Raw genomic sequence first — 573,330 nt, forward strand, 5'->3', positions numbered from 1 at the left:
AGGACTACCAGGAATAGCATTACAGGAAAGGGCAAGAAAGATGGAAGCAGCATACCAGTTATGTCGAAATGTCTACAATAAAAAATCAGTTTCATTCACTGCAAAAATCAGACACTACAACACTGTCATCAAACCAGAAAGTCTATATGCGAACGAATGTATTCCACTGAACAGGAAGGGCTTACTAGAAAACATTGAAAAGACAGAAAGGAAGATCTTGAGGAAGATACTAGGGCCCAGGAAAGTGGGTCAAGAATTTAGACTGCGACCAAATGAGGAACTATACAAAAGGACCGAAAAAATCACAACATCCTTCAAGAAGAGAAGACTCTGCTTCTACGGACACATTAAAAGAATGCCACCAGAGAGAACAGCCAAGCGAATTCTGGAATACATGGAGAACAGGAAGACACAAACAAGCTGGCTTAAAGGGGTCAAGGAGGATATGGAGGAAAATAATATATCACAGCAGGCAGTGTACAACAGACAGGAATACAGAAAAATCATCAACAAAATTAAGGTATTCCAAGATCAAAGTAGCAAAAAACGGACCGGCAACAACTGGTCACGAGAACGTAAAGAAGCCCACTCCGAAAGGATGAAGAAGTACTGGGCCGATCGAAAGAGGAAGAACCGTAAATGAACGATGCTTAACGTGGTCCATAGTAGACCTATTCGAAAACAAGAAGAAGAAGAGTGACTTACAAATTTATTCAAAGGGACCCACGTTCGCAGCCGAGAAGTCCACTCCGCTCCACATTAGGAATAAGAAGCGGATACCAGTTTTCCATGGGGGTTTCTACATTCACTCCTGGCAAATGCCACAATAGTACTGTACCTTGGGCGCATACCCCAATCCCGGATTATATAATCACACTATCGAGGAATTCACAGTTGCGCAGATCAAAATCCGATTTACGCACTCGTCCGTACACGGGGCTAACAAGTAGAGAGATGCCCTTAATACGAACCAACATCATACGAATGGCCTTTCTTGGTGCTAAATGGACAGTGAAACGTAGAAAGACGACAATGAGGCTCTATTCCTGAACAATGCTAACAATAATAATATATAAAACTTGTTACTGTAGTACACAATCAAGATATATATGAGAATAGCCAAACACATTATCGTACTACTGTATTTTCTAGATTATTATTATAGTTATGCCTTATAAATGAATAACGTAATTAATATAAACAAATATGCAACGAAATAAAGAGCACATAAAAGACAAGAGAAAATCGCCATATTAAGTAAGTACCTATAAAGTTAACATATTATATGACATATCTGAAGTGACCATAAACCGATAGTTCCATTCGCTGTGACGGGAGTGCGACTGAATTCAGTCGACTTGTTTAGTGCTGACTGGAGAGCAAAACGTGGGATATCCGTGACGGAAATGCGACTGAATTCAGTCGACTAGTTTTTTAAAGTAGTCAACTGTTACGATAGTTTAAACTATCGACTAGTTCGATAGTTATCAGTCGATAGTGCCCATCTCTAAAGAGCGGCCATTAAGCGTTGGTAGTTTGAAGAAGGTGCATCGTGTGTGTGCTTGGTGGATCGTGCTAGACGACTTTACAGTCGGCGTGATGGAAAATGGATAAATAACATCGTGAGAGGGCTCTCCTTCTAGTCCTCAGGATCTGTTTTGTGTAGTTTCAACATGTAAACGTCCACAGTCTGTATGGATTATTTATTTATGTCAATTTAATCTGCATTCATACGTGAATACAAAATGGCGCTGAGGCGTCTTCTCAACCTTCTATCCACCTTCAGCATTTATGAACTCAAAAGGAACTTTTCGGTATGATGTGGTGTGTCTAAATCCTTATTGCGTTTATAAAATTACTCTTGGCTAAATCTTATTGATCTGTTTTTCAAAAAAAAAAAAAACGTTTGCGTAAGATGTTAGAGATGTACTCTTTGATTTGATCGCATGCTGTTAGTCTCGTTATAAACTTGTAATATTGTTCTGGGGTGAAAGTAAGTTATGATCTAAATTGGTTAAACAAAAATGGAATATGATAGTGTACTATTTTAAAATACTGCTTTTCAATTCACCCCAACTAGGTAGAGTTTCGAACCACTTAGTTCTAACCAAGGAGACTGTAGTTTTATTTAATTTCCCACGGCATTGTTTTAATTCTTTTTTTTTTCCTATCTTGGTACTTGCGCCCAACGTTTGCATTCCTTTTTCCTTTTTTGGGCTTCTGTTTCCGTGGTCTCCTTTGGCTTTGCGTTATTCATGGCGTTCTTGGGTTACCATGACAACGGTTGATGATGGTGATTGTTGAAGTAAATAATCTGATGGTGGATGAAGGGGGTTTTTTTTTTTTTCCAATTTCTTCTGGGCTTACTATCTTGAGTGGGGTTTCTCGTATTTGAATGATTTCTCCTTGTCATGATTTAATTTCTTGCTCGCGTTTGTGATTTTCATGTTTATTTCCTGATTTATTTTCTTCGTGTGTAAAGTATTGTGATTATTCTACCGGATCCCCTGATTATCCTTGCCCTTGGATAGAACTCGGTGGTTAAGGTCCTTTTTGAAAAAAAAAAAAAAGAAAGAGAATTGTTATGAACTAATATTATTTCTATTATGCTGCTTCCTCTAATATCATGGGGCCCCAATACTATTAATTCAAGTTATGTTTAGTTCAGTTTCTTGTGCGGTGGTTGTCCAATTTAATCACGTTAATTTTCTTTGGATGTGTTAAACTAAATTTTAACTGTTTAATCTTTTTTTTTCCTACGTGGACGTTTTCTATTACAATTATCAAACATTTTATTTATTTAATAAATTCTATTTATACCTTTTCACGAAAGGATTGTGTTCTTCGTCTAGTAAGTTAGTAGTTCGATACCAGGTTCCTGCTTTTCCTTCCACAGGTTTTTAGTGACACACTTCCATCATTTGAGGTAAGTCCTTCTGGTTTGTTTTGGTCATGTTTTAGAGTGTCTGTTCACGCTTCCTGTTTATCATTTTCCTACTTGAACTATCTCTTTGCCTTTCTGCTAGTTTGTTTTGTCCTAATATTACTGCCGTTATCGTAGTTTGTTTTGGGTTGACCTACGTAACGGGACATACCTAACATAGTGGTACTACGCGCAAGTAAAGGCGACCATGGTTTTCCCCGCGTGGTGATACTAATTACAAGTAGTCTCATGGTTCTAATTCGATCATCTCTTGGTCGCCCCTTTTAGTCGCCTCTTACGACAGGCAGAGGATACCGTGGGTGTATTCTTCACCTACATCCCCCACCTACAGGGGAATGTGTGTTTGGTCCGTAGAGCTATTTTATTTCGCTCAAGTCCGCCCTATCCGCCACCTGGGACGTGCCACGTGGAGTATCACGTCTCCCCCTGCTACGCCAGCGTAGTAGGTTCGTGGAATGTGACGTAAATAGGCAGTAACCTAATTGGCTGAAAATGAGATCACAAGGCAGTAAGCTGACTGGTTGATCGTGACGTCATAAGACAGTACTGGCAACTTAGAAACAAAAGATACTCGCCCAATACAAAGAGAATTCTCGACCAAGTAAACACAACAGTAGTGACATCCAGTGATACACCAGTAAATTACGTGGAGATAGTTCGAGTAGAGTTCAAGCCGGGCTGAGTGGCTTAGACGGTTGAGACACTAGTCTTCTGACCCCAGCTTGGCAGGTTCGATCCTGCCTCAGTCAGATGGTATTTGAAGGTGTTCAAATACGTCAGCCTTTTGTGGATAGATTTACTGGCACATAAAAGAACTCCTGCGGGATTAAATTCTGACACATACCGGGCGAGTTGGCCGTGCGCGTAGAGGAGCGCGGCTGTGAGCTTGCATCCGGGAGATAGTAGGTTCGAATCCCACTATCGGCAGCCCTGAAAATGGTTTTCCGTGGTTTCCCATTTTCACACCAGGCAAATGCTGGGGCTGTACCTTAATTAAGGCCACGGCCGCTTCCTTCCAACTCCTAGGCCTTTCCTATCCCATCGTCGCCATAAGACCTATCTGTGTCGGTGCGACGTAAAGCCCCTAGCAAAAAAAAATCTGACACCTCGGAATCTCCAAAAAACCGTAAAACCGAGCTCGATAGCTGCAGTCGCTTAAGTGCGACCAGAATCCAGTATTCGGGAAATAGTAGGTTCGAACCCCACTGTCGGCAGCCCCGAAAATGGTTTTCCGTGGTTTCCCATTTTCACACCAGGCAAATGCTGGGGCTGTACCTTAATTAAGGCCACGGCCACTTCCTTCCCACTCCTAGCCCTTCCCTGTCCCATCGTCGCCATAAGACCTATCTGAGTCGGTGCGACGTAAAGCAACTAGCAAAAGCCAATAACATTATTATTAGTAGAGTTCAGCTTGTCTTCGTGTGATTTCACTGCCTACAGATGCTTGAAAGTTTGTCTAAACTCAGAGAGAGGCCGTACTAATGTTACAGTTTTTTTTTATTTACAAGTAGTTCTACGTCGCACCGAAATAGATAGGTCTTACAGAGACGATGGGATAGGAAAGCCCTAGGAGTGGGAAGGAAGCAGCCGTGGCCTTAATTAAGGTACATTTGCCTGGTGTGAAAATGAGAAACCACGGAAAACTATCTTCAGGGCTGTCGACAGTTGTGTTCGAACCCACTATCTCCCGGATACAAGCTCACAGCTACCCGTCCCTAACCGCACGGCCAATTCACCCGATTTTTAACATTATTATTGATGCTGTTGTTGTTACGAGGTACAAGGGCATGACAGGGGAAGAAACGGACAAATTACCTTACAAAATCGTATTTTGAATGTATTCCCAAAATTATATTTTCTTTTCGTTTTTTGTTTGTTTTATTTCCATTTTATTTTAAAACAACAAAAATAACTGTGTTTAACAAGTGATAACAATAGGAATATCAATACAGAAAAGGACATAACGAAATGAGCTTTTAGAGCTTAATAATTAACAGGGTAGAAATAGTTCCCATTTACATGACATGCTACTTTTAAAATACATCTATGCTAGAAAGAAAATCTTTGGTATTTAGCGTAAGAAGCAGAAGCTTCCCAAAAGTTCAGTAACACAGTACAAGAGGAGATAGACAGGAGGGGATAGAACTTCTATATGTCATTCATAACCAATGCCCAGACGGGCCCAGAATTAACATCAAGGTACCTCATGATGATGATGCTTGTTGTTTAAAGGGGCCTAACAACTTGGTCATCGGCCCATAATGGTACGAAATGTAATGACAATTTAAAAGTCCGAAATCATCCACTGACCAGAATTCAAAATGTGATGACGAGGAATGAGTGGATGGATATGAATTTAAAACAATCAGTGGATCCAACCCGCAATGCCCCACATATCGAGAAACTGGCGTAAAACAATAGTATTACTGACCAGGTGACTGCTTCCATAGCACGGTACTGAATATATGATGTTTGTAGTCTAAACGGGTCCAAAATCCAGGCCATCGGCCCCTTATAATGGTACTTATCCCTAGGAAAGTAGAACCATAGTATTTGTCATGTTGCGATACTAATCAAAAGTAGCGTACACTCGCGCTATTCCACACATCACGGTACTACTCACAGGTAACGTAATGCGCACGTGTAACGCAGACTTATGGTGTTTCTCACATTGCGGCGCCATTTACAGGCAACGCAAACCTATGGTGTTCCTCACATAGGTGTACCAATCACAGGGACTCGTACTATCCCGTGGTGTTCCTCACATAGTGGGTACTAATAATAGGCAAGGCAGAACCATGGTGTCGCTCACACTCTGTCGCTACAAATCACCAACCTATTGTACCTAACATAGTGGTACTACGTGCAATTAAAGGCGACCCATTGTGTTCCCCGCGCGGTGGTACTAATTACAAGTAGTCTCATGGTTCTAATTATATCATCCCTTGGTCGCCCCTTTTAGTCGCCTCTTATGACAGGCAGAGGATACCGTAGGCGTATTCTTCGCTTGCGTACCCCACCTACAGGGAGATGTGTGTTTGGTCCGTGAGAGATATTTTATTTCGCTCAAGTCTGGCGGCAAGGCGGTTTGGAACCCCCTATCCACCACCTGGGACGCGCCACGTGGGGGTATCACCACTCCGCCTGCTACGCTGGCGTAGTAGGTTCAAGGTACCTCAAGGTACACTAAAAGCTTATCAGCTTTTCCTATCTTGACATTTGCTGCCCTTGTTTCGAGGGTAAGGATCCTGAAAAACAAGAGCATAAACTCATACTCTACGGCCGATAAATGACAATACATAAAGGTTAATAATATAGGCTGGGATGCTGAACCAACTCACGCAATTACGTGACATAACTTCCCATAAAGCCTAATGGGCAGAAGGCCGGGTGACACAGATGATAAGCAATACTAGATCGGTGACAGAGGTGGGAAGGAAATTAAATTCCGAAAAGTATGAGGATAAATTTAGAAAATTAGAAAATTCTAGTCGCCAAAAAGCAATGTGAACAGGGGAAACGAGGGTCCACACTCGTACATCCTTAAGAATTATATGAAACCTTCTAGGGTGGTTAAGCTCTGCTGCAGACAGCCTAGAAACATACATCTTACAAAACTAATCGAATTTAAGAAAGCTTACATGTTAAAATTAAGGTAAACGCCACAAAACTTAATCGTTACATGCTAGAGGGGAATGCTGGTATATTCCCATCACCGCACGCAAGTAAGTTCACATGTTAGAGGAAAGTCTTGCCGGCTACTTTAAATACTGCCCCACCTCGCCCACAGTCTTCTTACCGAGCGAGTTGGCCGTGCGGTAAGGGTCGCGTACCTGTGTGCTTGCATTCGGGAGATAGTGGGTACAAACTTGAAAACCAAGTACTCTTCTGAAAGTCCAGCATATTTCCGTAGATTTTACTGCTCTCATACGTTTAGAGAATTACCTACCAATACGGGGAGACCTTACTGATCATGCAATTATTATTATTATTATCATTATTATTATTATTATTATTATTATTATTATTATTATTATTATTATTATTCCGGAGTATCTGTGGAACGCAGAGAGGTGAAAGAAGGTATGGGCTTGAATGGGTCTAACTACAATATCAAAAATTAATTTAACTTTAAATGAAGGTTATATTTCTTTTCACTAAACAAACATAACAACTTTTCACTTAGTGAAATAACAATGACATATTTGGGGATTGAAATAGAGAACCCCAGAATAGGGAATTTAACAATTTTGGGCTTCAAGCCCCTATTTTACACGTTTACAATTTCAAAAGTGGTATTATTCAGAAAAGGATAGAAAAATTCAAGAGCACTTTACTCCAACAAATTTACAGCCTTCCGGAGGCACTCCTCAATATTACCGTAGAACGTAGAAATCACAGAAAAGAGCTTACACGCTCTTCCACTTTATCCAACATCTAACGGCCCACTTAAGGCTACATTACAAAAACCTTACAATCTCTGGCATCTCAAGGTGCAATTTACAATTAACAAAATTTAGTACAGAGGGGTATCTAGTGCCCAGCCTACTGGGCCTTCGTGGAAAAAGAATAACAGGTTAAATTAATGGCCCGAGCACAAAATGAATGGAGGCGTATACTTGCACTCCTAGATAATGAAGTCTAAAAATCCTAACTGGGCTCTCGCCCGATGATACAGGGGCTAGTCCCAAGCTACTGCGGTGACTCGAAAGAAGTTTAATTTAATGCATTACAGGAAAGAAAAACAGTTACGAAATCGCAGTTACCTCAGACCAAGATGAAGGGGAATTCGAGAGGGTAACGCACTATTATTATCCCCGATTTACAGTTTAAGATTTTATGAAATTTTACATTAGCCGAAATAAAATTTACATTTCAGAAAACAAGTTACATTGTTAGAAATTAGGACCTTCCCCTCGTGTAAGGCTGCGGAGGTAGCTACAGAAAAATAAGATTGATGGCTATTACCTTGGCTGTTGTTCTTCCTGCCGAAGAACGAGGCGCCCCGCCTCCTGTCTTAACACACACACTCAGGAAGACGACGATCAGAGACAAGATAGCCAGAAAAACCGCAGTTTATATACCCGAATGGAAGGTTCGAGAGGATTCTGGACTAATCCAGACACACCCTCTAATTTTTATTGGCAGAACCAAAAGTTACACTCAAAACCGAACGAGAAGCCTGTGATAGGCTGAAGATTAATTACAGAAAAATTTTAATTGGCCAGATTCAAAACTGGCGGAAGTGTTGTAAACTTCGAAATATATACAAAAAACAAATGAAAGTTAATTTACTTGAGAAAACACAAAATTTCTTTCAATAACAACTTATTCCACTTTGCACCAGAGTGCGTGACCTCAGGTTTGGAGAGACATCTATGGAGAAAAGTTCAAACTTCTTGAAAACAAACACAAAGCAAATAAATCCAGTCAGTTTAGGAAACTTAGAGATAACAAACTTCTCAATTATTCACTAGTGACATCTTCTGATTAATGTCCCAACTTCATGTAGTAGCAATTTCATGTTTTGTTAGATAGATAGAGTTCATTAAGGCGCTCCTTTTGAATGTGCGGAGTTGAGGTGTATTATTATTATTATTATTATTATTATTATTATTATTATTATTATTAATTCATGTCGTTTCGGCTATCTAAGGACCACGTCATTTCAACTGTCTCCTTCCCCGAGCTTTAACATTTGTCCAATACTCCCGCATTCGTTGCCGGTGTTGCTCTTTTCTTTCTTCGCTCCACGCCTTCCCTGATTTCAGCTTCGACTTACCTTTTTAAAACTATTGTGATCTTGTAATTTCTTCTCAAGTGAGTTGCACTCCAGTATATCATCATGTGTGATGCACACCTCTTGTAGATCTTTTTCTACCTCACTGAATCAGGCCCCTTGGAAGTAGGAGTAGATCCACTTGGTTGACCTTTTCACCTACCACAGAAAGCTATCCTCTTCCGCATCGTATCGGTTACTTTTTCTACGTGGAAATAGAGCTCGTGTTTGTGCCGTCTTCTGTATTCACCTTTGTCTTTGATGGAGCCCACGATTTCCCTCAATATCTTTCTTTGATCTCAAGTTTCCCAATACGGCCTTTTTTGTTCATTGCAAGGCACTCCGCTACATTGAGGGCCTTCAGACGAATGTGCGGTAGTGCCTGAATTTGGCGATCAGAGATATTGATATTTTGTTGTATACATCCTTGGTTAGATGCTATGCTATTTCCATTTTATTCATGTGTGACACGAAGGCTTCTATCTCAAGCATGTTAGGTTCTATCCACTCACCTAGATATTTAAACTTTCCTACCCGCTTGATTTTTGTCTGGTCCACATTTAGCTAACTAACTACTAAATGTTTTCATTCCTCCCCTGAAGGGGGAGGCGGGCCTCTTAGACGGTGACGCCGTCTCTCAGGCCGGGAGATTTGTTACGGTGAAGGAGATGTGCGGAGAAGGTGAAGGGATAGGCGGTCGTGGCCTATACTACGAACTGTCCCGGCATTCGCCTTAGTGCAGGAGAATGGAAAACCACGGAAAATCATTCTCAGGACAGCCGACGGGTGGGACCAGGCGTGAAGTCCGGCACTGTGCCCCAGGCCCGTCTCCCGAATGCAGAGGCGTAGAGCCGTGGCCAACTTTCCTCTGCTCGGTTGGCCGGTCAGAGTACAGAGCACATGGGACAACAACCCACTCTGCATCTACCGACCCACATTTAGCTCTTTTGATGCCTCCTTTATATTTGTTATAAACTTAGTTTTCTCAAAGGAGATCCGAAGACCTGCTTTCGCTGCCTAATTTGTTTCTTAGCTGTCTGTAGGGAGTCAGAAATACTGCTAGATCATCTGCAAAAGCAAGACAGTCAAATACAAGGTTTGTGTTACTGCAACCCAGCCTGACTGCACTGTTGATCCCTTCATTCCTCATTACCTTGCGCCATTGGCGGATGACTTTCTCTAGAACACAGTTGAAGAGCAGAGGTGATAGCCCATCTCCTGTCTGATTCCTGTCCTTATTTCAAAAGCATCCGTAATTTCTCCCCTGAACTTCACTTTGGAAGTTATATATGTCAAGGATTATTATTATTATTATTATTATTATTATTATTATTATTATTATTATTATTATTATTATTATTATTATTATTACTTACGTATGGACCCTGTTGGATCACCAATTACATTTATGATTCGCATTTCTAACACACCATATTGCTTTCATTCTTTCACTGTGTGCTTGTTTTCTTTCCTCTGATCACTTAGTCCCCAATCTTTTAGGGACTTTAACCTCTGCTTTAATGCCCATCTATTAATCTTCTGACGGCAAGTGTTTCTGTCCAGTATTTCTGATGTTTCTATCTGGGCCTTTTCCAGATCATTTTCAACATCTTGTATCCATGGTACGTTCTTAAGTTTTTCAGTATAATTATGACAAAATCGTGTGGGTCAGCCTTGAAGACGACAGTCTGTGAACGTGTCCATAGAATTTCCAGTCTTCTTTTCTTGATATCTGCGGCAATGTTGGACAGTCTCTCCGTAGTTTTGCGTGATTTGAGTCTATACCCTTCTTTTTTCTCTGGGCCCAGAATCTTCCTCAAGATCTTCCTTTCCTCCTTCAAGATGTTTTCCAGATCACTTTTATTATTAAGTACCAAGATTTCACTTGCACACAGCACTTCAGGTTTAATCACCGTATTATAATGTTTGATTTTTGGATGTATGGACATGCATATCTTCTTGTAGATATCAAGGGTTCTCCAATATGCTCTTCTGAGTTTTTGTAATCGGAATTTCTGTGCTTCCTTTTCCAACCCTGTTAGTTCTAGGATCTCGCCGAGATATTTAAAGTATGGAACTCGTTTGATCTGCCCATATTTTGTTTGTAATTCCTGAATGTCGAATTTAGTGCAAATAAACTTGGTCTTCTCGAATGAGATTTGTAGTCAAGTTTTCTCAACGCATTCCTTGAGGACTTCAATCTGTTTGATCACTGAAATGTCACTGAAATGTCTGTTGGTATCGCTAGGTCGTCTGCGAAAGCTAAAAGACTGACCTTTATGTGATCGTTCTTTCGGTCAAGTCGAATGGGTTTCCAGTGCTTCTGAACTTTCAATTCCTTCTTCCATTCTCGAATGGCTTTGTCTAGAACAAGGTTGAAAAGCAGTGGTGACAATCTGTCACCCTGTCGCACGCCGGTTTTAATGGCAAAGGGCTCCGATATTTCACCCATGAATTTCACTTTTGACTTCCTGTCCGTGAGTGTTTCCACGACGAGTTTTAATGTCTTTGGATCAAATCCTTGTTCTTCTAAGATGTTAAAGAGAGACTGTCGATCGACCGAATCGTACGCTTTCTTAAAGTCGATGAAACTGCAAATAATCGGAGAGCTTCAGGTTGCTCTATATTTCAATATCGTCTTCAAGTTAAAAATTTGTTCAACACAGGACCACCCAGGTCGGAAACCGGCTTTTAAGCCTTTTGACTCAAAAGTTAAATTCCACTTATTATACAGAGACGGTTAATGTTTCGTCAAACCATTCATTCCAGCCTTCAATTAAAAGATATTCTCCAATTTTGTGTTCAAGATGTTCTTGCACTCTTTGAAGAAGACACGCGGAGAGAATCTTGTAGGTGACATGAACGAGAGAAATTCCTCTGTAGTTATTTACATGCGTTCTGTCACCTTTCTTATGTAAGGATGGATAAGTGCACATTTCCATTCTTCAGGTAGCTTTACTTTTTCCAGATACCCATGATTATTAGTGTGAGCTCCTCAAGTGTATTTGGGCATATGTTCTTTAAGAGTTCTGCAACGATGTCTTCTTCTCCAGAAGCCCTGTTAATTTTGAGTCTGAAGATGTGTCTCTGGATTTCTTCTTTTGGTAGGTGGTGGAGATTCAGGGTTTACGTGTACAGGAGTTTCTTTGGGCCATCGTAATGTTAGCTGCTGGCAACTGAGTAATTCAGAGAAATATAGAGCCAATTCCTTGCAATTATCCTGGTTAGACAGCGCGAGTTTTCCGTCTTGATTTCGGAAGCATAAATTCTGTAGGGCTGTATCCTCGGATTCTTCCTGCGAAAGTCCTGTAGATGTCCCGCATATTGTGATCTCGGAAATCTTTTTCTATAGATTCCAATTGATCCTTCATGTATCTCCTCTTCGTTTGTCTGATTACTTTTGACACTTCCTTCCTTGTCTGAAGATAGTGTTGTTGAGTCTCGAGTGACTTCTTACAGTTATATTTCTGACAAGCTCCCTTTCGCTTTTCCAATGCTTCTTCACATGAAGAGTCCCACCAAGGGTGTTTCGTATTCTTCTTCAATGGAATCGTGTCTTTAGCTCTCGTAATGGTCTCGTTATGGAACTGTCGCCAGATGTCCGCCTTTTCGTTTTCCCATTCCTCTTTTATGTTAGTTTCCCTAATGTTTTTCGTGCCAAACTTCTGAGACGAGATTTCTTGTAGTGAATTCTTTTCGGGGTAAATTTCACTTTGATACGCACTAAATAGTGGTCAGAATCAATATTAGCTCCTCTTTGAACTTGCACATCATGATTTTTTTCTGTAAAGGTTATGTGATGGCCACATGGTCGATCTGATATTCTCCAAGAAATTGTAAAGGTGATTTCCAGGTCTTCTGTTTTCGAGGATGCTTCCTCAGAGAAGTGGACATTATCTTCAGGTTGTTCTGTTGACACAGTTCAATAAGTCTCAGGCCATTCTTGTTGGTGAATTTATGAGCTAGGTATTTGCCTACGATCTTTCGGTATTCTTTTTCCCTACCAATCTGTGCAATGAAATCACCTAACAATATCTGTGTGTCTCCTCTGAGGACTGCTGGCAAGATTTTTTCGAGTTTAGACCAGAATTGTTCTACTTTCTGCAAGTCCTTCGTATTTTCAATGTTCGTGGGGGCATGTAATTAATTAGTGTGTATTTTTGTTCGCACATTGTACGCGCATCGTTATTACTCTATTACTTATGGGAGTGACTTCTTTTATCGAATCAACTATGTTTTTGTGAACTACAAAAGCTATACACAAAAGAGGGTTGCCACCACTTCCTATTCGTTTGTCTGTTCTACTTTTTATCGGTAATTACCATGGTCTAGTGTGTTTTCATCTGTAAGGCGTGTTTCCTGAAGAGCTAGTATCTGTATCCTTTGTCGATCTAGTTCTGATGTTAAGGTGTGTAGTTCGCCTGGTTGTAGTAACGTGTTAATGTTGAAGGTCCCGATGTATGTGGGTTTCTTTGATGGTAGTTTTCCAGAGAACTCAGACTTTCTCTGTGATCGTGGTAGCCCAGGTCCCCCAGAATCCGAAAACCTGGTTGCCGTCCATGGACGGGTGGATTGGTTACCACCTGGGGTAATTCTGTAATTACTCTCACGAATCATAATTGCTTGTAATCAAAGATTAGTCCAGTGTTTCCATTGAGAGTTTAGGACCAGGGATTGCTAGTTCCTGAAACGTAATTTGGATAGCCGTACCTACTAGGTAAACAGACGCTGACCACTTTGCCGCTCGATCCAAGTCAGACGCGAAGTGGATTTCATTTTTGGTTCTTCCGCCCTCTCTGCCATTGAGACATAAGTCCTCTTCTACCATAGAAGCCACTGACCACAATTTTATTCACCTCAGTTGATCCGCGAGTGCTTATTTGACTAGGTCTTATTCGCACCTGTCCTGTATATCTACAGGAAACTTCTCCTATTAGCCATTGGGACGCGCCGTGTCGGGGTTGAGAGCCCCATCCCAGTGTCTCACGCAGAGTTATGCTTAGCTCGTACTTAGTTCGGAACTAAACCCCCACGTGAACTGAACAGGTAATAATGTAGTATGCTGTCCAGTACAGAAGTGTCGCATTGCTGGTCTTAAAGATGGCTGACGATAGTGGCCGACTGTGTGACCTAGGTAACGCCGAGAATATAAAGAATAGTACATATCTTATTCGAGGTTTCTATGGAAATAATGCCTTTGCTGGCGAGATGTAGTGTTTACAGTGCACTCTGTCTTCTGGTATGGGCTATATCAAATTTGTTACTTTCATTGAGCTGTCTTAGTCTCATCCTTGGCTTTGACAATATGAAAGTGACTGAGGTATGAGTGATGCTAGTAATACCATTGCTTATGCAGCCAGTCCCTGTTATGAATGGTGTGAAAATATCGCTCATAGGGTCGGTTTATGCATGCATTTCAGTGGGCTTGACAGACTGATGTGTAATAGCAACGGCTGGCTCGGTGAGGAAATCAGCGGGAAACTACCTCACTCCTCATTTCCCTAGCACGCCTCTTCAGTGACGCCTAGGCTATTTATGACAGCTGTTGGCGGAGCTGCAGAGGATCAAACCAGCCTTCGGGCCGAATACCCAACATACACATGGAAATAATAACAAAGGAAAACAAAAAGGGGGCAGTTAGGTCAAAAGTGTTATTCAGATATACGGAGTGGCCTCTAGATAGTGATATCTATGGAGTAATTGCCGCAATTACCAAGATGGCGGACATTTATGGCACCAAATGTTAAACCACTATTATTCCTCGGAAGCCACAAATAAAGGTTTCTTCTGTATAAGCCGACATAAGACGCAGCACCATTATACATGATCTTACCCACTGGGCACGGATCATCATCATTATTATTATTATTATTATTATTATTATTATTATTATTATTATTATTATTATTATTATTATTATTTGCCTTATCCTACTCAGATGAGGTCAGTTTTCCTTTTAACTTTCCTCCAGTAACTTCGATCTTGTATTCTATTTTCATCAGCTTTGGTAGGCATACTATTCAGGTCCTTCCCGATGCAGGTTTTCCATCTTAATTTAGGTCTTCCTAGAGCTGGGATGCTTCTACTGCCTGCTGCTGCCTGCCTCTTCACTCTGTGCGCTACAGAATCTTCTAGTTTTCCCTGAAGGTGACCGAACCATCTCCATCGATTTTCCCTCATTTTCTCTAAGATTAGTGTTACTCTCAGAGACTGGCGAATGGTGTCATTTGGAATTTTGTCTAGCATGGTTATTCCACGGGCCCATCGGAACATCTTCATCATCTCAGTCACATGAAGTTTCTGTTCATCTTTCTTCTTTGTAGCCCAGCACTCCGAACCACATAGAATGGCTGGACGGACAACCATTTTGTAGATTTTGCCCTTCAAATGAAGAGGGACCTTCCTGTCACATAGTACTGCTGTAGCTACCAGTCACTTCGCCCAGCTACTTTGGTCCAATTATCCTGTATCACTGATCCAAGATATTTGATTTTGCTACCTCCTCATTCCAAGCTTTCAAACCATCCCCACCATCAAGATCACACATAGAGACATTAAAGTGGAGATACTCCGTTTCAGACCTGCTTATCTTGAGCCTATGTCTTTCTAACACATCCTGTCAAGAATTCATCTTCTGCTGTAGTGTCTCTAAGCTTTCACCCACAAGGACTGCATCATCTGCAAACAGCATGCCCCACGGAGCTACATACTGAATGTGTTTTGTTAGTTCGTCCATGACGATGACGAAGAGGTATGGGCTGAAAGCTGATCCCTGATGCAGGTACACCTTAACTGCAAATTCTTCTGTAGTTCCACACAAGCGTCTCACAGTCGTCTGTCTTACGTGGTACGTACAGTATCTTGAATCAATTTGATATACTGATAAGGGACCCTTTTTCTTTTTCAGTGCCCACCAGAAGAGATCACATGGCATTCCATTATAGGCCTTTTCAAGGTCTATGAAGACCATATGGAGAACTTTCCTATACAATCAGTATTAAATTGTATCCATGAGCATCCAGAGAGAGAAGATGGCACCAGTTGTGGTTCTATCAGGCATAAAACCAAACAGAATTTCTGTTGTTGGGGTCTCTGCCCTTAGTCTTCCATCAATGAACCTCTCTCAGACTTTCAAGGCATGGCTCAGAAGCTTGATCCCCTGTAATTTCCACAATCCTCAACATCCCCTTTGTTATTTTATTGCCTTTTTCTGTCCTATTGTTTTTTACAATTTTGCTTTATGTCGCATCGACACAGATAGTTCTTATGGCGACGATGGGATAGGAAAGGCTAGGAGTGGGAAAGAAAGCAACCGTGGCCTTAATTGAGGTACAGCCCCAGTATTTGCCTGGCGTGAAAATGGGAAACCATGCAAAACATTACCAAGGCTGCCGATAGTGGAGTTTGAACTCACTATCTCCCGAATGCAAGCTGATAGCCACGTGACCCAAACCGTGCGACCACTTAATCGGATTTTGTTTTTATTCAAGTTATTGGTACGGTATAATGGTGCTTCTCCTCCATTCCTCAGAAATCTTCCCGCTATTCATGATCTTATTGAAGAGAGTAGTAAACCAGGGGCGATTTCTCCGAGCATGCTACGCTTGCTGCGCAAGCTTAATATTTTTCTAAAGCAGGCGAGTTAAATATGTACCGTATCTGTAATAGATCTGCATTATACAAATCGCATGTTGCATATAATATGGCGAGTCCAGCGAGGCTTGCTCGTGTCTTACGAGCTTCAGCGAAGCTGTCGACACAGCGAGAAATGTATGCGCGCGCAGGTTTCTTCTCTCCAAGGCCGGTTGCAAGCTGTCACGTTTGTGATGTGTAGTTGCAAGCTCTGGTCTGAGAGCAACAGCTCTAGTGTGTTGTGTCAGTGAGCAGAGTACTGCAAGTTCCTGATCATCTATTCTGAATGATTTGACGTGCTGCAATGGGTTCCGAACCGTGCATTATTGACAGCTTGTTATCAAATCCATTTTATCGGAGGACTACCCAAGAGAAAACAGACATTATTAAGAATGGCGGACCCTGTCCGGCGCTGCCAGATTTAAAGAGAAAGCAAAGAGAGAAAAATAGAGAATATGTACGTTCGTTCTCTGTATCTCAATATAATAATACGCACTGGTTGACAGGGTCCAAGAGACTGAATAGACTGTTTTGCTGGCCATTTTCTGCTGATAACGGTGTATGGTGTAAAAGTGCCTTTGACAATTTGAACACCTTGACACTGTCCATTACAAGACATGAGAAATCTGCAAACCGTATGAAGTGTTCCTTGCAGTTAAATAGCTTTGGGCGTACAAGGATCGACCACCAGCTGGATGAACAGAAACGCATCAGTGACCAAGTTCATAATGAAAAGGTAAAGAAAAATCGTGACATACTTAAACGATTGATCGATGCAGTGTGTTTTTTAGCAAAACAGGAACTACCATTTCGCGGACATGACGAGTCTGCAACTTCCGTAAACAGAGGTAATTACATCGAACTTCTGCAAATTATAAGTGAATATGATCCTCTTCTGGCAGCTCATCTGAAAGACTCCACCATTTTTAGAGGGACGTCGTCTGCAATCCAAAATGATTTAATAGCAGAAATAAGTTCAGTAATTGTGAGAATAATAAAGGAGGAGCTTAAACAAGCAACTTTTGTGGCAATAATGTTGGACGAAACGTCCGATATTATTAATAAGTCTCAACTCTCTACTTTACTCCGTTTTGTAGATGAAAGTGGTGAAATTCAAGAGAGGTTTCTTGGTTTTGCTGACGTTAGTAAAAATCGCACTGCTGGAGCCCTCTTAAATCATGTTCGTGCTATTTTAAAAGAGTTCAGTTGTGAGGAAAAGATTGTGGCTCAAACATATGACGGTGCTGCTGTCTTAGCCAGTCATGTGAATGGGCTTAATAAACTACTACAAGACCAGTATTCATATGCGACATTTGTGCATTGTTATGGCCACCTATTGAATTTAACACTACAGCAGTCTGCTTCAAAAATCAAAGAATGTACAATTTTCTCCCAAACAATGTCAGGACTTGCTGCTTTTTTCTTTTCAAAGTCTACAAAGGGAACAGCTGCTCTTCGAGATTTTGTTCAGAAGAAGTTGCCAACAGTAGCACCAACGAGATGGAATTTTGCTTCACGTCTTATTAATACTGTGAAGGAATATTATGATACGCTGGTAAAATTCTTTCAACATGTACAGGATACGTCAGACGACTGAGATGAAGACACTACATTGAAAGCACAAGGATTTTTTTTTTTTTCTTAAGTTCAACACTAGATTTCTGCTGGCAGTGTTCTCCAATTTTTTTTCATTATCCGATATTGTGTTCAATATTTTACAAACAAAAAGTCTGGATATTCAGTACTATGGCAAGAAGGTTGAAGAGCTCCTTTTAAATATCCAATCTATGAGAGATGAAGATTTTGGTGGTTTGTATGGACATGTTGATACTGAAACTGATGTTTATGGAGGACAGCCGTGCTCTAAACATCGAAGAATTAGTTATGAACCAGAAAAATCAAAATACAAACGTCTATTCAATGAAATTATTGACAATGTACTTGCCCAAATAGGAGAGCGTTTTAAATGCATAAAGAAATTTGTGTTCTTCTCGCTGTTAGGTTGTGATTTGTTTGAGAAGCACAGAAATAGGTTTCCAAACAGTGATGTTACTGCCCTAGAAAAGACCTATGGGTCATTTTTCGACATTGTTCGCTTAAAAACAGAATTAAGTGTGATGTATTCATCTTCTGATTTTAAAGAGAAAAGTGTTTCAGACTTAATGCAGTTTATGCATACTAATAAATTGTACATGGGTATGCCAGAAATTTTCAAGCTCATCAAACTTGTAGCAACAATTCCTGCTACTACATCCCCTGAAGAATGTTCTTTTTCAACACTGAGACGCATTAATACTGCAGATCGACTCAAGGTCAGGAGAGGCTATCATCATTAGCTATGGTGTCGATTGAAAAAAGAAAGCTTGCAAAAATTAGATTACAGTCCTCTTTCTATGATGAAGTTATTGATGGTTTTGTAAAGAGAAGCCGCAGAGTAGAGTTTGTTTTCAAGTAGTAAGATCTAATAAATAGTTGCAATTTTTCTCTGTACATAGTTTGACGTTTGCTTGTTTAAATTATATAATCACTGGCTTGTCATGATTTGTTAATAATGATAAAATGTGTCTGACTGTTATTCTTTTGGCCATTCTTGAAGGTGTGACATAACCAGTTTGAATGTAACCGATGATTAAAATGTTCATGTGATTTAGCGATTATTGGGTTTATAAATTGTATTCATTCAGAACTATGCATGCCCCACCCCACCAACTTTCACGAATGGAAGAGCAAGCCTGACTTTCATGACCAGCATTCGCCCCTGTCGTAAACCATTGAATTCCCTCCTCTTTGAAGACTTCTCCATCCCTCAACGGGTAAGTCATCGGGTCCTGAAGCTTTACTGGCCTTCATGCTCTTCATGACCCTTTAAACTTCTACAAAAGTGATTATTGCTTTGAGAGTAACTTCAGCTATGCAACGTCTACCTACGTAGCGTAACTGTTATCACTCTTAGCTGCTGTCATCAGAGGCGCCGGGTTCGATTCCCGATACTGCCAGAGATTTAAGAATGACAGGAGGACTGATACGAGGTTAAAATGGCACATGCATCTCACCTCCATTGGGGGTGTCTGAAAAGAAGTGCACCACATTAGGATGAGGACACGAGTTTTGTCTGGTTCATGACTAAGTGGTTAGCTTGCTGGTCTTTGATCCAAGAAGTTCCGGGTTCTGTTCCCGATCAGGTCGGGGATTTTAATCTCCATTGGTTATTTATTCTGGTTCGGGTACTGGGTCTATGTGCCGTTGATTCCGCGTCAACTCAAAAGACCTGCACCAGACCTCTTCACAGGTCACGCGTCATTATTATTATTATTATTATTATTATTATTATTATTATTATTATTATTATTATTATTATTATTATTATTATTTGTTCTTCGTATCGGCCTACTGAGGACCACGTTATTTTAGCTGTCTTCTCTGGGCTTTGATCTTTGTCCAGTGCTCCTTCATTCGTTGCCGGTGTTGCTTTTGTCTTTCTTCCGTCCACGTCTTTCACGTCTTCAACTTTGGCCTTTCTTGAAAACCCTGGTGGTCTTTTAGTTTCCCCCTGAGTGGATGCGTTCTTGTATATCTTCACCTGTAGGTCCCTATCCATCTCCTTGAACCAAGGTGACTGGGTCTCCTTATCTTTAAAATAGGTAAAGATCTGGTTCGATAATCGTGTGAGTTTCAGTCTTAGCAAGTGGCCATAAAATGCAATTGTCCTTCTCCGCATGACATCAGAGATCATCTGGACATGAGTATACAGCTCATAGTTATGCTGACGTATATATTCATCTTTGTCTTTAATTCGGCCAAGAATTTTCCTTAAGATCTTTCTCTCTTTAATTTCCAATTTATCTACGAGACCTTTCTTGTTCATAGCAAGGCATTCCACTGCATACAAAGCCTCTGGTCTTATGACAGTGCAGTAATGTCTGAGTTTTGCTTTTAAGGATATGGACTTTTTGTTGCAAACGTCTTTGGTCAGTTGATACGCCATTTCCATTTTATTCATGCGTGACGCGAAAGCTTCTTTTTCAGAGATGTTTGGTTGTATCCACTCGCTAAGATATTTATACTTATCTGTCCGTTTGGTTGCCCCCTGGTTTACTTTTAGCTCTCTTGGTGCTAGCTTGATGTTAGTTATGAATTGCATTTTCTCCAAGGATATCCTGAGGCCTGCTTTTTCTGTCTGTCTTTTGAGGTGATTAATTTGCTTTGTGGCCATTTCTAAAGAATCAGAGAAAATTGCTAGATCATATGCAAAAGCTACGCAATCAATTGAAAGGTTCATGTTCTTGTAAACCAATCTCACACCATTTTGGAGCCCATCGTTGTTAATTTCTTTGCGCCACTCACGGATGACTTTTTCAAGGACGCAATTGAAGAGCAGAGGCGAGAGCCCATCTCCCTGCCTAACTCCTATGTTTACCTTGAAAGAGTCTGAAATTTCTCCTCTGAACTTAACTCTGGAGGTTGCGTTAGCTCGGCTCTGTTCGATGATTGGCCTGTTTTTTTATCCAATCCAAATTCCTTTAGGACTTGAATAAGAGTGATTCTATCAATCGAATCATAGGCCTTCTTGAAGTCAACGAAGGTCACCACAAATTTCTTGTTCCTTTGTTTCAGATCTGAGAGCATACATTTCAAATTCATAATTTGCTCGGCACATGAGCGCCCTTTCCTGAACCCTGCTTAGTACTCCCCCAGTTGTGGATCAAGTTGTTGTTCTGCCCTAATCTGCAGAGCTTTTGAGAGAAATTTGTAAGATACCAATAGGAGGGAAATCCCACGGTAATTGTTAACATCCGTTTTGTCCCCTTTCTTATGCAGTGGGTGAATCAAGCCAGAAGTACAGTCACGTGAAAGTTTCTCAGTTACCCATTTTTTTTATTATGTCAGTCAATTTATCAATCAATTTGTTACCAGCATACTTCCACAATAGGGATGTATAGAACTAGAACCGGTAGAGCGCACTGCTGTTGTACTGGGTAAGCGCAATGCGCTCTTCATTTGTCTCCTGTGTACTCATGCCGCTAAATGACCACGAATTTAAGTTGTTTAAATTGTTATTTTCGTGACTATGCCAAGCCATTGCAGTGTTCCTCTTTGTAAAACTCAGGGAAGCCCATTTTCGTTTCACCAGTTTCCACAAAATAGAGAAATGGCTATTAGAAGGAAACATTTCGGTGAGAAGAATCTGACCGAAAATATTAAAGTGTGTTCCCATTATTTTCAACCCGGTGACTTCACAAAAACTTTGTTGGGTAAGTGCGACTTACGAAGGGAAATAATTCCTATGTTCTACCTGTAAACTGAGTAGGCATTTCGATAACAACCACCGAATTTATGCGTTTGTATTTAAAGGTGAGAGAGCAAGATTAAAACCAGGCGCTGTTCCATCGCTTTTTCCGTGGACCATGAACACAACAAAAATAAGGAAGAGGCCATACACCAGAAAATTGCCGGATTACCACGATAAGCCTACAATATCGGAATCTGCAGAAAACACATTCTTTGAAGTACGGGAAGAAATAATTAATTATACCCGAAGAAGTGAATGTAACATTTGTGACTCCCATTTTCAAAGACATCACCACTCAAACAAATAGGCCCTACTACAGGTAATTTGGTTGTAGAGAAAACAATGCGTAATTCTGATGCCATATTGCTTTATACAGGGTTTGTAGACCTCTAAAATTGTAATTTGGTGTTTGCTTTTCTGGGAGAAAACAGATGCAATTTACAGATATTCCCTCTTGAATCCAGGCTGTGTTTCTTCTTGACAGTTATGAAGCTAAGGACCGACGAATCTGACAAGGAACTGGGCCTTAACTTCTGAATCCATAAAACTACTGTTGGGAGAATATTTAATGTTTGGACTCATTTCATGTACTGCCAGTTGAAAATGTGGCCTGATAGAGAAAATGTCCTTGAAAACAGCCCCCTTGTTTTTATACAGAAATACCCCTCGACTAGTATTGTAACTGGTTCAACTTAGATTATAATAGCAAAACTTGTTCCAAGGGCAAACATACCACTTTCATAGGGCTAACTGGCCTCAAACGTTTGGTAGGGAGATGCTGAAAAGTTTATAATTTTTGGTTGCATGTTTCTGAACAATGAATAATAGTCTTGGGGAAATGCTCTAATGCATAGCTTACAGCTGCAATATGCTTACAACATGCCCTGGGTCCTGCTCCAGCAAAACATTCACATTCCCCTCCTATAATGTCACCAGGTACTCCTAAAATAAGCTTCACATTATAGGTCTCATGTTTTCTGTACTCGGATTTCACAGCACTGCATTTTAGAATTTCACCCGATTGAAATTAACCTTTTATAAACAAAACAAACTTTTCACTGAAAAGTCTGTATCTAGCATAACACAATGATTTGTATTTCTAAATACGAAATAATCCATCAAAAGCAAATTGTGATAATGATCTTCACCATATGGCTGATGGTCAAATATTCAAACGAACCGGCACTGGGAAACTCAAGAAATTAACATGCCTTTGGTGGTGGACAAGGCTGTATTTGCAGTTTCATGAAAGCCTTCAGCCTTAAAAAACATACAAAAATCGAAGTCTATCAGCAAGGGGAGAAAGTGCGTATTTAAATCTCTATTTATGATTTAAGTCTTGTGGAGGTATATTTATATATTTATCAATGTACAGTACTGAAGTAATTGTAATCTTTAGGAAAAGACATGCTGACTCCTATTCATTATTTGGATAATAAAGCGTGTAATAATTTTCTAATTTCCGCTGTACCGTACTAATTCTTCCTTCCTCCCGCTAGTTTTAGCGTCTCTGGTCCGTAGTCATTTTGCAGCTGTTTAACGCTTAAACGCTGAAAATATTCCGTTATATACTAATTAATATAGTCTTGGAGTAAAATTAAAGAAGATACAATCGGCTTTAGCTCAGAAAACTCGGTCACATTCTATACATTACTCGTAGCTGACTGGGAGAAACATAAGACGATCGCCTTGCGCTTACCCAGTAGTACACGAGCGCTATCTGGCGCGAACTTTCTCTGCCTACATCCCTATTCAGCAGTTATCGAGTCCTCACCTGGTGCCTTGTTATTCTTAATGGACTGGATAATGTTTGATTTCTTCTTTCGTTGGAGGGGATGAAGCTGGGTGGACGTATATGTTATCTCAAATGAGAAAGTAGATACTGGAATTTCATAATTGAGGAGAGATTCAAAGTACTTCGCTAGAATCTGGCAATTATCATTGTCGTTGTAAGCTAGTTTCCCATCCGAGTTTTTGAACTGTAAGCTTGTTGGATTGTACGTCTTTAGATTGCGTTTGAAGATTCTGTGGAAGTCCCGTGTGTTGTTCCTCTGGAAATCTTGTTCAATCTGTGTTAGTTGATTCTTGTTGTAGGCACGTTTTACATTGCGAATAGTTTTTGTCGCACATTGTTTCTCGTTCACGAAGTTTTCCCAGTTATATTGGTTCTTTGCCAAATTCCATTTTTGCCAGACGAGTTGTCTTTGTTTTACCATTGAGTCACATTCATCATTCCACCAGTCATGTTTCTTTGACTTCGTCAGTGGGACTGTTTCCTTTGCTGTTGTAACCAAGGTCTGCTGTAGCTCTTCCCAGTTCTGGGGATCCAGGGATTCTAATTTCTTCGTAAATTCAGGACATGAGCGTAGTTTTTCACTATCAAATCGATTGATCTTCTTCAAGTGGATCTTTCTGGTGTTTCTCGGAATCAATTTAACTTTGATTTTGGATAAATAGTGATCCGAATCTAGATTGGCATTCCTTAGCAACTTCACATTCTGTATCTCTCTTTGAGCTTTACGGGAGACTGCGACGTGGTCAATTTGGAACTCCCCGAGATCGGGATTCGGAGATGTCGATTCCTGGGCAGGTGTTTGAAAGCTGTACGATTTCATAACCAACTTCAAGGCCTTACATAGCACAACAAGCCTCTCTCCGTTGCGGTTTGTTCCCTGGTGTGCTGGGTAGGTTCTTCTAATGTTTTGGAACTTTCTCTCTTTACTCCAGCTGTGCATTGAAATCTCCAAGAAGTATAAGAAGTACAATCATGTATTTGTTTGGGATCTTACAAAGAACGTCCTCAAGATCTTCCCAGAATTTATCTGTTCCTTCTCGGTCTCTCTTATTCGCTTGATTGATTCACAATATCGTAAACTTTGTTTGTGCTCTGGAAGGAGAGTGTTGAAACTCGGCTACTAGGTGAAGTGAAGTTAAGTGAAGTTAATGGCTGAATCCATTATTATTATTATTATTATTATTATTATTATTATTATTATTATTATTATTATTATTATTACGGAGTTGTCCGTGGTAGTTAGAGGTGAAAGAAGGTGCTGGGATGAATAGGTCTCAATCTACGAAATTAAAGTTAATTTAAAATTTAACAAGGTTATATTTTCTTTTCAAGATCAATAAATAACAAATATAACAGGTACACAGTAGCCTAGCAACCAATTAAGAATGTACAATTACGGTAGTTACAGGATTTGGGCTCTGAGACCCAGACACACAATTCTTGAGCAATTAGCCCAACTTTGCTCGAATATACAAGATTCAACAAAAGGGGGAGAAATCCCCTATCATGCCCGGGGGCACTTACTCCCAATTACACAGTAACGCCTCCTCGAGGCACACAGAAACCTTTTTTGAAAGAGCAACCCGCTCTCAAAGTTCCAGCCTATCAAAGGCCACACCAAACTCAACTTTCAAGCTGACCTCCAAACACATGAAAACAGGGGTAAAAATACCCAACCTACTGAGGCCTATTAAGTAAAGAAACAGGACAATTACACGGCCTCCAAAATACCAACTTGAGAGGAGGCGAAACTGCACTCCAAATACGCCTTATTAAAACCTACTTGGCACTAGGGCGCTAATGCAAGGGCTAATCCCATACTAAAGAGGTGACTTATATAAGAAAACGATTTACATTACATTAGAAGGGAAGAAATGGTAGTGAAAATAAGTTCACCTCAAAGCAATATGAGTGGGAGCTCGAGAGGGTTAAGCACTCTCTATCCCCATATGTAGTTACAGAGGCAGCATTTAAATCAAGAGTCTTTTACATTTTAGAGGAAAGTTACATGGTAGAAGGTTTCGAACCCGCCCCGAGGGTTAAACTGCTGAGCTGGCAAGAAAATAAGTTATAAGACGGCCATTACCTGGTGGTTGAACTGCTGCCCGAAGAAAGAGGCGCTTTCCACCCCCTGCTACATAATTTACACAATGATAGGTGTTACTGAAGTGGCGCGGAGACCCGAAAATCAGCAGTTTATATCCCCTCGCGAAACATTCGAGACCTTTCATGAATGAGAACACCCGCCCACAAGCCTTTTATTGGACGACCAAAAGATTACATGTCAGAATTGAAGAAGAAAACCAGGATTGGTGGAAAATTAATTACAGAAATTTATGATTGGCCAGTTTCAAAAGTGGCAGAATGAAAGGGTTAACGTTGCCAACTTAAACACAAGCTGAAAGAAATTTAATAAGGAACAAACTTATAAATACTAAATTTCTTCAAAAAAAAAGGGTTCCCTCACTTCGCACTAGGGTGCACAATAGTAGTTCGTAAGTAGTGTCATCTAGAAGAGAATGTTCACACTTCTTGCTACAGAGAAAACAACAATGAATCGAAATTGACATAGTTCAGAACACTTCAAAATTTACAAGTAGCGACATCTTCTGAGAAACTTGAGAATTAACACGATAGTTAAAGTTCAGGCTTCCTCCAGTAGAGGAGTTTCAACTGGCGCAAAGTTTGAATTAGCGGCGCGGAGGTGTACCGCCCGGTACAATTATTATTATTATTATTATTGTTATTATTATTATTATTATTATTATTATTATTATTATTATTATTATTATTATTATTATTATTATTATTATATGTTATATGGACACTCTATATCAAACACAGTGTACGAGTAATTGTACCTTTGCTTTCTTTGCAACATTGCAAACTACTGTATAGCGGGTGGTCCACCAGCCCCTTGCGATCCAGTTTTATGAATTCCTTCATATTTACTACAATGCTGAAAAACATCGGTCCCTACCCCTAAACCGGTGTAATATAACGAGATGTGTGTTTACGGGCTAGAAGACAACAGGAATCGTGAGCGCAACTATTAATTCATTATGGGTGCCTCGAAGCCGGCCCCGTGGTGTAGGGGTAGCGTGCCTGCCTCTCACCCGGAGGCCCCGGGTTCGATTCCCGGCCAGGTCAGGGATTTTTACCTGGACCTGAGGGCTGGTTCGAGGTCCACTCAGCCTACGTGATTAGAATTGAGGAGCTATCTGACGGTGAGATAGCGGCCCCGGTCTAGAAAGCCAAGAATAACGACCGAGAGGATTCGTCGTGCTGACCACACGACACCTCGTAATCTGCAGGCCTTCGGGCTGAACAGCGGTCGCTTGGTAGGCCAAGGCCCTTCAAGGGCTGTAGTGCCATGGGGTTTGGTTTTTTTGGGTGCCTCGAATGAACCCGTAAAACGAGTACAGACACGCAGAACACATGCTTCAAAACAGGAGGTGGACGCACAGACCGGGAGCATGGCACTGTATAGGCTGGGAAGTGGGCGTCCTATGCTAAATGTCGCAGTAGCTCAGATATGTGATAGTGGACAGGAGGTTCGAATCCCACATAAGAGTTCTTTTTTTAACAGCCATTTCCCTGAGATGTGGTAAGGTTGCGTACTTGATAGCTTCCAAGGACTGATTTGTTTATTTGACCCTGTAAAAGATCGTATGTATCGTTGCTTGAGTATGGTGCTGGGTTGGACGAGGATGAGATGATGGTCTGTGGCCATTTAGCTACGACGTACATGTTACAAGCTTCGTAGACCACAGACAGGGAAAAGTATGTCCCATTGGAGGGAGTACAACATGCGATGCCAGGTAAGTATGTACAGATACTCCCATAAATATTCGGTCACTCTGATTTGTCACACGCTTTTATTGGTTAGTTATGCTTACACTATAATGGTAACGTATAATACAGTACAACGAAACATGTAGGAAAACATAACAACACGTTATACAACCATTGTGATGTAAGTCAAACTCTTCTGACAGTCATTAGTACACCCTCTGTCGTAAATAAAAGCAATGATTCCAGTGCCGCCTCAAAAATATTCGGCCGCTATATTAAAAGCAACAAACTCGCATAATTCACAACACTGTTACACATTCAGTACTTTGTAGGTCTACCTTGATGTTTCAGGGCCTATTCTAGTCGAATCAGCATACTGGCGATAACTTCCTTTATATAATCAGGGCTTGATGCCGCCCATTCTTGTAGTAGTCTCCTCTTCAAGTCTGTGAGGGAACTTGGCCGCCGCAATTGCAGAGTTGGCTTCAATCGACTCCACAGATTCTCAGTGGGGTTCAGGTCGGGTGATTGTGGTGGAATTTCAAAACGGGCAGTTATACAGCAGGCACTCCCTCACAAGTTACGACTTGTGCTTGGGGTCGTTATCTTGGTAATACTTGAAAGTACGCTGTATACCAAGATGTTCCACAAATTGTCGCAAAATGTTTTTGAGGTTAGCCAAATAGCCCTTTTTTGTTAAAGTATGTTCAATGAAACTCAGTGCACCAACCCCGTTCGATGCAACACATCCCTATACCATTGCACTTCCTCCAGCATGTTTTACCGTTGCTTGTAAATTGCTTGTTCTCAGTTCCTCGTGACGTTTCTGCCACACTAATTGCTTTCCATCGGACCCGAACACGTTGAACTTTGACTCGTCAACAGATAACACATCCTCCCACCAAGCAATGGATTTGCTTATGTAGGTTTTTGCGAACTCTAGCCGCTTGTTTTTTGCCGCACTAATGTGTGGTTTCCTCCTAGCTCTTCTCCGAAATAACGCATTCCTTCGCAGTGCTCTTCGCACGGTTTCAGTGCCCACTTTCTTTCTACATTCCTCTAAAACAGCTGCTACCAGTTTCAGAGCACTAATTTTCGGATTTCGTTTCCTATTCCGAAGCACGAACAGCTCCTCTCGTTCTGTCAGCCTTCTTTGTCTGCCTATCTGGGGAACTGAATCCATTCTGCCTTCACTTCTGAATTGTCTTATTATATCTCCAATTGTTGTTCTGCTTATGTTAAGCATATGCGATATCTTTCTATGCGATTTACCTCGAGCATGGTGGCATATCATAGGCTGGCGTTCTTCAAACGTGGTATTGTATTGTCTTTTGCACCCCATTAGATACCAGTCCGCAACACTGCAGCAAATGATTTCGGCACGACGAGTCTTGCGGCACCGCACTTCTGAACTGAAAATTTTGCTGCGCTATCTGCCCTGTCTCTGTCAATGAACACAAAGGCAATCACGGCCTTTCCGGGTGACTGAATATATTTGAGGTGTATCATTTCACCCATGTGCACAATGTCCTTTCTTTTACAGCATACTGTACATCGATGCTCCGTGATCCTCTTCAGCCTAAGCAACCACATGTAGTTCTATTACTTGGACACATTTGGTTTCGCATTCTGCTCATGGTTGCATTATTGTCATCACTTTCTCGTTGATTTTATCAGTGGCCGAATAGTTATGGGTAGAGATGAGAATTATAGGCACGAAAACAGTTAAAATAGGAGTTATATAGGCTCTTAAATTAGAGAAAATAGCCATTTAAATAGGCACTAACGTGTAAAATAGGTAAGAAAATAGGCATGAAAAAATTACTTATGATTTAATAACACAATTACAATAAAAGGAATTTACAAGCAACGTTTCAATGTTTCCCGGTAACAATCTTGTTCTCCTCACATGCATAATGTTTTTGTACTGAGAAAGATCTCTCAACATCACATGAAGTGACTGGACAAAACTTCATGAAATCACTTCATCTGGTTTTATTTCGCTGACAGCGGTTGCCTTTCCAGAGGTTCGGTCGAAACTTCCCCCGACTTCTTCCGCAATCCTAAATGACTCCACCAGGGGCATGCCACTCCTCTCCAACTTGGTGATTGCTCCCGGCAGCTTGTTAAATTTTGAAGATGCTCCAGTTTATGCATGGGCATATTAAACATTGCAGTGCATAGCTCTGAAGAAAATGGTTGTTGGTCGCTGCCCAAAGTGGATTGGTAGAAAGGCTGCGTTGATACAGATTTCTGTACTCGTATCACATGCATCATAGTATTTCTAAGTTGATCTATGTGGTATTTTTCTCACATTTGATCTGAAAAATATTAAACTTGACGTAAATTACATTGTCCCTATACCTTAAATATCTACAGTTGGGGTAATTAGCAATAATGCTCAATATAGCATTTGTATAGCTCAGCATTTGTTTCTTTTAAAAAAAAAGGACTGTTAGAGATGATGTTTCTAGAAGTACAAAACTTTAAAGTAGGAACAAGGGAATCAGTAATTTACATGGAAATACGTCCTCAAGGACATGTCGAGTTCACCGGGTGAATAATACAATAAAAAAGACGTGAAACAATACCAGAGTAGCGTAGAGGAGAGATCCGTCATTTTTGCTTCCCAAAGACCCATCAAGCTGGCCCTAGCAGTATTCTTACTTATATAGAAGAATGATAACTGAGGCGCTATAAATCTTAGATTTGTGAACATTTTATTTGTTTCTATTCGCCGGCTTTGGTCAGCCGGATCAGCTGCCATTAAGACTATTTTCTGTTGCCTGCAATAGATCCTGCATTATGTGTGTCCACAAGGCCACCACCCTCGTTGAAAATTAAAACCCGCGTAATTTGAAATTGTCGTGACATGCTTTTTTTGCTTTACGTCGCACCGACACAGATAGGTCTTATAGCGACGATGGGACAGGGAAGGGCTAGGAGTGGGAAGGAAGCGGCCGTGGCCTTAATTAAGGTACAGCCCCAGCATTTGCCTGGTGTGAAAATGGGAAACCACGGAAAACCACTTTCAGGGCTGCCGACAGTGGGGTTCGAACCTGTCGTGACATGCGCCCATAACCTTATTTTTGTCACAATTCAGCAAGACTCTATAGGTGATGCTAGGGGCATGTTAACCTGGGAGCTTACGTTCCTCAGACTCTCTCTGCTTTCCCCTCCCCCCGAGCACAACGGTTACTAACCGGACCTCACCATTCCAGACCAACGTTCTTTTCGCTGGCCTGGTCTTGTAAAGATAGTCTTGGCAACCTTGTAAAACACGCTGTGGTATCGTCCTAGCCGGGCTACATTGGATCTGCAACCTGTGTTTGGCGAAGACTTAGCGGAAGTGTAATAGAATTCACGATTTTTTCAAAGGGAGTTTTAAAAATTGCATTTCAGTAGTAAATCTCTAGTTTCACAGAAAGTGAATCACAGTTCAAATTACCGACTTAATTTTCATCCATTCTGTGACAAGAGACCACCGGCGTTCTAACTCCTCGTTCAGTAATTCAATGATTATTTACATTTTAGCAATATAAATGATTGAAAGCATTGCAACAAAACAACTTGCCACAATACATACATTAATAAGCCTATATATGTTACAATGAAATGCGATCATAGTTCTCAATCACAAAGAAGATAAAAGGAACAAATGAGCATACCTCCTTATAGCAGACAGATCCGTAGTGAAATTGGGATCCCCTGTGATCTACTGCTTCAGCCAGTAGGACTTCGACGATTTTTCTTTGGGCATTGCAAACACACTTCTTCTTCTGCTTCCACTTCACAATATATCACAACACGTTCTGAACATAAAGCGTACGCGTACGACAGTTCGCGTATGGGTTGTACAACATAGTTCGCCGTTGACTGGTTCTCGCATATGTCTTAGGAGGTTGGAGGGGTTGAAGGCTTCGAGGCCAAATTGTTCCTTGTTTCTCCTGATGGAAATTTCCCTGCAACTATTTCTGGTGACTTCTGAGAATTCCGATTTTTGTTCGTGGGGTAAACAGATATTGAGAAAAGAGACGATAATACTGTCGAGCACACTAGCTACAATATAATGCACTGGTAGCAAATCGGCTGTTTTAAAATACAGTCAAAAGGCATCAAATAGGCAATTATACTCCAAATATGCATAAACCCCCTGAAATAGGCCTTTATAGGCACAATAAAACCAACGAAATATATCTAAAAAGACCCTAAAACGGATTTATATCTCAAAACCCTACGTTTCTGAACACAGGAATAAAATAAGCAAAAAGGCAAATTCTTGTCTCTAGTTATGGGAGTGACTGTAGCTGCGCGAAATCCCCTCCTTCGAAGCAATTCACAACACAAAGTTTATTCACTGCCTCGAGATGTATTCCACCGACGAGTATGTGGATATGTTACTTATCTATGGAGAAACTAGACAGAATACATACCAGGCACAATGCCTGTGCCAAGGACGCTATCCGAATAGACGACAACCGACGGGAATGACATTTCGGAGTGTGTAAAGACGCCTGCGGGATACTTTATGGAGTAGATATAGGGATATGAAGGAACATCGCCTTACAGAACAACTGTTTCACAATGTGAATGTAGATTGCTCAATCGAATTACAACGCAAACAATGAAGAGGTCGTGTTTGACGCTACCCGGTGTAACCCTCTTACTAACACACGGGCCATTGCACAGGAGACGAACATCAGCCGAGCGTCTGTTATGCGGCTATTGCATACCCACCGGTTTCACCCTTACCATCTGCACATACACCAGGAGCCCCATAGTCATGATTTCGATGGACACTGATTCTGCTTTTCTAACGATTCCCTTACTTACGGACGAAGCACGATTCTACAACAATGGAACCGTTAATAGCCATAATATGCATTACTGGTGTGTGGATAATTCCCAGTGGGTGCGACAGATACCTTTTCAGGTACAGTGGGGCGTGAATGTTGGGTGTGGAATCATCTGTGATCACCTCATCGGTCCCCATTTCTTTGAGGGCCATCTGACAAGCCAACGCTAACTGCGGGTTCTCCGAGATTAACTACCACCGTTTTTGGAACATGTGCCACTCCTTGACCGCTACAGGATGTGGTTTCAACATGAAGGAGCTCCACCGCACGCGGCGCTGGTCGTCTGGAACCATCTCCATGTGACTTATCCTGATAAATGGATAGGAAGGGAAGGCCCTGTCCCCTAGCCCGCCAGATCGCCCAATCTTACGCCCCTGGATTTTTTTTTCTGTGGAGACATGTAAAACAACTGGTGTTTGCACAGAAACCGGCCAGTTCTTGTCACCTTAGACAGCTCATCACCGAGGCTTGCCGATTCGTTTCCCCAGAGATGTTGCAACAGGCCAGACGGACCATACAACATCGCGCGCAGCTCTGTATTGACCACGGAGGTCGTCAGTTCGAGCAGATGCTGCGTTAAACAACGTGGATAACTGAAATCCTGTCACATGTTTCCTAGCCTCTATCAACCCAGCTCCATACCAACGGCCCTTTTCAGGGCCAAATAAACAAATCTGTCTGTGAAAAATACCAGCATTAAGTATAAAACCTTGTCACATCCCAGGCAACTGACTTTAAAAAAAAAAATATTTACATGAGACTTGAACCTTCTAACCCTCGAGCACTGTCAACTATCACACATCCTACCGGGCACCAGCCATGTGAGCTACTGTGATACTTGACCTACGGAGCACACTTTCTAGCCAATACTGGCCACAGAACATCATCTCCATATCCTCGTCCAACCCAGCACCATACCCAATGCAATGATACAAACGGTCTTTTACAGGGTCAAATAAACAAATCAGTCCTTGGAAGTCAACTGGCCGTTAAAAAAAAAAAAAAACCTCTTTATGTGGGATTCGAACCTCGTACCTCGAGCACTGTCCACTATCACACATCTCCCCGCCTGCTCACCATGTGAGCTACTGCGACACTTGACATACTGAGCCCACTTTCCAGACTATACAGTACCATGCTCCCAATCTGTGCGTCTACCTCCTGTTTCAAAGTACGTGTTCTGCGTATCTGGACTCGTTTTACGGGTTCATTCAAGGTACCCATAATGAATTAATAGTGGCGCTCATGATTCCTGCTGTCTTCTAGCCCGTAAACACACATCTCAGTATATTACCCCAGTTTAGGGAGAGGGACCAATGTCTTTCAGAATTGCGGTAAATGTGAAGGGATGCATAAAACTGGATCGCAAGGGGCTGGTGGACCACCCGGTATAATTATGATGTTCACAGGTGATGTTGTCTGACCGGTATGAGTGACTAAAGAAGTCTTCAGATATCAGAGAGGAAAACATTCTCCCTGAATTTGTTCTAAGTTTGGATAGACATGCCAGGACTTAAAATAAGGTATGGAATGAACCAGGAAAAACTTGCAGTAAGATATACCATAGCTGCCTGGCCTGGGATAAAATCCATTATTTCTGGCTTCCCAATTCTTTCATGGAGTGAGTTTTAGCACATTTGACAATAAAGATAGGTCTTTTCTTATATTTTTTTTTTTCTAAATATATAGTAACACTTCTAATTAAATTACAAGATTTAGAATTCAACATTCCATAATAACCACAACTTAAATACTGTTACTTTACAGCACACCATATTTCCGTAAACCTCATCAATTTTAACATTTTTTTTTTTTTTTTCAAATCACATTCCACACCCATCAAATAAAAATATTTGTGACATTAAAATCTGAGTGTATTTTTTACACACTTTATCAAGATATGTAATAAACATGTTATCTTTTGGTGTTTTTGCTGTGTGAAGGAGACAAACTGCAAAAAATCTTTGTTTTGCAAACTTCACTGCGCAGCCTCACGAGAGAAATTCGACAGACCACAACTGCAACTGCTCTATCTAAATATAAGATATGTAATGTTTCATAATATGATTCGGGAGGGGGTTGGGGGAGGGATCATGAATCAAAACATTATATCGATCTATAAATATGAAATAGCTAAATAGTTTATGCCTTACGAGATTATTTGGCTTATTGCCCACAGTTCATGAGGACAGGAATTGAAGAACTTGAACCATGAGCAATATAAGGTAAAGTGAAATAAAACTGTGAAATAAAACTGTGAAATAGGGACTTGGAGAGTAGGGAAAATAAACAACATGAATGAAAATATTCCTTTCTCTTTATTATATAACAAATCATGTTAAATAATCTCAGACTGTAGTTTCCATACATACTTACCAACTTAAAAAAAAAGATTCACAATTTTCATTAGCCAAGTCTTTTACATTTCAATATCATTAATAAACAGGAATGTTAAACTCAAGATAATACAACATAGTATATGTCATTCTCATTAATAACCAAGTATGTAGAATAATATTGCACTATTTTAAGGAGTGCTATAACACACACATTGCACACACACAAAGAGGGACTTCAACAGCATGCTAATAAACATGCACCTACTAAGTACACCCCTTAGTGAGTTAGGTCCCCAATGAACAACTTAACAAAACAAAAATCTAAGAATCAACAAAAGAAAATATGTAATCAACTTTAAATAAATGTTGAACTTCTGGCTTCACATATTTAGTAGATAACTATAAGTCATTATTTCTATACAAAAATATACAGACATGCAAAACTACATTTACAACCAGTATATGTACTTTATATACAAGAATATCACAAGATCAGAACATTTAACAATAACTCAAAAGCAGTACATCATAGATCTTAAAGTCACATTCAATGCAAAATGACAGACAAAAAGCACATTCTAAAAAAATGTAAATAGTTTCAGAGCAGTGTTTGGCAGTATTAATACTGAACCAACCACATAATTTCAAATGTGATTATTCATACCAGGATAAAAGAGCCTGGTTTTTAAGTAGAAAACCTAATGAGGAATATTAAATAGGACATGGGAAAAAAAATGGTGATGTATGTCAATGATGATTCAAACAGCTAGAGATAAAACAAATATATACATATACAGTATATGTAATATAATTGGCCAAGATTTTATCCATATTTTAACATGTTCCTTGAAAGCAACTTTAACGATGAGTATCATTGTCAGGCTTATTAATTTTGCTACTCTGTTTAATACACATATGTCTACTTAGGAATGAAAATAATAACCTTAATATGTTCAACTAGTAACAATCCATTATCTGGGATGAAGTGGTTAATGAGTTATCCTCTTGTAGCCAGGTTGTAGCTTCAAACTTCTATAAGGTCAGTGAAGTTCTTATGATGGGAAAATAACATGCCATACAACGTTATCTGGTGATCACATTAAGCGTCAATCCAACGAAATTTTGATACTGTATTTCAATTCATCTGAATAAAGTGTTTCCAGTTTTGCAACTGCTAATATAGATGCTGATGGTATGTTCATGGCAAGGCCAGTATGAGAAGAGGGTACAACAGAAGTGAAGAAAAGGACAAACATGAAAGCACAAAGGGACATTCTCCACATTTATACACTGCCCTCCTGTATTCGATGGTATTCATCCAGAAATTTTACTCCACTGTGGGAAGAACACTAGAAGTTGGCTGGCACGGTTTTTCACCCAGATCCTCGTCACAGGTAAACTTCCATCTGAATTCAAAAGAGCCAAGATCATTGTCATCCTGAAACCAGGGCCCAGCAACAGGCCAGAAAGTTACCGCCCAATTGGACTGTCAAGTGTATGATACGAACTCCTGGAAAGGCTTCTGTATAACAGAATTGGACCTAAAATTCTTGAACAAGTCCCCATGAAACAAGGTGGCTTTGGACCTCAGCGTAGCCCTGACTACCTATACTGAAGCGGGTTTCCAGAAAGGCTTAAAAACCTCTGCAGTATTTGTGGACCTTACATTTGCATAGGAGACAAAGACTAATCTACGAAGTTCTTTACATACTTCAGAGCAAAACAATTGTCAATCTTGTAAATAACATGCTAAGGAAGAGGATATTCCAAGTTGTGCTTTGCAATGACATCAGCAGACAAAGAAAACGGTATAATGGCCTTCCACAAGGTTCAGTTCTTGCCACCCCTTTATTCAATTTGTATACATTAGACTTGCTTGAAATAAAATCGCACAAGTTTGTGTGCTTATGACCTTGCTTTGGCAATTGGACACAAGTCAATAGAACAAACTGAAGAGTACCTATCAGAAGACCTCTTCCATCTAGGTGATTATTTCTGCAATGACAAACAACCGACTTGCAAACAAGAACTTAGAAGTACACTTTCATGGAAACCTTCTTCATAATAATCAGACCATGAAGTACCAGGGAATAACTCTAAACAGAACTCTGTCTTATAAACAGCATCTGAAACATCTAGTTGGCAAACTAAAAACAAAGATCATCATCATTAACAAACTGTGTGGCACTACATGGGGAACCTCTGCTGGCATCCTTCAATGTTCTACTCTTAGCCTGATGTATTCAGCAGGATTGATGAGGAGAGAGCCTATCTTGTTTCTCCTTCCCTTTCTCTCTCTTTTCTGATTTGATACATCTTTGTTCCTTTCCAATCCTCATATCATTTGATTACTCTGCTGCTGTTGAGTAAAACCTCTGTGTTTACAAGGCCAATGTTGCAGTATGTTTAGAAAGTGCTGTGTTATTGCAGAGTCTGTGATGGCTTAAATAAATCATACATGTGCTGAGAACTGGGATAGGTGCCCTTCAACTTGTAATATATAATATCCCAACATTTACCTTAGTGTGAAGGGATCTGGGATGGTGTATATTTCTAACTCCACTGTGGAGTGTAAATTCATTCACATAACTTCAAAGATGGGCTTGCATATTATTACAGTGAAACCTCGATTATCCGTTCCCGGAAACTACGTTTTCCCGGATTATTAGTTCAGATTACGTGGTCCCGCGAGCATCCTAATTAAATCATTTTGTAAAAATCCTGTTTTAATCATTCTTCGGAGAAACAATTTCCCGGATCAACCATCCAGAAATTTCAGTCCCATCAACGCTAAATCCTCGATAAAGCGTTTTTCAAGAAACTGTATCTCACGAGAGGAAGCTATGGCCCACCTATGGATCTTGGTGTTAACGTCGCATCATTGCAATAATCAGAACAAGTACTGTACCGGAAAAGCGATCAGCGGTGAACATTCATAAGGACCATCTTAGCATCGCACTCGGGTGATATTGTTTACAGCATCCTCGGAAATCATAAAGCAGAGAGTGGACACAACAATTGGAAGGAGACAGAGTGCATTTCAACAGCTCTACTTGAAGACTGAATGAGTTTCGTCAAATATTCATACTTGCAGAATGTCTACATTACCGGTATGTCCAGGATTAGATGTTTTTTTATTTTTTTATTTTTTTTATAGCCGAACAGGTTTTCTGCACTTGCTTCAGGGCGTTGTATAATCACTGGGCTTTCAGGCAATCATCGAAACTGCTCCTTAACACAAATCTAGTGTATTTTAATATTATCGTATACAATTATGTTATCAACACAGGAACAGATGTTGCACCTTTCATACATAAAGGAATGGGAGGTCGTGGGATTGCCTATTAGTGTTTTGGTCCTAATATAAGACTGGGAATGTTACATTTTTGTGTTAAAGTGTCAAAAAACCGCCGTCGTTTTATTTGCGCAACGTTGCATTTAGAAAGTTTGTATCATTTCCCACTAGCACTGACTTATGCAGCGAGTGCACTTTCCAGCTGAGTTCAAGGTCACAAATAACAGTAATTTCTGATGATATTGTTTCTCTTTCCAATTTGATTGTGATTTAGTGACTGCCAGAATTGAATATAATTCAGTGGGGAACTTTTGAGAATCGATACTTACATTCAAAACCATATTCTCGAGTTCAATATAACAATATTTAGTTGGTTTTGGCCTAATTTACGTGGTACAAGATTTCTAGAAACAGTATACTGGTGACTAAATTACAATGGGATATTTCAAAAAGAAGGGATTTCGCCATTATGTAGGCCACTTTTATATCTAATGTGCTTTACTTTATTAGGTTAGAGAATTAAAAACTACTTGTGGTCGATTGTTGTTTGGCTTGGCGTTACGGGTATTTGATTTTTCGAAGAGTTTGGCTGATCCAAGTTGCTGAACTGAAAAAAGTTTTCATGGGAAACTGACGAAGTTTCCCCGGTAAAACAATGTAAAGTATAGAGATTTTTAACTCGCTACCGGTAATTAGTGTTTAAGGACGGGCCAGCTGTCTAACTTGCCTGCCTCTCAGCCAGAGAGCCCAGGTTCGATTCCCGGCCAGGTCGAGCACTTTTACTGGATATAAGGGCTGGTTCCAGGTCCACTCAGCCTACGTTATTACCTTTCATTGAGGAGCTATCTAATGGTGAGATGGCGACCCCAGTCTAGGGAGCCAAAAATTACAGCTGAAAGGATTTGCCACATTGACCAAGCATCACCTCGTAATCTGCAGGTCTTCGTGCTGAGCAGCGGTCGCTTGATAGGTGAAGGCCCATTTTGAATGTAGTTTGGTTTGGTTTGGTTTGGTTTGGTTTGGTTTGTAAGATTATACTAATACACATTTCATTTATGTGACATTTAGCCAAGAATAGAGGTTCCACTGTAACATTTACATAATACTAGTACAGCCCATTTCATAATAACTGACTAAGTCACAGATATCTAGAATAGGTGCTTAGGTAAGAACGCTTAAAAGAGAAAATTGTATCTTATTTACTCATGAATATCTTGCCATTGCTTGTATCATGCGCACTCCAATTTTTGTTATGGAATTAAGGGAGAAAGTATCTGCATATATCTCCCACAGTTTGGTCTTCAGGTGTCAATCAAAATGTGACAAGAATACACACTGTGAGATACATGCTCACGCACAGTCCAAAATCTAGCAGTATCCCTTTGTTCGGATGAAAGGCAGGTAATTATATAATCTTCGGGTATTTCCTATCCTGACGAAGTAGATGGAATATTGCATTGTTTGACTGTCTATATTCATAATAATCTGCTTTTCAGCATGACTTAGCTTGGCAGTGAGTTAAGGGAAAACATTCAAGTTTCATGGCATATTTTAAACTTCGAGTGATTGAATTTGCAGAGAAATATGGAAATCATGCCACATGTTTGGCTGAGAATGGAAGAAATGTGACAAGAATATTCAGAAATTTTTTAAATATTAAATAAGTTACAGAATGTAATTAGATGTATAGATGTTATCTGAAAATGAGATGCTTAATAGTTTTCATCAAGTTTGATTTCCTGATTCCCGCACATGTCTTGCAACCCTAATTTTCAAACTCAAATTTTCAGAGGAAAATGTGAGATATATGGCATATGCATAGGAAACAGATGAAGAACAACAATCTACCAGGATAGAAAATTGCAGCCAAATGTTTGGACTTTGGTGTGTTTCTTTTGTGCATGTGTTCTATCAATGTGTGCTAGTAAGTCGCTGCTCTTCATCTAACTGATAGATATAACATCTAGAATAATTTCTCAGTTATATGCAAGAATGAAGAGGTCTATGTAACCAACTGAGATATGGTGCAATCAAATTAAAAATTCAATGTATACATCCTCACTAAATAAACAATGTCTTGGAATGTTTACTTCAAGGATTACAATTAACAGTAACAACATGAAGCAGTCCCTTTTGTAGAGGAAGGAATATTGTTGTTATTTGTTGTTTAAAGGGACTAGATCATTGACCTACGGGAATATTTATGACTTATGTTTTTATATCTTCATGTGCTCATCCCTTTATATTTAGGAGTATTCATCCAATTTTTGTGTAATAACATGCAGTTACCCCTTTCTTTAAATGTCATTACAGTCCTAAAATACAAATAAACACCAGGTTCAATTGATATATATGACAAATTCAATGTTATACATAGAGTAGAGTTCAACATCTCTTTCATAAGAGTTGTAACCTTTAGCTTGCAACTTAAATATCAGTAAGATCTAGCCCTTAATTTAAACTTCCTACCTTGTTACCAGAAAAACCACAAAATGAAACCCTTTACATACTGTATTAGCAAAGGTATGACAACACTGTTGACCTTGATTAATGGTAATTATTTTAAAATGTAATTCCAAAACAAATACACAATCACAAAGCAAGGTGCCATATAAGTACCCAGAATGAAAAGAGCTAATATAAAGAAGTTAATTTCAGTGGTAACTCCTCAAGAAAATTAGGCCTCTTATGAATTTAAAAAGTCAAAGAAGCAGTCCAGCAAAAAACTTAAACACAGTGACTTTTTCTGTAATGAAGTCTGACCTGCTACGGAGAAGATATAGCACTGAGTGTTGAATCAATCAATCAATCAATCAATCAATCAATCAATCAATCAATCAATCAATCAATCAATCAATCAATACTGATCTGCATTTAGGGCAGTTGCCCAGGTGGCAGATTCCTTATCTGTTGCTTTCCTAGCCTTTTCCTAAATGATTTCAAAGAAATTGGAAATTGGAATATGGTGACAGCAGTTCTTCCACAATCATTTCTTCCTGGCAGGCCCTCCAGCTGGTAACACAGAAGAGTGGCTATTAAAACAGAGCATTCCAAGCCCATCTAAAGACTTCATTTCATCTGTGTCCCAACAGATAAAAAGTCACCCATATGATTTAAGGCATCAAGAAAGTATTTTATTTAGCATATGGCTTTTAGTGCCAGCAGCATCTAAGGACATCTTCAGCCCACCTGATACAGGTCTTTCTATTTGACACTCACATCTGGATGTGAGATGATGATGATGATGATGATGATGATGATGATGATGTAGGGTGGGGCTGAAACCCAGTGTCAGCACATAGCCTTCTGCTGTCACTTAATACTAAGGGATCTGCTCAAGGCTTAAAACCCCCATCCAATGGACAAATCACTATCAGCAACAATGTATGTCCTCATTTCATACGAATATTGCAGACAGGTTTAGAATTGAATCCATGCTTTTGGCATATGATCTAGTGATTAGAAATTGTATGCCACCACCTCGCCTACACAGCTGACTAACATTCTAACAGTCAAAATTTTTTCCAAGCAAGAGAATGTATCAAATGTTTAAAACTAAGTCCCCTTCAATTCAGCTTTGATTGCCACTCAGTATTCAACAACGAATTCAATATCAGTTTTGGTTACAAACAAATGGACACTTGTTCCAACTGCAATGAATGCAAAGCAAAGGTCTTCTAGAAGAAGAGAAAGCAAACTGTGGGGACTTAGCTCATGCTGCACAAATGTCTAATGAACTTTTAGTTGGAAATAGAGCCCATCTTACAAGAGCTGACACTTTCTATGCCAGAAAACAAGATGCACAGATACATTGTATTGATTTTGGTAGAAATCTGTCTATCCCTAACATACCAACTAATGATGCATGTTACAAGAGACAGCTGTCTTTTTAGGTATCCAATAGCCATACACTACCTGTGGTCAAAGTCAGTTTTATCTCTACACAGAAGTTGAAGGAAAGAAAGAGGCACGGACAACATTTGTTCATTATTGCATAATTATATTTATAATCCCTACCAATGAATTTTGGACAAAAATGACAGAGGAATTAAGTTCTGTCGCACATACAATGGGGAATGGACTGGTGTGAAAATGATTTGCACAACCTAGAAGCAGCTTGCTGAGGAACAATTCTTCTTCATGCAGACACAGTTACTCTACTAGCAAGTTAAATTTGCAATTTGATTCCCCCTGCATCTGCCAATAGAAAATAATGTTACACAGAGATGAGCAAAATGAGTTATGGTTGAATTTCTATTTCTTTCTGGTTATGTCTTAATATTTAAGGCAAAGTATGACGATTTGATTCTTTAAAGAATGAACAGAAGCCCAATTTTTACTAATGATCCCTTCAAGTACTGTGCATGAAGATGTTGGTAAAATCAGGTGTTGATTACTATTAGTTTCTCTTTAAATTCTGAAAATGTGTTAACTATTTTCTGATCTCGTTGTTCATTCAGAGTAACTATCATTTCCATATTATATACCATAATACAGTACATCAATGTCTTTAAATGAAAATCTGTTAAATAATGGATTGGGCTCCCCCGCCAGATCACATACCTTTTCCCCTTTTGTGGTGTAATTAGGAATGCAAAGCTTATGTTTCCAAACATAGAATGTTTGTTTGAAACCAGGTATACAGTACATTAAAATGGTTTAAGAATTGTAGACAGTAGTAAATATTATAATTTAGAAAATAAATTCAGTAAAAAGAGTTTTAACTTTTGAAACACCATTAACTGAAAATTTTAAAATTGTGTCTTAGCCCCTTCAACTGTGTCCTTCGTATATATACCCCATTATAAAATGTGGCACAATGGCAGACAGCTCATAGCGCTTTATACTCCAGAAAGTTGTCCTGAAATTAGCAAATGTATAGTGTTTGTTGTTTTAAATAAATGTTTTCACAAAGTTTGTGAAGTTTATTTTCTAACCATATCTCTATATATTTTATAACAATTTATAAAATATTAACATAATAACAAATAAACCTAATTTTAGATCTAACCATGTCACACTATAATAAATATTCAATCAATACAAGTCATTCAAGCAATAACATTTCAGAAGTAAGTAAAACTGATACCAAAGGAAACAGAGACTAATTTGCTATTACGATAACTTCATACCACTCTTCCTTTCACTATGTTTCAAAACTACAGGATAAATACAATATATTAATAAATGAAGTAGACCTGAGGATATATTCACTCCTTAAAAGTAATAAATGCACAATAACATTTTACAAACTAATATCAAACCATTCCAGCTTAGGTCTTGAACAACCTCTATAAATCCTGCTTTGTAAAATTCATCAAAGATTTAACATACTGTAAGATTCAATAAAATGTTTTTGAAAGTCCACTCAGTTTTAAACGCGTTCTGTTCATTCTAAAATTTATCCATTTAATATTATGTTTGGAACATTCTTCCTATCAGACTTGAAATTAAGAATATATCACAGTAATGATATAAAGTCAGGCTGTTATCAGATAAAAACAAATATTGCACAAGCATTACGTCACTTATATACAGTATCAGGGATTTAATGATTAACAGTGACAGATTCTTATTAAATAAGGACTATGTACTATCACAAGTCAGAGGCCAAAAAAATTATTTATCCTACATAATATTTTTGGTTGTTTTTTTAGTTTTTTTAACCATAGAGCTGTTTTATACATAAATTTGCTAGTGCCTAGCATGCAATCAAATTTAGAGTGTTTTACTATGGGCAAAAAGACTAAATAAAACTTCTTGCTATTATCATAATTACTTCAGTAAGTTATTCATTGCAAATCTACTACATATTAAACAAACACTACAAAATCAATAATTTTGTTCTCTACTTCACAATACCTTGTCTTTTTTACAGGAAAAATTCAATAATAATAATAATAATAATAATAATAATAATAATGTTGATTTTACCTCCCACTAACCACTTTTTACAGTTTTTCGAGATGCAGAGGTGCCGGAAATTTGTCCTGTATGAGATGTTTTACATGTCAGTAAATCTATCAACACGAGACTAGTGTCTTTGACCATCTCCAAATACCACTGGACCGAGCTGGGATCGAACCTGCCAACTTAGGCTCAGAAAGCCACTCAGCCCAGCCAATGGGAAAAACTGTGATCATGTATCTTCTTCACTACCGATTTATATGAACACTAGATATTTGTTACTATAAAAAATTTGACAAGCAGCATAATCTTCAGCTTTTTCTTCCATCAACAATATACAAATAAGAGACTCCCCAATGTTCATGTTCTCTTGCATTTTTCACTACTTTCTGTTTCAATTTCATATACAAGTAATTTAGCTTGTTTTCTAATGCTGTACGAAAATGAATGACAAACATTCTTATAGCAAATGACATCATAAGTTCATTTTTGGGCAAAATGCCTCCAAATTCAATGCCTATTACAATATGTACTGGACTTACAGCTAAGAGCCTAATAAAGGACGTTGTAATCAACACAATGAAGGGTTCTATAACCATCCTCGGGAACCACTTGTATAGACTGGGACATCTCACTAGGAGACATTGACCGCTGCCACAGGCTTGGTGAGCGGAAACTTACAACAGCTGAAGCTGTAGTGACGGGAAGACGACCGATCATCGTGAAGTTCCTTAGGTTTCAAGATCGTAACCGGGTTTGGAGAGTTAAAAATCTTCTCAAAGGATCTAAATTTCTAATAACTGAATCGCTTACGAGTATGTCTCAAGTATCCGGAAACAGATTCTAAACATAGCTAGGGATATCCTAGGGCATAAGCGGGTATGGACAGTCGAAGGACGCATAGTAGTGTTACTAAATAATGGAAAGAAAGAATATATTAGTACTGTAGGTGACTTGAACAGAACTCTAAACTCAGCAGGAGTAACAGTGAATTAAGGTTTAAGTCTTAAAATGTTCAGTAGTTTCCATGTGTTCATATTTGTGTGTGTGTCTGAGTGTGTGCGAATTGAGTCAGCGAATGTACCTGGGAAATTCTCGGTAAGTGTTTCTTGAGTTATGCATGATAATGGCTAAGACTAATGAGCCTGTGCTTGTAGCAGGTGAGGAATTCCTGCATGCCATTGACCCGGACGTATTCCAAGACAATGACAACCCTCTTTCACAATCACCAGTAGCTCCCCTACCCCAACCTGAGCCCACAGGAATCCTATTGAAACGTGCCTTGGCGCAGTTTCCTGGAACCCTCCGATGTTGCCACATTAACTGTTTATCACTTTTAAGTCACTTTGACGAAGTCCGTTCTATAATTACTGATACAAATATGCATTTAATCGACCTGAGTGAAAGTTGGTTGACTAACAGTATCAGTTCAGCACTTGTAAAAATTGATGGGTATACTTTATTCAGGAATGACCGCGCAGGTAAACGAGGCGGTGGTGTTTCAGTGTACTGTAGAGACGACATTAAGAGCAAAATAATCTGTGAATCTTCCCCCAATGTCACTCCGCATACTGAATATATGTTCCTTGAGGCGATTGTCAACAACCAGAAATTGTTAATAGTAGTAGTATATAAGCCACCCAAGGTAAGTAATATAGACGCACTTGAAGCGGATCTGCTGAAACTTATACCAGGCTACGAACACATCATAATCCTCGGTGATTTTAACATAAATCTCCTGACCCAGACTAGTGACTAGGACCGAATTCGCAGGTTGTTCATGTCAATGGACATGACCATCTTACCGTTAGACGCAACTAACCACGTACATACACGTAACGGCTCAACCCACACCCTAATTGACTACTTAGTGACAAATAATCCCCATAAGGCTGTCAAGCACGGACAAATCTCTGTCCCCGGTATCTCTACACACGAACTTATCTATCTGTGCTACTCACTGCGGGTGCCGAAGTGTAAAGCTAAGTATGTAAACTACAGACACATGAAAAATATAGACTTTACTACAATATGACGCATATAATTTACCTTGGGACGACATACATCAATTCCACGACGTAAATTTGAAAGTACAACGATTTAACTCCTTATTGTTAGGACTCTATGACAAGCATGCTCCCGTTCTGCAGGCAAGGATTACTCGCCCTCCTGCTCCATGGTTAAACACTGAGATAAAAGCAACAATGGCCCACCGTGATGCTTTGTTTCGCCGGTACAGAGCAACAAAAGAGCAAACGGATTTCGGACAATACTGTCGTCTACGGAACAAAACGAAACAATTAATTAGAAACAGTAAATTTAAATATATCAGAAATCAAACAAAAAATCTCAATACTGTTAATGCGTGGAATCAGTTACGTTCAATAGGAATAGGAAAAATTAAAGAACCTCATATACCAACAATATCGTGGGACATACTTAACTCTCATTTCACTGGTAATCAAATCAAAGAAACTCGACCCCAATCCGGAATCCCGTTGCACGAAGATGGCAATTACTTGAATATTGAACCAACATTCTCATTGCGAACTGTCAATATAAACGAAGTAAAACGAGTCTTAAATTCCATTAAATCTCAAGCGAAAGGAGCAGATCATATTCCAATAGGCTTCATAAAAAATGTCATCAGCGCAGTATTACAGATCATGACTCATATCTTCAATTACTGTATAAACTCAGGAACTTTTCCAGACATTTGGAAGGATGCTCTAGTGATTCCAGTATTAAAGAACACCACATCAAATTATCCATCACACTACCGCCCTATATCAATACTCCCTCCGCTTGTGGAAGCCCTTGAACGACTTATTCACGAGCAACTAACTGAATATCTCACAAATCATTCACTACTAGACCCGATGCAATCTGGCTTCAGGAAGGGCCACAGTACGACGACAGCACTCCTTCGGGTAACAGATTATATCAGGCTTGTTATGGATAAGCGACAGGTGACGGTACTCACGCTCTTTGACTTTAGCAGTGCATTTGATACAGCCAACATAAAACTACTCCTTTCAAAATTGCGCATCCTTGGCGTTGACCGGAATGCACTCAATTTCTTTATCTCCTACCTCACAAATCGTCGTCAGTGTGTCTCAGTAAACGATGTTACGTCCAAATGGGCTATCAGATTATCTGGCGTGCCTCAAGGATCTGTGCTTGGACCTTTATTATTCAGCCTGCATATCAATGATATTTCATCCCCACTTGTCCACTGTAAATACCATCTGTATGCTCTGTATGCTGATGACCTACAGGTATATTACCATACCAGTGTAGATAGTATATACGAAGCGATCCAGCATATGAATACAGACCTACAACGACTCACAACGTACGCCAGGAACAACGCCTTACTCATCAACCCACGAAAGACCCAAAGCATAATAATTGGACACAAAAAATTACTATGTGCTCTAAATAGTAATCACAATCCTCCTCCAATTACCACTGATGATACCGAAGTGCCATACTCCAAGATTGTTACAAACCTCGGGGTCACCTTAAATGAGACTCTGACCTGGAATGAGCATATAACCAATGTGTGCAGAAAAGTACACGCATCTATTTATCCTTTGAAGCGTCATAAAAATGTTCTCTCACTGGACCTTAAATTAAAACTCATACAAACACTTCTATTTCCAATCTTTGACTACTGTGACAGTTTATTGACTGATCTAACCTGTGAACAAGCAACAAAGCTACAACGTGTACAGAACTCTTGCATTCGATATGCCTTCCAGCTCCGATATGATGCTCATATAACACCATACTACAAAAAGTTGGGATGGCTACGTTTAAATGACCGTAGAAAAATGCACCAAATGACCCTTATCTATCAGTTGCTTTCCTCAAACAGCCCCACCTACCTGTCGTCCAATTTTAGGCTTCTTTCTTCGTTCCATGAAATTAACACTCGCTCCGGATCACTACTTGAAATAGCACCGCATCGAACGAATACCTACAGCCATTCATTTCTGGTCTCCGCTACGAGGTTATGGAATACGATCCCGGATGATATTAAAAAGTCTTGCTTGTCTAGGACATTTAAAACAGCCTACCATAAATTCCTCCAGAGTACATACAGTTGACTCGAATGAATGTAAGAGTGAATGACGTGTGAATGAAACCAAAAATGACGTACTAGATTTAAGTTCTTAGGCTATCCCATTTATGTTCATACTACTCTCATTTAAGGCTACAGACTGTTCATAGAAATAGACTACATAGTAACATTGATTTTAGTTCACTCAGATCGTAACATACTAGTTACTTTATTTTAGCCTTATATTTGAATAAGTTTTTCTTTAAGCTAGTTGTAGGTATATTCTTTAGGTTATAAGTTGATATATATATTTTTGTTATTATCCACTCTCTATTTATCCTATAATTTTTCATCAGTAGTAACCTTAATTAATTGTATTATTGTAATTCCTTTTCTGACATACATATCTCAATAACAGTAATTAATTACTATGATACTTTAGATTAATACTGTAAAAATAAAAAAAAATGTATGTGGTTAAGTGTAAGAGAGGGCCAAGAGCCCTAACTTCGCCACTTAATAAAGACATAAATAAATAAATAAATAAACATGAATATTTCAGTTATCATATGACCATTTTGATATATATTTTAATAAGGATGATTTTTTGTAATAAGCCAGTAGGTTTAATTAATTTTAAAACTGTCTTTTATTTTATGCACCAGTGTGTTTTAGAATACTCTGTCCATCACAGCAGCCTCAGTACTTGGGGGAGCCTTGTAAATAAATAAATAAATAAATAAATAAATAAATAAATAAATAAATAAATTAATTAATTAATTAATTAATTAATTCTGAACCATTATTTTTTTACATATGCATCAGGTTCCTTAAAATTTCAGACATATGTGCAGTTCAGGTTTTTAATTAAATCTGCAAAAATGTATCTTGAATATGTTTATGACTCTGTTGAATGGTTCACACATCGTCAGAAAACATCCATTCAAGAGATTGCAGACAAATCTACTTAATAAAAAGCAGAAGCATAAATAATATAATATTCAAAGGTGGTGATGTTTTATCTCGTCCAGTCTTCATCGGAAGCTACTAAAACTACTTGCATACACATAAAGAGAAGATACTACACCATACAGGCATTAGAGACAGAACATTGACATCCATTTGAATGTTTGTCTTTTCAGAAAAATACGAACTTAAAATTATGAATGCAAGGATATGGACTGAAGAGTCCATAAGGAAGTAAGCTGAAGGCAGTTAAATAGCAAACTATCTCAATGCCTTCAATTCTTTTACAGAAACAAAACAACTATGAAACAAATTCTAATCTTACAATAATTTCAGAACTAGAGATTAATACTCATTATCAGATTTATCATAAATTAGTTTGTTTATTACATAAAGTTACTTTGATGACTGCACTGACAATGCTTTTTGAAGAACTTTCTGAGAATACCATCAATATGAGTATTAAAGAATATTTTTGAAATCTGAGTATAAGTTTTTGCTTTCAGGAGAAGAATACCAGTAATAAGCATAAAAATTTCAAATGGTACTCATTTTCAAATGCAGTATTAAAGAATGCTCATAGATATTCGATTTATACCACATTAACACAGATTTGTCAATTACAACAGTCAAAGGAATTTTCTCAATTAAGGAAACCAACATTAAAGAATACTGTATTTTAGTATATGCAAGATTCAGGAGTTTATATCAAAAGTATGTATATAAGATTTTATATATATAAAATAAACTTTTCAGAAAAATTATGATGTGAAAATACCTTATGAAAAATGTGATTTATTATTATTTTTCTATCATGAAGCTGTTCAGACAAATTTAAAGGCTTTAAGAAAGACAACTTATACCGGAAGATGAAGACTGAGGCTCTTCAATACACACTGCTCTGAAACTACCACCAATATGGTCATAGGTTTCACCTGAGTACAGAAATGTGTCATACGTCACCGTTGGCTTGCTGGTGCTTGTCTGGAAGACATTTTACGATAGTTGGTTGTATTAGCTCCCATACTTGAGCCAACTAGAAGAAAAAGAAATGGTTTAAAAGCAACTATAGATTTGTACCATCAAAAATTCAAACAAAGAAAAACTGGAAGACAACTTGCTCTATTCTTTTTACTTTTTCAAGAATTTATGAGCGTAAAAGCAATAATATCAAACCTAAAAAATATCTCTCCCCTTACAGTGATGATTTTGCAAGTGCACTTTTTTTTTTTTACAGGATGTTATGTATTCCAGCATTTGACCCTTAACAATGGGCATAGATTATTTGTAACACTGACGTGGACAGGAGCATGAGGTCTCAATAAATACTGAAAGTTATTCTCTTTAAACCAACAAATATTCAAATAATCTTTTTTATTTTGTGCTTGTAAATTCAAATCACGGCAAACAGACATGTTCAAATTGCAAGCTCTGAAAAAAAAAGGAACCTGAGACTTGGATAGTCACTCGCACCACTAACTGCTTATTATTGCAGTCACACTTTTTTTTTTTGCTAGTTGCTTTACGTCGCACTGACACAGATAGGTATTATGGCAACAATGGGACAGGAAGGGGCTAGGAGTGGGAAGGAAGCGGCCATGGCATTAATTAAGGTACAGCCCCAGCATTTGCCTGGTTTGAAAATGGGAAACCACGGAAAACCATCTTCAGGGCTGCTGACAGTGGGGTTCGAACCCACTATTTCCCGAATACTGGACACTGGCCGCACTTAAGCGACTGCAGCTATCGAGCTCAGTACCACGGTCACACTTATACCAACAGCAGCAAGATTAACATGGGTGATAGACCTGATTAAGCCAAGAAGGTACTTCTAAACAAGCAAACCCAAGAGGAGTAAGGGAGGAAAAGGACTAGATTATTTTTCTTCCACTGTCACACAGGCTCCATGTCCATAGTTAAGGGTTAACATCCTTATTACCTAAGAATGAACACACCAGCATAATTTCTCGCTTTCAATCAGCCTTGTAGCTTCATATGCACATCTTCTTCTCAAATAAAAATATACACAGAAAAACGCAGTGACAAACCAACACAGTGACGAGAAGGCAAAGAAGATTAAAAACAACACAAAAATGAAATATATCAATATTGTGACCTCACCACATTACCCTGCACAGGACTCTTCAACAAATGAAAATATATTTTTTTCTTATTCACCTTGAAATAATTACAGTTTAAACATACAAAAGCTGTTCAAAATATTATCAACTTATCCACAAATCAGTAGCGACATGTCAGCTTGTGTATACGGTAGTCATATATGCTCCACGAGTTATTTCTTCATAATTCAGACATTTTCTCTTGAACATTTCAAGACTCACTGTTAATCTTTTAAATAGGACTTCATGGTGTACAGCATCTCCAATGTAAGAAAGAAAAGGAAGTCAAAATCACTTTTGTGTTTGAGCTGACCTGTTATGTTTTTTATGGTCTAGGCAAATATTTCCTTGTCCACTGTGACAATAGCATTTTTGTTTCAACGTCATATCCATAAAACATATCCTTCATTATAAATACATTTTATTAAAGACAGAAGATCATGAGGGCAAAAACATCAAACCTCAAAAAAAAATCCTCCTCTTAATGACAACTTTGCATGCACACATTTTTTTACAGGATGTTATGTATTCCAACATTCAACAAGCCATTATCTAAGAATGAAATATGCACCAGTGTAATTTCTATTTAGTTTGTGAACGTATTCAACTGTCGCCTCCGTGCCTCAGGCGGCAGCGTGCCGGCCTCTAACTGCTGGCTTCTGTGGTTCATATCCCAGTCACTCGATATGAGATTTGTGCTGGAAGGCGGGACAGGTTTTTCTCCGGGTACTCCAGTTTTCTCTGTCATCTTTCATTCCAGCAAAACTCTCCAATATCATTTCATATGCCAGTCATTAATCATTGCCCCAGAGGAGTGCAACAGGCTTCGGCAGCCAGCATGATTCTCATCCTTGCCGCTAGATGAGGGCTTCATTAACTCCATTCTTGACATGGTCAAATGACTGGAAACAGACTGCGGATCTTTATTCATTTTCATTGTATATGTATTCAATCCTCATCAAAAGTTGGCCAGTAACCTAGATGTTAGGCCCCTTTAAACAACAAGCAACAAACAAAAGTTCTTGACATATAACATATGACATTATAACAGGGAAGTAAAGAGACTAAGGAGGTGCAGGTTGGAACGAGATAGAATTAGAAATGGCTGTGGAAGTAAGGAGAAATTGAAAGCTAAGGATAACATGATGGCAAGCATAATTGGTGGCCACACTAATTTTAGTTAAAAATGGAAGAATATGTACAGGTACTTTAAGGCAGAAACAGGTTCCAAGAAGGACATTCCAGGAATCATTAATGAACAAGGGGAGTGTGTATGCAAGGATCTTCAAAAGGCAGAAGTATTCAGTCAGCAGTATGTAAAGATTTTTGGTCACAAGGATAATGTCCAGACAAAGGAGGTGACTAATACTAAAGAAGTATTAAAATTTACCTATGACAGCAATGACATTTACAGTAAGATACAAAAGTTGAAAACTAGAAAAGCAGCTGGAATTGATAAGGTTTCGGGAAATATACTAAAGACAAATGGGTTGGGATATAGTACCATATCTGAAGTACTTGTTTGATTATTGTTTGCATGAAGGAACTTTACCAAATGAATGGAGAGTTGCTCTAGTAGCCCCTGTATATAAAGGAAAGGGTGATAGACATAAAGCTGAAAATTACAGGCCAGTCAGTTTGACATGCATTGTATGTAAGCTTTGGGAAAGCATTCTTTCTGATTATATAAGACACGTTTGCAAAATTAATAACTGGTTTGATAGAAGGCAGTTTGGGTTTAGGAAAGGTTATTCCACTGAAGCCCTAATTGTAGGATTCCAGCAAGATATAGCAGATATCCTGGATTCAGGAGGTCAATTGGACTGTATCGCGATTGACCTGTCTAAGGCATTTGATAGGGTAGATCATGGGAAACTAGCAAAAATGAGTGCAATTGGACTTGATAAAAGAGTGACTGAATGGGTGGCTCTGTTTCTAGAAAATAGAACTCAGAGAATTAGAGTAGGTGAAGCTTTATCTGTCCCTGTAAAAATTAAGAGGGGAATTCCTCAAGGCAGTATTATTGGACCTTTGTTTTCTTATATATATATCAAAGATACGTGTAAAGAAGTGGAATCAGAGAAAAGGCTTTTCGCAGATGATGTTATTCTGTACAGAGTAATAAATAAGTTACAAGATTGTGAGCAACTGCAAAATGACCTCGATAATGTTGTGAGATGGACAGTAGGCAATAGTATGATGATAAACAGGGATAAAAGTCATGTTGTGAGTTTCACAAATAGGAAAAGTGTTCTCAGTTTTAATTACTGCGTTGATGGGGTGAAAGTTCCCTTTGAGGATCATTGTAAATACTTAGGTATTGATATAAGGAAAGATCTTCATTGGGGTAATCACATAAATATGATTGTAAATAAAGGGTACAGATCTCTGCACATGGTTATGAAAGTATTTAGGGGTTGTAGTAAGGATGTATAGGAGAGAGCATATTTGTCTCTGGTGAGACGCCAACTAGAGTATGGTTCCAGTGTATGGGACCCTTACCAGGATTACTTGATTCAGGAACTGGAAAAAATCCAAAGAAAAGCAGCTTGATTTGTTCTGGGCGATTTCCAACAAAAGAGTAGCGTTACAAAAATGTTGCAAAGTTTGGGCTGGGAAGACTTGGGAGAAAGGAGACGAGCTGCTCGACTAAGTGGTATGTTGATATAGATGTTGATTCCCATAGGGAATCTGAAATATTTGTCCTGAATGAGCAAATTTATAATACCAATATATATATTGGTATTTAAGTGGTATGTTCCGAGCTGTCAGTGGAGAGATGGCATGGGAGGACATCAGTAGACGAATAAGTTTGAGTGGTGTCTTTAAAAGTAGGGAAGATCATGATATGAAGATAAAGTTGGAATTCAAGAGGACAAATTGGGGCAAATATTCGTTTATAGGAAGGGGAGTTAGGGATTGGAATAACTTACCAAGGGAAATGTTCAATAAATTTCCAATTTCTTTGCAATCATTTAAGAAAAGGCTAGGAAAACAACAGATAGGGAATCTGTCACCTGGGCGACTGCCCTAAATGCAGATCAGGATTGATTGATTGATTGATTGATTGATTAATTGATTGATTGATTGATTGATTGATTGATTGATTGATTGATTGATTGATTGATTGATTGATTGATTGATTGATTGATTGATTGATTGATTGATTGATTGATTGATCTCTGGTACTGTCAGAAATCCTGAAATGCACTTCAAAGTGTTACAACACATTTCTAATGTTTTTGTAAGAATGCCATGACATAATTCAGTCAAAACATAGTATTTTTCTGTTACCTCCCAAATCATCAAACAGGTTGTTTAATTTCATAAATTCATGTAATACATCAGTCAAGATTCAACATCATCCGGTAATTTTATCATGAGGGTAATCAGAATATTACTGTATTTACTCTTGTAATTTTCCTCCCTATTTTTTAGCACTTTTTAAGCTTAAAAAAAGGATGAGAGAAAATAATGCAAATTTAATTTTGAACCCAAATTATCAGTGGAAGTTGACCACTTGTGTGGTATGGTCCTTCGGCAATGGCAGGCATAGAGATGTCCTCCTTCGAAGAGAAAGGTTGTTAGTCTTCAGGAATCTACAAAGCCACCCTCTGCTTGCTTCAGACAATGAGATAACTGTATTGCTTTTCTCTATATCTCCAGTGCCTCTAACTGAGACATTTTGTGTGAAAATGAATAGTCATTGTTTCTCAAAAGAGTTACATATTTTAACAGGTGTGTTTTTTTTTTTTTTTTTTTTTTTTTCAGTTTCTGCATGGCCCGATTTTGGTCCTTCAAATGATAAGTCTGTCTTCTTGGCACACCGCAACTGTCCTTTCTATTTATGCCTGTTGCGTACATGTGACAGCTGTAAACAAGACTCGCGTCCTGCAGCACGACTGTTGTTACTTCCTGTGAAGGCGATCACTGTTAATTTAAATTGGGAATTATAACTTCTGTTTTCTTTACCCATCAATAACCACTATTCACTTACATATGTAAAAATAATTAGCACAGACACCGGTATATGTTATAGAACAAACACGTATAACCCACGTAGTTAGATACCATACTAGAGATGCGTGCACAGACCAACATTATACACAGCTAACCGAGCTGGGCAATATTTTTACTGCAGTATTGCCACTTGTGCTTCTCAGTCATGGCATACAAACTGATAACAGGCCATTGAAACAATAGGGCTATAGCAAAACAGACGTTGTTGAAGTTAACAACTCCTTTTTATGGAAATTAACATAAGGTTTCATTCCATTCACCCGACTACACAGTTCATTAAATAATCCAGTCATCTATGCATTCAATGACAGGTTTTGTAGGCACTGGCTACACAATGTATTTCTGTTGTCGGCCTTGGATTAAATCATTGTGCATTTTCAAGAAATTAAGTGTTTTGAAATGTTGTGATGGTATCAAACACAATTATTTTATTATTGGTAGTCAGAATAGAATGAAATAGAATAGAAATGACTGAGAAATTGGTGGATATATCGAATAATTGGCAATCGACCGGGTCACTCAAACACCATGTTACTTAACATACGCGTAGCCACTAAAAGATGCATTCTTTATGGGAAGATTATAGGTCATGATCCATTCATCTGCATTTTGATCTTCAGGATGGCTTTGTATTTCAATAATGTGCAATAACTTTCATAGCATCTAGCCATGGCATATTGTGTCCGGTGCCATGGCTGAATGGTTAGCATGCTGGCCTTTGGTCACAAGCATCCCGGGTTTGATTCACGGCAGGGTCGGGAATTTTAACCATCGCTGGTTAATTTCGCTGGCACAGAGACTGGGTTTATGTAACGTCTTCATCATCATTTCATCCGCATCACGACGCGCAGGTCGCCTACGGACGTCAAATCAAAAGACCTGCACCTGGCGAGCCGAACATGTCCTCGGACACTCCCGGCACTAAAAGCCATACGCCATTTCATTTCATGGCATATTGTGCACCACTGTGTGCATATTTCTTGCACTATTCAAGAGACACATGTTCCTTGAGAAATATACCTTGGAATGCGATTGTTCTTTCTACATTTTATGTTATGGATGCTAAAATGTTTACAAAAGCATACTGCATCAAACTAACAACATTTTGGGTCAGAGTTTAATTTACTACAATTAACTGAAGTTAACTGAACATCCATCCACGTGGAGGACAGCTTTGAATTTGTTGCACTCGAAGCAAGATTCCTTCCGGATTCCACGCTCAAAACAGACTTTACATCTCCTTGATGTGACTGATTTACTTGCTGTAGGCGCAATCGTTTCAGGAAAATGACCCCAGTGCCTTCCCTGTAGTCTCATTAGTTTGCTACCTTGAGATGGGCCTTCTATAGTGGCATAATCAGGAAGGGTGACACCTTCCAGAATTTTATTTGCATATGCAGTGGTTTCCTTGCAATTTCCCTTCCAAAAAGTGTCAGTAAGGAACTGACTCACAACGTCATATTCTGTAGCATTATCACCCAAACGCCTCCTGACTGAAGTATTTAGCTCCCAAACAACTGCACACGCATTGTCTTTCGGAAAATTACTGGCCAAACTACATTTTCAATTGCTTTATGCGGTGAGGTTATGTACGAAGTTATCTTCATCCTCACTATCACTTTCACGAGCGGAGTCGCAGTTCTCAGACGCACTATCACGCCTAAAACTACTATCAGATAATGGTGAGATATCTTCATCACCACTATCAAGCGGAAATTGCAGACTTCTTTCCTCTTCCTCCTCGCGATGTTTACACAACATCTTGCTCCATGGTAGCATTTATTTCATGAACAAGATGACCCATTTTAGAAGCAAAATAAACAGACAAAATAGCGTTCAGATAATAACATTCGCATGCAAACACGCTAGAACTATCTAGGAACATAATTCTAAAGTACAACATCACTATCGAAAGAAATCAGTAGTCAGACAGACGTATTTCCGACTTGAGTACACGGTGACAGTTGTACCAGTCATTGCATATTAATGAATGTGGAACTCTTGACGGCTGTACCCATCATTGTAGTGGAATGGGTTAATGACTACATATTTTGCAAAAATACTCGAAGCAAGGAAAACACACCAATCACAGAAAACGTTTACATAATCATGGTGGAAAATTATGCAAACTTTTGTTTTTCCCAAAATGTCCATTTCAAAACAAAGGGTAGAAAAATTACACATGGGATGGGGACACGGAATTAAAAGGGTAAATACGATATCTTTAAAAACATCACAGAGTTCCTTTTGTCAAGAGCTTTGGAATTACAGATAGTGCTTGACTATGTCGTACCATGCAAGGCTTTCCCATGGAGTGAAATAATCAAGTCATAGGCAAGGATTTCTTCCCTTCCATCTGAATCAGAATCTTCCAAATTTGTTCATGACAGTTTTCTTGCCAGCTAAATTTCCTGACATTTCAACTGCTGCTTTGTATTTAATGTTTGGTAAGTCCAAAGGTTTCCATTCACTCAACTTACTCTTCTTAGATGGTGAATACCAACAAGCAAATTACATAAATGGACCTGCTGCCTATGTTTACAGACATTATAGCATATACTGTAATTCAAAGACTAGTTCACCATGAAGATTTACTTGAGTAGCTAAGAGCAAAATATGTGATAACTGATAAGTTACTGTAATTTCAACACAAAACACAATCTACTGCCATTATAGCTTCAACTTAACATTCAATAAATTTTCCATTACAGATATTCTCTTCACTTCTGAATATTCATACTCATCAAAATCTATACTAGATTTTTCAAGAACAAATCTTTTGTTCTGAAGTTCATAACAAAATTTAGCAGGTACCATACCTCTGAATGTCCTCTTATCTGCACAGCCACTAATGTACTGAGAACTGAGGCCAGAATCTCCAGGTGTGCATGAACTAGTTGAGTTTCCATGTGTAAACAATGTAATGAGAAAGCATTACGAAGTTCCACATTGGCTATAACAGATTCTTGTTCCATCATCTTATTTTCAAGTTGTTCCACTGACTCAGCCTGAGAAACAAAAGAATATATTGTTGTAACATTCATTCATTTAATAAATTCACTCACCCCATGAAATAATAAAGCAAGTAAAATAATTTAAATTTTCCGGGGGAGCATTTTTTTTAAACAATACAAAATTACCGATTCACTAAATGTTGTCAAACCATTCTGTGTTACATGAAACAGCTTTTTAAATAACGGTTTTGATTGAAATTTGTTTAATTGAAAAATTAATGAAGTATCACCTTTGGATTGTGAATGAAACTGACTTGTCCTATATTACTGACCAGGCATTATTTTCTTATACCGAGCTCGATAGCTGCAGTCGCTTAAGTGCGGTCAGTATCCAGTATTCGGGACATAGTAGGTTCGAACCCCACTGTAGGAAGCCCTGAAAATGGTTTTCTGCGGTTTCCCATTTTCACACCAGGCAAATGCTGGGGCTGTACCTTCATTGAGGCCACAGCCGCTTCTTTCCCACTCCTAGCCCTTTCCTGTCCCATCGTCGTCATAAGACCTATCTGTGTCAGTGCGACGTAAAGCAACTAGCAAAAAAAAAGAAATATATATCTTTCTTATGTGGACCAGTAGAAACCCAAGCGTGTAAGTCACATTTGTGTATTGTTAGGTAGCAAGATTTAATAGTTCTCTTTAATAGAAGCAGCTGTGTAAATTCACTGCCAATAATTCATTAACAAGATAATAATGTCCACGTCCACAATAACCACAGAAAATGAGTGATGTACATAAAGACGAGTAAGTACTTTCCACTCACGTATTTGGAGTTTTAACTTGTAGCTGCTTGCATAAGAACGAGTGAGAAGTTCACTCACTGTGTGTGACGTTACCCAGTGGAGCGTGGGTAAGCAGACACTCATTTCCGGAAATGCTTGCTCCAGAGTGGCATGCATAAAGATCGAGTGGTGACAGTTTATACTCAGAAATCAGCTAATTACCTCTGCAGTTGACTCACGATGAATTATAAGGGCTACGCACGCAATACTGGAGTATTTTATGGATGTTCCAGGAAGAAGAAAGACCTATAAACCTCACCAATACTATGATATCCTTAATTATAAAGAACTTTGTAGATTTGAAAAGGAAAATGTGCATTGGATGGCACAGTATTTTCTGGATAAAAATTATGAAACAATAAGAGGTGCTCTTGGCAATGAAGAAAGTATGAGGGGGTTATTTTTCGCTACGTTAGCGATCCTGGTTTTCAGAGTGGCGTGGCTGAAGACGTAGGTGTTAATCAAAATACAGGACCCCGTACAACTTCCAATGTTTGGATTGTGATTGAAGTGAAAGTGAATTACTGGATAAAGTTTTCAATGACAATCCAAGCTCTAGGGGCTTCCAAAATTCAGTGGCAGGAAAGGTATAATTTCCCCTCATGCTATACAGGCTGTTTTTTTTTTCTTTTTTGCTAGGGGCTTAACATCGCACCGACACAGATAGGTCTTATGGCGACGATGGGATAGGAAAGGCCTAGGAGTTAAAAGGAAGCGGCCGTGGCCTTAATTAAGGTACAGCCCCAGCATTTGCCTGGTGAGAAAATGGAAAACCACAGAAAACCATTTTCAGGGCTGCTGATAGTGGGATTCGAACCTACTATCTCCCGGATGCAAGCTCACAGCCGTGCGCCTCTACACGCACGGCCAACTCGCCCGGTATACGGGCTGTTGATTACACGCATGATCTTATAAAAACAAAGCAACATCAGCATAGTGATGAATACATTAATAGGAAAGGGGTACCCATTATAAATGTGCAAGCCACTTGAGTGAAAACTGTACTAGTGTGGACGTCACTTGATCTGGTTCAGTGCATGATTTCCGAATCCGGTGAAGGTATGATGTTTGCAGAGTAATGACAGGTAATCGTGCAAATGCCCTTCTTGGGGATGCAGGTTATGGTATTGCACCATGGCTTATGACCCAGTACCGAAATCCTGAAACTGCAGAACAAACACCCTACAATAAGTAGATAACAAAAGAGAGGATGATAATAAATGTTTTGAACAAGTAAAATAATGCTTTCCAATACTTCAGAATAAAATACGATAGCCACATTTTAGTACCGTCAGTTATTTTAGACTGTTTTGTTCTGCGCGATGTAGCAAAATATCTCAGGGATGAAGATCACAAAATTCTTGAAATTGTGAATGCAGATGAAGACGTCGTACAAGTTGTTGATGGGCGGATACACGAGAGAGAACAATGAAGAAGGGATGAAGGATTGTAATCTTACCTAAGTACTTGCCAAATCTGTTCCTTTTAATAATATTTTATTAATTACTAGCACGTGCCCACGGCTTTGTCCATGTTTATTAATTCGACCATTAGATGTTTCCAAACTTTTTATTTAAAAGCAAATTAAAACTTAATATTTATTAACTCACATCGTTTTGACGTAAATTGCATGAAATACATTATTTTATTTTTATTATATTGTTACTTTCAATGCTTAAGATACTGGGTATGACTTTCATGATGTCAACCTAATCAGACAAGTTAATGAGATGAAATGAATTACATGATATATGATAGTAAGAATGAAGAGGATGAAACCCGGCACCAGCACATAGCCCACTCCTCTTGAACAGCTCAAGATTTTACACCCCATCCGACGGACGAATCACCATGAACAGCGTCATATGCCCTCAAACCATATAAGACCAAAAACGGCTTCCTACGCCATGGACGTAAAATGGCTCCTTGAATTGCGTTCTCTACCTATCTTATGTACGTTGCCTAGCGACAGTGACTCTATGCATTTAATCTTGGTGACAGCACGTTGGATTGTCATATCCCAATACAAGTTTTCCGATGGTTTTTTTGTTCATAACTCACCAACGAAAGCGAAAATGAAAATTCTGTCTTCGAGGTGCATTCGGGCTCCCTTCCATCCACCTATGTTCAAAATTTCAGATCTCTGCATGCTGTAGATTTTTCTGGGCATCGCGCATACACAAAACACAGACTGACAAACACTTCCTTTTATTATTATAGATAATACATCGATCAGTCATTTCATTTTTTAACCCTGTATTAGTCTTGCGCTTATGGTGAAGTATTTTGTTATACATATAATTATAGCCTTCAAACCATGCTTTTAACAAGTGAATGAAACTATTTTTCATGTCAGGGCTTAAGAATACGTCATTCTATGTTTGGATCCTGATACTATAAATCATTGCTTTTTATTTTTTAAAGTGAGCAGGAGAAAACCATTACTGAAAAATCTATTTCCTGAAATATGTTGGTTTTTAGTGATTTCAAATTCTTTACAATTAATGCTGTCAAAGTCTCCAAAATTAGCCATTTTTGACTTATACTCCTTTCAAGTCCTGACACGGAAGAAAATTCCTGGTAACTTCACAGTGTACGCAACAATAGAAATGTAAAAGGTAGTTACACAAGGAGGGTAGGGTAGCAGCTCCGATCACAAACCAAGAAAATACATAGCAAAATAGTGGAATTCCGCCCGTTCAATCTACCACTAAAAATGAGATCTGCTAGGTAGATCTACTTTAAAACCTTCAAACAGAAAGCAAAACATAAAATAAATTAACTTGAAAAATAACACAAATACAGGTTTGAACATTGTTTGAACACATTTAATGTTCTGTCACTATATTTCCCCCTGCTAGCTTTTCTCCACTTCCCACAATAATTTCTCTTCTTTAAATTCAAAATTCACAACTGTTTTATTAGCTTGAGTTTTTGCAACTTTGCAAATGACATTTCTGCACCAGCTTTTCTTTTTTCTTCTTTCTGTTCAACTTTCTTTCCTGGGTGTGTTGTAGGTGCATTGGTGAGTCCCAGCAATGCTACAGATTCTAGGGACAGTTGTGGTGGAAGACCTGGGTCATGTGTTGATCAAGAAACCACCACTGCTGATTTTCCTCCTGAAATATTATTTGAAATATTCACTAATGCAATTATGGTTCATGTTATACAATAATTATAAACATTTTAATTTTAGTAGAATTATTGTTTCATGACATTTTTCTTAACTTGAAGTCTGTTTATTGATGGATTTAGTCACTCTCCATTGTTGTTGTTTGAGTCATCAGTCCATAGACTGGTTTGATGCAGCTCTCCATGCCACCCTATCATGTGCTAACCTTTTCATTTCTACGTAACTATTGCATCCTACATCTGCTCTAATCTGTTTGTCATATTCATACCTTGGTCTACCCCTACCGTTCTTGCCACCTACACTTCCTTCAAAAACCAACCGAACAAGTCCTGGGTGTCTTAAGATGTGTCCTATCATTCTATCTCTTCTTCTCGTCAAATTTAGCCAAATCGATCTCCTCTCACCAATTCGATTCAGTATCTCTTCATTCGTGATTCGATCTATCCATCTCACCTTCAGCATTCTTCTATAACACCACATTTCAAAAGCTTCTATTCTCTTTCTTTCTGAGCTAGTTATCGTCCATGTTTCACTTCCATACAATGCCACGCTCCACACAAAAGTCTTCAAAAACATCTTTCTAATTCCGATATCAATGTTTGAAGTGAGCAAATTTCTTTTCTTAAGAAAGCTCTTCCTTGCTTGTGCTAGTCTGCATTTTATGTCCTCCTTACTTCTGCCATCGTTGGTTATTTTACTACCCAAGTAACAATATTCATCTACTTCCTTTAAGACTTCGTTTCCTAATCTAATATTTCCTACATCACCTGCCTTCGTTCGACTGCACTCCATTACTTTTGTTTTGGACTTATTTATTTTCATCTTGTACTCCTTGCCTAAGACTTCATCCATACCATTCAGCAACTTCTCGAGATCTTCTGCAGTCTCAGATAAAATAACAATATCATCGGCAAATCTCAAGGTTTTGATTTCCTCTCCTTGGACTGTGATTCCCTTTCCAAATTTCTCTTTGATTTCCTTTACTGCCTGTTCTATGTAAACATTGAAAAGGAGAGGGGACAAACTGCAGCCTTGCCTCACTCCTTTCTGGATTGCTGCTTCTTTTTCAAAGCCCTCGATTCTTATCACTGCAGACTGATTTTTATACAGATTGTAGATAATTCTTCGTTCTCGGTATCTGATCCCTATCATCTTCAGAATCATAAACAGCCTGGTCCAATCAACATTATCGAATGCCTTTTCTAGATCTACGAATGCCATGTACGTGGGCTTGTCCTTCTTGATTCGATCCTCTAAGATCAGACGTAAAGTCAGGATTGCTTCACGTGTTCCTACATTTCTTCTGAAGCCAAATTGATCTTCCCCCAACTCAGATTCAACTTGTTTTTCCATTCTTCTGTAAATAATACGTGTTAAAATTTTGCAGGCATGAGATACTAAACGAATAGTGCGGTAGTTTTCACACCTGTCAGCACCGGCTTTCTTGGGAATAGGTATAACAACTCCATTATATCCGGTAATTTCATTTCCCACGATTTTAGGTGGACTGGTTTGTTTCCTGTTCTTTTCAAGTCTGTTTTTGCTTTACTTCTATTGTTGATATTTTGAATTCTTTTACACACTTGACCTTCAGATAATTCAATCCCAAATTTACTTCTTGGTTCCTGGATGATCACCTGCAATGCTGCTGTATATTTTTTTATCGAACATCTGGTAGGTGGGATTTTGAAAATAGGATGAGTTAAGACTTCAATACATAGACTAGCTAAATGAAATGTGCTGAAATTCAGTAGCATCTTCCTCTATGGTAACTAACACTTATATTATGCTGGAATCCATAACCCGCTGTTGTAACCTACCTCACTGCGCCTTAGTTCCAAAAAGCTGTGTGTCGGCGAGCATCAGTTGACACTCGGAACATTGAGTAAAGACTCGTGCAGCACAGCGAGATGTTATGCATACCGTTTATCAGTTGAGTGTTTCCCCTCTTCCACCAGCGAGCAGGAACTCCGAGTTAGCACTTCACTTTTATGTACATCATCCAATGTATTACACATAAGACAAACTGTCCAACTCGTTGGCTGAATGGTCAGTGTACTGGCCTTCGATTCAGAGGGTCCCGAGTTTGATTCCCGTCCGGGTCAGGGGTTTTAACCTTCCTTGATTAATTCCAATGGCCTGGGGGCTGGGTGTTTGTGCTGTCCCCAACATCCCTGCAACTTGCACACCACACATAACACTATCCTCCACCACAATAACACGCAGTTACCTACACATGGCAGATGCCACCCACCCTCATCGGAGGGTATGCCTTACAAGGGCTGCACTCGGCTAGAAATAGCCACGCAAAATTTATTTATAAGACAAACTTACTTATCTGGTTGAAGTCACTTTTATTAACAAAGTACAGAATATTAACAAGATAACTCAATTTATCTGGCTCTAACCAGGGAATGTTTTGTATTCTTGAATAATCTGGAAGTAAAATGTGGCTATTTCTTCAATATTACGATTTAATGACTTATCTTGTTAGTGTCAAAGATAGAGAAAATTGACCTTCGTACATTACAGTAAAAATTAAAAAAGCCAAAAAATCAACTTATCTGTTGCCATTGATGCTTTCACAGCCCGTACTTATAGACATGATATAGGCTTTTGGGCTTTTTAGAGAACGTGAAGAATTTCACCTTATTTTCTTGACACGGCATAAGCCAAAAATATATCATGTCGAATTATCTGGTTTTTCCCCAGGATGAGTGATATAATGCAATGAAATAACATTCTGTATATTGAAGAAGAGTCATTCTATTGTTTAAATTTACTAGTTCTTTGTTGGTAGAGGAGAAAAAGGGAAAACACTGGATGTAAATATACCTCAACACAATTAGGCAGTGGATGCCATTGTAAGGAAAATGGATCGGTAATAAAAAGCAAGCTAGTAATTTTATATGGTTATCGTGGTCATTTCTGCAGGTAGGCATATGAACCGTGACAGCCTTTGTGCAAAGCCAGTGACTGTCATTCCGCTATTATTACTCCAGCTTCTTAATAATGTTGTTGGTGAAAGCTGACTCAGTAGGTTTTGCAGCACAGTAAAACCTGCATTTAGCAGAACCTTGATGATCTAGAAAACTCTCCATATTGGAAAATTTTCCAAGTCCCATGAATTATGTTTAAAATATCCCCAGTCCTCTGAATGATGGTTTAATATTCATGTAAGTTCACCTGTATTTAGTGGAACCTGTCTGACACAGAAATGGAAGAAAGTTTTGCGACTGTAATAGAAAATACAGTGAAACCTCATTAGTACATTCCCCATTAACAGGTCTTCCCGCTGAGCACGTAGTAAATTCGACGTTCCGATTCTCATCGTATGAAATCTATATAAAAATACCTCACTTATCATGTCTCGAATATAAGTCGTGTCGCCAGAAATCTCGCACACATGGAACTGGTTACATTGTCAGCAATGACAATGACAGCAGATGTAATTTACCGCCAAGTAGCGGTGTTGCATTTTGCTGCGGGGTCAATAATAATAATAATAATAATAATAATAATAATAATAATCCTCTGGACCGTCGTCAAAATGTGTGGACCGCGCTGGAAACATATCCTGGCCGGTAGTGCCTAGGAATGCAGTCCAGCCGCGGGTTCAGGGTACCGCCAAGGCACACAAGACGACACCACACCAGATCTCCTCAAGGATTTGATCCATATTAAAAATGCTTATTGAAAAAGATGGCAAAGATTTAGGGACCCAACCGACCGGGAGGAATACCTGAAGCTAGCCCGGGAAGTACGAAATAGATTGCAGGAAAGAAAGATTGAAAAATGGGAGGAACTTTGCTGTTATCTCTCAGAAAACGAGTCAGATCGCAAATTTCGTTGGATTATATATAATATGTTAAGCATTCAATGATAAATTTCAGTATAATATCGTAGCGAAGCACAGGTATCTTGCTAGTCAGATAATAAAGATGTTGATTCACATAGGGAACCTGGTATTGGTATTATAAATTTACTCATTCGGAGCAAATATTTCAGGTTCCTTATGGGAATCAACATCTTTATCATCTGATGGCCAGGCAGGCTTCAATTTTTGAAAATGAGACAAAGTCTCTCATAGTGCATTGGCACTGCCGGTGGCTCCATGTAGCCTACGCAGTGGCCTCCACAGTATGCACTAGCCATGCATCTTGGTAGGTGTGCTATTACCAACTGATGAGCCCAACTTAGCACACTGGGGCGAAATGCTGGCAACCAGGAATGAGTTAGCTGGAAAATTTATAATGTCCAATAACGGACCAACTATATTAGTATTATAAATTTACTCATTCAGAACAAATATTTGAGCCTCCGTGGCTCAGACGGCAGCGCGTCGGCCTCTCACTTCTGGATACCGTGGTTCAAATCCTGGTAATTCCATGTGAGATTTGTGCTGGACAAAGCAGAGGCGGGACAGGTTTTTCTCCGGGTACTACGGTGTTCCCTGTCATCTTTCATTCCAGCAACACTCTCCATTCTCATTTCATAGCATCTATGAGTCATTAATATATATTACTTTGCGAGTGGTGACCCCATCGTACTAACAGCCTATATATATGCTTCATTCATTACATCCCTGACCCGGTCAATGACTGGAAAACAGGTGGTAGGTTTTCATTTTCAGAACAAATATTTCAGGTTCCCTATGGGAATCAACACCTTTATCATATGATTTGACTTGGCTGAAGTTTTTCAAAATGGCAGCCGAAGTCATTCTGTCACAGTCGCACATGGCCGAGTATAACCTCAATTCATTGTCTAGAATGTGACCCGAAAATAATGTTTTATAACCCTCTGCTCCGAAATAAAAGGCTTCTACTAACGTTTTAGAAAGAGTGTGATCTGCCATAATACTTGGATATATTTATTGGCCCCCGTGCATATGATTTCATATTTGTTGTTCGGTGTTTTTTACACTGTTCAGTGCACTTGTTATTTTATAAATCCCAGCAGAAAAGGTTTTCATACTTATTCTCTCGTGTTTTTCATACCTTTTAATACTTTCCTCTCATCTTGAGATATGGTAGATATAGTTTTCACTGTACTTGCGGATACACGATTAGGTGGTCAATTTAATAAATAACTTACTGTTATTATTCTAATAATGCCTTCATGTCGAAAAAAAATTGTAAGTAGTGTTTCCATATCCCTGTTACATAGTTTCTATTGGTATATTCATTTTTGTTGTCCCCTGCAGAAACGTCTTAATGAGGTTTTACTGTATATGTAAATTTCCTTCCTAACCCTTTTCAGTTCATGTATTCCAAATGGATCGAAGATGGTCGAGATAGCATTCAGCCAGAAAATGAACTTGGACCGTCTGGCTGTAAGGGATATTCTGTATGATTTGGACCATCCCTTGTAATGCAGAAAGGTTGAAACTTGAGGCAGTAAACTTAAGGGCCTCCTTCATCCTTTACCTAATTTCATCACCATGCGAGTGTAACCTTAATGTGTTGTTGACTAATAGAATGCAGGAATTTGGGAATCAAATCAAATCAATCACTACTGATCTGCATTTAGGGCAGTCGTCCAGGTGGCAGATTCCCTATCTGTTGTTTTACTAGCCTTTTCTTAAATGATTGCAAAGAAATTGGAAATTTATTGAACATTTCCCTTGGTAAGTTATTCCAATCTCTGACTCCCCTTCCTATAAACGAATATTTGCCCCAATTTGTCCTCTTGAATTCCAACTTTATCTTCATATTGTGATCTTTCCTACTTTTAAAGACACCACTCAAACTTATTCGTCTACTGATGTCCTCCCACGCCATCTCTCCGCTGACAGCTCGGAACATACCACTTACATGTTATAATTCTCATATTTTGGTCCGTATTGAAATGTACAATGAAATCAAATAAATAATAAAGTTTAATTATTCCACCTATTCAATACATAAAAAGAGATGTTAATAAAGAATTAAATCTGTAAATAAAACTATAGGGACACGTTTCATCCTTTAATTAAGGGCATCTTCAGCCTAATCACAATCTGAAAGTTAATTAATCAGGTACCTGATTGTAATTAAAATACATAAGAATATGAAGATGATGTTGGAAATGTGTTTCAAATGGTGAGCGAAATGGTTGACAATAGTTTTGGTATTCTTAAAATGAAACCTTAGTAAAGTCTAATATACAAACAGTCGTAAATTTATGAATGTCCTTGTTTAAAAATTGGTAACAAATTGTATACTGGTAGTTTTTTAAGGACGTAAATTTTGTAAAGAGATGTTTCCGTTGCTCACTTCAGGTGAGGTTTGAAATAAAATACTACGCTGAAACAAGTAAAGCGGGGCCTTTTGATGGTTGAGGGTGTTAGAGAAAATTTATCGGGTATTAAACAGTTCAAGCGTCAGCATGAAAATTGTTAGACTGTTGAAACTCTCATGTGAAGAGATGAAACTGCAGTCTTCTAGAAGCACGAGTGAAGAAGAGTGCTTGATGGTAAGTAGCTGTGTTAAATATGAAGTCTGTAACAATAGGAGAATTTACGCGTTAATGAATGAAATTGAATGAAAGGAAAGTTTAAAGGGAAATCGAAGTGTGTAAAAACATTTACCTCTTTATTAATTTTGAAACTGGTTGACGTAAAGAAGAGTTGGAGAGAAAAACGTTGTGTGTAATTTCATTTATATTCAATAGTAATAGTGTTAAATAGTTGCTACGGTAGCGTTGAAATGACTGATATTTAAGTTACTAGTGTTACAGATGATGTGAGATTAATGGAGGAGAGGCTTGAAGCGGTGTGCCAGGTTTATATGCTATTGGCCGTGGCGGGTAGCGGGAAATGAGTTCAATTCTTAGAACAATATAAAGAAAAACGATATCATCAGTATCAAGTGGATTTCAAGTAAAAGTTAGGACCAGTCTATAGTCAATCTTTTGTGAGGAGATAAATTAGCCTTCCTCTCGAATTACGATGCGGGAGTGAGGGAAAGTGTGAGAGTAAACATCCATAATTATAAAGTTCTATAAGAACTCAGTTAATTTCGTTAAAAGGTGTTGTGTAAAGGGTTTAAGAAATCAAATTGTAGCATGAATAGACTGGCGAAGTTAAGAAAATTTTTGGAAAAATTCTGTAATAGAGAAAGAGTGTTGTGGGAACAGTTAATACTGCTAAAAGGCGTTCAGCAAAGGATTGAGAGTATAGGAAATCAAAATAAATCTTAAACGGCTTGAAATTAGAATAATAGATTTAATTCTTTATTAACATCTCTTTTTATGTATTGAATAGGTGGAATAATTAAACTTTATTATTTACTTGACTTCACATACCACTTAATCGAGCAGCTCGTCTCCTTTCTCCCAAGTCTTCCCAGCCCAAACTTTGCAACATTTTTGTAACGCTACTCTTTTGTCGGAAATCACCCAGAACAAATCGAGCTGCTTTTCTTTGGATTTTTTCCAGTTCTTGAATCAAGTAATCCTGGTGAGGGTCCCATACACTGGAACCATACTCTAGTTGGGGTCTTGCCAGAGACTTATATGCCCTCTCCTTTACATCCTTACTACAACCCCTAAATACCCTCATAACCATGTGCAGAGAACTGTACCCTTTATTTACAATCATATTTATGTGATTACCCCAATGAAGGTCTTTTCTTATATTAACACCTAGGTACTTACAATGATCCCCAAAAGGAACTTTCACCCCATCAACACAGTAATTAAAACTGAGAGGACTTTTCCTATTTGTGAAACTCACAACCTGACTTTTAACCCCGTTTATCATCATACCATTGCCCACTGTCCATCTCACAACACTATCGAGGTCACCCTGCAGCCGCTCACAATGGGGACACTACCTGCTTAACAAAGAAGTGCAGTTTTCCTAGAAAGGTCACACATTTAGTGGGCTTACAGTTAGCATTCACAGAACTTTGTGCTGTTGTTACAGTGTAATATTAAAACTGATGAAAGGAAAGAAATGCATGGTTTTAGATTTGAACACAAAAACTGAAGGTTTAGAAATTTGTGAAAAAGACAAACTGTCTATTAAGCAGATTGTTTCAAAGTGTAAGACTGGAAAAACATAAGTCTCTGGCATTCTTAAGAAAAAAAGCAGAATTAAATAGAGTGTGGTTATGGAAAAATGGAGCAGTAAAATGAAAGCTCGGAGGAACCAGGAATGAGGAAGTAAACAAAACTGTTTGGGAATGGTTTGTTAGTGAAAGAGCAAGAAATTTGCATTTATCAGGGACAATGCTAATACACCATACGAGAGAAGTTGCAGAAAAGCTAGGAAAGGAAGATTTTACCACTTTCAAGTGGTGGTTGAAAAGTTTTGAAAGACTTATCAAATAGTGTTGAAGGAGGCCTGTGGAGAGACTGGAGACGTGGTTGAGGAAACATTGGCAGATTGGACTTCAAAAACTGGCTCTCTAATTAAAGGCTATGAACCCCAGAACATAGCTGATGGTGATGAAACAAGGCTACTTTTCCAAGCACTAACTAGCAAAACATTATCTCTGAAAGGAGAAAGATGTACAGAAGGGAAACTTTCCAAAGAGAGATCGACAGTTTTTTAATGTGGTTTTCTTTCTGGGGGAGTTTCTGGGGAACTTGAAAAATCATTGATTATAGGAAAAGCAGCAAAGCCCAGATACTTCAAAAACACTGATTTAAAGATTCTACCTGTCGAGTGGAGATCCAATAAGAGGGCATGGATGATATTGGACCTAATGGAAGAATGGTTGGTGTCATTCAAATCAAGAATGAAGCAACAAAACAGGAACATCATTCTATTTCTTGACACCCAGCAAAACAGCCTTCTAACATTAAGCTCTCACAGTTCCCACCAAACACTTCTACTGTGCCTTAGCCAATGGACCAGGGCAACATTAATTGTTTTAAGATTAATTACAGAAAACTTATAATGGCATCATTGCTTGCAAACATGGAATCAGCGGCCTCAGCCACCGAACGGGGCTCTGTCTTTGTGCTCGGTAGACTAATTTGGATTGCAGAAGCATTGAAATAGGTGTCGCCAAATACAGTATGTCAATTCTTTCGCAAAGCCAAGTTTTTTTTCACACGCTGACGAAGGAACCATAATAAACTAAAATACTGATGTGCTACAACAAACCTTCGAAGAGTGTAATTATGGTAATGTCAGTGCAGAAGATTACATGGCCATTGATCTAGAAATTGAGACAGAGACAGTATTAGAAAACATCGAAAAGTTCATCACCCATCACCTCCAAGAGAAGAAAATAGAAATTGAAGGTGATAATGACGAGAACAAAGGTGATGGTGATGATGATGATGATGATGATGATGATGATGATGATGATGAAGATGGTTTATGTAATGTGAAGTCCTACCAACATACCCTATCAGCTGTAGAGGACATTCAGTCTTCTTTGCTAATGAAAAATAATGTGGAATTTCTCAATATTATTTGCCGTGCCTGCATTTTAATTGATACCGTGCCACCAGGGATAGTTGTGTCCAGTGTACAATTCTGGATTACTGGAAGAAGTAAATGACAGTGTTGTACAGCATTACTATTGGTATTTTTTCTATAACACATGTGACGTGTATTAGATAAGTGTATATACTGTTCTACTGTGCACTGTGAGGAGGTTCTAAGCATGAACAAATTAGTGTTAGTGTTGATGAACTAGTGTGTATATAAGTGTGTGGTTAGTGTCATTATTGTATCTACTACTGCACAAAATCATGTAAATCTACTGCTGGATTATTTAATGGAGGTATGTACCTATGGTTTTTATTTTATTTTTTAACCACCTTTGTGAATCGGAATTCTGCATACAACATTTTTAAAAAATCTGGTTCCATGGGTTTCAGCTGAGGACAGCATTTTCCTGCAGTAAGGGAGAGAACTTAATTATGAGAAAGAGTCTGAAAGAAGTAGGTCCAGGTGTGGAGAGGGTAATATAGGTATATAGTAAACGAGAACATATTTAAGGTAAGTTGAATGCATGAACACATCAGTGGGGTGCTCGATGGTGGGAGCATGGGGGGAAGGTCCAGAGGAAAACCACACTGAAGATTTCTCAACATAGCACAAATTTTCCAATGATGTGGCCAGGGATTTTTTTCCCAGCTGAATCAGAATCTTAGAAGCCTGATCTGGAGCAAAGATGTACCCCAGGAAAGTAAATGTATTATCATACCTAGTTGGGTAACAGTACTGGTAAGAGAAATGAAATTCTTCAGTAACAGAATAGGAGCTACAAGAAGAGTTATTGTGAGAAATGAAAAGGTGAAGAAGAACTGATAGAAAAATGCTAACAGATGATACCTAAAAGAGGCATGAGACTACAAGAAAGATGCCTGTAAGAGTGAAGGATTGTGTTTAGAAGAGAGAAGGCAATGTTTGCAGATGACATAGTCAAGTGGAGGGGCAAATAAATAGGAAGCCTGGACATACAGAGCAAGTAGAATTTTACCAGAAAGTTTAGGGACACATTATGATTTGAACTTGACTGACCTTGTCCCTATATTATCAGGTGGCATAACAGTGTTGTTTAACACTGGGAAATGAGGATCATTTGGTACAAACTAGACATTTCTATGACAATTATTAATTACTCCTAGAAAATTTTATAGTTCCTTAAGCAAACAAAAGTTTTTGACACTAAAATGCAAAATAGCTGAGTAATAAACCATGATGCAAATTGCTGGATTGTTCCTAACTTATTATATTTTACATTAGCAAGGATTAAAAATCTCCTTAAAAATTATTTTGCAGATATCTGAGCACTTGCATCAAAAATACTAATTTTCCAATGTTAATTAACAGTTAGAAATATTGTTATTCCACTTAATATTGTAGGGATAATGTCGCATAGGTGCAAATCATAGTGTGTCCCTAAAGTCAGACTCCTTGGCTGAATGGTCAGCATTGAGGCCTTCGGTTCAATTCGGGTTCGATTCCCAGCCAAATTAGGAATTTTAAGCGTGTGTAATAAATTCTTCTGGCACAGGGACTGGTTGGTTGTGTCTGTCCCCCCACTATCCTCTTCATATTCACACAACATACCACACTACCAAGTACCACTGAAACATGCAATAGTGATTACATCCCTCCACATAGGATTAGCATCAGGAAGGGCATCCAGCCATAAAACAGGGCCAAATCCACATGTGAAACCCAGTTCGCACCCATGACCCCACAAGGTGTGGGAAAAGAAGGAGAAGAAGGAGTAGATGATAGTGTGTCCCTAACCCTCCAAGTGATATGAGTCATTATTTAACAACTTATTTATGCACCTGTGAAATGATATTGTTATTAACGACTCAGTTTTTTAGAGCCGTGTTGCTCGGCAACCATTTAATGAATATAGTCAAACCTTGCACTAATCGATAGTTCAGTTCATTGGCTATTTCAATTCATCATAGCTGAATTATTGAATAGGTTTCTTTGCTTATGTAATGTCTGAAACAAATCTTAGCATCAGTCACTCGAAGTGCCACACCGCATGGCAGTGTTCTATTGTTCTATTGTTGTTCTACTTGATTGGTTAGTGTTTCAATAAACTAAACCGCGCGATCCGTGTTGTTCTGACGATATTCGGGATATGTTGGAAGAAGGTTATGAAGATTATGTTTTCAGTGATGACAGTGATTTGCCAGGTGACGAAATACCAGAAGCAGTTTCTTTGAGTGGTGACTTGTCAGAAAGCGAGGATGATTTTGTACATTCTGATGGTGGTGAGTCAACTACTGACAGTGATTCTAGTGTACCAGACTCTTCTATTCCCCTTGTACATAGATTACCCCATTCAAATTGGGTTCATGTTCTACCACCTGAACCAGAACTAAACATTGAGAATGAGTTTACTGTGAGAAATGTAGGCATAAAAAACTGCCCTCCCAGAAAGTCCAAACCAACAGAATACTTTTACATATTTTTTACTAATTTCATCTGGGACATGTTGGTAAGAGAAACTAATGCATATGCCAACAATACTCTAAAAAACAAAAGAGAATCAGGTGACATGAAACAATTTTCCCGGTAACTACTTCTGAGATGAAGAAATATGTTGCATTGATCTTGAGTTAGGTTTGATTAGGATGAAAAATGTTGTTGATTATTATTGGAGTATGAAACAAAATAGATACATTGCCTTCTTTTCCAACACAATGTCCATAAATATATTTCAAGCAATCAGTTCAATGATCCATCTCAGCTTGAAACAAGCAGTACCACGTAACCATCCAGACTATGACCCTTCGTACAAAATTAGGGAATTTTATGACTACATAAATAACCAACTAAAAGAACATTATCTGCCTAGTCAGAACCTGTCAATTGATGAATCGCTTATTGAAATGAAAAACCGATGTGTGTTTATTCAGTATATACCGAACAAGAAACACGCTAGATACGGTATCAAAAAATTTGAATTATGTGATAGCAATTCAAGCTATATAATACATGTAGCTTTGTATAGTGGCAGAGACTTCCTTTCTGTAGGAAATGATCCATTTACTCAGAAAGTGGTTATGGATCAACTGACAAAATGCAATCTGCTGAATAAGAGTTATCATACTTTTAGCAACAATTTTTGCGCAAAGTTGCCGTTGACCCACACATTGCTAGAACAAAAAACCTTTCTTACTAGCACAGTAAACAAGAATACTAAGGGCTTATCAAAAAAGGTAATCCAAACCAAATTAGGTGTTCAGAAAAGTATTTACTACAGGAAAAACAAAATATTGTTAGTGGGGTATAAGCAAAAAATAAACAGAAAACCAACATACTTCCAACAACCAGTTATCATGCAGAAGATATGATGATAACCAGCAGGAAAGGAAATAGGGCAGTGAAACCAGTTGTAATTAATAAATATAACTTAAAAATTGGAGGTGTTGATAACAGTGACAAAAGCATTTATCATTTGTCCTGTAGCAGAACCACTAAAAAATATTGGAAAAAAAAAAATACTTTTCAACCTTGTGAACATCACTGTACTTGATGCATTTGTTTTGTATTCTAAGAATACAGATAAGTCTATAGACCGAGATGAATTTATGGACTGCATTGTATTAGATTTAGCAGATGGAGTTCAGCCTGAACCTCCAAGACTCAGCCAAAAAGATTAACATTCTCTTCAACATTTACTTGGGCGAAAAGAAAGATTATGCTTAGTTTGTTCAGAAGATCCTGCCAAAAAAAAGTAAGCGAAGCAACTTCTGGTGCCCTAAGTGTAATTGTGGCATTCATCCTACTTGCTACCATAAGTTGAAACACTTCTACAGGCCCATAGTAAAGGGGAGGAAAAGAAAAACTCTTGCAAGTGACACGAAGAATTATGCCCGAAGAGGAGATGTACATAGTTTCAGTTTTCTGTACACAGCTTTCTGTTCTTTAGTTTTACGGTAAATATGTACTCTTAAGTTTTTTGTTGCTAACAAAATGGGGAACATTTTATACATTTACCTCTTGTTTCGGTCTTTTATAGTTTTGAAACTACATACAGTGAAAGTTGAAACATTGTTTTTTTTTTCAAAAGTGAAAAATTGTAATTCACCACCCCCAATAAAATGGAATCAAGGTCTGTACCCAATATTATTACATAATCACATTCTCTACTTTATACAGAACAAAAAGATGTGTAATATGATATATTTTACTGTCATTTTGTATTTCTTATGATTTTTTTAAAAACTTGTACAAAGATGGTACAGTCGCTTATCACTTTAAAAAAAGGTTTTTACATATCACTTGGAAGGCTGAACTTTCTGGCAAAACTGTATACTGATAATTAAGGAATGAAAATAAGCATGGAGAAAAGCAAGACAATGATAATTTAAACAAGGCAGAAAGAAAAGGGAAAGGTACTGTGAAAATTGTGCGACAAGACCTTGACATTGTGGAAAGCTTCAAGTACTTGGGAAGTGAACTGATGCAGCATCCAGGATTGGACATAGAGACCAGTAAAAGGATACAGGGGGAGATACATTTTACCAGAATGTGAAGAAGTTGACCTGGAATAAGGAAGTACCAAGGAAGTGTAAGGAGGTGATGTATAAGATATATTAATGCCCCATACTAACATATGCAAATAACATGGAGAGAGAAGAGGACATGAGTTCAAGAACAGTTGGATGTGGTGAATGGGAAGATCGAAGAATGTGGATTGAAAATAAGTGTAGAAAAGAGTAAAACCCTTGTTACGACTAGAGGGGAGAAAGAAGGGAAAGGTCAGATTAGACTTGCAGACAAGCCCCTGGAAGTAGTGGAGATGTTCAAATACCTGGGAAGTGAACTAATGGTGAATGCTCCGCCTGGATGCTGAGATTAGTAAGAGGATACAAGCTGGAAGCTGTTGCTATCATAGTATAAAAAGCACGTTATGGTACAAAGATGTGCCAATGGAAGCAAAGGAAACTATGTACAGGATGTATTACGTACCCATAACAACTTACAGAGCAGAAGATTCAACAATGACAAAGAAGGATGAGAGTCGAATACAGGCAGCCAAAATTAAGTTCTTGAGGAGTATGATACAGAAGAGTAGAAGAGACAAAATAAGGAATGAGAAAATCAGGAAGAAATTGGAGATGGTTTGGGCAAATAAAGCGAATCAGTGATGAAAGAATGCCAAAATAGGTGATAGAAATGCAAATGCAAGGAAGGAGAAGCCGTGGACGACCACGATTGAGATGGAAGGACACAATCCAACACAGTATTATAGAAAGAAACCTGGACTGGGACACAGTGTTAGAGGGGGAGTGGTGGAAAGACCAAAGAAAGTAGAGAGGAACCATATTTGCCCCTGCCTGGCTACAGTTGGATAAAGGGAAATGATGATGATGATGATGATGATGATGATGATGATGATGATGATGATGATGATGATGATGATTAACATATGCAGGAAGGAAATTAGGCTTGAAAATTTTTCAGTCAGAATGAAGAGAAATAAAGATGGTTTATACATGTTAAAGGGATGGTAAAGAGAAGGATAACTGGAAGCAGACGATGGAAGTGAAGATTGAAGGAAGGAGAACAAGATGTAGACCCAGGCAAAGTTGGTTGGACCCAGCTGGAGATCGAAAAGGGATGATGGTGATTCACATGTGTCGGTATTGATATTTTACCATCAACTGTCATCAAGAATATGATGTGTGACTCTACATTGATAATAGCACAAAATTCACTGAAGAAGAACCAAAAGAGGGTGAAACATACATGAAAAAATAAAACAATAAATTTATATAAATAGCACTGCTAATCCATTAATTTAGCTTCTTTAGAAGTTCCAGAATAACATAAGCTGAAAATGCCAACTTACATCAGTGCCCCTTATGACTCCTTGCATCTGACGTTTCTTCAATGCAAGCATTTTCGATAAAGCTTTTGCATGATCCTGTAAGACCCCTTTCTCATGTCGATCACATAATTCTCTATGTGCTATAAGAACATCTAGTAAAAGATTCAACTTCTCACATACTTCTTCTTCCTCCCTGACAGCTTGCTGCAAAGCCTTGCTGGAGAGAAGGTTGAACTCCCTGCATAAAGAACAAGGAAATCTCAGTAATTACAATTTCTTTAAGAACAATGAAATTTTACCAGGTTTCAAGCAATAATGTATAGGCCAAAGAAAAAAGCACATGTATATCAGAAAAAGGAGTGCCTGTATTTCACAGATCAATACAACTGAAATATATATTTATTACCAAGAGATGCAATTGCATTCCTCTACACTGGTTTCACGTGTTGAATATCGAAAGTATTTCATTTTCTTACATTATTCAGAGATTTTTAAAATATGTAATATAGTTACCAACAAATAGAATTAATACGAATATACACAACACAATAATTTCTTACAAAAGTGGGCTTCAAAAATATATAATGAAATATGACAATACTAATGTCTACAAATATGAGCAAGTCCAAATGTCAGAACTGGAAGCTGGAAATGTCTAATGCCTTCTGCATACCTTCTCTGACTCTTCTCAACATACTATCTAACAATACTACACTCCATGGACTTCTTTGAGTGTCCTGCTAACATTTCTCCATCTGTTCAGATTAAGACAAAATTACACCCAGTTCATTACTAATAATAAAAATGAAATGAAATATGAAATATGATACCCATTACTTTAGAGCACAGGTTTACTGAATACAGAAAGGAACAAGTTTAATACAATGAATCCATTTGAACAAACCAAGTCAAGACTGAGCAACTCAGGAATGTATTTTGGATTACAAGAATTTTCATATTGTCATATTTCATTATATATTTTTGAAGCCCACTTTTGTAAGAAATTATTGTGTTGTGTATATTCGTATTAATTCTATTTGTTGGTAACTATATTACATATTTTAAAAATCTCTGAATAATGTAAGAAAATGAAATACTTTCGATATTCAACACGTGAAACCAGTGTAGAGGAATGCAATTGCATCTCTTTTTGTTTTATTCTCAGTATGAATAGGAACTGGTGTCAAAGCAAAGTCTTGATTTGGGTATACAATTTCTTTTCTGATTTTTGCAAACAATCCTTGAACATTCCCACAAAAGAAACAGCAAGTAACCCTGTGGTTCTTCCTGCCATATAATGAGAATGGAAAAGGGCACTGAGCTTAAAAATTTTGGTTTCAGTCCCTTCTTGTTATCAAACTAAGTTTGCATAAAACAAGGACTGCCCAATCTTTATCTTGACTGATTTTGAAGAGGACAACTAGTATAATCAGTGATGTCATGGAGTGATAGTATACTATTGTGATTTCATAGTGAACACACGATGTGCAAAGCAGAATTTTTTGCGACAATTAACACATTTTCAAAGTAATGACTTACCCTGGAACAAAATAAAGCCTATTTACTCATACTACCTAGCACTTATTATAATAAATTGAGTTAAAGAATGCCTAACAAAAAAAATTGAAGCACCCAGAAGGGAAGGAGGAAACTAAATGAAACATCAAGTGTTGAGAGGGTATGTGATGTTGTTTCATTGATTACAAAATCAAGTCAAATTTACTAAGAACTTGGCAGTAAGAGCCCACTTATGAGTATGACGTTGCACCCCGGCTGGCCTGGATGAATACAATGATTCGGTTCCTGAGGCAAGCTGGCCCACAGCTGCTGTAACAGGTCCTTGATATCATGGATACTGACACTGGGACATGTTCTGTCAGGAACAGATCCGGAGATCTTGCTAGCCACAGGAGAACCTCAACATCAGGCAGACAGTTCACAGAGACATGTACCATTTGTGGACGAGCATTGTCCTGCTGAAAAATGGCACCACGATACTGTCACATTAGAGGTAACACATGAGGATGCAGGATATCCATCACGTACCGCTGTGCTATCAGAGTTCCCTCAATCACTACCAGCTGTGAACTGAAGTTAAACCCAATGGCTCCCCACACCACACCGCAGTGCCTCTCCAAAACATTGGAAGAATGGGTCCTCTCCACATGTCGCTGCCGTACTCAGATGATGATCATCCAGGGCAGTGCAGAACTGAAATTCATCACTGAAGACAATGTGTCGCATTCATCAACGGTTCATGCTTCCCGATCAAGGCACCACTCCAAACACAACCGTTTGTGTTGTGGTGTTAAAGGCAGCCAATGACGGGACGACAATTCCTTAGGCCGGCTGCTGCTAGCCTCCAACCAATGGTGTGGGATAACACAGAATGTAGCAGGGAGTCCATTACTTGTTCTCGGATGGCAGACACAGATGTGAAGGGGTTACGATGTGCTTGGTGCACAATACAATGATCCATCTGTGTGGTGGTCAGATGTGGTCGACTGGAACCTTTGCGACGAGTATGCCTGTCCTCTCATTTCTATGCAGCCCAACATTGGGCCACTGAAACATTCAAATGCCCCACAAATCTGGATATTACACAATTCGACCAGCCCTTTAGCCAGGAGGGGGAGCCCTTTTGCCAGGAAGAGAAGCCCTTTTGCCAAGAGGAGGTGCCCTTTTGCTAGGAGGAAGAGCCCTTTTGCCAGGAAGAGGAGCCCTTTTACCCTTTTGCTAGGACGAGCTGCCCTTTGGCCAAGAGGAGGAGTCCTTTTGCGAGGAGGACCAGCTGGCCAAATGGAGACCCATAATGAGGCCCTTTTCAAACTCTGTCAGGTGCTGATAACCCTGTCTCACATGAGTACACGGCACCCCTGTGTCCTTCATAGTGATCTCTCGATATCTGATGCAGTTCACACCTTTTATATTCCCTACCAGGCCTGGTAAAAACACTAATGCACTCTGGTGGCTGTTCTACTTGTCACAGAGAATAGTAACTCTAAACATTTACATACCCGCTGATGGTGTGTAAGTTTACGAAGTTACATTGACATCCGACCATTTCTTCTGGGTGCTTCAATTCTTTTGTCAGGTAGTGATTGTACTTTATGAATATATTTCATGCATTCATGCCTTGTACAAATCAACATTGGAATTTTTTTATGCATTTATAACAACCTAACAGGGGTGAGATGGAAAATTTCCTGCTAAGAACATGGCTATTGTGTGTAAATTTCACAATTTACGAAAACAAAGGATTTGGGGCAAGTTAACACATACCATGTTAGTAACTAATTAGAACTTAAAGACAGTGCACAATCACAAACCTTGCATACTGTCCAGGCATACAATTCACCAGCAAACTTAAGTGTTACATATAATTCATACACTATAATGAACAGGAAAATTTATGTAATAGGAAAAGAAATTGGGGTAGGCTGTGTTTTCTGCATGAACGTGAACATTTGCCTGTGATGAAAGAAATGAACCTTGATTTACAGTCCAATATACTTATTTCTCACTTACAGCAAATTTCATCTATTTTACATTATTTATTTACAATTTTAGAAGCATTTAGTAATGTAACCAAAGGACCTAATTGAGTATGGGACGGTGCTAAGAGATATAAGATGTGAAGCTATGAGTTTCTGCAGTTAAGTGACGAGTGAACAGTTGATCACAGCAAGTGCCTCTGAGAGCTGTCGGGACTAGAGTGTTAGATACCCGATCCAAAATAAAATCTGTGTTGGTGATCACATCCATACTGAAATCAAAATATCTGAGCTGATACTCACAAATGGTTGAAAGTACTGGCAGCTGTGAATGTAAGGAAACAGTGCTTGGCATAACATACAGAGGTTCCGTGAGGTCATACCCAGATGCACATATACAGATCCCAGCACGAATGTGAAGTTCAAAACATCCATGGTAACAATGACTTCTGGTAACACACATCTCCGAACATGCATACCTTTGCTGTCGAATGTGACATCTAAGCACCTGCATGTAGATTTAGCCAAAACATGTGTAAATCACCACTCCACCAGCAGCATTGGCCAGTGAAGAAAAATAATTGGTCAACTACATATCATCATCATCATCATCATCATCATCATCATCATCATCATCATCATCATCATCATCATCATTTCCCTTTATCTTGCTGTAGCCAGGTAGGGGCAAATATGGTTCCTCTCCACTTTCTTCGGTCTTTCCACCACTCCTCCTCCAACACTGTGTCCCAGTCCAGGTTTCTTTCTATAATGCTGCGTTGGATAGTATCCTTCCATCTCAATCGTGGTCGTCCATGGCCTCTCCTTCCTTGGATTTGCATTTCCATCACATAATGAATTCATAACTGTGAATGGAAATCGATCCTTTGTTTTCATGAATCCGTGTTTTGCTGAGAGCCAGGTATTTGCACTGCTCATTACAGAATCAGTTTCAACAACCCCAGAGTTTGATTTGAGACTTTCAACATTTAATTTAGAATTAACATCTGTAAGGCTGTCACAGAATCACAGAATATTTGTCCCACTTTTCCAACTGCTGACCCTTTCTCGTGCATTGAATGAGGCGAAGCAATGGTGTCTTGGGATTGATTTACCGGAAAGTTGCTTCTAACTTCATTGTCGCATAACTTTCAATAACATACAGATATCTTTGAATTCTTTCACCACTGTATTTGTATCAGCAAGCTCTCTTTATAGTGTATAATTTGATCAGCAAGTACTCATTGGTTAGTAATAGAGAAATTATGAAAGAAAATACATGTTTACGGCCAAAACTAGTGCTGGAGTGGAGTCCGAGAGAACATCGAAGGCCTAGAGGAAGACCACCGGACAGATGGGACAAAGATATCAAGAAGATCGCTGGTACCACTTGGATGAGATCTGCCCAAGACCGTTCTACTTGGAGAAGACTGTTGAAGGCCTACCTATACCCACGACTTAAAGAGGCCACATCATTTTAATGATTGAAATGGCTGATTGTGATTGTGATTGTGATTTGTTAGCCTGTCTATTTGTGAACTAAATGAGACCAGAATCTTTTAAACTGGTTGATGCATTCACTCCCTAAGGCACACCGAAGTGTACGGGTGTATAATCAACACCACTGCCCCTGCGTGGAGCGGATGCATCATAATGCTAAATGTATCACTGTGGCATTTAGCTGAGGCCTTGAGTTACCTAACAATATTAGAATATCGAGCAGTTTGCCAGAACCAGCTCTGATAAACAAGGTGTTTTTCGTTACGCCAACTTTTCATGCATGCAGGCCTATAGGCAGGACGTTGTTACATCAGAATTTACCTCTATCTCATACATCATTAGATATTCTGGGAGAATTCAATTCTGGCCAAAGTTGATGAATCACTAAATCTTCTTCACTTGATCCTTGAATGGTTAAAATGTCTGAATTGTACAAAGTATAAGCCTTTACTTTTTTCCTCCTATTCAATACCTTATTCAACGTCCCTAAGGGGGTCACAAGTCCCTGTCAAATTTACTTGATTGTTTTCAATGGCAGCAATGGAGTTTCTTTTTTTTTTTTTTTTTTTTTTTTTTTTTTTTTTTACAAGTTGCTAAACGTCGCACAGACACAGAGAGGTCTTATGGCGACCATGGGACAGGAAAGGGCTAGGAGTGGGAAGGAAGCGTCCGTGGCCTTAATTAAGGTGAATGCCCCAGCATTTGCCTCGTGTGAAAATGGGAAACTACGGAAAACCACCTTCAGGGCTGCCGACAGTGGAGTTCGAACGCACTATCTCCTGAATACTGGATACTGGCCGCACTTAAGTGATTACAGCTATCGACCTCGGTTTCTTTTTTGTCATCTGAAGCATTTTAAAGCAATAGGAATTTATATTCATGTGAGTTTTCTTAACTTACTTAGATATTATGTGGAAACCCTTTTTCATTTCTGCCCATACTTTATTTCCTCCTGTTGCCCAATTAGATGAACCATGAGGTTCAGCTGCAAGACTAGAGAGCTGTGCACCAAGTTCCGACATATCAGCTGCATACCTATAAGATAAAAGCCAGAACAATTCATTAAAACATTATCTTGAAATAAGCAGGATATAGGAATATTTCCAGTTGTTATTTTTCTACACTTGTGTCTTGTAACACTGTTCCATTACTTAAATGATCCTACATATCAATTCAGAGAAGTTGATTTTATAAAGCTTGATCACTTTCACTGTAATACCGTAAATCTCTTGAAATAAATATAGGTCAAAGGAAACTAGGAAGGAATAAATATATAGAATAAACATAACAACAGATTAGTATGAATAGAGGTTGTAAATGAAAGGAGAAAGATAGACAAACTCCAAATCTTCAACCCCATGTTTTTCTGGTAGTGGTTATTGAAACATCAGTAGTGAATGGATTCAAAGATAAGATTTTACAGAAATAACATGAATTTCCCCATGAGGACATACAAGTACCATATAATCCCGAATACCACCGTCACAAAATAAGACCCGCACCCTAAATTTGAAACGGCAAAATAGGGGAAAAAATGAAAAATAAAATAACTTACATACCTATTTAATTTCTTCAAATATACCACAAATATAAATTCAAACAACTTACAATTAATAAAATCATCACAAAAATCGTAAATAAAATCGGTCCAATACTCAGATCATTCACAATTCATCGCCGTCATCTGAAGTTTCACCATAGGAACCTTCGTCGCTGGCATCTTTCCACAAATAGTCATTCTCACTACCGTCCACTGAATTTGAAATTCCACATTTCTTAAAGCTTTTGGACACTAGATCGCGCCCATGTGGTCTTGATCCAGCTGGATATTAGTCCCACTTCAGGCCTCTTCACTTGTCTGGTTGGTGTTAACGCGTGATCACCATCAGACATCCATTCGGTGTACAACTGTTTCATTGCAGTTTTGAAAGCCCGGTTCACGCACACATCCAATGGCTGTAGAAAAGAAGTGAGTCCTCTGGGAATTGTCTCAAGATCGGTTTTTCCTTTCCGCATCATACTTTTTACAACGTCAGTTGTAAGTCCTTGGTAACTGTCCAACACCAGCATGTTTCATTTTTGTAACAAAGCTCCCGGACAACGTTGCCAAACACACTTCACGCAGTCCTCAACAAACGTACTGTCCATCCAGCCGGACTCATACGTTCTAACAATAACACCAGACGGCAAGTTTCCTTTCGGAGTGTTTTCCTTTTCAGAACCACACATGGAGGGAGTTTGGTTCCATCCGCTAATACGCAAAACATTACCGTGCATCGCTGCTTTACGTTACCACCTGTACTGACGGTTACACTTTTAGAACCCTTCGTATCCACTGTATTTTTCAACGGCATTTCAAAATAGACAGGTGTCTGATCAGCATTCCCAATTTGCGACAGCAAAGAATTTTGCTTCCTCAAATGAATAATGTGACGCTGTAGGGCTGTTAATTTTTCTTCATACGCCCCAGGGAGACGTTGTGAAATAGACGTATGTCCCCGAATGCACAATCCCTTTCTCCGATAAAAGTTTCGGATCCATCAGCGGCTTGCAGTGAAACCCTGTGTTTTGAGTTCTTTTGAGATCTCTAGTGCTTTCAATTGACACATTTCACTAGAAACACCATATCCTAACTCACGTTTTTCTATCACAAATTTGTGGAGTCGTTCTTCAATTTCCGGAAACACTGCACTCTGTCCGCGGAACGCTCTGCAATCGCCATTACTTTTTACAAGTTTTTCCTTCTTCCGCCAATCACGAATATACTATTCATCAATATCGCACTTTCTGCCAACGGCACGATTTTCATATATTTCAGCTTCGTTTACAACTTTCTCACGCACAGTAATTGACCGCAGACGCTGTTTTGAATCCATCGCTTACTATCGAGACAGCACTTTCATGGAACAGTATGGAACTCAAATGTGAGCAAGGTAGACTTCTGTGACCAACAGTCTCGACTATCACAAAGTACGATATCCCACGAGATCAGCTATTCGCGCACCCATCATGCCAGCAACACTTGTGAAGCAAATGTCGATCGAGCATCCGCAGCAGCGGCTTTCATATTTACCTATATTCTTTGATTTACCATATTTCATTATCTTACATTTCGCGTTTACATGCCACTGTAACCGTATTGAGAAAAAATCAAACGTGTTTTCTAGAACACAACTAAAACACAATAAGATCTGGATGCCCATTTTCATGTGGTATATTGAGTATGGTAAATGTATTCAAATCTGTTTCAATACTCCATGTAAACGTAGTAAATATTTACGAGAATGAATAGCTTGAATACGATCCGCATCCAAGATTTAGAACCTATATTTTGGGGGAAAACGTGCGGGTGGTATTCGGGATTATACAGTAATTAAACATCACATGCTGTAAGTCAAGGTGACGAGCATCATCCTTTATTTCTCCCAGTGTCCCATTGTAGTGGCATAAAGTTTATGGGATTCATACTGACACATTTTTTTGTGAACTGTCCCATATACAGCAGAACCTCGATTATACATTCCCAGAAACTAAGTTTTCCTGTATTATTCATTCAAATTACGTGGTCCAGCGAGCATACTAATTAAATCAAGTTGTAAAAATCCTGCATTATCCGTTCCTCGGAGAAACTATTTCCCGGATCAACCGTCCAGAAATTTCAGTCCCATCAACGCTAAAACCTCGATCATACGTTTTTCAAGAAACTGTATCTCACGAAAGGACGGCTACGGCATACTTACGGATCTTGGTGTTAATGTCCAGTCATTGCGCTAATTTGAGAAGGAAAAGGGATCGGCGGCAAACTTGCATAAGGGACCATCTTGGCATCGCATTCGGGTGGTATTGCTTAGAGAATTCTCAGAAATCCTAAAGCAGAGAGTGTCTACAACAATTGGAAGGAGACAGAGCGCATTTCAACAGCTCTACATGAAGGCAGAACAAGTTTCATCAAATGTTCATACTTTCAAAACGTCTACATTATGTCCAGGATGTTTATTTTTTTACTTTTTTCGAGTGTATCACCGAACAGGTTTTCGGCATTTCCCTCAGGGCAGTGAACAGTCACTGGGTTTTCTGACAGGAATCGAAACTGCTCCTTCTTAAGTAACACAAATTTAGTGTTATCGTATACAATTATATGTTATCAAGACCAGAACAGATGTTCCACCTTACATACATAAAACCATGGGAGACTTTGGGATTGCCTATTACTGTTGTCGTCATGTTTTTGTGTTAAAATGTTATAAAAACCGCACCTGTTTTATTTGCGCACGTTACATTTATAACTTTGTATAATTTCGCACTCGTACTGACTTGTACAGCGAGTGCGCATTCCAGCTGAGCTCAAAGTTGCGAATAATCATAGTTTCGGAAGTGTTAATGATATTTTTTCTCATTCCAATTTGATTGTGATTAGTGACGGGCAGAATTGAATATAATGCATTTGAGAACTTGAGGACTGATACATTCAAAACCATATTCTCGAGTTCAACATAACCGTTAAAAATCAATGCAGGCCTAATTTACGCGGTACAAGATTTCCATAAACTGACTACGAACAGTATACCAGTGACCAAATTACAATGGAAGATTTAAAAAAATGGATTTTGCCATAATGCAGGGCGCTTTGGTATCTAATGTGCTTTTATTTTATTAGATTAGAGAACTAAAAACTACTTGTGGACGATTGTTGTTTGGCTTGGTGTTACGGGTATTAGATTTTTTGAAGAGTTTGGCTGATCAAAGTTGCTGAACTGAAAGAAGTTTTTAGAGGAAACTGACAAAGTTTCCCCGGTAAAACTGTATGTAAAGTTTCGAGATTTTTAATTTAACGTCAAAAATTTCATTATTGGTCGCATACCGGTAATTAATGTTTGGAGCCGGCCCCGGGGTCTAACTTGCCTGCCTCTCACCCGAAGGGCCCGGGTTCGATTATCGGCCAGGTCAGGCATTTTTACCTGGATATGAGGGCTGGTTCCAGGTTCACTCATTCTACGATTACCTTTAATTGAGGAGCTATTTAATGGTGAGATGGTGATCCCAGTCTAGAGAGACAGGAGTAACGGCCGAGAGGATTCGTCACACTGACCATGAGTCGCCTCATAATCTGCAGGCCTTCGGATCGGGGGTGGTCGCTTGGTAGGCAGAAGGCCCATGGGGGCTATAGTTTGGTTTGGTTTAGGGGTGTTTATAAAATTATAAGTATACACATTTCATTTCTGTGATGTTTAGCCAAATTGTTGATGGTTCTTTCATTCCCGGATTTTCAGTTTTCCCGTGTTGTACGTCTTTTTCTCGTGGTCCCGCCAAAAACGAAGAATCAAGGTTCCACTATATTCTTTGTTACCATGTCTTTGATTTTAATTATCGCAAAGTAATTACAGTATGTTTGGTTGACAGTATTCCACCCATGATTTCATGCGGCATTCTGGACCAAGGACTTCTGATTTTTTTGTACTTCTTCACTGCTGTTAGTTGCCTCATGGTGTGCGGGAAGTTGAGGAAAATATTAGAATGCTGGAAAAAAAGTGATATTTTACAGATGATCTGAAAGTGGAATTCCCATTTCTGTGATTAGAAGAATAAAATCAGCCCTGTCAGTTACCAATGACCTGCATTAGCGCTGGACAGGTGGCAGATTCCCTATCAGATGTTTACCTATTCTTAAGTAACATGGAACGCTTCAAGATTTTGTATGTCATCCTTGCACAGGGCCATTCTAATCTTCTCTGTATTATTCCAATTTTAGTATATGTACCACCAAGGCGAATACCACTACTTTGCACATTTCGTAAATGAAAATCCAATGGACCACTGTGGCAGATCAGATGTTATTCAGCACATCAATGTGAAAAAAAACATGCTTGCTGTTTCAAGTAAAAGTTCTTCCCAGAGCATAATGTCCTTTGTAAACAAAATAGTATGTAGCGGAAGTATAAATGACTTGGGAAAACACCTTGCTGCTGAGAAAGATTTATTTGTTTTCTGTATGATGAGACATTATCAATTCCTTCCAATAAATTGACTGCACTCCTGTGATCATAAGAAAGGTATGAGAAGAAATTTACGTGTTCAAGCACAAAATGTGAGACAATAATAGTGAATTTACAGGCTGCTCCTATGACAAAGTAAACTACAGTAGAAGCTCGATTATACGTTCCCATAAACTACGTTTTCCCGTATTATTCGTTCAAATTACGTGGTCCGGCAAGCATCCTAATTAAATCACGTTGTTAAAATCCCGCATTATCCATTCCTCGAAGAAACAATTTCCCAGATTAACCATCCAGAAATTTCAGTCCCATCAACGCTAAATCCTCTATCATGCATTTTTCAAGAAACTGTATCTCACAAAAGGACGGCTATGGCATACTTATGGATCGTGGTGTTAAAGTCCCGTCATTGCGGTAATTAGAGGAAGTACTGTACTGGAAAAGCGATCGCCTGTGAACTTGCATAAGGGACCATTCATCGCATTCGGATGGTATTGTTTAGACAATCCTGGAAAATCATTAGGCAGCTTGTGTCCACAACAACTGGAAGGAGACAGAATGCATTTCGACAGTTCTACTTGATGACGGAACGAGTTTCTTCAAATGTTCATACTTGCAAAATGTCTACATTATGTCCAGGGTTAGATGTATATATATATATATATATATATATATATATTTTATTTTTATTTTTTTTTTATTTTTATTTTTTCCCCGAGTGTATTACCGAACAGGTTTCCGGCACTTCCCTCAGGGCACTGTACAGTCACGGAGCTTTCAGGCAGGAATCGAAACTGCTCCTTCAACACAAATTTAGTATTTTAATATTATCGTTTACGATTATGTTACCGAGACCAGAACAGATGTTGCACCTTACATGTATAAAGCCAGGGGAGGTTTTGGGATTGCCTATTGCTGTTTTGGTCCTAATACAAAACTGGGAATTTCAAGTGATTGTGTTAAAACGTTATAAAAACCGCAGTAATTTTATTTGTGCACATTACATTTAAAAACTTTGTATAATTTTGCACTAGTACCAACTTGTACAGCCAGCTGAGCTCAAAGTCGCGAATAACCGTAATTTCGGAAGTGTTAATGATATTTTTTCTCTTTCCAATTTGATTATGATTACTGACGGGCAGAATTGATTATAATTCGAGAACTTGAGAATTGATACTTACATTCAAAACCATATTCTCGAGCTCAACATAATCTTTAAAAGTCACTGTAGACCTAATTTACGTGGTAGAGGATTTCCATAAACTGACCACAAACAGTATACTGGTGACCAAATTACAATGGAAGATAAAGAAAACGGATTTTGCCATAATGTTGGGCACTTTGGTATCTAATGTGCTTTATTTTAATAAATTAGAGAATTAAAAATTACTTGTGGTTGATTGTTGTTTGGCTTGGCGTTATGGGTATTTGATTTTTCGAAGAGTTTGGCTGATCATAGATGGTGAACTGAAAGTTTTCAGAGGAAACTGACAAAATTTCCCCGGTACAATTGAATGTAAAGTTTCGAGATTTTTAAGTCGCATACCGGTAATTAATGTTTGAAGCTGGCCCCGCGGTCTAACTTGCCTGCCTCTCACCCGGAGGGCTCAGGTTCGATTCCCGGCCAAGTCAGGCATTTTAACCTGGATATGAGGGCTGGTTCCAGGTTCACTCATTCTACAATTACCTTTAATCGAGGAGCTATTTAATGGTGAGATGGCGATCCCGGTCGAGAGAGCCAGGAATAACGGCCGAAAGAATTCGTGACACTGACCATGCGTCACCTCGTAATCTACAGGCCTTGGAACCGAACAGCAGTCACTTGGTAGGTGGAAGGCCCATTGGGGCTGTAGTCTGGTTTGGTTTACGAGTGTTTGTAAGATTATTTCATTTTTGTGTTGTTTAACCAAATTGTCGATGGTTCATTCGTTCCCAGATTTTCCGTTTTGCTGTGTTGTACGTTCTTTTTTCCGTGGTCCCTCCAAAAGCTGAGAATCAAGGTTCCACTGTAATACAATTAGAATATAGGCTTACATCGCTGTAAATTTTGTAGAAGTGCTGGTTGCTGACGTATAGAATTGATGAGGCAGGGTGAGAGGAAGAAGAAACACACGAACTGATGAAGAATGGATATGTCAGCAGCCCTATTTCCTGTATTCCAATATGAAGAGGAATACTATGGATCATGGTTCCAGCAATGACAAGAAGGTCAAGAGAAAGAGAAGAGAAACGACTAATTATTACTGCAAAATATGCTCACACCATCCCGGACTTCATCCCGGAGTGGTAGAGCACTGGACTTTTGAGCTCAACCTGGCAGGTTCAATCCTGGCTCAGTCCAGTGGTATTTGAAAAGTGTCACACTGTGAAAAAGTGCAAGTGAATTCAGTGATTTGAGAAAAATGTGTAGTGACAATATTTTTTGGTATAAATATGTACATAATTATTGTTTTATTCACATGATTTAAGCCATGGCAGTGAAAAGCATTGGAGCAAGCTGGAAGTAAATACGAGTAGATGGCAAGTAGCTCCAGATATTAATTTAAGAAGAAAGGGTTAATATGACAACAGAATAAAAGTAACTGGTATGAAAAATATGTGAGATAGGTTAAAAACTCAGTCCTCTTAGCAGTGTATCAATTGCACAACTAAGTTTTTATTGTATTCAAATCTTCTGAGCACTCTATTACTAGAAAATATTTTATGTTAATAATTTTAGTGTTATCCCTTTTCACCTGAATGAATAGCCATTTTCATCCATCTTCACAGTATTTCTGAACTTTTCTGATATAAAAGTAGTAATACAGAACATCTCACCCATGAGCTCTAAGTGCCAGAAGATCAGCTATTTGCTTCAGGCGTGAGATTCCATGCAGAATGATCCGAATTTGGTCCCGGCTATTGGCAAATTCCATATGTGTGTCAGGAGGAACTAGATCCTGTAATATTAAGATATAAGTTTGTTATCTGAACTTCTCTATTTTATTCATTTACGAAAAATATGTTCTGGGGGTGGTGAACTAGCTGTTAGGCCCCTTTAAACAACAAACATCATCAAAAATATGTTCTAACTTCAAATAGCAAAACAAACATAAATAATGAGTTGTGAAATTCAAGACAGAATTTCTTTCACACAGGTAATTTGCATTATATTTATTCTACAATTATTAATATATCATTTACTAAATAATAATAATAATAATAATAATAATAATAATAATAATAATAATAATAATAATAATAACGATAATAATAATGTTTGTGGCATCATACACAACCATTAACCCAGCTCATGGGAGATAGGGTCACCTTCCCTATCCTTCACTTCAATAATTCTTGTCTGGCGCATCCACGATGTGGGGATGGGTATCCTCCACATCAGTAGGCTGGTGTGAAGAGGGGCTAAGTTCAGGCACGAACCCAGTTTCACGGGGTACAAGGTGGAACCCATGCCCAGGGTTACGAGTGAAGACCTTAACAGCATCTTAGGCAGAGAAGGAGACGTTCAGAATGGCAAAGATGATAGAAGAGGAAACCACTCCCTTATGGGGAAGAGGGATCTTCGAAGGCCAAGGGAGTAAACCCCAAAAGAAAATCTCAGATGCATTAGGCTTAGCAGGTCAGCAGATGAGTCAATTTCTACTTGCTTTCAACTATAATACAAGCCTCAGATGCAAGTTTAAAAATGGAAATGGAATTGACAAGTCTCTGACTACAGTTGCACAGTATGATGGTAGACCTGTTCATGCAAGTGTTAGATCAGAGAACAAAACATGATTTGGAACAATAAATATTTTAACAATGAATGGGAAGGAAGATGAATTGACTGACCTAATGGAGTGATGAAAACTCGACATCCTGGGATTATGTGATGTAAAATGGAAAGGCAAAGGAATGAAGAAACTAAGAAAGGGGTACACCTTGTACTGGATGGGTAACAGTAAAGAGAAAAGAAATGGAGTGGGATTTGTAGTGGATCAGAAGGTTGAACCAATAGCTGAAGTTGAGTATGTAAATGAAAGAATTATAATAATGCACATACATGTAAACAAGGAACTACTGAAGATAGTAAAGGTGTATGCTCCACAGACAGAATGTAGCGTGGAAGAAAAAGAAGAGTTCCTCAATGAACTGGAAACACACATTGTTGGAGATGGGATCATGATAATGGGATATCTGAATGCTCATGTGGGAAATGATAGAATGCGATATGAGAATGTTCTGGGCTCACGTAGATATGACGATAGAAATGAAGATGGAGAGAAACTGTTGGACTTTTGTATCGGAAATAACCTGATAATAAAGAACACATGATTTATGAAGAGGAATAGCCATAAGATCAGCCGATATAGCTGGGATGGACAGTATGGAACACTCATCGATTTTATAACAACAGACCGAGAATGGGGAAGATACGTCATGAATACGAAGATAATCCCCAGTAAAAATATGGCAGGTGATCATAGATTATTAATTGTGGAATGAAAATGAGTAAAAGTCCCTAAAATTGTGTTGAAGAAGAAACCAAAGTTCAGGATTTGGGAACTGGAGGAGGAGGATAAAAGAATGGCATTCCAAGATTGGATAAAAATGAAGTTGCCTAACATGGAAATACGAAGTGGAGAAGAAGAGTGGGACAATTTAAGACAGACATTTGTAAATGCAGCAATTGAGGTACGCAGGAAAACAAAATCAACGATTAAGGGAAAGGAGACACGGTGGTGGACAGACAAAATAAAAAAATAAATAAAGGAAAGGAACAAGGTGAAGAAAGAAATGGATAAGGAAAAAAAATGTATCAGAGGGATGAGAATAAGATAGAAAGGTTACATGTGAAATACAAAAGATTGAAACTACAAGTAAAGAGGAGTATAAAGGAAGAAAAGAAGAAATGTTGGGGAGAGATTACCAACAAAATTGTGCAACATAGTCGAGGAAATCAGAAACTATTATACAGAGTAATAAAATCAAAAAGAATAAATCAACAAAAATCAAGGCATTAGAGACAGAAGATGGATTCATAGTACATGACGAAAAGGGTCTTCAGAAAGTGATGGCAAAATATTTTGAAAAACTTTTAAATGAGTATGACTGCTTGGAGGAAGAAGGAGATAAGAAAATGGAAATAATAGATGGAGATAAAGAAGAGAACCCGATAACAAGGTTGGAACTTCAGTGAAAGCAATGACCAAGGGTAAAGCAAGTGGAAAAGACTAATTCAATGCTGATATGATTAAGGCAGCAGGAAGCATTGGACTACAGTGGCTATACCGAGCCCTCAATGCCATACGGAAGGATGAAAGGATACCTGAAGATTGGTAACAAGGAAGAAATGTGAAAATTATAGAGGTATAACCCTATTATCACATGGGGTAAAAATAATGGAGAAAGTCATAGACAAAAGACTGAGGGATATAATAGAAACACAGTTAGAGGAAAAACAATATGGCTTTAGACCGAATAGATCAACAATAGACTTGATATTTACAGTGCGAACGATAATGGAAAAACATCTGGAAAGGAACAAGGAAATCATCTTCGTATTTAGGATTTGGAAAAAGCTTATGATACAGTTAAGAGAAAACTGAAAAGGAATGTATCAAAATCATTAATAAACAAGATTTTTTTTTTAACAGTTGCATTACGTCACACTGGCACAGATAGGTCTTATGGCGACGATGGGATAGGAAAGGGCTAGGAGTGGGAAGGAAGCGGCCGTGGCCTTAGTTAAGGTACAGCCCCAGCATTTGCCTGGTGTGAAAATAGGAAACCATGGAAAATCATCTTCAAGTCTGCCGACAGTGGGGTTTGAACCCACTATCTCCCAGATGCAAGCTCACAGCTGCGCGCCCCTAACCGCACGGCCAACTCGCCCGGTTAAAAATGTTGTATCATGATAGTAAAAGCTGTGTACAAGTGGGGAGTAGTGACTGAAATATTTTATACAAAAAAAAAAAAAGGTCTCGGGCAAGGAAGTGCACTGTCGCCATTATTGTTTGTTTATTATATTGCCTAACAACACTGTCTATCGTGAATGTGAATCAATAATATCTACAATGCGTAAAAGAAGAATTTCCTCTTTCTGTTGTCACATATCAAGATTACCAGACACCAGGATATTGAAACAACTATTTGATTATTTTTTGAAAAATAAAATCAATAATAATTGGTTCAAAGAAGTTCAGGATGATTTGGAAGAATTGGGTATAACTTGGCAACAAATCAAAGACAGAAAAGAGAAGAGGATTTTGAAGAACAAAAGCATAAGTCTCAAACTAAAAACAGTTGAACGGAAACAATATACTATATCGGACACACAAAGGGCTTCCAGGTCGGAGAGGATGAGAAAGTTCTGGGAGAAGAAAAAAAAAAAGAAATTATCTCAAATGTATTGATTTAAGTGCTCCAATGTGGGCGTAAAATATGTAAATAAATAATAAATAATTGATAGATGAAATCATAAAACATGTAAAACAGAGTATCAGTAGTGATGAAGTGAATGTTTTGGTATTTGCAGATGATGTGGTGATTTGGGGAAAGGGAGAAAAGGAAGTACAAAGGAGACTGGACATTTGGAATGAAAATCTGAAGGAGTTTGGAATGGTAATTAGTAAACAGAAAATTGTAGTCATGCACTGTAGAAAAGAGAAAAAGTGAAGCCAAGTGAACACAGATGGAGAATGGTTAGAGAATGTAGAACAGAATGTAGAATGGGTAGCATTATAAATGGAAGTAATATAATCAAACCTGAAATTAATAACAGACTAAGTAAAGGCACAACATTTTATCATCAAGTGAGAGAGCTTTTATGGGATGACAATGTACCCAAGAGAACAAAATTAACATTACATAAACAATATTTCATACCAATTGTAACATACAGACTAGAAATGCTCGTAACTAATAAGTGACAAGATGGTAAGATCCAAGCAGTAGAAATGAAATTTTTAAGAACATCTGTTAAAAGGACAAGAGATAGAATCCAAAATATTAAAGTCAGAGAAGAGCTAAATATAGAACCATTAGTACAGAACATACAGAAAGCAAGACTGAGATGTTTCAGACATGTAAAAAGAATGGGAAAGGAACAGGTAGCAAGAAGGGAATTGGAAAGAGAAATTAAGGGAAAGAGACCAGTTGGAAGACCGAGAAGAAGGTGGGTGGATCAGATTTGGAAGTACATTAGAGAAGCTGGATTGGATGTGGTGGAAGTAATGGAGCAGGAAAAGTGGAAGGACAGAAAAGAGTGAAGGAGGCTTGTTAACCACACCTGGGCAACTGGAGTGGGACACTGATGATGATGATTAGGGCTCGGATGTTTAAGACCTAAAAAAATAGCCCAAATAAGCAAGCAAATACGACCTCAAAAGTGACGAAATATGACCTTAAAAGTGACGAAATATGACGTAAAAACTACAAAATATACCCTGAAAATGATTAATCTAAATATGGCCAATTTAAAATAAGTTATAAATTGAAACGGCAATTCCTTTGATACATATTTGTTAACTAAATTCTTTATTCTTACTTTCATATTAATTTTCTGAATATACATGTTTATCAGTTATTCACAGTCTATTGTCCTCGATTCACTTGTGAAGGCATACCTATAAAGTACTAAGTTCGCTAAGATTATAGATCACACAACATCTTAAAAGTAAAAATATGTTTGTACCCTTCACTGGTCGTTTGAAATACGAAGAAAACTAGAAATCAATTTATTTTTAAAACATATTTTGGAACGTTTAAGCCGAGATTACATTAATATTGCTCAAATGCATTAAAATTTAAATTGAGCACCACGAAACGAATTAAGTAGATGTATTTCGATACATTATGGTAGGGCGGCTCGGCATATAGTGCAAATTCGCATAACTTTTTCATTCTCCTCCACGGGTGCTATTGAAGTGTATGACAAGATTCATCTTCAAAGCATCAGGCGCAAAAGACCTCCAATTATCACTTAACACATTCTTGTAAGAAGGGAAGCTCCTTTCTACGTTACAAGACGTTATTGGTGCATATTTAAATAATATTAAATCACTGCTGTCGAGTATGCACTCATATTGAAATGTACTGGTACCTTCTACTCTAAGAACATCATTTATCTTGCACACACAGCGAAAACCGACACTTCGATTAAGCACATTGTAAAGTTTCCGTTTTACACTGATGTAACTGTTCCATGTGATTGTTGTGCTCACAATTTCAATACTTACATGAATTTCTAAGCTCGCAGCTTTTAAACGAGTAATTGCACTCGATATAATTCCAAAGTTTGACTTAATATATGTCCGACTTGCTGACAAACTGTAGGAAAACAATTCCTGCGCGATCTTGATAGAAGAGGCAGAGTATTAAATTTGTATTAACTACAGATGTGATACGGAAAAGCAGTTTCGTAAATTCAGAAAGTTGACGATGATTTTGCACAGCTACAGCTGTCGCCAAATCGCCAAAATATGACCGAAATATGACGTTTCTACGAAAATAGCTCAAAATATGACCTTATGACAAAAAATAGCCAAAATATGCATTTATATGACAAATAAAAATCACTTAATTGTGACTATAATCACCTGATTTGCACCAAAATCCAATCAGGCAAGAAAATAGAGACAAAGAAAAAATATGACTTTTCCTAAACATCCGAGCCCTAATGATGATGATGATGATGATGATGATGATGATGATGATGATGATGATGATGATGATAAATAATGGCTTAGATCAATCCCATAGATGAACTTGCACAGATCTCTCTCGTTTATTTACTCTTAATTGTGAACCAACACTGCTGGGATCTGATCCTGAAACCTTAGCACAGGAGGAACAGATAGTCAATTTTCATCTGCCACAAAATAATGACTATACAGAGCCCCACAAAAGTAGTACCTAAGGGCAGAAACATTTTAATACTGATGCATAATAAACCGGAAATGACACTCATATTCAATTATAATGTGGTATAATATAACAATACCAAACGGTGGAAAAATCTGAAAACTATGCACCTTAATCCCCCTCAACTCTATTGAACCAGAGTGTTCTTGCAGTTATGGTGAGAATTAAGGTTCAAATGTTAACAAAAAAACATATTTCTTTCCTGAGCTCCACATATAAAAAATAAATGTGAAAAATCAGTCCCCGACTCTGTTTAAAACAATTTTATACTGCAAATAAATGCATACTGTATTTCAACCATTTTTATTGTTTTGGTCACATTTTGCTCATTTTAGAGATCATGGGAATTATAATGAATGAATGCTGAAAGTTTTAATGCCATATAGCTCTGGCAGTTTGTATGATTAAATGTGTCAGCCATATTATTGCTAATCACCTTTTGGAACTTAGAACGTTTAATGTTAGCTACTCTAATACCTTGCTACCTATCCTCAAGATGCATGTCATATTTCATCTTTTTTAGGTCATATTTAACTAGTTTTTATGGTATATTCGCTTGCATATTTTGTAGTTACAGTATTTACGTCACAAACTTCTGAACCCTAGGGATACAACCATTAAAACTGCATGAAGGCAAGGATTAAAAGAAATCGAAATTCCTTGAATTAGATTCTTAATGTTACACCCTAGAAACTGAAGTAAATGTGACAACACTGCCTGGCAGAGAGGCCAGTCTGCATTGCCTATGAACGGATGTTTGTTACGCCACATGCTAACATTTTACCTACGGCAATAATAATAGGAATATAGTAACAGACCATCAACAACAACAAATATTTAAAAAGGACAAAATTCAACTAAATAATATTTTGAAAAACTTACCTTAGCCTTTTCAGCTAACTCTGAAGTAGTAAATTCATCAGGTACTCTACGAAACACTTCTCTAATCTTATGCTGGACATCAGGGCCATTGTATGTAAGGAAAAAGTTAAGCAAAGGATCACTGTTGAACGCTGGATGTCGAGCTACCAAAGTCAACCAGCGTTTCAGAGATTTTCGTCGTTCCTCAATAAAATGTGCATCTCCTAGAACATTTAAGAAATCCTTTCAGAGATATCATAATCATCAGTTTATAATGAGACTAATTACTGAAATAATGGAAATCAGTTACCATGTGATTAGCTAACTTATGTGCAAAGTTTCAACTGGTAAAACAAAATTACTTATAATGAAATACAAGTCACTATATTTGTGGAGCCTTCAAAACCCCTTGTGACAAGAATATAATGATACAGAAATTAAAAGGACCCAAAAGTTATTCAAAATATCCAGTACTTTCAATATTTTGTAATGGTATACTTAAGAAAAAGATCCTGCATGGGAAACAACAACAACAACTACAGCAGGAGATAAAGAAAAGAAAAATCCACTCCATAACAAACAGAATAAGTTGCAAAGAACAGTTGTTTTCAACACTGTCTAGGTGTGAGGAAATCATTTCTACTATCATAATTCATTGTAAACATACAGAAAAATGTCAAAATGACACAAATTCCTTAATTGAAGATTTCCATATTTCCAAAAGTGGAACCAAAGAGTTTTTATTAGTGGATGATGTGAATGTCAATGTATACCGAGCTCGACAGCTGCAGTCACTTAAGTGCGGCCAGTATCCAGTAATCGGGAGATAATGAGTTCGAACCTCACTGTCGGCAGCCCTGAAGATGGTTTTCCGTGGTTTCCCATTTTCACACCAGGCAAATGCCGGAGCTGTACTTTAATTAAGGCCACGGTCGCTTCCTTCCACTTCCTAGACCTTTCCTATCCCATCGTTGCCATGAGGTATATCTGTGTCGGTGCAACGTTAAGCAAAATAGCAACAACAAAAAAATGTCAATGTATTGTCAGTTTTTTTTAATAGTTAAATTATGTATAATACTACAGACACAAAGTCTTGTATGGTATGTTTGACATAACGGCAACCCATAAAGTGGGAAGAAATTAAATTAAATATTGGACAAACAACAATCACCATGCATTGTTACATAAGCCAAAAGTTGAAGTATGTAGCACGAAATGTTTCACTAAAATACATGCTTTATAGGCAGAATGGTTCATAATATGCTGGACACACTTCATTGTAGGAGAAGAGACACTAAAACTTTTCCTTCTTTGTCTACAAACATATGGTACATTTCATCAGGTTTGTACTAGTAGTCATAAAATTCTTGTAAGAATGTCCTCTTTCAGCCTGAGTGCAAGCCTATAGTTGTTTCATAAACTACTGTATTCTTGAAGAAAAAAATACCAGGTGATAAGTTGGGAGTCCTGTATATTTCTCGATTCAATTTTTCCATTTTTCTTTCATGTCTTCAAGATACATATATACGAATGGTCAAAAGTCACGGGAAGGGGTGTCCCATTAGAAAACGTATCGTGTATGATCCCTGAGCATTGCGGCTAGCTGTGGCATAGCTGAGCATTCTTTCACAAACACCAGTGTCGTGAAGATGGCAATAAATCACGAGTTAACCATCTGTGAACGTGGGATGATCATCGGCGCACAGTGCATGGGTCGTAGCATTGCGGAGATTACACGCGAATTTGGGTTTCCGAGGCGAACAGAGTCAAGGGTGGATCTTCAATATCACAGAGAGAATGTTACCACCTGCATGAACTGCCACACGGTAAGACCAAAGGTGTTTAATGAACGGACATCACGTCGCCTCTACTAGGCACTCGACGGACTACTGCAAGTCAGATCAGCGGCCAGTTGAATGTTGGGAGTCAGGAACCCATTTCTACCAGGACTGTAAGGAAGCAACTGTACCACATAAGCTTCACCAGCCGACGACCAACTCATGTCACTTTGCTGACACCTCGACACAAAGCTCAACGACATGCATGGGCTCGTGAACATCGGCAATGGACCATGGAACAGTGGGGCATGTGATATGGTCCGATGAATCCCAATTCCAGTTGTATCGAGCTGATGGACGTGTGAGAGTGTGACGTATGCCCCATGAAGCTATGGATCCTGTGTGTCAACAAGGCTGTGTTCAGGAGGGAGGAGGCTCAGTTGTGGTCTGGGCAGCGTTCTTATGGTCGTTATTAGGCCCCATTATCTGGCTGCAGGGAGCACTGACAGGTGCAAGTTATGTGGACATTCTTTCAGACCATCTGCATCCCTTTCTGGCCCTAGAGTACCCTAATGGAGATGCCATGCTTAAACAGGACAATGTGCCATGTCACCATTCTTCGGTGGCACGCAGGTGGTTGGAGGAGCACTCCAGTGAAGTTACAACCATGAATTGGCCCTCCAGATCCTCCGATCATAATCCAATCGAGCATTATGGGGTACTGTTGATGCTGGTGTACGCTTCATAAACTCCACATGAACTACACGAGACCAATTGTGGACAGCAGTGCAAGATGCATGGGTCCAGATCCCTCCAGAACAATTCCAACACCTTGTAGAGTCAATGCCTCGCTACATGATCCTTGCATGATTTTTGGAGGGTAGTTTGTAGAAACTTTACTTTACATGCTTGCAATTCACTAACTTTTCTCTCTTTCAGTGTACATGTTTCTAGACTGTACGTGAGAGTGGCCACAAAGTATGACTTATACAGAATCACCTTGGTTCTCATGGGCACTTCTTTATCCCACAGTAGATGTCTTCCGAAGTTGTAGAAGTTGGGACTGCTAGCCACTCTGTTTACTATTTCTTTATCTGCAGTACCCCTGCTGGAAATCATACTCCCAAGGTATATGAATACCTGTACACATTGAATGTTTTCACTTTCAAGCTTTACATGGTAGCCAGTATCTTTCCGAATTATTTTCAGTGCAACAGTTTTTGTTGTGCTAACTTTCACCTGATACCGTTCAAACTTTGCAACCCATTCAACCTCATAAATCTGAACTTTTTATAGCGATAAACTATAATATTTCAGTGATATACAGGAAATTAGATCATTATCGTCATCGTCGTCATCAACAACAACACTAGAACAGCCAGAGCGGTCATTTTGACCAATAGCCAATTTCAAGGTAATTCCATGCTCATCTTTTCATATGCATGAGGTTGTGCTTTTGTGACTTTTAATCATTTAGAGTTTTGCATATTCCTGCCAAAAATTACATCAGTGGATGATAAAGGAACACTGATATTGACCGTTATACCTGGGAAGGCTATAAGCAGTTTTTTGAACGCTTCTCTTCCTTGATTTTTATAATTTTTAAGTTTCATGTCCTGCATTGATGGTGTACGTCACTTATGTTTTGATGTTGACGACATATAATTTGTGGTATCCATATGTTACAAAGATTTTTTTAAAGGTTAAAAATACACAATGTAGTTTAAATATATATGTAATTATTGACAAATAATTCACATGGTGAGTGTCACTTTAAAAAATGGTTGATGACTAGAAGGGAATATCATTCACAACGTTATTTAAGTTGGTTGAATGGAACAAGTAGTATGTCATAACTTCATAAGAAAGACCACACTATACTCGCACAGTCTACGAAGGAAAAGTGAACAAGAATGGACTTCTGCTAAGCACTCTAATCAATAAAGTCAGTGAAGAAAAGAAGAAGCTCCCTAGTACTACTGAATTTTACAACGGAACTAAGTATGGCATGGATGTAGCTAATCAAATGGCACATAAATATTCCACTAGGGCTTGATGCCGAAGGTATTTTACAACATACTTGATCTAGCAGCAATAAATCATGGATAGTCTACAAGGAAATTGTAAGACAGAGAATCTCTTGACAGGATTATATTCTGCACGTAATACAAGAATTAAAATCTGATACTGTGGAAACAAGATCCTGGTTCACTGAACTAGACTTCAGCCTGAGTTTCAGTCCCAGGTCCAATGTCCCAGTCATAAGAAACGACAATGTCAAGTGAACTCCAATTGTAAACAGAACAAAACCTTGTCCTTCATATAACACTCTCCTCCCAAGTCAGAAAATGTTTGCACAAGATATTCACTTGCATAAATTGCTTATTAAGTGCTAAGTCTGTAAACAAACAGAGACTACAGTCCACATTAATATTTTTTATCATCTCATAAGCTTTTCACAAAGGCATTCAATAGCAAGTACGCCAACACATTTCATTGTTACCTATTAGAAGAAAAGTTAAAATGAACAATTATAAATATTTAGCAATGGGTCGCTTTGTATGCAATAAATTTCAATGGTTAGCTAAGTTGTTTTGAAATTTTAAAATACATTGTTGAAAGATTCAGGTGTTTTCCAGTCCCTGGATGCTAGATATATATATCAGTAAATGGCAGTGGTCAAAATGACTGCCTGCGGTATTTATAGCTATGGGGAAATTTCAGTCGTTCTAGGGTTAAAGATATGTTCTAGCTCACAAGCATGTTTTAATGAATGCCAAAATTATAAGACAACCTAATAACCAGGCATAGCTTTTATTTTGATAAAGAGTGGTTGTCTAAGTGTCTTGTATATTACCATCCTTGAAACCAAGCAAAGCTACATATAAACAACAAAATACACTAAAGTCATGTAGTAAAACATTTGGAACATAAAAAGGTGAAAATAATCATAATACAACACTTCTCTGGGATAATGGTAATAATTATATTTTGAACTATTATCAAAAGAAGGATACGGTAATCAAAAATTCATATCAATCAAAATTCAAGAAATGCTCTTACCTCCAACAATTCTTTTTGGTGGAAGCTTAGGAATAAGCCTGTAGGGAAATCGCCCCAACAGAAGTTCATGCAATGCAACAAAATCATTGTACCTTCGCCTCACAAGAGAAGAAAATCTCTAGAAAAAGGAAAAAAAGAGAAACAAATAAAGACAAAATACACAGTCAAGTAACTTTAATTTCTTTCAAATTTAAAGCGGTAAAAGAAGACACTTTTTTTTTTTTGTGGCTTTACGTCGCACCGACACAGATAGGTCTTATGGCGAAGATAACTATATCTCTATTTTACATTCAGTAAAAAAGGACCCTAACAACCAACTACACACTTCTCAGAAGAATTTCTTTTTTAAATTTGATTTATTACAACATCCCCCATACAAAGACTACCACATTGCCCATACAGCGCGCTGTGTAGCACACAAAATCAACATTTTATTACTAAAAAATAGTAACTTAATACAACCTATCAGCTTGCAGCACTTAACTTTCTAAAATCCATTTCCAGAATTTCATGAATAAGAGGAAATCAGCACCACCACCACCATCATCATCAACAACAACAACAACCATCTCCAGTTGCCGGGTGCGGTGTGATACAGATCACTATCTGATCTGCAGTGAACTAAGTATCTCTAGACCCAGGATAGAGAAAAAGAAATCTGTCTACATAGATGAATAAGGATAGAAAATATCCGGGACAAGGAAATTAGATGGAAGTACATGGATAGTGAAAAGTTCCAAACAATGGGCAATAAGCAGGTTAGAATATATAAGGAGAATGAATGGCATACAGGGTTGCTGTAGTAGAAACAGCAAGGGAATGCCTAGGAACAACTGTGTGTAAAGATGGGAAAAACGAACATCTTGGAGGAATGATTAAGTGAGGGAAGCTTGTTAATGTAAAAGGAAAGAGGATCAGAAGTGGCTCCAAACTACGACTGATGCAGACAGGGAACTGTACATAGATGAAAGAAATGTAGTGAAACAAATAATTGTTGAATACAAGAAGAAATTATGGGAAGATTTCAGTAATAACCTGGAAAGGCTAAGTCAAGCAGCAGGGAAACCTTTCTGGACAGTAAGGTAGAGGGGAAAAAATGAATACTGTTTTGGGTAAATCTGCTGAACTCATTGTAGATTCTATGGAATCACTGGACAGGTTGAAGGAATATTTGAAATTCTTCTCAACGTAAAAGGAAATCTTGATATTGCAAACTGGAAAAGGTAGATCGTTTTAAGTGTTCAGGATGTGTATTCTCCCAGAATGGCAGTATAGTAAGCGAGACTGAGTCAAAGTGAAACACAGCTAATGCACTGAGCTCACAATTGCAATCAACAGTATTCTGTAAGAAAGAAGTCAGCTCCTGAACAAAACTATCTTTACACCTGTCTGTTTTCAGACCAACTTTCCTGTAGGGGAGTGAAAGCTGGGTCGATTCAGAATATCGCATTCATACATTAGAAGTAACAGACATGAAAGTAGCGGGAATGATCACTGGTACAAACAGGAATAATGGCAGGAAAGTATTCGGAATGAGATAAATACTAAGTTAGGAATGAATGCAACTGATGAAGCTGTACACATATACCAGCTTCAGTGGTGGGCTCATGTGAGGCAAATGGAAAAGGACAACTTACTTAGGAGAATAATGGTATCTGTCATGGAGGGGAAGAGAAGTAGAAAGGGACCAAGGTGATGATGGTTAGGCTCATGTTCTAAAGATTTAAAGATAAGAGGTATGGAACTAAACAAGGTCACAGAGCTAGTTAAAATAGAGGATTCTAGAGGTGTTTAGTAGCTTCACACGGGCTTGCAGACTGAAGAGTGAGAAACATAAGTGTCAACAATGAAGGTATATGTATGCTAACATATTTCTTCAGTTTTCCCAGTAAAAATATCACTCGGGACAGTTTCTCACACCGTTGTTATGAATGAACATTCCAACTCAATTTTGAGTCTAAATGGATTCCTAACATTTTTACCGACTCGTTGCTGTCCTCCCCAGTCGTATTGCTTAGACTAAAAAAATATTTCTTCAGTTCTGTTGCTATTTAAGACCAATTTATTCCCCTTTAACCGTATCAATGACTCCTAAAACCTCTTGCTAGTTTGATTAACTATATTTTCTAATTGTCCAGCTCCATGGCTACATGGTTAACATGCTGGCTTTGGCCCTACGGGTTCCTAGCTACAAGTCCCAGCCAGGTCAGGAATTATAACCTTCATTGGTTAATTCTGGTGGCTTGGGGGCTAGGTGTGTGTGCCATCTTCATCGTTAGAATTCATCACAGGCAGGGCCCCATCCTCATAGATGCACAGGTTGCCTATACGGCGTCAGCTTGACAGACCTGAACCAGGCCCCTTTGGATGCCACAAGCCATTATTATTTTTCTAATTACAGTATTTATCTGCTGTTATGAGAGTAATACTTCCTTGAGCTAACATGGGATATTAGGATGTATATCAGCAAATATGATCATTGCTTTTAACGGACATAATGACATGATTATCAGTTCTAAATGACTATTTTTAGGACATGAGTTAAACATTTGTGCAGAACAACTTACCTTGCTAGAAACTTGATATTCAACATGCTTCAGAAATAAGCCTTTCTTCTCAGGTACCAAGTCAACCTCTATTGTATCCAACTGGCAGATATCAGGATAACAAAGACCCAAATTGGTTGGATTGAGAGTACGTTTCACTTGATGTGTATAATGCTTCAATTCAGCTAAGTCTCCAAGTTCGGGTGTAGGTAATTCTGAAATAATTATATTCAATAAAATTTGAAATATAAGTAGGATTATGAAGGAAAATGGCATCTGGCATCTGTATTTCAATATTCAAGATAAAAGTATATGGGTGGGGACATGTCTAACAAAGGTTGGATTGACTAAAATCATTATTATCAGTTAGTCAATTTAGAGGAAAATACAAATCAGAAAAACTAACTGTTATAAAAGAAAGTGTTTATTTATTTATAAAACTTCCTCAGTTGAAGGTTGCCAAAATGGACAAAGTATAACAAAACAATGAAATGGATAATTTCAGCTTAAAATGTTAATTTTGTTTACATTATTCTTATAATGTCGTTAAATGACAGCAGAAAGCAGTGATTTCTGAGCAATGAAATGGAACCTCATGAAGCTAACAAAAAAAGTTTATGATGAAATGTCATATGGCTTTTAGTGCCGGGATATCCCAGGACAGGTTCGGCTCGCCAGATGCAAGTCTTTCTACTTGACTCCCGTAGGCGACCTGCGTGTCGTGATGAGGATGAAATGATGATGAAGACAACACATACACCCAGCCCCCGTGCCATTGGAATTAACCAATTAAGGTTAAAATCCCTGACCCGGCCGGGAATCAAACCCGGGGCCTTCTGAACCGAAGGCCAGTGCGCTGACCGTTCAGCCAACGAGTAGGACAAAGTTTATGATAAAAGTTTTGAAAGCTTAAAGAAGTCCTTTTGAATTTCAATCACATTATCCACAAACATAAGAAAGACTATTTACAATAATTTTGACATTTTTTGTTTTGTCTGTCGTGTCTTGAGGTGCATTCCCGTTCCTTGTCCCATCCCCCCTCAATCCAGAATGGGCTGGACCTAGTTTCCCGACGTCAAGGTTGGGCACTTGTTCTTCAGGTGTCCCGTACTTCCACACTGGTAGCACTTCCTAACCTAGCTGGTCTCTTCCGTAGCTTTGCTCTTATGTTCCTCCACCAACTGGGTGATGATTCTACATAGATCATCAAAGGATCTCGGTTGTGATATTTTCATGAAGAGTCGAATCTTATCGCAGAGTAGCTCTGTGATGTGTGGTAAGATCTCGTTCTCGCTTCCTTCCGGGTGCAGATGCTTGAAGAGCTGATACTTCTGTAGGACGAATGCACTAGATCTCATGTTGGTGGGTTGTGCCTCAGTCAGTAGCTTCCTTTCCATGGAGCTCTTCGGAATTGAACCTAGCGAGGAATTCCCTCTTGAAGTCCACCCAGTTTAAATTTAAGCCCTTCAAGTTATTCCATCAAGTAGCGGCTTGCCCCTTTAATCGCAGTATCATGAGTTGCACGAAGATGTCCTCTGGTAGATTAGTCTTTCCTAATAGACTGACTGATCCTTCAATGAAGCTAGTCAGGTTCTCTTCCAGTTGCCCATGGAAATCCGGAAGGCTCTCTATAATCACCTTCAGGTCTAGGTGTCCTATACTGCCAGTTAGGGAAATTTTGGGAGCCGTAGGTCAAGTGAGTGTGTGGTGTATGCCCCATGAAGCTATGGATCCTGCATGTCAACAAGGTTGTGTCCAGCCGCGAGGTGGCTCAGTTCTGGTCTGGGCGGCGTTCTCATGGTCGCAGTTAAGCCCCATTGTCTGGCTGCGGGAAGCACTGACAGTTGCACATCATGTGGACATTCTTTCAGACCATCTGCATCCCTTTCTGGCCCTAGAGTACCCTGATGGAGATGCCATCCTTCAACAGGACAATGCACCATGTTACCGCTCTGTGGTGGCACATAAGTGATTGGAGGAGCACTCCACTGAAGTTATGACCAAGGATTGGCCCTCCAGATCCCCCGATCTTAATCCAGTCGAGCATTTATGGGATGCTGTCGATGCTGGTGTATGCTCCCATCAGCTTAGTACAACTGAATCCGGGATTCACCGGACCATACCACATGCTGCCACTGTTCCATGGTCCATTGCCGATGTTCACGGGCCCATGCACGTCGTTGAGCTCTGTATACCTATATAGAAATAATATGAGTCACCACCTTATCAATACACTATTTTATTTACTACCAAACTGGTAAATAGGGTCAATACCGGTTTCGACCCGTAAGGGATCATCCTCAGTTGACACATACAAAATATCTACAAAAACATCACATATAATGGTTAATGTTTAAAATTCATATGTCATTAAAATGCTGGTAAATACATCTTAGTTTGGATATGCGTATATTATGGGATTTATAAGTTTGCACTATTTGAGCTACTATATAGGTCTTCTGTTCCCTTGTATACAGTGTCAAAAGTATTATATTGAATGTAATTCATCCATTTGACAAAATGCTAGTGAATTGACTATTAAGTATGTACATTTACTGAGAGGTACATGCTATTCTACTTTACAATTTATATTACACAATATGAAGTAAAATTATTGCATTTGCACACATATGATGATATTAAGTCCAATGTAGGGTCTTAAAGATATACTGTTTGGATTTTCAGTATCCTGATTACATTTCATGTAGTGGTTTATAAGGTTTACTTATTCACTTAATTAGTTCAGTTAAATACATAGAAGGACCTTGTTGATTTGAATTCTTATGATTAAAATATTGGTATACGATACCTTGTTGACGTGGATCCTTAATACTAATGTATAAGTTTGTAGCACCTTTTATTCTTGTTTTTTGTCTTAAAATAGAGTTGTGCCTTGACACTGTTTATTTTGTTAGGTGCAGGCATATAAAAGTCTAGTTAAAATGAACCCTTAGGGCTAAAATACCGGTATGAGATACCTGTTAAAAATACTTTAGATTAAAGTACTGATAAGTGGTGCTATGTGCATATTCTTGAAACATAAATGAGTTTAACATAGTTTGATAACAGTACTGTAGGTTATTATGATTAGTTGTTGTAGTTTAATGGCTGGTCCATTAGAAATATATAAATGTTTACTTGAATAGGACTGAATACATGTTCATGCTGTATGCATTACGAGTGAAATTGCGTAACATATTGATAGTAATAAATATAGTAATATAGTAATAGTAATAAATATGTTACGCAATTTCACTCGTAATGCATACAGCATGAACATGTATGCGGTCCTATTCAAGTAAACATTTATATATTTCTAATGGACCAGCCATTAAACTACAACAACTAATCATAATAACCTACAGTACTGTTATCAAACTATGTTAAACTCATTTATGTTTCAAGAATATGCACATAGCACCACTTATCAGTACTTTAATCTAAAGTATTTTTAACAGGTATCTCATACCGGTATTTTAGCCCTAAGGGTTCATTTTAACTAGACTTTTATATGCCTGCACCTAACAAAATAAACAGTGTCAAGGCACAACTCTATTTTAAGACAAAAAACAATAATAAAAGGTGCTACAAACTTATACATTAGTATTAAGGATCCACGTCAACAAGGTATCATATACCAATATTTTAATCATAAGAATTCAAATCAACAAGGTCCTTCTATGTATTTAACTGAACTAAATAAGTGAATAAGTAAACCTTATAAACCACTACATGAAATGTAATCAGGATACTGAAAATCCAAACAGTATATCTTTAAGACCCTACATTGGACTTAATATCATCATATGTGTGCAAATGCAATAATTTTACTTCATATTGTGTAATATAAATTGTAAAGTAGAATAGCATGTACCTCTCAGTAAATGTACATACTTAATAGTCAATTCACTAGCATTTTGTCAAATGGATGAATTACATTCAATATAATACTTTTGACACTGTATACAAGGGAACAGAAGACCTATATAATAGCTCAAATAGTGCAAACTTATAAATCCCATAATATACGCATATCCAAACTAAGATGTATTTACCAGCATTTTAATGACATATGAATTTTAAACATTAACCATTATATGTGATGTTTTTGTAGATATTTTGTATGTGTCAACTGAGGATGACCCCTTAGGGGTCGAAACCAGTATTGACCCTATTTACCAGTTTGGTAGTAAATAAAATAGTGTATTGATAAGGTGGTGACTCATATTATTTCTATACAGTGATACCAATCAATATGGATATGAAGCTTATAAATAATAATAGTTGAGCTCTGTGTCGAGGTGTCAGCAAAGGGAAACAAGTTGGCCGTTGGCTGGTGAAGCCTTTGCAGTGCAGTTGCCTCCTTACAATCCTGGTAGAAATGGGTTCCTGACTCCCAACATTCAACTGGGCAGTGAACTGACTCACAGCAGCCCGTCGAGCATCCAGTATGGTTCTACGGAGGCAACGTGATGTCCATTCATTAAACACCTGTGGTCTTCCCGTGCAGTGGTTTACGCGGGTGGTAACATTCTCTCTGCAATATTGAAGATCCACCCTCATCACTGTTGACCTCGGAAACCTGAATTTGCATGTAATCGCCACAATGCTGTTACACCCGCGCTGTGCACTGATGATAATCCCACGTTCAAAGTCGGTTAATCCGTGACATGTCGCCATCTTCAAAACACTGGTATCCGTGACAGACTGTTCAGTTATGCCGCAGCTAGCCACAATGCTCAAGTGTCATACACAGCATATTTTCTACTGGGACACCCCTTCCCGTGACTTTTGGCCACTCAATGTATATTTCATTCAAAGTTTCATGCAACTATTAAAATCCTGGATTCAGATACTAACTGTAGCAGACATATTTCCTGTATTCCTTTCGGCTTCAAAATGAATTAGAAAATTGATGAAGTGGTAAGTTTTTGGATTTAGAGTAAATAATAATTTGTACAATCTTTTCAAAAACGAATGGAGTAGACAGGAAAAAGAGGAACTGGGTCTATATTGCAAAGCTTTTGATAATCTTGATAACTGTCCAGCTCCATGGCTAGATGATTAACGTGCTGGCCTTTGATCACAGGGGTCCTGGGTTCAATTCCCGGCAGGGTCGGGAATTTTAACCATAATTTGTTCATTCCGCTGGCACAGGGATGGGTGTATACAGTATGTCGTCCCCATAATCATTTCATCCTCATCACAACGTGCACGTCACCTACGGGCGTCAAATCAAAGGAAATGCATCAGGCGAGCTGAACTTGTCCTCGGACACTCCCGACACTAAAACCCATATGCCATTTCATTTCATCTTTATAAGTGGTTTTCAATTTTACTGATGATGCCTTTTTCAAGATAGCTCATATTTTAAATTAAAAATTTGAGTGGCGTCTTTAAAAGTAGGAAAGATCACAATACGAAGATAAAGTTGGAATTCAAGAGGACAAACTGGGGCAAATATTCATTTATAGGAAGGGGAATTAGTGATTGGAGTACCGTATCAAGGGAGATGTTAAATAAATTTCCAATTTCTTTGAAATTGTTTAAGAAAAGGCTAGGAAAAAAACAGATAGGGAATCTGCCATCTGAGTGACTGCCCTAAATGCAGATCAGTAGTGACTGACGTGTCTGATGAACAAACCATACAGTACAGCATGTATTGTATTCTGAAAGGTGTTTTAAACAATCTTTGTAGTGAAAATGCTGATACACATTTGGTGCATTTCTTTTCAAAACTGGAAGCTCCAAATTTCCTGTTAATAATGGAACAAACTCTTTCAATTTGTCAAGTAATGGTCACATAGAACAAATTTTCTCCTTAATGAAATATCTGAAAGAAACCACATACAGCCTGAAATTGTCAGTGCATAATTCAACTGCTTGGAATTTTTTGAATTTATATCAAAAGAAAAGTTACTATTGAAGACCAGCAGATCAGAGCGAAGTACAACTTTAAGCAAAAAATGTAGATTTAAGGTTTTATTAAGGATGTTTTATATTTCTGACATCTTAAAAATGCCTTAACTCCAATTAAAAATTATTTATGGTGATTTCTTTCATTCATTCAGAGATTATAACGCATTGTATTATTACATCCCAGCCCTGTGGTAGCCCGTTTCAGTACTTCTTGGAAGGGACTAGCGAGCCAGCTGACCGGGGAGCTCCCAGCCGGCCTGGAGGGCATGGCTGGCACTTCGGTGTATTGTTCTCATCGGCTGGCTTACCTGTGAATTTCTTGGAGGTGCAATGAGAATATTCCATCCCTGGCCACATCGCGAATATTCTGGTGCACATCGCCCAATCTCTAAAAAGGGATTACATGTAACAAACTTTAACAGCTTCATTTTTTCTAAAAACCTGTACTGACTACAAAATCAAGAAGCAAATATTTAAGAATAACTTAAATATTATATTTAAGTGGTCTGCCTATTCGATACATATATAATTTATTAAATCTAAGGAACATCATCAGCTAGAAGGGATTGAAACATACACTAGATTTAATAAAATTATATGTATTAAATAGGCAGACCACTTAAATATAATATTTAAGTTTATTCTTAAATATTTGCTACTTGATTATAAAAAGGGAGGCTAGCCACGGACAGTCAGTGTTGGTGCTGGACTTGGAGTCAGTGTTGAACTCGATGATAATATTTCCACTTTGTCTTCGATTATGTTTTGCTGAAAAGTTTGCACTTGAACATCTACACGCACATCTTCGAGGAAAGCCTTCACAGCAGCTGTTGCAGTTTTATTAATGTTTGTGGCGACGTGATTCCGGCAGTCCTCGTGCATATCCTTGAATTTTGTGAATGGCCTATTTATGAATAATCCTAACTCCCCGAACAGTGCCAGTGGCAGTAGGGAATAAAACACAGTACTTGCAGAGAGTATACTAGCCTTAGTTTGTATGATCTAATCAGGCATAGTTAAATTTTCTTCACAAATGGCTTGCATCAATTAAAAAATTGCAATTCTTACGTGGAGCTCACAGACTTTTTAACAACTCCTTCCTCTTTCCCACCGTTAGCTGGAAAGATCGTCCCAGGTCATTTTCGTGGCAGTCATCATTCACTTGTTTTGGGACTGACTACAGAGTCGGACACTTGTTCAGACGTTGATGGAGAAGGTTCAACCCAATCGGCAGCTATTTCCTTAGATGCCAAAGAATTTAACAGTTATCCGGTATCAGTTATAGACGAGCTTGGCGATCTAATTTCGTCATCTTTTCCTCGCTCCCGCTGATTTTTCACATCCCCTTTTCCTTTTAAGAGTTGTAGTCCCTGCCACCCGCCAGCCCCTTGCTGGGTATGCCCTTGTCCATAACAGTTTTGTACATCAGTCTTTGAAAGTAACTCTGGTAGAGCAAAGGATTCAAGAGAAAAGCATCAAAGGTGCTGTAGACATCTGGAAAAGAGACCTGAAGGATATGTTGGAACACAGGGTTGAATGGTTGAGAGTTGAAGGCAAGCTGATGTTAAGACAACCAAAAATACATCTCAAGACTTTCCCATCAACATTATTCTCTTCACACTTGTTTCAGCTGAACTAAATTCAGGAAGATTCTCCATGTGTTAGTATTTGAAGTGTTTGACCTGGTCTTTTGGGAGGTGCATTCTTCAAATTGGAAGAAAACATTGAGAACTTACACTAGAACAAGTGCGACTGTGATGAGTGTTTATCATTCGACTCTTTACGTATCTTGCACCGAATATCAACAACACACTCTTATTTTATAAATTCTATCTATTATATTTTATGTCTTGCCTTAACCTTATGATTTTGACTGATGATGTTCTCTAGCAAGACTGAAACTAGTTTCAAGTATATGTAACTTTTTAGGTTACAATAAATGAGTATTGAATAGGTGGAAACCTTTTAACTCTTGTTTTACATTATCCCAGTAACCACTTGCACAGATTTGGGAGATGCCAAGGTGCTGGTAATTTATCCCGCAAAAGTTATTTTACATGCTAGTAACTATCGGAAGGGAACAAACAAGTGTCAATCCAAGTCATACATGTTGACAGATGGATAGTAGGAACAAGAAAAGGAACATAAAATAGGCCAATCAAAAAGGCACGTCAGTGCCTGAAAGAGGAGACAAGAACAAAAAAAAGAAAACAAAAGGACAAGGGCAATCTCCACACCCTCATACATTGCCATCAAGGAAGAGATAGGCTCTCTCCTCATCAATCCCAGTTCCTACACATCCATCTTCTCTCAGACCCCAACGAGTCCACCTCCTGTCCTCATCAGGAGGGCAGGGTAGACAGATCTTCAGTCTTGATGCAGGAAGTGAAGGATTTTTAAAAAGCCAGACAAGTACAGGAAAAGGGAAGAAAAAGGAAAGAAGTAAAGGTGGTAAAAGATTAGGAACACAGGACAAACACAAAAGGAAAAAAGGATCCTAATGGGATAAGTACTGGAAAGGAACAGACACACTGATCAGCCTTTTCGATCCTCCTGTTTTATGTTCCCTATTTTTTTTTGTTCCTCCTATCTATCTGCCTATATATATATATATATATATTGGATGCTAGTAAATCTACCGACCCGTGGCTGACGTATCTGAGCACCTTCAAATAACACCAAACCCTCCAACTTGTATTCAAAAAACTAGCACTCCACCATCTGAACCAATCAGCCCAGCATGTATTTATTTTCTACGGTCCTCCTACAACATTGTTCTCTGTTCAGTAGTGTGTATGCCACAAAAGAAATATTAATAAGTTCGTAAAATATCATTTAGTTCATGTCCAGAGTGGAGACAGGGCCAACTAGGAAGACTGCTGGTGAGGGGAAATGCAAGAGTGAGAGCGCTGATGCATGAGAAGATCACGTAGATTTCCTCTTCTTGTGTAATGTTACAACACACACAATTCCCTCAAAGAAGGTATAAGTCATATCACGTATCTTTGTATGTACGTAATAGTTTAAATATTTAATTCTCTACTGGCCTATGATGAACAGTACTTTTTTGAAAGTCACTCAATCCTGTTACCTTCTTTGACTGCACTCCATTTTTGTTAAATGTATAAAATTTCAATTTCATCTTCATTTGTTCCTCAAATTTGATTCATTTTAAAGAACTTTCAGACAACCCACTACTGTTACTATTCTTTTCTGAACCATTTAGCAGTAATTAAGTTTTCTTGTGCCTCCATTTCCATAAAGCCTATTACAACCTGAGATGACTCCACGATTCTGGCTTTTCAATATCACACGGAGAAGGCTAGATTAAACATCTTCCACATTTTAACACTAATAGTATATCTGCACCTTCACAAGTACTTAAAAACACAAATGTACGCAGCACAGTTTTTGCACTGGTCTGTCCTTGGAAATCAAGCTTAGCAGTGGATGGAGAAATTAGGCTTAATGGCTGGAACAGTACGTGTATGCCCAGAGGTCTTCCTGGCTGGTTGGCTCTCTACTACTGAAGAATAATTTTATTTACTGCACTTTTGTAATTTCTAGGGATATTTATCCATAAAAGAATTATTAAATATTAGTAGAATAGCGAGTGTGTTTTTCCCTTAAATAAACAAATCAAAAAAATCAAGTTCTTTGTCTAAATTTTTCATCAAGATTATCAAACAAATATTCACAAATGAAATAAGATAAATAAATCAAATAATATAAGAAGTTGATCATACCTTCTCCTGAGAAATTTTCAAGTAATTTGGCAGTAGGTTGCTTTCCTTGTTGTGCCCACGCTACTAACGCCAACGCCTTATAAAGACTGCTTCGGGAAAGAGAACTCTGTTTTGGTTCAACCACTAACTCCCATATCTAATGAAATAATAAAGCAAAGAAAATTTATAATAGAAATTCAAAAGAAAATTATGCAGAAATTTAAAAAATGAACATATAGTTGTTGGAACAAATAAAACATAGGTGTAACACAAAAAAAATGTGTAGATGGTATATGCCATACTAATTGTACAGGTACTTAATGTCACAGAAAAGTATAAAACATTCCGGTTCTATAAATCAGTTGAACAGTAAGTTGACAGACAGGCTTAACAGCATCTCAACAAATAATCTTGTACTGACAGACTGAAAATACTCAACATTGCCTATTGCGTGAGTGGAAAAAAAAAAAGGATTGTCTCCGATTTCTTATAAAAGCACTACAGTCATTATAATTCCGTAAAGAGCAATTCGGTTTATTTAGGAATTAATAATATGGCAGTACATGGTTCTGTATGTGAAAGAAAGAGGTAAAGCATATCTAATAACATAACTTGTAGCATCATCAGTTTTATGTTCAACTGCTATAGTTTGTTGTTGAGACAGAGACAAATCCAGTTATACCCTCTCCCCCTTCAAATACACATACTACGTCAGTTAAGAGACTATATTATTTGGGCTCAGGAATGGGACTGTATACAATGATTTGAAAGGTGTCATCTCACTCTCTATGCAGAAGAGTGGAGGAAAGCTCGTAGAAAATCCATTCCAGGACAGCAACTAAACTTTGCCATAAATCAGAATTAATCTATTCAGTTTTGACTGACTGTTAGTTCATTTGTTTGTCTGTTTGTTTAAGTTCTAGGCCTGTTAACATCAGACTTGTCCATGATCTCTAAAAATAACTACTATAAAATGGGATGACTCTGATCAGGTGGTATGAATCCGATCATTTACCTTTTCTTCAACAATAGGAAATGATGGCACAGTCCCATACCTAATCACTGTTTGGAATTCTAGATGAACTGGTCTACAATAATGGTAAGTTGTAGCGCACATTACCAACAATTGCCATTGACCAGCAGATGTTTCTCACACGTGCTGCACTTGTAAGGACATCAGTCAGATAACTTCTGTTGCCTACAAGTTCCTCAGCTGCAGAATTGTCAAGTTATGATATTTTTACTCTCATATGAACATCTAAACTACTACTCTTCATTTTCATGTCCATAGTTAACACCATTTTGACACTATCCATATCTAATTATAATATTGCAATATTGCAGCATGAATCCGATCATTCAAGTTTATAAGAAATTCTGGGATGAATTCGAAACTCAATATCCTAACACAATCTCTCAAACAATTTGTGCTTTTTCTTCTTCAGGTGCAGGTGCATTTTCCAGAAACATAAAGTAAATGTTACTGTCAACAACTTCCTTTCTCAAAAATGCCAGTTCATATGTATCATCTTCAATGCTGTAAAAAAAAAAATCTAACCCCCTTATTTTATGGACACGTTCCTAACACTTGTGACTGAAATTTTACCTGCCAACTACATTTTGCTGGATAAGACTAGTACAAGAAAGAAAGAAAAGGATATTTAGCTGGAAGTCCATTCAACAGAGTCCATGATGAACCAATCTGTCGAAAAAGAGATAAACCAGTTATTCAATTTATCAATTATTAATTATTACAACAATGCACCCCAAATGAAAATAAGGAACCTTCACCAACCAGCAACACTTGCAGAATGATGTGGGAAACTTGAAATACCTAGAAATTAGTTAGTTAGTAATGTTTTATTTTATCTGGCAAGATTAAGGCCTTCAGGCCTTCTCTTTCTTCTAACCAGGAACTGAAATATACATATATTACATTCTATCACTTTAAAATAATAGATTTAATACTAATTAAATTAATAATAATACGAGAATGATGAGTGATAAGATTAAATGAAAATGAAATAAATTAGGTATAATAAAAGGATAAATTCTTAAAACTAATATCCTACGTGTAAAAAGAGGTAGTACATAAAATTTAATAACATTTGAAAAACAGATCGTGTAAGAATTTTAAACTAATCTTCTACTAGAACATCCATGACAATAGAATGGTTGTGAGTAACAGCATCAAGTTTACAGATGAACCTTACTGGTACATAAAATGTCTCCACAGTGCTTCCTTGAAAGTGCGAATAGCACTTAACCCTCTGATACTTTCGGGAAGGAGGTTCCACTCCGGGCAGGCAATTACCGTGAATGATTTATCTTAGATAGCAGACCTATGAGTAGGTAAAGCAAGGATGGAATTATTAGTAGATCTGGTGTTAAGACTGTGATAAGGAGATAGCTATTTGAAATATGAAGTAAGGTAAAATGGCTGTGAAGAATGAAGGATTTTATGGAGATGGCATAGGGTATGAACAGTGCAACGGATTTCTAGTCGGGGCCAAGATAGGTGGTTATATGAAGAAGTTACATGGTCATAGTACCGTAGGTTACAGATGTATATCACACATGCATTTTCACCCCGTTGTAATCTGCTCAATAACTTGCACCCAGCATCTCTATAAATCACATCACAATAGTCGAAACGAGGGAAAACCAGAGCTTCTACCAACATTTCTTTTAGTTTTTCAGGAAATAAATGTTTATACCCACACAGCATGTGCAATGCACAGAATGTTTTCTGAGTGATGTTCGTAATATGCGTTTTCCATGACATGTCATCATCGAAAGTAACGCCTAGGACTTTTACTGATGACGTGAATGGTATGTTAGTATTACATAACCTTATAGATGGAATCTCTGGTCGATTGACCTTCGCAAGTAGTTTCGGGTATCCAAGGATGATGGCCTGTGTTTTTGCTGGGTTTAACGTAAGACTACATCTCAAAGACCAAGAAAAAAATGATGTTAGATCCTGATTGATTTTGTCTATGGCCGAAAATATTTGATCTGGAAATGTATGGAAAAACATTTGTACATCATCAGTGTAAATATGATATTTGCAGTGCGTTAGGTTTTGGAGACAACATTAATGTAAATAGAAAAAAGAAGGGGTCCTAACACTGACCCTTGGGGCACACCACACTGCACAGACTGCCAAGTTGATTTGTTTATCCTATCTGTAACACACTGCCGACAGCCATGCAGGTAGGAATGCAACCAAAGGAGGGCACTGTTCGAGAAATGGAGGGAATACAATTTTGAGAGCAAAACCATTGTGCAGAGGGACATGAAGAAATCAAAGAATGAGGAATTTCCTCACCATACGCCCGGTGCTGGGTTAAAGATTTATTGTTTGGACATGAAAAGTAATTTTTACATTCTAGACTGATTCACCCTAATGTCACAGTTGGTTATGTGACAAGGCCAAAGCCAGAAAGAAAGAAAGAAAGAAAGAAAGAAAGAAAGAAAGAAAGAAAGAAAGAAAGAATGAATGAATGTGCATAGAGCAGAACTTGCTTTCCATATTTCATAGAAATATCAGAATCCACCTTTGAAATATTGATGCTTGTAAAATACAATTTAAATATTTCTGAGGAGAATAACTTTGTAATATGGAATATACTTAAAATAAAATGTCAAAGTGTGTAACTCTATGTACTATATCTGGAAATATGAGAAATAGAAACATGTTTTTCAATCACTCAAAATATCCTAACTCATGAACATATGACAAAATTTTAACTGTAGGTATTTACATAGAAATTCCCACCACCAGAGTCCATGAGACACAGTTCATTATCTCTGAAGTTCATTGTGCTCATCTGCTGGCAGGCTCCCCGCTGGCACTGTACACCCTTCATCAAGTTAACTTGGTACCAGCGACAAGGCCAACCAGCTATTCAAACCAGTAAGTAGGTGACCAGCTCCCACGGTGCATGTATCTTAAATTATGGAGATCATGCTAAGTGCTGGAAACCCTACTAGGCTATAATAAGCAACTTTTCCTCGCATACTGAATAACCAACTAGAAATTAATTTTGAACTTTGGGGTAGAGACTACCTGTTCTGTAGACCCAGCACAGCTGTGATTTGAATTCCAGCTAAGGCATGCGAGATTTTAAAAAATGAAAAGTCATGTCTCTGTGGTCTGGATTCCACGTTAAACAGAGGTCCATGGCTAAGATAACATTACCATAAGTTCATAAAACTATAAGCTTGCTTGCTTGATTATTTCTTTGTTTGTTTGTTTAAGGTAGTGTTAGTGAGATTATCTAAGGCATTGAAAAACACTGCTTTCAAAATTTTCAACAGAATATCCTCATACCTTTCTATAACATAATATGATGCTGAGAAATCAACAGAAAATTACCCATATTTTTAGTTTCTTCTGATGGACAGAGTCTATAAGTGTAGCCAAGGGGCAACTTAGTGAACAGTGCTCTGCTTATAATAAATTCAAGAAAGGGATATTCCTCAGAGTACCTATGCATTTGCTTCTCATGTACTACCTATAAACTTCCTTACCAAGTTTGTTTGTAATTAAACTTCTGTTAAGCAGATGATGGCCAAATGTCAGAGCTTTATCTAAGATGGCACCAAATTATTTTGCATTATCATTATGTTTTACTGTGTCAATTAGACTAATGTCCATCCAGCTCCTTAGCTGAATTGTCAGCATACTGCTCTTCAGTTCAGAGGGCCCCAGGTTCGATTCCTGACTGGGCAAGGATTTTATTCGCACATGGTTATTCCTCTGGTTTGAAGATAGGATCTTTGTGTTCATCTTAATACACTTTCCTTCATATATACACAACACACTACACTACGAACCACCACAGAAATACACAGCAGTGAATACATCTCGCCACATAGGGTTGGTGTCAGAAAGGGTACAGAGCGAGTTGGCCGTGCGATTAGGGCCGTGCAGCTGTGAGCTTGCATTTGGGAGATAGCGGGTTCAAACTCCATTGTCGGCAGCCCTGAAGATGGTTTTCCGTGGTTACCCATTTTCACACCTCCATGGCTAAATTGTTAGCGTGCTGGCCTTTGATCACAGGGGTCCCGGGTTCGATTCCTGGCAGGGTGGGGAATTTTATCCATAATTGGTTAATTTCTCTGGCACGGGGGGCTAGGTGTATGTGTCTTCTTCATCATCATTTCATCCTCATCATGGCGCGCAGGTCGCCTGAGGGAGTCAAATCGAAAGACCTGCACCTGGAGAGCTGAACATGTCCTCGGACACTCCCGGCACTACAAGCCATATGTGATTTCATTTTTCATTACCAGACAAATGCTGGGGCTGTACTGTATTTAAGGCCATGGCTGCTTCCTTCCAACTCTTAGCCCTTTCCTATCCCATTGTCGCCACAAGACCTATCTGTGTCGGTGCAATGTAAAGGAGCTTGTAAAACAAGAAAGAGTATCCAGCCATAAAACTGGCCCAAATCCATATCCAGTGCCAACCCCAATAATTTGGGATTAAGGACAGGAAGAATAATGATGAGAATAACGTTCATGTCAACAATTAATCTTTGGTGGACTACTCTGGCTACAATATGCATCCAAGGAGGTGATAAATAGGATTAAGTCTTGCTACACTGTCGAATAACCAGGGATGTTTTCGTTTGATACTGTATAAATCTAATCTTACCATAAATAGTGTCACTACTTTTGACAGAGGTTGCACTCCACATATACAGGGAACCACATTTCCAAGGTATGAAGTGAGAAGTGAACCATTACTAGAGAGTTGCAGAAGTGAGAAATTTCACGATGGATTGGGATGATTATGAAAATCATTTAGCTGTCATAGACCAGCATAATGCAAACAAGTCAGCAGGTGAGATTTTTATGTTAATTTTAAGGACACTTCCTCTAAAGCATTGATACATTGTCATTATATGAATTTTTTATCTAAACAGTGTTATGTGGCTGAAGATGTTCATAATATACGAAACATGTACCACTTTTAACCAATAAGTTGCCTTAAGCAATTTAGTGTATCGACAAGGTGGAAAATAAAAAATACCTAGTTGTGAATATGCTCCAAAAGCTCAAAGTTTCCAAGAGGTTCATGTATTATACAATCTAGCGCTTCATAGAGACTGGAACTATGAAATACCACCCCAGACAAGGAAGGCCACACACAATATGGTTTCCAGAATTGGTTAAAGTAGTCATAGCTCATGTGCATAGAAATCGAGTAAGGAGACATCCACTTAGGGTTCATGACCTTAAAGTCTTGTTTTGTTTTTGTTTTTTTTTTCTTCTATTGGCTATTGCTATTTATGTCGCACCGACACAAGATAGGTCTTATGGCGGCGAGGGGACAGGAAAGGCTAGGACTGGGAAGGAAGCAGCCGTGACCTTAATTAAGGTACAGCCCCAGCATTTGCCTGGTGTGAAAATGGGAAACCACGAAAAACCATCTTCAGGGCTGCCAACAATGGGGTTGGAACCCACTATCTCCCGAATACTGGACCTTAAAGTCTATGAGAGTATATGTTTACAAATGATGCAAAGGGCACCTCCTCACAAAGGAGTGGAAACACCAGAGATTTTACTTAAGCAGTAAATGTGCATGATGAATCCTTTTTAAGGAGTGGCTTTTGATGCTAAAAATGATGAGGTATACACCACAAGTTCAGGAGCCGGGCTGAGTGGCTCAGACGGTTAAAGCACTGGCCTTCTAACCCCAATTTGGCAGGTTCGATCCTGGCTCAGTCCGGTGGTATTTGAAGGTGCTCAAATACGACAGCCCCGTGTCAGTAGATTTACTGGCACGTAAAAGAACTCCTGCGGGACTAAATTCCGGCACCCTCGGCGTCTCCGAAGACCTTAAAAAGTAGTTAGTGGGGCGTAAAGCAAATATTATTATTATTATTATTATTATTATTATTATTATTATTATTACAAGTTCAGGAGAAGCTGGCAATAAGGCTCCAAGAGTCTATCATCCTGAATTGATCATCGTATGGTGGCATCTGAGTTTTGAGAACACAACTGAGCTCCATTTCTACAAGAAAGGGGTAGAAACGTGAGCCAAAGTGTACCAAGAGACAGTGCTGGAGAGACTGGTCAGGTAACTCAACAACAACCTCTTCCATGATCGGAATTGGAGCTTTCAAAAGGATTCGGTTCCAGCAAATAAGGCTCGAACAAACCACCAGTGGCTTACAACTGATGTGCCCACCTTCATTTCCACCTCTGACTTGCCTTTTATAATCCAAACCTAAACCCTCTTGACAGCAAATTTTGCTCACTGCTTCAAGACATTGCCTGCAAGCAGACATACCCTAGCATTGCCAGTTAGAATTATTTTCTGGTTAAGGCAGCAGCAGAATTTTTTGTTGATGTGATGTACAATTCAACTGATGAGTGACCACAATGAAGGCCTATAAGCATGCTAAAGTTCATCATTCTGAAAAAGTACAAGAGATTTGTTTTCATTATTTAGGTATCCATGTAATTTAGTATTATTAAGATACTGAAATATCCCTCCATATTTTGTGTCAATTTACTGAAAACTTTGTGACAGTATTAATGGTAAGGCTAGGTATAACTGTACAATATATATAGTTGGATCACATTATTATGACCACCTGCTAGTATGCAGAGTAACCACCCTTTGCAGCACGGACAGCAGTTACACGTGCTGGCAGTGACTCAAGTCAGGTGCTGATGTGTCTTAACAGGTACCTCGAGCCATGCTGTCTCCAATGCGTCCTACAACTGTTGAAGGGTGCGTGGCATAGGAGACAGACAGGAAACATGATGGAGTTGGATTGAGATCAGGGCTGTTTGGTGGGGGGTCAAAGAGGAATATTGAAGTCTTCATGGTGCCTTCCACATGGATGACAGGACATCGAGAGAACATTCCTCAGACTATAACACTGTCCCCACTACCTGGTATTCGTCCAGCAATGGTTGTAGGGTGTTGGTTTTCTGACATTCCTCACCAGACACCCTGGTGTCCATCCATTCTATGCAGCTGAAAACGTGATTCGTGGGAGGATACCTGTCGCCAATCAGCAGTGGACCAGTTGCCATACTGTCAAATAAATTCCAGTCTTTTTCATCAATGCACCTGTGTCAGCATGGTTCATTTAAGCGAGCTGTTCCACCTTAACACACAGGCATCGTCAACATTCACCTCAAATATTAATGGCAGGTGAAGCTCCACATTTTCCATGATAGTTATTCCCAATGGTGCTATTTGTCTACAGAACCACATGAACACTTCACAAACATCACTGTTTCCAAAAGGCTGGTCACCCTTGACGTGAAAGCTGATGATTATCCCATCTTGCAACTCGGTTAAATCACTTCCCATACCTATGACAGCAAAAAGTTCAATGTATACAGCCAGTCTGTTGCATTATATACCTGTTAAACCAGGGTGAAAACAAAAAAAAAATCATTATTTTTAAAATTCAAAATTTTATTTTTTATTTAAATCAGATTTTATTTTCAATTTTACATTTTTACTAATCATTTGATATTATTTTCAGATTCGTGTATGCATCATTGTTTACTATATACCTAAGATAAATAATGAAGGATAAATCTAAATTCTGTGTTTTAACAATATTTTTGAATTAGAGTATGAAAATATATTTTAAACCAGTTTCTGTCTCATTACATATTCTTTTAAATAAAAAACACAAAGGGGAAACTATTCTTCATATCAAGCTCGTTTTCTAAACTAGTTCTTCATCTTCAGTCACCTTTATAGCTTCCCTTATTTAGGTCCTTATACAAAAATACAAGCTTGGAAGCTTTATCTACACCAAGTCTGTTTCTTAACTTTGAATGAACACCAAAATATGATACAATTTATGAATACCATTGTAGAATTCCGTATTGCCGTTAACCCACCTTTGTTTAAAAGAAGATTCCACCTTCTAATACTTAATTTATTAGCTAATCTATGAATTTTACATAAGTTTAGCTTAATGTCTTAAAAGATGTAAAATTTGATTTAAAAGGTTTATGTTCTACACTAATAAGGAATTGAGAAAGCACATAAAAAAGCATATTAATGTGTATGTCTGTAAAGAATTACGTCCACTGATGAGACTTTTCTGTTGAGTGTTATCTTCTTCTTTTCTTCAAGGAACCGGGCTGAGTGGTTCAGATGGTTGAGGCACTGGCTTTCTAACCCCAACTTGGCAGGTTCAATCCTGGCTCAGTCCGGTGGTATTTGAACGTGCTCAAATACAACAGCCTTGTGTCAGTAGATTTACTGGCACATAAAAGAACTCCTGCGGGACTAAATTCCGGCACCTCGACATCTCCGAAAACCGTAAAAGTAGTTAGCGGGACGTAAAGCAAATAACATTATTATTATTATTTTCTTCAAGGGGCAAGTCTCAGCCACCGCTAACACTGCATTGTAGTATAATAGTATAATATTTGTGGCAGGTAAATGTTTGAATATAGAGTTGCCATTATCTGACTAGAGTTCTGATGGAATTTAAGTTCTATGTGAACCAGTGGAAACTCCTTGAAATTGTAGCTGAAGTTAGGTTTGATTGAAGTGTTATCTAAACACTGAGATCTACACAAGCTGTGCAGTTAGGGTCGCATAGCTGTGAGCTTGACCACTGTCAGCTTGACCACTGTCAGCAGCCCTGAAGATGCTTTTCTGTAGTTTCCCATTTTTACACCAGGCAAATGCTGGTTAAGACCATGGCCACTTCCTTCCCACTCCTAGGCCATCCCTATCCCATCGTCGCCATAAGACTTATCTGTGTCAGTGCGACATAAAGCAAATAGTAATAAAGATCTGTACAAGGCTGCCAGCAATACCCATCACCAAGGGAGTCCAGCAGGGGAACTCTTTTTTCTACACAAATTAACAATGTGCCTAAAATCTTTCAACAGCATAATAGGAATTTGTTCACCATCTTACTTCAAGAATATTATATAAAGAATTATTTTGAGAGTGTTCCCCTCTGGTTCTTCTGTTTGTAATTTTACAGCAACACTACTAGGAACTTTCTGCTGTATTCATTTGAAGTTGTTTCAATTTTACAACCACAGCTTGTAAGGACTATCTTCAATACTTAACACTGGATAATTTACTACCGACTATTTCATAAAATCGGCCAAAGTCAAACTATTTATTTATCTTAGAACATTATATAATTATTTAAGGACACAGTTTTGTTAACTACTGTAAACTGTAAAATTGTATTACTGTAACTTCAATGCCCACAAGGACACTTTTGACTGTTTATTGCTATCAAAAGACTTTGCTTCCAAATATTTTTTATGGAAAATACTCTTATCAACATTACAAAATATTTGTGATTGGACTGAGCATCAAATTGTGTTATGTGATTTTAAGTTGATGTATGTCTTTTGCGTTTGGAATGATATTCATCCAATAAGTGGCTGAAGATGTTACAAAAGAAGGGACCAAACATGTTCCGCTGAAATCCAATTAAATTAAGTACATACTGTACATATTTTAAACATTGAAAAGGTAGAATTTCTCTCAAATATATTTAGCACTGTCAATACGACATTTATTTCATGCAACCTACCAGTTAGTCAAGCAGCTCTCTCCTTTCTCCCGAGTCTTCCTAACCCAAACATGGCAACATTTTTGTAATGCTACTCTTTTGTCGAAAATCACCCTGAACAAATCAAGCTGCCTTTTTTAAGGAGTTTTTTTATTTTCAAATAAAGTAATTCTGGTGAGGGTCCCATACACTGGAACCATACTCTAATTGTAGTCTTACCAGCAACTTGTATGCCCTCTCCTTTATAAACTTATTACAACCCCTGTATACCCTCATAAACATATGAAAATATCTGTAAACTTTCTTTACAATCATATTTATGTGATTACTGTAATGAAGGTCTTTCCTTACATTAACACCTAGGTACTTATGGAGATCCCCATGGGTAGGGTGACCAGACGTCCTCTTTTATCCAGACATGTCCTCCTTTTTAGACTACTGTTTGGGGTCTGGGTGGATTTTTTAAAAACTTGAATTGTCCTCCCTTTTTAGTGAATTTGCTTATTTTGGGGTAATCTGTTTTACTACTTAGTTTTTACAAGTATTCTTCATTACTTGACTGCATCATCGATATCGTATCTATATAATGGAATAATAATAGGCAGAGAAGGAGACCTTTGGAATGGTGAAGATGATGGATGAGGCAACCCATCCTCTCTGGGGAAAATTAGAAGAGGAAACCACTGCCTTGTGGAGAAGAGGTATCTTCAAAGGCTAAGGGAGTAAACCCCAAAAGAAAATCCTCAGATGCGTTAGGCTTTGCAGGTCAGCAGATGAGTAAATTTTTACTTGCTTTCAACTATAATACAAGCCTTGGATAAAAGTTTTAAAATGGAAAAGGAATTGACAAGTCTCTGGCTACAGTTGCACAGTATGATGGTAATCCTGATGTTCATGCAAGGGTTAGATCAGAGAACAAAACCCGATTTGGAACTATAAATATGTTAAAAATGAATGGGAAGGAAAATGAATTGACTGACCTAATGGAGAGACGAAAACCCGACATCCTAGGATTAAGTCAAGTAAAATGGAAAGGGAAAGGAATGAAGAAACTAAGAAAGGGGTACACCTTGTACTGGATGGGTAACAGTAAAGAGAAAAGAAATGGAATGGGATTTGTAGTGAATCAGAATGTTGAACCAATAGCTGAAGTTGAGTATGTAAATGAAAGGATTATAATAATGCACATACATGTAAACAAGGAACTACTGAAGATAGTAAAGGTGTATGCTCCACAGACAGAATGTAGCGTGGAAGAAAAAGAAGAGTTCCTCAATGAACTGGAAACACATATTGTTGGAGATGGGATCATGATAATGGGATATCTGAATGCTCATGTGGGAAATGATAGAATGCGATATGAGAATGTTCTGGGCCCACATTGGTATGGTGATAGAAATGAAGATGGAGAGAAACTGTTGGACTTTTGTATCAGAAATAACGTGATAATAAAGAATACATGGTTTATGAAGAGGAATAGCCATAAGATCAGCCGATATAGTTGGGATGGACAGTATGGAACACTCATCGATTTTATAACAGACCGAGAATAGGGAAGATATGCCATGAATACAAAGATAATCCCCAGTGAAAGTATGGAGGGTGATTGCAGATTAATAACTGTAGAATTAAAGCAACTACAAACCCCTAAAATTGTATTGAAGAAGAAACCACAGATCAGGATTTGGGAATTGGAGGAGGAAGAGGATAAAAGAGTGGCATTTCAAGACTGTATAAAAAGGAAGTTTCCTAACATGGAAATACGAAGTGGAGAAGAAGAGTGGGACAATTTAAAACAAGACATTTACAGAAGCAGCAATTGAGGTATGTCAAAAAACAAAAGCAAAGGTTAAGAGAAAGAAGACACAGTGGTACAGACAAGAAATAAAAGAAAGGAACAAGGTGAAGAAAAAAGTGGATAAGGAAAAGCAAAAAACATATCAGAGGGATGAGAATAAGATAGAAAGGTTATGTGGAATACAAAAGATTGAAACTACAAGTAAAGAGGAGTATCAAGGAAGAAAAGGAGAAATGTTGGGGAGAGTTTACCAACAAAATTGTGCAACATAGTCGATGAAATCAGAAACTTTTATACAGAGTAATAAAATCAAAAAGAATAAATCAAGAAAAAATCAAGGCATTAGAGAGAGAGAATGGATCGATAGAACATGATGAAAAGGGTCTTCAGAAGGTGATGGCAACGTATTTTTTAAAACTTTATAACGAGGATAACTGCTTGGAGGAAGGAGGAGATAAGAAAATGGAAATAATAGATGGAGATAAAGAAGAGAACCCTATAACAAGGTTGGAACTTGAAAGGGCAGTGAAAGCAATGACCAGGGGTAAAGCAAGTGGAAAAAACTGATTTAATGCTGATATGATTAAGGCAGCAGGAAGCATTGGACATGCCATGTATTGTGATAATAGACGCTATTTACCACTCTGTACACTGCAAGATTCTCTCTCAGCAATACCCCGTCACAACATTATTATGGGAGATAACCGGGATTTTAATCGAGCCTTTTTTAAATGGATGCTGCTGCAAAGTTATGTTGATTATTGTGATATATTCTTTATTTGCAAGTTAAGTCTAAATCCTTTCAAATTAGTGATGTGAAATATTTTGATCAGTTCTGCAATTTCAAGCAATTCCTGAATGAGAGTAGTAATGACCCTGAATTTAACAAGTTACCTTGTAGTCAGAAATGGGCAAATTATTTCAATTCACTTAAGCCAGTTGATTGTAGTTCAGAGTTATTAAAACTTGCAGAATACTTTTTTCTGTACCAGAGCACAATGCAATGCAAATGTAGAAAGACAATTTTAATAGATCTCAGTACAATGGACTGATAATAGGAACCGTTTGAAGGTAGAATCTCTGAAAATCCTTATAAAAATTGCAATATAATTTAAAGGAAGTTACATGTGTGTCTTTTTATAAGTATATGTTAGACACGCCAAAACTTCTAATGGCTATTGAATCTTCAGAAAAGTACCAGCAAGGCATGCAAAGTAGTTTCATCGTTTAAATTTTGTAAGAATTTACTGTATAATATGGAAATGTATAAATTTGTTTATGTATGCAAAAATTAGAACAAATGTCTAAATTCAGACTCTCGTGGAGTATTTTTGTGTCCTCTTTTTATTCAGCATTGTCCTCCTTTTTATCTATTTGCATTTTGGTCACCCTACCTATGAGGAACTTTCACCCCATCAATGCAGTAATTAAAACTGAGAGAGCTTTTCCCCTTGGTGAAAATCACTCATTTGGAACAAATATTTCAGGTTCCCTATGAGAATCAACATCTATATCATAGACTAAAATTATGCAATTTCCATGGGTCATATAAAGACATATTTTGGCTTTTTGAAGTTTCTTGTCACTTCCCAGTAATTTTTCATATTATGGACATAATTCCCCTTGAATTTTCATTTTGTCATATTTTTATCTTTCTTATTCCATTTTTGCACACCTGCTTGCAGTCATCTCAAAGATGGATTTTTCACATCTCCTATTTTTTTGTCTGTAATTCCTTACAATTATCTTTTTTGGAAATATATATATGTGAATTAGGAGGGTAAGCTGTGTAGAAAGAGACAGATGAGTAGAAAGCAACAGAAAGATGAGCTTAAATTGAACTCTAATGATTTGAGGCATTTCAAATATGTCCTAATAACATCCCGCGATGCTGAGTGGTCTTTTTCCAGTTACAAGTCAATGCTGCGTGGAAATAGAAGATCATTCCAATTGGAGAACTTTAAAATGTATGTAATCTACTATTGTAATTCTTTCTGATCACCCATCAAAATATGGCATTTATTTCATTCTGTACAGAGTCAAGAGACACATCTGAACTGAGTAATTAAATAAATTCAAAATATAACAATAATTAATATTATTACATTTATTATTGAATATGCTAATGGGGTTCTGCTGTAATATGATCTTTCTTGTCAATACTTTTTCACAGAAGAGAGTTATGTTTTCTCAAAACATGTACGAATAATAACACGTATGAAACAGATTTTTGTGTATAGTATTGACAAGTTGGATCATATTATCTCCTGTTTTTCAGTGTAATGAGATTGTCACACAATTTCTTAGTGACTGTAGGATTGGAAAGGTCTAGATTGGGTAGAAAGTTACTGTGGGTTGTTTAAGGAACAGCACTTGACTGGTGTGAAAACAGGAAATGATTAAAACCATCTTTAGAGCGGCCAATAGTAGAGTCTGAACAAGCAATCTCACGAATGCAAGCTAAATGCCAATATCAATGGACTATTATTGGACATCATAAATTTTCCAGCTAACTCCGTGCACTGGCACTGCTCGTGGCTCCAAGTAGCCTATGCAGTGGCCTCCACTATATGCACTAGCCATGCGTCTTGTTAGGTGTGCTAGTTACTAACTGATGAGCCCAAATTGGCACACGGGGGCGAAATGCTGGCAACCAAGTATGAGTTAGCTGGAAAATTTATAATTTCCAATAATGGACCATTTATATTGAAATTATGAATTTACTCATTCAGGACAAATATTCCAGGTTCCCTATGGGAATCAATATCTACATCATCTGACGACCTAGTAGGCATCGATTTTTGTAAATGAGAAAAAGTCTCTCACAGTGAATTGGCACTGCCTGTGGCTCCAAGTAGCCTACGCAGTGGCCTCCACTGCATTACAAAACCTCCCACTCCGGTCTAAACACACACTTCACCTTCACCCCACTCGACACATTGGTTTAGTTCCACAGAGACCCCGGCCCCTTTTACTATCCCACCCACTCAAATCGATCAATCAACACTGATCTGCCACCCTCCCTCTAGGATGACTACCTCTGTAACTGAATGGGTCATCCTTCCATAATTTCTATACCCACCTAGCGTAGCAGTCCCCCAAGATAACTCAAATACTGTGACAAAATCTGTACCTTGGGTATATCACTCCTACCCACAGGGAATAATTGAATATTACTATAGGTTACATGACAATGTTGTGATGTTCCAATTTTGTATATAGTAATGTACATTCAGTCCACCTTCCCACTCCTCCATGCAATACTTCCTTATGTACTGGTCAACTTAGACAAAGGACCGTCTGTCTGCTAATTATGTCAACCTTGTAATTTGTGTAAGATATAGTGTCACTGAAAAAGAAACAACAAACAAAAAACAGGATGAAAGAAATGTGAAAACAATAAAATCATTTTTTTTAACTTCCTATTGTAAACCAACTGGTGCAATAAAGAAATTTACCCATTCGCCAAAAAACCCAACCCCATCTCCTCCTCACCTCACATCCTTTCCCCCCTGTCCTCAATCCTTCAACTCCTCTTCAACCTGCCCGCATCTCTTGGCTAGAGAGAGGGCGTAACACTCTAGGTGGCCTGCCCCGTTCCTTCAGGATGGGGAATGAAAACATTTATAGATAGATAGCCTCCACTATATGCACTAGCCATGTATTTTGGCAAGTGTGCTAGTTACTAACTGACAAGTCCACATTGGCACAATGGGGCAAAACACTGGCAACCAAGAACGAGTTAGATGGAAAATTTCTAATTTTCATTAACGGACCATTTATATTGGAATTATGAATTAACCCATTCAGAACAAATATTTCAGGTTCCCTACAGGAATAAATATCTATATCATGCAAGCTAAATACATGGCCCAAAACACGCAGCCAATGCGTTTGGTGTGACTAATTACATTTCAAATAATAGTATCAAAATACAATATGCCTTTGATGTGATTACCCTTTAGGATTCGAGCCATAGGAAATTTCTGGTGTGCCGTGTGGAGGACATTATGGAACACAGACCTATGACACGTCTAATTCAAGTATCTCAACTTCTCTAGTACAGAAAAAGTCATAGAGATTGAATAAATGAGCTAATGAGGAAACAGGAGTCAGGACAAAAGATCAGCGGATATTTGGATATGTTTTGCATCAAAATAAAACCTCCAAACATTTTTATTATCTTGAAACATTCTATTTTATTTTTTCAAGGTGTAAATATAAGTAGGTTTTGGCAACATTTGGATAGGAAAAGGTTTGAACTAAGAAACAGATTTAATTGAAGTAAAAAACCCAGTATCTGACCAGGAAATATGAGAAACCACCTTCAAGGTTATACAACTGAGCAGTTCAAATCACCATCTCATTACTGCAAACTTACAGATACATGACCCAACTGTGTAACCAAATGATTGAGTGATATATTCATTTTCATTCTGGTATTACCAGTTGGTTTATTGTCCGACTCGTTGGCAGAATGGTCAGCGTACTGGCCTTCAGTTCAGAGGGTCCCGGGTTCGATTCCGGCCGGGTCGGGGATTTTAACCTTCATTGGTTAATTCCAATGGCCCAGGTGCTGGGTGTTTGTGCTGTCCCCAACATCCCTGCAACTCACACACCACACAGAACACTATCCTCCACCACAATAACACGCAGTTACCTACACGTGGCAGATGCCGCCCACCCTCATCGGAGGGTCTGCCTTACAAGATCTGCACTCGGCTAGAAATAGCCACACGAAATTATAAATTATTATAGTTGGTTTATTATTATTTATTACAGGAGCTTGAAAAAAGATGCAGCAAGTACTGTAAGATATAACACTTACTATTTCCAAGACTAAAGTAATGATAGTTGGGAAGAAACCTAAGAGAACTGAATATCAAGAAGGGAATACAAAACTGGAACAGGTGAATCATTTCAGATAATTAGGATGTGTATTCTCCCATGAAATTGAATCCAGGTGTAGCAAAACCATACAGTAAGCTCACAGCTGTGATCAACAGTATTCTATAAATTAAAAAAAGTGTGTTCTCTGAAAATGCTTTTTTTTTTATAGATCTGTTTTTAGTCTGACTACTGTATGGGAGTGAAAGCTGGGTGGCATCAGGATATCTTATTCATAAATTGGAAGTAACAGACATAAAAATAGGAAAAGAAAATGACTGCTGGAATAAACAGATGGGAACTACTACAAGATGATACTCAGAAGGACATTCCAGGAATAATTAATGAACAAGGGGAGTGTGTATGTGAGGATCTTCAAAAGGCAGAAGTATTCAGTCAGCAGTATGTAAAGATTGTTGGTTACAAGGATAATGTCCAGATAGAGGAGGAGACTAATTCTAAAGAAGTATTATAATTTACCTATGATAACAATGACATTTACAATAAGATACAAAAGTTGAAAACTAAAAAAGCAGCTGGAATTGATAAGATTTCTGAGGATATACTAAAGACAATGGGTTGGGATATAGTACCATATCTGAAGTACTTATTTGAGTATTGTTTGGTCAAAGGAGCTATACCAGATGAATGGAGAGTTGCTATAGTATCCCCTGTGTATAAAGAAAAGGGTGATAGACATAAAGCTGAAAATTACAGGCCAGTAAGTTTGATGTGCATTGTATGTAAGCTTTGGGAAGGCATTCTTTCTGATTATATTAGACATGTTTGCAAAATTAATAACTGGTTCGATAGAAGGCAGTTCGGTTTTAGGAACGGTTATTCCACTGAAGCTCAACTTGTAGGATTCCAGCAAGATATAGCAGATATCTTGGATTCTGGAGGTCAAATTGACTGTATGGCGATTGACCTGTCTAAAGCATTTGATAGGGTGGATCATGGGAGACTACTGGCAAAAATGAGTGCAACTGGACTAGACAAAAGAGTGACTGAATGGGTTGCTATATTTCTAGAAAATAGATCACCCCACTGTCGGCAGCCCTGAAGATGGTTTTCCGTGGTTTACCATTTTCACACCAGGTAAATACTGGGGCTGTACCTTAATTAAGGCCACGGCCGCTTCCTTCCCATTCCTCGGCCTTTCCCATCCCATCATCGCCATAAGACATATCTGTGTCGCTGCGATGTAAAGCAAATAGCAACAAACAACAACAGAAAATTGATCTCAGAGAATTAGAGTAGGCTAAGCTTTATCTGACCTTGTAATAATTAAGAGGGGAATTCCTCAAGGCAGTATTACTGGACCTTTATGTTTTCTTATATATATAAATGATATGAGTAAAGGAGTGGAATCAGAGGTAAGGCTTTTTCGGATGATGTTATTCTGTATAGAGTAATAAATAAGTTACAAGATTGTGAGCAACTGCAACGTGACCTCGATAATGTTGTGAGATGGACAGCAGACAATGGTATGTTGATAAACAGGGTTAAAAGTCAGGTTGTGAGTTTCACAAATAGGAAAAGCCCTCTGAGTTTTAATTACTGGGTTGATGGGGTGAAAGTTCCTTTTGGGGATCATTGTAAGTATCTAGGTGTTAATATAAGGAAAGATCTTCATTGGGGTAATCACATAAATGGGATTGTAAATAAAGGGTACAGATCTCTGTACATGGTTATGAGGGTGTTTAGGGGTTGTAGTAAGGATGTAAAGGAGAGGGCATATAAGTCTCTGGTAAGACCCCAACTAGAGTATGGTTCAGTGCATGGGACCCTCACCAGGATTACCTGATTAAAAAACTGGAAAAAATCCAAAGAAAAGCAGCCCGATTTATTCTGGGTGATTTCCGACAAAAGAGTAGCGTTACAAAACTGTTGGAAAGTTTGGGCTAGGAAGAATTGGGAGAAAGAAGATGAGCTGCTCGACTAAGTGGTATGTTCCAAGCTGTCATCGGAGAGATGGCATGGAATGACATTGGTGAATGAATAATTTTGAGTGGCATTTATAAAAGTAGGAAAGATCATAATGTGAAGATAAAGTTGGAATTCAAGAGGACAACCTGGGGTAAATATTCATTTATAGGAAGGGGAGTTAGGGATTGGAATAACTTACCAAGGGAGATGTTCAATAAATTTCTAATTTCTTTGAAATCATTTAGGAAAAGGCTAGGAAAACAACAGATAGGGAATCTGCCACCTGGGCGACTGCCCTAAATGCAGATCAGTATTGACTTATTTTTATTTATTGTTAGAATGAGGATATAAGGCTCAATGTTTGAATGAACTCGATAGACAAAGCTGTATGTATAAACCAGCATTGGAGGTAGGGGCATGTGAAGCAAGTGGAGGAGGATAGGTTACTTAGGAGATTAATGAACTTGACCACGGAGAGTAAGAAAAGCAGAAGAATACAAGACAATAATGATGATGATTAGACTCAATTTTAAAATGATTTAGAGGTGTGGAGCTAAGGGAAGCCACAGATCTAGTTGCAAATAATGGATTGTAGAGGCATTTAATTAATTTACAGATGTGGCTGACTGAATGATGAAAGGCATAACATTCTACAATGAAGCTTTATATTTGCATGTATGGGTGTTAGTAGTAGTAGTAGTAGTAGTAGTAGTAGTAGTAGTAGTAGTAGTAGTAGTAGTCTATAATGCCTGATATTTTCAAATGGCATGTTTTTCCATTCATTTATACAGCTGATGCCTAAGGAGTATTATTTCACGTCCCTTCGCAAATCAAAATTAATTTTGTAATGTATAAATGTATTAGGGAAAGGAACAAATAGGAACTGTTAAAATTTGCAAACTTCCTTTATTTAATAAATCTAAAATCACAATAAATTCATTAGAAGTGCAAACTCAGTATTTATCAAAAAAAAAGAAAATACACTCTTTACAAAGTTCATGGTCAGTGACAAAAGCATAAATTAAAGAATCAGAAGAGAGTATTAAAAGATTTGTTAGCACTATCTTAAAACACCTACATAATTTCATATAAAAGAATTTTGATAAGTAGAAACACAAAATATCTAACATCAAATGGAAATGTCCAAATCTGACAACCAGTCCAGAGCATTCGAAGTCACTTAGTGTAGAAGCCTCAGATCACCGTTCATTCTCATCTTTGGATGAAACTTAAGGAAAACATGTTTCAAGGTTCCATGTTTCATCTGCACTAACAAAGGTCTGCAATACATATACAGGGCATTTCAGAAATATGTGGCATAATTTCAGGGACAGATTCCTCACATATAGAGAAGGGAAAAGTATATATAAGCATGGGTCCGGAAATGTGCATTTCCCGAGATATCAGAATCTGCTGTGCGGTAGAACCTCACGTGCTGTGGACTAACTGACGTGTACTAATGTACTCCGGTCATTACAGTGCAAGAGGTGTTCAAAATGCCTACTTCCACCCATACCACAGGCTTGCGCTCGTTGTTACATGGAGTTACGAACATGCTCGAATATGCTCAATGTTGTACGTGTTCTTTAAAAGGATCTTACAATCCCACCATGAAGTGTGACTTCATCCTCCATAGCAGTTGCACGTACAGAAGTCTCTGTGTAACCCAACTCAAACATCTCTAATATGTTTAGATCAGGTGATCATGCAGGTCAAGAAAATACACATTTCTAGACCCATGTTTGTATATACATTTTTCTTCTCTTTATGAAAGTAATCCATTGCTGGTGTCGCTTCGAGGGATTGTCACGCGGAGAGTCGGGACCGTATAGAATGCCTAAAACTAACAAACGCTGATACCCAGAAAATAACCACCAAGAACGGCCTGTACGATAGTAAGAAGATCCATCAAGAGCTACGAGAACGTGAATTCACCTCCTGATGTTCACTACCGCAAAAGGGACTCGGAGTACAACTTTACAAAGAGTATACACCAGCAAACTCTTGGGTGCGAGATCATACCGGACTGTCTTGTAATGAGTGGAGAGAGGCTATAAAGATGACTGCTAATGTTTCTGCGGTGCGCTCGGTGCCAGGCAGATCCCTGGACAACAACCTCTGTCGGCATTGCCACGGAGAGAAAGAAACTCTTGGTCATTTCCTGGGATTCTGCACACACGGGGAGCTCCTTAGAAACACGCGACACCACCAGATCAGATCCTTCATTGCCGCAGAACTAAGAAAGAAGGGATTCAGTGTACATGAGGAGGTACACAGACTGGCCATAAATGGTAGTTCGCAAAGAAATGACATCATAGCCTTTAAAGACAACAGCTCTCAAGGATTCATATTAGATCCGACGGTCAGGTTCGAGCACAATAGCGGTCAGCCAGAGGAGGTTAATCTAGAAAAGATTAACGAATACAAACCCACTATCCCTTACTACAAATCCAAATACCACCTTCAGGAAATTGAAATAGGGATAATGGTCGGAGCTCGCGGTACCATACCTCGTCACTTCGTCGCCACATGGAAGCACTTCCAACTCCCAATGAAGCTCATCCCGGAAATCGCGACCCTCGTCCTCCGAGCCTCCATCAAGATCATGAGGCACCACCTCTACAGCTAATTTTGAATTTTCTTTTATTAATACATATGTACATAAAATTGATATGTTTTACCTTGTCTTAGCGGCAGCCTGTAAATACAGGAGGTCTTTCCAAAATAGATGGAAATTATATATTTCACTGCAAAATCTTCTAATTTATTTAGGGTACCAGTATACATTTCAATTAATTTACTGACACTATGAGAAGGAAGATGGAAGTTACTACTATCTTTTCCTAATATCTGTACAATATTGGTTCCTCTGACTCTTTTCTACAACACTACCTGTAGGCACAATTTAGCCTGAAGGCATAGGGTATTAATTTACCCTCCTTCCTTTTAATTTTAATCCTAATAATAATGTTATTGGTCTAACATACCACCAACTACTTTCACGGTTTCCCAAGAGGCTGAAATTTCATGCCACAGGAGTCCTTTTACAGCCCAGTAAATCTACAGACTCAAGGCTAATGTCTCTGAGCACCTTCAGATATTACCAGACCCATCAAGTTGGGGTCAAAAGGCCAGCACTGTATCATCTAAGCTATTCAGCCCGTCATTAATGTAATATCCAAAAACTGCTGAGCTTACAGGGAATTTATTGAAAATATGTATCTTGTACTTTGTAAGCATATTTACATGCATATTTCAAGCATTTTCAGGCTGCATGAACTTCCCAGGTCTATTTATTACCTACTTAGTTATGATAAAGATCCATGATATTTAATTAGTCAAGACAGTTAAGATAAAAGGTAAGTGTCAGATGTACTAAACATTATTTATTGTAGAACATTTAAAGATCTTCGATTCTTACCCAGTTCTTATTTTCTGTGAATACTGAAAGTAAACTCATTTGATCCCTAGAATATCTACAATAATAAACTACCTAATAAACAATTACCAGAAAAAGCTTTATATAATGAAATGTCCTTGATTAAACCATACCCAAAAATAGTGGAGAAAATAGCACCTTGTTTCCATGGAGAATTTTTTTTGTCTTTCAAATAGCACCCTGTTGCAAAAAGAAAACTTTTCCTGTCTTCGTAGAAGATATACAGTATGAGAATAATACTGATACATTTACACTATTCGTATATATAAAATTACGCAGGGAGTATAATTTAGGAGCACAGGAAAGAAGAGACAGCAAGCGCAGTGCCTGCAATGGTAAACAGACGTAATCATCTCAAAGAAACAGCATGATTACTCCTATAGAAACTAAACAAAACTGAATTCACCAGTTATATACATGCTCATGACAAATAAGTAAATAAATAAATAAATATACAGTATAGAAAAAAGTCTGGATGCCCGATACCATCTTGGACACTATTTAATAGCGAATTGCAAAATCTTATCCTTGCAATGACATATGTAGGCTGTGTGTTATGGGCTGAATGAGACCAGTAAGATCGTAAATGTAATCATTTTGTTGCATTGCATGCTGACAAATGCGAAATAACAGTTTCCTAAGCTACACTCCGAAGTTGCAAATGTGGACTGACTAGCAGTCCTGCCTGTATATCTTCTAACCTCTCCTGAGTGAGAACTGTTCTCCTACTCTTTCTTCTTATTAGTTAAGGAACCAGTACTACACCACTCGTGAATGAGCTGCTGCACGTAATGTTCCAATGGTACCACAGAACCGGGAAACTGTCTACGGAATTTTTGAAGGTACCTTTCAACTGGTTTCTTCTTCTTGTGCAAGTAACACTAGAACAACAATATTCTCTGCACTGTAGTGCAATTAATCATCATGATAATAACCTTACAACACACATTAAAAGTCCAATAGTTACTAGCAAATTGAGCGACAGTACCAAATATTTGCTGCGTCATCTGTCAACACTTTTTTGCTATTTGTTTTACGACGCACTGACACAGATATGTCTTATGGCGACGATGGGACAGGAAAGGCCTAGGAATGGGAAGGAAGCATCCGTGGCCTTAGTTAAGGTACAGCCCCAGCATTTTTTCCTGGTGTGAAAATGGGAAACCATGGAAAACTATCTTCAGGGCTGCCGACAGTGGGGTTCGAACCCACTATCTCCCGAATACTGGACCCACTTAAGCGACTGCAGCTATCGAGCTCGGTCAACACTTCTTATCACGCCAAGCTTGACACAAGCCATATGGCATCCTCTTGGGGATCCCAATGGCCTTTGACCAGACGTGCAAAATCTTAAATTATACTTCCTGTATCATTAGCCCATTTTAAATTTACCAACCACTTGTGAGATCATCTCATATCACACCAGAACTGGATGAGCAAGCTCTATAAAATCCAGGTAACATGATTTATATGGGTATACTCAAAGAACACTACTTGTTCGACGCCTTAGCCAAATGGTCAATGTAGAGGCCTTCGGTTGAGAGGGGTCCTGGGTTCGATTCCCAACCAGGTTGGGGATATTAATCGCATGTGGTTAATTACTCTGGCTCAAGGACTGGGTGTTTGTCCCAATACACACACACACACACACTCTCTCTCTCTCTCTCACAGGGCGAAGTCCACATGTGCAACACAGTTTGCACCCATGACCCTACTAGGATATGGGAGAAAAAGTCAAAGAAAACAATTTATGAAGTAAACAAAAATTGATATTTCTCACTAATCATGGTTTTGAATCCCATTTCATGGATATATTCTATTACTACCATCTATATATAAAAGAAGAGTTTTGTCTGTACATTGCTTGGAATTTAAAAAGAATGGTATTTCTGTATCGGTCATGTCCATAGTAACAAGGAAATGAACTTTTTACTTTTCCGTAATGTCTGTCTGTATGTATGTGCATCATGAGAAAACGGCTGAAGAGAATTTAATGAAAATCGGTATGAAAAATCGGGGAATGAGCCAATATAATCTAGGCTATAAATCATTTTATTCACGCTGAGTGAAATGGTAGTTATGGGGGAGCCCTAAAATGTAATTCTCAAATATGTATGTTGTTAGTTGTCCTGTCGATAAATACTACATAACTAAAGTTATATAGAATTAAATTTCTGATCATTTATGTCTTATACATTTTTACTGTACCAGCTATGATAACGGAGAGATTCATGAATTTGTATTTTTGTTGCTAAGATAATACTAATGCTTAGCCATGAGAAAATGGGTAAACAGAATTTAATGAAGATTAGTTTCTTATTCCCCAACTCAATATACTGAAGTCTAAGGTATAAACAATTTTATTCACCCTGGATGAAATGGTAGTTTAGGGGAAGGTGCCTAAAATTTAATTTTTAAATGCCTATGATATTGGTCCTATCAAAAAGTACTACATAACAAAAGTTATGTTTCCAATCATTTATGTTTTATTCAGTTTTACGGTACTGACTATGATAACAGTGGTATTTCAGAGTCGGAATAAAACTAAATGTGGATGCCTACAATATCAAAAGCTCATAAAATTGATCAACAATAACATTACATCGACCATTGTCTGTAGTGATATTCTTTGTCTCCTATGCTGCCACTCATCTTCGATAGACGGGATTACTGCTGCGTACAGAGAACAACAGCCTGCCTGAATATTGACGGGAAATAGCTGGAGAATTAGATAACTTCTTTTTTTTAGCATGCAATTCCTCCGGTTCATAACATTTTCTGATACTGCTGGTACGTAACACACTGGTTCATCATAGTATTCCAACAATTTGATCCGCCAGGCTGAGTGGCTCAGACAGGCACTAGCCTTCTGACTCCACCTAGGCAGGTTCGATCCTGACTCAGCCCGGTGGTATTTGAAGGTGCTCAAATACGTCAGCCTCGTGTCGGTAGATTTACTGGCATGTAAAAGAACTCCTGTGGCACAAAATTCCGGTACCTTGGCATCTCCAAAAAATTGTAAAAGTGGTTAGTGGAACATAAAGCAAATAACATTATTATTATTATTATTTGAATTCGATAACTACTCTGATGCACTGATTGGAATGATCAATGTGCACACATTAAATAGCAGGGGCTCACTTATGATCTGGTCTAGAATTAGAATTCTCGCCTATTCCAAATTATAGCACCATAATTCACTAAATAACTCTAAATTTAACACTGAAAAGAGCCTTCTTCCTCTTCACTTTTATTAAATTCTACATTCATTTTATTTCAAATTAACAGCGAAGAAGGGTTCTGGCTTGGAGGAAAAATGCCTCCAAGTCAGATAGTTTTTTACCCTGCCAGTATAGTGAATCAAGATTTTCCAACTCATGGGGTACTACTATTAAACGTAGTTTTTGCCCTGGGACTCTACACTATCCCCCCCCCCCCCATCCCCCATTTTAAAGAGTGGTCACGGCTTGCGGTCTGGTCATTCAAGCTATGGAACTTTGGACTGTTAGATCGGCAGCGTAGTAATGTACATTAAAAAATGTGTGCTTTTTCATTGGATCAAGTGTTTCATATGATAACATTGCTTTTAATCACAACATTCCTACTGGCATCATTGTACTGATCTATGTTGATTTCAGTTGGAAAAACCATTAAGGGAGCCTTTCTGAGGATGTAAAAATGCAGGTGGAGAGTGTCTGCCATTATAATGAAAACTCCCCAACTTAATTGTGACTTATAGTAGGCAACAACGCCTACCATCACAATTAACCCTAACCCAGTCTTCACATTAAAAAAAAATATTTAGTGACTTCCCCGTCGCAATTCTAGGGTAACGTTAAGAGCTAGGGCCTATGCAATTTAATACAATCTTACAACGTGTAAACTACCTAACCTAGAATTATGTATACAATGTAGAATTCCATAGCGAAGCACGGGTACATCACCTAGTTACTTATAGAATAGTAAAAATTTTTCTATATCTACTGCCTATTACTGATCAAGAAGTGTACAATATGAATTTCAAGACAATCAATTCATTTTGGTATGGAGGGAACTGTAGGAAAAAAGGGAAAATAACTTTATCATTATTCATTTTAATTAACATTTTAAGTAAACATAAAAGACAAAAAAGCCACACGTACACATTTCTCAGCATATACAGGAGATGTCTTGGCTGTCCTTCAGTCAGAAAAATGAATTTCACTCCCAGTTCACAACTAGGATGACTACTATTCATCTCAAATAGTCTTCTAGCAGTGTTCATGAGTCAGAGCCTACTCTATTCCTAGACAATCTACGAAGGTAAAACCTTACTGTCTCATGGCTGCGTCTACACTGTCACCTCTCCCCACATCATGTATTTCTAGACTTTTCTGCGTACACCCCTCCCTCTCCTTGCTCCTCATGGGTCCACTCGCATGTGAGCATTACATCACCTGACCTATAGGGTGTTTTTTAATTATACTGACAAAAAAATCAGGGATGCTCTCCGTGTTATGGGACAATCAGACTGGTGCAGAAAATATTTCTTTTCAAGAAAATGAGGGAACTATTTTACGTCTGGGTGCAGGATTCAAATCGTCGAACTTGCCATATTTGCTCTGCCAGAGTGCAAATCGCTGCCCACTGCTGTGCTTCAGAGGATGGAAGGGAAAGGAGGGGATTTGGGGTGTATGATAGAAATAATGCTCAGTGCGAATGCACAAGTTTGTCGTTCGTTTAAAGCAGTCACTTCCTAGCCCCAGTAGGCAGTAAGTTGTATTTTTCCATACTAGCTATTAAGTTTGCAGAATAAATTGGTGAGAATGGCTCATTTTCAGTACACCAACTAAGAAAAAGCTGACATGCACCTAACCTAAAGTGCAGCAAATGGCAATGGGAGAGAAACTGCATTGATTTATGGCGTCTGCCACCCTAACTGCCACCAAACTAATCAATCAACCACCGAGCTCGAGTGCTTAAGTGCGGCCTGTATCCAGTATTCGGGAGATAGTGGGTTCAAACCCCACTGTCAGCAGGCCTGAAGATGGTTTTCCGTGGTTTCCCATTTTCACACCAGGCAAATGCTAAATCAAGCCACGGCCGCTTCCTTCCCAGTCCTAGCCCTTTCCTGTCCCATTGTCGCCATAAGGCCTATAGCAAAAAAAAAAAAAAAAAATTATCATTCAACCTTCGTATACATTGGCAGGCGACTGCATGAAGGAGGGTGGAAGAAACCCCTTGTGACAAGAGTGTGCACGTTTCAGCATCAGTTTAGTGTCTATATTTGGGCCATCATTGTTGGAGACTATTTACTTGGGCCATATGTCCTTCCTCCTCTCCTGAACGGTCAGGAATGCTATCACTTCTCGGTAGAATCACTGCCTGGATTATTGGGTATTCAGCAGCGAATGTGGCTGTGTCATCGTGATGCCCCACTACATTTCACTCGCTGTGTCGTGCAGCATTTAAATGATCATTACGCAGGGCAATGGGTAGAACATGGTGGGCGAATCAAATGGCCTCCATGAACTTTTCTTGATATGTGAAGATCGAAGCAGAAGGGGGGGGGGAGCGGATGAATACCGAAGATTTAATGTAGGCTAATCAAACCATTGGGCATATTGTTTCTTTCCTTCAGTATTTCATTTGTTTTACAATGTTGTGAGTAGAGGAATGCAAGACTGTGGGACGGCAGCAATGCAACTTCCCGCATATTAAATAATAAAGAATGTTACCGAGACCAACAGACGAGGGATGAAATGACTGATAAGTGTGTCTTAATTACTGTGTATTGTCGTACTGTGTGTAATTATGGCCACTTAATAAACATATTGTGGAAATTGCCTGAAAGAAACAAAGACAATAGTCTGCGAGAGTTGAACAAAGAAACTAGTGCATTAGCATGTAGCATTATCTCTGTCTTCATCAATCATACACCCCACTTCCCCTCATTTCCCTGAAGCAGACAGAGATTTGGCAGAATAAATACAGCGAGTCCGTCAATTTGAATCGCGCACCCGGAAGTAACAAAGTAACCTCATTTTTTCAAAAAGAAACATTTTCTCCACCAATCCAGTTATGCCATCATTCTTTATATAACATGAAGAGCAACCCTGATTTTTTCTGTATAATTTAGATACACCCTGTATAATGTCACTTCTCGATCCTTCAAGTATCCGTGTTTAATTTTACAGTACCAAAGGAGAGACAAGCGGAACCTGGACGGACAAAAAGATGAGAGAGGACAGAGGCTATATTCCCAGCCCATTTTGGACAATCCTTCAAAAATTTGAACCTTAGCCACTACATAACTGATGGTGCTCATTGTACACGTGCACGATATTTCCCTGAACTTTTTCATTTTTCCAAGTGAGATGATGGAAAATTGGCAGTGAGTTGATGATTATAATTCAGCTTCACCAAACCTACTGACTAGATTGCAATTGTGTTTGTATATTTCTGTGGCCCATGAAAACATGGCCTGCTCAGCATGTATGTGTGTGATGCTTAGTCTTGGTCATTTAGTTGAATCCATATGTGAAACTATGCACATTATTTGAAATTTATTACATTTTCTTCAACTTGAACCAGTGTGAATTTGGTCAATTAAATTCAAGAAACTTACTTCTTCAGATCGCATATTCACAGACTCACACTCTCTCTCTCTATGCCTTTTAAATTTGCTCTTAGTATTGAGAATCTTAATTCTGGTGAAGGTCAACCTGCTTGTTTGGTGTCGAATGTAATTTCAAAGTAGTGTGGACTTCAACATAAATTAGTTGTTTGTTTTTGTCCAGGAAATTATTTATGTAAGATTCCCTGTTATTTCTTAAAATTCATCCTTGTTCTTATTTTGCTTTTATGCTTGCCATTAATTGTGCATTAACTGGAGAATACTTTACTGATGTATGTTTACTCCTTAGTCCCATTTCTTGATATGGTATAGAGTAAACCTTTTTCTAAACTGTTCAAACTCCTTTCTGCTTTCTAACATCTTTTGTGAAGATTGATACTGTTTTATGGTTATTTCTTCCAATATAGTCCACATTAAAAATAGATTAGTTTCTATTTTGTTTTTTCTGACCTCCTTCAACTCTGCTTATACATGTTCATTATATCTGAATGCTTACCAAATTTCAGTCACCTTTATCTCAAAAGCAAGTGAACATTCTTAAGAACGGGTTCCATTTTTAATACTAATTTTCATTGTCCAATCCATGGATTACCTATTTATAGTCCAGTCCCTGCACACTATTGCTATCTTTCTGTTCACTGGCCCAATTCTACCTCCGCTGTGTTCAGTTAATTTGTGACTGTGTACTGAGGAAATTTATATTAATAACTTCACACCATTGGATTGAAAGATTTTAGGAATATGTGAAACCCTGTTGTCAGAAATAAAACAGAAAGAAGTGAATGAAACATCATACATTCTGCTAGGCTAATGCTAGTTGTAATGCAATATTCTATTTGGTACTGCTGACCTTACTCTGAACAAACAGTATATATATAGCCTAGCCCGGGCAAGCTGGCCGTGTGGCTAAGGGCGCACAGCTGTGAGTTTGCATCCAGGAGATAGTGGGTTTGATGCCAGATACCACACCACCTGGACTACATTTACGAAATAAAAAACACGCCCCAAACCCAAGATCAAACCCTCAACCTCCTGCATGCTAACCCAAAACTCTATCCACTGCACTAACTGTACAGCACAATTAATATGTGCTGACAGAGGTAGTTACCCTACATGTGGTTACAGTGTTGTCAGATTGCCACTCTCCAACGTCCTTTTTCTGTCGGATATACTCGCAGGACAAACTTTCGTGAGAGACAGTTCTTTATTGCTGGCATGTGAGAAGTCACGCTGCGAAGCCTGAGTGCGTGAATTTTGGTTCACCTGTATAATCACACATCCGAAAGAGCTAAGCTCTATATATTTAAGCAAGACTTTTAACAATTATTATGGGACTAAGTAGAAAAATGGCACATACCTCAAAACAATGATTTATTAGAATAAATTTCACTAGAAAACTCAGTATCCTTTTCCTATAATATTTAATTAAAATGTATTATTAATGTATATTCTATAAACAATTAGATCATACACCAAGAATACACTAGGTGGCATGAGACTGTGTTCCATTAGATTTATTGAAATTTATACATATGTTACTACTTTAGAAGATGCTGAAACAGATGCTACATGTCAGCAGCTATCTACTGTAGTATAAACAATATTCTAAAATCATATTAAAAGTGGCATATATTCATTTTGAACAGTTCCTAAACTTAATGGTACTGGTATATGGATTAATAACTCAACAGTACTAACTAATACATCTATCTTCACACAGAGTTTAATAATGAGTCAAACTGACGTTTAAGTTCATCTCGTTCCTTCAATGAATTCCAGCACTGTTCCTGTACAGCTTTGGAAAGAGGAAGTTTCTTCTGCTTAGCAGCCAACAGAACTCTGTAATTCTCAAACACTTCATTGTCCACCATTTCTAGTTTTCTCTTAAGGTCTTGACGTGAAACCTCAGACTTCGCAAGTTTCAAAACACGCTTTAAGTTTTTCACATTAAAACTATTGATTACTTCAATCTCTGTTTGACAATTTCTTATTTCCTGCAATATTTCATCCCCACTTTCTGACTGATGAAAACTGGAGTCCAAGATATTTTCGTATTCCAATGCTCTAAGAATTCTTCTCTCAAGGCTGGAGGAACCAAATTCTTTACTCAAACCACTTTTGTATGTTCTTCTTTCCCCTAACGACTTACGAGAATCCGTACTTTCATTTTGAGGCACTTCAATATTTTCTTCTAGTAAAGCAGAAATGCATCGTTCAGTCAGTGGCAACGCTATTGGTCCATTTGTTAAATTTTCAGCTTTGCTCAATAGCATGTAGGATTCAACTGAAGTAACAGTTCTCTTAGCTTTAGATTTGCCTTCAGAATGAGACTCAAATTGTTCATTCATAAGTTCCTCTTCAGCCCAACGTTCACTATAGGGTCGACCTAGAAGAGGAATTTTTAAAATATCTTGATTATTTTCATATTTTTCTATTAACTCTTCCAGAAATTTTAAATCCTGATATGAGATATCGGTACAGAAGGGATTCATTGATGTCCAGAACTTATTTGGAGGTTCATACCTTCGTTGCGACAATTGAGGCAACTTCTCTTCAGGTTTACTTCTAGGTTCTACACTCGGTATATCATTAGGCTTCTTTATTTTACTTAATTTAACTGGTACAGCATTATCACTCACACATTCCAAGGATTTACAAGATGCTTCTTTCACCCTTTTTAGCAGCTTATTCTGTACATCTATTTGCTTCACTATAGAAGGAGATGAACAGGTTTCTTCACTCTGGTCTTTAGCATGCTCTTCAACACAATTTAAAGCAATAAATTCTTTCTCCAACATTCGATTTCTCACTGCAACAGCCGAAAGCAAAGCTTCTAATTCCAACTGAAGCTGATCCAAATCATCAGTATCGACACCTTCTGTTCCACTTCTGTTAATAATCGCTGTAAATCGAGGTAGTTTATCTAAGGAAATGATGGAATCTTGAAGACAATACTTTTGTGTAGATTCTGCAACAAAGGAATCCACCATTTCAACATCTGTATACCCAGCAGGAATTACTGTAGAATCCTTTCTTTTGGCCAATGATCTCTTTGTATATATTTTCACACTTGAGGTTGTCATATTTCTATGAAGACATGAACATGTAGAATGTATCCTTCACATCAAATTTTCACCTCATAGTTTGAAAAACTGAATAGTATTATTCTGCACATTTTGACCATATTAGAGCTTGATACAGAAGATTATAAACCACCCTGGAAAAAAAAAAGAAACACAGTAGATATAGAAGTCAACAGGGTAACTATATGAATTTACAACAGCTAAAACACTTAAAGCAAATTATAGCAAACACATACATACTATTACTTTCTTGTTATAATATTAAAATGTTATTAAATAGGGTATTTAAATACCAATGAAGTAAAAAAGAAGACTAAGTTAGGGTAAAGTGAATGATTTTATCAATCCTGAACATGTATACAAACTCTAAATGAATCGGAAATTAGAAAAACATGTATCCATAAATGTTTTAAGCTTGGGCATCTCAAGTCAGTAGAGCGACATGAAAGATGCATGAAATTAGCCTAATAGCTCATATGACTGTGATACTCATAATCCAGAGTATTAATAATAATTTGGACCAATGAATGGATATGTCTCAAGATTCCCACTTTTCTCAAAAAGAAACATGGAAAAACTAGGGTAGAAAATGGCATGATCCTGGAATGATTTATAGAACACTTCCCAATCCCAATTACCTTTTAATAGTGAAAGTGTTAAATTTTAATAATTACTTCATGTCAGCAGTATACACCATCAACAGTGAACGACCTGAAATAGCAAGGGTCTAAATCACTATAGGACACTGAAGATTTGAAACAGTCTGTCACAAAAAAGCAATAGATACCTTTTGTTCGAATTTCTTGGAAAGTTTCAGGTTTATTTTAAGAGTTGAATTTTTAATTATTTGATTTCAATAAACAAACATTACTTACTAATTTGTATTTTTTCCAAGCCACACCAGAATAAAAATCATTGTCATTGTGATAAGACCATCTGCAACAGTTGTTTCTATAATTTGCATAACTTCTTCAATGTTAGTGTGAGCTCCTTTTCACCCAAAAACTGCACAAATTTTATCAGTAATACAATTCTTGCCATTCAATTACAGTATGTTCTCTCTGTGAATTATTCATATATGGTGGCATACGTATTTCTGTGAATGATCACTAATGAAACCTACAGCCTCAGATATAGGTCTGTATCCGTACCAGTGAATTCTCTGAATTGAGTTTTTTCTTATAACTATTGATCTTTTTTCAGAATCTGACAACTTTCGAGCAGCACTGTAAACTTCATTAGTTCTTCCCTTCTTCTTTCCACCCATAGAAGGCTGGCAATCATCATGGAGTAATTATTCCTATTTTGTGTTTCTTTTATCAGGATTGCTGTACTGTGGAAGTTGAACCACTGTTGGAGATTCTGGGCCCAGGATAGTATTCTGCACTTACATTTATATTTTTCTTCTATCTTCCTTTTTTTTTTTTTTTTAATCATCAGTGTCATTCTATATTTGTCACTTCAGAAGATGTAAATGAAATAGGCTACTTTCCTGTGTTTTGCAAGGGTTAAGACTTCCCAGGTCTCTGTTTCTTGGCTTGAAGGAGTACTTCCTGATTGATGCCATGGTCTACCCATGGGATCTTCAACATTCTGAGGTACATCCACATTTCAAAAACCTGCAGTCAGTTGGACGAACTAACGACACTGTAAACTAGTACCAATAACATAACACATCACGACACACCACAGAATTTTGAATCAGGAGTTGCGCAAAAGATATTTTAATATTGGAAAAACATTTTTTTGCATTACAAACTCTGGTTTGGATTTCCACATCCAGAACCCATTCGTGCACTACCCACCAATCTAGGTACTTGAAATGTGGCACGCTTTCAATGGTGTTTCCACCCAGGATTATAACAAAGTTGCTGATTATCATAAAATTAGTTTGCTTAGTGTTTATGGACAAACTCCTTGCTTACTTGGTTCAATTTGTTCAAAAGAAACTGAAGGTCTTCTAAATTGTCAAGTAGTATCATAGTGTTGTCTGCAAAACGGATAGTGTTTATTTGCTTCCTGCTGATCTTGATTCCTTCAACAAAATACAAATTCAAAATAGCTCTAAAATATAGCTTACAGTATAAATGGAAAGAGGATACAACTTTGTCTCCCACTATTTGTATCTTGATTTCTACAGCAATGTTGTCTCCAATTTTGATATAATCTGTCTAGTTCCAATACAGCTCCTTGGAGTTGTTCACATCTTTACTGTTAAGCCCAAAATGATTCAGGTGATGCATAAGGATTATATCCTGTTTAATGCTGCCAAAAGCTTTCTCATAATCCATGAAGTAAGAAATGATGGTTTGCTGCTTGCCAGGGCATTTTTGAACTAATTCTTGGAAGACATCAGGACATCCCTAGTACCAAGGCTGTTACTAAACCCAAACTGAGTTTCTCTGACATTTTCCTCTATTTTTCTCCATAAACGAGGCATACGATTCACAAAAACACTTTAAGAGCATGAATCATTAGACTTCTCAGCCTATAATCACCACATATAAGTAGAATGTGATTATGTTGAGTCTGATGAAGGTGGAGTTCATCATCAAAGTTTCACCACCATACAACCCCACTGCCCAAACATGCACCTACTTACATGAATCTTTTCCTGAGTGCCAGGCTCAGTGCACTGTTGGTTAAAATGTTCAGGGTTTTCAGGTATTTGTAGCTCTTGTCATTCCAAGCCGCACCTTGACACCCTGTTGATAGTAGCTATCCTCTTGATAAAAATACATCTATGTATTTAAAATAAGATAATACTGTTGCCACTGATGTTTTCACAGCATTCCCACGACACTCACCAAGAGGGCGAGACGAATTTGTGAGCCATCAAATATCCAGGTGGAGATGGACACACTCAAAGTCACGTTACAGCGATGTGCAGATTCAGAGAGCCTTGCATTCCAGAGAAACGACCAAGCAAAGCTCACAGAAGGAAGAAGTGAAGGGAACTGCCTACCTGCCTTACATTCACAACACCATCGATCAAATTGGCAAGGTACTCCGCAAACATAATGTAAAAACCGTGTTTGGCACCATCACTAAAATTGCTCACAGTCTGGATAAAACGACAAATTGTCCCCACTTTTACATCCTGGGGTATACAAAATTCCCTGTACTTGTGGCAAGGTATACATTGGCTAAACATGCTGGTCCATTGGTACTTGTATCAAGGAACATGAACGAAATCTTTGGCTCAATCAGCAATAACTGAGCACGCTCTATCATTGGGTCATGATGTCGTGTTCCAAGATGCTCGAACTCTTATTTTTTTATTTGCTAGGGGCTTTACGTCGCACCGACACAGATAGGTCTTATGGCGACGATGGGATAGGAAAGGCCTAGGAGTTGGAAGGAAGCGGCCGTAGCCTTAATTAAGGTACAGCCCCAGCATTTGCCTGGTGTGAAAATGGGAAACCACGGAAAACCATTTTCAGGGCTGCCGATAGTGGGATTCGAACCTACTATCTCCCGGATGCAAGCTCACAGCCGCGCGCCTCTACACGCACGGCCAACTCGCCCGGTGCTCGAACTCTTATCCACACTAGACACTACAGGTCCAGGATTATATGGGAAGCTGTGAAAATACATAGAAATCCTAACAATTTCAACAGGGACATTGGCTAACAATTAAGTAATACATGGTGCCAACCTTTAAAGATTTACGTAGGTAGTTTTCCCTTCCCTATTGTTATTTCATTTCGGTGTTTTCCAAATTCGTACGTTCCTCATCACCAGATGTTTCATTCCAGGCTTGTGTCAATGTCATACTTTCATATGTGTGTACACCTATGTTATGTGACTCCCTCTCAGACTGATTCTGATGGTTCCGTCAGCTTCCGCTTCGAATGCTAGCGCTGTACCGTGTCCGGTGAGCCATCTGGTGATGAATGAACGTACCACTTTCACTTCTATTATAATATCTAAATTCAAACCTCATTCTCTGAGAAGTCTTCCTCGTGAACAGTCGTGATTTTCTTCTGAAGACGCAGAGCAAAGTTCACTGCGAAACTTAAAGAATTTCACATTATTTCCTTGACACAGCATAAGCACAAAAGCCTATACCATGTCTATAAGATAATATTGTTGGAGAGGTTAATCATGAATGGAAATTTTTGCATCTTTCCTCAATTTACCTAATGACATTGTTTTTATCATTTCTATGTTGATTTTCATTCCACATTTATCACACAATTTGCATACATTCATAAGAACTTGTTAAGTATACTAGGGCTACCTGTTAGAATCATTTACAGTAAAAATAAATTTAAAATTGCGATATGAAGAAAGAAAATTGTAAAAAAAAAAAAAGCTTAAAACTCAAGAAGAAATTGAAATATCTTGCATTTTTGTATGACTATAAGTCTACAGGAAAAAAGTTCTGGAACTTTAAAGTGTATGTTAAATTCATACTACTGAGATATGGGTTTCCATTTCAAGAATTTCACATGCATCAATTGGAATTAAACTACACACTACTATAATGGAAAGACAGAAAAGGCTAAGTCTACAGCAAATCAAATCCAAAGTAATCAAAATAAGAAAATGTACACCTACAGCCATTCTCAGTTCAGCACTATTTTACAGAAAGAACATAATCATTTAGCCATATCAAGAGGAAGAGGAATGCCAAAATCAAAGCATTTAAACAGGCCAAGTTCTATTATACTAGCTAAACCTACGAGAATAACACCATCTCTTGAGAAGATGGTTTTAAAACTCGGTGACCCAAAGTCAACATGCATCAGTAAGGACATGCAAGATATACTGTACATTAATGAACTTTTTTGAATATCATACACAACATATATGGTGCAAAGAGGACTGATACCTCAAACTGTATCAATCTGATCCAATTAGGAATGATACTTTAGCTGGGAGAGGAGTGTGTCAGGCCTCGGCAGTCGGCACGATTCCTATTATACCAATATAATGGTCCAATTCAGGACAAATATTTTAAGTTCCCTATGGGAATCAACATCTATATCACAATTCCTATCCTCGCCGCAAGTTGGGGTCTTCATTCATCCCACCCCTGACGCAGTCATTGACTGGAAAACAGGTTGTAGGTTTTCATTTTCACTTTAGCTAAGAAAGCAAATCTCTCTCATTCTTCTCCATCACAGACTGTTTAACGATGCAATTTCTTATGTTTTGCAGCAAAATTACATTTCAGCTATACTTATGATTTTTATTACTATAAATCATTCACTAATTTATTCTTCTATAAATCATTCACTAATTTATTCTTTTTTACCAACCTATAAGACTATGTGTTATGCAAGTTCTTTCTTCATCTCTTGGTTCTTCAAACTTTCCCTATAGGATTAGTTCTGATTCTCTTTTTCATGCTTTGGTTTTGTATCATATAGGCCTATTTATGATTAGTAAGGATGCTTTCATAATCAGTCCACTCATAGACAGAACCTGTTACATAGAAGACTCTTATTATCTTGATAACAAATTACAAAATATCTGTCAATCTGCTATTTGAACCCCCTACGTGTAAATTAAACTACCATAGCCAAGTGCATTATAATATCAGCATTAATACTGCAACCCCTCCATAGTTTGATTAGTGGGGCAATGAGAAACAACTTATGGTGCAAAGGGCACCGATACTTCAAACTGTATTGATCTGCTCCAATAAGAAATTTTTCTTCAGCTGGGAAAGCAAATCTCTCTCAACAATCCTTACAACAACAATCATCACAGATTTGGTTAGTTGTGCATGTTTGTCATTCCTTCTCATAGGCAATCAACTGACCTTGAAGTACAATTCTTTGATCAAGGTCAATTCTGAGGCATACTGTGGATTGCAAATACATGTTTACCACAATGTAAAATGTAACATCTTGTTCTTCTTATTCACAAGAGAATGTATCCCCTGACATGCAAAATCAGAAGACAACTGAACATCACAAACTAAATTCACCAAACAAAAGTGTGTGCTACTATTCAAAATAAGGAAGTAGTATGATGATTTTTGGAAGACATGAATAATCCACAGCAAGCAGTGTCATTCATGTCAATATGTACAAAAATCCTTATGAAAACACAAGTTGTTAATTCACTAAAATTCTCTTTGCACATTAATCTGTCTGCACAGAGTTCTCAGTTTCATTATTAGGAGTGCCACATGTAGTTAACTTCAATGATGAAACCAGGAAATAATCTTGAAGTTTCACCTATTATTCCTGTGTCCTAAACCATGGAATCCATTTTTCCATTTCAAAATCAAACTTGTATCGACCAGAATTTTCCACCTTTGCAAGAAACTATCATCAAAGTCACTAAGCTACTATGACATTAATGCACAAGTTGCATGGTTGTATCAATACTACTATTATTGCTAACTGGTCTACCTGTCATTGACGGAATTGTAGATGCCAAATGGGGTTTAAATCAAAACAGTACCATTACCAAAAGTTTGTTTTACGTCGCGCTGGCACAGATAGGTTTTAATAGCAATGATGGGATTGGAAAGGCCTAGGAGTGGGAAGGAAGCAGCCATGGCCTTGGATGTGAAAATGAAAAATCATATTCAGGGCTGCCGACAGTAGGGTTCGAACCCACTACCTCCCCAATGCAAGCTCACAGCTGTGCGCCCCTAACCGCACAGCCAACTCGCCCAGTGTACCATTACCAATCTTCAATAAGAAATAGGAAAATTTTTGGCAATGTGTATCATCACTTAAATGGACTATCAAGTAAAGGATACAATAAACGCTTTTCCTTATAACAGATCAAAGGAGTTATCCTAATAAAAATTTACTGCACACTGATATTTCTATCTCAAAAAGTGGGCCAAAGGAAGACTTTTTATCATATTTAGCACCAAATGGGCTGATCATTATTGACAATGCTCCATATCAAATTGTCCTGGTAAATAATTCACCAATACTGCCCAAGGAAAACCATGTAAATGTGGATGGAAACCTCAACAAAAGTAAATAATTAGTTTAAAATCCATCAACCTTAGCAAACAAATAAGAATGGCAGAGTAATTAATAATGTTATTGATTTTACGTCCAACAAACTTTTTTTATGGTTTTTGAAGATGCTGATGTGCTGGAATTTTGTCCCACAGGACTGCTTTTACATGCCAGTAAATCTACCGACATGAGGCTGACGTATCTGAGCACCTTCAAATACCACTGGACTGAGCCAGGATCGAACCTACCAAGTTGGGCTGAGAAAGGCAGCGCTTTACCCTCCACAAGCTACTCAGCCCGCTGATTGACAAAGAGTTTAAGAAGCATCAAATTGTTAAGACTACCACCATACTACTAAGCACCATCCATTAGCCCGCTCCAGCCTACCTATCAACCTAGTTATGTTCACTCACCTGCTGTTAACAGCGCAAAGTTAGATTGGCCATGTAGTAATACAGAATATTCCTAGCAGGCTTATTTTATTAGTCATTCTGAACATGTATAAACTTGACTATTTAAACAAGTAATTCTGGCACTGAGGAGTATTTTAAGATTAATCAGTAATGTATATCACACTGTCAGATTGTCTAAAGAGTTAGATTATCTCAAGTATGTTAGAAATTACTAAAATCTTCCTCCTTTCTGATAATCTTTTGCTAGTTGCTTTACGTAACACCAACACAGATAGGTCTTATGGCGACGATGGGACAGGAAAGGGCTAGGAGTGGGAAGGAAGCGGCCGTGGCCTTAATTAAGGTACAGCCCCAGCATTCGCCTGGTGTGAAAATGGGAAACCACGGAAAACCATCTTCAGGGCTGCCGATAGTGGGGTTCGAACCTACTATCTCCCGAATACTGGATACTGGTTTCTGATAATCAAAGTTATCTTATTAATTAATAACATTCCATGAAATTGAATAACAAAATAAGATTTTTTATACAATATTAAATTTCCATAACTACTATCTCATAAACATGGAAATGTATTACCAATCCTTTCAATATATTTTAGCAATTACGGTACCTGCTCACATATCAAGAAAGGTGAGCGTATGACTAATACCATAAAGAACTTACAACAAAAACAATGTATGAATTACGTGAGTATACAAACAAGTTCCAACATATCTGTTCTATTACATGGCAGAAGGCTTAGATGAATAATAAACAAAACTGTGTAACTCCTTTAGCCTTCACTAACAACTATGCTGGCCTTCACTCAAACTGCTGAAGTTGCTAGAAACATTAAAAGCTAAATAACAACACTGACTCCACTAACAATAATGTTCTCAGAAGCAGAACTGAGTGAACTCCTTAAATTCATATTTGAAACCTCAAGTTTTATGCCAAATATATTTATGGCCGGTTTCTGGTACACCACAGTTACCTGTGAGTTACCTAAAAGCGCTTGTAACTTTAACTGTGCTTTTAACTTTAATGAGTTTCCGGAAACTTAAATCCAGATTTATAAGCCCTGGTAACAAACAGTACAGTTATCGTCGGGTTTAGTATCTCTCGTCATCCAATAGATGTCTCTACGCGAATGTTTTAGGGTTATTTTGGTGATATCTAGTTACTTTTACTAGAAGAAGTTTTCTACAAAGAAAAATGGTTGGCAAATACGTACACAGTCATCTCAATCAATCTGATTCGTTATGTCAAAATCCCTCATAATATGAAAATATATACGATCTAACGATGCAAAAATTAGGTATATATTATTTCCCCTTCTTTCTTATTCCTAGTATGCAGACATCGTCTTAAATTTCACCTTGATCGTTGTCGTCAGTAAAATTATAAAAATACACCGCAATAACCAAACAGATCACTTTTCACTGATCCAGAACACAACAAACGTAAATGAAAATAATAACATAAATGAAAACGTGCCGCACACTTTGGAACCTATCATTCCGGCACTGAAGTTCTGCACTGATGGTGCGATATCCATCTGTTCTCACTGCAACAGTTGCAGATTTTTTTTACACTGACCACGTAACATGCATTGACAAAAATACGTAACTGCTGACGTGAAGTCAACTTGAGAATTTCAATCGAACGTAGCGAGCTAACCCTAACTCAGGGTGTGAAGTGTGTTGAAACAGATAAGAAGTTAACATAAACTACAGCTCCCTGCAAGATTTTAAATTAAAGAAGTCCAGATGTTTTATGTTTATTAGGAGTCTGAGACCTCACGTCACCAGTTAAAGAATATAATAGCATTATAAAAAGCAATGAAAAATCTATATTTATTATTCAGCAGGTTTATAATAAATGCATACCGGTACCTATGATATTTATTATTTAGTACAAATGTAAATATTAATGGTAAATACTCCATAATTTCACTAACTGTTGGTGGGACTCATGATTCAAAGCCTGATGAAAGAGATCTTAACATTACATCTACACTGAAGGATCAATTAGAGCGTGATGAAAATCCGTTTGACTCCAGTTCTGTTTTATTTGACGATTCATTTCCCGTATTGGAAGATATATCTACAGTAGAGGCGTCATGCTTCGAGGAGATTGTAACCTCTAAACAGCTGGGCCAGATGACACCATACAAGTGGAATCAGTGACTAAAGCCAAGTGATAACATGGAAGTAAATGTACTAACGAAATATTGTCGAGTCCAGCACACCCAAGCACGTTTTAAATACAATGAATGACTGTAAATATATTATAACCAGTTCATTATCACTTTCGAATGTTTACGAAACTAATACAAGACCTTGTACGAAACAGTATGGAGTGGCGCCTCATAGCGCTATTTGTTGGAATCGGTTCTAACATAGAGGTAACTACAGCACTAGCTGCAGTTACCAGTCGTTGCGGAGATAACTGTAAAAAAGCCGATAACTGTTGTTTCGGAAACTCGTTTTAAACGTATCACCATGTTAAGTCACTGATAACTATGCATCTACAGATAACTGTCATTCCAGAAACCGGCCATTATACTTTGAACATTTCAATGAGAAATTTTATCCATCTTATATCAATGAATTACTTATTCTTTGTTTCCTTAACTTCTATTATTTCCTTCCCTTTTTTTTTGTTCATCCTTTCTCACTAGTTTTGAAGGCTTCCTCTTACTACTACTACTACTACACATTGTAAGTTTTCTAGACTTAACCACCTTTCATTAGCATGTAATAATGAATATCTAAGCACAAATAATATTATCTGCCATCAATATGTGTTCTTGTCATTTCTCCTTTTACGAGTACTGATGTAAGGTCTCCATCTATTTTACTATAGAAATTTTACTTGCCTCTATGGTGGCCGTCATTCATCTCATGACCAGAACATGTCATCAGTCTAATAACACAATCAACCATTAACACTGGTTTTGTTATCAGTATATAATATAAAAATGATGAATATGTACTTGAATACGTAATAAATTAAGAAATATGTAACTTAATATCTAAGATTTATTTGATGTATTCTTGTACACAGAAGAGGAAACAAAACAGAAAAAAGTTTAAATTTAATTTGGAGGCACAATTAATAACTAAATAGTGTTCCACATTTTCTGCAGTCATCGAATGCCTTCTGTCTGTTAGGATGTTCTTATGTATACAAAAAGAACTTTCAACTTCACATGAATAACTGGTACGTATTTCAAATAGCCTGGTAAAGAAATATTTAACTGTAGACTTGCTCTAGCAAGGAAGGTCCTTATTATGAGAGAAGAAATTTGATCTCATCCAACACAAAAATGTTTCTTAGAAAAATGTTCCTGAAGACTTTTGTGTGGACTGTAGCCCTTTATGGAAGTGAGTGGAATAACCGAAGAAAGAAAGAAAGAAAGAAAGAAAGAAAGAGACAAGGCGCTTTTGACAAATGGCATTAAACCGAGGACTGGCGAAGGGATAACAAAAGAAGAGTCACTAAATCTGAGAGGAGAACAATGTGACGAAGTTTGTGCAAGGAAGATTGATAGATACAGCTCGAGACACCTAAGACTTGCACTGTCAACATAGCTAAGGGATGTGATTCTTTGACAGAATACTTCACTTTAAATTATTAAATTATTTTTAGATGTAAAGAGACGTACAGGCTTTTTAAACTATTTTCAAGTGTTTAATTAAAAACTTGAATCGATGTAAAATTAGTTTAAAAAAATAGTTGCGCTTTCTTTCAAATGCGCTATATTCTTCAAAATATTTAAACTATGTAATGTTTATCAAAATACTTATTATGCATCAAAATATGTGTCCGACTCGTTGGCTGAATGGTCAGCGTATTGGCCTTCGATTCAGAGGGTCCCGGGTTCGATTCCCGGCCGGGTCGGGGATTTTAACCTTAATTGGTTAATTCCAATAGCCCGGGGGCTGGGTGTTTGTGCTGTCCCCAACATCCCTGCAACTCACACACCACACATAACACTATCCTCCACCACAATAACACGCAGTTACCTACACATGGCAGATGCCGCCCACCCTCATCGGAGGGTCTGCCTTACAAGGGCTGCACCCGGCTAGAAATAGCCACACGAAATTATTATTATCAAAATATGTAAAAATATGTAACTTTAAACTCCTGGAATAACGGTCCTTTTAGTGTGATTTGCCAACATTTTAGTTTTTCTTGTAGCTACATACATGGGAAAAGAATAGGTAATTACATATAATCTGGGCTCTACTTATCAGTAATGCTGACACTATTACGGTGCAGAGGCTTGGATACTCACGGCCGCAATAATTAAACAGTTAAATGCCTTTGAGCTCTGGTGTTATAATCGTACACTCAGAATATCTTAGTTGCATCACGTAATGAATCACCTGGTTATGCAGCACATGAGGAAACAATTAGAAATAATAAAGACCACAGGAAAAAAAAAAAAAAAGACAGCTTACCTTCGCCACATTATGCGTAATGAGATATACCACCTACAATAACTTATACTTCAGGAAAAGTAAAAGAAAGAAGAGACCCTGGGCAACAACGCTTTTCTAGTTGGGAAAAATCTGCAGGTAGCTTATTTACAGCAGCTGTCAGTAGGGAGGCCTGGACCAGATTAACCACCAACATCCATTGAGGATATGGCACTTCCCAAAGAATAAGAAGAAGAACATACTGGTCATAATGACCCATGAAAAAAAATCATGATCATCACTACTCTTTTGCTTTTCTCCTCTTTCACAGCCATTTAGTGTACTGTTGGGAGCTCTCTGAATTGCTAGCCTGAGGAATGTGACTACTGTAAACGCAGTGCCTACCAGTCTGACTGAACCATAGCGATATCTGTCTTCCTAAAAATGTTGTGCCATAACTTCCAGAGTGCATAGAATGTTAATTTGAGAATTGGAACTTCATAGGTCATTCACTTTGAAAACAATTCTGTGGTAGGTGTGCAAAGCGTTTAAGTCACTTAAAACTTAACCACTCACTATGAATGGAGGATAGTAGAAACTGTTCAAGATATCTGTAAAATGTTCACATCTGCTATGGGAATTATAAATTATAATCCTAAATTTTCAAATGTGATTTTCTCAAAATAGTGTTTTTGTGACTTAACACCTCCAAAACACGTAATACAGAATTATCAAGAATTGTTGCCTAAATGGTGCCAAATCCAAAGATGTAACTTACACTGAGTAACTTGAGGACATAGATCATTATTTATGATGGTTTGAAAATCAAACAGGACGACTTCACTGATGATAATGTTTTTGCGTAGAAACACTATTGAGCAAAGATGTTCAATAGTTAACCCGCAGCACATTTCACTCGGAACATTTTGAACTGTGAGCTCCAGAGAGATTCAATTTACTCTACCATCTAGTAGAGTAAAATAGAAAGTAAAAATTGATGCACAGGCAGTCTATACGGCATCAAATCAAAATGCCTGCATGCGGTAGCAAAGACCTATTATTATTATTATTATTATTATTATTATTATTATTATTATTATTATTATTATTATTATTATTATAACTTCCATTCTGCACAGCTTTAAGAATGAATTCTTACCCTTCATCATCTACTGTATTTGCAATGGGTGTTTGTTTTGTTTTCAATGCCCACTGTCATAATGATGATTTCTTTTTTTTCCTGGCCTTTTCTCAACAATGTTGTTATCATCGTCAGTCCATAGACTAGTTTGGTTCAGCTTTCCATACCCCCACCCCTGCAATCCTGTGCTAATCTTTCCATTTCCGTATTACCACTACATATGTTTGTCATATTCATGCCTTGGTCTAGGTCTACCCCTACCATTCTCACTGCCTACACTTCTCTCAAAAACTAACTGAACAAGTCCTGGGTGTTCGAAGATGTGTCCTATCATTCTCTCTCTTCTTCTGGTCAAATTTCACCAAACTGTTCTCCTCTCACCTTCAGCATTCTTGTGTAACACCACATTTCAAAAGCCTCTGTTCTTTTTTTTTTCTGAGTTAGTTATTGTACACATTCCACTTCCATACAACACCATGCTTCAGTTACACTATTATTATTATTATTATTATTAATAAATTGATTAATAATAATAATAATAATAGTGTGTGGCCTACAGAGAGGCCTGGTGCAGGTCTTTTGAGTTGACGCAGTATAGGCAAGTCTGTGATGATGGGGCACTACCCAAGATGAATTCTAATGCTGAAGATAACACAAACACCCAGGCCCCAAACCATAGAAATTAACTAATGTAAGTTAAAATCCCCGACCCGGCTGGAAATTGAACCCTGGACCCCTTGGACTAAACGCCAGCATGCTAAACATTTAGCCATGGAGCAGGACATAATAATAATAATGGTATGATTTTAAGTCAAACAGAAGTGCAGGAAATTTTAGCCAACAGGAGTTTTTACATGCTGGTAAATCTAGCGACACTAGGCTAGCATGTTTGAGCTTTTTCATATAACACCACACTGATCAAGGTGGAACATTCCACCTTGGGCTCAGAAAGCTGCCGTTTAACCAAATGAGCCACTTTCAAAATACATTTGATAAATTCAAAATCAACAATATGTTAATAATCAGAAACAGATAATCTATGATCTACTTCTGGTTCAAATGAACGGTAATTCTGATGAGCTTCCAGAACAATACCTCTCATTTTTATTTTAATAGCTATGTATCCAGTGATTGAATCATGTCACATAACTCTACAATTTTGCTGAAGAAACAAGCAAAGGTTTGCATGGACAGAGTACTCAAGTAAATCTGTGTATATATCTCAAAATGGGAAAAATCCTACTTTTCTAAGGTCGAGTTAAGTCAAATAAAATGATATAATTTCATACCAGAATTTGAGTCCACAATCTGAACTTGTTGAAAAGGGATAAATAGGTGGTCAAACCTAATACAGGCCTACTTTATAGATTTACTCCACATACTCAGAATTAAATAAATAATGTCATTTGCTATACATCCCACTAACTACTTTCATGGTTTTTGGAGACACCGAGGTGTTGGAACTTAGTCCCGCAGGAGTTTTTTTACGTGACAGTAAATCTACTGACACAAGGCAGGCGTATTTGAGTACCTTCAAATACCACCGGACTGAGCCAGGATCGAACCTGCCAAGTTGGGGTCAGAAGGCCAGTGCCTCAACTCAACCATTTGAGCCACTCAGCCCAGCGCTCTGAATTAAACAAAGGAGGATGTAATTGGAATAATAATTTAAGATGCACAGCATATAAAATCTCAAACCATGGTGATACAATTTATTTTACAATATTCTTAATAATTCACAGCAGTCTTGTGCAAATACAATGAAGTATTTTTGTTACAAAGTGAAAATGATAGATGGTAAGAGTTAACAGCTTCACACAATTCTTCTAAGGATATTTTATACAATAGAAACAGGCAAACGTACTATTTATAAAGCAGTACACTATGTTGAATTCCTGTTTTAGCTACCGCTGGTTTTAACAGTAATGACTCAATTCTTATGACTCTTTCTGCTTCCTCATCTTTAGCACGACCCACAGAGCATGCAAAAGTGCTACATCATGAATTAGCTGAAGACTGCTGTAATAGATCATAAAATCAGAGAATGCAAACAGTCCTTAAAAAAAAAAAAACAAAAAAAAAAAAACAGACTTTTAAGACATATAAATAATGGAAAGGAATGATAATTTGAAGCAAAATATATATAACAGGATAATAATCCTAATAATAATAATAAAATAATGTTCCTATCTATTTATAAATTACTGGATTTTGCAAAAGATCAACACAGGAGTAGGCTATAAAGTGAGCAAAACCAATTTGTCATCTTCTTTCGTTTTGGCCGACTGTGGACAACGTGAAATTCGATTTCAGCTGCTACTGGTCTTTGATCCTCGCCCAGTAATCCTTCATTCTTTCACTCTGCAATCTCTTCCTCTCTTCCATCCACGGTGCTTGGGTCCAGGATCTAACTTTTCCCTGGAAATTCTTTATGTAGCCTACTTGATTCTCGAATGTAAGCTTCCTTGTTGTTGACTTTCATTCCTTGTATTCCCATTTCCTTCAGGGCCTTCTTCACCTCCTGATGCCAGCACCATAGTTTTCCTGTCACAGAAAAACCTTACTACGTGGTTGGTCGATCTTACCAGGCCCATTCTGTAACGTGTCTGCAGAACATGGCCTCCTCTTCCAGATGGCATCCGAGATGTTTTTTATTTTGAGCTACAATAATTCTTGGTTTTCTTTCAGTATGATCCACCCTCTGTTCTTTTTTTTTTTTTTTGTTTTTTTTTTTTGTTTTTTCATTTTTCAATCCACAAAAGTTTTGAATTACCATCAATGACATGTTAGACAGTAATCTACCAAAAACTATGGTCATGGTTAATCATCTTTTAGATGTAACTACTGAACATTCTCATGCAAAACAATTACTTCATGCCTGTTAGTAACTACAATTGCTATGCCATGTTGGTGGTGAAATATTTTGGTACAATGATACCAACAAATTTCAAACATTTGTTTCCCAACAGCAGTGAAGGAATAGTGGTAAAAAGAGAAGATTCAGATATCAAAATATGCTAGCTCAAATCTATTTGATGGCCCATAATGTGGGTTTTATAACTACTGGAGTTTCAAAGAATATTATTTAAAATAAGTGCTGGTAAGGTATGAGAGAATAAGAGAAAAGATGCCACAAGAGATAAAAGGAAGTAAAGGGAACAGTAGGGTGAAACATATTCTTTTTAATGTTGGTTTCAATCCTAAGACACTTTAATTTTTTAACGTAAGCCATCTTAAAATATGCTGGGAATAACATATCATTCCCTTTATTTAATTACTGTTAGCACTCTTTTTTCTTTAATTTGTAAGGTTTATACTGTAGTTCATTACCAGGACATTTCAAATTATACCGTAACAAGGCTCAAACACTATACACGGTTAAATGTAAGAGTCGTAACTGGTGGTGGTGATTATTGTTTTAAAGGGAAATATAAGAATGGCCGTATCAGAAAAAGAAAGGAAAGGGGTCACACTGGATGTGAAAGTTTAAGACTCCATAGGCCTAACAAATCTAATTCCACTTTGATTGGAAGGGTAAAACTCTCAAACAGTAAGTGGCACTGACACCCTGACAACTGGTAACTCATCTTGACGATTGGTGACATCTGAATGTACGCACGTACACACCTGAACAAAGTCTAACACCTTATGCTCAAAGGGGGTGAATAATTTCCCATTTCACATTAATTCACCATCGCCTAACATTCATCGCAGCACTGAATTGGCTTCTACCATCCAACAAGAGTTTACCTGTTGGAAGATAACAAAGAGGTGCTGCCAGGCATAAGTAAAAGGAATACCAGACTCTGGACTCTGCTACAGTCCCATCCATCCATCCATGTATGTTCAAAAATTCCTGGAATAAATCTTTTTCACCAAAATGAACAATACCATATGGGATATTTTTTCATTAGATGATGGCAACATTGATGATGCCACTTCAGTACAAATTTCACGTTCATGACTTCTATGTAGTAACTGTCTTGTGCTTTGTGTGTTATTAATTGGTTGCATTTGAGAATGCTGGCTAAAGAACAACATGTAAATGTCATACTTCAGCATTTTGTTATAAAAATCTCGTTCAGAGACATTAACACGTCGAGTGACTAGCAAAAATTTCTAATTTTCTGCTGTGGATAAAAAACATATTTTTATTCTCTGGCATTACAGTAGCAATATTCCACTGTGCATTTAATAAAAAAGAAAATTGTCAAATGAAAATAAAGTAAGGCGGACATCAGTGTTGCACCACTTGTCGGCTACGCTAGTGACACTAATCGTGCATGTAGCTAATACAGTCCAATCTCCAGCCTGTGACTCTTGTGAGATGAGGAAATGAAGACAGGAACAGAATGATAAACTTGAGTTAAGAGACTATTCCTACAAGTTGCACAAAAAATTTAACTTTTTTCTCTTTGTGCGTATTGAAACTCAACCACTCAAGTAGAGTAAGTAAAATGGTTTCTTAACTGAACAGAAATACAGTCACACTTCTATAACTTGAATTTTTGACATCACGAAGGAATTGCAGTTTCCCAACAGAATCTTATATATTTAAATGCTATGTATTTTCTGTATCTCGAACATCAATAATTTGAATTTTTCGATATCCTGAAGGATGTTTCAAGCCCAGATGGAAAACATTGCTTCTATAATTTAAGTTAAGCAGAAAATCACTCAGGTGAATTCTCGATTACCCCCTCATAAATTTCTTTAGAAGGAACCTAAACCTAAATCATCTCCGATGGAAGAATGAGCATTCTCTAAATTTTAATGTGATAGTTCAACTAGCCGCATGCCACAGCAGCCTAAAACCCTACTTTATGCTATTATGCAACACTCAACAGAGTGTTAAAAAGGGAACGAGCATAGGAAAATGAACTTTTTCAAATATCCTAAAATGGGGAATGTTCCTTATTAAGGCACAATAAATCTGGTTTTAAAACACCAAGTTTAAATATGATAGGCCTACCTAATAATATTAAAATTGTAGATGTAGGGAAATACAATAGCATTGGTGACAATAATTTAGGAGGTAATGGCACAACTCAATTAATATTATAGCAGGGGGGCAGGAGGGGCAGCCGAAGTAGTATGCACGTTTTTCTGTACCCCGAATTTTCAATAACTCAAAGTATTTTCAGCCTTCACAAACACTTTGAGACATCAAAGTTCAACTGTAGTAGTAGTGGAACTGTCACCAGTAGGTCACTTTGGGTTGTTAACACTTCTCGATGACAATTTCCTGCATTCCTTTCAGGAGTCTTGGAGGCTAGTATCGAATGGTAATGTGTTGATCGCACGGGTGGCTACTGAGAAATAGTAGGTGAAGTGGCACTCCACCCATTATTTTTAAAATGTATTTTCCTTATCACGTATGTTAGTTTTGATAGAAACATATTTCTGTACGGCACCTGACTCTTACTGTTCTGGCAGTGAGTGCAGTGTGATTTTGGCCACAGCGACTGGAGAAGTGAAGCAGTCTTCCACTCATACTGCTCAACCTTGGGGGGCGGGGGGAGCTTAGCTCGATGGTTGCTATGAACACTGTAACATCACCCGCTACAGTTTGTACTGCAGAGAGTTGCACAGTACAGTATATGAAGACAAGATATGTTTCTTGTTCCAGGATGGACTGGAGCATGATTCCTTCTTCAGAAATGAGTTGTTTCTAAATACGAATCCTGTATGTTTTATTAGAAACACTATTTTCACATTGGAAGGATGAAGATAAGAAGGAATGAGTGATTGGAATTATTTATCAAGTAAAATGTTCAATAAATTTACAAGTTCCTTGAAATCATTAAAGAAAAGACTACATAAATAATTGATAGGGAATCAATCTGCCACCTGGCCCAATGGCTCTAAATGCACATCGATGACAACTGACGGACTGAAGTCTAAAACTGTGGACATCCTACTGAATCTACAATTATGTGGTACAAAAGTGAAACATTCAGATAAACGTTACAATCTTAGTTTCAAATGGTCATGGCTTAAAGAATTCCCGCGGTTATGTATCTCTCCAACTCTGAACGAACCGTTTCAGTGGCCATACTTGCTTTTTACCAATAAAAGCATAATTTGAAATAGGTAAGTTAAATTATTCAGATAAAGTGTAATTTTTTTTTCCCTCCCTACTAGCTCTTCACCTAAATTCACAGCCATGAACTGCCAGTGGCTGACTGCCATTCAGTGTTAAATGAATGAATGAAGCAAGGTACAAACTAAAGAAAGTAATTCTCTCGTATCTCATTGTATATTATTTATAATACAGGAGCCCATTGCATGAATTATGACTAAAGGTGACTTATGACTGCTGATATTGTCAAATCCTGTATACAAGTGGACAAGAGTGTACATAATCAATTTCAAGCAGGAACATTTGCAACTGACACTGCAATCTGCTGTTGCGCTCAACGTGTTAATAATTCTTGAAGAATCTTATGGTGAACTAGGCTTATGCCTGGCTTATAAACATTTGTGTAAAGGACATGCAAGTATCAAAGCAATCCGTGCAGCAGTCAACATTCAGTATGTGCATGATGCTGTAAGGAGTGGCAGATGAAAGACTATTGAAGAGATATAAGCAAAGTTTCGAAGTGTTGACACACTTCTTCACAAAAATTTAAACATGTAGGCCTATTACATTTCTCAAAATTTGGTCCCAAAAATGTTGACTCCTGAACACAAAGACACACAAGCAGCTATTGCTGGGGACCTAATCAGGATGACTGACCTAGACGATAATTTTTTTTAAAAACATAATCACTACAGCAGAGCTTAACCTCTTAACATTTGAGACGTGTCAGCCTGCCCAGCACTGGCCAGTAGCAGCATCGCCTCATACGGACAAGCTGTCTCCCCGCTTGAAAAACTAAAATCAAATACCACAAGTGCTAGGAGAAATGTTTCATTTTTGGGACTTCAAATACAACTGACATAGAGACATTTTTATTAATATGTAGAAACAAAAACCATATTTAAATGCTGAGTGGTTCGCATTTTATAGGTTGTTAAAGATTATGCACAGGTTATTGCCATTTTGAAATTCGTCCAGCAACAAAGTTGGAAACAAACACAAATGAAATGATGGAAATATCTTCCTGTGTTTTTTAAATTTCATTTCCAGGCAAATATTGCAACGAAATTAATCATAGCTCCATGACTATTTCCTTTCATATTTTAACACTAATTTGGAATACCCACATGGCAAACTGTAGTCACCCTATTATGTAAACCAGAGGAAGAGACACATATGAACTGATGACCACGACGTCCTAATACCTTAAATGAAGTGACAAGAATGTGCTGCTATTAAACTTCCAAGAATGAAAGAGGTGGTGCAATAAGATGGTAGAACAATATATCGCAGTGTTATGGACTTAATATTCTATCATTATATTAACTTTATATACATTAGCACCATTTTCTTTGTAATATCTGAAGCTATCTTTTTTTCAGTTTTCACTCGGTTTTTAACTGCTAGATTCTTCAGTCTGCCAAAACTAATTTTGAGTAATAAATTTATAAACTACCAGAAAAATAAAAACATATGAAGGGTACACGAGAAAAAGAGGGAATGTCACAGTAAAACAAAGAATGAAGTAACAACTACTCTATGGTCATGTCCAACCAAATAATGGGAAAAGTCTCAGAAACATAAGTTTCAGAATGCATATACAATGGATGAAAGGGGAATGTCAGCTTGGTATATGGCAGCACGTTTTACACAACTCTAGTGGAAGTGACAGATCCAGTGCATATGGTAGTAAGGTTCAGAAGACTGTGTATATAATTTATCGTTTCATCCAAAAATACGCCCTTGAATAAAACCGCAGACAGCTGAATTTTTTTAAGGAGCGTGTTCGACAAGTGTGTCAATTGTATTACGTGTATACAAACAAGCTGAAAAGGCAAAAACACAGGGTGCCCAGAAACTGTTTGTCTCGTCTCAAAAGCACGAGAAATCGCTACCAAAAAAATACGACTTTCAGACGTTGAAAAGATTGTAAATGATCAAATTAATAACATAACTAAGGAAAATTGGTGTTCTTACATAAAATGCACCAAGAAATTGCAAGAAGATGATTATGTGTAGGAAACAGGTTGACTTCAAGTTTTGGAACCCATTACGATCAACTTACAAAACGATAGGGATTGAGCTAATGATGATGATAAAAAGACAGTGATCGTGAAGAGAAGGAAGAACACACACCTTTAACCATGCCCCTGAAATAGGAAATTGTACTACAAAATGGATGTTGTTTACATCTTTTATTATTAGTATTAACTTATGTGTGTTCTATTAAGAGCCTATTATAGATATATTTTACCAGTAAGTAGTTGTTAGTCACCAGCTATATAAAACTGTCGATGAAATATCAAAACAAGTTTTCTGATATTACTGTTTCCTTATACAAAAGAAAGAGACTATATTTAGGACCGTCCACTATGTATGAATTTTGAGATAGCAATAACCTGTGCATAATGCTGGAAAATGATTACTGCTATTTTCTTCAACAAACTATAAAATGCGAAGTACTCAGTGTAAAAATATTACTTTGTTTCTATATTTTCATAAAAGAGCCTCCGTGACTCAGACAGCCTCTCACGGTTGAGTTCCATGGTTCAAATACCAGTCACTCCGTGTGAGATTTGTACTGGACAAAGCGGAGGCAGGACAGGTTTTCTCCAGGCATTCCGGTTTTCCCTGTCATCGTTCATTCCAGCAACACTCTCCAACATCATTTCATTTGTCGTCAGTCATTAATCATTGCTGTAGAGGAATGTGACAGGCATCAGTAGCTGGGACAATTCCTATCCTCGCCGCTAGATCGGGGCTTCATTCATTCATTCCATTCCTGACCCGGTTAAATGACTGTAAACAGGCTGTGGATTTTCATAAAAATGGTTTCCATCCATGTCACTGCACTTGAAGTCCCAAAAGTGAAATATTTATCCATGCGCTCACGGTATTTCTTCTTAGTTTTACAAGTGGCAAGACAGGCTGTCTGCATGACACAATGCAGCTCTACGCTGTAGCATACACAGATTCTGTAACATGACAATGTTGCGCTTGCACCCACATGCAATTGGTGCCTGCAAAATGTCAATAGGTTTGAGCTCCGCTTTAGAGATGAAATTTGGTGCTATTTGCATGTCCTGGTGTCCAAATGTCAGGTGTAGGAGCAGATATTGCAAACATTGTTTGGAAACAAACATTCCCTAAGACTTTTTTTTTCTCTCTATTGGTTTTACGTCGCACCGACACAGATAGGTCTTATGGCGATGATGGAAGAGGAAATGGCTAGGAGTTGGAAGGAAGCGGCCGTGGCCTTAATTAATGTACAGCTCCAGCATTTGCCTAGTGTGAAAATGGGAAACCACGGAAAACCATATTCAGGGCTGCCAACAGTGGGGCTCGAACCTACTATCTCCCGGATGCAAGCCCACAGCCGTGCGCCTCTAACCGCACGGCCAACTCGCCTGGTTTTTTAAACTGTTACGAAGATGCATAATTCCCCTACGTTCTGTAGAAATTAACCCTCTCAGAAAAAATAAAGTAGGCCTGCATACTAGCTATAAAAAGTTTTCAGGATTGGTTAACAACACAAAATAAGCCACTCTCCATCCATTTAAAATTGTTTCCTTCCACAGTGACAAAGTTCTGGAAAAAGTTTTCCAAAACTACTCTTGGTTTTCTTGTCGTCTTAAATGCTTGCAAATTGCTGCCCCCTTCAGATGACTTTTTTGTGTCACCCAATGGCCCATATTGAGACACATTTAATTTGTTATTATGCCTTTGCTGGTTAGATGTAGTCTTTACAGTGCGCTATGTCTTCTGGTACGGGCTAGAATAAATTTGTTACTTTCATTGATCTGTCTCAGTCTCATTCTTGGCTTTGACAATATGAAAGTGACTAAGGTATGAGCGATGCTTGCAATACCATTCCTTATGCAGCCAGACTCTGTTATGAATGGTGTGAAAATATTGCTCATAGGGTCAGTTGGTGCATGCATTTCAGTGGGCTTGGCAGACTGATATGTAAAAGCAACTTCTGGCTTGGTGGAGAAATCAGCAGGAAACTACCTTACTCATTTCCCTAGTATGCCTCGTCAGTGATGCCTAGGCTATCATTATAGCTGTTGGCAGAGCTATGATGTTTAAACCAGCCTTTGGGCTGAATACCCTACACACACACACAGGATCAATTAGCGAGGCGAAGTCTGCTATTACGTCTGACTGTGTTGAATTCTGGGAGCAACTCAATGCTAACCATTCCACCCCCGGAAGAATCTTACTTTTATAACCAAACACAGATAAATCTTACACCATTACTCCCGACCCTCTGCTGAACACTCACTGTGCAGTTAGATGTAATAGTCAACTTTGCCTAGCTAATTCATCCTAACAAATCAGTTCTAACCTCAAATGTGTTGCAATGTAGCCCAATGGCTGACATGAAAATGAAACCCCCCCCTATGGGGCAAGTTTACTCCCTTCGAGAGGCTTTCTGCTCAACACCCTTGATGCATTACACGAATGGATTTTTCGTCATTAGCCAGGGTGTGCACAAACCTATAAATAAAAACTGCCCAATACATTTCCTTCAACAGCTGGTAGCACCAAACGACACTACTACAGACACTCTCCTCGACTAACAATGTAGGAGCATTACCCTGTGCCAAGTCTCCATCGCTATTCTCTGATACCCCATGTCCTAACTGTAATGCTTTAAATGCAGTACAGTAACCTAATCATGAAATAATGACAGATTGTATTAGATGAATGAAAAATAAACAATGATTATCCACTTGTACTTCCCCCTTCGAACAACAGTCATGTCTACCACGAACGAAAAATCTGTCTTGAAAGAGTATCTTTCACTCACTGACAGTCTACACTAGTATGCGTAACTTTAGTTAACTACCAGTGTTATTTTGAAGGGTCATTATTGCCATGTTAACCCAGAAATGTGAATATATGGAACTTTCATGGTCATTTATTCATGCCTCTTAAGTACCTAAAACAATGACTCAGACTCATAAGGAGTGTTTTAAATTTTTTTTGCAAAGTGCTTTACAATGCATCGACACAGACAGGTCTTATGGCGACGATGGGACAGGAAAGGGCTATGGATGGGAAGGAAGCGTCTGTGGCCTTAATTAAGGTACAGCCCCAGTATTTGCTTGGTGTGAAAATGAGAAACCATGGAAAACCATCTTCAGGGCTGCTGACAGTGGGGTTCGAACCCACTATCTCCCGAATACTGGATACTGGCCGCACTTAAGCGACTGCAGCTATCGAGCTCGGTAGGAGTGTTTTAAAGGGACCTTAGTGGGAGTGATGAAACAAACCATGATAAATCTCTACCGACATGCATTCCTACTTTACCACTGAAGTAATAATTAAGAAGAAATTAAAGCAGTATTAACATGAAACTAAGAAGTGGCCCAATCACTATTATTTTACTACGATAAAATGTAATACTTCTACTTTGAACTTACCGAGCTGAGAGTTTGAGAAGGCAATTCAGATTTCACAAGTAATTTCGTAAACACTTCTTTGTCGACACTGTCAGAGGTTGGTGAGCAAATATCATACACTTCTCGGTACAACGGCGGAACTGACCCTGGGAAAAACAAGATTAAAGACATATTAAAACCTCTGACGTAATACACAAAATCACGTTTTCAATTAAGACCATGTTTTGCCCTTCTTGTGTTTAAAACAATTACTAACACACAATATTACAAACTCCAGAAAGAACAAATTAATTATTCAATGTATGATAAAATACTTCTTTATCGACAATTATATGGGACTACTTCACATATCATAACATAATATTAGTAGATAATCACTGAAAATAGCAGATCCTACACTTACCGAACGAGAGGTCGGTTGCCATGTTTGACAACTCATAACAACAAATGAGCGTTGAACTGCGCTCGTGCCATTTGCAAATCAAAGGAGGTGTCAACTTGAAGGCTGTGATTTTCTGGTATCTCGATTACTCCAGTCCTGAAAACCAAGAAGAATAGTATCACTATGTTTCTTCTTCTGGTTAGATAACGTATCATATATTTGGTAGACTGCAACGGTACAATAGTGTGCTGAAAATGCAATAGACCTTATAAATTATAAAAGGAAATATCTACTACACAGAAGCCTATGGTTGTGGGCCTCGGAACTTTCGAAAGTATGTGCAGTATCTTCCTCTCCTGGAATGTTTGGTTGATATACGCTTATCGCCAGTTTATACCAATGTATAAGCTATTACAAGGTGTGGCCTCCATCTAAAAATAAGTGGATGTGAATTCTGGACTTCTTAATCACGGTAATCCTGAAAAGAAGTTTCTACTACAGCTGTGAGGGTGCATTCGGGAGATAGTGGGTTCGAATCCCAATGTTGACAGCCCTGAAGATAGTTTTCCGTGGTTTCCCAGTTGACACTAGGCAAATGCTGGGATTGTACGTCTACTTTAATTTAGGCGACGGTCGCTTCCATCCCACTCCTAGCCCTTTCCTACCCCATCTCAGTAGCGGCAATTGGGAATTAAAAGTGCTGGGGCAACAGATTGGGAATCTGCCACCTGGGCGACTGCCCTAAATGCAGATCAGTAGTGATAGATTGATTGATTGAAAAAAATATACAGACAGCAAACAGTAGGCTACCTGGGTTTTGTGGGATATAGCGGATATACATCAAAACTGAAAAAGAAAAGCTATCTGAGCGAATTTCGACAGAGAGGTAAAGGCTGACAATTTACCAACTTAAGTGCGGTAATAATAGATTTTTGAGATTTTGATTCAATACCATACAATGAAACTTTCACCATACGAACTTTTTTTCTTTTTGTGCTATTCGCTTTAGGTCGCACCGACACAAATTATGGTGACGATGGGGCAGGAAAAGCCTAGGAATGGGAAGGAAGTGGCCGTGGCCTTAATTAAGGTACAGCCCCAGCATTGCTTGGTGTGAAAATGGGAAACCACGGAAAACCATCTTCTGGGTTGCCGACAGTGGGATTCGAACCCATATCTCCGGGATGCAAGCTCACAGCTGCGCGCTCCTAACCGCACGGCCAACTCGCCCGGTGGGATAAATACTGTATTACACATGTATTATAATTATATAGAAGTAAGGTGTGATTATACAATTAAAATTATTTAGTATTTGACTGCACACTAAGAAACTAACAAACACTAAAGAGACTGCCAGACTGACGAATGCGCGCTGCAAGCGGATGAATCATACCTGGGCGATAACCTTTGTAAAAAACTGAAAAAAATACTGTTGGGGTAAAACACCCCTAGCATTCCTAGGGGAGATAGTAAAATATAAAAATAAGCGAAAATGACTCATATTAACTAGCAGTTTCCCGCTGGCTCTGCCCGCAATGTACAAAGTATGGTGTTGTTCATTACTATCCTCACGGATGTATTTGCAAAATTTTGAGTTACTTAAATCTAGCTCATGATCTGCTGCGATAATAGAATGTAATATAATGTCAACAAAACACTTGAAAATACATCACACAAAGAAATTGAATTAAACGTTCCTTGGAACAACACTATGCACTGAACTGTTAAAAAGTCCTTCAAAGATTTTCGTCATGGAGACAAATGTAGTCATAACTTTTCTCAGATTCTACCAATTTAAGTACTTATTACCTCAAAAGAAAGCGCTTGATCCACTGAGTGCTTTTAGACCAAAGCGAACTGTGTACCTCAATTAGAACGAAAGATATGATTGCTTCAATGAGAAAAAATGTTGAAGAAATGAGATGTCAAATTAAATGTGCACTCATAACTTTCCTCAGAATCAACCAGTTTGAATAGTTAAGAGCTGAAATGAAAGAGCGTAATCCACTGAGTGTTCTAAGGCCAAAATAAACTCTGTATCTCAATTAGAACCCAATATATGATTGTTTCAAAGAGACAAAAAATTGAAAAAGTCAAATAATTTGAGGAAGGCGGAAGTTAAGTGATTTGTAGTACCTGATGACAAATCTGTGCATGAATACCTTTCAGTAAAAAAAAAAAAAAAAAAGAATGAAGGAAATCGACCGGATAGAATGGCCGGACTGACTGACTTCAGTTTTCATAAAAAAAATTAATATATAGATGTTGAATATGTACATTGTTTATGAGGTCACTGAGTTGAACTGTGACACTCTGGATGGTTAAAACATACTTCAGTCACAATAAGTATGGAGGTTGAGTAGGGGTGAAAATGAATGTAAATATAACAGAGATCATGGATATATATATGAGTTTGTTCCAGAATATCTCTCAGTGAAACTTGGTACACATACGACTCACCATCGGAAAAAAATACTATGGAAATGAAAATCGCAGCCCCCACTGGGTGTGGGGAATGAGAAAGGCTGACGTGTAAAAATTATGGAAAATAACCGATATTAATGTCGAAATCCATTGTTTGTGTGTCACTGATACGAATTGTGATGCTCTGGATACCTTTTAAGTCCACGTTCAGCCTTCATTGAGACAGGAGCTGAAAAGGGCTTAAAAGTAAATAGTCTAAAATGACCGAGATTTGTGTACAGTAAAATGAAAATGTTAAGGGTCCACCTTTACAATACAATGAATATTTATTGATATGAGTAGATATCACATGTCGTTTAGAGAAGATTGGTACTAGTTTCGACGCTCATTGCACGTCGTCATCAGCCAATGAATCAGTTGAGCAAAAGCAAACTTATCAAACAACAATATAAAACACATAGCACCTACAAGACAAATGTTAAATTATGACTAGTAAAAATACCAAACACATGACAGCAAATACCATGACAAATGTTAAAAGTTAAATTGTAATAAGTTAAAATGTTGAAAGCAAATCAGAGAAGGTAACCCAGTTATTAAGGTTTGATACATGAGAAAATAGTCCAACTTGAGGTGTATAGAACATAAGATGTATCTTATAAAACACTTGACTGCACCTGCTAAGACAAATTTTAAATGTAACGTTAAATTGATGAGAGTATGGTGCTTATGACCATATAAAACGCATAACAGCACCTATAATGTCAATGTTAAGATTATAAAAAGTTAAAATGATGAGGTGCATCTGACCGTAAAGTATATAATTGGAGAAGGTATCCCAGTTGTTGAGTAGTGATATACAAGAGAATAGCCAAGCTTGAGGTGGATAGATCATAAGGTAACATGTTATCAGTGGGAAGAAAAAACCTTGTTGTCTTAAGTTGTGGTAATTAACAGGCTTAATTCAGGTGGTTCCGAAGCTAACAGCGTGGTCATGGAATCAAAGAGGATACCGTATATTTCTTTTGCTAACGGAAAAGATTTCTGCTATGAAGACCACAGAATCCATGGAGGATTTAAATCCTAAACACATCTGAAGAGTGGGTTCAAATCTCGTTCTAGATCACCACTTATGTGGTTTTTCATGGTTTCACTCGGGTTACTTCAATTTCAGGCAGTTCAGTGGTGTGCACAAGTAATGTATTATTGTACATACAGTAGGTAATCTCCAATACTAGCATTTTTTTTAATGCTATTTGTTTGGGGCATCAACCTATAGAGATCTTTTGCTCCTAATACTAGCATGTACCCAGCAGTAGATTTGGCCATAGGGGTGATGAAATACCAGTATCTTTCAGACTGGGCATTTCAGCCAAAGACTTCCAGAATGAAGGATAAAAAATTATATGGTATGATCAAATATTGTTATAACACTATACCGGACTGACTGGTTCAGACGGAAGAATGCTGGCCTCAGTGGCGTCGACTTGAGACAGAGTGCCATCCCCTCCACTCCACCCCCCAAAAAAATTCTCTTCCTAGATGTTCTCCTTACACTGTAGTCTCCTGCGGGATTGGTTCAGCTATGCCGTTGGGGTTGTACCCAGAGAGTCCAGTGAGCTTTCGCTGTTGGGAGGAGAGTGTGTTGGTTGAGCGATGAGAACATTCTCCAAAATAAATTTACAATTTACCGTCTACGCTCTCAGCCATTCTATTGCAACAATGACTGTTTTCAACTAATCGCAAGCGCTTCGGAACATTATATTTTATTTTTGGTGCATGACGAGTGACCCAAGTTGACTGGTAGGCCTAGCTACAACAAGTACATACCTGTACCTGCACTCCCCAGAGTTTTCACAGAAGTAATCAGTGTAATTAACATGTTATCCATGTGCAGTCAAAAGAGGTGCAGAATTGCGAATTATAGGAAATAAATTTCTAAGTGACAGTTACCACAGCGCAGCCGGAAGTGGAGGTATTAGAGAGAGGCATATTCAGACCCTTTATTTACGAATGGTAGTAACTTTCTGTTAGGTCTCACAACCTCGAACTATGTTGCACGATCAATCGAGAATTTATTTTGAAGTGTACAAAGAAAGGTGCATGTCAAGATCTGTTAACGGATATTAAAGTTGCAAAAATTCATTCACCCACTCCACCTAGAATGAAAAAGATTCCCGAACAGTATGATGATTCTGAAGATAATTATGCTGAGCAGTTTGATTCAGTTAAACAAAGGTTCTCTGCAATCATAGATAACATTGTTAACTGTTTTGCATCCCGCTTTGACACATCCTCTTACAGATTCTTGCTTGAAGTCGAGCATTTTCTGCTTGGGAGTGATGCAAACTAAGACAACATTTTTACAATTCTACAAAGATAATGTAGACTCTGATCATTCTTTACTTCACACAGGAATGTTTCATGAGTCGCTGCTGAACAAAGGAAAAATAATAAAGAACTGAGAGGACATTGTTAATCACTTCAAGAAAGTAGTTCATCTTAAGATTTCTTTTTAAAAAAGTGACGATAATTTTCATGACAACGTCAACAGCTGAGGGATCTTTATCAGGCCTTAAAAGACTTTAGACTTACAGAATTTGCATACAGCTACAGGACAGAAGAGATTAAATTCATTGAGCCTTCTGCGTATATATAACGAGGCTGTTAAGGCATTAAATCTGAAGAAAGTGGCAGATGATTTTATATCAAGAAATATTAAAGAGCGAGCATTCCTTCAGAGAACTACATTTCTCAATGGAGACTGTTAAACCGAGAAAATTGCTGCATGGTGTGGGTCATGTAGTTATCAGCTTGCATTCGGGAGGTAGTGGATTCAAACACCACTGTCGGCAGCCCTGATGATGGTTTTCCGTGGTTTCCCATTTTCACACCAGGCAAATGCTGGGGCTGTCACTTCCTTCTCAATCCTAGTCCTTTCCTATCCCATCGTCGTCGTAAGACCTATCTGTGTCGGTGCAACGTGAAGCAAATGGTAGAGCTTTTCGCATTTCATATCATGAAATGAAAAATATACAGTAATAGGACAGTTATTCAGGAAATGTATTTGTGAAGCAAGAATATTATTGAAACTCTGTGAATAATAATAATAATAATAATAAAACTCTAGATAAAATAATCTGAGAATTCGGATTGAAAACCAAATTAACAAACCTAATCCGTGATACCCTCACAGACACCTTATCAAAAGTAAATGTTTTGGGTGAAATATCTAAACCATTCAGAATAAATGCAGATGTAAGAAAAGGTGATGTTTTATCTCCACTTCTCTTCAACTGCATCCTCGAGAAAATTTTAAGAGTTTGGAATGGAAAACTGAAAAAACGCAAGCTATCACCAACAACACTGGGTAGAAAGAACAGAAGTGTTGAAATAAACTGTCTAGCATTTGCAGGTGATTTTGTCATACTTTCAGAAAACCTGACAAATGCAGCAATACAAGTCAATCGCTTGGAAGAGATAGCCAACCGATCAGGTTTATGAATTTCTGTAGAAAAAAAAAAAAAACCAAATTTATGACAAATATAAAAATTGCTCCAGAATTCCTAATAACAGAAATTGGTCAAATAAGGAAGATAAAGAAATTCAGATATTTGGGAGAAACAATTCAAGAAAATGTTTTGAAAAATCCACTGTATAAGAAATGATACACAAGACTGAAACAGTATACGGTGTAACTAGGAATATCTACAACAAAAGGTGTTTATCTAAAAACCTCAAAATACAACACTACAGCACAGTAGTCAAACCAGAATGCCTATACTCAAGTGAATGTCTAGTACTGAATTACAAGCTGAATAAATTAGAAGTACTCAAAAGAAGAATTATACGGAAAACACTTGGTCCACTAAGAACTACAGAACTCTGGAATTCAAGAAGTAATGATGAAATATACCGGAGCATAGAAAATATTACAGATACAATGCGGAGGAGGCAATTGATATTTTTTGGACATTTATACAGAATGGATGACAACAGGTTAATCAAACAGATCTTCAAATATCCTACCATTAGCCATAGCACATATGCCAAAGGCACAGTTCGGTTTTATACCCGGCAAATCCACACTCCAGGCCATTGAGAAAATACTTGCAAACATATGGGATGCCACCAGTAAAATAGGAGGATATTTATACGTCGTCTTTGTGGATTTCACTAAAGCCTTCGATAGTGTGAATCGGAACATCCTAATAAGGAAACTCGCTGCCATTCTAGGACAACGAAACCCGCTCCTGCAACTAATCGAGAGTATACTAGCGTCCAATCTGCTATCAATCACCGATAGAGTAAGTCAATCTAAGCCCATACTTCAAACAAATGGGGTTCTCCAAGGAGACCCTCTTAGCCTGATGTTATTTAACATCCTAACTCATGATGTAATCAGAGAAGTTGCATCAGATGAAGTATCAATGATCTTTACGCAGACGATATGGTTCTTCTTTTGAAAAGCAGATCTGCCCTGCATGTCGGACTGACTAAGCTCTGTTAGTGGTCACAGGAAAATGAATTAGTGATGAACACCAACAAAACAAAAAATCATTAAATTCAGGAGTGGAGGCAGTATCTCCAAACTAGACAACTTCCACTGCAGATACGACATGATAGAGTTGGTAAACTCTTATAAATACCTAGGACTAACCCTTCAAGTCACAGGGAAAGCATTCATGAAACATACAGGAGGAAGATGCACAGCAGCAACTAGAGCCATCTTTAACGTTAAGAACATTGAAAAGCTATCACTTGACACAGCTCTAAAACTCTTCTACATTAAGATTGCCCCTATAGTCTGTTATGCAATCACCAAAATTTGGATCCACATTACTCCCGCTAATCTAAGAAGACTGGAGGCCATGAAATCAACCTATCTACAGAGAGCTCTTCGGTTATCCCAAACGACAAGGACCAGACTCGTTTATCTACTAGCAGACACAGACTTCTTCATCGGGGAGGTAGCAATAAAGAACAATCTGCAGCAAACCCCAGCATACAAAACCCATATAAAGGAAAGGGAAGAAAAAGCTAATACAATAGACCAAAGCTTCTATCACACGCCGGACATGAGCACAGATGAATGGAGGGCCCCTAACTTCCCACTGCGACATGTCTATACGAGAATGGCAGTGCATGGATTTCATTTCAGAATCTGCATCCAATGAGGATTTCACCAGGCGTCACCTCGATGTTCCTGTACTCTATGTGGATAACGCTATGAACATTATAATCTACTCGATTGCATAGCAAGGACAAACTCGCTGACATTTTCTGCAGATGATAAACAATTTATGTAATATACAACTCATACGTACACATTGTGTTTAATAAATGTTATTAATTAAATATCTTTGGAACAAAAAGTCAATAACAACGTGGATTCTTAAAGTTGAGACAGATTTGGAAATAAACAATATAAAAGAAGAAGAAGAAGAAGAAACAACAGAGGGAGAGATTCTTAGAAAGAAACTGTTAAAAATGGCAGGACTCCAAGGTGAGAAGGGAAAGAAAATGGGGTCAAAATGGTCCGAGGAGAGGAAAAAGAGACACAGTGAGAAGATGGAGTATTGGAGTAGGAAGAAGAAGGAACAGCAAATGATGAAGCATTGAAATTTGCACGTCGTCTGTAGAGGACCCTAACGGAAAAGAAATAATAATAATTTTATTGGCTTTAAGCACCACTAACTACTTTTTATGGTTTTTGGAGATACCGAGATGCTGGAATTCAGTCTCATTGGACTTCTTTTAAGTGCCAGTAAATCTAGACATGAAGCTAACATATTAGAGCACCTTCAAATGCCACCAGACTGAACCAGGATCAAACCTGCCAAGTTGGGGTTAAAAAGCCAGTGCCTCAACCATCTGAGACACTCAGCCCCGCTACGTAAGATTCGTTCAGAAAATGTATTCGGTTTGTGAATATTGTTAATAATAAATAATAATGTTATTTGTTTTACATCCTACAAACTACTTTTATGGTTTTCAGAGACACTGAGGTGCCACAACTTAGTCCTGTAGGAGTTCTTTTACGTGCCAGTAAATCTACCGACACGAGGCTGACGTATTTGAGCACCTTCAAATCAGGATTGCAGTGGTAACAGAAATAGATTTCAGACTCATTCGTGAAATGACAAAGAACGAGCGTGTAATGGATTCACCAATTAGGAAAATGAAAATCCACAGCCTGTTTCCAGTCATTCGACCGGGTCAGGAATGGAATGAATGAAGCCCCATCTAGCGGCGAGGATAGGAACTGTGCTGGCTGCCGAAGCCTGTCACACTCCTCTGGGGCAATGATTAATGATTGACAGATGAAATGAAATGGTATTAGAGAGTCTTGCTAGAACGAAAGATGACAGGGAAAACCGGAGTACCCGGAGAAAAACCTGTCCCACCTCCGCTTTGTCCAGCACAAATCTCACATGGAGTGACCGGGATTTGAACCACAGAACCCAGCGGTGAGAGGCTGGCACGCTGCCACCTGAGCCATGGAGGCTCCAATTAAAACATGAAAATTAAATTTAGTTGTTAGTATTTAAAAGTCTCAATATGCTACTGTATATATTAAGAAAATGCAACATCAGAAGGGTGAGAAATCTGTACAGCAGAGCTATAGCAAAACATTAGAATTATTCTGCTGCGTTATTGTAACTCAAGTGTTGATCAGTTATTTAAAATAGCTCTGTCAGTTGCAGCTGATTTTCATATTAAGTCATATTTGCCACTAGCACTGTCAATTAGTTATTATACATCTTACTAATTTTCTAGATTGTCTGGTAAATAATAATAAAAATAATACACTAATAGCAAAACATTAATGAAGGTATTTTTTTAATTCACATACAAATTCAATACCAACTTAACTGACCTGTAATATAGTTCTACATAAAATAACATAAAATAGCATAAAAGCTGCATGGTATTTGTTATAATAATACTTTATATGAAAAATTATTTACAAAGGCAATAAAATACAAACACTCACAGTCAAAAGAGCTTACAGATTCTTGTATCTTACATTTTCTTGAAGCTGGTGCTGTCTGATTCTTGTGTTATCAGCCATCCCATGTTTCAGCCACCTTTCTTGTACATAAGATGTTGGATCCCACAGAATTTATGGCTCAAATAAGTTGATGAACATCAAAAAAGGCACATTTTCAAACACAAGATGGTTTTTGGATGGTGTCATGATGACATTCAAAGTGTTAAATCCCCTTTCACAGTCAGCGCTAGTTATTGGCAATGATGATATAGCCAATGTCACTTTATTCAAATTGTCTTTCACACAGTTACCATTATTGCTTATGAAATGAAATGAGATCAAAATCATTTTATTTGCATATGAGGTGTCTACTTCGGTGGCAAATGTTACATAAGAATACATTATTATCGAGCACTAAATTTTAGAAATACAGTACTGTACTATACAATTTACAATAACTATTTTTCTATTTAACACACAGTTCATCCTTATTAAATTTACATTATTTACAAAATTCTACCCTTTGTACTTACACACATAATCAACTCATATACAGTAGAATCACTTCAAATAATACTATACAACTGATATAAATTTACATAACATTCTTTTAACCGTTTTTTTTTGCTAGTTGCTTTACGTTGCACCGACACAGATAGGTCTTATGGTGACGATGGGACAGGGAAGGGCTAGGAGTGGGAAGGAAGCGGCTGTGGCCTTAATTAAGGTACAGTCCCAACATTTGCCTGGTGTGAAAATGGGAAACCATGGAAAACCATTTTCAGGGCTGCCGACAGTGGGGTTCGAACCTACTATCTCCTGAATACTGGATACTGGCCACACTTAAGCGACTGCAGCTATCAAGCTCAGTTTTAACCCATTTTAGTACCTAACATGCATAATGACCTGCTGCTTCTTAACCAAAGTCCCTTTTATCACAGCTATTCAGAGTTTCTGAGTTTCTGAAATCGTGTGAACAAATAAAATGGCAGCAACCTTAATACACTGAGTGCTCTTCAGAACTGTGATTGTGATCATCTGATGCCATTAGGTAATATTCATACAGAACTTTGTACCTCTTGACGGCTGCCACAGCAGCTCTGTGAGATGAAGCTACCCAGTGCATAGAGAAAAGCTGGCAGATAGTGCCAGTCACAAAGCAAAATCAGCCATGAAAAGTAACATTAGACAGACTCTGCTCACACAAAGTATACCTTCCACAACCCATAATGGTTTCTATGCTGATATGTGTAGAGCCCTAGTTGCTGAAAATATCCCCTGGAATGCTGTGCATAGTCCTGTTTTCAGAGATTTGTTTACAGAAATACACCAACAGTATGTACCTTCAACATGTACATTAACGAAAAACTACTCAATTCAATCTGTTGAATTCTGTTGAATTTCTTACCTACTGACATCATTTTAGTCTTCGAGAGGCTAATTTTCATACCATACTCATTGCACTTATTTTCAAGTTCCAAGATATTAGACTGCAGGCTTTCGGCACAATCTGCCATTAAGACCAAGTCGTCGGCATAGGCCAGACTGCTTACTACATTTCCACCTAACTGAATCCCTCCCTGCCATTTTATACCTTTCAGCAGATATAATAATAATTTCGTATGGCTATTTCTAATTTAAGATATTACCAAAATTTATTAGGATCAACCTATTCAATACAATAGAATTTACAAAGTTAGGACTTACGTCCTATTAAACTAAAATTTCAAGGGACATGTTTCACCCTTTAAAAGGGCATCATCAGCCTTTTTACACTCATACTCAAAGATGAAAATCAGGATCCTGATTGTCATGGTAAAAAATATAAAATATAAAATGAGATAAAATGAAATATAAAATAAGATTAGAGTGAAATTATACAATGTGAGAAATTGTTATGCTTAAATAATCATTTACAATTAAAACTTCATTTAAAATGTTTGCAAAGAAAAGGTTGAAGTTGGTATGATATTACATTAGTAATTTTAAAATGATTTTGTAAATTAGACAAACTAGGCCTTAACCACATAATAACAAGAAGGTCTATGGCTAAAGTTGCCGTATCAAAGTTCGAGTGAAATTCCTCAAAACTTTCTAACTTTCTTTAATATTCATGTTACTTACATGGCCCATGCCTTGCATAGACTCACATAAACAGTTAGGGCCAAGTTTCCTGCAGTAAATAATCTGATTTCAAAAATGAAGAAAGTGTTCTGTAAGGCTCCATCAAGAATAGCCATCTTACAGGAGAAATTCCTCTCTGCTCCCTTTCCACCACAGCCAATCATCAGCTATTGGGGTTCCTCAATGGAAGCTTCCCTGTGTTATGTGGAACATCTGTGACAGACAATGTGCCTTTAACAGACAACTCTGCATGTGTGTCGTATGGGCAAAGAGCTGCTAAAGGATTATTCCAGTGTTTAGAGAGACATTGCATATATTCAGGCAAATTTTTCATTTCTTCCAGTCACCATTACAAAAAATGGAAAAAAAAGTAAACAGTCTCAAACAGCTATTTTCTGTAATTGAGGAAGCTGAGAATAATATACAAAGTGATAGGGGTAAAGTAGGAGACAAAATAAAAGACAGATGGGCTAGTGTACTGCAGAAGAATCCAGGTAATTGAGTGCAGAAAAGGGTATATAAGTAATGGATGGGGAGAAAGTAGACTTACCTGGTGAAATTGAACTGAAAAATGTAGGTAAATTTGCTATGCTCCTGTAACATCTGTGAGTGTGGAGCGCTCTTTTTTCTGCTTTCAAAATTACTTTAACAGACAAAAGACACAGTCTGACTGTGTAAAATTTGGAGAAGATTATTTTTATGTACTGTATTGCAAACTATAAATGGAAAGTGCTGTAGGAATGTTTGTCACAAATAAATACATATACCTGTACTCCGTTCGCCTTTACACTGTTATGGGATGCCTACAGTGTTGTGATTGTGTTCAGTAATTTTGGTACAGTACTGATGAAGATTTTTTTGTATACCTAATCCATAACTCTTTTCGATAAATGTCTATTTAATTATGTCTTAATTTTGCAGTTATTTCTGTTAAGACAGGTAGCCTATACCACATTACTGAAAGAAAAGAAAGATCACGTTACAGTGTATGTGTAGGTCTATATTGTTATATTTTAAAATCTATTTTATTTTAAAGTCTGTTTTATGCCTATTTTAAAATCATATTTGAAATGCTTATATTCACTTTTAAAAACCTATTTACTTGTTTAAAAGGCCTATTTTAGGTGACTAAAACAAATTTTTAGAGCCTAAAATCCCCGGTCTATATCATCAGATACATACCGATTGTTGACTACTGCTTTCTAGCAAAGTAACTGAGGGGTGCTTGCATTTCAAATGTTTCTTCAGATTTGAAGTACTTGTTTTATAAGACAATTTCCGTTTGCACATATTACATAATGCAAAGTTTTCATCCACTTATTTAAAGAACTGCTACAGATCACTACTCTTCCTCTTTCTAGAAAATGCTATTTTGGTCAACTTGCCTCCTACCGGTAATACTGAGCTTAAGTGACAATATGAGAGGTAAGAAAGGGAAATACTCCTGGACCTTCCAAAATACAGGGGAAATACATGTTTGCTACTTTCCTCAGCGAGTCCCATGGACCACATGCAATTTCAAAGCACGCTTAAAAATACCACACTACGAGTCAACTTGACAATTTCCTAAAACTGATATTTCAAGCAATGCTGAGGATTACCAGGGTTTAAGTAATTATTATATTCGGGAGGAATATGATCTATTTCAATAAATACCTTATATACTGCCAATATGTTGACCTCCTTAAAATAATGAAATCTACAAATGTCCATACTATTGGTAGCCATGGCGATGCTCTTTTCTTGAACGCATCACTTCGCATGGATACTGCTGCGGCAGCACATGTCGTGATATTACAATTGATCACAGCATCGATCACAGTCACAGTTTATGTACAAACATTCACTAGTTCAGTATATGGGGTTAAGAGGGTGCACGAAGATCACTTGAACTGAAATCTTGAAATCATGGCTGATCACAGTGAAAGTGTAGAAACTAACAGTTGTTACTCGTGATTTGTTGATATCAGTGAAGAAATCACAGTTCATGAAATATCGCCCATCTATATCGGACACTACCAATGGTGGGCAGGTAGAAGGGCCGTTCCATTGATTGCGCAGCGACTTGCAGTGCATCTTTCAAGTTCATGAAGTTTTCTGATTTTTTTATAACTAGGGAAATGCATCTTAAAATTATTCATGCATTTCAACTAACTCACATATGAGGCGCTGTAAAAGTAAGGGGCGAATTCAATCAAAATCAATCAGTCACTACTGATCTGCATTTAGGGCAGTCACCCAGGTTGCAGATTCCCTATCTGTCGTTTTCCTAGCCTTTTCTTAAATGATTCCAAAGAAATTGGAAATTTATTGAACATCTCCATTGGTAAGTTATTCCAATCCCTCACTCCCCTTCCTATAAACAAATATTTGCCCCAATTTGTCTTCTTGAATTCCAACTTTATCTTCATATTGTGATGTTTCCTACTTTTGAAGACACTACTCAAACTTATTCATCTACTAATGTCATTCCAAGCCATCTCTCCACTGACAGCTCAGAACATACCACTTAGTCGAGCAACTCATCTCCTTTCTCCCAAGTCTTCCCAGCCCAAAATTTTGCAACATTTTTGTAACGCTACTCTTTTGTCGGAAATCACCCAGAACAAATCGAGCTGCTTTTCTTTGGATCTTTTCCTGTTGTTGAATCAAGTAATCCTGGTGAGGATCCCATACCCTAGAACCATATTCCAGTTGGGGACTTATATGCCCTTTCTTTTACATCCTTACTGTAACCTATAAGTACCCTCACAACCATGTGCAGAGATCTGTACCCTTTATTTACAATCACATTTATGTGATCGAAACAGACTTTCAACGTATTAGGTCGTGTTACGTACATGTAGTACGTGTTGAAGAGATGTTAAGTACAGAACAAAAATGGCCAGCCGGACACCAGTGGGATCCGAACCCAATGAAGATCTTTCCTTATATTAACACCTAGGTACTTACAGTGATCCCCAAAAGGAACTTTCACCCCATCAACGCAGTAATTAAAACTGAGAGGACTTTTCCTCTCTGTGAAACTCACAACCTGACTTTTAACCCTCATTTATTTGTAACTTATTTATTACTCTGTACAGAATAACATCATCTGCAGAAACCCTTATCTCTGATTTCACTTGTTTACTCATATCATTTATATACTGTATATAAGAAAACATAAAGGCCCAATAATACTGCCTTGAGGAATTCCCCTCTTAATTATTGCAGGGTCAGATAAAGTTTCACCTACTCTCTCTGAGTTCTGTTTTCTAGAAATATAGCCACCCATTCAGCCACTTTTTTGTCTAATCCAGTTGCACTCATTTTTTCCAGTAGTCTTCCATGATTTACCTTATCAAATGTCTTAGACGTGATACAGTCCATTTGACTTCCTGAATCCAAGATACCTGCTATTATCTTGCTGGAATCCTACAAGTTGAGCTTCAGTGGAATAAACTTTCCTAAACCCAAACTGCCTTCTATCGAAGCAGTTATTAATTTTGCAAACATGTCTAATATAATCAGAAAGAATGCTTTCCAAAAGCTTACATGTAATGCATGTCAAACTGACTGGCCTGTAATTTTCAGCTTTATGTTTATCACTCTCTCCTTTGTACACAGGGGCTACTATAGCAACTCTCCATTCATTTGGTATAACTGCTTCATGCAAACAATAACTGATCTACGTAGGAAGCTAATAAGCCAGTGAACAATGGGTATGACTGCTGGTAATGTTGTAAAGTTCTTCATTTTAATTTGATAATCATAATAATAATAGCGCATAGAAAGGCTTGGACCAGGCTGAGTGGCTCAGATGGTTGAGGCGCTGGCCTTCTGACCCCAACTTGGCAGATTCGATCTTGGCTCAGTCCAGTGGTATTTGAAGATGCTCAAATACATCAGCCTTGTGTCGGTAGATTTACTGACACGTAAAAGAACTCCTGCGAGACAAAGTTACGGCACCTCGGCGTCTCCGAAAACTGTAAAAGTAGTTAGTGGGACGTAAAGCCAATAATATTATTAGAAAGGCTTGGTGGTGACCTAATGAGGATGAAACGAATAGCAAAGATGTCATAAACACCCAATCCCCGAGCCAGGGGAATTAAGAGTACAAGATGTCTGATTCCAATATTTGAACCAGGTCCATCGGACCAAAGGCAAGCATTATATCCATTTAGCCACAAAACTGGACTTTAAAATGCTAAATCCAATGCTACCATTTCCACTGATCAGGTGTTGAGTATTGGCAGTGGTAGAGATAGAGGCCGGGGCAATAGGTTGTGAAACAGCCTTGACAACACAGCAGGCTACTCCGGTGGCTATTGCCTGCAGCTCAAAATTCTTAAGGCTTGATGTTCACTTATCCAACTATCGAAAAGGGGTAACCTAAGTCTAACAGTAGCCCACGTCTATATCCAAGCATATGCCAGTGGCAGGACTGTACAACCATGTACCAATCTCAGAAAAGACAGATAACACAAATTGGGAAGGAGAACAATAGCAACCCTGGGGATGAGTGAGACCAAGTGGAAAGATAAAGGGACAAAGAAGTTGAGGAAATAGTATACCTTCCACCAGCAGGGTAAGAACAAAGAGGAATGGAGTTGGAATCATCATGGCAAATAACCTGGGAGGACATCCAGTATATCAATGAAAGAATAAAAATGGTGACTGTGCATCTAGGGAAGGAGAACCTAATACTGGTAAGGTGTATGCACTACAGACTGCATGCAGCCAGGATGAATAAAACCTAATTTCTGGAGGATCTAGAAAAGTCCATCCATGAAGATAGATTCATCATCGTAGGAGGTGAATGCACAGATCAGAACAGATAGGATTAGGTATGAGAAGGTGATGGAATCACATGGGTACGGTGGAATGAACACAGAAGGATAACATCTCCTAGACTTCTGGGTGACGAATTGTTTGGTGGTGAAATACTGCTGGTTCAAGGAAAGAGTAACAAATACTGTTGGGATGGACAACATGAGACTGTAATGGATTTTGCCAACACAGATGAAGAAAGGAGTAGGCTTGGGACAGATGTCAGAGTCTTGATGGTGACCACCAGTTATTAGTAGCAGATTTGAAAGTAGACAAGAGCAGACTATCAAGACCAGATAAGAGATCAGTTGCCAAGAGATGAAGTTGAGATCATAGATAAAGAATGAGCCAGACTGAAAAACTTCTTGGTAAAGGAAGCAAGTGTGAAAGTCACAGAGAAGTAAATCACGGTGTAATGAAAGTGTGAAAACAGCCATGAGAAAGGAAAGAAAGAAAGGGATCAAGAGAAAATAAAAATCAGAAAATGCAAGGGATGAGGCAAAGATACCTTGAACAGGTATGATATATGAAGTTGAACACCACTTGTATCTCTCTCTCTCTTTCCTTATATTTCTTCCTTTTTCCTGTACTAATCCAGCTTTCTTCTTATCCTACACCTCCTGCAACAAGACTGAGGACCTGTCAAGATGGCTTCTCAGCAAGTATTGATGCCTGTCCTCCTGATGAAGCTGGGAAGTATTAATGAGCTCATAAGGGACTTGGAAGAGATGGGTGTACAAAAACTGGGATTGATGAGGAGAGAGCCTGTATATTTGTAGATGGTAGTGTATTGAAAGAGGAACCATCCGGTTATGTCTGCAATTGCCCGTGATCAAACTGGAGACCGCACGGCCTGTTTCATAAGTTTAAATTGTGCGCGTTGTAGTCTGCGATGCAAAGCATGCTGCTAGCAAGCTCGGCTGCAGCCTGCCAAGGCACGAACGTGACAACACCGAACACGTAGGTTGCATGTCAGAAGGAATGATCTAGAAGCTTTTTTCTATCTCTGCTTCCTGATGAGATAACAGCAAATGAACAGTGGAATCGTGTAGCTGGCAATAACAAATAGTTCATACTGAAATTTCAAGTTATTCATGGAGATATTAAGATATTAAAATATTGGGTGATATCAGTGACGTTCATGCCGAGGATCAAGCTTTTGTATAAAAGGCGAGCCTGGAAACTCGAGACAGTGACCAGAATTATGTGCCCATTATTTCACATAAGGGAACATAGACTGTGAAACAGAGCATTAATACTTAACAGTGTACTAGATAGACAATAGACTGTTTCTCGAACATTACGTGTCCATTATTTCACGTAAGGGAACATAGACTGTGTAATTGAATATTACAACATTATCGTGTGTAAAGTGGAATGTGCAGACTCTGCTTAAACTTCACGAACTGTATCCAAAATTACAGTTTTGGAACCTTGGTTCAAAATGTCATAAGTGAAATTTTACTGTGGACGTTACACTTGTTAATTATGAACCGACAGTGCTATAACACTCCAAGTGGCATGTGCAATTTGACGCCACAGGTATAGGCTTAACCACCCATATCTATTATTATGTGAACTTCCACCGATGGAGACATAGTAGCTTCGGGGTGATGGAGTTTCAGGTCGTCGGGGACGTATGATGATGGTGTTCCTGGTCGTCACTGGATATGTGGTACTCTGGAGCTGTGAGGACGCAGACAGACGGAGACAGACGGAGCCAGCAACTTCAAGATCCAGAACTACTTAAAGGTGATATGCATCTGTGTTGTTCAGAGAACAGTCAGTTCGAACTTTATGAACTGTGACTTCTAATTTAACTTTCAAGTCCACAAGTCACTTTCAATTTTTCAAGTAACTATCCATTTCTCAAGTGACTTCCAATTTGACTTTCAAGTTTGTAAGTAACTTTCAATTTCTCAAGTGACTTTAAATTTCTCAAATAACTTTCAGTTTTATACACAAAGCCAGTGTAGTATTAAGTCTTACCAGAGATACTCCATAGCTCAAATGAACTTGCTAACTTGCTAATGAATGGAAAGAAATTGCAATTGAGACTTAGCCATTTCGTTACGTATTTTTCCAGTGAATTAGAACCTTTATTTTCACAATACATCAAACTAATTAATTATATCAAGAGTGAACTCTGGTTAATTTGTGACTCAAGAGTGAACTTATTTTATTATTAAGTCAAACTGATTAATTATTTCAAGAAGGAACTTGGCTTTTTTTGTTATTTATTTCGTTCTGAATTGAGCATTTGCTTGAAACTTCAAGAATAAACTTTGACCATTTTACTATAATTAAGTGTCTATCACTAACAGAATTCAAATGTCAAGAATAAACTTTATTTGCTTTTTAAATATCAAATTTTGATGGTATGCTAGTTCAATTTGGCAAGGATTCAATGACATCACAGGGAATTTATGTACATTTGCTAATATTAATAAAAGTGAGTGTGGCCTACTATGCAATATTTATTCAGCTGCAATTCCTTCTCTGTACACTTTCCTGCTCTAAGACCGCACATGCCCTGCGTACTTCTCATGCTCGATCACACGCGTTGATTAAGTGCATGTCAGTTACTGGTACAGTATGAAGATATAAAGATTGTCCTTTTCCTTTTATGTTCTCCAGTTGGCTTGCTACCTCTTGACATACTGACCTGCCTTTATGTTCTTCCTATTTTGTGTCCCTTTTCTTGTTCTTGCTATTTATAAATGACTTAAAGCTGAAGGTCTTTTGACCTTCAAGAAAAGAAGACCAAGATTTGAGAGATTTTCATACATAAACTGGATGAAGACGACAGAGGCAATATAAACTAACTAGGTATTCAGTGTTGTCAAAGGCAAAAGGAAATCAATGGATATCATCAAGACATTTGAAGATGAAAATGGGAATATCTTCAGAAAAGAACAGTGAGCGAATGCAAAATGACCTGGAAAGTATTGTGAGATTGACAGCAGAAAATGGTATCTATGATGGTAAATAGGGTGAAATGTCAGGCTATAAGTTTCACCAAGAGGAAAAGTTCTCTCAGTTTTAAATATAGTGTTGATGGAGTGGAAGTTATTCATGGAGTTCACTATCAGTACCTAGGTGGTAAAGTTAGGAAAGATCTTCATTAAGCTAAACACATTAATGGAACTGTAAATAAAAGTTACAGATCACTTCTTATGCTTATGAGGGTATTCAGGGGTTGTAGTAAGGATGTGAAGGAGAGGACATGTAAGTCATTGGTAAGACCCCAATTAGAGTATGGTTCCAATATATAGGACTGAAAAAGACCCCCCCCCCCAAAAAAAAAAAAAAAAAAAAAAAAAAAAAGCAGCATGATTTGTTCTGGGTGATTTACCTGAAAACAGCGGTTTTACAAAAATGCTGCAAACCCTGGGCTGGGAAGACTTGTGATTAAGGAGATGAGCACCTCAACTAAGCAGTACGTTCTAAGCTGACAGTGGAGAGGTAGCGTGGAATGACATTATTAGGTGAATAAGCTTTAATGGATTTTTAAAAAATAGGAAAGATCATGATATGAAGACAAAGTTGGAATTCAAGAGGACAAATTGGGGCAAATATTGATTCATAGAAAGAGGAGTTATAAATTGGAATAATTTACCAAGGGAGATGTTCAATAAATTTCCAACTTCTTTGAAATCATTTAAGAAGAGATAAAACAAGTACTAGGGATTCTGCTTCCTGGGTGACAGCCCTAATTGCAGATTAGTTGTGACTTATTGGTAATTTAAGAGGTCCTGAAGAACCATTTCAACCATCTGCTGAATGGATCAGAGGAGAAGAGAAACATAGAGCCAAAGAAGCCTTCTCAGAGGCAGAAATAGAAGCAGAATGCCTAAAGGAAAAATCACCAGGGGTAGATGAAGTGGATTCAGACAAGATCAAAGCAGTAGGGTACAAGGTCATCCAGGGCATCAAATAGAAACATCTGCACCATTATTTATAACCAGTTATGTAGGTTGACAACACAGTATTCTAGTAAGAGAGAAAAAAAAAAAGAACGAGTGATAAACATAGGAGAGAGTATGATGATGAAAGCAAGTAGGTAAGTATGCTCCCCTCCGTACACGTTTTACTGCTAGTCTATGTAATTATGTAACATAATCCAGCTTAAAATCTAATTACATTATTTAAAAAGTACATGTTTCATTCCTAATGATCTTAAGCTAAAATGATGATGATGATGATGATGATGATGAGGTAGGTCTACTAGATTAGGAAAGGGCTTTAGTATTGCTGAGGAGACCTAGAAATGATATTCATCATCATCTGTTTACAGTTCCAGTTTCCCAGGTACTGTAGACAAGCCTCTTCCACTCTCCTCTATTCATGTATGTCTTGTTCATGACATCATTTAGTGACCTTCCTTTGATTAAAACATTGGCCTTGATCACGTCTATCCAATGGGTTCTAGGTCTTCCAACCCTACGTTTACCATCTACCTCTCTTTCCAGCTGTATTCAGGGTGTCCTCATAGGTTCCATTCTCTTCACGTGTCCGAACTACTGCAGTCATGACGTTCTGACTCTGTCTAGCAGACATGACTTAAACCCCAGCTTCTCTCCTAACCACTTCATTTCTTATCTTATCCATCTTAGTTTTCTGGCTGGTGGACCTCAGGAATTTCATCTCTGATGCCTGAAGTCTTGAAGAATCTCTCTTTGTGAGAGCGCATGTTCCGATTCCATAAGTCAAGATTGGTATGAAGTAACTGGCAAACATGGTTAGTTTTGCTTTCTTTGGGATCTTTTATTACTTGTTGGTAGAAGATGGAACTCTTTTACACCCTGTTAGTGATTTCTTTTGTGGGTGAGTTATCCTTGGAAACTATGCTACCCAGGTATGGGAAATTGTCTACGCTCTTCAGTTTGCAGTCTCCCAGTTTGATGCTTGGTGGTTGGTCATTTCTGTACATTGCCATTACAACAGTCTTTGTCTCACTGATCTTGAGGTTAAATACCTGGAACTTTGCCATCCACGTGGTGAGTTTTGTCTATACTACTTCTTCAGTTTCTCTCCAGATCATGACATCATCAGCAAAGGCAACTGCACTGAGTTCACCCAATGTTTACTTAATGCTCTTCGTTATACTTACACACGTACATACATACATACATACATACATACATACATACATACATACATACATACATACATACATACATACATACATACATACATACATACATACATATTCCACGTCGTTCCATTTTAAGCGATGGGTCGGCGAACGAGGCTTCTCCACCAGTTCAGTCTCTGAACTACCAGCGAACTCAATCTCGCTCTCACTCACTCACTCACTAACTCACTCCCTGCAGGCAGGTCGTTCCTCTCTTATATACCTGCGCTGGCCCTTCCAGAATAGTCCGGATGCTCGATGGATCCAGGAGCCGCGCGAGATGGAAGACTCCAGATTAATCGTGGAGTCATTTCCATACTCCTCTGCTACGGGACCGCGGGCGGAAGCGAGTGGGGCTGGCCTAGCACTTAAGTGCTGCTCGTGATTGGCGCGGTTGAAGTAAGGGGGTGGGCCGAATACAGTGACGAGTCGGGCCCATAGCAAGTTGGCATGGCGGACACTATAACCATTACATTGCCCCCTCCGTAAGGCTGCTTGTCTCGAGCTGCTCCACGATACGCTGCAATACAGTTTGTACGGTTGCCCACCATCTTCCCATGGGGATCCGCTGGGTCTGGTCGATGGTGTCCTCGTTCCCGGTGATAACGATCAGCAAGTCTTCGTGTGGCAGCCAGAACTTCGGTGGTTTTCCTTTCCTCCACACCCTCGTCCACTTTCAGGGCTTGAGTGCCTTCGTAGTCTTCTGGTGTGATGTCCGGGACTGGTTTGCTTGTCCCAGATTTAGCTCTGCTGAATTTCCTTTCCTTCCAGGGTGCGGAATTTGATGTTCGTACCGGCACGCAGCTTCGTGCTGGAACAAGTGTCCTGGTCAGATGGCATCCTCGTTCGTTGGTCATCGGTTCGTCTTCCATTGCTGCTCCGTCTCCTAGTAGGGGTCCCCCCAGCCATGCTGTTGCAACCTTGAGCTTGGTGTCACCTTGGGATGACACTTCCACAATCACGTCGCCTAGTCACTCGATCTCGGCGTCGATTATCCGCAGCTGAGTCCTCTCCTGCAGCTGGACTCGGTAGGTGGCTCTCGGTTGGTGGACACCGCAGCGTACGTCATGCACTCCCACAACCTCCTTGTAGGCCGAACTTGGCTGGGGGCTGCGTTGAACTATCATCTTCTGTACACGTCGTCCGGCGATCGGGTATTCGGCACTCTTCTTGGATGTCGATCCGGTCTTGAACTGGGTCCGGCATGTTCTCTTGGAAGTAATCCCGTCATCCCGTAGGGTTTCCAACTTCACGATGGTGGAGCTGTCGTCGCTCCTAGCAGGATTCATTTGCGTCTCCACAGCCATCGTTTCAGCACGCTGGGCCTCGAACTCCGGACTCCACAACCGTGAGCATCTCTTTGGACCGCTTCTCATCCAGTTTGTTATTGTCCCGCACTTCGTCATTGTCGACCTCGGTTCCGAGAGAGTGCACTTCGTCTCCTGACTTTAACTGCTCACACTTCCGTTCATTTAAGTCTGTTTTGAGTTGGTCCGGGTTAGATGTCCGTTTAGATCTCAGTTTATTTATTTATTTATTTATTTATTTATTTATTTATTTATTTATTTATTTATTTATTTATTTATTCACGAAGCACAAGATACAGCTACACTGAGCAAATTTCACTTGCACTGTCAACAGACTATTTAACAAACGTAAACTTTCATAACAAAACATAAGAAACATAACAAAATATAACAAGATCAGGTACACAGCCTACTAATAACAACTGTCCAAATCGAAAACCATGAGAATGTCCATGTTCATAGCCAAGTCGTCGTCGTGGGTCAAGATGGCGGTATAATCCCTTCACATCAACTTATCTTTAAGATACTATTTACACACCTCTCGAATACACTTTTATTTGAAGCTAGATCAAGTTCTTGTCTCCTATTAATATTGTTAAAGAGTGTTGGGAGGCGGATTAGGGAAGATCATTGAAGTATTGAGTGCTGAGTGTGGGGAATGTGGAGAAGGTCTTTGGTTCTGGTGGAACGGGAAAGAACACGGAGAGAGAAGAGTGAGACAAGATGTTCCGAGCGGTAATGTCCATTTAAGATACTGTGAAGGAATCTCAGGTCAGCTACCTGTCGCCTGATGTGCAGCGGTGACATATTAATTGCCATTAATACCTGCTGCGTAGACAGATTTCTGAGCTTGGGGTTTCTGTTCCTTACAATTGCAGCAAAGAAGGACACTGCTTTGTCTAACTGCTTAGTATTGGAGGGGGAGGCTGTTGTCCAAATCGGAGAGCAGTAGTTTAAGAGAGGTTGAATGATCGTGAGGAAGAAGTGACGAAGAGCAATGGGATCAGAAATTTCTGTGAAGCGATAGAGAATGCCTAGTAATTTCATAGCCTTGGTTGTATATGTTTCTATATGGGTCTTAAATTGTAATTTTGTATCGAATATTACACCTAGGTCACGCTGTTGCGTAACCACGGTGATGGGCTTGTCGAGTAGGTAATATGATTTGATGTAGATGTTGATTCCCATAGGGAACCTAAAATATTTGTCCTGAATGAGTAAATTTATAAACAAGTTTACTCATTCAGGACAAATATTTTAGGTTCCCTATGGGAATCAACATCTACATCATTTGATGGCCAGGCAGGCATCTATTTTTGGAAATGAGACATAGCTCTCATAGTGCATTGGCACTGCTGGTGGCTTCAAATAGCCTATGCAGTGGCCTCCACGGTATGCACTAGCCTTGCGTCTTGGGTGGTGGCTAAGTCCCAACTGACGAGCCTAACTTAGCACACGAGGGCGAAACGCAGGCAACTAAGAATGAGTTAGCTGGAAAATTTATAATGTCCAATAACGGACCATTATATTGGTATTAGGTAATATGATGTCGGTAGAGGAGATTTACATAGTGTTATGGTCATGTGGCTGCATTTTTGTGGATTGGGGATAAGTTTGCAAGTACGGCACCAGCTCGAGAGGGCATTAAGTGAGGACTGTAGCAGAGCTGCATCTGCTGGATTCCTGATCTCCCTAAATATCTTGCAGTCGTCAGCAAAGAGTAGGGTATTCGCTGTTTCGTTGAGTTCGGATGGCAGATCGTCCATAAACAAAGAAAACAGCAAGGGGCCAAGAGTACTGCCTTGTGGGACACCGGAGGTGACTGGTAACCACGAGGATGAAGTGCCTGATATTACCACTCTCTGCCAACAGTTATGTAGGAAGCCAGCAAGAAGGGTCAGAAGACTGCCATGTATATTAAATTGTTCGGAGATTTTATGGAGCAACAGAGTATGGTCTACAGAATCGAAAGCTTTCAAAATGTCTACGTAGCAGATATCCAGCTGTGATTTAGCTGCAATGGCATGTGAAGCAAAGCTATGCAGAGTGGCCAGGTTTGTTAGACAAGAGCCACCTGGTAGAAAACCATGCTGCTTGGTTGAGATATACGGCAAAGTGAATGCGAAGAGACGCTGGTGTATAATTTTTTCAAAGATAAAGGATAGTGTGGGGAGAATAGAAATTGGTCGGTAAGATGAAACATTAAATTTGTTGCCTGATTTGAGAAGTGGAACAATATTTGCCTGTTTCCAGGTAATAGGAAAATAGCCCGTGGCAAAACATCTGTTAAATAATTTAGAGAGAGGGACGCAAAGAGTGCTGGCAGTATTTTTTAGGAAAAGAGGACCTATAGTGTCGGCACTGGTAGCTTTGTTGGTACGAAGAGTTTGAAGAAGGTTATGAACTTCACTTGGTGTGGTAGTTATGCTTGATAGGGTTCTGTTTGAAGCTGTACCAACGGGAGGGAGCGGTTGGTTTTGTAAGGGAGGGGATAAGTTGGAGAAGAAATACCTGTTGAACAGTTCATCGCGATCAGCGCCGTCTGCTGTTGTATCGTTGTGGTTCACGCTGACAGGAATCCGCTCCATCCTTCTCCGTGTGTTGATGAGACTCCAGTAGCGCTGGGGATTGCTGCAGACATTTTCAGTGACAGTGTCTACGTGTGTTTTGTAGTCTCTTCTGACCATAAACCTCGCATGGTGGTGGATTTTAACTAAGGTATTGTGAGTGTGTGGGTTAGGGAAGTCTTTCCACAGGCACCAAGATCTCTTCTTATAGTATCACTCTGGTCTCTTGTGATATCCAGTGTTGATATTTGCTGGTAGTAGCTTGTTGTGCAGGTACGAAGTCTTTAATTGCAGCTTGCAGCCAGTTGTACAGCAGGTCAAGAGCCGATTCGATATCAGCTATTTCGAGCAGACTCCAGGGAAGGCATTCCAGGGCACGACACATTGCAGGCCAGTCGGCATGGCACCAGATGTAGGTAGGGTGGTAGGATGTCCTGCTGTGAGGCTTTGAAGAGGGGTGGGGAAGGAGGAGTGTAGCATCGAGAGACTGGTGGTCGCACAGGAAAAGGTTTCTGCCTGGGGTTATTGTTTTAAGTTCTAAAGAGGAGAGAATGAAGTCCAGGGTGTTGGGTCCATGGGTTGGGTACATATTAAACTGTTTCAGTCCGAGGCCATTAATAAAACTGTCTATAAAGTATGTGTCACAGTTGTTAGCTGACTGTCTGGTAGTTGGAGAAGACCACTTTATAGACGGGTTAAAGTCGCCCATTAAAATTACTTCACCATGAGGGAGAGCTGCAATGACTGAGTCCAGGCACTGTTCAAGGTCACAGAATGGGCTGTTTGGTGGTCTGTAGTAACATCCCACAAGTACAGGGCATCGAGGAAAGAGTAGCTCCGCCCACACTAACTCACAGTTCCGTTCGAGATCTGTCCTACGTTTACACGGTAAAGCACTGTTCACTGCTAGCAACACTCCACCACCTAGAGTAGCGCGATCACGACGGAATATGCTGTAATTAGCACTGAGTGGTAGTTCACTGTCACTAGCCCACGAGAGCCATGTTTCAGTGAGTCCAATCACATCAACTTCTCTTAAGTCTGGCAGGGATAGTTCACAATCAGACAACTTATTGTTTAGGCTTTGCACATTCTGACAATAGATGTTTATGTCTGTTTTCATTTCACAAGTGGTGGGACCGGGGTTTAAGTGGACATCTCCAGCCAGTAGTAGGAGGCAAAGCAAGCCCCTAATTGCTGAGCGACCAGGCCTAAGCTTGTTCGGCTCAGAGCTAGTAGGGAGGCGCCTGTAAGTCTGGAAAATGGTGCATCCAGTCAGAGAGAATGCCGGAATGTAGTAGTATCTCTCTGCTAGTAGCCATGCAAAAGGAGAACTCACTTTTTCACTTGCACACACCGATTCCTTAACTTGAATAGAACCATACAGAGAACCATAAAGCACAACAACTCTGATTATTACCACACAAACAACACAAACTGCAGCAGCACTAAGCTTGCGCGTGTCTCCTCTAGCCACCATCTTGACTGTTCACAAATGAGTTCGCCATAACCAGATAAAATTTTATTTTCAAGTTCACTAAACTTGCTTAGAAAAATCTGGAGCTGTTCGGAATTCATTTCACTAGTAGAAATTTCTGTCGACTACAAAATGCGCTACCAGGTACTCGATTCTGACACCAGTTTTAACGTAAGAGTTATCCACCGGTTTATCACACTTGTCCATCCCACTTTTGACGCCAGCTGTAATGTGTTGGCGGGGTAAATAAGTAAATAAATGAGTACAGAACCTGGTAGCGTCCTGTTTCTAAGATTTATTAACTAAGCACTACAATTACAGATTTACATACACACGATAACCAAGCTTACAACTTACACAAGTACACGGTTACACACTTACACGGTTTGCGCTCTCTCTCTTAGTTATATGTTCCATTTACAATGACACACACACAGAGTCATCGATTACTTACACGTCAGTCTTGCAGGTCGGGATAGCATCCGCTGTTCACTCAATCCGTTGAACTCCGTTCGCAGTCTCCACACATTGTCACCCGGTGCTCCCTTCGCGCTGCTCCAGGACACCCAAGGTTCTTCTCCAGCAGCCGGCCCCAAGGGACTCACACACACGATGTCAGGGAAACAGGAACGAGTCCTCAGCTCCAACAGGCAGATACTCCAACAGGCTGACATCCCCAGCCCAGGCTACCAGCGAACTCAATCTCGCTCTCACTCATTCACTAACTCACTCTCTGCAGGCAGGTCGTTCCTTTCTTATATACCTGTGCTGACCCTTCTAGAATAGTCCGGATGCTCGATGGATCCAGGAGCCTCGCGAGATGGAAGACTCCAGATTAATTGTGGAGTCATTTCCATACTCCTCTGCTACGGGACCGCGGGTGGAAGCGAGTGGGGCTGGCCTAGCACTTAAGTGCTGCTCGTGATTGGCGCAGTTGAAGTAAGGGGGTGGGCCGAATGCGGTGATGAGCCGGGCCCATAGCAAGTTGGCATGGCGGACACTATAACCATTACAATATTGCCTTTGCTGTCTCCAATTTCTTCAACCACACCAATCACGAGTAGCACTTAAGTGCTAGGCCAGCCCCACTCGCTTCCGCCCGTGGTCCCATAGCAGGGGAGTATGGAAATGACTCCATGATTAATCTGGAGTCTTCCATCTCACGAGGCTCCTGGATCCATCGAGCATCCAGACTATTCTAAAAGGGCCAACTCTTAGCCTTTTCTTCTTGAACTATTCTTTTGACTTTCAGCTTCTTCTCTCAGTATACCTGTTCAAGGTCTCCAAACTTTGCTTCAAAGATCTCCCATAATTATGGTGCCATTCTCACTAATAATCTCTTCTAAGTCCTCCAGGAATTGTTGTTAATCTTCCTGACTGCAACCAACCTGTGGTGCATACACTTGAATCAATGTTAGCCTTCTCTTTCCTAGCTACACGGCTGCCTTTATAATCCTCTTATTCACATATTGGATGTTGGTAATACCTTCCAGCTCATTTGACTCAATGAATCCAATTCGATTTCTCATCACTTTGTTGTTACCATGCCAGTGTACGGTATACTGTTTCTTTAATGTTTTCTTCCCTTTACCCTTCCATTTAGTCTCACTCAGCCCAAAGATTGCTATTTTTTTTCCTCTCTATGAGTTCCACCAGCTCTTTATGCTTTCCTGTAAGACTGAGTATATTGATGGTTTCAGTTCATGTTTATTCGTCTCCTCCAGTGTTGATGCATGTTCACTGTACCAATTCTTAATCCTGTACCTCACCAGGATTGTCATCATTCACATATATCTTGGCTTAATGTTCATTTTCTTACAAGCAACTTTCAATCTATCACCGGCTTGCTTGGCCTGTTGTGACTACTCCAGTTCTTATATAATATAATATATAGTATACATTCTACTATTTATATGTGAAAATTTGAAAGATGAATATGGCGTATATTGATGATAATTACTTGTACCATCTTTGTCTTATGGCCAACACAATAAACACACACAAAAGAAAAACACATAAAACAATTCATTTCGTACGATGTATAACATCATCATAGAAATAATTTGTTTGTCCAACCAATTAATATACTCAAAAACCTTCAAGAAAAACCAATGGATAGCATCCTAAAGATAAACAAGCTATCACTTCACTACAATTCACTCTCATACACAAAAACTGGTATAAGAAAACTTTTACCTTCAATGAATATGAATGACTTGTTTATAGTACCATAAGCAACCATCACTAATCCTTTACAACACCATAATTTTCACATTTTTCCCAAAAACTACTAAAACATTCAGGGCAGCAGTAAATGTATAGATCAAAGATGACTTGAGGTTACAGAACAGCCACAACAAATGTAAATAATTTCAGAAAAACTATAATTCTAATAGTATTAATACAGAGCGCTTCACATATGTTATCATCATTATTTTGGCACCATGTATTTACAATAGTTAGCACAGTTAATTATTCAAATAAAGTATCATTGAATCTTACTTACTTTCCTCCTTGAAAAAGTCCAGTGTGAATTAATTCTACCTTTGTAAAGTAGAACATTCCATTTTCTACTAATTCACCTCCCCAGTCTTGCCTGCGAGGTCTTTTATCAGGATGAAAATTCAAAGGCTTCACTGTGCCCTCTGAAATCAGTGAAATTTTTGTCAACATTTCCCTGTATTGATATTTCAAACACATTACAGGTACTATGAAACATATATTAATAGATCATATGAAGTGTCCTAAATATAGTAGGGGAGGATTAATATAAGAAAACAGTTATTTTAAAACTTTCAAGTCAAAATCGATACCACTCAATGAAAAAAGCAAATGTATGCTATGAAGGGCAAAATGTATAAACACCCTTGAAAGACAAGAGACAGGAATAAAGATAGAATTTTACATAAGAGACTAACACAGTGGCAGGTTGTTGTGGATAGAGGAAAGAATAGAAAGGATGGACAAGGTTAAAAATATAGGCCTACACAAAAGGATATGGACAAACTTATCTACACTTATTCAATTCACACACACTAACTTTCACTTCATTACTGCTGAAGTAAAGTGTTTATTTCAATATTATTTAATTATTCACTGAATTATGTTTTCATTGCTTTTATACATTGGTATTGATTATTTTTTAATAATTTCACGGCTCCTGACATGAGTTGATAGGTTTTGTTTTTCCTTTGATGTACCCAAGTGTAGTCTATCCTACTTATCATTTAATGTTCAAAACAATATGTAACAATTCATTAAATTCAGATAAAGAAAATACTTTTAATAATTCAATAGTCATGCTAGATTGTTAATTTATGTTCATAAACAATAATTTAACCTCTAAACACGGTTAAATTTTTTTTTATTATTGGAGATTTTTGAAGAAGAAATGAGTTTCAAGTTCAACATTCGAAACTTAGAAGGCAAGACAAACTGGACTTCATGGAGGTATAAAGTTCTTGTACTTTTGAGGAATATTCCTAATGGTGAAGGTGTTGTTAAAGGTGATTTGATAAAACCTAGTGATCTACCGGAAACTAAAACTGTGGAGCAAGTTGCAGGATACAATAAACAGAATTATTAAAATATGCTGATTTTGAAGCATTATTTATACTGACTACAAATATGATGGAGGAAATTTTCGTTAAAGTAGTGAGGTTCAAGTCAGTTCAAAATATTTGGCTTGAACTACACAGATTATATGAAGGTGTAACAGAAGAAAATACAAAAGTAAGAACTGAAGTTAATGATGATCAGGTCAAGCAACCAACTATTCAAGAAGATAAATTGGACAAGGAATAATTTCTCAATTTTCCAGAAGATTAAGAGTCTGAAGTCCCTACGTATTGATAGGAAAAGCATTGGACCTCCAGAACACTACGAGGAGTATGTAACATTTGTGGTACTAGAGATGCCGGATATTCCTAAAAAGCTATGATGAAGCTATGAGCTCAGAGTTCTCCAGAGAAAGGAAAAATGCTATTGAGGTGGAGATGAAAGCGTTAAGAGAAAACTACTATTAACCTAAAGGAATGAAGACATTTCAAGTGGGTATACAAGTAAAACAAAATTCCAATGGTTTGACTGAACATTACAAAGCACGTCTTGTAGTGAAAGGCTTTTCACAAGGAAAAGGTGTTAATTACAATGAAACTTTCAGCCATGCTGCTAAGATGGGAACCACTTTTACTTTACTCAGCATCTCAACAAATGAGAAAATGTTGTTGGCACAATTTGACATATTGACTGCATTCTTGAATGGAGATCTCAATGAGACAGATGAAATTTACGTCCGACAACCCGAGGGCTATGATGATGGAAGTGGTTGACTATGCAGATTGGAAAAAATTAGTAGGTTTAAAGCAGGCTGCCTGCTGTTGGTATGAACATTTTGTGAATTTTCTTAAGAATCTTGATTTTACTCACAGTGATGCAGACCTGTGTGTTTTTGTAAGAAAAAAAGGGAGAGTATAAAATAATTCTTGCACTTTATGTTAATGATGGGATAGTTGCATCATCTAATAAAATAGAAGATTTTCTACAAGATTTAAAATCGACTTTTAAAGTTAAAATTTAAAGTTGTTATACCTATTAGGTATAGAAATATGCCAGAAGGAAGACGGCTCAATTTGTATTGACCGGAAGAGTTATATCCACTGAGTTCAGAAGAGATATATGTAGAGTTCCAAACTAGTGTCAATGCTGATGCTACTTGTTGTGTCACCAGAGAAACAAACTGGGAGAGAAGAAACTAACTTCCTCTATAGACAGGCAGTTGGAGCCTTAATGTACCTGATGGTGTCAAAGAGACCTGATATTTATTATGCAGTAGGAGTGGTTTCCAGGTCACTAGAGAATCCAGGCACCGAAGATGTTTTTACGAGTGAAGAGGGTTCTTCGTTATCTAAAAGAGACGGAGAGCCTAGGCATTGTTTATTGTTAAAACGAGAGTTTGAGTAGACTAAAGGGATCAGGAAGATCAACAATTGCTTGTTGCTGATGCTTGTTGTTTTAAGGGGCCTAACATCGAAGGTCATCGGCCCGATCAACAATTGGCTTAGTTTGCAAGTATGTTGGTGGTCCAATATTCTGGCTGAGTCACCTGGAGCAAAGTGAAGCCACATCTGTGACAGAGGCCAAGGTAGTCGTTGCTAGTGAAGGAACCCACGACCTTTACTAAGGTATCCTCTTGTTCAACTTGCTGGTCTTCAAGAGAAACCAACTCTGCATGTGGACAATGAGGCTGCGATAAAGCATGTGAAGAACCCAGAGTATCATCGCAGAACTAAACACATTCATCTGAGACATTTTTATGTATGAGAGGTGGTCAACGAGGAAATTGTTGAGAACCAGCCCATTTCGACAGTATGCCAACTTGCTGACATTTCTACCAAGCTCTAAATAAACCACCATTTTCACAACTTATTAATGATATAGGGCTTAAAGACTTCAAGGTCTAACACATGTATTCTGTGAGAGAGAGTGTGTTAAAGTAAAGAGTTTAGGTACTGTATTATTTATACTTTGATATTGATTATTGTATAATGATGTCATGGCTGATTGACGTGTTTCAATACGTTTTGTGTTTCCTTTGATGTACCGCCTAAGCGCAGTCTTTATAACTTATCATTTAATGTTCAAAATATGTAACATTTCCCTAAATTCAAATAAAGAGTTAAAATACTGTTAATAACTCAATAATCACAACATACTGGAAGTTGGTATTTGTCTTTCACTGATAACCTCCATATTTCACACTCTGTTGTCTTTAAGGAAAGGCTAGTATGGGCCAAAGAGAAAGTCATGCAAATACAGGAAAAGAGAAAAGTTCAAGAGAGGACAATATTATTACAATACTGCTAACATGATCAGGGCTTACTGGGATAGCACGGAAGTATGAAGGATGAGTTCTCCACCTAGTCAATACTTTATTTTACATAGTGTCAATATTATTTACATAAATGGACAGTACCGGTTTCGACCTGTAAATAGGTCATCTTCAGCTGTTGAATAACCTGCTTAATAGTGGCTGTTCAGAATAAATACTACTAAAAATTAAAATTCAACAAGAATGCCATTAAAATAAACATGAATGCCACTATTCTAAAAAATACTTAAGGTTAAGATATATACATATGGTACAGTTTTGGGGGTTAAAGGGCTTTTTCCCTGGCCCCATGATTTCTACATATTTCAAAAATTATATTTGTTGAGGTTGAAATTGGATACAATTCTTAGAGTTTATGAAGAATCACTGACATTCTGGTGTCAGGCTCGGATATCTAATGTTAAATGCCAACACTATGTCCAATGGTTTTATGTGATGATTCAAAGTGCATTGTTGGACTGCAAATATGCAGGGACGTCGTGTTCATTAGAATAAGAGGTTACACCTACAGAGAACCACTTTCTCCAGGAGGTATCAGTATCTACAAAACGTTGAGAGAGGAAGTGAGGAAGAGATTCAGGCTAGGGTATCTGGACCCAGATACACCTGGAAGAAATTGTACTCATGAGATGACAACAAACAATGAATCAAATGGCCTATGGGATGAGTGGTAGCTATGTATCCTCGAGTAGAGGGAGTTGTTCATGTGGTAAAGATGAAGTCACTTTCAGGAGATCTAACCAAACCAGTTGAGTGACTGTACTATTTGGAGGCAGGTTCTAAAATGACTGTGATGACAACATTGTGCAGGATGACCAGATGCCTGTTCCCAAAGCATCTTCTAGAATTTCTGATAGTGTAAGTACTGTACAAGAAGTGCATGAAAGTGAAAGTTCCTCCCTGCTTTCTTTTTGACTAATTCCTGTTCATAATTTTGTGTTATAATTTTAAGTGGGAGGATGTGACAGACTCAGATACATGGATTTATCTAAGTAGGATTAATTGATCTATTTGTTTTGTGTCCTCTGTGATGAAGTGTTTATTGAATGCTACCATTTTAGAAAATTCCTTGTGAGTTAAAGCTGTTTCCAGGTCATTCCGAGTTTTATTCCATTTGGTTGATACACGAAATCTGGTAGATTAGTGTCCCTCGACACTGCCATTGTTCCCATGTGTTTGTACCGGCAAATCATTCTCCCTACTGGTGCTTTCAATTTTGTTACTGCCAACTTATGAATAAGAGATCCTGATCCATCCAGCTGTCAGACCCATATAAAAAAGTTACTCTGAAAATGTTCCAATGTAAAGATAGTTTCATCACTGAGCTGACCGAGCAGGTTGGCCGCGCAGTTAGGGTCATGCAGCTGTGAACTTGAATTCGGGAGATAGTGGGTTTGAACTTCACTGTCGGCAGCCCTGAAGATGGTTTTCCATGGTTTCCCATTTTCACACCAGGCAAATTAATTAAGACTCTTCCTTTCCATTCCTAGCCCTTTCCTATCCCAACGTCACCATAAGACCTATGTGTGTCAAAGTGATATAAAGCAAATTGTAAAAAAAAAAAAAGTTAAAAAATCGTAGAGCTGACTTCTTTTTTACATAATACCATTAATCACAACTGTGAGCTAACTGCATTACCTTTGCTAAACTTTGATTCAATTTTATTTTTTATACTAATTTCCTGGGAAAATGCAAATTCTAGTTATTTAAAATGATCTGCCTCTTCCAGTTTTGCATCCTGACCTTATATTCAATCCTTTTCTTCCCAGCTGACATCCTGAGAAGAAACCTGAGAGAATGGATGAGAATTGTTTGTCCGATCTTCAGTTGGATCATAATTATTTAATTAGTAATATCTTGTCAGGTGCTTGCTCTGTAGTACAGTAATACATCTTTGTAACCAAAATCAAGAAAGTTTACTAATTGATACATCCTTCCTGTTGCAATGTCATAAGTCACCAGATGCACTAAGGTGAAGGATATAACAAAAATTCGTCATAGCCTACCTGTTTCTCTTGGAATATGACTGTTTCCTAGCTTCAAATAATGTAGTGAACAGATCACTTTCCGCTAACAGATGGCTTTTAGCCCCTATCATTTTGTACCAATTACTATCTGACCTCATACATGATAACACTATCAGTGCTGGTAATATTATACACACATGCCTGGTATTGTTCTTCCTACCAGATGTTGCCCCGCACAGAATTAATGGAAATGCATATTATAACATTGAGATGATCTTAATGACAGAGAATACAGTCAGGCTTCAAAGATCTGATCCAGTATCTTCGGCCTTCAATGTACGGTCTCGCCCAAGATTGTCTCCACACTCTCTCCTGGTAAATACTGGATGCTAACTTATTTTTAAATCACCACTCTCAATCCAATCCTATACCCAAAATAATTTAGTTGCATGACCTACTACAGACACCACACTAATACCTGTCGTAAGGCAGGTGTTTCACATACAAGTTCGCAGAGTTCAGGACTAATATATCTTCAGTTCCTTCTTAACAAATACCGGAACAGAATACGCAGATAGATTTCTAGTCTCTCATCGATTTACATTTTATGACACTATATTATTATATCACACAAGCCTTGTAGTCTAGAGGTAGCAAGTCTTCCTCTTACTCAGAGGTCCTGTGTCCCAATTTGTCCTCTTGAATTCCAACTTTATCTTCATTATTTGATCTTTCTTTCTTTCTTTTTCTTTCTTTATTTCTTTCTTTTAAAAACTCCATTCAAGCTTATTCATCTGCTAATATGTCCAGCTCTATAGCTAAATGGTTAGCATGCTGGCCTTTGGTCCAGAGGGTCCAGGTTCGATTCCCGGCTGAGACGGAGATTTTAACCTTAAATGGTTAATTCCTTTGGTTCAGGGACTGGGTGTTTGTGCTGTCACCAACCTCTCTGCAATTCACATACCACACATAACAACACTATCCTCCACCACAATAACACACAGTTACCTACACATGGCGGATGCTGCCCACCCTCATCAGAGGGTCTGCACTCGGCTAGAAATAGCCACACAAAATTATTATTATTTTCTGCTAATATAATTCCAGCTATCTCTCCACTGACAAGTGAGAACTGGAACCGTACTCTAATTGGAGTCTCATGTGGTGGCCTTGATTGTTTACATGTCAAGTCTACATGGTCTGACACTGTGGTTAGTCGGTTCAAGTCCCATTGGTGGAATATTGGCCAGCAGGATAGAAGAGGTGGTAGTATACAATATCTAACCACTAGATTGCATGCCAAAAACCTGGATTCAATTCCATATCTCTCCACATTGTTCATATGGAGTGAGGGCATATGACACTGTTGATGGTGATTTATCAGATGGGAACATTAAGCCTTGAGCAGACCCCTTGGGGTTATTTACAGGAGTAGGGTATGAGCTGACAGTGGGTTTTACACTCTCCCTACCTCATAATCATCATCATCCCATACTCACAAGCACAAGGCACAGGTTGCCCATAAGTATTAAATAGAAAACCTGCACCAGACAAGCCAAACATGTTCTCAGACACTCCTGGCAATAACAGCCATACGATAAATAAAACAGGTTTAGTTAGCAGATGATTCTGTAAGTAATTTGTGATATGTACTGTATGGTGGGTTCAAATTCCACTGTTGACAGCTCTGAAGATATTTTCCCATTTTCACACCAGGAAAATGCTGGGGCTGTACCTTAATTAATACCATAGCCACTACTTCCCAGTCCTATCCCTTTCCCATCCTTGCATCACCAAAAACCTTTAATGCATTAGTGTGACGTTAAACCAGTAGCAAAAAAAAAAAAAAAAAAAACTAGGAATGTCAAATTTCCATGAAGGGTACCTGCTTCAGTAGAAAATCTATATATATAAAATAACTTGTCCTGACTGACTGACTGATTCATCATCGCCGAGCCAAAACTACTGGACATAAAGAAATGAAATTTTGGGGATACATTCATATTAAGATGTAGGTGCTCGCTAAGAGAGGATTTTTGGATATTCCGTCGTTAAGGGGGTGAAAAGCGGGGTGAAATTTTAAAATTAGTGTATCTATATCTCAAAACTTTAAAAGTTTACAGATGTAAAAGTTGGTATTTAGAATCTTCTTTAAAAAGAAGGAAACACATATTTTTTTGTTTTCAGAAAATCCCAATAGGAAGGGTGAAAAAGGGTGAAAATGGGGAAAAGTGGGTTGAATAACTTTAATCAGGATACCGGTACTTATATCTCAGAAACTGAAGATATTACAGACCTGAAAATTGGTACTTTTGATCTCCTTTAAAAATAAAGAAACACGTATTTTTTTGTTTTTGGAAAATCCAATTAATGGGATGGTGAAAAGGGGGTGAATTTTTAAAATGAGTGAATCTATATCTCCAAACTTTTAAAGTTTGCAGATGTAAAAATTGGTATTTAGAACCTTCATTAAAAATAAAGAAACACGTATTTTTTTGTTTTCGGAAAATCGCAATAGGAGGAGTGAAAAGGGGTGAAAAGGGGTTGAATGCCTTTAATGAGGCTGCTGAAGATATTACAGACCTGAAAATTGGTGTTTGGGATCTCCTTTAAAAATAAAGAAAAACGAATTTTTTTGTATGTGGAAAATCCAATTAAGGGGGGTGAAAAGGGGTGTAATATTTTAAAATGAGTGTATCTATATCTCAAAACTTTTAAAGGTTATAGATGTGAAAATTAGTATTTAGAACCTCCTTTAAAAATAAAGAAACACGTATATTTTGTTTTCAGAAAATCCTAATAGGAAGGGTGGAAAAGGTTAAAAAATGGGTCGAATGCCTTTCATGAGTCTACAGTACTTATATTTCAGAACCTGAAGATATTACAGACCTGAAAATTGGTGTTTGGGATCTTCTTTAAAAATAAAGAAACACGTATTTTTTTGTTTGTGGAAAATCCAATTAATGGGGGGGGGGTGAAAAGGGGGTGATTTTTTAAAATGAGTGTATCTATATCTCAAAACTTTTAAAGTTTATAGATGTAAAAATTGGTATTTAGAATCTCCTTTAATAATAAAGAAACACATATTATTTTGTTTTCGGAAAATCCCAATAGGAAGGGTGGAAAAGGGTGAATAATGGGTTGAATGCCTTTATTGAGGCTACATATATTTCAGAACCTGAAGATATTACAGACCTGAACATTTGTATTTTGGATCTACTTTAAAAGTAAAGAAACACGTATTTTTTCGTTTTTTGAAAATCCAAATATTGGGGGGTGAAAAGGGGGATGAATTTTTTAAAATGAGTGTGTCTACAACTTAAAACTTTAAAATTTACAGATGTAAATATTGGTAGTTAGAATCTCCTCTAAAAATAAAGGAACACGTACTTTTTTGTTTCCTGTAAATCCTAATAGGAGGGGTGTAAAAGGGTGAAAAATGGGTTGAATGCCTTTAATGAGGATACATATATCTCAGAAATGAAGGATATTACAGAACTGAAAATTTGTATATGGGATCTCCTTTAAAAATAAAGAAACGCGTTTTTTAGTTTTTGGAAAATCCAATTAATGACGGTTAAACAGGAGTGACAAATTGGGGTGAATTTTTTGAAAGACTGTATCTACAGATTATCTTGGAAACGTAAAATGTTACAGACGTAAAAAGTGGGTGTTTGGAATCTCCTGTAAATGTAAAGAAACAGAGGTGATTTGTTTTTGGAAACTCCACTTAAGGGGAACTCAAAAGAGGTGAAATTCTAAAATGAGAATTTTTACAGTATATCTAAAAACCTTAACATGTTACAGAAGTGAAAAATGATATTTTTTATCTCTATTAAACATAAAGAAACGTGTATTTTTAGTTTTCGGAAATACCACTTGGGTGGAGGGGGGGTTAAAGTGACTGAAAATGGTGTTGAATTCTTTTAATTAGGTTACTGATATCTCAAAAATGAAGATGTTACAGACGTGAAATTTGATATTTGCAATCTGCTTTAAAAGTAAAGAAACACGTATTCTCGGAAAATCCAATGAAGGGTTGGGGGGGGGGGGTGAAAGAATTGAAAAATTAATTGACTTAATTGTATGAGAATACATACATCTAATAAAAACTAAAGTTGTTACAGACGTGAAAATTTGTATTTGGATCTCCTTTAAAAACAAAGAAAAACGCGTTTTGGGGGGAAACCATCTTGGAGGGCGGGAGTGTAAAGGAGTTGAATTCCTTTCATGAGGACACATAAATCAAAAACTGAAGAAGTTAGAGTAGTGATAATTGGTATTTAGAAGATCCTTTACTATTAAAGAAACAAGTATTTTTTGCGGGAAAATTCATTTAGGGGGGGGGGGAGTAGTGTGAAATGAAGTGAAGAAAGTAAATTATTTGAATGGGGATACTTATATCTCAAATCTGAAGGTAATAGACATGAACATTTGTGTTTGGAATCTCCCTTAAACATAAAGAAACAAGCCTTCTTTTAATTATTTTTTTTTGGGGGGGGGAAGGTGGCGGTAAATAAACTTAACGGCGGTAGGGTGTAGAAGGAGGTGAGACCAATTGATTTTACTGTTATTAATGTACTTATAAGGATCCTCTGTTGCTCAGGCAGCAGCGCGCCGGCCTCTCCCAACTGGGTTCCGTGGTTCAAATCCCGGTCACTCCATGTGACATTCGTGCTGGACAAAACGGAGGCGGGACAGGTTTTTCTCCGAATACTCCGGTTTTCCCTGTCATCAGCCATTCCAGCAACACATAATAATAATAATAATAATAATAATAATAATAATAATAATAATAATAATAATAATGTTCCGGACCGTCATCAAATATGCGGACCGTGCTGGAAACGGCTACTGGACGGGTAATGACTAGGAATGCAGTCCGGCCGCCGGTTCAGTGCCGCCAAGGCACCCAATATAACACCACGCCGGATCTCCTGAAAGATTTTATCCATTTTAAAAATGATTATAGGAAAAGATGGCAAAGATTTACGTACCCAACTGACCGGGAGGAATACCTGAGCCTAGCCCGGGAAGTACGAACTCGATTGCTGGAAAGGAAGATTGAAAAATGGGAGGAAACGTGCCGTAAAATAAGAGAAAACGAGTCAGATCGGGAGTTTTGGTGGATTCTCGCAGAAAACGAGTCAGATCGCGAATTTCGGCGGATTATATATCCAAAACAATAAGCATTCAATTATAAATTTCAGTATAATACCATAGCAAAGCACGGGTATCTTGCTAGTGAATACATAAAACAGGCTTGAGTGAAGGAGGATTTGAACCCTTATTGGTCTGGGAAGTCACGTATCTATCCTGCATAATTCCACTTAGCTGCTTGAAGTGTGCAACTTTGCATCTTCTACCTCTGTATTCACGTGGAGACTGAAGTTCTCACTTAGAAAATTGCTTATGTGTTACAAGCCTTATTGCCTGATTTTAAGCCTTTATTGAATGCTCTAAAAATAATAATTACATGGCACAAGCTGCTCTTACTCAGACGTCCTGTGTTCCAATCCTTTTGAATTCCAACTTTATCTTCATTATTTGATCTTTCTTTCTTTCTTTCTTTCTTTCTTTCTTTCTTTCTTTCTTTCTTTCTTTCTTTCTTTCTTTTAAAAACTCCAGTCAAGCTCATACATCTGCTAATATCATTCTAGCCATCACTCCACTGACAGCTGAGAACCATTTACTGTACATGCCACAGTTTTTATATTTTGGAAAACACATTTTTGTTGTTGTGAATTTAATGTGATTGTACAATACAATGTTTAATAGGCATGTCTGTAATTGGTCATCTGTGATACCATTCCTCCATTTTATCTCAAACAAAAATAGTCAGTGTACCAATCAGATACACAATGCTCTAGTGACGGTAGTAGGGGTGTATAGTTTGTACAGTTTGGTAACATTTCACAGAAAACAATTAATGAATTAGAATTCCATTCAACATGAAAGAGTATAGTGTTTTTAAGATGGACCTCACTTACTCCCTCTTCTACGGTTTTTGTACTGTTCGCAAAAGCTTATATCAGGCTATACATACATAAAACTGCTGAAAGTTGTTGTGTAAGGTATGACTAAGCGACATTTAATTCCTATCAGGTTGCATATGATCAAGTAGAAATAGACACAGCTGATTCACCTACACTTACATAACCCTATAGCATTGCAAAGTCTTTATATTAAATACTTCCACATTCCATTTCTTCAAAATCTCAGCATTTCAACTTGCACTCCCATCAGACGGAAGAGATTAGTTATTTACATTGTTGCACTTAACTGCTAGGTTTTTTTTTTTAAGTTCTCCATATTCAAACTCTGCCTCATCAGACAAAAGAGTTTTCATTGTTGAAAAAGATTGTTTCACATGCATCAAAATAATGAGGTAAAGTGGATAAAAATATCAATTTATAACTTTAAAAGGAAAAAAATAGTCACTGTCTTACAAAATGCAGCAAAGGCAAAATAAAACATCGTCCTGCCATTCTCCAATATGTCAAAACATGTTAGTTTCTATGTAACTCTTTCATATATCAACACAGTAAAAAAAAAGGCATTTGTCAAACATCTGGTTTCTAGTCATAATATGAGGTGGTGGTATTAATTCATTTTGAGCAGTTCTATTAGATATTTTTTTGTGATCTCCACAGAACGATCTGGAAGCTTCTTATAGTCACAACAAAATTAATGAAACAATATTTCAGAAAAATTCCAGATGTGAAGTCTCTATTCTTAAGCAACGATAAGCACTGTGACTGTTTAAAACACTACATAAAGTAAAACTTCCCAATAGCAGACACCTTCGGGGACAAAAAATGTGTCCGTTTTTGAGAAGTGTCTGTTGTTAAGATAAATTCAAATTTTTGGATGTTCTAAAAAACAAGAAAATATGGCCAGTAGTTAACAACCTGAATCCACTTAGTCACAATATTATGTTCCTACTCGCGTTGCTTTCTTTTATGTTTTCAACTCAGGAATGGGAGGACAAGCTGATAGCCACTTATTGTATTTACACTCATTTATTTTAAATGTTCATAACATACAAAAACATGGAAATTTCACTATAACACTAGGCCTTCTGTGTCAGCTCAAATATGTACAGTACAGTAAATAATGTCCGTTAAAATGACCACTATGCAGACTTAAGGAAATAGTTGATTTTGGTCTGCTTGACTTTGACAATGCTAATTACTTTCTCCATGTGCTTTCAAGGTCATTTGAAGTTCATTATCCATCTATGTAACCTTCATTCAAGAAGTAGCACTTCAGCCCTCTTACTCCTTCAGCAGCTTATTTTGCATTTTGAAATGCTGGGGCTGTCTCACCATTTTGTGCATCTTCGAGATTGTCATGATCTTCAGTATCATCACCTGCAACAGTTTCTTGGCTTATGTGCAGCAGCAATGAGGTCTCATACATCAGTTGATGGGTCTTCGGTTTGCAGTGTTTCGTCAATGAGTGCGTAGTTACTCGCAGACTGCCCTAATAGTGTCAATAATTGAGCAGGTTCCCTTTCCCCACCATCATCACTTGGGACCTCAGCATTGAACTCTACCGCTGGTGCAACTCCAGCTTTCGTAAAATAGTGTTGCACTACTAGTGGCATGATTTTCCTCACTGAAGACTTTGCCCACATCACCGCATCCAGTACGCTAATTGTTTTCGCCAGCTCATCTGCCAATACTGCATCGTACATTTTTGATAGCATGTGCCCAAGAACCTTCTGCCTCTTCAGTGCAGTAAAGTTCTTAATTATGCCCTGATCCAGTGGTTAACAGGCTGAGGTCATATTTGGTGGGAGGAAAATGAACCTTAATGCCTGTCACTGTAACACCTGGGTGCAAAGCTGCATTGTCCTTAAACAAAAGCATGTTCCTCTTCTGCCTACGCATTCTGCTGTCAAAATTTACAAGCCAGTCAGACATGATCTCCTTTGACACACCACACAATGCCCAGTGAATTAATACGTACTCCCCTAAAGCTGAGTGGCTGCTTCAGCTTCACCTTCCTGATAATTAGGGGATTTCAAACTCAGCTAACTTTTAATAAACAATAAAACAGTCAGTGTTTCTTTAGATATTTTCCCTCCCAAACATTTCTATCTGGATAGGCCTATCTGGTAGTACACAAAAAAAAAAAAAAAAAAAAAAAAAGAAAGGGAGAGAGAGAGATCTGTCTCATCACAAATGAAATTGTCCTTTTTGAGAGAGACTTCACACATGTCACAACTTGTCCAACCACCCCACAGAAGCTTCTCCATTATTAAAAGTCCTTAGCCCCCTGTGGGTGGGGGACGCAGACAAAGAATACACCCACAGTATCCCCTGCCTGTCGTTAGGGGCAACTAAAAGGGGTGACCAAAGGATGATCAAATTAGAACCATGAGACTACTTGTGATTAGTACCACCATGCGGGGAACACCAAGGGTCGCATTTACTTGTGCGTAGTACCACTATGTTAGGTACCAAATAGGTTTGTGATTAGTAGCTATAGAGTACCTGTGATTCATACCCCTATATGAGGAACACGATGGGATGAGCGACACCATGGTTCTGCCTTGCCTATGCTTAGTACCCACTATGTGAGGAACACCCCAGGATAGTGTGGGTCCCTGTGGTTAGTCCATTTTTGTGAGGAACGTCGTAGGTTTGCGTTGTCCTTATAGGTTTGCGTTGCCTGTAAATAGTGCCATAGTGTGCAAAACACCATAGGTCTGTATTCCATGTGCGAATTTCATTACCTGTGAGTAGTACCATACTGTGCGGAATGCCGCAAGTCTATGCTACTTTTGATTAGTACTGCAACATGACAAATGCCATGGTTCTACTTTCCTAACAATAAGTACCATTATGAGAGGCTGATGACTTGGATTTTGGACCCCTTCAGACTAAAAGCATCATCGATTCAGTTTTATGCTATAGACGTAGTCCCTTGGTCAGTAATACTATTGTTTCACGTCAGTTTCTGTGAATGCAAGACATTGTGGGTCAGATCCACTGATTGTTTTAAATTCATATCCATCCATTCATTCTTTGTCCTCACGTTTTGAATTCTGGTCAGTGGAGGATTTTGGACTTTTAATTTGTCATTCAATTTCGTCTCACTTTGTACCATTAGGGGCCGATGACTACAATGTTAGGCCCCTTTAAACAACAAGCATCATCACCATCATCATCATCAGAAGTCCTTAGCACAACAACATAGCATGTCAGACTATCCACAGCAAGTCCTTCCATTGTCGGAAACACACTTTTAGTAACGGAACTGCAGCTGTTTTCCATCCAAGCCTGGAGGATATCCTTTTTACCTTTAATAATGACCCTGATTTGAGTTTTCTCCACATTGAACTTGGTCACGAACACTTTTCTTTTCCTTCAACTTTTATTACCTTCACCTTGTCCTGGAGTGTCAGGCACTTAAATTTTTGAGACCTTTTGCAATTAAAAGGTCTTGCAATTTACTGTAGCACAAAACACAGTAATGAAATGAAATGGTGTATGCCTTTTAGTGCTGGGGGTGTCCGAGGACATGTTCAGCTCGCCAGGTGCAGGTCTTTTGATTTGACGCCCGTAGATGACCTGTGCGTCGTGATGAGGATGAAATAATGATGAAGATGACACACACACCGAGCCCCTATGCCAGTGAAATTAACCAATGATAGTAAAAATTCCTGACCCTACTGGGAATCGAACCGGAGCCCCTATGACCAAAGGCCGGCATGGTAACCATTTAGCCATGGAGCCAGACAAACACAGTCATGGCTGCCAATAACAATAACAGTGTATTCACTGTAGGAACTCGCCTGCCAATACAGTAAAAATTGACGTACACTTGGCGGTCTGGAGAAGGGTGAGCGAATAGTTTTGTGTGTATCTACAGTGTGTTCTCAGAGGATTGTTCAGTAGATTGCAGTGCAGGCCTGTCAGCAGGGGCTTTACAACATATTTGTCTTGCTGCTTTAAACTTCTAAGTAAAGTTTCTCTCTTTTAAAGCTGTTATTTTCATAATTAATGTCCATTAATAGGTGTCCATGTCTCTTTTTAGGAATGTCTGGTAATAAGAAGTTATTTTCCCATAAGAGTCTGGGTTATTCTGCCGGGGATTTGAATATTGTCTTTTATTAAAAGTTTTCATTAAGGGAAGTTCAACTGTATTTAACTTAAAAGTACACTCATCAAAGCAAGAAGTTTGAAGAAATAATCTCTGTTCTCAAGTGAAACACCCTAAATGGTGTATTACTTACATCCTTAAAAATAAGAATGGAAACAATTACCTCAAATGCATAGATGCTTTCTGAAATTGAAAATAGTCATTAAACAAGACTATTGTGTGTACATATCTTGGCTTGTAATGAGAAAGAATGTTTTCTATGGCTTACCTGCATTTTCTTCCCATCTGAGATCAAATTTGCGAGTCGCTGAGAAAACAGAGTCATAGTCACCTTGTAACATTAAATCATATGCTTCAGTTAAGAAAGTTGCTGTAAGGAAGGGTGATGTACATTGAATAAGACCAATGATGTTGATATCTGAAAGAAAAAACGGAAGAAAAGATTTAATTATCTGGTGTTTGTCTTCAAGTATTTTTCTCTAAAATTAAGTAAGAAAGATTACACTGGCCTGCGAAGATTTTCCGGCAAAAGTAATTGTATGTGATATACGTTACATTTAGTGCCCTTATGTAAAAAATAATACCAGTTGTTTTGTATCACGTACAGATTTGTCACAAGTCCGTCTCATGTTTATGCTAATGGAGCTCCGCTGTTGTAAATGAGGTTTGGATTGGTTGTATGGAATGCAGGTATGGACATGTCTAAGAGAAAATATTGTATGTGTTCTGTTTTGGAGGGGAGTAGGTAATCATACAGGAACACTGGAAGAACAATTAGAACAGTTGCAGTTCGCACATGCGCATTGTCAGACAAGTTGAAGGTTGAGTCAAATGTTCCACCTTTACAATACCAAGATTCTTTATTAACTAATTATTTACATAAATTTTTAAATATATTGGGACATGTTTCGTCTAACTTGTAGACATCATCAGCCATAAAAACCTTTGAGAAAAAGCTACAATGACAAGGACAAAGTAACACATTAAAATAATTTGGATGACCAAATATGTCATTTAAAATGGTGAAGAATTCAGAACTTTTCTGAGTACAGCAGAATACTGTTGACATTAAAATTAAAATTGTCCACATGGGATGATTCAGTAAAAACTTTACGTTAAAATTCTTCCTTTTTTTGTGCTGTGTTAACATATAATATTCTGTTATGTCGTGAAGGCTTGATAATGAAATGCACAATTAGATTAGTATTATTGTTGACTGTTTTAAAAGCAATATTGATCTTATGGTTCTTGAGGGTATTGGTGATATCGTAAATCTTACTATTTGTATAAGTGAAGGTAGGGTATTTGTCTGTTTTTCTTTTTGTTTCTCTAAGCAAAGTTGAACTGGATTTGTTAGTAACTTTATTGATTATCCTGTCAATGAAATGCCTGCTAAATCCATTTTTACTCGCTATTAAGCGGATAAAGTCAAGTTCTTTTTTACGATTAACATTAGATAAAGGGACGTGAAAAGCTCTGTGGATTAAACTATAAAATGTTGCTCTTTTTTTGAGATTCCGGATGCATTGAGTCTTGCCGAATAGTATTAATAGTTTGGGTGGGCTTCCTGAATATGGTATAAGAGAATTTCTTACAGCTGTTGTTAATAGTAACATCTAAGAAGTTTAATGAATTATTGACTTCCGCTTCGGAAGTAAACTTGATCCATGGATCGACTGCATTCAACTGTTCAAGAACGATATCACCGTTGGAGATGTTATGATCTATTAAAGTAAATGTATCATCAACAAAGCGTGTCCATAATACGATACCTTTAATTTTGTTGAGAATATAGATCATAAATGCAATCCCATTCACAATTTGAATGAAATTTCAGAAACAGCGAACGTAATTTTCGAGGCATTGCTCAATAGTTCTTACTTTGACAAACCCACTAACAAGCATCCACGTGACAGCTCCCCGCCTACTAATCCCAACCTTCCCCTAATTTCCCCTCGTACCGGCTCCCTTCACACACGACCTCCATAGCTCGCTCTTAGTCAACCACAGTCATCCACACTGAACTAGTCGCTGTCGGACAGGCGAGAACTTAAGTAATCAGATGTGCCGCACTTCTTATTTTCATTCTTGTTGTCCTACTGGAATGAACATTGTGCAATTCATTATCAAGTCTTCACGACATAACAGAATATTATATGTTAACACAGCACAAAAAAGGAAGAATTTTAACGCAAAGTTTTTACTGAATCATCCCATGTGGACAATTTTAATTTTAATGTCAACAGTATTCTGCTGTACTCAGAAAAGTTCTGAATTCTTCACCATTTTAAATGACATATTTGGTCATCCAAATTATTTTAATGTGTTACTTTGTCCTTGTCATTGTAGCTTTTTCTCAAAGGTTTTTATGGCTGATGATGTCTACAAGTTAGACGAAACATGTCCCAATATATTTAAAAATTTATGTAAATAATTAGTTAATAAAGAATCTTGGTACTGTAAAGGTGGAACATTTGACTCAACCTTCAACGTATATTTACGACCATACGGGCTTTATAATGAAGTTTATTTTATGTAATGATGTCAGACAAGGTCAAAATGCCAAGATCACATTTCTCCGTAGTCTGAGAGGAGAATCTGAGAACATGTGCCACGCCTTTGTCTATAAGTTACAACATGCACTTGAAGTCAATAGAGTGAATAAGTGAGTTAGTTTGTGTTAAAATGGCAAGTGGCAATGATGTTCGGAGGCGAAAATGTGTGAACAGTCCCAACTCTTTGTGTTATATATGTGGCCAGTATACAATTAAAGGCCAGAAGCGAAATATTATGCCATTTATAAAAAAGCCTGTATTTGGCATATTTTAACATAAAGTTAGGTGATCAGGACAAGAATTTTGCACCCCATATCGTGTGTAAAACTTGTGTAGAAAACCTGCAGCAATGGTACAGTGAGTTTTTGCCATCAATGCCATTCGGAATCCCAATGGCTTGGTGGGAACAAAGAAATCATTTTGACGAATGTTATTTTTGTGTATGTGAAGTGTCTGGGTTCGATATGAAAAACAAAAACCATATTTTTGTATCCCTGCCTTCCATCTACCATAACCCCCGTGTCCCAAAAGCCGACCAATACAGTTACCAGAGAGTGTGTCTCTCATCTTCAAGTGATGATACCTTTGTACCGGATGTTGAGGATAAAACTCCACATCTTTATAATCAGTGTGACTTTAAATGATTTGGTGCCTAACCTAGGCCTCACTAAAGAAAAGAGTGAACTTTTAGGATCAAGATTAAAAGAGAGGAATTTTTTACTTCCTGGGACAAATTCATATTGTTACAGAAATCGGGAGGAAGAATTCCGGCAGTTTTTCATTCATGAAGACGAACTTGTGTTTTACTGTGATATCCCTGACTTGATTTGTCGTCTTGTAACTATTTACCAAGCAAAGGACTGGCGTATATTTATTGATACCAGTAAAAGAAGTCTCAAAGGTGTTCTTCTGCACAATGGAAAATAAACTTACTTCAGTGTCAGTCGCCCATTCAACACCTCTTCATGAAAACTATCACAATTTTTCTATGATGTTGCAGAAACTAAACTACAATGAACACAGATGGTTACTGTGCTGCGATTTAAAAGTGTGTAGTATCATATTAGGGCAGCAAGGAGGATATACAAAGTTCCTCTGTTTTCTGTGTGAGTGGGACTCTTGGGACAGGGATCGTCACTGGTTAGTGTCTGAGTGGCATGAGAGGAAACAGTTAGTGTCTGGAGAAAAAAAACATTGTAAATCATCCATTAACTAGCAGTTTCCCACTGGCTTCGCCCGCAATGTACAAAGTATGATGTTGTTCGTTACTATCCTCATGGATGTATTTGCAAAGTTTCGAGTTAATGAAATAAAGCACATGATCTGCTGTGGTAATAGAATGTAATATTATGTCAATAAAACACTTGAAAATACAACACACAAAGAAATTGAATTAAACGTTCCTTGGAACAACACTACACGCCGAACTGTTAAAAAGTCCTTCAAAGATCTTCGTCATGGAGACAAATGTACTCATAACTTTTCTGAGAATCTACCAATTTAAGTAGTTATTACCTCCAAAGAAAGCACTTGATCCACTGAATGTTTTTAGACCAAAATGAACTGCATACTTCAATTAGAACGAAAGATATGATTGTTTCAATGAGAAATTATGTTGAAGAAATGAGACATCAAATTGAATGTGCACTCATAACTTTCCTCAGAATCAACCAATTTGAATAGTTAAGAGCTGAAATGAAAGATCTTGATTCACTGAGTGCTCTTAGGTCAAAATGAACTCCATACCTCAATTAGAACCAAATATATGATTGCTTCAAAGCGACAAAAAATTGAAAAAATCAAATAATTTGAGGAAGGCAGAAGTTAAGTGATTTATATTACCTGATGACAAACCTGTGCATGAATACCTTTCAGTTAAAAAAATGAAAGAAATCGACCGGATAAAATGGCCGGACTGACTGACTTTAGTATTCATAATTTTTTAAATATATAGATTGATCCTCAAAGTGTGTTATTGCCCCCTTTACATATTAAATGGGGAATTATGAAGCAGTACGTGAAGAGTTTAGACAGAGAAGGCCGTCCCTGCTTTTGGTACCTCCGTCAGAAATTTCCAGGCTGTCGGATGCCAAAATTAAGGAAGATGTTTTTTACAGCCCCCAAACTCGGAAGCTTATGAAGGATCCAACATCCAGTACGACGATGAACAAAACACAGCTTCAGGCATGGGAATCATTCAATAATGTTTGTAGCAAATTTCTGGGTAATGTTAAAGATGTCAGCTACCAACAGATTGTGGAAACCATGCTGTACAATTTCCAGAAATTGGATTGCCACATGAGCTAAAAATTACATTTTCTGCACAGTTATCTGGATTATTTTCCTGCAAATTTAGAAGCATTCAGTGAGGAACATTGCGAGTGGTTCCATCAGGATCTAAAAGAAATGGAACGAAGGTATCAGGGGCGATGGAACGTCTCCATGATGTCAGATTACTGTTGGTGTCTAGTGCGAGATAACACTACTGAGGAGCACAAACACAATTCATCTCAGCATTCATTCACATCAAAGTGCAGTAAACAGTAATGTTCTTGTAGTGATATTCATACATTCTAGCGATGAACATGTTACTTTTTTGTATATTCGTTGCAATTTGATCATGTCCCATTAAAATTACATATATTCTCTATTATGGTGTTCTCTATTGAAATTACAACAATATGTCAAATTTGGATTTCAAATAGCAAAAGAACTGTACATGATAGGCAAAAGCAGTTTACATATTTGAAATAAACACACCTAAATTAGGGTAAATCACCGCTTCAACCTTTCGCCGGAGAGAAAATTTTTTTTTCGCAGCCCGGTGTTACCTGTATGGTATTATAACTCCAGTAATTAGTTGATGTGGAACCTTATTTTCTTAACCTTGGGCTCTAAGGAGCAGTTAGCTCGTGTATAAGATAACTAGTGATGATAAAGTACAAGAAAAATATAATTGGGCAGAATTACAATTACTTGAGAAATATTTTACTCAATTACAATTACAGATTACTTCTTCAACAAGTAATTAGTAATATTACAATTACAATAAATTCCATTTCTTCTTTTTTTTTTTTTTTTTGGCATCGAGACATTAGGTGTCTATCATCACCAAGTAGGACTATACATTTTTTTTTTTAATTTCGTGTGGCTATTTCTAACCAGGTGCAGCCCTTGTAAAGCAGACCCTCCGATGAGGGTGGGTGGCATCTGCCATGTATAGGTAACTGCATGTTATTGTGGTGGAGGATAGTGTTACGTGTAGTGTGTGAGTTGCAGGGATGTTGGGGACAGCACAAACACCAGCCCCCAAGTCATTGGAATTAACCAACAAAGGTTAAAATCCCCGACCCGGCCAGGAATCGAACCGGGACCCTCTGAACTGAAGGCCAGTACACTGACCATTCAGCCAACGAGTCGGACAGAGTAAACATGATATTTTAAGACTATGGCTGCTTCCTTCCTACTCCTAGCCCTTTCCTATCCCATCGTCACCATAAGACATATCTGTGCCAGTGTGACGTAGGTAATTAAAAAAAACAAAACAAATATCCTCTTGGGAGTTAGCACCTGAAGAACATGCAACCATCCCACCATTAGCTGTATGTTATAGTTGTATTTTACTTTTGCTAGAACCAGTACTTTCTTTCCTTTTTAACTAAAACCTTTCTTACCATCAGTTTCATCTAGTGATAAACATCTAGTTGCTGTTTAGCTCGTCATGTAAGAGTGCTTTGTATGAAAGATACTGAGGTAGATCAGCTCATGTAGAGAGCAGCTATGCCATAAATTTTAAAGCTTGGTTTAGTTTTCACTGATAAAATTAAAAAATTCAAAGATTGATAGAAATACTAAATAATTCCCTTTGCTCTTGCTTTAGGTCAGCCTTGCAGTGCATTAGAGGTAGAAACCCCTCGTTTGATTTGTAGCCAGTCCAAGGATTTTAATTCTGGACTGAAGGCTGGACCGGGGTTCACTCAGCCTCATGAGACCATCTGAGGAGATGTTTGATAAGAGAGGTATCAGACCTGATATTATCACACTGATCACATGGGACTCCAATATCTACTGGCTATCTGGATGGGTGACAGTCATCTTGGCAGGCCAAGGTCTTCAGTGGTAGGTGTGTGTGCCACAGGCAGGCTTGTTTGTTTGTTTGTTTGTTTGTTTGTTTGTTTGTTTGTTTGTTTGTTTGTTTGTTTGTTTGTTTGTTCATTCATTCATTCTTGCTATAAACCTCAACAAGATTATTCAGGACTGCCCAGAGCAGAAATGTATGTCACTTAAGACAACAACAATATATTGCTGAGATATCTGGAGCGTTTTTCACTAGTCCATGGAAAATCTGTTGTCCATGGTGATTTCTCTATACATGCTTGTTTCTGTATAGCCTCAATGAATACATTAACCCATACCTGTATGGTGAGATAAAAAGTCTTGGACTCCAAGAATGGATGGAGCAGTATCTGTTGCACTTTCCTTGGAACGCCAGTGTATTAATGCTCCATGGGCTTTCGCTTCTCCTGCTATTTCGACGCTGTCTGTTGATACCCAGACAGAGGAGAAACCTAAAGGAAAGGAGGAATGACCTAGTTAACCACAAAAGTTCAAGCATTCACCACTACAATCGAAATAAGGTTTATACAAATTTAAAAGTAGTAGAAAAGGTAGAAGGTATATGTGTGGCGTGGCGTGGCGTGGCGTGGCGTGGCGTGGCGTGGCGTGGCGTGGCGTGGCGTGGTGTGGCGTGGCGTGGTGTGGCATTGGAATTTCCTGAGTGTTGCTGGTTTGAAACTGATGCATTTGAGGAGAGGATGAAGTTCTTTATGAATGTTTTACAAGAAAGAATTTTTTTTTTTTCCAAATACAATATCCAATATGGAGAATAATAAAATTATAAGAATAGTAATAATAAATATGGAAAACATTTCCTGAGAGTACTGTATTTGAAGATCCGGCAGAATTTGTATTGCACCTACTTGTATTTCAGTTCAATTCATTTCATTGATCTGTTTCTTTTCACAGCTTCGTTGTATTTTTCTCTTGATTTTTTTATATGCCTCGCTTAATGAGAAGCCTATTCTCATTTTTCAAAATGCAGTAGAGAAACAATGGATGCAATGTGATTTGTAAAATTTTCATAATGCATGCATAGATTTTTTTTTTTTTTTTTAAGTAAACACAGCCAGAAAGAGCTTTGACAATGTTTCACTACTGCACAACCATAGTGATCCTGTATACCATGATACATTAAAATGTTGTTTGAAATCTCCATTGATTTAGTCATCAAGTCTTTTAATTCAGGAGTTGGTTTGCCATTCAAAATATTACTGTTCTTAATAAATGTACGAGATCCTAAGGAACAGTTTAGAAGGCTCTCTATAACAGTCACAATCATAGGAGAATACTTCTCCAGTCAGTTTAGAAACCATGCCTGGAGAATGTAGGGGGAGGAAGAAAAACATTATTTACCTTTGTATCTAACCAGAAAATAATGCATGACACCAAGTGCTTTCACCATGGCACTGAAGGTCATTGACTACCCAGTCTGCTGTTGACATGCTGGAGGAAAAGTTTGGCATAAATTGGAAACATTTTTTTATTACTATATATACTGTAAGATCAATTCTTTGGAGCTAGATGGCAATTGTATCTTTTCTGACATGTTACGGGAATTGGTGGATTTACATTTTTGACAAAAAATACAAATTACTGTATATAATAAGGAAATCCTTAACACCATTTCAAGAGAGGAGGAGATAAATGCTAAATCGACAAAACTGGTTCAAAAATACGTAGAATTTTTAAAACTTGATCCCAAGGATATATTAAACAGGGATAAATTTAGAATGCTGATCAGAACATCTGACACTCCCCAGTCAATGATAGCTAAAACATTGCATCCTGGAGTGGGAGTGGGAGTGGGAGTGATGTGGACTCAGGAAAGGAAAGCAATCCACAGTGCAAAGATGAAGGAATACTGGGCTAAGAAGAAAGCTCACCAGTGTTAGAAGCCACATGGTCCAAGGGGCCTCAATGAAAGAAGAAGAAGAAGGAATGTACCTAATTTCTATTTTTCTATATGTTGCCAGCAGCAATAGTGACAACATAGATGTATATCTTCTACTCTGTGAATGAAATACATACCTGAGATACCTTATAATCTAGTATGGATACAAACATTTTTACTACATCATTAAAGTACCTAATTAATATTAGCTAGAATCTATGTTTGAAGCAAAAGGAAGTAAAAAATAATGCTTAGTAAACTTTTTTTTTTTTTTTTTTTTGCTATTTTGCTTAACTTCGCACCGACACAGATATGTCTTATGGCGACGATGGGATAGGAAAGGTCTAGGAAGTGGAATGAAGCGGCCATGGCCTTAATTAAGGTACAGCCCCGGCATTTGCCTGGTGTGAAAATGGGAAACCACGGAAAACCATCTTCAGGGCTGCCGACAGTGGGGCTCGAACCCACTATCTCCCGATTACTGGATACTGGCCGCACTTAAGCGACTACAGCTATCGAGCTCGGTATATAGTAAACTAAAAGGAAAGGGAATGAATTTCACTTAAGAAGAGTCAATTAATTACTAAAATTCTAGATAATTTTGAAAACATAAATGATTGAATATAATGCTCATCAAAATAAAAGTAGTAATGAGAGTTATAAACTGAAACAGACCATAAAATCTTCAGTGAACATGCTGAGCTCAGCCAACATTTTCAACTGTGAACATCCTCATAACTAAAAATACATTTGGAAGAATTTCTGATATTTGGAGAAAAGGGAAAAGGTAGACTCAAATTATTCTCTCTAAAAGTTAATTGTAAGTTCTGTTATTTTATTTTGGTAAATACAAAGTATTGAACATTTCTTAAATATTATCACAAGGTTAGCCTGTAGACATGTTTATTCCTCCAATTGTCAAAAGACCTTATATTCATTCTCCTGAGATTAGTGGTTAAAGTGCTGATAATCCATTGTACTACACCTTAAAATAACAATCACTACCATAAAGAAGTAGGGAAGTAATGCACATCCTCGTGAGGATGAAGGTATTAATTTTAACGTCTTTCTGTTCTCTGATTAACTCATCTAACTGCACATAACCCAAAGTCTTTTTTCACTATATAGAAATTCCAAACATTCTATATTACAGTATTTCTGTGCTTGCAAATTGGTAAACTTTATTTTTCTCTCTGTGCTCATTTTGCTTTTTCCAATAAGAGTGAAAGAACTTAATCTCCCCTCGTATTTAGATTTCCCATTGGTTCTGTGTGTTACCCCCACAGAAGATTATGGAACACCCGTAGTTTTGCTTACTCATATGAAAACATTACATTTCAATTGTTCAGCTGTTTCTGTTTGAAGAAGATGATGTGAGTCTATGATATTAAATGTGCTACTTATATTAAACCTAGAAACTACATACGTATTTAGTTAAAACTGCCTCTAGCTATGATAGCTAGCTAATAGCACCTGTATATCATTTCTCTATGCAATACAGCATTGTGATAATAGAGGGTAAATGGTGATTTAAATGAGACCCTGGAGTGGGTATGTGGGAAACAGGGTATGAGACTTGTCGATCCTAATGGGTGGGTAGAAGATTGGGAGCTGTGCTCAGAGGCCCATCACTTGAACCATATTACATGCATAAGTTAGGAGCTTTGTTTAGAAGGGTTATATAGACTATATTCAGGTAAAAAGGGTGGACTAGGGAGCAGTGATGAGAGTTTGGGAGATGGAAGTCAAATAAGGATGCCATAAAGCTGTTGGTGTTAAACTGTAGAAAGAAAATAACAGATTTAAGTAATTTAATACATAAGATATATTTACCAGATATATTGTAATACGAGTTGAATAATGGCTAAGAAGAGATATTCTGGATGTGAAAATTTTTCTAGGAACTGGACTGTTTATCATAGAGGCAGGATTGATTCAATAGGAAGGGGAGTATTCATCCTGGTGAGAGAAGAATTGTAAGCTATGAAAAAGTGAAGGATAATAAGAAATATAAAATACTAGGTGTAAGGTTCATCTCTAAAGTTAAAAGGCAACTTGAAGTTTTTGGGGTGTTCAGATCTGGAAGGGGTGATGCTGACATGGAATTTTTCTATAAGATAATCAGCTTTATGGGGAACGACAATGAAAGAAACATGTTCATAAGTGGCTGATCTCAATTTACCAAATGTTAACCGGGAAGGTAATGCAAATGCCAGAAGGCTTGACAAACAAAACAATGGTAAATAAGTTACTCTGGGAACAACAGCTGAATCAGAAAGTGATGGAACCAAATAGAGGGAAGAATATTCTAGATGTGGTGCTGATAAAACCAGATGAGCTCTATAGAAAAACTGAAGTGATAAATGGTATAAGTGATCACAAAGCTGTTTTTGTCATTAAAAATAAGTGTACCTAATAGAAAGGAGGGCTGTACGAGTAGGAATATTATCCAATACCATATTGGTTGATAAGATATGGATGAGGGAGATTTTATGAATGAATGAATGAATGAATGAATAGAATACTCTTCTCTCCCAGTCATGGATGACCACCAACTGGGAAGAGTGTATTCATTTATTGTAATCATAATATAATACATGCAGTATAAAATATACAGTACTTTAAAAAAAAAATGTTACAGCATACATAGGCCTTTGCTGGCAAGATGTAGTGTTTACAGTGCACTATGTCTTCTGGTATGGGCTAAAATAAAATTGTTACTTTCATTGACCTGTCTCAGTCTTATATTTGGCTTTGACAATATGAAAGTGGCTGAGGTATGAGTGACGCTAGTAATGCCATTCCTTATGCAGCCACTCCCTGCTATGAATGGTGTGAAAATGTCACTCATAGGGGTCGGTTGGTGCATGCATTTCAGTGGGCTTGGCAGACTGATGTGCAATAGCAACTTCTGGCTCAGTGAGGAAAGCAACGGGAAACTACCTCGCTCCTCATTTCCCTAGTACGCCTCTTCAGTGACACCTAGGCCATCTATGACAACTAATGGTGAACCTGTTGAGGATCCGACCAACCTTCGGGCTGAATACCCAACATACAACATACATACACAGCATACATTATATAAACTTAACATTTGAGGTACTGCCTAGACTTTAACGTCATAGTCTAGAATACCTCCATGTGTTCTTATTACTAACTATGTGAATTTTCTCTGTTTTCATCCTCTTTTAATTTCTTTTCTCACATTCCTCTTATAATATTACAAAGTTTTGCTGTTTTTCCTGGTGCCTTCCATTTTCTGTTTAGTATTTTAGCAATGGTGTAAAATTCAGGTTCATTTTTGATTTTTACTTATAACTTTTCCATCTATATATTTCTCTCTTACCTTTCTTGTTACCTTACAATCTTTTAGTAAGTGAGCAACTTCCATATCTTTATTGCATAAAATGCAAAGATTCTCCTCTTATCTTTCTTTTTTTTTCTTCTTCTTCTTAGAGCTTTATTCTTATACGCTCCTATTAGCCACCAAATTATCCCTCTCATTTCCCTTTTTGTTACCATTTCAGTCCTTACTGTCATATTTTCACTTATTTTACAAAATTCAACCAGTGTTCTCTTGCCATTACATTCTGCCCTTATTGTTTGTCTTTCAATGTTGTTGTTTTCATTGTTTTCGAACATAACCATTCTTCGAGATTCAGATCTGGCTGATGATGCTCTGTAAGGGAGTGAAACATGTCCCACAAATAACTTGTCAATTAATGAAGATATTTTAAATGTGACAACATTATAATGTATTGAACAGGTGGATTAGAATAAAAACTTTGTTATTAAAAAAAAAAAACTTTTGGATATTTTTTTCAAAATTCTTCATTCCCTCTTTAAGCCCAAAGTTCTTTCAAATGTAATGGTACCTTTCATGAGTAGCTGTCCCGAAGTATTCACTGAGTCATCGCTCCCTCAATTTCCACCTTCCTTGACAAAACAGGTTGCTGCCAAGTTGGCTCTCTCTTGTTCACATGCTGTTGCACTGAACTCTCGTGTTACTGACATTTCTTATTATCCTTCCATTTCCTGCAAAGGCTTGGCAGACCAAGTCCTAGTCTAAGACTCACTGACCACCTTAAGTCTGTTCCCACAGATAAATATCTTCAGCTCTGAGTTGTGCACTTTCCCTAAGTGAAAACATAGCATTCTCATGTTTTTTATTTCTTCTGGATCCTTTTCTTTCTTGGTCCATATTTTAGTTCCTTTCAAGGCCTTGCATTTTCCAATGTTTGCTGGGTCTTTAGACTTAATACCATAAGACTTTCACTAGTCTTCTTCCTGATTTCTTCCCTATTCTGAAAGCTTTATGATGTCACTCTCACTATAATCAACTTTCACTTTCTCCCTGTTGAACAAAATCACTTTGCCCAGCATATTGTTTAATTTCTCCTTATCCAAACCTTCCAGTCTATATATGATTATATTTCTTCTGCTATCTTCCCTCTGTTATGTCTATTCATTTCATTCAAGCTTCATTTATGCTTTCTTTTAAGTGCAATACTTAATTTTTAATTTAATGTAATTCTGTCTTATTTTGAAACAGGCTCACCTTAATGTAATTCCGTTCTTACTTTAAGTAGGTCTTCATATCCTTTATTTCCTTATACTGGTCCATGAATAATTCCCTGATTTTGTCCACTTGGCATACGTCCTTCACAACATCCTTGAGCTTTTTAATGTTCTCCCACTGGGCAAGTTGGCCGTGCAGTTAGGGGCGCGCAGCTGTGAGCTTGCATCCAGGAGATAGTGGGTTCGAGCCTCACTGTCGGCAGCCCTGAAAATGGTTTTCCATGGTTTCCCATTTCATACCAGGGCAAATACTGGGGCTGTACCTTAATTAAGGGCGTGGCTGTTTCCTTCCCACTCCTAGGCCTTTCTTATCCCATTGTCGCCATAAGACCTATCTGTGTCAGTGCGACATTAAGCCAATTGTAAAAAAAAATTGAATATCCTCCCAAGCCAGCCCAGAGCCAGGGTTTAATTCGATGACACCGATCACTAACAGCAACATCACCATGGCAGATGTTACTACCATCTGCATTATATGATAGGGACTGTTGAAAATTTGGATGTACTTCATTTTCATCCAGCAATGCCACCAACCTATAGCACACTGGTATTGCTCGATTGACACTCCCATTCTTCTTACATACTCACAATCTTAGCACACATTCGGCATTCACATCCGTTCACCTTACTGGTTGGGTTACAACTGAAAACAGCAAGTGATTGAATGGGTGGCTAAATTTCTAGAAAAATGGTCCCAGAGAATTAGAGCAGGTGAAGCTTTTTTTGATCCTGTAATGATAAAGAGGAGGGTTCCAGAGGGTAGTATTACTGGACCTTTATTTTTTCTTATATATATAAATGAACTGAGTATAGAGCTAAAATAAGAAATGAGCCTTTTTGCAGATAATGCTATATTGTATAGAGATAAATGATACAGGATTGTGACCTACTGCAAAATACATCAACAATGTTGTGAGATGGATAGCAGACAATGGTATGATGGTATACATGGTTTAAATTACAGTTTTGGTGGAGTGGAACTACATTGGGATCATTGTAAGTATCTAGGTGTTAATTGGGGTGATCACATTAATGGGATTGTAGATAAAGGTTACAGATCTCTTCATATGGTAATGATGATATTCAGGGATTGTAGGAAGGATGTGAAGGGGAGGTTGTATAAGTCACTGGTAAGACCCCAATTAGAGTATAGTTCCAGTGTAGGCGACCCTCACCAGGATTTGATTTGAAAATTGGAAAAGATCCAAAGGAAAGCAGTGCAACTTGCTCTGGTGATTTTCGATACATACATACATACATTATCATTATAGACTGTTATGCCTTTCAGCGTTCAGTCTGCAAGCCTCTGAGAATTTACTAAACGTCGCCGCAATCCTCGATTTGCAACTAGTGTTGTGGCCTCATTTAGTTCTATACCTCTTATCTTTAAATCGTTAGAAACAGAGTCTAACCATCGTCGTCTTGGTCTCCCTCTACTTCTCTTACCCTCCATGTCTGTCTGTTAGGTCAGCAGCCCAGAGGCTGGTTGGATCCTCAAATAGCACCACCAAAGGTTATGCGGTTATAAGGAAACCGCAAAAACCAATGGCAGCACCAAAATGAGGCGTACTAGGCAAGACGAGGAGTGAGGTAGTTTGCCATTGCTTTCCTCACTGGGTCAGAAAGTGCTATTGCAGCACGACTGACCCTATGAGCAACACCTTCCATAACACTCAGATGCACTAGTCATGCTCTGAATGTCATTACTTAGCACCACCCATACCCCAGCAGCTTCCATATTGTCATAGCCATGGATGAGACTGGGACTTCGGTGGAAGCTACACTTTACTCTGGCCTGTACCAAGAGATGGATACAAAAGTACTGTATCCATCAAGAAATGGCAGCAGGCAAACCCTCCATAACAGAGTCCATTATTCTCCTAGGTAACCTATCCTCCTCCATTCGCCTCACATGACCCCACCACCGAAGCCGGTTTATGCGTACAGCTTCATCCATTGAGTTCATTCCTAAATTAGCCTTTATCTCCTCATTCCGAGTTCCCTCCTGCCATTGTTCCCACCTGTTTGTACCGGCAATCATTCTTGCTACTTTCATGTCTGTTACTTCTAACTTATGAATAAGATATCCTGAGTCCACCCAGCTTTCGCTCCCATAAAGCAAAGTTGGTCTGACAACAGACCGATGTAAAGATAGTTTCGTCTGGGAGCTGACTTCCTTCTTACAGAATACTGCTGATCGCAACTGCGAGCTCACTGCATTAGCTTTACTACACCTTGATTCAATCTCATTTACTATATTACCATCCTGGGAAAACACACAACCTAAATACTTGAAATTATCGACCTGTTCTAGCTTTGTATCACCAATCTGACATTCAATTCTGTTGGATTTCTTACCTACTGACATCAATTTAGTCTTCGAGAGGCTAATTTTCATACCATACTCATTGCACCTATTTTCAAGTTCCAAGATGTTAGACTGCAGGCTTTCGGCACAGTCTGCCATTAAGACCAAGTCGTCAGCATAGGCCAGGCTGCTTACTACATTTCCACCCAACTGAATTCCTCCCTGCCATTTTATACCTTTCAGCATATGATCCATGTAAACTACAAACAGCAAAGGTGAAAGATTACAGCCTTGTCTAACCCCTGTAAGTACCCTGAACCAAGAACTCATTCTACCATCAATTCTCACTGAAGCTCAATTGTCAACATAAATGCCTTTGATTGATTTTAATAATCTACCTTTAATTCCATAGTCCCCCAGTATAGCGAACATCTTTTCCCTCGGTACCCTATCATATGCTTTCTCTAGATCTATGAAACATAAACACAACTGCCTATTCCTCTCGTAGCATTTTTCAGTTATCTGGCGCATACTGAAAATCTGATCCTGACAGCCTCTCTGTGGTCTGAAACCACACTGGTTTTCATCCAACTTCTTCTCAACGACTGATCGCACCCTCCCTTCCAAGATGCCTGTGAATACTTTGCCTGGTATACTAATCAATGAGATACCTCGATAGTTGTTGCAATCCTTCCTGTTCCCTTGCTTATAGATAGGTGCAATTACTGCTTTTGTCCAATCTGAAGGTACCTTACCAACACTCCACGCTAATTTGACTACTCTATGAAGCCATTTCATCCCTGCCTTCCCACTATACTTCACCATTTCAGGTCTAAGTTCATCTATTCCTGCTGCCTTATGACAATGGTGTTTATTTACTATCCTTTTCACTTCCTCAAGCATAATTTCACCAACATCATTTTCCTCCTCCCCATGAGCTTGACTGTTTGCAACACCACCATGATGATTTCCTTTTACATTGAGATGATGTTCAAAATATTCCCTCCACCTCTCCAGTGATTCCCTGGGATCTGTTATGAGTTCACCTGAATTACTCAAAACACTGTTCATTTCCTTTTTCCCTCCCTTCCTAAGATTCTTTATTACTGTCCAGAAAGGTTTCCCTGCTGCTTGACCTAGCCTTTCCAGGTTATTACCAAAATCTTCCCATGACTTCTTTTTGGATTCAACAACTATTTGTTTCGCTCTGTTTCTTTCATCTACGTACAAATCCCTGTCTGCCTCGGCCCTTGTTTGGAGCCATTTCTGATAAGCCTTCATTTTACGTTTACAGGCTGCTCTCACTTCATCATTCCACCAAGATGTTCGCCTTTTCCCATCTTTACACACAGTTGTTCCTAGGCATTCCCTTGCTGTTTCTACTACAGCATCCCTGTATGCCACCCATTCTCTTTCTATATCCTGAACCTGCTTACTGTCTACTGTTCGAAACTTCTCACTAATCATATCCATGTACTTCTGTCTAATTTCCTCGTCCTGGAGATTTTCTACCCTTATTCGTTTGCAGACAGATTTCACTTTCTCTACCCTAGGCCTAGAGATACTTAGTTCACTACAGATCAGGTAGTGGTCTGTATCATCGAAAAATCCCCGAAAAACTCGTACATTCCTAAAAGATTTCCTGAATTCAAAGTCTGTTAAGATATAGTCTATTATGGATCTGGTACCCCTAGCCTCCCATGTGTAGCGGTGAATAGCCTTATGCTTGAAGAATGTATTCGTAACAGCTAAACCCATACTAGCACAGAAGTCCAGCAAACGCTTCCCATTCCCATTAGCTTCCATATCTTCCCCACATTTACCAATCACCCTATCGTATCCTTCAGTTCTATTCCCAACTCTCGCATTGAAATCGCCCATTAGCACTATTCTATCCTTGCTGTTGACCCTGACCACGATGTCAGTCAATGCTTCATAAAACTTGTCAACTTCATCCTCATCTGCACCCTCACATGGTGAATACACAGACACAATTCTTGTCCTAATTCCTCCCACTGACAAATCTACCCACATCATTCGCTCACTTACATGCCTAACAGAAACTATGTTGCGTGCAATGGTATTCCTGATAAAGAGCCCTACCCCAGACTCTGCCCTTCCCTTTCTAACACCCGTCAAGTACACTTTATAATCTCCTATCTCTTCCTCCTTTTCTCCCCTTACCCGAATATCATTTACTCCTAGCACATCCAGATGCATCCTCTTTGCTGACTCAGCAAGTTCTACCTTCTTTCTTCCATAAGCCCCATTAATACTGATAGCTCCCCATCGAATTCCATTTTGTTCGCCAAGTTGTTTCCAAGGAGTCCCACGCCTGTCAAATGGGAGTGAGACTCCATTACTCCCATAGGTCCGAGGCTTGCTTAAAGTGTTCTGAGCTCGGTAAATTCATAAAGCAGGATGCTGCCCTACTTGCACATAGTCCAAGTGAGGATCTCTCCTCTAACGGGTTATGGACCACCGGTGAATTGTGTAGTCCTAGCCGCCTGAGCACAAGGAGGGCCACGACTCAGAATATGTCCGAGATGCCCACTCCCATTCCATAGCAACTGGTATCCCGACTCTCAGGACCACTTACTAGGCCACTCAGCTGTTGCCCATGGTTCACGAACTAGGACATGACTACAGTAACCCACAAACATGAACCATGTGATTTTCAAAAGGAAAAAAAAAATCAAACTTTGATCTGGGAAAACTTGGAATAAGGGGACGAGCTGCTTGACTAAGCGGTATGTTCCGAGCTATCAGCAGAGAGATGGTATGGAATGACAATTGTAGACAAATAAGCTAGTATGGAGTTTTGAAAATTAGGGAAGATGACAATAGGAATATAAATTTAAACTCAAGGGGACAAAATTGGGCTAATATTTATTTATAGGAAGAGGAATTAGGGATTGGAATAATTTACCAAGGGAGATGTTGATTAATTTCCTACTTAGTCATTTAAGAAAAGATTAGGTATACAATTGATAGGAAATCGGTCACCTGGGCTACAGCCCTTTATGCAGATCAATGGTGATTGATGATAGGTTTTATTACTTTCTACTTACGTCCAAATTCATGAATGGCTCTAAGTGATCTCCCCACAAGTGTGATGTTACCAATTTTCATAAGATTTTTCTTTTTAATCCCTTTACTGCCTCCTCTTGCCAATATAAGTCCAACAATGTTGAGTTCTACAGGTTCTGATGACTGGAGCCTGAAATAAATTTTGTAGAATTCTTTAAATTTTACACTAGTTTTCAGTAGTAGTCAAATATTTCAATATACTTCAAGTTATAAATTATATACTAAATAAAGAATAATGTAGAAAGGAATGGGAAACCCAGAGAAGGATGGAAAGATGTGAGGAAATGATGAAAATATATAAAAGGAAACATTTCATAAATTACTTTCAGTCAGAAAGGAAGATGGGTCCTGTGTAAGATGATTTGACTTGCAAATACTTCAGAGTGGAAGAGAGGAATACAAGCACAATTTCTTCTCTGCATACCAGAAGCTTCTATTGCCTTATCATGACTGTCAGATATTGTTCCAGTCTCTTGCAAATGGCAGTTCACCATAACTCTAGCAGTGAATAGCCCAATGAACCTAATCATTTCAACAAAGTGGCGTCACTCACATCTTATCCTTTAGTAAGAATATTTATTCCATTGATTGATTGATTGATTGATTGATTGATTGATTTATTTATTTATTTATTTATTTATTTATTTATTTATTTATTTATTTATTTATTTATTTATTTATTTATTTATTTATTTATTTATTTATTTATCATTAGACCAAGCACCAAAGGTTGGTTTCGAGATATTCGTGTTTAACTTTAGGTTTATGTGTAAATTTGAGCAAACATAATTTTGCTAAACATGGTATTCCTGGTGTTGTAGGATAATAGATTGTATCTTCTCGCCAAATTTCAAAATTTTTATACTCACAGTACGTAGATTTTCTTGAAAAAATGGTGCTTAGTCTACTGATGCTATTTAAGGTATTTTTCACATGCAAATAATGCGTCACAATGCTACACCAATAACCCCTTACTGTTGAATATCTACTGAGTGAGACTTGAGAAAAATATAATGTGACAAGAAAAAAGTATGTGCATTGAGTGTACAGGAAAGATATTGTTATTTGCTTTTGATTGAAATTTATGTCGAGTCTGAAGTAACATAAAAAGGAGCAAATTTGAAGGTTTAGCTGTACAATCCTGCAATGAAAATTCAATTAATCTAGCTACAACTATACAGAATGGTATGGTATTCTCTTTAACATTAAACAATGAAAATGTTGTTGTATTATTTCCTTGCAATTACTTAACAGGAGATCAATTATGTGAATGTACTTTACAGGTCTCTGGAAGTGTTGACCTAATTGGAACATAAGGTTTTTAGTATTATTTCAGGTAACAATCTCATTAATAGGTCAATGTTTACAAACTTATGTGGCAAAACTTTATCTTCTAAGTTTGTTAAATCCTCCGACAATACTTGCAATATGTTTGACTCAGTTGTATTAGAAATAATTGGTTAAATCAAACTGATAATAAACAGGCATTTTACTTCCTAGATTTTACAAATTATAATGTCACCCTTACTGCCAGTGTGTCCGATTTAAAATGAATAACATAGTGTAATTAAATTAGCACCTGCTCTTGATTTAAAAAAACGTGTTGTTCCCCACTTCCTTGAAAGGGCAGATTGTAAACTTGTATGTCAGTTTTTTTATGAAAATATTGAGGATACTATTGATGAAAAAAAAATAAACGGATGTAAATCACGCACTTACAGGGGACAGATTTCATAATAATTACGAATTACCCGGTGGCATCTGTGGATTGTGAAAATTATTTATTATTTATTATTATTATATATTATTTATTTATTATTTATTATTATTTATTTATTATTTATTTATTTTTATTTTTGAGAAACTTTTTGTTATGGCTAGAGAAATGGAAGGATGTGGTTCCAGGAGAAGATGAAAAGTCAAGGAAAAGAAATGGTTTGCTTCGACTCTCATTGTTAGTACTGTACTAGAAAATAGTTGAGTATTTATTAACTGTGTTAAATTTCAGATACGTATTGGTGGGTAAATTTCAGACAAATGATTTGGAGACTATATTTGGGCTGTATCACCAAATTAGCAGAGTTTATTATAACATTGCAGTTTTACAAGCGATGAAGTCTAAGATAAAAGTTCAAAACAACTAGTATTTTCTGCTAAACATTTTGACATACTGATGAGAGATTTTAATGTAAATGAAGAAGATATTAACTGTGGCGAAAATGTTGAAACTTTTGATATGTCTGAGTTTGAAGGAGTTAGTCATGAACTCGATAATATACATGTAAGTAAAAATAGTATTGTCAGCATTACGTACATAGGAGGCTACGTGTGCCATAAATTACTTACGTACCGGGCGAGTTGGCCGTGCGCGTAGAGGCGCGCGGCTGTGAGCTTGCATCCGGGAGATAGTGGGTTCGAATCCCACTATCGGCAGCCCTGAAAATGGTTTTCCGTGGTTTCCCATTTTCACACCAGGCAAATGCTGGGGCTGTACCTTAATTAAGGCCACGGCCGTTTCCTTCCAACTCCTAGGCCTTTCCTATCCCATCGTCGCCAAAAGACCTATTTGTGTTGGTGCGACGTAAAGCCCCTAGCAAAAAAAATTATTTAAGTGTGTTAAATATGAAGTATGTTTTTCATTTTTTATATTACTTGATAGAACATTTGTTGTTATCTCTTATGCTCGTTCCAGTTATTTTAATTTCATAGACAAAGAGATCCTGAAATATCCTTCAGAAGTTGTGATAAATATTTTAGTTACACGTGCCCTTGAAGGTGTTTAAAGTAAATACCAGAGACCAGTACTAGTGCCTGCGATGTGCAATGTCCTTGACAGTTTAGATTTTGATGTATGTCAATCATGTTTGATAAAGCACTAAAGCCACGAAAAGGAGAAAATTGGACAAGTTTGCTAATAAGGAATAAATCACGACTGAAGGCCGTCTTCTGTTGTGATGTCACAGAATCAGGAGCACGGCCTATACCGGGTGGTTTACCAGCCCCTTAATTTATCGGAGATAGGCAACCCACACATATAATCTAAAGATCCTTATCGTTTAGTTTTATGAACACCAAATAACTTGAAATTTCTCCTTATGTTCGATAAGGCTCTCCCCTACTGTGAGTCATCACTGTAAATTGATCCATGGACCTAGCAAAGGAAAAACTACTATGCACAATTCCGCGCCAAATACGAAGGACCGTTCTGCAAACATGTGATTTATTGCACCTTGAAATAACACAGAAACCCGTAATATGATCGAATTAATAGGTTATGCCACGTGCTCTGTAACGTAAAGAAGTTAAATGAATACTGTAAACCATCATTGAAGACTTTGACATGGATATTAACTTTCGAGATGGAACGGCCATACCCTTGTACTAAACCTCCAACAAGCATCACGTATGTTGACTTACAAGGGAACAGATTTCGGTGTAAAATTATAATCTGGTTGAAATTTAGTACCGGTATACAATATTCCTACAAAGTTGTACAATGACGTAGTGAAAACCGCACGGGCCATTATTTTGAACTCCAATACTGAACGCCGAAAACCTGCCGGGCGACGGCATTAGCGAGGAGGTGGAGAGAGGTAAAGCTGACCTTGAATCCTTGTAGCACGCGATAGCTCGTGGCAACCAAACAGCGACCTGTCGTGCTGCGGCTGGAGCACAAGGTGCGTGTGAATATCGTCAGCGTAATGGTTCGAGTCTGGCATGCGACAAATTTTTTGAACGACAGAGGTGCTCCATTTAACAGAGATACAATAATAATCAATTTTTTTTTTTTTGCTATTGGTTTTAAGGGGTGCGCTCTTACTTGGCGTCTTTCCCCTAAGGATGGGTGGGGGAAGGAAATCGGCCTTGGTTTTTTATTAAGGTACCGTCCCGGCATTTGCCTGTAAGTGAAAATGGGAAACCGAGTAAAACCATTTTCAGGACGGCCAGCATGGGATTCGAATCCACAACCTCCCGAGGCCAACGAACACAAATAATAATCCACAATGATCACGATGTATTCCTATGAAGAGTACGTTCAATTGTTGCTAATTTATGGAGAAAGTAGGGTCGAAATGATATGTATGCCACGTACTCCGTAATGGTAAAATACACTAACTGACAGAGCAAATGCAACACCAAGAAGGAGTGGTCAGAACGTTATGCCAATTGCAGGGTCGACTGACGTCACTGAGGTATGCTCATGATGTGAAATGCGCCGCTGTGCTGCGCACGTAGCGAACGATAAATGGGACACGGCGTTGGCAAATGGCCCACTTCGTACCGTGATTTCTCAGCCGACAGTCATTGTAGAACGTGTTGTCGTGTGCCACAGGACACGTGTATAGCTAAGAATGCCAGGCCGCCGTCAACGGAGGCATTTCCAGCAGACAGACGACTTTACGAGGGGTATGGTGATCGGGCTGAGAAGGGCAGGTTGGTCGCTTCGTCAAATCGCAGCCGATACCCATAGGGATGTGTCCACGGTGCAGCGCCTGTGGCGAAGATGGTTGACGCAGGGACATGTGGCACGTGCGAGGGGTCCAGGCGCAGCCCGAGTGACGTCAGCACGCGAGGATCGGCGCATCCGCCACCAGGCGGTGGCAGCCCCGCACGCCACGTCAACCGCCATTCTTCAGCATGTGCAAGACACCCTGGCTGTTCCAATATCGACCAGAACAATTTCCCGTCGATTGGTTGAAAGAGGCCTGCACTCCCGGCGTCCGCTCAGAAGACTACCATTGACTCCACAGCATAGACATGCACGCCTGGTATGGTGCCGGGCTAGAGCGACTTGGATGAGGGAATGGCGGAACGTCGTGTTCTCCGATGAGTCACGCTTCTGTTCTGTCAGTGATAGTCACCGCAGACGAGTGTGGCGTCGGCGTGGAGAAAGGTCAAATCCGGCAGTAACTGTGGAGCGCCCTACCGCTAGACAACGCGGCATCATGGTTTGGGCCGCTATTGCGTATGATTCCACGTCACCTCTAGTGCGTATTCAAGGCACGTTAAATGCCCACCGCTACGTGCAGCATGTGTTGCGGCCGGTGGCACTCCCGTACCTTCAGGGACTGCCCAATACTCTGTTTCAGCAGGATAATGCCCGCCCACACACTGCTCGCATCTCCCAACAGGCTCTACGAGGTGTACAGATGCTTCCGTGGCCAGCGTACTCTCCGGATCTCTCACCAATCGAACACGTGTGGGATCTCATTGGACGCCGTTTGAAAACTCTGCCCCAGCCTCGTACGGACGACCAACTGTGGCAAATGGTTGACAGAGAATGGAAAACCATCCCTCAGGACACCATCCGCACTCTTATTGACTCTGTACCTCGACGTGTTTCTGCGTGCATCGCCGCTCGCGGTGGTCCTACATCCTACTGAGTCGATGCCGTGCGCATTGTGTAACCTGCATATCGGTTTGAAATAAACATCAATTATTCATCCGTGCCGTCTCTGTTTTTTCCCCAACTTTCATCCCTTTCGAACCACTCCTCCTTGGTGTTGCATTGTCACTGTCAGTCAGTGTATTAAATGAACACTGTAAAGCATTATTGTTGACTTTGACGTGGATATTAACTTCTGATGCGAAACGGCCGTACTTACTGTAAGTAGTAATCCTTATATTCCTTCGTAGACTTCGTGGCTAAGTCGGTTAAGGGCCATTGACACAAGGTGTCTGAATACCGGTAATATAGTGGTTCTGTTCCAACCTTCTGCATGTTTCTTCTATGTTTGACTGACAGATCTTGTCCCATTTTAACGGACACACAGTGTTTATGTACACTTACCAGGTCACATCACAGCACGTATTCATTTACTCACGATGTATTCAATTGACAAGTACGTTGATATGTTGCTCATTTATGGGGAAACAAGGCAGAACGCAGTCCAGTTGCAACTTCTCTACCACGAGCATTTTTCCTGACAGACTACTGACTACTGACTACTAATACGTTCCGAAACCTTGAACGAAGATTTCGGTCAACTGAGACACTTGGAAAGGTACCTTCCGTTAAGGATGCTCCTATAACGTCTGGTCCAAATGAAGAGGCTGCTTTGTACGCTGCCCAGAACGTCCCTCATATTAGTACACGGACACTTGCACAACAGACAAACATCAGCCGGTCATCATTTATGCGTATACTGCATACCAATAAATTTCTCCCATACCATCTGCAGTTACACCAGCAGCTCCATGGACGTGATTTCGATGCTAGAGTAACATTTTGTCAATGGGCATTACGCACTGTGGCCAATAATGCAGCCTTTTTTCAAGAGTCCTGTTTTCAGACGAATCACGATTCACAACAATGGCGTCGTGAACATGCAATATGCACTATTGGAGCGTGGAGAATCCCCATTGTGTAAGACAGGCCCCATTTGAGGTGCAGTTGGGAGTAAATGTCTGGTGTGGGATCTTGGGTGACTATCTCATCGCACCATATTTCTCGAAGGACATCTAATGGGAGCACGCTATCTTCATTTTCTTCATAACGAACTTCCACAGTTGCTGGAGAATGTGGCGCTGCGCGAACGATTATGAATGTGGTTTCAGCAGAACTGGGCTCCACCTCACGGAGGAACCATCTTCATGCTTCATACCCAAATAAATGGACAGGAAAGGGTGGATCCGTTCACTGGCCCTCCAGATCACTTGATTTCGTATGGGGTCACTTAAAGCAGGCAGTGCATGCACAGGAGCCTGGAGATACTGGTCACCTTCGGCAGCCGATCACCGAGGCGTGCCATGTTTTTACACCTGACATGTTACAACATGCAAAGATGTCTTTACAACGTCATGCTGAAATCTGCATCAACCAAGGTATTCAAAATTTCGAACACTTGTTACACTGAATATGCAGGGTACCCTACTTCCTACCTACACACCATCATGTCGTAGTCCAACCAGGCTACGTAACATAGGATTAAAAAGGCCCGTTTTTAAGGATCAAATAAAAATTCACTCTTTGGAACGGAATGATATGCGGCCATATTACAGTCACTATAAACGGCGTTAACAGACAAAAAGAAGTGTACCAGCCTGTGAATCGAACCTAGTACTAAACAGCTTGCCTGATGCAACAGCACTGATGCGTGATTTAGCCACCTTAGTTACCCCGAGCTGTAGTGCATAGCAAGCACGTTGCAGTCCTTATAGACACTTCCTGTCCAAACGTACGATAGTGTTATTCGCAGTTGTGATCGTTTTACACATGCATTATACCAGGGTCGGCCAACTGGCTGGCGTGTGATGTAAGAGAGACCGTGTGACGTCGGAGAGATCATGTGACGTAAGAGCGCAGAAGGTGGGAAGCCGCTGTCGTAGACTGGAGACGAAGAGACAGCCTCGCTTTGTAGTAAACACGTGAAGTGTCATACATGCTGGTGGCTACAGCTTTTATAGACACTTTTTCACAAAAATCCACACAAATCCTTATTTAAAAATTATCTCTTAGTTCTATATCACACTGTAAATCTAATAACCCTAACTGTAGGTCTAGATCAACGTTATCTGCAACAACTGAAAATGGCGTGGTTAAAAATTGAATATAAGTTTCCGGACACTCCAAAGTGTTAAATCTAGGATCAAATTGCGAATAAAGGTATTTTTATGATTTTGACATACCTATTAATATCCTCAGCCGTATGGTGTTAATGGTACAGTACAGTACATAAGTATGGACGAACCGGGCACATCACGGTGCGAGAAGCTATCTACGCCTCCGATCTTTTTATTTATTTGTTGAAAATGAGCCGCCTCTGTGGTGTAGTGGTTAGCGTGATTAGCTGCCACCCCCGGAGGTCCGGGTTCGATTCCCGGCTCTGCCACGAAATTTGAAAAGTGGTACGAGGGCTGGAACGGGGTCCACTCAGCCTCGGGAGGTCAACTGAGTAGAGGTGGGTTCGATTCCCACCTCAGCCATCCTGGAAGTGGTTTTCCGTGGTTTCCCACTTCTCCTCCAGGCGAATGCCGGGATGGTACCTAACTTAAGGCCACGGCCGCTTCCTTCCCTCTTCCTTGCCTATCCCTTCCAATCTTCCCATCCCGCCACAAGGCCCCTGTTCAGCATAGCAGGTGAGGCCGCCTGGGCGAGGTACTGGTCATACTCCCCAGTTGTATCCCCCGCCCAAGAGTCTGAAGCTCCAGGACATTGCCCTTGAGGCGGTAGAGGTGGGATCCCTCGCTAAGTCCGAGGGAAAAACCGAATCTGGAGGGTAAACAGATGATGATGATGATGATGATGATGTTGAAAATGATAGGATTGCTACAGCTAAATGTTTAGTTTGTAGAAAAGAGCTACAGTATGTAAAAATATATAATTTACAACGCCACTACAGTTTGTATCACGCTGCAGATTATGATCAGTATCAAGGCGAGGAAAGGGTACGTGTAATTACAGAACTAAAAGGTAAATTAAATAACCATGTCGAGCATTCGATCAGTGAATCAGCAGTTCGACTGAGTTATAAAATTTCATATTTAATTGCAAAGAAACTTAAATCGTTCAGTGGTGGTGAATTCGTAAAGGAATGTTTAATTCTAGCAGGTGAGGAGTTTTGTCTAAATACCATTGATGAGTTCGAAGCTACCAGTTTGTCCGCGCACACAGTGTCGACAAAAATTCAAGACCTATCTGATGTTGTCCACCTGCAATTATTAGAACTGACAAAAAGCTTCCGGGCATACTCCTTAACAATTGACGAGGGCACAGATATTTCTGACATGGCCCAGCTAGTCGTTTTCATACGAGGGGTTGACAAAAACTTTACAATTTGGGAGGAAATACTGGATTTAGTGCCTATGAAGAATACCACAAAAGGCATCGACATTTTCAACTGCATTGTAAGTGTTGTTGAAAATTCTTCTTTGCCATGGAAGAAACTAGTTTCAATAGCAATAGATGGTGCACCTTCTATGGTAGGGTGCAATTCTGGAGTAGTTGGGCTCATAATATTTAAAAAAAAATGGTTTCCCCGATCGCATACGTTTGCAGCGAGAATGTTGAGTATTTTCGGTTCCACGTATGCCTGTGAACGAATTTTTCTATTTTAAATCAACAAAACCAAAACATTGAAGCCAGTTGTCAGATCACGATTTCAAGTGTGCTCTTAAACTTAGTGTTTCCTCAAACATTAACACCAAATATTGCAAAACTAGTAAACGAAACAAGACTACAAAGATCAAAGAAACCCACGAGTGGCAACTGAGTATCGATATCATGAGATAAAACGTATGTTTTGAGTTTACAGATTACTCTCTGTACTATTTGCGTTGTAAAACTGTGCTGTTTGTTACTATTAGCACTATTTTTTACCGTGGGTGATATTGTAAAACGCAGCAATTTTGTGTTCAATATCAGTTCCGAAGATTCACCGGAAAAAGCTAGTTTAGTTTGTATATGTAGAAATAAAGTTGTTTTATAACTTACATGTTAATTCATAACAAAGTTATGTTACAATAAATTATGTGGTGAGAAATATGTACTACACATACCGCATTGTACTACCTGCAGCCCTTGGGCCTCCCTCTACGAATGAAGTTGCGTTTCCCGTCGCCCCTATAGCCTTCACTTCTCAGTTACAGTATTAAGTACTTCGTTTCGCTGCCCGAGCAGAGTGTGTGACGTGTTACCTGACATCACACGTACACGCAGTTGGCTGACTCTGCATTATACTTCAAGTAAGAGAAATAACACTGCCACTAATGTGTTCTACCATATTCGCAAGCATTATACTATATGTCCGCTTCTGTGGTGTAGTGGTTAGCGTGATTAGCTGCCACCCCCGGAGGCCCGGGTTCGATTCCCGGCTCTGCCACGAAATTTGAAAAGTGGTATGAGGGCTGGAACGGGGTCCACTCAGCCTCGGGAGGTCAGCTGAGTAAAGGTGGGTTCTAGTCCCACCTCAGCCATCCTGGAAGTGGTTTTCCGTGGTTTCCCACTTCTCCTCCAGGCAAATGCCGGGATGGTACCTAACATAAGGCCACGGCCGCTTCCTTCCCTCTTCCTTGCCTATCCCTTCCAATCTTCCCATCCCTCCACAAGGCCCCTGTTCAGCATAGCAGGTGAGGCCGCCTGGGCGAGGTACTGGTCATTCTCCCCAGTTGTATCCCAGACCAAGAGTCTGAAGCTCCAGGACACTGCCCTTGAGGCGGTAGAGGTGGGATCCCTCGCTGTGTCCGAGGCAAAAGCTGACCCTGGAGGGTAAACAGATGATGATGATGATGATGATTATACTATATAAAGGGTATAATTGTACTAAGGCCATAAAAAGTCAGGAACTAATGTTTTTCGGATGATTATGATATACGCGTTAGTTGGGTTACCTATCTCAGAAAAAATAAGGGGCTGGTGAACCCGGTATATCTGATGCAGCCTTGCTCAAGTCCATCTATTCACTAACAACAATGCCATTTAAGCACAGTAGGAGTTGATTAAAAGTTTCTACCACGTCTATTTTAGCATTTATTTTTCATGTTAATCAAGGACAACTCTTTACATGTATACCAGTACCTATTCACGGATACATCTGACGAATGTAAACGGAAACTTAGTATTCGTAATCACCATGCTTATGAATGATAGGAGATGAGTAGTATAATGCAGGGATTCGGCGGCCGCCGCCGCCGCACGCCTCCTCCTCCGCCGCCGCCGCCCGCGGGAAATTTGAATTTTGGCGGGAAATTTGAATTTTGGCGGGAGATTTGAATTTGTAAACAAAGCCACGTGCTTTTTGACAGCTGTCATCGACAACAACGCAACGCTAACCTCACTGCTGCCATCTTGACGGGCCTAAACCTCAGTAGTGCCAACTTAACCTAACTAGCGCGAGGTAAACAAAGCCACGTGCTTTTTGACAGCCACGTGCTTTTTGACAGATTTGTAAACAAAGCCACGTGCTTTTTGACAGACAACAACGCATCGCTAACCTCAGTACTGCCATCTTGACGGGCCTAAACCTTAGTGGTACCAACTTAACCTAACTAGCGCGTGGTAAACAAAGCCACGTGTTTTTTTGACAGCCACGTGCTTTTTTGACAGCTGTCATCCGCCATCTTTAAACCACAAAGCACTGTGCTGCCCTCTATATCGCAGTAGCTGCAAAATTCGTCACCTGTCATCGGCAGTGCTGCCATCTTGACGGGTCTAAACCTTAGTGCTACCAACTTAACCTAACTAGCGCGAGGTAAACAAAGCCACGTGTTTTTTTGACAGCTGTCATCCGCCATCTTTAATCTATAGAGCACAGTGCTGCCCTCTTTAGCTACTTACCTTTGAAATGTGGTGGCGGATAATTTGAAAAATGCTTTTTGACAGCAGCCATCTTGCATCGCAAACCTCAGTGCTGCCCTCTTTAGCTAGTTACCTTTGAAATGTGGTGGCAGGCAATTCCACATGACAGCAGTCATCTTTAATCAAGAGAGCACCGTGCTGCCCTCTATGTGGTGGCGGCAAATAGAAAAATTCTACATGCTCTTGTTTGGAAACAAACTCACGCGCTTTTTTGACAGCCGTCATCCACCATCTTTAATCAACAGAGCACAGTGCTGTAATCTTTAGCTAGATACCTTTGAAATGTGGTGGCGGCAATTTGAAAAATTCTGTATGCTCTTGTTGGGAAACAAAGCCACGTGCTTTTTTGACAGCTGTCATCCGCCATCTTTAATCAATAGAGCACTGTGCTGCTATCATGCGGGCAATTTCGTCAGCTGTCATCCGCCATCTTTAATCCAGAGAGAACAGTGCTGCACTCTATGTGGTGGCGGTAAATTCCATGTGCTTTACAAACCTATGTGCTTTTCTGACAGCTGTCATCCGCCATCTTTAATCCAGAGAGAACAGTGCTGCACTCTATGTGGTGGCGGTAAATTCCACGTGCATTACAAACCCATGTGTTTTTCTGACAGCTGTCATCCGCCATCTTTAATCCAGAGAGAACAGTGCTGCACTCTATGTAGTAGCGGCAAATTCTACGTGCTTTACAAACCTATGCGCTTTTCTGTCATCCGCCATCTTTAATCTAGAGAGAACAGTGCTGCACTCTATGTGGTGGCAGCAAATTCTACGTGCTCTTATTTGGAAACAAATTCTACTCGCTCTTCAGCTGTCATCCACCATCTTTAATCAAAAGAGCACCGTGCTGCCCTCTTTGTGGTGGCGGATAATTTGAAAAAATTATTTTCGACAAGCAGCCATCTTTAATCCAGAGAGAACAGTGCTGCCCTCTTTAGCTACTTACCTTTGAGGCGGTTAATTTGAAAAATTCTTTTCGAAAAGCAGCCATCATTAATCCAGAGAGAACAGTGCTGCCCTCTTTAGCTACTTACCTTTGAGGCGGTTAATTTGAAAAATTCTATTTAACAAGCTGCCATCTTTAATCCAGAGAGAACAGTGCTGCCCTCTTTAGCTACTTACCTTTGAGGCGGTTAATTTGAAAAATTCTATTTAACAAGCTGCCATCTTTAATGAAAAGGGCATCGTGGTACTATCTTGCGGGTAATATTTTACGTCACAGCTGTCATCCACCATCTTGCATTGCTAACCTTAGTGCTGCCCTCTTTAGCTACTTACCTTTGAAACAAAAAATTTATTTGACAAGCTGTCACCCGCCATCTTGCATCGCAAACCTCAGTGCTGCACTCTATGTGGTGGCGGATAATTTGAAAAAATCTTTTTGACAGGCAGCCATCTTTAATCCAGAGAGAACAGTGCTGCCATCTTTAGCTACTGCCATCTTACATCGCTTACCTCGCTGCTGTACTCTATGTGGTGGCGGTTAATTCGAACAAGTTTAATCACGCATCGGGCAAGCTAGAGTAAGCACGTGCTGTTGTGATGACGTCATTGTGCATGTTTAAACCAGTTCGTTGACTAAAAGCTTTAGTCTTCGAGAAACAGTGATAGAGTGTAGAGTGTAAACATGACGAAAACATTAATAGTTGATGTGCAAGGCTTTAAAGTAAACGGAAACAAATTTGTGTTTAAAGAGGTGGCTGTGTTAGATTGCAGTGTGTTGTGGGCTCCAAAACTTGTAAGTTTAGTATTTAGTCCACCGTTCCCTTACTGTTTGCAAACAGATGAAGATAAAAAGCAGACTCAGTGGATTGAAAACAATTTAGGTTTGAAGTGGGAAGAAAAAGGAATACCTTATCGTTTTCTACCTTTAATGATGAATGCACATTTGTCAAGAGCAGATCTTGTTCTTTTAAAGGGTTGTGAAAAGAAAGAATGGTTGCGTGATTTTCTACCATCATCATGTGAAGTTATCGACATGCATGAATTGGGGTGCCCATCATTTAAAACTCTTCCGAAAGAGCATAGCAGAGAAACAAGTAAACAGTCTTTACAACATGTAGGTATGCTCTTTGATTGGTTGTGTCGCAGTGCATGCCGGGAAGTGAACAACATATGTAAAGTGCAGTGTCGAAATAACCTTAGTGTAAAAGAAACATTTGTAGAGTAAAGACATCATGTCATTTCTAACAGATACTAAGTGTAACGCAGTTGAAAAGGCGATCGTAAAGTTTTATGCATGCAAAAAGAAACTAAACACTTTTACTGAAGAAGAGTTAAATGCATTACCAAAGGCATTTATGGTTAATGTAGCTGCGAATGCTGTAAAGAAGATTTGGGAAAAGGTGCCTCTTGAGTGGACTCAAGATCCCGTTTTGTCAGAGCTTCAAACGTGTAGTTTACATCATGAACACGTGAGTTTAGCTAGAAGACCTTCTGTGAGACAGTGCCGTACATGTCAACTAATTAAACTGTATCACGGACCTAAAACTAACGAGTTGTCTTCGCTTATAAACACTTATCATGGCTGTGGAGAGAGTAAACAAGGAAAAGGTGAAGAAACGTGCTGGGAGAAAGATGAGGAAGCATGTTGGGCGTGGACTCATCAATAGAGTGATTGATCTTCTTTTCTTCGTGCTTCATCTCCCCTGCGGCCCTAGAACACATTCGCCTGATACGTAGTTACATGCTGCCTGCGTGTCGTGTAGCTGTTAAAATCTGCTTCGTAAAGTTATGCTGTGTGTGTGTGTGTTATTACCTAGTGCTTTAGCTGCTCAGAAGAATATAGCAGCACTTGTCGTTGTTGGTGCAATAAAACGAAAACTGAGTGTCAAAGACCGTAACATAAACAAAGGATAAAAATGTATGTATATAGTCTAAAATAAATATGAATTGTCAAAACATATTACAGGTGTTGTTTAATCCTACAGCATGTCCTAGTGACTTAGAAGAAAGGAAACGTAGAGGATTAAAAGAAAACACACATAAGATTTAAAGTACATCCTCTTTATTAATCCATGAATTAAAGCTGTTATTAAAACCAAGCCATTTAACATACAGTTTATTACCACGACGTCGAATAACACGTTCAACTAAATAGTGATCAGGATATTTTGTTTTCTGCAGTTCTTCGATGTAGAATCCTCCTTCAATAGGCTGTCCTCTGAGATCGCGAAGTAAATACGTAACTGGATTAGTAAGCTTAACACTTCTGATTTGAAAAATTTCAGTGCTCCAGTTAGGTGTGTATCCTTTTGCAAAGATAGACTTGTGTTTGCTGATGCGAACGAAATCACCTTCTTTAAAGCGATGGCGACGTGGATCAGCTGTTTTGATTACAAGATGAATAGCATCTAGACGAGGTGTATTCTTTGTAACAAGACGTGGCTTTGTTCCGATAGTGCGATGAGGTGTATCGTTGTAGGTAGATAAAAGTCTAGGTAGCAGATCAATCCAACGATATGAACCTTGCGCTGTAAATTCTCGCCACATCATTGTTTTGAGTGTACGATTAAAGCGTTCTACAACACTTGCCTTGAGATTGCTGAACGTAGAGTAGTGTTGAATGCCAAGTAACTTGAGGTAAGAAGAAAAATCCTTGTTGTAAAACTCTTTACCTTGATCAGTTTGAAGAAGCCTTGGGCAGCGTTTCGATTCTTCAACAATATGTTTAAATGCTTCTTTAACTTGAGCTGCTGTTTTAGAACGCACGGGTTGTGCAAAAGCAAACTTTGAGTACACATCGATAACAGTAAGTAGATACTTATAGCCCTTATTACTAGAAGCATATAAAATCATTTCTACTAAGTCTGCTTGCCAGAGATCATCTTTTCCTCGTGTAATAACGCGTCTGCGACAGTAGGTGCGACGTGCTGGTTTATGTAACTCATGTGCGATGTTTACCTTTACAGGTGAGATCTTCTCTTGACGAGCCATTACAAAATAATACCGGCATAACGTAGTTCTCTTTCTATTTCTAGAATTTCTGATCCGTGACCAGTGTGACCAGCCTCTTGCGATGCTCTTAAAAGTTGTAATCGTTCAACGAGTAAGTTTGGGTCATTCCAGTATCTTACATCCACATACGGCAACAAAGGCTTGTAGATAACGTCTAGACTACGTGCAGTCGGAAACAGCTTAGAAATAAACTCACGATACTTGTAACTCTTATTCGCATTTACAGGTTCTGTTCTCTTGTAATTACGTCGTGTTGCATCAGTAGCAAAAAGTATTGCTTTATACTTTTTAAGATCATCTTGTAAAATTATATCCTTGTCAGGTATTCATGAGAAAAGAAGTTCTAAGAGTCCTTTCGTAGGTTTATAGGTAACGCCTTTTACAATGAGTTTGTTGCTATTAATCTTAACATTTGAATTTCCTATCCGGAAACAGTCATCTTCGTAGCGAATACCATAGGTAGTGTCAGTTTGTCCTGTAAAAAGTTTTTCTATATAAGGTGCAAAGAGAGATCCATAGGTATCTTGAATAAAAGTTCTAAACTGATTGCGATACACTGGTGTAATCATCACCTCAGACAAAGATGGTAGATTTTGCGTCGATGTAGTAGGCGTTTCTGCAATAACATCTGTAGTTAAAAAATCAACACGCTTAGATGGTGATGCATCATTAAGTTCTTCTTCTTCTTCTTCTTCTCCTTCTTCCTTATCTTCCTCTTCTTGATCTACATCCTGCTTCTTCTCTTCCGTATCTTCTTCATGCTTTTCTTCTTCATGCTTCTCTTTATGATATGATGTTTGCATAGAAGCAAAACTTGAAGTAGACTGCGGTAATGAAGTAGAATTAAAAATTTCTTTGAGTGGTGTACTTAGTTGTGTTTTTAAAAATAAATCCGTGTCTGCTTGAATACGTTTAAGCTCTTTAAATTTCCGTCGAATATTGTTTCGAGCTTGGATGATATGTTTTGTGATCTCCTTGCTAGATGTTAACATGATGGTGGTTTTTAATCAAGTAGTTACTGTAATTCTGTGTTAATGCATATAAAATGATCGAAACCCATGCGATATCGTCCATGCTGTACATCACTTTCTTTATCAATAACTAAAAAGCTGTAACGGTGTAATGACCAACATTTAGCACACATACGTTTAAAGTCATCGAATGTCATATCAGTGTTAACATGATCGTTATACACATGTCGCATGTTGCGCTCATCTTGACGAAAAAGCACAATAACATTTGCGTTGTCGCGTATCAACTGCTTAGGCACACGAGAATAGGTTTGGCACAAATAGATGCAATCAACATATTTATGTCGACCCATACTAAAGAATGCACGAATAACGTTTTGCTGTTCTGTTGCGACATCATCAAAGATCATTAGAGAATTAGGAAGCACATCGTCTGGTGATGGTACTTGCTCATGTGAATTAAATTTAAAATATCTTATTCCATCTTTAACTAGATCGTGCATTACAGTTTGTAGAATAGTATATAGCGGCTGATAGAGTGACTTTGCGAAAACGTAAATATTCTCGAAGCGTACACCATTTACAGAAGTAATAAGTGTGAGTAAAAGATTTGTTTTACCGCATCCCGACGGACCTGATATAATACATCGAACAGTAAAAGGAAACAACGTTCCATGACGTTTTCTTGTAGTTGTACTAGAACTAGGTAAGAGATGTGGTACAATGTCGGTAACAGGTAGCGTGTCTTGCTGCTTTATAATCTTCATGATAACTGAATCATAAAGTACGTAATAGTAATATATATATTAAACGAAACAAGAGGCAACGGTTAGTTTATGATTTGCTATTGACTAGTAAAGTCGTGTCCAGCATGGTGAAACAACGATATCCAAACGACATGAAGAAGAAGAAGAAAGTAAAAACTGTTGGATGGAAAGATGTTATAAAGGCTGCGCAAAAAGCTATTCGAGGGGAATACAATCCTCGTGTAGCTATTACTAAGGCGTTACGCGCAGCAAGAGCGAGAATTTATCCAAAGTGCAGAGCAATATTTAGTAAACGTGCGCGAATTATTCCTGTACCAAAACGAGGAGGATTTCTTCCTGCGCTGTTTGTTGGCTTAGCAGCTATAGGGTCATTGCTAGGTGGTGCTAGTGCTGTAGCGAGAACTGTCAAAGCTGTAGAAGAAGCGAAACAACAGTTGAAAGAGAGTGAACGTCATAACAAGACGATGGAGGCAATTGCGTTACGAGGCAAAGGTGTGAACATGAAGCTAGCGCCATACAAGAAAGGGCTTGGTATCTACATTTCTCCAAAAAACGTCTACTGAATGCACTGCCATATCGAGCTCTAACGGATGATGAAGTTTTTACGTTTGCTAAACAACTAGGAATTCATTATTTTCGAGGAGTGTATATGCGCGATCAACTACCAGCACGTCCACGTGAACGTGAAAGTGCCGTAATTAACTTGGACGACAGTCGTGGACCTGGAACTCATTACGTTGCTTATGTAAAACGTAAATCTAAAGTATGGTATTTTGATAGCTATGGAGATTTACCTCCTCCTTTTGAGCTCATACGTTATTTCGGAAGCAGTGCAGACATTGTTTACAATAAAAACCGTGTGCAAAACTTTAATACACGCATGTGCGGACGATTATGTCTTATGTTCTTATATCAAACCCAGACAGTAGAGAAAGTGTATTAGTGTCTACGTGATGACGAACAGTGAAAGAACGTTTGCTGTACGTGGAGAAGGACCTGAAACAACCATCTATTTTAATCCGCCAATCGAACTTGGTTATCAGCCGCATAGTCTTGGACTAGTATCGTTTGAAAGCTACAATAAAATCTATAATGTGCGTGATGGTTTAAACAAGTTCTATTACGATGAGTATGTGCTAACACTACCCTCAGGTAGTTATACAGTAGATGATATTCACGACTATATTGAAAGTACGTTAATTGATCAGTTTGGGGAAGATAGTTTTAGTAATCATAATTACAAGTTCTCAATCACTATAAGCAACATTACGCATAAATGTGTTATTGAATCATCATTTAAGATTGACTTCAAATCACAACCTGATTCGATTGGACCACTGCTTGGATTTTCATCGAGGGAGCTCCTACCGAACGTACGTTACGAGTCTGATCAACCTATAAAACTCTTCGATGATTATAATGTGAACATTACTTGTAATATTATTGCAGACTTGAATAGTAATCTACAACCTTCGCACGTCCTGCACGACTTTATTGTTACAGAGGAACGTGGATATACTATTTGTGAGAAACCAGCAGTAGTTCTTTATCATCCTGTGTCTGTAAAACACATTAGCAACATTACTCTTAGACTTGTAAATAAACATAATCAGCTTATTCATTTAGATCAGCACGCGTACGTAGCTTACAAACTACATCTTAAACCAGTATGAAAACCATCTATAAAACACGGTGTACATTCCGAAGACATACTACATGTGTGCAGAGACTCATCGAGTTAACAGATACCCATAAGCAGATACTCCAAGATTTAGGATATACACTACTACAACAGAATGGAAGAAATGCTAGACATTACGAATACAGTAGAAAGTCGTGAAGGTGTAGTACGAAGTGAGCTTCATTCCTATCAACCTTTTACGTTTGGATTAAATAACGATGATGAAATTCATTTTATTATTAATCAACAAGATGTTTACACCTTACCGCACGAAAGCTACCTCTATATTGAAGGACGATTAGAAAAGTCTGATGGAAGTGGACCAAGCACTTCACAACTAAACAACCATGCTCTAGCTTTTCTCTTTTCTGAAGCGCGATATGAAGTAAATAATGTTGAAATAGATCGAACGAAGAATGTTGGTATTACAAGCGCAATGAAACTCTACCCTTCTTTCTGTGATGAAGAAAGTAATCTTTTGCGGATGGCTGGATGGTGTCCAAAATCTACTAACAACTGGATGATTAATGAGGATGGAACTTTTACGGGTATGTTATCACTGAAATATATTTTTGGATTCGCAGAAGACTTTACACGTATTATAATCAACGTAAAACAAGAGCTTATTCTAATCCGTGATCGAAGTGATTACAATTCTCTTAAAGCAGTAGAAACACCTGTAGAATCGAAAATAACACTGCATCGTATACTGTGGCGGATCCCACATGTAACCTTATCTGATCGTGAAAAACTTCGATTGCTCAAGATTGTAGAAAATGATACACCATTACCTATACGTTTTAGAAGTTGGGAGCTGCATGAATATCCTGTGTTACCACCTACAAACAAGCATAGCTGGGCTGTTAAAACATCACGTTTACTGAGAAGCCCTTGTACATTATTTTTGGATTTCAAACTAATCGTAAATTCAATTACGAAAAAGATAGCTCACTGTTTGATCACTGCAAATTAAGACACGTTAGACTATATCTCAATGGAATTACGTATCCCTACGAAAACATCGACATTAACTTTGAGAAAAATAAGTTTGGGATGCTCTATGACATGTTTTGTAAATTTCAATCATCGTATTATCAGAAAGAAGATCGTCCGCTATTTACACCTCAAGAATTTAAAAATAAAGCACCGATTGTAGTTATAGACTGCTCTTATCATGAAGAATCTATAAAAGAATCTCCAGTTGATATTCGTTTAGAATTTGAAACATCTGAAAACATTCCTGCTAACACAGCAGCCTATTGTCTTATTATTCATATGAGTGATGTTACTTACCATCCGCTAACGAATATTGTTACGAGACTATAAATAAGAATAGATCTTTATCATTTTCATTAGTGTGTGCTTCGACATCGTACGCTATGGAACAAAACTGTAAATGTGCATGCTGTTTGCATGCTCATACGCAACATCTTATTTATGTTTCACGAGTGAGTGAGGCTATTAAGATGTTCTATAAACGTAGATCGTCGATGCCGAAACATCTTATTCAATACTTACCACCAGGATTTTTATATACGTACGCTGCCTCTTACGTACATAATTTTTGGGACATCCTTCCTCTACACAGTAAGATGTCAATCGAAGTAGCTTTATGCAGAACTTGTGAACGACATTACAAGCATCGAGGAGAAAATGGTGATGATGATTGGGATGGAACAAATCCGAGGATTGAACACTGTACACAGTGTATGAATGAACTTTCTCTAGTACTTCATGATGATGATGATGATTCCGAAAAGGAATAACAGCAAGGTAAGAAGTACATGATCTTCTCTGTAAAGCATAACATACTTAGTATAATATATTTCTAAATGCTTTGTTTAATTTGAATGTTGCAGGAGGCATTTCAGAAGCATACGTTGTTAAGAAGCACACCAACCTTGTCAGCAGCAAAAAAACGAACACTGTTGTAGTACATTTGTAAATAAATATTTGATCGCATTCAAAAATGTTGTACTTATTGCACTGCTTTACTCCGACTTACTCTTAAGAAAAACGATCAGGTCTAAACATGCACAATGACGTCATCACAACAGCACGTGCTTACTCTAGCTTTCCCGATGCATGTTTAAACTTGTTCGAATTTACCGCTACCACATTCCTTTACATCGACTTACTCTTAAGAAAACGGACAAGTCTAAACATGCACAATGACGTCATCACAACAGCACGTGCTTACTCTAGCTTGCCCGATGCGTGATTAAACTTGTTCGAATTAACCGCCACCACATAGAGTACAGCAGCGAGGTAAGCGATGTAAGATGGCAGTAGCTAAAGATGGCAGCACTGTTCTCTCTGGATTAAAGATGGCTGCCTGTCAAAAAGATTTTTTCAAATTATCCGCCACCACATAGAGTGCAGCACTGAGGTTTGCGATGCAAGATGGCGGGTGACAGCTTGTCAAATAGATTTTTTGTTTCAAAGGTAAGTAGCTAAAGAGGGCAGCACTAAGGTTAGCAATGCAAGATGGTGGATGACAGCTGTGACGTAAAATATTACCCGCAAGATAGTACCACGATGCCCTTTTCATTAAAGATGGCAGCTTGTTAAATAGAATTTTTCAAATTAACCGCCTCAAAGGTAAGTAGCTAAAGAGGGCAGCACTGTTCTCTCTGGATTAAAGATGGCAGCTTGTTAAATAGAATTTTTCAAATTAACCGCCTCAAAGGTAAGTAGCTAAAGAGGGCAGCACTGTTCTCTCTGGATTAAAGATGGCTGCTTGTCGAAAAGAATTTTCAAATTAACCGCCTCAAAGGTAAGTAGCTAAAGAGGGCAGCACTGTTCTCTCTGGATTAAAGATGGCTGCTTGTCGAAAATAATTTTTTCAAATTATCCGCCACCACAAAGAGGGCAGCACGGTGCTCTTTTGATTAAAGATGGTGGATGACAGCTGAAGAGCGAGTAGAATTTGTTTCCAAATAAGAGCACGTAGAATTTGCCGCCACCACATAGAGTGCAGCACTGTTCTCTCTAGATTAAAGATGGCGGATGACAGAAAAGCGCATAGGTTTGTAAAGCACGTAGAATTTGCCGCTACTACATAGAGTGCAGCACTGTTCTCTCTGGATTAAAGATGGCGGATGACAGCTGTCAGAAAAGCACATGGGTTTGTAAAGCACGTGGAATTTACCGCCACCACATAGAGTGCAGCACTGTTCTCTCTGGATTAAAGATGGCGGATGACAGCTGTCAGAAAAGCACATAGGTTTGTAAAGCACATGGAATTTACCGCCACCACATAGAGTGCAGCACTGTTCTCTCTGGATTAAAGATGGCGGATGACAGCTGACGAAATTGCCCGCATTATAGCAGCACAGTGCTCTATTGATTAAAGATGGCGGATGACAGCTGTCAAAAAAGCACGTGGCTTTGTTTCCCAACAAGAGCACATAGAATTTTTCAAATTGCCGCCACCACATTTCAAAGGTATCTAGCTAAAGATTACAGCACTGTGCTCTGTTGATTAAAGATGGTGGATGACGGCTGTCAAAAAAGCGCGTGAGTTTGTTTCCAAACAAGAGCATGTAGAATTTTTCTATTTGCCGCCACCACATAGAGGGCAGCACGGTGCTCTCTTGATTAAAGATGACTGCTGTCATGTGGAATTGCCTGCCACCACATTTCAAAGGTAACTAGCTAAAGAGGGCAGCACTGAGGTTTGCGATGCAAGATGGCTGCTGTCAAAATGCATTTTTCAAATTATCCGCCACCACATTTCAAAGGTAAGTAGCTAAAGAGGGCAGCACTGTGCTCTATAGATTAAAGATGGCGGATGACAGCTGTCAAAAAAACACGTGGCTTTGTTTACCTCGCGCTAGTTAGGTTAAGTTGGTAGCACTAAGGTTTAGACCCGTCAAGATGGCAGCACTACCGATGACAGGTGACGAATTTTGCAGCTACTGCGATATAGAGGGCAGCACAGTGCTTTGTGGTTTAAAGATGGCGGATGACAGCTGTCAAAAAAGCACGTGGCTGTCAAAAAAACACGTGGCTTTGTTTACCACGCGTTAGTTAGGTTAAGTTGGTACCACTAAGGTTTAGGCCCGTCAAGATGGCAGTACTGAGGTTAGCGATGCGTTGTTGTCTGTCAAAAAGCACGTGGCTTTGTTTACAAATCTGTCAAAAAGCACGTGGCTGTCAAAAAGCACGTGGCTTTGTTTACCTCGCGCTAGTTAGGTTAAGTTGGCACTACTGAGGTTTAGGCCCGTCAAGATGGCAGTACTGAGGTTAGCGATGCGTTGTTGTCTGTCAAAAAGCACGTGGCTGTCAAAAAACACGTGGCTTTGTTTACCTCACGCTAGTTAGGTTAAGTTGGTACTAGTGAGGTTTAGGCCCGTCAAGATGGCAGCAGTGAGGTTAGCGTTGCGTTGTTGTCGATGACAGCTGTCAAAAAGGCACGTGGCTTTGTTTACAAATTCAAATCTCCCGCCAAAATTCAAATTTCCCGCCAAAATTCAAATTTCCCGCGGGCGGCGGCGGAGGAGGCGGCGGAGGAGGCGGCGGAGGAGGAGGCGTGCGGCGGCGGCGGCCGCCGAATCCCTGCATTATACTACTGAGATGTATCAGTTGAGCTTAAAAATATTCTGATAGTTAAGAAAAATAACTGTTTTGGCCACAGTGACTTAGATTTAGCATAAGCATTCAACGAACTTCGGTTTGTCCCATTTTCACACCAGGCAAATGCTGGGGCTGTACCTTTATTAAGGCCACGGCCGCTTCCTTCCCATTCCTAGGACTTTCCTATTCCATGGTTGCCATAAAACCTATCTGTGTCGATGCGACATAAAACAAATAGCAAGATCCATAGTGAGGAAGCATACGCCCTCTAATCCTGCAAGCCCGCAGCACAGGTCAAGTAGAAGGGTTGTCCTCATCTACTCCTGCAGGGCTTCTATTTTCTCGCTGCTTTTAATAAAATTAACGTGTGTGCCAGTGACTTTGGAATGTTTCTTTCGTATTACAGGGAACATCCACGGAGTGTCTATCAGAGTTTGATTCAGTAAAACGGAAAGTGCAGCTGTAAAGCAGAGCATATAATGCTCATTTTCGCTGCCCGTGAGAGTCTTGTTAGAGAAATTGTCTAATTATATGTAGGTCTACACAACGATAAGCGTACTGGATGAATTATTAATTTTGCACGGGACTGAGTGGCTATGGAAGCAGAGTGCTGGCTTTCTGAGCCCAAGTTTGTGGGTTCGATCCCAGCTTAGTCTGATGGTATTTGAAAGTGCTGAAATATGCCAGCATATCAGATTTACTGGCACATTAAAGAACTCGTGCTATACGAAATTGCCGATATTTCCACGTCTCTAAAAACCGTAGAAGTAGTTAGCAGGAAGTAAAACTAATAAAAATAATATTAGGACTAATTTTCTCCAGCTCAGGGGGTCCGGGATCAATCCCCGGACGGGCCGAGGATTTGAGCTGCGTCTGCTCGATTCCTCTAGCTTGGAAAGTAGGTGATAGCTTTTGTCTTAATACACGCCTCTTCATTTACACACAACACGCCACAAGACATGTGATAGTTGGATACATCCCTCTTAAGAGTCCTGAATCGCCGAGTACCAAGACCATAGATTAAATGAAATAATCTGATGCCCATCTACCTCGGCAAACGACGAAACGTTTCTGTGAACCAATACGGTATTGCGTATTAAAACCGAGTATGAAAATTCCGGCCTTGTCTGTTTATATTCTGTCCGTTCTGCCTGTGTCAACTGTGATCCTTTAGGTAACTCCTTTGTTTACCGTAGATTCGTTCCACCACCAACACAGTCATTCGGTATGATGTTTGTTGTGTTTTAATTGTTATTATGAGTAAGGATATATATTTCTTTGTCAATTTAATATAAGTATTTTTGACACAATGAGAATACCCTGAGAATAAAAAAAATTGCATCACTTAAATAATTTAGAACAATAATAGATCCCCCGGTTACAACAGAAGGAGAAAAAGGATGTGTTACTGTAAACATGGTTTAGAAGTACGTTATTACAAATTGTTCACCGGGCGAGTTGGTCGTGCAGTTAGGGGCGCGCAGCTGTGAGCTTGCATCCGAGAGATAGTGGGTTCGAACCCCATTGTCGACAGACCTGAAGATGGTTTTTCGTCGTTTCCCATTCTCACACCTTAATTAAGGCCACGGCCGCTTCCTTCCCATTCCTAGGCCTTTCCTATCCCACCGTCACCATAAGACCTATCTGTGTCGGTGCGACGTAAAGCAAATTAGCAACAAAAAATACAAATTGTTCCCCTATAATGAAATAGGTCAACTAATTTGTAAGTGAAGAAGCATAATTTCTATGTGTATTTATCCACTTTAGGATACTGAATAGCCGCATTTACCAGCATTCTGCGGTGTTGTTTCTTTAGTGGTGGTACATGCAGGGGCACGACCGGTGGCCCATGAAATGTTTCGCCGAGTACAAACTTTGCTTTATGATCGCTGGCCAGTCGAAGTCGAATCGAGTCTAAACCAGTCAATACAGGAATCTAATCTCTCTACATTGGGGTGGAAACAGGAAGGATGTCTGCCCTTAAAACTGAACTAAACGAACGTGTGCGACACCTATTGCATCCTCAAACATACGCGGATGTGAGAAGAGTTGCAAAATGAAGTATGTATTTGTGCAGCTGGCAGTCCAGTATCTCGAATATTCAGTCTTCCAGATAACATTATCAGGAGCACCGACATCTCATTAAATGGAAACGTAGCTTTCTTTTAAGCGTGTTTAATCATGTAATTAAAAATTTGAGATTTATAGTATGACGGCTTTGGAGGTCGATTTCACCGAAACTTGTTTACGTAACCATTTTCTCCTTTCACGAATAAAGTATGCAACCACGTTACACAAGGTGAAATACTTGTAATTTGTGTTTATCCGAAATAGCAGACAGACTTCATTTATTTAGGGCTGTTGTCTATGTGACAGATTCCCTATCAGTTGTGTTCCTAATCTTTTCTTAAATGATTTCAAGGAAGCTGGAAATTTATCGAACATCTCCCTTGGCAAATTATTCCCGTACCATATTCCTCCTCCTATAAACGAATATTTGCCCAGAATTCCATTTTTATCTTAATATTACGATCTTTCCTACTTTTTAAAAACTGCATTCAAGCTTACTCGTTTTTAATAACATTCCGCGGCATCTCCCCCCCGACAGCTCGGAACATACCGCTTAGTCGAGGAGCTCGTCTCCTTACCCCCAAGTCTTCCAAGCCCAAAGTTTGCAACATTTTCGTAACACTACTCTTTTGTCGGAAATTACCCAGAACAAATCGTGCTGGTTTCCTTTGGAACTTTTACAGTTCTCCAGTTCTCGGTGATCCCATGCACTGGATTTTATTGATGAAGCAAAAATTATTTAAGAATCAAGCAGTAGTTCGTTTCCATGTTATAATATAAGAGGGACAATATTATACCGCATCGTTGAAGAATATTGTTGTTCACTTTGCCAAATAAACATGAAATACGTATAGTTGGTGGTCGGATTAGGTTTAGTTGCACAAGGGGACCAAGTTCACTATTTGGTTCACGGAAGACAACAAGAAAAAGAGCTAGAAATGTATCTTCCGTAGAGACAGTGAGCTGTTTTTCTCTCAAATTTCAACCTTATTCAATATTATACCAATATCTGCCAAGAATTCCACGAATGTTCCTTGTAAGATAGTTTATCGAACATAGAAAATGCATGGAAGCATCTGAATCGAAGACTGAATTGGAGGACGTAGAGTTGTCTTCTATCACGACACTGGCAAAACATTTTTCCTTAGCAAGGAATCCTAAGTAATGTGCTCTGGACTGGGATATGCTGGCTTATCTACTGTAGCCTTTTGCTATTATTCATATATGAGAGGCATTTATTCTGCCATAGTTGAAAATATTACTGTCAAAAATTGAATATGTATAATCGTACTTAGGTAACACATTATTTTAGCTAATTGCTTAACGTCGCACCGACACAGATAGGTCTTATGGCGACGATGGGATAGAGAAGATCTAGGAGTGGGAAGGAAGCGACCGTGGCCTTAATTAAGGTACAGCCCCAGCATTTGCCTGGTGTGGAAGTGGGAAACCACGGAAAACCATCTTCAGGGCTACTTACAGTGGGATTCGAACCCACTATCTCCCGGGTGCAAGTTCACAGCTGCGCGACTGTAACCGCATGACCAACTCGCCCGGTCACACACACACACACACACACACACACACATTATTTTAGAGGAAAGTACTTCTTCCTTGATGGACTTCAGAATATTGAAATTATATCCATCAGAAACCTACAAGTCTTTGTTGTGTTATAGATATAGGGCCTATACTAGCCGTCGCTTACCCGTCATTAACGGGTTAGTATAGTAGATTGCCATCTAGTGGAAGTTCGTGGCTCCAGAAGAGACAGAACTGAAACGATTTATTTATTTATTTATTTGTTTATTTATTGATTGATTGATTGATTGATTGATTGATTGATTGATTGATTGATTGATTGATTGATTGATTGATTGATTGATTGATTGATTGATTGATTGATTGATTCCCACCTCAGCCATCCTGGAAGTGGTTTTCCGTGGTTTTGCACTTTTCCTCTAGGAAATGCCGGGATAGTACCTAACTTATGGCCACTGCCGCTCCCTTCCCTCTTCCTTGTCTATCCCTTCCAATCTTCCCATGCCCCGCAAGACCCCAGCTCAGCATAGTAGGTGAGGCCGCCTGGGCGAGGTACTGGTCATCCTCCCCAGTTGTATCCCCGACCCAGAGTCTGAAGCTCCAGGACACTGCCCTTGAGGCGGTAGAGGTAGGATCCCTCGCTGAGTCCGAGGGAAAAACCGACTCTGGAGGGTAAACAGATAAAGAGGAAGATATTTGGAAGATCGTGAAAAATGTAATAATTGCGAAAATTTCCATTGTTCCTCATACTATAAAATGGATAAAACATAAAAGATCGAAAATTATATTTTGCACAACTTTTACTAATTTCGCTGGCACGGGGGCTGGGTGTATGTGTCGTCTTCATCATCATTTCATCGTCATCACGATGCGCAGGTCGCCTACGGGAGTCAAATCAAAAGACCTCCATCTGGCGAGCCGAACTTGTCCTCGGACACTCCCGGCACTAAAAGCCATGCGCCATTTCATTTATCTCCATAGATAACGACACATGCGTGACACAGCGCGCGGAGTGTGAAATGTGATGGAGGATTACTGAATACCCGAAAGAACATCTTCCAATAACAATCTAGGCAAGGATTCTATCAAGAAACGGTAGTATGCGTCACCGTTCAGAAGAGGAGGAAGCATGTGGCCCAAGTTAATAGTCACTAAAAATGCCGACCCAAATATTTACACTAAACCGATGGTGAAATGTGTGCACTACTGTCGCATGACGGCTTCCTTCCACCCTACTTCACGCACTCGTCTGCCAATGGACCTGAAGGTTGAATGATGAGGTTGGCAGCGATTAGGGTACCAGACGCCATAAATGTGACTTCTCTCTCGTTGCCATTGTGTGCATAACAAACTGTATACTGTTCTGCCTTCGTACCGAGCATTATCTCTGTCTCCGTCTGTCATGTACTCCACTTCCCTCCCATCCCATCCCATCCCATCCCATCCCATCCCATCCCATCCCATCCCATCCCATCCCATCCCATCCCATCCCATCCCATCCCATCCCATCCTTCCTCTGAAGCACAGTAACGAGCAGCGACTTACGCTTTGGCACAGCAAATGTGGCAAGTTTGTCGATTTAAATCACGCGCCCGGAAGTTACTAATTTTATTTTTTCGAAATGGAAAATTTTCTCCGCCAATCTGATTGTGCCAACGTTCTTTACATAACACGAAAAGCATCTCTCATTCTTTTTGTAGGTATAATTAAGATAAACCCTGTATAGCCTAGCGCACAACCCGCCTATCCTTGAAGTTAAATACCGAGTTTCGAGAAATTATGTTCAGCCGTTTACCCGTGATAAAACAAACAAACAAAATTGAAATGAGCCGACTTTCAACTTTTGTATACCTAATCCGATAATAATGTTATTTGCTTTACGTCCCGCTAACTACTTTTACGGTGTTCGGAGATGCCGAAGTGCCGGAAGTTTGTCCCGCAGGAGTTCTCTTACGTGCCAGTAACTCTGCAGACACGCGGCTAACGTATTTGAGCATCTTCAAATACTACCAGACTGAGCCAGGATCGAACCTGCCAAGTTGCGGTCAGGAGAACAGTGCCTCAACCGCCTGAGCCTCTCAGCTACCTAATCCGAGATAAAAACGAAGTATGGGGGGGGGGGGGGAAGAAGAAGATTGGACCAAAATTGTAATTGTATACTCCTATAAACCTAAAAGATAATCACCACGTCAACAAATCTGCTTAAGAATTAGCAACATATACTTTTTTTGCAAGCTGCTTTGCGTCGCACTGACACAGATAGGTCTTATAGCAACAAAACAAATCATTAATAATAACAGTGTGAAGTATATAAAGTGAACTTTTAACTAATGAAAGATAATAGGTTCCTTGCTGATAATCGTACTGTGTTGAACATAGAATTCCTTTTCTTTTTTGTTATTAGTTGCCTCATTTGGTTTTCGGAGAGCCCCGAGGTACCAGATGTTTTTCCCACAGGAGTTCAAGAGGCTGGCATATTTGAGCACCATCAAATACTACATGACTGAGGCGCTATCGAACCCGCCAATGTAGGTTCGTAAAGCCAGCACTCTACCGTCTAAACCAAGAAGCCCGACAATAATAATAATAATAATAATAATAATAATAATAATAATAATAATAATAATAATAATAATAATAATAATAATAATAATAATAATAATAATAATAATAACTTAGATAAGGAGATGGACTCCCTCCACTCTTGTTCAAGTACATACTGGAAAAAGTAATACAGTAGTGGCGTCAGATACCTACTACAAGGTAGAAACTTGTTCAAACCTTTAGGATTGGGACGAGGAAGAACGGAGGGTAAATCGACTGCTTAGCTTTCGCAGTAATGACAGAGAATTTTGAAGCTGCACCAGAAGGTGCTAACGTGCTGAAAGAAGTAACAGAACAACCAGCTTGCAGATATCCTTTCAAAAGACGGAAGTAATATCAAACATCGAAGACAACACGATCCAACTAACCACTCACTATGAAACAATAAACCGTTTGCATAAGTTTAAATGCCTCATTGAAGTAGATCCAATGAGACGGACTAGTTACAGGGTCCTTAGCGACCAGAGCAACAAAGAGGAAAAGAAGAGGAAAATGGAGATAGCTTTCCAAACCACCCGAAACATATAACGAAAGGTGTTTTTTCTATAAATACCAAAATTCATCATTACAACACCGTCGTCAAGTCGGTCCATGCATCAGAACGTGTTATCCTCCCTCAGAAATGAGCGCTCGCTAAGTTAGAGCAAAAGAAAAGATTCCCTCTCATATTTTGTCCCAAACAACAAAAAACGGGATATATGTGAGAAAATCCAGACAAGAAATCTAGTCTGAGACTTTCCCCTAAGCTCCAGTAAACACTTCTTTATTTATTTATTTATTTATTTATTTATTTATTTATTTATTTATTTATTTATTTATTTATTTATTTATTTATTTATTTATTTATTTCTTAATCTGTTTACCCTATAGGGTTTGTTTTTCCCTCGGACTCAGCGAGGGATCCCACCTCTACCACCTCAAGGGCAGTGTCCTGGAGCGTGAGACTTTGGGTCGGGGGATAAAACTGGGGAGGAGGGCCAGAACCTCGCCCAGGCAGCCTCACCTGCTATGCTGAACAGGGGACTTGTGGGGAATGGGAAGATTGGAAGGGATAGACAGGCAAGAGGGAAGGAAGCGGCCGTGGCCTTAAGTTAGGTCCCATCCCGGCATTTGCCACGGAAAACCACTTCGAGGATGACTGAGGTGGGAATCGAACCCAACTCTACTCAGTTGACCTCCCGAGGCTGAGTGAGCCCTGTTCCAGCCCTCGTACCACTTTTCAAATTTCGTGGCAGAGCCGGGAATCGAACCCGGGCCTCCGTCGGTGGCAGCTAATCACGCTAACTACCACACCACAGAGGCGGACTCCAGTAAACACAATGGTATTTTATTTCTTCCAAAAGTAACTTCAAATCTCCAGCCTCCACAGATTCTTGTTATACAACTGCGTACCGTGAGACTCCCCCCCCCCCCCCACACACACACACACACCTCTAAGCTCCAGTAAACACAATGGTATTTCATTTCTTCCTTCTGCTACTCTTGCGAGGATGTTTATCTCATTGTACTTATTGTACTTCCCCTTGAAACAATAATTACCACCTTCTCTTACATTTAATTTTAACGTCAACAAACTCATATCCCATCCAAAAAGCAGTTTATGATCCTAAAGAAACATATTCTTAAAACACAGTTTTACAAAACGTTTCACTAGAAGTGTGAATATTTACTTACCTGGAGTAATCTTCTGCGAGTTCATTTTCACCCTGAGGCGGAATACCTGTGTTATCCTGAAGAAGCAGCTTCATTATTAGAAAAAGAAAGAACTGAGAACTTACAATGGCTACTGCGTACAACAGAGGCCTCATAATCATTTAAGTTGTGTACTACTGATCACATTTAGACGTTGGATTCATTGTTATTTACTTTGGATTTCGTTTACGGACGTACTCTTTAAATCAAAACAGTACTGTTGCATTATGACGACGCATGCGCCTATGATTATCGATTTCCAGAGTCTGCGTCGTGGTGCCCGTCACAACACAATCCAATTACTTCATAGCTGCATGCGCCTTTGTCGTGTTGCAGAAGAACTGTTGAATCTAGAGGATATAGACGTAGACCAGCAATTTCCAATTCTGGGATCAGTAATCCTAGATTTAAATTCCTTTGCTTATTGTTCAGTCTGGATAGATCTACTTATTGCAAATGCAAAAGCACCTTTCCCGATCCCACATCCAAATAATTACAAATAAACGTACACAGCCACTACTACCAGGGGAACGTGATAGCCGTGTGACATCGTCCCTGGCTTTTCACCCAGGTGGCCGCAGTGCTAATCTCGATTTATGCTTGCGGAGTTTCTGAAATGAAAAGTCGCGTCCTTGTAGTTCGGACCCTACGTACTGTACAACTGGGGTACTAATGGCTATGATCACGATATTACAGTAGCAGTCACGTAAAATTATAAAACTTGTTTGTTAAGCATACACTGCAAATACACGATTCGACACACGGTCATCAAACTTGCACGCTAAGTGAAAATGTTGAAGACTTAAGTGAATCACAGGCAAATACTGTTTTATGTTTGGCATTTTTTCTTCATCACGATTATTGTGAAAAGAAAGATGTTATTGGTTAATGGCTTAACGTCGTTAGAATTCAAAATTGATGCTCCAACTCCATGTAACAATGTTTCTAGGTGAATTCATATGCTTTCCAAAATGTTATCAAGATCTCCACCGATGATGCCATGTTTCAGGAAGTAAAGGTTTAGCGTATTTAGCTTTTTCGGTACTAGTTTTTTCTCGGTTGTCTTGTAGTTTTAGAGTTGCCGTGGAAATTTCGTCTTTAAATCTCAATTCAAGTCCGTTAAAGGAAATTTGATTAAAACAATTCTATAATATTGAAATTCAACCGTATTCGTTTAAATAAAACCCGAAGACCACATTTTCTTTCTGTCTTGATGAGTTCAAAATTACGCACAGTTCAAAACGGTGCAAAGTGATTTGTTCTTGAAAGACGTGATTTTTCAAGAAGTTAAGAACCAAACGAGTTATAAACGGTACCGGTATGTAATATCTTGTGATAGCATTGTATTACGTTATTGACTTACATCGTTACACGATTGTTTCTCACTAGTTCACAGGCCAGTTGCCGATTGGTAAGTTTGATGGCCCGCTTAAAGACGAGATTTCCTTTTCTGAAGACTCCCTCGCCGAAGTAATTGACAATTCACTGGAGAAAAATGAAACCTTATTATGTTCACTCCGAACGGTTGTACTCGTCTTCAATTGACTTGTGTCCTTGTAATGGTACGAAACACAAGTGATCTGTTTTAAATGGCAATATGCCTACACTATATGCAAAGAACTCTCCAAGTCACAATCCTTTAGCTTCTGGCGGCATTTTTAACCGTCAGTAAATAAGGGTTAGGTCAAACGACCGTCACGTAACCGAGCAAGTTGGCTATGCGGTTCGGGTCATGTAATGTTAGGGGTTAAATTGAGCCGGTACTCACCGGTACACAGGATCAGCATTTTTCTCTAACTGAGCCTTGATTACCAAAACTTTCAGATCTAACGAACCGGCGACGGTAGCCACTGCAATTTTGTTTATTTAGCAACAAATTTCATTGCGATTTATTATTATTATTATTATTATTATTATTATTATTATTATTATTATTATTATTATGAAACGTAAACTATTAACAATTAGAAATTATTATTTTGGCATCAATAAAAATGATCAGCAACTGAAAAAAATGTTAGAGAACATGCATTAAGCAAGGCTCATCAGGCTGCATCGTTAATTTTAGAAGAAAATATAAAAGGATTATAGGAGACAGGTCTTGTCAAATTGCAAAGAGGTGAAATTGAGATCACGACAAGAATGTTCAGAAGTGCATATTAAATTGTTAAACTCTAAGGACCTTACACTGATGTAAGCCTACTGATACTCATCTTCAAATATTTAATGGCTTAAGTATGGGGAGAATTTTACAATCAAATGTCTCCTGTCCCGATATCATTTCTCACCCAGGAAGCCAGAAGCATGCGCTCAAAACTTGTGACCTACGGTTTGCGGCAAAACAAACGTCACTGAAGGTATTACTCATCTGCTGTCCACGTTTCCTGTACCCGTTCTTCGCACGAGAATTTGTAATGGATTACATGTTTCCTTCATTAGTACATGCTAATTTACACGACTGTATTGAAACGTTTAATACGGCAAGTTGATTTATATGTTTCTAAGAATATGTGTGGCAGTAACGTGAAACACTGGCTTAGCCAAGGGGGCGGGGGGGGCAGTGGGGCCGCCCCACCAAAAAAAATATATATATTTCCTGAAACTAGAGCGAGGATCAGCCGTTGTTTTACGTACGGTACGAACAACTTAAAAACGTACGCCGAAATGTTAAGTTAACGTAGCGACAAGAATCTACTAGCAGGGCTCAATAGGGCCATACATAATTCTCCATATTTGTACTGCTTGAATGAAAGGAAAACACTTAGGATTGTGATGCGCGGGGATATTTCCCTGTAGAGGCCTCAGTATTGAGAATGTAACCGTGTGTTGACAAATGTCAAGACATGAAGAAAGGGGCAATTAGCAAGGGATTACTCAGTAGGGGGCAGAAACGTGACCACCGAGATAACGCGGGAGGGGGGGGGGGGGCACGTCCAGAAACAGTTGCAAGCTTACAACATCGTGTCATCTTTTGCATATCGGTTCCAGAAAACAACAATGTCCTAGGGATCCTCGGGTTGTACCGTGGTTGAGAGATGTGCTGTGTTTAAGTTGTAGCGTTGGGTAGACTATGACAGGATTGTGAGCTGCACGTTAGTTCCTCATTTTGTGCCATATAAGTAACTTTTTTTCAAGAGGGGCCGTTTTGTCACTGAGAAGCCAACACTATGTGCATCCTCGGTAAGTTATAAAAAATATTTTTATTATTTTTACAGTAGCAAGGCAATCGCGGAGTCGTGCCAAAGTTCGATAGGAAGGCCTATATATTTTGTCAAATGCCCGGGGACTGATTGGAACCTCAAATGGCACCATCAAAAGTGCGGGTAACTATTTTGTAATTGGCGGGCGTGCTAACTCAGTTCCAATGGTTCTGTCTTCTCATCAGGACGGCTCAGACTTGAATCGCAGTCGATACATGAAACATTTTAAAAATGGGAAGTCACGTTCTATTGATACGGATTCTACTTAAAACACTAGATCCCGTCCCTTACCTTTCCTTACACTTTTGAGCCAGAACCGCATCATTTATGGTGGCGTATTTTGAGTATCCAACCATTCTTCGGACTTACCTTGTACCTTAAATGGTGAGTGGATGCAGTGGCGTACCCACAAAATAATTTCAGTGGGTGGGGTGTAAGTCCAGGCCAGTAGTGTGGATACAACTTTTCCTTGGAAGGGGTTGTGAAAAGATTTTTTTATTTAGAATTTGCTTTACGTCACACCGTAGGTCTTATGGCGACGATGGGAAAGGAAAGGGCTGAGAGTGAGAAGAAGCGGCCGTGGCCTTAATTAAGGTACAGTCCCGGCATTTTCCTGGTGTGAAAATGGGAAACCACCAAAAACCATCTTTAGGGCTGCCGATAGTGGTGTTTGAACCCACTATCTCCTGGATGCAAGCACACAGCTGTGCGCCCCTAACCGCACGTCTAACTCGCCCGGTGGATATAAAAAGAAAGCCGTCCCTACCTAGTGCGGTGACGGATCTTCAGTAGATATTGTTGGTTTTGATTGTTACCATGTACAATTATAGCTTCTGTACTCTTAACATACACCGGCTGCATTATTGAAACTGTTCGTAAAATTGATAATATCGTTCTTCGTTTGTGAGGAAGTAGAATCTTTATTTAATTTGTCTTCTTAAAAAAGGAACCACTTTGGTACTACACTCCGTGAAGGTGACTACCTTCCAGGCCGAAGATATTTCGATTACGGGAGACTCAAGGAAAAATCTACTGCACCCAAAAACAAGGTTGTATCGTCCCCATCCCGTGCCTTTCTTAACTCTGTCAGTGCCGGGAATCGAATGCAGGATGCCTTAAGTCAAATTCGAAAATAAGGAGACCTAAAAATAACCAGCCGGCCCCACACTGTAGGGGTATCGTGCCTGCCTCTTACCGGAGGCCCCGGGTTTGATTCCCGGCCAGGTCAAAGTCTTTTACCTGGATCTGAGGGCTGGTTCGAGGTACACTTCGCCCACGTGTTTATAATTGAGGAGCTATCTGATGGTGAAATGGCGACCCCGGTCTAGAAAGCCAAGAATAACGGTGGAGAGGATTTGTGGAGCTGACCACACAACACCTCGTAATCTGCAGGCCTCGGGGCTGAACAGCCGTCGCTTGGTAGGCGATGGCGCTTCGGGGCTGTTACGTCCTGGAGATTGGTTTGGAAAAGTGAACAGAGAAGGGAGTGACACCCCTGCATGGCTCCTTAGCTTCCAGCTAGTTCTTCTGTCCGGCCTCGTGCATTCAGGACAGTAAGAAAACGTACGCCTTAATAAATGCTCCTCATGAAACCTTTGTAAAAATACTAACTGCATTCATAACAATAATCACAAACGCCTTCTTTTCATGTGGCTCAGTAGGTTGTGTCTCTGTCCTTCTGCGTCCGAGTTCGCAGGTTCAAATCCCGGCTTGGATCGGTAACCCTTAAAACGGTGTTGAAATGGCAACAGCTCAGTGTCGTTGGTTTCTGACACGTTGATAAAAACTATACAATCGAATATTAGCGTCACAAAACTCTAACTTTATACTATTATATTCTGTATCCCAGGCTTGTGAGGAAAGCAATTAACAATTTACTTTACGTCGCACCGACACATATAGGTCTTATGGCGACGGTGGGATAGGAAAGGCTTAGAAGTGGGAAGGAAGCGGCCATGACCTTAATTAAGGTACAGCTCCAGCATTTGCTTGGTGTGAAAATTGGAAACCACGGGAAAACATTTTGAGGGCTGCCGACAGTGGGGTTCGAATCCACCTCCCGGATGCAAGCTCACAGCTGCGTGGCCCTAACCGCGTTGGAAACTAATAGGACAAGGTAAACCCTACATAGCATATGTTGTAACGCGTATTTTTCTTTATCAACTAACAAAAGATCTATACCCATACGCTTTACATTATATACATACATATTTATTTGTTTGTTTGTTTGTTTTTTTGTTTGTTTGTTTGTTTGTTTGTTTGTTTGTTTGTTTGTTTGTTTGTTTGTTTGTTTGTTTATTAATGCCTTCAGTACAGTGGCGAAGTTAGGGCTCCAGGCCCTCTCGTACACTTAACCACATACTAATCAGAATCTTAAATAAAATACTGAGATAATTAAAAAAGTTAAAACTGCATAAATTAATAGCATTGAAAGCAAATTTAAATAAATTACTTACTAAATTAATATTAGAACTAATTAATATTAAAAACTCTTAAAAATGGCTAGTCCTCAGGAACGCACACATTCATACTTCAACCTTTCAGTCATCTGTCCTCAGCAGGTAGTCTCGGCAGGTGACCTTAAATTGTGATTTTAAAAAGCTAGTTTCTCTGACCTGAACTGGCAGGGAATTACATAATCTGGCGACAGTTACTACAAATTATCTATTAATTTTATTTTGTGCGGTGCAGTGAAATAGAAAGAGTGAATCTAGAACGTGTATTTAAGTTGTGAAATGATGATAAAAAGATGAATTTAGAAGAAATATACATTGGCTGACTTTCAGCTACCACTCTGATCACCATCGTTAAAGTGTGTAGCTGCCGACGTTTATCAGACATCAGCCATGAGACAGTCTGTTAGTATGGGGTGATATGAACATCGTACCCAATATTGTAAATAAATCGCAGGCAGGAATTCAGTGCTCGTTGAAGTTTAACTGTTTCTTCTCTCATCATGTCAACTAAAACAACGTCACAATAATCAAGGATAGGGAGAATGAGTGTCTGTATTCGTTTGGCCTGTAGCTCAAATGGAAATACATCCCTCTGCCGTTTAAGAGGGCGAAGAACTCCAAAAATCTTTTTACGTATTTGTTTCGTGTGATCACACCAATCAACTGCTTCATTCATCATTACGCCGGGATTTTAAACCGTTTTACAGCAGGAAATAATTCAGTAGGATAGGTGGGATTGCGACATTGTTTGAGCAGCTCAGTAATTTTCGTGATCCAATTATAATTGTCTGAGTTTTTTTGCAGTTTAGTATAAGAGAGCTTCGTTGTGCATGTACAGTACACTGAGTCGTCGGAAGTCCCTGTTAATATCTTGTCTTGCAGTGTCGATATTTTTGAAGATCGTCAACATAGAGGTGGTGTGTGTTATTTCCTGTCACAGATGGTATGTCATTGATAAAAATACAGGAAATTAGGGGCCGTAGAATACTTAAGATGCGGTTAGATTCGAAGTCTGTGTCATCTAGGGTTTGCTTATAATGTCGAAATAATGAGTCACGGTGGGCCATCATTCTCTTGCCTTCATCATCTAGTCATGTACAAGAAGGGCGAGAAACCTGTATTCGACGCGTGTGTGTATATCTTTGTCGCATTATTTGTATAAAATGTCACTTCTTTATTGCTTATCACATGACCATTATTATAATAACATTACCGTATTTATTCTAAACCAGAATATTGCATCCTTACTCAAACTGTTTATTCTTGCATTCATTTCACTTGTACTCAGAATATAATGCTGCAGTTATGTTGGGATGGGAGTAACAGATGTAGCCGGGGGCCGGGGAGGGGGGGCGGATGTGTCGTACAAGAAGTCCAGACACCCCAGGAGTTTTAACGAATGTACTTTTATTGAGCATTTTATATATAATGTGCATTAATATTAGCTTACGGAGTCCGACTCATTGGCTGAATGATCAGTGTTGAGGCCTTCGGTTAAGACGGTCCCGGGTTCGATTCCCGGCTGGGTCGGGGATTTTAATCGCGTCTGATTAATTCTACTGGCTGGGGACTAGGTGTTTGTCCCAACATATTCATGTTCAGACAACATACTACACTACCAACCACCAAAGAAACACACAACACTGATTACATCCCTCTATATAGGGTTGGCGTCGGGAAAGACATCCGGCCGTAAAACAGGGCCAAATCCACATGTGCGACACAGTTCGCGCCCGCGACCCCACAGATGTGGGAAAAGCAGAAGAATAAGGAGAATAAGAAGAATAAGAAGAAGATTACTATTAGCTTCCGGAATCCGCACGAATCCAGCACTCTTACTTGGATCCAAGGACACTCATTTCCTTTTTCGGTATTCTACACCACCTAAACTATGGAAGTTTGGACACCTCTCAAAATAAAATTCTGGATGAATGTCCCCCCCCCCAAAACTGAAATCCTGACTACGCTACTGACGTGAAACACGGTAAAGATCAGCAAAGTCGAGACAGAATTAGGACTATTAGGGAGTTTATTGTACGGTACAGTTCCAGGTCCGAATTTGTGCGAAAAACTCCTTGCTTTTCGGTTACATAAGATATTGTTGTTTCTCTGACAATAAGAGAGGTGCTGTGGCTGAGGTCTCATGAAACACACCGTTGATTTTCTACCGAAAAGAGTAAAATGGCACTTAACACTTTTGCTTCCAGCATCCGTATATACGGACGCGTCGGCGGTACAAAGTATGTGCAAGAAATCCCAATATCCGTATATGCGGACGTTTCGTAAATATTTTTTTAAAAATATAATACGCTCTAAAACATGCGCATTACATACATCAAATTAATCGGGAAGAAATGTTCTACTAATATCAACCGCTTAAACAAATGTTAGTATAGTATACAGTGCAGAAAGAAGCGAGCGAAATCTAGAAGGCATTAACCTCGTGCGCCAGCTGACTACGTTGCTGGAGGGAAGTGAACGGTGTTGATCCATTAGGCGTGCAGTAGAAAAAGAGTTTTTTGAAACATTGCCTCTCAAAAAGGAAAGAAATTGCTGTGTATGTAATGCCGCTGGCACCAAATCTGTAGGCAAAAGAAAAAAATCTTCTTTTATCTGCTCAAAGTGAAAAAAAGGGATTGCACCCTTTATGCTACCCTCTGCACAAAAGTTAAAAGTTATTGGCACATATACGCTATGTTTTTACATATGTATTGTAAATATATCAACTTTAAATAATAAAGTGTATTATTTTAGAAGTTAATAGGCTATGTTATTTTCATGAACAGTGTCATTTTTTGTGGGTTTTCGCATTATTTACTATTGTAATTTGGAACATATGAAATTTATGTGCCGAGAAATACAAATTGCTGGTTTAATCTTCAGTAACTGTTATTTTTTCAAATAAACTTTTGAAATGTAGTTGTTTTCTTCATTTTTTAATGTTCTTTTAAGTGATATGGATGGTTGGATGCCAGCTATTTCTTTTGTATTTCAAATTTTGAATAAATGTGAAAAAATTAAAACTTCCCGATTTGGTGAGTAGATTTTGGAAAAATTATATATCTTTTTCGCATGAATATTTTCTTTTTGCATTTAGTATCTTTTAGAGTATGTATATAAAAATAAAACATTTAAAATTATACAATTTGGACAATAAATAAGTGAAATATGCATTTTAATAAAACACTACAATAAAGCAAGAAAAGGGCCTGGGATTTCTTGCACACACCCTGCCAAAATGTACGGGAACAAAATGGTTAAGTTCATCCCGTTAACCCACCTTGAAGTGAACTGCACCGAGAGATCCACGAAAATTGGCCGAAAAATCAAATTTTTCTTAAATATCTCCGTTATATACCATCGGACAATAATTATGTATAGGCACAAAATAACGAAACAAATATATTCTTAATCGTTCGTTATATACAGTATTTTGATAGACCTAATTAAACGAATATATAATAGGAATGTTTTATAAAAGGTTACTTCAGATCATATGCACCTAATAACACAATCCTGAATGAGCAGGCTACAAATTGCATCCTCTTATGAACTAAGTCCGCTGAGACTTAAACTGAAAAACATTCTGTTAATGATATCTCCCATTAAATCCTCTTATCGAAATGACGCACATGAGAACAAAGTTTTAGAAATTGATTTCCATTAAGGCAGATAGATTTCCATTAAGACTGATTGTGTATATTTTTTGGGATTGCAAAATCACGGTTTCAGTTTCGTATCACTGCTGCAGTTTTACGGGCATGTACTCCGTAGCGGTGAAACTTCAGCTGCAAGGATTGCACTTTAACTAAACGTGGAGGGTCGCCGACCTCGAGGGAGACCTCAAACACGCTGGCTGGGCCGGGGGAGATATGTCATGCGGCTCGCCAAACACAGCTCCCGGGATGATATGGATCGATTGAAGTGGAGGAAACATAAGAAAGCAGACCCCGCATAAGTGGAAAAATCTAAAGAAGAAGAAGAAGATGGTAACGATTCATAGATTGACCATCGTTTCTTTGCTTCTTCTGGCTTCCCAACTATATTTTCTATGGTGAGACTGTTACCCTCACGACCAACCTCAATCCTGGTGTACTGGAGACTCTTCTGTTAGCATCACTATTCCTTAGTCAGATAACTTAGTTTTCGGCCTCCAAGCAAACGCCTTCACGCATCCCCATAAGGGATAGGATTTGCTGGGTGCGCTGGTAGGCGATCTGCTAAAATCATTAGTTAATGTTTTTGTGACTTTACCCTCCTCCACTATCCAGGCTTGGGGCCGGCACAAGAATGTACCAAGGTATATCTTGATATGGTGGAGTTTGATATATCGTGCGGTATCTAAAAACATATTGTGCCCTACAGACTCCAACACCCATCAAGCAAATGCTGAGAATGTATAGGAAGTACTGTAGTATCGTAGAAATACTGTACCTACCTTTGTGGATCGCTAGCATAGTGGCATATATCTTACCATAAATTCCTGTCCTCTTCTGCGCCGGCTTGCACAGTCGAAGAGACCCGTGGAACGTTCTTGTGACTAATAAAATGAAGTTAAGAGGGACAGGAGTATAACCTAGGTATATTACCTACACTCGTGTAAGTTAAAGAAGGTTCTCGTATCAAATAACAATTTATTACAAACATAAGGCTTGATGGTGAACCCCTGAACAAACATTAATTTTTATAGAATTCATACAGTACAATTGTACAGCCATGAAGTGGCAAATATCTGTCTTCGTTCTTCGTCCGCCGGAGAAGTTTCATTAGTGCTGGAGATGGTTTTAAGCTTGGACAGACTCGACTCTAATTCATTACGGGTAAGCTCTTAAACAGACATCAACATGAGATCAGGGAGGGAATTACTTCGCACAACTTACACTATCAGTTCCCATATATGGGAAAATATTTACACTACACTACAGGACTGGAAATTCCCCCCAAAATCTTATAAACTACACACGCAGACGTTACGAACACGCGCAGTTGATAATTAATAATAATAATAATAATAATAATAATACGTAATGAGACTCAAAAAACTCCCAGGGGTGAGGTGAACGGAACACAAATCATTAAGTACACTAACTTGGAATTTAAGGATCATTAATAATAATTTCATGAAATACAAATTAAAACAGCTATTTATTAGGACGAAAAACATGACGTAGCGGCGTATTAACGAAATCTAAGAAAATGAACTGTTGCGCGAAGACTTGCAGTAACTTATGCCATAAACTCTGTTGTCTTGAAGCTGATGATGGGTGGATATCTCGTACCGGCTGCCTCATCTGTTGTTGGATTCCAGTCCTACTTCTACATTCCTGCCTTTAACACTTCCTACTTTACTCCTTACATAAAGTCGTAATGAGTCCTACTTTTAAGTGCAAAACCACCATGGGTTATGTTCTTGGAGAGAATACACTTGTATTCTTCCGTATTACGGAACAGTAGCGTAGCTAAACTCATAATAAAAGCTCTCCTCCCCTATACTAGTCAAAACCGGTCTCCCGTTGACTACCTCTCGTCAATGAGAGTAACTTTTGAGTAGTATCCTACGGTACTACTCAGATGCGAAGTGAACTAAGTTAAAATCTTCTCCGATGTGCAGACGTAGAATCGTAGTAAGAGTGTCTTCCAAGAGTGAGAATCAGAATCAGAATGAGAATCTCAATAAGAATCAGAATGCCCGAATACAAGTGACAATCTGCTCACGAGTAAGAATAAGGGTGAGAATGTCCTCTCCAGCTCTTGTCAGCGGGTATATATCGGTTCAAAAGTCTCCTTCCATCAACCGTATCACATGGTCCAGTAAGATTCGAGGTCTCATCCCTTCTCCTATGTATTGCTGTGAATCCATCACGTTGCTTCATTACGTTCATTCATATAGGCTGAACTTTCCTGCTGAAATAAAGCGTCAGGAAGCGCAGTATGAAAAGTGGGTGTTTTTAATGTATTAACTGTTTCTTCATGAGGTGGAGAGGGTAAGATCTTTCGTAACCTAGATGACGTACTTTTCCTGGAAATGTGCTGAATTTAGCCTGCTGACTCTGGTCACCTCACAACGGCTATTGGAAAATTTACTGCAAGTTATAAATACGAATGATGTTGAAATACTTTACCCAATAATTTGTTCGTTCAGAATACGTTATAGCCGCGATACAAAGAAATGAAATGATGATTGAAATGGATGATAAAACCCTATATATACATATTAATTTAAACATGACCTATCAGTTATTAAATATATACCTCTTATCATTTAATTATATAGTTCAATAATTGAAAACATGCAGTGATGTCCCAAACATTACAAAGGAATGGTCTCAACTCCATAGAACAAGGTGGAGAAGATTTTCAGATGTATAAACTAACAGGTAGGGACCCTCCTCGGAGGCAGCCCTACCCAGGGAGTGGCGCGCCCTGCCAATGTGAGTCCCAGAGCACACTGACCCGGTGTGTATTATCTGGTAAGGGTCCCAGCTCAGGGTTACGATTGAAGACCTCAACGACATCTATGTCCTCGGAGTAAGAAATTACTTCTTGAGGCGGATGAACCCAATTACAGAACAACGGCATAGGATGTGGAAGGCAACGGGAAACCACCACATTAAAGATCCTTGTAATATCCCAAGAATAGAAAGCATGATGATGTCTTCGAACGGAAAAAATTCCGGAATATCCCCCTATTCGGATCTCAGGAGGGGGATACAGGAGAAGGCAAAGAGCATATACTACAAAGTAGGTACATGGAACGTGAGATCCTTGAAAAAATGTGGTAAGATGGAGAATGTGAAGAACGAAATGAAGCGACTAGGGATGGATGTTTTGGGAATGAGTGAGATAAGATGGCGAGATAGCGGAGATCTATGGAGCGGAGATTTCAGAGTTTTGTACTCTGGCTGTTCAGACGGAAAAGGTAGTGTTGGATTTATACTGACAAAGCAGTTAGGACAGCAAGTGTCAGGTATTTGGGGGATATAATGAAAAAATACAGCTGAAAATTAAAGACAGAACCCAGAGATACAGCTCTAATCCAGATGTACATGCCCACCTCTACACACACAAATGACGAAGTGGAAGAAGTGGAAGAAGAAGAAGTGTTACCAAAGGTCTAGGATGAACAACATCTCATCATCCTCGGGGATATGAACGCAGTTGTTGGAGAAGGCAGAGAAGATGATACAGTAGGCGATTATGGTCTTGGTCCCAGAAACGAAAGGGGAGAAAAGCTCATCGAATTTTGTCGAAGTCACTCTCTGGTAATTACAAATACTCTCTTCGAACAGCCAAAAAGGAGAAAATATACATGGACAATGCCTGGAAATGGTAGTAGATATCAAACAGACTATATAATAGTTAGAGAACGGTATCGAAATGAAGTAAAATCAAGTAAAAGGTATCCTGGGGCTGATATTGACTCCGATCATAACCCCGTGGTAATGACAGGCCAAATGAAACTTAAGAAAAGAAGATTTTTTTTTTGCTAGTTGTTTTACGTCGCACCGACACAGATAGGTCTTACGGCGACGATGGGACAGGAAAGGACTAGGACTGGGAAGGAAGCGGCCGTGGCCTTAATTAAGGTACAGCCCCAGCATTTGCCTGGTGTGAAAATGGGAAACCACGGAAAACCATTTTCAGGGCTGCCGACAGTGGGGTTCGAACCTACTATCTCCCGAATACTGGATACTGGCCGCACTTAAGCGACTGCAGCTAAAAGAAGAATAGAAAGACGCTCCCCAAAATGGAATTTGAGTAAATTAAAGAAAGACAGTAAGGCTATCAAAATGTTCAAAAAAGATACTAATAACAAAATTAATACTGAAGTACTGGCTGGAAGTAGTGCTCAAGAAACATGGGAAGAAATCAAGAAACAAATAATTGATGCAGCAGAAGATTTTTTTTTTGGAAAACAAAAGAGAAGAATCTATAAGCCATGGGTTACACCCCACATTTTGGAATTAATGATCGCGCGCCAGGAAAAGAAATCATGAAGAATACAAGAAAATAGGAAATAAAATCCATCGAGAAACTAAAAAAGCAAAAGAAGAGTGGATAGAAGCACAATGCAAACAGATAGATGAAAATATAACCAAAGGTAATACCGAAAAAGCTTTTTCAGAAGTCCGGAGGCAGTTCCAAAGAAAGGTAAAGCCCTTGAGTGCAATAAAAGGAAGCAACGGAGATGTGATAATAAAGCAGGATAAAATAGCTATAATATGGAAATAATATGTAGAAGGCCTGTATAAAGGGCAAATAGATGGCGATGTAATAGAAAATGAAAGTGAGATAGAACAAGATGATCTGGGATCATGTATACTTAGAGAGGAATTTGATAAAGCTTTGAATGAGCTAAAACAAAGGCAATCCCCTGGAGTAGACTCAATTCCAGGTGAAATACTACAAGCTCTAGGGGATAAGGCAAAATCTTCTTTATGTCAACGAGTAAATGATATTTATACTAGCGGAGAAATACCGGAAGATTTTGAGAAAACTGTATTGATACCTATCCCAAAAAGTAATCATGCAAAGAGATGTCAAGATTATAGAAGTTTAAGCCTGGTAACACATGCCTCCAAAATTATTACAAGAATTGTTTACCGTCGCATGGAGAAAAGGATAGAAGAAAATATCTCAGAGGATCAATTCTGGTTTAGAAGGAACAGAGGGACAAAAGAAGCATTTCTGAGTCTCAGAACAATTATTGAACAAGCCCTAAGAATCAATAAGGACATCCTAATTGCGTTTGATAATGATAACGGGAATATTATGTTTAAAGCCCTTAGAAGTCTGAAAGTAGACTACAGAGATCGGAAAATCATCTATCAGCTGGACAAGAACCAGACAGCGCTTATAGGAAAGGAGCAAATCAACGCGAAAATAAGAAAAGGAGTAAGGCAAGGAAGTGGTCTGTCACCTCTGTTATTCAATGTGTATTTAGAAGAAGCAATGAAAGACTTTTCAGCCACCTCCACCCATGGAATAAAAATAAATGGCCAACTATACCAAACAATACGTTTCGCGGATGATATTGCCCTCATAGCTAAAACTGAGAAAGAGATAGAGACCTCACTAAAGAAATCGAATGATCTACTAAGACTAAAATGTAACATGAATGTTAACAAAACAAAAACCAAGATAATGAAATGTGCTCCGGATGGTAAACAGGATGTTAACGTTTGGTTGGAAGGAGAAAAATTGACTAAGTTATTCGGGAAGCATCATTACATCTGATGGGAGGTGTGAAAAGGACGTCCGTTCTCGAAAAGCCCAGGCTCAAGAGGCTTTCAATAAAAAATAATAAAGAACCTGTTGACCTCCTAGGCAATATCCCTACCAGTAAGAAAGCATTTCATTAAGAGCTTCATTTGGAGCATTGCAACCTATGGCTCTGAAACCTGGACTCTATTAAAGGCTTATAAGAAAAGAATAGATGCATTCAAAATGTGGTGCTGGCGTCGAATGTTACGAATACCCTGGACTGACAGGCTAACAAATGAAGAAGTTCTCAAGGGAGCTGAAGAAACCATCAGTGTAGGGAAAATAATCGCGAAAAGAAGATGTAGTTGGATACGTCATTTACTCCGGCATTCATCATGGTGCACCACACTGCTTGAAGGGAAACTGGAAGGGAAGACTAGAAAAGGACGACCAAGAGCAGGGTTCCTCGATGGCATTAAAGGGCGACGTCCATATCAACTAATCAAGCAGCTGGCTCAGGATAGAATGTCGTTGGACGAGGACAGTCATGCTACGCACCAACCATCAGGTTGAGAACGAGAGAGATTTGTAATTACCTACAGTTCAATGGCTAGGACAGGTCTAAAACCTGCCACCTAACAGAAAAGAAGACGAAACAATTGTGCCCGGTTTTTTGGCTTGAAAGGATTTGTGTGAGTATAACCAGGACGAATAGAACAGACTGCATTTCTATTCGTCCTGGTATAAAGTAGGTAACGGTCCAGGGCGGACTGTCTTACTGCGGTAAAGTTTGTTTTATATGTTGGCTAACATGGCGTCGCGTTTTGGCGCCATCTACTACGTTCAAAGTTGCACCTGTCTGTTCGAAACGTGTTCCTTGTTGAATTAACCAAGTAGGAGAAGTGTTCCGTGTTGAATGCCGTACGTATACAGTTAACACCAAAGATGATTTCGTTGAATTTTAATTTTGATGGAGCGTATAAATAAAGAAAAGAAAAAATCAGTGGATGCTACCTGTTATTTGTTTTTTTTAAAATGCAATTCTAGGCTGTATGCTAAGTTGAAATGTGTATTAATACGTGTTTATAATTTGTTATTTGGTGTGAATATGGGTGGAACGAAGTTTATCTCTAAAATAAAATTTAGAAGTAATAAATATACGAATGTTCCATCGGTAGAGTCTTTATATATATTAACCCAGTCGGTTTGTTAGCGTCTTCATACAGATCAGTGAAGAGGTGACTAGTACCATTGTATCCCTGTCTGTACTGAATACCACAGTAATCGAACATTAAATGTCACGAGTGTAGTATCTAGAGCCTTTAGAACTCCAAATGCTGTAGTAGTACATAACCTAAGTCAGTTTGATGGGAATGTTTGTAGTTGACCAGGAAGTTACTGTATATCCAAAGACTTTATCATTAATACAAAAAATGCACACAAGTGGGCATACAAATGTAGCTAAGATTTACAAAGTTGGCTAATTGAGATTCTCTATGAGCACTTAATGGCATAGTGCCTGTCACAGTATTCATTACATGTCTCACACATACATTCAGGACTTTGTTTATGGAATATCTTAGTCCTTCAGAATCGTAGTCATAGGTCCTCCATTAGAAAGTTTTCCCTTGCGAGTTCATATGCGAGCCTCGATGGGGCAAATTTTGATAGTCTAAGTGTAATTTTTTGTTAAAACTTCTACATTGTCTCCCATACAAAATACACAGTTTAAGAAATTTGAATCTTATAAGTAATAGGCCTACCTTATATTACATGTAGGAGTGGTAGAAATGTTCGTTACCAAGACAGTCTTTTAACGGCTTACATCTTAAAACAATTAATTTACTGAATTACATTTTTAATGTACTAACTACAATTTCACGCTTAAAAGCATTGCAAACAAATTCTTTTGACATACACAGTAAGCATTTCATTCATTAAATTATTATTACTATTATTATTATCAATATATATAACATTTTATTTTATTTTATTTTATATATATTTTATTATTTACCATTCACTATTAGCCATCAGCTTCCCACGTGCAATTCTGCGCCTGTTTCACTTGTTCTACATAATTTCGCCATTGTTCCGAAGTCATTTTATGTATTCCCTTTCGCATTAATCGTTCCACTTCTGGGAGCTTGTAACATTTGTTGTTAGCTGCAATGTATCCCTTCACTTGGCTCCCCACTAGTTGTATTGTATTTAGCTCTCAGTGATATGGAGGGAGACATAACACCTCGTGACGTACAACTGCTGCCAGTTGTCGATGCGATAGTTGGCATCATAATTTGCTTGAATTTTATTGAGTATTTTCACAAGTTCAAGTTTATTCATAGAGGGTTCCCAAGTAATAATTTTCTGTCAACCAAGCCTGAATAATAGGTTTCATGGTACTTTTTGTGGACACACTCGATTTTTACTGAGTGATATGAAGCATTATCTAGGACAGTAACTGAATTAGGTGGCATGTTCGATAATAGTTGCTTCGTGAAATATTCCTCGTATCGCTCACCGTCCATTTCCCTATGAGAGTCGCCTGTCTTCTTGTCCATGAATAGAAGTTCTGCTCCCTCAACAAACCCACATTCAGTCCCTGCATGAATTATCAGTACACGCCTCCCTTTGCCCGAGGGTGCCTTGCTACCTGTGGTGAGGCCCTCCCTCCATGCCTTTGTGGCTGGCTTAATAGATGTATCAACCCAAACCCTGGACTTGGTGTGGCTGACGTTTGCCCATGTCTCATCTGTGTACACTGCGGCTTTTTCCTTGGTCTTCATTTCATGAATACTGTGTAAATATCTATGACGCCAAGCAACAATGTCTTCCGTGTTAATTTAAAGTGATACTCTCCTTTGCTTTATTTACTTAAACCCCATATGTAAAAGTAGCCTCTGCTTGGATGTGTTAGAGAACTTTGGAAGTTCCTTGTCTTCATTAACAATTGACACTATTTTATTTAATGTCGGTAGATCATTCTCTTTGTACAAGGCGTGGATTTTTCTTATTGCCGCTCGAGTAAAGGAATCGTACTTCTGAAGATGAGTTACTTTCCTTTCAATTCCTGTATGCTTTCGAAGTGTCTCCAACCCTTTTCCGGTTTTATAATTGACTTTTACCTTGAGCACGGTTGTATATGAAGCTCCCACTGCCTCTGCTGTCAGTCTCGCTGCTTCATGAGTAGTAGTAATCCCGCCGTCAATAGTTTTTGCTCGTAAATGCTTATAAACCTAAAAATCTTGCATTTCTTCTTCAACTGGTACCAGTCTGGTGAATTTTTGTTTGGGTCCATTGCACAATGATATCCAATAATAAGAAACCTACAAACGTACAAGAAACTACAAGAATTATGAATTAGCACACAATATGCACATACACTATTTTTTTGTAAAAGTGAAACACGCTGGAAAAATTCTCTCATTGCTGTTTTAAACAGACTATGATTGGAACTGCACCTACGTGTTCAAAACAACCACTGAATGAGCGAGTATGGCAGCTCCGCATTGACGGCACCATTGCCAAGACTCGTGCTGAGTAGCGAATCCCCTTGCCCCCTCACCTACCCTGGGACAACATCGTAGGCGTTGACCCTGTCGCCCATGCCATCTCCTGGTCCATGCACTCACTTCCACTTTAGTCTGCTCAAAAGGTGGTCCAGAGAATAAAGTGGTCCTAACACGAGGAGGGCACTTCAGACCATTGACTTTTAGTGATTCTTAGAGTCAGAAAAAGATGACAAAAAAGGGCTCCCTAGAACTAGTGGAAGTCATACAAAGAAGATAGAAAATGACAAGATGGAAAACTACAGGAATATTTATATTATTTCTCAATTTCCTAAGTCCTTGTAGGCTAATTATATGTTTTTCTCAATGTTAAAAATTCCATTAACATAAATTTACAGGATGTTTAGGTATGGTATTAATATTTTACAGTACAGATTTCACATCCCAGTAAATAGAGAAGTGGAAATCAGACTTCACTTGGAAAGTGTGCAATTCATCAATAAGCAAGTACAAATCAATGAGAATCACTTCATAGAACAAGACTCTGATTGGAGTGCGAAAGTGGAAAGAATGAAACGGTTACACTTCACTGGTGGAGGTACATGGTTAGGAAGGAAAAAAAAAAAAATGCAAAATGATAAGTAGCAGAGATGAGAGATCCTTCCTTTATGGTTGGGGGTACCAGGGATCCATCAACCTGCCCCTGGAAGTATTTTTACTTATTTAGAAAAAGTAAAATGGAGACTTTCATTCTGGGAAATGATATATTTTTTTCTTTTGTTCCTTTTGGCTGGAGTAGTATACTATTGTGTCCGATAGAGCTTGCGCCATGTACGGCTGCCACGTTCTGTGAAAGTAACGGAACTGCAAAGTTTGAAAGTGTCATGGGTGTGCCAGGTGTATCCGTGACATGAATATATTAAGTACAGGAGGAGTTAAATTCACAGCTGTTTTTAGCCAGACCAATGGTCTTGTCACTAGCCAATAATGTAACAGAGGATACTCTAGGCCTGTGGGCTGCTTCACGGTTCTAAACTGGGACTTACACTCCCAGACCAATGGAATATGGAATCATGATCAATGATAAGCAAATTAATGGTGTCCAGATATAGAAAACACTTATATACTAGCTGACTGACAATTTAGAAGACATTCACTTCCTTAAGAATAGGATACAACCAGATGCAACAGGTGTGTTTATGAAGTTAAAACATCTTGAACCCAACCTTAACTTCTGATTTGTCCGCCTCAGTAACATAACAGTTTGCACAATTAGCTGCCGCCCTCGGGGGAGCCCGGGTTTTCGATTACAGGTACTGCCAGAAATTTAAGAATGGCAGGCGGGCTGGTATGTGGTTAAAATGGTACATGCAGCTCTCCTCCAATGGGGGTGCGCCCAGAAAGAGCTGCACCACCTCAGAGTGAGGACACGAGTGTACTTATTTACTAACTTCTGATTGGGAACTAGTTGGCATGTTGTTAAGTGTCATGTTATCAGTGCTACTTTGAAGACTGGACACAAAAGAATTTGTAAATGAATCAGTTGCAGGCTTTTGAAATGTGGACGTATTACGGAATATTAAACATCCCATCAGTAGACAGTGTCGCCAAGGAGGTACTCCGTTGTACTGCAAAAGTTCTGATGCTCACAGAACGCAGGGATGCAGCCTGTTTCTGTTACATCTTTCAAAACGATAAATACTCTTAGCCTGTGACTGCACTACCATTCCCAATGTCAAGAAACAGGTCAGTGCCAGGTGGAGTAAATACCATGAGGTTACTGGGGTGCAGAGCATTGATAAGACCGATGGCTTTTTATGGAACCAAATGCTGGCCTACTGCATCAGAATATGAAAAGGCACTGGAAATGGAAATGAAGCTCTGATGATTCACTGCCTTGATTCAGCTAGTCCATAGACCTGATCAAAAGTATCCAGTCACCCCTATGCAATGCGGAATTGAACCCTAGATATCAAGAAAGGCAGACCTGTCAATATAAAAGGAGGCGGGATGTATTGTGTTAGTAGAGAAGCAGTAACACCAGAATGGGTTGGTCAGGAGAGCTCAGCAACTTCGAACAGGGACTAGTCATTGGATGTCGTCTGAGGGACAAATCAGTCGGGACATTTCCACCTTTTTAAACCTGCCCAAATCGACTGTTGGTGACGTGATTGTGAAGTGGAATCGCAAAGGAACAACCGCCGCTAAACCAAGACCAGGCAGACCTCATTTAATGATGGACAGACTGTCGAGCATTTAGAGGGTGGTTGTAAAAATTCACAAGAAATCAGCGGAAGGAATCACTTATGAGTTCCAAAGTGCAACCAGCACAATGACTATATGTCAGGAGTTTACAGAAAATGGGTACAATTTCTAAAGTCAATGCTAAGCGATGCTTGAGGTGGTGTAAAGAGCAGCACCACTGGACAGTGGATGACTAGAAACGAGTGATTTGGTGTGATGAATCATGTTATACTTTGTGGCAGTCTGATGGAAGAGTTTTGATTTGACTAATGCCTGGAAACCATTACCTGCAATCATGTGCAGTGCCAACAATGAAGTACGAAGGTGGTGGTGTTATAGTATGGAGGTGTTATTCACGGCCAGGGTGTTATTCCCTTATTGCATTTAAGAAAACTCTAAATGCGAAGTGATATGAACACGTTTTAAACTATTATGTACTGTGTACACAGTAGAAGACCAGTTCGAAGACCATGATAGTATCAGCATGACAGTGCACCCTGTCATAAAGCTGCATCTGTGAAGTAATGGTTTGTGGACAATAACATTCCAGAAATGGACTGGCCTACACAGAGTCCTGACCTGAACCCAACGGAACACCTTTGGAATGAGTTATAACATTGACTTTGCTTCAGACCCCTGCGTCCAACATCATTACCTTTTCTGGTTTTGGCTCTTGAGGAGGAATTGACTGCCATTCCTTCACAGACATTCATACACCTCATTGAAGTATCCCCAGTGGAGTTAAAGGCAAAAGGTGGACCCACTCCATATTGATATCCAATAATATGGAACGTGACATGGGTGAAGTCTTAAGTGCAGTTTCAGATAGGTGTCCAGATACTTTGGATCAGGTGGTGTATGTGCAAGAAATTCAAGGTTGCTCTAGCCACACAGAAAATGTGGAAATCACTCTTCCAATAGTATGATGTTGTAGTTCACAGCATTGATACCTTTGGTGTAAAGACTGCCCTTCAACTGAATGTGGAGAGTCACCAACCTCAAGGACAACAACAAACATGTTGGCTAGACAGGGTGAGACGGCATGCTTCTAGCAAAATTCAACCCTCAAGATGCTGGGGATCTTCTGAAGTGGAGAAAACTCTGCAAGAATGAAGACCCTGTATATGTGGGAAAATGCTGTGAAGATGGTGAAGTTTATGACTGATCATAGAAGAGAGAACAAGGACATGGACACAGAATCTCCAGCAATGGTTCTGCATCTACGATAAGGCAATCCTGATTCAACAAACAGAAAATCGGGATAAGTACTCCATGACTGTCTTCGTAAAAATATGTGTTTTGCTAAATTATAATTTGTGTTGCCTTCATACTTTCTGGGTATCTGATAATAGAAATCTTTTGTGTTAACATAATTATTGTTGAAGTTTCTATAAAATTTATTGAAGTATGAATCTGGCAAATGAAGTTCAATCGTACATGGTATTCTGAGTTGGTTTGAATTGTGTATAGTTGTAACGTAAGTTAATAACTTATTTATTGTCTTAAGGTTGAGGTTCTTACTAATCTTGAAAATATGATTTTTGTGAAATAGACCTATTATAGCTGACCCTTGGCTGAATAGTCGGCATACAGGTGACTATGCTGTATGTTAGTCACTGCATCTGAGGTTTGATTCTTGGTTGAGCTAGAATTTTAATTGCAAATAGTGAAGTCTTCTGGCTTGGAGACTGGGTGTTTGTGTTCGTCTTAATATACTTCTCCTCATCTACATACGACAGTTCACACCCAACCACCATAGATACAATGCAAGACCATCTTCACATACAGGAGCCATGGTCAGCATCTGTGGGTAGCCATCCTAGTAGATTTCCAGAAGGAGTATGATTCATTAGACTGACCCTCTTCTCCACCCTGCGACAATTAGACCTGGATGAGAAGAACACCAGACTGATCGAGACCCCTCTGACAAGGAAAGTAACAGGTAAGACAGGTCAAAACCCATCTTGAAACCTTGTTGACACAATTTTTGTATTATAAGAGGACAATGTGCAGAAAATCAGCCTCCAAGTGTAACTGCAAGTCTCCGAAATCATGCGACGAATCTCTGGTATAGATCAGTGGGAAGTAGCACAAGTACCGTTCATATTGATTGGAATGGCTCAGGTATGCAAGGCCAGTAATAAGCAGAGCTGCACATGCTAGTCAGCTGTGGGGTTTCATTGCATCCAGCAATAACATGGCAGTTTTGGTGGTTGTTTTAAAGAAAGCAAGACAGTGAAAACCATTTCCTTGGAGAACAATTTTTTAAATCCTATTAATGTAGCAGTGTTTGTAATGAGTTATTTCCATGAACATTTGTTTTCGTTTTCCGGAGAAATTAGCTCGAAAGAAAAGGAAATGCGACAATATCTGATTGTTTTGATGGAAAATAATTGTAGAGGGGTAAAACATATTGAGGAGATTTCCCTTGAGTACACAGTGGAGACAGTAAAAGCAACTGAAGTGATTCCATTTGTCAAAACCTTGTGCCGATTACAAGTGAAGTTCCGGGTGCTAGTTCAAAACTAGAATATGACTCCTCAGAATCTAGTGGCGCTACGAGTCCATTGCCATGCAAATCGTCCCGTTCTATTTATGTTCGTAGTGCCATGAAATGTGAGCAAGAAAACATCAGTATGGAGTACAAAAGGAGGGCTGTAAAATTCTGGCTTTACAAAGGTGGTGATAAAGGATTATCACTTTCACATGTCTGCAAATACTTTAGTTTAACGAAGTCAGAGCAATATCATTACTTGTGGAAGAAGCAGTTGGGAAATACAGGTATGTCGGCAAGTCCATTTGAACATAAAAATATTATGAAAAACTCTTTATTCGCATTTCCAGGAGGCAAACAGGGGAAGGCGAAATTTAAGTGATGAAGATTTACTATTGTGGACTTTGGAAATTGCACGAAACATGTACTACTTTTAACCAATAAGTTGCCTTAAGCAACTAATGTATCGACCAGGTGGAAAATAAAAAATACTTAGTTGTGAATCTGTTAAAGTGCGATACGGACCATGATGCTGATTTTATGTAACATGAACTATCTGTCGAGAAACATAATTTTTCTACCTCTCATGCCTGGATCAGCCGTTTCAAGAAACAACACAGAACTGGGAACAGGAAAATTACAAAATTTGTATCCCATTCACATAATCTGGACGAAAAACAAAAGAATAAGACTGCAGAAGATTTCAGGAGGCAGCTCGGGAGCGATTTAACCATTACACTCAGTCCTGTATTTACAACCCTGATCAAAGCAGATTCGAGCGTGAAATGTGATTGAAAAGAACTTTTATCTTATGTAGGTAAGAAATAGTCTACATGCATACGATAGCCCTTTTGGTTAGATCACTCACACATTCATACACCATAATGCCATGGACGATTCTTTGTTCCCTAAATTATTTGTTGTACTGCAGGAGCCGACCGGAAACTTTGGTCCTCTGGTTTCAGAAAAAAGCGTTGTCACTGCCACAAAATCAGGAAAAATGGGGAAAACAGAATTAAAAATATGGTTTACAGCCTTTTTCCCATTCTCTGAAGACAACTGTGCCCTGCTTTTTGATTCGTGGTCCACATACAGTGATACAACTTGTCTTGAAGATATCCCTCCACGCAAAACAATCGAACTGCTTCAGTTTATTCCAGTTACCATGGGCATAAGTCAACTGTTAGATAAATTCTTCTTCCGGCAATGGAAATCCTTTTACTACTGATTAACAGAAATTCTAACTTCTTATAATGATTTTAAAGTTGAGGTTCTTCACCACACAAGACACAATCCTTGAGCTGCAGCCCTTTATACATTTTCATTTTTCACCTCCATGACTTCAGGATATGATAAAATATTAATGGTTTGCTACAAATTACACAACAGTACTACGTCCTGAGTTCATAGTGCCTGCTAAATATTGTTTGTAAAAGAAAAAAGAAACGTGTGAAGAACAGTGCGACAATGAAGTTATTACAAGTAATGAAAATCATTTTATTTTCCGTATTGAAAGAATCTCAATAATAATATAAGAGAATTTATTGGATTCCAACCTATTCAATACATTACAGGATGTTAACATTTTTAGTTAAACATCGTTAAAATGGAGACATGTTTCGCCCTCCATGTGGGGCATCATCAGTTATATCAAAGCACCTCAAAATTAAACCAGACGTCTGGTTGGAAATTGTGAACATAATATGTAAGAAAGAATACATTTAAAAAACACGTACAAAGTCCTATCCTAAACGAAATAACAATAGACTAGTTACACATAGTAAAATACGCTAGTGGTTTCTTAATATTAAAATGAGGCCATCACATGCACAGTATAAAAATGAAAGTAATCAAAGTCTATATGATATTGAGTTCGATGGTAGTTCTACGTAGTATATACAAATGTTGGCAAAAATAAAACACAATTTATAATTACTGTACACTTATTTATAATTGTTAAAATTGATGAGGTAAAACATTCCAATTTGTCTATTTGTAATTTGGCTCCAACCAAAATAATTCACCCTAGGATTCATGAGGTAGTCAACTCCGTTGGTCACTCTCTTTTGAATGGAGTGCACAGTGCAAGTGAACAACTTTTGTTGATTATAAAATGAGGCTGTGCTAAGACAGAGTTAAAACAACACCGCCTTCAAATGAAGATAGTTAAAAACATCATTAGGTTCTTCCTAGTTGACTAAAGGTTTGCGTATATTTTGTTGTTGAAGTGTGGGAAAGTCAGTTGTTGGTTGAATGGGCAACGGTCGAAAATGTTGTGCAGTGCAATCGGTGTTTGAGCTGTCCTACATGTGAGGGAAATCTTGAAAGCTGTTGAGCTGTTACCTAATTGTTAGGAGGTTTGTGGAGCACTCTAAACTAAAAATGTTAACATCCTGTAATGTATTGAATAGGTTGGAATCCAATAAATTCTCTTATATTATTAATGAAGTTATTTGCATTATCATTATGCAATTAATACCAGTCATTTCTGCTCTACTTTTATGAGTGACTGTCAAGTATGTGAAACAATACAGCTTCAGGGAGGATCAAGAGACTGAATGTATGTACGCCACACCACAACTCCGAGCTGCCTCAGGGATGACCAGGCACGCTGTCCGTCATGTTTGCATATCAGGATTTCAGGTTCGATTTTGAAGCCTTGCAGTGAAATTTGGAGGCTGATCCTCCATACACTATCCTCTTACAGCACAACAATTATGTCCAAAAAAAAAATTCACAATGAGACCTTTCTTACTTGTTACTTTCCTTGTGAGGAACACCACCTCCGAAGTCAAGTATGGAGGTGAGCTCTCTCAAAGCTTAAAACAGGAGTTAGACACGGAGACAACCTCTCTTGCATCCTCTTCATCTGCATGCTAGAGAAAATTATCAGGGAATGGATTGATACACTACTGGACTGAAGATTGGATACAAGAAAGAAACCTCAGTGTGCCCTGCCTAGCCTTTGCTGACCACCTCACCTTATTAACCAGCAATATAGAGGAAGCTACTTGGCAACTACTGAGCCTCTGCAGCATAGCAGCTAAGATCAGCTTGAAGGTCAGCATACAAAAGACCTAGCATAGATGGATCCTCATGAACAATCCCACTAGAAGACACCACCGTACGTAAAGTCCAGCAGAGTGGATCTCGGCAAACCAGCTGAAAAACCAGTCCATAGACACCAGATGTGTCAAGTTAGAGAGGGCCTACCACTTTAGCAGGAGCATTTAACCTTCAAGTATCTCTCCAATCCCGGTCTAGGAAGCCAAGAATAATGGCCGAGAGGATTCATCGTGCTGACCACACAACACCTCATAATCTGCAGGCCTCTGGGCTGAGTAGTGTTCGCTTGGTACGCCATGGCCCTTCGGGGCTGTTGCGCCATGTGGGGTTTGGTCTGGTACCGCTTCAATAACCTCAAGGTCACGTATTACAGCTCTGTAGTAAGACCTCCTGTGCTCACCTCTGAATGTCTCTTGGTGAATAGGAAGGGCACATTTAGGAAACCAGAACTCAAGGAAAGAAAATTCTTCAAGAGGATACTAGGACCCATAAGACAAGGAAGATAGAACCTACAGGATCAAGCATAACAATAACACAGCTCTATGAACACTGGGAAGACTAATCACATCCACGAGGAAAAGGCATCCAGCCTTCCACGGACACTTGACCTGCATTAACACCTGGATATTCACGAGCAGGAATCTTACCATGAAAGGGACAGTGAAGACCTCTAGGAACAAGTGGAACACCTGAGTGAAATCAGGTCTGGAGCAGCAGAAGATTTCATTAGAGACCATATAGGACCAATCCCAATTCCAACAAATCATTCTACAGGGTGTTTTCACACTGTCTCTTACCAGTAAGAAGAACATGTGCACCACGAACGGAGGAGAGAAAACTTGCACATAGCCGGAAAATGAAAGTATTCTGATCCAGAAAGAAGCAAAAGGCCCTATTCAAGTGACAAAACAAGCCCCATGGTCCTCATGGTTCTTGTTTCTGTAGACTTGGGTATTTTTTTAAAGAGTAAACTTATCTCATCCTGCTGGAATACTATAGTATGGCAGAGAAAGATACTGCTTACAAGAAAACTGAAAACCCATTCAGAAAGTTGAGGTGTTACACCTTGTCGGTGTAAAACAAGAAAAGCTCCAAAAATGGACTTGGACATTTCTTGCATTTGGCCTGTCAGTTAGATAGCTTCATCATCAAACCCCTCCAGCTTGCTGGGGAGTGTTGTGTGAACCAGTCTTTGCCTTCATTGTCTGTCTAGAAATGTCTCCTCTCTCACCACTGACTCCCAGTCCCCCCCTCCTCTCCACACCCTTTCTCAGCTGGTGTAGGTGTCTCTTCTTGGGGTCTTCCCACTGGCCTTCTTCCTTCAATCCTTCTTTCTAGCCATGCAAGTTTTATTCTCTTGCCAGGCACTCACTTTACATGTCCATACCATGTTAATCATTAGCTTCTCTTCTATTGAGTCCACTTTTAGTTTCATTCTGTTGTCATAGTTCCTCACACGGTCCTGGCACTATTTTTGGAGGGTAGTTCATAGAACATTTTGCATGCCTGCAGTTTACTAACACCCCTCTCTTTTGGTGTAAGCATTGCTAGACTGTACGTGAGAATAACAGTCATCTTGGTTCTCATGGGCCACTTGTTATCGCAAAGTAGATGTTTTATGAGGTTATCTCTGCTTACTATTTTGTTATCTGCCATATCCCTGCTGGAAATCATGCTGCCTATGTATTTGAATACCTGTACACATTGAAGGTTTTCATCTTCTAACTTAATGTGACAGCCAGTATTTTTCCCTACACACTTTCAGTGCAACAATTTGTGTTGTGCTTACTTTACTCTGATACTGTTTTAACCGGGCTGCCACCAACTCATCCAGCGTAGTTTATACCTCTGCTTCTGTCTCTGGCCAGATGGTTACATCATCAGCAAACACCAATGTGTGTAGTTCTCCATTTTGTTCTCTGTTCGGATTTTTAAGAATACTGTCCATGACGGTAATGAATAGCAATGGTGAGAGTGCGCTACCTTGTAGGATACTTGTGGTATTAAACCATTTTAAATGGCCATACCCAACATGCATATAGCTACTGCAGTTGTGGTACAGCATCTGTATTTTGCCTATGAGATATTTAGGCACTCCCAGTTCTGGGAGGTACTTCTATATGACTGTTGGAGCCACCTCGGACCAAGTAATTGGAAAAAAGACTTCAGATTAATTTAATGATAGACTTACTTTATCCCCTTCGAAATTCCAGAGTTTCTCAGGGCGATGAAGATTACTGGGTAGTTATTAGCATAAATATTACTCATACAATTTCAAGATTTTCCAGACATCATTTATGTCCTCTGCCTTTCTTCCACCTCTTTGGTATTTCTCCCCTCATTCGTATGGCTTTTATAGATCTAAGAACTCTACAATTAGGTCTTTACCTCTCTCCCAGTGCTATTCCATTAACATATTTAGGTAAAGATCAGGTCTGTTTTTTTTTGTTTGTTTTTTTCAGGACAGGTTCTATCACCGCCTGCACTCTGCTTTCAGTATTTTTCTTCCGTTATTTTCAGTAGACCCTGAGAAAGGAGTTTGATATCCCTATAGTTGGCACACTTTGTTCTGCATCCTTTTTTAAGTAAATGGATAACATTTTTTTCCAGCCCTCTGGAACCCAATTTTCACACCATATTGCTCTCAAAGTTCTGTATAGCCACTGCATTCCAGGTATACTTGCTGCTAATATCATGGCGGCAGTGACTTCACAGATTCCAGCTGACTTACTACTTTTAATCCTTTCTTTAGTGCAATTTCCACCTCAGACGAAGTAATTGGAAGTCTAAGATTTCAAATTAGTTTAATGATAGACTAACTTACTTTACCTCCTTCAAAAATCCAGAGTTTCTCAGGGCGATGAAGATTACTGGGTAGTTATTAGTATAAATATTGCTCATACAGTTTCAAGAAACACTTGAATTGTTCCAAACATCATATGTCCTCAGCCTTTCTTCCACCTCTAAGGTATTTTTTCCCTCATTCAGGAGTGTATTGAAATAAGTCTTCATTTTGTTTCTAATTTCTTCTTTGCTCCTGACTATATTCTCATTTTCTGTTTCTATTGCTGTGATGTCCCCCTTTTCAGATCTCTTGCTGTTAACCAGGCTATACAGCATATTCATGTTTCCTTTTCTATCTTCCTGTAGTTTTTGGATAAATTCTCTTCCTTCACAATCATTTTTACTTCTAATTTTCTATTTCAGTATTCTTGGTCTAGCTTTTGAATTTTTCCCCTATCTTTCAGTTGACTGTGTCACTATTTCTGGTTCTTTCAACATACCTCACTTTCTTGCCTTATTTCATTTTTCTGTCGCCTCTTTCACTCTGTCATTCCCCCAGGACGTTCTTTTATTTGTTATCTTCCTGCTTGTTCTTCTGCACTACAATGAAACTAGTTCTAAAATTATTCCATTCCTCATCACTACAACTAGACTCTGATATTCCTAATTGTTTTGATCATTTCTTGGAACTTCTGTTTATACTCTTCCACTCCTTGGTATCCTCTTCCTGGTCTGTGTTTTCAGCACTTGGATTCCTGTCAGGTCAGCCACCAGAAACTTGGACCGTACCCCTCCCTTGCTAAAGATATATGACAGAAAGCATAATACACGATCTTGTAAGGGAGATTCGAGGGCGTGGATCCCGACCAGGAGAGGCAGACAACAGCCCCGAACTAGAGATGTCCCTCATAAATAATGCATGACAAGGAAGTAACTAACTAATAGCAATGGAGTAGGAATAAAATTGAATGAGAGTTTATTTATATAAACATATCAGAAGAAAAAATAAACCAAAGCCACCAATGAAAATTAAATAAAAAAAACTTACATACTTTTGTCCTTCAGGTTTATGGGAGGTAGTAATGCAAGCCTGTGAGCACAGCATATCTCAAACATTAATATAAATAATACCTTACGACATGCTCACCATTTGAACGATAGTTCCACAACATATTTAAATATCTTGAAAGGAAAACAAACCACACGGATATTGTTCGGTCATTTCTTTCTACGAGGTCAATTACATTTTTATTTCCAAGCATTAATCAAGGCTCCACCATCATCACGACAACAATAGCCATTACTAAGATAAAGGATTACAAAGCATCATGGAGTAGAGCAAATCCAGATATAAAGGAAGTATACAGGTATCGGGATGGCCGAGAATGGAACATCTCTACACCAAAGAATAATACGTAAGGCAAAGAGAATCAGGTGTGCGCATCACCCGTATTTAAAATAAACAATAATGGCAGCCACGTGAACAAGCAAAAACGGTCAATATATAGACCATGAGAAATTAATAAACATCGTACTCGAAGCGAAAACCAAGTACGGAAGGATTAAAGAAAAGAAATATTAATTAACTGACGAATACGACATATTTTTACTCCTCGCTCGCGCTCACACACACACACAAACATTCAGCCATTACAGGTATCGGGCAACAATGGGGTCAATAAACTCATTCAAAAACAGATCCCAAACACATGTAATATGACTCACCTGGTCATAAGTAAAGGTCTCATATATGATGGAGTAACATGCACAACGCAAATATTTCATAAACAGGATGATATGGGCCCATGGTTCACGTATAAATCTACCAACTTACGCGTTAGGTACGACTCGAATGCATCTCCGTGTCGACACCCAGAGCATACTTGCATTTGGTGGCAAAATACATCACAATATTGTGCACATAATCAGAATTTTTCGCAGAGACCCAGTTACCACAATAATATCATCAAGCACACAGCCCATTCATATCACGGAGCAAAAAGGCGTATACCAATCAGTTACAATTTAAGGCACAAGAAATAGCCACGAGTTAAACATAAAATAAAAGTGAAAACTCAGCTCACAGTACCTGTACTATAAGCTGATAAATTAAAAGCCCGAATGGGAGTACAAGCAGAGTTTAAACCTAATGAAAACCCATCGGTAATTGAGAAATGCCACACCGATCAGAGATGACTCCATCTTTGTATTCTTCACGTCATCACCACAACAAATATAGCAGGTCAAGGAGATACAGTCAAAGACTCGCTAAAAGAAGGACCATCCGTGTTCAGAGCAGGGTGCTCCCTCTGCGGTACAGTTTGGGAAATACTGTAGTTAAGTCAGTCAATCGAGCTGATACAAACTCTTAGCAATTATGGGAAAAGTTACATATGAACATGCTAAACGAGCATGTTTCAAACTTATAATTGCTATGTAATCTATTACTTACTTATAGCTACCATCCCAGCTGTAACGTGTTATTTTATTATTTTCTTCCATTGGGAACCATGCGTTTTTTATCAGTAAGTTATTCCGTAAGTTCAGACCAAATAGAAGTTCTCCTTCCATGTCCCTTGTCCACTGTCCGAAAGGCCCTATAATCTCTTCACATCCAGTTGTACTTACTCCTAACTGGGCATTGCAGACACCCATTGGTAATAGGTTCTCTCCATTTATACTGTCCTCGAGTTGTTGGAGGAAGTTCAGGTTTTCTTCATTGCTACAACCCTGCTAAGGGCCAGAGACCTGCACATCTGTTAGATATTCTACTTTCATATACACCTTTGCTTTAATAATCCTCTCATTAAGAACAGAAGTGTAGTCAATATCCTTGTGAAGAACAAAATCAACTCCATTTCCTGCTTCTGCCTTATTTCTGCTCCAGTACATTTGAATCCATCATTCAGTAGTTTTGTGTTGCATCCCTTCCACTTTGACTCAGACCAAAGATGTTAATGTGTCTCTGCTTCTTCATATCTTTCATTTCATTACATTTTCCAGTCAGTGTTAATATGTTGAAGGTAGCAACTCTCGAGGATGGCTTTTCTGTTATTTCGTCTCCTTTTGTTGTTTCTTCTTATACTGTTTGGATGAGCTTCGGTCTCATTAGAGTCGTCATTACTTGCAAAGGTACTCTAAGTTTGGTCTTGAGTTGTGTTATTTTTCTTTCCAAGGCTTATTCATTGGTTGAAAGCAATTTGCATAGTACTCTTCCTGCTGACTTGCTAGGCCTGTTGCCAAAGAGGATTTTTCATTCGGGGCCTTTTCTCCCTTAGCCTTTAGCCGTCCGCTGCCACAACTGCAAGGCAACAGTTCTTTGGTGAATTTATGTGTCATTTTCTACACAAAGGCTTAATCAAACCTCCTAAGGAGAACTCTTCTGCCCTTGGCCATTGATTCTGTTGTAAACAGGATAAGGTTTACAAGAACACAACTTATTTATTTGCTTCACATAGAGATTTACAGGAATAAACATAAAATTGTCTTGAAGCAAAGTAGATAATTAAGCTTGAGAGAGTTTCTGTTTCTATACACTATGTACACTTTGACTGTATTTACACTAGCTTCTATCTTGAAAAGATAGTTCGTAGGAATGTTCAGTTCGTGATAGTCGAAAACTATCAGTTTCACTAGCATTGATTAGCTAAGAGAGTTCCTTCTACCTTGAAGTGTCTGAGTTCATGAGCTTGCACAGAATGACAGCTAAGTTCACAATTAGAAAATCTAATGTGTGTGTCAGAGCCTGAGTGAGATTGGGGATGTGTAGAGTACAGCATCGGGGCTCGACTGGAATGAAGGAACGGAAATTGGAGCAGTGACCTGAGGTGAAACCTCATACTACCAGAATTCAGTCCACCTGGTCGAGACACATTTTTAAGAGGAGTAGCCTCCGTGTTCGACGTACAGTGTATTCTGGAGCAGGACACTGGGGAGAATCATGGGGAGTGATAGACAGGGAGCTCCTTTTATACTGCACTCGACGGTACAGGCACGCGCACTGAAGACTGCGCGTCGAGTCTCAAAATATCCACGCTTGCGTGCGTGCGGCTGGCTGGCACTGAGCGAGAAGAGCGGAGGACATACAACACCCTCCCCTCCTAAATACGCCGATACGGCGTGAAGCGGCGGCAGCTGCGATGCTGGGCAGGAGCTTCTGACGTCACTGTTGTATTGTCCGGAGCTTTGACTGGGCGGAGTGGCGCTGCATCGTCCTGAAAGGAACCCATGGTTATGAAATGGTCTAAAGCTCGTTCAGCAATAGATTTATCTGGCTTAACAAGAGAATCAATAGCCGGATATGGACGGTAGCGCAGGCGTATCTGGTCCTGGTGGCGGAAAATGTTTTTCTCAGCATTCTGAATCTCGTAGAGATGATGGCCCAAAGATCTGCGGATGACACCAGGTAACCAGAGCGGGTTTGACTTGAATGTCCTTATGTAGACTCTGTCGTTGACGTTGAACTTCGTTGGCGAGGTCTTAGGCTGGGCCGGAAGAGGCTGCAACAGAGAAAGTAAAGTTCTGTGAGGTCGTCCATGGAGCTTTTGTGCGGGAGTGACATTATCAGTGCCGGGCATAGTTCTGTAGTTACTTAAAAGTTGTAGCAAGGCTTGGTCTTTAGTTAAGCCTGAAGAGACAGCTTTTTTCATACTTTTCTTAAAAGTTTGTACAAAGCGTTCAGCTTCACCATTAGATTGAGGGTGAAAAGGCGGTGCTAGGATATGGCGAATGCCATTACATGTACAGAAATTCTTAAAAGCAGTAGCTGTAAATTGCGGTCCATTGTCAGAAATTAGTACTTGAGGTAATCCTTCAGTTGTAAATATTTTTTGAAGAGCACGAATGGTAGCTTCTGTAGTAGTAGAAGTAGTAGTAGTAGTAGTAGTAGTAGTAGTAGTCGAATTCATATCCACTACATAGGGAAAGTTCGATAGAGAATCTATGACGATGAGCCACATGGAATTGAGGAAAGGACCTGTGAAATCGATGTGAACTCGTTCCCATGGAGAAGTAGGAGGAGGCCATGAAGCTAGATCAGAAGACGGGGCGTTCTGATTAATTTGACAGTGTTCACAATGGCGGATGAGCTTTTCGATGGCGGCATCAATACCAGGCCAGTAGCAGTGTTGACGTGCCAGTTGCTTAGTGCGGGATATGCCCCAATGACTTTGGTGTAACAGGTCGAGAACTTGTTTCCGTATACTAAGTGGGATAACCACTCGGAAGGTGGTGCCGGTTTCCAGGAGTATAACTCCGGCACGAGTCGTAAGACGATGCTGAATACGATGATAAGGTGCAAGGGGGGCAGGAAGTTTGTTCTGAAGAGGCCAACCGTTGCGGATATAAGTACGTACTGTAGCAAGTGTACTGTCCTTATCCGTAGCTTTAGCAATGCAGGTAGTGTCAATAGGAAAGCTGGATACAGTGTCTTCGAGTTCTATGTCTAACTGAAGACATTCGGATTCTTGAGAATCGAAGGCGGTATCAGGACCTACTGGTAAGCGGGAGAGGGCATCAGCATTACATTGCTGGGATGTGGCACAATAGGCGATCTGATAGGAATAATCAGAAAGGAACATGGACCATCTTTGAAGCTTTCTGAGGGAATGCTCAGGGATCTTATTACCAGGATGGAATAAGTGTACTAGAGGCTTGTGATCAGTAATGATCAGGAAATGGTTGCCATAGAGATATTCATTGAAACGGCGAATACCAAAGATGATAGCTAAAGCTTCTTTTTCTATCTGGGAGTACCGACGTTGATGCTCATTAAGTGTCTACGAAGCGAAGGCGATGGGGCGTTCTTGTCCATGACGATCCTTCTGGGAGAGAACGGCACCGACGCCGTAATCTGATGCGTCCGTAGGTAGCGTGATGAGCTTGCCAAGCTGAAAATGAGTAAGCTTAACAGCTTGAACAAGGGCTTTGTTGATCGTTTGCCAGGCCTGTTGGCATTGCGGAGACCACTGAAATTTAACACCTTTTTTGCGTAGGGCGTTTAATGGAGCTGCAACTGAAGCGAAGCGGGGAATGAACTTGTTATAGTAGTTCGCTTTGCCTAGGAAGGATTGGAGCTGCTTGATGTTCTGTGGTACAGACATGTTTACAATCGCCGAGACATTCCGTTCACTAGGTTGAATGCCGTTTTTATCGAGGATGTGTCCCAGGTAGTGAACTTGCGGCTGAAAGAAAGTGCATTTAGCGAGATTCGCTCGTAGGCCATTGTCTTTCAACTTCGTGAGAAGGAGGCGCAGATTATGGAGATGTTCTTGGTGATCTTTGCCGGTCACAATAATATCATCCAGGTAGTTAGCACAACCGGGAATGGAGGCGGTGAGTTGAGCTAAATAGCGCTGAAAAATAGCAGCTGAGGAAGAGACGCCGAACGGCAGACGCTGGAGCTGGAGTAGTCCGATAGGAGTGTTGAGTGTGAGAAATTGCTTGGATTCTTCGTCTAAAAGTAGCTGTAGATAGGCTTCTTTAAGATCCATTCTAGAGAAGAATTGTCCACCAGCAAGACGACGGAATAAGTCCTCTGGACGGGGAATGGGGAATATATCTGTGTCGATTTGTGAGTTGATCGTAGATCGGAAATTACCACAAAGTCGTACATTGCCATCAGGTTTCTTGATTACAACTAGGGGAGTGGCCCATTGACTGGAATTGACTGGTACCACTATTCCATCTTCTACCCATCTTTCTAATTCCTTAGTGACCTGGTCTTGAAGTGCTAGTGGTACTGGACGTGCTTTGAAAAAGTGCGGCTTAGCTCCTGATTTCAGCTGTATGTGAGCTGTATAGTTTCTGGCAGTTCCTTTGGCTGATATCTTCATTTTTCGAAGTATCGGATCCCTTCCATTTTTCTTTCCTTCCCACCCTCCATCCCCCAGGGGCTCTGATCTTCGGAGCGTGGGTTGGTGACCACGGGGCCCTTAGCTGAGTCCTGGCATTGCTTCCACTTACTTGTGCCAGGCTCCTCACTTTCATCTATCCTGTCCGACCTCCCTTGGTCAACTCTTGTTCCTTTCCGACCCCGACGCTATTAGGTTTCCGAGTGCTAGGGAGTCTTTCATTTTCATGCCCTTCGTGGCCCTTGTCTTCCTTTAGCTGATATCTTCATTTTTCGAAGTATCGGATCCCTTCCATTTTTCTTTCCTTCCCACCCTCCATCCCCCAGGGGCTCTGAACTTCGGAGCGTGGGTTGGCGACCACGGGGCCCTTAGCTGAGTCCTGGCATTGCTTCCACTTGTGCCAGGCTCCTCACTTTCATCTATCCTGTCTGACCTCCCTTGGTCAACTCTTGTTCTTTTCCGACCCCGATGCTATTAGGTTTGCGAGGGCTAGGGAGTCTTTCATTTTCACGCCCTTCGTGGCCCTTGTCTTCCTTTAACCGATATCTTCATTTTTCGAAGTGTCGGTTCTCTTCCTCTTTTTTTTTCCTCGAATTAGTGTTATATAAAGGATTGTTGCCCAATTGTATTTCCTCTAATAACAATAACCACCATCACCACCCTCTAATAAACGTCCCCCACCCCCTTTCTCTATTTATCATTTCTTTATCAATTACTACGGCAAGTTGTTTCGAGTTGAACCTCGTATTTCTTTCATTATTTCTTCCCATTTTTAATATATTTTTATTTGGCTTTATTCTTTTTTAACGTTTTAAATTATTTTAAAACCTATATATCCACTTTGATTTTGACGAAATTAAATCCTACACTGTTTCCCTAAGACTTCATTCACGTCACCTTTTACCCTTCGGCCGGAAAACAAATGCCTACAAGACCTGCCTAGCAACGACTTTACATAAGTGCATACTTGATCTGCTTATGAACTTCAAATATATTTGTTTTCGGCGCAAGATAGTGATGTTCTGTTTACTCTCTTGACTGTGATTATTGTGTTTTGAACATTAACTGAATTGCCACGATGTGATACAATGTTAATATTTCGCCTATGTTTAATATGTTAGTTATTGTTAAGATCTTCGCTAATTGGCTGATGATGACACTCTAAATGTGTTGAAACCGGTCCCATTAAACAGGTTGTAACTACTTTTTACTGCGGAGTATTGAAAGGTGGATCCTTCCCTATAATATTGTCCATCTTATTTTCTCTATTCAATACGGAACAATCATGAAGTTTTTAACTTCAGGAAACTGCTCGAGGAGAGCCGTAATATCAGAAGTAGGTTGCAAAGTAGAGACTACGTTGATGTTGTCATGAATCTGGAAGCCGAATAAATTAAAGAGATCCATGCCCATAATGTTTGATGTGGTGTAGTTGTTGACTACGAGTAGTGGAATGACCTTCTGAATTCCTTTATAACTGGCTGGAAGCGTGATTTGGCCTTTAATGTCAATCTTCCGTTTGTTAAATGTAACAAGCTGGATGTCAGCTGGAGAGCATGAAGGTGAACCTAAGTCGTGATATTTAGCCAGGTTAATGATAGAGACAGGTGATCCAGTGTCTAACTGAAAATCAATAGAGCGATCAGAGAATGATAGAGGAACGATGATCTTGTGAGAATTCTTGGTAGGAAGAATAAGATTTATCTGATCAACTTCCATGTCTTGTCGGGGCTGTATATGCTTCGGGCGCGCTGCAGGAGTCTTAGCAGGGCGGAGCGAACTCTGACATACAGTCTTGATGTGTCCTACTTTATGACATCTTTCACAAGTGGCTTTGAAAAAACGACAGGCACGATGTTCATGATGTTTGAAACATCCTCTGCAGGAAGGCAGGAGTTGCGACTTGCTCTCAGAAGTGGGCTTCCTTGTAGAAGAACGAGAGGGAACCGGGCGAGAATGCTTGGCAGAGAGCGACTTGGCTGTGCAGTTCAAGGTAGCAGATGACTGGCGGGCTGGGGTAGGGACTTGAGCGACTTCGTGTTTAGAAGCTATTTCTGCGGCAGTCTTGGTAGTAAGTTCGTATACCGTAGCAATACGCTGGACGTCTTCTAAAGAAGGGTTACTCTTCTTGACAGCGTCAAAACGAACTTTGTCCTCAGGAGTATGCAGAATGACCATATCCCGAATGAGGGAATCGGTATAGGTCGTACCACAACCGTCCTTGGAACATATAAACTGGCAGGGTTGAGCTAGACCTCTTAATTCTGCTATCCACTCAGCATGAGTCTGATGCGGTTGCTTTCTGCTCTGAAAAAATTTGTAGCGAGCGGCCACTATGTGTGGGGCTTTAGCATAGTGTTCAGTGATACGGGCCAAGAGCTGTGCGAACGGAACTTCAGAGTGTTGCTCCTCTGGACCTAATTTTTGTAGTAATTCGCACGTAGCATTGCCAACCGAACTGAGAAATAGAGCACGTTGGCGCTTGTCATCCGTGACGGAATGGCATATAAAATGCTGCTGTAGGCGGGCTAAATAGACTGACCATTCTTCTTTAGCCGGATCAAAAGCAGAGAACGGAGGAATTGCTGTGGGCTGTGTAGAAACAGAAAGAGCTTGAATAGCTGTGAGTAATGCTGCTTGTTGTTGCTGCATGAATTGCTGTTGTTGCTGTTGGAGAGCTTGCAATACGGCAGCGAGTTGTTCGGCTGTAGCCATGGTGAGATGCGTGAGAGAAACGAACTTGTGGAGCAGCGTGTACTGAGCTGGCTTGAGGCGAGACCTTCACAGAAACAGCTGGGAGTGTGTGAGAGAGCAAGCAAGCTGAAACGTGCCGGACAGGTGCTGCGAGCGAGAGAGAGAGAGAGACTTGGAATGTAGGCTGACTGTCCGTACGGGTTCCAGTGTGGAGTGGTGATAGTTACGGAGTATAGTGTCACTTTGCCAATGAGTTGACGATACACTGTAAGAGTTTGTTTCCTTGTCGCGAATGAGTTGACGACATAATGTAAACAGTTTGTACCTCGGTGCGAATGAGTGGGCGACACACTGACCACTGTTGTACTTCGTCGCCAATGTGTTGGTGACAGATTGCGTACAGTTTTGTACCTCGTCGCGAATGAGTTGGTGGCAGATAGCACGTAGTTTTTTTTTTTTTACCTCGTTGCCAATGAGTTGTATTGTAAACAGGATAAGGCTTACAAGAACACAACTTATTTATTTGCTTCACATAGAGATTTACAGGAATAAACATAAAATTGTCTTGAAGCAAAGTAGATAATTAAGCTTGAGAGAGTTTCTGTTTCTATACACTATGTACACTTTGACTGTATTTACACTAGCTTCTATCTTGAAAAGATAGTTCGTAGGAATGTTCAGTTCGTGATAGTCGAAAACTATCAGTTTCACTAGCATTGATTAGCTAAGAGAGTTCCTTCTACCTTGAAGTGTCTGAGTTCATGAGCTTGCACAGAATGACAGCTAAGTTCACAATTAGAAAATCTAATGTGTGTGTCAGAGCCTGAGTGAGATTGGGGATGTGTAGAGTACAGCATCGGGGCTCGACTGGAATGAAGGAACGGAAATTGGAGCAGTGACCTGAGGTGAAACCTCATACTACCAGAATTCAGTCCACCTGGTCGAGACACATTTTTAAGAGGAGTAGCCTCCGTGTTCGACGTACAGTGTATTCTGGAGCAGGACACTGGGGAGAATCATGGGGAGTGATAGACAGGGAGCTCCTTTTATACTGCACTCGACGGTACAGGCACGCGCACTGAAGACTGCGCGTCGAGTCTCAAAATATCCACGCTTGCGTGCATGCGGCTAGCTGGCGCTGAGCGAGGAGAGCGGAGGACATACAACAGATTCACCCTTAGATTCCAGGTTTGGTACTGGACGCCCAACCCTCGGCCAGTCAGTCGTAGGTCATAACGTGTACTGTCATGTATCATCACATATCCGAACACACACACATTAGTTCTCATTTCTCTCTTTCTTCTTCTTCTTTCTCAGACATCCACCTTTTACGATACTGTGCCGTACAACCAAGGCCATACCATAATTCAACTTTTACTTCAACAACAATAACAGCGATAGTTTCAACAACCAAGCAGGATGTTCCCCCAACTCCTCAGCTAATCGTTTTAACTGCAAATTGTATTAACATAGGCACTTTACAAGATCGTCAAGTTTGATACATGTTTTTACCCTCCATCGATGATTCAACTACGAATACAGTATTTTGAACATTTTAACATGTTTTTCATATCCACAGTAACAAATCAGAACCTCACAGTATTCCTCAACTTCAAATTTTTATGCATAAAATCAAATCAAAATCTCTTTATTTGCAAATGAGGTGTCTACCTCGGTGGCAAATGGTACACTAAAATACATTATTGTCAAGCACTAAATTTTAAATTAACAGGAGACGAAGAAAATTTTCCTAGAATACAATATTATACAATTTACGCTAATAATTATTTCTATTAAACACACACATCATCCTTAATAAATTTATATTGTTTACAAAATTCTACTTATAATATCTTACAAACATAGTCAACTCATATACAGTACGGTATGTGAAATTACTTCTAATAATACTATACAACTGGTATAAGATTAAAATTAACATTGAATTTATTTACATATTTATATTTTACCCATTTTGGAACCTAAGTAGCATAACGACCTGCTGCGTCTTAACCAGAGCCCCTTTTGCCACCACTTTTCAGAGTTCCTAAAGGGCCTTCGCAGCTACCGTAGCGGTCCCAGGGCCCTCGAAGTCCCCACTGTACTTCACCCCTACAGGCAGTCCCCTACTTGGGCTGTCCAAACTCCTTAGACCAGGGGATGGAATTAATTTAATCACACACTTTTATTATTTACAATATCCTGCACTGGTCGAATGCCCTCTAACATTTAATTTATTATCTCTGTTGTTGTTTATTCTCTTCTTGAATATCTGTACAGATTTTGGAAAAGGATCAAACACTACCCCTGGTAAACTGTTCCACTCCTTCACGCCCTTCCCAATGAAAGAAAATTTACCCCAATCGCTTCTGCTAAAATTCCTTCTAATTTTGTACTTGTGGTCAGTTCTACCAATATAATTATTTTCCAACCGAAGCCTCTCACGGATATCTCCCCATGCTTCTTCTCCTGTATAGGCTCTATATAATCCTATAAGTCTAGTTTTCTCCCTTCTCTACTTAAAGTTTCCCACCCAATTTCCTTTAACATTTCTGATACACTACTCTTTCTCCTGAAATCCCCTGTTACAAACCTTGCTGCTTTCCTCTGCACACCATCTAGTTCTTTTATTAGGTATTCTTGGTGAGGATCCCAAACACTGTTTGCATATTCCAATAATGGACGAACCATACTTAAGTAACTTTTTTCTTTTAATTCTTTGTTGCATCCTTTAAGTAGTCTCATTATGACATGTAACGATCTGTATGCTTTCCCAACAATGTCATCAACATGACCTTCATCCAAAGTATATTCAAATTCAGTTTTAAAGCTCCTGTTTGTAAATGTTGTAACAGTTGATTTGCCTCCATTAATCTTCATATTATTTTCTTCAACCCATTCTTGGATACTGTCAAGGTCCCTTTGTAATTCTGAACAATCCTCAATGTTATTTATTTCCCTATAAACAATTATGTCATCTGCATACAATCTTATTTTCGATGTTATATTGTTCCCTAAATCATTTGCGTATATTAAGAAAAGTAACGGACCGATTATACTACCCTGTGCAATTCCCTTCCAGACTTTCTCTTCCTGTGATATATTATTTCCTACTTCGACTTTCTGAACCCTTGAATTTAGAAATGTTCGTATCCAACGTATAACCCGTACGTCCAATCCTATTCCCTCCAATTTCTTTAATAATATTCCATGTTCCACTCTATCAAAGGCTTTGGAAAGATCTATGGCTATGCAATCTAACTGGCCTCCTGAATCTAACTGATCTGATATGTCCTGCTGAAATCCCACCAGTTGTGCCTCGCAAGAAAATTTCTTTCTAAATCCATACTGGCTCCTCATGAACCAATTTTTATCATCACATATCCCTCTGATGTACTTTGCTATTAAACTCTCCAGTATTTTACAAACTATATTTAAAGCTCTGTTCAACATTGTACAAATGCACTGCAATCATCTGTGACCTGGATCATAGGACATTCTGTAAATATTAATGTGTTTTATGTCATATAACCCATGTCAACCATTGTAAATATATTTAAAGGCAGATTTCATGTTGATTGTTAAGATCCTTTGATATATGTACTGTGAACTGATGCTGATTCCAAGGGAATGGAAACCGGTTTTCACTTAATAAATATTATGTATTATATATTGTGATGAATGGTGGAACATCGCTCGATCAATTCCTATTATATTATATACTGTCACACATGGTAGCAGGATTTCTCCTGACTTGACATGTGAGAGTATACATTTCTAGCAAGGTTTGATTGTTAAACCAGTGAACAATTAAGGACATTTCCCATCATAAGTTTACTCTTTTTTTAGGTGAAAAGGAGCCTGTCCAAGTTTTTAACTGGAAGTGGTGGGGACATAGAGTTGACTTTCTGCAACATGTGTTGAGAATAAGGCAGTAAACTATCCAATGATGGTAAGAATACTTTCATTGCAATATACTTTTGTTTCAGCTCTTTGTTTTCTAGCATTTCTTGAAATTGTATGAGCAATAATACATAATAATAACTAGCCAGTAATCTTCATCACCCTGAAAAACTCTGAATTTTTTGAAGGAGATAAAGTAATTTAGTCTATCATTAATTTGAAATCTTTGACTTGCATGAGCCCATAGTCATACTGTATTCTGATATTTTTCCTTAGAGGGATCATCTGAAGATAATATATTCATAATTATTTTCTTGAATGACATAATCTGAATGTTTCCCTTTCTGTTCTTCCTATCTTTTGCATCCTTTGCAGAGTTTCTTTTTTTTTCCAAAAGCCTTGAAGTCTGAACGGACCAAATGAGTTTAATTTGTGATATTCAGGTTTGTTGTATTTCTGTTAGATAAATAATAATAATAATAACAATATTAATAAAAGAGACTGGCCACTACCTGTTCTCAGCTAAAACCTAGCTACAAATCTGAGGACATCGCCCGGTACCATGAAGAGCTCTAAGATACCCAAGTTTTTTTTTGCTATGGGCTTTACGTCGCACCGACACAGATAGGTCTTATGGTGACGATGGGATAGGAAAGGCCGAGGAGTTGGAAGGAAGCGGCCGTGGCCTTAATTAAGGTACAGCCCCAGCATTTGCCTGGTGTGAAAATGGGAAACCACGGAAAACCATTTTCAGGGCTGCCGATAGTGGGATTCGAACCAACTATCTCCCGGATGCAAGCTCACAGCCGCGCGCCTCTACGCGCACGGCCAACTCGCCCAGTGATACCCAAGTTTAACACCCTGTGACTGTGCTATGAGGACTGTGACTTCCAGAATGCCCTTAGAAAGAACACACAGAAACAACGGTGGCCTATTCTACACAAGGATCTACTGGTTGCCGCACAAAAAACATCCCCACCTCATCCAACATTTGCAAGCACCCCTGGTGTAGCACTGAATGTGACCAGGCCACAGAAGAAATTCGCATAGTCTGGGTAATGTGGAACCAGCGCAAGGATGTTGTGCCCAACTATAAGGCCTTTATTACATAAACAAAATTAATGGCAAACTCCATCCACAAAACCAAGAGGAACTGCAAGAGGGCCCTGGGACAACAGGCAGAAATTAATTTCAAGAGGAATCACTCAACAACTCTATACTGGACTCAAGAAGCTGATTGTGCTGTATACAGCCTCCACCCTTTATCCTTACAGACTGGATGGGAAGCTCCCACTGAACAATAGAGACTGCACCAATACTGTTGCTAGGTACTTCTGAAAGCTCCTCAATGCAGAGGAACCTAATGAGAGACTCAGGTTCCATGAGTGCTCTACCAGGAATCTGGACTCCCTACCACCCAACAAGGAAGAAATGAGTAGACCATCGAGAGCCTCAGGAACAAAAAGGCCTCAGATGAAGACCGCATCGTAGCAGAGATGTGGACTCATGCAGGCAAACAGTCTCTACAGAGCATCCGTCTGCTCATACAGGACATAATGGATAACAGAGACCTTATCAGAGGGGTGGACCTCAGTTATTTTCCACCCATTGCACAAGAAGGGCAGTAAGACTGACCTCAACAATTACAGAGGCGTCTCCCTAATACCTGTTACCTTAAGATCCTCTAAGGAGCCCTGCTAACTAGAGTCATCAACTAGACTCCCAACTAGGAGAGTACCAAAACTGGCTTTTACGCTAGTAGATCTTGCACAGAGTAGATTTGTAAGACCATCCCCACATACAGGAGCCCTTGGTAGTCACTGTAGTAGATTTCCAGAAGACAAATTATTCTATAGACCGACCCTCCACCTCCAAGAACAGGACGTGGATGAGAAGGCCACTCTGAGGAACACCACATCCAAAGTCAAGTATAGACATGAGCTCTCCGGGAGCTTTCCCATCCAAACAGGAGTTTGACATGGAGACAGTCTCTCTTGCATTCTATCCTTACAACTGCATGCTGAAGAAGGTTATTGAGGAATGAACTGCCACACTACTATCAGGGACTGGACTGAAGATTGGGTAAAAGAAAATCAACCTCACTGAACACTGCCTTGCTTTGCAGACAGTGTCACCATATTAACCAACAGCATAGAGGAGGCTACTTGGCAACTACAGAGCCTCTACAGCATTGCATATAAGACTGGCTTGAAGGTCAGCATACAAAGAACTGACTTCATGACTAACATAAAGGGAGCCCCCATTTAATAATCCCACGAGAAGACACCACCATATGTATATTCCCTGTTGTCAAGTAACTAGCGGAATGGATTTCAGCAAACTAGAGTGAGAACCTGGCTATACACATCAAATGTGCCAAGTTTAAGTGGGTCTACCATTCCAGCAGACTCATTTATACCTCCGAATATCTCTCCAGAAACTCAAGCTCATGTATTAAAACTTATTAGTAAGACCCTCTGTATTCTACATCTGTGAATGTCTCTTGATGAAAAGGAAGGGCCCACTCAAGAATCTAGAACTCCAGGAAAGAAAATTCCTAAGGAGGATACTAGGACCCTTAAAAGAAGACCGACCCCTTTTCCAGCAGATCGTTCTACACAGTGTTTTCCTGTCCTCTTTCACCAGTAAGAAGAGCGCGGAGGCCACCGGACGAAAGTGGACAGGGGAAAGATAACTGGCACACAACCAGAAAATGGAAGTGTACTGGGCCAGATAAAAGCAGAAGGCCCCATTTAAGAGACAAAATGAGCCCCATGGTCTTCATGGTTCCTGTTTGAAATGGACTTGGGTATGTTTTGAACATTAAACTTCAATCCCATCCTACTTTGACAGAGAAAGGCATTGCTTACGAGAAAACTGAAAACCTATTACGTTAGGTGTAAGACAAGAAAATATCCAAAAATGGACTTAGTCATTTCTTGCCTATGGCCCTTCAATTACATATGAGAGTATAAATTTATGGCAAGCTTTGGTTGTTAAACCAGTGACGATTAAGTTCATTTGCATCATAAGTTTATTAATATTCTTCTATTTCTTTCATTTTTTTTTTTTTTTTAGGTGAAAAGTTGCCTGTCCAAGTTTTTGACTGGCAGTAGTGGGGACATCATACAAGATACCATCCCTGCCTCATCCAACAAAGTCAAGAACTCCTGATGGAGCACTAAATGCAACCAGGCCATAGAAGAGAGGAATTGACTTCCTTCAGCTTGTGATCAGAAAAAGGCAGTAAATTATCCAATGATGGTAAGAACATGTTCAATGCAATAGCCCTTTTTTGTTTCAGCTCTATGTTTTCTAGTGGTTCTCGAAATTCTGTGTGAGCAGTATTTATACTATACTATTAACTACCCAGTAATCTTCAGTGCCTGAGACACTCAGGAATTTAGTCTATCATTAAATGAATTCATCTTTGACCAGTGGCAGCGCGTGACCCTTATCAAAGTGTTAGCACACTTGTTTGTGGATATAAACAACGTATGGGTGTTAAAGCTCAAATAGAAACATGCATTTTTAAACTTACACAAATCAATCCTCTCCGTACATCTGCAGATATTACATCTTGGAACATAGCCCTATCAGGTGATATTTGGCAGCAAAAATGTCATAACAGATTCATGGAACCCCAGATTCCTCCTACAGCTTTTCGGGAGGTTCTTCTCAGTTGAAATTAATGGCAGTTTCAATCATCTTTCTTGGGAAACAGTCCATGTATGTTTCAAACAAGTCAAAATCCAAAAGAGAAAGAAATTCCAGCTTATTCAGTTTGGAAAAACAATATATTATATGTCGAACCATTGAATCAAGTACTTCACAATACAGTCTGCAGTATGATTGGATTTAAAGAACAATAGTACGGAGGTAACCTTAAAACTTGCTTCCCGATTGCAATGTGATATAATCTACTCTGTACACGACACGCATTCCTTAATATGCTGTGGGATGACATTAACCCCTTTAGTGGTGGGTTCTGGGAGATCTCCTGTGCCAGAAAGTGAGTTTTTTTCGGAGGAAATTATTTATTTTTAGGAAGCAAAGAATGAGTAATAATTATTACGGGAACACATTAGTACATTATTGAAGGTTAATGAAAACTTACTTTACACTCTATTTACACTTTTTTTTTACAGTAGACCTCTGACATTATTTCATAAAATAATGGTGTTTTGAGAATACTGTCCTGTGACCAATACGGTTTTATTTCAGGCTTTTGTGTTATTCTCATCAACAACACGTAACGCAATAAACTGCCGAATTTCATAAGAGTTCGTTTCTTTCCAAAACTGTGCTCTTGTATTCGGAGATTTATTTACAAGATTTTCGGTGCACTTTTAGCATACAAATTGTTTTGGTCACTATCAAATTTACAACTTCATCCGTTAGAAACAGTTCAAAACAGTCAATCGCACTCACCTCTGGTACTCCAACCCTAACACTGTGCTTTCCCTTAAATGGAATTATATTATGTTGCACACTATCCCCAGTCTTACACTTTTTCCACACGAACGTATGTTCAACATCTCCTACCATCACCTTAGCTTCTGACGTAATATCTTCTTCACTTTCACTACAAATAGTAAGAAGGTCATCATCCGAAGAATCAGTAGAATCAGTATCACTATTATCAGAAATACTAATGTCACTTAGAGATTCATCTTTGATGTAGTTCCTTATTTTGTCTTCACACAAACATCTTTTCCGTCTTATGCAGGCATTTCTGTTTACCTCGTCAGCTGGCCAGAGATTGTATATGTAAAGTAGAGAAGATAAAGCATATTTTAGGCAAGAGAATTCATGAATACAGCTGGAAACCCTCCCGCCATCTGTTGAGAATGCTGGAAAACATTTTCCGAAGAGATTACAGTAATACCAATATAAATGGTCCGTTATTGGACATTATAAATTTTCCAGCTAACTCATTCCTGTTTGCCAGCATTTCGCCCCCGTGTGCTAGGCTGGGCTCATCAGTTGGTACCTAGCACACCTACCAAGACGCTGGCTAGTGCGTACAGTACCCGAGATATTGGGTGATCGTGAAATGAGCACTGCAGCTAAACGAGAATTTCTCGGGCGGTGACATTATGGGCAAGCGTGCGCCACCCGAGAATTTCTCGGGCTTGCCAATGAAGAGGTTAAGAAGTTCCAACTTAACACTGTTCGGTTCGTAAGGGATTCCCTTCCTGTCCATAAACTTAATTATATCTTCCTTTCTCCACGATTCATTGGGCAGTTCTTCAGTTCTAACTGAATTGTAAGACGCATTGTCCATAACAATTATTGCATTGGCTTCAAAACAAGTAAGAACATTCACAAACCATTCTTCGAATACATCTCCATTAATTTTCTCCTGATAGTCTTTTCATGGAGTTAGATTCAAATCACAGTAACCCTCCCTCCACGAAACCTTTCTCGTTGCCGATATGCATAATTAACGAGCGTTTTCCCTACCATGAATGATTCTTTAAGGAACTTGATAATCCCTTCAAGAATGTGTCCTTACTGAGTATGATAGTTTTAGCACTCCATACTTTCGCACAGGTATGTCCTGAATTCACCCACATCTCATCCAAGTAATAAATTGGTCTTCCCTCCTCCCGAAATTTTCTTATCTGATGCAAATAATGTCTTCGCCACAAAATTATTTCCTCCCTTTCACTAAGAAGTGGTTGGTGACTACTTGACATAAACTTGAAATTTAACGTTTTTAAAAGCCTATGAAGCGTTGCACGCGAAAACGAAGGCAAGGTTTCATCTCTCTTCACAAACTCTTAAGATCTTATTGATTGCTGGTATTTCACTTCTAAAGAAAATCTTGTGAACTTTTCGCCGAATTGCGTCCATAGTGAAACAATCATATTTGTCCACTAACTTCATCTTATTCTGACTTTTTTTTTCCCCCGGTGAAATGTCTGTTCCTACCGTTTTAAGTTCTTTCTAGCACAATACAGTAAATACTAGTTCTAGAAATGCCCATAGTAGCGGCTACTAACCTCGTCACATTTTCGAGAGTATTACAAGGATTTGCATTACTAAACTTCTTAAACTTCTTAAAAACGTTGAGAACACACTGTTTTTCTCCACTTCTCAGTGCTTTTCCCTTCTTATGCTTTACGTGAGAAGAGCCAGGCTCACCCATCTTCACTCCACACGGAACTTTAACAAAGGTTATGTAAATGTAAATTAAAACAGTTAACTAAATTCTAAACACCAAGACAGACTGACTACCAACTTAATTAATAAGTTATATTACTAAATATTTGCACAAAAGAAAATTGTAATAATATACAAAGTCACTAGCATGCCAATAATACCTGCAATACAGCAGTAAACAGAAAGCACATGGGTTGTATGTTAGCTAAATGAGCCAATACTGAATACTGTAATGGCTTTACTGCTGTTGACACGTCGCCCCTCTCCAAAAGTACTTCATTGCACAAGTATCAATTATAAATTGAAACTAAACAGCTTTTTAAAAGTGAAAAATGAAAATAAATGGATTTAGATGACATACATAACTTTTACACGGAAATAACATTAGTTAACACATGTAAAGTGTTTTTAACGCTTTACCAAAAGATAGACAGTACCACCGCATTTGCCATGCGTTTTTGGTATTTACATTATCTCCCAGGTTATTTGAGGTAGGGTATAGGCCAGCTTTCGCACCAGCAGATCTTTTACAGAGTGGATACTCAAGACGATTCCCACATAGAGGAGCCATGGTGGACATTGCTGGGTAGTCATCCTGGTAAATTTGCAGAAGGCATATGATTCAATAGACAGACCCTCTTCTCCACCCTGTGAGAATTGGGCTTGGATGAGAAAACTACCAGAATAATCGAGGCCACTGTGAGGAACATTACCTTCAAAGTCAAGTACAGAGGTGAGCTCTCAGAAATCTTCCCCATCCAAACAGGAGGTAGACAGGGAGACAGCCTCTCCTGCATCCTTTTCAACTTTTTGCTAGTGAAGATTTCTGGGAATGGTCTGCCACACTACCATCATGAGCTGGACTGAAAATTGGATACAAGAAAGACAACTTCATTGAACACTGCCTAGTATTTGCAGACAACCTCAACTTATTGACCAACAGCATAGAGGAGGCCACTCACCAACTACAGAGCATCTACATCATAGCAACTAAGATCGGCTTGAAAGTCAACATGCAAAAAAATCGAGTTCATGACCAAGATAAAAAGAGCCTCTTCGACAATCCCATTAGAAGATACCACCATACATTAGGGAAGTCCTTCCATTCAAGTAACTAGGAGAGTGGTTCTCAGCAAACGAGACTGAGACCCAAGCCGTAGACACCAGGTGCACCAAGTTGGAGAGGGCATGTCACTCCAGCAGGTGTGTTTACACCTCCAAGTATCTCTCCAAGAACTTCAAGCTCATGTATTACAAGTCAGTAGTAAGAATTTCTGTACTTCATGCCTCTGAATGTCTTTTGATGTATAGGTAAGGCCCACTAAAGAAACTAGAACTCAAGGAAGTATACTAGGATGCATAAGAGAATGGAACCTACAGGATCAGTCAGAACAATAATACAGCTCTATGGACACCAGGAAGACATAATCACCTCCCTGAGTAAAAGGCATCTAGACATCTAAGGACACTTGACCTTTATGAACAGGATCCTCACTGTGAGCCAGGCTAGAGTGACCCCAACTTGGCACGTTCGATCCTGGCTCAGTCCGGTGGTATTTGAAGGTGCTCAGATATGTCAGCCTCGTGTTGATGGATTTACTGGCACGTAAAAGAACTACTGTGGGACTAAACTGTGCCATGTCTCCGAAAACTTTTAAAGTAGTTAGTGGGACGTAAATCAAAACTAACATTATTTCCTCACTGTGACAGATTGGTGGATCATCTTGGTGAAATCAGATCTGGGCCATCTGGAGATTTTATTAGTGACTCGAGAGGACCGATCCTAATTCCGACAGATCATTTTGCAGGGTGTTTTTCCACCATCTCTGACCAGTAAGAAGAGCACAGCGACCTCCAGACTGAAGGGGATAGAGTAGAGAAAACTGAGACACAGCCAGAAAATGAAAGTCTACTAGACCAAGAAGAAGGAGAAGGCCCTAGTCAAGAGTTAAAATGAGCCCCATAGTCCTCAGTAGGCCTAAATGATCTGGAAAATAATAATAATAATAACAATAATAATAATAATAATAATGTCAACATTCTGGCTGCTTGCATGTCAGTTTCAACCTTCTGATTGCTTTTTTCTGGAATTCAAAGAAACTAGTACTCTGTGGGGGCAACCTGTTGCTGACTTTTAAATAATTTAAATAATTTTCTCAGGTAAATGCAAAATACTTCATCAGAGGTCTCTTGGATCCCGACATTGAGTATTGAATGGACTTTTTTCACCGTTCAAAGATCCAGCTGCCTCCAAGTGAGTACTCACTCACCAATCCATAAAGGAAGATTTCGGTTTGGTACTTGATGCTTGTAAATGAGACAATTCTATGATTAAAGTTGTATGGAAAGTATGTTTTTAATAACTCTTGGTTTCTGACGGTTCAGGGCTTGTAATATTATACACGGACATGCCAGAAGTCATAGGATAGGCGTATAGTATCGTGTACGCCCTCCTCTAGCTCAGCCAAATGCAGCAACTCGTGGCATCAATTCTTTAAGTGGAAATAACATCTGTAGGGAGATTCTGACCCATGCCGTTTAGATAGCTACTCATAGCTTCCTGCTAATTGTAGGTGCAGAGTCTTGGATTTGAATGTTACCTCACCACTACATCCCATAAATGCTCAATAGGATTCACATCAGGCGCACAAGGTGGCTACAGCAGTTGTTGAAACTCTCCAGAAGAGTCCTCAAACCAATTCTGGACAACTTGGGCCTTATGACACGGTGTATTATCCTGCTGGAATGTATAATCACTCTAGGGGTACGTTAAGTCCATCAAGGGCTACAAGTAGTCACCAAGCAGTTCAACATAGCAGTTACTGGTCAACGAACTGTTCATGTGGATCAGTGGATCCAGCCCATGCCACGTGATCACATCCCACACCCGTATGGAGGTATCACCAGCCTGTACGTTACCTTTTTGGCAACTGGGATCCATGGCTTCGTGGGGCTTGAACCATATCTGAATCCTACCATCAACTTGAAAAAACTGGAGCAGTAACTGATTGGACCATTCATCCAAGGTCCAATTAGCAAAGTCACATGTGCAGGTGAGACACGTGTGTACCTGGTGTCAGGGTGTTCACAAGGGCTCTCTTTTAGGTCTTCTCCAATGTCCCACTGACTTCAAAGAACTGATATACATGTATTACCTCCTTCATTCAATGTGAATATGATCTGAGCCATTGTGGCTTGTTTGTTACCATGGACAATTCTAGACAGATGCTGCTAATCACGGTCATTAAGCATCCATGGTCAGCACTGCATTCTTTACTGTGGGTGGCCTTTCATGAAGTATTCCCAATACACCCGTGATACTGTTAATTGAGGAATTCTCAATGTTCACACAATTTTGGCAGTGCAATGTTCCATCCGTTTGGCCCCCATTTGAAACATATAATTTAATTGACAAAGTTTTAATCCACCTATTCACTACTATAGTACACTCTTAATTCAATACGGAACCAATAATGAAATTCATAACCCCATTTGAAAGATGATAATTTGTGTATCGCCTCACCAGGGCCCTCACAGGTGGTGTCTACACTCACTTTCGAGATATACGGTCAGGTCTGGGAACTTCCAAGACTTTTGGTATGTCAGTGTACGTTGCTCATTTTTTTTTCTTTAATTTCTTGTGTTCTTGAACATACTTCGGAAAGCCATATGAAAAGTAGGAACATGTTAATGAAAATGCCAAAATTACTATCGGTAACTAGCTTAGGGCCAGTGTCATCGGCCGCTGTTTAAAACCAGCTAACTGATCATTAATTAACACCTTGTTAAAATGTTAATGTAGTATTATGGAAATCATGTTTCACAGAACATTATAATAAGCTTATTAACTAATGTGGCATTAGAAGCCCTTTCCATTAATGATCAAGTCAGCAGTGTGTAGCATTATCATTTTTTTTTGCTCTTTTGAATGCTGCCAGAAAGAATGTTATTCTTTTATTACCTTTCACCTGTACTCTTCTTTGGACGGAATACAAGGTTTCATTTGAAATTTAAATTGTTTGGTATGCACAGAAGAAAATTATAATGGAAGGCGACGGGAAGAATCATCTTCAGGGCAATAATTTTACTTTACTGGTGAAAGTGATAATTGTCGGTTTATTTTCTAAATATGGGAGTTGATCAGAATGAAAAGACAGATCGAATAACCCTGAAGATGAATGAATTAGCGATTGAATTCAATAGCAACTTGTATGTGATACTGTGGTTAGTAAAACAAATAAAATACCCTATTTCTTCGAATGCAAGATGACCCCTCACTTTTTCCTTTAAAAAAATTAAATCAGGCTTAAAAAGTGCTGTGTGATATCATGTGAATGCCTTTCTTGCACAGTACACATTCTTAAGCTATCTTTGTCTTCACGCTAACGTGGAACAGTGGCTTTAGTTATGCCGTATTTTCATGCGGCTGACCAATTATTCTTCATTTGCACATGTTCAGTTATCATTAACTTAAAATTGGCATCATAATATCGGTGAGAACCCATTGAAAATATGCCAGCAATACTTGTTTCACGTGTCTTTACAATACGACGATCCATCACAAAAGTATTTCTACTATCTGTAAAACTGTTAATTTTACTAAGTGTCAGGTACAGTAGACACGTTATACCATATCTGCTAGAAAATGAAAATGAAAAAAATTAATCTTGCATACAAGACCCCCCCCCCCCCCCAACTTAATTTGTCAGAGAAGAACAGTAATTTTGCTTCGAAGCAGGTACAAATCTTATTGCAGTTCTGATTACATCGCACAAATTTGTGAATAGTTTCGTCCGTGCGACCCACTCAATGAAAATACGTCGAAGTCATGCGGTACATCTGTATTTCGTAGTTAAGAAATATCAGACTCCATAGTGTAGGCCTACAGCAGCTCTGATGACGTCGCTCAAATAGGTGAATAGTTTCGTGTCTGACACGCGCATTACAAGCATGATTCAGTCGTGCTATATGTCTGTGTTTTGTAGTTAAGAATGTCCGCTAGTGTAATAGTTAGCACAATTAGCTGCCGTTCTTGGGTGTCTGAATTCGATTCCTGGTACCATACTGCCAGACATTTACGCTCTCCACTGGGGGCATGTCTAAAAAGAGCTGCACCACCTCAGGATGAGCAAACGAGTGTACTGCAGTTGAGAAATATTCACGGTTGTTGCTATTAATATTGCAGGCGAGATCATTAACAAAGTAATTGTTTAATATCTCGAAACTTGGGCCAATAGAGGTATTGTTTTGGAGAGAAGTAAGTTTAAAACGTAATAAAAATTATGCAATCATAACAATTGTTTTACTTGCCAACGCGCCTAATAAATAATAATAATAATAATAATAATATTGATTGTATGTCTCACTTATTTTTAACGACTTTTGGAGACGCCAAACAAAACATACTGGGGTATGCATTAATAAAAAATGGAGGCAACAAACGCACAAAATTAAACATTATGATAATAAAACTCATTACCGCCACACATGTAGATATCCATAAATGCGGCAAACATTCCTGTTGTTTATTTTTTCTTTCCGTCATGGAATTTTCGCCACTATCTGGGTGATAGCATACCCAGCCTAAACAATGCGGTTTCTGTTATCTCATTTACAGCTGTTTAGGTAAATCTTGATATGACAAATGTAGAGAACAAGCATAATAGCCCTACTTAAAAATAAGGGTCTGGCTTTCAACAGCCGCAGTTATCTGCTTCCAGTCACTATGTATTATATTCGGAAGTACAAATCGTAACATACAGTTCTTATCAGCTGGTGGTTTGGCACGTGTTCTACAGCACGGCCTTATTCGGAAGGAGTGGCTTCTGCTACACATACACCAACTGGGAATATCAGAGACCATCTCCAGAAACCATTTGGGAATAGATTCACACTATTTGGCCTTTACAGTCGGGAACAAAACTATTTTTAAAAGGTTCAAAAAGACGGGACATTGAATGCTATCGATTGCAGTGCATGACTGACAAGATGGCAGTGAAGATGATGTCACTTGGAATGACGACACGCAGGTAGCAGGGAAGTTTGCGGTGCAAGACGATAATTCAAATGAAAGCAGTGATCACGTTTACTCAGGTTTACTATATGGTAGACCTACTGCTCAACTGACAGAGACCAATTACTGGCCAATAAGTTATTTTGTATCAATATTGCATAATATGATATCCCTTTTCTCTATGGGGTCGAGTATGAAGTGAGGCGAATCTTAGTAGCTAGTTTTTACGACCATATGCCCTTCCTGATGTCAACCTTATCAGAGGAATTAATGAGATGAAATGAATGACTTGATGTAACTAAAACTGACTATATTTACAGTACTTTATATGTAGGCCTAAAAGTTGTGTTTACCATTTATTGTCTTTTTACATTTAGAAATACTGCATTCCAATGAAAATAGCCAGTATAATTCAAATACATTCATAAGTTTGTTACAGAATAGTATAAAATGTTTACATGTACAATTTATAGCTCTTTATAGCCTAGAAGTCATGTGTTCACTGCACAGAATTTGAGGTTACCGCATGTTGGACCTCCCTTTATGTTTTTTGGCTGTACACGTGAGGAAAAAGGGGGTCTAATACGTGAGTAAATACAATAACTCTGCCACTGTGTAGCCATGGCCTTTCTAAGAATTCAAAGGCTTGCATGTTTTGATGCCATTCTGCCTTTTTTTTTTTAGAAACGTTTTTGTAGAGGCTAATACAGGGACATTTTTAAATCTATTCAGGGAATTGTCTCTCGCTCGGGTGCCTGCGCTGCGAGCCTGTCTCCTGCTAGTAGAATGTCATTCTCTCTTCACTATTTCCCGAGAACCAGTGACATTATGCTTAGGCACTGTATAACCGGTTGCTGCAGCTAGCAATGTAGCTTACAGGTCTAATAAAGACGCGGATGTTGAAGGTCGAGTTTTATGCGCGCACCGGGGGGAAGGGAAGCAGCATGGTTCCCATGGTAGCTGCCAGTGGTGTTCATTACTGTTAGGCCGCAAATGAAAGATGACCCTTGATTTTCCATATATGATTCTGAGAGAAAAACATTGTCTTGGATTTGGAAAAATACGGTACCTATATGACAACCTAAAAAGAAGCACGAAAAAGGATTTTTGAGTGAACAAGTTGGAGCGGTACAAGACTGGAGGTAGTACATTTGTTCCAGTATCACAGAGACAACTTCGAAGATTATTGCATTAATCAGCAACCAAGTTCAGCCTCTTCATAATGACAACTACTGTGATGCGGAGTATCACGGTAAGTCACCATAATTCCTGTAGGTTGAGGTTTAAGGGATTATGCTATATGGAATTGGTTGATTTTAAATTTGTTGGTTTTAAAGTATTCTTGTTATCATGTGAGATATCTGTTTCTTATTACCATTCAGAGTTTTCAAAGCTGAACTTTATTAACTGGAGAGATCATGAATAATTAGCGCAATCATATAAAAAATGAGGCCTACCATGTTGTAGATGATATAAGCTACATGTGACTGTGATCTCTCTTCCTTTGAATGTGTTTTTCAAAATACAAATGTTTCTTACATAGTAATATGCTAACGGAATATTAAGTTTATGTATCTCTATTACAACTTAAAACATTGGTATAATGCACTTGCATAATTTCAGGAGACATTGATCCATTCACCTGCACATCTTCAGGTGAGAGTTTGCCTCCAGCACCCACATTTAAGCTGCAGGAGGAAAGCAACAACCAAAATACTGCTATCAGAGAAGAGGAATATCTATACTCTGGCAGATCTGTAAGTAGCTTGGTTACTGTCAAATTTGAGGGATATTTTAGTTCCATGAACCATACCTTTGTTAAATAATATTGTACACACGCGCACATTAATGGTGTCCCGACATAAACGATCAACACTGCCTCGCTCCAGTACTGAAAAGGAGGGGAGAGAGTGAAGGAGTAGTGTTGAAGGCCACTCCAGTATCGAAAAGGAGGGGAAGGGAGTGAACGGGTAGTGCTGAAGACACAGTGTGTGTATTCCGGAGCAGCCTACGTTTCGTTATACTGTAATGCTGTAAGATGGCTCCTATCTTATCACAAGTGAATCGAGGCCGTATAATCGGCATGTGAGAGGCTCACATGGTCCCCCAAGCAATAGCTCAAGCAATACTGTAGCCCGGTTAGATTATTGCGGCCAAAGAGATGCATAAAATGTGAACGTCGAAATAATAATAATAATAATAAAAGATAATCATCACCATCATCCCGATACCAGCAATACGGTATTAACGGTATCACGCAAGTTATCAAAACACAAAGGAAGCAAGGATAAGGTTGGCTACATACATCAAAAATAAAATCGTAAATAAAATAAAAGATGCGGATAGGATACTTAAAGCTTAAAGGTCTAAATGACAACTACAGACAGGAATAGTGTGGAAAGCGGACTTGGACCCTTTGAGGCTGTAAGATCGTAGGATGTTGTAAGGAAAAGAACGTACTCGCCCATTCGTATAAAATATAATTAGAAAAACAAGAACAGAAACCTATAGAAAACAATTCGTGAAAAGGAACAAAATACAACTGCAACTTGATTCTTGAACAATAAACCCGATAGGATATAACAAACAATCTTCTGGATGGTCCTTCAAAGGACAACTACAGACTTTTCTTGTAATTTCATTATACAGAGCTACTGGAGGCAACCTGACGGAAAATTAACACGTTGCAACATAAAGGATAAAAGAAATTTTAAAACAGGAAAACCTCCAAACAAAAGGTGGCCTCGTGTAACACAGAGGCATAAATGAAATAGCCCAAACTAAGATTCGAGGTGATTTCCTGGCAGGATGAGAACATTTACATTTCGCAAAATTTAATACGAAAGGCCAAAACACATGAAAGTTAAATTTAGAAAGAAAAAAACAAAATCACATATTACAAAATTTTAAAATAATTAAACGTGCTTACCTTAGGGTAGGTTGGCCCCATAGGCCCGGACTGCGCGCACAGCACGTCCGACCCCTTCGAAGATCGAAAACGAAAGACAACAAGAAAACGGTAGCACACGCGTACCTCACATCATACCGGAAATCGTTCGATATCAAACCGCCAATCGGAAAACACCTCCATGTTAAACCAATTACAAAACTTCTAATTACAACCAATTACAAAAACCCTAACCTTATATGGGCATCAAGCAAACGACAAGCCATGAAGAAATTGCTGACGCAACAATTGAACCATCAATTTCTTACACGTGTCAGTATAGGGAGTTCATTTTTAAACTGGACCAAAATTTTAAAACATAAAATCAGCAAGACCAAATTATACAATCTTCAAGTTTTCTAGTTATCACTGGAATAATTGAACAATCAAATAAATATCTTAAATATCTTGAGGCATTTTAAAAAGTTCTTTAACAGTCTTATCCAATAATCTTTTGGCCTAGAAAAAAATAACTTTCTTGGGATACACAAAACATAATAACACATTTTTCCTTCAAATGTCCAAAGAGTTTGTTTCTAAATAATTTTCTTTCAAAATAATTTTTGGATAGTCTTTACCTAGAAAAAAAACAATTTCACAAGATGCACAAAACATTTTCACCGAGAAAACAAAATAAAATTACAATTTCTTGATGTATAGAAAACACTCTTGAGATCACCGTCCAATAGTTCGATTCATCCAGAATAAAAAACTTGTACGTTTTCTTGCAGCTCAGGTACCATGTCACCCACTACGGGTTACAAATGCCATGCAGTCTTAAGACAGTTTGGAGATGAGTGGAAATGTGGTAAGAACGAGGTGAAGAAGAATTGGTAGATCATACGACAGATAACAAGGCTCCTAGAAGAACTACTTTGGAACAGGATGCTGGAATTGTTCTAACTATGGACAATTCTCGTTTGCAACTATCGGTAATGCGATTGCCGCATTGGAATTGCCAGTAAGCCAGACTACTGTGAGTCACTGACTCCACGTGGCAGGTATTTACAATTGCCAAGGTGCGAAAAGGGGCGACTTCTTCCTATTATAGAAAACTTCACGTAGGCTTTGCACTACAGGAAAGTGTTACTCCACGACAGGAATTGGAAATTACAATTTGGTTGGATGAAAAGGTATTTTGTTCCGATCCAGGTAAACAGCTGAAGTGCTTCGTGTCAAATAGTTTAATGATGCTGTTACGCTCATCAAGGTAACTAATCAGTCGGGTCACGTCACATGTGGCTTATCGAGGTGGATACGTGGTGCTGGTCCAGGAGAGTTGTTAGAGGTCACTTCACATATGACTGATTGTGAATATATGGACATTTTAGACGATGCCATTCTTCCTAGTGTTCAAGCTATTTACCCCATAGAAGAAGTTATCATCTTTGTGCAAGATAACTGCTCTGTTCACACTGCACATGTAACTGGAGCTTTCTTCAAACAACATCCTGACATTCATGTGCTTGACCAGCCTTCCAAGTTGGCTGACTTAAATATAATAGAACATGTTTGGACAAGAATGGTAAACACGTAGGATTCCAGGTCAGGAGAGGACAAGAGCGGGCGGCTGTGTTAATGCACTGCCAATAAGTTTGGGCGAATCTAAGGAATGAACCATACTTTTTCCAACATCTTAACAGATTAAAAGAAATAAGTTTCATAATGATAGATCCGTATTGAACTGTGATTACAATAGAGTAAATTAATATATATATTTTTTTTTTGGGTCCACCTTTTCAATACAAAATGTAAATAGTTTAAATTACATAGGGACTAGTTTCGACCTAGTAATAGGTCATCATCAGCCTGAAGTAAATTAAAGCGTAAATATCGAAGAAAAAATGAACAATGTAAACATAAGTACAGTCTTTTTAAAAGTACATACCATGTGGGATATTGAGCAGCAATATATTAAAAATAATAACTCTTCCAATTGACGAAGCACTGAGCGGAAGTTATGTTTATTTATGAATAAAGTTCAGTGCGCCGTATAGCATTAAAAGTCCAGTGTGCACTAAAAGATGTTATAAAGAAGAATTTTCAGTTGAATGCTGGCTTCTTGAGTTTGCTGTTGTATATTCGAAGAAGTTACGTCATTTTTTAAGGTATTCATAGACGTCAAAACACATGGATGTTGGAAAGGCTCTTCAGTTTTTTGGAACTAGGTAATTGTTGCGCGTGGAGGCTTAGGAGTCCAGAGAAGCGCTATATTATGCTAAAAAATGGAGATCCATAAAAAAGATCCCGTGCGTCGTATAAAAATGACAAATTGTGAAAGTGGAAATCGAAGAAGGTTGGTTTTCAAGCGATGATGTTGTTCATTCAGAGATCAATTGAAATTAAAGTACCGTAACATTGTCTTCTCAAGATGTTTATAAACTAGAAATAATTGTCGATGCAAAGTAAGATGCTAGAAGAAAGCTCTTCTGCTTCTGGAATCTTGAAGGACGATGGATGTTTCACGAGGCGGAATAACATATATGGAGTTAAATAAAGGTGGATATAAATTCGCAGTTCAATGCGGACCATAAAATTGACTCTGAATAAATGACAGTAGGAAATAAATAAATTTGGTCAGTGCTTCGTCAATTGGAAGAGTTATTATTTTTAATATATTGCTGCTCTATATCCCACATGGTATGTACTTTTAAAAAGACTGTACTTATGTTTACATTGTTTATTTTTTCTTCGATATTTACGCTTTAATTTACTTCAGGCTGATGATGACCTATTACTAGGTCGAAACTAGTCCCTATGTAATTTAAACTATTTACATTTTGTATTGAAAAGGTGGACCCAAAAGAATAATATATTAATTTACTCTATTGTAATCTTAACAGATTCCATTCCAGAGCGGCTAGAGCAAGTTATAAACAGGAACGGGGCATGGACTGATTTTAATTAATTGATTAATAATTATTAACTTTCAGGAAGGGAGGAGGAACTCGTCACTTGCACTTGTTGTAAAGTCAGTATTTGATACAACTCTTTAGTTACCGGTATTTAATACCCATTTCACAATTAGTTTTGTGTTGAATTCCATTTTTCTTTCCTTGAAATTATGTATCTATAAACTGTGCATTTATGTATATTATTTTACTGTACGTTTATTTTATTTATACATTTTCTAGAAATATACGATACATTCATATTTTTGTTAAGATATTTCTGTAAAAAATTGTTAATTTTACAATAATTATTTATGTTGAAATGTTGCAATAATATAATTTTTGTTGTATATTTTAAGACATGACTTTGTATTTGAACTTGAATTGTAATGGTATTAAATTATTTTTAGATGTATTTTCTTATTGCTCAAGAAGAAAAATGTATCTTGAGTTGTTTTTATAAAGAAATGTTTACAAAGTTACAATACTTTATACATCAATATCTTATTTTAGCATACTAATTTTCTGTTTATAATATCCATCGTAATTCTATATCCGAGGAGGTAAATTGTGATGATATAACTTCGGTAAAATCCAGGACAAAGTTACGAACCACTAAATGATGTTTTCAAATTATGATCCGATATAATGCAGCTACAAAATATTCCTACTAGTATCAAATACTTTTCGGTTAAAAACCTCCTTTACCTCTTGATACTGTAATTTTCAGAGTGGGTTAGCTACTGCTGCACTTCAATACATTTGCCACTGTGTCCATCCACAACAAGGTCTTGTAGTAGGCTGTCTACATGTAGCAATCCGTAAGTGAGAAGGTGGGTCTCTGTGACTTCAGCACTACCCCTCCACTCCCGTCCCTCCTGTTTTGTACTGGAGTGGCCTTCAACACTACTCCTTTACTCTCTCCCCTCATTTTCAGTACTGGTGTGGGGCAGTGTTGATTGTTTATGTCGGGACACCATTAATGTGCATGTGTGTACATTACCTTGTTATATGCCTATTGATTTAACATTCCTGATATAGCATACTGGTATGAATCTCCATGTAAACTAACTAGCCTAGGTGGTTCACACATTTCTGAGTCTTGGCACTTACATATGGTTCATTGGAAAGGATGAGTGTAATTAGGGGAATGTCTATTCAAGACCAGCTGTTAAAGTGACAGGTTTAAATTTCTAAGCAATTTAGATTTGTTCAGCTTCAGTATGGGCTCAATTTTATAACGTGACTGGTTGTAAATGAGTAGGCTTATGCTTTGATTTACACCTTTTGGTTTGTTTTCTAAAGAATAATTAGAATTCACTGCAAGTTAAAATTATGTAGAATGATCACTATACTGTGTTTGTCTTAATAAAGGTTGTTTGTTGTGAACAGTTGTTTTTAATTTTGGTATGTGGTTACTTTCTGGTTATTACACAGTAATTCACTTTTAAAACTCTTATTGTCTAGAACTTATTCTGTTTATTGGTTAAAAGATAGGTTCTTTTTTAAATTTTGATGCTAAATAGCTACATTAATAAGGTGGTTGTCCTGTTAGTGACAGGCAGAATTGAATATAATGCATTTGAGAACTTGAGGGTTGATATTTACATTCAAAACTATATTCTCGAGTTCAACATAACCTTTAAAAGTTGTAGGCCTAATTTACGTGGTACAAAGTTTCCATAAACTGACTAGGAAGAAGAGTTTTGCTTATCAAGGTTGCTGAACTGAAAGAAGTTTTCAAAGGAATTTGACGAAGTTTCCCCGGTAAAATTGAACGTAAAGTTTCGAGATTTTAAAGTCTTGTACCGTTAATTAACGTTTGAAACCAAGATTCTAGTAATAGCTAAATTTCTAGAGGGATTTATTTCCTACTACACAATTATTTTGCCATAATATTGCACTATTAGGAAGGCACAGTAAGTAAGTAAACTCGTGTCCTTGTCCCGAGGTGGCGCAGCTCTTGTTAGGCACACCCCCGATGGAGGCGAGCTGCATGTACCATTCCAACCACATACTAGCCCTCCTGCCATTCTTAAATTTCTAGCAGTACTGGGAATCGAACCCGGGCCCCCAAGGACGGCAGATTAGGAAGGTGAAAATCATACAAAAATTATGTGAAAGGATAACTAAAATAAATGAGAGGAGAGATCCTTTCTTTTGCTTTCCAGGGACCCGTCAACCTGCCCATTAGAAGTATTCTTACTTATATAGAAAAATTTAATCCGACACTATACCAGTCTCTGAAATGCAGCTGTTTTCTGTGTTCCTATTCGCTGCAGGGCAGTTCCTATTGTCTCTGATAGAACTCGTATCTTGTGTGGCCCACTGCTACCTCTTTCTATGAAAATAATGATACCACAGAATTTGAAAGTGATTTGTCATGGCATGTGCCGAATGTACTTGCAGTATCCATGACCTAGCCAACCAATGATCTGGTCACTAGACAGTACTGTCACAGGAGATACTAGAGGACTGTAGGCTGCTTTGCAGCTCTAACCTGGGGTCTAATATCTCAGACCCCCTTTGCTTGCCCCAAGCCCAATGGTCTTGTCACTAGCCTGACCATAATTCGTTAGTGGCAGCCTGGTGTAACACACTGTGGCATTATGTGAGCCACACCATGTTGGATTCTGAACCTCTCTTTTGCGAACCACTTATTAAAGTTTACCTTGAAGTGGCACAGTTTATTCCTGGTCAGTAATGCTTTCCCTCTGTGCAGCTATTAGTAATTTTCACTTCCCAGTGTCCGGCTCCTTGGCTAAATGGTTAGAGTGCTGGCCTTTGGTCACAGGGGTCCCATGTTCAGTTCCCGGCAGGGTCAGGAGTTTTAACCATCATTGGTTAATTTTGCTAGCATGAGGGCTGGGTGTATGTGTTGCCTTCACCATAATTTCATTATCATGATGCACAGGTCGCCCAAGGGTGTCAAATCGAAAGACCTGCACCTGGCGAGCTGAACATATCCTCAGACATTTCCTGTATTACCTCCCAATCTGGAGCCATTCTATACAAAACGATCATTTCATTTCATCCTAATCTAAGCTGTCACTAAATGTAACTTTTCTAATGAACATACTGTATTAATGTGTTAAGAGCCTTGATAGTTTGGATGAGAGTTGTATTGGAATTTTAGGCAGTGGTGTGGTATTCATTTCATAGTAGACTACAAAATTCTTAATGTTTGTTGATATTATTTTTGAACGGCAAGTAGCCTTTTACTTTCGTTCCAGTCAAAAAATAGGATCACTTGTAACTGGTACAAAATTGATCTACTTGGATTGCAAATCGTTCAAAAAGAAATTTTTTCGTGCCACATAATATGAACCACCGGACTGTTTTGATTGCTGTTAGTATGATTACAATTATTCCAGCTGTCCCACGTGGATAACTTGACCATATTTTTTTTGCAAATATTGCAGTATCTCAGTAAGCATCTGGCGTTCATCAAGCAATTTAGAGCATTGCTGTATGAAAGTGAACTTTTTCAACATACTCTGAATTATTGGTCATCTTGATTTCTCGCATGTTCTTCCACAACTCAATATTGCAACCATCTTAAAAGCCACTCCGGTAAGTGAGGTAACTGCTATACTAGAATTAGAATAGGTAGCTGGCTGTACCCAGAAATAATCAGTGACTTACATTATGCATTGCCGGGCTGAGTGGCTCAGACTGTTGAGGCGCTGGCCTTCTGACCCCAACTTGGCGGGTTCAATCGTGGCTCTGTCCGGTGGCATTTGAAGGTGTTCAAATATATCAGCCTTGTTACAAGATATTAGAATCATTCCGTATTGACGGTTTTCACTTTACAATGGCGAAAAATGAGGGTATCCTCCTATTCAATACATCATATATTCCGTCATTAGACGGAGCAAACAAATTCAGACATGTTTCGGCTCGCTTGAGCCATCTTCAGTGAAAAAAATTAGGGGGTTGGAATAATTTACATAATATAAGTTGAAAAAATGCTAAAAAAACATAATGAAAGAGTAAACAAAAAACAAAAGAGAGCTTAGACGGAAAACAAAATTAGCACAAATATACAATATTTACATCAATATGCAGAGCAAAAAACTTACTGCGACAAAATTCAGTGAAACAGGTGTTAATTTGAAATAATAATTGATACTAAAAACTGCGTTAACCTAAGAAACAAGGGAATGAGAAAACAAATGATGCAGATGGAAATGAATAATAGTAGCGCATGGTGAGGTTGTGGACCTCATAGTTTACAAATTATTGGTTTAAAAATGACAAAACAGTTTGAAATTGCTGTCAAAATCGTCCTAGTGGAAACCCATCACATCAAATTGGTCAGGAGGAGAGCGGGAGCAAACATTTTTGAGAGAAACCAAGCCTGAATTAACCTGCAGGTGAAAAGCCTGTGACAAGGAGAAAAAAACACCATGAAATTTAAGGCTTTAGAAATAGCAGCATTCTCAATATCTTCTCAATCTAGCGGTCCCTTTCTTCATTATTGTTTCATAATGTTGGCTGGTGTTTTGCCTTATTATAGAGGGGTCGAAAGGGCCGCATATAAAAATATGAGAAGCTGTGTTAGGTAGAAGACAGATGCATAGTAAATTGTAGTAATCTAGTGGAAACCGTCAATGAAGTTCTAATCTGTAATGGAAAAAAATGAGGTTGTATGAGAAACATGGGTTGATAAGTAAAAAGTGTGGAATGGTTGTGAAGAAAGCTTAAACTTACGGTGTGCAGTAGGTGGTTGTCCTCTCTAGTGGCCTGGCTTTCTCAAAGTAACGGTCTCGTTCGCGTGATCGAGTCTATTGTTGGTTCAGCTGTGTTTGCTAGGATGGAAGGAGCGGATAGATTTATTGGCATGTTAAAGAACTCCTGCGGGACTGAATTCCGGCACCTCAGCATCTCCGAAAACCATTAAAGTAGTTAGTGGGACGTAAAACCAACAACATTATAACGTTATGCATTGCAATCTGATGAAAAGTAGCAACCACATAAGAGGCAAAAAGCTACAAACAAAAGATACAGCTGCTCTTCCTAGAAAATTCGTACAATTTAGCATTAACTTCAGAACATTCATTGTTCCAGTTGTTTGTGCCCATTAAAAGAGGAGCTCTGTCCCAAAATTGCATGGTTGACTACTGTACATTTGAGTGCTAAGTTCACTTTTAAGCTACTCTGTAGATTGCATTATTATTATTATTATTATTATTATTATTATTATTATTATTATTATTATTATTATTATTATTGTTGTTGTTGTTGTTATCATAATATCCATACATACATTATCATTATAGACTGTTATGCCTTTCAGCGTTCAGTCTGCAAGCCTCTGTGAATTTACTAATTGTCGCCACAATCCTCTATTTGCAACTAGTGCTGTGGCCTCATTTAGTTCTATACCTCTTATCTTTAAATTGTTAGAAAGTGAGTCTAACCATCGTCGTCTTGGTCTACCTCTACTTCTCTTACCCTCCATAACACAGTCCATTATTCTCCTAGGTAACCTATCCTCCTCCATTCGCCTCACATGACCCCACACCGAAGCCGGTTTATGCGTACAGCTTCATCCATCAAGCTCATTCCTAAATGACCCTTTATCTCCTCAATGCGAGTGCCCTCTTGCCATTGTTCCCACCTGTTTGTACCAGCAATCATTCTCGCTACTTTCATGTCTGTTACTTCTAACTTATGAATAAGATATTCTGAGTCCACCCAGCTTTCGCTCCCGTAAAGCAATGTTGGTCTGAAAACAGACCGATGTAAAGATAGTTTCGTCTGGGAGCTGACTTCCTTCTTACAGAATACTGTTGATTGCAACTGCGAGCTCACAGCATTAGCTTTATTACACCTTGATTCAACCTCACTTACTATATTACCATCCTGGGAGAACACACAACCAAAATACTTGAAATTATTTATCTGTTCTAGCTTTGTATCACCAATCTGACATTCATTTCTGTTGAATTTCTTACCTACTGACATCAATTTAGTCTTCGAAAGGCTAATTTTCATACCATATTCATTGCACCTATTTTCAAGTTTCAAGATATTAGACTACCGGCTTTCGGCACAATCTGCTATTACGACTAAGTCGTCAGCATAGGCCAGAATGCTTACTACATTTCCACCTAACTGAATCCCTCCCTGCTATTTTACACCTTTCAACAGATGATCCATGTAAACTACAAACAGCAAAGGTGAAAGATTACAACCTTGTCTAACCTCTGTAAGTACCCTGAACCAATAACTCATTCTACCGTCAATTCTCACTGAAGCCCAATTGTCAACATAAATGCCTTTGATTGATTTTAATAATCTACGTTTAATTCCATAGTCCCCCAGTATGGCGAACATCTTTTCTCTTGGTACATTGTCATATGCTTTCTCTAGATCTACGAAACATAAACACAACTGCCTATTCCTCTCGTAGCATTTTTCAGTTACTTGGCGTATACTGAAAATCTGATCCTGACAACCTATCTGTGGTCTGAAAGCACACTTGTTTTCATCCAACTTCCTCTCAACGATTGGCCGCACCCTCCCTTCCAAGATGCCAGTGAATACATTGCCTGGTATACTAATCAGTGAGATACCTCGATAGTTGTTGCAATCCTTCCTGTTCCCTTGCTTATAGATAGGTGCAATTACTGCTTTTGTCCAATCTGAAGGTACCTTACCAACACTCCATGCTAATCTTACTATTCTCTGAAGCCATTTCATCCCTGTCTTCCCACTATATTTCACCATTTCAGGTCTAATTTCATCTATTCCTGCTGCTTTATGACAATGGAGTTGATTTACCATCCTTTCCACTTCCTCAAGTGTAATTTCACCATCATCATTCTCCTCCTCCCCATGTACTTGACTGTTCACAACACCACCAGGAAGGTTTCCTTTTACGTTGAGATAATGTTCAAAATATTCCCTCCACCTCTCCAGTGATTCCCTGGGATCTATTATGAGTTCACCTGAATTACTCAAAATACTGTTCATTTCCTTCTTCCCTCCCTTCCTAAGATTCTTTATTACTGTCCAGAAAGATTTCCCTGCTGGTTGACCTAGCCTTTCCAGGTTATTACCAAAATCTTCCCACGACTTCTCTTTGGCTTTAACAACTATTTGTTTCATTCTGTTTCTTTCATCTACGTACAAATCCCTGTCTGCCTCGGCCCTTGTTTGGAGCCATTTCTGATAAGCCTTCATTTTACGTTTACAAGCTGCTCTCACTTCATCATTCCGCCAAGATGTTCGCCTTTTCCCATCTTTACACACAGTTGTTCCTAAGCATTCCCTTGCTGTTTCTACTACAGCATACCTGTATGCCACCCATTCTCTTTCTATATCCTGAACCTGGTTACAGTCTACTGTTCGAAACTTCTCACTAATCATATCCGTGTACTTCTAATTTCCTCATCCTGGAGATTTTCTACCCTTATTCATTTGCAGACAGATTTTTTTTTTTTCAACCTAGAACTAATACCTGTAAGTGTATTGGATACATGTTTGGTATTGTACTTAATTCATATTTTCTACATTTCTCTCTTTCAGGGGCTAAGAAAACCTTTCGACATCAAGGAAGAGGAGAAGAACTGAGGCTGCTCAATGTCGTAGGAACATTGCTGATCTGGCACAACATTCAGCATAACTGTATGAAATGGAGAAGAACAACATATTAAAAAAATTCAAGAAATAACAAGAATTACTTTATGTAAAATTTGAAAATGCCAGTATCCTACCCTGCGTACATATTTACAACTGTAAGGTTCTTCAGTCTGTCAAAACTAATTTATGAATAAATAAAACTTATAATATACCTGAAAAAGAAAAAAATGTAAAATGGCATGTTTCATTCATGAAAGAACATCACCAGATTCTGTAAAATCATGCTTTTTTAAAAAAAACTTATGAATTGTTTAATATTATTGAGATATGTGAAACCATTTATGTTAAAACCTGTGTCACTCTACCAATAATTGTTAAAATATTATAACTTATACTAATTGCAAAGAACAGTAGTTATTTCAAGGAGGTTAGGAATTGTAACTGACAATCTTTGTCAGGGTTTAACGAAAGAAATATTCAAATGTTAAATAATAATGTAATCTACATAATAGCTTAAAACTGAACTTACCACTCGTCAGTTTGGTTGTTCTCTCTTCACTGGTTCACCTAGAAGTGCAATGTCATGCAATGTGTTGACACTGGCATTGCGACAATTGGCTTGTCTACTATAACTTGCCTTTACGTCATGGTCCGGTGATGTCATGGGTCTTCCTGGAGTTGTAATTATAGCTTATGATTATCTGCATCATTATTCTTACTATTATTTATTGATCATCTTTAGCAAGCTGAAAAAAGAAATTAGGAACTTTTAGAAAGTGCTGTTAACAGCAGAATATTGAAAATGAAATCTGTATATTGAACCACAGATGAAGATATACTGAATTAGGTTGGTGATAAAATATAACTAGAAGAAGAAATAGATTGATAGGATACATCTGGAGACGTCCCACACTTGTTTATTTAGCTTGGAGAGAAGTGAGTGTTGGGAGTAAGAATTGTAGGAGGAGGCCAAATGAATATAACAAACTGATTATACTAGATATAGGCTGAAGTAGTTTGTATAGAGATGAGTAGAAAGTTCAGCACAGGATAGGGTAGAGCGGAGAGCTGCAACAGACACCTGGTCATGGAATAAGGAACTTCACAAAATTGTCATTGTTAAAATATTACTAGATTGTATTACCAGCTTGCTATTCAATATTTCAGATTCTCTGTTCAAGCAGTTACTCTGTAGACCAGGCATCACCGACTGACCTGTATTTTAGTTTTGTGTACTGCATTGATGATTGTGCAGCAGGGTTTTGTGCTTGAAGCCGCGGAGGCAGCTCATTCACTGCAGTGTATGGTGGTGGGTCGGTTAACAGTGTTACTGGACAACAATTAATTACAATTATGAGTTATGACTAATGGCAGTGTACTAATTTTTATTAGTTTTGTCATTTTTGTCTGCAGGTTAATTTACAAAAATGTGGCTTGCTGCTGTTGAAGGAAAAATTATATTCCTGCATTGTATAGGTGTCAGGGTGAAAAATGAGTTTTGTTTTGATTAGTTTCAGTTACAAAATGTATCATTAATCATTTCATTTAAGAATAATATGACCCAAACATACCTTAGGTTCATTTTTTTAAATAATATGCCACAGAAAAGATAGTGTTTTCATGTTCACAATGTGTTTAAAACAAAACCAGTTACTGGTAATTCATTGTAAATGAATAAGACTAAAATATTGTGTTTCCTGTCCCAAAATAAAATGTATTTGCTTTAATTGTGTGTATTAAAATTATGATACTGATTCAGTTGTTGACTGCCTGGCAGAACCTGATTTAATCCCTCCTTCCCCTGCTGCACATGCACCGCTTGGAGGACAGGCCCATACAGGCAAGTAACTCCAGCCTACATTATAGTGCACTGAATCGGTGCATCCTGCTATACTTTTGCAAGAGGAAAATGCAGGAACATTTCTTTCAAATTGTGCATTGATGAATATCAGAGAGAGTTTTTATTTTTTTTAATTCATAAGAATGTAAGAAAGCAGGTGCTTGCAAGTGTAAAAACAGTGCACCATTAGTTTGTTATCCCATGCTTGCAAAATTTTACATGTATTATTTACATGAGAATGGAAAGACAAGTTGAAGCTGAGTTGGGAGAAGATCAGTTTGGTTTCAGAAGAAATGTAAAAACTTGTGAAGCAATCCTAAGTTTACATCTAATCGTAGAGGATCGAATTAAGGACAAGGCCGCATACATGGCATTTGTAGATCTAGAAAAGGCATTCGGTAATGTTGATTAGAACCAAGCTACCGGTATTTGTGATTCTGAAGGTGATTGTGATCAGATATCAAGAAAGAAGAAGAATTGAGGGCGATGATGATGATGAAATCCAGAAAGGAGTTAAGGAAGGCTGTAATTATTCCCTTCTCCTTTCCATTATTTATATAGAAGAGGCAGTAAAGGAAATCAAAGATGAATTTGAAAAAGGAATCACAATCCAGGTAGAGGAAATCAAGAACTGTGAGATTTGCCAATGATATTATTTTATCTGTGCAGAAGATCTGGAGAAATTGCTGAATGGCAAGGATGCCATCTTAGAGAAGGTGTACAAGATGAAAATAAATAAATCTAAAACAGAAGTAATGGGGTCAATCAAACGAAGTTAGGTGATTCAGGAAATATATTAGTAAATGAAATCTTAAGGAAGTAGATGAATATTGTTACTTGTGTAGTATCATAACTAACAGTCGCAGAAGTAAGGACAACATAAAATACAATCCAACACAAATCCACTAACAACTTTGGAAAATGGAATCAGTAAGTCATTTTCTGATTTCCTTCCCTTACATTTATTAATCTGTATTAGGGTGGCAACAGCCAGCCATTGTTCTTAAATTTTCAATTTGTCTTCGAAACACAAAGTTGAAAAGATAATTTTTTTAAATCCTCAACACGATTCATTATGCTATATATTCATCTACAAATGTTAAACTTCCACTACTAACAGTGGATGGGAGAGAACCTGCAGATTCAGTCGCGGAACACACTAGATGATATAATGTTCACAAGGCTTAAGTGATTGTGCAAAATGCGGAAGTACCCGGCAGGTGAAAATGAAGGAAACTAGCATGTGGGCAAGTAGCAGGGTGGCCAGTGCTCTTCACTGTAAGACACCTTTCTCTCTGCTGGCCTCGTGTAGAAAAATTTTATAAAACACAGGCAGATGTAAAAAATAAAAATAAAAAAACAATTGTGATGAACTTCAGGAAGGTTTAATTGGTTAACTATATTCCATTTGAATTTGGCTTTACAATTACAAACAAGCGGGTCTGTTGATATAGTTTAAAAAATCCATCCTAACCACATTTAATTCATGTATGTATGTTGGGTATTCAACCCGAAGGCTGCTTTGATCCTCCACAGCTCTGCCAACAGCTGTCACTGAAGAGGCATACTATGGAAATGAGGAGTGAGGTAGTTTCCCCTTGCTTTCCTCACTGAGCCAGAAGTTGCTATTACATATCAGTCTGCCAAGCCCACTGAAATGCATGCAGCAACTGACCCTATGAGCGATATTTTCACACCATCACACCATTCATAACAGGGACTGGCTGCATAAGGAACGGTATTACTAGCATCGCTCATACCTCAGTCACTTTCATATTGTCAAAGCCAAGGATGAGACTGAGACAGGACAACGAAAGTAACAAATTTATTATTTAATTCATACCTGTTTGTTTTTAATTATGAAGCCAAACTCAAATGGAATATACTGTACAAAACCAATATAATCTTCCTGAAGTTCATACTGTTCTTGTACATCGTAATTGTACCACAATTCTGATCACACAAAGTACAATTTGGATCACACACATTTTCCCTACACAAAGTATCTCTTTCCTTTTCCCCCAACACATATTTAATGATACCATGCATTGCAGTCCTGGCATTGAATCCATGGTCCTTTTATCACGTAATTCTCACAGTTATAAAGAAAAAAACCAAACCCCACGGGACTTAATCCCCTTGAAAAGGCTCTGGCCTGCCCAGCAACCGCTGCTCAGCCCGAAGGCCTGCAGATTACGAGGAGCCGTGTGTTCAGCACGATGCATCCTCTCGGCCGTTGTTCTGGGCTTTCGAGACTAGGGCCGCCATCTCACCGTCAGATAGCTCCTTAATTCTAATCATGTAAGCTGAGTGGACCTCAAACCAGCCCTCAGGTCGAGAGAAAAATCCCTGACCTGGCCGGGAATCGAATCCGGGGACTCCGGGTGAGAGGCAAGCACGCTACCCCTACACCACGGGGTCGGCTCACAGTTATAATTCAGATGATAAAATCCACACTGGTTATCTTTCAAATTCTCTTGTTGAGATATCATCTTGAAGATTTGTTGTGCTTGACATGCCGATTATCTTTTGATACCGGTACATGTTTACGCTATTATCATTCTTAAAGAGAGATTTTTTGAACATAATAATCTGAAAATGCTGATTTGATATTAAATGGGATGAAGATATTACTTTTCACTTTAATGGTGTGAATTTCTTTTCAGCTGATGATAAGATATTTTTCATAGATTCGTGGTGTGATACAGATCTTGTAACATTATAAGTTGATGTTGAAGCATTTTTCCATAATGGTTGAATTATGTGGTGCTGAATTCATACTGAATTTCAGCAATTCATTACATTCGGTGACAGGATGATGATTAATTTTGGTTTGACCGTTGAAGGAGTCTCAGGAATTTTAAGCAATGGTATTGTTTCTTGGATAACCAGCTGACTGAAGGTCAATATAGGTGCATAATTGACCATTTCATATAAACTTTCTTCTCTGACCTATGCAGCATCTTCAGTGGGGAAAAATGTAAACATCTATGATTTAAATTGTACCATTCCATTTGATTGAAAATGTATCACATGTACATCAACAATGGATCCATAAAGTAGTTACAGAAAAATACAAGAGATAGTGCTTGCAGTATCATACTCCTATCTTGAGGTTTGTAGAGATATTGCGTTATTATAAATAGAAGCTAAGACAGCTTCAAACTTATAACAATGTGAAATACAATGAAGCATCGCTTACCATGTAATGTAAAATCAGCCATTCCTTATAAACTAATAGAAACAGATGTATTACTTTTCACATTCACAAAGGAGCTGCTTCACTCTTCCCATAGCCAGTCACATGTTAGTGTTACTAACATTGAAGAATGAAATATAGCAGGTTTTCTAAGTTTGATCAGAATTGTACTTATTTTAATTTAGCCTCTTAACATAGCAATTATTTACAAAATTGTGATTCATTCTTATCTAATTTTGTTTTATTGTTAAAATGGACTCTTTATTGAATAACAGTGACAGTGGTAACAATGAAAATAAATTTTTCAAACTTAACAATGAAATATATGCCACTGAAAAGTTCCTGATCTAAAATCCCGAATATACTCATGATATTTTTATGGGTTCTTCTTTTAACTTACATGTAAAATAAATAACACAGCACTAAACAGATGGCAAATAAGATAGCATGACACTCAATACCGTACAAGAAAGGCATTGTTCATATGTTTGTGGCTGTGTGAAATGCCCTCAAACAAAGATCAACATACAATGCTACATCGTACTCCTTACAAATGTGCCTGGATTCCCTTCGTGCCTTCTTCCCTCTAGCATCGCGCATACTGCTACACATCCTGTACATCCTCGTTAAGTTTCGCTTCTTATCTGTTGGAGGAATCACTGAAGGAAAATGGCGGCCAATAAGTCGCACTGAGGTTGCTTTTGCTGATGGACAGCCTGCTGCTTTCGGAGAAAATTCCTCTCTGTGATGTGCAATATTCTCAGCACCCCCTGTGGGTGGGGGACACAGACAAAGAATACACCCACGGTATATACTGCCTATTGTAAGGGGCGACCAAGGGATGATCGGATTAGACCCATGAGACTACTTGTAATTAGCACCATATTTATTCAACCTTAACGATATAATTGAACACTCCTTCAATTGTGGTTTTACTTAGGCTTGTATACTACATGACTTTTATGCGGGGAGAAAACTGGCTGGGCAGTATATGTACATTTCTTTACGTAAAATTATGCTGACGTCTGTCACTTGTAACTAAACACGATATCATGTAAAAGATTAGAATGCATAATACGTATACAAATAATTGTAGTGTTACTAGGAAAATACATGATGGCAATTCACAACAATAGTCTGAAACCTTTTTTAGAAATTAAGCTGCAACTTAAAACTTACCTAACAATTCCTAAGGCTTCAGTTTATACATTTTTTATTTTCCTGAGGATTTCTTCTTCTTAGCCATGAGTTTGTCTACGGTAACTTTTCTATTGTTATTCAATGATATATTACAAAAGATGTATATATATATATATTTGTCAACAAAATGTTTAAAACTATTTATTTAATCACTGCATGTTTTAAACATGACGTTTTCATTTTCCAGAACATTGTTGACAAGCGAAATCAGAATTTTTCTCTGAGAATCCTCATGTAAAAACTTTAGTATACAGGTTTACATTTTGTAGCTCTAAAAGAGTCTGGTACAACACCTTTTGGTCCAGGGCAAAAAAACCAAGGCCGCACTAGATAGACATTTTTTTGTCTGACTCAGGGTTGTCAAAGTCAGGATAAGTTGTCAGCTTGATTAAGCCAGTTATTTATTAAGATTTTAAATAAATGACCAGTATCAAACAATTATTTACTTTTTGTGTTTCGCCAAATGGGTTTTGAAAAGTGGTCTGTAAATTGCTTTTGCACAGCTTTTCAAACATTTTCCTACTAACACTGTTGTTATTAGAAATTATGCATGCTACCTTATAAGCTATAGTACTATCTGTTAATACTTTAAAGACTTGCAAAGTTAGTTCTTCTAAGAAATGTCACGTTAGGTTCTTACATGGAAACAAATCAACGTCTTTATTTTTTTAAAGACTGGATGACAACATAAAAGTTTGTGCAGTTGTAGCTAATGTAGTGTTATTTTCTCCGCTTTTACTACTAAAAGCAACTCCCTCTACCTTTCCTCCTACCGGGAAATTTGGCCGTGCGGCTGTGAACTTGCATTGGGAGATAGTGGGTTCAAATCCCACTGCCGGCAGCCCTGAAGCTGGTTTTCCGTAGTTTCCTATTTTCACACCAGGCAAATGCTGGGGCTGTACCTTAATTAAGGCCACGGTCGCTTCCTTCCAGCTGTTAGGCCTTTCCTATCCCATCGTCGCCATAAGACCTATCTGTGTCGGTGCGACGTAAAGCCACTAGCAAAAATAAAAACAAAAAATAAAACCTGTCCTCCTTTATAGTTAAGCTCATGTTTTACGTAGACTCCATCCAACAAGTTACAATCTTTCATGCTCCTTTAACAATTTTAGTTTCTTTTTCAAGTAATTCCAATGTGAATCATCAATACCCGAATTTCCCGTGCCTAATTTTGCAGTAAAAGACTGTGAATAACTGGGTGAGGCATTGTAATAAACGTTGACTGTCTTATCTTCTTTTACGCCCCAGGAAATGAAAAAAATATTGAAGTGAGCCATGTTATTGGTATACAGGACTACAGGTAAGATACTTTCTTTGCAAAGGCTATATTTAACTGTTCCTTACAAAATTATACTTCTGTTTTGTCGTGGACAGTCACTTTTGACTTACAAGCAAGTCTAAACAGGAAGTTATAAATACTTTTCTAATATGACCATTTTAATATCTTGCCTCTGTCACCTAGTGCACGTATATCAGGGTTATCACTCATGAAAATATCATGTTTAATAGCTTTAAAATCAACAGCCTCGTTTAATGTTAAGGAAGTGCCAATTTTCGGAATATTTTCCTCAGTCATATACATTTTGAAATTCAGAGACTTTGGCTGTTAAAATTGACGAAAACTTTGTCCAAATCTAATTTGCGTTTAATACTGAAATTACCCTGAACGTCATCGAAGTCCTTGATCCTGTCATATTCTTCCTCAGCTTTCTTTTTTCCTTCCTCTTCCCGTTTTTCAATTTCTTCTTGTCTTTGAATAGGATTTTTGCTCGGTGTTGGAAGATTTTTAGACAGATAGACAGGCACATTTTCAAACTTAGGAACAGCGTTGTTTGAGAGTTTTAAATGGTTAGGTTTTACAGTTAAAATAGACACCTCAGGTCTTTTAACAGAATCGTCCCTAATTACGTAACTTCGTCGAAGTATTTTATGCACACAACTGAGCTTGCTGAAGGGACGAATTCGGCTCGATGGATGGCTATGATCCACTTTTGTTTCTGAAACAAGTCAGTAGGAAATTTAAACACTGAAATACAACCAGCTATACAACACGACGTGGCCGTAATTCACAATGTTCACACACATTTAAATCATTCAACACCATCGATAGCCTCACTGCTCCGAGGTTCAGATCAGCCTACAAGTCACTGGCGAGAAGTGAAGCGGCTGGCGACTTGTGTGACGTAGCGTCCGAAGTGGAGGGGGAGCCTCTAGTTGGCCTTGGTCTATGCCTATGATTAGTACCCACTACGTGAGGAACACCATAGGTTTGCATTGCCGGAATGTGAGAAACACCATAGATCTGTGTTACATGTGTGCATTTCATTACCTTGAGTAGTACCATAATGTGTGGAATACCGCAAGTCTATGCTACTTTTGATTAGTACCGCAACATGACAAATACCATGATTCTACTTTCCTAGTGATAAGTACCATTATGAGGGGCCGATGACCTAGATTTTGGACCCCTTACTACAAGCATCATCAGTTCAGTATTGTGCTTTAGAACAGACCTTGGTCAGTAATACTATTGTTTTAACGCTAGTTTCTGGGAATGTGGGTCATTGCAGGTTGGATCCACTGATTGTTTTAAATTCATATCCATCCATTCATTCTTCATCCTCATGTTTTGAATTCTGGTCAGTGGAGGATTTTGGACTTTTAAATTGTCATTACATTTAGTCTCATTTCATACCATTAGGGGCCGATGACCTATATGTTAGGCCACTTTAAACAACAAGCATTATCATCATCATCGTTTTCTCAATGACAGCCACACGAAAGTCAAGAGCATTCTTCTTTCCTCCATGTTTTTTGAAGAGGACAAAAGCATTCCATACTGCTAGTTCCAAGAGGTGTAAAATATATTCCTGTAAAACCTATAAAACTTTTTTCCTCTCTTCCATGGGAGGGGGTTAGTAGCAGTGTGTTGATCTACCTTATCAACACCCCCCCATTGTTTCCCTATACGCAAACACAGATTTTGGTTTCACAACTTCCTTTTTTCCGTCCTCCGTATCTCTCCACTTCTGCATTATGGTTAGTAGATAGGATTCAGACATCTCTCTTGTCCTTCCATTTTATTGCAGTCAGTTTACCTTGCTGGAATGCTGCAATCTCCCCCTTCTTGAGTTTCATGCTCTGTAAATTTGGAGGCATATCTACTCTATTGGCATGCACAGTGCCTAACATATCTGTGCAATTGGGAATTAGAATGTTGGCCAGTTGGGGAGAACTGTAATAGTTATCCACAGTTAGACAGTACCCCTTGCCAGAATGAGTGGCTCAGACAGTTGAGGCGCTGGCCTTCTGACCCCAACTTGGCAGGTTCGATCCTGGCTCAGTCCGGTGGTATTTGAAGGTGCTTAAATATGTCAGCCTTGTGACGGTAGATTTACTGGCACGTAAAAGAACTCCTGCGGGACTAAATTCCGGCACCCCGGCGTCTCCGAAAACCATAAAAGTAGTTAGTGGGACATAAAGCCATCAACATTATTATTACAGTACCCCTTATTCAGCAGGGATAATAAATCTAATCCCATCTCTTCTGTTATTGTGGGGTTGGATTTACAAGTCTTTGTTCCAATATGGTTTAATATACTGAGCATACAGTGTTTTATCGTAACTGCTATCTTTTATGCTAGCCGTGAATTCTTTTTAAAATATTGTCAAGATGCATTGTTATAGATACTGCATAGTCTGTGAAGTGGTGTATTTTGATGGGCAGATGTTCTAGCTTTTTTATTTGAAAATTGTAAATGAAATCTTGAATTTGGGTGTGACACATGGAAATTCAGGAGGAAAAGGAATTCAGGATTATCAATTTGTGAATTTATTATTTTATATATGAACACTACCACATCTTTCTGCCCTTGATCTTCTAAACTCTCCATTTCTTAGTTTAACAAAATCTCATTGTATGAAACCATTTGTGGATATTGAGATGTTCTTATAAAACATAAATATTTCAAGTGTTTCTTTTGTACAATTTCAAGTTGATACACACGCATTTTGTACCTAGGGCTCCACACCACGCTCCGTATTCCAGTTTTGGCTGACTAAGGTGTTGTAGAACTTGATACACATTTTTATGTTTTTAAATGGCTTCACATTTCTTATCACAAATCCTAAAATTCTACATGCTTCAGCAACCACTTTCTGTACATGAGGAGTGAAGGTCAGCTCTGATCTAATAATAGTTCGAGGTCTTTCCATTTGTGGCTCTCAGGTCATCACACCCTAACTTGTGAGTGTAGAGGAACGACATGGACACACATTGTGGAATGTTTAGATATAATTTATTTCCTATAGGCCAGTCTGTTACGTTATTCAGGTCTAACTGGAGATGTTCATAGTCGCTAATGGTTAAAATGGCTTTGAATACTTTGAGGTCATCAGCGTATAGTAGGAATCAGAATAATTCACTCGATCAGGTAGATCATTGATAAATGTGAGAAATATTAACCCATTTTAGACCAAGGTTTGAAATAAGTTCAAAATACATCTTTTTTTTTTTTACTATCCATTCATTTAAGGATAATTTATTGCATATACAAAGGAATTTCAAAAACAATTGAGAGAGTATAGTATTTACAGCATGGGTTGTTTTTGACCCCAACATTCAATTTGACGTTTACCGGCATAACTATGCGTTAAATATCACTTCCAAAGCACTGAGACATACTTTATTGATAATTCTTCTCTGTTCAAAAAGAATAATAAAAATTATATGTTATTAATTTCAAAACTCTGCCATCCAGTCCGGCTCCATGGCTAAGTAGTTAGCGTGCTGGCCTTTGGTCACAGGGGTCCCGGATTCGATTCCTGGCAGGGTCGTGAATTTTAACCATCATTGGTTAATTTCTCTGGCACGGAGGCTGAGTGTACGTGTCATCTTCATCATCATTTCATCCTCCTCATGATGTGCAGGTCGTCTAAGGGCGTCAAATCGAAAGACCTGCACCTGGCGAGCCGAACATGTCCTCGAATACTCCCGGCACTAAAAGCCATACGCTATTTCATTTCATTTCTGCCGTCCAGTAACCTCAAAATAAGTTTTATACAGTACTTCCCTAAGCCTACATGCTTGGGACAATTTCTTGAAAATAATTATATCCATTCCAGAATGTCCCTTTTGTATTACCGAGTGATCATTAATATGGAAAAATGGCATTATATGAGAAAAACCAAATCCAAACACTGTGCGTTGTATATGACCTATTGGCCATTTTAATGGATTAACGGGCCCAAATTAGACCCTTGAATTACTCCTTATGTATTGTTTAGAATTATACTGATCAGCCAGAACATTATGACCACCTACCTACTAACAATATGAACCCATCCAGGCGATAGTATCAGTGCTGTCTGTTCGAGTTTTACCGAGGGCAGATTGTGATGGCCCGGAGGCTCGGAACAAGCATTTCGAAAACTGCATGACTTGTCGGGTGTTTTAGGAGTGCTGTGGTGAGTGTCTTCAACAAGTGGCGAAACCAAGGTGAAACCACGTCCAAACATGGAGGAGTTGGGCGACCACCCCTCATTACAGATGTCGGACATCGTAGGCTGGGCAGACTGGTAAAACAGACAGGTGGCAAACTGTGGTGGAACTAACATCACGCTGTAATGCTGGGCAGAGTACAAGTGTGTCTGAACACACAGTGCACCAAACACTCCTAAGGATGAACCTCCGCAGCCGACGACCCATGCATATGCCAACATTAACACAACGACATCGGCAACTACGACTGAAATGGGCACGTGACCAATGTCACTGGATGTTGGCGCAGTGGCAGAGTGTTGCATAGTCTGATGAATCCCAATACCTTCTTCATCATGCTAATGGGAGGGTGCGAATCCGTCATCTGCCAGGGGATCAGCTCCTTGGCACCTGTACTGTGGGACAGAGACAAAGCTGCGGCAGCTCAATTGTGTTCTGGAGAACATACATGTAGTCATTCATGGGTCCAGTGGAATTCATGCAAGGCACCATGATGTTGGCCAAGAAGTATTGTACACTGGTTGCAAACCGCGCACACCCCTTCATGACGATCATGTTTATCAACGGCAGTGGCATTTTTCAACAAGATAATGTGCCATGTCATATAAGGCCAGGAGCGTGATGGAGTGGTTCGAAGAACACAGTGGCGAGTTGCAATTGATGTGTTGGCCCCCCACCTCGCCAGATCTTAACCCATTTGAACACATCTGGGATGTGATTGAAGGCGGCATCAGAGCTCATCGTTCCCTTCCCCGGAATTTATTGGAATTAGGTGACTTGTGTGTGCAGATGTGGTGCCAACTCCCTCCAGTGACCTACCAAGGGCTCATTGCTTCCATGCCAAGACGCATCGCTGCTGTTATCCGTGCCAAAGGTGGACATGCCAGATATTAGGTAGGTGGTCAGGTGGTCATAATGTTTTGGCTGATCAGTGTATATCTTCCATACGATACATATTGTTTCATTCCACTCAGGTAGAAAGAGAAGAAAGATAACAATGAATGAGGGAACCCTAACTCATTTAAATTATTTAGTAGTATATCATGATTCATTTTATTGAAAGCTTCCTCGAAATCCGTGAATAACATACATCTGATCGCCACTCTCTTCAGCTGTGGATACCAACAGCGTGAAATTAACCAAATTTGTAACTAGATTGTTTTGGAAGAAATCCATGCTGTTCTTCTGATATTAAAGGTCTTATGTGATTCGATATTCTAAGATGTAGTACAAATTCAAATATCTTCATCACTGCTGACAATTTGGATAACAGTCTGTAATTATTAATTAGCGTGGGGTCTCCTGATATAAATATTGGGCACACACGTAAAATTACACTGTTTTCAAAATTAAATTGTAAATGAAGAGAAGGGGGTACTTAAGATGATACATGCAACCTTTAATTACAAAAGTTGGAATTTGATCGGGCCCCACAGATGACTTTGGTGAAAGTTTATTCATTGTCATTTCCACCTCTTTTATGGTTATAGCGCTGATGTGTAAACATTTTGTATTAACACATGGATTGCTTGGACAAACATATCACACTTTGTCTGGAGCATATACAGAATAGAAGAAATTTGTAAATCCTTCTGCTATATTCTGATTGTTATCTAATATTTTATCCCTGTATTTGAATTCATTGCAATTATTTATTTTTAACATAAGGCCAAAAATATGTTGTATTACCTGATATACAGTATTTTGTTTTACAGATGGTGCATACCTTTTATAAACTGATCTTGTCACCGACTTTATTTCTGACCTTAACATTTTAAATCACTTATTACAATATTCTGAAGTGTGTTTTCATTTTCTGCAGTATTCTTCTTCTTTTATTGTTTTCAGTAAACTAAAACAGATACTTCTTAGACTTTACCTTGCCTGTTCTAGGAACAGATACGCTTATTGCCGAGTATACGTTAGTGCAAAAGAAATCTACTGCATTATCGACAACGTGCATTAGTATAATACTCCCCAATTTATACTTCCTAGCTCAGTATAGAGACTTTCAAAATCAGCTCTCCTGAAATTGTAAGTTGATTGGTAGATTCCATAATCTTTTCTATGATCAGAAGTGATCTGGAGTTCTATTTCCAGGTCTGAGTGGTGAGGGTCCTCAGACAGTATGGGATCAGCGCTCTTTATGCATACTACGTTTGTTACCGCCGACTGATTAACACTAAATCCAAAGTTATATCATTACAATTTGGAATAGAGTTATACGAAGCCAAATTGTATACACTCATGAAATTTTGTAAGTTCCTGCAGTTGTCTGTTTGAATTTAGGCCTGTTTTGTTATTACATATTGATGGTTTGTTAAAAGCTCCAGCAATTATTTTATTATTGTCGTGGATCTCATAGTGAGATTCCAATCATCCAAATACCTTCGAATAGATCTCTAATTTTGATGAAGGTGGTATGTAAATACCACAAACATATCAGACCTTCCCTTGGACGAGTAGTTTTAGAAGCATGGCTTCGAAACCCCTCGTTACTTGGTCAACTGTCAAGACAGATAATCCGATTTTCACTGCAGTAAGGATGCCACCTTCCCTCCCCGTTCCACCCCTAGCACTATCTGCCCTATACACTCTGTACCGCCCACTGTTGACCTCCCTGTCATACATACTAGAGTCACGCCAGCTTTCGCTCAAGATACAAAATGTACATCATCATCATTTCCCTTTATCCAGCTGTAGCCGGGTAGGGGCAAATATGGTTCCTCTCCACTTTCTTCGGTCTTTCCACCACTCCTCCTCCAACACTGTGTCCCAGTCCAGATTTCTTTCTATAATGCTGCGTTGGATGGTATCCTTCCACCTCAATCGTGGTCGTCCACGGCCTCTCCTTCCTTGGATTTGCATTTCCATCACCTTTTTTGGCATTCTTTCATCGCTCATTCGCTTTATGTGTCCAAACCATCTTCCCGGATTTTCTCATTCCTTATTTTGTCTCTTCTACTCTTCTGTATCATACTCCTCAAGAATTTCATTTCGGCTGCCTGTATTCGACTCTCATCCTTCTTTGTCATTGTCCAAGTTTCTGCTCCGTAAGTTGTTATGGGTACGTAATACATCTTGTACATAGTATCCTTTGCTTCCATTGGCACATCTTTGTCCCATAACATATTTCTTACACTATGATAGAAACAACTTCCAGCTTGAATCCTTTTACTAATCTCAGCATCCAGTCGAGCATTCTCCATTAATTCACTCCCCAGGTATTTAAACGTTTCCACTACTTCCAGGGGCTTGTCTGCAAGTCTAATCTGACCTTTCCCTTCTTTCTCCCCTCTAGTCATAACAAGAGTTTTACTCTTTTCTATACTTATTTTCAATCCACATTCTTCAATCTTCCCATTCACCACATTCAACTGTTCTTGAACCTTCCTGTCGTCTTCTCCCCAATTCACAATATCATCTGAAAATAACATCATGTTCAATTCTCTTCCTCCATATGTTGCTTTTGCTGTTCTCATGATGTCATCCATTACTATTGTAAACAAGATCGGTGATAGAACACTTCCCTGTCTCAGCCCACTAGTTATTTTGAACCAACTTGTCCTGCCAACTTGTGTTTGCATGCAACTACAACATTCCTTATACAATGCCATGATCATTTTTATTAATCCCTGTCCAATTCCTTTTTGCACCAGACTGTCCCAAACTTTCGTCCTAGGGACACTGTCATATGCCTTTTCAATATCAGTGAATGTCATCACCATATCTTTCCCGTACTCCCAATGCTTTTCCATTAGTTGTCTCATAATGAAAATGGGCTCTATTGTTGACCTTCCACTTCTGAAACCAAACTGATTTTCCTGTATCTGCTTCTCAACCCTCAACCTTATTCTACTTTCCAGTATCCTTTCCATTATCTTAGCAACATGGGATATTAGAGTAATTCCCCTGTAGTTCTTCAAAACTTTCTTATCACCTTTCTTGAAAATTGGGATGATTATTCCTTTTTGCCAATCCTCAGGGACCTCCTTATTCTCCCAGACATTCCTGAGAACCCGATATGTCCACTGCAGGCCTACAGCTCCAGCTGCCTTTATCATCTCCACTGAAATTTCATCTATTCCAGCAGTTTTTCCATTCTTCATCTTTCTTACTGCCATTTCAATTTCATTCATTGTAATTTCTTTATCCATGTACATATTATTAAATAATTTTTCATTGAATAAATCTAATTTTGTTTTTAGTCCACGTACATGTTGATAATAAATGATATGTTCTTTTTTATTCCTGCCCTCTAAATCTTTTCAAGATCAACAACATTATTTACAACAACAATACGATAACCCTGACTTTTCCACAGTTTTATTGTTCCATCCCTTACCCATAAGTAAGCATAGTCCTTTTCTCTTGTGATATGCAGTTGCCAGCAATTTCCTCCTCTCCAGAGCCAGACTCTCGACTTATACCGTGTTGTCTCCAGGTAGCCCAAGGTGTTTTGTGCTCAGATTCCTCTTCACTCTATGAGGTTCGATGAAGCTGTTTTTATCAAATCTCCTTGACTTGGTTGCTTTGGTAAATGGTGACATACATGCACCATACTGTCCGTCACTTCCATATCAAGAGCCTTTCCTACCTGTTTCACAGTCTCAAGTGCATTCTCATTCCTGCACTGAGGAACATCTTGTATTTCAAGGGTGTTCCTTTTTTGAATACTGTTCCAACTCCATTACACGATTCTCTAAAGCCTTCACCCTAGAGCACAGCTGAGCATTCTCCTGTATTAGAGACTCAATCTGAGACAAACATTGAGTTATGTCATGCTGATTTTTTAGTAGACGCACATTGTTATCTTATTTGTCATGGCATGCATTAGGTGAATTTTCCAGATCAGTTTATCTCTATGACTTGCACTTTTTCCCGTAACTTGTTTAAAAGTTCAATCACATCACTTACAGAATACAAATGGGTTTTTAGAGACACAGTTCTTCAAGATCCAGCCACTGTTCTTTCCATCAGCACTAGTGCATTTCCCATGATAACAGTTTTTGCATTCACCACACTATACTCTTCTCGCCTTCCCCAGCTCTTTCTTGCACTCCGCACACGTATTCATGTTGAGGTGAGAGCTCCTGTATTTATTTTGGAAGTTGATCCCGCCTCAGAATTTTCCTCTTGATTTTTATAACACACAACTATATTCAAAAAACGTTACTATGTCTTCTGGTTTGGGTTAGAGCAATTTTGTTACTTTCATTGATTTGTCTCAGCTTTATCCTTGGCTTTGACAAAATGAAAGTGACTGAGTGACTGCTAGTAATGCCATTCCTTCTGCAGCCAGTCCCTGCTATGAATGGTATGAAAATATTGCTCATAAGGTCGGTTGGTGCATGCATTTCAGTGGGCTTGGCAGACTGATATGTAATAGCAACTTCTGGCTCGGTGAGGAAAGCAACGGGAAACTACCTCACTCCTCATTTCCCTAGTACACCTCTTCAGTGATGCCTAGGCCATCTGTGACAGCTGATGGCGGAGCTGTTGAGGATCCAACCAGCCTACAGACTAAGGACTAAACATACACATACAAAACCTTCAAAAATTGATGTAAAAATGTAGAACAAAAAACATAATCTAATCAGGAAAACATAACTAAAAGTCTCAAAAGCTGACTTACATTATTATTAATTTTAAAGAAACATAAGCTCTAGAGTCAAACTATGAACATTGGAATAAGGCATTTAAAAAAAGAAACAAATTATTATCTTTGCTAAACTTAAGAAGAAAGAAGCTAAAATCATAGATAGCCCAAAGAAGTTAAGGAAGGGCACATTTGAAATTGAGTGCTTGCCTACACACACAATATGATTTAAAGAAATTAAAAATAATCTTACTTTTAAAAACCTCTGACGTTAAGACAGAAACCTAACCAAATTGACCTTCCTTTTTTATGACATGCACCTTTTAAACAGCCTTGCTTGCAGGCACATGAGGATGATACTACCCTTAACTGTCCCTTAAGCTTGAGAACAAAATGTTACCTTGCATTCAGGAGATAGTAGGCTCGAACCCCACTGTCAGCAGCCCTGAATATGGTTTTCTGTGGCTCCCCATTTTCACACCAGGCAAATGCTGGGCCTGTACCTTAATTAAGGTTACAGTCGCTTCCTTGCTGATTCTAGCCCTTTCCTATCCCAACATCACCATAAGACCTACTTGTGTAGGTAGCAAATTGTAAAAGAAAAAAATGAGAACAACGAGTTACCAGGAAATGGAAATAGTGAAGTGTAGATAAGAATCAATGAATAACAGAGGAATTAATGACAAGGTTGAAAATACATCACAAGAAAATGAACAACTCAAGATGAGGGGAAATTTAAAAGCATTACCATGAAGTGCTACACCTGCTGTAAGGTGGCAGCCTTTCCTTTTTATCCCCTAACTTGGAACATAAGGTTCCTTATTACAAAGGTAATCCCAAAAATAAGGTCTCCTATTTTTTTATAAATACATAGACCTGTTTATTCAAAATCAAAAATCAAAATCTCTTTATTTGCAAATGAGGTGTCTACCTCGGTGGCAAATGGTACACTAACATACATTATTGTCAAGCACTAAATATTAAATTAACAACAGAATAAAATTTTCCTATAATACAATATTACATAATTTACGCTAACAATTTTTTCTATTAAACACACAGATCATCCTTAATAAATTTACATTGTTTACAAAATTCTACTTATAATATCTCCTGTACAACTGGTATAAGATTAAAATTTACATTGCATTTATTTACTTTTTCTTTTCTTTACCCATTCTGGAACCTAAGTAGCATAACGACCTGCTGCATCTTAACCAGATCCCCTTTTACCACCACTTTTCAGAGTTCCCTTTATTTCTAGAAGGGTTTACATCATTTTACAGCTTGAACATTTAACTATTTTTCTACATAATCACCATTTCAGTTGATGCATTTGTGTAGACGCTGTGACAGTTTTTGTATGCCCATGTCACACCAGCTCACTGCCATGCTGTTCAGGAAGTTGTGAGCAGCGCTTCAGAAAACCTCGGGAACCAAAGTGCAGAGATCATCCAGGTTGATCCACTGATCTTCACGCATGATTTGCTCAACCTTCACGACTGTCTCGACGGAAATTGACGGTCTCCCACTCCTTTGTTCGTTCGTCGTGAATTTCAGACCGACCGGATGCAAACTGTCTACACCACTTACGAACGTTTTTGACATCCATGCACGACTCACCGTACACTTCCGTCAATTGGCGATGGATTTCAATTAGTTCAGTACCTTTTGCTTTCAAAAACCGAAAAACTGCGCGCACTTCACACTTGGTGGTAACATCCAATGGGAGCTCCATTCTCAACGGCTGCCAAACCAAGACTGAGTGCCTCAGTGTGGCATGCGCATGTTTATTTGCGAGCGCGGGAAACACTCTTCACAATATTGTGACCAACAGGCACATGAACAGAGTTCTGTATTTATAAAAAAAATAGGAGACCTTATTTTTGGGATTAGCCTCGTACATCGGGCTAGCCCCATATTAGCAGATACAAACAATGCAGTTCAGGAAATTTACATAATGCTAACGAGATTACAAAAAACGTTTACCACCAAGCGAGCTGGTCGTGCGCTTAGGGGCACGCAGCTTTGTGCTTGCCTTTGGAAGATAGTTGGTTTAAACCCCACTGTCAGCAGCCCTGAGGATAGTTTTCTGTAGTTTCCCATCTTCACACCAGGCAAGATAACGGCCACTTCCTTCCCACTCTTAGCCCTTTCCTATCCCATCGCCGCTGTAAGACCTATCCATGTCGATCCAACGTAAAGTCAGTTGTAAAAAAGAATTTTAAAAGCTGTTTACCTGCTCCAACCAAAATTTGTATCATAGCCCTGAAAAGCACTAATGAACGAATAAGAAATAAGGGCGAGTACCATACATTATTAAAATGATGATGCAGGACTACCCTGGAGAATTTCTACATGTATATTAAAACTAAGTTAACATTTAACTGGAACTTACATTATGTGATCCCTGGATAACAGCCAAGGCTGATGCACGCATGCACGCACGCACACACACACACACACTCTCTCTCTCTCTCTCTCTCTCTCTCTCTCTCTCTCTCTCTCTCTCTCTCTCTCTCTCTCTCTCTCTCTCTCTCTCTCCAGGATTCCTTGGCTGTCACCAAAATGTCATGAGAAATTAAGCGTTTGGCTTCCTATAATGTGCTTGAATAGTTCTCTTCACAATATTATTGTGCATTTCTTGAAACAAAGACCCCTTTTATGATGCATACAATGATCATGGAGAGATGGATTCACTGAGGCAGCTAGAATTTTAGTGCAATTACAGTTCAGTGTTAATATTTTCTCATAAGTAAAGGAAAATCTACATTTCTACACACAGAAGTTAATGAACTGTAGAATTTTTATTTTAAAGACCATATGGTGTAACAATGATGTTATTGCTTTCATCATGGAAGATGTAAATTTAACATTGAGTGAATGAGTTCCAATTGGAAAACTGTTATCACTAGTTACAACCATAACTCACAGCAAGTACATTGTTGTAATTTGTGTGTAATATGAATGGTGCTATGAATGGTGAGTTTTTTTTTGTAGAATAGCATATTTGCACATATGATGGTTGTGTGAAAAGGCATAATACAGGATTGGTATGAAGGTTATTTACAGATAAATTTCCAGATGCTCTAAACAGAAGCACAATTTGCAATCTAGTAAAGAAAAAAAGGAGAAATTAGGACATTTTTAACAAACAGCACATTTTAAATGCTTTCTTATGAGTTTTTATGGAGGAGAAAAAAAGTACAAAATCTAATCAAACTTTGAATCTTTATCTCAGAAGTCTGTTGTATGGGTCAGTAGACTGGCTGTCTACTGGCTGTTTGAACAGTTATGTAACAAAAGGTAAAACCAGTGCATAAAGTGAAACCATGTGATCCTACAGTTTGACTACATTTTTGTTCTTGGATTCTGTAGGCACTTCATTACAAAAATAGATTCATAGCTAATTTTATTTTCTGATGAAGCCACCCTTACTAGGGTAGTGAACACTCAAAATAATAGGTATAGTATAGATCACCCATAAATGCACCAAATTACACTTCATAACATTCAAGTGGGCAAGTAGTGTGTTATTCATGTAAATGAAATGAAATGGCATATCGCTTTTATGCCAGGAGTGTCCGAAGACAAGTACGGCTCGCCAGTTGCAGGTCTTTTGGTTTGACGCCCGTAGGCAACCTGTGTGTCGTGATGAAAATGAAATGATGATGAAGATGACACATACACCCAGCCCCCGTGCCAGCGAAATTAACCAATGATGGTTAAAATTCCCAACCCTACCAGGAATCAAACCCGGGACCCCTGTGACCAAAGGCCAGCACGCTAACCATTTAGCCATGGGGCCGGACATTCATGTAAATAGCAGTATAGGACAACCTTTTTTTTTTTTTAACCATTAACTGCCATTCATACTTTACAAAAAAATTACATCTTTTTACAACTGGCAACCACAACCATGTGTTAACATTGATGCTTTCATGTCCCATACTTGTAGACATGATATGGGCTTTTGGGCTTATGCCATGTTAAGAAAATAAGGTGAAACTATTTACGTTTCACACAGAACTTTTCTCCGTGTGTCTTCAGAAGAAAATCTTGACTGTTCACAAGGAGAACTTCTACAATAATGAGGGTTTGAACTTAAGAATGCTTTACTGTTCGAGCTGCAATGGTATGCTCATTCGTCACCAGGGGACAGTGCTGGTATTCCAAGTGGGAGTTCATGACAACATTGAGCTCCAATTAAGATGTTCTATTACATGATGTGTGCATGACAAGTAACACAGAGGACATCAGACGAATGTGGTAGAAGAAATAAATAGAAACTAATAAAATGCAATGCAACAAGAGACACCAGGGTAGAACAGAGCTGAAGAATGGAAAGAATGTGTGTGGAGAAAACCAGAGGATGATAATGATTTGAGACAGTGTAGCAGGTGCATAACCAATGTACACACGTTATGAAATATGACGCTTAACACATAGCTTGGAGTGAATCATCTCATGATGGTGAATGTTCGAATTTGGAAAACATTGAAATGAAATAACAGTGTAGAAAGGACAGGGAAGAGAACTATCTACGTAAATCCTTAATGACTGGCAACCACGTATTACTTTATTGATAGCCAGTGTCCCTGTTGTAATTGTGAGGGAGATAGTGGGTTCGAACCCTACTGTCGGCAGCCCTGAAGATGGTTTTCCGTGGTTTCCCATTTTCACACCAGGCAAATGATGGGGCTGTACCTTAATTAAGGCCACGGCCACTTCCTTCCCAGTCCTAGCCCTTTCCTGTCCCATCGTTGCTGTAAGACCTATCTGTGTCGGTGCGACGTAAAGCAAATAGCAGAGAGAGAGGGAGAGAGAGAAATTGTGAGGAATTTTACATATTTCCACAGCTTCCCTACAATCCTAGACCTGTAGTGTTTAGTGTGGGTAAGAGCTCAAACATCTTGGAACACGACATTACATGATAGGGCGTGCTCAGCTAATGCTGACTTGTCTAGCTGGTTGTGATGGATATTTCTTTGGTGTTCATTGACGTGAGTCCCAATGGACCAGCATGTTTGGCCAATGTATACCTTACCATCTGATGTCCTCTTTGTTACTTCTCACGCACGCACAGTGTGATAGAACATATTAAACCGGGCGAGTTGGCCGTGCGGCTAGGGTTGCGCAGCTGTGAGCTTGCATCTGGGAGATAGTGGGTTCGAACCCCACTGTTGGCAGCCCTGAATATGTTTTTCCATGGTTTCCCATTTTCACACCAGGCAAATGCTGGGACTGTACCTTAATTAAGGCCACGGCCGCCTCCGTCCCATTCTTAGCCTTTCCTATCCCATCGTCGCCATAAGACCTATCTGTGTCGGTGCGATATAAAACAAATAGCAAAAAAAAAGAAAATAACATATTAAATAGAACTTAATGCTGTCATCAGCTCCCAGTTGGAATATCAGCACTGTACCAGCATACAGCGAGCCACCTGGTGATGAATGAGCATACCACTTCAGCTCTAATGGTAAAGCATTCTTAAATTCAAACCCTCATTATTGTAGAAGTCTTCCTCATAAACAGACAAGATTTTTTCTGAAGATGTGGAGCAAAGCTGTCTGCAAAATGCAAAGAGTTATACAGCACATGAAAGTTTTGTTTGAGGTTTTGAAAAGTAGGTTGTTACAGATATGTACGGCCAGCCCACCCCACAAACTTCGCTCCTTGTGGGAAATTTAAAGAAAGTGTGAATAGACCAAATCTGCACTCTGATGAAGAGTTAAAACAAAATTTTGTTACTTTCTGAAGACGCATTGCATCAAATCAGTGGGAACTTCATCCATTGATGCTAGCGATATATACAAACTGAAGGGCAGCACTTTGAGCATCTTCTGTCAAAAGTGATTTAATACTTTGCTTGCTTCCTTTCTGTTTCACCTGGAGAAAAGAGACAGCTAGGCCATTAGTCTCAACCACAAGTTAGCAACCTCTGAAATTCATGGTATCCCTTCTAAAATTGATCTTTTATGTACAAGAATGGGATTGACAAACCTTGTATCAGTACCAATTAAAGAAAAGGTATAACTCATGCTAGAGTTTGTCGCAGAGTTCTTTGACACCTTGTTCACTAACTACTTTTGACTGACCATAGAAGTGTTTTAGAAGTCCATGAAGTAATTAAAATTGAAATAGACAAAGAATTTTCAAAAAGCTACAATGAAGATACAAGGGTCAAAGTTTAGGAATCGTAAATGAAGATGTATTTCCATGCTAATATTCCCTAAATATTTTTTGAATAAATTCATGTTTTCAAATACTGCATAATACTGTATCTTTTTAATATGTTCATGGTCTGTAACATCAGTACCGGTATTGAAAACAATGTCAGTTGAAAGATATGAGATGGAATCAAATTTCCAGAATTAGTGAGGTGTACACAATAGTGTTTTGAGGATCACATATGCTGTAGCTATTTCTTTTTTTACCATAACTGTTCCTTGCCCTCAGGTGAAGAAGACTTGCCTCAATTTCGTGAGTGTCATCAGCTGAGTGGACTTCAACTTGGTTTTGTACTTCAAGGGACAACTCGTGAAAAATTGGTGAGTAACTGTATATTGCATTTTTTTAAATGTACAAAGTTGATTCTTGAAACAGTCCGCAGAATGCATGCAAGTGCTTTTATTAGATACAATTAATATAGCAAAATTTACATTTTCTTTCAGTCCATACAGAAAGTCCTTTTCTGATCTGGCATGTGTTCAAGCATGTCTCAAAAATGGCAGTACATAAGGGGGTGATAACATCAATCATTCCATACCGAGAGTACTTGAATATGCTTATCTCATATTGTATCATTTTCAAGATCTGTTTGAGTGAAAATGTTCAATGACTGACACTAACCTGTCAGAACTGAATTTATGGCACATTACTTTGTTGACTTTATCAATGATACAACAACAAGGTATAGCATCAGCTGTACTCTGCCACTGAGCTACTCTGTAGTAATTTTAGAAGGGACGCCATGAATTTCAGAGGTTGCTTACCGAGCTCGATAGCTGCAGTTGCTTAATTGCGGACAGTATCCAGTATTCGGGAGATCGTGGGTTCGAACCCCACTGTCGGCAGCCCTGAAGATGGTTTTCCGTGGTTTCCCATTTTCACACCAGGCAAATGCTGGGGCTGTACCTTAATTAAGGCCACGGCCGCTTCCTTCCCACTCCTAGCCCTTCCCTGTCCCATCGTCGCCATAAGACCTATCTGTGTCGGTGCGACGTAAAGCAAATAACAAAAAAAAAAGAGGTTGCTTACTTGTGGTTGAGACAGTAAAGGCCTAACTGTTTCTTGTACATGGCCAGCTCCAGGTGAAACAGAAAGGAAGCAAGAATTATAACTTGGCAAAATGAGAATGCATTTAATACTTTAACGTATGGCAGTATATTTACTGGCCCTTTAAAGAATTCCTTTAAGGGCAAAAATTAACAGTTTCTAACAAAATTTTAAGAGATTTGTATTCTTTACATACTCAGTATATAGGTAACATTTGAAACGAAAAAAATTCCACACAAAATTTGTTTACAGCTCAGTAGTAATAACAGGACTGTTTCAAGGTATCAAATGTTCTTGATATCTGTGAGAATTGTAAATGATGAAAGAGTTTGTTTTTTTGTTTGTTGCTTTACATTGCACTGACGCAGATAGGTCTTATGGCTACAATGGAACAGGAAAGGGCCATGGCCTTAATTTAAGGTACTGGCCCAGCATTTCTCTGATGTGAAAATGGGAAACTACGAAAAACCATCTTCGGGGCTGCCGACAGTGGGTTTCGAACCCACTATGTCCCGAGTACTGGATACTGGCCACACTTAAGCAACTGCAGCTATCAAGCTCGGTGAAAGGCTATCAGTAGAACATCAAAATTCACAGGAAACCCAAAATTGGAAATATATTGACTGTGTGTTTCGTTTTGCGGTGATTTTTGAGATGATAAAACAAGTTCGTGGAAATATGAATGTTCTATTGATTTGTTGTAGAATGACAAGTAAGCATGCAAGCTATATCATAGTCAATTGTTATCTTCTTTCTCCTTTTACAGTTGTAATCCTAACAATAATAATAGTTTGAGCAAAAGTTTTTGAAGCTAAGAGTGAATAAGATTTAATTACGATATTTACAATTTATCTTTGTAGTATTATTCCGAGTATTGGCTTTTAAGTAAGAAAGATTGTCAGTAGCCTCACAGTAAGAGCAAGGGAAATCAACTAATGAGAAATTTTTATTTTCGTCAATTTGTTCTTTCTTCCAACTCATCAAGTGTTATTTATAGGGCGCTAATGAATGTTCTCCGCTGCGCCTACGTGCTGCTGCGCGAGGTAGCATCAGCATTTAACTTGGCAGCACGGCTGCTGTCATGTGTATGAAAACAAAACAAACAATAAACAGTAAACTTTGTACTTACAGATGCTGGAAGTGTTGTCCTTATGTTCAAAGACAGACTTGAACACGTCTATACATATTGTCAAAGACTTTCACTGAAGTTTCTTGCGTAATGGACTGCACATAATTAATGATATTCACTTTAAGTTCATCAGTCGTTTTTGGATTAGTTTTGTACACCTCAGATTTTGCCACACCCCAAAGGCAATAATCTGGTGGGGGTTAAAGCAGTAGACTGTGGTGGCCAGATACCTTTAGTTATTATTCTATCCACAAAAAATTGATTTAAAATGCTGTAGCATTGTCCTGTTGAAAGAAAGAACATTCAATTTCGTCTTCATTCAACTGAGCAATAAACTTGTAAATTATCTCTGAGCAGTAGGCATTATAATTCACTGAACTGTCAAAGAAGATTGGCTCTATTACACGTGCTCGTGATACGGCAACCCATACGCCAACTTTCTGCGAATGCAGTGGTGTTTGTCTTAGTGCTTTGGGGTTGACTGAAGACCAAATTTGTGAGTTTTGGGAATTTACATGGCCGATACGTGAAACCCTGCTTCATCTGGAAAAAAAAATGTTTTATTTAAAATGCCAAGTCCATGTCGATTCATGAATCTTTAGGACCATTCACAGTACAGCACTCTTTTTTTCGTAATCAGTTTCTTGTAATTCATGAACCACGGTAACTTAATAAGGGAACAACCGAAACTTGTCCCTACAGCTTTATGCACTGTCCACTTAGAGATTCCTGTTTCTTCAGCTAATTTGCGTTTTGATTTACTTGGACTTCGCAACATTATATCGGAACTTTCATCATGTTTTTCGTCTGTTGAAAGTGTACTCCTGCCTGTTCCCGGTACATCGTGAACTGAGCTGGTCACATGAAATTTACTTATCAAATCCTGAACGGCATCCCGGTTTGGACACTTTGAATTAGGAAACCACGCCTGAAATTTTAGTTTAACATTTTCTGTAAACCGATCGCCTTCGCGAAAAATGTATTCCACCAAAAGGCTCTCTCTTCTGTAGTAAACATTACCGCCTGTATCCTGTTGCACTATTCCAATAATCTATCCAAACACTCGCTTACTGCAATACACACTGACGATTTTGACAGCCCACAGCTCACACATGTAGCCTTCCCTGTACTGCTATCCTTTCGGCGAGTGAGCGTGACAGATATGACACCATGCTGCCAACTAAACTACTGATGCTACCTCACGCAGCAGCACATAGGCACTGTGGAGAACATTCCCTGGTGCCCGGTATATATAAAGGTGAAAACCCACTGGTATCTTCAGAACCCCTTAAGTTAGGAAGTCAAAATCTTGCAGTGATATTTCCCTCGGGCCCAGGTGCTCAGAAAGAAAACTTTTTGTAAAAGTATGTAAACTAAGGGTTTAACAGGTTTTTTTTTTTTTTTTCTCTCTCTGAGCAGGAACATTAATAGCAGTTATCACTTGGTGTACAAGAAACCTTCTGGATTATTACAATTCACTACACAACAGTACAGCATTATTACATTAAAATTTGCATTACTAAATTAACACACTACATTTCACAAATACAGTAAACATTACACTGCAAGGGAATAGTAAGGTGGTATATCAGTGAGAGAATCATGCATGTTGAATTCTTCTCTGTGAATTTGATTCATCTTAGTCTTAGTAATTTTTTTTTAATGTTGCACCGAGACACAAAGGTCTTATAGTGATATTCTCCTTGGGCCCAGGTGCTAAGAAAACTTTTTGTCTTATAGTGATATTGGGATAAGAAAGGGCTAGGAGCAGGAAGGAAACGAGTGTGGCAATTTGATAGTTGATCCTGTGGCCTCTATATTATAATGATCAGAGTTGTCCTTACAGAGTTCACTGAAGCATATGTCTCCGTCTGATGGTTCTCAGGAACAGTGTATAATATATCCTTCAGCTGAAGTACCATGAGGAAAGAAGCATTGTGCCGGCTTTACTGACTCCATTTCAAAGAAAAATCACAGGCATTATGTTGATGAGTATATAGACATCTTCATTAAAACCTTTCCTCCACAGTTCATCAGTAATTAAAGATGGGATATTATGATCCGAGGAGTTCCTCAGTACCTCATCGTATAAGCATTTTCCAAGGACATGAGCCATTGTTCTTTTGTTCTGCAACTTAACAGTGGTTGCTGTACAAAGATCAGCCTGGAACAGTACTGACTGCAGTCACGTTAACTTCCATTTTAATTGCTTCACACTATCCACTGTAGAAAAGACCTTTATAATGTCTAATCCAGCTGGTTATGGGAGTATGTTCTTTATATAACTCCTTATGGACGCCCTTGTTAGGTAATGAATGTCGTGTCTTTAAGTTTCTGACTAACTTTTCTTTGTATCAGTTAAGTTATCTCACTAATTTATCACATGACTGTTGTTAGTAATCTTAATAATAATAATAATAATAATAATAATAATAATAATAATAATAATAATAATAATAATAATAATAATAATAATAATGTTATTTTTATGTCCCACTACCTTCCATTTTACAGTTTTTGGAAATGCCAAAATGCTGGAGTTTTGTCCCACAGGAGTTCTTTTACATGCCAGTAAATCAATCCACACGAGACAGACATATTTGGGCACCTTCAGTTACCACCGGACTGAGCTAGGATCAAACTTACTAAGTTGAGGTCAGAAGGCCAGCGCTTCAACCGTCTGAGCCACTCAGCCTGGCATTAGTAATCTTAAGAGAACGTGGGCATGCTTCAGTTTCATCTGAAGGGTTCTGATTAGCAAAGACATACGCATTGCCAGTTTTAATTAGAACATTGTAGTCGTTCATATGCTGAATTGTTGCTTCCCATGAGATTAAAGGATGCAGTTGGGAATGTGGATAGGTAGTTGTAAAATTTCCTTCAAGGAGCTTGTGATGATTTTATCTGTGTCATTTAGAAAGTATACTGGTAATTTTGTCAGCACAAGTCTGAAATGGATAGATAAGAGCAGAGCAAATAACTGTACAGTATTTATGATTATGAATTTCCAATTGGATTTAAGCAGCAGTGAAGATGTAAGAAGGTTTAATATTCTAACTAGATTTCTCATTACAGAATTACCATCAAAATTGATTGTTTCAGTAAAAGATATGCCAAGATAAAGAAATATTGCCTGTATCTACCCCTACTGGCTCTCCCCTATGTACACAGCTGAGGAGTTTACCTGTCTGCATAAATAAACACATGCAACGTTAACAAGTGGTGTACTACAAAAAATTACACTTACAGACAAGAAAAATGCAACATGTAACAAGTGCTGAAGAAATGATATGTAATTAATTAAGAGTTTAGCACTTTATCCTAGACAGGAGAGGTAGATGACTTTGTTTTTTGAGCAAACAATGAAGTGTGGATTGTTTATTGCTGCAGCCTTAATATTTTTCTGTCACTCAACCTGGAATCCTGCTCTTCAAGCACATATTATTGTAATATTGTATTGCACTCCTACATAGCCTGCAAAAGAAGTTGCTTTGGTGGAAGATGGCCGCAGCATGAATGTTGTACAAGTGTTGAGAAGTTTTCCACGATTTCCAGAACCATAAGAATAACAGGGAAAATGGAGGTTATTCAAAGAGACCAGGATCAGGCCCGAGAAGAGTAGCATCAGCAAGAGATGATCATTTCTTATGGGTTCAAGTTCTCCACAACTGTCACAACACTGCAATTGAAGCACAGAACTGACTCCACCAAATTCAAGAGGTCAATGTTAGTGAGAGAACTGTCCAAAGAAGACTGTAAGAAGTGAATATTCAATCCAGAAGATCCACTAAAGCCTCAGAACTACAACAGCATCGTAAACTCAACTGAGTTTTGCAAGGGAACATCGCAGCTGGATAGTACTACAATGGGAGTAAGTTCTGTTCGCTGATGAGTCGCCATTTGGCCCATGATCACCTGATGGTTGAGAAAGGATCTGGAGAAGGCCTGGGAAAGGTATTTCCCTTGCACATTCTTGCCTAAAAAGCCTTTTCAGGGTGGTTTTCTGATGGTATGGACAGGAATCAATATGACTGCAAGGACTGATTTGATCTTTGTGTAGCATGGGAGCTTTACAGCACATCAGTATGTGAAGGAAATCCTTGTGGAGCATGTTGTGCCTTTCGTTCCATTTATTGGTGATGGTTTCACACTGATTAGTACAGTGCACGCCCACAAGTTGTGAGATGTGTGCAACAGTTCTTGGATAAAGCGGAGATTCATTTTGGCCTGCTTGAACCCCCAATTGGAATCTGATTGAGCTTTCATGGGACCATCAACATTATTCAGACAAATGAAGGACCTAGTGGGGGGCCTCTTAGAAGATTGGGAGATGATTCCTCAAGAGGACATTGCAAAGTTATTAATCAGGAGCATGTCTGAATGGTTGGATGCCATGATTGGTGCAAGAGGAGGTAATACATGCTTCTGAGGATGAGAAAAGAAGTCTGTGAAGTGTGAAGTGTAGGAAACCAAAACAGAGGTGAATTAACTTCACGAGCTTCCCAAAAATTTGCTCGAAGTATAAATCCATATGTTTTACTTCCGTATCTCTGGTTTAATTTGATCAAATTATTTTTATGAAATTGCATTTTTTCATTGCCAGACACCTAAAGGAGTACATACCACAATATGCTATCATAAAATAGGAGATTAGTGTCGTAAAAGTGACTGGAATTTAGAATAAATCTCAGTGTTTTTAAGAAATTGAAGTTGTGCATTTTTCGTGCTGGTGAGTGTATATTACTAAAGTATTGTCAAAGCCTTCAACCTCTAAGAAGTGGAGGTTCTGATGTGAAATGGAAGGACTGCTTTTCTTTCTGTTATGAATATAAAAAGAATATTAAGTGTCTTCTATATTCCAAGAATAGTCCTGGCATAATACAAAAATAACATTCAGTGGCACTATTTTGCACGATATGCTGAATATCCTGAATAGAGAAAACAATATGTAGGAGGACAAAAGTTCAAACATGGTTTTTTAGTTGTACACTGATAGTGGTACTTTGAAATATAAAGTTTTTTTTAAATCAGCTAATTTGTCAGTAGTTATGTATAACCAGTTAGAGGAGAGTTTCTCAATGGGTCTGTGTGTAAGGAGGGTAGCATCCTGCTTCACAGAATTTACCGAGCTCAGAATATTTTAAGCCTCAGACCTATGGGAGTAATGGGAGTTCCACTTCCATTTGACAAGCAAAAGGACTCCTTGCAAACAACGTGGTGAATAGAATGGAATTGAACAGGGAGCTATCAGTATTAATGGGGCTTATGTAAAAACGAAAGAAAGCAGAACTGGCTGAGTCAGCAAAGAAGATGCGTCTCATTGTGTTAAGAGTTAATGATATTCGAGTAAGTTTCTTTTATCGTGTGGCTATTTCTAGTTAAGTGCAGCCCTTGTAAGGCAGACCCTCCGATAAGGGTGGGCGGCATATGCCAATGTGTAGGTAACTGCGTGTTTTTGTGGTGGAGGATAGTGTTATGTGTGGTGTGTGACTTGCAGGGATGTTGGGGACAACACAAACACCCAGCCCCCGGGCCATTGGAATTAACCAATTAAGGTTAAAATCCCCAACCCGGCCAGGAATCGAACCCGGGCCCCTCTGAACCGAAGGCCAGTATGCTGACCATTCAGCCAACGAGTCGGACGGGTAAGGGGTGATAATGAGGAACATATTATAAAGTGTTCTTAACAAGTGTTTAAAAAAAAACGGCAAGGCAGAGTGTCGGGTAGGACTGTTCATTAGGAATACTATTGAATGCAACAATTGAATGAGTGAATGATATGGGTAGATTTATTATTTGCAGGAATTAGGACAAGAATTGTCTCCCCATATGAGGGTGCAGATGAGAATGAAGTTGACAAATTTTATGAAGCACTGATAAAACCCTAATGGGAGTGTTTAATGTGGGAATTTATAGTAGTACTGAAGGATATGAGAAGGTGATGGGTAAATTTGGGGAGAATATGAAAGCTAATAAGAATGGGAATTGTGTACTAGACTTCTGTGCTAGTATGGTACTAGCAGTATCAGATAAATTATTTCTCTGCAGACGAGACATACGGAGCCATGGCTAACTGCAAGGATCGTACACTATAACGGCCTCTCACTCTCAGCTCATTTGAAAATAATACCCACTTGCATTCACTGACATCTTCTTAAAGGGAGGTTTAGATATAGTCGGATTTATTTGCAGTGTTAAAATGGTAGTCAAAACATAATTACAAACTAGCTAGTAAGTAGGTAGGCTATCATGATATTCTATTTGTTAGTTTAATGAATCCTAGTATTATAACTTAGTTGACACTCAGCGATTAATTCAACTCAGCTCTCTAGCCTACGAGTATGAGTCATGCTCATGACCACTCAAAATTACCTTGTTTTAGAGTGGGAAGAATCGCTCAGTATTCTCTCAGTTCGTACGTCGCATCATTACACAAGACACCAATCATCAAATTGCGAGATCACCAGTGTACATGGACAGTGAGTAAGTGACCTGACTGATGCAATAACTTAACTAAAAATACACTGAATGAGAAATCTGCAAACACAGTAAAATTTCCATATTCTTCGAAATCGTTTAAGAAAAGACTAACAACTGATAGGGAATATGCCACCTGTGCAACAGCCCTAAATGTAGGTCATTGATGATTGTATGTACAGATTTTTTTATTTAATTCTATATACTTATTTAATGGAGTTGTCTCTGTGGGGGAAAGGTTTTGTAACATCCAACCTTGATGTAGAAGGGTGGCTGCAGGAGAAACTTGAATCTGAAAGCTGGATAATTCATAGGAAACCAGTTTATAGAATGAAGACCAGATGGCAGCAGCTGCTGCTGCTGTCTATCAGCACATGCACTACACAGATGTGACAGGAATGGTAACGCTAATGTGCCGTGAATCAAATCACTATTTCGATTCAGCAGAGTGAATGGAATCAAATTAATTGAATATTCCATCATTTGGTGATTTTTTGAAGCTACATATGCTATCACTACAATATCATTAAGCCTAAAATAGAGAAAGTGAAATCTGTCTGCAGTTGAAGAAGGGTAGAGATTCTCCAGAATGAGGAAATTAGACAGAAGTACATGGATATGATTAGTGACAAGCTCCAAAGACTAGGCAGGGGTTTGTTATCGATCCATTAATTTGCTTCAGACTTGGTGGTGATCAACCTTATGATATAAAAAGAAGATAAATTATATAATCCCACCACTCCATACTTCAGGGAGAAGTTAAATCTGGCTAAAATCGAAGTGTTGGATATCCTAGTAAGAACACGGGCAACTATTCCAAAATCATTTGAGGAATTTAGGAAGTGTTTTGGCTTACCCATTAATGAAAGAGAAGAAATTGACCACCTGTATTGAAAAAGTTGTGTCAAATTTTGGACTATCATTTTAGTCTTAAGGTTAACTGTAGTATACCTATAAATTGTGTTTTTATGTATTCTGCATTTTTCTTTAACAAACGTATGAGTGTACATTGAGTATTGATGGCTACGTTCATTGGAAGGTAGTACCTATATATATATATATATATATATATATATATAAAATGCTAACGTGTATGTTTCACAAAACTCAAGCTCTGAAACCAGTTGGTGCGGTTTGTACCAAAATCTTCCAAATTGTCTCGATAGTACAGGAAAAATCTTGGATTTCTTGAAAAGTCAATGGAAATATATTTATTTCTAATAAATCAGAAATACCTCCAGACAAGGATGATGCATACAGGGAATTGTACACAGATGAAAAAAACAGACGTTTGTAGAATCCAAGAAGAAGTCATAGTAAGATTTTGGTAAATACTTGTGGTTGGTCAAACAGCAGGAAACCTTTCTGGACAGTAATAAAGAATCGTATAAAATGAGTAAAAAGGAAATTAACAATGTTTTGGGTAAATAAGGTGAAATGATAGTAGGTCCCAAAGAATCACTGGACAGATGGAAGGAATATTTTGAAAATCTTCTCAGCGCAAAGGAAATCTCTCTGGTGACGTTACAAAAAACCGAGTGTATGGGAAAGAGGACAATGACGGTAGTGAAATTATGCTCAAGGAAGAGAAAAGAATGATAAATAAACTTCATTGTCATAAAGCAGCAGAGATAGATTAAATTAGTCCTAAAATGGTGAAGTATAGTGTGAAGGCAGGGATGAAATAGCTTCATAAAGTAATTAGTGTGGAATAAGGTACCTTCCGATTGTATGGAAGCAATAATTGCACCTATCTCGTCGTCGGCCGCTACTCATTCCCGAGAATACGTTTTTCTTCTTCAATTCTTCTTAAAGCCTGTTGGCTCTGTGGAGATGTTGCTGATGACTGATCAAGCCAATCTTTTCATGAAACATGCGGCCACACAGGTTGCATGTAAAGGTGGGTGGATGACGTGATTGGATCTGACGTAGTTTCCGCATTTCATGACTTTCAATTTCTTGTTTGCGACGTGCCTTCTCAAACAATGACACACCTTCTGCAGTAGCTTTGCACCAAAGAACACGGTTTTATGCTGTTGTTGCCCAGCTGGTCAAGAAAACTCGATGGGAGAGGCGGCTGAAAGGTGCATGAGCAGAGCGTATTCTATTTTCCACATCCTTTTCTGTGTTGCAGCATGTAGTTAGAATACTATCAAGGTAGGTAAATTGGTCTACTTGTTCAAGAGGTGTTCCTGCTATTGTGACATTTAGTTCAGGGGCCTGGTGCCAGCTGCGCAATTACTTTAGTCTTATGGGTGTTGATGGTCGGATCAAATCGTTCATGATCTTTCTTAAAACAGTTGATGGATGTATGAAACTCCTCAGGTGTGTGGGCAGGTGTTGCATTATCATCAGCATATTGAAGCTCCATTATGCGAGAATTATGAGTCAATCTAATCTCTGAGAACGGAGCCTGGATTGGTTGAACAGTCCGCAATCATACTGAAACTTAATTTCCATACCTACATGGTCGATAGTAGAAGTCTCGTGAAGTATGGCTGCCAAGTAAAGGGCGAAAAGGGTGGGGGGAAAGCATGCAGCCTTGCTTAAGCCCATTTGTGATAGGGAATTCTTCTTCTTCTTCTCCTTTTTTTTTTTTTGCAAGTTGCTTTACGTTGCACCGACACAGATAAGTCTTATGGCGATGGTGGGACAGGGAGGGGCTAGGAGTGGGAAGGAAGCGGTCATGGTCTTAATTAAGGTACAGCCCCAGCATTTGCCTGGTGTGAAAATGGGAAGCCACGGAAAACCATCTTTAGGGCTGCCAACAGTGGGGTTCAAACCCACTATCTCCCGAATACTGGACACTGGGTGCACTTAAGTGACTGCAGCTATCGATAGCTCATTCAGATGAAGAACTCATCCAACCATTCCATCATGAAGAGCCTGGATTAAGCCTACAAAATGGTCAGGACAGCGAACTCAGTCCTGGTTGCCAGCGTTTCGCAGAAAAATTTATAATGTCCAATAACAGACCAACTACATTGGTATTATAAATTTACTCATTCAGGACAAATATTTCAGGTCCCCTGTGGGAATCAACATCTATATCATCTGATGGCCAGGCAGGCATCAATTTTTGGAAATGAGACAAAGTCTCTCATAGGACATTGGCACTGCCGGTGGCTCCAAGTAGCCTACGCAGTGGCCTCCACGGTATGCACTAGCCATGCACCAGCCATGCGTCTTGGTGGGTGTGCTATTTACCAACAGATGACCCCAACTTAGCACACTGGGGCAAAATGCTGGCAACCAGGAATGAGTTAGCTGAAAAATTTATAATGTCCAATAACGGACCAACTACATTGGTATTGTAAATTTACTCATTCGGGACAAATATTTCAGGTTCCCTATGGGAATCAACATCTATAACCACTAAGACTCAGGAAGGCGACCATCACACATCTGCCACCTGCGTGCAGGTCCAGACTAGAAACTCCCATTGCCGTTGGACTTTGTAGGACTAGCAGGAGAAAATGCCACAAGCATGACTGTTTAAGATGGACCTCAACTTGCAGGGAGGAGGCCCACACGTTATGATTTCAAAGCCTTTCACTGCGGCACATGTAGTATGAGACAGGTAGTAGCAAGCTCCAAAACTGTAACGGACTGCCGCAGACTCCAAATTAGTTGAATAGTGCCTTTATAGCCAGTCCGTCTGGCTTTTTCCCCTTCCGCCTCCACAGCCATTGGGAAACCATAACATTAGAAATGGATCCTCTTCTATCTATAAACAAGGTAACAGGAAAGATTGCAACACCTATTACGGTATTTCATTGATCAGTATACCAGGCAAGGTGTCATTTGGCATTTTGGAAGGGAGGGTGCAATCAGTGGTTGAGAGTAAGTTGAATGAAAACCAGTGTGATTTCAGACCACAGAAGGACTGTCAGAATCAGATTTTTAATATGCACTAAGTAATTGAAAAATGCTACGAGAGGAATAGACACTTTCATTTATGGTTCATAGATCTAGAGAAGGCATATGACAGAGTAAACGAGGGAATAGTTATTAGCCATACTAAGAGATTATGGGATTAAGGATAAATTATTACAAGAAATCAAAGGCGTTTATGTTATCAGTTAGGCTACAGTGAGAGTAAATGGATTACTTGATGCAATAACTGGAAAAGATTCAAAGGGAACCAGCACAACTTGTACTGGGTGATATCTGACAAAAGAGTAGTGTTACGAAAATGTTGCAAACTTTGGGCTGGGTAGACTTGGAAGGAAGGAGATGAGCAGCTCAACTAAGCAGAATGTAAGGCTTTTCAGGTGTTTGCTCTATTGCCTAGCAATAATTCTATTCCATAATTCCATTGTTGAGATTTATCTCCCATATGCAGTTATCAGACTGTGCCTCTTATAATGGGCTTCTGATAAGTTCACCTGCATACACCCCAGCGTCAGTGGGTAGGGTCTGACACATCCCACTCTGATGAGTTAAGTGTCAGACCTAAGACGAAATGCTGGAAAATAGAACAAACGCCTGAAAAGCCTTATATCTGATCTGGTTTTGACAAGCTCTATTGGTGAATAATATCTAATTCCCTCCATGGGAACTTAGAATTTTCCATAAGCAGAATGTTTTGAACTGTCAGTGGAGAGATGGCTTGGAATGACATTAGTAGATGAATAAGCTTCAGTAGAATTTTTAAAAGTAGGAAAGATTATATAATGAAGATAAAGTTGAAATTCAAGAAGACAAATTGTAACAAATCATTTATCAAGGGAGATGTTTGTTAAATTTCAAACTACTTTGAAAGCATTTAAGAAAAGACTAGATAAACAAAAGATAAGGATTCTGCCATCTAGGCGACAGCCCTAAATGCAGAACAGTGGTGGGTGGGTGGGTGGGTGGGTGGGTGGGTGGGTGGGTGGGTGGGTGGTCGGTTGGTTGGTTGGTTGGTTCCTTTACAGGGGTTAGAGAGGATCATAATTGTTCATCTTTGTTGTTAATAGTTTACATAGATTACACTAGCGTGCAAAAAAAAATTTGTTCCCCCAGTAAAAGGTATAATAGGTGATCTTAAGTTGGACTGAGTATAAATCTGCTTTCCGTTTTTCTGTATCATGTAAGGAATTTTCACAATAGCCTCATAATTTCCTTTAGTAGCTTGATTTTGATCACATTTCACTAAATTAAAGATCTGCAAAAAAATGTTTCTATAAATGAACAGTAATAAAAGTTGTGCTGATTTCAAATCAAGTTTCCATTTTTTTCATATCACTTAAGGATTTTTCACAACAGGTGCATTATTTCCTTTAATATCATGATTTTGATCACATTTCACTAAATTTTGACACCCCTTAAAAATCTGGGGGGGGAATTTAATAAGTGACTGTAAAAGCTTACGACTCCATCCACAGACCATTATTATTAAACATTTAAGACATTTTTGGACTTCACCCAAAGCTAATCAAATTGATTGAACTTACTCTAACTAATACAGTTTCTAAAATGAAGTTCAGAGGAGAACTTGATGAACCATTCTTGGTAACAACTGGTTTAAAACACGGTGATGGATTGTCACCTCTTTTTTTTTAACTGCTCACTAGAGTACGTTATGACTAGTGCAGATACAAGAACAACTCAAAAAATATAAAAATTGGAACCAGGAAGTATAACATAGATTTGAAGTGTCTAGGATTTGCTGATGATCTACCTCATCTGGCCAATGATAATCAGGAAACAAAACAACAAATAAAATCTTTACAGGAAATAGCTCAAAGTATTGGTTTGAAAATTTCATTTGAAAAAACAGAAATTATGCTAACTCAGCTTCTGCTTGCAAACAAAATTAAGCTGGGAGACCAAGAAATAAAAATTGTAGAAAAATTTAAATATTTAGGTGAAATAATCGCATATAACCTGAACAAGAAACCAGCATGGCAAAATAGAATAGATAAACTGGTTACAACACAGCATTTTACCAAGAATACATTTAATAAAATGTCTCTCTCAATAGCAACCAGATTGAAACACTACAAAACAGTCACCCAGCCACAAATCGCAAATGCATGTGAAACATTATTCAAAACAAAAAACACAGTTGCAATAGATAGAGTACTCAAGTTAGAAAGGAGAATAGTGAGAACCTGTTCAAATAAAAATTATCAAGTAAACGGAGTCTGGAGACTAGCTTCCAATGAAACAGTTTATAAAGAAATAGAACCTGTGACTAGCACAATGAAAAAGAAATGAATATATCATTCTTAGGGCATCTAATACGGTCACCAGAAAATAGAATCAGTAGAAAAATAATAGAAATAGAAGAGTAAGAGTAAGAATAATATTAAATGGACCACAGAACTTAAAAAGAAGGTATGAGAGAGTTACATATTACAATAGAAATTTAAAATACAAAGCAAATATACTCAAGATATTGAAAGATAAACACTCTAGACAACAGACGAAAATCAACAAGCAGAGAATAGGAAGAGTGATTCCAGAAGCAAAAAGGATGAAACAGTATTGGGCTGACAAAAATAAGAAAAACCTCCATAAACCTGACTAAAGTAGTCATATGTTGGCAAAAAAAATTAAAATAGTGACTGTAAATGACTTGCCAGCAAAATAAACTTTGTTCTGAGGTCTGAGATGTTATAGATGATGGTAAAGAATTTTAACGCACTGAATTTAGTGCTGGAATCTGGTTTTCTTATAGTATACAAAACTAATGTCATAAAAGTTAGTTTTTACCTAATAAAGTGTCCTGTAAAATAAAATAAAAACTTGTACAACATTAAACACACTACCTACATACTTTTACAAAGCACCACTTGAAGAAAAACTCTTTTTCTTTGCCTGGAAGGAGGATTGTGTTGACTGACATTTATAGTTGTGTTGCGTAGTTTCCCTCTCCGAGCACCAGCAGTAGTCAGCCAACATCGCTACATTCCATCATCCCTGGTATCTTCTTTCCATTTCTTTTATTATTTGTTAGTGGAATCTTCCACGTAGGGCTTCCAAATTGTCAGGGAAATAGTCCAGATGTTTGTTCAAGAAAAAGAGTTTTAAACTTGTGTTGCAGCCAAGAGCTTGAAATCATCTGAGCACATTTTTCACAATTGCCTTATAGTTTACGTCTATTACATTTCTCAAAATTTTATCAATTACTTCTCTGAAATCACATCATACTTGACTTTCAGCGTTATTTTTAGTGCCCAAAAATGCAGTGTCCTTCTAAGGAGCTTAATCTGCAGTCCTTCGAATACTGCCTCTTTTCTCTTAGCTTCTGACGAGAATGGAAATCTTTAGTTTAAGTACTCAAAGTGCATATCACTTTTGTCCAGTGCTTTCACAGATTGCTTAATGATCCCAGTTTTTATATACGAAGAGGAAGTAGTATTTTTTTAGGATCAACCAGACTAGCAAGAATTACATTATTCTCTCCAGGAGTTAAACTTTTCCTCTTAAGCCACTCTTTTGTTGTCCAATGTTTATCTCTACTTCTACTATCCCAAAGACACAAAAAACAAGGAAATTTTGTGTAACTCTGTTGTACCCTGGTACATTGCACAGACATAAGTAGCCATCATCATAGTGTTTTATTTTGTTTTGTTTTTTTCCACGCCTAATCTTGGAAATTCTAAATGGCTTGAATTTCTGCTTTCCACGAAATCACTGTGTTAGTCCTTCAAAACATGTTTTACATATAGTATGCAGTGCCCACTTTTTGTCTTGATCTCCAAGCTTAACTTTGAAATATGCAAGGTACACTTTCTTAATAAAGGGTGTAATATTATGTTTTTGCCTCTGTAACAAGTATGAACCACATATGTAACAGAAATTGTTTGGGTTGTTCACACACTGCCTTCTTGGTGCTGCAGAGACTGAAGCTATATTAACATATCATTATATACAACACTAAGGAATATTTAAAAACCAGCAAATATTATACTCCAACAACAATGAGAATAGAAAGCCAACTGAAGACTCTGATGGTACTATGTTAAGATACATTTATCTGAGGGCTGTGTTTATCTTATCTTTTCTTTCCTCAGATATTTTTATGAGCTAACATGTTTTGGCACTCTTCTCATCAGTGCTATCAATTCTGACAGATTCATTACTTCTCTTCACTGTGTTGGTCTTGTGTTGTCAAATCACCCAACACTCCAAGACTTTTAAACACATGGCTGGCCAAGGATAAAGAACTGAGGGTGAAACGGGTGCTTTGTTTCATGAAATTATTCTCTGCGTAGGTTCACTTTTTTATATTTGTTATTATGCAAAGTTTCCAAATCCAATACAATATAACACTGAGGTTGTATTTTATTTTCACCTAGAGGTGTTAGGGGTGTCTTATGCCCGTAGTATTTTTTCCAGATAGTAAGTCATAATATTATGTATTCCACCAATTGTTGTGATTGGCAGTTTTTTCCTATCTGATAAATTGTTTTCATATTTCTGTAAATTTGCATAATATAAGAATTTTAGGATATCTTTTTAATTGATGTCCTGTAAATAGTACATGATAAAGCATTTCTGGGTTTGTTTTTCTTCTGTTCACATATTTTGATGCCTGTTAAAAATTTTCAAAACATGATGAAATGAATTAAAATATCCTTGAATTTACATTAAATCTATCTATCAAAATATATAAAACTAGCCGATGTACCCGTGCTTCGCTACGGAATTCTAAATGTTATACAGAATTCTAGGTTGGGTAGTATAAAGGTTGTGAGCAAGATTGTATTAAGTTGCGTAGCTCTTAACGTTGCCCTAGAAACATGATGGGGAAGTCACCAACGTCTTTTTTCATGTGAAGACTCGGTTAGGGAATTTTCATTTAATGGTAGGCCAGCTTGCTTACCGTCAGTCACAATCAGGTTGGGGAGTTTTCATTATAATGGCAGACACTCACTCTCTTCCTGCCTTTATGGATTCTCAGAAAGATTCTCTTAGTGGTTTTCCCAACTGAAATGAACATGGGGTCATTACAATGACATCAGTAGGAATAGCGCGATTAAAAGCAATGCTTTCATATGAAATACTCGATCACATGAAAAACTACAGATTTTCTCACTTTTAACGAACAGGACTAAGTTGCCGAACTAACAGCCCAAATCTACAGAGCTGGAACGACCAAAACACAGACATCCATGATCCGTGAAAAATCTTCGTCTTTTTTTCGCTTGGGGGGATTCGAATAGTGGATAGTCCCAGGGCAAAAACTATGCCCGTTTACTTATCTGTTTCGTGGGAGTACCCGATGAGTTGGAAAATCTCAATTCACTACATTGGCGGGGGAAAGAACTATCTGACGTGGAGGCAATTTTTCCTCCATAAGAAAATTATCTAACTCCTCAGCTATTTCCCGCCAATATTCAGTTAGGCTGTTATACTCAGTACGCAGCAGTAATCCCATCTATCGGAGTTGAATGTCAGCATAAGAGACAAAGAACATTACAATTAACAACGGCCAGTGTAATGTTATTGTTGATCAATGTTACGCGCTTTCGATATTGTAGGCCTTCACATTATTAATTGTCTTCCGGTTCTGAAATACCACTCTTATCATACTCGGTACGGTAAAACTGAATAAAACATAAATGATCGGAAATTGTATTCTCTATAACTTTTGTTATGTAGTATTTTCCATAGGACGAAGAACATAGGTAATTAAAAATTAAATTTTGGGTGCCTTCCCCTAAACTACCATTTCACCTAGGGTGAATAACATTGTTTATAGCTTAAACGGTAGTTCCTTATTCCCCGACTCTATATACCGATTTTCATTAAATTCTGTTTACCCGTTTTGTCGGGGCTCGGCGTTGATATGGACTTAGCAACAAAAATCCAAATTCATGAATATCTGTGTTATCATAGCCGGTACGGTAAAAATGCATAAGACTTAAATGATCAGGAATTTAATTCTATATAACTTTAGTTATGTAGTATTTATTGATATGACCACTAATGATGTAAATATTTCAGAATTGAATTTTAGGCCTTCCCCTAAACTACCATTTCACTCAGCGTGAATAAAATGGTTTATAGCCTAGATTGTAGCGGCTCACCCCCCCAACTTTACACACCGATTTTTATTAAATTCTCTTCAGCCGTTTTCTCGTGATGTGTGTACATACATACATACATACATACATACATACATACATACATACATACAGACAGACAGACAGACAGACAGACAGACAGACAGAAATTACGGAAAAGTAATAACTGCATTTCTTGGTTACAGTGAACATGACTGATACAAAAATACCATTCTTTTCAAATTCTGAGCAATGTACAGGCAAAACTCTTATTTTATATATATAGATATCTAATTATATAAAATGGTTGGTGTTATCAAAATCAGCACGTAATTTTTCTATATGAACTACCTATTTTCCCCGAAACCAGGAAATCATTGCAGGCTAGTTATCTAATGAAAGTTATATAGTTGCAGGGTGGGATTCAGTAAGGTGGAACTGGAGTAAGCAGTTTGGCCTATGCTGATGCCTTGGTCTTAGTGGCAGACTGTGCTGAAAGCCTGCAATCAAATATCTTGGAACTTGAAAATAGGCAGAGGGGAGTGTGATATAAAAATTATCATTTACAAGACTAAAGTGATGTCAGTAGGGAAAGAACTGAACAGGGTTAAATGTCAATTGGGAATAAAAAACTGGAACAGGTAGATCATGTCATGTATTTAGGATGTTTATATTCCCAGGGTAGTAATATAGTGAGATCGAATCAAGGTACAGGAAAGCTAATGGAGTGAGCTTGCAGTTACGATCAACTGGATTCTTTTGTCAAAAAGGAAGACATACTTCTCAGAGTTGACTTAGTTAATGTAACTCAAATTTTTTCAGTCTGTCAAACACTAATTATAATACTAACACCAATAACACTATAAGAAACCTGTAAAAAAAAAAAAAAAAAAAGGTGTATTCTGTAAGAAAGAAGTCAGCTGCAGACAGGGGCGGTTTATATGGCCCAGGTCTCCTTTACTTGTATTTCAGAAGCATTCAGTCTTTCTTGTGAAACAACCGAGGACCTAATTTATTTCCTATCAGAAGTTCATGGCCAAACTTCATACCCTTTTGTTTGGATTCCTTCTGTGTAGCTAATAATAAAGTAATACTGTATTTTCATATGTACACTGTGAGAAGTACTGCAATGATTCGTATGGGAATGATTATTGGAATAATTTAATGTAGTATGTAGGCTGCTATGTATGCTGGTTGACGGTGTAAAGCCTCTAAAATTGAGACCGTATTGACGGTGTAAGCATGCAGCCAGGTATGACCAGGCCGCTCGAGAAGATGCGCGTGACGTCACCATTGCCATGGTAACCATTAAACGTCCTATGATGGCAGTCATATTCAGCAGAGGCCGCTCTCATTCTGGCCTCATAGGCCATGTGATGAATGGTGCTAAGATCTGCTTGAATGGCTCTTTCAAAGCGTAAGCACGGAAGTTTGTGCGGTAAACAGTGGCTTTATTATTAGTTATTAGCCTGCACTTAAACTCTATTTAGTACAACTAATATGTTTGTGATTTAATTTTATTATCTGTGACCTCCCCATGACATGAACTTATGAGCTGCCACTGGCTCCAGGTCAAAACTGTCTTTACTCCAGTCTGTTTTCAGACTGGCTTTGTTGTACGAGAGTGAAAGTTAGGTGGGTTCAAGATTGGGTAATTGGAATGAGGAGACAAAGGCTAAATTAGTAATGAACTCAGTGGATGAAGTTGTACGCATAAACTGGCTTCAGTGGTGGTGTCATGTGAGGCAGTTGGAGGAGGATAGATACCTAGGAGAATAATGGACTCAGTCATGGTGTTGTAAGAGAAGTAGGAGGAGACCAAAGTAGCTATGGTTTGGCTCATTTTCTAAGGATGAGAAGTATGGAACTAAATGAGACCACAGAGTAAGTTACAAATATGGGATTATGGAGTGTTTAGTTAATTCAAAAAGGCTTGCATACTGAATGCTGAAAGGTATAACAGTCTATAATGGAGGCATATGTATTTGTTATTCAGAAGTGTTCCTTTATAATTACCTTCTAAGTAATACTACAATTTAGAAATATTATTTCATTTTTGAAAATGAGTAAGTTACCTAAATTAATATTGACTAGTCAGATACACCCAGCCAAAACTGTCACAACATTTCTTGCTGTCTGTGTCATGCATGGTTTGCAGAATGTTTTTCCAGTAGAACATTGGGCTTGAGGCAGGTTTTGCCACCGTTGCTGTGGAGTATGAAGGTTATGTACAGATGAGACAGTTTGTTCAGGCTAAGGTAGTCTGGACAAGGTCACACACCTGTATATAGAGTGATAACCTAAACAACCAACATAATAAATATTTAAAATAAGACTCTATATTCACACAATTCGTATCATGAATATCCTCCACACACTGATAATTCATAATTTGAGTGTTATAGTTTTGATAACTGAAACAGATTCATAGAAAATAAAGCTATCTAGTTAGAAATTTTGCACTAAATTCTCTCATACACACATATATAAGAAGGATGTAGTGTCTGTACATTCATTTTTTTAATTTTTTTTGTTGCAATTTTGAGAAGGTTGATGGCATACATAATGCAGAGCCTATGTCTATTTTTGAAAGTTTTGTCTGTCTAAATAGAATAAACACATAACTTGATAACATAGAAAGCTTACCGTAAAATACATCCTGAAGTCATGACTGCCAGTGCCCTCAAGATCATTCTCTTCTTCAGTGTCAATATCATACATCAATCCAGCTGTCATAGCTAAAGTCTGAAGTTCATCATATTAATTTCAAACCTCTATCTCTGCTTGTTCTTCAGTAGTAGAAATAGTGATGCACATTTTGCAAAGCATGTCCTGATTGTGGTTTCGCAGACTTCATTCCCGGCTGACTTTGTCCACAAAACTGTGTCACCGACATTGATCTTCTTCATTAAATTGAAAGCTGAGTCTGTTTCTTCCATGTATGCCACTAATGACCGTAAAACCCTCCTGCGATAGCCTAATTTGAATGCTTGAATGATTCCTTGATGCAATGGCTGAAGATGAGAAGTGGTATGGAGTGAAAGTAACACGAGTTTTACATTTGAAAGCCTATTTCTGGATGGCACATAGCATTATCTGGTATCAAGATCACGTTATGGTTTCAGGTGGATTTTCATTTTCACTGATTGCGTTACAAAACTTGATGGTAATTCTTTCTGTTGACATTTTCCCACCCTTGCAACTTTCATTTGGCAAAGTTAGTGACTTCTTTGTGATCGCCCTAAAGAACAGAGCTGTCTCATCAACATTCGGAATGTCTTTCATTTTGTAACTCTTCAAGATGTCAGTTAACCTATCTTTCCAATCTGCTACTTCAGTCACAGACACATCACCACCTACTCCACAGACTGTTTCGAAAGTAACATCATGATGTTTTCTAAAATAATCTAGCCACCCATTACTAGCCACTAAATTCTCATCTTTCAGGTTATTTGCAATTTCTCGTGCTTCTTGTTGTATTATTGGCCCATTCACACACAGTTTCTTTGCTCAAGCACACTTGAACCAATTGCATACTGCAATATTCACTTCTGCATAATCTGACTCCCACTTTCTTTTCAGTCCTCGATTCCTATTTTTATCCCACTCATTTAAAATTTCATTTATATTCTTCACAATAGTGTTTATTTGAGTTTTCCAGCATGTGAATTTTTCAGCAAGCTTTCTCACTGAAAGTCCTTTGACACTTTCTATTACATTTCTTCTTATCTCGAGATCTAAACACACTCTTTCCTTGTTACTATATTTATTGGATGACTGAAATGCTACGGTATTTCTGTCTCGCTAATTAGAGCGTGTACTGTAAGTCTTTTCCTGATCAAGTTGACTATCTGACCTTGACCTTATCAGCGACAATCTGAGTTATGAATAGAATGATGAAAGCTGGGTGGAAAATCCTTAGGTAACTTGTGAGTAAACATTCACTAGCAGCATTCCTGGACAATTAGAATTCTCGGAATGTACACCAATAGTTAGAATGCAGCGACGACCTTTACGGAAGGTTTAAGTGCAGAAGAATTAACTTTATGACTACTACAGCATTCCTATTTAGCCTACATTTTATTCTTTCTTTCCTTGGACTTGAAATAGTACAAACATTCTAAAGGGATTTCTGTATGTCTGCAGAATGGTTTTAAAGTACCGTAGAACTTGGCAACCATCCTGCCAGATTGAAAAAGTCAGTAACATTATATATTTGGGAAGTCATCTACATGCATATTGGGACCACAAGAAGGAGATCTGAATGAAAATAGAAAAAGTAAGATCACCTTTACAAAAATGAGGCATTTGCTCTGTTGTAGGGACCTAATACATGACATCAAAAGTAGAATTTTAAACTGCTGCTTGTTCCGTGTGCTTTTATATGGAGTCCAGAACAAGGAAAAAAGTGTCTGATAAGATCAAAGCCTTTGAAATATTGGTTTATAGATGGCTGCTTAGATCATGGGTTGAGAACGTGACTAACCAAAGACATATTGAGCCGAATAATGAAGGAGAGAGAGCTACTGCAAAGAAAAGAACCTGGAGTACTTCTGGCATATCATCAGGAATGAAGAAAAATACTGAATACTGCAGCTCATTAGGCAAGGGAAGATCTTTCGTAAGAGGCAGAGGACACCGACAATCTCCTGGTTAAGGAACCTGAGAGACTGGTACCAGATGTTTTCAGCAGAACTATTCCAGAACACCACCAATAAATCCAAAATCACCAATGATGAAAACTAGAATCCAGAATGGATAAGGTACTACTACTACTACTATTACTACTACTACTACTACTACTACTACTACAAGAAGAAGAATACAGCCTCTCAGCCGTAGAGAAATAAAGAAGAGTTCAGCAACTTCTCTTGCAGACCACTGATACCACGTTCAGGTCTCCAGTTGGTTTCTTGCTAACAACAGTAGTTATAATTGGTACCGGTACGTTCGTGCCTTCTTTACACTGTGTTTAATGCAAAGCCATTTGAACTAATTTCCTTATCATCTTTGACATGTGCACCGGGTGCAAGATGATGGCCATTTTTATCATTGCTTTACTGAGATCTTTGAATTTTATTTTCTTAGTTCATGCCTACGGTAATTAGCTCCATACCAGTACATGTTGTTATGAACTTTCAGTTTTAGTGGTATACCACTTCAAGGTTCCAGTAATTGTGTTTCTCTTGCCAATTGTGGTGGTATACAACCTCTCTCAGCAATTTTATATGAATTGATTTGTTATTGCTTGTAAGGAATTGCCATAATAATTTGTGTTTCAACTTGTAAGCAATGGAAAATGGAAGTTTACACTGATCTGGCTGATCCTGGTGTAATGTACCCTCTCTCATTACTTTCCTTTGAGTACATTCAGTTTGCTTGTATGTAGCCTATATTACTCGTATTAGACAGTCTCAAGCATTTCCAACTAATAACAATCAAGAGAAAATTGCAGCTTGTAGCATTTTTCTATGGGTTTATTTGGTCTGTTTGTAACAAGACCTTGTATTGAATTGTAATATTTTGATTTCTTTTTTTCATTACGGTTATGTTCTTGATTCCTTTTTAAGAAAATACCATAAGAAAATAACAATCCAATTTAGGAAAAACAACAGAAAAGTCTGAAAATCTGAAAGCCAGTCAGACTGAGGAAAGGCTTCATGAATATCACACCCGCAAAATTCTTGAGATTCACAGTCTGACTGAGACATTTGTTTCATTCAGAATCATGAATGCTGTGCTCTTAGTGGATGAACTGAACCTGACATTGATAGAGAATGATGTTCGGCATTACATTGCGAACAATATTTTCTTTACAGATCTTTGGAAATAGTACAAAAACATTTCATTAGACTATTGAAACTCAGAGAATATAATTCTTTTGCTAGATCTCTAGAAACAACAAAGAATGTGGACTAAGATGGCAGGCTATTTGCAAAGGTCTTGCCATTTCAATTACAGGTACACAACAGCTGAAAATCAGTGTACAGTTGAGGCTGGTTTATACATAACTCAATTCTGTGTAATTCTGTTTGATACATAAATTTCTGTAGGTCCTGGCAAAATCATCATAATCATCATCATCATTTCCCTTTGTCCATCTGTAGCCGGGTAGGGGCCTATATGGTTCCTCTCCACTTTCTTCGGTCCTTCCACCACTCCTCCTCCAACACTGTGTCCCAGACCAGATTTCTTTCTATAATACTGCATTGGATTGTATCCTTCCATCTCAATCGTGGTCGTCCACGGCCTCTCCTTCCTTGCATTTGCATTTCCATCATCTTTTTTTGGCATTCTTTCGTCACTCATTTGCTTTATGTGCCCAAACCATCTTAATCGGCTCCTCTCTATTCTATCATTCATTTTTTCTACTCCAATTTCTTCCCGGATTTTCTCATTCCTTATTTTGTCTCTTCTACTCTTCTGTATCATACTTCTCAAGAACTTCATTTCGGCTGCCTGTATTCGACTCTCATCCTTCTTTGTCACTGTCCAAGTTTCTGCTTCGTAAGTTGTTATGGGTATGTAATACATCTTGAACATAGTATCCTTTGCTTCCAATGGCACATCTTTGCCCCATAACATGTTTCTTACACTATGATAGAAACTACTTCCATCTTGAATCCTCTTACTAATCTTAGCATCCAGTCGAGCATTCTCCATTAATTCACTCCCTAGGTATTTGAACGTTTCCATTACTTCCAGGGGCTTGTCTGCAAGTCTAATCTGAACTTTCCCTTCTTTCTCCCCTCTAGTCATAACAAGAGTTTTACTCTTTTCTGCACTTATTTTCATTCCACATTCTTCGATCTTCCCATTCACCACATTCAACTGTTCTTGAACCTTCCTGTCGTCTTCTCCCCAAATCACAATATCATCTGCAAATAATAACATGTTCATTTCTCTTCCTCCATATGCTGCTTTTGCTGTTCTCATGATGTCATCCATTACTTTTGTAAACAGGATTGGTGATAGAACACTTCCCAGTCTCAGCCCACTAGTTATTTTGAACCAACTTGTCCTGCCAACTTGTGTTTGCATGCAGCTACAACATTCCTTGTACAATGCCATGATCATTTTTATTAATCCCTGTCCAATTCCTTTTTGCACTGGACTGTCCCAAACTCTAGTCCTGGGGACACTATCATATGCCTTTTCAATGTCAATGAATGTCATCACCATATCATTCCCGTACTCCCATTGCTTTTCCATTAGTTGTCTCATAATGAAAATGGGCTCTGTTGTTGACCTTCCACTTCTGAAACCAAACTGATTTTCCTGTATCTGTTTCTCAACCCTCAACCTTATTCTACTTTCCAGTATCCTTTCCATTATCTTAACAACATGGGATATTAGAGTAATTCCCCTGTAGTTCTTCAAAACTTTCTTATTGCCTTTCTTGAAAATTGGGATGATTATTCCTTTTTGCCAATCCTCAGGGACCTCCTTATTCTCCCAGACATTCCTGAGAACCCGATATGTCCACTGCAGGCCTACAGCTCCAGCTGACTTTATTATCTCCACTAAAATTTCATCTATTCCAGCAGTTTTTCCATTCTTCATCTTTCTTACTGCCATTTCAATTTCATTCATTGTAATTTCTTTATCCATTTCTTTGTCAACTAATTGCCTTTCCTGGTCGTCCATTGAATGACTGTCATCAGTTCTTATGTTCAGCAACTTCTGAAAATACTCTCTCCATCTATTTCTTATTTCTTCTGGCTTTGTTAATATTATGCCACCTTCATAGAGGAGGAGACTAAGGCCAAAGAAGTAATAACATTTACATATGATAACAATGACATTTACATTGAGATACAAAAGTTGAAAACTAGAAAAGTGGCTGGAATTGATCAGATTTCTGGGGATATACTAAAGGCAATGGGTTGGGATATAGTACCATATCTGAAGTACTTATTTGATTATTGTTTGGTCGGAGGAGCTATACCAGATGAATGGAGAGTTGCTATAGTAGACCCTGTGTATAAAGGAAAGGGTGATAGACATAAAGCTGAAAATTACAGGCCAGTAAGTTTGACATGCATTGTATGTAAGCTTTGGGAAGGCATTATTTCTGATTATATTAGACATGTTTGTGAAATTAATAACTGGTTCGATAGAAGGCAATTCGGGTTTAGGAAAGGTTATTCCACTGAAGCTCAACTTGTAGGATTCCAGCAAGATATAGCAGATATCTTGGATTCTGGAGGTCAAATGGACTGTATCGCGATTGACCTGTCTAAAGCATTTGATAGGGTGGATCATGGGAGACTACTGGCAAAAATGAGTGCAATTGGACTAGACAAAAGAGTGACTGAATGGGTTGCTATATTTCTAGAAAATAGATCTCAGAGAATTAAAGTAGGTGAAGCTTTATCTGACCCTGTAATAATTAAGAGGGGAATTCCTCAAAGCGGTATTATTGGACCTTTATGTTTTCTTATATATATAAATGATATGAGTAAAGGAGTGGAATCGGAGGTAAGGCTTTTTGCGGATGATGTTATTCTCTATAGAGTGATAAATAAGTTACAAGATTGTGAGCAACTGCAACGTGACCTCGAAAATGTTGTGAGATGGACAGCAGGCAATGGTATGTTGATAAACGGGGTTAAAAGTCAGGTTGTGAGTTTCACAAATAGGAAAAGTCCTCTCAGTTTTAATTACTTCGTTGATGGGGTGAAAGTTCCTTTTGGGGATCATTGTAAGTATCTAGGTGTTAATATAAGGAAAGATCTTCATTGGGGTAATCACATAAATGGGATTGTAAATAAAGGATACAGATCTCTGCACATGGTTATGAGGGTGTTTAGGGGTTGTAGTAAGGATGTAAAGGAGAGTGCATATAAGTGTCTGGTAAGACCCCAACTAGAGTATGGTTCCAGTGTATGGGACCCTCACCAGGATTACCTGATTCAAGAACTGGAAAAAATCCAAAGGAAAGCAGCTCAATTTGTTCTGGGAGATTTCCGACAAAAGAGTAGCGTTACAAAAATGTTGCAATGTTTGGGTTGGGAAGAATTGAGAGAAAGAAGAAGAGCTGCTCGACTAAATGGTATGTTCCGAGCTGTCAGTGGAGAGATGGCATGGAATGACATTAGTAGACGAAGAAGTTTGAATGGCGTTTATAAAAGTAGGAAAGATCACAATATGAAGATAAAGTTCGAATTCAAGAGGACAAACTGGGGCAAATATTCATTTATAGGAAGGGGAGTTAGGGATTGGAATAACTTACCAAGGGAGATGTTCAATAAATTTCCAATTTCTTTGAAATCATTTAGGAAAAGGCTAGGAAAGCAACAGATAGGGAATCTGCCACCTGGGCGACTGCCCTAAATGCAGATCAGTATTGATTGATTGATTGATTGATTGATCCTTCACAAATCTGGTGTTTACTTGATCTCTCTTTTTGTTTCTTAAGATACCATCCAGTAATTTCTTGCTGCCCTGCATATCATCTCTCAATTTCTGTGTGAATAATGCCCAGCTTTTCCTCCTTTCTTCCTCCACTACTTTCTTGGCCAAATTCTTTGCCTCCACATATTTTCTTCTACTTTCTTCAGTCTTAGATGTTTTCCATGCTTTCCATGCCATTTTCTTTTCCTTCACTTTAATCTTTACCCTATCATTCCACCAGTGTGTCTCTTTCTTTGTCTTTCACATTTCCTGATGTTCTACCACATACCTTTTCTGAACATCCAACCAGTGCTTCCTTAAATCTTTTCCATTCATCTTCACCATTCCTCACCTCCATCCTGGGTACCAAGGGTATTATTTCCCTTTGAAATTCTTCTTGTATGCTTTTCTCCTTCAACTTCCATACTTTAATTCTTTTCTCTCTTCTTAATGGGGGTTTTTCAACCTTTCCCACTTTCCTGGCAAAATATAACTTAAAAATATGTTAACTAAACCTCAATTGTACATAAACTATGAACACAGAATTTAGTGTTCATTTTTACATTACAAAGTTAAAATAATGTTGCCAACATATGCATTTCCTCTGATCAAAACATAAGCGAGTTAGAAATGCAATACATTAGAGCCGGCATTATTGTGGCGGCGGGACTGTAGCCGCAGATGTCGAGGGGTTCAGTGCTGTATGTAACGAATGTTGTGGGAGGTGACCATGCGGCATTTAACTAAAAGGGAAAGATTATGAATCTGTTGATTTTTATGTAACAGACTTAGATAATGCCTTAAATGTATGAATTTCCTGTTTTTACCAAAATATAGGTGAATTAGAAATTCAATACATTAGAGTTGGCATTGTTGGCAGCAGGACTTTAGCTGCTGATGCCGGAGGGGCGCGGTGATGTAGTGAAAGTCATGGGAAGTGACCATGCATCATAAAGCTAAAGTAGGAAGATTACGAGATATGTATTTGAGACAGGACACGCCTCCGTTTTGACTGTAAGGAGGTTATGAGACAATGATATATTAAAATGATGCCAACAGCTGATATTTGCCATACTGAGTTATAAAAACTGTAGTTCTATCAGTAGAAGTTGTACGTTGCTGACAGTCAGTCAGTCATGCAAAACGGAAAGAGAAAAGTTACACATTGGACAAGAAAGTAAAAGGAGAACTGGACAATTATTCACATAAAACTAAAAATAGCATGAGATTTAGGAATTGCTTATACATTACATTACACAGTCATTAGTTAAAGAAACTCTATTGTAGACAAACTTTTAAAAATTGAGTGGAAAATCAACAATGTTGAAAACCTAGCATATTAAGATAATCACAAATACAAATTTGCTGTTAACTCGTTTCTCTAAAATAATCTTATTCTTGAAAATGGAGAAAATTATTTTAATGATTATATGACATAATATCTAAAACTGATTTGTAAGTAATTCTTAGTTAAATGTAAAACCTGCTCTTCACCTTGATATACTGTACATATACAGTAACTCAGGTTCAACTGTACAGTATTTACCTTAGACAGAGCTGCAAGATAGAATTTATTGTCCTTGTTTTCTGTAGTGTTTACATGAGGATAACCGTTCTTACGTTTAAGGCAGGCTGCATGCTAGTGGTACGACAACAGGATGCTGCCACTATAGTATCAAATGCGAAACCGCATACTGTCTGGTGGAATGCCAGTGCCACAGTTTAATATTTACATAATCATCTACATAATTTCCTTACTATGCTTGAAATGCCTCCATGTCAGAAGTACCCATGCAGAATTTTCTAGGGAAAGTTTTGAACACTAACCTCAATGTCACTGCACTTGTAGTTTGTAATATATTCTGATAATCAAAAAATCGACTGTATATCATAATTATACAGATTGTCGGTGAACTACAATAAAATTGCTTGAATGTAAATTACAACCACTACTTCATTAGCAATCTTTACTGTTAGCTATAAAGCCTGTTCCGAGGTGCGTTAGATTTGCAGTGAAGTAGTCTTTCATAAGCCATGTCACTGCTAGCATCGTAACATCCTCTTCTAAAGAGGAAATTCTGTAATATTTACTGAAGTTACGAACGAAACTTTCTACTCGAACCTACATATTTTGGTGGCTGTCAGCTGTCTGACACGGCAACGTACAAATACCTAGTTGTACAGCCTGCCTTCCTAAGTCTGGTTTCCTTAAATTAGTTCTAGTTCTTTAAGTTAATAGCATAACTAGAAGAGTTAAAATACTGACTATCTGATGAGCATGCATATACAAAGTGGTCAGAAACCACATAATATATGAACATTATAGGGTTGGTCACACTGATAAATAATTTGAAAAATATGATTAGGTATCTTGTGGCGTTATCATTTTATCAGGTGCTGAAGTTAGCCAGTCAGATAGCTTTGCGAGGTAGTGGTGGTGCGAAATCTGAAAGTGTCTTCAGAGAGGCTTGAGATTACCGACTACGGGGCGAGTTGGCCGTGCGCGTAGAGGCGCATGGTTGTGAGCTTGCATCCGGGAGATAGTAGGTTCAAATCCCACTATCGGCAGCCCTGAAAATGGTTTTCCGTGGTTTCCCATTTTCACACCAGGCAAATGCTGGGGCTGTACCTTAATTAAGGCCACAGCCGCTTCCTTCCAACTCCTAGGCCTTTCCTATCCCATCGTCGCCATAAGACCTATCTGTGTCGGTGTGACGTAAAGCCCATAGCAAAAAAAAAAAAAAAAAGAGTACCGACTGAAGAAAAAATTTTGCCAGAGAAGGGATTTGAACACAGATCTTCGAGCTAACAGCATCACGGTATAGCAAGTATGCTATGATGCCTTAGGCTGAAACCCACGCTGTGTTTGCATTTGATGCCGATTTCTCTGCATTAGTAGCTGCTAGGTGATCGGTCATTTACGGAAATGTTCGTTAAGCAGCCATGTGGCATGCGTCCAGGGGACTTGGACTCACATTGCAACACAAGGTTAGTGAGTGACGATATGGCTGCTTAGTGAACATTTCCGTAAATGACCGATCACCTAGCAGCTATTATTAAGGGTTATGAACTTCATACTGTTGGTCCGTATTGAACTGAGATAACATAAATAATACCTATTCAATACTAATTTGTATTTACATCAGTTGCACACTATCAGCTAAGCTATACACACCACAGCGCGAGGTACAATTTGTTTTCCGCTATGAACTGAGAATTCCACCAATTAATATCACTACACGCAGTGTCTTTCTTCTCAACAAGAATTCAAAAACTTCACATTCTGCACAACAGTCAACCATGCAGCCCATCAACACGGCTAGGTTACTCAATACACCAACCGCCAAATTCTCCGCTTAAGCTGATATGGTGTTTAGTCGACTCTTCTTCCAGAGAGTATCAACTACACATTTTGTTACTTAGACATTGTACATACCTGTATATTTTTATATATGTGTCAGTTTACTTTGTGTTCGTTCTTATTGCCGTAGCACTCTGTCCACAACCATTATGTATCACCAGGACCTACTGAATTCCACGAGTCTATAATTTTAACAACACAGAGCACCTTATTTGTACTTTTGTTCCAGAATTCTTAGCATGTATAATGTACTCATATTAATTATTACTCACCTACATCACACGTAATATTTCATTTTCATTTGCAACATTTCAACCACACTTCATATTGTAAAATTATATTTTTCATAAGACTTACTGCTAGAAAACATGTTTTAGGATTTCGCCATATATTTTGTGTATGTTTTGTTATGGCTGATGATGATCCCGAGTAGTGTTGAAACTAGTCCCATATAATGTAAATACAACTCTACTGTGCATTATTTGTCAGCTAGCAGCTACCCGATGCAGAGAAATCAGCATCAAACGCAAACACAGCCTATGTCATCATAGCTTACTTGCTATACTGCAATGCTGTTAGCTTGGAGGTTCACGTTCAAATCCCTCCCCTGGCAATGTGTTTTCTTCAGTCTGTACTCTCAAGCTTGTCTGAAGCCACTTTCAGGTTTAGCACCATCACCTTGCAAAGCCATCTGACTGGCTAACAGCACCTGATATCTAATCATATTTCTGAAATTATTTGTCAGTGTGACCAACCCTCTCTCATATACCTGGTTCATGTTTCTGATCTCCATGTATGTGTGGAAGGAGACTTTGAAACAATTTTTTTTTTTTCAAATGAATCATTTCATAAATTTGTGTAGTGCTTACATGTGTGAAGTTTTGATCATCTTTCATTATGTTTCAATTTGGTTGGTAAGCATGTAGCTTGACCATTTAAATGAGCATTTTTGTCCCTTCCACACAGAGGTCTGAATCTTTCATTTAAATTTGTCTTTGCAGCATATCATTGCTGCCAGGTCAAAACCTTTTATGTGAAATAATTTAGCTTAGAACTTTGGCAGGTAAGGTTCTGTCATCTAAGGTGCAAATATTGTCAGGGCATTGTCTCTTCATAATGTATGTGCTGCGGGTCAGTATATCGCCAGATATATCACACAGGAGGTTTTGTCCCAGCAACAACGATATGTAATCTTGCTAAAACATGGAGGGGAGATTTATACAGCTTCTGTATGAATTCCCCCCTCACATGTTCTAGCAATTTTCTATTAAATGAATACTTTTCTAATATATTTGTTTTTTTCTTTTTCTTTGAACAGGAAACTCGAACATTCAAAATAGTTTCAACGTGAAACCTGGACATTTGAAATGAGGTGTTGGACTTAGGTGATATTTTAAAAGCAATTTTTCCTTCAAAATGCAATATTTTTCAATAAATTATACTTAAAAAGAACATTTGTAACCAAAAAGTTAAGCAGAAAAATAAACTAAGTCCAATTTTTTTTGTTAAAAAACTTACTAAGTCCATATTTTTGTAATTTTTTTTGTATCCTAAATTTATTTTTTTTAAATCTATTTTATAAAATGTCTGAAATTTTATAAGTCTTGATCCTTTATTTTAATGTTCTAAGAAAGTGGCTAGTTTTAAACATTTGCATAAAAATCATGAAAAAGTTAAGTTGTAAGATGTGGTGGACTATAGGAAATGGATTGCAAGGACAAATACAAAATTCATGTTATTTACAGCACAAGTTTATTCATCTTAATATACAACTGCTACAATGTTCAATAAATTTACAGATTGTAACTGTCAGACAAGGTTTCTTTTTTTAACTGTACAAGATCATTTGCAATGCAATTTGAAATATTTAATCTGTCTTTCAAAAATACAATCCACATCACAGGATTCAAATGAAGACTCATTTCAGACAGAAGAATCAGCACTCAAATCAGATCTGAAAAAGAAAAATTCTTGAAAGTAATCTACACACTTCATATTATAACAAATGACAAATTAATGCCAGTTCAATAATTCAAACAGAAGTATAATTTGATTTTAAGTTGTATATAAAATATTAGCTTATTAACAATTCTGACTAATCTCAATGATTCTTAAAATAGTTTTTGGCAGATAGCCAAGAACTAGTTCCCTTTCCTATAAAAAAAATTTACAATCCCTGTCTTACAGCTTATTAAAAGTGAATTAGAACAGTTCCAATTGGTTCTTCAGCCACAACCACCTTGCAAAACAAAACCCTTATTTGCTGATCTGTCATTCAGGCTTTTACATTCCAGAAAAATTCTGAGACATTCTTAATCCACAGCCATCTTTAAATATCCTTGACCAAAGCAATCTTCCCATATAAACAGCTTATAATCTGAAGACTGATGACCATGCTCAAAATTGATTTAGTATAAGCCTACTATATCTACAATCTCTTCAAAATTACTGATTAAAATCCACGAAGACTATCTTATTTGAAGAACTAAAAAATCTAAACAGAAATAATGTATACTTCATTCCAATACTTGAAGACCTTTCACTTTACTCTAGAGATCAAGAAGCCTACAACTACTTCAGCTCATACTGTAATAAGAGACAAGTGCCAAATCACTCAAAATTGAATTCATTAGGCTTACAGTTTTTGTCAGAACAGAAAGGACACCACTCAGTTAATTCTTCCTGTCTGTAATAGAGTGATAATACATCAGTTTTAATTTATTTATGGAAACTCCAGAGAATGAGCAGGCTTTTCATAAATTGACCAGATTTTTATTGAAAAATAAGGAAATTATAGGATTCATAAAGTTTTAAGTACAGCAAAACCAATTTTGAGCAAGGAAACCATGTCCTAAGAAAACTGTAGCATCATAAAACTTTTAATCTGGCATATCAATAAACCTCAGAATCCTATCAAACCTGTAGCGTAACAAAATTAGGAAAGAATGGACTGCAAGTTAGAGCATCCTACATTTATTCAAGAAATTCAGGAGAGAAAAAAAAAAAAACCTTTTTGATGGTCTGTTAAATAAAAATCTGAGCAATATTCACTTTTATAAGAAGAGAATTGAGGCTTTTCTGAATATTTTGAAGAATTGTATGACAAGTCACATCTCCCCCATTTTTTTAGGCTACATGTTTAATAAGGTTTCAAGGCTTATTGATAAGCAGTTCAAGTGTCTTAATGCCACCATTTTCCCTTAAAATGGAGTTGCCATGCTCAAATTATTTTTTTTCTATGCTTAAAACTAAGAATTCTGTGGCTTATTGTTCAACCAAAATCCATCTCTCTTTTACAAAAAAGAACCTGTTCATTTTCTATAGTTCCCACTAATAATTCAAAATCAATACATTAACAATATATTACAGACAGGAGAACAGTCACTTTATGAGTGACATTGTTTTTACTAATATATACTTTTCCCTACAGGATGTAATTTATTTCAAAAACTGACAAAATTTTAATTCTACACTTTCATATAAATTACTTACCACCCTTATCTAGTCCAAGCCAATCAACTGCAAAGTATCCTGGAATCATTAGCAGAATTCCAGTTCAACAGGTCATCCTCAGGGTGTGTCATTTTCCTCTGAGATTACCATAAACTATGCACAGCTTTGTATGAAGTGAGGATTCCACACAAGTGATTCACACCATCCACCTCCAAACTAGACCTGGGAAACAATTAAAATGCAGTTGTATAATATGATCTGAAAAGAAATCTTAAATCCTGATAATCAGGGAACTAACACACATTGCATTATACATTATCCTAATGCCAACCTAGCCAATGCTTCCACACTCCAAGTGATCTCACAGGATCTAGTATTTCAATATGGCTATGCAGTTGTCAGATTAGCCTACACTGAAAAATGCTGTTAAGTTTAAAGGTCATATCTTTCCCTCCTGTGCATGACTGCTTCACATTAAATGGATTTTCTTTAGACAAAAGATTACTAATATGGTGGAATATTTTGAGAAAAATTCTATACTGTATCTTCACTTATTTACATTTCACTTGGTATTTAATTATTTACATTTCACTTGGTATTATAACTAAGAGATATGTTATGTTAAAACTCCCATTACACTTTTTTGCTAGTTTCTTTACGTCGCACCAACACATAGGTCTTTTGGCAACGATAGGACAGGAAAGGCCTAAGAATGGAAAGGAAGTAGCCATGGCCATAATGTACAGCCCCAGCATTTACCTGGTGTGAAAATGGGAAACCACAGAAAACCATCTTCAGGGCTGCCAACAGTGGGGTTCAAACCCACTACCTCCCGCATGCAAGCTCACAGCTGCACGCTCCTAACCACACCGCCAACTCTCCCGGTCATTACACTATTCTACAAAACTTTAGATGAATATTACTATAATCCACTATATTATACAGTGAGTAGCCAAAAGTCATGGGAAGACACTGAATGGGACGTTAACAAGTCGCTCCTCCATGTGCCCTCAAAACAGCAGCAATACGGCAAGGCATCAACTTTACAAGATGTTGGAATCTTTCTGGAGGGATCTGACCCACGCATCTTGCACTGCTACCCACAATTGGTCTTGTGTAGTTTGTGCAGGATTTATGGAACATATACCAGCATCAACAACATCTCAAATGCTCAACTGGATTAAGATGGAGGGATCTGGAGGGCCAATCCATGGTCGTAACTTCACTGGAGTGCTCCAACCACCTGCATATCACCACAAAGCAGTGACATGGCACATTGTCCTGTTGAAATATGGCATCTCCATCAAGGTGCTGTAGGGCCAGAAAGAGATTCAGATTATCTGAAAGGATGTCTGCATAACATGCACCTGTCAGCACTGCCTGCAGCCAGACAATGGGGCCTAATTGTGACCATGAGAACACTGCCTAGGCCAGAACTGAGCCACCTCCCACCTGGGCACAACCTTGTCAACACAAGGATAGATAGCTTCATGGGGCATATGCCACTCTCACACTCCCATAAACTTACTGGAACCAGGATTCATCACACCATATAACACGCTGTCAGTGTTCCATGGCTATTGCCGATGTTCGCAGGCCCATGCAAGTCAAACTCTGTGTCGAGGTGTCAGCAAAGGGACAAGAGTGTCATCAGCTGGTGAAGCCTATGCAGTGCAGTTGCCTCCTTACAGTCCTGGTAGAAATGGGTTCTGACTCTCAACATTCAACTGGGCAGTGATCTGTCTCACAGTAGCCCATCGAGCACCCAATATGGTTCTACAGAGGAGACGTAATGCCCATTCTTTAAACACCCGTGGTCTTCCCTTGCTGCAGTTTACTGACAGCAACATTCTGAGATATTGAAGATCCACCCTCAACACTTTACCTTGGAAACCCAAATTGACATGTAATTTCCACAATGTTGTGATCCATGCAACGTGCACCAATGATCATCCCATGTTTGAAGTCTTAACTCGAAACATGTTGCCATCTTCACAACACTTGTGTCAGACTGCTTGGCTACGCCGCAGCTAGCCGCAACGCTCAGGGATCGTACGCGGTGCGTTTTCTAATGGATGCCCCTTCCTGTGACTTTTGACCACTCAAGTGTATATTGTAGCAAGTAATTAACTATGATCATATTCAAATATCTTTGAATCCTTTCAGTTTCATAATTGATGTCACTGCTAGCATAACATTCTCTTCTAAGAAAGACATTCTGTAATATTTACTGGTTACAAAGGAAACTTTCTACTCAAACAGCCATAATAGCTTTATTTTAACAACTGTCTGAAATTGGGTTTTCACAGGGCAGTTTGGACAGTGAAATATATGTTCAAGATCTTTAATTGCACCACACTTTCACTTGGCATTCTGGGTACTGTATAACCCCATCTTTTAAGTGTAATCTTTGTTCCAGCCATTCCAGTACTTATCCAATTAAGGGTCTTCCAGGCAGGCCAAAATTACGAAGTATGTGCTTTGAGGTCTGTTGGACAATTCTAGTTTGATAGCATGGGATGTTGCTGCCAGTATTTATTCCCAAGAATACCTCACGTAGCTGGATCTGCCCTAGTGTTTTTAGTGAAACTTGTGTGAAACTGTTATACTATTTCATGACCATCAAGAGGAGGACTTGTCCACCTCTTGTTGGGGTTTCAGCTACTACTATCCATCAGATTGGAGGTGCTTCTATGCCACAAATGTAGTACACTGACTTAGCAAATGTCATGGGATAGTTACCTAATAGCATGTGGGGCCACCTCTTGCCCTGCGAACTGCAGCGAGACGCCATGGAAGCGAGTCGACAAGTCCCTGGTAGTCCTCGGGATGCAGCCGACACCAAATTGTTTGCAGAGCGGCCACCAATGCTGGTCTGTTCTGTAACCGTAATCGGGACAATTACACCTACACATAATATAAACACAGAATAGAAAATAATACTCACACTCAATGAGAATAAGGAAATAAATATTGACAATATGGATAGGGAAATCGTAAAATAACAGTGGCGGTGAATATTTCATATCAAACTTGGAAGCGGGACATTAGCTGTCAATACGCAAAATCAAATCTTATTATTAGGCCTATAAGTTCCCAACATAACTAAGGATTGTGGAAGGTGCAGGAACCTTATCAAGTCCATGGGAAGGTATGGCGTTGTGGGGGAGAAAAGGTTCACAAGAATCACCCTCTAGCAGAACTATATTAATAATAAATGAAAAATTACAAGAAACAAAGTTAAATGATAGAGCAGCTGATACTTAACACATTTGACAAACAGATACAATTACAAATCCAAGAACACAAATGAATGGATTATAGATTGTTTTTAAACAGGTGGGACTTGAAATTACAAACGACAGAAATCTAGGGTAAACTCAAACACGTTAAATTTAAAACAGAAATTACATTAAGCAAGGAAATACCAAAATACCAAAAGGAATTAAATCAAAATCAGAAACATTGAGAATAACATGAACAGGGGAACTCCGAGCGCAACCGCACTCTAGGACGGTCAGATGGAACAGACTCCGCCTAATCGCGTCCCACACGCGATTCGGCTTAAGGCCAGAAATTGACAAGTCACAGTCCACCAATGGGAAACAAATTTCACTAGATTCCCTATCTTTTCGCCAATAGGAAATATCATTTTAGCGAATGAAATTGCATGACCATATATGGTCATATTAAGATAGTTAACAACTTTGAGATTTCCTACTGCGACACCTATTTCAACAGCAATAACCTTGCATGCGGTATAGGATGTTTCACAACTAAAGCACCTATACATTTTCATCATATTACAGTTTTGACATACAGAATAACAAAAATTAATTTTCAAATAACTCCTCTTCATGCTTGTTGACATTAATTTAAATGATCAATTACATAAATTTTACATACAAAAAAAAATCACTTCAAAAATTCTCCCATCAAGCAGTGTTCATTTACAGTTCCATATATCTTTATGTTCCCTAAAAAATTTATTACAAACAAAAAATATTCCAGCAGAGTCCAGAGTTCTTATTTCTTCATTTCTCAGAATACAAAATATTACAAACAAAAATGAAATCCTGTTCTTTCTTGATGACAAAAATGCAATTCTGCTGTTTTTTCTTGATGACACACCTATCACATGTTAGTGGGTGCAGGATCTATGGCACAGAGCCTGCGTTCCAGGACATCCCAGATATGCTCGATCGGGTTCAAATCAGGGCTCCTGGGTGGCCATGGCAGTCGGACCTCCGCTGCATGTTCCTGGAACCATTCCAGGGCAACATGGGAGCAATGTGGCAGCGAGTTATCTTTAAACACCGCAGAACCGTCTGGGTGCTGAAAGGCCAAAAATGGGTGGAGATGGTCTCCGAGCAGCTCAACATACCGCGTACCATTCAAAGTCTCTTCCAGAACAACTAGGGGGCCCATTCCATACCAGGAAAATGCACCCCAAACCATAACAGAGACACCAGTGCCGTGGAGCACACCTTCGAAGCAGGCGGGATCCATCGCTTCATGTGGTCTGCGCCATACACGGTGCCTCCCATCAGCATGGTGCAGTTGAAATCTTGATTCGTCCAACTATCACGTTACGCCATTGTTCGAGTGTCCATCCCTGGTGACTGGCGACAAATGCACGTTGTGCCCGATTACGTTGGGTTAACTGACACCCGTATGCAGCGCCGGCTCCCATACCCTATAGAATCCATGTTCCTATGGATTGTCCACTGGGAGACTTGTCTAGCACGGCCTGTGTTGAATTGAGCAGTGATTTATTGCACTGTTGCCCATCTGTCACAATTGACAATCCGCCTCAGATGTCGCCAGTCACGGTCATCGAGGGTGGCTGGACGGCCAGTCGTTCGTCTGTTGTGGATGGTGACACCCGCATTTAACCATTCACGATACACCCTGGACATGGTTGATGGCGTGAAGCTGAATTCCCGCACCACTTCTGAAATCGCACTTCCCATCCGTCGGGCACCGACCACCATACCCCGATTGAACGGTGTCAACTCACGACGACGTTCCATGTTACACCTGTCACATGCACAGCCACTGCTCACAAGGTCTCCTATACAACTGCCGCTGGCACAGGGAGCGTGTGGTGTGCAGACAACACACCTGCACATCAGTGCTCCGCTATCTCATGACATTTGCTCAGTCAGTGTATAACTTTTCAACACTTGTTTGAGACAGCCATTAATTTAATGGTACCTATCATTCAAAGCAATATCCAACTTAGTGGTGGTGGTGGTGATTGTTTTAAGAGCAAGTACAACTAGGCAACTATCCTCTATTAACACTAATCAGAGGAAAACTTTAAGTGGCCCAATACTTCAAAGAATGAAGATATCGGCCAAAGGAAGACAAGGGCCATGAAGGGCATGAAAATGACAGACTAGGCCTTGGAACCTAATACCGTTGTGGTCAGAAAGGAAGTGATGACCATGGGAGGCTGGATAGGATAGATGAAAGTGAGGAGTCTGGCACAAGTGGAAGCAATGTCAGGACTATGTGCCGAGTAATTTTGATCATATCCAAGTATCCTCAAATCCTTTAATTTCATAATTCATGTCACTGCTAACATAACATACTTTTCTAAGTATGACATTCTGTAATATTCATTGGTTTCAAAGGAAACTTTCCACTCAAACAGCCACAATAAGTTTATTTTAATAGCTGGTCGCCAACCCACACTCCAAAATTAACAGCCCCTGGTGTCCCTTTTAATTGCCTCTTACAACAGGCAAGGGTTACTGTGGGCATTATTCTACCGCCCCTACAAACAGGAGGAAGGGGGGGCAATATCCACTTGGAAAGAATTTACCCAAAAAGGACAAGTGAAGTAAACTTGTTGAATCTGACCCTCATAGTGACAATGTTCTCTAAAAGTAAGACCAATCAAGCTGAACTCCAAGGTATATAACAGGGGTAAACTCAAGTTTCTTTCCTTCCCAATTGAAGTTGGGAATTTGCAGCACAATTGCATGGATGGATAAATAACCTGCACTTTCCTAGGATTCAGCTTAAGGTAGTTGTCCCTGAAATACATGGACATTTCAATTAAGGACTTCTGCAGCCTAGATTCTACTTTCCAAAGTGATCTGGACAGAGTTCCACGTAGAGCGGGTCCAGACCTCTTGCATATCACCGTATCATATCTCCGTTGCATATCATATCCGGTGATACACAATACAATGCAACGCAAGAATTTGTACCGCATCATCCATACCGATCTGTATCCGAGAACCCGTATCAAATCCATGCAACAGGAAGAAATTAGATGAATCTCAGTTTCGCACCAGCTTTTAGTCAACTGACTTCACTTAACTGAAAGATAGCAGCAGCTGCATACATCTTAACTGTGCTATAAAGAAGAAAAAAAAGGAAATAAATTATGTTTGTGGATATCTTGTATCTATGCTGGTAGGGAAGTATAAAAATGCAGACCATCTGTTGGAAGGCATATATTTTCAATCTAAGTGGAATATACAAACCTTTCACATGGATGCATCACTTTTTTTTCCTTTTATTAAAATGTTCTGTGTTTTGGGAGTTCCATATCACACCCTTCTCCTTACTCCATTCCATTAAGATTAAGAACACATTCAAAAATACAAATTATGCTCTGATGACTGCATATGCCAGCTATCCTTTGTGTGGAACCGAGTAGCAACATGTGCACGTCCAGACTAGCACATCTGCACCGCATGTCGTCGCTTTGATGTGACTGCAAAAGACCAAGTGAGCGCACAAGCCATTGCGTATAACCGTATCAACATTTTGCAATGGAATTATAACATGGGGATACACAAGCCTGGACCTGCCTATAAAGGTCATCAGCAAATTCTGAAATTCTTTGTATTCAGCTCATTAGGTTGATAATGTACATATTGGAGAATTAGTTCAAGGACATTACCCTGGGGGGGAATTCTGATTCCTCCAACAACTTTATGCTGAACTGTCATTTTGAATCTTTGGTTCAGTAACTAGCATTGATTAAGTTCTAAATTTAAAGTCTTCACTCATTTTAAACAGCTTATGCATGAGAAATCTAGTTGATTGTATTATTAACAGCAGTCAGGAAAACAAAAACAGCACTAGTTACAAGGCCCTTCTGAATGAGTGGGTAAAGTTCAGCTTTTTATACACAATCATCCTGGTCCAAATCCTGCTTAATTATTAATCACCTTATTGCCTACAAGAATAAGGCATTCAAACAATTTAAAAAGATTGCTCCAGAGAGTTCTTTGGGTCATCTGGAGTCTTGCCTCGTTTCAAAAGCTTTTTTTACAATCTGCTTTACGTCGCACCGACACAGACAGGTCTTATGGCGACAATGGGGTAGGATAAGTCTACGAGTAGGAAGAAAGCAACTGTAGCCTTAAGATATAGCCCCAGCATTTGCCTGATGTGAAAATGGGGAAACCACGGACAACCATCTTTAGGACTGCAGACACTGGGGTTCGAACCCACCTCCCGAATACAAGCTCACAGCTATGCACCACTAACCACATGCACAACTATTTTTTTGTATTTTCAATCTACTTTATATTGCACCAACACAGATAGGTCTTATGGCAACAATTGGATAGGAAAGGGCTGGAAGTGAGAAGGAAGTGGCCTTGGCCTTACAGTACAGCCCCAGTATTTGCCTGGTGTAAAAATAAGAAACCACAGAAAATTGGAGCTGCCAACAGTGGGGTTCAAACCCAGTATCTCCAAAATGCAAGCTCACAACTGTGCACCTCTAACCACATGGCCAACTCTGTTTCAAAAGCCACCAAAAGCCTTAAGCCACTTCTGGGGATTAAATCTTGGAACAAATACACCAATTAAACTTGGTTAATCATTCAAACATCTGCAGCAAAATGAATTTGTTCATTCCTAATATCTAAACCTTTAAGAGCTTTTGAATTATCTACTACTGGCTGGATGAGACAGACAAGTCCAACACTCTTGAAATGAATGACTTGTAAAAATCTTCCCTTTTCAGGGCAAAATTAATCACCTCTCATTGTAATATCACTGAGCATCTCCCTGGGATATTGAGTGTATATATCATGATGCTTATGTAATGATTGACACAACACAGCTATATAGTAAACACCAGGTTGTGCTAAATGTAAAGCCACAATTCATCCATTCATCTGGCCAGAATGCCATGACTATAAGACAGTATATTTATATATTTGTACAGATATTCAATTATGGTATCTATGGTGATTTAAAAGTTTTAAAATCATGCCAGAGAAATATACACTACCAGGGTGTGTAAAAAACTACTATATCATTAAAATAAGGATACACAAGTTTCGGATTGCCTAAAGACCTAGATCGTCATAGTAAATAGATTTGTTCAGTCCTACAAACTGATCTCAATGAACAGATCAGCAGTGCATACAAAACATTTTTAAGACTTGCAACTAATATTTTAAAATCTTAATTCAGACCAGAAGATGTAGTTTCCATAAACCATAAATGCAGTCACGCCATATTGTGCAAATTAGAATAGACTGATTTTATTATATAGGCCAAAGTGCAGGTGAACTGTCTACCTACTGAATGACGTTCTATAAAAGAAAATTTCAGACTTCTATTAATCCATAGAAATTCCTTACAGAATACAATCAGCTTTCATCTTAGATTGTTATTAGTTGTTTTTTCAGATGATATTAACAGATCTTTTATCCCAAATTGATGCCTTTTTATAAAAGTTGACATTGAAAGATCCTGAAAATTGCAGCAACTTGCCTAAAAAGGTTTGGTACCATATTTGTGAAGTGCTATGACATGTATTTTGCCACTTCTACATCCTGGGCATTTGAGGGAATTATCAGATTCCTGTAAGTACAGTATCTTTTGCACATTTCTTGAAGTATGTTAAACTTGAAAAGCAAAAGAATAAAATCTTTAAATTTATGAAATTCATGTAAAAGAAGCAGCAGAGAAATACCTGGATGTATTTCTGCAAATTTAATCTCAAAATGGCTACTGAGGACATGGAAAGATCTGAAGGAAAATTGATTATAAGTGTACAAAAGTTAGCAACATGAGTGAGCAGAACCTTCAGAACAGGGCTACCATTAACCCTCTCGTGCATGAAGACCTCATGAGGTCCAAGTTCTCGTACATTTTTATGCTTAATTATTTTACTACAATTTCCCTACCTCCTACACAACTTCAGTCAAACACATACCCGTTATGCCTTGACAGAAGTTGGAAGCAGCTATCATCAAGTCTGGTAACCATCAAGCTAAGGAGTGATTCAACCGAGCGCTATCAAGCAAGGCAGGCAACACTTAAGAAATTCTTGAAACCAAGACTGAGTGAACAGTAGCCACCCTGTGGAATATCAGTCTGCTAGAAGGGAATATAAAACCAAGACAAAAAGGGGTTGAATATGTAGAAAAACAATCTACAGTTTAAAGAAATTGAAAAGGGCCCACACTATACAATCTGTACACTACAACCATGATGTCCCAACAGATATAACAATAGAGATATGGAAGGAGTGCATGGAGTGGATATGGTAATACCAATATAAATGGTCCGTTATTGGACATCATAAATTTTCCAGCCAACTCATTCCTGGTTGCCAGAGTTTTGCCCCGGTGCACTAAGTTGGGCTCATCGGTTAGTAAATAGCACACCCACCAAGATGCATGGCTAGTGCATACCGTGGAGACCACTGCATAGGCTAGTTGGAACCACTGGCAGTGCCAGTTATTAAAAATTGATGCCTGCCTGACCATCGGATGATATAGATGTTGATTCCCGTATGTACTAGCCATGCGTCTTTGTGGGTGTGCTATTTACCAACTGATGAGCCCAACTTAGCACACTGGGACAAAACTCTGGCAACCAGGAATGAGTTAGCTGGAAAATTTATTTCTAATAACAAACCATTTATATTGATATAAATTTACTCATTTAGGACAAACATTTCAGGTTCCCTATGGGAATCAACATCTATATCAGAGGATATGGTACACGAGAGATACACAACCAATACGAAGCACTAAAGAAGAAACTGAACTTGGTGCTGTATTTATGCAGGAAGAAGTAAAGAAGGCAGTTGCAAATACAAAATGTCTAATAACAGCAGGGATATAGGACGTCTACAGTGAACACTTAACATTACCGTATTTTGAAACTGGACAGAACTAATAAATGCTTATAAACAGAAGTCGCAGAAAAATGAAGTCATCAAGAAGCTCTACAAAGGAAAGGGGGAAGTAAACATTTTACAGGGGGATAGCATTGGAATCCATAGCTTTCTAGCTACTCACAACATTGGTGATTTAAAGAATCACCATATTCCGATTGCTTCCAGAACAGTGTGGTTTCCAAGGCAGAGACATACTTTGATGGCAACCAAATATCTTGCTAGACATCCCATGGTGCAATCTGCAAGAAGATGGTGAAATGTATGTCTTTCAGAATTTTCTTTACATTGCACCAATACATAGGTCTTTGGAGATGATTGTAGGAAAGGGTTAGGAGTAGAAAGGAAGTGGCCTTAGCCTTAAGATACAGCTCAGCATTTACCTGGGGTAAAAATTGGAAACCACAGAAAACCAGAGGGCTGCCAACAGTGTCATTTGACTGCTTGAAGGCCTTCAATATGGTAAATAGGTCAATGTTTCTTAAACTGAAGGGACTTTTTGGGTACACATGGGTAGCAAAGACTGTCACCAACATTCTGGTCAAAAACAATGTTTAAATATGAGACTAGGGATGGAACAAATAGTTACTTCCCATTATCATGTTCTTGTGTATGTTACACTGTAATATTAGAATGGAGTGTCAGAATATAAAAGTAACAATACAAGTTGCAGGTTGAGAGGAACATTCACTGTTCTCTTGTAGCCCCTAACCGCATTTTAGTAAGTACGTTTGAATATCATCTCTTCTCTCCCACTGTCCCTTTTGATAGTCCGTCAGTCACATTAACTTTCCTAGAAAATGTTTGCAATGACCCATTTACATTTCAAAAACTAATACTTCAAAACCTTCATTTATAAAAAGCACAGCGACTGTTAGGTAGCTCTATTCTTAGATTTAGAAGGATCTGTAGTTCAAGACACTGGAACCAACATTATAAAAGTGTTTTTGAACAAGTGCCATATCCACTTCATATGCTGCTGGAATTTAAGATGAAATAGTCCTATCAGGCAAGATGGAAGCAGAGTTTAATCCAGTACTTTTCTGATTTGATTTTTTCTTACATCGCATGAACACTGATCTTATGGTGTCGATGGGATTAAGACTGAAGCAACCATGGCCTTAACTGAGAAACAGACCCAGCATTTGCATGGTGTGAAAATGGGGAGACCACCAAAAACCATCTTCAGAGCTGCCGACAGGGGTTCAGACACACTGTGTCCAGAATATAAGCTAACTACCCTATCCAAACCACATAGCCATCTCTCTCAATCCAGTTTAGACTACAAAATCTTACTTTTCAAAAATAGAAGTTAGGAATATGCAGTAAACAACTAAGTGCCTTGTCCAGAGTCTTTCTGTACATCACTTTTTTTTTTTTAGTTGCATTACGTCGCACCAACACAGATAGGTCTTATGGCGACGATGGGTTAGGAAAGGCATAGGAGTTGGAAGGAAGCAGCCATGGCCTTAAGGTACAGCCCCAGCATTTGCCTGGTGTGAAAATGGGAAACCACGGAAAACCATTTTCAAGGCTGCCAATAGTGGGATTCGAACCTACTATCTCCCGGATGCAAGATCACAGCCGCGCGCCTCTACGCGCACGGCCAACTCGCCCGGTCAACTCGCCCGGTCACTCCTTTTCTGTTGTACTGGTAAAAATGATAGCTGTTGCTGCACTGCCCCGTATGTTTCAGTTTATGACAGTTTCAGGAGGGACAGACACACGTGAAAGCACTTGCAATGGCTTTTCAGGACCTGGTATTTGTGTACCAGAACTACATGAACTGGTGGAATTGTTTAAAATCACTATCATTGGGTACCTTCTTTCAATGCATTTCCAACAAACCATTTACCTATATTTGTTCCCATGAATTTCATCAGGTCAATCAATCCTGATCTGCATATAAGGCTGTCGCCCAGGTGGCAGATTCCCTATCTGTTTTCCTAGCCTTTTCTTAAATGATTTCAAAGAAATTGGAAATTTATTTTACATCTCCCTTGGTAAGTTATTCCAATCCCTAACTCCCCTTTCTATAAATGAATATTTGCCCCAATTCATCCTGTTGAATTCCAACTTTATCTTCATATTGTGATCTTTCCTACTTTTAAAGACTACTCAAACTTATTCGTCTACTAAGGTCATTCCACGCCATCTCTCCGCTGACAGCTCGGAACATACCACTTAGTCGAGCAGCTCTTCTTTCTCCCAATTCTTCCCAGCCCAAACTTGGAAACATTTTAGTAACTCTGCTCTTTTGTTGGAAATCACCCAGAACAAATCTAGCTTTTCTTTGGATTTTTTCCAGTTCTTGAATCAAGTAATCCTGGTGAGGGCCCCATACACTGGAACCATACTCTAGTTGGGGTCTTGCCAGAGATTTATATGCCCTCTCCTTTACATCCTTACTACAAACCCTAAACACCCTCATAACCATGTGCAGAGATCTGTACCCTTTATTTACAATCCCATTTATGTGATTACCCAATGAAGGTCTTTCCTTTTATTAACACCTACATACTTACAATGATCCCCAGAAGGAACTTTCACCCCATCAACGCAGTAATAAAAACTGAGGACTTTTCCTAATTGTGAAACACACAACCTGACTTAACCCCGTTTATCAACATACCATTGCCTGCTATCCATCTCACAACATTATCAAGGTCTCATTGCAGTTTATCACAATCTTGTAACTTATTTGTTACTCTATGCAGAATAACATCTGCAAAAAGCCTTCCCTCTGATTCCACTTCTTTACTCATTTATATTTATATTTATAAGAAAACAAAGGTCCAAATAATATTGTCCTTAGGAATTCCCCTCTTAATTATTACAGGGTCAGATAAAGCTTCGCCTACTCTAATTCTGAGATTTTCTAGAAATATAGCAACCCATTCAGTCACTGTCTAGTCCAGTTGCACTCATTTTTGCCAATAGTCCCCCATGATCCACCCCATCAAATGCTTTAGACAGGTCAATTGCAATACAGTCCATTTGACCTGAATCCAAGATATGTGCTATATCTTGCTGGAATCCTACAAGTTGAGCTTCAGTGGAATAACCTTTCCTAAAAGCAAACTGCCTTCTATCGAACCAGGTATTAATTTTGCAAATATGTCTAATATAATCAGAAAGAATGCCTTCCCAAAGCTTATATGCAACACATGTCAAACTTATTGGCCTGTAATTTTCAGCTTTATGCCTATCACCCTTACCTTTATACACATGGGCTATTATAGCAACTCACTATTCATTTGGTATAGCTCCTTCAACCAAACAATCAAATAAGTACTTCAGATATGGTACTATATCCCAACCCATTGTCTAGTATACCCATAGAAATCTTAATTCCAGCTGCTTTTCTAGTTTTCAAATTTTTTATCTTATTTACAATAAGTTATCATATGTAAATTTTAATACTTCTTTAGCATTAGTCACCTCTATCTGGACATTATCCTTCTAACCAACAATCTTTACATACTGACTGAATACTTCTGCCTTTTGAAGATCCTCACATACACACTCCCCTGGTTCATTATTCCTGGATGTCCTCCTTGAAACCTGTTTCTGCCTTAAAGTACCTATACATACCCTTCTATTTTTCACTGAAATTTGTATGACTGCCAGTTATGCTTGCCATTATGTTATCCTTAGCTGCCTTCTTTGCTAGATTCAATTTCCTAGCAAGTTCCTTCAATTTCTCCTTACTTCTACAGCCATTTCTAACCTTTTCTTTCCAATCTGCACATTTTGCTCCTTGTCCAGAACAATGAATGAAACATGAGATGAAAAGTGGAAAGACCACTTAACCATTTCAAGGAATTTCACTACTGTATGCATTACCACCAGCAAGCCTAATAGAAAGCGCTTCAAATAACTTAATATCTAACCAGCTAACAAGAACACAGGGTAGGAATAACAGTACTGCCTCTGAACTTACAAAATTAACCGCTTGTACCAGCACAGGAGTGTTGAAACACTGATATTGTACTTTTATAGTGTTTATTCACAAACCTTTATATGTATTAAATTTGGATAAAAATCTGCTTTTCTTCAATCAAAGAGTAATGAAAGTGCACAGTACTAAATTCTTAGGACTGATTATAGATGAAAATCTGTCGTGGAGTAATCACGTGGAGACTATCTGTAATAAAATTATCCCTGTGATTGGTATCCTCAGTAGATTGCGATATAAGTTTTCTCGTGGGTTGTTGAAGGGTATTTACTATGCTCTTATTGAAAGCCACATCTTATATGATACATGTCTGGGCATGCTGTAATAAAGAATTATTTGGAAAGGTAGAGGTCCTTAGGAAGAGAGCACTAAAAATAATTTTCAAACTGCCCATTCTGACACCGACTAAAGATCTGTATAAATATTGTAATATATTATCACTTCCAAACCTCCGCATAAAGGCTTCTATAATTATGATCTATAAAATTCAAAACAAATTAGTCCGCTCAAACACATCAGTAATTACCAATTCACAGATTCATAATTATGGAACAAGAATTATTTATAATATTCACTACAATCAGATTCATTCCACTAGTTATGGTCAAAACTCTCTTTGGCATTTTTCTATAACTATGTATAACTCTCTTCCAAAAAATATAAAAATGTTACCAACTTTATCTATCTTCAAAAGTAATTTAACTAAATATCTGAAGTAGTATGGTAATTATGGTTAGGAAGCTTTGTCCTATCTTATCTCTTACACCATGTTAAATTATATACTTACTGTATTTTATTTTGTAATCAAATTGTGAATATAGCTGCCATTGTCATTTATTTGTATTGCACCAAGAAGAGCCTTGGCTCAGGTGCCTATATTGAAATGAAATAAATAAATAAAATTGTTGGAACATCTTTTGGAATATTCTACTAAGCCAGATAACCAACACAGAAATGAAAATCATCAACTATGACTGCACAGGAGTGAGCTGCTATGCTTCCTAATATCAGTTAGCTAATCAGGAACTTATGTTCGTATTAGGGTCTCCAGTGGAATGTTTCTGGAACAGCTTACTGTGATGGAAGGGGATACATCATGTTATGATATGCAATTCCCATCTCTAGAAACCTCAGTGAAAATTTATATGTCTAATGGGGTATTACAAAGAGACCCTTGAAGTCCACCACTGCTTTTAATATTTTTATGCATGACGGGACCAAGGAGATAAAGAGACGCTCAAAAGGTAAAAAATATACATATATCAGTCATTAAATACAACATGACTCAAAAGCAGCTTGTTTTGAGTTATGTATACCATTGTAGTGGTTCTTGCATGCACTTAACTGGTGGAACCTCTATCTGTAGTTAAACTATGCAGCCAGAAAGCAGCTGTCATTCTTTCACCTCCTTTGTTCTTTGTACTCTCTACAATACTGTACTATTTGATATGCAGCCTTGGCACTGTGGAATACCATTCATGCTATTGTAGTTGTTCAAGAGACATATTTAGAGGTTGACACCCTTTTTTGCTAGTCGCTTTACGTCGCACCGACACAGATAGGTCTTATGGCGACGGTAGGATAGGAACGACCTAGGAGTTGTAAAGAAGCGGCCCCAGCATTTGCCTGGTGTGAAAATGGGAAACCACGGAAAACCATCTTCAGGGCTACTGACAGTAGGTTTTGAACTCGCTATCTCCCGGATGCAAGCTCACGGCCGCGCGCCCCTAACCGCATGGCCACCTCGCCCGGTAGTTGGCACCCTTGTCATGAAGAAAGGAAGCATATGTCAATCTCTCATGCATAACTTATTTAGTCAATTCAGTATGCACTGAAAATCCAAGGTTGGGTGTATTATAAGGAAATGACATTCTTGCCCAGAGAAATAATTATTTTATTTTTACGATTTCAACTTGTGATAGTGCTACAAATCAGACATTTCAGATAGAAATTATGTACTAAATGCTATTATGTCATTCTTGCCACAAAATAGTATATATTGCAAGTTATGAATCTCATTCCGTATTGACGGTTATCACTTTACAAAAGAAAATATTTATAAAATCCTCCTATCATTACATCCTCCCATGGTAAAGTGCTGGTTCAACTAGCCCTCTGATATAAAACTGAACAGTGGAGGATGGCAAAGGGGCTGGATGGGACAAAGCAGTGTAACAGAAAATGAGCCTGCAGTTTTGATATCTTGTGACGAAACTGGTATAAATTGCTCTTAAGCAGCATCTCCATAGTTTTAGCACAGTGTTCACGAAGTCAGTTATTCATTAGTCAATTTTTTTTACAGAAATTAGTGCAGTTATTCCTTTCTCTGTTTGGATCTAGGAAATTAGAGTTGCCCAATTCCTGCATCTGAAGCTTCTATAAGGTATTCAAGTTCTAGTACCTCAAGTCTTTCCTTCCAGACCATCTGCTAAATCATCCAGTTCAAACTAAGTAGTACATCTTCTGAAGACTGCAACAACTTGCTTATGACAAAAGTTATTTTCCCAAAGATGCTGGTGAAAATGGTACGGGTGAAAATCTACATGAAACCCCTGGATAAACCAGTACCCCAACAGAAAAATCTCCAGTAACGAACAGTACTTTCTTTTCAACTGTCAATAGCAATGGTTTAATCATTAACTTGCATGTTAATCTTTGAAATAAAGGTGTCTAACAGCAGAGAAATGTTGAAGTGGAAGAAGAACCTTTTGAAGAAAGCAAGAAATACTGGACAGGCATATGAAACCCATAAAACCAAACCAAACTCCATGGCACTACAGCCCTTGAAGGGCCTTGGCCCACCAAGTGACCGCTGCTCAGTCCGAAGGTCTGCAGATTACGAGGTGTCGTGTGGTCAGTACGACGAATCCTCTCGGCCGTTATTTTTGGCTTTCCAGACCGGGGCCGCCATCTCACCATCAGATAGCTCCTCAATTCTAATCGCGTAGGCTGAGTGAACCAGCCCTCGGGTCCAGGTAAAAATCCCTGACCTGGCCGGGAATCAAACCCGGGGCCTCCGGGTAAGAGGCAGGCACGCTACCCCTACACCACGGTGCCGGCACGGAAATCTGGAGATTCGAACCTCAGAATTTCTCACTCCCAGTCGTATAACCAAGACCTAAACTGCTTTGCCAAAGCAGCTAGGCTATGAAACCCATACACAAAGTAAAAAGGTACACTCGCAGAGGCACAATGAAGCCAGGAAGTAAGGAAAACTTCAAGCTTCAGTGCTCATTGAAGTTCAGTAATGAGAGTAAATGGCAACCATTTGTCATGCTTTGTCATTAGGTGATTATCTCCAGAGGCAAGTCATTGCCGGTTCAAAGAAGCCTATTGTTCCTACGTTATCACTGTACTCGTTTGATACAACAAACCTCCGCAACATCATAATTCATTTTATTTTTGCCTGAATGGTGAAGTTAAAAGTCTAAAAAAAATTTTAAACACCCTAGATATTAATGAACAGCCAATCTGAATAGTTCTGGAGAAAAGTCTTCGAGACTACTTGAGATCAAAAAGAAAACAGAACAGAAAACACTGGATTTATATATATGTGCAGTACTGTATGCAGTGAAAAATATGAAGCTCTTCCTAAAATTGAAAGCCATTACATCCAGGCTAATACTTTCAGGCAGTTTATAGATTGAAGCAGTTCACTTTATATTCACCAGGATTATGTTACCACATTTAAGCTATATAGTATTTTCCTATGTTCACACAAGAATACAAGAGTGCTATGTGTGGGATGAGTCAAATGGTCTTCAGGAAGTGAATAAATTAGGTTCACGCATGTTAATGTATTTACAGCAGAAAGCTAACAACCAATGTTGAAGTCTTCTACTCTGAACTGTACCAGCCAACAAAGAATGTATGTCAGGCCTGTTTTTTGCTGTTTCTTCTCTTTGAATAAAATTCATAACTAACAAATATCTCATCTGAAGCCACTGAGAATGAAGGAGACTCAACTTATTCTTTGATTGAGGCAGGTGAAACTCCAATTGAGAGGTGGACCTATCAATACCATTGGAGGGTTTTCAGCTGCTATTAGAGTTGCAAAGAAAGACTTCATGTGCACATTATGCTATGGGGATTTTTATGTGAAACACATTGCTTCTGTAGTCTGTCCTTAATCTGACAGGAACAAAACTGGTATGTGAAAGTTATTCAATTCCATTATAAATGGCCCATTGTTGAAAAATACGGTTCCCAGCATTTCATGCCAGTGTGCCAATTTGGCCTCGTCGGTTTGTAAATAACACCTACCAAGACGCTTGCCTAGTGTGTATAGTGGAGGCCACTGCATATGCTACTTTTATGCCACAAGCAGTGCCAGTACAAGAGACTGTCTCTTACAAAAATTAATGGGTCTAACAAATTCATGCCTGCTAGGACATCTGATATTGATTTCCATAGGGTTAAGTGATTCACCATATTTTATTTTTTAAGAAGTCCTACAGCAAGGATTTTCAAGAAGTATCTGTAAGAAAAGATAATTGAAGAACTGTCCCTAAAACAGCCATTTTTCCCTAAACCAGGACTAGCTCTTACAAAGAAAGACCTTCAAGATTTACTGGCAAAGGATTTTGTAAGTCTTTGTAATCTCAGTATGTTAACAAGCACCAAAATTATCTTCAGTTTACTTATGACCTACAGCTGACTCAGTTTAGTTATACTGCATATTTCAGTATGCTAAGAGGCGTGCACACCAGTGATATAACTACCACCAATATGATTCTAATTTCTGTCAAGATCACATCTTTGTGTCTTACTTTAATTATAATGTTCGTAACGACAGGTGTGGATGGGGGCTACCTTGAGGGTCGATGTATTTTTGGTAACAAATTTCTCACTCAGTCACTGCAATGGTTTATTTTGTCAAATATTCCAAAATGGTGTTTGTAAATTTTTTTTCTTGAAATGGTAGCCCTTTAAGACTTTCACATGCTGCTTCTGAAGAAAGTTTAGTTATGACATATTTAATGAGCTATATGGATGATATGGCCCTAGCATCTTGCAGAGGAATTACAAGTCGCAATGAACGTAATTGCTGAATGGGCAGAGGAAAATGGACATGGCTCCAAACACTGAGGAACCAAATTGATAGTCTTCAGGAGAAGAGGAAAACTGACAAGTAGTGACATATGCATGGAACAAAAGCTGAATACCATCAATGATTACATATACCCCTCATGAAACTTCAAGCACTCACAACAACTTCCCCTTCAACCCCACCTCCACCTCTTACCACTACCTCTTAATTAGTAAGAGCTCCAGTTCCAACCTTCATTCCATACAACAGCTGTGCCTGTTCACATACACCAATATGATCAAGGAGCAAGTACAATAAGTTTCCCAATTTACCATTGCCTTGTTTCTCTTATGAGTTTTCTTCCCCCATATTTTAAAATTACATCCACTTCCTTTTTCTAGAAAAAGGAGACCAGGTTAATATACTATGATAACCTACAAGATTAAACATGTTCCATTTTGACTATATCACAGCTTTATTTTAATTTCAAACAGTTATTGACTGTTGAGCAAATCCATTAGCATTCTTTGACTCCATGAAGAAAATGGTTATCTGCGAACTTAATTACAAGATTGTTGTTTTATCAGTCTTAAGTGATTGAAGATTTTTGTATGAACCTTCATTGATGAATTATGAATGTGTCCCTTATCACTTTGTTGCTGAAGACAGCTGAAACTAGTACAGATTCTAGTATTCCTTTTTAATCTTTACTTATGACAAGGAAATTTAATTTGTAGTCTTGTCAATCTGTCTTGAGACAGGTATCAACTGAACATCATGCATTTTTGTCCTGAGTATCTTTTTTCAGTTTCTCATTGCTTCTACCTTGCTTGATATCTTAACATTCCAAAACTACTACTTCCTCTTCATCTATTTTTCCCCTCCATCCCCTCTTGACAGTTTCTACATAGTATGCAACCCAACCAGGGTATTTTTCTCTTATTTTCATCAGGTGTCCTCTTATTCTTGGCACTTTATTCCTCACTATCTGTCCATTTCACTTTTTCTGTCCTCCACAACCATATTTCAAAAGTAATTAATTCATCCAGGTTTCAGCTCCGTAAGACACCACGCTCCACACAAAGCACTTTGCGAACCTGTTTCTTAAATTAAAAGGGATTGCCTTACAAACATTAAAAGCCCTCTCACCTTTCTTAAAGCTTTTCCCCCCCACAGATATTCTGCTTCTTACATCTGTACAGCTTCCATTCCATGTTAAACTCCAAATATTTGAATAACTTGTTCCAATTTCTTTCCCTCTGGTGTTATATTAACTGCAATTTCCTCCTTTCCTACTCATTCATAGTCTCCAAGTACAAAATTAAAATGTAACAGTATTGAAAAGTGGAAAAATTTTCTAAATACAAAAATTCTGTTAGTCAATACAGAACAACTATGAAGTCCACTACTTGTACAGATACTTAGGGATCACTTTACAGGTAACTGGAATTAACTTGTGAATACATAAGATAATAGCAGCTGTATAGTATCAGCGACTAGCAACAGCCATACATTGGTTAGAATTAATATGGACACAAACTACAGGAACTAGGAAACTAAGGCAAGATTTCTTAAATGACCACTTAATGCATCAAAATACACACCATCACGATTAGTTTACATACTCGCCAGGGAAATGTTCCTACTAGAAGATGCAAGGACTTCTACCAGCTATTTTTTTTTTGCTATTTGCTTAACGTCGCACCGACACAGATAGGTCTTTTGGCGACAATGGGATAGGAAAGGCCTAGGAATGGGAAGGAAGTGGCCGTGGCCTTAAGGTACAGCCCCAGTTTTAAACTCTCAAAATTTCATGTTTAATCACGTTTTAATCTTCAAAACTTAATTCACTCTTTTAACATACTTTGGTGCATTATCGTTGTTTTAGATGTTATTGTATAATGTTTTACGTAATCATTTTTCAACATTTTAACCTATAATTTATAAGATTAGAATGTCTCTATTTGTATTATTTTTAAGATTGATATAGGCTGATGATGCCCGTAAGGAGGGTGAAACATGTACCTTTGACTTTTATGTATTATGTATTAAAAAAATTTGACCATATGAAATAGTGGATCGTATTGTATTGAACAGGTGGACTTATAATATTGTAATAATATTTGAGACATACTGGATACTGGCCGCACTTAAGCGACTGCAGCTATCGAGCTCGGTCTACCAGCTACAACTAATCAGAAGATATTACAGGAATTGCAGGGAAAGCGGACAATATTGAGAGTTCTATGAAATTGCTGCAATGGTAAATCAGGGTGCATGTAAGAAGGGCAATATAATTTGAGGCATATGATCACTAGATTTCCTCTACATTTATTTCATTATAAGATAAGTAGACATTTATTTCATCATAAGGTATGTAGAACTGTGGGATTCCATAAGCAAGGTCCAGATTATATGTAGACTCTACAAACAAGATGCCCATCTGTAATTTGTGTTCTTAGACAAGAAACCCTGACATTAGTGCTAATGGGTGTTGTATAAATATGCACATTCCTTTATTAATAGAAATGGAATATTGATTGGACTTGCCAGGAATAAAAGTGCATTTTTAGCTCTTTCTGTCTTCAGCCATTTCAAAATGGTAAGACTTATTCTGGTAACAACTTACAGATCAGATTTTGCAACAATGTGTACAGTTGTCACAAGATTTCATTTATGTGGAATGAAAACATTCTGTCATGAACTACAATAAGTTAAATTTTTTTATGTCTCCATAACAGATTCAGAAGCAATTACTCCTATCAAACTGAAAATTATTCCATAAAAGCTTTTGTTCTCTGCAAGTGTGAATGTATTTAAAAACATTTACTAGGAAATGAAAAAAAAGGAAATTACAGATAGCAAGAGTCAAGGTCATCAGGCAAACTAATACAGTACTGTATGGTATAAATGAAGTATTTGATGACATTGTATGCATTTGTGTTGATTGATTTAAATATTAAGTTTAGGCTTACTAGGCAATTGACTGATGCAGGTGAACAATCACTTGTTTTCAAATTAAAGTAGCTGGGTCTGTTTCATCCCTGCCTGTGTCCACTTAATGTAAGACTACCTCCCTCATATTCCTATATCGTGTGGGCCAATCCACGACTCTAGAACCTTGCTGAAAGGGAATCTGATATAATGAAGTATTTTAGAGGAATAAAAATTTCTTGCCAGTCAAAATGGCATTCTATAAGAAGCCAGCAGAATATTAAGCCACAGCAGCTACAAGATTGCAGTTTTTATTATGCAATATTTTTAATTACTATTTCATAAATTTAATGCAGTTATTTACCATACTTTAATTGCTATCAGAAATATTACTTTAGACAAATTGATCTTACTGAACAAGAAATATTTCCTGGCCAATTCATTCTGATCAAATTGGAGTGGTAGTGTATTGCACCAAGTGGATAATTCCAACATTCACTCATTCCACTTCTATTACCAGAACTAATTCAAATAAAACTTCCAAAAATCAGATCAGTTATATTGGAATTATGAATTTACTCATTCAGGCAAATATTTTAAGTTTCCTCTTCATTTCCCCATTTCCAATCTTCTGGATAGTGTTATAAATCAAGGACCTCCTGTTTTCTATCTCTCCACCCTCTTCCTCCAATATTTATTTTTTGCTCTTTTCTGTATCCTCTTTCTGGGCCTTCCTCATGGTCTATTTTCTTTGCAAACACTCTGGAACTTTCCTCTTCCATTCTCATGTCCATACCATTTTAACTTACTGGTCTCTTGTCTTGCAGTTTAGGGAATCCAATTCTGATTTCATCCCTTCATGTCCTCCCAATTCTAAGAAATTCCATCTCTGCTGCTTAGATTCTAGTTTCATCATGTTTAGGTTTTGTCCACGTGCCCACCACATATATCAAAATTTGTGCGTAATACATTGGATACAGAATTTTCTTGAATTTCTCTGGGACATCCCAGTTACTACCTTGCACACTGGTAAAAACCATTGACTTGGATTCTCTTTCCAATTTCGTGGTTTATCTTCCCATCTTCTGCAAGTATACTCTGCACATATTTGAAGCTTCTAGTGGTCTTCCATTTACTTCAGCATACACCTTTTATTTCCTCTTATCACTGCTATCTTTTGCACACATTTTCATTTCATATTCCTATCTGCCAGTTCTATACAGTAATGTGTTTCTCTTCTTTATTTCATCTTCCCATATTTCATCTGCAAACAGTAAGGCCTCTGTCACTTTGCTTCCCATTTTTTTATAGTACACTTTAGATTTGATCCATGTCCATGATGAAGAGTAGACATGGCACTTCCTTGTTGTCTAAGTCCTGTTTCTTCATTGAACCAGTTTGTCCTATTTTAAGCCTTCACACTAAATTTTCATTCACGGCTTTGATCATTTGTTCTGCTCTAGCTACCTATTTTATTAATGCACTCCAGAGCAGTTGCCATGGCACAACTTGTCATATGCCTTCTCAATATCTATGTCATCACTAAATCCTTCCTGAAATCTCATTTCTCCATGTTTGAATCTTCAGCCCTTAGACTGGTTTGATACAGCCCTCCATGCCACCCTATTCTCTGCTAACTTTTTCATTTCTAGATAAATGCTGCATCCTACATCTGCTCTAATCTGCTTGTCATTCAAACCGTTGTCTACTGCTACAGTTCTTACCTCCTATACTTCCCTCAAACTAGTTTAACAAGTCCTGGGTGTGTGTCCTTAGCTGTATCTCTTGTCAAATTTAGTCACAATGATCTCTTCTCTCCAGTTCAATCTAGTTATCATCCATGTTCAACTTCCATACAGTTCCATGCTCCAGATGCAAGTCTTCAATGTTTATTTTTCTCATTCCTATATCAATGTTCAAAATGAGCAAATTTCCTGTAAGAAAGGCCTTCCTTGCTTGTGCTATCCTGCATTTTTTGTCCTGCCATCGTTAGTAATTTTACTACCCAAGTAACAATATTCATCTACTTCCTTTAAGACTTGATTTCCTATTCTAATATTACCTGCACCACCCAACTTCATATGACTGCACTCTTACTTTTGTTTTCAACTTAGTTATTTTCATCTTTTACTCTCTACCCAGGACTACATCCATACCATTCAGCAATTTTCTCAGATCGTCTGCAGTCTCAAAATATCAATATCAGCAAATCTCAAGGATTTGATTTCCTCTCCTTTGATTGTGATTCCCTTTCCAAGTTTCTGATTTTCCTTACTGTCCTATATATACATTGAAAAGGAGGGGGACAAACTGCATCCTTGCCTCACTCTTTTCTGGATTGCTGCTTTTTCAAAGCCCTCGATTCTTATCACTGCTGACTGATTTTTGTATAGATTACTGCAAGATGGGATTACTTTGCTCCACTCTTTTTACACTTTAAAGAAAAAAGAGCTGCAAAAGATGGTTTATCGAACATAGTTTTCTTAAATTATTTCATTAGTAAATGAAGACTTCTTACAAGGAATCGGTGTACCCATATATAAAGAAACCATTTCAGTAAATTTGTATTATTTATTATTTATAAAAATAGAGCAAAGCTATCTTGAGGGGATACTTTGCACCTGATGTCTGAAGATGAGTTAGAGTATGTTATTATGGAGCAATGTATGACAGTAGAAATGAAGGAAATTAAAATATCTGACTATCAATAACTAAATGTCAGAATCTTACAAAGTGAATGATTTAACAAAAAATACATTTTGGAAAGACCGAGAAGCATGTTAGAATTAGTTCCGTCCACTAAACTGGCCTTGTAATTCAAGAAACAGTCAAGACAAAGAGTGATGTGGAGCTCAATTCCAAAATCTGTCGAATTCAGGAAAAGAGAAGAGTCCCCACCTGCTTATTTTTGGAGGCTTAAAGCTACCAACTATCTTCCAAATCAAGTCATTTCATCTTTTGGTGTAGGCCTCTTCCATGACTTCAGAGATTTCTGCATTGCACTCATAGTAGCACCCTCTTGCCCAGAAAATATTCCCCTTCATATTTAGAAACCACATACTGCCCCACAGTTTGAACAACATCACCAAATTCCGGTCCGCTCACTTTAGGCCCGTTAATGGGATGAGTATCCCTCAGACAATAGAAGGGATTGTGATTGACTATACTGTTCGAAGTTCTCTTCTTATGAATCTAAGTTTCAGCATCATTTTTTGAACTACTGTTGTGGGTTTTGTCAGTGCACCTCTTTCTCCAAACCCTTGGGCTTTTCCTGTAACACTTTCCTCCTTCCTCTGTTGCTGGTACCACCAGCAGCCCACTCAGCTCATGTTCTGAAGGATTTCAATGAAGGAATCGTGAACTGTATGTCACACGTCTGTGAAGCAAGACTGGAAAGAAGTTGATCAACATTGATGGGATGTACACCACTTTCTGAAACCTGATCTTAGGTTTTCTGCTGAGTTTGGATGTAGTACATCCATTAGTCTTCGTAAAAGGAAAGGAAAGTGCTGTTTTTGCAAGACAGTATCTTTTAACCCTTCCTTCCTCCCCTTCCACTATGAATCTGTCTCCAGGCTATTTTCATGGGCCAAAAGAATGATATGCCCAAAGGCTGTGTAACATGGGTACTCTTGGCTGGTAGACAGATAAATTTTATTTTCAGAGCACAGCTGCAGAACATTTGTCATCAATTGTGACAAATTATCACAGATCACCACCTTTCTCCCTTCCTGCTTTTTTAGTCTTGGCAGCATCAAGTCTGTAAACCAATCAGAAAATGTGTTCTTATAAAAACCATCCACAAGGGCTATTTGAGTAGCGGCAGCCGTTCGGCCCATTTTCAGTCCATGTTGTTCACAAACGAGTTGATTTGTACACAACAAAAGGCATAACATTTCTCCCTCTATGTTTCCAGCAAACATTATTGAAATGCTGTTTTTGGAGAACATACAAATGTTTTCGGAGTATTTTGACCCTCTTTTCATTAGAACTCTTCTTTCCAGGATCATCGGTAAGATTACTCTCATCGAAGTTGAAGATTTTGCTTGCAGGCACGTCTTCCAGTTCAACACACAAATGTTGAACATAGTCTCTGAGAAATCCCTCATCAATGGCAGCTCTACATCTTTTAATGTTAGTTACAAACCACACAGTAAGCTCAGGGTGCCATTTGGTAAAACCCAAGACCCATTCATGACCTGGACAGTTGTCCTTAAATTTGGCCACTTTACGTCCCTGTCTAGCGAAGTTCTAAAGGAGTCACAGGAAAGCCAAATTCACTCTGCTGCATTATACATCCTACAAATTCTGCTTCATCAGTGAAAATTTTAGGGAATCCTGGATGTGAAATACTACAATTATTTAACTTCACTTTATTAATGTCTTTCTTGGAATATTAAATTCTGCTGCTTTTCACTGAGAACTCTATTCCTAATGGCTACTAGGCATTGTTCCAGGCTATAATAACAGTATCTCCTACTTCCTGCAGTTCTTATACTTCTGCAACATTTCCAAAAATCTGAAAAAAGATTGTAAACGCTATTTACACCACCTAGCTAGAACTGACGTGTGTAAAACATCCAGCCTGGGGAAACTTTGCTCCACGTTTGTTGCAGAGCAAAGTATCTTCAAGGTGACATTTCTAACCTAGGAAATGAAATTAACTTTATCAAACATTAAATGAAAAACTGCAATACTGCTCAGCAATTAGACATTAAGTACATGGAATCAAGGCAACTTCAGATTGGTCTCCTTTCAACCAGATAAAATTAGATTTTTCTGGCTTAATTTTTCACGCTCATGCAAGTCATGACTTGGAAGAATAAAATATAATATGGCTGAAGGTGATGCAAACAAGCAATGCTGCCAATCCTAATGTAATCCCTTACAAGGGAAAAATTTCCAGAGTTACAACAGGTTTGACAACTACAAAACAATTTTCTTCAAGTGGAGCAAAGTATAAATAATTCTTCATTTTTGGTACCTGATCCCGATCACTTTCAGAATCTGAAATAGCTTCTTGGCCCAATCAACATTATTGAATGCCTTTTCTAGATCTACGAATGCCTGTACGTGGGCTTGTCCTTAATCCAATCTTCTAAGATCAGACATAAAATCAGGGTTGCTTCATGTGTTCCTACATTTTGTTCTGAAGCCAAATTGATCTTCTCCCAACTCAGTTTCAACTTGTCTTTTCATTCTTCTGTAAATAGTAAGTGTTCAAATTTTGCAGGCGTGAGATACTAAACTAATGATGCAATAGTTTTCACACTTGTCAACACTGGCTTTCTTGGGAATAGGTATAACATTCTGCTGAAAATAAGATAGCACTTCTGTCTCATACATCTTACGCACTAAATGGAATAACCTTGCCTTGCTGGTTTCTCTTAAAGCAGTTGGTAATTCAGAGGGAATGTCATCAATTCCAGTTGCCTTGTTTCTGTTTAGGTCTCTCAGAGCTGTCACCTTGTCTTTCCCTAGAAGTGGTTTTCCATCTGAGCTCTTAATATTCTTACACCTAGTTTTCTTTTCTCCGAAGGTTTCCTTGATTTCCTATATGCACCATCTACCTTTCCTAGGACCATACAACCTTCGACATCCATGCACTTCTTCAGTCAGTCTTCCTTAGCTACCATGCACTTTCTATCCACATCATTCTTTAATCACTTGTATTCTTTCCTGCCCTCTTCATTTTTTGCGTTCTTGTATTTTTGTTCATTGATCAGGTCTGGTATCTCCTGAGTTATCCATTGATGCTTTGTTGATCTTTCCTTTCTAACATTTCTTCAGCCACCCTACTGACCCAATTCTTTACAACTCCATTCCTTCTCTACTGTGTTTCTTTCAGCCTTTTCATTTAATCCTTGTGCAACATGTTCCTTGAAACAATCCCTCACACTCAACTTTTCTAGATCCCATCTCCTTGGATTCCTTCCCTTCAGTTTCTTCAACTTCAGATAACATTTTATGACCAAGTTATGATCAGAGTCCACATCTGCTCCTGGAAACTCAATCCGACACCTGATTTCTGAATCTCTCCCTAATCATAATGAAGTATATTTGATACCTTCCAGTATCTCCAGGTCTCATCCACATACACAGCCATCATTTGTGGTGTTTGAACCAAGTACAGTATTAGCAAAGACTAAATTATGATTGGTGCAGAATTCAACCAGTCAACTTCCTCTCATTCCTTTGTCTCAATCCAAATGCTCTTACTGCATTACCTTTTTACTGGCCTACCACTGCATTCCAGTCTCCCATCACAATTACATTCTCATCACCTTTTACATACTGTATTAAGTCTATCTCTTCATATTCTTTCGATTTCCTCATCTGCTGAACTAGTAGGCATATAGACCTGCACTATTGTGGTGGGCATTGGTTTGGTGTCTTGACAACAATCCTTTCACTATGCTGGTCGTGGTAGCTTACTAAGCTGCCTTATTTTCACTTATTAAACTCCTGTCCAGCCCCATGGTGTAGGGGGCAATACATCCCCCCGTCACCCGGCGGCCCCGGGTTTGACTCCCGGCCGGGTCAGGGTTTTTTTTTTATTTTTATTGTAAATGATTAATATCCCTGGCCTGAGGACTGGATGTTGTCGTCCTGAATGTTCCTTTTCTCACATTCAACACTTTACACTTCCGCCATTTCCACATACACGCAGGTTCACAACGTATGGTGCAAAGTAGGGGCAAAAGATCATAGGTCGACGCCCCGAATAAGCAACATTTAAAAACAAAACCAACTCCTACAATTCCCCGTTTGATGTGTTTATAATTCTGTAGTCACCTGACCAAAAATCCTGCTCTTTCTGCCAACGTACTTCACTTATACCAACTACATCTAATTACAACAAATTACATCTAACTCCATGACTTTCCATAATGCAAAAATCTCTTCTAAATTCAGATTTCTCGTCCATTTCCTTTTCTACCTTCATCCTCAGTCTTCTGTCCAATATCCTAAGATCTTTGCTACATGTGAAATGAGGGTGATTCCCTTTTAGTTTCTACATTCTTAACACCCTTGAACAGTGGGATTATCAGACCCTTCCTCCAATCTGGTAATTTTTTCTTCCATATCACTCAGAAAAATCTATATATACAATATAATCCTATTGGCCCTGCTGCCTTTATCATTTCTGTAGCCACTTCATCTACACCTGATACTTTGCCACTTTTCATCTTTGTACCTCCTATTTCCAACAGTGTCATATCTTCATCTTGTTTTTTTCAACCATTTTTTTAGTTTAATATTATGTAATTTAGCAAAAACACTTCATTTATGAAGAATATCTTCTGTGTAAACTTTTTCCTGTATCTTTTCTTACAAATTTTGTATCTTCCCTCCTGTTTGCTTTTAACCAAGCCATACAATACATTTCCTTTAACATACTCTCGCAAGGTTTCTGAAATGTCCCATATGGGAATCAAAATCTATACTACCAGAACCATCCTACACCTGATTTCTAGAAATCAAGCCAAGGAAAATTCATTTCTAGAAGAAAATTCAGTGGAACATTCATTTATCCAAGGACTTGGTTTCACAAGGGAGTTCAGAATGAATTAGCCTTTAGCCTTTAATATGAAGGAAGCCGTTAGGAGACTTAAGGCTTGTGAATATTTTTGGATCCACCTAGATGAAACTGACATCAATATGTTCCAACTTCTTACAGTTATGCAAGATTTATGGAGCAAACTTGTAGAAAAGAAACGTTCAATAAATTTCCAAATTCTTTGAGTAAGTTTAAGGAAAAGCTAGGTAAACAATCAACAGGGAATCTGCCACCTGGGCAACAGCCCTAAATGCAGATCATTGATAATGGAGAAGAATATTGGTTTTGAATTTATTTTTAGAACAAGTATAAAAATAAGCTAAGTATTGAAACTGATTTAACCCTTTCCCACGAATTATCTTTGACTCACTGTCTGGCAAAACCTAGAGTAATAATTTGCTTGTCAAGTATAGTTGTGGAGGACCTTCACTAAATTCTTTAAAAACTACTTAAGATATCACTAAAATTTTAGTAACAATGGAAAATGCACTCATCTTACGGGCGAAAGTGGACTTCCCATAGCCACTCCATGGATCTGTAGTGGCTAATTTCTTTATGGAGCATTTTGAGGAGGCGGCTATTGCTTTGGCACCCATCAAACCTATGATATGGTGGAGGTATGTTGATGCACTTGTGGTCTGGACAGAAGATCCTGAGAAACTTCATCTATTTCTAAACCACCTAAATCAGCAACATCCTTTAATTAAATGCACTATGAAGGTGGAGTCTGACAGACTCCTTCCTTTCTTGGATGTTCCAGTAAAAAAGAAATCGGACGGCTCCTTAGGACATACCGTCTATTGTAAGCCTACCCACACAAATTATCTTCATACAGATTCTCACCACCATCCAGCACAAAAAACAAGGTATTCTCACGACACTCGCCAGGAGATTCACAATTAAGTATTTTTTATTTTGCACCTTGTCGATACATTAATTGCTTAAGGCAACTTATTGGTTAAAAGTGGTACATGTTTCATATATTAACATCTCCAGCCACATAACACTGTTTAGATGAAAAATTCATATATTAACAAAGTATCAATGCTTGAGAGGAAGTGTCCTTAAAAAATTTCATCTGAACAGTGTTATGTGGGTGAAGATGTTAATGTACAAAACATGTACCACTTTTAACCAGTAAGTTGCCTTAAGCAATTAATGTATCAACAAGTGGAAAATAAAAAATAGTTGTGAATCTGTTAAAGTGCAATACAGACCACGAAGCTGATTTTATGTAACTTGCCAAGAGAGAGAGACGAATTTGTGAGCCATCAAATATCCAGGTGGAGATGGACACGCTCAAAGTCACGTTCAAGGGTAATGGTTACAGCTATTTGCAGATTCATAGTCCTGCATCCCAGAGAAACAACTAAGCAAAGCTCACAGAAGGAAGAAGTGAAGAGAAATGCCTACTTGCCTTACATTCACAACACCACAGATTCAATTGCCAAGGTCCTCCGCAAACAATATAAAAACAGTATTCGGCACTGCCACTAAAATTGCTCACAGCCTGCGTAAAACCAAGGATAAATTGTCCCCACTTTTACATCCTGGGGTATACGAAATTCCTTGTATTTGCAGTAAGGTACACATGGGTCAAACATGCCGGTCCATTGATACCTGTATCAAGGAACATGAACATAATATTAGTCTCAACCAGCCAGACAAATCAGCAATAGCTGAGCACACTATCGTCAGGTCATGTCATGTTCCAAGATGCTTGAGCTCTTACCCACACTAGACACTACAGGTCCAGGATTATACAGCAAGCTGTGGAAATACTTAGAAATCGTAACAATTTCAACAGGGACACTGGCTCTCAATTCCTGGTTGCCAGCCATTAAGGATTTACATAGGTAGTTCCCTTCCCTGCCCCTCCACTATTGTTATTTTATCTCCGTTTTCCAAATTGGTACGTTCCTCATTGCCAAATGTTTCATTCCAGGCTTGTGTCAATGTCATACACCTGTCAATGTCATGTTACGTACACATGTTATGTGACCCTCTTAGACAGATTCTGATGGTAATTCTAAATTCCCATGGAGGGAATTAGATATTTTTCCACCAATAGAGCATATCAAAAATCAGATCAAAAATTAGATGTTGGCTTTTCAGGCGTTTGCTCTATTAACCAGCATTTCGTCTTAGGTCTGACACTAGACTCGTCAGAGTGGGATGTGTCAGACCCTACCCACTGATGCTGGGGTGTATGCAGGTGAACTTATCAGAAGCCTCTTATGTGGCACAGTCTGATAACTGCATACGGGAGATAAAACTCCACAATGGAATTAATGCCTGCCTAGCAATTCCAAATGGTAATTCTAAATTCCCATGGAGGGAATTAGATATTTTTCCACCAATAGAGCATATCAAAAATCAGATCAAAAATTAGATGTTGGCTTTTCAGGCGTTTGCTCTATTAACCAGCATTTCGTCTTTGAATTGCTAGGCAGGCAGTAATTCCATTGTGGAGTTTTATCTCCCGTATGCAGTTATCAGACTGTGCCACATAAGAGGCTTCTGATAAGTTCACCTGCATACACCCCAGCATCAGTGGGTAGGGTCTGACACATCCCACTCTGACGAGTCTAGTGTCAGACCTAAGACGAAATGCTGGTTAATAGAGCAAACGCCTGAAAAGCCAACATCTAATTTTTGATCTGATTTTTGATATGCTCTATTGGTGGAAAAATATCTAATTCCCTCCATGGGAATTTAGAATTACTATTTGGAATTGCTAGGCAGGCATTAATTCCATTGTGGAGTTTTATCTTCCGTATGCAGTTATCAGACTGTGCCACATAAGAGGCTTCTGATAAGTTCACCTGCATACACCCCAGCATCAGTGGGTAGGGTCTGACACATCCCACTCTGACGAGTCTAGTGTCAGACCTAAGACAAAATGCTGGTTAATAGAGCAAACGCCTGAAAAGCCAACATCTAATTTTTGATCAGATTCTGATGGTTCGGTCAGTTCCGCTTTGAACGCTAGCACTGTGCTAGGTCCAGGGAGCCATCTGGTGATGAATAAACGTACCATTTCTACTTCTGTTATAACATCTAAACTTCAAAGTCATTGTTTAAGAAGCCTTTCTCGTGGACAGTCAAGATTTTCTTCTGGTGACGCAGAGCACAGTTCTCTGCGTTAAAGAATTTCACCTTATTTTCTTGACATGGCATAACCCCAAAAGTCTATAATATCATGTCTAGAAGTACAGGCCGTGAAAGCATCAATGGCAACAGTACAATTGTTAATAAAATTGACTATCCTTTAGCTACTTCGATTTATGAGTATACTGAACTACAAGGTAACAAGGGACACACATTCTGGTCTCCACAGATTAAAAACTTTGCAGTAAGATAGAACCAATAACCAATGGGCACATCTGTATAATTACCAACTAAGAAAATCTGGGATTAAAGAAAAAAGAAAAACAGCAACACCACTGAGGTGGTTCTAAGAATGTGAGAATGACCTGAGACAGACCTGTAACCCTGAAAACAATCTGCAACAGAGCTAAATTTTGATTAATGGTCAAAAGCTATCAGGATTTTGAAGTGGATTCAGAAGACTTAAGGGCACCTTTGGGCAACAAACATGACAATACTATTTGCTTTATGTTACAGACACGGGTCTTATGGCAATGATGGGATAGGAAAAGGCTAGAAATTGGAAACAGCTGTGGCAATTAAGGTGCAGCCCCAGCATTTGCCTGGTGGGAAAATGGAGAAGCCACAGAAAACCAGCTTCAAGGCTGCTGACAGTGGGGTTCAAACCCACTCTCCCAAATGCAAGCTAATACCTACAGTACCCAAACTGCACAGCCTCTTACTCAGTATGACAATAAGACAAGGTCAGCAGAAGAACACGATTTAAATTAATAAAATGAGATTGGTTAATACACTGTCCATAAAGATTCAATTAGCGTAAAAAAAATTAAAAGAGAATGGGCAGTAAAATTTGTAATGTTAAGTCCTTGCAGCAAAGGGATTGATCAGATTTGCAGAATAGAAGTAGGTTTACAGCGGGAAACTAATTGATTTCTGCTCCCTCCATAATGTAACAGTACAATGCCACCCTTAAAGAAATCTGTTGAATATAACATTTCAAGACTGATAATGCTGTCTTATATTTGGTGAGTGAAAAATTGTATTTAACTTAATTTTGTTTATTTAAGTTGAAAGTATTAACCGTTGTAATATAAATTTCTTAGACTTACCTTGCATTTTGCTAGATGGGTTCATAGACTAGTTCATACCACTTCCAAGTGTGACTGGTAGTGCAGTAAATGAGATGGATCTTAGGTGACCAGAATGACAGCACCAACCAGTTTGCAGCATACAAGCAGGAGTAATTAGGAACATTCCTGGAAATAATAACTAATGTTAAAAACTCTAAAGAATTTCTTCAAGCAATATTTTGGACTATTGCCTGCACTATGAAATTAGCTGAATGCTCGTCAAACGGACAACTCTGAAGTCCAGAATAAAAAGAAATTCCGTAACTATAGACTTAGTTTTTAGTTATACCTTAACATTGTAAGAAAATAATTTGCACAAAAACTGTTTATTCATGTCTATGTGTGAGAGATTACAATAGTCTTGCTATCTATGTTGCTTAAAACCACCCAGGTGTCACAGGTAACGTAATTTTTTTTTATAAGTTGCTTTGTCGCACCGACATAGATAGGTCTTACGGTGACATGGGATAAGAAAGGGCTAGGAGTGGGAAGGAAGCAGCCATGGCATTAAGGTGCAGCCCCAGCCAGCATTTGCCTGGGGTGAAAATGGAGGAGCCACAGAAAACCAGCGCTGCCGACAGTAGGGTTCAAACCCACTATCTCGAATGTAAGCTCACAGCTGTGCTTACCTAACCGTACGGCTATCTCTTAGTTTTAGCGTAATTTAATGTTCACCGGGAAAGTTGGCCGCTTCCTTCCCACTCCTAGCCCTTTTCTATCCCATTGTCACTATACAGGTCACTTGAAGATCTTTCAACATTATTTTATTCAACATTATAGTTTAAAAAATACAATTTTGATAGTCGCTCATCTAGTTCTAACCGCTAGTCCGTCAACATTTTATAGCAATTTTACCACTTGTCTTTAACAAACTGTTGCTTTATTCATTTTACTTGAAATAGTAGTCTTCCAATGTCACTATTTCAAATACTTTCACCAAATGTAAACTTCTCACTCTCAACATTGTACTAGTCTTTTACCTTATGTTAATTTTCTTTCAAGTCTCTTCAAGGCTTTTTATATATTAATTTTATTTTTATGTAAATCAGGTGCCTGATTTTATTTCAAGGTTAAACCCGTGGCTGATTCCTATATGTAAGGCGAAACATGTACCATTTTAATTAACATATCAGTGTAATTCAACAAAGATTTATTGTATTGATTAGGTTGTCAAATTAATAAAATAACATTGTTATTTCAATCAAATATCAACAATATGGATCAAAAATTATATTTATCACATGTAAGACCTATGTGCCAATACGACGTAAAGCCACTAAAAAAAAAAAAAAAAAAAAAGGAACAAGGACTGTGTTCATCTTAATATACTTCACATAGCATTGACACCAGAAAGGACATACAGACATAAAACAAGACCAAATTCACAACTAGTGCCAACCTCAAGACATTGGGAAAAGTCTAAGATTTTAGCAATTTCTAATGAAGACTGCTTGCTATACACAGTATCATATCCATTTTTAATAGAGTGTTGCGTTCAACATGATTATTTTTAAACACTATTCGAATTATGTTACATCTTCAAATATTTAACTTTGTAACAGTGTTGTGAATGAGATTTCAAGTCTATTTTCAATATTTCTCATAAGTGTGCATTAAAAGTAAGCCATTTGAAAAATTAGAAACTCAAAACTAAAAGCTCCTATTGTAATTCAGCTGTGTAAAAGAAAAATATTGTTATGCCACTATAAGCTTACCCTTCAATTTATACATAACCAGTTGACTAAATGAATAGAATCTTCAAAATATTCTTATAACATGGAATATCCATGTGTGAATGTGCTACATCAGCTCTGCATTCAGGAGACTAGCAGGTTCAAACCCCGTCGTCAACTGTCCTGTGGTTTTCCATTTTCACTTTCGGGCAAATGCGAGACAGTTTCTATTCATAGGCCACGGCTGATTCCTTCCACCTCCTTACCCAATTTCATTCACATTTATTCATTAGCTCCTCGACTGAGGTTAGCGTCAGGAAGGGCATACTGTCATAAAAACAATTTTATCTCACATTATCCCTGATCCCAAATCAGAAAAACAGACTAAGTGGTAAACATACGTACATCAAAATATTCATATAATCCAGGACGGGTGGGTTAGCATTTCAGTTTCAACATAGTTCATAGACAATTCAAGTGCAGCACTTAAGTCCAACAGTGTTGCCACATTCAAAAAATATTTTGGAAGATTGGGCTCAAATTTTGGAAGACTTAGATATGTCCATTTGTATTATTTTACTGAAAATCAGATGGGTGTACAATTGACATTGAGCAACAACTGAATAACTTTCAGTTATATACCTGAGAATTTCCTTGAACTTCTAAAAGTGGTGGTTCTTCAAAAACTATGTAGAAAGTTCAAAATGTGGTATGTCTTGTACTGAAATACCACCTCAGTAGCTGACATTTAAGGAAAGCAATTGAGATGCATTATTTCTGATTATATTAGACATGTTTGAAATTAATAACTGGTTTGATAGAAGGCAGGTCAGGTTTAAGAAAGGTTATTCCACTTAAGCTTAACTTTTAGGATACCAGCAAGATATAGCAGATATCTGATTCAGGTCAAATGAACAATATTGTAATTGACCTATTTATGGCATTTGATAGGGTAGATCATGAAGACTACTGACAAAAATGACTGCAACTGGAATAGACAAAAAAGTGACTGAAAGTAGAACTTGGAATTAGAGTATTTTTGTAGGTGAAACATTATCTGATCCCGTAATCATTAAGAGGGGAATTGCTCAAGGCAGTACCGGTATATTTGGATATTTATGTTTTCATGAGTAAAGAAATGGAATCAGGGAAGACTTTTTGCACATGATATAGGTAGTGTATAGGGTAATAAGTTACAAGACTGAGCAGCTACAAAAGAGACTGACAATGTTGCAAGATGGGACAGCAGGTAATGGTATGATAAATTGGGTTAAAAGGTTGCAAGTTTTACTAATAGGAAAAGTTCTCAGTTTTTATTAATGGTACTGCATTAATGGAGTGAAAGTTGCTTATGGGAATCTTTGGAAGTACCTATGTTAATATAAGGAAAGATTGGGATAATCACAAAGAGGATTGTATATAAAGGGTACAGATACCTGCATATTGTTATGAGGATATTTAGGGGCTGTATAAGGATGTAAAGGAAAGGGCATACAGGTCCATACAAGAACCTAATTAGAGTTTGATTCTAGTGTATGGGACCCTCACTAGGATTACTTTGTTCAAGAACTGGAAAAAATCCAAAGAAAAGCAGCTTGATTTGTTCTGGGTGATTTCTGACAAAAGAGTAGCATTACAAAAATATTTAGAAGTTTGGGCTGGGAAGACTTGGGAGAAAGGGTACTATGTTCTGAGCTGTCAGTGGAGAGATTGCATGGAATGACAGACTAATATGTCTGAGGTGTTTCCAAAAGTAGGAGAGATATTATGTTTGAATTCAAGAAGATAAATTGGGGCAAATATTCATTTATAGGAAGAGGGATTAGTGATTAGATTAATTTACCAAGAGAGATGTTCAATAAAGTTCCAAATTCTTTGCGATTACTGGTATTTAAGAAAAAGATTAAGTAAACGATAGATAGGGAATTTGCCACCTGGGTGACTGCATTAAATGTTTATCACTAGTGACTGAAGGAGTGCTGGTATGCGAGAGAAGACCTGTATCATTAACACATTAAAGAACCCATTTTCAATGCACTGTTATCAGCATCGCACCCCGAATTCCCTTAAAACTGACAGCAGTTGAAGGGAAGTTTAATAGACATGTACTGATGGGCAGTCATGTAAAATACCTCGCCTAGCAATCGTAAAGTGGGGACGAAAGAAATCTGAAAATTTTAATCTAAATTCGTATTGTGTAATATATTTTTAACAAACTGGAAGATCTTCCGAAATTTGAGGATCTGGCAACACTGACTTCCACTGTCAAGAGCCGTTAAAAACAAGGATCATGTACGTGTCGTAAAATAAGAGATTATTCCTCTGTCCCGAGAAAAAGTTGTCGGGACGCCAAAATGTCCCGTAGTTTATTAAGCGTGTAAAAATGCATTATTTTTTTTTTCAATTTTTACCACTTAGACTTTAAAAAGATCATATAGACAGTTTTGAACATGATTAAACCTCCATATAGAAATTGGAAGTGATTTGTCTGTTTATATTCAGAGGTCACAAACAGTACGTCGAGTATAGAGACTGTTAGAGATTCGTTGCCAATACCGTAAATGTCGGTTTTGTGGTGCACGAATATAGCCATAGGCAATATAGAATCACGTATATAGCTAACGTGTATAAGAAAAGTGCTTAAGAAATGCCCAAAAGAATTCGTATTCACTGAAGATTAGCGGAAACAATTTCCTTCCCTGAAATTGTGTTTCCAGTAACCTACTTCCAAAAATTTAAGATTAGCATGAAAGCTGGTTATGTTGTGAAAAACGTATAATACCTACCCCATCCACAAAAATTGGCCGGCAAAAATATATTTAATTCTATACATTCAAAAAACGTGAGGATATTCGTAAACTGTGGAGAGCCGGTGGCCGAAGATATACTTTGAACCCTACCACCTGCACAATATGTTCATCCTATTTCGAACAAGGGGATTTCTTGAGTCATCTGCGACGCCCAATTTGAGATTGCGCTCACCTCCATTGAAGATGTCTGAAAAGAACCTAATCACCTCGGGATGGTACAAGAGTTTACTTTATCTGAAAAACTAAAAACTAACGTTTCATCTTTTGTTTGATTTGGCTTTTATAAAATTTTGTGACAAATATTTGGTCTTTCCGAGATTCCTTTAGATGCCAATGGCCTACGTCTGTTTGATTTATTTAGCGTATGGCTTTTTAGTGTCAAGCGGGTATGAGGACATGTACGGCTCGTCTGGCGCAGGCCGACGAGGAACCTTCGCGTCTGAGTGCGAGATGATGGTTAACGAGGTAGGGAGAAAATAAAACCGGGTGTTTGTACATAACCTGTCTAATAACACCAAGGTTTAACGTTTCCATCCGACGAACGAATCGCCAAGAGTCCTGTCCTCACTCCATATGAATGAACACTGCGGACAGGTTTGAAATTGAACACACTTTTGGCACGCAATCTAGTTATTAGAAATAAATTGTATACCACCACCTCTCCTACCCTGTCAACCAACATTCAGATGGTAAAAGAAATTTCAACCAACGGTACGCAAACCAGCTAACCACGTTGTCAGATCGTTAACGACTTCGCGCCTTAACGATCATGGCCACCAGACGGGCTTACACCATGTTAAAAATGAGTAATGTCCCGTATTTTTCGATACAAAATCTAAAGTCTACTAAAGATGCAATCATCGAAAGAAATATTTCGTCGTACTGAAAAATCGCTCCGGGAAAATTTATTAAAACAGTTGTCTGAAATATGCGGTTATGACTAACATTCAAACCCCATCCGAAAGCGATTAGACTGTCTTAACAAATGGGCGAATAACCTACTGCATACTGTAGATTTGCCCCTAGCATAATCTTTTGAAAGAGGTCAGATTAAGAAAATTCCTGGTTGTCAAAATGAAGGAAGTCTTATAGAGGTAGGAAAATACGTTCTTTTTACGAGTTTTAAAAAATAGTTCCTCCGAAAAATCTGTACCATAGGGGTGGTATTTTGGGAGTTTTCGCTGTACAAAGACCAAAAGAAAGCAAATGAGACGAGATGAAAATGTTAAGCTAGTTAAGCAGCTAGTGAATAGGGAAATACTGTTGGCAGTATAAATTGTTAAAAATTTCTCATTGTACTGAAATAACACTCGAGAGGCATAAAGTCTTGGTACCGGTATAATTAGTGTAAGAGTTGGCCTTGAACATAAAACACAAGTACCGGTACCTACATAGGCCTATGTCTGTCGTAAGATTGTGTAGAAGTACTTTCAGGTATCCCCATAGCAATCACGTCAAAATATGGTAGAAAATATATTTGAATTTGAAGTAGAAATAAATTCAACTAAGGTTGTACGAACTCAGCTTTACGTGAAAATGAGAAAAGCATCGGTAGCTGCTCGCTATCGGACTGGGAAGACTTGCACGTCTGGGTTAACACCGCTATAAAATAACGTTTGTGTTTTCGTTATAAAGCACTTGCATGCAGCCCTCCCTGCCCCATTTGGACATAGCCTACCGCTGGATGAAGTATCCTCTTGAAAAATGTTACGATTTATCTCTGGCGGTTTTACTTGAGGGCTTAAGAATATCCTAGAATATTACCTTAAAAGCATAGTCTTATCACGAAATGGATTGCTACAACCTGTGCGAATTTTACCTTTTTCATGCATGTAAATGAGAAAAGTAGTTACGGTATTTCAGGAAAAAAATTGATTTAACCTATTAATTAGCCAGAACCAGGGGTAAATTTAAGTGACAATATTTGCCAATACTAAAAGAACAGGTTCTTTCCAATGCCACCTGGATTCTTAACTTTTTTTCGCTATCTTTTTGATTCGTAAGAAATATAACCACATCACTTGCGTAATGCGTATCGCTGAATCAAGTTCAACGTAGTCTTTTTTTTGCTAGGGGCTTTACGTCGAACCGACACAGATAGGTCTTATGGCGACAATGGGATAGGAAAGTCCTAGGAGTTTGAAGCGGCCATGGCCTTAATTAAGGTACAGCCCCAGCATTTGCCTGGAGTGAAAATGGGAAACCACGGAAAACCATCTTCAGGGCTGCCGATAGTGGGATTCGAACCTACTATCTCCCGGATGCAAGCTCACAGCCGCGCGCCTCTACGCGCACGGCCAACTCGCCCGGTACGTAGTCTATTCCCATCGAAGGTATATCAGCTGCTAAAGACATACGGTAAGGTACCTACTTGAAGATTTATCAATAAAGAACTTTTCACAATTTACCGGTACTGTGAGTAGGGTAGCTTTTAAGGGCTGTTACATATTCATGAAGGACGAAGAACAAGTCACATACAAAACTACTGTATCTGTTATATTACCAAACATCTTTGAATAACGCTACTAACACCGTTCTATGGAGAACTTTTGAAGCAGACATGAGTGTTTAAAGAGGCCTAACCTCTAGGCATCGGCCCCTTATATAGCACACAGTCATGTCCGAATTTTCGAGACTGTTCGTGTTCGACGGATAAAATAGAATTTTACGCCACCTTAGAAGTCGCATGCATTTTACAGCTTTTTAAATTTGTCGCTTTGTATGCCGCATTGAATAGAGTTAAACGACACCGACGGAAATTTAGGACACAGGGGGCAACATTCAAGTATCAGTGTTATTGTTTTCTATTGCATATACGAGTAAAGTGGGACAGCTGTGCTAGTAAATTGCATTGGGTGAGAAGGGAGTAGTCCTCTGCAAGAACGAATTTAAGAGGGAAGCATTATAAACGGTAGTTTGGCAAGTCAATGATATAGGATGGTGAATGTTTTAAGAATATGAACTAAATTTCCTTCAGCTCTTAACTAGGATATTGTGGGGTTATAGGGAGTTGAAGTATAAGTCATTTTAGACTATTGGTAAAGGAAAGATTCATTTGTCAAATTTTACGAATGTAATATAGACTACTTCCTTAAACTATTTAACACCTTGCCCTCAAAAAGCAGTTTGGTGTGAGAAATCAGAAGATAGTTTCAGTAGTTGAAAGACCTAGCGCACCAATTGGTCAAATGAAGTACCGACACTGACATAACATGTTGGAATTAAAGAACAGAAGAAAACCATTAGGAACCTCCACGTTAATTGACTCTTACACAAACTTGGATTAATCAACAAATTAAAACTGGATTAAACCTTCAGCGTAAAATTGGACTGCCAGGATATTTAATAAATAAAATAAGTACGTAAATAAATAAGACGAGCTGCCACTTAACTATCATTTTTCAAAATATATACAGATTTCTCATTTCATACTGTATTTGAATCTGCAGATCCATCGCTTGATAGGCACCTTAATCGTTTTCTCTCTCTCTGTCCCTTTCAAAATTCTGTTGACTGGAAAATTCACTTCAATGAGAATATTTGATACTGCGGCTGATAGGAAAGTAAGTAAAAATGCCTTAAAGAACATTACAAACTCGTGAAGTTGTCTAATAGATCAAGTCATTTTAAAACCTACACAAATTCTCAGTTAAGTTTTAACACTTTGAATCTGAATTCTTACCCCTTCTTTTAGCAGGTGAGATTCGAGAGATGCGAAGACTCCATCGTCCAGGGCAGCTCAAGTACAACTGATGCGTCAGCCGATGAAACCAAGTGAATGAATCAACAGCTTAACCTTAGCCAATAATAATTCGTCTTCACTCGATGACGTAACAGCAAATCAGAACCGAGGATAGATGATCAACCCCATTAACCAACCAATCACAGGCTTACCTGATTTTCGGGTTAAATTATCCCACAGTAACGCCCCATAAAATACCGGTTTATATAATAACACATGCACGCACACATATATATCATTCATACATTCAAACTAAATGTACATATAAACATAACATCATCAATCTTAAACATCGAATTTGTTGCAGACGAAGGAAATATGAAAGATCAATATAAAACTGAAACGTTATTTAGCATGTTGTCTGAATGGTCAGCATCCTGGCCTTCGGTTCATAGAATCTCGGATTTTATTCCCGGCAGGGTCGAGAATGTTATCTGTGTATGGTTCATTCCTCTGGTACGAGGACTAGGTATTTATTAGCGCTGTTAACGGAGCGGTTGTTTACGGAGCGTAGGCTCCGGGCGCTTTCAATCGGTGCCTCCGGAGAACTCCGATTGAATGACAAGCGCGTAGTGTGAACTTTGAACGGGAGAAATGAACGAGTAGTTTTACGAGAATGTATGTTGCTATTACTGCGCGAAACTACGCCCCCCCCCCCCCCCGCCCCCCCGTTAACTTAATACTTGACTTATTTGGCGTTATTACACATAGCAGTCTTACAAACATTATAATGTAGGCCTTGTCCATGACTGTGAATTAATTCGTTATGAAATAATTAATACTATTACCATTTCATGCAGAGCTGAGTGGCTCGGACGGTTGAGGCGCTGGCCTTCTGACCCCAACTTGGCAGGTTCGATCCTGGCTCAGTCCGGTGGTATTTGAAGGTGCTCAAACAATACGTCATCCTCGAGTCGGACTTGGCAGGTTCGATCCTGGCTCAGTCCGGTGGTATTTGAAGGTGCTCAAACAATACGTCATCCTCGAGTCGGTAGATTTACTGGCACTTAAAAGAACTCCTGCGGGACCATATACCAGCACCTCGGCGTCTCCGAAAACCGTAGAAGTAGTTAGTGGACGTAAAGCTATAATAATAATAATAATAATAATAATATCTCACCCCCGGACGACAGAGTAGGCCTATAAGCTCTAAAAAACGCGTTGTGCAATAATTAATAAAAATTGTGACTGGTAACTATTAATTATTTCATAATTATGCATCATCAACAACAACGTCTTCCTTCACAATTATTGTTTGTCTCCTTACAGGAAGACAAAAGACGCCAGCCGTTTCCGGCTGAAGAGAGTTTCTTTTCTCGGTTATAATTTCCCCAGCCTTAGAAAATACTCTCTCCTCCGGAACGGATGTTGCTGCTACGGAAAGCTACATCACTAATGCCAGCCCTTTTGTTTTCTTTGTCCCAATATGTGACTGGATTGGTAGTTGGAGGCGCGGGAGTCTTTTCAATGTACCGATGGACACTTATTATAACGTCAGTCGCTGTAGTTGACACCCTCTCTTTGTCAGCGTTCTTCTGAAATAAGAAGTTCAGTAAATCACCCCCGAACGAGCTGGTCCCTGACGCGCCTTCCTCAGAAGGGCGAGGCGCTAAGTATGTTCGTGCTTCTTAAGAAATACAGCAATTTCCGATTCCGCTTGCTTTCGGGTCTCTTCATCCTTTTCTGCTGATCGAAAAGCAGATTTTTGAAGCGTGGCCAATAATAATAATAATAATAATAATAATAATAATAATAATAATAACTGACGTTGCCATCATGCTAGTAAGTTGAAGATAATGGGGAGATGATCTTTGTCAATCTCATAGTTACAACTAAGGTATTGAGCCTCAGAGGTTGCCTCAAGATGTTTTCTGGAATTTGGAATTTGGATGAAAAAGAAACCACACGAAATTTTTCAATTCACAGAAAAAATCACAGATACCATCAGAAAGAGACGACTAAAATTCTACGGACACCTACACAGAATGGATAACAACAGGCTGACAAAGAAAATTCTAAATCTAGCTCTAACCCTGAAAATCCGCAACAATTGGTTAGCAGAAATTCATAAAGATCTACAAGAAATGGGTATTGAGGACAAAACCATTCAAGATAGAATGAAATTTAGAAGCTTAGTAAACAAACATAAATTTGCAGAGAAACCAACAAGAAAAAATACAGGCTGGACAGAAACACGCAGAAAGGAACACAGTGAAAAAATGAAGAGATATTGGGAAGAAAATAAGAAGAAACATTGTGCAAAATAAGTTCAAACGCGCTCCACAGCTGGGCACAACGAATCAAAAAAAAATAATAATAATAATAATAATAATAATAATAATAATAATAAACGAAGGGTATTGTGTAAGTTCTTCACAGGTAGGGCCTACACATTTCTGAGAAACAATTGAACCTATATATTGTTGGTTTGAGTAGCCACAGGGTTTGTACCCGCAGGTACATGCGGTATGAATTATATTTCGATGATAAATTTTCTCGATAACAAATATTAAATGCGAGGATGCATTCATTCTTCTGAATGGCTATACATTCTTTGTTACGGGATATTGTATGGAATATCGGTGCTACAGATCAATTTTTGTATATCAAGCAACGCTTTTTATAGGGTAGCTACATTCATGGACGTCAGTTTGAAATTAGAGCCCAATATGTCCGTACAGTCGGAATTAGTGCTGCGATCCAGTTAACCTTCGGAGCTCCGTAACTGCTTTGCCTCCGTCGGTAGTACCGGAAATCACCGGAGGACCGCTGTAATCGTATTTTCCGATTCAATCAACACGAAGACCGCCTCCTCTTCACAGCGCTAGTATTTATGTTCGTTGTAATTTAATTACACACCAACACGCGATAGTGAATACATCTCTCCACATAGGTTTGGCATCAGGAAGGGCATCCAGCTGTAAAACTGGAGCACATCCATAACAAATGCCGAACCCAAAACATTGCGAGAAAGGCAAAGAAGAAGTCATCGAGGTGTTTTAAGAATAAAGTAGACGGGAATAGGAGATAGGGATCGTTCCATAAATACCCAGTTTTTAAAAAGTAGGGGAACATGCATTCGCATTCATTTCCAGAACACAAACGGAAATGTCCAAAAAAGGCCGAAAACAAACAGTCCTCCAGGGTGGATTTTTATTACAGTTGGAGAGCTTCAGTATAGTGTATGTCCTCCACGAGCATCTATCACAGCTTGGCTCCGTATAAGTTGACGGAGGTCACGTTGCGGTATCAGGTCCCATTTTTCATTGAGAGCCTTTTCGAGGTCTTGGAGAGTCTGTGGTGGAACAGGACGCCCACAAACACTTCTGTCAAGCCTATCCCACACATGCTCGATGGGATTAATGTTGGGACTCACTGCTGGCCATTCCATCTCTTGAATGTCCAGTTACCGAGCTCGATAGCTGCAGTAGCTTAAGTGCGGGCAGTATCCAGTATTCGGGAGATAGTAGGTTCGAACCCCACTGTCGGCAGCCCTGAAAATGGTTTTCCGTGGTTTCCCAACTTCACACCAGGCAAATGCTGGGGCTGTACCTTAATTCAAAGCCACGGCCGCTTCCTTTCCACTCCTGGTCCTTTCCTGTCCCATCGTCGCCATAAGACATATCTGTGTCGGTGCGACGTAAAGCAACTAGCAAAAAGAATGTCCAGTTTTCGCAAGACAGCTCTGGTAATGCTCGCTACATGAGCCCTGACATTGTCGTGCATGAGTACGAATTCAAGGCCAACACCGTATGCAGCAACCAACACATGCTGTAGCACTATCTGCTCGAAGTACCCCGCAGTGGCAAGATTACCACGGAGGATGACAAGATTCGTATGGCCGTCAATACTGATGCCACCCCACACCATCACAGAAACGTGTCCGAATGGGTCGCCTTCCTGGACAACATTTGGCATGTACTGCTCACCACAGCGTCTCCATACACGTTGACGTCCATCACGCTGTGTCAGGGGAAATCTGGACTCGTCTGTGAAGAACACAGGTCTCCATTGGCGAAGTTGCTAGTTGACTTGGGTGCGTGCAAACAGAAGGCGAGCTGCGCGATGTTGCTGCGTTAAACGGGGCACTCGAACAGGACGTCTGGGTCAATCAATCAATCAATCAATCAATCAATCAATCAATCAATCAATCAATCAATACTGATCTGCATTTAGGGAAGTCGCCCAGGTGGCAGATTCCCTATCTGTTGTTTTCCTAGCCTTTTCCTAAATGATTTCAAAGAAATTGGAAATTTATTGAACATCTCCCTTGGAAAGTTATTCCAGTCCCTAACTCCCCTTCCTATAAATGAATATTTGCCCCAGTTTGTCTTCTTGAATTCCAACTTTATCTTCATACTGTGATCTTTCCTACTTTTAAAGACGCCACTCAAACTTATTCGTCTACTAATGTCATTCCACGTCATCTCTCCGCTGACAGCTCGGAACATACCACTTAGTCGAGCAGCTCGTCTTCTTTCTCCCAATTCTTCCCAGCCCAAACTTTGCAACATTTTTGTAACGCTACTCTTTTGTCGGAAATCACCCAGAACAAATCGAGCTGCTTTTCTTTGGATTTTTTCCAGTTCTTGAATCAGGTAATCCTGGTGAGGGTCCAATACACTGAAACCATACTCTAGTTGGGGTCTTACCAGAGATTTATATGCCCTCTCCTTTACATCCTTACTACAACCCCTGTCTGGTCAGACACCGTGACTCCAGCGACCCTCCCGAGGTCTTGTTGCAGTTCTCTGGCAGTTGCTAAACGACGCCGCAACGCACAGATGGTCAGATATCGATCATCCTGTGGAGTTGTCATGTGTCTACAACCTTGTCCAACCCTTCTTGTGAACTGGCCTGTCTTACTGTAGCGATTCCACAAGCGGTGAATAACTGACGGAGAGACATTGAGATCGACAGCAACACGAAAAAAATTGAAACAGCAACACTTGAATGAGAAAATGTTAAATGCGATAATAAGCGTCAAATACTATACGGTGTCAAAATAAGTATTCATCAACTGTATATCTATGTACGTTACCCTTTACTCTCGTTTCCGTTTAACAAAAAAACAAATAAATAATACCGAGCAAGTGGCTGTGCAGTTTGAATCACGTAGTTATCAGCTTGTTTTCGGCAGTTCGAACTCTCAGAGCACATGTTGGACGCTTTGGTCTTGGTTGGTATGAGAGAAGAGAGCGTCTATTACAGTTCTGTGTGGATAACAGTTCTTATCCCATCCAGTTCCGTGAGAAAATGTCCGCATCCCTAATATCACATCTCGGCCATGATTCAACTCTTATTACAAAATCAGGTAAATATAGGTCAGGAATGGAATGAATGAAGCCCCCATCTAGCGGCAAGGATAGGAATCGTGCCGGCTGCCGAAGCCTGTCGCACTCCTCTGGGACACTAATTAATGAGAAAAACCTGTCCCGCCTCCGCTTTGTCCAGCACAAATCTCACATGAAGTGACCGGGATTTGACCAACGGAACCCAGCGATGAGAGGCCGGCGCGCTGCCCCCTGAGCCACGAAGACTGAATTCTATTTGTTTCTTTACAGTACTCGTACTGTTTAACAATCACAACTTATGCCATCCTTATTTGACTTCCAGCTCCCTGTATTTATCATCGCTCCCTAGTCCACCCTGCTTCTCTGAAAGTACCTACCTATAACTCTTGTAAACAAATCTCGTAACTTATAATAAGTAACACTGCGGTTCAAGTGAAGGCCTTATGAGCACAGATCACTATCTCCAGCCTATCCATTATGATCTACAAATCTCACTCCCAGTTTCCCCACATACCTTCACAGTATCCCATTGAAACAATCTCCGCTCCCTTAAACTTCTCCCGTGCTGCATTTACCAGATCCCACAGGAGCCCCAACTATGTTGGTACCTTTCCTTTGTTGTTACCAACGTGAAACTACTACCTTTTCCTTCCCTCCTTTGCAACACTTCGCTGTTCCCCATCTTCTCTCTGCTATTCCACATACACAGTTAAAAAATATAAGGGAACATGTTTTGTAACGACTGGTATGTGAACGTTAATTTGGTAGATGGGGTTCCAATGGTTGTACAGCATAACTTGAGACCTTAGCTTCTCAGAGTATATCAAATAGAAGTTATACTCCATCTGTAGGCGTAGCCATGCATTAAAATGTCAGGTGACCACCCCAAAACAAAGTGAATAGCGGTGCGTCCGTGTGTCGCTGTGAGGTATACAGACTATGGCGGTCATTTGATCACGTTGTACGAAAACCAGCACATCCCATGAGACATCTTAACGAGGTTCAAGTCGCAAGGGCCGTCATTTTGATCCAGGAAGGATGGACTTTTCGTACAGTAACTCATACCAACGATACCTGTCCTGAATCTTGCCCCTGAATAGACCTCTTGACCCTCAATTTCCTTCCCCTTAAAACATTAGCCCACATATCTTTTACAACTTCTCCCTTTCCTTCCCATCCCACTTGTACACCTACTGTATGCCCAGCTCCGTGGGTAAATAGTTGGCGTGCTGGCTTTTGGTCCATGAGGTCCCTGATTCGATTTCCAGGCAGATCAGGATTTTAACTTTATTTGGATAATTCTTCTGGCTCGGGAGCTGAGTGTTTGTGATGTCTTCAACTTTAGAAATCACCTTAGGTAGGGCCCCATCCTCACAGACATGCAGGTACCCTATAGGCCGTCTACTAGGAAAAGACCTGCATCAGACCTCTCTGGAGGGTATACGCTATTATTATTATTTATTCTTCTTCGTCTTATTCTTCTTCTTATTATTATTATTATTATTGAAGCCTCCGTGGCTCAGGCGGCAGTGCGCCGGCCGCTCATCGCTGGGTTCCGTGGTTCAAATCCCGGTCACTCCATGTGAGAATTGTGCTGGACAATGTGGAGGCAGGACAGGTTTTTCTCCGGGTACTCCGGTTTTCCCTGTCATCTTTCATTCCAGCAGCACTCTCCAGTATCATTTCATTTCAACTATCAGTCATTAATCATTGCCCCAGAAGAGTGCAACAGGCTTCGGCAGCCGGCACAATTCCTATCCTCGCCGCTAGATGGGGCTTTCATTCATTCCCTTCCTGACTCAGTCAAATGACTGGAAACAGGCTATGGATTATTTTTTTTATTTTTATTTATTTTTTTTGCTAGGGGCTTTACGTCGCACCGACACAGATAGGTCTTATGGCGACGATGGGATAGGAAAGGCATAGGAGTTGGAAGGAAGCGGCCGTGGCCTTAATTAAGGTACAGCCCCAGCATTCGCCTGGTGTGAAAATGGGAAACCACGGAAAACCATTTTCAGGGCTGCCGATAGTGGGATTCGAACCTACTATCTCCCGGATGCAAGCTCACAACCGCACGCCTCTACGCGCACGGCCAACTCGCCCGGTGTGGATTATTATTATCATCATCATCTACTACGCGTGACGGGAATTAAAACTGCCCTTAAATGCCGAGAGTAAATGACAGCGATATTTGATCGAAATACAGTACTTCAAGTTGCAGATATAGCGTAGGCTACACATGTGGGTGGGTTTTTTTTTTCAATTTGCTTTATGCTGCACCGACACAGATAGGTATTATGGCGACGATGAAATAGGACACGGCTAGGAGTGGGAAGGAAGCGGCTGTGGCCCTAATTAAGGTACAGCCCCAACATTTGCCTGGTGTGAAAATGGGAAATCACGGAAAACCATCTCCTGGGCTGCCGACAGTGGGGTTCGAACCCACTATCTCCCGAATGCAAGCTCACAGCTGCGCGACTCTAACCGCACGGCCACTTGTTTGGTCACATATGTTCTAACCACATGGCTGGTGAGGCAAGGTTGTCTGGACTCAGCAATCCGGAGTAGGTCAAACAGATAAACAATGGCGGTGATGGAATGTGATGTGTCAACAAGGACAGGTGGAGGCATGGTGTAGTCTTGCTCCGGAATTGCATAGGTGGTAATATATGTTTATTTTTAAGTATTTATGTCTTTATTGTGTATGTTGAAAGGCGATGAGGGAGAAGTATGGAGAAATGATGGTGTAAATGGCAAGGAAAATGGGGAAAGGGTGAGATGGACTCACACGTAAGAAGTCGGGGTGGGAAGGGCCCAAGACCAAACTACCTATGCTGGACATGACATGAAGACACTGAGGATGGCTACTGGGTGGCCTTATCTGAGGGGGCCACATATCCGGAGTATCCGACGGACTTCACGGCATGTCCAAGGAGTACGATTAGGAGTGGAATGGTGAGAAGGAAAAATTGTCATCTGGTTAGATCTTGGGGCTTTCAGGAGGTCTCCACGGGAAGGGCCGGTCGAGTCATCACTGGGAGGGTGGCCTTCTCACCAGGGGTGATGACTTGGCCGGACGGTAGGTTATTATGTGGTGTCCTTTTCTTTTTTTTTTTTTTTATAAACTGTGGTGTCCTTTTATTTCTTTTAAGTATATTAACTATGTCTGTTTATTGTTGTGAACGTGGTGGCTTAGGTTGGATTATTTTATTGTGAACATGTATTTGGGGCTGAACGCCTGTTATGTTCATGAATAAATACAATAATACAATAATACATATGTTCTAACCTCAATGCAGTCGACTCTCTCTTGGATCCCTATAAAAGTGACAAGTCAGGCACAAGTAAGCTAAGTACGAACAATTCCAAACTCAGCTAAGAGCCCTGTGGTCGCTAAACTATTCTCATTTCCGTGGCCACTAAATGACTGGTTGTACTCTACCGCTCACATTCAAAAGGGAGTTGGTCTAGACACATTACACACTAGGAATGTAAATTAATCAATATTAACGTTTCATTGTTTCTGTTTTCTTTTCTACATGAGAGTGGCGTGGTGGAAGAGGGAGACTGGTGCATGGTGTGGACAGGGTAAGGCATGTAGCGTGCAATCGTGCTGCTCTTACCGCGTGTGTGGCAAGCGATATTTTACAAATTCACACGACATTGCATGAGAAGCAGCATGGTTTAAACACGTTGTCATGTTGTTAAATAGTTTATTACTTTGCTTTTGATGGTAAGTTGTTTTTGACCTTTGTTGTCATTTGGCTCCTCTTCATCTTGTTTGGTTTGGTGGCAACAAATTTCTTGGTTCTTTTTTCTTAATTGACGAGTTGCGACTTCATAGTCAACAGCTTCAATTACTGCATAAATGTAATTATTTATAGTGATTTATTATACCTGTGTCACAATGTTGTCTGTTCAGTTATTTTAATGTTGATCTAGTCTACTACTTACAATAATAATAATAATAATAATAATAATAATAATAATAATAATAATAATAATAATAATAATAATAATAATAATAATGGGTTTTAGATGTAGTTTTTACCACGAATTACCGTATTCCATTTCAGGTAGGTACAGTACTCAATTTTCAATTTTGTTCAAAATCATCTTCAGGTTATAAATAGCCTAGACTTACAACAGAAATAGCATGCAAAGTTGTGTTACCTATATACTGTAAATACAGGCTCTATAGATTAGTATTACAAACTAGGTGCATTTAGAAACCAATCATAAAATAAGAAACATATTTAAAAACCACTGGACAAACATTCTGTAGTGTGAACGTCAACACAAGTTATAGACAAATGAGAAATAATCGGATAGCGGAAATAAGCAAAGCTATGGAACTGTGCAATTTATTAATCACAAAGTGTTCAGGGAAGAAAGGTTGTTCATTTGTACATAACTCTTGGTTATTTTTGACCGATACCATGGATAAAATGCTGAAGTCAGGAGAATGAGGTGGCCATAAGCGTTGTTGACTGATAGTAATTTGATCCTCATCAAATATTTCGCGTAACCGTCGCATGGAATTACGCGCCATGTAAGTCGTCGCACTATCTTCCTGGAAAGAGCAGTACCCTCCTCCTCCTTCTTCTTATTCAGCCGGTTAAACGAAAAGTGCTTCGAGAATATTGGGAGCATATCGATCGGAAGAAATCAAACCTGAAAAAATATTGGACCGATAATTCGTCGGGCACTATAGGCGCACCACACACCCACCTTCACATGCTTAGGTCTCGGGTGTAAACATGCATGGGTTCTGTGAATTCCACATTCCAGGTTTTAGTGAGTTGAGATATTCACTCAAAGGGGACCATATTTCGTTGCTCATAAAAAGAACATTCGGAGCTATGATACTGTTGTGAATTTGCACAATGTTATTCTTGCATTGAAATCTGCAGGCTGTTTGCCTATATTATGCAATGAAAGAGACCGGGCAAGCGACGAACATGAAACCCACACTCCTGAGCTATTCTCCGAAGCAGTTTATGTGGACTGCGTTGCCTGTAAATCGTATAACCTCTCCAATGTAAGAATAGTTTTCCGTTGCCGACTTAGTACCTCAGGCGGTAGAGCGCTGGCCTTCTGAGCCCAACTTGGCAGGTTAGATCCTGGGTCAGTCCGGTGGTATTTGGAAGTGCTAAAATATGTCAACCTCGTGCCGGTAATTTACTGGCACGTAAAATAACTCCTGCGGGACAAAATTCCGGTACCTCGGCATCTCCGAAAACCGTGGGACGTAAATCCAATATATTAGTACTGTTCTCTTTCGCCGTCTTTTCTTATTTAAGCACGGATCCAGTACCTACTCCGCCTGTGAACGAGTTGATTCACGTTACGGACGAAGCAGGAAACTGGCGGTGAAATTTGCGAAGGCACTTTTAAACTGGGTTTTTCTTCATTCGGATATTACACTCGATCAGAAATACCCTCTGCACGTAAGTGTATTTAATCATCGCCTGGCCGAGGTGGTAAAGGCGTGCTCGGTTCACCCGGAAGGACGTGGGTTCGTATCCCCGTCAGGAAGTCGTAAAATTTAAGAAACGAGATTGCCACTTCCGGAGGTGCACATGGCCCTAAGGTTCACTCAGCCTACACCAAAAATGAGTACCATGTTAATTCCTGGGGTCAAAGGCGGCCGGGCGTAGAACTAACCACTTTTCTCCATCAAAAGCCGAGATTACGGATAGTGGACGCCTTTACTTCAACCCCTCCAAGGGCCTTCATGGCCTGTACAGAGATGACTTTGCTTTGCTTTGATTAGAAATCCTACGACACATCTTTAATGTCCAATGGACACCGTGATTAGCCGGTTCGAATCCCATTGTTGAAAAAATTACCATCCGAATGTTGGCCAGCAGCGTAGGAGATGTGGTGGCCTGGATCCCATACCATACTTCTCCGCAGTATTCATGTGTGTGTATATGGAGTGGAATTCGTCCGTCGGATGACGGCGTTCGACAACAGTAGGCTATGTGCCTTCACGGTTTTCACGGTAAAGTTCTACAAATTTGCATGCTTCTTCTTCCGCCCATTTCATATTGCCGCCAGACAAACGCACAGATACTCAATTTACTCTACTCTACGGAATACCGTCCGTACACACATGGAAATTACGTAGTCGAATCACGCGCCAACTGAAAAATAGCTACTCTACCTGCCAATATTCCAGTTGTTTATACGATGTTAGTAGCTCTACTATCTACTCTACTCGCCTCGCTACTCTACCCGTGTAAACCAGCCTTTACTATTATTATCGACTAGCCACTAGCCAGCCAAGCTCGTTTCATTCATCACTGAGTATCGATTACTGTCCGTTTGAATTTTATATAAATAACTTCCATTAAAAAATGAACAATGAATATTTATTTTTCGTTGAAAATAGAAGGGATGTAGGCTAACACATCAATCGCATGTATGGGATATTCGCCACTGTTGAGGGACTATCTGACAGTGAGATAGCGGCCCCGGTCTAGAAAGCCAGGAATAACGGCCGAGATGATCCGTCATGCAGACCACACGACACCTCGTAATCTGCAGGCTTTCGAGATGGGCAGAGGTCACTTTGTAGGCCATGGCCCTTCGGGGCTGTTGCATCATGGGGTTTGGTTTACCCTATTGTTAAGCAATATTTGGTCACTACGTGATAGATGATATTACTTTTCCTGGCGCTGAAGATTGTGATGTCCAAATCAATTAATAAAGGCGTCCAAACTGGTTTCTTCCTGTGGATGGGAGAGGTAGAATAAACCCCACGGTATCCCCTACCTATCGTAAAAGGCGATTAAAGGGGCCCCAAGGGCTCTTAACTTTGGAGCGTGGGTTGGCGACCACAGGCCTCTCCCGGCATTGTATCCACTTGTGCTAGGCTCCTCACTTTTTTTTTACTCTATCCGACCTCTCATGGTCAACTATTGTTCTTTTCTGACCCCGACGGTATTAGGTTTACAAACCCTAGGGAGTCTTTCATTTTCACACCCTCTGTGGCCCTTGTCTTTCTTTGGCCGATACCTTCATTTTTAGAAGTGTCAGACCCGTTCCATATTTTCCCCCTCTAATTAGTGTGAATAGAGGATGGTTGCCCAGTTGTACTTCACCTTAAAACAATAAACACCACCACCTTATTCAGTCAAACAGCCAGTGCTGCAGGCATATACTAGTATATGCAAATTATAACAAAATGGTTTTAAAAAGATAAAAAACTAGATGACATCACCTACAGGATATGTCACGTTTTGTTAAGACTGGTGCTTGAACTGAACCCTCTTTTTGATACTATCTCTGACAGTTTTTCTATCAAAAACATAGAATATGTCCAGAATATTCTCATCATCAATGCCAATCGAGTTAAATGAATGATAATTTGGAACATACAGTAAGCCTACACATAGCGTATGCATTACTATACATATATTATATGTTGAGTAATCAGTCTGAAGGCTGGTTTGATCCTCAACAACTCTGCCAACAGCTGTCATAGATGGTCCAGGCATCACAGAAGGGGCATTCTACGGAATGAGGAGCGATGTAGTTTCCCGTTGCTTTCCTCACCAATCCAGAAGTTGTTACATCTCTTTCTGCCAAGCCTACTGAAATGCACGAACCAGCTGACTATAATTTTTTCACACCGTTTATAACAGGGACTAGCTGCATAAGGAATGGTATTACTAACATCACTAATACCTCAGTCGCTTTCATTTTGTCAAAGCCAAAGATAAGACTGAGATAGATTAATGAAAGTAACATATTTGATCCTTCTGTTACAGGAACTCTTGTTCAAGGGATCTAGTGGCGGCTAAGATAAAACTTGGAAATTGGGAAGGTCCCAGAGAAATAACAATAGGCTCTGTGTACCTTCCATATGACTCAACGGATCCGTCTCCATCGGAAGACGTGGAAGAATTAATTTGCAAAGCAAAGAGGAAAGGTGAACACCTAGTACTCAGAGCAGATGCAAATGCACATCACACTGCATGGGGAAGTACTAACTGCAATGCAAGAGGTGAGTCCTTACTAGAGTTTATTATCAGAACAGAATTGATAATATTAAACCTAGGAAATAAATCTACATTCATAAATAAGAATCGTAAGGAGGTAATAGATATCACATTGAGCATCACGCATATTGCAAACTTCATTAAGGATTGGAAGGTGCTGGAGGAGCCATCCTTGGCAGACCACTAACATATCTAATTTGCGATAAATGCGAGGCAATGTGGTATTGAAATGTACAGAGATCCTAAAAGAACATACTGGGATGGAAACAGAGAAGTTCTAGGGCAGACTGTAGAAAAGATCCAGATAAATGTAAGGGGACAGAGGGAATTGGATGAGGCAGTGCAACAATTAGAAAAGGCCATTTTAGCCGCATACCATGACAACTGTCCCCTTAGAGAAAAAAAAGCCAAAATGTTAGGCGGTGGAATAACAATCTAGCCAAAATGAAGAAAGAGGTTAGAGCATTGTACAAAATATCATCAAGAGATGGTATGTGGTACGTATATCATAGGAAACTCACTGAGCATAACCTAGAGATACGGAGAGCAAAGAGAAACTCTTAGAGACTGTTCTGCGAGAAAGTGGAATCAAACACTGAAGCGGCAAGGCTCCAGAAGGTTCTTAAAACGATACATATAAATCAAGTGGGAACACTGGAAAAACCTGATGGAACATACACTCAGACGAGAAAGGAGACGCTGGAGGTGTTGCTAGCTTGTCATTTTCCTGAGGCTGAGGAAGTAGAAGGGGAAAAAGTGCCAACCGATTAATTAAGCCTAACCATGTGAGGTGGGCAATCAACATGTTTCAGCCCATAAAGGCTTCGGGGCCAGATGAGATACTCCCGATACTCCTGCAGGAAGGACGGAAGATAATCATCAAGGCCCTGACAGACCTTTTTAGAGTAAGCCTAACTCTGAGGTACATGCCAAAATCATGGTCTAAAGCTAAAGCGGTATTTATACCGAAGCCTGGAAGGGCGAACTATGCCCAAGCCAAAGCCTATAGACCATTATGCTTAAACTCCTTCTTGCTAAAAGCAATGGAGAAAATACTGGATAAATACATCTGGAAAATGGTGCAACTGAACTCAACTTTACATGAAAATCAGTTTGCATACAGACCTGGAAGATCCACTGAGACAGCACTCCATGAATTGGTTTGCAAACTAGAGGAAAGCCTAGAATACAAAGAAATTGCTCTGGCAGCATTTGTAGACATAGAAGGGGCCTTCAGTAATACAACCTACAACTCAATGATTAAAGCTGTGGATGAGAGTAGGGTGAGCAAGACTGTTGTAAACTGGATTAGATCCATGTTAGCCAGGAGAAAAATAAAGGCAACTCTGTTTGAAGAGACGCTACTGGTTAGAGCCACGTGAGGTTGTGCGCAGGCAGGTGTTCTTTCTCCTCTTCTGTGGAATCTTGTGGTGAACAAAATCATAGCCATGCTCAACGAACAGGGATTTTACACACAAGGATATGCAGATGATCTAGTTATTGTGGTAAGAGGTAAGGTGATGAGTGTCATCCAGGACCTTATGCAAAAATCATTTAACCTTGTGGAGAACTGGTGTTGGGAAGAACAACTCACAGTCAACCCGAGCAAGATAACACTGGTCCCTTTCACAAGAAAGAAGAATTAGAGGGGACGAGAACACTGAAGCTCTTTGGGCAAGAAATCTATATGGGAGAACAGGTGTTAAGTTAGGTGTAATATTAGACAAAAAGTTAACCTGGAATCCACACATAGAAAGAAACAATCCGGGCTAAGAACCTAATGCGTGCATGCAAGAGGGCAGTCGGGACAACATAGAGTCTAAAGCCAGCAGTGGTGATGTGGATATACACAATGATCATTAGACCAGTGATGACCTTTGTAGCAATCATTTGGTGGTTGAAAGCAAGTCAAGGAAAAGTCAGTAGCAAACTAAATAGCCTCCAGAGAATGGCATGCATTGCCATAACTGGGGCAATGAAAACTACGCTGACAGAAGCCTTGAACTCTCTACTAGAACTCCCTCCATTAAGTAACTTTATAGGGGGGACAGGCTGGAATGAGCTCATATCAATTGGAGCAAAATGGATGCTGGAAGGCTCAAAGACCCAAACTTAGTCACTGTAAAATTAACAGAGTAATAACAGGGGAAGTTTTACACATGCCAGCTGATTATATGATTCCAAAGTATATCTTTGAGAAACCATTTGAGACTCAGATAACTAAAAAGAAAGACTGGGACATTAACAGATGGAAAACTGATAGGGAAGATATTGTGTATTGGACAGATGGCTCAAGGACTGAGAAGGGAGCAGGAGGAAGGATCAATGGGGAAAGACCTGAGAGATCAATCCAAATGAGCCTAGGCAGACACACTATAGTTTTCAAGCTGAAGTGATAGCCATCATTACATGCCTTGAGAAAAACCTGAAAATGAACTACAGAGATAAGAACATTGGCATATTTACAGGTAGCCAAGCAGCCATTAAGGCACTTGAAGCTGTCCGGGTTACATCCATAATTGTTTGGTATTGTCATATACTTCTCCTGAAGCTCTCAGAGTACAATGTTGTTAAAATAATATGGGTACCTTGGCATGCAGGCATAGAAGCTAATGGAAAAGCAGATAAACTGGCAAGAAAAGGGTCAGAAACACCTTTTGTAGGCCGAGAACCTGTACGTGGGATCTCTTATAGACAAGCCCGCATCTACATAGGTAAATGGGTAAAAAAGAAACAAATGGAAAACTGGAAAAATACTCCAGGATGCAGGCTTGCAAAAGAACTAATAAAGAGCCCAAACAAGAAGCATACTAAGGAACTGCTGGAACTCGGCAGAGAAAATATAAGATGGATATTACAACTGCTGACTGGACACTGCCATCTTAAAAAGCACCTACATAGAATTGGAGTAATAAGAGACAACGTATGTAGGAAATGCAATGATGCAGAAGAATCAGCTAAACACATACTCTTTGAATTTGAGGCGCTGGGAAGAATTAGAATCTCCACACTGGGATTGGCTGGTGAGGAGAGAAGAAACATCCGAGAAGACTCAATAAGGAGGACCTGCAGCTTTTTGAAAGGAGCAGGTATAACTAGGTGGGGATGAAGGAAAACACATGGTAGCTAAAGATCTTCGAGGTCGATGCTAAAAAGGAACTTTTAAAGAGACCCCATGGATAAATGAAGAAGAACAACAACAAATTTGATCTAGCCAATACTAGAAGACAAAATGCGCTGTAAATACTAGGTCTTGCCAGCAAAGGTACCCACATATTGTATAGAAGTACAATTTAAGGAAGGGAGTTAGGAAATTAATCTGCAAGGTACTGTATTTATAATTTTTTTTATTAATATACCAATTCTGTATACAAAATGTTTATGTTTATCATGCCTTATGTTTAAAGTTTGAGATTATAAAGAAATATCATATTGATTGTACAAAATGAATATCCTCCATACAGCTACATAACAATGTTTGTGATGATTTACAAGTAAATGTAATGGATATAAGGCTATAGCCGAAGGCTAGTTAGTACTTATGAAAGCATCTTGCAACCTTTCACCAAATGTGATAATTTGTTAGCGCTAATACTGCTCTTCATACAGAAAATTCTGATTATTATAATGCTCATATGCATACATTTAGAAGTATAATTTCTGTGTTTTAAAATGTCTAATTCTTTGTAAAACTTTGACTCTTTTTTTGAAATCTGGTGTTTCAGTAACAACACTTTTGAAGAATATTTTCTGTTGTTTTTTCTAGATAGACATGGCTTGCCTTCTGAATTTTAGTGAGATACAATAGGTAAGTTTTAGACAATAATCTGTCTCTGAATTTACTCCTCTAAAACATGGGGAAATCATACACAGCTTAACTCCAAGATTTTAAGAAAATACCATATTGATATTTTACAAATTGAATATTGTCCATACAGTTACATTTTGCATTTTTTAGTGTAAATTTTAAATACAGAACTATAGATGAAGGCATGGAAACATCTTGTCACTGTCCACCTAACGCTTTTAACAGCTGTTCTCCAATGTTCGGGTCTGATTTCCACTACTATTCAAAATTTCAGATTGGCAGCAGAAATTTAACATTAGGAGGAGGGCTAATATGTGGTTCAAAATGTGCATGCAGCTCACCTCCATTGGGGGTGTGACTGAAAAGAGCTGAACCACCTCCGGGCGAGGACAAGAATCTTGCACTTATCACAAACGTAGTAATTTCATGTTTAGAATTTAGTGCTAATAATGCTCTTCATGTCACCTAATCAGGCAACTTATAGTATGGCTTTTTACAATGTTTATATTTAATTTTTATTTGCTCATATTCCTCCGTGAATTTGTAGTATTTAGAAAATTATCAACTTTAATTAGGATATCAGTGCGACAGGCCTCGGCAGCCGACACAATCCCTATCCTCGCCGCAAGATGGGGGTTTCATTCATTCCATTCCTGACCCGGTCACTGACTGGAAAACAGGTTGTAGGTTTTCATTTTGTTCATTTCAAGAAGGATATCAGTGATAAAGAGTAGTTTTTCTTCAATTCAAGACTTTGTAAAAATGGCACAAGACCCGCTGTCTTATTTTCAGAACATAAAGGGCATTATTTCCTTCAGTCTTAAGATTTAAATCAAACTGTAGAAATGTTGACCATTTGATTTATCCTATCCTGTAGTTCTCTAGGAAATCAATTCAAAAATCTCACCTCCTAAGTTCTGAATCTTCAGAAGTAAATTACAGTCCACGTGTAAATACAATCACGGTAGAAACTGCGACTTCTGTTCCTCTAATTTCTAATTTCAATGTTGATATTTAGTTTTAATATTTTAATTTCCAGTTTATCAACTTCCAGGATTTTTGTAGGTACACATACGTAGCACTGTTTCATTAATAACAGACATACAGTAATAGTAGCAGTTCTTTTGAATGTAGAGCTCACTTCTGGATACTCATGTATAGTGAGTTCTTCCACAGATTTTTCCCTTGCCCACAAAAGTCGCCGTGACAGTGCCTGATTTAATACTACAGAGAAACTTTCCAAGTCATACCTCCACATATACTGTAGAGTAAATTATACACCCATTCTCATTCAAAAACGACAAGTAACAAACACATTCCCGAGCATTCTGATGACCTACCTGAAACAAGAGCTACAGTCGACTGTAGGCCACTAGAGGACATAGACTTTTTTTTTGCTAGTTGTTTTACGTCGCACCGACATAGATAGGTCTTACGGCGACGATGGGACAGGAAAGGGCTAGGAGTAGGAAGGAAGCGGCTGTAGCCTTAATTAAGGTACAGCCCCAGCATTTGCCTGGTGTGAAAATGGGAAACCATGGAAAACCATTTTCAGGACTGCCGACAGTGGGGTTCAAACCTACTATCTCCTGAATACTGGATACTGGCCGCACTTAAGCGACTGCAGCTCTTGAGCTCAGTAGAGAAAGACTAGAAGAAAGAACACTATCTGAATATTTTGTCATAAAAGAAGAGAAAACGTAGGTTCCGTTGTAAAAATGGCTCACATTTGCTCGTATAAAAAAGCCAGTCTGGCAGAAACCTTGTATGTACAAATTTGTATGATTCACTTAAACTACAACACTGGTTTTAATGAAAATTGAACGTACTTAAAAATGTATTGATATACAGTACATTCTGAGCCGAATGCCGCTTTAAAGTCAATTTTAAAATATTTGTAGATTAAAATCTTTCTCAAAATAAAACTTTATTTTTAAAATACACATTACAAAAAGACACTTCAAATACTTTTTGCATTACTTCCCACTCTCCTCCTTTTCCACATTCGCCATCTTCGGCTTGTACTGTTCCACTAGATCCTTGAGCTGAGCACATCTTTCCTTATCAATCGCCTCCATCTGTCGCACTTTAGCTGCAATCTCCTGTTGGATAATTGGTCGATATTTCTTCTCTTGGCCGAGGTTTCTCATATCTAATAGAAACTCTATTCTTTCTCTCACTTCACCAACCACTACAAGAGGGAAAATCATTACAAAATACATTTAATAATTATCAACTGCACCAATTCAAAAGAAGGTAACATTTTTAATAATTAGTTTTAGATTGTTTAATTAATAGAAATTACATTGTTGGCTTATTTTATTTGGTTTTATTGCAAAGATTACTTTTTTCTTTAAGGAACAATTGCAGTAATTTGTTATAAACAGCATAAAATATAAAAACATAATATGTGGTGAACTTGTTGATCTTATTTTTTTTTTACTTCTTATACCTGACCTTTCTCCCAATTTATTAGGACCAGCCATTGTTGAAGATTTGGCCAGTTTAACGGTCGGATGCACTTCCTAACGACAACCCTATTTGAGGGATATATTTACTATCGCATGTTTCTGCGGTGGTTGGTAGTGTGGTGTGTTGTATGTAAATGAAGTTTATTAAGACGAATACAAACATCTGGCCCTCTAGCTTGAGAAATTAATTATATGCAGGTAAACCCCATGGTTCGATGAGACTATTTGATCGTCTTCTCCCAATTGTTCAGAGATACTGGCTTATATCAATATGGATGTATCCCAGGAAAGTCAAGTATATAGATCAGATCTTCACCTTAAGGCAAGTTTTAGAGAAGACAATCGAATTTGGAATTGGCACACATAACTTATTTGTCTTCTTCTTCTTCTTCTTCTTCTTCTTCTTCTTCTTCTTCTTCTTCTTCTTCTTCTTGGCTCGAATGGGCCTACTTTGGACCACACTTGTTCAACTGTTAGGCTTTGAACTTTGCCCAGTATTGGCACATTTTCTGCCGGTGCAACTCCTTTCTTTCATCTGTCCAGGGGTTTTTTTCTTCCAGGGTTTTTCCTGAAATCCATGAACATCCTTCAGGGTATGTTGTACAGACCGTCTATCTTGAAGATCTGATATTCCCAGTTCTTTAATGTCCTTACTTTCTGTCAGCCAAGTGGCATGGATGTTCTTGTTCTGCCAGAAGATGAGCAGGCGATTGGTCAGTCTTTTCGAAGGCAGTCTTACTATATGGCCATAGAAGGCTACTCTCCTTTTCCTAGCACAATCAGAGAGCCTCTCTATGTGTTCATAGAGCTGCATCACCTCTGCATTGACTACAAAGCAGCATATCGTTGTTGCCGTGACAAAACCTCCTATGTGATAATATTTTTGGTGATATACTGACCCGCACCACATACATTATGAAGAACGAGAATGCCTTGGCAATATACACACAATATTGCACCTTAGATGGAAGAACCTTAACAGCCAAAGCTCTAAGCTAAAATATTTCACATAGGAGGTTTCGTTCCGGCAACCACGATATGATAGTATAGACAGAGAGCAATTGTATCATGCTATGAATGAACTGGGAATTCCTGGAAAATTGGTAAGGCTGGTGAGAATGACAATGAGTGAGATGCAATGCAGAATAAGAACTTGAGGAATGATGTCTGAGATATTAGATATTCAAAATGGGGTATGGCAAGGAGACACGCTGGTATGTCTCATTTTTAATGTTGCCTTGGAGAAAGTGATGAGAGATGCAAACTTCATGAAGAGGAAAACAATTTTCTATAGATCAGTGCAGATACTTGCTTATGCTGCTGATGATACAGATATAGTGGCAAGAACTCAAAAGACAATGGAATAGACATTCATCGCCCTTGAACAGGCCAGTAGGATAATGGAACTGAACATCAACCAACAGAAAACTAAATATATCGCTGCCAGTAAAGCATGCAAGGACAAATTGCCAGCCTCAATAACTGTGGGCAATTAAACCTGTGATAGAATTGAGCAATTTAAATATCTGAGATCAACAGTCATCTATTCAAATAATACCTCCTATGAAATTAAATAGAGATAATAATAGCCAACAGAGCCTATTTTGCTCTCTCCTCAAGGCTCTTGACTCATACCACCAAATTAACCATCTACAAAACACTTATAAGACCAGTGCTTACATGTGCCTCAGAAACTTGATCATTAACAGCAAAAGATACCGGAATGCTGGATGGCTTTGAAAGAAGGATACTTCAAAGAATCATCAGCCCAACCTGTTAAAGAGGTGGTGGAGGAGGAGGAGGAGCAGGTACAATAATTAATTGTACACCATTTATGAAGATCCACCTGTTAGAAGAATAGTGAAATCAGCCAGACTGAGGTGGGCCAGGCACGTAGCATGGATGAGTGATATGGAAGTATCTAAAAGATATTAAATGGAAATCCAGGGGGACAGAGAGTACGAGGTCGACCGAGAACCAGATGGATGGAGACAATGAAGACCTTCGAGAAATGGGCTATAGAAATTGGAAAGCTTCAGCATTGGATCAAGATAAATGGTGGAAGACTGTTAAAGAGGCTGACGTTTACAATGAATTGTAGAGCCACAGAAGATAAGAAGAAGAAGAAGAAGAAGAAGAAGAAGAAGAAGAAGAAGAAGAAGAAGAAGAAGAAGAAGAATGCAAAATTAAGGATTGGAATAATTTGTGGTAGTAACTAAATTCTTTGAAATTGTAGACTAGGTAAACAATTGATAGATAATCTTTCACCTGGGGGATAGTCCTAAATGCAGATCAATGATGACTGATTTGATTCTCCTGTTTCTCCTGCGTGATGAGCCTTCACTTGCCATCATAATACGTAAAAAAGCTCACCAACTTTTGCTTCCTTCAAAGCTGGATGAAGATTGTAGGATTTCATGACACTCCACAGTTGCTGAGGGTGAAAATTAGGAGTATCATACAAATATCCTACCCACACACTTCTTAAACTGATGGTACTGAAGTCCCAGTTCAGTCTCTTTGAATCGATTTATAAACAGATGTACTGTAGAATCTCATGATGGTCACCTTGTGAAATATTGTTGATTATTTTAGCATAAATTTGTATTAAGTTGAGGTTTTGGTTTCCAACAACAGCCATAAATTATTAACTGATAAATATATGAAATTGTATTAATTACCAAATTCTCTTCAGAATGAAATTTTGCAAATGTAAGTGAATAAAACTGATTTATAATACCAATATAATGGTCCGAATGGTATGAGTACTGGCCTTTGGTTCAGAGGTCCCCAGGTATATTTTGTTTGGCCAAGGTTATGGACACTGAGGTATGATACACCAACTTGCCGCGCAATCTCTTTAGTGTCTGTTGGTTTCTCAGTGTATAATCAAATACTAAATGATTTTTAATTGTATAATCACTCCTGTAACCGTACAACAGGGTTGCAGATTTCATTCAGCATTTATTATTATTATTATTATTATTATTATTATTATTATTATTATTATTATTATTATTATTATTATTATTATTATTATCATTATCATTAATTGACCTGATTCAGTAGATTTTATATTCTGATTTTCATCTTTTAGACTGTAATATAATTATGGTAGGTACCATGCATATTATGTCATTTAATAATAGGATAAGGCAATTTTGTTCATAATATTATTCTGTACATAAATAAGTGAGATTTGTTGATTTGAAATGGTCATGCTGTGACTTGTAACTGTGGGAAGGTGAGCTGGCGTGATATTTTGCAACCAAGGCTGTGTTAGGCAAGTAAATTTTCCACTGACACATCTTTGTAGTCATCGCTTGGACGCGTGGGGAATCTATTAAGACACATGACTACTTTTGTATAGTGCGTGGCTATGTGGTTTCGATAGTGTGTCCATATTTGCTAGCTACCGTGTGTCATTGTGGAAGGGATGACCAGATAGTAGGGAGATGAGTGGTCATCAGGAGTTTATATAAGTCGGTCTAAGAGTGGTGGTCAGAGCTAAGTGGTGGTCTAAGAGTGATGTTCACGTCGAAGAAGTCTAAGAGGAGTGGTCTAATCTGAGTAGTGACTTGTACTGGGCTGATAGTGAAGCAGCAGGTAGAACTTTGCAATGTAAGTTTATTTCAGTAGATTCACCAGAGATTTAGTGACGTGGTCTGCAGAGGTATAGGAAATATATATATATATATATATATATCAAATTTAACTGATATATGCAGTTAACAGTCGTCATGGTATTTTGAATTATTTATTGAATTCTACTATGCAATCCGTGAACTTTGTTCGAGAATTGAATCTAACGTAGATACATCTAACATTGCATAGAACTGTTGTATTTATTTCAACAGTCTCTCTTTATTAGCTATCAGGATGTGTGAAACTAGATAGTATGCCTGTATATTACGGGTTCTTTCAGTAAAGTTTTCCTATTTCTAACAATAAATATTCAGTGGACGTAACCGTATTGGAGCTTACTACACTCAGACTGGGAATGTACATCAACTCCAGGTTACATAAGAAGATAAGATAACAGCAGATGGCTTCTGACTTCAATCCAATGGTTTTTCCAGGAATTTCAAGTTCAACAGTGGTATCTGTAGACATCAGGTAATTACAGCATCAGACATGTTATGCATAAATAACATGAAGAAGAATGTAATCAGCAGGCATATCATAGTTCAATTCAAGTTCATGCCAATAGCTTTCTTTATTTAGATCAAATTTTCTGTATATGTAACAACAAATCTCACAGGGTTATATACTTTTAGTGTTAAATTCAATTATGGTAATGCTAGTTCATTGTGATGTAAAGTATAGTCATAAATTCAGTTTTCTTATAATAATAATAAGTGATTCTATTTTCAAGTACAATCCTCAGTTGTGGAAATGCAACCATAATCTACAATTGTCCTTATCCATATTCCTGTATATTGCCAGATGTGTGAGTTTATCACCTCACGCTTTGAGAATAATTGAGATAAGAGGCATGCTCCCCAAATTTTGTTGCTTATTACAGCAATTGGCACTCAACCAATTTAAAGTATATTGTGTGAAGGAAAGTAATGGTAATAGTAGTGGTAGGAGTAGTCACACTCCATACTTCTATGTAATTCTAATATATGTAATATTGTTCCTTTAGTGAAAGTTTTATTGTATAGTATTGAATCAAAATCTCAAAAAACTATTATTACTGCACTTAAGCTGGTGAACTGGCAACCTCTACCTCTCTGTCGCAACTTGCTCAGAGAGCATAATATTTACCATTTAGTAGCTTTTGTTGTTTTGTTTCTGTTTTGATGTAGATATACCACCCCCCCTCCGCCCACCCACTGCTATATTCCACAAACCCGGGTATGTTTTGTTGTCTGCACATTTTTTGACCCCATTCCCCACTTCTAATTCCCAATCGCCACTACTGGTCAATGCTGGATATATATATATATATGTGTGTGTGTGTGTGTGTGTAATATATGCATTTATTGTGTGTGTGTGTGTGTGTGTGTGTGTGTGTGTGTGTGTGTGTGTGTGTGTAATATATGCATTTATTTTGTGTATGTGTGTGTTTGAGCAATATTATTTCATATTGGTTAATATACAGTGTAATATTTTAATTCCATTATGAAAATGAAATGGCGTATGGCTTTTAGTGCCAGGAGTGTCCGAAGACATGTTCGGCTCGCCAGGTGCAGGTCTTTCGAGTTGACTCCCGTAGGCGACCTGCGCGTCGTGATGAGGATGAAATGATGATGAAGACAACACATACACCCAGCCCACGTGCCATTGGAATTAACCAATTAAGGTTAAAATCCCCGACTCGGCCGGGAATCGAACCCGGGACCCTCTGAACCGAAGGCCAGTACACTGACCGTTCTGCCAACGAGTCGGACAATTCCATTATAATAATGTGAGTGAGAGTGATAGAGTGTGTGTTAACTTAATGTAATTCTACTAAATTATAATGTAATATAGCTGCACAAAAGTACTGTAAGTGTGGGTGTAAGAGAGGGCCATGCGCCCTAACTTCGCCATTTGAAAGAAGACAAATAAATTAAATAAATAAATAAATAAATAAATAAATAAATAAATAAATAAATAAATAAATAAATAAATAAATAAATAAATAAATTTCTACATACCGTAGCGTTGGTATCAGGAAGGGCATCCAGTCTAAAACTGGGATTAATTTGCATTAGTGCTGACCTCTTTTGAGTGGGAAAGGCCAGGAAAGGAAACAAAGTATGCCCCATATTAAAAATTAATTCAAATAAGCCGCTTGTTGTGATAGCAATTTCTTATAAAATAAAAAAAAACATTTAGAAAAGACAAAGTGCATATGGTAACCATACTTACGTTCTTCAAATCTGTCAGAATCATTAACTTGTTCCATTGGTTTCTGTGGTCTTCTTTGTCCTCTGATACAGGGAGTAGGTGGCAATACCTTGCCGTAAGCCATTAAACTCTGCAATTTTATCTTCTCTTTTGTTTTGTCAACTGGAAAGAGAGAAACGGTACTAATATTACACTTTGATTTTTTAGACATGTGCAGCAAATGAAGGAATTTTACACGGACTTCAAGAAATTCTATTGTGTTTCAATTTCCTCGGGCTTACAAATGAATCCTGACGGTGGACGAGTTGATTGGATCATTGATTCTCGTTAGTGATTAAGAGATGATGAATCGAGTAGGTGAGTTTAGACTAATTTGATAAAGAGAAGAGAAAGTATTTTGGGCATATCTTAAGATAACCAGGACGGGATTTCATGAACTCGATCGTAATTACTCATTTTATACATGAGCTCGTCCCATTGATCACATGTACTTGCTACCACACAGATATGATGATTTGGACGTAATTATTTGAACAGGAAAACATGTAAGCGACGTATAATTCTGTTAACAGTTCGTGCGCATAATCTATTTCGCTTGGATAACATGTGTGAGATTTGTCGTAATATCTCAGATCAGCCACAAGTGCAAGATCGCGTGTGAAAACAAGAAATGTTTACGTTGCAACGTCCAGTTTTTCCCCGGGCGTAAGTATTCGTACACTTGGCTGTGAACAAGGAAACTACGGACAAACTAGTTGTCTACCATACGGTACTGAATCTCTCTCTCAAATTAGTGTTGACTGCATGTAATAATAATAATAATAATAATAATAATAATAATAATAATAATAATAATCATAATAATAATAATAATAATAATTTTGCGTGGCTGTTGCTAGCCTGGTGCAGTCCTTTTTTTACTTTTTTTTACGTCGCACCGACACAGATAGGTCTTATGGCGACGACGGGATGGGAAAGGCCTAGGAGTGGGAAGGAAGCGGCCGTAGCCTTAATTAAGGTACAGCCTCAGCATTTTCCTGGTCTGAAAATGGGAAACCACGGAAAACCATCTTCAGGGCTGCCGACAGTGGGGCTCGAAGCTACTATCTCCCGGATGCAAGCTCACAGCGGCGCGCCCCTAACTGCACGGCCAACTCGCCCGGTGGTGCAGTCCTTATAAGGCAGACCCTCCGACGAGGGTGGGCGGCATCTGCCGTGTATGGGAAACTGCGTATTGCTGTAGGGGAGGGTAGTGTTATGTAAGGTATTTCAGTTGCAGGGATGTTGGCGATAGCGCAAATACCTAGTCCTCGAGCCAAGGGAACTAACTATTTAAGGTTACAATCTCCGACTGGTCATGAATCGAACCCGAGATCCTCTGAACCGAAGGCAACTACTCTGACCATTCAGCCAAGGAGCCGGAAAATTAGTTTTATTGACTTACATTTGCTAAATTTCATTCTGAAGAGAATTTGGTAAATAATACAATTCCATATATTTATCAGTTAATAATTTATGGCTGTTGTTGGAAACCAAAACTGTTAAACGAGCTGTATTGAGTTACTGGTGGGATACAAGTGGTTCAAATGGGTCGCAAAGGGAAGGGAACTACAGTGAAAATGTTGATTGTATCATTAACTCGTGAAGGGGAATCGTATTCCGATATTGCAAACATCTTGTTAAAAGTCGTTCGACTGTGCAGAGTATAATAACGCGATTTAAAGGAAGGAACTTGCTAATAAACAAAGAAAGAGTTGGTCGCCCACAAAAACGGACCACCAGGGGCAACGAGTCACGTAATATTTACATTTAGTGCGATATCTGCTTATGCTGGAGAACAGTTTGGAGAGCAAGTGACATCCCGATGAATAAGACGTATCATCAATCGTGCAGGATACAGAGCTAGGGTACCCAGAGAGAAGCCCTGTATAAGGAAGAAGAATCGGAAGAGAAGATTAGAGTTCGCAAAATTGTAGGAAAGAACCTCGATATCTGGAATAGCGTTGTTTTCTAGGACGAAAGTAAATTCAACTTGTTTCATAATAATGGCCGTGATTTTGTTTGGAGGAGGCCCTATACTGATATCCACAAACTTCAAGCTACTGTGAAGCATAGTGGAAGTGGTGTTATCCTTGCAACAAGTCCGTCTTTCAGTTTCATGTGTCTGAAATCTGAATTTGAAACCTGATATCCCAAACAAACATTTTCCGCGTTGATCAAACATAACACAGTCTACCACGATAGGGTTCACTTTACGTTGTAGCCTACTATAAACTCACTCGAATAACAGCTGGTGCTCCTTAACACTCTTAGAGGTAAGTATTAAAACTACTTCGTTACAGTTCAATGAGCACTCTAACGCCGAATTCTGTTATGATTACTCGTAGCCACTTGATAACGTGATCAGCCAGGTGGATTCAGCAGTGCCTCGTGAGGTTTCGCCTCAGAACTCCATCACATCCCTTTACCTCGCTTCGAGGTTTTGGAACCCCATCTCTTCTTGAGGCCTATGTGTTCTACCTCACTTCGAGATTGGAGTCCCCATTTCTTCTTGCATTGATCCCCTCACTTCTTGGTTTGCAACTCCACGTTTTTAAAAGGCATTTCTCCTCATTTTGAGGACCGTATTGGGCTCCCCATTCTCAGCCCACCAGGTCAACGACACTGCTTATACCCTACCTTGTACCCATACTCGCCGTACTTCCCGGCCACCTCCATCTCTACTACCACCACTACCAACACCACACAAGCTGCGGCTGACACCGCTGCTGTCGCTTATCACACAGCTCTAATGCTCACTTACACCAACCCTTCATATAATGCTCGTTTTCTCCCAGAGGTATCGGACCCCCAGCGCGACGACTCGCAGGTGCAGCAGAAACGCACCACGCCGCAGCTTCCCAAAGACGGCGAACCCGCAGCGCGTCGCCCCGCCGCGGACTCTTCGACAGCACCAACCACCAACGTCTCATCAACTGAAAATCGTTCTACGGAAGTGGAGAGTTCTCTCACCACTCCAGACTCCTCCGCTACATTTGAAATCCCGATACCGGAAACTCGTCACCCTCTCTCATACTCTCGTTCTCTTCAGACAACTCCAGAAGGCACGCACTCATACCTCCTCTTAAACCTCAGAGCCGAGTTCCCCTTGCCGTCGAAGATCTTTGCAAAACATCTACGCTTCGATTTGAGGAGGGAGGAAGCGGGTGACTTTCGCCCGACATCAAATGGAGTGCTAATTAAAGTCAACGGAGAGGAAGCTGCTCAGAAGTTCACTCGATCGATTGGCTCAGCAAAACTGTGCTCTAGCGATCTATTCCAACCCCTTTCACAGCCACTACTTCTAATCCCGCCGCCACCACCGAGGCACAACTTGTTCAGCTGTGTGATCCAGAGAGTAGGCCCAGCTGTCTCAGAAGACACCGTTCTAAAGGTGCACAACGAGGAATGTATCCCACGAGGAGGTCATTGCGGATAAAAAACAGCTCTGGGTCCACTTATATGTTCAGGATACTCCTTCCCACATGCCAGAACCTTGATCGAGTTCTCGCGAGTGGGGTTGCAGTTCATCGCCGCTACCACAAGATGGACGCGTCTCGTGCCCCACCGCAGACAATTTGCTCTGAGCGCTGTTGGTCTTATAGCAGACATAACACATCTCAATGCATCGCTGAACACCTTGTCTGGGACCACTGCACTCAGCACCACCACATCTCCAAATGCCCCAACATATCAGAGCTATCCCCCACCACCCCACATTACAATACCTACGGGGAACAACACGCAACATACTCAGGTGTTGTAAAAACCCTCCCGCCGATTAACCAGAACTAATATGAACCACAATCAACCCCAGGTAATACCCCCATGAATAATGCATCTATCCGAACGGAACCTGAGATATTAAACTACCCTCACGCCCACACCCGACAAATACCCTAACCATTCAATGCTTCAACTGCTTAAAATTGAACCACGCAGCTGCCTACTGTAAATCTTCCACCAGATGCAACAGATGCGGTGAAAACCATCGACATACTTATTGCACATTATCATGGGACCAGGCAAAGTGCGTAAACTGTCATGGGAATCAATCTGCCTCTTTCCCTGGCTGCTCCTACATAAAGAAGACAATAATAGCCCAAAATAAGCAGCAGTTCTCACTACCAACATACCACTTCACTCCACCAGTTAATACCGGCACTTACCATGCCACAAACGCTATCGAATCCGCAACCACTACCTATCAAAATCAAAATCACCTACAAGCAATTCTACTAGCATTGCTAGCCAAGTTCACTCCCACCACTAACCAAGTTACCACAACCCCAATCCAACCCTCCCCCTCCCCCAATACCCCTCCAAAAAATCCTAAAACCAGCCACAGCCCAGAGCCAGGATCGCTTGGTGAACTGAGTAGGTGAGCGACTGGCAGCCAAGAAAAATCCCTTTCACAAGTCAAGATCCATCGTTCCTTCCCCCTCCCCGAAATACTGCAAGCCACCCCCCCCCCCCCCCACTGCACCATCACACCTTCCAAACCCAAGGACATGTCCTCAAATTTACCGAACCCAAGGAACCGTCTTCGAACCATGTCAATAACGGCATTAATGACCAACAAACTCAACCAATCCATTCGAAACAACCACAAAATAGGTCACCAAACAATCCTATCCTCCTCAATACCAACGTTCAACATCAAAATGAAATTAGAGACTAAATAGGTCGGGAATTTCAATCACCATAGAGCGGCAGCCGTCGCTACACGAGACTCAGGTTCCAGAACTAGTGGCGTCTATACGTGTCATAGAAAAAGCTCACCGCCCCAACCCGTTTATTGTTTCCCCCACTAACCATCGACGACACGATACGATTCACACTCCCATTGCCATGTATAATAAACATCCACACGAATTCCCGCTGTCCCACTCGTTGGCTGAATGGTCAGCGTACTGGCCTTCGTTCAGAGGGTCCCGGGTTCGATTTCCGGTCGAGTCGGGGATTTTAACCTACATTGGTTAATTCCAATGGCCCGGGGGCTGGGTGTTTGTGCTGTCCCCAACATTCCTGCAACTCACACACCACACATAACACTGTCCTCCACCACAATAACACGCAGATACCTACACATGGCAGATGCCGCCCACCCTCATCGGAGGGTCTGCCTTACAAGGGCTGCACTCGGCTAGAAATAGTCACACGAAATTATAAATTATTATAGTTGGTTTATTATTATTATTATTATTATTATTATTATTATTATTATTATTATTATTATTATTATTATTATCAATTCCCGCTGGCACTCGCGCACTTGCTGGCAGCAGCGAATCAGACGTTCAATCTGCATTTTCGGGCATCACACCCAGGACTGAATATACATTTCACTTTTTTTTTTTTTTTCAATTTGCTTTACGTCGCACCGACACAAATATGTCTTATGGCGACGAAGGGATAAGACAGGCCTAGGAGTGGGAATGAAGCAGCCGTGGCCTTAAGTAAGGTACAGCCCCAGCATTTGACTGGTGTGAAAATGGGAAACCACGGAAAACCATCTTCAGGGCTGCCGACAGTGGGGTTCGAACCTACTATCTTCCGAATACTGGATACTGGCCGCACTTAAGCGACTGCAGCTATCGATCTCGGTCATTTCACTTTCATACCGCTTGAAACTCAAATGTATTCAATGTAAACCTCCATTCTTCACCCACCGCCTCTGCTCCCTGGCCCGTCTGCATTATTTAAACTCCCATACTCATCTCCCCTCAGGACCCCGCCCCATTTACACCACTATCAACCCTGCATAGCCTATATAAAATTAAGAGGGTAAAATGGGTGGGTAGTGGTGACTGTGGTGATTGCTGTTTTAAGAGGAAGTACAACTAGGCAATCATCCTCTATTAACACTAATCAGAGGGAGAACATGAAAGGGCTCCGATACTGCGAAAAATGAAGATACCGGTATCGGTCAAAGAAAGACACGGGCCACAAAGGGCGTGGAAATGAAAGACTCCCTAGGATTCGCAAACCTAATACTGTCGGGGTCGGAAAAGAACAAGAGTTGACGAAGGGAGGTCGGACCTGATAGATGAAAGTGAAGAGCCTGGCACAAGTAAGTGGAAGCAATGCCAGGACTCAGCTAAGGACCCCGTGGTCACAACCCACGCTCCCAAGTTAAGAGCGTCTGGGGCCCCATTTAGTCGCCTCTTACGACAGGCAAGGGATACCGAACCCATCCACAGGGGGCGGTGAGTGGGGAGGGATACATTCCACATCGCGGCTGTTTCATCTTTTTGGTGATCAGTTGAGGGGATTTGGATTTGTGGGTGAAAAAATTACTCACACATAATCCATTCATATTTCACACTTCTAATTGCTTATCATCCACAACTATTCACTGCCACTCCAACCAGCCGTGTGGCATCCGGCCGGTCTTGGTACCTCTGTTGGTATTGGGTACTAAGATGCATTTTAGCTTCGATGCAGCAGCATTTCACGAATTCTGGCAGCGTACGTGAGGAGTACCGGTAAATGCTGCCTTCTTATTCGGAGTCCCCTGCACACGGGGACAGTAGGGGGGTAATTCATTGCGGCCATTACAACTCAAGCATGTTTGAGTTAAGTGGACGCCAGGTGGCCAGTAACAGAGTCACGTGACCTAGTGGCAGTCATTGTTGGACGTGTCTTAAAAGGTACCGGTACTGGCCGCCAGTTAGTGTTGGCAACACTGTGGTTTTCCCACTAAATCTAGGTATTTTTACTCTTTGTCAGTGGGTAAATTTTAACACACGGTGTGCAGTGGGAAATCTAGTCTTTTACATGCTTATGTCAGTGGATATTCTGGTGGTTACTCAATTAAAATTTTGTATGCAATATGGTCCTGAACTGCAGGCAGAGGTGAGATGTATGGGATTTCCTTAAAAATAAGGAAACAAGGAACGCTTCAGTACGTCTTTCTTTCTTTCATTGTATGTCAGGTCCTCAGCCCTAAGGCTGTCCGGCTCCATGGCTAAATGGTTAGCGTGCTGGCCTTTGGTGGGTTTAGTGGGTAGGCCTATTCCTATTCCACTGTTGGCAACACTGCCGTCAGTAGAGTGCTAGACTGAATCAATCAATCAATCAATCAATCAATACTGATCTGCATTTAGGCAGTCGCTGGCCTTTGGTTCGATTCCCGCCAGGGTCGGGAATTTTAACCTTAATTGGTTAATTTCGCTGGCACGGGGACTGGGTGTATGTGTCGTCTTCATCATCATTTCATCCTCATCACGACGCGCAGGTCGCCTACGGGAGTCAAATCGAAAGACCTGCATCTGGCGAGCCGAACTTGTCCTCGGACATTCCTGGCACTAAAAGCCATACGCCATTTCATTTCAATTTTAGCCCAAAGGCTGGTTGGATCCTCAACAACTCCGCCATCAACTGTCCCAGATAGCCTAGGCATCACTGAAGAGGCGTACTAGGGAAATGAAGAGTGCTGTAGTTTCCCGTTGCATTCCTCACGGGGCCAGAAGTTGCTATTACATATCAGTCTTCCAAGCCCACTGAAATGCATGCACCAACCGACCCTAAGAGCAACATTTTCACACCATTCATAACAAGAACTGGCTGCATAAGGAATGGTTTTATTAGCATCGCTCATACCTCAGACACTTTCATATTAACAGAACGAAGGATAAGGCAGAGACAGATCAATGAAAGTAACAAATAAAGTCTAATTTCTTCCACTGCATTGTCAAGTGCGCATGCGGGTGTTAAGAGATTCGTCGATTCCCTTTCTTGAATTATGTAACTTGGACGCCAGCGCAAACATAAATATATCAGATGGAAAAATTCGTCATTTGTAAAAGGTTGTCAAACCATGGACCTATTATTAATTTCTCGTGTAAAGTGATGAAATACTTCGAAACAGGAAAGACCAATCCATTTTAGGAGCTGAAAAGATTTACACTGCCGCGCCTAGTATTGCCGTGGTCATATTCAGAACTAGAGAAAACTTTTAATGTAGAAAAATTTTAAAACTGCAGCCAAAAGAAGAATGAGACCCGAAATTATAAATTTGTTTTGACCGATTCCGGTAGGACTGAGAATAAATAATGCTGCCATATGAGCTACGGTACCCACAACAAGCAGGGACTGTGAAAACATATCAGACATCTGTTTCCACTCCTGCTTCTCCCTCTGTGTCTTCTATCGAAGTGTTAGAAAAACACATAAATGATCCCGGACTGTTAGATAACTTCACCGTGAAATATATTTCGAATACTTTTAACCTCTAAACTAGAAGGATATTCTTAATGTTCGTGCTGATATAATATTTTCATAACTCAGCAACGCTTCAGGAGGGAAAGAAGGGCAGTGAGGAGGGTGGGGGTGGGAGCTGGCTAGTGGTTTCTGGTGACTTTCAAGCAGCCGTTTAGTGGGTATTCCTATTCCACTGTTGGCAACACTGCCGTCAGTAGAGTGCTAGACTCAATCAATCAATCAATCAATCAATCAATACTGATCTGCATTTAGGGCAGTCGCCCAGGTGGCAGATTCCCTATCTGTTGCTTTCCTAGCCTTTTCCTAAATGATTTCAAAGAAATTGGAAATTTATTGAACATCTCCCTTGGTAAGTTATTCCAATCCCTAACTCCTCTTCCTATAAATGAATATTTGCCCCAGTTTGTCCTCTTGAATTCCAACTTTATCTTCATATTGTGATCTTTCCTACTTTTATAAACGCCATTCAAACTTATTCGTTTACTAATATCATTCCACGCCATCTCTCCGTTGACAGCTCGGAACATACCACTTAGTCGAGCAGCTCTTCTTCTTTCTCTCAATTCTTCCCAACCCAAACATTGCAACATTTTTGTAACGCTACTCTTTTGTCGGAAATCACCCAGAACAAATCGAGCTGCTTTTCTTTGGATTTTTTCCAGTTCTTGAATCAGTTGAAGGAGGGACTACTTATGTGATTTACTTCACTTAGGCTATTTACTTTTGTTGCGAAATGTGTTCTCGATCTTGAAGAAGCGAAGACAAAACCAACTGCTAGTGCAAAATAGAGTACGGACAATATCGGTATATGTATAGTAACTTACGTCAACTATGAACTACTATTCTGCTTGTGCCAACAAGGCGACGAGGGAGAATTCAATCATAAAGTTAAAAGGTGAATTAGGAAGACAAGGGGCGCAGTTCCCGACTTGAGCTTTTTGAAAACCGGTATAAAGGCTATAAAGACCCCGTGCAAAGGTGAACTCCTGAAAGTGAGTGAATCAAAAGGAAGTGGAGGGGGTACTGAGGACATCTACGTACCGGTACCGTATCCTATTTTTGGCTAATATTTCTTGAAGCTCTTCGCTTAAACAACGTACAATATCACTTACACCCTCATCAATAATTTCCTCGTACTCTTCATCAACCTCCTCCGTGTTCTTACACATCCTCTGACAATGTTTCACTCACCACATCCACACCAAAACTAGCTACAGTACTTGCTGCCACTAGAACATTAAAATGGAAGCCATTACTGTCTTCGTGTGCAAGGGGCTAATTATTTTGTACCATAGAAAATTGATTTCTGCAAGCTCTGACTGGAAATAGCCCGTGGTATGTGTAAAGCGTTGTGTGTAATAGGCCAGTTTGCTAAATTAATCCTATTAGCCCATCATCATCATCATATTCTAAAGGCTAAGTCTCTGCAGCCACAGTTGTCTATCTTGAGCCAGTCTTTTCAACTCAGCTTAGGTCTTGCATTTCATCCTCAGAAGCAGGTTCTTTAAGCAAGAAACTCTGGGTCGTCATCTTCCTATTTTTCCAGCAATCCTTCCTTCAAAGATATTACAAAGGAACTCCTCATGCCGCAGAATGTGACCATGAATCAAAATCAATAATTTTGTTCCCTGTAGTGTAAACCTGCTTCCTGACCTTTTTTTATAGATGAGGATTCCTGCTTCTGTTTTTTTATTCAGACTAATGCAAAATGAAGCTATAACAGTACAAAGGTGCAATAAGTTTTTGATGTTTTGTTATATTTGTTTTACGCCGTACCGACACAGATAGGTCTTATGGCGACGATGGGATAGGACAGGCCTAGGAATGGGAAGAAAGCGGCCGTGGCCTTAATTAAGGTACAACCCCAGCATTTTCCGGTATGCAAATAGGAAACCACGGAAAACCATCTTCAGGGCTGCCGACAGTGGGGTTCGAACCCACTATCTCCCGGATGCAATCTCAAAGCTGCGCACCCCTAATCGCACGGCCAACTTGCCCGGTAGTTTTTGATGTATGTATCGTGTTGGTTAGTGGCAGTCTGAGTAGGCCTACTATCAATAACTTTTGGTGCTATAAAGTTGTTAATCATAGAGTCATTGGTACTAAAATAGCACTTTCTAGTTCAATGAAATAAGAAATTGCAAGCAGCCTCTTGCTTACTCTGACTTATTGTAGAATCGCCTGTTCTTTTTTCGTAACTTTGATGGAATTCTTTGAGGATCCACCTAGACTCGGAGCTGATGACTTCACAATAGAAAAAAAGTCCGTAAACTACAGAAGTTTCTTTATCGTTGAGTTGGTCTCTCTACATCAGCGTTTAGAAACTCTTAAAACTTGAAAACAACTCACCTATTGGAAGAGGTGGAATGAACTTTTCTCTCTCGTAAGCTCCTGAGCGAATTATATCTTCCTTGGTTCTCTTCTTAAAAGAGGAAGTAATTGTACATCCAGCAAGGTTGCTTTCAGCCGATTGTGGAAGATTTTTAACGTTTTCCGAAGGAAACAGTGGAAGAGATTCACCATTCTTAATGGAGCTTTGTAGGACTTTTCTTTGGAGTATTGTGAGCTTGCTTTCTTCCATCAGAACTGAAATTAAATAAAAACAATTATGACTGATTTGGTTATAGTTATAGGACCATACCATCTAGGTCATCAACCTCAGAAGAGGGTAGTGGTAATTATTGCTTTGAAGAGGAAGTACAACTGAACAACCATCCTCTTAAACTCAGATGGGAAAAAAATGGAAGAGGCCCGAAACTTCAAAAAATGAAGATACCGGCCAAAGGATATTTTATAGAACGACGCTGATCACAACTGCGAACTCACTAATGCAAAATGTAGCTATAACAGTGCAAAGGTACAAGAAGTTTCTGATGTATGTATCGTGTTAGTTAGTGGCAGTCTGAGTAATATCAATAACTTTTGGTGCTATAGGGCCTACAGTTGTTAATCATAGGGTCAATGCTACTAAAATAGTACTTTCTAGTTCAGTGAAATAAGGAATTGCAAGCAGCCTTGCAGCTTTGCTGCACCTTGAATCAATTTAACTTAGTACATTACTACTAGCAAAAACAAAACGAAGAAATTATGCACATCCCTTTTGTGGATGAGGGAGCATGACAAAACTCCTGTGAAATGTAGGCCATAGACGAGTGTCGAGGTATAACTACCTAATAAGTCGGCAGGAAATCAATACCAAGTGAAACGGAATGGGTTCGTAATTGAGTAATTTCTAAGATAATTTCTGCAATCTCTTTCATAGCACTGCAATACCCTCAGTTGTGAGGTTTCAACATTACTAACTGAATTAAACGCAACCTAGTATTATTCTACAGAAACCTAATTCTGGCATTAGTAATCAAAGTATATCTCCTAATGAAACACGAGACTCTCTCTCTGAGCAGTGCTTTGGAAGATCTGTTGATTAAGCCGTAGCAGATCTGTTAGTAGCGTGTTGAACGAATAGGATCTCTGCGTTATTGTAGGTTATCTATAACGGCACGAACGCTCCTGGCTCAGTAATCTTCTAAAGTTCAGTTCACTGTTCAGATTAAATAGCAAAATTTCAGTTGCTACTGACAAAAATAATATTGCTTCTAAACGTGCGTACCGATAGTGGTTTTAAATGGCCTGTCGTCAACATAAACCACATAGGCCCTATTTTGTGCTAACAAAATTATTAAGACTCGAAGAATGACGTAACTCTTAGGTGGCGAATTCACTGCTGGTGAAATAGAGGGTGCTTCTGGTAGTGGTTAAAGGAAAACAATGACATTATCAATTCATAGTAAGTATAACAATTTATCGAGGAATGTATCAGTTAAAATGGGAAGAGTGGTGGTGCTGATTATAATTTTTGTTATTTGCTTTACGTCGCAGCGACACAAATAGGTCTTATGGCGACGATGGGACGGGAATGGCCAAGGAATGCGAAGGAAGCGGCCGTGGCCTTAATTAAGGTACAGCCCCAGCATTTGGCTCGTGTGAAAATGGGAAACCACGGAAAACCATCTTCAGGGCTGCCGACAGTGGGGTTCGAACCCACTATCTCCCGGATGCGAGCTCACAGCTGCGCGCTCCTAACCGCACGGCCAACTCGCCCGGTAAGATTATTGTTTTAAGAGGAAGTATACCTGGGTAACCACCACCTATGAACACTAATCAGAAGGAAAAAATGTACGAGGTACTATACTTCTTAAAATGAAAGTATCGGCAAAAGAAAGGGAAGGGTCACGAAGGGCGTGAAATTGAAGGATTCCATAGGCCTCGAAAACCTAATACCCTCGAGATCGGAAAAGAACAAGTGTTAACCAAGGGAGGGCAGATAGGAAAGATGAAGGTGAGGAGCTTGATACAAGTAAGTGCAAGCAATGCCAGACTTAGCTAGGAGAACCGTGGTCGCCAACCCGCGCTTCCAAGTTGAGAGCACCTGGTCCCCCTTTTAGTCGCCTCTTACGACAGGCAGGGGATACCGTGGATGTTATTTTACCGCCCCAACCCACAGGGGGAGTAGCTCTGGGAGAATCTACTCGTATATTGGTACTCCTACCATCCATTGTTGTTATGGCCATTATTAATCAGTTAGCAGCAGTAGCGTAGCCAGGATTGGCCGATGGGGTGGGGGTTATAGTTACAAAATGATGATAGAACACAATGAAGCTGCGTGTGCGTGTAAAAGTGTTTGGTCACATTTTCGAAATCTTCAAAATCTTGCCGCTGTTTAGATTAACATTATGTTGTAAATATAGGCTACTTTTAAAATCTAAACAAAAACAAACAAACCCCATGGTACTACAGCCCTTGAAGGGCCTTGGCCTACCAAGCGACCGCTGCTCAGCCCGAAGGCCTGCAGATTACGAGGTGTCGTGTGGTCAGCACGACGAATCCTCTCGGCCGTTATTGTTGGCTTCCTAGACCGGGCCCGCTATCTCACCGTCAGATAGCTCCTCAATTCTAATCACGTAGGCTGAGTGCACCTCGAACCAGCCCTCAGGTCGAGGTAAAAATCCCTGACCTGGCCGGGAATCGAACCCGGGGCCTGCGGGTAAGAGGCAGGCACGCTACCCCTACACCACGGGGCCGGCTACTTTTAAAATCTAGAACATTCAATAATAAATATGTAAAAATATTAATTTTATTATTATATTTTGAATTTATTTAATTACTCATTCCAGAGGCAACTCTCGACTCTGCACATAATGAAATAAATGTCACATTTTGATGGGCGATCAGGGTGTCCGCCTCTTTGGTGTAGTGGTTAGTGTGATTAGCTGCCAACCCTGGAGGCCCGGGTTCGATTCCCGGCTCTGCCACGAAATTTGAAAAGTGCTACGAGGGCTGGAACGGGGTCCACTCAGCCCCGAGAGGTCAAATGAGTAGAGGTAGGTTCGATTCCCACCTTAGCCATCCTGGAAAAGGTTTTCCGTGGTTTCCCCACTTCTCCTCCATGCAAATGCCGGGATGGTACCTAACTTAAGGCCACGGCCGCTTCCTTCCCTCTTCCTTGTCTATCCCTTCCAATCTTCCCATCCCCCCACAAGGCCCCTGTTTAGCATAGCAGGCGAGGCCTCCTGGGCGAGGTATTGGTCATTCTCCCCAGTTGTATCCCCCGACCCAATGTCTCACGCTCCAGGACACTACCCTTGATGCGGTAGAGGTGGGATCCCTCGCTAAGTCCGAGGAAAAAACCATCCCTGGAGGGTAAGCAGATTAAGAAGAAGAAGAAGAAGAAGAAGAAGAAAATTACATATATATATTAAAGTTTTCAAATAGGAACGATCTTCTATTTTCACCCAACATTGACTTGTAAGGGGAAAAAGATCGCTCAACATCGCAGGATGTTATTGGGCCATATTTGATACACGTGAAATAATTAGAGTTCAATTGCGGCTCACTGTTCTGTCGCTTTGTACGCATCTGTCTCTTTCTATACCGCTTACCCTCCTGATTCACATAAATAAATATTTCTAAAAAATATAATTGTAAGAAATTACAGACAACAATTAGGAGATGTGAAAAATCCGTCTTTGCGACGACTGAAAGCAGCTATGCGAAAATGGAATAGAGAGATAAAAATATGACAAAAACACGAAAGCTCACGGGGAAATATGACCATAATATGAAAAATTACCGGAAAATGACAAAGAACGTTAAAAGAGCGAAAAAAAATGACTTCATATGACCCGTGAAAATTGCATAATTTTAGTCAGCGTAGATAAAATCATGCTTAACTTGTATTTTCCATGCAAATAATATAAGGAAATAAAATATGACATGTCATCATAAACATCCGGGCCCTATAATTATAGATAACCTTTACTAATCGACTAGCGGGCCATCCCCGACACTGCTTTCCTCCAGGAGGTCGAATCGAATGTCGGGCGAATTTACGATCGTCTTACGGCAATTATACGCTTCATTCCGCAATACCGGTGGTTGTGTTCACTTCTCGAAGGAATTAATGGAATATCTCGATATATATCGAAACACAACTAACGAATTCCAGCAAGAAACAACCAAGTCTTTCTGTTTATATTCTGAGTACTCATTGAGCATCATGACTCATAAGTAATACAGATAGCATTTTTTATTTATTTTTTATTTATGACTTTTAGTACCGGGAGTGTCCGAGAACATGTTCGGTCCGTCTGGTGCAGGTCTTTCTATTTGATTTCTATAGGCGACCTGCGCGTCTGGATGTGGTATGATGATAATTATGATGAGGTAGGGAGAGGGTGAAATCTGGTGTCGGTACATAACCTACTCCTGGGGCCTATTCCACAAAAGTATGGTCTTGTACATTACAAGTAAATTCTCTAGTAACTTGTACAAATACCAGAGTTTCTGTTCCACAAAAGAATTTTCTACAGTTGTACTTTACTACTCCATACTTACAAATTACCAGTGAATTTTTATGGGTGTGTTCCACGAAAGTACTAGTACTTGTAACTTACTAGTCAATTGGCAAGAATTCTCTACCAGTGAAAGGACATTAATACATAAATGTACTAGTGCTATTTAAATATGCTTATTTCAGACACATTTTGATAAATATGTGGTCTAGCAGTAGACATAGTGATGAAAATAAACCATCTGTACAGGGAAAGAATAAACTTCCAGTTTAACACTGTATTTTAATACAATGAACGTTTTAGCTTAAGCACAATACAAGTGGAAGAACTTTTGATAGATAATGGCCATAGGTTAAAACATCCTACGAACAGAAATAAATATCTCTCTGCTAAACAACGGTTGCTAACATCACTACATTGGCTAGGAAATGGTGGTCATTCTGTGGTAGCTGCAATAAATGATATAAAATTTACTCAAATTGTTCGTTGGCCTGAAAATACTGAACAAACATGTTCGTAAAAGGACATTCCTGGAATCATTAATGAGCAGAATATTTCTTCCATACGTCCAACTTTTCCCCTCAAAAGCTCCATGAGCTTTTCCCAAGTCAAATATTTCCATCCAATCATTTATTTTGACTTGTTTTTTCAGACTCTCGCTGAATGCACCAAAACAAACATCTTTCCTTCTTTCTATTTCCTTCAAAATGAATAACTTCGGTTCTCTTGACATCATTTTAACAATTCATGCAGAGTTTGCAATTATGTTTGGCGGCCGAATATCGTTATTAGCGGCAAATGATTCCTAATGACAGACCAAGGTAGCCTATATCACCTATCGCGGAACATATGCAAGGATCACGGAAGAACATAATGGGTGAGAATAACGGAGTAATTTTCTATCATCAAAGAAATAAATTGAAAAATAACATCGTAGCATTAAGAAATTCACAGGAATATTAGTTCTTTGAATCTTAGCTGCATAAGTTACCTTAAAATACGACATTACGATAAATGCGGCAAGTATAACCTAATTTAATGAATGAGATACGAGGATAAACAACTGATTCATGCTATGACGTAGTATGTTTATTGATATGTCGTCACTTGTAAAACTTGTAACTATTCACTGGTAATATACAAGAGACTTTTAATCTTTTGTGGAACAGAAATGCACAACATTACAAGAACCCGCACTAGTAACTTGTAATGTACAAAACCATACTTTTGTGGAATAGGCCCCTGTCGAATAACAAGTGGTGTGCTCAAAGCTTTACGTCTCCATTTGACGGACGAATCACCATCAACAGCTGAGGTGGTGCTATACAATTTCTAACCACTCCTTATGTGGAGTAAGGACATATAACGCTGTTGATGGTGATTCGTCCGTCAAATGGAGACGTAAAGCTTTGAGCACACCACTTGTTATTCGACAGGGGCATTCCGGAAGCTACACTGAGACGTTACATAAATACAGCTGACAATGATTTGCCGGTGCATGGGGGAAGGTTTCGCAACACATTTTCACATGAACAGCTTTTAGGATTACAAAGGTATCTTACAGAAATAAATCAGAGACTTTTTGGAATGACCAAAATACAGTGCAGGAGATTAGTGTATGATTTCGCTGAGACGAACAACATAGCTCATCCGTTCAACAACGTAACAAGAATGGCAGGAGAAGATTGGCTCACTAACTTCTTGAAGAACTTCAACTTTACGATGAGAACTCCTGAAGCAACCTCTATAGGGCGTATGATGGGTCTCAATAAGGCTGCAGTGCACACATTTTATTCAATATTAAGAGAAATTCGCCTAAAATATGGTTTTGCGCCACAAGCAATATTCAATGCAGATGAATCAGGTCTTTCCACTGTGCCCAATAGACAGCCAAAAGTGATCTCTCCAAAAGGTACTAGACGTGTAGCTAAAATTACGTCCGCGGACAGGGGCAGAAATATCACTCTAGTAGCGCCATGAGTGCCATCAACGGCCAACATTCCGATGGTGAAAATGTTTTCGACCAACGGGACTCGAATCACCTAACGACAGTGTCAGACCATATGGACTTCAACGATCATGGCAGGCTATATAGACAACAAATGTAAACATACCTTTTTGAGGGATTCAGACATTATTGATGCGGTTGAGAACTCTGACAGTGATATTGCATTTCCCTCTGATATTTCTGAAGAAATTAAAAGATAATCGGTGGAAGAACTATCGGCCGAGAGAAAGTCTGTGCGAGGATCAATAAAGTGAGATTGTCAATCAGGTGTGAAAGGTTGAACGGAAGGTGGTGGTGGTGGTGGTGATTATTGTTTTAAGAGGAAGTACAACTAGGCAACCATCCTCTATATAACACTAATCAGAGGGAAAAATGGAAGGGATCCGACACTTCGAAAAATGAAGATATCGGTCAAAGAAAGACAAGGGCCACGAAGGGCGTGAAAATGAAAGACTCCCTAGCCCCCGCAAACCTAATAGCGTCGGGATCGGAAAAGAAAAAGAGTTGACCAAGGGAGGTCGCATAGGATAGATGAAAGTGAGGAGCCTGGCACAAGTAAGTGGAAGCAATACCAGGACTCAGCTAAGGGCCCCGTGGTCACCAACCCACGCTACAAAGTTCAGAGCCCCTGAGGCCCCTTTAAGTCGCCTCTTACGACAGGCAGGGGATACCGTGGGTGTTATTCTACCACCCCCACCCACAGGGGGGGTTGAACGGAAAACCACAATTTATTTATTCCAATTGGAAAAGCAACACAAAGGGATGCTCAGTGTGTTCGAATAGAAAAATCAAGGGGGCTCGACGAGAAATTGTGTACTTTTGTGCAACTGCCAACGGCCGTAGCCGTGTTGAAACACGGGATCCCGTGAGATCTCCGAAGTTAAGCAACATTGGGCGTGGTCAGGAGTTGGATGGGTTGCCACGCGCTGTTGGTGGGGGTAAGGGAATGGAGGAGCGGAAAGGAACTGGCCACCCTACCGCACGTAAACTCCGGCTCAGGAACACCTCTGCGGAGGTTCGGGCCTGCCTTCGGGCAGAATAACCCTTACCTTACCTTTGTGCATGTTGTGAAAAGAAACCTGGTCTGCATCCAGGCGTTTGTTTCGTACTGCATCACACGAGAGTCGATCACAGTACCAAGGACTAAATGTGTATGTGTGAAACAAATTAGAAAAGCATTATCAGTAGCAAAATCAGCCAAGTATATAACGATTCATACCTGTATTTAAAGTTTAGTTAAATTAAAGCATTGGTGTGAAACTTGTAAAACGTGCCCCTTTTAAATACGACCTGTTGAGCAAACATTAATACGACTGCTAAAGGTTGTATGTAACATGGAAGTGAAACATAAAGTTTAGTATTAATTAATGTGTGCTTTTCAAAACAGGAGGGAAAAAGCAGACATCTTTCACGAAAGAACAATAGGGCTCCACGGAGAACGGAGTGCTCTTAAACAAATGACTTGCTCCAGTGTAGAAGTTGACTAATGGTTATAAGCACTATTTTTAACGTAACGCACCTGATGACAGCATATCATGAAAGTGGATAAAACGAAAACGTAACTTCTCTTTAAATTTGAACCTTGCCTTCATGATGGCCTACAGACCACGTAACTTATTGCCGCCTCCGACTATCCTGTAAGCTTGTATTTTGTGAGACGTGACTAGGCTGACTTTTTAAATTGTTTTTATTTGGTATTTGCTTTACGTCGCACCGACACAGATAGGTCTTATGGCGACGATGGAATAGAAAAGGCCTAGGAATGGGAAGGAAGCGGCCGTGGCCTTAATTAAGATACAGCCCCAGCATTTGACTAGACTGACTAGTACCGTAATCGTTACGCTTCGAGTTGAATCCGAGTCTGGAATCCTTTCTTTATAAATTTTTCCGATATTTTCTTATCCTGATGGCATTAGGTCTCAAGGCCTAGGGAGTCCAACTTGTCGTTATTTATTGATGTTTAGTTATAGGCCTAAGGGACATTACTATCGAAGTCATTATGAGAATGATTGAAGAAGCGGAGGTGAGGTGGTAGTTATTACTTTAAGAGGCAATATGTCCTGTCTTAACACTAATCAGACGGAAAAATTCAGAGGTCCGATCCTTGAAAGAAGGGGAACTGTGGTCGCGAACCTACACCCCCTGGTGCCCATTTAAGTCGCCTCTTACGACAGACAGGGGATACTGTGGATATATTCTGCCCACCCTATCCACAAGGAGGAGAAGCGGTGATGGTGCTTATTGCTTTAAGAGGAAGTACAACTAGACAACCACCCTCTGTACAACACTAATTAAAAAATGGGAGGGATTTGACACTTCAAAAATGAATGTATTGGCCAAAGAAAGACAAAGGCCACGAAGGGCGTGAAAATGAAAGATTCCCTAGGCCTCGAATGCTCTAACACCGTCGGAGTCGGAAAAGAACAAGAGTTGACCAGGGGAGGTCGGAGAGGATAGATAAAAGTGAGGAGCCTGGCACAAGAAAGTGGAAGCAATGCCAGGACTTAGCTAAGGGTCCCGTCGTCGCCAACCCACGCTCGCAAGTTAAGAACCAGTGGGGCCCCTTTTAGTTACCGCTCAACGTCCGGCAGGGGATACCGTGGGTATTATTCTACCACCCCCAGCCATAGGGTGATCAAAAATGAGAGCATCGTGTACAATAAAGTGCCGGTACATGAGAAGTGGGAAAGAGAAGATTTACAGAACATGCAAATATTTCCTTCTGGTGTGGAAGGGGTATAAGGTAATATCACTTCTTCAATCTCCAACTAATATTCTTATTGTTTTGTGGAATCGGGACCATTCCTTAGTCGAGCAAACGACAGAATTATCAGCATAGACCTTGTGACCTTGCTGAATGTTGTTTATAAACAACTTAAGTTACACATAGCCACAGCAGATAAATACTGTATGGTAGGCCTACGTAAATTATTTATCTCGGCACCCACATACCGTAAGCTACCTAAAATATATTTGTATCACTTTTCACCAGGTCTCTAAAATAAACAAAAAACATGCTGTATTTCAAATGTTAATATATTGTTGGAGGAAAAAAGAAGTCTTTGGAAGGAGCTATTAAAACGAAGTGACAGGTTTGGACATTTGTACGGTTACAATGCCTTTAAGGTTGATTCTGTGGAGGGGAAGGTACTCGGGGCTGAAGACCAAAGATATAGGCTATTAATAGGCCTACTCTGACAAGAATTAACAATGCCCATGCATTTTATCTCTATGTCTGCATTGTAATGGCAGTAAAAAACAGCCAATAACCTTAAAATTAATTTTAAATCCATTAGAAAAATTACAACTTTTGGTACGTAACTTACTTTACATGCAACGTATAGAGAGAAATTGGATTGTCACTGAGAAAGATATTTAGCTGTAAAGAGGCCCTCTACTGCTTCTGACTGATGGTAAGCCTGTACCACTTATAATCTTTACATTATGTCCTACTTTTTTCCTGGGAAACATATTCCATAACCAAACTTACCTTTTAACAACTCTTGTGTCTCTTTGCTGTATTCAGGCCTTTGCATATTGAAAAGGCCTCCTCCCCGCACCACGCGATTAGTTCTGACAGAGCACATGATAAGAAAATAGTTAGCTTTTCAAAAAATTTCGATACTTCGTAAATTTGTTTGTAGAATATCAAGAGATGTGAGAGAAACTCGCGAGTCAAGAAGCTCCTAAACTGGATTGTAAAAGAAATAAAAGAGAAGCAACAATTTTCTATAGCACCCCTCAGTTGTCATGGTAACATAACTACAACTGATGAAGGGGAGAAACCACTCTCCATCCAAAACAACGTGCTAAATGTTACGGTGCCAGGTATAACCGGGGCTCACTGTATTGATTTGTGGAACTGCAAGAAGTTCAACTAACACGCTCACTGAAATTTTATATGAGTCATCTGACTGCATAAACGGTGATCAGGTGGCTATTGGATGTCCCTGAGCATCCTTTAATGAACTAGCGAACCCCTCGAACAGGTTGATTGTAAGAAACCAAGATCCGGCTGGGAATCGAATCCGGGGTCCCCTGAACCTAAGGCCACTATGCTGACCTTTCAGCCTAGGAGCCGGGCAACATTCCGATATGCATAAGTATACATCTTGGACTATAGAACTCGAGTACTTTTGGAGACCGAGCGACTTAGCTACGCGGTAAACGTCGTGTCACTGCAAACTTGCATTCGGGAGATGGCGGGTTTGATTCTCCCAGTCGGCAAACCAAGGTCATAATGGTTAAAATCACGTTTTAACGACGTGTGAAATAGTTACAGAATGTTATATGTAGTTAACAATATTTAAATCGATGTATCAACATCAGAATCATGAACGGTAAAACAAGTCGATCGCAAGAAACGAGATGCCTTTGAAATGTGGTACTATCGTAGACGATTATGTAACCTGAGAACCGTAAAACGAACAAATGCATCCGTCGTCAAGGAGCTGGTAATTCTGAAGCGAATGCACAACATAATCAATGAGAGGATCTTACATCTTCGAACTCTTGATGACAGACGGGAAATAAACCGAATACCTACACGCTGGTGCACACAAATTTGCCGAACAACAGGCAACATTTTTCAAACCGCACTTGAGGCAATAAAAGATCTTTAGAACAGAAGGATTGTGTTGCAGGCAGTCATCCCTAACAAGGGGTAAGGAATGAGGAGGAGAGTTCTTTATTTATGGGTGCAAGTTTATTGTTTTCTGTGTAAATATAATGTCAAAGTCTTAATCGGATGTACTATTGGTGTAGAATAAGATTTCACTAAATGCTAATTATGGCCTTGTGATATCCATTACAAGTAATTCCACAGCACACTGGCTGAAGAATAGATATTAGACAGCTCAAAGATATTGAAAGAAAATGGTAGCATTCCAGAATACTACTGGAAAGGACAAAGAATATCTTGGAATATGGATGGCACCCCAAGATACTGCTAGAAAGGCAAATAATATTTTGGAATAACAGCGTGTAAAGGTGGAATGATGGAGTCAGTTCGGCTTGTAAACATAAAAGGGCGTTTAAAATTAATCCCGGCACAAGAACTAATGAAGAAAGTGAGCAGTAGGCCTATATATAGGAAAGAAATGGAGCCACACAGATACAGAAGCCTTGAAAAGGAAATCATGGGATAATTTCAGAAGTAACCTGCTAAGAGAAGGTCAGGCGGCAGGGACACGTTTCTGAGTGTAATAAAGATTCTTTGAAACGTAAGGAAATGAGATATGACTTTTTTGTTATTTGCTTTATGTCGCACCGACATAGATAGGTCTTATGGCGACGATGGGATAGGAAAGGTTTAGAAATGGGAAGGAACCTGCCGTGGCCTTAATTAATGTGCCTGGTGTGAAAATGGGAAATCACGGAAAACCATCTTCAGGGCTGCTGACAGTGGGGTTTGAACACACTATATCCCGGGTGCAAGCTCACAGCTGCGCGCCCCTGACCGCACGGGGAGAAATGATTAGCATTCTGGATAAATTACAGTAAGTGAACTCATTGCAGATCTCAGGAAACCACAGGACAGATGGGCGGAATATTTTGAAAATTTATGCAATGCATAACGAAAACTTTCTAATGACGCTCTGAATCACAGATTTCATTGCGACGAGAACGATGATGGTAATAAAATAGCACTCATCAGGAAGTGAAGAAAATAATATATCAACTGCAGTGGCTTACAGCGGCAGGGGTACGAAATTCGACTAGAACTGTCCAAGTATAATGGCAAAGCAGTGTTAAAAATTGTTTAAGAGAGAATTAGGATTAGCATAGAATTTGGGTAAGGTTCCTTCCGATCGGACGTTTGCAGTAACTACAAATTATAAGAAAACAGGAAGAGACCGAGCGAGTTGACCATGAGGTTAGGGGCGCGCAGCTGAGAGCTTGCATTCTGGAGATAGTGGGACTCCACTGTCGGCAGCCCTGAAGATGGTTTTCCGTGGTTTCCCATTTTTACATCAGGAAATTCTGAGACTGTACCTTAATGAAGGCCACGGCCGTTTCCTTCCAAATCCTAGCCCTTTCCTGTCCCATCGTCGCCATAAGACCTTTCTATGTCGGTGCGACGCAAAGGAACTTGAAAAAAAAGAAGAAGAAACAGAAAGAACTGCGGTCCCTATCAAGGTGTTTCTTGGATTCGTATACAGTACTAGACAAAATGCTTACTGGCTTTCTAGAAAGGATTAAATGACAATTTGCTTTACGTCACACCGACTCAGATAGGGCTTATGGCGATGATGGGATAGAAAAGGGCTAAGAGTGGGAAGGAAGCGGCCGTGGTCTTAGTTAAGTTACATCCCCCAGCATTCGCCTGGTGTGAAAATGGAGAAACTACGGAAAACCATATTCAGGGCTGCCGATAGTGGGGTTCGAACCCACTATCTTTCGAATGCAAGCTCACAGCTGCGCGGCCCTAACCGCACGGCAAACTCGCTTGGTACGATTAAATTATCATCGGTGGAAGATAATATGGATGAAATGTTATGTTGCAACGATTTTGAAGAAACCTGAGAGGATTCTAATATGAAAGTAGGCTATACCAGTATAAGACAGATAGATCGCGCGCGCGCGTGCGCGCGCGCGCGTGTGTGTGTGTGTGTGTGTGTGTGTGTGTGTTAGAGTAAGTACTATTCTACTTTCAAGAACACTTCTGTACCTCACTCCTTTTGATAACAATTGCTGTAATCGGGCGAGTTGGCCGTGCGGTTAGGGACGCGCTGCTGTGAGCTTGCATCCGGGAGATAGTGAGTTCGAAGCCCACTGTCGGCAGCCCTAAAATGGTTTTCTGTGGTTTCCCTTTTCACACCAGGAAAATGCTGGGGTTGTTCCTTCCCACTCCTAGGCCTTTCCTATCCCTTCGCTGCCATAAGACCTATCTGTGTCGGTGCGACGTAAAGCCACTAGCAAAAATAAAGTCTATAGGCCTGTCGCTCTTGCGAACTTCAAATTCTATAGTGGCTATAATTTCCCTTCGATCGCGCTTTTAATTCGTGCAACATATAATTTTTTCATTGATATTTTCTTTCTTGGTCTGATTCCCTTGAACTCTGCTCTGCGTGTTGAGCTCGTAGCATGCACATTGATGGATTCTAGCTATTTTGCTTTTCGCACCGACACAGATAGGTATTATGGCGACGATGGGACAGGAAAGGGGTAGGAATGGGAAGGAAGCGGCCGTGGCCTTAATTAAGGTACAGCCCCAGCATTTGCCTGGTGTAAAAATAGAAAACCACGGACAAACATCTTCAGGACTGCCGACAGTGGGATTCGAACCCACTATCTCCCGGATGCGAACTCACAGCTGCGCGCTTCTAAATTGCTGGATTCAAGCGCGGATAAACTATTTTGACGAATATCAACAATCCTTCTCCATTTTTCACATATAACTAACATCCATCTATAGGAAACTTGCTCGAATATGACATTACGGATTATGATTGATTGTACAGAAGGTCTAGCTGATAAGCCAGCTGTATAGTCCATCTCGTTATTTTCCTCGATTGTACTCTTACATCTCCGTAGGCCCTCTGACAAATTTTCAAAGTTGTGTGTCGGTGTTTTGTTTAACTTTTAAGCACGATAAAGTGAGCGAACAATAGGTTATTAGGCTTATCAATGCTCATGCTTTTGCACATATACAAAACCTTTGTATCCTGTGTAAAACCTGAGTAAGTTGACCATCTTTCGTTCCGGTGAAACATGTTCAAAAGGCATTATTAGAACGTATAGAGGTGTACATGTTAAAGAAATATTTTTACAGTGACCTATAAAGATGTTTACTGTAGGGGAGACCGGGGCAAGTTGACGATGCTAAGCTTTGGCAGGTCGTATGTTAAACAAGATTATTCAAAATCATTTTTATTCACACTTAATGCATACATTACACTATACTCTGTTATATTATGACCTTATAATTACACTCTTGAAAGATGTTCCAGAGTAATTAAATAAAATTCATAACTTCAGCAAATTCTCCATCTTGCCCCAGTGGCGGGGCAAGTTGACGAACCTGTCGGGGCAAGATAACGAAAAATCCAAACCTATTCTAACCTACACCAAACTTTGTAATATAGCTTGAAATGGTATTTAGTATACACACATGGACAATATCACTATAAACATCACTTTCATGGTTATATTTTTCTATTGTTCGGCACTTCAATAACAAAGTTTTAAGATCTCCTTTGATTGTAGAGAATTTAACAGTAATCACAAACAAAAACTCCTCCTTCATAACTAGAACACTTCTCATGCCACCATTCACTACATCTACTACACTGAATCCAGTTTTCTTCCGGGGGATCTACATAAGGTACACTGCACACAGGGCACTCAAATCTGTTATTGTCCTTAGGAAGCAATGTAGATGTGAAAAGAGGGCCCTTTGCTGCCAGTTTCTTCTTCTTTCTTTCTTTCCATTTCCTTAGTTTCTTTGCTTCTCTTTTCTTCTTCTCTTCGTAATAATATGTCTTTTGTAGGGGTACTTGTTATGACTGATGCTGATCCAGCTTGCCTTTTCCTGGTCGTTGATCTCTGAGCTTTTGGCAAAGGCATCAGGTCATAGATGGAAGTGCTCTTAGAGGACTTCAATTGATTTTCTTCGTCCTGCCGAGAAGAAGGTCCTAGTTGCGGTGTAGACAATGCTGCTTCTTGCTTTGAGTTGTCATGTTCTGTTGAGATTGTAAGCTCTGGCGAGTGAGTGGATGGATCAGATTCTGTGGAAGGCACTGGTTCTTCTCGTAAATCTCTCTCTGTCGTAGCTGCGGGAGCATAGTCGCCTTCATCAAATACTTGTGGGTTGAATGGCTCTATTCCAGTTGCTTCGAAACCTTTTATGGCATTGCTTATAGTCGCTGTTTTTGTGTAGGCTCCAGAAAAAACTCTTGCAATGTTTCGATCATTTATCTGATGTCCAGGATGAGACACCAGATAATTGTCACAAGCCTGCGAGTAAGCCGTCTTCAGGGGTCCAAAGAACGACACATCAAGTGGCTGCAGCCTGTGGGACGTATGTGGTGGCAATCCAAACATGACGATTCCTTTTTCCCGACAAAAATTGACTGCCTGTAAAGAAATGTGTGAACTATGGTTGTCCACAATCAGTAAAACAGGATCACTTTTATTGGGCTTTATATGATTCACAAAATGTTGTAAGTTAACAACAAACAGATCACTATTCATCCATCCTGTTTCATTTGCATGTCCAACTGATCCAGGAGGAAGACCACTCAATAGCTCTGATTTCATCTTTTTCTTGGAAAAATAAAAAATGGTGGGACATACTGTCCACTGGCACTCATGGCGCTACTAGAGTGATATTTCTGCCCCTGTCCGCGGACGTAATTTTAGCTACACGTCTAGTACCTTTTGGAGAGATCACTTTTGGCTGTCTATTGGGCACAGTGGAAAGACCTGATTCATCTGCATTGAATATTGCTTGTGGCGCAAAACCATATTTTAGGCGAATTTCTCTTAATATTGAATAAAATGTGTGCACTGCAGCCTTATTGAGACCCATCATACGCCCTATAGAGGTTGCTTCAGGAGTTCTCATCGTAAAGTTGAAGTTCTTCAAGAAGTTAGTGAGCCAATCTTCTCCTGCCATTCTTGTTACGTTGTTGAACGGATGAGCTATGTTGTTCGTCTCAGCGAAATCATACACTAATCTCCTGCACTGTATTTTGGTCATTCCAAAAAGTCTCTGATTTATTTCTGTAAGATACCTTTGTAATCCTAAAAGCTGTTCATGTGAAAATGTGTTGCGAAACCTTCCCCCATGCACCGGCAAATCATTGTCAGCTGTATTTATGTAACGTCTCAGTGTAGCTTCCGGAATGCCATGTAAAGATGCTGCAGCGTTACATGATATTCCTTCTCTTACTGCTCGGAGGGCTGCAGTCATATTTTCTTCACTCCAGCTCCTCCTTTCCGTTTTGCGTTTATAATTTCTAGGCATGTCTAAAAATATGAATAAAATCATACCTAAATATCTGCTATTACTGTAATAATAATAATAATAATAATAATAATAATAATAATAATAATAATAATAATAATAATAATGATAAAAAATTAAAACAATGATCAGTGAAATTCAGCTATTAAAATGCCATTCTGTTTCACAGTCGATAGACGTGGGGCAAGATGACGAATCGTCAACTTGCCCCCGTCATCTTGCCCCAGGTGTTCTTTCTTATGTATAGTATTTTTCCACTGAACAAGGGATTAAATTCTATAACATCCTCCACAAACCAAGAACGTCAGTACATGTACTAACAAAATGCTATCATAACAATTTGCGTAGCTCACACTATATAATCCCGAAACCTTGCTGAACTTACCTTGAATATTATAACACTGACGCACGAAACATACCTTCACCCTCAATGACCACTCTTAGACTGAATAGAAAGTTCCGTTGCAAATAGCTTATAGCGCGCGAGGGTGGCACTCAAGGACACACAGGTAGCCAACAATTTCGGTAGGTAATTAAAGGAGTTATTTGCCATTAGTCATCTTGCCCCGTTCGTCAACTTGCCCCGGTCTCCCAGTATACTGTACCTAATGAATACAGTTTAGAAGGGAATAAAACATAATTAATACAGTAAATATTTATTTTACATGCAATACATATTATTATTATTATTATTATTATTATTATTATTATTATTATTATTATTATTATTATTATTACACAGTAATATCCTACAGGTCTACAGTACTGCAATTTATTGAAAATGGAAATAGCCTTCAAGAATATTCAAGGTTTGTATTCGGCCTGTAGTCTAATATTCACTGTATTTGTGAGATTACAGAATACAGCTACCGGTATTTATTTAATAAACAATGAAAAGAGTATTTCATATGTGTTTGTTTCATGACCGTCTTCGAGTTAAGCATGACTTCAGTGTCTATATATACCTATAATTCAAACAGTCCATTTGCATTACTAGGGAAATGAGGAGTGAGGTAGTTTCCCGTTGTTCTCACCGAGTCAGAAGTTGCTATTACATATCAGTCTGCCAAGCCCACTGAAATGCATGCACCAACTGACCCTATGCGTGATATTTTCACACCATTCATAACAGGGACTGGCTGCATAAGGAACGGTGTTACTAGAATCGCTCATACCTCAGTCACTTTCATATTGTCAAAGCCAAGGATGAGTCTGAGACAGGTCAATGAAAGTAACACATTTATTCTAGCCCATACCAGAAGACATAGTGTACTGTAAACACTACATCCTGCCAGCAAAGGCATAATGAGACAGTAACGACGAGATTAACAATCCAGCGTACGACCTATTCAGTCGAAGAAGGAAAAAGACAGTCGAGTAAAGAAAGGGCCATGAAAATGTGAAAAGAATTCTGTTCGTTTCACACACTTAGGCCTAATACTGAGGTTTGCAAAGAGAGAGTCAAACGGGAAAGATGAACGAGAGGAGCGTATCACAAATAGAATCATTGCTAGACTCAAATGAGGCCCTGTGGTCGCCTTGCGCATTTCTTAAGTTGTAAATCCTTTGTGTGACTATTTTCTTTGTTAAAAAATGAATTCGTTTTTTAAGTGACTATTGATGTCGTGATCATACTAGTATCAGTTCCAGTTTTACAGGGAGGGAACGCAATAGCTTCTCACTGAGGCGGCCGCGGTTAATTCGCGGTAAATGCATGCGGCATGTGGCATTTTGACTACGTCGCTATGTTTTTTTTTTGTTTTTTTTTAAGTTTTGCGTGGGGTCTGAATCACAGGGATGTGGCACATGCATTGGTCGATATAAGAACCGCGACGCATTGGCACCTGTGACGCTGACACTCTGCTGCTACAATCTCTCTTCTTTCCGATTTGTCCGCTTTGCTGATGTCATCACAGTGCCCCTTGCAAAAGGAAACTCAAAGACTGCTTGTAACCTGTCTCCAAACAGTGGATTTTGGGAAATGCAAGACAGACTGCATCCACAAGGATTTACAGTCACTGAATTCGGGATTGTTGATCCTGAGGCAAGGAATTCCATACGGCCTAGTTGAGTAAGATTTCTCTTGTAACTGCTGATTTTAGAACGGCATACACCAGATTAGGTCAGATGTCTGTTAAGTTATGGTGACAATGATAGAAGTGTTGGATATTCGGCACAAGTTTCACTCTAAAATTGATGGATGTGGTGATTGAACGGTGCTTCAGTTTTAGAGGTTCTAGCACTTTCATACAAGTACGTATATTGTACAGTCTTCGTCAGTCATGTGTAAAGTTCAAAAATTTGGGACTCTCTGGTTGTGGTGGTGATTATTGTTTTAAGAGAAGTACAACTAGACAACCATCCTCTATATAACACCAATCAGAGAGAAAAAAATGGAAGGGATCCGATACTTCGAAAAATGAAGGAATCGACCAAAGAAAGGCAAGGACCACGAAGGGTTTGAACATAAAAGTCTCCCTAGGCATCGATACCTAATACTGTCGGGGTCGGAAAAGAAGAAGAGTTGACCAAGGGAGGTCGGATAGAATAGATGAAAGTGAGGAGCCTGGCACAAGTAAGTGGAAGCAATCTCAGGACTCAGCTAAGGGCCCCGTGGTCGCCAACCCACGCTCCCCAAGTTCAGAGCCCCTGGGGCTCCTTTTAGTCTCCTCTTACGACATGCAGGGGGGGGGGGACCGTCAGTTTTATTCTACCTCCCCCACCCACAGGGGGTTTGGGACTCACTACCGTAATCTATACATACCTTTCTGAATTACCGTATTGATGATTGATTGTTGCAGGTTCAGGTTTAATGCTTTAATTTCTACATCGTTAATTTACCGGTAAAGAAAAAGAAAGACCAAAATTCTCCAATAAATAGGATGTAGTACAACTAGTGAAAGACGAAGAGGGATAATTAAAACAATTTGGACTTTAAATGTCCTGAATAAAAAAAAGAAAGAATAATTTCACCGAAAACAGTCGGTGATGAATTTTTAAAGGGATAAGTACCGGTATATAGCCTAATAATACTGGGAAACATAATACTACATGGCATGAATTGGAATTCTTCTCTTCACTTCACTGGTCTAATTATTTAAGTCCCAAGATCCTTAATTATACAAGTCTAAGGGATTTCTTTTTACTTTGCTTAATTTAGCTATAGAAGTCAAATATTCGTTAGATAACGCAATTTTTAAATCACAGTCGAGAATCTTACGGTTAGACACTACGGAACAACAATCGTCATTGGTATCAATAACCGTCATTTGTATCATGAACTTTTATCAGCACGGCCCTATGCGTCGTAAGCTTAGTTACGTCTTTCATCTATCACGCAGTGATGATGAGAATAATAATGATTTGTTGATTTCGTTTCTTATTAGACGGATAATTAAATTTGTTGGAGACATGATATCAGCCTTCTATCAAACTCGAAGTTGTGTAAATAACTTGTATTGAATTTAAAAAATCAGTACCAACAGCTTACGCTAAGCATACTGCCAAAGCGAAGAACCTTGATGAATGAACCATGTGGACAATGTTATTCACGAAATACGTCCTACATGATTCAAAATAATGACATAATTCCTGAACACAAGATACTTAATTGTTTGTAAATACATTGGAAATGCTAAGAGTTTTAGTAGATTTATTTTCATATGGCGTATAAAGATTATTTTTCTGTATGCATCCCTTTATACAATAAGTAGCCATTATGCTGTTTGCGTGTCAGCTGGTAAGCAGCAGTATGTGTATTGATTTGTGTCCATGGTGCAGCAGTGACGCTCGGCTGAAGACTTCTCATCGGTAACTCCAAACAAGAATATCAGTATTGTTCTCCTGAGTCACCGGGAATCCTGGTCATCAGCACCAGGGCCCCGAACATTTATTCAAACCCAGGTAAATATAAATAGCCTGTGGACAACATCTCAACATGCCAACGTACGTTAATAAGGAAACAGCAGAATTCACCGGATAAAGATTGACATTTCAGTACAGTAAATATTTATGTGTACAGTAGTTTTCGAAATTCCATAGATACAGTAACATTATTTTCCAAGCGAATTAGCATTACCATATAGTGACATAGAGTTCTTAGACACCTATGGTATCAATTTATGATTAGATCGTTCAGCACTACGTGCGTGTGTAAAGTTGCCATGGTATGGTGTTGCAATGAAAGTCTATAAAGAAATACTAAAGGAAATCAATATTTACTCATTTTCAATTATATGAGCCGAAAAGTAATTTTTATAGATTTTTTTTTTAAGTTTAAATTTACCAATGAACTATAGGAATTTGGTTGGTATTATTGATTTTGGTTCCTCTTGAAAACTTTATCTTTTAATATTGGCTACAATGGATTACCTAGCAATGCCAGCAACTCCAAGGTGAACAAAATATGATTCTGTGAAGACCCTTAGTAAATAACTTCTTTAGAGTAAATTATTATTTTACTGTTTTTGAAAGCACATATCAATTATTTCAACATTCTCAACACACCAATTATGCACAAAAACGGAGATTAATAATAATAATAATAATAATAATAATAATAATAATAATAATAATAATAATAATAATAATAATAATAATAATACGTTTATTGCAGACTTAGAATTATTTGATGAAATTGTAATTTATGATCATCTACTTTGTAAAAACCGAGATTAATGTGCGTCATATTTATGTCAAAACTTTTCAGTGTTGCTGTACAAATGATAAGATTTGCATTTATATGCAGTAATCCTGATGCTGTCGAATGGCAAAGAATTGTGCTGTTTAATAGTCATGTTTTACGCTGAATACTGGGAATATTTTATGCTTTAGGTTGGCTACATTGTCAGTTAAATTACGATGTGTTTTTTCTCACTAAAGTACCATAGGAGATGATGAATGTAAACTCAAAACGCATCACCAGAAGAATCGGCATTGTAAAACATCTCTCTTTAAAAATATACAATTGCCACAGAGGCGATGCAACTTTAGATGATAATAAATTCTTCTCCGTAGCGTTTTCTTCGCAGGCGCGGGGTCCGCTTTAGATGTTAAATAACAATGGAAAACTGTGGCCTAACCTACATCTACTGAAATATTAGCGTAGGTAACACTACATGATCTTAGTTTCCTTATCAAAATAGTGGGTATTCAAAATATCATAGCTATTATTTTGAGTTCCTACTTGATTGTAATTTGTTAAAAAATGAAAATCCACAGCCTCTTTTTAGTCATACGACCGGGTCAGAAATGGAATGAATGAATGAATGAATGAATGAATGAATGAATGAATGAATGAATGAAGCCCCCATCTAGCGGCTGCCGAATCCTGTCGCACTCCTCTGGGGCAATGATAAATTTCTGACGGATGAAATGAAATGTTAATGGAAAGTGTTGCTGAAATGAAAGATGACAGGGGAAACTGGAGTACTCGGAGAAAAACCTGTCCTGCCTCCGCTTTGTCTAGCACAAATCTCACATGGAGGGACCGGGATTTGAACCATGGCATCCAGCGGTGAGAGGCCGGCGCGCTGTCGCCTGAGCCACGGAGGCTTTAATTTGTTAAGAATAGACATAAATGTAAAAATGAGATGCATAAAGTTAACCGCCAAAAATGTACCGTAACTCAGAATGAGAGGTAAAACAGCATAGCAAAGCAAAGTCATCTCTGTACAGACCATGAAGGCTCTAGGAGTGGTGGAAGGTAAAGGTTTCCACTATTCGTAACCTCGGCACTTGATGGGGTAGAGTGGTTAGCTCTACGCCCGGCCCCCTTTGCCCCCAGGAATTAACCTAGTACTCATTTTTGGTGTAGGCTGAGTGAACCTCAGGGCCATATGCACCTCCGGAAGTGGAAATCTAGTTTCTTAAATTTTACGACTTCCTGACGGGGATTCGAACCCACGTCCTTCCGGGTGAGCCGAGCACGCCTTTACCGCCTTGGCCAGGTAGCCCCTAAAAACAGCATAACGATCACTAATTTAAAGCAACAGACTCGTAGTAACCGTGAACCGACTGAAAATCACAGTTCGCGTCACATATAACCTGGCGTGGGCTAACTTAGTACCGTACCAGTAACATATTTTAATAACTATAACACATTCCTATATATTGTGCCAAAAAGATTACATAAAATGAAGAGACATATTCTCTTATTAAGTGTATGTTGGGAAATAAATTGTGGATTTACATTATGCCTACATGGTAGTAAATTGGCCTATTCAAAATTAGCCTACTAGACAGAATGAATTTGCATGAATTTTGATTCTCTAAAGCGATAACAAACTACTTTGTACTCCAAGAGAAAGTTCACGGGATTGGTTATCGTAATGCCTAAAACGTTGCTTTATAACTTAGTTCAAGAGTAACGTAATTGAAAGAACAGAAACAGCATTCTGTTTCTGATGTTTATTAGAGTGCTGTACATACATTTATAATAATTAATAGTGTTTTCAGAAGAACATATACCATACAGTAAGTCTACAAATGGGACATGCCATACGATACCGGTACCTACCATACAGAGTGTATTATCGGTACTTTATAGCATCAGTCAATGATGACTCAGGACTATGATAACAGCCCACCAGAGACTTGCGCCGTGTGATACCACAGTTGTTCTGTCACTGGTTCTACTTGTATGAAACTCCTGTTATACAGTATGCGGCATATTTTAAAAACATTAAAAAAACAGTAGGTACGATACTGAAATTACAAACACGCTCAGAAGATCAAGAATAATAATGTTATTGGTTTTCATACCACTAACTACTTTTACCGTTTTCAGAGACGTCGAGGTGCCAGAATTTTGTCCTGCAGGAGTTCTTTTACGTACCAGTAAATCTACCGACATGAGGTTGATGTATTTGACCACCTTCAAATACCACCGGACTGAGCCAGGATTGAACCTGCCGAGTTGGGTGAACATCAAGATACTTTATTATAATATGCAAGGTGACTAAAGCAACACGTATCTAACTGCGACTATACCATGCAGCATGTGTTCAAAATGTAGGCCTCCATCATCTTGTCTCATGCACTGTTCTTAATGGTCCTGGAGATAGGCGAACATGTTGAACACTGATTGCCGCAAGGACACCATAAACAATTGTAAGTTCTCTCGTAATTCTGGAACATTCCTTGTGTAGGATCTGGTAAATGCAGCATGGGTGAATTTTAAGGAAGATGAGATTGTTATCAGCGGAATACTGTGTAGGAGGAATACTGACTGGAAGGCGACTGGAGATTTAAGTGAGACACAATGGAGTACGTATGTGGGAAACTGGAAGTTAGATTTCTAGATCCTAATGGATGGGTAGGAGACAGGGATCTGCTCTCAGATGGCCTTCACTTAAACTGCGGTGGTACGTATAAGTTAGGAAATTTGTTTAGAAGGGTTATAGGGAGGTACATTCAGGGAAATGGGGTGGTCTAGGGAGCGGTGATAAGGGTACAGGGATCTGGAAGTCCTGTAGGGATGACATAAAAATGTTATTGTTGAACTGTAGAAGTATTACAAAGAAAGGAATAGAATTGAGTAATTTAATAGATATGTACTTACCAGATATTGTAACAGTAGTTGAATCATGGCTGAGAAATGATATAATGGATGCAGAAATTTTCTCAGGGAACTGGAGTGTGTATCGTAGAGATAGGATAAGAATGATAGGAGGGGGAGTCCCTACGACTCATCTCTAAAAATAGGCAACTTGATGTCTTTGGAGTGTAGAGACTGGGAAAGGGTAGCGCTGATGCTGATTCAGGGTTATTTGATAAGATAATCAGCTATGTCGGAAATGATATGGAAAGGAATGTGATTGTGGGAAGGTAATGCGAACAACAGAAAGCATGACCAAGAAATGGCAAATAAGTTAACTTGGGAAGGACAGCTGATTAAAAAAGTAATGTAACCAACTAGAGGGAAGAATATTCTGGACGTGGTGTTGGTAAAACCAGATGAGCTTTATAGAGAAACCGAAGTAATAGATGGTATTAGTAATCATGAAGCTGTTTTTGTCGTAGTTAAAAATAAATGTGATAAAAAGGAAGGTCTTACAAGTAGGACTATTAGGCAGTACCATATTATGGTTGATAAAACATGCATGAGGGAGTTTAAAAAAAAAACTATGATCAGTGGAAAATGGTAAATAAAAATGTAAACAGACTCTGGGATGGGTTTAAAACAATCGTTGAGAAATGTGAAAAAGGGTTTGACCCTTTAAACGTGGTAAGAAATGGTAAAGACCCACTATATTATAATAGAGAAGTAAAGAGACTAAGAAGGAGGTGCAGGTTGGGAAGAAATAGAGTTAGAAATGATTGTGGAAATACCTAAGGAGGAACTGAATTGCTAGGAATTTGAATCTAGCAAAGAAGTCAGGTAAGGATAACATGTGGCCATGCACATAGAGGCGCGTGGCTGTGTGCTTGCATCCGGGAGATAGTAGGTTCGAATCCCACTATCGGCAGCCCTGAAGATGGTTTTCTGTGGTTTCCCATTTTCACACCAGGCAAATGCTGGGGCTGTACCTTAATTAAGGCCACGGCCGCGCTTCCTTCCAACTCCTAGGCCTTTCCTATCCCATCGTCGCCATAAGACCTACAGTATCTGTGTCGGTGCGACGTTAAGCCCCTAGCAAAAAAAAAAAAAAAAAAAAGGATAACATGTTGGCAAGCATAATTGGCAGTTATAAAACTTTGAGAGAAAAATGGAAGGGTAGGTACCTATATGTGCTTTGCCGGGCCCGTGGTATAGGGGTAGTGTGCTTGCCTCTTACCCGGAGACCCTGGGTTCGATTCCCGGCCAGGTCAGGGATTTCTACCTGGACCTGAGGGCTGGTTCGAGGTCCACTCAGCCTATGTGATTAGAATTGAAGAGCTATCTGACGGTGAGATAGCGGCTCCGGTCTAGAAAGCCAAGAATAACGGCCAAGATGATTCGTCGTGCTGACCACACGACACCTCGTAATCTGCAGGCCTTCAGGCTGAGCAGCGGTCCCTTGGTAGGCCAAGGCCCTTCAAGGGCTGTAGTGCTATGGGTTTTGTTTAAGATATATGAACCTTACTGCAGAAACAGGTTCCAAGAAGGACATTCCAGGAATCATTAATGAACAAAGGGAGCGTGTATGCAAGGATCTACAAAAGGCAGAAGTGTTCAATCAGCAGTATGTATAGATTGTTAGTTACAAGGATAATGCTCAGATAGAGGAGGTGACTAATACTAAAGAAGTATTAAAATTTACCTATGATAACAACATTTACAATAAGATACAAAAGTTGAAAACTAGAAAAGCAGCTGGAATTGATGAGATTTTGGGGGATATACTAAAGACAATAGGTTGGGATATAATCTGAAGTACTGGTACTTATTTGATTATTGTTTGCATGGAGGAGCTATACCAAATGAATGGAGAGTTGCTAGAGTAACCCTGTAGATAAAGGAAAGGTTGATAGACATAAAGCTGAAAATTACAAGGGTAATGTCCAGATAGAGGAGGTGACTAATACTAAAGAAGTGTTAAAATTTACCTATGATAACAATGACATTTACAATAAGATACAAATGTTGAAAACTAGAAAAGCAGCTGGAATTGATAAGATTTTAGGGGTTATATTAAAGACTATGGGTGGAGATATAGTACCATATCTAAAGTAATTATTTGATTATTGTTTGCATGGAGGAGCTATACCAAATGAATGGAGAGTTGCTATAGTAGCCCCTGTGTATAAAGGAAAGGGTGATAGACATAAAGCTGAAAATTAGAGTCCAATCAGTTTGATATGCATTGCACGTAAGCTTTGGGAAAGCATTCTTTCCAATTTGCAAAATTAATAACTGGTTCAATAGTAGGCAGTTCAGGTTTAGGAGAGATCATTCCACTGAAGCTCCTCTTGTAGGATCCCAGCAAGATATAGCAGATATATTGGATTCAGGAGGTCACATCACAAATGACCTGTCTAAGGCATTTGATAGGGTAGATCATGGGAGACTACTGGCAAAAATGAGTGCAAATCGACTAGACAAAAGAGTGACTGAATGGGTGGATATATTTCTAGAAAATAGAACTCAGAGACTTAGAGTAGGCAAAGCTTTACCTGACCCTGTAATAATTAAGAGGGGAATTCCTCAAGGTAGTATTATAGAACCTTTATGTTTTCTTATTAATATAAATGATATGAGTAAAGGTGTGGAATCAGAGATGATGTTATTCTGTATAGAATAATAAATAAGTTACAAGATTGTGAGCAACTGCAAAATGACCTTGATAATGTTGTGAGATGGACAGCAGGCAATGATATGATGATAAATGGGGTTTAAAGCCAGGTTGTGAGTTTCGCAAATAGGAAAAGTCCTCTTAGTTTTAATTACTGTGTTTAAGGGGTGAAAGTTCCTTTTGGGGATCATTGTAAGTACCTAGGTGTTAATATAAGGAAAGATTTTCAGTGGGGTAATCACATAAATGGGATTGTAAATAAAGGGTACAGATCTCAGCACATGGTTATGAGGGTGTTTAGGGGTTTTAGTAAGAATGTAAAGGAGAGGGCATACAAGAGTATACTAAGCCCTGAACTAGAGTATGGTTCCAGTGTATGGGACCCTCACCAGGATTACTTGATTCAAGAACTGGAAAAAATCCAAAGAAATGCAGCTCGATTTTTTCTGAGTGATTTCCAACAAAAAAGTAGTGTTACAAAAAAGTTGCAAAGTTTGGGCTGGGAAGACTTGGGAGAAAGGAGACAAGCTGCTTGACTAAGTGGTATGTTCCTAGCTGTCAGTGGAGAGATGGCGTGGAATGATATTAGTAGACGAATAAGTTTGAGTGGTGTCTTTAAAAGTACGAAAGATCACAGTATGAAGATAAAGTTGGAATTCAAGAAGACAAATTGGGGCAAATATTCGTTTATAGGAAGGTGAGTTAGTGATTGGTATAACTTACCAAGGGAGATGTTCGATAAATTTTGAATTTCTTTGCAATCATTTAAGAAAAGGCTAGAAAAACAACGAACAGGGAATCTATCATCTGGGCGACTGACCTAAATGCAGATCAGTAGTGATTGATATTGATCTCATCTGACTGGAAAACACATTCTTTCAGCATTTGTAGGCATGTGTGGGCATGAGATCCAGAAAGTGGTGGTGATTATTGTTTCAAAGGAAGTATTACTTGGCAACCATCCTCTGTTAACAATAATCAGAGGTGGAAAAAGGAAGACGTCCAATCCTTCGAAAAATTAAGGTATTGGTAATGAAGAGATTGGCATAAGGAAGTGGAAATAATGCCAGTCTTGTCTGGTAATGAAGGATGAAACATGTACCATATTTTTTACAATAATCTCTTAAAGTGTTTTAATCAGTGGCGTGCGGTGAACATATTCATTACCCCAGCTGCAAAAATGTTTTTTTAAATATAAGCAATCGTAGCCCACTACACTCTCTAAAGTCAATATTACCATTTTATGAACTCATTTGATAATTAAGTGCAAAATAAATAAATAAATAAATAAATAAATAAATAAATAAATAAATAAATAAATAAATAAATAAATAAATAAATAAATAAATAAATAAATAAATAAATAAATAAATAAATAAATAAATAAACGAACGAATGAATGAATGAATGAATGAATTAATTAATTAATTAATTTTAGGTATTAAAGAACTTTTGAAATTATAACCTGCATGAATGATTTTTGGAGGTGAACTCAGCTGCATATTTGCCCAGTAGCTGGTACTCTGCAGTCGGGAAGCGGGGTTCAAATCCAGTCGAGATTTGTAATGTGAAAGAGGGTTTGGTGCACCTTGAAGAATTTCTCCGAGATGATATTTTGGTCACTAAAGTAGTGAGTAGTAAATAATGAGATTATTCATTTCATGTTGCTTAGTGACAGAGTGGTCTGTCCTGAATCATATTGACAACGTTGACATCCTCATTTAAAGGTGAACTCCATTCTTCTCTTCAAAATATGAATCTTTCCTGCAAACGTCTTCCAGTAATACTGCTTCAATGGAAAGCAGTGCCAAGCTTGAGTCTTTTTTCTCCCGTTCTGTTCCTTGAGTAGGGTTTTATTCTTTTTTAAAGCTGAGAAGGTCCTCTCCACCGATGCAGTGGTAGCTATGATACAAATGATCGCAATTAACTTAGAAAAATGTGGGAAACAATAAATGAAAAGAGGCTCATTAATTCAAATGGCCTCTTTTCATTAAATTCCTCACTACTGTAGAACATCATTAGTTCGTTTCTCAACCTTATTTCATCGAAATGGCCAGGGTGTGAATTTAGAAGACTAAAAATTTCAGCTTGAGGGATATTTTTCTGGTAAATTTCATACTTTCCTTTCTCTGCAGATATGAGTCCTAAGAAGTTCAATTTCCCATAATCCTGAAAATGCATTTCAAGGTGACTGTCAACATTATTAAATATTTCCAGTAAATTTGTTTTTAATTAGGACTGTTTCTTTTTGTTGGCTCACCTATTTCTTGTGCTGTTTCTTCATAGATGGACTCAAATTCACCCCTTAACGAATAAATGGCCTTCCGAATTTCATCAACTTTTTTCTCCAGCAGAAAATGATATTGAAAATTTTTGTCTGGAGGATATTGTAGAGAACATCAGTGAAAGCAAATATTTTGTCAAATGTCCTAAGGAGAAAACAAAATGTGAAACCATTCAGTGTGAGGAGGTAGCCTTTCACTGGAGCTAAAATTTCATTCTCAATTTCGAGGGAATTGCATAGCATTGAGTTAAAAACTTCACACAAACCACTTCTGTAAATGAATACTGTGCTCACTAAACTCTTTGTATAGTTCCACCTAGTAGGTGAAACTCTAGGAAGTCTTCTCTGCAAATACTCTTCCAGAAATTTAGCCCATTTAGGTGAATGTGAAAAGAAAGCAGCAATACCATTAAGAGAGCTAAAAAACATTTTGCATTCAGACAATTTGTTCACAGTGTGGGACAAAACTACGTTTAAACAGTATGCATAGCAATGAATAAATAAAGCTTGAGGATGTGTTCTTTAACTAAAGCTTACACTCCACTCATATGCCCGGCCATTGAAGCAGCTCCATCATAAGACTGCGCAGTTAACTTGTTATTACAGTCAAACTCAGTCAAATATTGTCTCACGCTTTCTGAAATGCCTAAAGCTGTTCTGTTTTCACTGACATCACTGTACCCGACAAATCTTTCCTTTGTTTACCCATTGTAAACATAACGTAGAACAACGGAGAATTGTGAAGTATTGGAAACGTCAGTTGTCTCGTCCACTAAAACTGAAACAAACTTGGCTTCTTTTAATTCAGATTTTATTTCTTCCAGCAACGAGGTTGCCACTGCATCAATTAAATCACTCTGAATTCTGTTTGATACACTCCTAAAAACTGTGGATGTCTCCATGTGGGTTTTCAAGAGAGGGTCATATTCTGCAGTGTATTTTAACAGCTCGATGTAGTTACGCCTATTAACTGAGGTTTCACGCTCATCATGCCCTCAGAGAGAAAGTTCTTGCTTATATAAAAAGCACACAACATTAACGAAATGCTTCAAGAGTTCCCTGTTTTCTTTTACCCTCTCATTATGAAATGTGATTCTTCTTTGAGCTGGTCATCTAGTTGTGTGTCCACCCTAACTTTACCAAACAACGCTAAGAGATAAGATGCTCTGATGTGTCCTATAGATTCTTTGTGAGAAACAGCTGCATTGGTAAAATTTTCCAGATTAATATACCCCGTTTTAGTCCAGCTTGTGTTTCTGTCTTTACCAAAAAGAAGGCAAGGCCAACAGAACAGAGCATTCACTTTGGTGCATCCTGTCAACCAAACATATTTTTCGTATGAAGAAGCAGATAAGTGCCTAGTGAAACCTTTTACTTGTTTTGTTTAAGCCTGGTAAATCTGGAGTTGGCCTACCTTCTTTTATAAGGCTGCATTTTTCGTGGAAAGGTCTACCTGAGAAAGGCCTTTCAAGAATATTTTCCACTACACACTCGCACATATTTCCAAATTGATATTCACGACAGTGATGACACCATCATAACTTAATCTACAGTGTCACGATGCATAACATACGTTATATTCATGAATAATGGCAAAGAACTCATGAAAACTTCACCAGTAATCCAAGAGGAATACTACAAAAATTCACTATATATCACCATTACAGACAACCAAATACAACATTCGCTTAGCTCTGTGTTCATGCTAGGCAACCTAAATATTTTTCTGTGACTATTGGAAAACATACCGTACACATGCCATCAATGAATTGCTTGAAAAAAAAAATCTTTATACATGCTGAAATCCAAAAATAAAAGATATCCTTTTATATTACAATTGATTTCATAAACAGGCTCTATTTTTATTAGCAAGACAATGTGTAAGTGGCTACACTGTTAACTTGTTGATCTTTTTATTGTAGCTTCTAGTGTGTGGCGCTGAAGAATTCAAGTGTCAAGTATTAAAACTAACAGGCCCTACCTAAGATAGCTGGCCTGTCACTGTAAATTGCTATCTGGGGAGGGGCCACAGCTTCAAGAACAAGGAAGCTTGCAAGTGCATGTGTCATCCAAGCGACTTAAATTTTGCTTGGGTAACTCTCTTTTGCGCTGGCAAGGAAACCCAGGTCGTTGGAGAAGCTAAACTGCGGTAGTGTGAGCGGATCGTTGAGACAGCTGTACTTGGCTTTTGATATTAGCAGTTTTTTAACTTTATAAAAAGTGTTCTAAGGAATAATAAGAAAATATAAGTACAAAGTTATTTACCGAAGCAGCGCTGGGGTAGATGGAGTTCAGTGCACGTCACTTGTTTTAATATAGGAATTGTATTGACTAAGGTGGACATTTTAAATCTTTTCCCTTTTTGCAAGGGAATTTTGTATGTTACAGCTGTAGAGTGCATCTCTGTGGGCCATTCAAATTGAATACTTAACTTTCACGTCCATACTATACCTTAAGTAGGCTTTCAGCTTTCGTTGGCTACACAACACACATGCCAAAGAGATGTTAAGTATAGAGAGAAAAATGGCTATCTGGACACTGGTACAATTCACACCCAGAGCTTTCAGATTTTCCTTCTGATGCCCTATCAGACTGAGGGCTTGACATATTTGCTTTAGTGGTTTAACACCTCTCTGTTATATACTTGCCCATAGTACTCACATCCTGGTCTCAAAAGTCAAGAATAACGGCCGAGAGGATTCGTCGTGCTGACCACACAACACTTCGTAATCTGCGCAGGCCTTCGGGCTGAGCAGTGGTCGCTTGGTAGGCAAGGCCATTCAAGGGCTGTAGTGCCACGGGGTTTGGTTTGGTTTGGTTTGGTTTGGTAGTACTCACATCATACCTCATACACTTACAACCCCAGAGACACTCCTGGCACTAAAAGCCATATGCCATATGCCATTTCATTTTTATTTTTATTTTTTCTAGAAAAATGTATACACCACTAAGGAGTAGTGTTGACTTCCATCATAGATCTGCTCCTACAAAGTGCATGAGTACTTCGTAAATGTCTCCAGGTTTTTGAAATGCACCAACTTGAATAATGAATGAATGCTGTATGATGCACACAATAGCCTGATTTAGTCTGCAATAAATTATAGTATATTTATAAAAGGTTAACCTCTCTTCATCGAAGTGTTCAACCCTCCAGCACCTACAGGCGCCATTTGGTGCCATTGCATACTGATTCATTATTTTTCCTTAAGTGCTGAGATAAACAAGTGAAACAATTCCTATGCTGGTTACTGCTCAAGGCTGAGATTCCGCCTAAGTGTTTGAGCTATTATTTGCCTGCCAATACCACAGAAGCCTGACTGTTGAGACACTGAACTGAACCATGCATATTTCTTCACAGCAATGGCTCACCAAGTGAAATAAGTACTTTAGTCATGGCAGGAATTTATTAGCATCTCCTAGCATCAGTCTATAATGTACTATTCCATTAGTTGTTGATTCTATGTTGATTCTTCTGTTGATTCTATGGTATAAAATATTTATCAGGTGCCATTTGATACCACTAGGTATTCAACATAGTAGTGAGACATTAGTGTAATTTTCGTCCGCTCGATGGCTCAATGGTTAGCATGCTGGCCTTTGGATACAGGGGTTCCGGGTTCAATTCCAGGCAGGGTCGGGAATTTTAACCATCACTGGTTAATTTTGCTGGCACAGGGGCTGGGTGTATGTGTCGTCTTCATCATCATTTCATCCTCATCATGGCATGCAGGTCGCCTATGGGAGTCAAATCAAAAGACTTGCACCTGGCGAGCCCAACATGTTCTCGGACACTCCTGGCACTAAAAGCCATACGCCATTTCAATTTTTTAGTGTAATTTTCTATAATACTACAAGTTACCTGATAGAAATATGAATTATTTTGTTCTGTACAACATTCCTAATTGGCTGCAGACTATACAACAATACTTTCACCAATATCCATCAGTATGTGCATAATATCATATATTCTCATGGTCTGTTACATACACTCCCCTCATGTTTTCAAAGTACTCTCACTCTACAAAAAGCTTTTCAACTTCTAAGATGACGATTCTGAGGTAACTGAAATCTTTATTGAACCACCTGAGGCTGTGGTACTTTTGAATGAAGATTCAGGAAGTGAAGATGAAGGTGGCTTTGCAGCTAAACCTCAGACCATTATTAGACTGGGAGCTCGCTTTCACTCCTCAGATACAGAAAGTGGCCACTGAAGCAGGTAGAACTTTAAGACTTGTGATAAGAAATGTAAAGCCATTTTAAAACATACAAAGTTGTATTAAGTTGTACAACACCATGGTCAGTCCAAAACTAGAATATGCCAGCATAGTATGGAGCCCTAAGTGCAAAATGCATGTATATCAACTTGAAGGAGTGCAAAAGAAATACCTGAAATATTTACATTTTAAAAGAACATCTCAGTTTCCAGAAATGGTTTCATACAACGAGCTTCTGCTAAATTTAGAAATGAAGAGATTAGAAAATTGAAGGCAGAAAGATGTGGTCAAGTTTATTTTCAAAATAATAAATTCATAAATTTATAATCCTGAGTTCCTTTCCTTCGTGAATTTTCATGTACCGCATGCAAATTCAAGTCTTAATTTAACATCTATACTACTATTTAGAGATGGTGAGTTAGTTTGTATGTAATGAGTAGGGCTCAGAATTTGAAGACCTATAAATTGCCTAAAAATGACCTGTAAAAACTACTAAAAATATCCAAAGAAGGACCTAAAACTGGCAAAAGGGAAATAAAAATGCAATCCAAATTCATTCATAATTTTAGTTAATTACATATTTAATAAAGGAATATAATGCTTTAATATGCAATATTCTGGTGGTATGGAACATGCATGCAAAAATGTATGAATGAAATACTTCTTTCATCATTATATATTTTTAGATTAACATAATTAAAGAAAAGGAATTCTGTGTTAGTTAAATAAAAGTACTTGAAGAATTTAACAATTTCTTTTTGCTATTCGCTTTACGTCACACCGACACAGATAGGTCTTATGGCGACGATGGGACAGGAAAGGGCTAGGAATGGGAAGGAAGCGGCTGTGGCCTTGATTAAGGTACAGCCCCAGCATTTGCCTGGTGTGAAAATGGGAAACCACGGAAAACCAACTTCAGGGCTGCTGACAGTGGGATTCGAACCCACTATCTCCCGGATGCGAGCTCACAGCTGTGCACCCCTACGCACGCGGCCAACTCACCCGGTAGAATTTAGAATGAAAAGCTTTTTCCACCTAGAGTGAATGGAGCAAAACCTGCAATGGACATCCTGGGAAAAGAAATTGAAATTAGTATAACTGCAATCATATTTGGCTTAACCACTTCAGAGTTACAGAAACTGGAATTCGTAAACCTTACCTCAGTTGGCTTTGCAGTATATCACAATAGTCATCTCCAAGTACCTAGGTGTAAAGGATTGTCGGTTTTCAGACAGCACGTTGCAGAATATCGAGAAACATCTCTCCACATCATCAATGGACGTTAAGGGTTCATACTTGATGCAACCAAGATCTTCCTCTTAAAAAAACACTCACATCAAAATTTTCTCCTTTCAGTATTTCACTTATCTTGTACATAATTTGATACCCCTGTTTTTTCAAGCATTATTTTCATTTCTTCATTTCATTTTCTCTTTTACTACAGAAAAGATGTTTAAAAGATGATGGATGATCTAATTATGATTCGAATTGAGTATATGAGTTGAACAAATGTAGTCAAAACAAGGTGAAGTTGCAAAAAAAAAAAAAAAAAAAAAGGTGTCAAGATCCATAAAAAGGGCTAAAAAGGACCTATAAGCCAAGAAACACCATAAAAGGCAAATAAAAGGTCAAATAAAACCCACCATTTTCTGGTTTACAATGACCCAAAATGAACATATGTTAGGTTGGGCCTCATCTTTGGACACTCGAGGAAAAAAAAGCCTTTCCTCAACTTCTGAGCCCTAGTAATGAGTAATCTCAAAAACTGCCAGAGCGATTTTGACATTTCTTTCACCATTTGCAAGATAATACCATTCCAAGTGACATAGGCTATGTATCATGCTGGAATCAAAGGGTTCCTATGAGAACAGTGATTGAAGGAAAAAATGGCAGCAATAATAAATTTGTAAGTTTGCCTATCTGTTTTTTTAATGTAAAACTACTTGACTGATGGAGCTCAAATTTAGCAAGCTTATAGTTGATACCTATTGTTAACCTACAGGCTACTTACTGTCAGAGTATCTTTAAAGTGGGCTATGGAGCGAAAAAAAAAGTGAAGTAAGTCAGAGGAAAACATACACTTGAGACCATTAAAATTGAAAATGCTGCATAAGCAGTTAGTCCTACTGAACAATGGAGCTCACACAAAGTATATTTGAAATTTGATTTCCCAAAAAAGAGTTTATATCAATATTCTTCGAATATCTCTAATAGTTTTTAAGAAAAAATGTTTTGCTGTGTTTTGGCGCATGCTTTATCCTTGGTAGCTTCGTCTTGGTTTCTTTCATGTAAAAATTACTTGATGGACCATGCTAAAATTTGGCATGCATGCCACTCGAACCCTTGGTTAGCATATAGGCTGTTTACTATTATGCTGTATCTTAAGATGATGATTTTGAGGTGACTGAAAACTTTATTGAACCACCTGAGGCTGTGTACTTATGAAGATTCAGGAGGTGAAAAAGGTGGCCTTGTAGATAACCTCAGAAATAAAATGTGAAGCAATTCATAAGAAAATGTACACCTGGGACCCTTAAAAGTGAACATCGTGCTTAAACACTCATAATAAAGTCGGCGAGTGTACTTAAAATTCTATTTCCCAGAAAACAGTTTATAAGCACTTCCTTCATAATTCTAACAGTATTCCTGAAAAATATGTTTTTCTGTGTTTTATTATCATGCTATCTCTAAAGCAGGCCATGTAGTGAAAGGAAATGTGAAGCAAGTCAGAGGAAAACATATGCCTGGGACCCTTAAAGGTGGATAAGTTGCCTGAATGGTTAGTCCTATTAAACATACTTAAAATTTATTTTTCCAGAAAAAAGTTTATAAGAATTTTCTTTTAACTCTAATAATTTTTGAGAAAAGAGTGTTTTACTGTGGCATGGGGGTGAAAAGGGGTGAAAAGGGGTGAAAAGAATATTAAAAATGACTGAGATTATAAATGTATGTTTGTGTGTATGTTCCAGCATAGCTCTCCCAACTCTGATACACATATGACTTACTACCTGGAAAAATTACTGTGGGTGGGAAGGGAGGGGTACGACGCAATTATCATGATTACGGGCAGGGGGGTGGAAAAGAGGTGAAATATTAAAATAATAGAAAATACCAATATTAATGTAGAATCCATAGTTCTGGGGGTTGCTGAATGAATAGTAACAGTCTAGTTGTCATTTAATTCCTAGTTCAGCCCCCATTAGCATAGGGGTGAGATGGGGTAAAAAAAAAGTTCAAAATGACGGAGATTATATGGATGTATGTGTATATGTTCCAGCATAACTCTCAATCAAACTCACTACATAAAGTATCACGTCAATAGTCTGCCTGATCGCCATGATTGTTAAGGCATTGAAATCTAAACCATCTGACACCGTGGTTAGCTGGTTCGAGTCCCATTGGTCAAAAATTTTTCACCATCAGAATGGTGGCCGACAGGGTAGGGGTGGTGGTGGTATACAACTTATAATCACTAGATTGCATGCCAAAAGCCTGGATTAAATTCCAAACCTCTCAGCAGTGCTCATATGGAATGAGTAAGTTGATAGCGATTTGTCCGTCGGATGAAAACGTTAAGCCTTGAGCAGATCCGTTGGTGCTATTTGACAGGAGTAGGCTATGTGCCACTATCGGGTTTCACCCTCTCCCTTCCTACTATCACGTATCACATCATTCATTTCATCTCATTAACTCCTCTGATGAGGTTGACATTACGAAGGGCATCCGGTCATAAAAACCCAGCACGACAGATTCATCTCACCTCATACCCAACCCCATAGAGAAACAGAACAAGGGTTGAACAAATAAACAAACAAACATAGTGTCAAATCCGTAGTTACCGGACGAGTTGGCCGTGTGGTTAGGGCCACACAGCTGTGAACTTGCATCTGGGAGATAGTGGGTTCGAACCCCACTGTCGGCAGCCCTGAAAATGGTTTTCCAAGGTTTCCCATTTTCACACCAGGTGAAGCCAATTGTAAAAAAAAAAAAAAAAAAAAAAAAAAAAACAACATAATTTTTAGGGTCGCTGAGATGAACTGTGCTTCTCTGGATGCCATTAAGCCCAAGTTCAGCCTCTGTCAGCATGGGGGTTGAGAAGGGGTGAAAGAGAAAATGTCCAAAATGAACAAGATTGGTGTTGAATACACAGTTCTTTGGGTCGCTAGGCTGACTGGTGACAGTCCTAGTGAAAGTTGGAATCGTGTACATCATATCTATAGCATGACGTATAAATACACGCAGTACTAACTTACTTTTATTATTTATTTGAAAGGATCAACTACTTCCCAGACAATCTGGGCTGCCAGAAGGACAAAGTTTGTGCAAAACTAAACAATCTTCAAACTAAAACTTAGAATTAAAAAATAACAATAACTCCAGATCTATAAAATAGTTTGTAAAAGTCAATCAACGTCACAATAAAGAAATCTTCAAAAATTCTCTTCAAACAGGTAATTCAAATCCTGAAAGTACTTGAGCAGAGCCAATACTACAGCTAGTTATTACTGAAATAAGGAATAACAAAAGCTACCTTTTAAAAATAAGTCAATACAGTAATGACGAATTCTCCCACACTTGGGACGGTATTACTATAGCCTACCTAATGGATGAGCTCACTAATACAGTAGTTACCTTTAGTACAATTATCTACCAAATTCAATTAATTAAAAAGCCTACCATGGTTGTTAAGGCATCAAGTCTTTATGACCTGACACCATATTTAGCTGGTTCAAGTCCCGTTGGTAGAAGAAATATTCACCATTAGAATGTTGTCTCACAGGGTAGGAGAGGTGGTGGAATACAATTTTTAATAATTAGATTGTTTAGAACAAACCTGGGTTCAATTCCAAAACCTTTCCATAGTGCTCATATTGTGTGAGGGCATGTGATGCCACTGAAGGCAATTCATCCATCGGATAGCGACATTAAACCTAAAGCAGACCCCCTGGTGTTATGAGACAGTATTTGCTGATATGGGGTGTCACTTTCTCCTTACCTCACCTCATGAACATCATCATCAGACACTACACAACACAGAACATGCAGTCATCACACTGGACACAGAATCACACACACTTGCAAAATGATCTTTGCCTCTGAGGCAAGAAGAAACTAACTTTTTGATCATAGAAGGTGCATACAAATAAATGAAGATAGCAAACATCCTATCATCACAGCCAATAGCCTCACATCCAAGTGCCTGGCAAGCAGAACACACACAAATAATTTTTTTATTACCTGATTTACGTCGCACCAATACAGATGGGTTTTATGGTGACGATGGGGAGTGGGAAGGAAGCAGCCGTAGGCTTAATTAAGGTACAACCCCAGCATTTGCTTTGTGTGAAAATGGAAAACCACGGAAAACCATCTTCAGGTCTGCTGACAGTGGGATTCGACATCACTATCTCCTGGATGCAAGGTCTCAGCTGCGCACCCCTTACCACATGGCCAACTTGCTCGGTACACACATCAATAATTAATAAAAATTTTAAAAAATATTGTTATGCTATTGTTATGAAATTAATTTTTAAATTATTGTTTCAGGTCCAGAAATCCTCTAAAAAAATGACTGTGCCTCTTCGTAGTTGCTGCCTGGTCTTCAACCTTCGGCAAGGAACACTTCTTATAGCAGTTGTTGAATTGGTTAGTACTAACATTGTTTAAATATACTATACAGTGTTAGATAAAGAAAGAGTATACAGCTAAATCAATCAATCAATCAATCAATCAATCAATCAATCAATCAATCAATCAATCAATCAATCAATCAATCAATCAATCAATCAATCAATCAATCAATCAATCAATCAATCAATCAATCAATCAATCAATCGATCAATCAATCAATCAATCAATCTCCATTTAGAGCTGATGCCCAGGTGGTAGATTCTTTGTCAGTTGTTTATGTAGTCTTTCCTTCAATGATTCCAAAGAGGTTGGATTTTTTCAATCTGCTTTATATTGCGCCGACAAAGATAGGTCTTATGGCGATGATTGGATAAGAAAGGGCTAGGAATGGGAAGGAAGTGACCGTAGCCTTAATTAAGGTGCAGACCCAGCATTTGCTTGGTATGAAAATTGGAAACCACAGAAAACCATCTTCAGGGCTGCCAACAGTGGGGTTCGAACCCACTATCTCCCAAGTGCAAGGTGATAGGTACGTGATCCAAACTGCACAGCCACTTGCTTGGTAAGTTGGAAATTTATTGAAGATCTCCCTTGGTAAATTATTCCAATCCCTAATTCCTCTTCCTGTAAACTATATTTGCCCCAGTTAAGTCCTCCTGAATTCCAACTTTATCTCCTACTAACGTAGCCTCCGTGGCTCAGGCTGCAGCACACCGGCCTCTCACAGCTGAGTTCCATGGTTCAAATCTCGGTCACTCCATGTGAGATCTGTGCTGGACGAAGCAGAGGCGGAACAGGTTTTTCTCCAGATACTCCAGTTTTCCCTGTCATGTTTTATTCAAGTAACACTCTCCAATATCATTCCATCTGTCATTCATTAATCATTACTCCAGAGGAGTGCAAAAGGCTTCGGCAACCTGCACAATTCCTATCCTTGCCGCTAGAGGGGGGCTTCATTCATTCCATTCCTGACCCGGTCAAATGACTGGAAACAGGCTGTGGATTTTCATCTCCTACTAATCTCATTACATGCCATCTCCCTACTGAAATCTCGGAACATACCACTTAGTCAAGCAGTTACTGTAGTCTCCTTACTCTGAAGTCCTCCCAGCACAAAGTTTGCAACATTTTCGTAACACTACTCTTTTGTCAGAAACCACCCAGAATAAAACATGCTGCTTTCCTTTCGATATTTTCTGGTTCTCGAATCAAGTAATTCTGGTGAGGGTCCCAAACATTAAAACCATATTCTAATTAGGGTCTTTGTAGTGATTTATATGCTCTCTCCTTTATATCCTTACTACAACCCCTAATTACCCTCATAAGCAGAAGAAGAGTACAGTAACCTATCTTTGCAACCTCATTAATGTGATTATCCAATGACAATCTTTCCTTGTATTAAAATCTAGGTACTTTCACTGCATCAACAAAGTAATTTGCATCTCTGAAAACTGTAGAAGTAGTTAGTAGGACGTTTCTACTTTCTAGAAATATAGCCACCTGCTCAGTCTCTTTTTTGTCCAATCCAATGGCCCTCATTTTCATCAGTAGTCTCCTTCCATGATTTACCCTATCAAATGTTTTGGACACGTCAATAGCAATGCAGTCCATATGACATCTTGAATCTAAAATATCTTGCTGGAATCTTATATGTTAAGCCTCATGAAATAACCTTCTTCCCTAAAACTGACCTGACTTCAATCAAACCAGTTATTAAGTTCACAATGTAATATAATCAGAAAGAGTGTTTTCCCAGAGCTTACATGCTACACATGCCAAGCTGATTGGCCTGTAATTATCCGCTTTATGTTTATCACCTATATACACTAGGTGGAGGGTGGGTATTTATTTATTTACACTGTTTACGCCCACATTGGAGCACCAAAATCAAACCTTATACAACAAAGTCTTCAAAGAATAAGTTCAGCTTTTAACACTTGACAACTTTTTCCTTTCCCAAAACTTCTTCATTCTGGATGATCTTGTAGTAAGTTCTTCTACACACATAACATTCTCCTTACACTGCGATTTTTTTAGTGATAGTCTTGTGTACTTGTTATTTAGAATCTGTTTCTCTTCTCTATTTTCAATTTGATCTTTAGTAATATTCATCTAAATCCATTTGTATTTCTTTAAAATATGTGTTTTTTGTTTTACTATTCCAGAAGAAATCAAAAATTTATTTCAGGAGTCTAGTATTTGGTATTTCAGTACCTAGGTAGTATTAGTTACCTCCTCTACCTGGACATTATCTTTATATCAATCTCTACATACTGCTGACTTAAATAGTTTGGCTTTCTGTAAATCCTCACATATACAGTTCCCTTGTTCATTAACGTTTCCAGTAATGTCCTTTCTGGAACCTATTTCTGTCTTATGATTCATATGATTGGCAATTATGATTACTGTCATGTTATCCTTTGGCTAAATTAATTTCCTGGTAAGTTCCTTCAATGTCTTCTTGATTTCCACAACAATTCGTAACTCTGTTTCTTTCCAATCTGCATCTCCTTCTTAATCTTTCATTTCTCTGTTATAATACCATATATATTTACCATTCCTTCCCATCATTAAAGGTACTTACAGTACCTGTTTTTATACTCCTCAACAACTGCTTTAAACCCATCCAATAGACTGTTTAAATTTTTATTTACCATTTTAAACCAGTCGTAAATTACCTTTCTTAAACTCCCTCATCCGTTACTTATCAACCACATATTGCCTAATATAACCTTCCTTTTTATCGTGTTCTTTCTATGATAAAACTAGTTTTGTGACCAAATATACCATCCCTCACTTCAGTTTCTTTGTAGAGCTCATGTGGTTTTATTAGCGCCATGTCTAGAATTCTCTTCCCTTTAGCTGGTTACAACCCCTTTTGATTCAGCCGTCATTCCCAGATTTATTTACCATGTGTTGGTCATTATTTTGGTCATTCACATTACCTTCCTAGTTAACATATGGTGAATTGATATCACCCACTACAATCACATTCCTTTCTGTGTCGTTTACCACACAGCTGATTATCTTATCAAATAATTCCATGTCAGCATCACCCCTTCCATATCTGTACACTCCAAAAACATCAAGTTGCCTGTTATCTTTAGAAACAAGTCTTACACCTGGAAATTTTTGTTTCTCATCCTTACAAATTCTCCTTTACCAGTACGAATACTCCCCCTTCTATCGATTCTATCCTGTCTCTACGTTGAACACTCTAGTTTCGGGAGAACATTTTTCACACCAGTATCACTTCTCATCTATCATTCCACTATTTTTACAATGCCTGGTAAATATATCTACTATATTACCATACTTAATTATGTTCCATAACAGACGCTGCAAAAGGATCCTTAATCGGGGGTGGGGGGTGGGGGTGGGGTGGGGTGGGGTGGGGTGGGGAGGGGATTACAGGAAAGGGAAATAAGCTGAAGGAGAGCACCAAAAGACTGATTGAAGAGAGAGAAAAATTGAAACTGGAAGAAGTCAACTATCAGAAAAAGTCTGAATTCTGAAGGACATCAGGGAGCACAACATGGACATGGCCAAGAAAGTTATGGAAATAACAAATATTAGGAAATAAATGACAGATGGCAGACACTGGATATTAGGAGTGAAGGATATAAATGGAAAACAATGTCTCAAGGGAAGAGACAGTGTTATAAACCTCAGAATTCTATGAGAAACTGTACAGCACCCTCAAGAAGGAAAATTTGATCCAAAAGTATGAAATTCTAGAGGTCATCTGAGAAGAGAAGTTACCATCCGTCCTCCCTGGTGAGGTGAGTGCAGAAATAAAAGAAACAAAGAAAAACGAAAGTGCCCAGAAGACGATGGTATACTCAACAAGTACTTGAATTACTCAATGGCATCCTTCAATTTTATTTTTAAGCTAAACTCCATGAAGGCAGGCAGATACCTCCTTCCAGCCAAAGTGTTTGTTTACATCAAAAAAAGAAAAAAAGAGAAACATCAATCCATGATTCTCAGGTTGTAGGCAACTTTTTTCTCTCTCCATTTCAGAATATTCTATTATTCAGCAAAAGTTTACTGTACACAAAAAAAAATATCACATTCAAACAATCTCCATAATCTGGACGTTCAATAGACCGGCACATCCAGTAATCCAGTCTTCTTTTTCCGCCTTATGTTCTATGTTGAAACATCTGGAATCGCCATTGAGATCTGGCATTGATCCCGAGGATGATGTTTTTCTTGAACAGATTACAAAATAAAGCTTTCATTGCTTTCTTACTGAAAATAACAAGTGTAGGCTACTTTTCTCTCTGAAAATTCAGTGTGCAATGTTAGATTTATTAATTGAAGTATGTATAAATTCAAGTCTTCTGGGAAGGGAACGATAGTTGACTTGTGAATGTTGTCTCTATATGTCAGTTCTGTGATCTTTCAAAGTTAACATGCTTGAGGGAATATGACATCATGGTTGCCATAGCAATAAACTAAAGCCAGACATCAGTCTAGCAGTAACTTGAGAGGTATTCTTATCATGTACAGAAAGAACAGGGATGAGCCTGCAAATGGAAAATTGAAATACACTGGCAGAAAATAATATTCAAACACCATGAAATAAGGAAATTTTGGCAATATAGTTGTTGAGGTAACATATTTAATTGATCAAAGGTACAAGACTACAGATTGATATCCGCACAAGAAAAGCCATTGCAAATGTGCTATGCTGGTCCATTAATAACCAGTGTAATCGCTTGACTGTTGAATGCAGGCATGCAATCGTGCATGCATTGTGTCATACAGGTGCCGGATGTCAGCTTGTGGGGTCGAGTTCCATGCCTGTTGCACTTGGTCGGTCAATACAGGGACGGTTAATGCTGGTTATGGATGACGCTGGAGTTGTCGTCCAATGATATCCCATATGTGCACAATTGGAGATAGATCAGGGGACGAAGCAAGCAACACTCTGTAGAGCACGTTGGGTTACAACAGCGGCATGGGGGCGTGCATTATCCTGTTGGAAAACACCCCCAGGAATGTTGTTCATGAATGGCAGCACAACAGGTCGAATCACCAGATGGATGTACACATCTGTTGTCAGGGTGCATGGGATAACCACGAGAGTGCTCCTGCTATCATAGGAAATTGCTCCCCACATCAGAACTCCTGGTGTAGGTCCAGTGTGTCGACACCGCAGTCAGGTGGAATGCAGCCGCTCACCTGGCCTCCTCCTAACAAATACACGGCCATCACTGGCACCTCCAGAACCGGCTTTCATCGGAAAACACAACGGACCTCCACTCCAACCTCCAATGAGCTCTAGCTTGATACCACTGAAGTTGCAGATGGCAGTGGTTTGGGGTAAGTGCAATGCATGCAGCAGGGCGTCTGGCTCGGAGCTGTCCTTCAAGTAACCAATTTCGAACAATTTGCTGCATCACTGTGGTGCTAATTGCTGCTCAAATTGCTGCTCCAGATGCAGCCATACGCCAAATACAGCAGTCCTCCCTCTCGGTGGTGCTCCGAGGACGTCTGGAGCCCAGTCTTCTTGCAAGTGTACCTTCATGTGACCACTGCTCCCAGCACGAATGCACAGTGGAGACATTCCTGCCAAGTCGTTCTGCAATAGCACGGAAGGAAAATGCACCTTCACGTAGCCCTGTTATACGGTCTCGTTCAACCGCAGTAAGCTGTCGATACTGGCCTTTTTGTCATCGTAAAGGCATTGTCGAACCACTCACAGTCACTCCGTCCAATCTCACAGGTAACTATAATGCTCTTGCACAGAGCAAACCTAATGTGCAATGTCATGGGGTCGCTACTAGTGCCACACTAATGCAGTTTGCGGGAAATTTGAATCGGCATCATCTTGCAGATGTATAAACAAGCCTACCAACGTTCGTTAATCTAGTACAACCCCTTCTTGGGGTTTGGATATTTTATTTTCCGTCAGTGTATATGCTGGACTATATTATTAGTAATTTAATTTCTGATTTTAGAGGAAGGTGAAAGGGCCCTTCTTACCTGACAAATTGACACTGCTCTGGTCCCAAGAGGGCTAGGTTATTAGGATTGTACCATATAGAATTCTGAATAAAATGAAATACAAGTAAATAAGTAAATTCACCATGCAAGAATAAAACAGAATAAATTATTTGTCTGTAACAGGACTATGGCAAACAATTTTAACTTGTGCTAAAATTTAGCTAGCAGCTAGTGGGCACAGACTATTTTCAACCCAAAGTATAATTTTCTAATTATTCATGAATTTAATTTAAAAAATTATCTTCAGGGTATTTACTTCAGAAATTTACCAATACAAAGTTTTAATTAATAGGATATTCTTCGGGGTGTTTAATATTGTAGAAAAATGCTTTAAGTTTTCATATATTATCATATTATGATTTATAACCCTGCCTATAAATATTTTAAACTGTCCTTCAATGACATTTTCTGCCTACTTAAAATCCCATATGTAAGTAACACATTCAGCAAGAACCTCATTTTGATATCTTAAACTGTTGAATATTAGAAGTGTCCACATTAGCTGGACCACCTGGTATGGAACTATTAATGATATTATTACTTAAGAAGCTAGTTACTTTCCTACTTGTCTTGGTAGCATAAAAATATTCTCTGAAGAAATTATTGTTATTATTATTATTATTATTATTATTATTATTATTATTATTATTATTATTATTATTATTATTATTATTATTATTGTTGTTGTTGTTGTTGTTGTTGTTGTTGTTGTTGATATTATTATTATTATTATTATTATTATTATTATTATTATTATTATTATTATTATTATTATTATTATTATTATTATTATTATTATTATTATTATATTACGTACACTTCTCCACAGGAAATATAGGTAGTAACGGGCCACTGGATGCACCAAGTGCCTTACAATAATTAAAGTATTTACACATTATAAGAAAAACATTTGATGCCTCCGTGGCTCAGACGGCAGCGCGTCGGCCTCTCACCGCTGGATACCATGGTTCAAATCCCAGTCACTCCATGTGAGATTTGTGCTGGACAAAGTGGAGGCGGGACAGGTTTTTCTCCGGGTACTCCGGTTTTCCCTGTCATCTTTCATTCCAGCAACACTCTCCATTCTCATTTCATACCATCTATCAGTCATTAATAAATCACTTTGGGAGTGGCGACTCCATCGTACTAATAGCCTATATCTGCTTCATTCATTCCATCCTGACCCGGTCAGTGACTGGAAAACAGGTTGTAGGTAGGTTTTTTTTTCAATAAAAACATTAATGTACAGGTATATACAGAACTCTAGATCACAGGATCTTTATTCTGGCAAGAGGAACAATTGTACAATGTTGCATGTTGACAGGAGGACAGAATATTGCATAATTTTGTAGATGTTTGGTGGAAGACCCAGTTCTTGCAGACTCTTGTGAAATGTGCATGGAATGAGGCCATTGACTGACACGAGTCACAGGGACTATCCATATCAGTTTTAACTTCCAAATCCTCTTGATCTCTTCTGCAAGTTCTTTGTACTTGCAGATTTTTTCATGGTACTTCCTGTCGATGTTGGTGTCATTGGGGATTGCGATGTCAATAAAGAAAGTTGTCCCAGTTTTCTTCTTTACCAGTATGATGTCTGGTATGTTATGGTTGACTGTTTTGACTGTCACTACAGCAGTGTCCAAATAAAGCTTTTTAATCAACTCATTCTTCAGGAGTGGCGTTGGATGTAACTTGTATTAAGGGGTGTGCTTCTGAGTTAATTGGTTTCCCTGAGCAAGTGCCTGGTGTATAATTTCTGAGACATGATTTCCCGCCTCGTGTATTCTACGAAGGCAAGTACTGGGCAGCCTGCAGTCATACGATCAATGGTCTCGAGATGAACGGAGCATCGTCTGCATTTGAGCAGAGTACTCTTGTGTCTTTGATGATGTACTTTTTATAATTGTTTGTAGCTATTACTTGGTCTTGTATAGCAACTGCAAATCCCTCTGTCTCCTCAAATAAGCACCCACTTTGTAACCACACACATCATGCATTCTTGTCTATGCTCTGTTGGTTTAGAGTGCTGTAATATTTTCCATGGAGGATCTTCTCTCCCCAGGTCCTTTCTTCTCCTGCAGGGATACTTGGTGATTTGTATGGGGGTTAGAGGCATTATATGCATACAGTACAGTTTACTTGTCTGCAAGTACTACAGCTTTATGGAGAAGGCTGTTTTTGCTTTGCTTTTTATGGAAATATTTTCTTAGGTTCTTTATCTGATTCAGGAGCATGACTTGAAGATCCAGTACTCCTTGGCCTCCCAATTTTTGTGGAAGGGTGACCCTTTCCATGCATGAATTTGGATGATGTAATCTATAGGTGATGAGCAAAGTTCTTGTTTTTCTATGTATGCTGTCTATTTCTGTAGCAGACCATTTCAGAATTCTGAACGAATAAACAAGAGTTGGAATAGCGTACGTGTATATTGCTTTCATTTTTTCTGTGGCATTTAGGTAGCTACGCAAAATCTGATGCAACCTTGATATATATTTGTCAGTGAGTTCCTGTTTAATTTTCTTGTGCTCCAGAGTTGTATTCTGAGCAAATCCAAGGTACTTGTAGGTCTCTGTTTGTGTCATACCCTCAATTAAAGATCTGTTATGAAGCTCATATGTTTGAGAGTTTGCGTACTGACTACATTTAATTGTTTGCAGATTATTATTATTATTATTATTATTATTATTATTATTATTATTATTATTATTATTATTATTATTATTATTATTAATAATAATTTGGTTTGAAACATAAGATATTCTGCGTACCATCCAATGATCCATGTTATCCTTGAAGACCCAATTAAAATGTGCTAAAACATTTTCCTTTTCCAAAAAAAACCAAAAGGGATTAGAAATTAGTGGCATATGGTATTTTTAGAGGAAACTTCAGAGAAACAGGTTATTTATAACCATATGGGTCAAGTGATGTTATATATTATGTTACAGCTTCTCTCTGCAATATGCCTCTTTTTGTTGCTGCTGGGATCAGCCCATGCACAAGACATGGCAGCTATGTTACAGGCAGATATCGAAGAAAGTCAACAGCAGGAAGGAATTTATGTGACAGATGACACAGATGCCATGGGAGGAATCCCTATTCAGTACAGCAATAATGAGACTCGACTTCATACAGCACAGCACCTAGCATTAGGTAAGTTTGTTCCACCTTTTCTTTGATGCTTCAGAAATATTTGTAAGTTTTGTTTCACCACTTCATTCTACAGTTGGAAGGGACACACAGTAATTTGTTATAATTGTAAAATAATGATTCCACAAAAATATTTTGCACATCAGTTCTGCTTTAACCGGTAGAAAGATAATGAGAGTCAGCAATAACAGTGACCAATAACAGCCAAGCTTGAAAGACTTCTGTTTATTTTTAATATTACCAATTTCTATACCCCAGGAATGAGTTATATCTGCTGATAGAAAACATTAATTGAAAATATTCGTGTGTCTTCAAGTGGATTCCTACCAGCTCAGTCTTTGCCCTGCAGATGTCTTCACAGACATCAAAGAACAAAATGTGATTTTCTCACGAGTCAACCATCCTAACAGAATTGGTTTACTCATCCATCCAGAGCGCGGAGAACTGGATTCAAGCAAATACAGTAGAGATAATACAGGACAGTTAGTGAGATATCGAGGGACAGCGATTAGAGCTCTGTCCAGTGGTGTGACCTGGAGTTATTTAGCCAGTCGTAAGAGCATGTACATTAGTTTGTGAAGTTTTTGGTGTTATTTATGAGTCTGGAGTAAGTTAAAATCAGTAAATAATACCATGTGTCATTCATTTATATCTCCCCTCATCGTGAGAGGAAAAATATGTGCTATGTTTACCTGTAAAAATTATGAAGTGTAGAAGAATTCATGGTCTTTCTTTCGTTTCACTCATGACAAGGAAATGTAAGTAGATATCGTGTTTACATATATTCTTCCAGTGATAGTACTTTCTAATCTCCTGAGTTGCGCGACCCATATTTTGAATGGATTAAAATATAATAAGCATATTTTATTGTATAGTGCAGCAGTTAACCTTCAACACCGATGTGTTGTAGGTGTGAACTGTGGGTTTTGAAATGTCAGAGAAATGACTTGGATAAGGTATATAAGAAAGAAGGACGTTAGGCTTGAATAAGAATGATAGGATCTGATATAAGTATTTGGGCTTATGCTGTGTGTCAAGAAAATAAGGTGAAATTCTTTATGTTTCACAGAGAACTATGCTCTGCATCATCAGAAGGAAATCTTGACTGTCTATGAGAAAGGCTTCTAAAACAATGAGGTTTGTTAGACGTTAACCAATAGAAGTGGAAATGGTACATTCATTCGTCACCAGATGGCTCCTCGGACATGGTACAGTGCTACAGTTAAAATTGAAATAATAAATAAAGAGGTTCAACCTGTTCAGTACCAAAGAATAAGAAATGCAGTGATTACATTCTTATTTAATAATAAGTAGAAGTGGTGCCAGTTTCGACCCTAGTCCCGGTCATCATCAGCCGATTAAAACATGAAAAACAATGCATAGGAAAAAGAACATAAAAGATCAAGTTCACTTCGGATCAGTAGAAGAGGCAAAATAAAAAATGATGGGGGTAGACACTGTAAAATTCAGAAGAAGTAAAATGTAAGTCACTTAAAAGAAACAGTGTGTAATTTTCTGAGCGGCAGTATGGCACACGCAGTGTTAGGCAAAGTCTTATAATGTTTATGAAAAGCGGAGAACGGTTAAATGAGCTAGCTTGTATACACTGTTAGGCACAAAGTCATAACATAATCGAACACATATGAAGATCCATAGTCGTGCTGAAGCTGAAGATGAGTAGATCAATTGAAGTAACTTGCCAGCTCCCGGTGATCAGCGCAATATATTCAACATCAGGCAATGTGGTTTCAAACGCCGACGTAAAATGAAGAATAGTGTAAAGATCCAGTATTTCCTTCGGTTGCAGGAATGTAGGTATATTGTACCCGCTCAAAGCCTGAGTTCCAACCAGCATTTATCTCAGGGGGTGTTACGGTCCGAATCTATCGCAACTAATAAACAAAAACTTTATGAAGATATAAGATCTCCAACTAAATGTATGGGCGCCATCCAATTAGTACTACAGGGTTGAACGGGACACTCTAATCATTAACTTTAAGGCTCATCATCAAAACACCTAAAAAAAACAATATATTAAATCAGATCTAAGGGGAAAATATGAAGGCTCCGTCCTAGGAATGGGGACGGATATTTAAACGGTCACCAAGGGTTTACTATTCTACAAGAACAAGAACCTGGAACTGTTTCCTTACAAATGCTAAAGGAGCATTTTATTTAAGTAAACAAAATATTTTTTTTTACACACAACCAAAATCTGTTGATCCTTAATTTGCCGGTATTGGTAAATTATTCCTGAGACCTTTTACACAATATTTGACACTTTTGACCACCCCTCCATTTGGATGGTGGAACCGTTGATATCTGAAGGTATCATATTTACCCTCGTTAACACAATGACCATTGATGGTCATGGACCAATTACCTGTTGGCCAAGTGGGCGCGATCACATGACCCATGTCATCACCTCCACTTTTATTGAGATGAGACCAACCCGGGACACTACAAACTCTATTCGGGTTCCTAACCAAGATATGCTAATCGTTAACTGAAGGAAACGACAAAGAGACTTTAACCTAATGGTCCAGATGTAGGGATTTGTCTTCATATTACAAATATTAAAAACTTGATATTATTACATTATTTCGCCAGCTGACTTCCCTAGTATCATTCATTATCATCATCATCCGAAATAATAAAAAATATTATTATTATTATTATTAATAGTGGAGTTCATGATTATCGTAACCCATAATCATCCTCGCTCTAATATTTCAACTTCTCACTCTTATTATTCTCATCTGAAATAAAAAAAAGTAGGTTCTTCTTCTGATTCTTCAAATGTTGTTATTATTATTATTATTATTATTATTATTAATGATAATAATGTTATTTGCTTTACGTCCCACGAACTACTTTTTAAGGTCTTCAGAGACGCCGAGGTGCCGGAATTTAGTCCCGCAGGAGTTCTTTTACGTGCCAGTAAATCTACCGACACGGGGCTGTCATATTTGAGCACCTTCAGATACCACCGGACTGAGCCAGGATCGAACCTGCCAAGTTGGGGTTAGAAGGCCAGCGCCTTAACCGTCTGAGCCACTCAGCCCGGCATTATTATTATTATTATTATTATTATTATTATTATTATTATTATTATTATTATTATTATTATTATTATTATTATTATTATTATTATAGTAGTTTGAAAATTTCAATGTTTTCATTTCAACTCCCACCATCATTATTATGTTCAGAAATAAAATTAAAAAATTCTTCTTCTTCTGCCACTTCAAATATTTTTTTTATTATTATTATTATTTCAAAATTTTATATTTTAATTTCAATTGATACGTGGCAGTCGACTATTATTATGTTTAACGCATAACCCCTTTTACAATTCCGGTCTAGTTTGGCACTTAATCAATTAAGACATGATTTACTTGGAATATTATTATTATTATTATTATTATTATTATTATTATTATTATTATTATTATTATTATTATTTCAAAAGTTTATATTTTTATTTCCCATCTTTAGAACTTACTCACATATGTTAACTCCCAAATATGAACCACCCAGATCTGATTTCATATCGCTCGGGACATAATAACGGTACTTGAACCCGCAACCTTATTTTCGTACTGTCATTAATTCATGGAGACCATGTCCTCCTAAGACAAATCTCAAATCCCATAACACCTTGCAGTTGGGCAACTACATCCAATCTCTGCAAGTGCTAAATTATTCTTTCCATTTTCGTTTTGAAATCCATTTTTCACTGGAACTCTTCAAACATTTAATTAATTAACCCTCGGTGCGTGGACTCTATTCTGCCACCATAACACCAGTCTCGGCATACGACCTCAATGTCGGCCTTAAGATCCATCTATTTCTTCATCAACATCAGTACAATTCACTTTCATCTCGTGCCGGATTTCCGTCCTGCACGACTCCCGATCTCAAAATTGGGCTCAAACCACCCTGGGCTTTCAACATATCATGACAGTCCTATACACGTGCCTCTATCACTTCTAAACAAAGATTTATGATTGTTATGGAGTCCAAAAAAAAAGTAAATCAACAATTAAGGTTAAAATCATATTTACCTCCCGAATTAAAATATTCACGCCACATTGAAATTACTTTAACTTGCAATCATTCAATTAACTTAGGCCCATGCCATTATTCACAAAACATTGCAATAAACACGCATTTACACATGACCCATGTTCATTTATCACTCCAATACTTCTACTGATTATTATGTTTCTGTCCACTGGCGACTTCGCTGCACGAATAATCATCGATATTTACAGACAATTCAATGGACTTCATTCCGTCCCACAAGAACAAAAATCACTTGGCAACCCTCTACCTCTGGATACTATTACAACATGCCTTAATATCTATAAAGTTTCCGATAACAGAAAACACATTTGAGCACTTATAAAATGAATATTAATCTTATCTTTATGTGAAACGTGCTCCATATAATTTCAAACAATTCAAGCACTTGAATAAACAAATCAACCCTACTCTACTCTATTAAATAATCAAAATTATGATAAGTGCTTGATCTAATTATGTACATATTAATTTGTCCCTTTGTCTATCTATCTTCTTTGAATCTGTACGAGCCGGAAATGGCTCGTTTCACAATCAAGTTACCATAATGAAGGAATATGATTTCCTCCCGCTAACGATAGCAATCTACAAATAGATTAAAGGGTACTCATCTCAGCCTGTAGTTTGCTAAACTGGATGAGGAGCACAGGCCCTACCCAGTCTAGCCCTGCATTCTACTGGATTTCATGCCAGCTTGAAGAGGTAATCCAATGCACTTTTCAGATTTACACATATTAATTTTCAAGTTTTAAAATTTTAACATTTTAACAAATTTACACACACTAATATTGAACTGAAACTTTACATGTCTGGCCTTTTATCTAGCCCACTTAATGTAAATATACATTCTTCGTTCCTTTACCGGACACTAGGAACATGGGATACCTCGGGATCCCCTTTACAACGGCCCGGACGCGCACTCGATTTCCCGTTGCGTGTTCACGCAGCTGACCAGGTATCAGTTGATGATCGACTGTTTACTGGGTGAAATACGTCAAACATCCGTGATCGTTCTCACACCACGTACTTCCTAATTTCTTTTTGTAGAATCTCACACTCCTATCCTCAGGTTTTAATATAATGAGTTCTGTAAATATTGGAACTCTTCCTGCTAGTAGACTGTTCAAGACTGTAATATGAACAACTACATGTCACGAATCACTGTGCTACGTAACATTCTAACACTTCGAACCCTACTCCACGAGTAAATATACACATGCTCCCTGGCGTAGTAACAGGCACAGAAAATATTCACAAGTAAGTTACGCACCCCTGGCGTGGTAACAGCTTGAACACATTATCAGAAGTAAGTCCGTCTCCACGACCCTATATTTATATTCGACTCCCCTCTCCTCCGAGTTCACGAAAGGTCATCTTACGACGCGCACCTCCGATATCCTCATACGACTACTTGCGCCTTTGCCAGTGGCTTAAATATGGGATCCAATGATGTAATTATGTTCTCGAAGGCTCTATGCCAATTCTCAACTAATATCGTTCGCTGGTAATTGATATAATTGCGAATTTAGCTCTTGTATCCCAGCCTGGGATTTCGTGCTCTTTTGCAGCATCCTTTGCCTGCAGCCAATCAGCGGATAGCATCCATGAATTCTCAGAATCACGCCAACCAATCTCCCTCAGTTAATAACTTTTAATAACTTTTATTATATGGTTAGGCCTCTAAATTCCACCTTATTCCGAATTTATTAATCACTTCCTTCTATCAATTTAATCCGTTGATTCAAGTTTGATAGTGCTTCTTACAATACGAAGTTGTTGTACCTACTACTGGTTTATGAATTTTATGATTGGTCCAAGCTAGCGCGGGACAGAGATGTTTCATATTTTTTTCTTCAAGTGCCAACCTTGTGCTCAGCTCCTGCTAGTAACTTGGAGCTTCCTTGATGTCTTTTCTAGGAATTCTGCACACGGCCTCCTCCAGTGTGTCGTACTATATCTCGCCTGCGGGCCTGAAACCTTCCACTGACTCGGAAATAACTCTTGCCTGTCTCTTCCCCCTTCATCACCATTTCTGAGAATTCTAATTCTGCTTGCCATTGTATTCCTTAATCTTAGTGGAGACAACAGTCTGTGGCAGGTTGCACAATACCACCTCGGCCTGGTCTGTACGACTATATGTAAAGTAAGATATTCTTTCTTCTGAAAATGAAATGTATATTCCTCAATAATTAATTATAATTGAATGACGCCATTCACACCCCCACCAGGGTGCAATATATAGATACATGTAATAAAATTCAATATAATTGAATAAGTAATTGTGATCCTGTAGAATTTTTGGAACAGTTGATGTGAAAAAACAATTGTGAAGAGAAAAAAATATATAGTAAAAAGCGCAATACCGGAAACAAATGAAAACATATATGCACAGTGCGATATTTTTTTAAATGTAAAAAATTGAAGTAGTCGAAGACGGCGCAAGTCAAGAGTTAAATTTGAATGAGAAAAACCTAAATGAAGGTGGCAGGATTTTTTTTTTGAGGTGAAAAGAAAAGATAGGAGAAATTAATAGAGGAAGAGGAATAGTGGAATAAGAGAAGAATAAAAGAGATTGAAGTTAAATGGTGTTGAGGAAGGATAAGATATGAAGATGAAGGAGGGGTAATTTAGGGTGGGTTATTGGAGGTAGAAAATGTGGGTAGGAACCCATTACCATTCCTTACCACCTTTAAGGGTACAAACCTGTTTTCACATTCCTCAACAATTGCTTTAAACCCATCCCAGTCTGTTTACATTTTTATTTACAATTTTCCAGCAATCATAGTTACTTTTTAAAAACTCCCTCATGTCTGCTTTATCAGTCATATGGTACCGCCTAATAGTCCTACTTTTAAGACCTTCCTTTCCACCAGATATATTTTTAACTACGACAAAAACAGCTTCGTGATCACTAATACCATCTATTACTTCGGTTTCTCTATAGAACTCATCTGGTTTCACCAGCACCATGTCCAGAATATTCTTCCCTCTAGTTGGTTCCATCACTTTCTGAATCAGCTGTCCTTCCCATATTAACTTATTTGCCATTTGTTGGTCATGCTTCCTGTTGTTCGCACTACCTTTCCAATTGACATTTGGTAAATTGAGATTTCCCACTAGAATCACATTTTTTCCCATATCGTTTTCCACATAGCCTCAAATAATACTGAATCAGCATCAGCGCTGCCCTTTTTCAGTCTGTACGCTCTAAAGACATAAGTTTTTTTTTGCTGTTTGTTTTACGTCGCACTGACACAGATAGGTCTTATGGCGACGATGAGATAGGAAAAGCCTAGGCATGGGAAGCAGCCTTGGCCTTAATTAAGGTACAGCCCCAGCATTTGCCCGGTGTGAAAATGGGAAACCACTGAAAACCATCTTTAGGGCTGCCAACAATGGATTCGAACCCACTATCTCCTGGATGCAAGCTCACAGCAGTGCGGCCCTAACCGCATGGTCAACTCACCCAGTAAGACATCATGTTACCTATTATCTTTAGAAATGAGTCTTACACCTATACACCCATGCTGCATTTACCAGATCCTGCACATCCCCAACTATGGTGGTACTTATACCAAGTGAAACAGTACCACCTTTTCCATTCCCTCCTCCTTCTCTCCTTACAAATTCTTCTTTCACCAGAATGAATACTCTCCTTCCTACCATTCCTATCCTATCTCTATGATACACACCCCAGTTCCATGAGAACATTTCTGCATCCATTATATCATTTCTCAGCCATGGTTTGACTCCTATTACAATATCTGGTATGTATATATCCATTAAATTACTTAATTCTATTCCTTTCTTTACAACACTTCTACAGTTCAACACTAACATTTTTATGTCATCCCTACTTGACTTCCAGATACCTGTACCCTTATCACTGCTCCCTAGACCACCCCATTTCCCTGAATGTTCCTCCCTATAACCCTTCTAAACAAATTTCCTAACTTATACGTACCACTGTGGTTTAAGTGAAGGCCATCTGAGTGCAGATCCCTGTCTCCTACCCACCCATTAGGATCCAGAAATCTCACTCCCACTTTCCCACATACCCACTCCATTGTCTCATTTAAATCCCCAATCACCTTCCAGTCAGTATTCCTCTTACACAGCATTTCACTGATAAGAATCTCTGCTTCCTTAAACTTCACCCATGCTGCATTTATCAGATCCCACACATCTTATATCTGCTTGCCTTAGGCTATTGGTACCAACGTGAAATACTTCTACCTCCTCCTTTCCCTCCTCTTTCTCTTCTACATTCACCAACATCTGCCTCAACCTAATTCCTGGATAACACTCTACCATGGTTCCCTTTCCTCCATACACTTTCCCCACATGTCTAACAATGGAAAACCCGATGATCAGAGCCTCAACACTACTCACCTCATTTGATCCTCTTCCCTCCTGGTCAGCCTTATCTTTTCTGACAGCTGCAGATGCTACTTCCTCCTCCCTTTTCTCCATCCATGACCCTGTTCCCCTTGTCTTTTCCTATCCTCTACTCTACATTTCCTTTTCCTACCTTTTCCCTTCCTCCTATTTCCACACTTCTCAGCAACAGTTCCCTGTTCCTCATCATCCCTCTGTTGTTCTACCTGTACTGATTAGTACTGATTGCTCACAGTCACCTGTCCTGAATTCTGATCCTGAATAGAGCCCTTAGCCTTCAGTCTCCTTCCTTTGATAATAATAGACCACCTGTCTTCTACAATTCCTCCCCTTTCCTTTCCATCCCTCTTTTACACCTACTGTATCCTGTACATTGTTTGAGGAGCCTACGTTCCTTCCTGTCTTCTGAGAGAATCCTAATTATCTTCCTCAAACTCTCCAACTCCTCCCTCATACTCCTCAATGTCTGGCCACATCCACAGTTCCTACACTTGCACTACTTAGCCATTCTTTACAGAAAAATGAAAAGAAAAGGAAAAACAAAACAACTTATTCTGTGCAAAAAAAAAATGATAGGAAAGAAATATTGTCTAGGATAGTACACAAAGATCACACAACAATAAGGTAATTAATATACTACTACACTATAATACTACTTCGTCGTAGTATATTTTTATCCTGCAACACCCTAACAGGATAAAAACTGCTGGTAATTACTAAATACTGAAAGGAATACATAAGAATTACACAATTCTAAACTGCAGTTAAGCCTATCCTAATTACAACAACAGAATTCTAGTTAGAGATTTTTTACAGATACTTTTTTTCTTTTTTTTTGCTATTTGCTTTACGTTGCACTGACACAGATATGTCTTATGGCGACAATGTGATAGGAAAGGCCTAAGAATTTGAAGCAAGCGGCCATGGCCTTAATTAAGGTACAGCCCCAGCATTTGCCTTGTGTGAAAATGGGAAACCACGGAAAACCATCTTCAGCGCTGCCGACAGTGGGGCTCGAACCCACTATCTCCCGATTACTGGATATTGGCCGCACTTAAGCGACTGCTCGGTACAGATACTTCTACTACACTACACACATATTTTACAATAATAGAATAAGCACGCTAATTTCTAATAAGATTGGTACTGCAATACACTACAATAATTTTAAACTATGTTCAGATGTACCCTAACTACAATATGTTATTATTAAGCACAAACAGAAATGATAATTGCAATTATAGTTTGAAATTCACAAGAACTATCAAAGATTATTATTTAGATACACACGAAAGATACACACAAATATAACAGGCAAGATTCTATCTAATATATCATATCTACACTACAATTCTCAACTGAAATGTGGTTATGTGAGTTTTACAGCTGGTGGATTACTATTATTTTCCCTACTACGTGGGACGGAGAGTAAAAGTGTCCTTAAATGCTGAAAAATAAGAGGTTGTCTACAATAATTTCTCAACAAAAACAAAAAATATCTTCTGTCAAAACTATGCTGGGGACTGTAATTGCAATATTACTGGGATATATTCTTTAACCCGCGAGTGGTCGCTAGCCGAAATGTAACGTGAGTGGTTGCATATGAGACTTTCTCTCACATTAAAATAAATATGGCATTTTTCACAGTTTTGAGGGGCGTAAGGCTGAAATTTACTACTGAAATGAAACGCAAGTTCTACCTTATATATTTTAGATAAAAATGAAATGATTAGCTGTGGGAGAGAGAGAGAGAGAGAGCGTATGGCTTTTAGCGCCGGAAGTGTCCGAGGACAAGTTCGCCTTGCCAGATGCAGGTCTTTTTGATTTGACGCCCGTAGGCGACCTGCTCATCTTGATGAGGATGAAATGATGATGAAGACGACACATATACCCAGCCCCCGTGTCAGCGAAATTAACCATTTAAGGTTAAAATTCCCGACCTCGCCAGGAACCGAACCCGGGACTTCTGTTACTAAAGGTCAGTACGCTAACCATTTAACCATGGAGCCGGACATGATTAGCTGTTTATTAAAGACACAAATTACTACTTAAAATAACATATGCAATGTACATAAAAATAACTTCCGTCCTGAAGTTGTAAAAAATAAAATCTCACACATGCATTATATCTAGTAATATTTATGTACAAGACAAGTTTTCTGAACAGAATAACATTTTCAAAAACATGAAGTGCTCAAAATACAAATACTAACGCGTACAACAGGAGTAAGTTTCCCGCTCCACTTCAAAATAACACCAATGTCATTAGTCGCGCGATGAGAGAAACTCTCACGCAGCGCGCACGGACACATAGGAACCTTTGTTCTGACTAGCGGAGGGGGTGATTACCCTTCGAATGTGAATCGCTCTACTCATGACAGTTATAAACTCAGCTAGAAGAGGGAACAGTCATCTCCCTTTCATCACTGTGTAGTATCACAATAAAAAATAATGTGAGAGAAAATCTCATATAGCAACCACTCGCGGGTTAATGATTAAGAGGGGATTTCTGCAAGGCAATATTATTGGATATTTATGTTTCCTTATATAAAACTAATGCGAGTAAAGAACTGGAATCACAGATAAGCATTTTTGTGGATGATGTTATACTGTATAGAGTAATAAGTAAGTTACAGGATTGTGAGCAACTCCTAAAAAAGCCTTGATAATGCCGAGAGATGGACGGCAGACAATGCTATACTGATAAATAGGGTGAAAACTCAGGTTGTAAGTTTCACCAAAAGGAAGAGTCCCTTCAGTTTTAAAGAGAATGTACATCTCGGGAACTCCTGTAAGTACCTAGGTGTTAATATAAGGAAAGATCTTCATTGGGGTGATCACATTAGCAAGGTACTCATAAGTAAGGGTTACAGTTCTCTTCGTATGGCTGTACGGGGTTGTAGTAAGATGTAAAGGAAGGGTGTATAAGACACTGATAAGACCCCAATTAGAGTATGGTTCCAGTGTATGGGACTGAACTAGAAGAGATCCAGTAGTCTTACAAAAATATTACAATCTTTGGGCTGGGAAGACTTGGGTGTCAGGAGAAGAACTGCTCAGCTAAGCAGCATGTTACAGGCTGTCATTGGAGAGAAGGGGTGAAATGACATCAGTAGATGAATAAGCTTGAGTGGAATTTTTAAACATAGGGAAGATAAATTTGGAACTCTAGATGACAAACTGGAGCAATTATTCATTCATAAGAAATGAGGGACTGGAATAATTTATCAAGGGAGATGTTCAATAAATTTCCAACTTCTTGGAAATTATGTGAGAAATTACTATTTATTTATTTATTTATCGTGTCAGAAGTACAAAGTAAGAGAGACAAAAATTAAACAAGGAAATTTTAAACATTGGTTGACCAAATATTGGCCACGACAAGTGCATTTGGAGTTGCCCTCATTAGATCTTTAATGGTACAAGTGGCTGGAGAAGATGGACACAGTAGAAGATGCTCGTTAGTCTGCTTAGTACCACACTTGCAGTAAACTGTATCCACAGGAAGGCCCCATTTCTGTAGGTTGGTCTTGCATCTCGTGGTGCTGGAGCGTAATTGATTGAGAGCCTTCCATGTTGTCCACTGTTCAGAATGTCCAGGAGGAAGTTCTTCCTTTGGAACCATCCATTCTCTCAAATGCTGACATTTTTCCCGCCACATTGAGATTCTTGCTTGTTGTGGTGTTCCTTTAAGAGCTTCAGTGGTTGTCAAGAAGCTCTTTCTTGATTTCAACCTAGGATGTGCTGGTTGACAGGCATACTATGTAAACAACTGACAGAGAGTCTGCCAACTGGGCAACAGCACTCAATGCAGGTCAGTTGTAAATGTAAGCTGGATAAATACAGGATAGGGGAAGAAACATAAGATAAAGATCAATGCAAGTGGTGAAAGATCAGGAACAGGACAAACATGAAAGGGGGAAAGGATCCTAATGGGATAATATAAGAACTGGAAAGAAACAAACAAGTTCTTCCACATCCACCTCCTCCCAGTCCCTGACTAGCCTGTTTCTGCTTCCAAGCCCCATACAGTAACGTGTAGTTTTTACCCCGAAAAACATTTTTATATACCTTTTGCCTTTAATCAACACAGGAAAAGAATTTTCATGCATGGAAAGCTGCTTTTTTAAATGAATTTCCTTAAAAGATGATTATGCAGATTAAGAATGATTTATGTGTCCTGATAAAAGGCTACAAGTAACATGACAGCTTTGCCTTTCACAGTCAGCAACATGATAGTAGAAGTTTACCGAGTTTGTAGGCTGCAGTCTTGTGGGTTCAGTTGTGGACTACTTGCAACCATACTGCATACCAGAAATAGTGGGTCTTTGAAAATGTCAAAAACAATTTTCAGTGTAACATTGAAAGATTCAGTCTTGGACCATCTACAAGCTTGTAATGTAAGTAATCTAGGTCACAAGTAACTTTCTAGTATTTCATAACCTTATCCCTCATTTGTTTTACTTCCTCTAAATTAGGATTAGAAATAGATTATTAACAAAGATGTTCTACACCTTTACTGATGTAAATATTTATCATTTTCAGTCATGATCATATTCCTCTACACAGGAATAGCAATGGTCACCATCCACTTGGTTAGCTGTGTTCTACTAGTCTATGGTGCCATTATGGTAAGTTGATTTCAATCATTTATTCAAGATCACTTTTTAACGTATTTAAGGGGAAGAAGCCTTAGATATTCATTTGACTTCTCGGTATTGCACTCAAGAAAATGAAGTTATACACTATGTGATCAAAAATATCCGGACACCCCCAAAAACATACGTTTTCCATATTAGGTGCATTGTGCTGCCACCTACTGCCAGGTACTCCATAGCAGCGATTTCAGTAGTCATTCGACATCGTGAGAGAGCAGAATGGGGTGCTCCGCAGAACTCACGGACTTCGAACGTGGTCAGGTGATTGGGTGTCACTTGTGTCAGAACTCTGTATGCGAGATTTCCACACTATTAAACATCCCTAGGTCCACTGTTTCTGATGTGAAAGTGAAGTGGAAACGTGAAGGGACACGTGCAGCATGAAAGCGTACAGGCCGACCTCGTCTGTTGACTGACAGAGACCGCCGACAGTTGAAGAGTGTCGTCAAGTGTAATAGGCAGGCATGTATCCAGACCATCATACAGGAATTGCAAACTGCACCAGGATCCACTCCAAGTACTATGACAGTTCAGCAGGAGGTGAGAAAACTTGGATTTCATGATTGACCAGCTGCCCATAAGCCACACATCATGCAGGTCAATGCCAAACAACGCCTCGCTTGGTGTAAGAAGCATAAACATTGGATGATTGAACAGTGGAAAAATTTTGTGTGGAGTGACGAATCACGGTACACAGTGTGGCGATCCGATGGCAGGGTGTGGGTATGGCGAATGCCCGGTGAACGTCATCTGCCAGCACGTGTAGTGCCAATAGTAAAATTCGGAGGCGGTGGAGTTATGGCGTGGTCGTGCTTTTCATGGAGGGGGGTTGCACCCCTTGTTGTTTTGCATGGCACTATCACAGCACAGGCCTACATTGATGTTTTAAGCAGCTTCTTGCTTCCCACTGTTGAAGAGCACTTCGGGGATGGAGATTATATCTTTCAACATGATCGAGCACCTGTTCATAATGCACGGCCTGTGGTGGAGTGGCTACATGACAATAACATCCCTGTAATGGACTGACCTGCACAGAGTCCCGGCCTGAATTCTATAGAACACCTTTGGGATGTTTTGGATCTAACATATAGACAAGGCAGATGATCAGATATATGGGGTGAAAACAAAATGCCATCTTCAAATACCAGGCTACAGCGGCTATGAATTTTGAGATAGGAAATGCTATGGTATTATGATAAGTCATGGAGATGTAGAGGCAAATCGGGAAGTCAAATGCGATGATAGTTAATTTGATCCCCATCGCATGTAATAAGTGGCGTTAAATATCACGAGAACATCAACGATCGGATGTGTGCGACATGTACTTGTCCCTGGAAAGAATGGATTGGTTGGCTTAAGTAGATACATCATAGGAATGGGGAGGACTTTAACTACTTACATTAAATTTGTAAGTCCCATGCCAACTGCTACATTCCTTGGGATTGTGCAGTGGAGGCAATAAGTAGTAGTGGTGGGAGAATAGCATACTGGACAGGTTCTTCTTCATACAAAGAGCAACATTTCAGTACTGTAACGTTAATTCCCATTTAATATCATTCTGTAATGTACTACATTAGATTCTTTCCTTTCGTTCTTTTTTCTTTTGCTATCTGATTTACGTCGCACCAACCCAGACAGGTCTTATGGCACTGATAGCATAGGACTGGAAATGAAGTGACTGTGGCTTAATTAAGGTACAGCTATACTAATAACAATTTTAAATGCTACAGAAACTGAATTACATTAAGAATGAAAATAGTTTGTGATCGCTCATAACTTGTGAAGTGTTTCCTGTTATTTTCATTTTCTGAACTTCGGTGGCCAAGAAAAATGTTCATTTTTGTTCCGTATTGAGGTACAATATTGTTTTGTCACTTTATTCTTATATTTGTAAGAGCCAGTCACCTCAACCCAGCCAAAAGGGGTTAAATTGACCAATGGTTTAAAAAACAGGGAAATGAGGTTCTGCTCACATTGCAGTCCATCTCAACCAGTTTATTTGATTATTCATGTGTTTTATCATTGGGTAAGATAAGTGAGATGGGAAAATTTGAAGTTATACAAGCACATTAAATACGCTTGGATGGGTAAAGATCACCTCGTCAGTCCAAAGTACCCGTTCAAGGAAGTCCAGATCTCCCTCCAATGCATTCAGCAGTCAATAACAATATGCCGTGTAGTGAGGGCAATCAGTAGGCTAAAGATAGTGGACTTGAGTGTTGCGGCAGGGGTACAAAATGTCACGGAGAACAATGATTACAGTGCGTTGGTGGACCCCCAAGTGCCAGGCAATCTGTCGAGTACTGAGGGAGGGATCTGTGGAAAACATGCCCAAGATACTCTATTCCAATTGCGAAGTCCAGCAAATTTGGTGGTTGACAGTGGCATATACAGCATCTGTCGATCTAGTTGTTCGAAAACATGTTGGTCAAGGTGGATAAACATTCCATGTACCAGCTAACAGCTCAATTGTCACTCTCTCCCATCACCAAGTTCATGTTGCATATTATTTTTTCTGTAAGTCATAGCTGGTTTGTCATCACAGCTCACTGTGTTGCATGACCCAAACATTGTCTGGCATGGTGAAAGAGCAATTAAAGGTACGGGTTGTTTGATGACAACATGGGGATGTTACATTTGGTACTTAAGCCTGTACATAACAGAGGCATGACCACCTGTATTTGACATGAGGGAAAATTGCAGCATAGGATATTAGTTCCTATCTTATGTCAGCATGTTACTTCGAAGACAGCATTTTGTATTCACCTTGTAAAGATATAGATATTTTATCACCTTTCATAGAGTACCAGGATTGTTAATAGTTATGCACCGGGCGAGTTGGCCGTGCGCGTAGAGGCGCGCGGCTGTGAGCTTGCATCCGGGAGATAGTAGGTTCGAATCCCACTATCGGCAGCCCTGAAAATGGTTTTCCGTGGTTTCCCATTTTCCACACCAGGCAAATGCTGGGGCTGTACCTTAATTAAGGCCACGGCCGCTTCCTTCCAACTCCAAGGCCGTTCCCATCCCGTCGTCGCCATAAGACCTATCTGTGTCGGTGCGACGTAAAGCCCCTAGCAAAAAAAAAAAAAAAAAAATAGTTATGCTCAAGCCAAATTTAATGTCAGAATGGTTAAAATTTATCACTTTATGATGGACAATGGAAACATCAAAGCTTTCTACATTTTCATGGACAAATGAAATTGATCTGAACATTCTTTCTTATTCAGTACAATACCAATTTGCATGCAAAGGTCGTTCTATATTCAGAATAATTTTGACACAATAATCTGGAGACAAGAACTGTTTAACATTGGTAATTTTGGTGATAGTGATAGTAATTTTGCTAGAATAGACAACATTCAAAATATCTGTAGTATCTTTAACTTAATATGACATAGTTGTAAATTCAATACTTCCTGCTTATAGAATTTACTGGTATAGTCTAATTTATTTCTCATATTATTCACAATTTGATCCTTAATGTGCTTTACGAGAATCTAAAACAGAAACAAGAATTATTAAGATGAATATAATGAGGATGGATATTAATTTCCTTTTAACATTTCTGTGTGTATAGGAAGTCCGCCAGTTTGTGCTACCATGGATCAGCATTGTCTTGATTGTTCTGGTGGTGAGCTTCACTGGGCTTCTTGTCTGCTTGATCCTAAATTATGGCTCCAAGAGTGCTCTCATTATTGCATCACTCATCATTCAGATACGTAAGTACAAATTTATGTACAGAGGTTTGCTCACTTGTTCGCCTCAATATTCTTTTCCTTTTTCTCCCTGTCCTATAGGAAAGCCTTGCATATGGATACTTTTTTCTTCAATAACTATATAGGATTGGAATAATTCTGATGCGAAGAAACTTACTGAAGGACTTTAAATATTCAGCTATTGCTCAAGGTTTCTCCTTTTTTTACAACATAATTCCTCTATATATGAGATAAACCTCTGGTTGTGAAATACAACTCACAAATTGCAATTCATACAAGTGTTCTGATTATGATTCATCACTGCCATGTAGCCAGGACTATACTGTGTGACAAATTGTAAGGGTATTGTTTAAAAGACAGTAATCTATATAAATAAAATAAGAGTTGTTTCGGGCTGGATTTGTGTGTCAGTCATTTGCAATTTTTAAATATCCATCATGTCTGTCTGTCTGTCTGAATGTATGTATGCACGTCATGAGAAAATATCATGAATTTAATGAAAATTGATATTTAAAATCAGAGGAGAAAGCACTGCAATCTCGGCTATAAATAATTTTATTCATGCTAGATGAAATGGTAGTTTAGGGGAAGGTCTAAAATCAATACTAAAATATCATATAAAAGTTGCAGAAAATAACATTTTCAATCTTATGCATGATACCTACTACTCCTATGATGAATAAAAACGGAAATAATTACAATTTTGTAATTATTTCCTGTGTCCTACCATTATCAGTGTCCTTTTTCGTAACAAAAAGAGGAGGAATAATTTCTAATCTTCAATACCTCATACATTTTTATCATAATAGAAAGGCTACTTATACCAATAACTGAAAATCTTCTCTTTCCCAAAGCAGGCTGTGAGTGGATGTCTGCAAGAGTGGAACAGCCTCTGATGCCAATAATGCTCTTGAGGAACCTAAATGCACCAAAATTGTGCAACGGTACTTGCCTAAGAGTAAGGGCGCCATACTGGAATATCATTAAGGCCGATATTTTAACTTGTACATACTTCCTTGCAATTATCTCTTCCAATTCAAGCAACATCAGTTTCCTAAAAACTATCAGCTTTGCGATGTCCCTAAATAAGTCGCAAGGCCAAACGCTCATCACCACTGGGGTAGAACTTGGAAATTCAGGCTGTTTCTCGCATGACCAATTGTACATTGCCGGTTCTCAAGACAGGACCTCTAATTTTTTTTATACATGCATCAGGCAGTGAGACTCAAAACATTGTTTATACTGAGGATCTCCAATGGAAAGATATCCCTTCCACGAACAGAATGGATATCTTAACGTTACTCAGTCACACTTTCGAAACTACTTACACTGTTAGGTTAATAGTTTTCTTGCTAAGGGACCTGTCCTTTTAAAGAAAGACTGCCATATTCATACATCCACTCCAGCTGTGAATCAGACTACTTTTCTCCATGTTCTGGATATTTTAAACTTGGTATTTGTGGTCTGTCATGTCCAGAAAAACCAGGAAATATAATTTTTAAACATCCATCATGTCCGTTTGTCTGTCTATATGTCTGTCTACATGACCAACATGTCGAAGACAGGTAGGATAGATTGTAACTTATATAAACAAAGTTAATTGTAGAATATTGTGCTGTAGCAAACTGAACAACTTTTAGTTAAAATAAAAGTTGAAGTAATGTAAAGATAGCCATACATTTGTCTAAATGTTAACATGACAGAACTTTTGTGAAGAAATACAATCAGAACAGATTGTTACCAGGATATACAGACATTCACAATGCGATACAAGATTGGATAAATACACAGCATGTAAATGTTGGGTAATATGTATATAATGGAATTGTATGGTACCACATTCTGCATAGACTTCTGTTAAGTACAGGTAATTTAGAAGACACTCTTTATACATATTGTGTTCTGGGATTCCATTACTATGAAATACTCTCCTGTTTTGATGAATTATTCATCTATCTAAATTTGAGATTTCACCATTTATTACACATTTATTAACAAGTACATATTGCACACTTATATTAGACTAGCCATAATATACGTCATTGACGGTACAATCACGTATCATGTCCATAATTAAATTTTTGCCTGCCCCTCATATCATTCCACAGATTCTGAGGTACATAGGAAGGCATACCTCTCCCTGTCAGCAGCTTGTCGTGACATACTTTTTGTGGCTCTCTGTAGTTTCATTTTTTAAAATGATTGTTTATCTTGATTTGATCTCTTCTTTCCGGTATTAAAGCATTGGGTTAATATTAAAAAAAAATACTGACTTATGTACATAGGCTTTAAAATGCTGCCAGAACCATCTTCATAACAATTCTCTTTACAGTCTATAGAGGCAGTTACCAGCTCTTGGATCTAAACTTCCACATGACTGCCACTGATATTTCCTTTCTTTTTTGCTGCATTGGATAAAAGTATAGAACAAACATTCACCATGAGCTATTTTTGTATAAAACTAACCATAAGAGAGAGAGAGAGAGAGAGAGAGAGAGAGAGAGAGAGAGAGAGAGAGAGAGACATTGAGTTTAATGCTTTAGGCCTCTTCTGAAGCACCCCGCCCTGCTGAAATTTTTTGAACAACTTATAGTTAAGATCCTACTCAACGTTATTCTAAACTGAAATACCAAGTTTTATTTAAATCCACCTGTCCATTTCCCTGTGATATTGTAACAGATAGATAAATATTAAACTGAACTTGACATAATTATTATAATGACATCATTATTCATGTGTGAATACCGTATTAATCAACTGGATGGAATGTTGTGGTTAAAAGTATGGCTATCATGAAATGCATGGTTCATGGTGTGGGTTACTGTAGTCACGTTCTAGTTCGTGAACCATTGGCAACAGCTGAGTGGCCTAGTAAGTGATCCTGAGAGTTGGGATACCAGTTGCTACGGAATGGGAGTGGGAATGTTGCACATATTCTGAGTCATGGCCTTCCTTGTGCTCAGGCGGCTAGGGCTATACAATCCACCAGTGGTCCCTAACCCGTCAGAGGAGAGATTCTTACTTGGACTATACGTAAGTAGGGTAGCATCCTGCTTCATGAATTTACCAAGCTCAGAACATTTTAAGGAAGCTTTGGACCTATGGGAGTAACAGAGTCACACTCCCATTTGACAGGCGAGGGACTCCATGGAAATAATTTGGCGAACGAAATGGAATTCGATAGGGAGCTATCAATATTAATAGGGCTTATGGAAGAAAGAAAGTAGAACTGACTGAGTCAGCAAAGAGGATGCATCTGGATGTACTAGGAGTAGGTGATATTAGGGTAAAGGGAGATAACGAGGAAGAGATAGGAAATTCTTAAATGTACTTTACGGGTGATCAAAAGGGAAGGGCAGAGTCTGGGGTAGGGCTGTTCATCAGGAATACTATTGCATGCAACATATTTTCTGTTAGGCATGTACATGAGTGAATGATCTGGGTAGATTTGGTAGTTGGAGGAATTAGGATGAGAATTGTCTCAGTGTATTCACCATTTGAGGGTGCAAATGAGGATGAAGTTGACAAGTTTTATGAAGCATTGAGTGACATCATAGTCAGGGTCAACAGCAAGGATAGGATAGTGCTAATGGGCGATTTCAATGCAAGAGCTGGAAATAGAACTGAAGGATATGAAAGAGTGATTGGTAAATATGGGGAAGATATGGAAGCTAATGGGAATGGGAAGCATCTGCTGGACTTCTATGCTGGTACGGGTTCAGTAGTTATGAATAAATTCTTCACACATAAGGCTATTCACCGCTACATCTGGGAGGGTAGAGGTACCAGATCCATACTAGACTATATCTTAACTGACTTCGAATTCAGGAAATCTGTTAGGAGTGTATGGGTTTTTTGAAGATTTTTCAATGATACGACCACTATCTAATCTGTAGTGAAGTATCTCTAGACCTAGGATAGAGAAAGTGAAATCTGTCTGCAAACAAATAAGGGTAGAAAATCTCCAGGATGAGGAAATTAGACAGAAGTACTTGGGTATAATTAGTGAGAAGTTCCAAACAGTGGGCAGTAAGCAGGTTCAGGATATAGAAAGAGAATGCGTGGCATACAGGGATGCTGTAGTAGCAACAGCAAGGGAGTGCCTAGGAACAACTGTGTGTAAAGATGGAAAAAAAGCAAACTTCTTGGTGGAATGATGAAGTGAGAGCAGCTTGCAAATGTAAACAGGAAGGCTCATCAGAAATTTCTCCAAACAAGGCTTGATGCAGACAAGGAATTGTACATAGATGAAAGAAACAGATAGTTGTTGAATCCAAAAAGAACTCGTGGGAAGATTTTGGTAATAACCTGGAAAGGCTAGGTCAAGCACCAGGGAAACCTTTCTGGAAAGTAATAAAGAATCTTAAGAAGGGAGGCAAAAAGGAAATGAACAGTGTTTTGGGTAATTCAGGTGAACTCATAATAGATCCCAGGGAATATTTTGAAAATCATCTCAACGTAAAAAGAAATCTTCGTGGTGGTGTCGCAAACAACAGGGCTCATGGGGAGGAGGAAAATGATATTGGTTAAATTACGTTTGAGGAAGTGGAAATGATGGTAAATAAACTCCATTGTCATAAAGCAGCAGGAATAGATGAAATTAGACCTGAAATGGTGAAGTATAGTGGGAAGGCAGGAGTGAAATGGCTTCATAGAATATTAAAGATTAGTATGGAGTGTTGGTAAGGTACGTTCAGATTGGACAAAAGCAGTAATTGCACCTATCTATAAGTAAGGGAACAGGGCAACAACTATTGAGGTATCTCATTGATTAGTATACCAGGCACCGAGCTCAATAGCTGCAGTCGCTTAAGTGCGGCCAGTATCCAGTATTCGGGAGATAGTAGGTTCGAACCCCACTGTCGGCAGCCCTGAAAATGGTTTTCCGTGGTTTTCCATTTTCACACCAGGCAAATGCTGGGGCTGTACCTTAATTAAGGCCACGGCCGCTTCCTTCCCACTCCTAGCCCTTCCCTGTCCCATCATTGCCATAAGACCTATCTGTGTCGGTGCGATGTAAAGCAACTAGCAAAAAAAAAAAAAGAAAAAAAAATACCAGGCAAAGAATTCTCTGGCGTCTTGGAAGGGAGGGTGCAATAATTGGTCGAGAGGAAGTTGGATGAAAACCAGTGTGATTTCAGACCACAGAGGGGCTGTCAGGATCAGATTTTCAGTATGCACCAATTAATTGAAAGATGCTACGAGAGGAATAGACAGTTGTGTTTATGTTTCGTAGATCTAGAGAAAGCATATGACAGGGTACCTAGGGAAAAGATGTTTGCCCTACTTGGGGACTATGGGATCAAGGGTAGATTATTAAAATCAATCAAAGGCATTTATGTTGACAATTGGGTGACAGTGAGAATTGATGGTAGAATGAATTCTTGGTTCAGGGCACTTACAGGGGTCAGACAAAGCTGTAATCTTTCATCTTTTTTGTTTGTAGTTTACATGGATCATCTGCTGAAAGGTATAAAATGGCAGGGAGGGATTCGGTTAGTTGGAAATGTAGTAAGCAGTCTGGCCTCTGCTGACGACTTGGTCATAATGGCAGATTGTGCCAAAAGCCTGCAGTCTAATATCTTGCAACTTGAAAATACTGTATAATCTTGAGTAACACCCCCACTGTTTTTTCAAAAATATCGCTTCCACACTTGGGTGCAGGTCTTATTTAAAATTTGGGAAAATTATCTTTCCGAATGTGCGTAAATCGGGCATCACCGCTGGGCCGGCTTGGCAACAATGCTCTCTCCGCTCTTAGTATACGCTACTTCCGCGCTTGATGTCAGGCTCATGCACGTTCTCGGAGTATCAACATGAATTCCACAAAGCGTTCGTGATCTTTTACTGTGAGCGAAAAACTGAAAATAGTTCGGGAAGCCAAAATTATTGGAATTGTGCTGCCAGTAAGAAATACGATATTGACGAGTCGTGTATTCACGATTGGAGAAAGAAGAAAAATGTGCTATTAACATGTAGTGGTGATCGTAGAGCTTTTCGTGGACTGAGTGTATAATTTCCAGAAATTGAAAAAACTTTATAAATATGTGACAGAAAGGCAGGAATTGGGATATGGTGTGTCAACAAAATGTGTCAGCTAAAGGCAGTAGAGATCGCAAAGGAACTTTCAATGGAAGGGTTTAAGGCAAGCTGGGGATGGGTTTGTAATTTTTATAAAAGAAATGGGTTGAGCTTACGAAGGCGTACCTCAATTTCACAGCGTCTTCCTGGTGCCTACGATGAGAAGTTATTGTCGTTTCAGCGTCACATAATTCGGTTGTGGAAGGAAAATACATATTTGCTTACCCAAATTGGCAATGCAGATCAGACGCCAGTCTACTTTGAAATGCCAGTGGACAGGACTGTGAATGTTAAGGGTGCAAAAGGTGTTACCAGTAGAACAGGTGGTAATGAAAAACAATGGTGTATGGTAATGTTGTACTATATTCTCACCAATGGAACGAAATCTCCGCTGTACATTTTTCTCAAGCAAAAGATGCTTCCTAAAAATCTACCCACTGGTGTTATCGTCAGATCTTAGAACTCTAGCTGGGTGGACAGTTCACTTGTGGAAGACTGGGTAAAGTGTGTCTGGCAACGTTGCCTTGGTGCAATATTGGGAGAAAACTTGTTTGTTCTCGACAGTTACCACGGCCACACAACAGATGTTGTGAAGAAACATATCAAGGATGGGAAAACGGACCTAGCAGTCATTCCGGGCGGGATGACGTCTATTCTACATCCGCTGGATGTCTGCGTGAACCGTCCATTTAAAGTAGCCTTGAAACAGCTCTATACAGAATGGATGGAGGCTGATAATCACACACTGACGCCAGCTGGTCGCATTCAGCGCCCGGAAGTTCAGCTGCTGTGTTCGTGGATTTTGACGGCATGGAATCGTATCCCTAGAGACCTTATACGGAAGATCTTCAGGAAATGTAGCATTTCTAATGCTACGGATGGCAGCGATGACGACATTTTGTGGGAAGGTAATGGTGATGAAAGTTCCGAAGTTGGTACTGATGATGATGATGATGATGAAGAATGAACTCATTAGATATCGTTCTGGAAATGTTTGTTTACTTTTATTTGTATTTTCTAATCATTTGATGTGTGTTAGTAAATATTGTAAATAATTCTGACTTAACTTTTTTTTAAAATTTGTTCTTTCAAAATAAGGGTGCGGGTCTTATTCGGTGGCAGGTGGTATTCGAGATTATACAGGATGCAATGAGTATGGTATGAAAATTAGCCTTTTGAAGACTAAATGTCAGTAGGTAAGAAATTCAATAGAATTGACTGTCAGATTGGTGATACAAAGCTGGAACAGGTAAATAATTTCAAGTATTTAGGATGTGTGTTCTCCCAGGATGGTAATATAGTAAGTGAGATTGAATCAAGGTGCAGTAAAGCTAATGCAGTGAGCTTGCAGTTGTGATCAACAGTATTCTGTAAGAAGGAAGTCAGCTCCCAGACGAAACTATCTTTACATTGGTCTGTTTTCAGACCAACTTTGCTTTACGGGAGCGAAAGCTGGGTTGACTCAGGATATCTTATTCGTAAGTTAGAAGTTTAATAATAATAATGTTATTTGCTTTATGTCCCACTAACTACTATTTTACGATTTTCGGTGACGCCCAGGTGCTGGAATTTAGTCCCACAGGAGTTCTTTTATGTGCCAGTAAATCTACCGACACAAGGCTGACGTATTTGAGCACCTTCAAATACCACCAGACTGAGCCAGGATCGAACCTGCCAAGTTAGAAATTGAGTCTAACCACCGCCGTCTTGGTCTACCTTTACTCCTCTCACCCTCCAAAACAGAATTTATTATTCTCCTAGGTAACCTATCCTCCTCCATTCACCTCACATGACCCCACCACCGAAGCCTGTTTATGTGTACAGCTTCATCCATCGAGTTCATTCCTAAATTAACCTTTATCTCCTCATTCCGAGTACCCTCCTACCGTTGTTCGCACCTGTTTGTACTAACAATCATTCTCGCTGATTTCATGTCTGTTACTTCTAACTTATGAATAAGATACCCTCAGTCCACCCAGCTTTCGCTCCCGTAATGCAAAGTTGGTCTGAAAACAGACCGATGTAAAGATAGTTTTGTCTGGGAGCTGACTTCCTTCTTGCAGAACACTTTTGATCGCAACTGCAAACTCACTGCATTAGCTTTACTACACCTTGATTTAATCTCACTTACTATATTACCATCCTGGGAGAACACACAACCTAAATACTTGAAATTATCTACCTGTTCCAGCTTTGTATCACGAATCTGACATTCAATTCTGTTGAATTTCTTACCTTTTGACATCAATTTAGTCTTCGAAAGGCTAATTTTCACACCATACTCATTTCACCTATTTTAAAGTTCCAAGATATTAGACTGCAGGCTTTCGGCACAATCTGCCATTAAGACCAAGTCATCAGCATAGGCCAGACTGCTTACTACATTTCCAACTAACCGAATCCCTCCCTGTCATTTTATACCTTTCAGCAGATGATCCATGTAAACTACGAACAGCAAAGGTGAAAGATTACAACCTTGTCTAACCTCTGTAAGCACCCTGAACCAATAACTTATTCTACCGTCAATTCTCACTGAAGCCCAATTGTCAACATAAATGCCTTTGATTGACTTTAATAATCTACGCTTAATTCCATAGTTCCCCAGTATGGTGAACATCTTTTCCCTCGGTACCCTGTCATATGCTTTCTCTAGATCTATGAAACATAAGCACAACTGCCTATTCCACTCGTAGCATTTTTCAGTTACCTGGCGCATACTGAAAATCTGATCCAGACAGCCTCTCTGTGGTCTGAAACTACACTGGTATTCATCCAAATTCCTCTCAACGACTGATCGCACCCTCCCTTCCAAGATGCCAGTGAATACTTTGCCTTGTATACTAATCAGCGAGATACCTCAATAGTTGTTGCAATCCTTCCTGTTCCCTTGCTTATAGATAGGTGCAATTACTACTTTTGTCCAATCTGAAGGTACCGTACCTTACCAACACTCCATGCTAATCTTACTACTCTATGAAGCCATTTCATTCCTGCCTTCCCACTATACTTCACCATTTCAGGTCTAAGTTCATCTATTCCTGCTGCTTTATGACAATGGTGTTTATTTACCATCCTTTCCATTTCCTCAAGCGTAATTCCACCACCATCATTTACCTCCTCCCCATGAGCTTGGCTGTTACCAACATCACCAGGATGATTTCCTTTTACGTTGAGAAGATGTTCAAAATATTCCCTCCACCTCTCCAGTGATTCCCTGGGATCTATTATGAACTCACCTGAATTACTCAAAACACTGTTCATTTCCTTTTTTCCTCCTTTCCTAAGATTATTTATTACTGTCCAAAAAGGGTTCCCTGCTGCTTGGCCTAGCCTTTCCAGATTATTACCAAAATCTTCCCACGACTTCTTTGGATTCAGTAACTATTTGTTTAGCTCTGTTTCTTTCATCTACGTACAAATCCCTGTCTGCCTCGGCCCTTGTTTGGAGCCATTTCTGATAAGCCTTCTTTTTTACATTTGCAAGATGCTCTCACTTCATCATTCCACAAAGATGTTCGCCTTTTCCCATCTTTACACACAGTTGTTCCTAGGCATTCCCTTGCTGTTGCTACTACAGCATCCCTGTACGCCACCCATTCTCTTTCTATATCCTGAACCTGCTTACTGCCCACTGTTTGGAACTTCTCACTAATTATACCCAAGTACTTCTGTCTAATTTCCTCATCCTGGAGATTTTCTACCCTTATTTGTTTGCAGACAGATTTCACTTTCTCTATCCTAGGTCTAGAGTTACTTACTTCACTACAGATTAGATAGTGGTCTGTATCATTGAAAAATTTTCAAAAAACCCGTACACTCCAAACTGATTTCCTGAATTCGAAGTCAGTTAAGATATAGTCTAGTATGGATCTGGTACCTCTACCCTCTCAGGTGTAGCGGTGAATAGCCTTATGTGTGAAGAATGTATTCGTAAGTGCTAAACCCATACTAGCACCGAAGTCCAGCAAATGCTTCCCATTCCCATTAGCTTCCATATCTTCCCCACATTTACCAATCACCCTTTCATATCCTTCAGTTCTATTTCCAAATCTCGCATTGAAATTGCCCGTTAGCACTATCCTATCCTTGCTGTTGACCCTGACCACGATGTCACTCAATGCTTCATAAAACTTGTCTACTTCATCCTCATCTGCATCCTCACATGGTGAATACACTGAGACAATTCGCGTTCTAATTACTCCAACTGACAAATCTACCCACATCATTCGCTCATTTACGTGCCTAACGGAAACTATGTTGCGTGCAATGGTATTCCTGGTAAGCGGCCCTACCCCTTGCTCTGCTCTTCCGTTTCTAACACCCGTCAAGTACAATTTATAATCTCTTATCTCTTCCTCGTTATCTCTCCTTACCCGAATATCACTTACTCCTAGCACATCCAGATGCATCCTCTTTGCTGACTCAGTCAGTTCTACTTTCTTTCTTTCATAAGCCCCATTAATATTGATAGCTCCCCATCGAATTCCATTTCGTTCGCCAAGTTATTTCCAAGGAGTCCCTCGCCTGTCAAGTGGGAGTGGGACTCCGTTACTCCCATAGGTCCGAGGCTTCCTTAAAATGTTCTGAGCTCAGTAAATTCATGAAGCATGATGCTACCCTACTTACACATAGCCCAAGTGACGATCTCTCCTCTAATGGGTTATGGACCACCGGTTGATTGTATAGCCCTAGCCGCCTGAGCACAAGAAGGGCCATGACTCGTAATATGTCCGAGATGCCCACTCCCATTCCATAGCAACTGGTATCCCAACTCTCAGGACCACCTAGTAGGCCACTCAGCTGTTGCCCATGGTTCACGAACTAGGACGTGACTACAGTAACCCACACCATGAACCACGAAATGTAATGACAATTTTAAAATCTAAAATCATCCACTGACAAGAATTCAAAACGTGATAACAAAGAATGAATGGATGAATATGAATTTTAAACAATCAGTGGATCTGACCCCCAATGCCCCACCTTTCCAGAAACTGTCTTGAATCAATAATAGTATTGGCCAAGAGACTGCTTCATAAGCACAATCCTGAATCGATTATGATGCTGCTTGTGAAAAGGGTCCAAAATCCAGGTCAAAGGCTCCTTATAAATGTACTTATGGCTAGTAAAGTAGAACCATGGTATTTCTCATTTTGCGGTACTAATCAAAAGTAGCATAGGCTCACGGTGTACCACATATTATGGTACTACTCACAAGTATTGTACATCACACAGGTAATGCAGACCTATGGTGTTTCTCACATAATAGTGCCGCTCATAGGCAAAGCAAACCCATGGTGTTCCTCACCTATGTGTTCTAATCATGGGTGCCGGTATTCCCATGCTGTTCCTCATACAGTGGGAACTAATCATAGGCAATGCAGACCCATGATGTCGCTCATATTGTGCTACTAACCACAGGCAATGCCCAGACCCGTGGTGTTTCTCACATAATGGTACTAATCACGGGCAAGGTAAGCACGTGGTGTTCCGCATATAGTGGTACTAATCAGGGAAACCCACAGTGAACCACTCTCTGCTGCTACTAATCACAAAACTATTGAGTACCTAACAAAGTGGTACTACTCGCAAGTAAAGGCAACTCATGGTGTTGGCTGACTGATGGTACTTATCACAAGTAGTTTCATGGTTCTGATTCAATCATCCCTTGGTCACCCCTTTTAGTCGCCTCTTACGACAGGCAGGGGATAGCGTGGGTGTAGTCTATGTCTTCATCCCCCACTCACAAGCGGTGATGTGTTTGGTCCGTGAGAGGTATTTTATTTCCCTCAAGTCCGCCGGCAAGCCAGTTAGGACCCCCACTATCCGCCACCAGGGACGCGCCACGTGGAAGTATCACCTCTCCCCCTGCTACACCAGAGTAGTAGGTTTATGGTCTGGATAAACCATCAAGAGCAGCATGTTGTGATATTTGGTGAGCAAAAATGGAGGATCTTTCTGGCTGGATGGTGCTTTCTGAATCTCCACCCCCTGGTCATCAATTGGAAAGGACAACCTGAAAGTCACTGAATCGTTTGAGGAGCGGAGTAGGTAAATCTAAAAATAACCTAGAAAAATGGGGTTATTTGAAAGATCAGTCAGACTTCTACGATTGTGAGGAGCAACAAACTACCCAACAGCTTTATGACTGTCAGTCCTGCCCTGTTCGTTGCACACTTCAAGACTTGACTCAAGCCACTGAAGAGAGAACTGCTGTTGCCCACTTTGTGTGAAACATGTTTGTGACATAGGATGTACGTTGTTTTGTTTGCATACAATACCTTATTTATATTTTAAGTTTTTTCAACACTCTGACACGAATTAAATAACCTGAAGAACATAAAGACCAGGCGAGTTGGTCATGTGGTTAGCGGCGTGCAGCTGTGAGCTTGCATCTGGGAGGTTGTGGGTTCGAGTCCCGCTGTCAGCAGCCCTGAAGATGGTTTTCCGTGGTTTTCCGTGGTTTCCCATTTTCATACCAGGCAAATACTGGGGCTGTACCTTACTTAAAGGCCATGGCCGATACCTTCCTACTCCTTGGCCTTTCCTATCTCATCGTCGCCATAAGACCTATCTGTGTCGGTGTGACGTAAAGCAAATTGTAAAAAAAGAAAAAAGAACATAAAAATGATTTAGATTTCACTAATGAAAGTGTAAATGAAATGTTTAATCTTAGAAATACCTCCTGAGACAGCTTCTCTTAAAGATGTAAAGGTAAAAAAAAAGCTGAAGTATTGCCACTTTTGAGACTTGAATGTAAATCTTCCAGTCTCTAGATGGATGCATTAACTCATTATGCTAGGACAGTAAATATAAGAGAGAATAAAATTTTGCTCTATAATGCTGAATATTTACCAAGCAATTTAGGCGCACGTTAGGGCGTTCTAGCCATGGAGCCAAGCTCTGCATTTGGGAAATGAGTAGATTCGAACCCTACCATTGACTGTCTTGAGAATGGTCTTCTGTGGTTTCCCATGTTTACTTCCAGGAAAATGTCACGACAGTTTCTGTTCAAAGACCACAGCCGATTCCTTTGACCTCTTTACCCAATTTTATACACCGTCACTTATCTTCATTAACTCCTCAACTGAGGTTGGCATCATGAAGGGCATCCAGCCTTAAATACATGCCATATAATCTAATTTGATCCCCAACTCAGCATCAGGAAACAGGACTAAGTGGTAGATGTATGCAATCCTGAATACAGTAGTTGGCTGTGAAACAATCCAGTGGACAAGGTATGATTTTTGCACGAAATAAATTTCACCTTGAAGCCCGTATTGTTGATAGTATAATCTTGTGAGATTCTCAATCAAAAACTCCACCTTTACAATAGTGATATTTTGTTTTTATTCTTCGAGTCAACATAAATAATTATCGGTACTACCCTCAAAACAGAAACAACTAAACCTCTAACATTTTCCACCTTCACGTTCAACAATGATATCTACAAGTTAACCAGTATCTTTAAGAAACAAGGCGTTAAAATAGCCTTCAAAACCAACTATAAGAACATGAACGTTTTACACAATACTTCACACATCAACAGGACCAGCAGTTTTTTAAATCAGGAGTTTATAAGATCAAATGTAACACCTGTGGAAAAACCTACATCGGGAAAACTGGTAGAAACTTCAATATCAGATACCACGAGCACACTAACGCAATAAAATACAACAAGTTTTCAGCCATCGGCCAACACATGCAAGATTATAACCATAATTTCACCAATATCGAACAAGACATGGACATCCTCGTATTAGCAAACAAGGGCCCTTTACTCGACATAATGGAAAATTACTACGTACACCTAGACCAATACTTTAATGCCAGTCACAATCTCATGAAATCTCGGAGAAACTCAACATACTGTTCAATCTATTTATCACTTTCCTCAGAAACAATAATGCAGCCAACCAAAACTCAATCCTAAATTTAATCAAAGGTACTTTTCTGAGACAATTACCCTTTCTCCCGCACCCTTCAACCCCACCTTAAGCCCTCTTCCCCTCCTAAACAACCTCCACTCTTCCTAAGCCATATATAATTTTATATGTGTCATTTCACATTGCATTCTTCATTATAAGGACTTACTGTTTTCCATGATTATATAATTTTTACAACACTAAGCCCCCTTTTATACTTTGTTCCACTGTTTTCCATGATTATATAATTTTTACAACACTAAGCCCCCTTTTATACTTTGTTCCAAACCTCTTATGTATATTCCTTGTATATTTATTAACTATTACTCACCTGTCCCATACTAACATCTCTTTTCATTTACTGTTAAAATTAACATGTTCTTAGGATTTCATCAAGAGTGATCTTTGCTTTGATGTGGCTGATGATGACCCCTAGATGGGTCGAAACTAGTTCCGTGTAATTTTAAAATATTGTGAATATACACTGACTGACAGAGCAAATGCAACACCAAGAAGGAGTGGTTCGAAAGGGATGAAAGTTGGGGAAAAAACAGAGATGGCACGGACGAATAATTGATGTTTATTTCAAACCGATATGCAGGTTACACAATGCGCACGGCATCGACTCAGTAGGATGTAGGACCACCGCGAGCGGCGATGCACGCAGAAACACGTCGAGGTACAGAGTCAATAAGAGTGCGGATGGTGTCCTGAGGGATGGTTCTCCATTCTCTGTCAACTATTTGCTACAGTTGGTCGTCCGTACGAGGCTGGGGCAGAGTTTGCAAACGGCGACCAATGAGATCCCACACGTGTTCGATTAGTGAGAGATCCGGAGAGTACGCTGGCCAGGGAAGTATCTGTACACCTCGTAGAGCCTGTTGGGAGATGCGAGCAGTGTGTGGGCGGGCATTATCCTGCTGAAACAGAGCATTGGGCAGCCCCTGAAGGTACGGGAGTGCCACCGGCCGCAGCACATGCTGCACGTAGCGGTGGGCATTTAACGTGCCTTGAATACGCACTAGAGGTGATGTGGAATCATACGCAATAGCGCCCCAAACCATGATGCCGCGTTGTCTAGCGGTAGGGCGCTCCACAGTTACTGCCGGATTTGACCTTTCTCCACGCCGACGCCACACTCGTCTGCGGTGACTATCACTGACAGAACAGAAGCGTGACTCATCGGAGAACACGACGTTCCGCCATTCCCTCATCCAAGTCGCTCTAGCCCGGCACCATGCCAGGCGTGCACGTCTATGCTGTGGAGTCAATGGTAGTCTTCTGAGCGGACGCCGGGAGTGCAGGCCTCCTTCAACCAATCGACGGGAAATTGTTCTGGTCGATATTGGAACAGCCAGGGTGTCTTGCACATGCTGAAGAATGGCGGTTGACGTGGCGTGCGGGGCTGCCACCGCTTGGCGGCGGATGCGCCGATCCTCGCGTGCTGACGTCACTCGGGTTGCGCCTGGACCCCTCGCACGTGCCACATGTCCCTGCGCCAACCATCTTCGCCACAGGCGCTGCACCGTGGACAAATCCCTATGGGTATCGGCTGCGATTTGACGAAGCGACCAACCTGCCCTTCTCAGCCCGATCACCATACCCCTCATAAAGTCGTCTGTCTGCTGGAACTGCCTCCGTTGACGGCGGCCTGGCATTCTTAGCTATACACGTGTCCTGTGGCACACGACAACACGTTCTACAGTGACTGTCGGCTGAGAAATCACGGTACGAAGTGGGCCATTCGCCAACGCCGTGTCCCATTTATCGTTCGCTACGTGCGCAGCACAGCGGCGCATTTCACATCATGAGCATACCTCAGTGACGTCAGTCTACCCTGCAATTGGCATAAAGTTCTGACCACTCCTTCTTGGTGTTGCATTTGCTCTGTCAGTCAGTGTATTTTGTATTGAATAGGTGGAAACCTTTACTGTGTTGTTACTCATATGTTATTCTCAGTTCAATACGGACCAACAACATGAAATTTATAACCCTTAATACATGTTTCGTCCACTATTGTGGACATCTTCAGCCTTTCGACATTTCTTTGAACATGTCATATTTTATATGGACGCATTCGGAATCCAAATCATGTTAATTTTTACTGTGTTTCTAATGTCTTTGTTATATTTTGAATTATTATGTGTAAAATATGCCTTTGCTGGCAGGACGTAGTGTTTACAGTGCACTATGTCTTCTGGTATAGGCTAGAGCAATTTTGTTACTTTCATAGATCTGTCTCTGTCTTATCCTTGGCTTTGACAATATGAAAGTGACTGAGGTATGAACAATGCTAGTAATGCCAATTCCTTATGCAGCCAGTCCCTGCTATGAATGGTGTGAAAATGTTGCTCATAGGGTTGGTTGATGCATTTCAGTGGGCTTGGCAGACTGATATGTAATAGCAACTCTGGCTCAGTGAGGAAAGCAACGGGAAACTACCTCACTCCTCATTTCCCTAGTACGCCTCTTCAGTGATGCCTAGGCCATCTATGACAGCTGATAGCAGAGCTGTTGAGGATCCGACCAGCGGAAGTGCTGCCGGACTGAACATACATACATACATACATGTGTAAAATCAGCTGAAGATGTCAACAATAATGGATGAAACACGTCCCAATATTTTGTTTTTATCCTTTGAGTCAACATTAATAATTATCGGGACATGTTTCGTCCATTATTGTGGACATTTTCAGCCCTTGAAGAATAAAAGCAAAATATCAGTATTGTAAAGGTGGAGATTTTGACTGAGAATCTCATAAGGTCTGATTTACTATAAATGATGCATATCCACACAACCGTAAGAAAACAGGTTTTTATATTTGATGATGATGATGATGATTGTTGTTTAAAGGGGCTTAACAGCTAGGTCATCGGCCTCTAATTGTACAAGGTGCAATGAAATGAAAAATTTAAACTTCAAAATGTATCCACTGACTAGAATCTAAAACGAATGATGATGAAAAAAAGCGATAGTGAAACAAAAACGATCAGTGGATCCAATTCACAATGTCTAAATTACTGGGATGATGCTTATTATCTAAAGGGGTCCAAAATCCAGGTCATCGGCCTCTCGTAATGGTACAAATCACTGGTAAAGCAGAACCATAGTGTTCCTCCTAAAGTGGTACTAATTACAGGTGACGTAGACTGATGATGTGTCTCGCAGGTAATGTAGATCCATGGTATGTCAAACACAATGGCACCACTCATAGGTAAAAGAAACCCTTGGTGTTTCATATATAAGGACACCACTCACAAGCAGTGTCGGTATTCCTGTGGTGTTCATTACTTAGTGGAATTAATCACAGGCCACGTATACTCGTGGTGGTGCTTACATAGTGGTACTAATCATAGGCACTGTTTTTTTTTTTTTTTTTTTTTTTTGCTAGTGGCTTTACGTCACACCGACACAGATAGGTCTTATGACGACGATGGGATAGGAAAGGCCTAGGAGTTGGAAGGAAGCGGCCATGGCCTTAATTAAGGTACAGCTCCAGCATTTGCCTGATGTGAAAATGGGAAACTACGGAAAACCATCTTCAGGGCTGTCGACATAGGCACTGTAGACCCAAAATGTATGACACATTATGGTAATGCCCACAGGTAACAAATCCCATGGCGTTCTTCACATAATGGAACTACTCTCAGGTAACGCAGACCCATGGTTTTCTTCACAGAGTGGCATCAGCCAAACCCATGGTGTATCTCATATAGTGTTACTAATCACAGGCAATGTAGACCCATAGAGTTTCTCAGAAAGATAGCACAGACCCATTCTGAACACAGGAGAACCGACACATTTCAGCGCAGCATTACAGCACATGGACATCAGTCCGCGCAGCCGAATGCCCGCCCTTCCACCTCAGAGGAATATGCACAATAGTACTAAACACAGGCAATGCCCAGACACACGGTGTTCCTCACGTAAGGGTACTACTCCTTGGTAATGTAGATCCATGGTGTTCCTCACGCTGTGGTATTAATCGCAAGAAAATTCAACCTGTTGTGTTCTTCACATAATGGTACTAATCACAAATAGTTTCATGGTTCTAAAATCATCATCCCTTGGTCACCCCTTTTAGTCACCTCTTGTGACAGGCAGGGGATACCATGAGTGTATTCTTCGTCAGCCCCTTCCCCCTCCCATAGGGGGTGGTTTACATTCATGGAAATGGCTTTGAAGACAGTGTTAGAAATTATAGTATCTGTCACCAAATCAATGTATTTGGTAAGCTTAAGTTATAAGCAATGACAGGAGTTCCGCTGTCACTTGACAGACCAGAGTTTTCAGGGAAATGACCTATTAAGAAAGGACATCTGATGAGCCTCTACCAGTATCAATGGGCAATGGAAGGAAGAAAGTAAAATTGGCTGAGTCAGCAAGTAGGATGGGATATGGTATATTGAGAATGATTCATGTTTAAAAGAAAAAGTAAAATATCATAAAAAGTACTTAAACACTGTGGAAAGGGGTAGAGCAGAGTAGAAATGTGTGTTGTTCATCAGGAAAGCATAACGATCAGGCTGGATTTGGTATTTACAGAGATTAGAGCTTTGTATCAGTGACAGGCATGCAGCTAAAAGAACCCTTGCCAAAATCCAATTTGTTGAGCCAAATAAAAAAATAAATAGAAAAACAATGATAAGACATACTCTGCAAGTGAATGCAAGGCATGACAGTTGACTTGACTGGGTAAATCAGACCTCCTACCACCTTCCTTCCTGATTACACACACAATTATGATATTCGCTCCGAATGGAAGACCAAAACTGACGCTTGATTTGTCCGGTTGACCGAGAAGCCACAGCGTGTTATCACTGACGGTACATTATGTGATGCCAAAAGCATGCTTACCTTCTCAAAAATATAATGAGATGTCTCTCATCAGTAAGACACTGAAAAGTTCTTATGCCTCTCAAGGCATGTGCTCTCGTTTCCTATGTTGAAATTTCAGTGACTAAATGTGAAATGTATGCTGAACTATGCAGAAGCAGGACAGGATTCTGCAAGATATCCGGTTTCCTCTCAATTTTAGTTCAGTAACACTAAATAATCATCTGTCACTGACCTGCAGGAGTGTGACAGACCTCACTAACTAATACATTTCTACACTTGAGCACTAACTGAGGCTTTATTAACTAGTTTGGTACTTAGCTGGAATCACATTAAGAAGAGCTGGACTCCTAATCTATAAATTTTTACTTGTTTTCCAGGTTTCTGCTTATGGCTGGTAGTATTCAGTTTCTATCGTCACATGTGTGAAAGACGAGCTTCAAGCTGTGCAGCTATCCTTGCCCAGGAGGACATGACAAGCATCAAAGCTGGTTACATGAACTTCCCTCATCATAATAAGCCATCTGATGTTTAGTTTTCAACTTTAAAAAAAAAAAAAAAAGCATGATACAACAAAGGAAATCGGGAAGTATTTGTTATTCACTGCATGTGAGCTGAACAGGAAGGCCATGAAGGATTTATTAAGTCATCTGTAAACCTTCAAACTTTTTGCAGCAGAATACTACTACTGCAATGACATATGGAGTATGTTCGCTTGGTATTTATTCCTGTTCCGCTATAGCTCATTATCTTCCTCCCCACCCTACATTCTGTTTTTTCCCAGCATAATATTATGAAAGTTTCCTATTTTAAAACCAATGCATTTTGGGTAACATTGTTTTATGAGCACAACACAGCACTCTACAAGCCAGAAATTGAATAGTTGCTCAAGTATGAGATCTGGCTGAATGATTCTCAAGAATATTTTCAGGAATATACCATAGTCAAGCTACTCCATCATAAGAGTACCTTAAGTGGTCTGTCTTCTTCTTTCCCTGTGTTATTCTGTAAAATCTGGATAAGTAATTTTCAAATATTTCTTGTTACAATTTACATGATGAATTAAAACTAATTTGTACACAAACACATTGATGAAACAACTCGTGATGTAACTTACAAACTCTACATTATTAAAAAGTGTAAAAAATAAGGGAAAATGAACCTCTTACAAAAAATTATGGAACTTGAGAACTCGGTATTCTGTTCAGTGGCTTAGAAACTGACTGAATGCCGGGATTCTTTTATATGTGCACAGTCGCTGATTTTAAAATATTATTACATGAGTTAATGTATAAAACAGGAATTGGACACAAGCAGCTTTCTCAATTACTTTTTATAAGGACCAGATTAAAATTTATCTATTAGTTGTACTAAATAGTAAAACTATTGATGGAGACAACTTTAGAGTATCTGTTCTTGGACTTCCCTGGCAGGTGCACACTCTGTGCAAAAAAGTCTTCAGAAGACTTTGACTTAAGTATCAAGAGACTCTTCCTACTATGTGAAGCAGTACAGTTGATCAATTGTTCCGAGCAGGATTACATCTGCAAGCAACAACAGCCACCTTTCTTCCACTTAGGTGCAGGAATTTTATGATATATTTTTGAGAAGTATGTGATTCTGTTGAAGAAAAGTAACATTTTTTACCTCATCAAACACTGTGTATGCCATACTTCACCTGGCACAATTTGTACAATTAATTTTACGCTTCATTTATCATCTTTTCTTCCCATTTTGCACTCTAATAAACCTTACATATACTCTAAAATGTGTTAAAACCAACCAGTTTTGGTCATTCCATGTAGATTACACCATTTCGTAGAGACAACTTCATTCTTGCTCTTTCTCCTCTCGCAATTTATTTTTCATGTCACTAGGGTATTCCGTACCACATCACCCACAATGTCACCAACATTGGTATTTCATAGACAATCATAAGTATTTTTTTAATCTTAAAATTTGTTTTGAGGATACACTTTCGGAGGAAACGTTTTCTCATCAGCATAACTTCATGTTATACTTTTGTAACCGTAAAATGAGCATTGTGCCAACATTGTCACATGTGGGTAAACGGCTGGATTATTGTGACATGGTATTGTTGGTATTACTGTAAACGTTATGTTTTCATTTATCACGTACAGACCTTGGTGTGTTTTGAGGTGATTGAGTGCTTTGGTTCTAGATAGTTTATATGTGCGTTATTGTAACTGATGATTCGGAATTGTGAGTAAGAGTTCATCACAAAGCTGCTGGTGTTTGTATAGTTTAGTTTGACTATTTGTTGGTGTCATTTCATGGCATTAGCACTCAGATCTATCACCTGTGGGTGTATTAGTATTTCGTTGTAACTGAATGTTTAGTTTGAAATATTAACTTTTCAAGGTGTAATCTCATGTGTAGTGGAGTGTGAGTGAAAATGAATACTGTAAATAATTTGCAAATTGGAGAGTTTTTCCAGCTTTCTGATGAGGAGAAACTTACCGTAAAGACACTCTGAAGACCATTACCGGACTTGAATATTGTGCAAAATATTAATACTGGGAACAGATAGTTTAAGAGGGTGTTTAAAAAGGATATTTATACCAATAGTGATTGGTATTGTGGTTGTGAAGTTAAAAATGCATTATTGTGCTTCCCGTGCCTGTTGTTTGGTGGGGAACCCACGTGGACCAAAGTAGGAGTTACAGAAATAAACCACTTAACTACCAAAATAAAGAAACATGAATCTTCAGCTGTTCACATTCAAAACTGTTTAAGACTGACACTTTTTGGAACTGTCAACATAGCTGCACAACTTGATTGTATAGAAGGAAAATTGTGGTGTATAATGAAGAAGTTAGCCATAATTGGTATGTCTTAAATATTTTAATAAACTGTATTTGTTTCTGCGGTTCTTTTGAACTGGCCTTAAGGTAGGGCATGGTGAAACTGAATTATCATTAAACTCAGGTGTTTTCAGAAGACTGATTAATTTTAGCGCTGAATTGGATGCCGTGCTAAAAGGTCATTTGGAAAAGGCAACTGTTTTCAAAGGAACATCCAAAACAATCCAAAATGAACTTTTGCAAATTATGTTGGAGGTACGCCAAGAAGAAATATCAAAAGAAATAATATGAGAATCAGAATTTTTAGCTATTATAGCAGATGAAACCAGTGACATTTCGAATATATTCCAGATGGCCGTTGTGTACTGTTACATAGTAAGAGGCAAACCAATAGAAAGGTTATGGAGTTTCCTGTCTCCTGCAAAACATGATGCACAGATGTTAGCTGCGTGTTTATTGGAAGAATTAAAGAAGCACAAAGGAAGTGAAACTCCCCAAAATTTAATTGCACAGACATATGACGGGGCATCCATTATGGCTGGTTCCTCTGGTGGGATACAAGCTATTGTGAAAAAACTCCTATCCCAAAGCAGAATATGTGCATTGCTATGCCTATCAAGTTAATCTTGTAATGAGCAAGGTGTCATTAATCAACCGCAATGTGAATTTTTTTTTTTTTTTTTTTAAATTTTGCAAGGAATTTGTGCGTTTTTCTCCAACAGCCCACAGCGGACCGCGATACTTGATGAGGTGGTGAGGAAACGTTTGCCACGGGCTTGTTCTACTAGGTGGAATTTTCAACCACGATGCGTAACACAGTTTATGACTGCAAGGAAGACATTATTCAGTGTATGAACCAGATATTGGAAGGTGACTCTGTAATGAGTGAAACTAAAATTTGTCAGGCTCTTCGTCATAAAAAAGTTCTTTCCAGTTGTAGTTTCAATTATTGGCTGGAATTCTTCTGTAAAGTTATGCCACTAGTCAAAGCTATCTTTGGTCAGGTACAACACGGAGACACTGGTGCGGGTTCTGCACATAAGGCCGTTACAGCATTTGAGGTAAATATCTTCAAGATCCGAGAAGAAATTGACCTCACAAGCGGTAATGAACCTACCAATTTCTCATTGAAGAAAAAGAAATTGGGACAAGACTGAATGGAAAAGAGAAGCAAAGGAAGTGTGCGATGTGATAATTTCCCATGTAAAGATCGTTTTAGCTTCTCAGGACATCTTATAGTTTCATCATTGTGTCTTCCAGAGAAGTTCCTCTTGTGCTGTTCTAAGTTCCCTGAAGGTATCTTACAGTATATATGTTTTTGGACAAACTAAAACTACGCCAAGAACTATCTTCCATCTATTTAACACAAGAATTCAGATCATTGTCAGGTGCTGTTAGTCTAGCAGAGTTAATAATAACCAACAACATAGAGAGGACATCCACTGAGTGCTTGAAACTGTTGAAGTTAATTCTTAAAATCACTATGACATCTGTTGAAGCAGAAATATGTTTTTCTACTTTGAAGAGGATAAAAACTTTCTTAAGAAACTCTATGACCCAGGAAAGATTGTCGGCCTTGGCAATGTGCTTTCTAAAGAAAGAGATCTGGTGATGGAAATCACAGACTTCAATCAATGGGTGACTGACAAGTTTGCATCATTGAAAAACAGGAGGGCAAATTTTCAATTCAAGTGAGGTAAGAATAGTTGTAGTATAATTAACCTCTTATTTCCTGCGTTTTAATTGCTGGATATATTTCAATTTTAATAGGAATGCAGTTCATTACTTGAGGGTAATAGGGTTTCTTGTTATTTATGTAAGCTTCTCATTTAAAAATGCAACATTGAAAATTTTAGTGCAACACCCAGCTTCAGATACCAACAATTACCACTGTCCTCAACCCAATGATTTAGCTCTATTCAGCTTCATCTTTCTGTTATTGAGTACATTTATTCATCTTTTGTAGTTAGCCTCCACTTCATCATATGATACAGCACAAGCACAATGCAATCTCAAATAAGATATCTAGTTATTTTAAACAAAGATTAACAGCTGTAACTTTTATTTTGAAAATGATGCACAAATTTTTCAAACCAACCTCTGATGAGCAATAGAATGTCAAAAAATGCTTCAGAATTCTTTCATTGGATAAGTATTAAAATTTGTAGTATATATCACTTTTTTTTGTTTGTTCATCAATCCTATGAACTTTGTAATGAAGCAGTCAGTACTCTTACAATTTTGCTATGACTAAAACAATATTTACTGATATGAAGATCTCTACAATAGCTCATAAAGAACTTTGAGAAATAATTTCCAAATTATATTTTCATAATCTTGTTTATAGGCCTGTTAATTCCCAACTCATTAAATATTAACTTATGGACTTACTAAATCACAAAGATAACATCCAAAGAAATAGCAACTTCCTGACTTGAAAGCTCTGATAGACGGAAAATAGCACAATACTACAATATTTGACTTTCTTCACCAGCAGCAATCATTGTCTCCATCCTTCTGCTAATAAAAGAAAACCAGAATGTATTGTACATATGTGAATTATCTCCACACCTTTGGAAGGGAAATTTTGAAAAAATTAATTTAATTAATTTATTAAACACAATGTGACAGGGAAGAGAACTAGTCCAGCACTAGTTATGAGAATTAAATAATGTTTATTTTCTTTTGGTATGTGCTAGTGTCCTCAATTTTTTTGGGCACACGTCGTTCCACATCACAACTTCCGCTTCATTCGCGATGCCGGCAGTCAAGATTCCAGCAAAAGTGCAGACTCTACCGTAGATATGACGCCCACGAACATAGTGGTCATTGAAAGACGCATTATAGTACATCAAACAGCAACACCAGAGACGTGTAGTGAAGGGCAGACCCCTAAGGAAGCATGGAGTGCTGTTGGAAAGGACTCTGAAAATAAAGCTGAGCATATCCCTCACCCAAAGTCAACGACAAGTAATCTTCCAGAGTCTGGAGAGATTTCCACACAGAAGAGGGCTTCAGAAGACAGTGGACCAAGTCATCTCGAAGTTCGCGCATCTTCATCTGATGAAGCGACTGTGAAGCCCGATAACTCCAGTGAGAACGACATACAAAAGATATCCGGAAATAATAAGTCAGTCATTGAAACTTGAGATCTGGAGTCAGCATTAAGGGCGCATAAATCGACTGCTGCGTTCAGTGGTGACGAGTACTTCTCGGGAGAGAGCAGTTCTTACTGTCAGACCAAACGTGAAAAGTCGTGTGCATCAGGAAATATAAATGTATGCAATAATTGTAATGTGTACATCTATAATAAGCTATATGAGGTACCATCTGAGCCATGCGCCGACGCCTTGAACAATGGTGTCAACCCTGAAGGAAACGATGTGGAAAGAGAAAGTACCTATGGCACACAAAATGCTGCTAATGAACAGGAACAACAGTATCCTGCTGCAGAAAGGCTTTATATGCCAGACTATTCATCGAGTGAAGTAGAAAGAATGCCTGATTATCAAAAGAAAAAAATTTAAATCCCCTTACAATATGCAAAAAAATGTATTTTGTATCTTTATAATTTTTAACTGTAAATACTGTGACAGAATAAATTATAAAATTAAGAAACAATTCATCGTGTCATAATCTTCAAAATATACCAACATCTGCATTATCAGTTTGCGAGAGTAAATACAAATTCCACTGGCAAATCTGTGGGAATCGCAATCTTTTCTTCATAATTGCATAATGGTAGTTTTTTTACAAAAAAAATGAAGTTATTTAGCTGAAAAACACGCATGAGCCATCTATGGCTAACTAAAATCTATCATTGCTACACCTTTCAATCAACAGATTTCACTCGTGCCTCAAACTGTTTCTTTTCAGTCACATATTTGCCCTCTTTTTGATTTCTGGAAACTGTGTTTTTGTCCATGAAATGCCCAGCGGTTACCATTAGTATGTTAAAGACAAGCTTCATTTTCCCTCCAATCACATATCGCAACTTGGCCAAATCGTACTTTCTTCCCACAGGGTGATTACCAATTTTCTCACCTCTTCAATAATGTGCAGATTTTCTTTAGCCGTGAATGATTTATAATGAGAATTCCATCCTGAACACAGGCTATTCCATAAACCGACGACATGCAAACGACACGATGTGTATGCAATAGACCTCTTGCTTGTGGCATGAACAGAGTTGCCAACAGAGTGGATTGAAATATACCAACTTCCAATTTTTTGTACATCAAAAGCACTGTACCAACCTTAATGCAAATAATACCCACCCCCTAACTTTTTGCCACCAAATTTTGAAAAAAAGTGCGTTGATTATTTGCGTATATGGTATGTGTTCTGCTGTGAGTCCTCCATTTACATCATGTTGTGATCTTGGTGAATGTTTTTTCCAACATTCACTTTTGATATATTTACCTTTTAACTATTATATGGAAGGCTAAGAACTGTAAATTTAAGTACTCAGGTGACCACCCACTTGTAAAATTGAGTAAGCAATGAAAAAAATTATAATTAATTCCTGTAACTGAGAATTTTTACCTGATTAGTTCCTTATCTGTCACAGTGACTGCCTCTAGATAATAATCGTTATTAGTGCAGCCTTCTCTATAACGTTGTGGAAGATCCAAATCAGGAATTTGCAATTCTCAATTTCACACCAAAGAAATAATTTTTAATTTTAATTTGTTCCATACAAGTCTGAGGGTGTAAGTATGGGTTAACTATGTGAATACATTTCTCAAACAAAGTTGTAAAGATGTCTTTTATTGATAATAACAGTCAGTTAACCATACCTCTTCTTGAAGTTTAAGAATTGAGTTGGCCAAAGACTATGCATAATTATGATCTTTCTCCTCACTACTCTCTCAACCTGCCTAAATGAAGAAATATTCCTGAACTGCTGTTAAGAAAAGAATGGTGCTGTAATGTTAGGTAATAAAATGTCATAATTATGGTTTCTCTTCGGCATCCGTGTCAGGTTTAAAATCAGAATTACTAAACTACATGGCTTTCTAGTCTGACGAAAAGCCAGTAATTTTTAAATGAACTTCAGGTGCCCCCCCTTGTGCTAATAATGAATACGAGGGATTTATTTTTCTTGGCAGTATCATAATTTGATTTCTTCAATGATGTTTGTTAGTTGTATATATAAAAGTTATAATTCCTTATGTAGTAGAATTGTGTGTCTGTTAATTCCTCATCAGAGATATTAAACTGGTATATATTCCAAATTTTGAATAACTGAACAGGAAAGAAGACTTAACTATGAAAAATTGTGAATATTTATTGTAAATTGCTATAATCACTATAATTAAAGGTGTAAGGTTTTTAAAAATAATTAATCTCAAAGAGACAATATTGTGTAACTTGATAATACATGATCATTAAAATACTCAAAATCTGTATAATGATTAAAAAATACCATGTGCCTGTTAAGTACACATAGAAAATACTTTACTGTTTAAAAAAAATACTTGTAATTTTCTTGGAGAGTCCTGAGTAGTTTAGTAGGATGAGATTTCGTAATTTGAGGGTCAAAAACTTGAAGGAAGAAATGTGAACACGGGTTTTCAAAACTGAAACTCGGAAAGAGAAAGAAACTGTCACTTCACACTCAATGTTTATCACCATATGACAGTATGGAGAAATTAAGAGGATGGAAATCAGGACTGTATAACTTGAAAGTTCTATATTTTGTGAATTCAGAATGTTAAATTTTGCCAACACAATAAAGTGTATTTGGAGTGTTACCGATTGTTATTATTTAACTTCCTACATACTAACCCTTGCAATTAATTTCCGGGTACCTCCCATTTCACCACCCCATTCAATCATCCACATTGATTTTAATTTATTTCAATCTTTAAATTCACGTAGATTTTAAGTAAAACAAGGTACTTATTAAGAGGTTCTTAAGAAGATAAATACTTTGTAATTTTACCTAAGCATTGTAATACACCTGAAGATGTTCCAAATGGAATGAAACATGTACTGTATATGATTAATTGATTTGCTTAATGCAAATATAAGTATCAAAAAGGTGGAAATTTACTGTTTTTGATTCTTCGTAAATAGGATTTGATACGGGAAATGAAGCTGATTTCTTGCAAACTTTGAAGAATGACGATATTGGCAGTCAAGGCCATTTCTGTGCTTCACCAGCTGACCAAGTTGAATGTCAGGGACCTGTTTGTACAGTAGAATGGGAAGACAACCACAACAAAACTATGGCTGGGTAAGCCACATGTACTGACCAACAGAAACTATCAAGCACTAAAGAAGGTGGGTTGGGAAAAGTACATAACATTGGGTGATATCTGTTTGTTAAGTTTTCAGCCTGGAGGCTGGTTGTGTTCTCAAAAAGCACCACCAAAGGTTATGTGGTTAAAGGGATATTACAAAAATGATGGTAGTGCCATTATAAGGCATACAAGGCAATATAAGTATTGTTTGACAGTGCTTTCCTCACTGAGCCAGAAAGTGTTCTTGAAACAGTTAATGCTAATCATCATGTTCGGTGATGAAAAAGAGCATTAGCTGTTGGCACAAGGAAAGTAAGCACAGCGAGACCTGTGGGAAGACTCCTTCACAACGCCTTACCAACAAGTTTACAACAAGACCTAACTTCAACTTTGGTTTCTCAAGGAGTTTTCCCAGTCCTCAAAATAAAATTTAAAATTTAAAATAAAATAAAATAAAATAAAATAAATAAATAACTTTTTTTAAACACTTCAAATTTTAAGTCTACCAATGTCAGTTTTAAGTTATGTAAAGTTTATATAAAGTAACAACAGTAATACCGTAGTTCCTCCTTACTCTCTGAAGAAAGATCACTTTGTACAAACATGTCCTACTCATGGACATTGATTTTCTTATGGACGTGAACATTGATATATTTTGTGTTTTAGCATAACACACAAGCATTACCAACCTCATTCTTACCATCAGTGTTTTTAATTATAAGTGCTAATTTTTGCATTTGCATTTTTTAGCTGAAGATACTTTAGGAACAAAACATGGGGTTTTTAATTAAGTAGTTAGATTTTAAGATTGGTTATGTTTGAATTTTCATGAAATAGCTATAAACATTAAGTAGTGGAATGTGGGATTCTTCTTTCAACCTTAGTTGAACTTCCATTCAGCGTACAGCATGACTGCTTCTTATACAGCAGTAATTGATCGGTTTAGTGCATTTTGTAGCTTCTGAATTAAGAGCTGAACAGCAAATTTTCATGTGTCGTACATTTTTCAAGCACGAATCTGCTGGGAGAGTGAGACGAGAATTCCATGAACCATTTTGTGGAACACGAATGCCAACATATTATGGACTTTAAAAAATTGTGAATAAATTCAAAACTGTGGATTCAGTGCTAAACAAAAAATGAGTTAAACAACCAACAGTATTATCTGACAAAAAAAATAAATTCAGGATGTTTGCAAAAGACTTGAGCCATCACCCTAAAAATCTTAAGGAAACTGGCTCAGCAAAGTGAGGTTTCATATTCTTCTGCATGGCAGGCAGCAAGAAATCTGAAATTTAAGCCTCACACAGAGTCACAAAAGTTCGAAGTTTAAGCCCAAGAGATCCAGCTGCAAGTAAACATTATTGCAATTTATTTCTTTAAGCTGTCAACAGTGGTGAATAAAATCCTAAATTAGTGCTGTTTTTTGAAGGAGCGTGATTTTATTTATATGGACATGTAAATTTGCAAATTAACCAATACTGGTCATATGAGAATCCAAGCACAATTCATGAAACTTCACTTTATGACCTTAAAATTAGAACTTGGTATTGCTATTAGTGCTAAAAAAATTGGAAGGCCAATTTTGTTTAACACCACCACTCTGACCAATAACCAAACCAAATCCCTTTGGCGCAACAGCCCCAAAGGGCCATGGCCTACCAAGCGACCTCTGCTCAGCCTGAAGGCCTGCAGATTACGAGGTGCTGTGTGGTCAGCACGACGAATCATCACGGTCGTTATTCTTGGCTTTCAAGACCAGAATTCTGATCAATACATAGAATTAATTCTGAACAAGTTGTTTCCTCAGCAGACTAAACAGTAAAGGCTGCTCAGATATTTCCAGCTATCATATATTAAACTTCATTTACAACTTCCATTAATTTCAGGAATGATGATCAAGGTGAAAGTAATATGCCACAACATAATATTAACTTAGAAAACATACTGTTTGTAATTCAATGAATACAGTGTGTGATGTTTCCAGGACAGAATAATAAGTGCAGATTTATTGATAACTGCTCTCCTGATTTAACAGCTTCCAACTTCTATTTATGGGGTAGGTGGAAAGATAAAGTGTGTATAGAAGTAACCCCTGCACCATAGAAGAACTGAAAAACTTAAATTTTGAAGATTCAGGAGGCTGAATTGCACACAGTGAACAGGAATATCATCACACGCTAGAATGTTTCTCTACAGGCTGAGCGAGAGCACTTTCAACACTTACCGTAATGGGGTAAGTTTAATTGTTTTTCTACCTGTTTTTCAATCTGATTATCCATTCATCAAAAGTTAAGTTGATGAGTTTTCTGCGGACATATAGGATGGTATAACCGTGCTCTCATTTACCGACACATGCCATGAAAAAAGGCAGCAACTCTTGCAGGATTCGCCCTGTTTACTTATAATGTATGTTCATCCTATCATATAATAATACAAAGTGAACTAGCAGTAGCAGTTAGCAAATAATTCATATCCTTTTTAAGAACAAAATATTTTATGTTTCAATACAAATTATACAGGCCTTGTAAACTTCATGTACAACTTCCATGAATTTCAGGAATGATGAACAAGGTGAAAGCAATATGGCACAGTATGATATTGACTTAGAAAATATAATTCCATTTAACTTTTTATCTTTTTTTCCACAGATTTTGATATAAACACAGTAATGCACTTAAATAAAGAATAAGTATGTTGGAGAAGATATACAAATTTTTTCTACAGATAATGGTATATACATTTTAAAATGAATAATTAACTGCATTAACATTTATATACCACTTCAATACAAAAAGAAAAGTCCAAAATATTTGCTGTACAATGAAATTGAATATTTAATACCAAGGTACTAAATATTTTATAAAATAACATGACAGTTAAAAATCATACATCAAAAATTTATATTACAGGTGATATGACAAATTTGTATTATATGTATATTAATAGTATCTGAAGCACCACAGCAACAAGAGGCACAGGACAGGGAGAAGTAGGATCAAGTTATCAATCTTTGAAGTTCATTACTTTCTTCTGGATGAAAATGAAGACAGATACGTATGAGCTGGTGAAAGTTAATTGGATTTAAAATCATCCTTGGGTCTTCTTAAAATAAAGACATATTTTATGACTTAAAATTGTTAGAATATGAAGGGTAAAGGAACCTCTGAGAACATACACACAAGGAAAAATAATACAATAGTCGCACAAACTTGACCAAAGGGAAGGTTATATAAAACTCATTTCTGGTTATACTAAAATAGTAAAAGCTTTCAACATCTCGAGGCCAAAACAATTTATTTTAATAATAATAATAATAATAATAATAATAATAATAATAATAATAATAATAATAATAATAATAATAATAATAATAATAATATTATTGGTTTTATGTCCCAATAACTACGTGGTTTTGAGAGATGCTGAGGTGCCCGGATTTTGTCCCGTAGGAGTTCTTTTATGTGCCCATAAATTTACTGACATGAGGCTGATGTATTCGAGCACCTTCAAATACCACCAGACTGAGCCAGGGTTGAACCTGCTAAGTTTGGCTCAGAAGGCCAGTGCCCTATTGCCTGAGCTAATCAGTCCACCTTAAATATAATAAAACAACTTACATGTACATGAAATTTTCAGTCGTTAACACATCCAGTTTCATTTCCATTGTCATACTATTTTGTTTCCTCTGTTTCCCACTCATCATTTTCATTGGTAAAACAATACAGCACTCAACTTGAAAAATTTCTGCACAACAATTCACTCAGAAATGGCAAGTCCAACTGACAAAGTTTAACTGAGAAATTTGTGTGTACTGCATGTCATTCAATCTTTACAATTCATTTTTCGGTGTAAGTCCATCCTATATAATGACTGGAAAAAATATAAAAGAATACAATGAGTGATAAGTAATTGATATACGTTGTCTCACCGCCAAAAGTTGCTACCGGAGAGAAGGTACGAATTTCCCCATACAAGTCACTTGTCACCAGGAAAGTTATGTATTATAGTACTGGTACGTTCCAAAAACTACAGCCCCTACCTACACTGCTCGACCAGTCTAAGTACAGAAATAAAATAATTTAATTTAATCTAATTTAATGATTATCCCCTGTTGAAAAAAAACTTATGCAGAAGTCACATTTGATGAAATATCAAGTTCTACTGTACCATGAAAAGAAAGTAGATATTAACCCAGTGTTTGGTATAGATGTAATAAATGTATTTGGGACACAAGATCTTGCATAGTAACAGGGATGTTAATTTTCAAAAAGAATTAATTAATAGGGCCTGGTTTCTAATGACAAAATTTAAAAATGTCTGTAAGATACCTGTCTGCATGAGGATGCCATTGGAAACATCAGAGGCTTCAAGTGTGACAGGTTTCTGATGCAAAAACTGGAATACCAGCAGTCTACTTTTATTAGTACAATTTTGTTTTGATCAAAATCCAACAGATTTAAAAATAAATTAAGAGAAAATGTTCATATCAATATATACAAAGTAAATGTAAACTTGAAAGAACAGTGCACAATTTTAAAGGATTTATTTAATTTCAGCTATTACTTTGGCTACACTGCAGCTGAATAATAGACAAATATGTTTATAAGAAATACATTTATGAAGTATCCTAGGAGGAAGCATCATCACACTTGTATGTGACACCCTTAATAATTCCAAAAAAAAAAAAATATGTTTATACAATCTACATACATGCATAATGTTCTGAGGAGGAGCTATTGTATATGAATTTACAATTTTATTACTGAAGAAATCTAATTAAGTATAAACATTTTATTTCTCTGTGGGTGGTAGTAGAACACATCCACAGTGTTTCCTGCCCTTCATAAGAGGTGACTAGGAGGGGTAGCCTCAAAGGTTCTCTGCTAGACAGAGTGGGTTGGTGTCCATCAGGTCCCAAGCTGATCTGGGATTGCTTCTACTTACTTGTGCCACACTCCTGGCTTCGCTCTTTCCTCTCTGACCTTCCTTGGTTAGTTATTTCCTGTGCTGGACTCCTCATTTGCACCTTTCCTATCTGACCTCCCTTGGTCAGTTATTACCCATGCCAGACCTCCCTTGGCCAATTACCTGTGCCAGGCTCCTTGCTTCCATCTTTCCTATCTGACCTCCCGTGGTCAGTTATTTCCTGTGCCAGTCTCCTCATTTGCATCTTTCCTATCTGACCGCCTTCAGTCAATTACCTGTGCCAGATTCTTCGTTTCCAGCTTTCCTATCTGACCTCCCTTGGTCAATCACCTGTGCCAGACTCCTCGCTACCAATTCCAGGGCCCTTCTTGAAACTCGACAACAATTGTTCACCCCTCTTCTTAACTATCAGGTATTCTGAGGCATGTTGATGATGATATTATGATCACAATCAACAGTGCTATTTTAAAAGGCTAACCACTAAGGTCATCAGCTCCTATTCTCAGTCAACCACAGAGCTTTTCTTTCTCTGAAATTCAAAATTCACATTGCTGTGCAGCTGTTAACTTCTGTATTATCAAATCTACTTTAATGCATTACAAGTATTAATGGCAAGTTTGAAGAGGTCAGAGATGAGTAGACATTTCAGTTTAATTTAGTCAATGCTCAAGTTGGTTGAGTGAGTCAACCATGCAATCATTACCTCCTATAAGTTTTATATTTGTAATGTAATCAGTACATTTATTTAATAAGAGTAATCAGAATAGTATAAAGCAGACAAAGTCTTTTCAGGTAACAGACAAGATTCAAGTATCAATAATGAAAGTGGGGAGTTTCTTTTTTTTTTTTTTTTTTTTTTTTGCTAGGGGCTTTACGTCGCACCGACACAGATAGGTCTTATGGCGACGATGGGATAGGAAAGGCCTAGGAGTTGGAAGGAAGCGGCCGTGGCCTTAATTAAGGTACAGCCCCAGCATTTGCCTGGTGTGAAAATGGGAAACCACGGAAAACCATCTTCAGGGCTGCCGATAGTGGGATTCGAACCTACTATCTCCCGGATGCAAGCTCACAGCCGCGCGCCTCTACGCGCACGGCCAACTCGCCCGGTGGGTTTCTTTTTTAAATTATGAACTAACCGCACATGAAAACTTTCATAATTATTATATTTAAGGAAGTAAATAGCACAGAAAATGAAATACACTAGAGGCCTAGCAACCCTTAATAACTGGGGCTGTGGTATGTTGGATTAACCATAAAAAAGCATGTAATACTATAAATAGAGTACAGCAGAACAGCACGCTGCAGCTCTGCTGACCAATGTGATCTTTACTGTAAAGCTGGTGCGATGTTACATCATCAGCTGGTTCAGTTCCTTACGCTTCAATCAATCAATCAATCAATCAATCAATCAATCAATCAATCAATCAATCAATCAATCAATCAATCAATCAATCACTACTGATCTGCATTTAGGGCAGTCACCCACATGGCATATTCCCTATCTGTTGTTTTCCTAGCCTTTTCTTAGCCAGGCCGTGTGGTTCAGATGGTTGAGGCGCTGGCCTTCTGACCCAAACTTGGCAGGTTCGATCATGGCACAGTCCAATGGTATTTGAAGGAGCTCAAATACATCAGCCTCATGTTGGTAGATTTACTGGCATGTAAAAGAACTCCTGTGGGACAAAATTCCGGCCACTCAGCGTCTCCGTAAACCGTACAAGTAGTTAGTGGGACATAAAGTAAATAAATAACATTAAACATTAGTTCCTTATGCCAAAAGGAGATTATCAAATTTTCTGGATAAATGAAAGTTTGTATTTTCATACAAATTTAATATTATGTAAATTAAGAGTAAAATGCAGTACTGTTAAATAATAATAATAATAATAATAATAATAATAATAATAATAATAATAATAATAATGGTTTTACATTGTGCTAATAGTTTTACACTTTCTGGAGGCACTGAGGTGCCGGAATTTTGTCCTGCAGGAGTTCTTTAATGTGCCAGTAAATCTACCAACATTAGGCTGATGTATTTGAACACCATCAAATACCACCGGAATAAGTCTGGATTGAACCCACCAACTTGAGCTCAGAAGGCCAGCGCTCTACAGCCCAAGCTACCTAGCCTAGCATGTTAAACAGTACATTACAAAAGTTTACATTATTTGTCAGTTCTATTTTATAATCCAACTAATATTAGAGCTACAAATACTAAGAGTCTAATTAACATTGTACCGTACTATATTTGGATTTCATTCCATTCAATTCAATGCTGGCTTAAAAAATCCTTTCTTTACATTGCAAGTGGGAATTTGATTTTTCTTCTATCAGGGATTCTGCTTCGATTATACAAAATGTTAGATTAACAGGGTTTGGGACACTGGTATTCTACTGGAAAACATATTTTGCTTTAGAAACTAATAAAAGGCAAACTTGTTTATACATGTGCTGTATGCTGGAAGTGTTCAAGTGGGTAGATTTGTCAGTGGGAGGAATTAGGACAAGAATTGTGTACGTGTATTCACCATGTGAGGGTGCAGATGAGGATGAAGTTGACAAGCTTTATGAAGCATTGAGTGACATCGTGGTCAGGGTCAACAGCAAGGATAGAATAGTGCTAATGGGCGATTTCAATGCGAGAGTTGGGAATAGAACTGAAGGATACGAAAGGGTGATTGGTAAATGTGGGGAAGATACGGAAGCTAATGGGAATGGGAAGCGTTTGCTGGACTTCTGTGCTAGTGTGGGTTTAGCTGTTACGAATACATTCTTCAAGCATAAGGCTATTCACCGCTACACATGGGAGGCTAGAGGTACCAGATCCATAATAGACTATATCTTAACAGACTTTGAATTCTGGAAATCTTTTAGGAATGTACGAGTTTTTCGGGGATTTTTCGATGACACAGACCACTACCTGATCTGTAGTGAACTAAGTATCTCTAGGCCTAGGGTAGAGAAAGTGAAATCTGTCTGCAAACGAATAAGGGCAGAAAATCTCCAGGGCAAGGAAATTAGATAGAAGTACATGGATATGATTAGTGAGAAGTTTCGAACAGTAGACAGTAAGCAGGTTCAGGATATAGAAAGTGAATGGGTGGCATACAGGGATGCTGTAGTATAAACAGCAAGGGAATGCCTAGGAGCAACTGTGTGTAAAGATGGGAAAAGGCGAACATCTTGGTGGAATGATGAAGTGAGAGCAGCCTGTAAACGTAAAAAGAAGGCTTATCAGAAATGGCTCCAAACAAGGGCCGAGGCAGACAGGGATTTATACGTAGATGAAAGAAACAGAGCGAAACAAATAGTTGCAGTTATCCATCTACTGTAAAAGCACTGAAAAATATAAGATGTGCATTAATTCATCCAAAACTCTTTTAATCAGTTTTATACATTGATGAATTACTGATAACATTAATGGAGTTTAAGTTAAATGCATATGCCTCGATAACTTCTTACATATGACATAAATCATGTGCTAGTACATCATTATGCCAATTAAATGTTTTAAAAATATTGCACTTCAGTTAGTATGCTTTGTGTTTAAACTATCAAATGACAATGTTTTACTTTTACTGGAATTTAAGTTATGAACCTATAATGATCACTGAAGTTGAGAGAAGTGTAACCAAATTAATTCACAGTATACCAACTTTTAAGAGTGTAATGAATTCTTTTCATAAATCAGTCCAAGACAGAGGATTATCATGATCGTCTGAAGTGTGATTACATAATGAGAAGTCTTGACACAGAATAATGATTGAAGTGTCTCACTCTCTAATTAGTATAGAAGTTTCAAACTTTCAGTACAAGTAGTGAACGTTCTCAAAGTGATAGCAGAATGAACAGATGAAATAGTGTCATCATTTCCTCCCTTATACACGGTGGTTAGTGTTCAATTGTGTTTCAAAGACTAATAATGTACAGTGTCAGTAATATTTCTTGTGCATGATATCAAGCAGTGAGTGTGTGTTAAGTATTTGTTAAATAATAAATATGTTGTTCAGGTTCAATTAAGAGGTGTTTGGTTTTGCCACATGGCTGGGTATGTTGTCAAGCATTCCTCTAAATTTAGTAAGTGTACATTATACGCTCGTTCCCAGCAGCAGGAAGGTAACAATCATTACTGAGTACTTACAGAAATCAAGTACCAGTTTTCTAACATGACCCTCCAAAAGTGTCAATGACATTCTTTATCAAACTGAAATACAAATTTCAGAAAAACTTGATTAATCAACTTCAATGTGGGGGAATAATTTTAAGACTGTCTAGACAACTAGACTAACAATTTCAGAAGAACCAACAGGTAAAGGCTGTTGCATTGAACACACCATGGATATCATCCTTAAATTGGTATTTCGTTACCTGAATGTCTATTCTTCTTCAGGCAAAGGAAATTCGGAGAGCCTTTCAAGCTCAGAAATCTGCTAAATCTGCTTGCAAACTTTCAAAAGTAGTGGGTATTGCTGATGGTATTCTAATTCAGTTCTGTAGGTAATCTCTTTGCATGTATTTTGAATTAAAGTAAACAAGCTCCTTTAAAAATGTTTTCCAGTTTAACAACAACGAATATTGCTGTAAAATAAAGAACACAGCTAGCTAGTGGACCTGCTTTAAGTTCATTGGTAGCTTCTATGGCAACTTCCTGAGGTTGTGCATGGCGAAGGTGTAGAAAGGGA

General features: G+C 38.8%; 4 protein-coding genes, 2 long non-coding RNA genes and 1 other non-coding gene across 13 annotated transcripts; 3 read left to right on the top strand and 4 right to left on the bottom strand.

The window, feature by feature from the left end:
• Nucleotides 1-49,439: 49,439 nt before the first annotated feature.
• On the bottom strand, nucleotides 49,440-266,540 carry Csas (CMP-sialic acid synthase). Its single transcript, XM_067149118.2, has 14 exons — nucleotides 266,334-266,540; nucleotides 235,175-235,323; nucleotides 223,623-223,775; nucleotides 216,921-217,070; nucleotides 171,483-171,607; nucleotides 114,795-114,930; nucleotides 105,151-105,344; nucleotides 102,584-102,701; nucleotides 97,764-97,966; nucleotides 90,795-90,916; nucleotides 82,885-83,019; nucleotides 77,012-77,228; nucleotides 57,624-57,812; nucleotides 49,440-49,700 (listed from the first exon to the last, which is right to left on the bottom strand). The coding sequence occupies exons 1-14, from the start codon at nucleotides 266,471-266,473 to the stop codon at nucleotides 49,617-49,619; spliced, it is 2,115 nt and encodes a 704-aa protein (XP_067005219.2). The 5' UTR covers nucleotides 266,474-266,540; the 3' UTR covers nucleotides 49,440-49,616.
• On the bottom strand, nucleotides 87,652-87,757 carry LOC136876602 (U6 spliceosomal RNA). The gene has a single exon (XR_010860634.1). It is a non-coding gene; the product is annotated as a U6 spliceosomal RNA (small nuclear RNA).
• A 15,486-nt stretch (nucleotides 266,541-282,026) lies between the features above and the next one.
• Nucleotides 282,027-390,862, top strand: LOC136875576 (uncharacterized). Of its 3 annotated transcripts, none has more exons than XR_010860477.2 (5): nucleotides 282,027-282,132; nucleotides 308,703-308,805; nucleotides 311,835-312,020; nucleotides 358,163-358,254; nucleotides 390,664-390,862. It is a non-coding gene; the product is annotated as an uncharacterized lncRNA (long non-coding RNA). The 3 variants fall into 3 exon arrangements; XR_010860475.2 differs by lacking the exons at nucleotides 358,163-358,254; nucleotides 390,664-390,862 and adding exons at nucleotides 322,561-322,694; nucleotides 334,312-336,063; XR_010860476.2 differs by lacking the exons at nucleotides 358,163-358,254; nucleotides 390,664-390,862 and adding an exon at nucleotides 334,312-336,063.
• Nucleotides 390,863-391,091: 229 nt separating this feature from the next.
• On the bottom strand, nucleotides 391,092-434,936 carry LOC136875577 (uncharacterized). The gene is made up of 5 exons (XR_010860478.2): nucleotides 434,858-434,936; nucleotides 426,672-426,818; nucleotides 395,541-395,678; nucleotides 392,838-393,020; nucleotides 391,092-391,299 (listed from the first exon to the last, which is right to left on the bottom strand). It is a non-coding gene; the product is annotated as an uncharacterized lncRNA (long non-coding RNA).
• An 8,094-nt stretch (nucleotides 434,937-443,030) lies between these two features.
• On the top strand, nucleotides 443,031-459,981 carry LOC136875578 (uncharacterized). 5 transcript variants are annotated; one of them, XM_068228076.1, is made up of 4 exons: nucleotides 443,031-443,166; nucleotides 447,990-448,225; nucleotides 451,987-452,028; nucleotides 459,656-459,981. In XM_068228076.1, exons 1-3 carry the CDS (start codon nucleotides 443,057-443,059, stop codon nucleotides 452,013-452,015), a joined length of 375 nt encoding a protein of 124 aa, XP_068084177.1. In that variant the 5' UTR covers nucleotides 443,031-443,056; the 3' UTR covers nucleotides 452,016-452,028; nucleotides 459,656-459,981. The 5 variants fall into 5 exon arrangements, 4 of the variants coding, with proteins under 4 accessions (XP_068084177.1, XP_068084178.1, XP_068084179.1 ...); XM_068228077.1 differs by lacking the exon at nucleotides 459,656-459,981 and adding an exon at nucleotides 454,505-454,621; XM_068228078.1 differs by lacking the exon at nucleotides 459,656-459,981 and adding an exon at nucleotides 452,303-452,327.
• Nucleotides 454,005-481,048, bottom strand: LOC136875898 (UPF0193 protein EVG1 homolog). Its single transcript, XM_067149519.2, has 4 exons — nucleotides 480,952-481,048; nucleotides 470,952-471,188; nucleotides 460,359-460,499; nucleotides 454,005-454,219 (listed from the first exon to the last, which is right to left on the bottom strand). Exons 1-4 carry the CDS (start codon nucleotides 481,046-481,048, stop codon nucleotides 454,005-454,007), a joined length of 690 nt encoding a protein of 229 aa, XP_067005620.1.
• Nucleotides 481,049-509,693: 28,645 nt separating this feature from the next.
• LOC136875579 (uncharacterized) lies at nucleotides 509,694-555,181 on the top strand. The gene is made up of 5 exons (XM_068228079.1): nucleotides 509,694-509,789; nucleotides 518,741-518,945; nucleotides 531,972-532,057; nucleotides 535,662-535,803; nucleotides 555,024-555,181. Exons 1-5 carry the CDS (start codon nucleotides 509,712-509,714, stop codon nucleotides 555,176-555,178), a joined length of 666 nt encoding a protein of 221 aa, XP_068084180.1. The 5' UTR covers nucleotides 509,694-509,711; the 3' UTR covers nucleotides 555,179-555,181.
• Nucleotides 555,182-573,330: the final 18,149 nt, after the last annotated feature.

This window comes from Anabrus simplex, chromosome 6, assembly GCF_040414725.1.
Source record: "Anabrus simplex isolate iqAnaSimp1 chromosome 6, ASM4041472v1, whole genome shotgun sequence".
Taxonomy (NCBI): domain Eukaryota; kingdom Metazoa; phylum Arthropoda; class Insecta; order Orthoptera; family Tettigoniidae; genus Anabrus; species Anabrus simplex.

What these genes read in the sequence shown, in the direction of transcription:
- Csas (XM_067149118.2), bottom strand. Translation starts at nt 266,473, where the DNA reads ATGATTATGAGGCCTCTGTTGTACGCAGTAGCCATTGTAAGTTCTCAG. An exon ending in CTCGCAGAAGATTACTCCAG is followed by an intron (nt 235,324 to 266,333) that starts GTAAGTAAATAT and finishes AATTTATTTCAG; the next exon opens with GCTCCAGTCATCAGAACCTG. An exon ending in CTTTTTATCTCACCATACAG is followed by an intron (nt 217,071 to 223,622) that starts GTATGGGTTAAT and finishes TTTTTCTTTCAG; the next exon opens with ATATCAACATCATTGGTCTT.
- LOC136875578 (XM_068228076.1), top strand. Translation starts at nt 443,057, where the DNA reads ATGAAGACACTGAGGATGGCTACTGGGTGGCCTTATCTGAGGGGGCCA. An exon ending in GTACGATTAGGAGTGGAATG is followed by an intron (nt 443,167 to 447,989) that starts GTGAGAAGGAAA and finishes CTTCTGTTACAG; the next exon opens with GAACTCTTGTTCAAGGGATC. An exon ending in TACTAACTGCAATGCAAGAG is followed by an intron (nt 448,226 to 451,986) that starts GTGAGTCCTTAC and finishes TGTTTTTTCTAG; the next exon opens with ATAGACATGGCTTGCCTTCT.
- LOC136875898 (XM_067149519.2), bottom strand. Translation starts at nt 481,048, where the DNA reads ATGTGCTCTGTCAGAACTAATCGCGTGGTGCGGGGAGGAGGCCTTTTC. An exon ending in CATTCCACCTCTTCCAATAG is followed by an intron (nt 460,500 to 470,951) that starts GTGAGTTGTTTT and finishes CTCTCTTTCCAG; the next exon opens with TTGACAAAACAAAAGAGAAG. An exon ending in TTCTGACAGATTTGAAGAAC is followed by an intron (nt 454,220 to 460,358) that starts GTAAGTATGGTT and finishes TCCCTCTTGTAG; the next exon opens with TGGTTGGTGAAGTGAGAGAA.
- LOC136875579 (XM_068228079.1), top strand. Translation starts at nt 509,712, where the DNA reads ATGACTGTGCCTCTTCGTAGTTGCTGCCTGGTCTTCAACCTTCGGCAA. An exon ending in TTATAGCAGTTGTTGAATTG is followed by an intron (nt 509,790 to 518,740) that starts GTTAGTACTAAC and finishes ATTATGTTACAG; the next exon opens with CTTCTCTCTGCAATATGCCT. An exon ending in ATCACTCATCATTCAGATAC is followed by an intron (nt 535,804 to 555,023) that starts GTAAGTACAAAT and finishes CTTGTTTTCCAG; the next exon opens with GTTTCTGCTTATGGCTGGTA.